Source organism: Lathamus discolor, chromosome 3, assembly GCF_037157495.1.
Source record: "Lathamus discolor isolate bLatDis1 chromosome 3, bLatDis1.hap1, whole genome shotgun sequence".
In the NCBI taxonomy this organism is placed as follows: domain Eukaryota; kingdom Metazoa; phylum Chordata; class Aves; order Psittaciformes; family Psittacidae; genus Lathamus; species Lathamus discolor.
Window position 1 is genome coordinate 82,679,355 of NC_088886.1, and position 576,716 is coordinate 83,256,070.

General features: G+C 40.7%; 1 protein-coding gene and 2 long non-coding RNA genes across 6 annotated transcripts; 2 read left to right on the plus strand and 1 right to left on the minus strand.

The window, feature by feature from the left end:
* Positions 1-22,648: 22,648 nt before the first annotated feature.
* Positions 22,649-437,628, minus strand: PARD3B (par-3 family cell polarity regulator beta). 4 transcript variants are annotated; one of them, XM_065670132.1, is made up of 23 exons: positions 437,349-437,628; positions 408,039-408,140; positions 307,673-307,844; positions 288,995-289,104; positions 261,180-261,271; positions 250,846-250,932; positions 247,063-247,188; positions 242,529-242,887; positions 240,714-240,853; positions 239,829-239,957; positions 227,524-227,709; positions 221,766-221,936; positions 218,676-218,805; positions 213,559-213,658; positions 211,686-211,801; positions 198,695-198,739; positions 168,403-168,609; positions 167,195-167,429; positions 121,575-121,685; positions 103,576-103,872; positions 73,079-73,214; positions 52,488-52,567; positions 22,649-25,602 (listed from the first exon to the last, which is right to left on the minus strand). In XM_065670132.1, the coding sequence occupies exons 1-23, from the start codon at positions 437,466-437,468 to the stop codon at positions 25,248-25,250; spliced, it is 3,606 nt and encodes a 1,201-aa protein (XP_065526204.1). In that variant the 5' UTR covers positions 437,469-437,628; the 3' UTR covers positions 22,649-25,247. The 4 variants fall into 4 exon arrangements, with proteins under 4 accessions (XP_065526204.1, XP_065526205.1, XP_065526206.1 ...); XM_065670133.1 differs by lacking the exon at positions 198,695-198,739; XM_065670134.1 differs by lacking the exon at positions 103,576-103,872.
* Positions 437,101-446,914, plus strand: LOC136009828 (uncharacterized). Its single transcript, XR_010610672.1, has 3 exons — positions 437,101-437,232; positions 441,944-442,031; positions 446,440-446,914. It is a non-coding gene; the product is annotated as an uncharacterized LOC136009828 (long non-coding RNA).
* Positions 446,915-532,639: 85,725 nt separating this feature from the next.
* LOC136011089 (uncharacterized) lies at positions 532,640-537,137 on the plus strand. Its single transcript, XR_010611196.1, has 4 exons — positions 532,640-532,782; positions 532,986-533,074; positions 535,387-535,428; positions 537,015-537,137. It is a non-coding gene; the product is annotated as an uncharacterized LOC136011089 (long non-coding RNA).
* Positions 537,138-576,716: the final 39,579 nt, after the last annotated feature.

A 576,716-nucleotide genomic window follows, 5' to 3' on the forward strand; every position in this document is an offset into this window, starting at 1 on the left:
CGGCAGCGCAGGCAGGAACCGAAAAGCCCGGTTGAAACGGTTGCGAAAGAGCAGGGCTGTGCGAAGGGAGACACCCAGAAATTGTCAGATGGGGGAGCGTCAGGACAAGGATTGTCCCTGCTCGTGGGCTTCGCCGCTGCCGGCCGAGACCCAGGAGCGCCGTGCCTCGGCCGGGGACCGGGAGCGGGGCGTACGCGCTCCCTGGCTGCTGGCACCCGTGTTGCGGTGTCAAGGCTGCCACAAGGGACAAATGGAAAACCCCTCGGGAGCGCAACCGCGTTTGGCTTCCCCGCGCCCGGCGGTTTTTCGCCGGGATGCTCTTTCAATGCGCAAGCCGGGAGCAGCGTTTACGCAGTCACCTCAGGACTGCGCAGCAAGTTTGTCCGCCCCTGCCCCTGCGCGGGTGAGGAGTCCCTGCCTGGGCTGCAACAGCCAGCACCTTTGCGTTCATTTGCGGCTTAAATTTACAGACGGAAATAGGCTTAAAGGGCGGAACCTGGCAAAAAAGGGCTAACCCACATGTCCATCCGTTTTGAGAGGGGAAATGAGCCCTAAAACTCCGCACCAAAAAGGTGCCAAATAAAACCAAATTATGTTGTTGATCAGTCCCTAGATCACAGATTCCAACTTCCAAATATACAGTAGACAAAGAGATTAAAACTCCATTACTCATTTTATTTTAAAGTTGGTAATTAGTGAAGGCATACTGGCATGTGGCAGAAGTGAGACACATCACTGTGTGGGTGAGGAGAGGGAAAGTACAAACGTTTCGCTGCTATTCATTTCGGGTGATGAGACTAATTATTTTGTACTCTGCTGTCTATCAGTTACGGGCAGCACCACCAGCTCACGTCAATGAAATCACGATCCCAACCTGTGTGAGTGCACTCACACAACAAGCAAGCGCCGAGTTCCACTGAGGCCAGTGGATGTTCATCGACAGCAACAGCTTTGGCTTGACCAGTAGATCTGGTATTTCAGCCACTTCTGAGGGATGCTCTTCCTTCTGTGTGGTTTTGATTTTGACTCTTCTGTGTCTCAAATCTGCTTCAACACCTGTTGAAGCCAATGTAAAGCCAGTGACAACTGGGTGTATCGCCTTATTTAATGTATTTTGATGTGGAATTATGCAACTATTATTTACTACTTGCTTATAGTTAGACTACTATCAAGCTAGAAGAGTGTGATTTTTTGTGTGTATGACTAGCCCTCGCAAACCATACCACAGATATCAGAGTATAATATAAGCCCACAGCATGAATCATTCCTCTCTTGAGGTGTGCATGGGAAAGGAAGAGGATACCAAGCCCTAATCAGAGACAGCCCCATCTCACCCACCATACAGCTCAGGGGCAATTTTCCTCATGTTACGTTCAGTCAGAATTTCCCCTAGTTAGGGTCAATAGAAGAGTGCAAACATCTTGAACTGACGCCAGCTCTGATCTGCTACGGAGTGAAAAGAAGATAACCCTAGGAGAGAAAATGGTGATGGGAAATAGAGTTACCTGCTGCTCCACAAAGGTTTCTCTCAGCTGTCAGATCTCAAGTCTCCTCTCCACATCTTACCACTGTCAGGAAAGGAAAGGCACAACTAAACTACCAAGCAGTGCTACTGTAGTTTCTGTCACTGCATGTGTTCAGGACAGCATTACAGCTAGTCCAGCTCAGGTACAAGAGTGTCAAAAATACTTCCTTTGGGAGCACTGAAGACTCAGATCATCTCTCAGGTTTGAAGGAACTGAGCACAAGGTGATGCTATGCACCTTGGACTTACCTCTGCCTGTTTCCAGGGCAGCAGCAGCAGCAGCAGCTGTTGCTGCTGTTGCTGCTGCTGCTGCTGTGGGTGTTGCTCCATACCCCATGCAAGGCTGGACCTCATCATCTTTCCATGCCAGGGGATTGCTGCTTCTGCCAAAGGACTTGGGGCTCTGGTCTCTGTTCAGTCCTTCTGTGGGTATTTAAAACCCATGAGTAAGCACTGGCCAAACCCATTGGGAACTGCAGCATTTTTCCATATCTGTATGTCAGAAACATCCACAAAACCTCACTGAAAATGAGACAATATCTAATTTAATGGTACTATAATATTTAACATGCCATCTGCATTGAATTTGCATGAAGGAATTTTGCAGCCCAAGCGTTAGTCAGAGCTGTGATGCAGTGAAATTTCCCCCATCTCTCTCCTCCCCTCAAGCAGAAAGCCTTCTCCTCAAACACTGCCTAGTTCCCTGCTGCTGACCCAAGGGCCCATGTACTTAGGGTTTTCCCTGCTCTTTCTTCTAATTGCAGCTCGTTTTCAACATTGATCATAGAAACTCATATATTTTCAATCACAGCTTCCTTTTTCTAAATGAGTCCTTCTCACCACATGAACTGACCATCAGGAGGTGTCTGTAAAGCGGGAAACCCCCCAGCTTTTCCTTAGGGCCTTTCTCAATCCTGATTTAAAAGAAAATAAGATTAAAACCAAGACATCATCTATTCCTGTAACCTTCTCTGAGCTCCAGGGGAGCTGGACAAACAGGGTCTCTCCCCCAGATTTATGTCAAAACACACTATTTCCAACACAGAACTTGACAGCCTTCCAGAGAAAACAACACGGCAGGACTGAGACACAGTTAGGAATGAGAGCGGGGGAAAATGATACCCAGCCTAGATAAAACCATAAGAATTGTCAGTCAGCAGGAGAGCCGGGACTCAGACATTTTTGGCAGGATATCCCAGGAGTTGAGTGTGGGGCATGGGGGTGGACATCATGAGTTGTTTCCCCAACTCCACAAAGGAACACAGACTTTTTTCTTGCTTCAGTTTTCCTCCTCCAGACAGTGCTTTGAGATCCTCAGCTAAAAAGCTCTAAGTGCATCACATAAAATGTTTTTATTAGTCTATCAGGTGCACGATTACGAGATCTCATTTTATAGCTACAAATAGCCAATAATGACCTTAGCATCCCATTAGCCCTAGTCTTCAGCTAGACTGTTTGCTCAGGAATTCGCCCATACAAAAAGCAGGCCAATACCCTGACTTGCAGAAGGCGGTTTGGCATGTTGCATTCGAGTCCATAAACTTCCAGTGTAGAGGTGGCTTAATTAGCAGGCTATCCAGTTAATTTTTCATGGTGAGTACCGTGGCTGCTAATCTGTGGTTGGAAGCAGCGGCTGCAGGGTGAGTTCAGAGACTGCCCCTTTGGCTCAGTGGATGCTGTAGCAGGTCAGTGCTTGCCCACCCACCCCACTCCTGCCCACCCAGTTACTGCTCACCTCCTCCCAACATGTTCTCCCCCCGCCATTTTTCCAGCCCCATTGCAGGGCAGCAGGGAGCTGTGTTCTCCCCATGCCTCTCCTGCTCACAGGTATTTTGTACAGGAGGAGCATTGCTGGCATGCAACAGATAACTCCAGTGTTCACACTGCCCAAGTGCAGTGTGGACTGGATCTCAAGTGGCCACGGCAGGCCCTGGGCCAGTACTGCGCTGCCATAGTGCCAGGAGCTGGTGGAGGGCTGCGGGGAATGCTGAGGAGCCGCACCACTGCAAGGGGAACAAGGGGAGCACTGAGGCAGCCTGGAGAGGAGAAGGGAGTTAAAAAACCAAGAGGAAAAAGGAGAAAAGAGCAGAGAAGGGAGGTGGTGAAAGAAACAGAGTGGCAGAACAAGGGGAAATGAATAAACAGCAGAAAACAGGGAAGAGAACAGAGGAAGCAAACTAATGGAGTTAAAATCCATCATCGGATTAACAGGGAGAGGGAGAGCAGTTCCTGCCGGCTCGGCTCGGGAGGTGCTCAGCCGCGGAAGGGGTGCAGGCGTGCTGCTTAGGGGCTGCTCCAGCAGCAGCCTCTGCGGGGGGGTCGGTGGTGCCGGCTGCGGGAGGAAAGCCCCTGCATCTTCAGAGTTAATAAAAGAAAGCTTTCAGACTTCAGCAGGCTGACTAAATTAGGCTGAATATAAAGGTGCTGTATTATTTCTCAATACGGCAGCGGTATGAAAGGAGGCAATGGATTTCTTTTGAAGCAGCTGCTGTGTAATCCAGGGCTTTCAGGTGTACTTCAACCAAACGCTCTTGTAGTTTCAGCAGGTTAACTTCATTAAAGGCTCCATCTACCTCTTTAATGTTCACTGACATCCCAATGGGTGGGTACATTAGGCAGAAATAACCCCCACAACATGATTGCATGCTGTTGTTTGGCACAGTGAATGGACCTGGAAGGAGAAATGGAGGAGGGGATGGGGGTCACACAGTGACGCAGGCTGGAGAGGACAGATCCTCAGTGACTGTAACATGCCCATGGGCCTGGCCCTTTGCTATCAGCAGCAGAAGTCACTGCAGCAAAACCCTCAGCCTGCAAGAGCCACCCTTCCTGACCCCATCTCTGCCAATAACCTGCTTGGTTCCTGCTTTGCTTTGGTGTTCTCCTTTTCCGTGCAGCCACTGGTGCTGGCCCCCAGCTTGCAAGGAAGGCGGCAATCTCCCACAGCTTCTCACCTGCAAAGAGGAGTCCATGGAGCTGTAAAGGCATTCTGTCCCTCCAACAGACCCTGGCAGTTCTGGTGGCGTTGCTATGGAGGGCTTTGAACTGGGCTTGAGTTTCTTACCCCACTATAACTGTGGGATGTAGTTAAGGCTCTTGAAAAATCAAACAACCTCTTACAAGTGTAAAATGACACAAGCTCTGCATGTTCGTCTGTTAAAAGCACCAATAATGGACCACTGACCATGGTCTCTGCAGTTCCCTACTCACAGAGCAGCATCTGGTCAGCTGCATGCTGGAGAAGCTCCAGTTGGACCTCACTCAAGGTAGGCTCAACAGTAAATTTTCCACAGACTGAATTAGAGGGGCACATTTATGGACCCCTACCCCGTTACAGTCACAAACCAAGAGCCTCATTTAAGGTGTGCTGAGGCTGGTGGAAGTTCATCCATCAACTTCACGGACATCTGGATGTGACCCAAGTGGCGGAGCCCTGCAAAGCCAGCATGACGTCTTTAACTGTAAGTACGGCCATTGACTTCCGCCGGGCTGGCTTCCACGGTGTAAGTGTCATGCTCTGTAGTAAGTGCTTACAGGGCTGTGTGCTCGGTGTTATAAAGGGCTATGCCAGCAATCTTATTAAAACACCTCCTTAAAAATACACAAATTCTTAAACCAACAAGTCATTTAGAGCCCCCCTTCTCCTGAAACTTGGCAAACAAATTCTTAGGCCAGAAGTGATTTCTTTTTCCTTATAAACAAAATGCCATTACCATGCTTCAGCTCTTGGCTTGATAGATCCTGGCGAGAAAATGTGTGTGTATATTTTAAAGGGCTTTCTCCTTTGCTTATCATGCTTTAGCTTCTGACCTCTCTCCTCTCCCCCCGTGCCCAGGCACATTCCGGCATTGGCTCCCGTGGTGGTACATCGCACAGCCCTCCCAGCAGCTGGGGTTAGACACTCCCTCCAGCAGACAGATAGCACATTCTTCTGTAGCACTGTCATGGGGAGAAGGCTTGAGCTATGGAAGGTTTTCTTTCCCTTTTAATCTTTTATTTTCTTTGATGTGCATTTTAAAATAAATTATTGTGCCTTATTTGTGTTACGGTACCTGGCTCTGCAAGGACTGGAACCCCTCTGCTGTCCAAACACAGAGTCAGAGACAGTTCTTGCCTCAAACAGTTTACAATCTGAAGAGACAAAGCAGACAAAACCCAAGAGCCAGATACAACATAGATGACAAGCCTGTGGATTACTTTTGCATTTAGTTAAGTTGTAAACTGTTGAGGGAGAGATTGCCATTTAACTATGCCTGTGCAGTATCAGAAGTAGGAACTTTCTTCTGATGCTGCTGGATAGCCAGTTGTTTGGAGATGGGTTTTCAACACAGAGCACTTAGGTGAAGATGTCCCAGTAAGTCAGTGATTCCTAAGGGAACCATTGCTTTTCACCTGACGTCACAAAGCATGTATCAGTGATCCCAAAAAGCAATTTCATAACAGAAAAAGATGTCTAATAAAAGACAGATGAGGAGAGGAAAGGGAACAGATCTAGAGGATTCCAGCTGATAGCTGGAAGCAAGGCTGAACTGTGTTTTCATCATAGCCAAGCACTCCTGTGTTTTGAGAACATTTCAAAGCATGGTTGGCACAGTGAACATGTACTTAAGTACATGCTTACCTTCCTAAAAGTTTCATAGTGATGCTATGATCCTGCTGGAGGCAGCTCTGCTGGATGTATCAGGCTGAAGGCTGTCTTTGTAATCCTCCCTTTGACGTATGTGCACGTCTCAAGTCAGACCTCACATTTACGTTGCTTCCTAGACAAGAAATCCATAATCTCAGAGGAGCTCTACCCTGCTTCCTCTCCCTTTCTGTGAATGTTTTGAGTCACAGTCATCATCTGTTCCCTCTGGGGATGGGGCTGCTTCCTTATCATTGCAGAGTAGCATTTTTCCTAAGAGGTGTCTTCCCTCTCTCCTCAGGATCCTGCAAACAGGCCCTATTGATTTTTCAGTGTAACTTCTTGTGGAAATCAATGGTGCTAAGGCTGCTTCACAGTCAATAGGATGGCACTGAGGCACATGCCTCAAATAACTGTGCTGGATGCTCCTCCAGGGAACTGGGACCTGCAGAACAACAGTCAGAAAGCTGCCCATTTTCTGGGCAGCTCCTATGGCAGAGCAGTGTTTTCATTCTTGTGCTCAGCTGCCTTCACAGGACATTAGAATCCTGTGGCCCTTCACGGGTTCAGGCTGTGCTGCTCAGAAATCCAAACTTAGGGCTTAGCACCAAGAATCTGCTGAAGTAGAGAGAGGTGCTGGAATAGTGACTATCACACACTGTGAAATTAGGGGTGGGTTTGTGGCCATACAGCCACAGATTAGGAGAATCATTCGGGTCTTTTGGTCTTCTGAGCCAGGCAAGTGACCAACCCAGCATAAGCCTGTGGGCAGTACGGGACCTTTACCGTACTCTGTTTCATTTCCACATTAGCAAAATGGGACTGCTAATACCTTTTCTCTCCCATCCCTTGTCTGACTTCTCTGCTCAGTTTTGAACTCCTGACTGGTCCCTCCCCAAGCGCAGCACAGTCGGTCTGGTGGCTGCTGTGATACAAACAAACATCAGTTGCAGGTTTTTCCTTTTCTTCCTCTGTGTGCTACAGTTATCAGCATCAACCATGAGGCCAGCACAGTCAGGCTTTCCCTTGCTCTCAGTGCCTCAGAGCATTTGGGTTCGCAAATCTTGCTACTAATAATACATAGTGCAAAGTTGGTAGAGAGCTCAAAGTTTTCCATGTGTGCGCTGAAGTTTGGTTGTAACTGTGGGTATCATTATCATCAAAGAGACTGAGGAATGGCAGCTTTTAGTTAAACAAATGGAAAGCTGTATTTAGTCTCTTTTGCCACATTGTGATAGGAAAGAATAAAGGCTTTTAAATATATTTTACAGCTGCCGTTTCTTAGGTTTTTCTGCTGTACAATAGTCTCTGTGGTTCTGACTGGGAAGTTGTTGCAAAAGCTTTTTGTTTTTAAGCCTCCTATTGAAATAATAGATATTAATTGCCTCATTCCTGAATGTTTTGTTGTGCTGGAAATTTCGTATGGGGGGCTGTGGAAGGACGAGCTGTAAAGAATCAACAGCTGAGAGGGTGTGCCCTGAGTGAGTAATGAGAGAGGGGGCTTAGATGGCATATTGCTAGCAGAGTGTGCAGGGGAAGATACATCCCCCTGGAAAGTGAAAAGACAATTGGCAGAGGAGCTGGGGGCTTTTTGGAGGAGCAGGGCAGAGGCAGATCTGGGAAGGGGGAGCAGAAAGTGCTCAGCAAGGAAGCCAGGTGGGAGCAGGGACAATGGTAGAAAGGAGCAGCATGAGAGCGTACTCTTTAGAAAGAAAAAAAGAGCTGGATTCATCATACTGTGGCCACTAAAAATGAATATCAATGAAGCAATTAGCTCTGTGAGCAATGGGACAAATGAGCGCTGCTTTCTAGAGGTGCTTAGCATGTGGTTGGATCCACCAGTGTGTGATACAGGTGAAGCTCAGGTTTTTCCTGTTGTGATGGCACTACCATGGTCTCTCTGCCCTACCTCCCCAGCTGTTTTTACAAACCTTGCAGGAGATTTGTGTTCCTGATTAAATTGCCCAATAGTTCAAAAGTTACTGTGGCAACAGCAGAGAAACACGCGGTCGTAAACCATATATAAGCCTCTTCTATTCCTTGCAAACTTAAGCTAAAAGTATGCACGTATATCCCAATACTTACAACCCAGTGCTATGCCAAAGGGCTTCAGCTAGTTTAGGAAAGTAATAGTGATTGCAATTACCTCTGGTTAACATGACACAACACAGAGTTATGAGACCCATTCTGGGCAGAGCAGAGGTCCCTGTGCCCACACACCACCACTCACCTCTCTCCTCTCTGCTCTAAGAAACACTTTGGCTTTCACCTGCTGAAAAACATGGAGGCAGTGGCTTTCTCTTCCAAGTGCTCTAACACATTTGGGCTGGAGGGAGTTGAGCTCCCTCCTGCTCTGGGCTCAGTCGCACAGCACAGCTATGGGTCCCATATGTGCCAGGTCCTGGGTGGCTGTCACCCAGAAGAGACTGGTTACAGTGCTGACGCCAAACAGAAGGTGAGCAGCAAAGAAGCCCCATCTGTTAAGCACATGAAAGGTGAATTGATGGGAGTTCAAGCTAAGTACTGAAACATAACTGTGAATCTGAAAGCTTTGTTCCAAAGAAACAAAGTCCTGCTTTAAAATAAGTCCAAAAAAATCCCATCCTGCTTCCATTGAAGTCAATGGCAAAATTCCCACTCATTTAACCAGGAACAGGATCAGGCCACTTCCAGACAGATTTACAGCTAACACATGCTGTAATGCACATACTGCATGTGCTTATTTCTATTTCCAACCATGTTAAAAAATTATAGCAAATGCCTATGGATTTGTGCGTATGAGTTATTGTGCTGCTAATGAGAGGAAGAATTACTCGAACATGGTTTAGATGGTCATCTGTTGCCAGCACAGATGAAATTGCTGGGTCATTCACTGGCTTCGTATCGCTGTTCATCCCATTAGCATTTCCATTAGAATTATTGCAAAATGTAACTCAATTTCTCTCCTTTTTTTTCCTTGGCGGATGTGGAGAGGGACACAGGCTGTGTTTGCAATTAGAGCTGCTAAGGAATTGGAACTGAAACTGTAGGCACACTCCTGTGCCACACTGCAGCCACTAATAGCATACTCCTCTGACAGGACCATTTTTGCTTAACCAGGGGAGTGGGAGAGGTTCTAGGTAATGAAACAAACCGAAACGACTTCTTGAAGCTAAAGGCCGCTATACATAAAGCATGCATGCTCATACACTAGAAAGATTTGCCTCATTCGTTTCCCCATGCTCCTTGCTTTGGGCAGCTGAGTCCATCCCTCTTAAATGTTAAGAAGTTTGCAGTCTAAACCCCTCACGGTTCTTGTTTGTCAGAAGCGCTGCCAAGAGCCAGCAACCAGTGGTTTTTCCAGAAGCTGTGTTTGCCAGTCCCCCTGGTACAGAGGCACCATGTTCTTTGCAGCTATCATTACCAAAAAAAAAAGGAGAAATCAGCTCAAGGCTGAAGCCTCCCTCCCCTCACTCCTCCCACTTCAAAAAACCCCATCTATTGTTTTCCTGTAATTGATGAAGCATAAACATTCAGCTCTGCAGTTTTACCACTAATCACTCTCCTTCTAAGACACGTGTTCGCAGCTATGCAAGGCACCAGCTGCTGTCATTCCAATGGATATTAATTTATATTGTCTCCCGCTCCGTCCTCCCTGCACCGATACACAAAGGGAGTGGGGTGGCGGCGGGAGCTTTAGATGAAGACATCTGCTTGAAAGGCAGACAGTAGCCTCACTGCTGAGATTGCACCTGGACCGCCACTGGAAAATCAGGCACACCAGTTGCTTCCTGGCACTCCAGGCTTCCGTACGCACACAGGGTTTTGTCTACCGTCATTTACTTGTTTACCTCGCTCCAAGGGAAATGATACGTTGGGACAGAGGGAGGCAGGTTTCAGGAGCAAAACTGAGCTGACTGAAATAACACATCTCAGGCACGCGGTGCAGTGTGGGGAGAGGGGTGAGAAGAGGGGAGAGGAAAGCTGGAGCCTCTGATTTTGCCCCTTTGAAAGGTTCTTTCATGATGGTTGTCTGTGCTCAGCTCTTCTCTGGAGAGGCCAGCAGCTGCCTGGGCTCCTGTGCAGGATGAACCTTCAGCCTTGGGAGGAGGCGTTGGAAGAGGGCTTGTTAGCTACCCCTCTGCAAGACGCCGCAGAGGCAGACACCGCCGGCTCGCGCCTGTGACCCTGCTGCAGCACACAAAGTTGGCCTCCCCCTCACCCCCCAGGCAGCTCCCACTAACAGAACCTAGACGCATCGCACACGAATTCACAAGCTCTGCCCATGCGCAGTGTGACAGCCACAGCCCTGCTCACAGTGGGCACGAGGGAGGCTCACAGACCACCACGGAGCCTGCCCCAGGCCGCCTCTGGGACCGCCACAAGCCACTTCTTCCTTCAGCTGAGACCCCCGAGGGAAGGCCCTGTGCGTGGGGACACGCAGGGGCTAACGCGCTCTGGTAGCACAGTCTGTTCTGCTAAAGCGCCCAGATACCATCTCCCAGATAAAACAAAGCCGAGGGCTTGACTATAGGGGATATGAAAGATTTCTTTCTCCTAAGAGCAGGGCTGTTTCCCAGTCCCTGCGTGTTCGCTAATCAAATACCAGTGTGACTGGGGTCACATTACATTATGCTGTCAGCTCTAAGTGCATACTGTATTTTTCATGTCCTGTCCTGGTCTGCTGCCTTGTGTTGCTGTTTCACCCCCAGAGGCAGCACTAGAAGACTTCTCCTTATTACTCGCCTTGTAGTTTTGCTTGGAAGCCCTGATCCAGGCTTGGAGCTGGGGCTGCCACATCCCATGCAAAAGGCTAGTGCAACCTTTACTCAGCAGAGAAGCTGGTTGAGCAGTTGCTGTGTGGCATTTAATTACACCGGTAAAGAGCTGAGGGATGGTAATGTGCAGTTCAGATGTGAGGTGCTGTTTGCCCGTGTTTCCTGCAGCAATTTGTCACAATAAAGAACTAGGCTCAAACTGGGCACATATTTCATTCTTTTTAAGACATAAATGGACATGAGGGTTTGGGGTTCTTTTTTATAACGTCTGAGCTAGCAGGGTTCCTGAGACAAACCTAAAAATCCTTTCTTGTTATTACATTACATGCCTGAATTCCCACTGCTCTCTACCACATGAAGTCACTTACTCTCTGCGAGTGGGTATAAAATACTGTTTCTGGTACAGAATTCATATCTAGGCATGTTTTATTTTGCTTTTTGCCCAAGGTAAATGAGAATGTGGGTGCAGGCTGGGGAGGGCATCTTTCTTTCCTGGTGTTTTTTCATTAGCTTAAGCTGAACTTATTGATTCTTTCGGTAATCGCCTCAGAGCCTGTAGTTATGGGAAGGTGACACAAACATCTCCTTTTGCTCCACAGAACTTTCCCTGTTTCCTGAGCTCATGGTTTCACTCACCTACTCTCCCTGCAGATCTCCAGCTTCCCCAGGGATGCACAGGTCATCGGGCACCAGCCAGGTGAAATATTAGTGCTCCCTCTACACACGCGCCCTCAAATAAGTAAAGGTATTTAGGGACAGAAATGTTGCTTTTAGCATCCCTGTTCCTCTGCCACAGCCACTGCGAGGACGAAGCTAAGGAGCACTGACCATTGTGCCATCAGACGGTTTCGACTGACTGGTCCCACTGAAATACACGGCTCCTGAAAGATGACATTGGGAAGTAATAAGCTTTAGCAGGCGCTCGCCACCCTTTTCTTTTCGATAAACAGAGAGGACATCTCGAGGGGCAGGCTGCAGAGGGTATTGTTTGTCTCCCAGCGACACGCATACCCCAGGTTGAAGTTTCACGGGGAATTGTACCCAGGCCACTGGTAAGTCAATATCTCTGAAGCAGAGCCCATTTAAAGGGCTGCTTTCTAGCAGCACTCTTAGGCAGAGACCTAAGGTCTTGAGGCAGACCAGGGAAGAGTCGTATCTTAGGGTCTCAAGTTCCTCAAAACTCTTCCGATGGATTTCCCAGTCCGTTAGCCACACTTTCTGTCAAGGTTGTCCACATTCCAAGGAGCTCTGAGCCAGATTATACTGGGATGATTTACTGGGGGGTGGGAGATGACAAACAGACTGTGGCAAACTTTTCCTTGTGGCCTTGGCTGCTCAGTCAGCTTTGGAAAGGGCTTGGGAGCGAGACAGCCTATGAAGCATGCACGGCACAAACTTCCACAACCCCAGCCTATTCCACTCTGTGTCCACACAGGAATCCTCACAGAGCATACACACATAGAAGGAAGAGCATATTATTATTATTACTATTATTATTATTATTGTTGTTATATTAGATAAATGATAGATTATTATTGTCTTAATTAATCTAAATGCATTAGATGAATTAGATAAATTGTATCAGATAAAATATATTAGATAAATGATAAACTAGATGTAAACTGGGATCAGAATCTCAGGGCTTGCCCACATAGCAGTTTGTATACTGCACCCACGCAGTGCAACTCTGTGTAGAGACTCGTGTTTGAAATAACAACTGCTTTTTGTTCACTGGTTTGGTTTTTTGCTTACCTTTCTTTTAGAGGTGCCATGGTTTCTGTGCTCCCTTCCATGCAGAAGACAAGGGCTCCTCTCCCTTGAAAGGGTTAATTGTGCCGTGTTTGCAAAGATCTTGGAGAGCTCCAACCTCCGAGTGCCAAGTTGTCTCTTTCTCGCTCTCACTTCCAAGTACTACGACTGTGTGGGCCAAATACAAGATACTTTTACACGTACTGTAGCTCAGGCCAAGGGAGAATAAAGGTGCAGCTCAGATGTCCAAGCTCTTTCTATATACACATGGTGCCTTTGTGCCCTGGGACTCTTCTGCAGGTGGGACTCACTTAGGTCAAGCTACTGGTGTTCAAAGCTTGGGGGATGCCTGTCTTAGGAAGGCACCGAACATTTGTAAACCAGCTCCATAAAACACTGTCCAGCTTCCATGTGGAACATCCGTTCATCACAGGATCAGCAGTTGCTGGCATCACTGAGGAAAACCATCCCTTGGAATGAAGCCAAGTGCTCAGGACCTCTCATCACAGAGGTGAAGGACAGGAAGACCCCCAGGTGCACATGACTGTGACCAGGCTATGCAAGTGCCCAGGGGAGGTGGAACTAGAAGTGATCCTCTCTGCCCTGCCATCACTCGCCTGCCTCCCCACTGCTGCCAACACTCCAGCATCTCTCCATGCGCACCATGGCAAGAGGGGTGACAAGGGGACACAAGGAACCTCTTCTCCCAGCTTGTCACAGGAGGTGCAGATGAGAAAGCAGCAGTAGAGGAATGTGCTGTGATTTCTGGCACTGTGGGGCTCGGAGTGGATGCAGCCCTGATGGAGCTTCCAGCTTGCTCCCAGACAGGAGGTGAAGGGCTGCGGAAAAGAGGAGTGGAGGGCTGGGAGGCGGGAGCCTCCTTCTCCTAGTTGGCTTTCATCCGTGTTAGCAGCCCGCATGCTTGACCCCGGCTGATCAAAGCCTCAATAGGACATCGTCCTCATCTTCCTGCCCTGTCACTGCCAGCGGGGGCATGAGTTATTCCTCTTTTGTGTGTGAGGCCCTCCTCCCGGGGACCTCATCTTCCCTCTAATCAAATAATCAGATGCGTTTATTGTTGTGGAAATCATGCCCTCCCCTGCAATGCCTGACCAGCAACAGCTTCCTGGCTTTGTCCGCAGCCCTGCAGCCTGGATCCAGCCTCTCCTCTGCTGTGGCCCTGGGGGGTGCATGGGGCAGCCAGCCTCTCGCTCAGGAGCCTGCTCCTGTGTGTGCTGTGCCTGCAAGGAGGGGACCTCTGAGAGGACCCCAGCAGACAGGAGGGAATATACCCACACCAGGGTTTCTGTCTCCGTGACCAGCCCTTGCCAAGGGAGAAAACCATCCACATCCCAAGAAGAGGTTTGCGTCTGGAGAAGATGCTGTGTCACTGGGACACACGAGTGAGGGAGAGGATGGCCCATAACCACGGTGTATCCCATCCTTGTTCAGACACAGTGGCCATGGGGCATGACATGCAAGCCCGTCCCACCCAGCTTTCCCCCTGAGGCTGAGGGGCCATGTCACCCTGTGCCTGTGGGGCAGCAGCTCTGTTTGGGACCCTCGCCCCACCAGCTGCCTCTGCTGCTGCACCACTGCAGGGGCCTGCTGCTGAACTGTCCTCTTTCTTGGGCTCTCCAGCTCAGCCAACAATGTGCTTAACTTGTCTGCTGTCCCCCCCCAAAAAACACATTACATAGCGCATATTTTTTTCCTCTGATCCCATATCCTGTTAGGAAAAGAAATGTCCTGACTGCACAGCACCAGCCTGAGCTTTTTGGGTGTTTTTTGGTTTTGTTTTTCTTCTTTTGTCCGGTTCTTTTCCTGTGTTTACACTCTCACAGCGCAGCATTTATTAATCTGAGGATAAGGACAACTTAAAACATCTTGGCTTGAGAAGCTTCACAACAGGGGGAAAAGTAAACTGAGTCTATGCCCTGCTTACCTATCAGCCTGTGCTGGCCCCAAGCGCCAGGGCAGCCCCGTGGCCAGGATCCCTGGGCTCAGGGAGGTGCTGCGCAACCGCTGGCACCCCAAACGCCTTTCCCTGCACACAGACTGTCTGAGATGCGGCATGTTTGGTTGTCTGTAGCTGAATCACCGTATCTGGAGCTTTCCTGCCTGCACGGGGACCCACGCAACACGTCTGTCTGTGCTCAGCCTTTGTTTGGCCTGTTTCATGTTTTCATACCAATTGGTGTTCTGGCTTGTGAGCCAAGGCTCTGGCTACAGGAGGTGTGGGGAGAAGGGCAAAACAGAGGTAAAAGGAGCAGAGTGAACTGATTTGAAGTTAATTTTTTTAAATCAATAAAGGATTATGTGTATGTATTTTATATATATATAAAAAAAGGCTTAACAAGTTAAAGCAGAAAACAGGTTACTTGGCAGCTAGGGGATAAACCTGAACATCCTGGGTGTGTGAAGCATCAAAGCATTCCCCAAAGCAGAGGGCCCTGAGAGCTGCCCTGTGGGCTTGGTACCCAGGCACTGCTCAGGTGAGGCTGTTTGCAAAGCATGTGTTCATTCCTGCTCCTGGGAGCACAGGGATAAGCGTGCGTGCCCAGGGCCGCACTGCACCCAGGCTCTCCAAGGGTGCTCTCCAAGGATGGGAAGCTGACGGGCATAAAGTTGGCTCCCTACACCTAAAGCACAGATCCAGCTGGACTCAACCTCATTGAAGTCAGTGAGAGAACAAGTGCCTCTTGTTCCACACAAACACGCAGGCAGAGATGTGTAACCAAACAGCCAAAACAAAAGCCACACTCCTTGAAACACTGCCCCAAACACTGCTCATGCCGGGCCAAAGGCTCCCATTGTTCTCCCAGAGTCTGCAGGGCCAGGGAGGACCCGGAGCTCAGCTGGCAGACAGGCTCCTCTCTTGCCTCTGGGGCCCACGGAACACCAGCCAAATGTCACTGCTGCTGGCCAAACCCGTGACTGATACAAACCATGTTGCAGGGTGACCTCAATCGTTTGCTGGCATCCCTTAGCCAGCTCCTGCCAAGGGAACAAAAAAGTCCTAGGGGAAAACCACCAAGATACAGCCCTGCCGTGACAGTGACCACCCTGGCCATGTTTTTGGACCTGCTGCTCTGGTTGCCACCTCCCTGTTCCTGCACCCCTCATGCAGCCATCCTGAGCTGAGGAAGCCCATGTTGGTGGGAACTTCAGCATGCCCTGCAGAGCTGAGCCCATAACTATACTGCCTCTCTTCTTGTCCCCAGGCCATCCAGTTGATGTGTGTGATATCCCGTTTGCAAGGGGAAAAGGGTTCTGAGGGCTCCTTGATGCCTTCATGCATAAGTCATCCCAGGAAGGGGAAAATTCACAACCTAAGTGAAGCCTCACAATTTCCCCTCTTTTCCTAATGCTAAATACAGAAGAAAATCCACAGGCGAGAGCCTCAGGAATTCAAACGTGGTGAATGCTGCCTCTGCTCTCAGGAAACTTGGCCAGAAGTAAACATCCAGAGGAATGTAACCGTTGCAGAAGATGGTGCTTGGCTTTTCAAATCCAAGCCCCTAAATACACTCCACTTTGGCTGTGATTTAACGTTCCTGCCTTTCTTTTCCTTTTCTGTTTTGTAGCAACGGCAGTCTAACCACTCTCCAGCCCATCCTCACCCCCCAGCCTTGTTCCCATCCCTGCTCTATCCACTCGGTTGTGCCATCAAAGCAAGTTGGGGGACTGAGTTGGGAAATGATCCATGTCAAGAACAGCCCAGTGAAGGAAAACAAGTCTTCTTTCTTCAACAGCAGCTCAGTTACCTTTGTCCTCTCACAGCAATGAAAATCCCTACAACTGGGGAAGGGGAAAGGACATGAGGGAGGGAGTGGGACCAAGTGTAGGGGGGAGGGATGGAGCAGGAGGGGGAGACTTGCAGCACATTGCTTGTGTGACATGCACATTGCACTGAGGCTTCACTGTCCTCTTGCTGTATATAAAGAAAAATGACTGGCCTGGAGGGCTTAGTTGCAACAGAGGGGAGGGAGGAACAAGGAAGGAGGGAAGTAAGAAAACACATCCTCCATGGTAAAAAGGATGTGTGCATGTGCCTCTGTGAACGGTCCCCAAAACACCTTTCTTGCACCTAACACTCCCGTGACTGGGTTAGCTGTGATTGATTTGGCCAAATCTGAATGCAGAGCTAGCAACCGGCCATGCTAAGAGTGCCTTTGATTTCCTCTGCTTGCTGAAACAGCCAGCAGGCTGTCAGGCTGCTTAACAGAATCTTAGAGCAGCCTTATGATTGCTCTAATTTATGCTCTGGTTTCAATCTCTCTAGACGTGCCACCTGCCCTTCCCACTCCGGCCAGCCCAGGGAGTGCACTGCTGCTGCTGTGCCATGGCCCTGGTGCCTACCCGGGAGTGCTCACCCATTGCGGAACCCTAGCAATCCTTTCCACAGCCGGGGCAGGGACATCCCTGCATACTCAGCCCGCCTCTGGAAACCATCACTTACAGAGATGCAGGTGCTGGGGCTACACGTAGCATGTGGAAATGCTGCCCTACCTGGAAACCTCCTCCTCGCTTTGCTGTGCGTGATGCAGTTCCTCTTGCTCTGTGCATCCATCCACTCATGAACTAAGAGGTCACCATTTCTACCACTTCCCTTACATGCATACATTGCTGTAACTAACTACTGACCCCCCTTTGGAGAGAGGGAATGCCTGGAAGTGATTTGGAAAGCAAACTCGCTTTTAGGTCAAAAGCAGCAATACCTAAGTATATATACATGTATGTATGTGCAGATATATGCCTGGGGGAAGGGAAAAGGAAAGGAAGGTGGAAGGGAGGGCTGGTTTATTTACTTTTATTTACTTCTAAACTAGTTTCTTCATATTTGCTCCTTTTTTTCATTCTCTTTTCATTCCTAGAGAAATTATGGCAGATGAAGTCTCTTAAAATTGTAGCTTGCTGATTTGAAAGTCTAGGCTGCAATTTTTTATCTTCTTCTTCTTTTTTTTTCCCCTGACTCTGGATTGAAGGATGTGATGTATGAAAACTCCAATTTAACTGAGCCTAGAGATTAAATCACATCGCGTAGGTAAGGTTTTGGCAGAGAAGCAGACACCGCTTCCTAACCAGTACCCAGCATTCCGAGAAGAATGGGGTAGGTTTTAATGCAAGTTTACTTTTCTTGTAATGAATTTTAATGACAGCTTTCACGACTGTTTCTGTGATTCATAAGAGAAAATTAAAAACCTGCACCTTGAAACTTATATGACAATGGTGCTAACATCTTGCAGCTTCTGGCATTATCTCGCAGAGCCCTTCCAGTCCTGTTTCTATGCCACATTGTTTTCCTCACAGAATGTATTTTAAATATAAAACATTGAATGTTCATTGCTCCTTTATGTAATTTTTATTCATTACCTGGTGGAGGCAAAGGGCACGGTTTTATAAGGAATCCTCATTGAATGTCTTATTTTGCAATTTTACTCTACTGTACACGTTTCCCAAGAAATTGTTTTCTTTCAGATGCAGATATTCTTCTGGAAAAGCAAAGCAGGGCTGTTTCCTCTGCACTGAGGGGTTTTTCAGCCAACTCCTCTGGCTTGGGTTGGTTTGTCAGGCATAGTTTGGGAATGGTTTGAGAATTAATTCTGTTTTAAAGACCATAATCACCTTTCTGGCCCCTGAAACCAGTTTGGGATTTTTGTGTCAGGCCAGCAATAAAACAGCTTTTGCACACGTCAGAGGCTTGTTCTAGACAAGCAGAAAGACAGCGGAGATAAAATCTGTGCCTTTCTTGCAATCTATACCCACAAAGCAACTGATTCAAAAGTGGCTGCAACTTGTCCCTGTCTGTAACAGGGACGCTGTGTGAGCTAGCTGGGCAGAGCCCCAGCCAGCACTCTGCGGGGACACCAGCCCTGGGGGCCGCATGCTTTGGCTCTGTATCACTTTCAGGTGCCAGTAAAAGTCTGGTGTTGGTTACCTACCCTCACAGATGGCTTGAGGCTTCTCAGCAGTGAAGGCAAAAGTTGTGTCTGAAGGTCAACATGGCTTTGGGGATGTCAGATATCGGGGGAACCCGGGATGAAAGAGGCAGTCAGGGAAGGGGACTTTGTAGTGTCAATGGTACCCAGGGAGGTGAAGGGAGGTGTGTAGGGAGCAGGCTGTAAGATTTGGGTGGCAAGATGTGAACTAGGGGAGGGGATGGTGACAAGTGAGGGGCGTCTCTCCTCATGCTAGTTGATGGGTTTCCTCACAATTCCTACTTGCCCTTCTGCTTCCTCCCTCAGGCACAGGTAGCTTTGTACTGCAAGCAGGTCCTGATTCTGGCCTCAGTGGACGGCTGTCACAAGCCTGGAATGCAAAACAGTAACTAACTGGGGAGCAGTGGTATCAGAAAGTGCCGCCTTCCTTGTTGGTATGTGACGTTCACACATCGGGGACAAACCCCTCTTCTCTTCACCACATATTTCTTGCTTAGGTCTGACATGCCTCACCCCCACCCCCCCCCCCCCCCCCCGCTTCCTTTTCCCTACCTCTTTTTTTCATCCCTCTTCCTTTGCTCCAGTTGCCTGCCCCTATCATTTTTCACTCACCCCCCTCACCTCTCCTTCCCCATTCCCAGAGCAATCCTGTCTCTGTGGTTGCCTTTATCAGGCAACTCCTTTCCAGCCCATGGGGAAAACCAGCAGCAGAGCAACCCTCCCCAGAGCAGATCCCGTGACTGGGAAGAAAGATCCCTTCCCAGTCTCATTTGTTACCGTGCTTTCCCAAGCCATGCCTGAATGCCTCTGCACCTTCTCTGGAGGGATGAGCACACCAAGCACAGGAAGCCTGAGAAACCTCCTCAGGGGGCCTCCGGAGCCTTTGAGCCAGAAGCCTCTAGCTCAATGAATACCTTCTGGGAGGCTGCAGGAGCAGCCCAGCTCCACTCCAATCTTGGTAATGGCATTTTACTCCCAGAAAGCCTCCCAAGTAGCACAGCTCCTCACCCCGGAGAGGCTGCTATGCTCTGCCCCTGGGTAGTGCTCAACTGCTGCCACATTGCAGCATATCACTGCATTAGGGTTACTCACTGTTGGGTGAGCAACCCAGCTCTGAGACCCTCTGTGCGGAAAGGCTTACAGCAGGATGCAGGTCTCATGAGGTTCATTAAAATTAATTAACAGTCAAATGGACCCACAGTACTTCATGCAGACACAGCAGTGACTGCAAAACAGATGTTAACTTGAGCCCAGGTCCCAGGGAAGTGAGCCCTGGCATGGGGAAACCATGGCAGACCACTGCCAATGCAGAAGGAGCACCTTCTGAAGCTGTGGTCACTGAGCTTCCAGCTTTTAATACACCCCTTGTTTGATTTTTGGCACTATCTGTACAACTTCAGCAGAAGGAGAAACTGAGGTAGCGGTGTTTGACTTGTTCAGTTTTTAGCTATGAGTGCAAGTTATGATGCAGTGACTTTTAAAATTGGCATCTATATGGATTGTGATTTAATGCTTGCTAAAATTGACTCAGAGTTGCCCATGAACTTGGCCATAAATACCAAGATCTGCATTTAAAATGCTTTGGAGTGCAGCACACATATATTTTTACTGAACCACTACTGCTGTTTCTGCTGTATCTTGTGTTGTAAGCCTTCTACACTTTTCTGTCCTTCTGTTTTGTTCTTTCCCCCTTCCCCTTTGTAGTAAAGAAATACCTAATCTCAGAAGGTCTGTATGCTTCCTTCTCCTTGTTTTGGTGACTTTTCAGGAAGTATTTGCTACTTGGAAAATTACTTCATCTGACATAACATGATTGCCTGAATCTCAGTGCTCCGACAAAGATTTACGCTGGCACATCATCTGGAATATGAAAAGTAGTGTCATCAGCGTCAGTGAAATGACCCACGTACCTCCAGTGAAGTACCTGTGTAAAACTTCCAGGGAGTCCTAAATCTCTGGCAAGACAGTGCTGCAGCCATCTCGCTGAAATACTGCTTGGACCTGGTACCTGCTACACAGCTGCACAACACCTCGGTTCTTACCAACAGCAAGAACTTTAGCCATGAACGTGCGGTCTCCTGAGCTGAAATTCACCACGATGGCAAGGGAATTCTCTCTCACTTCTCCTTTCAAGGGCGATGGCTTCAGGACTCCAGCTCTACAACTAAAGACAATACGGACCTGAGAGGGTATCAAGCTAAGCCCTGTGATGCTCTTCTTTACAAGGCAGTGCATGGCTGGTTTTTGGTGGGTTTTTTAAGAAGTCACCTTACCAATTCTGATCCGGACTGATCACACATGATCGTTTCATATCAAATCACATCCAGGTGTGGGGATGACTTTTTAGATACAAAGGTGGGAAGGACGCTACACACAAACACAAAATCATACATAGTCTTAAAGCCTTTATTTAATGCAAAATAAACCAGGTAAAATTTATATAGCCATATGTAACAAAAGATTAAAAACTCTGAGGTGGTACTAGAAAAAAACCTCTCAAATTTTGTGTTGAATTTCTCCCCCAAAACAATCGCACATGATTTTAAAATCAGTTAAACACGCAGATATTGTCGGGATCACAAACATCACTCTCCCTCACAATAACAGAACGATGTCTTAGAAAGCCTTCTCTTCTGTGCAGATAGTGAATAGCGCTGCCAATTCTGCACCTTAGGCTTAACGACTCTGCACAACTACTGTGACGGAGATGGTGTAGGGCCTCCTGGAAGTGCAAAGCAGCCCCTGCTCAGAGCAGTGTCAGGATGTGGCCCTGGCAGAGCAGCCGGCAGGATTCACTCACAGCACTAACTCTCTGACAAACAAATCTGTGATGGCTGGGAGGAGGAGGTAGCACAATTCATCTGTAAAAAAATTAGGCAGCATGTGAAGCTATTTGTAGATCAGGAAGCTGGAGTGAATTGGAATTCAGGGCTGCATGCACTCTGAAAAGGCAGAAGCCTTTATTTTTTCTTTAATGCTTAGTTCCCCCACCCCCCCTTTTTTCCCCCTGCATTGGGCAATTGCTATTTCTTTATGCATTCGAGAGGTACCTAGAGACTTTAGCATCATAATATATCACAGTGGTAATGTCAGCTTGCAAGCCAAGACCATGGCTCACTAGTGGGTGGTCACTCAGAAAATCCACAGGCTCTCTTTCTATCTCTTAATCTTTCAACTGCTGGGCCCGGCTGGCCCCGAGCCAGAGCCAGAAAGCAGGCTGCACGCCACCAGCTCAGGAAACCAAAGCTTGCAGGTTCATGTGAGAGTGGGCCGCTCTCCCCCTTGTCCCGACTCCTGCTCGCATGCACACTTACTGCACGCTGCTCCTGGGGCAAACCCCAACTCTCCCTTCACACCCGCTACGTCAGCAGCTTCACTGCTGGACTGGCACATTTTGGATGAGGGAGTGCGAGGCAATTACGTGTCAAGAGCATTTCAGACTTATAATTTTTCCCAAACATATGGACATATGGGGAAAAGAACAACTTGTTACTTAACGGCTCTTTTGGATTTTGCAAGTGTGTATTTTCAACCGTCAGTTGTAGCACCTCGTGAATTCTGCACGGTACATATTTTTCCACAATATGGTGCTAAAATCATACATTTTACACTGCAGAGAAGCTGACTATATATACTGTAGTTACACGTTATACTTTTGAAAATACCATACCTCTACCAGATATTAAACCAGCAAATGGCAACTTTCTCCCAGAACAATGGCACCAGAGGCTGATGAGATGCTCTGTAATACTTTTTGGCCTTGTTGCCCCAGTTAGGTCAGACTGTTCTTCGCCCCTCACCTGTAGGATGCACCCACACATTATACTTTCTTTTTTTCCCCTTTTTTCGGAAGATGCCCTGGACTGATCTAACAGCAGAAGCATCGCTTCATAATCTGCTGGGTAAGATTTACAGCTCAGGTGGTGTTTCGTTGATCTGTCCACCTCAACCAAGTGGAGCCAATGCAGTCAAGGGGAGCTCTTAAGGAGAGATTCAGGTTACGGGGAGACAATTGCGCAGGTCCTTCAAAGGCTAAAAATAACGCAGGAGCTGTTTCCATCCAGATTTTATTTGGCCCTGGCTCTTGAAACACTGTAAGTACTGTTCACTGTGATGCCATCTGAAGGGTTAGTTGAGAGTGATTTACAAAGGCGGCAGTTTATATTCAGAGCTGTTCTTAATTGTGGCCTGGCTTGATAAAGCCACTGTCACAAACCTATTAGTTTCTTTACAGCTGGATCAAATGTATCAGGGGTTATATTTCAAGGAGGGAAAGGAAACTATTTTAATTTGTTTTCGCTTCACTTTCAGCGGGCCTTCATAACACCAGCGGCTACCCCGTGGCTGCCAAGTCCTGGCTCAGTACCCTGCAGCATCTAAAACTCTTTGAGAGAAGTACAAGGCTGTGTACAGCACGTACGCGACAGGCAGAGTTTCCTTGGGGAATGTGCCTTATTTATGGAGGGTACCAAGAGCCATCCAGCCTTACATTCAACCCTCCCTCCAAGGGTTTTTCCCTCCTACATTACTAGGGAAGAGGGCAGAAAGACATGGAACAAGAACTGAACTTGCTTCATAATCAGTTGCATTCCTCTCCCTCTCTCCCTCCCACCAATGCTTCCTCCTGACTGGATTTAGAGCTGTGCCTGCCCCTGCCCCAGGGAGTCCAGCCCAGGTCTGAATCATGGAGATGTTCTCCCACCGCTCCAAAGCTGTCTCCTCTCCCCTGCTTCGCAGCCTGGCTGGTGGGTACAGATTGGTGTGAATGAAAATGACAGTCTGCTGGGCAGCTGCACGTGCTCCCCAGGCCTCAGGGTTATGCCAGTCTCTCACCAGCATTAGCAGCACAGAGGAAACATTGGCTGGGTTTAAACACTGCTTCTCCTCAGGGCCATTACCACCGGTGGTGGCTCCTGGAAAGCAGCAGCACGCAGACCCACCATGCCCTGGGCCTTTCGGAACTCTTACTCTAACAAGCCCTTTTCCCAGGGGTATCTAGGAAAGGACATGTTCCTAGCAGGACAAACCTTGCTGGTGATATTTAATACCTGGGAAGTGACCTACGTGATTTAATCTGTTGCATACCAAAGGTGTCAAGAAGACATCAAAGAAATCCTTGTGCTTAATGAGTGCCCAGGTCACAGACTCTCCCTGATGAGGAGAGGAGCCCAAATGGCTTAAAAGCACTCTGCTGTCAAGGCAGAAGTCAAGGAATTAAGGGCACTTGGAAACTTCTCAAAATGTATTTCTAGGTGACAAAACCCTTGCGACAAAGCTTTGCACAGCCATGGCCCTCTTGGGCCAGTAGCACAGGTCCCTGTAGCTGGGGACATGCATTCCTGACCTTCCCAAGGCTGGCTGGCTGCAGAGCAAGGTCAGGCTGCGTGGGGCAAAGAGCTGGCATGAACCCCACCGCCCTGTGCCCTGCTCCAGCTCTGCTGTGCTGCTGGCCCCTCTTCCCATCCACACCTTCTCTCTTCCTATGCACTGCTGCACGTAACATTCCCCACCAGCCTCATGGCCCCTGGCTGCAGGAACTTGTGTAGTTTGGCACTTGGCACCGGCTGAGGCTGAGCTCCACTGTGGGGACTTCGGGTGGCCCTGCACTGACAGGCTCCTTCCCGGGGCAGCAAGGCTGGTGAGGGCAGGGCACGCTGCTGCTGGCACTGTGCTGTAACCTGGCTGTGGCGGGGCTCCTGCTGGAGCCAAGGCAGCACCTGATGCAGTAACTTAATATGAATCATGGAGCTCATGTCTGCCAGCATCTGCTCAGGCACTTCTTGTAGGCCAGCTCTACTGAAATCCCAAGAGCTGGCAGCAGCTGAGGATTGCTGATCTCCAGGGTTCACATTTGAAGAGCACATACTGTATAACTAAGAAACAGTCATGAGTGCACACACGTACAGACACATGTTTCTCGGGTGGCTGGCTGCCCTGTTGTCCGTGAGCCTGCCCAAGCACGGTGGGTAAAGCTTTTTGCCTTACTCTAAATACAGCAGCTGCAACAAGAGGAAAATCTTGCTACACAACCTGCAAAAATAATGAAGGCTACAAGATAAATGCTGCCACCAGCAAAGAGAAAGAGGAAGACAGGCCAGATTACAAATCTGCAGCATCCTTATAGCACAGCGCTGTTGGTCTGAACGTGCCTGGAATGTGGCCACTACCTCCATGGCAGTCCCTTGTCAAGTCACACTGGATTACACAAGATTCTCAGCCCTGCACAAAGTCCTTATTGCATGCTGTGTTCCCACTTAAAGGCTCTGCAACAGCACTCTGAAGTAAACTCTGGTGACACCACTGTCCTTTGTATATACAGACAGCTGCATACTGTATAGGTGTAACTGGATTCGGTAAATAGCCCTGAGGAGTATTAAGTGTTGCGCTTCTTTTACAGCAGCCACTGCCCATTTTTAAAAGGAATTAAAAAATACTCAACTGTCTGGTACCTCATGTACTCAAAACACCTCGTACCTCATGTGGCTTTAGTTTGCCTGTTAGAAAGCACCTACGCTGAGCCCAGCTCAGTAAGAACGACTCCAGGTCTCGTGTGCCACTCTTACAGGCAGCTACGCTTAGGAACAACTCTAACAAGGATATGCTGTCCAATGGGATTCCTCCCCAGCTGTGCTAGCAAGTCCAGTGTGTAGCTATACAGCTGCAGTCATGGGGTTCTTCTGCCTGGGATCCTGTTGCCTGTACTGGTACTGTTCTGGACTGGTCCCGCGGTGTCGGACAATTTCATTATAGGCTGGTGCTCGGTGGGACTGAGGAGGAGAAGGTGGCACATCCTGCCGGAGGGGTCCTTTATGCTGGTTTGTGACTGGCTGGCCTGGGTAGTACTGGGGGTACCTCAATTCTGCCACTCTTGTGTCTGGCACACGGACGTAGTTCCCCTTAGATGGGTGGACGACAGGCTGTCCTCCTTGGTAGTAAGGAAGATCTCTCTCTTTGTATACTACTCGTGGCCCCGTTAAATATTCCAGTGGCTCTGCAGGTCCACGCCTGAGGAGGAAAAACATAATGAAGCACATAAAAAGGCAGCCTGCTAGCCCAGCGACGCATTATTGTACTCACAATCTATGTTTACTTCGGGAAAGGAAACGCCACCTCAAGCATGACAGGTCCAGATGAATCAAAAGAACTTCTGAAGGGTAACGAGCCTCCCACCTGTGTGCTACGAAAGTTTGTGACACCCAGGATGCTGGAGGAAGGGTCCAGTGCACATCACAGCCCTTTTACAATGGCGGAGCACTGGAGCCCTTCAAGTGCCCAAAGTCAGCCTCCTCTGATCCATTTGCCATAATGGAAACACAGCTCCTTTAAACAATGCGTGTTTGACTGAATCTTATCTAGCCTGAGGATAAACAGATGAGTTGGGTCTGCAAAACTGCAAATCCCATGAGCTTTACATGCACAAATATTCACGCTTTCCAAGACATTTCCCACTATTTTTCCTCCTAACATGTCAGACTGTACAACTTCCCAAACAGCACAGTTGCAAAAACTGAAACTCTTGGAAGAAAGACTAGGGATGTTACCTGTGTTTAATGGGCAAGCTGCCAATGGGGTTTCAAAAAAACTCCTGTGATACAGAAAGCCTGATACTACAACAGCCCTGTAACTTATCTGCATCAGTATGGACCTGACAAGCTCTAGTTCACGAGGAAAGCAACATGTGAGCATGTCATCCCTGAGGATGTGCCATGGAGCCCTCTTTGTAGGTTTCTGCATCTTAATTCCATGATTTGCACTAATAAAGCATTGATATTTTTTCCTAGTACACCTTAACTTGTGATACTTTTCAAATGGCAAAAATAATTGTTCTCACAGACATGTCACTAGAGCATCCCCAAAAGTTCAACTCAATTAGGAGTTTTTGCCAGTCTGATTGCAAATGTCTTTGCACTTTGGGCAAAGCCTCCCACTGACTGCAGAGGAACCTTCTCTCTGAGTGACAGCTGAAGGAAGACAACAGGGTTTTGACCCAAATAGGGGCTAAAAGTATAAATCAATTACACCTGCTCTGTGGCTTTGAGACTGAACTCATCAACTGCTTAAATAGTCTTTGCATAGATTTAATATAAAAGTCATCATTCTGGTCCAGCAGATCAGGTGTTCGCAATTCGTCAATGACTCCCTTGTTCACAGAGATTTTACAAACATGCTCTCCCTTTCTTAATCTGGGCTCCCAGACTCACTGGAACTTGTTTTGCATGAAGTAAAACAAAACATGTGGTTTTCTGCTGCACTCGTTTAAGCCCATGGGGTAAATCATGGACATAGGCAATGAACAAACATTATCTGCCTTGAAATGAACCTACAGTTCTCCCCCTGGAATAACTTAGTGCAAATGTTTCCTGTTTAAAATGGAAAGAGCAAAAGGAAGAATTCCAGGCCTTGGACTTTTAGGACCCTATGCTCCCAAGGGACTTTTTGCTTTAAAAACAGAACATTATAAAAGACAGGCACTCCCAGCCTCCCCTTCTCCCCCCTCCTTGTGAGACAGTCCAGACAGAGTGCTGAAGGGCCTGAAGCCACCCTCTGAGATGCTAAAAGGACTCTTAACCGTATGCATTGAGACAACTGCTGTCTCTGCTCACACACCTACGCCTTGCAGCAAAGCCTAATTTCCACAGCAGGCCAAAGAGTTGCTCCATGTATTTCTATACAAAGACTTGTTCACTACTCAGTCCCATCACACTCAGCTTTTAGTTCCTCTGTGTGCAAAAACGCACTTCCAGTCATAAAAGGCTTCTGGAATGGCAGGAACTGCTTTGTGTCAAGCAGCACACCAACAGAAACAAGTGTCAAACCTACACCCATCACCTTTTAATGTAAGGATAATGCTCAAATCCTGTACATTAGATTTTATAAGAAGTTATCATTGGCAGCTATAGTCAATCAAATTCTTGTGGATCATATTAAAAAAGGACTGAGCTTGGAACCTGATCCAGAATTCACTGAAGAGCCAGGTAGCTTTTGGACTGCAAAATTGAATTACTCTAACAAATTCAAAACTAATTGGTATGAAAATGACTGGAGAACAGGACTGAGCCACCAACGTCATCTACTGAGGCTTCAGCACACAGCTCATCCCACATCTCACACAGGAGGTCTGGCTGCTGCAGTGTTTTGCCATCTAGCCAAAAGAGCTGTTTGTAGGAAAACTCAGCTGGTCCCATTCTAGGAGATGCTGTGACTGTTCAGAGAGTAGTGTACTCAGGCAGCTTTGACCTAGGACTGTGCAGTGAAGATGAGTCTGAGCCATTAGAGCACAAGCACACTAGACCTGAAGCATGTACCCAAGCTGCTGAGCTTGTGCCATCAGATCTTCATTGCTGTTACCTACACTACAAAGCTAAATCCACCACTGGTTCACTTAGAGCAAATACATTTGATTGTGTAGACAAACTGCAGACAAACATGAGGGAAGAGAAAAATCTGCCTCTAGAAAATCAATGTTCAAGCACCAGTTTCCCTTCTCTGAGTGTGAAACACCTAGAAGTGGCATCATTCTTGAGTTGTCTAAGTCAGGGCTTAGCAGCTGGGAAGAGAGGTTGTACATGGAGACAAGGCTTGAATCAGCTTTACATGGATCCTTTAGGGAAGCCCCAGAAAGACAGAAGGCATGTGAGGGTTTTAGCAGCCTTGGCGATAATACAAGCAGTGGTAGAACCAATGACTGCCAGAACTCTTGCATTAGTAAAACTTCTGGAAACCCTGATAATTGCCAAAAACTGGAGGGAATGTCATGACAGATATCTTCATGGCTGCACCACATTCTCCAGCTCACTTCCCTGGTGATCCCAGCAGGTGACATGCAGGCAGATACATATGCTACAGTGACAACACTTTTCTTCCCTTTTATGACCAGCACTGCATGTTGAAGCCAAGTTATTTCCTGAGGATTCATTCTTCCCCAACTACCAGCCATACCCGGTGAAGTCTGGTTCTTAGGGAACGGTTCACAGTGCAACCAACCAGCTTGGGGAGCCTCCATGAACCTCTGACATGAACCACCATCTAACAAGTCTTACAACACAGGAAAAAACAGCCCTTCCCTTCCCAAGTGAGTCAAATTAACCATGAGAAAGTCAGCCTTTTTAAGGCAGAAGAAAAACCTACAGATACCAAGCTCTGGCTGTAGAAATGCTGTTATGATTTAGGAGTAAGTCTGGGACACTGCGGGGCAGTTCCTGTCAGGAAGAACAGGGCTCCTCTGAAGCAGCACCATCTTCACTTGATAGCTCATGGTGTAAAAGTATACGCAGTTGTTTATCCTCAAACAAATTGCCATAACAGCTCAAAGCAAACACTTTCTACTTGGCAGCCCCTTGTAGATGCTGTGCTTGTTTCTACAAGAAGCCAAACAGCCCCTGCCTTTTCACTCGGCAGACATTGCCACCTCTGAGGAGGGCTAATGAAATTCTTCTCCGCTCCCTCACTGTTTTTGTTGGCTCCTGATGAGTTCAGAGTTCACAGGGCTGTATCACACCTCCCAAGTGACCCATGGTTTGGGGGTCAAACCAATAACCTCAAGTGGAAAATCACTGACCCAAGGGAGCGATCAAAAATCCACAAATTGGGTCAAGCAGGTCCAGCCACTCAAAAGGACCAGCCCAGGAGCGTGCCCTCTGAGAGGACATGCTGAGTAGGAGCTGCTCTGACCATCAGCTGTTTTCCAGATTTTGGCCAGTTGTTTGACCTGAAGGCCCGCTGAAATTAATGGCAGGCAGAAGGTAGGGAAGCTGACACAACATCCTGGGAAGGAACTTATCTCAGAGTTCAGAAAGCAGTTTTGCTGATAGTTAGCTCTGCTGGCTCCCACTGGAAGAGGCATCACTGATGTGGGTCTAGCTAAAAGCGAGGCTGCTGCTGAAGCAAGCAATGGAAGGATGGGAGGCAGAAGCACCAGATTCAAGAAAGGAGCGAAACTGATGGGGCAGTGTGAAAATGCACTCCTCAAAAACGCCATGGGCAGGATGCCCCCTTAAAATGTTTATTTTATTGTGAGGAAGCTAAATCTCACCTTGCCCTGCAGAGAAATCAGAGATCTCACATGTGTTTTGCCACATAATTTCATACGCTGGTTAGCAGCTCTATTGGTTTATCTTCTAAAGGATTCACCAAGTAAGAACTGTGATTGATTGGTTTTGAGTTTTAAGAGCACAAAGTAGCCTTGTCCAAATAAAGCACCTAACTTGTTGCTGATGTTCAATTAACAGTACATAGGTTGTTATTTTCTCTATGACAAGTAAAGCCTGAAGTACATTTGTTCCCCCCCCTTTATTTCTCTTCCAAGCACAAAGAATATAAAATCTAGTATTTTCTGGCTTTGTTGCACAATTTTTAAGAGCCTCTGGGTTTATTTAAAACTGAACCAAAGGATTCGGAACACTTAAGAAAGGCTTCTTTTACCCAAAATGTTATTTAGTCATTGAAGTTAGACCGGTATCTATAGGTTTCAAAACCCCAACTAAACCACGTTTTGCTTTCTGCAGTTCCCTTCTTTTTTATTTTAAGCTCTGATTTCAGTAATTCTTCAGTTGTGCAGAATCTCACAGGGTAGACTGGCCTAAATACCTGATGCTTCAAAAAACAACCAGAAAAAATCATTTCATTTCAGGTTTACTGTGTTTCATTGTTAACCCCCATTTGCAGGTCACCTTTAACATCAGCTATGAGACACATGCTTGGGTTTTCTGAAAGGAAAGCAAAATGACAGTCTGGCTGTTCACGCTGTGCCCCATCATGTTGGGGGTTTGGATTTCATCATGACAAAGAGTTTTTCTTGCCTCTGTTCTATAGGGAGAATCACAGAGGTCACCCTCTTAGTACCTGGTAAAAAGCAAGGAAGGGAATGCTCTCTCCTTACATCACTGTCTCCTTCTCGCTGCTGGGAGAATATTTTGCAAGGGATATAATCTCACATGAAAAACTGCATTCTTACTTTGTCAGGGAGTACTTCTTGAAATACTTCAAAGACAGCTACAGACTAAGTGGCAAATGGAAAGCCCACATTTGGTTGCAGCCTCTTTCATGTCTAAGCAAGACATACAGAGACTCTGGGTGATGGCATCAGGCAGCTCAGGCTGTGATTAAAGAACAGGAGAAAGCAATAAGGTCCTATCTTGTGTCCAAATTCTCACTGAAGAACTCTATTGTATGCATCGTGATTGCATGCTGTTTGTTCTCTGCCAGGAGGATCTACTTTTAAAGAAGAAAGGAGAAGCTGATGTAAGAATTAAATTATGCAAACAAACAATCTTGCAATATCAAATACATTACACTGTGTCTTTATAAAGCTTTTCTCAACATACACTAAAACGCCTGACTGAAAAGACCATGTACTCCATATCTCTTCAGATACAGTATTAAAGACATCGCAGTGCTACTTGTAGTTAGTGGCACTAAGAACTTCTGTTGCTTAATATTCAGTGTGCATATAACAAAAAAACCCCAAACATACAAAAAGTTAAATCATTGCAGGTTTAAAAAACAAATCATTGCATGACTCTGAGCTTCATTAAAGTCCGTCTTGTATCTTGATAAGAGAGATACTCCTGTAACAAATACTGTTTGCTGTTTCAGACCAATACTTCCCATAGACAATGATGGGGTTTGCATTTAAAAAGCCGCTGGAAATCAAATTTGATATCTTAGCGCTGCAACGAATCTGCAGCACAAGGAAGTGCTCAGTGGCTGCTGTCTGTGTGAGAGGCTTGTACCGCTCAGCAGAAAGCAGATGTCTAACAATGTCGTACTAACCTCAAACACACCACACACAGATTATTTATGGGCTGAGCTGGTGAAGGTGCTTTCTTCTCCTGTTCTTTTATCAACAATACAAGGCTAAAAAATCAGATAACGTAAACGAATGCAATCCCTGGCTCTCATGTAGCACATGCCATGCGGAGAGAGCTGTTTTTAGTTTGAGGACTGTGTTTGGAATTCCTTCAGTGTCAGGTTTCCAGTTACCAGACCCTCATCCCTGGGCCAGGCACGACTGCGGTTGGACTGGATTAGCAGAACACCCTGCAATGTATATTACATAGCTTTGACTTCTATAGGCTTTGCAGGCCCATAAAAATAATGATCATTTCATGACCTGCGTTTCTGGGGCAGGGGGAGGAAAAAGCAGAAAATTCTGTCTCTTCCCCTTTTAAAAGAATTCATATTTGCTTTGGATTTGGAGAAGGAAGAATCCATACAAGTTCGTTTGAAATTCAAGCAAGAGTACATTTCAGATGCAGTGCAGGCAGGCCCAATGCTCTTCCCTTGCAAGCAGTTTTGCAAAACTTAACAGTGGCCTGCACTGGAGTGTGCATGAGAGCTTCTATGTGTAGTTTTTCTCTCTCTACAGTACTATGGCTTGGAATATTTAGAAACAAGCAGCAAAAGCACCACAGTCCCAGAAGGTAAGCACATAGACAGGTTTGTGTTACTCTATAGTTGAAGTCTAGCCTTAAAACAGCTGGAGAGCTAATGTCCAGGGCTACATATTGAGAGATGTTGGGCCCCAGCAGCTCTCCCTGGGCAGTTCTTAGTTACTGGAGATATTTAGGTGTCCCTCCTGTTTTTACATCTAGGAACAAGCATAAAGCTTAGTCTTATACTAGCTTTCCATGCAGATAAGCAGACTGCAGAAACAGCTGTAAGATAGTAAGATAGGAAAACAGTAGTCTGACAGGTTTAAAACTTTACTATAGGATTACATAAGATTTCTTATGACAGCATGAACAGCCTCTTTTGCACGCAATCAAATTGATTGTTCACAATCCCTAATGGAGCAAAATATGTCACAGACCGGCTAACATCAGAATTCAGAGTGCTATTTAATTAAACCCCCTCAATCAGCAACAAAGCCACAAAACACCGTGTTGCTCTTTTGCTCCAGCATTAGTTTATTTTCCACAGCAGGTATCAGACCAGCTTCTGACAATCCCATCCTGCAGGCAAAGCTCCCCTTTCTTTCTTTCTCTAAATTCAACCTACAAACATAGGAACTACAATAATCAGGATTAAAACCCTCAAAGCAAGAGCAACAAAATCCCGAATATGCTAGCCGGTGCTCTATAAATGCCCATTAAGCATTCAACTAGCCCAATAATCCTTCCTGCTCAATTCCTCACTTTTTTGTTCATATGCTCTGAGGCATGGTACATCTCTTCTACCAGGAGGCATACAATAAAATAGCACCTATTGAACAAGACATCGCTATTCTGTGATCTCTTCAAGCTTAGAGGGATCTTAAGTAGATTGGTACTTTAAGTAGCGAGTCATTACAACATGTGTCATTTCATATGTTACTCATTATTCAACACAACATAATACCGTGTGAGTCATTAACCTCTTGGCATTGGTAACCTACTCTCAATGCTAAGCAGTCATGCTTGTTGCTCAGGAACCCCCATGCTCTGTTGGGAAGAGACCTCACTGAGATTTTAAGGTCCCTTTGGTCTTTTGTTTTGCAGATCAGCAGGGGCTGAAAGCTTCTCCTACAGACTAAAAGAGTTCTTGGCCTTTCCTCTCCTGCGTCACATTTCTGAGACAATACTGGCCAAGTTATATGGGAGGGAAGAAAACTTCTTTTTAAAGGATGTATGCGTCTTAAGCCAGCGAGAGAAGCAAATGTTTATGCTTCTCAGATGAATTTTGCATTTCAACACAGACTCTAATACGAAGAAGTCCTGAATGCATACAGAATTCCCAGCACTGGGGCAAGATGCTAAAGTGAAATCCCCCTTACGGTAATATTTGTACTGCATTACTGTGCAGTAGCTCCAATGGACATTGGGACCCCACTATCGCTGCCTGAGGAGAGCCAGCTACTTCCTCCAAGAGCAGGCAAGCAATGAGAAGGGAGAGAGACGCAGAGAAGGTGAGACCCGAGCGCTGGCCCAGTACACAAGACAGAAACACTACCCACATCTCTTTGCCTCACCCTAACCTCTACTGCAGATCTCCACTTTTTCTGGAGGCTATTAGGGTATAAATTAAAGGTCCGGTGGTGGTTCAGGAGATTTTAATTTGATATAAATGAAATTCCACTGCCATAGTGAAAATTCCTCTTCAGAAGCAAACGCACCACGCAGGCACCAGGAGAGCTCCTCCTGAGCAAGGAAGCCTCCTCCCTTTGCCTATCCAGTCATAGCACTACTACTATCCATGCTGTTTTGTAAGGTGCTTTCAAAGACATGTAAACCCAGTTTCTATCCTGTTCTCATTTTTCACCTGGAATGAATTTAAAGCAGGGTGCTTATTCAGCTGTGCTGCTCAAATAGTTTTCAACAAGTAACAGGAATCATTGAAAGAATTTTCCTAAGTAGTAACAACCCAGGCCCAGGTCTTTACTATTCAGCTGCTGGGATCTTAACACGCTGTCTGATCTTTAGCGGGCTAGTAAAACCCTGTGAGAAGTGGTTATTAATGTTATTATCAAGCTTTTAGGGTTAGGTTTTTTTTTTTTTTTGTCCTCCAAAGAATCTCTCATTTAAATTAAAGTATTCCTTGCAGCGTTTTCCCCCACTGCCATGATGAAGCATGGCTGTCAATTCTGCCTCGCATGGAACAAACTGGATAGTAAAACCATGCTTCAGTAAAAAAAAGGAATTTGTTTTTGAAACTGATGGTAGCTGGTTATTTTTCCCTCCATTTCATTTCCTTCTGGGTCCAGACATTCTGTTAAACTCACTGGAATGTGCCATTCCTTTTTTTCCCCTTTGCAACAAAGGCAAAGCTCAAGATCCAGAGGAAAATAATGGCTGATTTCTGGGAGCGAGGGGTATCTTAAAGACAAGCAGCTCATTTTCAGTATTTCAGTCCCTGTTGTTCCCCTACTGCTCATGTACTGAATTGCTCCTAAACAGTGCAAACAGCCTGTAAGTACATCCTCCACCCTATATTTTCTTTTGTTAGAACCATTCATTTCTATACAAGCATTAGATTATACATTTCCTGGCTTGTCACAGTCCATTAACACTCTGGTAACCACCCCTTTTCCAGCCAGCCATTAAACACCACCTTTAATAATTGAGATTTAAAGGCTCAGGGCATGATAAACAGCTGAAGTTATAACTTTACAGCTGCCTCTACAGAAGTGTGTAAATCTCCAGATTTGGATAGGCAAATCAGTTAATTAGACTTGCATTAAGTCACAAACTTTGCGGGTGCTCTGACAGCAGATGTCCTGAAGTTGAGCTTTAAATAACCAGGGTCAAACCCCTCAATCCCACTGGGCTGGGAGAGACGGAAACGTCCCACCCGGTGCCCAGAGAGCAGTAGCACTGATTGCAGCTGCCGTGGTTTGAGAACGGCCGCAAGCGCCCTGCGACTGCAGCCCATTCCAGCTGTGTTTATGCTGGCTTCTTCCTTCAGAGCTTCTACAGTTACACGAACAGCAGTGCAGCTGCAGCAAGCGGAGTGGCTGCCGGCTGGACATGCTCTACCTGCTGCCTGTGGTGGAGACAACCCCTGTTTTACCACCCTGCGTTTCCCACCCGCCAGCACACAGGTTCTATTTCAAAGTGAGGCCATGCAAGTTGGGGGGTTGAGCTCAGCTTCCCCCTACCCCTCCCTGCAGCTGAGGAAAATGCTATGTGGATGGCCCTGAAGTCACTGCTAGCCAGTGATCAAAGCCGGTGAGATCGGGAGCTGCAGGCCACTGGGCTCTTTAGGGGCATGGGTAGTAAGAGGTTAACCTTCAGTCATGAGGCCCAAAGTGCCTGTGCTCCACCTCCGCAGGAGTTATCTCCCTGTTGCTGCATTTAAAAATACTGTATGTAATTAACTGTTATCAGGTTGTTAAGCAGTGTGCTGAAGTGTGAACTTATCATTCAATTGTTTCCTCTATTTACAAAGTCCCTGCCATTCTCTGACTCCTGCAGCCTGGGACAGGCTGTTGACTTGTTCAGATGAGGAGGGTTTAGCGCACCAGATTCTGGTAGCAGAAGTAGATTCTGGGGAAGTGAGACACAGCCGCCAATCTCATCGGTTCCTCAAGCACCCCCTCAACATGCCCTGCAGAATAGCTGTGTGTGAATGAGACACACACGCCACCGGTATCAAATACATCACTGTAATTTTGCTCTGAGACCTGAACCACGCAGCATTGAGCAAGTGCACAATACAGCTCCCAGCTGTTGTAACTCAGGCTCATGGGTATAGGTAGAGATTTTACTCACATATATGGCACTAACTTTAATGTCTTTATACGTATATACACAAGTTATGTGGTCCATTCACAAATTAAAACAAGGTCTTCCATGCACTTCCGTGCTCAGTTCTTCACCTTCCCAGTAGCTGCACTTTGTTTCCTTAAGAAAAGCAAATCTGGAAGTCAGTGGACTTCATGATAGACAACAGGCTGAAGATGGAAGGACATGGCAACAGGGCAAAATGCCACATCCTCTGCTGTCCTTTGCCTCCCTCCACAAGGCCCAGGTTTGGTTTCCTGAAGACCATGGCTCCCACCACTTTTTTTGTCACTTTCCCCTCCTAGCCTGGCTCTTCTTTGCTTTCTTCCCCAGCAGCACCAGCCCTGGCAATGCCTGCAAGGAGTCCAAAATGACATGAGACACCATCATAGAACCATAGAATGGTTTGGGTTGGAAGGGACCTTCAAAGTCATCTAGTCCAGACCCCCTGCAACGAGCAGGGACATCCTCAACTAGATCAGGTTGCCCAGAACCACATCCAGCCTGGCCTTGAATGCCTCCAGGGATGGGGCATCCACCACCTCTCTGGGCAACCCATGCCAGGGTTTTACCACCCTCATTGTAAAAAATTCTTCCTCACGACCAGCTTGAATCTCCGTTCTTTTAGTTTAAAACCATCACCATCAGATCTATGTGATTTCCTTCCATGCATTCCTGGTCAGGTGCAGCACAGTGCATCCAGCAGGACTTACTAGCAAGGTCCCTGAAGCACGCAGTGCCCTTTGCTCTTTGATGCAGTCATCAATACCCCAGATCTGTGTGCATCCCCCCCCAGCACTTGTAATAGAGGAGATATGTAGCTTCTAAACAAATTTCTTCTGTGCCATCTGCACACCATGCTGAATGCCAGACGACAAGATATAATTTGCAACAGCAAAGTTCTTGGAGCACAGCAACCTTCTAGAGACAGCAAGCACAGCCTGTGACAACACAGTTATATCAGCTTAGTCATGTACCCGGAACAGAAGATATCAGGATGCTGAAGCTGGAAGAGGAAGCACACAGCAGAAGACAGAAAAAAAGAATGCTTTTAAGACACACCAAAACACTGCATCCTTGAGCAATGGGAAAGCAATGCCAACAGCTGGGAATCAGTGATACCTTTGTGAGTAGTGATAGTACAGCCGTTAGAAGATAGTGGCAAGCCAATACGGAGATAAAGAGAGGCTTTGGACAGCACCACCAAGCATAGACTTTGATTTCTTTTGAACACATACATACATCATGTATCAAAGACTACCATGTGCGGCAGAATCTTATGTGCAAGATGTGATGTTGTTAGTAGCTTCAGCTGAAATTATGACGGACACCAGGACATTCAGACTCCTACCCCTGCTTGGTCCGGGAAGGCTATTACATGCCATCAGTGGAGAAAAAGAGAAGCAATAGCACTTCCTGATCTGAACCTGATGAGAACCTGGCAAAGATTTCAGACAGCGTGTCTCAATTTGATGCAGAGGGGAAGAAAAATTAAATGAATACACCCTCTAACTTGAAACAATCTTTTACATAATGAATCAACCAATTATCTTTGCTCTAGTATGTTCAAATCAAGGGAATCATCATTGAAAACAACAACCAATTTATAAAGCTCATTTAAAGCCACAGTAAGCTAGGCTGCTGATTCACTAATGAACAATAAAGGTCACTACTACAATATCATTCTAAGTATTTGCAGATTGTGCAGTGTGATAGACTTGAAGTGGCATGTTCATAAAAAAACCATCAAGATACTTTGCAGAGGGAAATAAAGATGGAAAGAGATTCATGCTCTGCCTAGATACCAGACTGACAAGGGGGAATAACTCAATGCAATGAGGAACTTTGTGCCCCAGACTCATCCGGCCTCAGCCAAAGCCTCTGGATGTCAATGCAAGCATTTCAATGAGCTTTGGATTAGGCTCTTGTATTGGAGAACGGTATCCAAAAGGGGAGGCAAGGGCACAGAGAGAATGAGACATCTGTATCCTGGAATGAAGTCAGGAAGTTAAGGCCTGACAGCCTTATAGAGCAAACAAATAGCTTGAGTACTAGATGTGGATTGCTGAAATGCCTCACTCCACGTGGAAGAATTCCTTTTCAATTGTCTCTGTCAGGTATTCAGAGAAAAAGACTGACCAAAATGCAGTTTCTTTGTCACTTTTTTGAGTGATCATGATCCGGAGATGGGCACATATATGCAATTACTAAGAAACAAGACATTCTACCAGCTGAATAGCACACCTCTGCCACATGGATGCTACATCTACATTTATTAATAGCATGCAACTGGGCAATGTAGCAGAGTATTCCCAGCATCATGTCTTTGACTACTACCAGAACCACATGCTTCAGAGGAAGCTGTAATTAGTAGACAATTAACAGTTTGCATAGGCCTTACAGCATAAAAGCAATCCCTCTTTTCCTCTCCCCCGAAACTAACTCAAACCAACGCAAGTATTGGTCTAACCCAGGTTTGCAGAAGGGCGCAGGTTTCAGAAACAGAAAACACTTGATGGCATGTCTGTACTTAAGATGTGGATATAAAAAAAACCCAACAATGATAATATTTAACCTTGACAGACCTAATATTTGAATACCATAGACAAAAAGCACAATATAGTCCAGAGAGCCTGTGGTTAGTTGAGAATGACATCTTCTACAAACCTCAGTGTTAAAACTTCAGTGCTAACTTGGGTTCCTCTTTAACAAAAATAAGTGTAATTCTACTTCCAGGAAAATGGAATTTTCTTTTTAAGAGCTTCGCAACATTTCAAAACCTCCTCTTTTTCTCATGATCAACAAGTAAAAGGGAGAAATTTCATACCATAACAAACAGCTACAACATAAACCATTACTGAAGAACATTACAGCTTCTAAGTCAGAAATGCACGAAGCAGCAACACCATTCTGAGGATGCAAAATGGTCTCTGTATAGTAAAGTCCTTTGAAAAACTTATACAACTTGTGGCAGAAACTAGTACAACTGAAAATGAAATGTCTAAGGAGGAAAAGACCAGGGTTAAGGATTCTGTATTGATTTTTTTCCCCACATTGGGATTAAAGTGATTTCAGCTGGGACCCAGAATTACAGATGTAATTATAATTTCCATTTATATTTTTAGACTGTGTACAAAGAAGTGTAATAACGGACAGCTGAGCATTTTCCATTGTCCATTAAAAGCAAAATGTTTCTGATGAAATCTCTGTAAGACCAAGGACCACTGCAGTAATCTCTCAATAACAAAGCCTTTTTCAGATGTTTGGTGATGAGAGAGAAGGGATAGCTGTTAGCCTTTCACGCAAAGAAATCAAACCAAAATGACACTAAGGTTATTTCCCTCAGTAATACTATAGAGATTCCAGGTTAAGATCTGTTACAAGTCTCGTAAAAGAAAAAAGTCAGTTTATTCATTAAATAACCTTTCCTGATATTATTTACAGGGTATTTAACAAAAAGCATTGCATTAAGGGAACATTAAAGAGGCATTATTTAAACCACAGAAAGTGCAGAGAGTGAAAAAGTGGAATTTCTCTACCACATCCTTCCCCTAGCTTTACAATGCATGTTGAAGTCCAGGTTTCCTGGAGGCCTCTGATAGCTAGGCAAATGACTGCTATTGAAAAGCAAAATGCATTCAAGGTAAAGCAGGTGCTTAAGTGCTCTGATGGATCTGGGTCTAAAAATTCCAGTTGTAAACCCCAACTCAATTTCAGCTGCCTAATTGAATTTGGCTTTTTTAATTCCCTTTCCTTACAAACCAATCTGCTCTGTGCTTTCTGCCACAATGCGTGGCACAGTCAGTATCACAGCACAGCCTGTACCTCCGAGCTGCTTCCACTCGCCATTCCAGAGGAGGCTGCACACCACGCAGTAAAGAGATCCTTATGGAAAATGCTCAAAACCAGCATGGTGTATTCAGGCAGCTGAAATTCACCCTAATTCCCTAGTCAGTGAGAAATCCAGATGCCTTCAGACTCCCTTACAAAGCTAATTAGAGGACTACCAGAGTCACCCAGTAAGAAACAGTATGTGCAGCAAAGCCGCCATAGGCTTTCACAGCGCAGCTACTGGGATCCTTAAAGCTTTTAACTGATTTTGGAAATCTTTAATCACTGAATGTAGAAAGGGTGCTGTTGTTTGAGGGTCTTTGGAAAAAAAAGACTTATGTCCTTTAATCTACTCACTTTATCCCAGCTATTGTTTTAGGTGGTTGACTGCAGTTCAAAAGCATATCACTATTACCTCTTTAAGAAAGCAAAACAAAGGGGAAAAAACTGATGATACCATGCTTCTAAAAATACATTCTTTTTATACTGAAGACATCTCAGTTCTCAGTAAACATAGCACCTCAGATGGAGCCAAAATTCATAACAAAAATGTTAAATGAGGGACCAAAGCCTGGTGACACATGGGTATGTACAACAGTACGCTAACACCTAGATCCAAGCAAAAAGCCATTCACATGGATTTTCAGCTGTGAAATCCTGCTGAGATTGGTTTTGCTTGCCAGATTTTGTCATGATCTACAACAGACTGTTCTCTCTCAAAGTACTTCCCTTCACCTGGAAAACTAAGATTATTTTTCTTCCTTAAATGAAGAAAAGTGCCAGCTACTCCACATCCGAGGACCCCCGCACGCTTGGGGGTTTACTTGATAAGCTGGGCTGTATTTTGTTCACCACATTTACCATCCTCCCTAGCTGGAACTGGCTGCCAATTTTCAAGGTGCTGTCTCAGACTATCTAATGCACAGATCCAATCTGCTTGCAGAATTACATCTGGAGTGGAACAAAAAAGCCAGATAATTCACTTTGTATTAAAGTTAACACTCTCCTCCTCTTGCTTCCCACGTATGTTATACAGTAGACGTGCCTGCATGTTCTCCTCCGTTTTTTCAGCTGTTGCGAGCGCATAAGCTATCAATTACTCTGTGCTTGGAGAAAAGATGGTGACTTGAGGAACAGCTTCCAGTTTACATGACTCCTCACCTCATCATCGCTTAAACATTTAAATGAATCCTGTTGGGCAAGAGGCCTGAAACAGAGATTCCTCAGGCACTCTCTCCCCTGCCATTTCCCCCCTCATTGAATGGTTAATCAGAGCAGAATAACTCTTTAAAACTAATATTTATTCAAACAGCTGTAGGATCCCATCTGCTTGCGCACAACCAGCGGAGGCCACAGCGATACCAGACAGAAGCCAGCAGAAGGTATGAGTTCTGTCAATCTCTTTATAGCCAGATTAAGTTACATTTGGCAGACAGTTTTCAAGTACAGCAAAGACCATTACCGTAAAGGTGTGGTTAGGGTTTTAGCATATGCACTGGGGTATTTAATATATTTCCAAAATAAAACTTGTTGAAAGTCTGACTCGTGGCCTATGCACTAACACCCATCACATGCCTACAAAGTTTTGCTGGCATAGCCATGAGATCTTCACCTGTAGTAAAGATGCTCAGTAGCTCATGCAGATTTTCCCAAATAAGCATCAATAAAAGAACAGTATCACTGTGCATCTTGTGCTTTGTTTATGCCATATTTTAAAGAACTGTTATAGTAGAAAATTTCGAATAGGTGCTAAGTGACAAGATTAGCACTAATTTACATAACTATTGAATGCTAGAACAATGCAATCTTTCCAAGCCTGAGATGACAGTAAATACTCTTAAGAAAGCAGGAATTAATTTTTTCTAATAGCATACAACAGTAGTTTTAGCTCCATGCTTGCTCTAAAGTTACTGGTCCATAAACGCTAGTGATCTGAACATTTGCAATTCTTCAACACCCTTGAATTACATTCATTTTAAAGTCCTACTTTTACTTCATTTATACCTGTTGTAAGATGGGATGGGCTGGAGAAGAACATATAGAGCATATATTCCTTTTTCTAGGATCTCCAAAATATGGAAAGACCGCTAATATTGATGGGCTGAGTTCCTGGGGAGAAAAGAAGTCCTAGTCATAGTTTATGCAAGTACTACCAGACTGATACAGACAGGAAAGAAATTAAGGAATATCCTTTAACAGTGATCGCATTTCAGTCTAAAGCTACTGCTAATGACAGTCCATAGGAAGACATCCATGGACTGCACCATGGATCAGGCTTGTACTAGCTTCTATTTGCAGAGTAAGGTGTTACTCAACATGGATTAACATAGCCAAAGCGTGACTTTCTAACGTGTCATAGTTGAAAAGCAACTTAAAAGCCTTAGGTGAATATATGGGCAAAGAAAGTTGGACAAAACCCTCTAGAATTTAGAATATTCTCTTGGTGCTTGTTTAAGAAACTTCTGTGCAGAGAAATTAAATATGTCACCTACTTAAAAAATGGAAGCAGTTTGGCTGCCAATTGTATGAGCTGTGCTGAAACAGCTGCTCTAGCAACTGTTTTTACTATTAAATTCTTCAGTGATTCTCTTAATCCCAAATTAGATACCTCTTTCCTTTAATCAACGAGTTATATACAAGCTCTCTCCTCACAAGGCAGGGTTTCACCAAGGATAACAAACAAGGGCAGGCCTGCTTAAAGCAGCGCCCTTGTGTTCCTGTATGGGTTGCATCTCCCCCACTCTGTTTCTTATCCCTTGGTGGGTGGCACTCTGAGTGCTCACAACTCTGTCCCTGTGTGTTTGTTAAAGAACCCAGAACTATATTTGAGGTCTTAAGATTTCACAGCTTGTCATTACCTTGCAGCATGCAGACTGTCCACGTACAATTCACTTCCCTACTTTATCTCCTTTCCTCTCTCCTATAACCGACTCCCTTCAAATGACTTGTTATTAGAAACTTGAAACTTGCCATTGTGATAGTGCAACTTCCTTGTTCCTTTTAACATCTTTCCTGTTTGCTTGGTTTTGTTTGTTTGTTTGTTTTTTCTGAGCCTGCTTTGCAAAGATTGGATGGAGACAAAGGAATAGGCTGGATTATGAAGAACTTACTGCAGTCTGCCTCTGAGGGACTGGTGCCATATCAAAGCTGCTGTTTGCTTACAGGAGCCTAGCTGAATAGTGATAGAACATACAGAAGGTTAATGCACAATTCTATGAGCGCTGCAGGAAGCTCACTCAAAAAATCCTGATCCAACATGCTCAAAAAACATACATATTTACACCTGATGCTGTTGGCTTCCTGTATTTCTCCTTCGTTAGCTGTTTTTAAAGCACGTTCCCTGACAAATGTCTTTCAGACACACCTCCAGACCTATTTATTAAGCAAAAGCCAAAGTCAAGAACTGCAGTGGAATTGTCTTATTTTACAGTGCGCTTTCTCACAGAAAGAAAAACCTATTTCCTCACCTTTGCAGCCTAGAGTTCACACTTTTTGATCAATTCTGAATTCTAACCCAACATAAGCAGCAACATTTTTATTCCAAATATTCATACCTATAAAACAGCCAGCTGAGCTTCCCAGCCTGTTGGTCTCCTGAGCAGTTTCAATATCCATCTCAACAATGCAATGGATGTATTTGCATTTTGTAGCACGCATCTTATTCCCCAGGTTTCACTCAGCACATCACTCTGTTGATGCATTCTACGGGCTATATGCTTTTGGTTTTGAATTTGATCAGCTTCTTTTTAATTTGCATTCACTTATCTTTTTTCTGCAGATCCTCCATCTCAACCTAACCATTTTGTACTGACACTTCTTTCTTTCATTAATGTTTTCTTCCCTAACACTTGTTTTGTTCTTTTACTCACTGGAGGCATAACTAATACAGCTTTCTCTTTTCTGAAGCAATGTCTCCATGACTTCATTAAATTTTATAATATTAATTCAAGCCCTTTTATTCAAAGGCAGCATTTTCCTCCATCTCCTGTATTTTTAAGCTGAATTTGGTGTCCTCAGTTTGGGTAGGATGTCCTTCTGCCTGGTTACACACTAAAATCCATACCAGATCCATGTGTTTTTGTAAATGTGACACAAAGTATTTTTATTTACTCCAGCTAGTAGCTCCTTGCAAAAGGCTGCTGTTTAGTTTCAAAATAGTAACTGACTTAAGCTATCCCACAGTTCATTAACTGGCTTTTCGCTATGAGAAGCTGACTGACTTATTAGAAAAATTGACAAAAACCCCATCCCTGTCTGCCTCCCCTTACACTCTCGAAGTATCCTTCCGGGACATCTGGCTTTTAGTGGTTTTTTCCAAGCTATGTCCCAGTTGCTGCAGACATTTTCTTTGGACAATTTTCTTTAGGTCTTCCCATGGAAATTAGAGAGGTGGCCCACCAGCCATGAGCCTTGACCTTTCTGACTTTCTAAAGTATACTTTTTCAGTGTTCAGACTTAATTTGGCTTGGACAGCAGCATCCTGTTCACTTTCAGTGATATTTCTATTTTATTAGGAAGCTGGACATATGTTTTACAACCACACCTCCTTCCTTTTGAATTCACTGTAGAGATTTCTGTATTTGTGATCATGTTTACAATTTTCTCTCCTCCTTTCAGCTAATTCTTAGGAAAGACACAAGGCCATTTTTTGAAACATCTGCAGTACACTGACCCTCTCTTACCTGCTCTACTTTTAATGCCTGAGACTTTTTCTGTAGAAGGTATACACGCATTATTTATGAACTCTGCACATTTTTGGACAAATGTGTTTTGACACCATACACAAAACCAGCCTTCACACTTCACATATGACACTGAGGTGATATTTACACCATGGCATACTACGGCAGAGTAACTGAAACTGAAACAGAACAAGTTACAATACGGTACTTTCAGCTTTCGACTGCACAAACGTATCACCAGTCTGGTGTCCTGCTGTGGATTTGGACTCTGTCCTTCTTGAAGCACAGTGACTTCTCTGACATCTCAGAGACCCTGGGCAGTTTCCACAGCAATCACTTTAATTATCTTGCAGAGTTAAGTAAAGTTTAAGCAAATCTTAAACTGTTTGATATTGGATTTAAGCTAATCTTTTAATGAGCCCATCAGCTTGGTTCCCAAGCTTGTGCTCTAGCATGTAAGAACCATCTTTTTCCTTTGCCTGTATTTCATCTTGCCTGGTTTATTGCAACATATTCTGGAGGCCCTTGAGTAGGACCAGTATGTCCATTAAAACTGGTTCTGAATTAATCTGCCTGGACTTAAAACCCAATTAAAACCATAGACATATTTCCTTTAAAATGAGACCACACTGGAAGATACAGGCAGACAAGGCTTTTGCTGCATTTTCAATGAAAGTACAGCTGTCAAGATAAAAATAATATTTTAAAAATATCCCTGAGTTACTGATACTACTTCAGATGATTAAAACAGAAGAGAAAGTTAATAATCAAATATACCATAGAATATACTGTTAGAATATTACTTATATTTGACAACCAGCAGGATGAAATGAGGCGGGCCATTCATTTTTGCACCACACTTCGTTCTAATCCTATTCAAGACTCCAAATCACAGAATCACAGAATCACAGAATCACAGAATCCCAAGGGTTGGAAGGGACCTAAAAAGATCATCTAGTCCAACCCCCCTGCAAGAGCAGGGTAACCTACAGTACATCACACAGGAACTTGTCCAGGCGGGCCTTGAATATCTCCAGTGTAGGAAAAAAAAAGATTTACATTGAAATGAAAAAGACCACTCACAATTGGCTTGCAAATCTTTCTCTTGAGCCTCTTCTCTTAATTTTAACCAATATAAGGAATGGGGGAAATACAGGCATTTTTTAGCTACCTGAATTACAAAGCGTTTTCTCATCACCCTGCCCTTCATTCTTTTCCACCACTTTGGAAGGAAAATCTGGGCATTATTAGAAATACTGTGTATTATATTATGCATCAAACGTTAATAGGTTTGCTCTGTAACTGTATAATATATGTCCGGTAACATGGTTTCACTGACAGACTATGACTTTGGTGATTCTGGACTGGGATGGTAAATTGTTTCACTGACATTAGAGTTCTGGCAGACTGCCCCCCTCCCTTTATGAAAACATACCCGCAGGTGCTGTTTTTAACCAAGTGAATACATCTCCAACTTAAACAGTGCTACAGGCAGTAGTGGCATTCCCTGTGATACCTGCAGTCCATGTCAGCATTGCCACTCACCACTCTCTGCCTGACATAAAGCACAATTTTGGGCTAAAAAATGGACACCCCTCCCCAAACCCCAATTTAGTAGAGCCATGTAATGAAGTCAACTGAAGAGAGGAACAGTGGAAAAGAGAGTAGCAGTCTGTTACTAAGAGGAGTTTGAGCACCAAGATGGTCCCTGGAAGATAACTTGGCAGAACAGCCGCAGTATTATGGGGTAGAGCAACACTGTCACCATTACTGAGAACCACTGTGTCACCACATAGCACGTTTCAGTGCAGAAGGGTCAACATCAAAAAACAATCAGGACATCAGATCCCTCAGCAGATGGCTATAACCATGACTGCACTGCTGGGTCAATGCCGTGAAACATACTGTTGGATGTCAAAGAGGAATGTAAATCAAATTTACAAAATGAGAAAGGGAATAGATTTTTTGCAACATGGGGTGGAGTAAATTAAGTCAAAGGGACTTACAGCAAAAAAATTAACTGTGATTTAAACCAACAAGCAGGGAATTTTCATTTAAATAACTGATTCTAAACCTTGCTTTTTCACCAAGTCAATTCCCATAGGTTGGTAATGTTCTGACAAGTTGATTTACGGCTAATTATAGTCTGCGCTAAAACTGTGATATCTTTTTGTTAACCAGGAGAATACACTATATACATATTTAAGTAATGTCAGTATATTAATTTCAGATTCTGCTAGACAATAGTGAATGATGACTTATTTAATAGACAATTCCTTGTGATTTGTGTCAAGTCACTTCCTGATGACATTTTGGGGATTCAATTAAATTCCAGAAATCCTGCATTTTGAAATAAAATTGGTTAGTAAAATTAAAGCACTCAAGTGCAAAAAATAGCTGATGAAACTTGCTCAGTAATTCATTCCTTCTGTTTGAGGAACCTTATCTTTTCATGAAATAGATGTTAAAGAAACTTCGCTTTTGATCCAAAGAGTTGGAAATATTTTTGACTCAACTCTAGAGGCTACCTCATAAATTGACTGCATGGGGACTCTGGTTCCTTGAGTCAATGCTGCTTTCATGCTTTATGGGGTAAGACCCAAGTGCTCAATCTGTTTAATTTATTGAAAGGGAGGTTAAGAGATAACATAAATGATCTCTGCATAGGAATACTGAAAGGGAGTCATTTTGCAGGCTTGCCTCTTAAAACCTAGCAGGAAAATATTTACCATAGTACCTAGAAACTGAAACTGGGTTATTTCAGACTTGGGGAAAAAAACCCCAACATAATCTTTTTAAAGAGCAAAATAATTAACCTCTGTAGAATGCAATGAATCCTCCACAATGTGACATTTTAATTCCAGGTTAGATGCTTTTGTAAATACATTTACGAAAGTAATGTCATAGATCAAAATTTAAATTTACTTTGATGCAGAAATTAGGCTTTTGGGCAGCTCAGGCAAGGTGATCAAAATTGTCCTTTCTGGCTTCACACCTAGAAACTGAGGATGTGCAGCATTTAGCTGCTGCCTTATGAAGCGCAAGTTGCATGGTCAACCTGAAGAAAACCTTCCAGCACGGCAAGACTATGTGCTGCCACTGTACTGCAAGGCTACTTCCTTAACACATTTGCAAATTCCCCAGTTTTAGGATGTGTGTTACATGTAAGAAGCATATTCCTGTGAACCAATTACCAGTTTGCTCAGTGGTCTCCTCCCAGGCAAAGCAATACAGCTGAACTCATCTACACAGCCTGAACTCATTTTTCCATGCTAGCAGTTGTTTTCCAATGCTCTTACTGCCTTTCCAGCCCCACCCCTTTTCTTGACAAAGATGCATGTTTTTCAATAACACAAGGATTCCAGAGAAAGTCTGGAGCATTAGCTTTCCCTTGGAATCAGCATTTCTTACCAGGAAGATGGCTGAGCTTTCTCATCTACACTCGTCATGTCACCAGTGTCCTGTCTCCGTGTCTGACAGCCTGCTTTTGGTCACAGCCAGCTTTTCCATCAACACAGAAAAGAATGTGTCCTCGAACACGACATTTCTCCAAACAAGGCTGCCATTGGCAAGACTGTGATTTACATTAAGACAGACTTCCATAAAAGCAAGCTCAAAAATAAAACTACGAACAAACAGAGCAGCTTCGGCATTGTATCTGTTCCATAGCTCCATCAGGAAAATATTCTCTATTACATCAAGAAAACAGGCATTAAAAATACTTTAAAAAATACAAATGTTTTTTTGTCTCTCACACCCTTGCCTTGCTCCTCTTCCCAAAAGAAGAAGCTAAGAGATACAAGAATCAAGCCATTCTCCTAAGCAGGAGGATTTAACATTGCTTAATACTACTACTCAGCAGTACTTAGCCATAGCCCCAGGGCAACACGTTAAGTATTGAGTGCAAAGAACTATATCTCTCTTGCAAAGCCTTCCATTCTGTCTTTCCCACTTAGCTGCTTTTCTGCAGATGGAGCAGCACAATGCAGTGTGAGATGAAGACCTGCCACTCTCCTGCCACAGCCACTTATCATCTAATTCAGACGTTTGCTTCTCTAGACATTTCCAAACCAAGTCTACAGACTGGCTTTATTTTACTTAGAAACCTAACTACATAACTCAGCTATTCACTCATTAAGACAGTCACATACAAAGCCTTCCTCCAAAGGCCTCCTGTTTTCAGCTTTTAATTAAAAATGTAACCTTACACAGGAACAGATCCTGCACTGAGAGGCAAAAAAGGGCGTCACTGAGCTCAGTGAGACTGGGACACTGGATTTACTGCTGCATCGACTGAAAAGGCAAGCACACTCGACACAGCTGACTCCCTCAAATACAGTTATAATACAGACACATTATCTGAACCTGGCCCATAATATCTAGGCTTAAATTAGCAGCTCTGGAGAAAAGCAGAATAATACAAAACAAAAGGGAAAGGGCAAAGCAGCAATGATGTTTCAAAGCTTAGATTTTTACAACCCACAAGCAGATATGTTTGGATGCTGCTGACAGTCTGAATTCCCCTTCATGCAGGAGGTGTGCCTTTGCACAGGAACAGGGTAGTGCTTAAGGGCACCAGACATTCATAAAGCTATTTGGCAGGTGATCATTCCTCTTTCTTGCCCAGTGTGGAGGAAAACCAAAGCTCTCATACCCAATTTGTCCATATCCACACACTGGCATGACTCCTGCTACCTTCCAGGTAAGCAGAATGTAAAACCTGTGTAGGTCCTAGCTACTCTTGACATAGCACAGATCCTCCCCTTCCCTCCTCATTGAGTGAAACTGGCTGCAGTCTAAACGCTTGCCTCTCTTTCCTTGTGTGTGCCACACCAGCATAGCAGCAAAGATCCTGGACTCAACACAGTATTGCAGTAAGAATCTGTTTCCCAGCATCTACAAGCCTCATCTGAAGACTCTCTGAGTACCTCTTACTAAACTGGACTTAAATGGCTAAGTATGCAGACAGTTATATACCGCGTCCATATCAAATGTAGCTCAGTGATTATATAACCCCCATTTTCAAGAAGGGGAAAATGGAAGACGCAGGGAACTACAGACCAGTCAGTCTCACCTCTGTCCGGGGCAGGATCATAGAGCAGATTCTCCTGGAAAGCATGCTAAGGCACATGGAAAACAACGAGGTGGCTGGTTACACTAAGGTAAAATCCTGCCTGACCAATTTGGTGGCCTTCTGTGATGGGGCTACAGAACTGATGGACAAAGGTAGAGCAGTTGATGTCATCTACCTGGACTTCTGCCAGGCTGGGCAGAGCCTTGGGCAACATGGCCTAGTGTGGGGTGTCCCTGCCCATGGCAGGGGGGTTGGAACTGGATGATCTTAAGGTCCTTTCCAACCCCAACTATTCTATGATTTTATGATCAAGATAAGGACAGGACAGGACAGGACAAGACAAGGAGGGGAATAAACCCACAGGCAGGAAATCATGAAATAATACTAGAATGCAGGGGGGAAGAAAGCAGCTCTTCGAGGAAATATCTGTGTTTCTTTCTAACTTTCTATTTCTTTCTTTTCTTTTAATAATGCTGCCCATTAGAGTAGTATTCATGGAGCCTCCACTGCGAATAAGTTGGAAAATGGGTAGTTTGTACCTGGATTCCTTTAATACTCCTGGGCAGTCAGCCATCAGAAGAAAAGAAATCACTCATTTCCATTAGTGGCTGGCAATGAGACTACATCCTCTTCTTCTGGATTTAGACTTCACTGTAGCAACCTAGTCATTTGTGACTGCCAGGGCTTAATTACTGCAGTAACATGAAACTGCAAAACTTACAAAACCTAAGTATAAAAGGCAGCAGTGGATTGCTGGACTGCAGGCACACCCGAGGGTGCACTGTCCCAAAGCTCTGCTCCTACCAGGGAAGAAACCCTCAGGAGGCACAGCAATGCATGACCTGTGTGCAGCAGTACAAGTGCTAGGGTCAGAAAGCACACACAGCCTTGTTGAAGTGCAGGCCCTCACTCTCTAGCATGATCTTCTTAGGCACTGAGAGAAATGACACTTTTCACGCTGATCTTCAAAATCTTATTGAATGTTTGGATGACTTCCTAAAGGGTGAGACCCAGCCAGCTAAATACTCAAACCTGTTTGAAAACCTAGAGTCATGTTTCCAGCAAGTCCTGGTTTTGGGAAGAATAGACCTATTTTAAACAAAAACCTCAAAATCCCAACCAAACCTATCCCCCCTCCATGAAAACGCAGGGTGCGGAGTACCCCCTAAGGTACACACACCTAGGGAACATGCCAAGGATGCAGAGCGTTTGAAAAGGAACAAGATAGAAGGAATACAGACAACACTGCTGCCTAAAGCAAGGGCACATCTACATCTGCATTGTTGTGCTCACTTCTGGTCATCCTCAAAGGGAATACCAGTGGAATAAAAAGTAGTCTGGGTGATGGGAGTTAAGACTTCACCGGGAAATTTCCATTTTATAAAGACTGAAAAAATAAGGTTGATTAGCTTTGAAGGGAAAACGAATAAAAAGAGACAAGATACAGGAATATGAAAATTGCTGTAGAGAGTTACACTGGGCACCAATTGCTAATTTATTCTTGTAAATCACAAGGAAGTACTCAACAAAATTGAAATTTAAAATAGATAAAAAAGAGTGTGTATAATTAAACTACACCTAACTAACCTGCAAAAATCACTGCTAAAAACATGAGACGAGATCTGAGTACTGGAGAACTATGGAAAAAGATGGCTACTTACCCAGGAGAGTAAGAATACCCACAGTCAGTCAGGAAATATGTACAAGACACTGCCTGAAAGCAGGCTTCTGTTAGAAAAGCCAGCTACTGCACAGGATGAATTTCCAAACAATGGCTGACACAAATATTGTTTGAAGGCAGTAACTGAACTACAGACACATCCTTCAGTTTAGAAACTACGTACATTAAAAAATACCTGCAAACATCCAATGATGTCTTATGATACAGCCTCTATATACTGGTTTCCAAAAACATCTTTGTATTTTCATCGGGAATTGGACACAGCATTACACATTTATCAATCAATCTCTCCAGTGAGACCTTTGAATGTAAATAGTGTAAAAAGAAGCAAATTCACTGATTTCCTAAATGTCAGCATTATTTCACAATGAAGAATCTCTTCCTGCTGTTAAATAGCTATTTTTGCTTTGCCTTTGCAAATTACCTTGCTTGTAGGACCAAGAAGTGGACTAGGCAACCCCGCTAAGGTCTTTCTTAGGCCTCTAATTCTAAAAGGGGAATATTTTTCTATTTTTGTTTTCTTCCCACTATATTTTCTATCATCTTCTCATTCCCCTTTCTGGCTTGCTACAGCTTACACTCTGCTATTAGAACTCCCATAGAAATGGGACCGAAATCTCTGAAATGCTTCCTTTGTGTTATGCCCCACTGGTTTCATACTAGAATTACTCTTCATTGAGTTGACAAGGATTAAAAATTAAAAAAAACCCTCAGAGAATTCTCTCTCATTTCCACAGTGCTCACTTAAAGCACAGAGATGCTCTACTGGAACAGGACGGCTAGTCAATCAGTCCTTGCAGCAGCAGTGGGACTCCAGTGGCTGTGGCTGCTGCAGTGGAGGCTTTCCACAGCAGTACTCTGTCAAAGCCAGCTACGATTATATCATAGAATCATAGAATGGTTTGGGTTGGAAAGGACCTTAAGATCATCTAGTTCCAGCCCCCTGCCATGGGCAGGGACATCTCATAGAATCATAGAATAATTACGATTGGAAAGGACCTTAAGATCATGCAGTTCCAACCCCCCTGCCATGGGCAGGGACAGCTCACACTAGACCAGGTCACCCAAGGCTCTGTCCAATCTGGCCCTGAACACTGCCAGGGATGGAGCATTTACACTCAGTCATTTATGCCCTGCTATGACCTGTTATAACTTCTGCAAAGCCAGTTTCCTCAATGTCATGTTCTCCACCTGGGGATCATGACTCTTGCTGACATGTTCAATGCAAAACCTTTTAAAATACATAAATTCAAAAGTCCATATTAAGAGTTATAAAGATGGCACTAAATCAGCAGCATAAGGTGGCAAGACAAAACTGCAAAATAATATCTCATGCTGGAGCTGGATATAGCTGTGGGCTGAATTCCCCACCCACTGAAGGGAGGGTGAATCAGACTGTGTGTGTGTGAGGCTCAGCACCATACCTGGGTAAGGATGCATACTGCCTTTCCATCCCCTCGAAGTGGAGATTGTATGAGCTCCCATCTGGACCTTTTCCAGGCACCTGTGGAGAGGAGAGTAATTAAAGATGAAGATCAATTATGCAGCCCAGCTACTAACAATGCATCTCAAAATGATAAGCAGAGAACACATGATGCCGCAACATGCCAAAATCGACAAAAGAAAGGCAGGGTCTCAAAGAAGATACAAATCCCATACATAATCTTATCACTGCTAGCAAGAAAGGCTTCCATATCAAAGGGCTATTTAGAACAGGTACATTCTTCAGAGCCTTTTCCTCGCCTGTGTCCTAGCTGTGATACTCCTCCCCTGGCTGGCCTTTCCCCTAGAATTCAGTAATATGAGGATGTAATCTAATTAAGCACATCCCTTCTGATTTCTGTGGCATAACTACTTGAATCAAAGCTAGCGTCTTAGTATCAAGTTTGCAGATTTTTCCTCTCTTCTGTGTTTTGCTCAAGTATCAAACGTGCTATAAACAGGCTTTGCTTGCATTCTTAACACACACGCAGAAACTTTCCCTAACGCCACTGCAAAGCTAAGTATCCCGCTGGGAGTTAAGTGCATTTATCATGCTCTGGTGCCATTTCAAAAGTGAAGCATTAGTGCACTCAGTCAAAATGCCAGCTCGCTGCTTGGTTTGTTTTCAAGATGGCAACTGGAGTTGGCTGGAGAGTGCAATTCTATCAGGAAGGCTCCAACTAGGGTACAAAATGGTGAACTTCAATGCTTTTAGCACACAGGAGCTCTCCCAATTTCACTCACTCAATGCCTGCTGATGGCCCAAAGTGTTAAGAGCCTTGTTAAAATGGAGCTATTAGTCTTTTCCTCCATAAATGCAGAAGGCTCTGACTGCCTTCAGTGTTTCCTACATTAGTATGTATTCCTATTCCGGTGCTGCTAGAATCAGCAGTTTTATAAAGCAATATACTAAAAGGCCATTTAAAATCCCCTTCCCCTTTTACAGATTAATAGCAGAAAGGAAGATTTAATGCCTTTTCAAACATTTTTAACAATTCATTAAAAAGAAAAGAATAAATCACACAAAGCCTTCGGCAAATGCCTGGTTGTAAAAAGAGAAAACAAACAAAAATTAACATGTTTTTCACATTCTACAGGTTAGAGTACATTCCTGTCAGTCCTGTAATTTATGCACAATATGCCATTTTCACTGAAGATATGTATAAGCTTCTACAATGGGATGGGTTGTGCACTCAGGCATAGCCTTGTCTACCTTTACATAGCATTTCTGTGTACAGTCTCTTATGGACCGATTACATAAGCCAAGGCCCAGTGCAAAGAGAGGCACTATCCCTTGAAGCTACTAAGCAAGCTCAGGAATTATTCCAGACAAACACCATTATACACTCAGCACCCAACCAATACCATGCAACGTCCAAGATACTCATAAGTGAAAAAGATTATTTAGCACAGATCTCTTGCTAACTCTCCTTTATTACTCAAGCCAGAAAGGAGCTCTCACGGAACTGACGGCCACAAGAAATAAGCACTTCTCATTTGAAATGACCCATGCTTTAGCAGTGCCTGACTTTGCACAAGCGAAAAATAACAATTGCCTTACATTTCAAAAAGAGGGCAGTAAGCTAAATGGATCATTCATTCATTTTTCTTTTTTCCACCAGCAAAAGCAACACGTAGAGAGAATTTATAAAGATAGAGTCACCTAGGTAAAGAGTCACAGCCACTTTGGCTGTTCTTACACTGCTAATTTGATTAGGTTGATGATTTCCCTTAATTCGCCAGGTACACCGGTGAGAGAAGAGCCTCCAGATTTCTGCTGTTTTATGAGGAATGACGAGGGGAAAAGAAATGAACATATAATTTGGTTCGCTCAGCACAAAAGCCACGTAGCATACAGTCTACCTGCATGGCTGTAGATAGGCTTTTAATGATGTGCAGCAGCAAGATATTTCTGAGCTAAAGGATACGCCTGCTAACTGTGCATTTGCAACCTCGTGCAAGTTTCCTGGTGATGACTCTCACACCTATCGGGAGTAACAGCTGCCAGTCAATGTGCAGAAACACAAACAGATTCGGAATGGAGCCAGCACCCATCACTGATCCCAAAACTTACACCGCTTACCAGAAAGTAAAAAATATTTACATCGCAAGCCCTTTTTGCAGCCTGAAAACACCTCTTTTCCGATGGCTTCCTACAGACCAAATAGACGGCGATACCCCCTGCCAGGTCTGTTTGTATATATGATTTGAGAGACAGTTACCATAGAAACGCCCTGGCGGTGGATACACAATTTTGCTAATTTGGATCCATCGAGCGGCTGAGCCTCTACACCCTATATAAAACCCCAGACGCCCTGGAAAAGCAAGCTCTGGCGCTGCACGGCTAATTAAAGACTCCGCCATTTCTTCTCCTTTCCCTTCTCCATCTGTCCATGCGACAGCACAAACGTATCATCACTCAGCCACCAACAAAATGGTGCCCAGAATAAAACACTACCCCAACGAAAGGAGGAATTGCGAAAATGGAAATACCTCCTTCATACAAGTTATTTATGTTTCAGAGAGAGTCAAAGCAAAGGGTTCCTTGCTGTCTTTTACAACAAACTGAACTGAAAACCAGTGTGAAAGGTTCTCATTAACAAGATCAGAATTCTCCTCCTTCCCTGAAACAGGGTGTCTGCAGCTGGCCCTCAGTCCAGGTGCAGAGGTCTTAACCACATATCTAAGAATCACAAAATATTTAGGCGAGCACACAGTAATCTCAATAAAAAAGGATTAAAACCTCGAAGTTCTATCAAAGCCAAATGGACACTGATCATGAGGTGACCATCAAGGCGTGGGAGCTGATGGAAGGTGTGTTACTTATCTGAGCCCATAATGGAGGTGGCTGGAAAAGCTTTTGAGACCAACACCCCAGTCAGTAAAGAGAAGACAAGACAGCAAATGAAATACACTTTTCGCATATGGTAATGCACAACCGAAAGAATGATCCAAAACATGCTCCTGTATTTTTAGGGTTTAAATTAACGACATCAACTTAAATATGAGCCATCATTATGAAGAGATCATCTCAGTCTAAAGCAGCCTCAACTAACAAGCAAAACATGAATATGCAAAAATAATGGGGTAGAGATAAACACAGAAACAGCCATCATCCCATCAGTGCAATTAAAAGAGCAGCATGCTTAAACTGAGGAAAGGAAATGCTATCTTTATCAAAACCCAACAACAAACAATTCATGAAACAACTGTGGCAAAGTGTTGGTATGGCCAAACCCTCTGTAGAATAGAAAATTAATAAACTGGACACAACTAGCACCAGGTTAGCAGAAGACAGTAAAGCCTTTGACAAGTAGAAGAGAGGTAAAGCCTTGAAGTCAGCCATTCCCTGGAAGGCAGAGCAGGCAGAAACCTCTGTACCAGCAGGTTATTCTCCTTATCGCCCCTTTGGGAATCCCAGTGACTTTTCCGAAGCATATAGCAGTGGTCACACAAGACAAACAGGCAAGACCCTGCATCCATGTAAGTCGATGCCTTCAGGGTCAGGACTTTTTCTGTGTGCCAGAAAGGCATTTTTTCAACATAGCTAGTAACACTTTGTTGTTAAAATCTCCTTTGCTGAAAACCAGTAATTTCCATTAGCAAACGAGGCTTCTGTTACAGAAATGCATCACTTCAGAGGAAACCCTGTTACACCTCTGCAGCTTTAATAAAACCTCTGCCAGTTCCCAGCGGCAGGACCAGGCTGGGGGAAGCACTGACTGAGTTGTGACATGGGCACCGTGTGCTGCTCTCCAACTCCATAGCCTTCAGCAGGGGACCAATGTGACAGATCAAAAGGCAGAGAAAAACAAGTGCAGGCTGGACTTCCTCCTCTTCCCTGGACAAATGGAATGGAATCCACATTTGTTTCAAACCAGAAAACCACAGAAGGATTCATAGTGTCACATTTCACATGCAGATCCTGAACACACAGAAAGGGAAAGCAACTACAAAGAAAAAGAGAACACAAAAGCTGTGCGGGTGTCAGTGAAAGCGCTGTCCCTGGCAAACACAGCAACTGCAGGGCACTTTGAGAAGTTTTCTAATGCACAGAAGTGATAAGCTACAGCAGGTATCGCTATCCTGCCAATTCTCCCTAGGAAAACTTCCCAGGACAAAAAAAAACCATAAAGCAGGTGATGTGAACATGCACTTGCAGTTCAAGCCAGACCAAGTATGTTAGAGGATTCAAATATTTGCAAGTAAATTATAAGGCTTAAGTAGAGCATACCTGCAGGCAGGTAGCTTAAAATAAGTCTAAGATTTGCCTACAGGAAAATTCTGGGGCTGCAGAATAACAGTTCCTTAAGAGCAGAGAAGGGATTTACTTCATCCTGAAGCTTGAGACTCCCTTGAAAACTGCAGAATAGTGCAAGAGGCCGTATTTTTTCCCCAGGAGACACGGAATTTCATTCCTCCTCACCTGCCTTATACTGCCTTCCTCCTGGAGCACTTGTTAAAAGCTGAAAGTCTAGCTGCCAGCAGGAAAGCCTCCCTTGCCCCTTTCATATGGATCAAGGTGTTTGGGGTCAGCCAGCCACTGCAGTACGAACAGTAACAACTACAGTGATCTTTTTTGAAGTTTTAGCTTCATGAAGCCAGAATCAACTTTTTCTTGTGTATTCACACACGGCTCAAGGTGAGAGTTACCCCACTGCAAATGGAAGCCAGCAGCAGCTCCTTGCCCCTAGTAGTGGAGACACATTCGGCAAGGACAGTTGTCCCTGCCCATGGCACGGGGGTTGGAACTAGATTATCTTAAGGTCCTTTCCAACCCTAACTATTCTATGATTCTATGACAGTGTGCTTTCACCTGGGGCTCTACCTCCTCCCACAGATTCCCACATGAGCCACTGGAGCTCCCTGCTCCAGGTCCATCCCAAGTGAAGTTGACACTGAAGACCTAAGACCGTGGGTACTGCTCATAAGAAAAAGAACAACGCAGAGCCATTTCCAGGGTGGCTGTCTCAGAAAGCTGCAGTCACCGTTCCCTCTCCTGCAGCTATTTTATTTAAAGCTGCACATAGAAAATTTCAATCATCTTTGCAGACATCAGTTTGTTAAAAAAAATGTTTAAAGCTTCTTAACTAGCTATAGAAAAACCACGGCTCAGAGTCAAAAGTTTCACACTCTTGAAAAGGAACAATACAGAGTGGGTGTTGCATTCAGGCTTATTCATTTTTCACTTACAGGCTAAACATCCCTTTTGCCCTTTTAATTTCTCCTTCTAAACCTTCGTTTTCTCCACTTCTGGACAATAAGCCTCCTCCAACATTTCTATTACCATTAAGATCAGAAAGAAAGTGAGTTATGTAGCAACAGCTTAACTTCATCAAGGCTGATGTGATTTTAGCTATACACTTGTAGACCCAAGTGCAAACCACTGCTGACTTCACTTGAGTCATGCCTGACTTAAAACTATGGGAGATCAGGAAGAGCTTATGAAGATGGAAGTCCTGGGACTCCTACTTTTTTAACCGTGTACACGTCGAGAGTGACTTGAGCTTGTGCATTGTGGTTTTCTCACCATAAAAAAATGGTGTGATACTACCATTGTATTTTACATCACCGACATGCACTAAAAGACAGGAGTCAGCAGAGTGAGGCATGTGCTCTGCCATCATCCAGGTGTTTTGAAAATGCCACCCAGTTCTGATTTTTGCCTGTGTATAAACATGGCAGGCAGAGCTGCTGCATTGCTTAGTACACTTTTCAATAGTCTTGTGATCATCCGCAAAAGGACTTGATTCAGATGCTGGTTTGACCTCTGTTCTCAAGGCTCTTCTTTTGTCTGCGAGCGTTTCTAATCACATGGGCTGAGATTCAGCATGCCAAAAAGAGCCGTGGTATAACGGAATTTGCCCTTTAACCTTCAGGTCTCCCCTCTGCTGAGACACAGTTGGTTTTTGTTTTCAATTAAGTGAAAACTGAAGAAAAACTGAGAGAGGTAAAAGTGGATTTGTTCCCCACCCCAGCCTCAGTGTTTCATGCACAGGTGAAGCACCAAAATTCACCCACTTTTATTTTTCTTGCATTTAAACAGTCTGCCTGGTTGTAGGCACTGCAAGTGCAATTTAAGAGCATGATTTGACTCACTAACACTTCTTTAGCTGTTCAAACAAAGGTGGGTTATATAAGGTAGTGAACTGGATGCTCCATGTGAAATGGAGGAAGGTGACGAACGAGGTCTTCTTAACCACTTACTGCTGTGATATTCTAATTATCCCACCCTCTAAGACCTCCAGCATTTCCACAGAAAACATGTTTTCCTCCATCCAGCTTTTTAATGTTTTGCATCAAAGAGTAAAAATTAAAAATTCTACCAGTGTCCACAATTCAAAAGAATTTTCCTGATGTTTTCCTTACATACACAAAGAGGGATGTATTTTGCTTTCCTGGTTTTGCAAAGAAAGTTGAAACAGTGATTTTGCGTTATTATAACACTCATCATTTCTCCCCCTAATTTGGATGGTTTTTAATAAAGCTCCATTGATTCCACTGAAAGAAATCCCTCCTGGCAAAAGCAGAACACACATGCTGATTGCTAAATATGCAGCAATTATCATATTCAGCAGTGCACTTTAATATCTTATTTATAGATGTATCTATCTATAATTTGCTTTAATTAAGTTGCATTGATTTTAACGACAGAAGCAGTCCTCAAAGAAGAGTCTAATGTTATATGAGCCCATCAGTACTTCTTTACCATTGTTTAGATATAAGACAGCACCTTTGATACTTCTTTTTGATAATCGTAGTAGTGCTTTTCTTTGCTAAGTGGCTGCAATAGCAAACCAAGAAGATACTCCATGGGAACTCTCAAAACCACCTCCACCGCTAGAGAGAGAACACTTTCAACTTTCCTATTACAAACTTGCTTGTAGGACAGTTGCAAGCACAAGGAAGGAAGCAATATCTTCCCAGCAGGTCTTGAGATACCTTTCAGTTCTGCTCCCACTCCCTTTTACAGACATCTTGGGACTGTAACTGTTAGAGGTTCTTCAATCAGGGGCTAATGCCTTCGAAGTTTGTTTTGGGTAATCTGGCAACTAATGTAAACTTTTGTATTTTCTTGTTAACAGAATATACAGGGAAGATACTTTGGGAAGGTGAATCAACAAATGGCTACAGCTGCCTGCTCACAGCCTAATCATGACCAAGCCACCATCTCATAGACTCCTGAAGCTCTGTTTTCTGGGCTCAGCCACAGGAAATATTGAGCCTTCTTTCTGTTCAGTACATGCTCACTTTAAGCATTTTCTACTAGTCTGGTTTTGAGGTTATTCCAAAGAACACTGATGCTATTATTAAACTGTGATTAAGTTTGTTGAAAAACATCTTCAAGAACTGAAGGAAGGTATTGCTGCACTCCTCATAGAGTCTCACAGCCTTGGTTTCTGATGGGTGCTACCACATACCTTGGCCCTGATTCAGGAAAGCACGCTAAATACTGATGAGGGTGGTTTGTTTTAATTTCAATAGCATTTGATTCCTCTTGGAGGCATTCCCAAAGCTGACATACACCTGCATCTCTCAGTGGCTGTATCTCCTTTTTGGGTGAAAATACACAGGAAAAACATTTATATCTCTGTATCCTGAAAATGTCTTCACACATTTGAACACAGCATTCTAGTGATGATGATCTTGGCATCTTCATCTCTGAAGTAACCCTGTAAGATATTACTGGTTCATATCAACTGGGGATCTATCTCAGAAACAACTGAGATAGCTTTATCAAGTTACTTATGCAGATCTTAAGGTATCATTCATTGTTAGTTTTGTTTTGTTTTTTTTTTTTAAGTGAAAAATAAGTGCTGGCTTTTTCAGTAACTGCCTTTTGGAATATATCAGCACTAATTTTATAAGAATTGTTTGCATTAAAATGCAAGGGTATGATCTCAAAGGAAAAGCACCAAAGTAGCAATGCAAGTACATTTTCAGTTTCTGGTCATCATTTTTCATTCACTGATTATTGCTTAAGTGTTGATTAATAGTTATGTTCATGCTGCTAGAATGCATTTCCCTTGGGTGAGGAAAACATCCTTGTCTTAAGGAAAGAAGAGACAGTAATCAAACCATCCTTTCTCTTCCCTGTAAGGAACAGATGCACACTCCAGAGTCACTGATGATCTTGGTTTTGCTGGTGAGTAGTTTTGAACATTTTCATGTAGAAAATCAGCCGTATGCAATCAGAGCACTACTTGGTTGGTCAGACTGCTAGGCAATTACATGCTTCCCTTCTGCCTGTCTCTCTTGACACATATATATACATATGTACACATACATACACATATACACACACAAATGTCCATACTTACAGTCATTGTCTCCTCCCTGTGCAGTGAACACCAAGAACACCGATGATGGCAGTGCTCCCATACCGGAATTAAGCAGGGCTGATTATCTCAGGATTTACTTTTCCTCCTCAGTAATGCCCTACCTCTTGTTCAAGGAGGTGAAACTAATGGTTTAGATTTAGAGAGAGCGGAAAATTCTCCATAAAGGCAATAGACTGAGGGAAATACAAACACAGATGGGAACTTTAAAAGGGAAACAGGCTGTTCCCATAACAGTTTAAAAACATGGCAATTGCCTCAGCTTAGTAGAAAACAAGCCCTCAGCATTTGCTGTATCTTGCAACACTAAGAGAGAAAATAGCAAAGATGGAGGTGAAGCCAAAACTGCAAAGTTTTTGCACAGCCCCACAAAGATAATATTCTGCTTTCTGAACCCCAGCTCTGAGATCCCCTGATCCCTGGTGCTGGAAGACTATGGTTTCCTGTGACCGTGCAAAATGAGATCATTTCCTGGCCTGTGTCTGTCTCTGTGGGTGGCTTCTTTTTCCATTAGTCATATAATATGTTTTGGTTAATTCTACCTCTTAATTGTCTTTAATGAGCACCAGATTTGTGACACCCTCACTTGCAAACCTATTCTCAGAGTAGAGGCAAATAGAGGCCTTTAAGCTGAGAGCAAAACTTAAAAGCAGCAAACCAAAAAACTCACAGCACCCATCAGCACTGATTCTTTCCAACTGTAAGAGGCCATTTCAATTGCTCTTCCACTGAACCAGGCCAATGTAATTAATCTCTTCCCAGCCACTAGAGAGAATAACTTGTCACTGAGCTACACTTGCGATGCAATATACAGCATACATAACGCACACATGTGAATACATTTCTAAAGCAGATCTCCTGTAGTTGTTCTACAGTACTGTGCACAATTCCTCCCCCCCGAAACCAGACCTCTGCCTTCGCCTGTTTGAAACTATGCTGCTTCTTGTTCTTCCCAGTCTTGCATTCTTCTCTTCTCACTGTAATTAGTTTACAAGACTACTTATCCAGATGATTACTGCTTTTAAATGACAGTCGTCTTTTCTTTTACTCCAGTTCATTGTTGTGTATCATTTTCTCTTGCTATCTGAATACCCAGTTCTCTAAAGCTTTTTCTCATTCTGTTATCTCCTGATATAAGGCATTTTGAAATACTTCATGAGAGACACTGTATGAAGTAAATTGAATTGAATTTTCTCTCAAAGTCAGGGGCTTTCAGCATCTTTCTCCAGCTAAGTCAGCAGAGTTCTTGGCACCAATGCCAGGATGTAATGGCAATGCTTTGCAGCCCAGCTATGAGTTTGTGATCTTTTTAGGGAAAATGAAATGACACTGTCAGTACCTGGAAAGCAAACTGGGGACAGATCAATACTCCATTTATGATGAGGATGGCAAAACAAAAATGTTTGTGGTATTTTTGAGGTTTTTAACACACACATTGAGATAATGCTATTTCACCATTATCTACCTACATCTGGTGCTGGTGCTGAATGTGTACATGGGGGGTATATGCATGTCTATGTCAGAGAAGAAAAGAGGGAGGGAAGGGGGAAATAGCAGGGCATGGAACTAAATTGCAGAGCAAGTAGTGGAAATAGTGAAAAGCTTCCTGCAGGCAGGCAGCTTCACAGGGGAGAGCGAGCCTTTCATTGTCTATAAAATCATGCCTTGCTGGAGGTCCTCAAGTGTAGAAGGGGTAGCGCCTAGAGGCAGTAAATCTCTCACTGTTGTATTATTACATTCTAAACACTTAGCTACTGTACAAACTAGCACACTGCTTCAAGAGAAGAAAAGGAGGAAGAAGGGGGAAAATGAACAAAGGGAAGAAGAGGAAGATGGCAAGAAAATTGGGAAGCAACCCCCTGCCACAGCTCTCCCCAGAAATACTTCACATCAAAGAAAAACCGCAAAAAGTAAATTGTCATGGAGTTAAAAGCTAACCTCAACTCCTTCCATTGTGATCTGATACCACTGTGGAACAGTACTCCTAGAATTTGAATGGTTAGTCTGTAGCACAGGGTATTAAATCCACCTTAATCCTGTTAAACATAGATGCCACTAAAGAGAGGCGCTCTCTCAATGGCACCATGACAAAAGCTCTTCACACTGCAAATTCAATGTGGTTGAGGAAAAAAAAAAGGCAAAAGAAAAGTCCCAAACCCGGTTTAATACTGAACAAACATCAGCATAAGCAGGCTTACAGAGAGGAATTGCTTTCCATATGCTATGGCATCAGGTTCCTCCGGATCTTCAGATACCAGTCTGTAAATGCTACAGACATTGTTTCTCCTGCTTGCAACTGCTGTTGGGTGGCGACCTTCTTTGCTTGCTGATACCAATTTAGCAGTTGGTACAGTTCTTTGTGATTTGGTACTGTCTGTTGTTTGCCGGTACCAGATGGATACCAGATGGGTAACTGTGGGCAATGGTTCCTCTGTGTTCCAGTCCCAAAAATCACTGCCTATAGGGTCAGTCCTGTCAGTTGACTCCTAAAATGCACTTCAAAGCACCATTCTGAAAAACCTCAACATCTGTTCCTTACTCCTAATGACCTTAAAAAAATGTTGCAGGCATACTTTCCTTTAGCCAGGAGTTACTGTGCATCTGCAGGAAAAATACAACCTTGCAGATGCTTACAGCCATCAAACTCACTCTTGGCTAATGGCAGCTCCAGAAGCCACCACCTCAACTCTGAAAGTCAGCCCTGAATGTGAAGCATAATCAATATATTCTTTTCTGTGGTAGCTCCACAATGTAGGAGTTCAGAGACATTTCAAGGCATTTTTCAAACTACTTTCAGCAGCTAAGTGGAAGAACAAGAAAACAAAAAAGTGACTTTTGAAAGGCAGCAGGCGTACCTGAGGACCAAATGCAAGGCACAGAGAGAAAGCAAGGCGAGAGAAAGTGATGGAAGAGATCTGTCAAGTATTAATTTGTGATTGGTCTTTCAAAATGTTGACCTAGTTGTCAAAATACAGACAGGAGCTGAAAGGTCAGTTAATGGTTTTGAACACTGCTTATTGCAGTTCCCTCCTATGTTATTCCATATGACTGCTTCTGTTTCTAAAAAAGGGAAAAAAAAGTTTATTTAGGACAGAACAGGAGCATTTTGGCAAATTCTCTATATGTGCTAGAGGAGAATGCTGTCTACACAAAAATATAGCTGACATCAAAGCATGTTCCCCACCCCCTGTCTTGCTTCGTGGAGAAGTTATGATAAACAGGTTATGTGTTCCCTAAGGTTACCATGGAAACTCATTCTTTTCAGGCCATCATTTGCAAAGGTAAAATTTGCATTAAAATGTGATGGAATTTGATTTTGTGCATGTGTGTGTGAAACTCAAGTGGGGTCATGCTACCACGCAGTATAGCTATTATTTCAAACCCAGGAGCACACGCTTAAGAGAGAGATCTATTAATCCGCGTAAACACCTCAGTGACCAAATTACAGTTTAATTGCTAACTTGACAGGTATCTTCCTAGCAAATTAAGAGAAATACTTTGAAAATTAGCTTCAAATGCAAATGCAAATGTTCATACTGATCCACTGGTGGGGACCACTCGATAGTATTTTGCTAAATTCCCCTATAATCTTTCCACAGGAAAGATTGAATTTAGATTGTCAGAACTACTTTGTTTTGATGATGACAGACCAGGGATGGAAGGCACAGGAATGTATTTCAAATTATAAATGTTTATCTTATCTTGAAAGACTTACCATCGAATTATACAGGATATAATTTAATATAACCATGCTTACTACAATATAAGAAACTTTCGGCTCTCCTCAGAATCCCAATTTGTTCACTTTGGTTAGAGTCATATCATAACTTCAAAGTCACAATATCACTCTACGTATCTGCTACTCTAACTTTCTTTGGAATACCTGATGGTGTAAAAGCACCCGGGCTGGGCCTCCCCAAGGTTCATGCTCCTTGAGAGCCACTGCCACTATTCCACTGCTGTTATTTGTTGTCATGTGCAGCATTGGTCTTCCTAACATAAGAGTGCATTTTTTGCAATAGTAATTTTGACAATCATTACTTCCAGCCTATCAAGAAAATCAGAAAAATCTTATAATTGGTGACCAGCCTGCATTTTAGATGAGATACCACTATTTGTCCTCTTGTTTAGTTGTACGCATTCCAACATAAATGCTGAATTTGATACGCTACTTTATGAAATCTATGCTACTATGGGACGCTGGATTATTCACACATTATCTGCCTTGAATAGCATGACCCCCTGAAGGCAGCAGGGCCAGAACTCATATTTCTGCTTGGAAGGCAGACATCCCAATATCACCTGGATTATAAAAGACACAGTACCTCCAATCATACAAGACTTACAACATACAATTCAGCTGGAATGGCTCTACTCAACATTGGGCAATATGACACTTAACACGGCAGCCAGGCCATTTGATGAGGAAAAAGCAGGAAAACCACAATCAGCAGTATCTGTCCCTCTCGCTTTCTTATTGTTAAAACCAAATCAAATTAAGCCCAACCCTTCAGATTAGGTTGCATAGTGCCGGTATTTTATCAGAGTTCCCAGAGTCACTGGGAAACTCCTGTCTGCAAGTTCCATTTACTAAACAAAGCAAGAAACTTAAAGAAGGTTTTAAAAAACAATTGCAAACAAAAATGAAATTGATACTAACTTTTGCAGAACTTCTCAAATCTCAGCACATTCAATAGAAGGAATGTGTTCCGTTGGAACCCATACTGAGCAAGCAAGAAGGCGCTAGCACTCCTTTTCCCCAGTGTTCTTTAACAGCTAGAGTTGAGGTTGAAAGTTGAAAGGAGCTGGACTTGAGCAGAAAAGCCAAACTCACATACAGCACCAGCCTTACAGGGTAAATGGAGTTCTCTTTTCCCATATTTTGTACTTTATTTTAATGCAGTCTTGATATTAGATTAGCATCTGCACTGCAGACCTTAGACTGGGAACTAATAAAGTTATCCTCCCAATCTCTCCATGTCTGAGTCAGTGACTTTCTTTTTCATTTTAAATAATTATAACAATGTCGCCTGTTTGTTGAGAAAAATAGAGCCTTTATATATTCATAGATAATTGCTATACCCAGCATCCAGTGATACATTCTAATTACTTTTCACACCTTGGCTGTGAAGAAATCTTGAACTTTTTAGTGTTTTTTAACTGCAAGACAATATAGCCAGAGCACTGTCACCCTGACTGCTGAAACCACGCCTAGGATGAAATTTAACAAGCAGCTCTGCTAATGCATTTTGCAGTGAGGAACTTCAGCAAAACTCAAGAAGACCCAAGGCTTCCACCTCAGATCTTGTGCTGCACTAATGACAAGTGTTGCGTAGATACACAATACAAGAACTCAACCCAGAAATCAAAAGTAATCAAAAGTCCATTATTTCAGTTGGCTGCAGTCACATACTTAACTTTAACAAATAAAGGATCTGTACTCTGTAACAGCCTCAATGACATAGTTGTATTGCTTGACCCAGCCTCTTTCAAGATTGACCCTGTTCTGCACATGCTGGGCAACCATTGCCGTTTGCCTCACTGAGGTCATTCTGCTTTCCATTATGTTAAATGGACAAATTTTGCAGTCCTTTGTCAAAACTGCTATCTGCTTTAGTGGGATGTCATCCCTAGCAGGCAAAACTGAACAGTGACCAACACCTTTAGGAAACAGGGTGCTGTCTGGGACAACAGTAGCTAGGCAACTCTTTGGATCATCAGGATTCTTTTAGGCAAGGTATTTCTTTTTCCTCAACAACACGCTGAACGAGAACATAACCCAGGGAGATTAAGCTGTGAGAATTCAAAAAGAAGTCATTTGTGTCAGCACCTATTTGACAAATGCACCAGATAGCTGGTAGTAAAGGCAAAAGCTTGTGCCTAAGAAGGGATTAAGTTTGAGGCCTGATTTCAGGCTGGTCTAACAAATACTGAAGCACATGCTCAGCTTCAGACATGAATTTCTGTGGCATTACAGACTTGTCTTGTGATTAAAAAATGAGCACTGCTGTAACCAGGGCCCTTTCCCAGAAATTGAAGCATACCTCTTAATAATGGCCTGAGGAAGAGGGGTCAATTTTAAAAGGAAACTACTTCTCCCCCCTCCTCCACCTTGTAGTCAGGCCCGTGAGCAGTTGTATTTAATTCTATGGTATGTGGGGCACTGATTTGCAAGGGGTCGGGACCAAGCTGTCATGGAGAAGTACATATCACTGAGCGTAACGAAGGTTCAAAGTGCAAAGTATTAGATTCAGCAACCCCACATGCCCCGTCTCCATGTTAAAATCTCAATCCTCCTGCACCTTCTGCGTGTGAGGCTGGCCTGAGATTTGACAGAGTGTGCACACATGCTCAAGGGAAGTGGCCACACAGTCACCTATCTATGGAGTGAGCAACAAGTATACAGAAACCTGTTAAAGACTATACTGGCAGAAGCTTGCCAAAACTGAAGCAAATGGCAAAGACCCAGCTACCGTGCTACTCAGAACTACAGTAAAATCGGACTACAGCCTAGCTCTGAAAAGGCTATTTCTGTGCCCATGAAATTGTGCTCCAAAGGATAAAAGCTGCAGAGCTGTGGCCTGTGTGCCCAAATGTAGTAACTCTTCAGCGTAGATATAGCATGTATTACATGTCCACAACCTCCCCTCATCAATATAATTACCAGCTGGAGGTTTGCTTCTTGCCTCCCTAAACATAGTGGGAAATTAGGAAAAATATATACGACAGAAAACCTCTAGGGCCCTTCGTATCATACCAACATGATCTGTGACAGCTGTCATGATCTCCGTGATCTCCCCACTCAAGTTCTCCATTTCGGCAACGTCAGAAGAACCGATCCTAACTGCAAGGGACATGACCACTGGCACATGTGTTAATGTGGAACCTCTCCGTGCTGTGAATCGGCAAGGATGGCCACAGCCCGGCACCACCACGTGTTTTTGTCTGATTTCCTTCAACTACTTGGATGAAGTAAGAGAAATTATTGAAATACAACAAAAAGTAGCTGTGTGACGAGGTACCTTGTGGCATAGATGGCACAATGTAATTCTGGAACTCACATACTATTGTAGGGTACAAACAGTACCGGTGGACTTTGGTAAAATGACATATGGCACCAGAACTGTTTCCCTTGGTAAATAAGAGTGTGTACACAGTGTTAAGCATGAAGACATGCGCATTTCAGAGTCCCCTCTGGTTCAGATAACCTATGCCAAATTCAACCTTTGTGTAAGTAGGAATGACTCCAAACCAGTTTTATGAGACATTCCTTATTACCAGAATTAATGGAATTGAATTTGGCTCTCTTTGCATGTGCCATTTGGAATAGTTTATTTTTCACATGAGGTTTGGCAGGGATTTCTCCAAAATAATTTCCCCTGAAACTTACCCCCAAAAGCTAGCCTGTAAATTTCAAAATCCCTCTGTTTAGTTTGAATGGCCTTAGAATACATCCTGATCTGAAACCTTCATTACACAGAGATAAGAAGTGACCATAAAAAGTCCTTGATTGTCAAGTTAATCATACACCCTAATAAAACGTTCTACATACTATCTTAATTACTATTTTAATAACATATACACAAAAACTTTCAATCCATGGTTTTCAAAGCAGCTATACTTTGAGTACATTAATATATATATTTAATTCAATGTTTTCTACTATTAGTATGTGGGCTCAGAAAGTCTGGAATTCACAGCAGTTTCTGCTATATGGTTTCATGTAGCACATAAAATTGTCAGCTTCTCCCATTGCGCTAGAAGACAGGAATGTTATTATTCTAGAAGCTGGAATTCTGGTTTCTAACCGTGGTCCAACACAAACGTCTGTGCATTTTGGGAACCTAACCTATTTGAAATGCAACATCCTGAACCTGGAATTAATTGATCATGAAAAGTATAAACAGCTCCTTATTCATCCTGAAGCAAGTGTAGAACCCTTTGACACATTATGGAAAAATAATGCAGTTCTTAACGCTCTTTTTTTTGTTCTGGTTGATTTTTAGGCTTGGATCCCTGCCAGGCACACAATAAAGTACTTGGCCTTTAACACAGACAGGCATGATTCTTCTTTCATAGTCTCAACCGGGAACTGACAAAACTCAGTACGTTACAGATCTGTTTCAACTGAAATGTTCACAGCTATTATCCAGAGACAGCTTTTCTTATATCTTTAGGTTATTGGTCAGCTTGCAAATCTGATCTGCAAATAAGGAAATAGCTTTTAGAACCAGTTAACACAAGGTTTTGTACAGCGAAGCTGATGTGATCACTAACAGGTGAAGAACTATTTGCAATGTGGCTGGTGTTACACGCAGTCCTTGAACGTACATTAAAAAGATAAAGTTTCAAGGATTTACTGCCACCCTGAAGGAAAGAATTGATGTTTTAAGTAACTGGATTTGTACAAAGTCTGTAAGACAATCCAAGTAAATCCTCAAATAGATGATTAATTCCTCGTTATTTAAATGCCCTTAAATACAAGTGCAGATGCTAACTTCACAGCTTTGTCTTGACAGCTCCTTTGCTGTTTCTCATAATCTGGTATCAGTTTTTGACTATAAAGCCCTGAAAAGATGTGCCCCATGAAAAAGCCCTCTAACTCCTAAGAAGACTAAGTTCTTGCAGCTTACTGCTTACATGGTTGTCTCAGGGTCTGAGTGACACTGCAGTATATGATAATAGTATATAAATGTATTATGCCTCTTTCCATAGACCTGGATTACATTTGTATAGGATAAGTTCATGAGCGCTTTCACTATCTCATGTCCCACTAAGATGAGTACATACGCACATGCCTAAACTCTGTCTTGAGCAGAGACTTCCCGATATACCCTAGGTGTCAGAAAATTTCAGGGTAATCTCACATTACACTGACAACAACAGGCATTCATTTTCCTAGACAATATTTATACTTACCATCAGCCTGTCCTTTGGTTAACTAGCTGAGGTTTACCTTAAGCCTTGTGATCCACCCTATAGCATTTGGCTTATCATCTATCCTAGTTATAAACGTAAAAGGGGGTTGGCAGGGGTGGGGATGAGTCCAAAGGATGCAAACCTCAACAACAAACCAAAGCACAAAGGAACTGGAAAATTTCAAAGAGTCTGGCTCTCAAGCACAGACAGTGCTATATACATGTGTCTGTTTATGGAGACACACTAAACTGAATTATTCAGTTACTTACAAAAAGAAAAAGAACAGACTGTGGGGAAGGGAGAGCAGAATGAAGGCGCAAGAGAGCAAAAAATTCATCCTGCAACAGATGAGAAGAACAGAGGAAAATTGGAAAATAGATGCGGGGGGGGTGTGTGGGGGGGTGTGGGAAATGGATGATGAGAGAATAGCAGGCCTATTTAAAATGAATTTTTGACCTTATTTTTAAAACATTTATGGATCCCAATTGCCTGTCATGAGATCATTTTCCCTTACAATGCCAGCTTTTCAGCCGGCTCTGCACTTTAACTTGATTTATCCCACTTTCAAAAAAAAAAAAGTAGATTGGTAGAAATACCCCTTCTATTAGAAATTCTGCCCCAGTACAGTGTCAGCTAAAGGCCACTTGTCAATGTCAGCTTTATCAGATACAAATTTGCCTCATAAGTTCTCAGATACCTTTTGGGGAGGACGAGACCCAGGGTCCGCTTCTGAAGCTGTTGATTTGTGATGGGATTGTGTCTTCTCAAATTATCCTCTGTTATTTCCCAACTTATCTGCATGTTTCATGAGATGGTGGGAAGTGATTACAGCAGCTGCTGTACATTAGAAAGACATCTTATAGGAAAGCTGGCTTAGGTAAACAGCTGACTGACAAAAGCACAGAAAGAACTAATAGAGTATTAAAAATACATAGGGAGATCTCCTTTCCAGCTGCAGCTTCCCTTGTGCCATAACCTCTTGTGGGAAAGAAGAAAACTTATACCAGAAGGTTTTCCTCTTCCTCAGCTGCCTGTCTTTAAAGAAAGACCCAACATCCCGAAGACGAGAGTTAGTTTTTACTGATTTATAATTATGCACTTAGTCATCAGCATGCCTCTTCACTGATGAGTAAAGGTGGAAAACATCATCTGTTCAATCTGCGTTAGCACAGCACTGCTGAGGGTCAGCAGTCCGAGGTGGGACAGGTGACAGGATGCTTTGAGACATTTGTTTTCTTGTTAACATTTTTGATTCTATTTTTCTTCCATTTTTTTCTGTCTGGACTGATGTAACGTAGGTATTTTACAGGTAAAACTACATGTAAGAGTGGAAATTTCAGCCAGGAGTCCAAAGGGAGCAAGCTGTGGCCACAGTATTTTCCAGACTGAAAGACAGTACTTATGAAAGCAAGGCTGGATGGATCAATGGATGATATTGTTGCAGTGAAGAGACCAGCACTCTTTGAAATTTGTAAACCACTTCAACAAGAGGAACTGTTGCAGCAACAAACTTCAGAGTATTAAAGCCCTTAAGGTAAACTCTGATTTTTAATCAGACTGCAACTCCTCACAATAGAAACATTTAAAACATTCTGCATTGGAAGGACAAAAAGAAAAACCCTGGTGCCACTATCATGAATCAGTTCAAGATTGAGATACTTAAAGCTCCCTTTCAGGTGCTCTGATCAAGGACAACTTGCCTCACAGGAAAAGCAAAGCTTTGGAAATCAGTAATCTCTGGGCATTATACCTAATAGGAAAGGCTTAGAAAGGATTACCTAGAAGAAACCTTTGTGAATCTCAGGAAACTACACTGGACCATAAATCTCAACCTCCTCTGAGGATTAATAAAGCTTTATCAGTTTCAGATAAGAAGTAGAAAACCTCAGGCTGCTGAAGAGGTACCACTGGCCCAGTCTGGGGCTTCTGTCAGGCTTATCACACCATACATTTCAACAGAAAGACACATCTGATGCAAATTCTAATTTTAGTTTACAAAAGCTATTCAGAAGAAGAATTGCAACTATGTATACGCCCAAATTTGGGTCACAAAATATAAGGCAGTAGATAAAAGTTAACTGCTTTAAGGAAAGAATTATTTTGCTGAAGGCAGTGCTTTCGGCAACTGGGTAAGAATAATATATACAGCAACATTTGGGGGGTTAATGAACAAATATGGAGGATAACTTATGTAAAAACGCCCTTTTTACTAACCCATCCGTGACCGCAATAATCTTGTCTCACACATGAGTTTTTTGGACTACAACCCCAATGCTTGAAGATTTCACTTCAAGCATTCACACTGATAGTTTGGAGGACATCTTAACTATACTGTGATCCTATGACATTAAAACCACGGTTAGTTCAAACTTCAGGTGTATGTAGATTCTTAAGATTTTAACATAATTCTGTCTCTTTTTAAACTAAAATTTCAAATTTAGCATAAATTGCATCTTATCAAAGTTACATTTGTGAATGCTGGTTGATTATAATTACTTCTAAAGAGATAGAGTCCAACTCTGAAACCTGCTCAGGTGGAGCTCTTGAGTACCGCAGTTGTGATCCCACAGACTATAGCTGTTGCATTTATTTAACACATTCAAAAATCCAACACTGTTGATTTAATCTCTGGTTCTACCACAAAACCTTTGGTAGTGGGGTACATAATACATCACTGTGTGGTGTAAAACAGGGAATACAGCATGTCTGTAACAGCTCTATAGTGTAGGCATAGTATTTTAACATCTTTTGGTGGGAGAGGAGCAAATTATTCCATATTTCACTTACTTATTTCAGTTACTGAGGATGTATTGTGGCCAGATTGCTACTGTCCAGTGTGCAGAAAGAAAGGCAGGAACAGACATGCCTCTATTTCCTCCCTCTCACTTCGCACATAAGCACAGTGAGAGTCTGCTCTTCTAACGCTCTTTTAACCCAAGGAACCACTGGATGAACTGCCAGAGTACCATAAATCCTGCTGAAAAGCCTTGATTCTACCACATGTGACAACATCTGGTAACGACTTCATACCTTAGGCCTAAAGAGAGGAAACCTGGGCCTAAATGAAACACAGTGAACAGACAAGTTATTTTTAGCCAGGTTTTCATGTTATCCATATTTTCTTTGGTGGGCTGGCATTAAGGATTTCTCTATTTCTACAACCCCCAAAATTCATGTTAAGATGACAACAGTATTTCTGGAAATCACAGACAAACCAGCACCTTCTGCTAATCCTGAACCCTGCAAAAGCATTTAGCATCACACTGTGGACCTACCCAACGCTGGTCGTAATCAGAGGGTTGCGTTCTTCCTTCGTCATCCTCATAGAAAGGCAAGCCTTCTCGCCTGGCCTGGTGGTACTCCTTCCGTAACTTCTGGATACGATCAGCATTCCCACCACCTGTGCAGCCACTGAGAGAAAATAAAAATGCTAGTACACACGCATCTAACACCAGGCACCCATATGAGCACACACACATTGTTGCCTCACCTGGGACAAATGGATTATGAACATTTGATAGTCCTGACTTGCACAGTGCCTGCTGGCCTGCATCACCCTTATCTTTGCTTTCTTATATTGATAAAGCTAATTGTGAACTTGAGCCCCATTTTTTAAAAAGCTGTCCCTGTCCAAAGAACTTAACAATTCCAGTGCAAGACAAGAGACAACAGATGGATGCAGACAGATGGGGGAGCACAAGGAAACTTTTAACATTCCTGTGAGCAGCTATAAATGGCTATCATATTTTAATAATAATGATGATGATGATGATAAGCTGCCAAAAAAATGTTTCCTTTTTCTCCCACGCTAAATGTGGAATTCCCTTAAAATTACATTTGTTCAAGGTAACGAATAAGCTATATTCACAGGGAAGCATACAAAAAAGTTTTATCTTACAAAAAACAATCTTCCTCCCAATTATACGAAGAACTAAAACATCAGCCATGAAAATACAGGGGAGACAAGAGAGATGGGAAAGCACACTACCAAACCTTGACACCATTTTTTAAAGTGGTTAAACAGTAATCCACTTAGTAATCCACAAAGACTCCTTGTATGCTGAACCACACACACTGCAAACTGCCATGGTCATGCTAGTGGAGTTGCTTAGTTTATCAAGTTAAACACGTATCTGTCTTCACAGATTTTGACCCTGGTGAGCCTTCTAAAACCTTACAGCTGGACTTGTACAACTGTGGAAGCTCAAGCTATACATGGAAAGATTAAAAAAAGAATCGTGAAAATAACTAAGAATTAAAAAAAAAAAAAATACAGCCACATTTAAAATGAATAAATTACAAGTTTCCTGCAGCTATTTCAGCCCTGCTGTAGTCAGCACTGGGGTGAATACTGACTCCACGGCTCAGTAGCATTTACTGGCATTCGCAGGGAATTGTCATACAACTTATTTGTGGCCATTCCTAAATCCAGACAATTGTTATTGCAGAACATCATCATATATTCTCCTAATCTGCAACCTTAACTCTGCCTCATCAGCAGTGGGCTAGAGAAATACAGATTTATTCATATGAGCACAGACACTGTGGAGCAGCTTGTCACACTCTTATCCAACACAGGTATGCCAGAATCTGTGGAAGCATTTAACAGGATTTGCATGGAGAAATGAATTTGGAAAATACATACAAAAGATTGGACATAGACCTAATAGTTCAACAAGAAGTACTTTCTAGCATCTAATACCAATCTAGTTGGAAATTCACTAGCAATGAAGGGAAATTCCATGTAGAGTGCAAATGCAACTGAATATGCAGTCAGGATTGGAAATGTTTACTTGCAGTATCAGTATGTTTCCATGAAAAATCAAACACTTAAATCACTTGCCTTCCCTGGATCCTAAATTATCCAGCCCCTCTACTCTTATGAAGTCCCAGAGGTTTCAGGCTTTTCTGGCTGACTTACTGAACTCTTCCAGAGCATACACAATTTTTCTCATGATCTGCCAAGGCAGCGCAGAAAGCTTGCATAAACACTGTGGACTGTTAAGGGAAAAAAAGTACATTCCCTTTTCCCCTTGATTCCTTCCACAGATAAATACCCGCCTTCCTTGCATGAATTCTTGTCAAATAGGGGAGAACCATCCCCAGTTTGCAAAACACTAGTATTGAACACTAGCTAATAGGGGCTATCAGAACAGTGAAGCTTGGTCCATGAGCAACACAACACCTGTGAAATCCCCTGACTTTACTTGTGAGTACAGATAAAGAGCCTAATTAGGGCTGCTAACATACAGATAAGGTCCAAAGTGTTGTCCCTGTTGCTTTGCAAACATCATTACCCAAAGCAGCACTAGCTAAGAGAGGAAAATGCAGAAATACAGGCAACTGGTCTGGTTTGATTCCAGCCCATCTGGCTTCCTGCAGTTCTCTGCAAACTGTCTTAGTGCCCAGTGTCACCAGTGCCCTAATGGCCACACACCCAATTTCCATCTCCAGGTATTCTGGCTGAAGAGGTAATCTGAAAGTACTGTATTGTTTTTCCCCTTTTTTTAAACGGAAGCTGATATCAATGCATCATAAAAGGCACCAACAGCAGCCTGTGCTCCATTTAATGCAGATCTCCTGTAGGTGAACTTCCTTCTGCTTAAACCCATCTAGCCAACAAGTGGAAGAAGGTGTTGCAGGGAACAAGATTATTATACATATTAAAACTCTGGGCCTGGCAGCTTTTTGTTTAGCAAACCTCTGCCACATCGTATTAAAATACAAATCCTAACCATGAGAATGAGTAGGAACGTTTGAATGAAAGATAGCAGCACATGGGAAGCTATCCATCTGGATTAGTGTGAAAACACAAGCATAATCTCTGTGGAAACAAGCAGCTCCGTGAAGTCTGATTTCCTGTGCTTCTCTCCTGTGGGTTCTCTGGTGTCCGATTAGGGACTGAGCTCACACTGCAGTGTTTCTCTCCAGCAAGGGCATTTGCCTGGGTGCTTCTAGCAGACTGCTTATTTTCATGAAACTTAGTGATCCAGTATCTTTGGAACACTGAATTGCCTGTCAAGTCTGGTCAAAAACAGCCAGCAGGTTCTGAATTGTAAGAAAGGTGGGGAGAACAGGTTGAAAGAGGGTCAGTCAGTATATCACCTTCATTTCTTCAGGAAACAGTTAAAGCTCCACAGCTCTCTTATCTTTCTTTTTCCCCTCCATCACTGTTTATAGGCACAAATGTAAAAGACATTGGCTTTTGAAAGCTGCATTCTAGCTTACCATGAAAGTTTTACCCACTCCTGAGTAATGCGAGATGAATACGATGCCCTGTGCAATGCTCATGAAACAGTTCTGAATTTCAAGTTGGCTCCTGACAATTATGTGAATATATGAACCACATTCAAGCTCACCAGATGAATTCAATCAGCACTGTGCAAATATCGCATACATAATCTATTAGTTTACCCCAAAGAAACTGAAGCATTGAATTCAAACAGAATGAAGTCATCAGTAATAAAAAAAAGAAACTGATAAGGCAATATTAAAAAAACCAACACAATTTTCCAAGATTTGCAGGGAAGATCATACATTGACTGTAAACTATTCTCCCATCTGCCTATAAATACATAATTAAAAAATATAGGTTTGATCAGATAGCAGTTCTCAGACAGGGAAATGGCAGATGAACACCAGTTCAAATATTTTGGCTGCAGGACTATTTATACTGAAAAGGAACCTGAACTTGCAGAAGAAATACAAAAACAATACTCCAATCAAAGTCAATTAATATTAGGAGACTTACTGAAGCTTTATACCAAGCCTAATAAATACAGCAGACAGATTTCTTCTACAGTAGCTTTACATTTAATGCAGTGCTCCCTCCTTAAGGAGATATAAATATTACAGTCCTCATCATATCTACAATTTCGTGCGCAACTCACTCCCCTGACATGGCTCCCTGCACTGTATGATCTTCAGAGAACCGTGCAACCATTCCCCTCCACCACGTGTTCCCAGGCTCTAACATTTACCCATCTACCCATGGACTTCTCCATTGTCACAAGGCTGTAAGAGAACCGTCCACTCTGCGTTTTGCAATTAATTTCAGACCTATTTCCTAAAGCTGTGCTGCATGTAAGCAGAGTGATTCAGAAGCAGCAGATAAATAATGTCTAGGTGAGGGAAAAGTCTCCAGGAAACCTTACAAAGAGTTTAGTGAAGACTCAGATGCTGATTTCAAGCAACAGTAATGAAACCTGTCCAAAATCCCAAGCCAAAAATCATCTTAAGAGAAGTTTAACAGTTCTTTGAATAAGCTGCACATACTGCAAGGATTTTTCAGGGAGATATTAGAAAATAAATAATAATCTTATGTACCATTCAAAAGAGGTAAAATGAGCACATTCCCATCAGCCTTTCTGTAGCTCTGCTAGATACAATCCTTACAAATGAAAGCTTTTTTCTGGCCTGGGAGAAAGATGAAAATAAGTCTGGATGATTGTTCTAACCCATGCTCCTGGGGCTGTACTACCAATAGATAAACACCAGAGATCACCATCTTTGTCCTGTGCCTGAATCTGTCAGAGGCACCCGACAGGTTTCACCTTGCCCACTGTAACTGTAAAGGGACCTGCTATGAAACTTAATCAATAGAGTTGGAACGGGCATCCCAAACCAAAAAGGAAACCATTATTTGGCACAGACTTAGCTTCAAGCTATCTCTAACAGCATACAAAATATGACTGCGAAACTTGGTCCCACCATCTCTGAAGAGATAGATGAACAAGCACCATAGCAAGAACATCATATACCGAATATGACAGATAAGTAATTTGTCTTCAAAGAATCAAAACATCATCATCAGTATTTAATACATATGGCTCAGTTTCTTGCAATAAAATCTCCCCTCTGTTCTTCCTCTGAGTTGCTAACCTGGATTTCAATCCTTCAGGTTAAAAATGCCATTTTTTAAATTAGTGGCTTCTTACTGCAGCTCTCCAGATAACACAAAATTAAAAACAAGTGCTGCACGTACACAGTAAGATGAACCACTTAAAGCTGTATATAAACATGCATTTAAAGAGGCAATAAACATTTTGTTTCCAGTGGTTTTCCTAAACACATTAATATTGCACAGAGCTTTTTTGCCAGCCACTTCTTTCAAACGCTGATTTCACCCAGCTGACTGTCAGCCTCTCAACAAACTGGCACTTCCAAGTGAAAATGAAATAAAAAAAAGAGAAAAGAAAGGAAAAGTGATTTTCTATTAACAAACAAATCCAAGACAAAATGTGATTCACAGAATCGAGAGAACGGACAATCTTCCATTCACAATCTGCTATAAACAGAACTCATTTTATATACTGAAAGGAACACAGTGGTCTGCAAAGATATACAGCATAAGGGAGTCCAACACAGCATGTAAGAGTATCTTTCACTTAGGATAAAACTTTCATTTTGAAGTTATAACAAATAAATATTTGAGTACATTACTCCAGCCCTTGTCTTTCTACCCTGAAGTATCACACTGATATGAAGATATTTCTGCAGCCTCAGTAGTGAGAGGAAATAAAAAGAATGGTGGGAAGTGATAAAAAGAAAATCAATGATAAGAACATAGTTTTACAGTATTTCAGCTTTCACTTTTGTCAACCACCACGAGAGAGTTTAGAAAGAAAAGAGCATTTGTTGTTTTCATATGCACTTGAGTAAATGAATGATGCTGCTGTGAAAGACTTGTCAGAAACACCTTGTGACATCACTGGTACTGCCTTGCAGGCTCAGGAATCATCTCTGATATGCAGCCAAAGCCAGCCTGTGTCCTGGCTATACACACCCAGTGCTGAGGACCTAATTAGAGAACAATGTCTTCCTAGCTACCAGAGCCATGCACATGGTTGTACTGGTCTCCATGACATTTGCTTTCTTGCTCTGGGTGGGAATATACCCTATGTATATGCAATTACTGTCTTTATCAACGGAGAGGGGCCCCAGTAGGACATTTCATTTGGAAACCCGTGCAAAGTGACCAGGAGGAAGATTTTGAGCCAAGTTCCACTTAATAGGGAATATCCTGAAAGGGTCTGTATAGATGGGCTCTCTATCCATAGGCACATAAATACATATAAAGTCAAGAATCATAAATAAAATGCAGGAAAACAAACTACACTGAAGAAGCTATTTACGCTTGTTTGAACTCTTTCACTAAAGTCCCTGAGACTTAATCTGCTTAACAATATTTAGAAAAGTCATAACTGTGTTTCAATGGAAGATGCACTGTCACCTTTCGATTCTTTAGGCTAACATAAAAGCAGTACAACCACTTCTGTCCAAAAGGTCAAAGACTCCTAGGGCAGCACATGACTACCATTTGTCTGGATGTAAATTGAGACCTATTGACCCCGTAACATCACTACTGACCTCTTGACATTAGGAGCTTAGTGGAAAGACAGAAGATGATATTCTCAGGTTCCTACAGACTCATTAGGAAGAAAGAAGGAAAGAGAACCTTGCATGATATGAATTAGCAGTGTCATTAACCTTTTCTTTCCCCAAATAGCTCATAATATGTTTACAGAAGCCTCAAAAGAACGATTTGAAGACTGAGACCAACAGATTTGTATCACTTTCAATTCTTCCAAACTGTTTATAAAATCTCTCAGTGGCTTGACATAAAGCATCCTTTTATGCTTCCCTCCTTTCACATGACATACAACACCTTTTCCTGTTTATCATGGCAGATGGCCTAGACATTCAGATGAGCATCATCTTTTCAATCCAGGCCACTTCTCATCTCCATTAGTCTCCTTTTAACTTACAGTTGACTACAGCTGGCCAGAAATAATGGGAGGTGTAGCTTAATTTGTTGCTTTATGGAAACAAAATCGGCACACTGAGGTTTAACTTCACTGTAACAGCAGATATGGCATGTGCTGCTCTAACAGACACAGGCTATTTGCAATCAGTCAGGAAGACAATTAAAAAAGGTGAGATTTTCTTATTTGTAGCCAGCTTGTCATCTTCACTCCAAAAAAAAAAAGACTTTTCTTCCTTTTTTCTGCTCAATGGATTGTGCCTCGTCAAGGAAGGCAATCACCAGATTTTAACTAATAGTAGAAAAAAAGATGCCTTACAGTTCAGGCTGGTTAATGGCAATGTCTGTTTCTGGCATGTGACCAGTTTATTGCTGTCTTGTTGATCTGAGATGTGCACGTGTCTCCAAAGGGCTAGGAAAGCAGAAAGATTAGGGACTCGGCTGCTGACAACAACCAAACTCCCTATAAACAACACACAATGAAAATAATGAAAACCAGAATTTCCTGGTATTTTCAGTAGCCTCTAGACAATGCAACAGTTTCTGGTTTCTTCACTAAAGATGATATCAATTATGCCTTTTATCCATCATGCAGAAGTCACGTGTGAGGCATAATTGAGGGCCTTCTCTCCAAGGTAATTTCTTCTGGATTTACACGGCAAAGTACTTAAATTGCCTTTTTTGGCACTTAGTATTACAACATGGTTTGGGAGGGGGTATTTTACTTTACTGATGTAAAGCAGCTGGCATATTTACAATTGATAGGTCACATCAACACAAAGCAGATTTTCAGCCCTCCAAACTCCATTTACAGCAGCTTTAACAATTCAACAGAGCAAATACTGAATGCTAAATTCTTGTGTGGAAATGTAGCTCTATTTCCTAATGGCTATCACAGCTGCCTGCGACTGGCAGCTAGTTTTTTCACTTGCAGACTATTGCTTTTTGCACTACAGTTTATTAAACTTATCGCTAAAGCTGAAATAATAAGTACTTTACAGACTTCCAATGAATTAGCCATTCAAGAGTCCCTCAGGAATTCCCTTTAGCACACACAAAGCAAAGGCAGGAGGGAGAAAAGGTGACAATTCAGTGCAGTCTTAATTTCTGTGCTTCTTTGTAAGGGAAGAATCAAGGATCTAAGCATTCACTCACAGCAGATGCTGCTGCCCATGTTCTAAAACATATTTTATTGAAAACTACAAAGCCCGGAGTAACTATCTGCTTTTTCCCTGAAATTACCTCTCCAAGTTTCACACTAGAGACTACAACCTGCTCTTCGTTATATGCATGCCAGTGGCAAAGTGGCAGCAACTAATCCTCTCTGTGGTTTGTTTTTATAATACCTGGCCTAGGTAGAAAGGAAGCAGAAATCTCAACCTCAACTGCAAAAAAGAGAAGTACCTGTGCCTGTAATCCTATTACAGATGTAGTTTACATTGAAAAAAAATACATTAATTTATACCATGTGCAAAGCATCAGGGAAAAGCACAGCTCTCATAGCCAAAAGGCATCTTTACTATAAAGTTGGCTTCTTTGTGGGTGTTTTTCACGAATGGTCGCTCCAAGGATTACATTAATCTAGCATCAGGACTTTTACGGGAAAAAAATACAAATGTAATTTATCTTTTTTAACTGTCAGCTGCATTTCTAAAGCTCTAAAGTCTGAAGCTTCCAGCGACCTTTTGTCTTTCTGCCATGGCAGGAATATCTTGGACAGCTGTAAGAGCTTTGTAAGCTATCTTTCTCAAAATCCATTAGCTAATTCAAGGAACCTAATTAGAGCTGCCATTTTGATGGAGCATATTGAATGCTCTGTATAAACTAGTAACACTATCAATGTTTATTAAAAATTGCAAGAACCAAAGCTCTCAGTTCCATATAAATATTAATGGACAGATACACAATACTTATTGAAATATAGATGGCTTTACGTCCACACAAACACACAGAGAAATACTTACAACTCTGTGTGATGCATTTATTCACAAATGCTAAAGTACAGAAGCAAAACCTAGGGACAATTTTACACAAACTGTTGAAAACTGACCAGCTTCCATTTACACTGTCCTTATGTGCATTAAGGGAAGCAACGCGCACTAAAGATGATTTGTTTCTTGTGCTTTTCCTGAGTAGTGTGCTGACAATTTGGAGTGTATTTTGAGCTTACCTCAAGAATGCACTCCAGCTGGAACCATTTTATAGCTCCTCTTAAACCAGCCACTCCAATCACCGTACTCTGTAGACATTTACACATACTCCAGTACTACACTGTTTTAGGGCATCCAAAGATTCAAAGGGAACTTGCACTGTAGAGTTAAAACTCAAATTTTGCTGTAGACAGCAACAAAATCGGTGAAAGGAGCCAGACATCTGGAGCAATGTTCTCCTGCATTCTGCTCCCCAAAAGCCCAACTATAATGAAAAAGCAACTCACAGACAGTGATACAACGCATGAAATACTGACCATTCTAGGAGTGTATCAGAGCCCTAATTAGGTTAGGCTGTACAAGCATATGCCTTTGGCTGCAGAAATAAAAAGTTTTCTGGCTACTTCACAGCTTCGTTTTTAACTTGATACTTCATAAATGGAACTGCAGAAAACCTCATATGTTACCATTTCAATCTGACGTACACTTTCATACGCATCTAACAGTGCCTGGATTCTATTTATATGTACAACTAAATATACGTGCACAGAAAAATCATCAGATTTGCTACAGAAAGACAGCAGATGTTCGTATTAAGCCACTGGCACACGCAAGGTGAAGCATGTAATCCTTATAAGGAAAGCATTTAACGTTCCAACTACAAGCCAAAGAAAAGCAAAGGCAACAAATGAAATTATTTCTAACAGGTTTTACTAGCTGTGAGTGCAACGCACAGCAACATGAAAGCACCGCTGAGCATGCTCGAGTGACTCTTACAACACACGGAGCTTCTCGTAGAGGGGTGTATAATCCATACGCACTCTTTGGAACATCCTAACTCCAATATAATGATGCAGAGTTCACTTCTGAATATATACTAAAATGACACACGAAGCATTTAACGGAAGTGCAGGTAAAAACAGGCTTAATTATATTTTCTACGCTGCAGTAGTGCACGGGGCAAAAAATTTTATGACAGTCTTACCATGGTGACAACCCTGAAAGTAAATCCAGTTTAGTTCTCTGAGAGGGCAGCGCTTCCAAAGTACAACTGAGATCAGAACAGTTTCACAGGAACAAGCTCGAAAGTCAAAACATCGGTTACCACTAGCTTCTCTCAGGAATTATACATGGCAAATTTAGCTTGCGGTTATTGCTCAACAGAAACCCTGCCAGATGCTGGAGTTGTTGATGGATTTTGCAAAGTTCTGCTGCCTTCAAGGCCACCCTGCCTACCCTTCCAGCAGCCTCCCTCCTCGGGCACCTCTCCGCCGTGCAGCTGGGCTCCTCGGAGCACCGTTTTTTTTGCATTCACAAAGACGGCGGAGTGCACATTCCTCCATCACAAGCTCCCCATCAACAGAATTAAACACCTTATAAGCTGAACTGCATTTTGGAGAAGTATTTCTGAACTCAGAGGCCTAAAGTTAGCAGTGTAACTTTATTACTTTTTATTATGGCAGGCAATAGAAGCTCCCAGGCTTGCAGACATACATAGCCTTTCTAGCTCCTCCTTCTTATGGCTTCAGCTCCACTGCACCTCTGAAATTACTCCCACTTCTCCACTTGGAGAAGTCAAAGCTGAATTTCAAGTGTTTAAGATCAAAGGTAACTACTGCTCCTTTTCAGTAATTGTTTTGCAAAATGTTAAGCTAAAATGGAAAGAACGAAGTAATGGAATCTTTGAACTACACACAGTCATTTCCTCACCTGGAAGAGGAAGAGTAAGCCTATCTCTCAGCATCTGGCCGGGGAGTCCCAGATATACCAAAGCAAGTGTTTTGGTTCAGGCCCATCTCTACGTCCACAGAATAACTCTTGTATGATTTTAACCACTGTGTTCAGAGACACACCTTAAAAACCATTTCACATCTATTCTTCTCTTGCTCTCTTCATTCATATTCAGAAGTCTTGCCCTTCATACCTTTCAGCCAATGGTCCTAATTTCTTCCACCCATTTATTGGCTTCCCATACAAGCACAGCCCTGTTTCAAAGGCTACTTTAGTACAGAAACACCACCCCTGATGCACTTTGGTCATCAGCTCTCCTTCCAGAACTTCTTCCAGACCCATCTCCCAGAAGCATTTCACAAAGCAGCCTGCCAGTAATGGTGAGGCTGCAGTTGGTGTGGGACACCCAATGGCACTTCTTCCTTTCTGCTCTGGTTCAAACGAGTGTCTAACACGTGTCATGTCTAACACACTAACAGAGCATTAAACTTGCAGTACTGGTAAACTTCTCCCTACTCTCTAAGCCCCTACTTATTGTAAACAATTCTTCAAGCTGTTCCAGCAATTCTGCCTCTTTGTTGCTATTCTTGTCCTGCCCATCCATAGTATTTCTAAGGATTTTACATTCAAATCAGCTCACCCTTTCCCCCTGGAACGTGGGTCACAAAGATGAAGAACTCTGATCACACCCCATTCACCTCATCCTTCATTCCTCCACCAGGAACCTCTCTGGTCCCTGCAGCCAGGAGAACCTACAACTGGAAAAACATGTCTAAGCTCTGGCAGCTCAGGACAAGCACTTTTGGTGAAGTGAGCAGCCAAGTTTCTATCATGTGTGTGGGAAGTACTCTAAATCTTACGATTTAGTCAAATTGTCAGTGTTCAAGGGGTGGCAAAAGGCACAGTCTGGTACAAGACTAGGCTGTGTTCCCTTCCTAAATATAAAGCCCCCATTCAGCGTATGGAAAGACTACAGCTTCTTACTGAACGAATCATATGCTTCTTATTTTTACTTTTACACAGACAAACCAACCCCTTGTCCCTCCAGGCCCTCCCAAAACAGCTGTCACCATATTCCATATAAATTCAGCTTCAGCACACCTCCTACATTGGCATTTTCAACCCAAACGGTTGAAGACTGGTTATTAATAGGTGGAAATACAGTTTTCCAATGGAAGTCAGGCCAGCAACTCCCCTCACACAACTGGTGCAGCTGGGGTTTGTATGACTGTCCCCCTTTCTGCCCTCTAAGGCTGCATGCTCCTTGGTCCAGCGCCTGGTTGCACATTCCTGAAGGCAGCATAAGGCTGATTTGCTCCTCGCATCTGTGGGATGAGCACTCCTTCACAACAACTGCAACACCTTTGAGGTACAGCCTGGTAAGCACACAGTACTCCTGCACGTGCTCCAAATTAAGCTGTAGTCAGCTCCATAAGAGACTTAATTGATGAGTGCTACTTCCTTCACTTGTCCATTAAGGTAAGTACAGCACATGGACATTTCAACTCATCAAAGACGAGAAAATACATTAATTTTGGTTTTCTTAGAGCTGTTAATAAATCTAACACTGTCTGGCAGTTTTCTTCATTTCCTACCATTTGACAGATACTGTGATCACAAGTTACAGAAGATGTTTTTCCTCTGAAATTATCACTCTGGTAATACAAGCCAGAAGGAAACTTCATCAAGATACCAAGAAGCTGGGTATCATTTTTATTTTTAACTTTCTGTGGCTGGTTTGTGAATATCTCAATGTGATAAAAAAATAAATTCCACCCGGTACTATCAAAAATACATACACACACACACGTTACAAATGACTGTATTACAGCAAATAATCACAGGGTGTATTTATTAGTAAAAGTCAGTATTCCACTCCTATAATCAGGCTGGCTCTTCTCAGACCCCTTCACTGTAAGAACTCCTGTAACTGTTTTCTTCCTCTTTTTCTCTCTCAAATTGACATTTGTATGAAATCAAGAAAAATCTTCCTTAATAATTTTTCATTACTAATGGCTTTTTTTTGTATGTGTATTTGGGAGGAGGGAAGGCAAAGGGCAGGAAAAAGGAGCTTTAAGTGCTCTGCAAATTATCCTCCTGAATCTGGGCCCCATAAATCCTATCAAATGTTATATTTCATCAATAGGCTGGAAAAGCTTTTTTCTCTGCAATGATGAAGACTGGCTTTAAAATTTATGGTTTCATTTTAGAAATGGACTATAAAAAGAGTCTGACTTAGCTGTCTATCAACTGTAGCTGACATTAGCAACTTAGGTGTGGACTTTCTAAGTGTTGTATGTATTCTTTATTTATTATACATATACATACACACATATAGAGATATATGAGGACATGTATATCACTGTGGGTTTGTGCATGCGTAAGTACACAGCTGGCTTTTAAAAAATTATTTGTCTTAAATTTTTTCTTCCAATGCAAGAGATCTGAGCTATTCAGCAGATTACATTGCAAAGTGATAAAAATGGCAGGCTAGCGTTGGCTCAAAGATCTGCAGCAACATAAGCAAATTGCATTTTGCTACCCAAATGATTGAGATAAAGTAGTTTATTTTGTTCTCATTCTGGGGAGGTAAAATGCAATTCAGCAATGGCAGAGAAAGGTTCAGGGGGAGGCAGGAAAGATTTTAGTAGGCTGTGGGAAAAAGAAAAGAGGAGGTGGGCAGCAAAGGACCACAAAGTTTTAGGTGGGGGAAGACAGTTAGCAAAGGACTGATAGCTTGGGAAGAGGGTGGGCAGAGCTTCTGCACCTCTCCTGCACGGGAAGGGAAGCAGACAGCCAACCTTCCCCGCTTCTGTGCAACTCCCTAACTTCTACTCCCTTCCACAAGGCCCTGCCTCCCCAGAGAGCTGCTCCTACTTGCTATCCTGTGCTCCCTCGGGAAGGAGAGTGCTGAGAATATGGCTCCTATTCCTGTTGCTGCCACCACTGACAGGAGACATGTGGGTGCCACAGCTGTCCCCTCCAAGCCCAAAAGCTTCCTCTGGCAGCCAGAACAGCAGCTTCCTCAGATGGAGGAGGAGACAGCCTGTGCATGCTGTCGAAACACCCACTCCTCCTCTCCTCCCTCGCCACCAGAGCTGGAGGTTTGCAGCCACTGACTACTACTTATTTCCCCCATGCTTATAAGCAGTCTCAAAGGTAACACTTCTAATAGAAGCATTACTGCTCCCACAAATCCTCATGCCTGAAAAAGCAAACCACGTTTAAAATAAAAACCAGATGGACAAAGTGATATAGCTGTAGCCAGAGAAAGTTCCACTCCAAGTGTAGGGGAGCCCATCTCTCTCCATCCGCTACAGAAGGACCTAGTTTCCTAGCTCAGACAGTTAATGATAGATTACATGAAAACAGCAAATCAGATCATGCTGTTGAGGCATTATATGAACAAAACAGAAGAGCAGTTAATCTAAATCTCATGTGGGATGGTTATTATTGCATGTTGCCATTGTTGCTCCTGAGTCCAGCTGTAACATTTGGGTTTAGTGGCAACACAGAAAAACCTGAAAGTCTTGTTGCTCATTATAAAACAAGGAGAAATCTCACCCTGGGGAACATGGACAAAGCTGACAAGTGAATACTACAGAAAAGGTCAGGAAGGAGAGGCGAATAGTATTCTGAGTCAGGAGCAAGAAAACAAATCTCTTCTTCCATTGCCTCTGTTTCCTAACATGAACAGGATGAATACATAAAAGACCCCATCACCAATGCTGAGAACAGTGATGGGATATTTTATTTATATTTGTATACCATGGCCTCAGATCACTCCTGAAATTCCCTGTTGGGAGGATGTTGGCCAAGGTTCCAGTCACCGGGCCTACTGGGGACAGCGGAGGGAGGCAGTGCACCAGCAAGCAGCACAAGACAGCACCCCAGCTGCAGCTCCTCCAACACACCTACTGCCGGGGGCCTCTTCTGACCATAGAAGGATGCTGGCTCTACTCACTGTAGTCAGTGATGGCACACACTAGCAAGGGATGATCACTCATTTGGTATTATCAAGCAGGTGAACAGACAGGGGAAATACCACCCATCCACATCCTGTAAATCAAAATGTGTTCTGCTTCTAGTGCTATGTTTCTACTGTAAGTACACAAAATACATCGTGCTTATGCCAATTTATGGAAATGAGATGAGCTGAAGCTGCCTCTGTTTCCAAAAAGGGTATCTGTATTAGTGAAGGGTAACTTTATCAAACCTTGATCTACAGACAGTGCACCTCTGGAATTCTACATTTTTTACTGGAAGGAGGCACAGAGCAGCGTCACATCACATGAACAGAAGTTACTTAAATACAAATCTCAAAATGTTTCAGGTTCATACAAGTTAACCCCCCTCCACAATGAAATTCAGGACACTAAACCAATATTGCCATGATAGTGTTTTCAAAGACAAACACACTCATCCCAGAACAAATCAAGAATATTTCTAGCAGTGTATTTTTTTCCCATGTTTTTTCTATATGTTTCTCCTTGAAGGTTTCAAAATAATCAAGCAATTCAGCTTTCTCTGTAACTCCTGGGACTTTTTCAAACCTGAATTAACTCTTCAATACACAAACATCATTTTGCCAGTCTGCAAAGAGATGCTCCTGGCACTCTTCAAATCCTTACTTTTCCCTTCTAAAAATCTTTCCTCTGATTTTCCCCTCCCCCCAAAGGATGTTTTTTTAGTCTTGTTATTCCTTCGTTCCTTGACTCCTTATTTCCCCACCTCTTCCCTGAGACTTGTCTCCTCCAACTTTTCTTTTTTTTTTTTACCGTATTTTGCTTGAGCTCTTACGAAACCCTGACCTGTTTACAGAGAAAAACCCCACAGAGCTCAAGGGCTAATGTTTTAGCCCTTACTCACCGTCCTGTATCTGGCTGCAGTCAACAGTAATCAAAATTCATCATCATCAATGGATTTTCAGTGACATGCACTGTATTTGCTCAGATAATGGCCCCATATATTGCCTTTGAAATGAGGGTGTGACCATTACTTAGGGATATTCTCAAGAGGCAGTAACTGGCATTGCTGGGACATGTTTGCTTCATGTTTTGAAGGCAGACCTGCAGAAAAGCAAGCTTTGAAGTTTTTTTTGGATGGTACCGTGCTCTCAGAAGGACACACCAATATTGACCTTAGCGTATCACCTTTGGATTGGAGCAGGCCATTTGCTAGCTGGTTTGGAGCACAGGGGAGGAACAGGCATATGCTGCCTCTGAAAGGTCAGGCAAACACATGAGGGTGCAAACCTTTCCAGATTCTGTGGTGAGGGCCAAGCTAGATAATGTAGGCAGGGGCAGCCCTTCTGACAGGTATCCTCCTTACCTCCTCATAGTTTTGAGATGGCCTTCAAATCCTTCAATACTGCCACAGAAACACCTGCACACAAAACACCACTGCAACATCTCCATCAGACACAACTCTCCCAGCAACAGGCTCTGCAAAGATGTGTAATAAAAAGACAGGCCTGTTCCCCCACACAGCAGAACGATGGAAACAGTAAGAGCAGGTTGGGGCACAAGACAACACAGAAACAATACAGGCTGCAGGATGCCTCAACTTTAAAAGCTTGCCAACTGAGCACAAATGTGGATCGTAGCCTCCATTTGTGGCGCAGGAGAAAGATGGATATGTTGTATCTAGTCCAGCTCTGCACACTTACCCCATCTGCAGAGCAAGCCGGCCCACCGAGATTTGGGAGAAGGAAGAGAAAAGATCACTTTTATCTGCTGTATTTTCTCTGCAATGGCCAAGGTTTAAAACCCCATGGATGTGCATTATCACTGATTTCATCACAGTGACCATAACATTTTTTTCCTTCCCTCATTTTTCTCCATTCAAAAATTTACTCCATTAATGCACAAAATTACCTCCCCCCCATCTAATTCACTGCTCCCCCTGGAATAGCCATTAAAATTGATTCATGAATACACTACATTTACAGGCAAAAGTGGGAAAAGAGAAACCCCCTCCCCATCATGTCCCTCTCCAGCAGGGAGTCTGAGACTCATTGAACAAAGAACCCTCAAATCTTCTGTCATATAGCTTAGAAATCAGAATGTCATTTCCAATCTGTATCTCTTGCTTCATTGCAGAAGATATGGACCTTAAAATAGGCAATGATCAGTACAGTTTCAGGCTCTAGCTTTTAGTTTTTCTGTGGACTCTACACTGCAACAGGCCACTTCCTCCAGTCCTACCCCCAACCCCAGCTGCAGCAGTGGATATATCTAAAGGATATAGGCAGCTGGAGAAAATGCAAGACCCTGGCTCCCAGGCCTCATCTGTGTTTCACTCCTCTCACATACATCTGGATTTGACAAAGTCATGCTTATCAGATAGATCAGCAGATCCTGCTATCTGTGTTGTGGTGCAGAATTAGGTCAGAAGAGCACTCTTCCAGCTTGTGTTTTGCTGTTTAATCCTGCATAGAGTAGTTGTGGCGGCAGCAATAAAGGACAACTCACCACTCTAACTAAACTCTTCAACCTCTAATCCTGGTCAATTTTCCAACCTTGAGAGGAAAATGAAATAAAATTCATACATTATTACTATTTAACTGCATATTTCAATAGCATAAATTTGTGAGGATACAACTGAGACCTAGAGGCAAGTTTATTTTACGAAAATACATCATGTTTGAGGAAAAATTTAATGTTACAAAAATAAAGTCTCAACTTTTAAGCTGTTGTCTTCTGCAATGCCATAGCTGGGTCTTACAGCCAGCCGCACCAGATGGCCATGTTGGCCACCATCAGAATAGCAGTCTGGAAACAAGTGCCCTACAGCCTTGCTTCAGCATCTTGGCTAGAATACACTCCAAAACAGCAGTTCTGTACTCATAATTCAGAGATATTCCCAGTGCACTTGCTTAAGAATTCCTGAAATTTGTGAAGAGATTAAAGCCAAACTTCTAGTCCCATAGAGGTCAGGGAATAACAGAATGTTGGTTACTAGCTTTTAAATGTTAATCATCGCTATTCACACTAAAACCTCGTTACAGTAAAAACAACCCCTCCCACTCCCCAGCACACAGTATGAAAATCTGCTTAAAAATAGTACTAAAAAAGGCAATTTTCTCCGAAGCAGTAAGTAAGTTCAGTTGCAGAGGATTCCAGCACCTACATACTATTTTTTGTTTGATGGAGGCTATGCAACCATTCCTCCTCTTACATACAACTGTGCAAATCAGTGTGTTAGTGATGCTTTTGCAAAGAGGGTTTGACAACAATAGAGAGTCCCCAGCCTGCTAAATAAGAAGTGACAACTCCATTTGAAAGCTGTCTCAGGATGTGTTTTATGTGCAGAAATTATCTGTGACAGTTCAGATCAAAATAGAGTTTTCATTTCATGTGGGAGGTAAATGGACGATAGAATAGGTTACTTTAAATGCTGTAGTCTAGTCCAATTAATGTTTCAGACTTTTTTTGTATGGATTTCTTCTGTATTCTATGTTCTAAACTTTGGGGTAAAAAAAATATAAAAATGTAAAAGTCATTTTGTCAATAGCATGATGCACAGAACAGGCCAAAAGGTAATAAAAGTGGTTAACAAAAACAGTCATGCAGAAGTATGGCAAAAAAGCTCAAGTTACATTAATCTGGCTGTGAAACTAATAAGTATAAAACAGAAAAGCAAACATCACTTCATCATTCTTTCAGGGAGAACCAGGCAGGGGAATCTGTTCCAATTTCCCACCTCAATCAACAGAAATTTTGCCACTTTGATGGAAACAGGACTTGTACATCAGTCTTCTTTCTGAGCAGCAGACACAAATCCACATGCTATCCTTGCTTTGCAGATCGTGCAACAGTTATATTTTCTAGTTATGTAACTATAGCAATGATATAATTCAGACTTGAAAACACTGTCACATTCAAGATACTGCTCTGGCCTCTGAAGCAAGGTTGAAGATTTTCCTGTTTTCCAGGACATCATACCTGCTGATTCTTTCAAAGATACGCCCCATTAAGTACCAGGCATACTATGCTACTGGAGATAAGACAGGATACAATATGAAAGCATTAATGACTTCATCTGTTCTTGCACCCTTTTATGTCCTCTGGCAACTGCCATGACCTTATTACGGTGACTATCACTTGTGACTACTTACATCTACAGAAATGAAGCATCCACTACCAAATTTATGTTTATATAAAAATTCAGATGTGAACTGTCACTTTTCTTCCCAGTAAACACACATTCACATTTGTTACCGGTAAATCAGTCACTTGTTTCCTGACCCATTTTAAAGAAACGTGTTTTCTTAGAGGTCTGGAGCCACCACTGTTACTCAAGCACAACAGTGGTTCTCATGTAGGGCTTAAGGGAGCTGTGCTGATTCAATGCCAATAGCTTTCCACCTTTTTCAAAGTCAACGGGGAAACCAGTAGCTCATGCATTGCGTTTTAGGTGTAAGCATGAAGTTTTGTTAGTAGAGAAGCTACAGACTCCCAAGTGAGCGATCTCATCCCAAACAAGGGCCAACAAACCTTACATAATCTATTTTGTTCATGCTACACTTTGAACAATGCATACTTTGAATCTTTTCTGAGAAACAGCATTTTTCTTGGCACAATTTGCAATTTCCACCCACTTGGAAGAGCAGGTGTCTTTATGTATCATTTCTCAACCCTGGGAATAAAGAAAACATTTAGAAAACATGTTAAAATTGTTTTCCTAGAGTCAGGAGACATTAATTTAAGGTTCCATGGGCATTACAGAACAGACCTCCACTATAAATGCACCAAGCTAGCAGAAACACTGAGACAAAGCACTCAGAAGACAGGAGACCTCAGTATCTCTACTGGCCCAAGACTGAACACTGATAATCTTACTCCTCGGAGGCAGGTTTTCACACAAAAGAGAAATTAACATCTATCTATGCGCTAGGGTCTTGAACAAAATAACAGAACAATGACGCTGCTCAGACATCTGGTATATTTACCATAGCTAATAGTAATGAGATAGTGGGGAGAGAGCAGATTAAAGGTAAAAAGGTATGAATGGATACTGTTAATCATTTCAGAAACCACACAGCCATGTAAAAAAATACCACTACTCAGACTAGTAAGTCTAAATTTTCAGAGGAATTCTCCAGCACTTCTCATATTTAGACTCAGAATCTATTTGCAGCAGCACTCAAAGAAAGAGAATTAGACTTCTGCCTATTCAGTTTTGGAGCCAGAACATGTCACTAAGTGCAAGAGACTTCTCAAGCTCTGTAGCAAAGAGGTCAAAGCATCACACTGATGAAGACAGTGGTATTTACAGAGAAAAGGAGGAAAAGATCAATCCCTTCCCCCCAGCCCCTTTTCTCTCCCTCTCTGAGGCAGCTGCTGCTTAAACATTGCCATTGTATAGAGAAGCACAAAATAATTGCCTCCTGTTTTGTTTTGGGGTTTTGTTTTTTCTTCATTATTTTTTTCCCAAATCAGGGCAGGGACAGCAGCATATGTTACATGAAGAAAACCACACCTTATTCAGGTGAAGGGCTGCAGTCTGTCTGTAATTTGTGTACTAACAATCAGTAACAGGTTTATGGCTCTGATGATGTTCCCCAACCCCCTCCACAACCTCACACCCCTTTGTCATGTTATGGAAGTACCCGCTGATAGATAAAGAAGGGACTCGAGCCGCAGAAGGCTGCCTCTGTCATTACCCAAGAGCAGAGCAGAAGCAACCCATGTCCCCTGGTTAGCAACACGCTTATAATATACCAGCGCTCAATTAAAGCAGTCCTTTCAGACAATTACTGAGCATTATGGTGACTCAGGCATAGGAAATAGTTATCCTCTCCCCACCTTCCTGCAAGATGGACCATGTTTTAAACATGCTTCCATACCTCTGAAGGTGTGCTGTTGCTTACTTTTTAGTTACCAGGCCATGTACGACACTTGCATTAGAAACACGTTCTACGCTTAAACTTACAGGACCAGTCTCAAAATAATTGTTTTCTATGGATTTTATGTAAATAACATAATGATCATTTGTGGTTGATTCCCATTTACAAGGTAATAACCATATTCAGGACTAAGTAGGCATCAAAGCCTAAAGGCAGAAGTGTTTATACAAGATAAAACTCCACTGCTGAAGGACATGTTCTAGCTAATACTGGTTTGAGAAGAAATGCCTCTAAGACACTATTATGCTGAAAAAATTATTTAAGATTAAAATTAACTGAATGAAGAAATTAAACCATAAATATGGGTCAAAGACTGAACGATAAGATGTTGTTTGAAATGTTAAAACGTTAGTAGGCTCTTTATCATTTCTTCTTACAGCTTCCAAGTCACTGGAGGGAAGGAGCCAACAACCTCCCAGAGTACAGATCCAACAGAGGACTGTGAGACTGAAAAGCCGTGACACTGACCTACAGGTACACAAGTAGAAAGCTTCAACAAAACAAGAAGGGGGAAAAATAAAGAGGACATTTACTGCTCTACAAGAATGCTATATTTATTTCATTTTTAGCACTTTCTAGAGGTATCTCGCACTCACTCCTCTTGCATCTTTTTTTTTCTCATGAGTTGTGTTTTGTTTTCCTCCACTTCAGCATGACGGAATGAAAAAAATAAAGGATACAACCTGCTTTGCAGGCAACTAAAGTGTACATAGCATCCTCCACGCAGTCATTCTCCACTGCTTTCTAAAAATGGCCTCCAGACTTCAAGGACAAGTTAGTGATAAAAGAAAGATAACCAGTGTGGTTATTTGAAGCAACACCATTTTCTCACGTTCCTCTGTCCTAATGAAAGACCTCACTTTCTCTCAGGTGCAGGTCACAGTGCAGTTTAAGACAAACTATTTCTTTCATTTTCTATGACAGTCTAACATCACTCTCCACAAAACAGTCACAATTCTCTTAGACCATCCCAAGATCAATACTGATACCTTGATCAATGTCAACAAATGTTCTGCTGCTGCATGACCTGCCAGAGAAACTGTTCTTTAGCCACAGTACACGTGGACTCCACATGGTGCCAGGTCTCCTTGCAGGAATGTAAGGACAGTCACGGAGGTTCAGAGTATATACCAAGTTAAGTACATCAGAAGACCTGAGCTGATGAAACAATCAACTATTTCTTGGCTTACTATGACCCCCTGTATTACTGTCCACGGCAGTGGACTTTTTATCATGGACTGAAAAATAGCATGTTTCGGAGTTTCTCATCAACTGTATGCTCTGCACAGCTGTCAGACAATAATCACAATTATTCTCTTTTTATTCAGCATCCTGTGGACTATTAAGCCATTTTCATCACATCTCTTCAGTCTTCCCAATATTTTTGCTAGTACAATATTGAGTGATTTTCAGCTTTTCGAACATCATCAATTTTTACAGTTTTCTTCTAACCCAAAGATCTGGTTCGTGGTTCTGCCTATACCTGTTGTCAGCAATAGCTGCTTACTAAATGCTTGGGTAACCTTTCACCACTGGTACCTTGACAGAAGCAGGGAGCAAAGTCCTGGACTCTTTTTAGGAGCAGTTGTTTTATCCTGCTATTAGATGCTTGAACCCTGCATAAGAAGGTTCCCATTGATTCACTCTGAGGTATCAGAATCTTTTCCATCTTACTATGTTTAGAGCCAAGTTACTCAGTGATACAATTAAGATTAGCAGAGAAAAGGTAAAGATCTGCTACTGTAAACCCAGGGTAAACTGGGACTGCAGAAAAATCAGTGTATGGCAAGAACATCTCATGGATGCTTAGAGATAACAAATTCTGCTGTAACGTTTCCAGTACGCAGTTAAGCTGTATGAGTACCATTCAGATCCAAGCACTGTGTCTAGACGTGAGCAGTCCTGCTGGAAAATCCTATCAGAATTACTGTAGGTCTGAGGTGTGCCGCATGGTTCCCTGTGCTGCAGTCATCTCAACTGGTGTAAGAGCTTTTCCTGGTGAAGTGAGGTAACCAACCAAGTGTTTATTTTGAGAAAGTATAAGAAAGAGTGGGACACTGCTTGAAGACTCTCAGGACTCAGTTATGCTCCTCACTGCTTAATGAGGAGGGCTTTACCTATAGTTCAGAGGAAGCTGTAGCACAGGTCCCACTGACCTTGGATAACCTTAAACAGAAGTGAAGACACTGAAAACATTTCTCATGGCTCTAGTCAATCTATGTCCATTTTCCCTCTCACATCCAAGAGTTATTTCTCCATCCTTAAGAGACATATATCACTGCTCTCTTAACTGGAGCTACTCAGCTTTTTGCAGCAGTCCAGTGATGGCCCTTTTTCCCCGTCCTCAAAACTTAACCCTTTGTCCATTACTTTAAGACTTCTAGAAAATGATTTTTTGTCTCCCACTGAACTTTGACTATTTTGCATCTTGCTGGGAGCTCATGTCATCACCTGCAGCCTGAATGCACAGATGCTCATACACGAGCTGATCTGTGCTCCTCATGTCCATCCTCTTCCACCTCCAAAAGACAGATTTGTAGTATGCAGAGTTGAAAGCCTAGCACAAAATCCCATACCCTCATCTACTGGTCAGTTTTACTAAATGAAGATTATCTCTGCAATGAAAGAAGGAACCCCTTTCTTCCACTTAACTAGTAGCAGCTAGGAAAAACCTTAGAAGAGTATTTTTTGGGAAGTCATAGTTATGGATAGAGCGTGAGCTCCCTGGGGTCAGCAATGTAAATTGATCTTACACTGGGCTACACAGCAAAGCTTGCACAAGGCCAAGTCACCAGGGCTTTCTCTGGAACTACTTACATATCCACAAACTAAGAGACTGTAAGGCAAAAATGATTGTGTCAAGAAGCTGGGGAAAAAACCAGCAGATAGTTAACAAAAAAATTGGGAACTGGACTGGAAGGGAAAACAAAAGAAAAACAAACAGTTTCTTGGCAAACGACTTGCTGGAAGAATAAGCCTCACAACTGTGAACAGCATAATAACCTTCTGCTTGTTGTTTCTCTTCAGTCAGGGAAATGGGACTAGGTTAACATTCATCATTTAACCAGAACTGCAGTACAGAACAAACCTGACTGAAAACACACTTAGCTAGAACAATTCTGCAGGGCTAATGATGGGGCCAAAGAGACTCATTCTGACAGAAGACAACCTAGAGAAAAGAAAAGCATTTTGAAAACCCTGAAGCCTATGAAACAGAACAGACTATGGGAGAGTAGTGGGAAAATAGAACCACATCAGATTTAACCATATCCCTTACACTTTATTTAAAAAAAGATTTAGCAATTTTAAGTAGATCAAATTCTGAAAGGAAATTTATTTATTTGCCTGTAATGCTACCAGACAATTAATTGGGAAGAAGAAAACACAGTACACAACACTGCATGCATCCATCCATCCTGCATATCCAGTAGGGCAGACTTTCTTGTTCAAGGAAAATATCCTAGTTACATTGCCTGCCTGCTAAATAGAAATAACGGCATTCTATTAAGGTTTGCACTTTAAATATGGAAGTGACTGGTCTATAAACAAGATTTTAACAGCTTCTCTTTTGAACAACTCCGACTATTTAATTAATCTTCAGCCATTAACCATTCATTTAAAATGCCACTTATAAAATCTTAATTTTGCACATTATCAGCTGATTCACAAATAGCTATCTATGAGCAGAAGCGTAATGATCTTCCTCTCTCTTTCTTGGAGCCTACAAGCTTATAGTCAATTCTGGCTTCTTAATTAACCACACGCACATATTAGCATTTAAAATTAAATGGTGTTTTGTTAAAAAATACTGTGCAGAGAAAAGTTAATACATACACATTCTGCTGCTGATTCAAGGAGCAAGTATAAGCTTTTGGTCAAACAGCATTCTGTGTAAGACAGAATTCAGCATCTCTTGCTCGCACTAGGAAATACGCTATGGCAGGAACACATGCAAGACCATATGATTTCATTCCAGCTGCATGAACGATCTCATTTTGTCTTTATTTGTACATTTAAGAGGCTGACACCACCATCTGCATTTCACTTTGTATCCTCTGGTATGGTTTCATCTTCCAGTAACAGACCTGTTCTTTCTCCAGGGACCTAACTTTTGCATTTGCATCCAAATGACTGAAAGAATGGGACATTACCGATAAATAGCAGAATTAACACAAAATAATACCATGCAATAATATATCACACGAAAAGACAGGGCTGGAGGAGAAAAAAAACCCTAATCCAAACCTGAATGCTTAACACAGCTGCCATAACTCAGGCTCACCAGCATCTGCAGCAGGACAGTCACAAGGGAGTTGTGGGAGTGCAGTATATAAAATTTTACACATCTGTCAATATGTGAGGTGATCCAAATGCAAACCCTAGCAGGCAGGATGCATGCAGGCACATTTGTGACAGTTCTTGACACAAGTTATTTCTGCTGAAGAATGCATGGCCTTGAACAAGCATGCACATATCACATGGCAGCAGCAGCTCTGCTCTGGTTAAAGTATGACAACTTCCTTCTGTTTAGACACGCTCTAAAATGCTCAGGGTCACCCAAGTTCCATGAAATCTGGGGTTTCTATGAAAAGTGAAAGATTGGGCTAGGGTCCCAAACTGGAAGGATCTATCTGGATGAGGGGCTCCTGGGAAACAGCACTTTGAACTCTATCTGAAAAGTAGTTTTTCTTGTCTGCTACCAGTACATTCATTTTTCCCATGTAAGTGGGAAATAAAACCAAGGCTCATTTAAACGTGTCCCAGGAGGTCCAGTTACTCAACATTTTCCCTAGGTAGCACAGTAAGTACGCAGCACCCCTTTGTCCTTTCTGAGGAAGAAAATCACAAATAGTACGAGGAGCCAAAAAGCACAGTGCAAGCCTAACTTCTGTGGCACATCCCACCACCCCGTGCAACTGGTGGCCAAAGGGGTTTCTGGGCTGCCCTGCTTCCATGAGCAGGACAGCTCTACTGAGCTTCTGAACTTTTGCTGTACCTGCCAATGCCAGTTTGAATTAACTGTTGTCAGAAATCTATCTGCCAGGAAGGACAGTAAGTTGCCAAACAATAAGTTTCTGGTTTTAACATTATGGTGAACAGTGACCAGACAAAGTTTCAGAAGTCCCAGTGGTATGCTTCAGAAAGAATAAATGCCAGAGGAATCATACAGTAGTCTCGGGGGATGTAGGATAGTATAGGACAGGGAAACAGTGTAGATGATTTCAGGACACCAAGCATAAGGGGCTGTATGGTAAGGGAGAGTAAATGCTTTGCTTGTACTTGTCACTTTGTAAACCAAAATATTCCAGTGCACAACCATCACTCTCTTTCCACTGTAAAACAAGGCAAAGTATTTAGATATTACACAGCCTCATTCAGTTTCTACCTTGCCTCCACGATATTCATCTTAGGAAATAATCATTCCTGAATAAAGGACCATCTGCTTCTACAGCAGTGGATTGCTTTTTTGGTAGTCAGTGACAAAAGGTGTTGTAAATGGATGCACAATAAGCAATGCCCACATTACTTTCAACTGAGAACAAGAAAACTTTAGTTTCTGGCTTGGGAGACAATAGGGCTAAGTAACACACCTGGGCAATCCTAACTTGCCCTTTTTTGAGCAAAGCCTTCTCTGTACAGCTCTGGATTCCTATGGCCTTGAATTGCACAGGATAGGAACGACCTACACCTGCCCAACAGACAAGCATTTAGCCTGCTTTCTAATTTACAAAGTTCCCTCTGCTAAATGTCAAAGCTCCAGACCCTTCTTACTCTCCTCTCAGGCTTACACATAGCTTACATCTGCCATTTGGTTTGTCAGGACACACACAGCAATTTCTTCCTTTGATCCTTTTCAGGGAGAGGCAGATTGCTCAGTGTCTTGCCCCTCACTCTCATGACTCTGGCCAACAACGAGAGTAGGATGCCAGGGGCAGAGTTAGGGTTGTGCAGAGGTAAGGGTTTCACTTCCCCATTTCTAACTTTGCATGCTGCTAGACAGAACAACCTGGAAGAGTGAATGTTTCCATAAAGGAAACTTTCACCCTGAAATAAGGAAGATCCATTTCTCAATTAATTAATTAACTTTGCAGAGTATAAGATCTTGCACAGTGGGTCCCACCGTAGCATCTCCAAAAATGGAAAGCTGACTCAGACTGGGGCTTTGGACTCTACTCCTATGTAATAAAACAGTGTTGGGTTTTTTATTAGTATTTTAAATCTGCAACAAGATACAGCTCTGAATCTATTCTCACTAAACAAAGGAAAGCTGTATCCACTTTTGTCAGACCAGCACTTTGAAATTCCCCAAGATAAGACACATAAATAAATAAAGAATTATACTTGGCAATGAGTTTGGCATCAGACCTTAAATGTTTCATAGCTTTGAGCTGAAGGCATAAGTTGAGTAAAGTCTCTAGAACCTTTCTGGAGATGTGCTCGGGGTGTTTGGATATACTTGACAGCACCATGTTCAAGGAAGGAAAAAAGAGGAAATTGCTTATTTGAAACGTGAGAAAAGGTTGCACCATGTGACATGCCTGACATTTAAGTGATAATAGCGTTGTGCATATGCTCTTTTGGCTTTGGTCTGACACCTCAGCTCTGCCATGGTGCAACTTAGCACTGTCAAGGTACAGCCTTGATGATTAAACTCGGAGAGATGTGACTTACCACTTGTTTCAGGAACATATGGGCCACAGATCACCAGCCTCTGCTGCAGGCTGGGGAAATATACAGCGTCTAAGGCAAGAACCCTGCGAGCTCCCCAGCTGCAGAAGGTGGCTGTGTAGGCTGCACGATCCTTTGGGATGCCATTTGCATCACATAAAATTGTGGCTAATTAGAAATAAACAGAAAAATGCTTGATTTACAAAGAAATGTGTGATTTTGCCAGCTTTTTTTTTTTCACTCTCTTTAACTTAACATTCACAGAATACACTGATCATGCTAATGCTTTTGCTATAGTCATTAATAAGGACAATTTACATTTATATAGCACCTCTCTTAGTTAAGAATTCCAAAGCTTTCAGCAAAATATACACAAAAAATTACATCTATTTCACTGAATATAGTCATTGTCGGAATGAAAATCAACAATTGTGAAGCAGTGCAGAAGAACATTACACAACAGTTGCAAATAAGACACTAAGCAAACGCCCCAAAAACCCAAAGCAAAAAAACCCCTGAGATGCCAGATGCAAGCGTAGGTGAAAGGGGCGTTAGTATGCAAACAGCAGTGTGAAGCAGGCCTGTGTGTGCCCTGAGGAGCAGTGCGTGGAGGCAGCAAACATACTTCATGATGATTAAAGCGAGAGACTTCATACATGTGCAGCCTACTGCTTTTCTGCATACTGAGGGAGACTATCAGTTTAAACATTCTGCTGCTGAGAAGAACGAACCAGGAACCCTCTACAAATGCTGGCGATGAGAAAAGGGAAGGTGTTTGTGAATTGAGAACAGCCCTTACCTGACCACTAAGCTTCTTACTTTACAAATGGCCTTCAAATTTTAAAAGGCATTAGCTGTGTTACTACACTCTTCAGGAGAAAAAAAAAAGCTTCTCTTTTCCCAATGATGAGTTTTAATTCTCCATCATAAGGACACATAACTGGAATTCCCAGACCAAAATGAAATCTTCTATTCTTTCTGTGCTCAAGTCCCCCTTCTACCCCAAAACCCATTTAATTTAGTCACTGATCAAGTCTCCACATGCTATATTACAAGTTGAGAGTCAGAGGTGGGAGTAAAAGCCATCCATCTAAACTAAAATTAATAAGAAAACTTTGAGAGAGAGCTTGCATGCGTTAGCAAGACCAAAGCACGAGCTATTACATGACAAATGTGTTGATAAATGTTCAGCCCTGCAAACACAAAATAACTCTTGGTTTGGCTAATAAGCATCCATTATAGCCCTTTCCCATCGTTTTGAGGCAGACAAGGTAGTTTTCATACTTGACCCTTGAAAGCAGATTTGGTTTTGTAATTAACATGTTATCCAGGGATTTTTCTTTCCACATCTCTTTCTTCTTTCAATACCCTCCCTCTAGCACAGAAACATTTCCTTGCCTGAAGTTGCCATTACATCCAACAACGGCTGGCTGAGACCTCACGACCCATTGCATAAATTCACATAAAATTATTCATGTTTGGCACATTTCTGCTGGCGAATAACAATAACCTTTTTGTCTCAGACAAAGGGAAGAAAGATTTAAAAAAAGAACAAAGGCAGCCTAGTAAGAATCCTGTATTTCCTATTTTTTCCTAATCTGGTTAAACAGTCTCCACAACCCTGAGAAATTCAACAAAGCAAAGTTGTTGTGGGCTGTTTGCTTTTCAGTACAGAATCAACACAGACTGAACAGCTTCTCAGCGTGACTTCTGATCACTGACTCAGATATGAGGTAACTTTTCTTGCCTGTTAGATGTTTTGGTTTTAGTTTTTCATTGAGCTATTGTGTAATTACAGCTAAATCCACACTGAAATCCATGATCCCAGCACCAAATCCAAGCCTGATTGGGACTTCAATCTTGTCCACGTACCAAGTCAAGAGTTCATTCAGTGTAGTTACAACCACAATACAAGCAATCAAATAAAAGAGGCCAGAGGGAAAGACTTGAGCATTTCTTTTTGCTGCATAGCAAAACAATGTATAGACCACACTTCAAAACTGATGGCATTTTTAAAATGTAAAGCTATGAAGTCCTGTTAAAACTGAAATTATGAAGCAACCTTTATGACAATGTCTTCCTCCAACTGAGTTACATCCGTACATATTTATATTTGAAAAATACATAAACCTGAATTTAGACTTCCCCCATGCTGGGAATTCTCAGATCTCAGTATACTGAGTTAGCACAAACTCTGTTTCTGATCCCTTCATTACACGCAAACGTTTGTGTGACTTCAGTGACAATAGCCTCAAGAATTTTCTAGTAAAGCAAAACCTGTTAGATGGCAAAAAGCTGCGATCACTACCTCTAATTTCACCCTCTTCACCCTTATGCACTAGGGAAAGAGTTAAAAATATGCAAGAAAAACATCAGCAATATCATTATGTTTGGGAAGATCTCTACCATACTGTATTTAGGTGAAAAAGAGAGATACTTGGCCCATTCTCTGCTACAAACTTAGATTTATGTCAGATTTATGTTTTATTGCTATTTATAACAATGACTCAGTAGATGTTTTTAAAGTGCTGTGATGCCACAAACTGAAAACACTCCTATATCTGTGCTCACATATTTCTCCAAAATTAACAAGTGTGGTATCACATAGCACAGACTGAGGCTATGGGGAGACACTACAGATTGTAATATGAACTCAAAGCGTGAACAATTCCTCAACTCCCTCATGGCTTACTCTGTCAGCTCTTCTTTTCACATAGACTTGTGCATCTTTCCTACGCACCAATAGATTGGTTTGAAAAACCCAACATGGATATATTTAATGCCATGACAGAAATGAAGTCTTACACTCTTTTAGCCCCAAATTCCAGAAATAATCAGTTTTAAAATCACCACAATGGTGGGTACGCCATCAACTCAAAGGAATTTCCGTTTTCCTTTTAAAACAGGGAAAAACTTGACCATCTTTCTTTAATGCTATCAACCTGGAAGCTTGACAGTAAGGATTAAAAATTGCACTTTCCTTCCCACTTGGTTATTGGAAAGGCTGTGAAAGGCGATCAGTCTTGTGAAGCCACACTTCACAGTCTGCATAAAAATGCCATGATTCCCAGTCCTTTCCACAGCCTAATGAAAGTGCGTAATATCACACAGCTGGGGAAAACTGAACCATAAACATATGCAATATATCATGCTATCATATAAAGCCTGTTACTAATAGGCACTTGATGATCAGCAGAATCGAAAGGGATCTGAAAACAGAGATTATGTTTGCTGCAGGGTAAGAACTTTTCCCGATTGAAAGAGGGAAAAAACACTCTCTCAGCAGTGCGGGAATTGGACTGGAGTCAGTTCATTCATTCTGTTTGTGAAATATGGACTTTTCTTTAATGATTTCTGTTTGACTGCTGCCTTGCTCAGATGCTTTGGGGGCACTGCTGCAGCAAATCATGGTTTTGGTGAAGAGGAAATCCATGGCTTTCTGTTTAGTAAATACAGGGGTTTGGGGCACCTGAACAGCCCCCACAACCTAGCCCCACGCTCTCCCCCCTCCAAGTGATCATTGCTTGTTGTGCTAGATGGCAATACTACCTGTCACCAGGCATCTGTGGGTAGTGCTGCTTGTTTATTTTTGCATACAGTCCTTCCAAGTGCTCCCTCTCCATTGGTGTTGAAGGAGAATCACGTGGATATACAAAGGTTTCCGCTACTGCTGGTGACGATGGCCTGTAGAAGCTTGCTGCTGGATAAACCTCTCGGAAGTGGTTTACTCTGGCATAATTTGGATCCACCTCATCATCATCAATGTCAGGTCCTCCAGGACCAATAGAATAATCACTCAGACCTCTCAATTGCTTTTGCCGTAACTCCTGATGCTTTGCACCAATCCTAACAACGAAAAAGAAAGCACAAATATACAGTTGGTTCAACAGTAACCACAGGCACCGATTCATCATTCAAATTCGGAGCACCAACCCCAACTGTTTAGATCTTCCAGTACACTGTGAAAGTGGTGCCAGATAAAACAAAATGGTGCATGCAGCAATTTTGTTGTTTATCTCTGGCAGTCAGCTTTGTAACCAAGGTTAGTTAACATTCTGATGAAAAACATTACTGCTGAACATACTGTGGCTTTTCACAAGTGTGCGTGTGCATGAACACATACAGTTTTAATTCCACACTTACCCCTCCACTCTGCAGTTAATATACCTAACCCAATCCTGAAACTTTTTATCTAAATTAGCCAGTAAAATTGTTACTGCCCCTTGGTCACTTGACCCAGCCAGATTCTCCTAAATACATTACCTTGTGAAAAGTGGATTAAATGTGAACGCAAATGGAGAGATGGCACAGTTGTCTCAAATCAAAGGATCACAATTAATCTGCTGCAGATTTAATTATTTTATTTTATTTTGGCTACATAAATGTGGAAATCACGCCTTATTATATAGGGGATAGGGACAAAGTAAAACAGCAAAGAAATTAATAGGAACCTGACAGAGATGAATTGGTACATATAAGTGAATTAAAGACTATTACTGGCAGTACTCCACTGTGATAAAGCTTTAAGTGGTATTACAAAATGTTGCTGCTAATCAGGGCCATTGTGTAATCTCTTTGGAACAGTAAAACGTATTCAGGTAAATTTCAAACTCAGCTGATATTCAACGGTTCAACATTCATGCTGATGAAAAAAAACCCCTATAGCAAGGCTCTGTGAAAATGCAACTTCTGTTCAGCTACTCTTCAACACAGTGTAATTAAATGCAGTGAGATGGATCTGGCAGAATGCTGACCACAGTATGTAATAAATAGCATTTACAGAAAATAACGTAGCATGGAGGGAGAAACAAAGAATGGAAGACAGATACAGAAATACAATGACTGACAGAAGAAATCAACATTCGCTGGTGACTGTATCTGAAGTACAAGGGCAGCACAGAAAGAGCAGCATCATTTGTACCACAGGAGAGTAAGTAAAAAGGGTCTAGCAGACCTGGTTACCCCAGTAAAGCACAACAGCCTCAGGACACTGCATTCTGAAAAATCCCTGGAAGTATTAAAAGACCCATGTAGACAGGGCCCTCAGTGACATGGTGTAGTCATGGTGGACTTGGCAGTGCTGGGGGAACAGGTGGACTTGATGATCTTAAAGGTCTTTTCCAACCTTGTTGATTCTATGATGCTGTGAAAATAAATGCTAATACTTTACAAATGATTTGTAACTAAAAAGGTTAGCAAATGATGAGAACAACATGCCTTTCTGCTTATAAACTAGTACATCCATGTGTATTACACATGCTTTCCAGTTACAACTCTCCATTAACTGTGTTAGGACATATTTAGATGCTAGTTTTTAACACTTAAAATGTAGCCATACTTTACAGCTGGATGAGCCTGTGCACGACACAGTCCTTGACAGACGGGGGGGGGGGGTGCCCACTATCCATTCTGCCTTCCCTCAGTGAAGGAGATTACCTTTCTCCTCCTTCATACTGTGTGCCTCAACTTGAGTACTGTGTGAAGTTTTGGGTGCCTCAATATAAAGACCTCAGACTACTACAGTGTGTCCAGAGGAGGGTTACCAAGATGGTGAAAGGCCTCAAAAGCAAGACTTAGGAGGAGAGGTGAGGTCACCTGGTTTGTTCAGCTTGGAGAAGAGAAGGCCAAGGGGTGACCTAATTGCAGCCTACAGCTTCCTCAAGGCGGGCAGTGGAGGGGTAGGTGCAGATGATCTCTCTCTGTTGACTAGAGACAGGACACAAGGAAATTGAATGCAGCTGTGTAAGGGGAAGTTCAGACTGGACAGAAGAAAAAGGTTCTTTACTGAGAGGGTGGTAGGTCACTGGAACAGGCTGCCCATGGAAGCCATGGCACCAAGCCTGCCAGACTTCAAGGAGTATCTAGGCAACACTTTTAGATGGTTTAGTTTTAGGCAAGTCCTTTGAGGAGCAGGGAGGCAGACTTGATGATGTGTATGGGTGCCTTCCAACTTGAGAAAACCTGTGAAATATTTTACCATAAAAAGCATGGTGAGGGAATAACATCTTCCTAACACGCTATGTCTACTTTTCCTCAAGTTCCTGATCCCAGCCCTGCTAGTTCATTTTCTTTAATTTTTCTTAAGATAGAATTAAATGCACTCACAAAGCCTTAGTGCAATTTACTACAGTATTTCTTAGAGATGAAAGGATGATGAGAAGAAATAAGCTACAAATGTTTTTTCCTTCATGGAGCTTCTCTTCCCTGCACAATCATCTCCTCCTGTAACCTTCACTCCATTTCTCTTTTGCTTCAGCTTTTAATACCAAACACACTCCTGTTTTGGACTGAAATGGTGGCCTGGCTCAGGATATGCATTATTCTCAACTGCAACCTCAGCCAAGGTAGGGCAGTGTCTTGAAGTTGCACACTTCAAAACAAGTCTTTGATTCTGCACAATTCTGACTCTATCCACAAGGGAGATTTTATTGCAGAATCTTACGGAAGGCATAACCTGGTGTCAATATGTGGGAAATTTGTTAGTAAGGCACATATTCTCTCATTTTACTGCTGACTGCACTGGGGTAGGTGGCAGATGGCTTCTTGGGATAGTGAAAGTGAATGGCATTTGCAGAACTATGGGACATGCAACTTATTCTTTGTAAAACTGGTGGTGACATTGGTATAGACCTTCATAGAAGTCATGCTTTTATTGATAAAGCAATGGACAATGGCATGGGGAGAAAGTCAACACTGAGATGTTGTATACGAAAACAGACACTAAAAAGGAGTGGTCAGCTTACATTTCTATCTAAACCACAAAGAATTGCTAGCAAATGAGTAATAACCGCAGAGCACCTGAAAGCATGCAAAATGTTCCCAAGGGTTCGCGAACAGAGATAAAAGACAGATTATGCAGCAGGGAGTGGTGAAGGGAGCCAGTCTGCCTATGTCCATGAATGAAACACCACATTCATCGTTCACTTAGAGGAATTTGGAGCAAAGTTATTACTTGGTTCATTCACATAAAAACCAGCCTTTTCAGCTAGGTCATCATCTGAAAGCACTCGTCCTACTGCAAGGACAGGGGTGGATTTCCATTGCAAATAAGGCCTCAGACATCAATGAAGCAGGGAGGGAGGTCTATGCTGCTGTTTTCCATCTTTTATACATACAGGCACTTCAAGAGAAACCCTCTTGCAGAACGATTAATATTTCACATGTCCCACATGGGATTATGTCAGAAATGTAAAAAGGAAGGCACTACTGTTGTTTAAGAAAAAAAATAAAATAAAAAATATAATCACACAAGTAACCGTTAGCTCCTGCACCAAATAACTGTCAATCTAGTAGTTGTCTTTGCCTCTGATTATCCTGCACTAAAACACATAATGCACTTTGAGATTGTCACTGTCTTCCAGATCAAGTCTGATAAAACACCAGACATTCTTAAAAACCTGGGAAACTTTGAGGGCTTCACCCTCAGTGACTGAAAAAGCCCAAACACAGAATTTAGTGCAGGAATACGTCATATGAGGTACCAGTTTCATGGCACACACAGGTCCTTGTGAGATGATACAGGCAGAAAAAAGGGAAGACACTGTATTTCAAGGAATGGTCTTATCACATGTTAGTGCAAAAGGCATGGCACACAGTCCCAAGAAGAGTCACAGCAGTTTCTCAGAAAATGATGAGCCATAATGGTCTCTGGACCAATACATCACCTGTCCCCTGCGTATTTAAGACATATTTGAAAGCATGAGTAGTGCAGCACAGCAGCATCATGTGAATCTTGCTTTCAAGTCTGACAGTGAGAGTAATTTGTCCTGCTATCAATACTGGTATATTCTGCACAACAAAAGCTGGAATTAGGTCACCACAATTTTCTTTTGTTCCTGTGAATAAGCCTAGCTTCTTCAACTTCTCCTTCTGAATGCAATCTTCAATTGCTGTTACTATTGTAAGTCAAACCTGCTCAAGAACAATTATTTCCGTTCTATATTCCACAGACCAGTCAATACTAGGTTATGTGAAATTCTTCATGATCAATGTTTCATCTTTTCAGTACAGCTATTATAATTGCATTAATATTTCTTGTTTCATTTTTACTCTTCCACATAAATCTATAAAATCTGCTCAGTGATCTCTTTTTCATTTCAGTCCAAACGTCCAAACATAGGGAAGCATACTACCAGATGACTGGGCTTTCCTTCTTCCCTTCATTCTTTCCTTTCTTCTTTCTTTCCTTCGTTCTGTCTATCTGTTTACCTGTCCTTCCATGCTTTCCCTTGTGTTTTTCACCTCTGAAGTTTCTTCACATATTTTTGTGAAGTTTTAAATATCTTCACTTATTTCAGCATCACATTTTCACCAAGTTTTAAAGCAATCTTTTCCACAGCACATCCCAATAGATGCCCAGGAATTCTTTACCAAGGTACAAAAAATGAATGTGCTGTTCCTTCCATCACTCATCTAACACCCTGCCAACCCTGCTAAGCAGGCTGCTTCTGCTATAACCGACTCTAGACATTTACCATTTCTGCACCTCCCTCTGCATTTCTCCCTATCTGAAACAGCAGTATCCTCACTCCCAATCTCAACAAATAATATAAAAAAATTAACCCCCTCAATCTTCCAAATCAACACAACTATCACAGCAACCAGCTTACTGAACAAACAAGAGAGACCCAAGCTCACAGCACAGGATGGGTCTGGTTAAACAACTGGTGCAAAATTTGACAAAAGATAAAATGTCACTCAGCACCACGATGCTGGCAGTGAAACCAGAGATGAGGAGAGGCACAGGTCACCATCTGAACAATTTAGTGTAGCACTAAAATTTCTACAAACTTCCTGATGATGGAAAGGGAAAAGAAAAACTCACAGTGAATGAAGGGAAGTTAGATATATTTCCTTTTGGGTATCCCATATCAATCCTGCTTGCTCTCTTCCGCAACCTGAACACCATGCTTTCCAGTTAAATCACTGCATGACAACTACATCAACTTCCCTTAGCTGTGTTTCTGTATAAACACAACCTTTGCACACAAGCAGCCAGAGGACAGGCACAAAGAGTAGCATCAAGCAATGCCTTTTTTTCCCCCCTCCTGTAAACTATCTTTTCCCCAATAGCACTCAAACACATATTCTATCCTCATCTTCTCTGCTGCTTTCAAGACCCAGTAGCTATCACTAGAACCTTCCTCTGCAACAAATAATTTCAGAAAAAGAAATACAGTTTGATAAAATATATAACCTCAATAAACTATAGGTAACATTTCCACAACATCCTATTTGCAGAAGTCAGATGAAGACAGGATCCCATATACCTAATGTACTGCTGGAAGTGGGATGTGGTATATTTTGAAAAGGCTTCTCTACACCTCACATGCTGCTCAGTAGCACACCCCCAGAGTTGTAAATCAAGGAAATGCTCTCATTTATCCTTCAAGCAATCCTCCTACCTGACATGTCCACACAAATCTTGTATGGTGATTTCTCATGTACTAACACTTGAAAGGATGCACAAACCAAGAGTGCAGCAGCCATAAAGGGGTTAACAGCCCAAACAGTTCCTTCCAGCTGCAGCTCAGACACAGGATTGAGTTACTGTGGCTTAACAAGTTATTGTGTTTCTGCTGAGCTACTGTCAATGACCACATATGTATTCGCTGCCTGTGACAAACACAATGTAAAACGCTTTAGCCTGATGTCAGTGACAGAGACACTGACAGGCAAAAGCTGGATTAGAAGGCTGCAGCATATGCATTGTGAGGCAGCTACAGGAAGGGATGTGGGCCACCTCAAAAAAACTCCAGAAGAGCTGAGCAGAAGTGACTTTTGGAGCCTGCCCAGAAATGCTTTCGGGAATGAGAGGGCTAGGAAAACAGCAAGAGAGACTCCTCATGTCTTGGCCCACAGGCACAAGCTGGGTGGGAGTCTGGGTTGCAAATGGGGAACAAGAAATCACCAAAGCTTCTAACACCAGTGCTCTAAGCCTCTGTGAAAATTAAAACATAGGACTTAATTTTACCAGCACAGTATCCCAAGGGTGGCCAGGGTCATCAAAAGCCATGGAAAGACTGCCTTCAACAGGGAACAAACAGCAGGACGCTGGATGCAGCCCAGCCTGTGGTTCTGGAAACCCAACATCAGCTCAAAATGAGCTGTAAGAAAGTAAGTCACACAGTCTAATAAGCCATCACCTTGGACCAGGACAAAACTCTAAGTAGTGTGTCCTCCTGGCTCTGCCACCCCCAAGCAAGGGACAGGGCATCTGCTGCTCAACATGAGATGTGAAAAGCAACTCAGTGGCACCAATGGCTACTAGGTCTGGCCACAGTGTAAAAACTACAGGTGGCAAGCTCAGCCCAGAAGAGACTGTGGGCTGTCTTACTCAGAGAGCTGCAGGGCTGCACTCTGTATCAGAACAGTTTTGGCTGGGGAAAACTAACCAAAATAGGCCCACAACAAAACAGAATAACCTTTACTGATGTGCATAAACTCCTCTTCCCTTGCACTCCCACCATGAGCTTTGGGTCATTGTGTTTCTTCTGACTTTGCAGGGAAAGTGTAAAAGCAATGCAGTGTTTTTTTATTGACCGTGTGCTGAGCAGAGCACAAAGAACAACATGGTTTGAGCCTGAAGGTGCCTATCTGAGTAGTCAAACACAGGACAGAAACTGCAGTGGCTGACCAAAACAGTACTTCACAAAGGGACCTTGTTCATACTTCACATAAATAGAGCAATATTTCTTGTATGGCGGATTAAATGCAACAGACTTTGTGGAAGCACAAACAGGTACATGAATGAGCAAGATGCTGGCTAAGCCAATGAAAGATGTTTCCAGTGAAGTCATATGAATAACAAGCAAAGACAACACGTGTAACACAAACAGGGCCGTAGGTCTGTTGGGATAATTTCCATTCTGTTCACAGGAAGAGGAGCAGAATAGGAGGCAAACAAGTGTGCGTAAAATCAGTTTGAGGTACACCTATGCTCTGAAAAAGGACCTGATCTTTTAAGTCTTTTGAGATCACTGAGATGCTAAACATTCTTCCACTCGTTTGGTTGTTCCTTGTGAACAGCGGAATAAAAGCTGCTGCTCTGCTTTTTTCCCCACTCATGTGACTCTCCCTGAGATCTACATACTGCAATGATTACTCAATTTACATCTGATTTAGTATCTTAAAACTTCAACTGTGATTTTACATAACATTTCTGCTTTTGTCTCTCATTTACCTAATTCACACATACATTGAGTAACGGGCTGTCTAGAGGAAAGCAGCCTATTTCTGCAGGAGGTCACTTAGATTTCCATTGGGTTTAATGTTTTAATTCCTTTCTAGCTGCTAGCGAAATATATTTTGGTAACTAAAATCTTGTCTTCTCATTCATTTACATAATAGTGGACTGAATACATCCTGCCTTCAGATATTCATAAGCCATAATCACTGATGGGAATGGGTATATTTCGCTTGAATATCTGAGGAGGTAATTTCAGTACAGTGCTTTTTTTGTTTCTTTCATAATTGTTTTTCAGACAGACGTGGTCTGTAATGACATTACCAGTCTTATTCAAACCTGCATCTTTCCTCAGGAAAAGACTGATTTGTATTTTTTCAACTATCATGTAGGAAAACTCTAGAGAGGCAAGTCTCATAGCTAAAAAATAAATAAAGAAAAATCCACCTCTTGCCAGTAAATTGAGGCCATCTGATATGGATTCATCAAGACTCAAACAATATCTAATTTAGTATTATCTTTCAGGGTATTCTGCTGGAAGCATGTTTGTCAAATATCTTCCCCATAAGCTATGCAAGTGTTTCTTCATTCCAGCTCATTCTATTGTGCTGGATTTGAACATCATCTCCCCCATAATTAGTATCTGTAATTGTAAACAAGAACAGAAACAGTCTCAGAAATAAAATAAGGCAAAGCCACGAATTCAAGGCAGTAAGAAACTGTAAGTAAGGCTACACACAACAGATCTTAAAACAGCATTAACCAGCCCAACAATAAAAACCACTGGGGCTAAACATAAAATATTGCCTGTTCTAGATAACTAACCCATACCCATGTAATACTGAAGTGACCAAAGAAGCTGCCTTTGGAGGGTTGTAAGTAAAGAAACAGAGGAAAGAAAAAACTAAGAATAAGAGGGAACTACAGTGACCTTAAAATTTAAGATTATGACAAACTGGAGATGAAACATAGCCCTTTCATACCACAAAATGAGGAGCGTGAGCTTTGGACATACAAGACTGAGGTCCTAACGTTCTTCCATTTATTTCAAAGGTGACAGGGAATGATTGCCACCTTACACAGGATCCTGCCCTCTAAAGAAAATCCTGGCTCTAATGAGGTCAGTGCATTTTTCCCAAACCATGAACTTCAATGAGAACAGGATTTTACCTTTTCTGTTAAAACTGAGGAAGTTTTTCTGTCTCTCTTTTGTCCACATTAGTTGTACACGGAGTGAAATGCTGCAGATTATAACTATTGGAAAAGCCAAGCATTTTGCTACATTATGCAATATAATAAAATTATACATATTTTCTTTACTCACCGAGTTATTTTTTGAAGTGACAATATCAGAAAAGTTGGAAGGAACCCTCTGGAGGTCACCCTGCTCAATCTCCTGCTGAAAGCAAGGCTGACTGCACAGATAAGGTTGCTCAGTCTCCTGTCAACAGGATGTTCCTTAGTTTGTGACAATGTGGACTGACAGTGGAATCACTCCAGGTTTGTCAAAGTTACTTTAGCATCTTACACCTGAGATGTTCCAATGCCTTTAAAGCCCCAAGCTCCTCCTGTGAAATGGCCATGAGTCTGCAAGTACTATGCAAACCACAGGTAAGTTGCAGGCCTAGTTCTCAACTTAAAGGAATTCTCAGGCTGCTGTAATTTGTACTTTTCCATTAAAAAGCAAGGTGATGTGCGCCATCGTACCTGAGGAGTCCCTTCTGCTAACATTAGCTCATTCTGCAACAAGTAATCACAAAAGGAGAATCAAAATAACAGAATATTCCTAGAAAGCAAGATTTAACTTTGCTTATATTTAAGTTATTGGGAACTTAATGTCAGGAATGGAAACAGCATCAATCACTGTCAAAGCCACAGATTCACCTCTCCAACCAAAACATCAGCCAGAGTTCATCGGGTAAACAGTGAACAAGTACAAAGTAACTGCAGTGTATCTGCAGCAATACTACAGGGAGACAGAGACTTGAGCCTATTCATTGCCATGGATCAACTCAGCTACAGCAACTGCTGTGGTAGATATCAGTCAAAACCACTGAGGATTGTAACAGTCTGAAGAAAAATACCAGAGACACTATAATGACCACAGGAAGACAAAACATTGATTTGACACCTCATGAAAACCCAACATCCACAAAAACACACGAGGTAATACCTCTCAAGAAGACACCCAGAAAGACTGACAGCTACTGAGTCACTAGGGCCTCCTCCTTCAGTAAGTGGGTATTCTTGGAACATCTCACAGCTCCACTTAACTAGTGAGACCTCATGAGTTCAGACGACCAACTCTGCAACTGCATAAACATTATACTTTCATTTGAATGGAATCCCAGGAGTGGAAGGAACAAGCCTAGCTCAGTGATATGATATTCCATGCTTATTTCTTTATTCTACACATACGACACTGAACCCTGAACCTATTGAACAGAAACTCTCTTTTCAAGGTTAGAAGAGGCTCCATTCATCTGCCACCTGGGATTCACAGGTTGTTTCTAATTAATTATAAGCAAATTATCTGAAGGGGCCCTATAAGGATGCTGGGGAGGGACTCTTCATTAGGGACTGTAGTGACAGGACAAGGGGTAATGGGTTCAAACTTAAACAGGGAAGTTTAGATTGGATATAAGGAAGAAGTTCTTTACTGTAAGGGTGGTAAGGCACTGGAATGGGTTGCCCGGGGAAGTTGAAAATGCTCCATCCCTGGCAGTGTTCAAGGCCAGGTTGGGCAGAGCCTTGGGTGGGATGGTTTAGTGTGAGGTGTCCCTGCCCATGGCAGGGGGGTTGGAACTTGATGATCTTGAGGTCCTTTCCAACCCTAACTATTCTATGGTTCTATGACTCTATAATAGTCCTGGATTAGAAAGCAAAACTCAGCTTTGACTTTGCAGATAAAGCTTTAATGCTTTCAGGTATTTTGGTTTAAGACCACTACTGAGAATTACACAGGGAAACTGACTTCCTGCCTATCTCCATGAGTTCTCATTTTGATCCCGTAGGTAAGCAAATCTGAGAACAGGAATTCTGTGCTGTGGCACTACTTCAAAGTGCATGCCAATGACTAATGACAGACTTTCATAAATCACATATGGAAGGGCAATGAATGAAATGCAGCTTCCAGGTCATTCTTATGCCCTTATTGATTTTGGGGTAGGCAAGAACTGACCTATATTCAGTACTGCATCAAAGAAATCTCTAGGCCAGTTTAGCTTGTCTTCTAAAAGCACTCTATTATCCAGGTTGGCGAGTACACTGGCCAGTTTTACTTTATTAGTTTGACCTGCAGTGTTTCTGGTTTACAGTGTCATTTTAAAAAACCATCAAGTAACAAAGCTCCAATATATACATAAAAGAACAACACATTGGCCCATTTATGCAAGAAAGAGCCAGGCTATTGCACCTGATCTGCTATGACATTTTAGATGGGCCGGTGGCACAGCCTGTGGAAACCAGTATCCAGAGAAAAGTGAAATCAGTGCCTCAATGAAGGACAAACCAATGGCTTAGATGAGAATTTTGGTGCTTAAATTCTGAGGGCACAGCTATGACACCCGGAAAGTGCTATTTTCATCAGTCTCCAATACCTGGAATAGTACTGTAATAGTTAAAGGGCAATTCCTTGTGCCATTGTTATCCTCAGTTCTTAATGTTCTTGAGCTGGGATGATCTGGGATCAACTCTCCACCTAATATTGTCTTTAAAATGTCCTCCAGCAGTGGATTAGCCACATGAAGCAGCTCAAAAATTGCTATTTGGCTCTAAATGCCACATCACAACCTGCAAAAGGTAGGCGAGACCCATCTGCCTCGGCTGTTCATAGCCAAACATCAGTCTCCCAGTGTTCCATGGTAGGCTTTTATTACATGTTCTGGTATGCAGAGAAGCAGTGGATCTAAAATGAGAATCATTCAGAATCAATGGGTTGGGATTAATCTGTCCTCCTGTCCAGTGCAAGTGCTGCCACAGTAATAAACAGAAATCTGATAACTTCATACTGTCAGCACAAAATGAAACTATGACCTTGACCTGTGCAACATCATCCCGTAATTTTTTCGTAACTTCAACATACCATACTACACAGCTATGATCTAATAAGAATCTAAAAGTAATTAACTGGAATTTTTGAAAACTGAAGCCTTAATCAAATATGTATTCTTATCAGGGTTGCAAGCCAGCAATAAATTGGGACATTTAAAAAACTGGGATCTAATCCAATACGTGATCTGATCAGGGTTCAATGGTTATAATAAATTGGGAGTATTAAAACTGGGATCACATCCAACACTTTATTTTGTCTAAACCACAGGACCTAGCTGTGCTGCAAAGTCAGGAATATTCAATGAACAGATACACCATGTTGGATTAACCCTTAAGAAATAATGATGCTCAAGCTCAGGAGTCCCAGAAAACCACGTGGTTCAGCACAGAGCTTAATGGTGAGAAGAGCAATTACCAACATTTTATCAGAGATCAATATGAACTATAAACAGCCATAATAATGCTTTTAGACTTGGCAAGTGGATAAAACAGGCACAAAAGCTACATGGGGTCGGCAATATTGTGTGTGTGTATGAGCACGCTCTGAGATGTACGAGCATTTGAAAAAATAATACTTTGATTTTTGTAACAATCTGAGTTTCAACTTCTGATTCAAACCAATTTGGCTTTGCTACCATACTGCCATGCATGCAGCTATTCTTGTTTTCATTTTGATTTCCAGTAACATACAAATCGTTTGTAATTAAATATAACGAAACAAATGCTGACAGAAATGGAATGGGGTTTCATATATAAGTATTCCCTCATATAAGTGGTATCTAAATGTTTTTATTTCTGTAAAATGCATTCCCTTCGTACAGGGATCTTGCAGCTGCAAAATTAAACCTCTGTTTGCCAAATATCAAAAACATATGTATTGATTTTTTAACTATGGGAACAGGCAACAAGCATCAGAGATGCTAAGACAAGAGAGAAATGCTCTTCAGTTGCTGGAAGGTTCCTCAAAAGTAAAGCAAATTCAGTCGTTAATACAGAAACTGAAACAATTTAATTTTACCCAAACTTGTGATTTACTGTGACTTAAGCATTCAGCTCAGACATTCAGAAAGCAAGGGCCAGATGTTCCTTCTGCCTCTGTAACACTCTTCTCAAATACTTTGTATTATTTTAAAAGTCCTGAATTATTTCTAATGAGAACTACAAAACCGAGACACTTTTAACGAGAGAACAAGCTACTTCTATGAAGAAGTGCAGAGCATTACTTTTTCTACAGAGTGCCTCTTTTTTCAGCAACTCATTTGCTACATTTTAAAATCACCCCATGTTCAACAAGGTGCTTCCTTTTGTGAAATTTACCCAAATATCAAGGAAATGTTCAACTCTGCTGGAAGAGAGACTTTGGTCTCAGCAGGAATATTCCAACAAAATAATCCTAAACAGGAAAAACAGTTTTCTTTCAATTGACAGTCACTTTATTTACATTTGAAAGGCAAATAAATTATTCTGGGTAGAACTCCAGTGCCTAATATACTTATGCAGTTTGTTTCATGGTGATTTTTTAATGTTAGAAAATTATAAGACAATCCCAAACAAGTGGGAAAAACACAGAGACAGGGAGGAAGAGAAATCTTGTTTTAAGGGAGAGAAAGAAGATGAGAGGATCTCTTCCAGTATTTAATAATGTAGTGAACATCTTGTGTTAAAATGATAAATTCTGAGTAATTTACACAGAACACACTAAAAATACAGATTTGAATCAGCTTGATCAAAATAAACCTCAGACATAGCATTTGCTTTTTCCTTTTATGGGCAGATCCTAGACCTTTGGAGCACATGCTTTATTACAGCCAAACTCTTTGAAGCATGAACAAAATGATGAGTTTATTTAAAATAGGGCCTCGGTCCAATGAACCACTTGACTTGTGTCAGGAAGGACAAACCACTACCTCAGAACTGTAACACTAGTTAAGTCTGTCCTCCTGAACTGCGCCATGAACTTCTGACTTTCTCCAGTCAAGTTTCAGTGACATTGCATTGCTGCGGCACAAGGAAAACTAAGGGAGGTAGGGGCAGAAGAAGAAAATAGTGACATTTTGAGGAGGTGTTGAACTTGCATTCAATTGGACACAGATAAAGGCTATTACTAAAGAAGGAATGCCTAACATCCTAAGTTCCTGTTAACCACTTGAAGCTTGCAGAAGCAGTAGTTGTATAATAAAGTACTGGCTTTGAAAAGGAAGGAGGCCTGGGGCTGAGGGTCTGGAACAAATTCCTAGCCTGACAGGGGCTTTTTCGGAACCTGGACAAGCAGCTGCACTGCCTGCATGTCAGATTCACACCCACAGGATGCTTTTTTTTTTTTCTTGCTACATTTTCTCTCTTCTACCTCAACTGTAAGTGCTCGGGGTCAGGCCCAAGCTTCCCTAACAGCAACGAGCACAATGAGACCTTGATCTTGGTGGGGACTGCTAGGGAATACAAGCAGTCAGAAAATAACGATGTCAGCATTTCAGTGCAGGATGTGGAGCTGCTTCAGAGAACTGCAGCTACAAGGCAGCACAGAGTTGTACTGAAAACTGAGACTAGAACAATGTGGAATGGAAATAGAAATTACTAGGCTAGAGAAATACTAGATTTATTTTCACTCTTTGAGGTTCAAATCTGAAACTTGGCAGCCCATAAAAGGAGCTGCCAGGCAAATCTATGCTGAGGACCAATGTGCAAGCAAATGCAATCCTTTTGCGAAGCATCTGCACTACAGAATGAGTGCTGTATACTCTGTCTGCATACGCCTACTAGCTGTAACACATTCTGGATGTGCCAGACTTGTTGCACATGCACTGTACAATTCCTTCTCTGTGCAAGCAGGAAATCCAGCCTATTCTGAGCATGATGGACTTACGCTCATGCAGTACACCTACGTAAGATCTGATGTTTCTTCTCAGAGCCAGAGTCACTGCACAGCCAACCCATACACATCTGACAGAACACATCTGACATCTCTGCACATCTGTTAAACCTGCCACAATTTCTGGAGGAAGGCTACACGCTTCACAGAAAGCCTACCCCTGGAATTTCGTGAAACATCTGCACTCATCCAATACCAACCGAAAAACTCTGCAAAACTCTGAGAGATGCCCTACTCCTGTAAACTGGAAATGCACTTCCTACTAAAAAATACTTCTCAGCTGAGATCTTGGAACAGAATTCTGTTTTTTGGAGAGCTGCCAAGCATATACTGCATGCAAAACCAACATCCAAAACCATGCGAGGTCCACAGCTGCTAAGATGCTGAAAAGCACTTGATCATTAATCTTGTCACACCCAGCCCAAAAATCAACTACTCTGATCTCTTCCACCAGCACCCAAAATGGACAGCTCAGCCTCTGGAAAAAAAATGATATAATGAAAAATCATAGTATCAGTTAGTACGACAGATCCTGAAATATTTAGGCAGTCAGCATTAAAGAAAACTGATTAAGCAAAACTCCCTGACTTTAAGACTGTGATAATGGGATTGAGGATCTGAACAAGAATTACTTATACAGCTGATCTTGGAAAGGTAAAATTAGGTGCGTGTTTAAGTTAATTCCACATAGGTTAAATGTTAGAAAAGCAATTTTTATTTTGTTCAAGCTGTTAAATACGGGATTTGTTCACAGGTATCAGGGGACAAAACACGCTAGATTTCTAACAACAGTTCTATATTCTGTTCTACTACTACATCGTTAGCAGTCTTAACATATTTCACTCTCAAGAAGAACAGTTTGAAAAAATATACCTACATTCTAGTAAGATTCAGTAAAGCTTCGTTTTATAAATATGAGACCAAGTATGCAGGATTGCAGCTAGTGAAGTCATAGAAGCAGAAGATCTATGGTGTGGATGTGCTACAAGGTTTTCTTTGCCAATATGTGCATTAAAATCTTGGACTTGAATTACATTATAGAATTACTAAATCTTGGGACAGAGCTATAAAACTTGTCGTTACTGTCTTACTGAGTATCATCACTAGGTGAATAGTCAGCAACTAAGCAAAAAGACTGAATTACCTTCAGGTCAGGTAATGTTTCTTCCTACTGATTTTAATCAATTTCCCAAACAGTTCTTACCCGTATATGAGAACTGCCTTCCTTATACAATTTTCACCTGGAAAAGATGAATTCTCTCCTGTTTTACTATCAACTCAAGAAGAGTTCAACAGTCAGCCTGCAGATACTTTTATTGTGTGCAAACATATACAGCCATGCTCTTCCACATTTGGAAAGTTGAGTGTTTTTTCAAGCATGTGTTGCATGGCTTTGGGGGTAACGTCAGGGAAAATTTATTTCACTCCTGGTTTGTTAATTATTTTATAGTTTTAATTCCCCAAACACACAAGATGTATTACCTGATACAAAAGTGTGATATTTCTATCCTTGTTCATTATGGAAGAAGAATCAAATAAGTGAGTTAAAAATATCTTCTTGATTCATCCACTTCTCAACACACCTGCTGCTCTCCATTTCAGTCGCAAACTCTTGCAGGTCAAGACTGAAATCATTACTAGAGAAACCAGAATGATGAAGACATTGAGCTGCCAGTTTCTAATGCAGCCTTACCAAGTTACTGTCAATCAGTGACTGTGATTTAAAAAAAATAGCATACAACACTAAAGAAAAATTAAGAACAATTATCTTGTGTCCAATTGGAACGTTAGACCTCCAGACAGAAGGGTTCATTCCTTGCAGCCTGCCAACATTTTAGTAAATGACACTGGCCCTTTAACAGATGGAATACATGCTTCTTAGCTTGCCAGGATCCTAATAAAAGACACTGGCTTCTTTAAAATGAAGGACACATACCTCTCAAATTGCCAGTATCCAAATTGGGAGTCAGCAGTTTAAAATAAAGGCACTCATCAATCTGGCAAAATCAAGGACACGGCACAGAAATTTTAAAACAAATGGTACAAAGTTTCTCCTGACACTACTTAACTCAGATGAACTAAATACTTAAACACTGGCTAAGCATATCCAGTAGCAGCACTGTAGCAACTGGATACCTTACTAGCTATTAAAACAGTAGATACAAGCTGCAGACTTCAAGAGTTGGTGTTTGGTTTTATTTTCCCACCCCATCAAACCTGTTAGCTACTACTTATTCAGTTGACCACACACTGCAGGACTCGAATGAAAGCAGGGTGTCTTTTTCCCTGCGGACTGATCAGCACCCAAAGGCTGACCCGTATGGAAAAACCCTGCCTGCTCAAAAGAAACCATACCTGCTTCCATTCTGTGTCTCCCAGGAGCAGGATACTCCAGTGAAGGAAAAAGACCTCTGAAAGCCTTCCCCATACCCTGACAACCCATATTACTACAACATGAAATGTTTTACAGCAACTGCAGACACATCTTGAGAGCCAGGAAGTATGGCGTCTTTAACTTTTGTGATAGTAGCCATTGGAGGGAAACAAAGACCTTCAGCGTTTCAGGAAGTACATCTGGATGAGTTGGGGAAAGGGAGAAAGGAGTTCTCTGAGCCTTGTCAGCACTTACAAACTGTCCCCAGTTCCTGAAGGGAAACCAGAAAAGTATGAATTCTCTTTGTCTGGAAAGAATGAAATTGCTAAGGTTGTTGGGCATGAAGAAAGAAGTATTTTATGAATGGGACAGAGAATTGGACTTATTCATATCAGTGGTTCCTCTCATTTCAGTCCCAAAGCCTTACCTCAGAAATATGGCAACTCACAGCTGGCACACACCCAGCTTCTTGCTTCACCCATCTCACCCACCCCACCCCCTCATCAGACTGATTTTAACCATTTGAATCTGCTTTACTTCTGGTGCCTCCTGGCATACTCAGCATTTGTTGTGTACATATTTCTGCAACAAATGGCTAACAAGCAAACAGAAAAGAACATACCTAAGTACAAATACTACCAGTCAATGGCACAGCCAACTGAAGCTGAAGAGGTCTGAAGTGTTGGAAAACACAACAGAGGCTGTCAGGAGAGAAGTGAGGAGGTTCTTGCTTTATAGAAGTAGAGGAAAAAATTACTAAGTCAGCTGGTGTTGGGCATAAGCAGAGGTAAAACAGGTTTTGAAGGAACTGATATTCACCAGATTAGCAGAAGTTGGGATTTGAATAGCAGCTACCACAGTGAAGAGCACAGAAGCTGCAGGAGACAGACAAGCTCCTGTCATAACGCAGTCATGACTCTGCCAGGAGATAAACCTAAAGCTGTTTGCCTGGACCTGACTGCCAGCAGGCATGGACTGGGACTTCTCCAGCCAGGCTGTCTTCAAGGAATCCCCTACTTTGCCATTTTTCCATCTGATGAGCAAAGATGCTGCCACCGTTTACTCACCTTTCACGTTCATCTTTCATCTTCTCCAGTTCCTCCTCTTTAAGCATGCCTTGCTTTGGATTCCCCTTCTGATCTGTTTTCCCACTTTTATCTTCTTTTTTTTTACCGAATCTGTTTAAGATATCAAGGAAGGAGTTGAGAAGAAATAATTACGAGAAGAAAAAAACAGTACTTATATGTAAAACACAGAAATTTTAGGTAATCAGAATACTGTGAGTTTTAATCTTAGTCATTCATCAATTTCCCACATTGCAAAATAACAGTATAAAAAGGCTGATACGCTGGGGGGAAAGAATGCCATCCAGAGGGACCTTGACACGCTTGTGAGGTGGGCTGATACCAACTTTATGAAGTTTAACCACGCCAAGTGCAAGGTCCTACACCTGGGTTAGAGCAATCCCAGGCACAGCTACAGACTGGGCAAAGAAGAGATTCAGAGTGGCCCTGAAGAGAAGGACTTGGGGGTGCTGGTCGATGAGAAACTTAACATGAGCTGGCTTCAGTGTGCACTCGCAGCCCAGAAAGCCAACCGTATCCTGGGCTGCATCAAAAGGAGTGTGACCAGCAGGTCGAAGGAGGTGATCCTGCCCCTCTATTCTGCTCTCGGGAGACCTCATTTGGAGTATTGTGTGCAGTTCTGGTGTCCTCAACATAAAAAGGACAGGGAATTGTGGAACAAGTCCAGAGGAGGGCCACGAGGATGATCAGGGGACTGGAGCACCTCCCGTATGAAGACAGGCTGAGAAAGTTGGGGCTGTTCAGGCTGGAGAAGAGAAGGCTGCATGGAGACCTCGGAGCAGCCTTCCAGTATCTGAAGGGGGCCTATAGGGATGCTGGGGAGGGACTCTTCATTAGGGACTGCAGTGACAGGACAACGGGTAATGGGTTAAAACTTAAACAGGGGAAGTTTAGATTGGATATAAGGAAATTCCTTCCTGTGAGGGTGGTAAGGCACTGGAATGGGTTGCTCGGGGAGGTTGTGAATGCTCCATCCCTGGCAGTGTTCAAGGCCAGGTTGGACAGAGCCTTTGGTGGCATGGTTTAGTGTGAGGTGTCCCTGCCCACGGCGGGAGGGTTGGAACCTGATGATCTAAAGGTCCTTTCCAACCCTAACTTTTTTTTTTTTTTTTTTAATAAAGGACTGGTTACAAAATTATTTGAACTCCCTACTTTCAAAAGCTATTTCTCGAAACAAAGTTGAAAAGCCCCACCAAACCTGAAATGTAAGGCACTGCAAGGCTGGATTAGTAACAAGCAGATTTTAAAGTGGCTGAAGGTTCTTATGACACCACACCTATCTCAAAGTAGTCTGCAGGGGCTGTGGTGTCAGCACCCACACTGACTGGACCATATGTTTTGCTCTTATCTGTAATTATTGTCCCTCATTCATGTTTGGCCATAATTTAAGGATTTGTTCTTTGTTTAAATGAGGATGTAATTGGAAAGAATAAAAATCTTACTGAGAGTACAAAACTAGGTAAGTTCGTAAGAGCTCTTTTAAAGAGTACTTCTGGATTTTTCTTTCTGCCTACTGATATACTGTCATTTAATATTTATGCTGTGAAAGTCCTCCAGAGACCCCAATCAGTTTGGGGGTCCCACTGTTCTATACCCTGTACAAATATGCATAACGTAAGTCTGCTTTATGCAGCCTATAAAAGGTGACTGAACTGGAGAGCTGCATTTCATTTCTGACAGAGCTAGACAGAATACTGGGGTCAAGCATGTCAAATATGTTCATGAATTATGGGCCAAAAGGTATAAAAATGTCCCCTACTCTTCCCCAATTTGAAACTCTCAGTTGCACAAGTAAATGATCAATCTGTGTGTTCCTACACAAATCGCCTTGCATGCGTGACAACAATGATGTACAGAAAAGTAATGATTTATTTATCATATATACCATATTGCAAGCTATGTACTCTGATTCAAAGCTGCAAACTACCCTGTGAAAGTCTGCAGCATTGCCTCGGTGATCTTTCTTTTACCTTTTTTATTTTTCATGTCAGGCCAAACTGACTCAAGTAGAATAGCTGAACTACTATGCATATACTTAAACTGTAAATCACTGACTTTAGGTTTCTCCTCTGATGAAAGCAGAAAAAAGCAGAAATCTTGCAAATACTCAGGCTCATAAGTTAATGATCCAAATCTTTTGTGACTTTCATCAATAATTCTGAGCTTGTGGTCAAATGAAGTTCTTGGAGTCCCTGCAGAAAGTCTTCCAGACAGTAAGAACTTGGTTAGAAAGAGAATAATGGCCGAAAAAGACAGACACGTAGCATGTGCTGCTAGTAAGAAGAAGGGAAAATACTGCAGGTAATAACATGAAATGCTTTCATCTTGGCTCTGCCATGGGCTGTGCTGGGGAGTAGGAAAGAGTCGTATCCCAGTGCATGGTTTTTCTTCCTTCTTCTGTGTGGCAATGAGAAATGTGGGGTCTTAACATTCTTTGAGGGATCCTTTGATCAAGCCGTATATACACCTCACCTATAAACAATCTTCGGTTCTTTCTTTGTGATCCCTACTCATTCCAGTGCTTCCAGAAAGACAGCAGATTCTGTCCATGCTTTACTTTTCCTGAGTACAGAGCAGCACACTGATTCCACTGCTGCTTTTTGAGCGCTAGCGGTCCCAAGACAGTGGAGCCACAAACTCCACCAGAGAATGGTGGTGGCAGTGAAGGCAGCAGTTGGGAAACACAGGAGGGCCAGAGGTTATACATACAGAGTGAGAAGATACAAAGTGAGAAGGGCTCACAGATTTAGAGATACCTCAAGTGAAAAAGAAAAGCTAGATGAAACTCTGTATATATTGCTCTCTACAGAGATGTCAGGCAGCCAAACAATAAATTGCCTGAGGACGAGCACCAGCAGGCTGCACCTGAAACACCCCTGCTCTCTAACACTCGCACATGCTGGGAAGGTCTCACGGCAGTTTTCTCAAGAGAGGGTGTATTAGCACTTGCATCTCGGTCATAATCCATCTCTGGTACTTTGTTTATATTCAGACTGCCTACTTTTCTGCCACAGTTTCAATTACGGGTTTGTGGAGTCTCATATTTGACTGTAGTATGTATTGATTTTGAAAACATTATTCTTGGGCATTTTGTATTGCTGCAGGGAGTTGAAGTTGGATATGCTGCATACTCAAGAGGAAAGAAAAAAAAATCTTTAACATACATCCCTTTCGAGCCAAGGTTTTATTTCTTGCTTACTGGGGAAATACATTTTAAATAAAATAAAGTGACAATTTTGATTGTAATAACCGCCAATGACAACTCTTAGCAAAAATAGCGCTGTTTGCTGGTAGAGCTGCTCTTGCCATAAAACTGGCAAGTTCCAGTGTAATTATAAATCTGAAATAGTGAGTCGGTTTTGATGAAAACGGCTTTTGCTTTTTTTTTGCTATTTTTTACTTCAGATGGGATTTGTGTAGGCTTACAATTTTACTTGTTACGTTAAGTATACAGCATACAGCCCAAGGCTAGGGAAATGTTCAGATTTTTGGCCTCTTTTGCACATTGCTATAGCATGAAAATCCATTCTCTTTTATTATTATTATTGTAATATGTCTTTCAGCTCAACCAAAATCTTGCACAAACATTAAAAAGTAAAACCAGCAAAAAATTTAACACTGTTAAGAAAAGCAATACAGAGTAGACAGTATTAAACCAAAAGACCCAGTCTCACCTCTGCCTGAATTTACACCCTGTTCTAAAAAAAATCATGGCCTCCTCACTGATGCATTCTAATTGCCATGGTCTTCCAACGATACAATTATCTTCCACCCATTGTAATTTTGCATGGGCTTGTGCACTACAGGCTTAATGGTTCTCTACTGAGAAAAAAGAAGAAAGAAATAGAAGTACTTGCTGCCCAACTGTGTTTGATCATGTTCTCACTGACATCAGTGTGAGGCCCTTCGGTGTTTTCAACAAGGACAGGATAAAAATCTGTTGTCAAAATTATCCTATGGAATTAACCGAATCCATATAAAATTCTATGAACACTGAATGGCTTTAGGATTTGAATTTCCAATTCTCCAGGCAACAAATAATTGGATTGTGGTAAAATCTGCCTTTCATATTAATACTATCATCAGAAGAACAAAAATATGAAAAAATGTATGGCACACAGGCTTTTCAAAAGGTCTGTTTTGCCATACTGTGCAGAGCAAAATTCTCTTCAACTTAATATCTGATGGAATTGTTACTCTGAAAACCCTAAGTAGCAAATGGAGAAATACAACTAGAAGATCTGAAAATAAATGCATCAGCTGTATCCTCTCATTCTATAACCATCTATAATCAATTTATGTCAAATGAAGCCACTTGTAATCATAGTGACAGTAAGGAAATAAAACCGTATCTGCTTCAGCTCTCTGATTATCCACTGTAAATGCCTGGGAAGTACTGTTAAAGAAGGTAAAGCTCTAATAACCTCAGTATACTTTTCAGTTGAGAAAATTAATATTCCAGCTACTCAGAGCATAGTCCTCCTGTAAACAAAGCATAAAGGGATTTTCTTTATGTGAACAGATCTCTGAGTGCTTCATCCTCATGGGAAAAGCCCATATGCAACAGTTGAAAAACATGCTGTGCAGGAGTGAGGAGCTATTCTATTTCTATTAATTTCAAAGGATGCCCTGCAAGTAACTAAAATTTTTCCTCTTAGAAGCATTAAATGAAGTTTGAATATCAAAAGTGCGTTGTCTTTGTGCAGTATTTATTACCATTCTATTGGCATACGTACGCTTCTTTCCAAGGCTTCCAAGAGATAAAAAACAAACGTCCTACAGACCTGCTCTGTTATACTTGGGATAAACGTCTTATATGCAAGACCTAAAGCTGTGGTCATGGCAACACTTCGTTTCCATGTGGAGCCGTGAGCTTCCAGATCTCAAATGTGTTGATATTTGCTTCAAGGATTAAAAAAGCAGGCAGGTCTATAAAGTCCCAGACTTCTAAGCAGGTGAAACATCTGGTGAGTGGGACACCAAGCAGCTAGCTGACTGAATTCAGCAATTTGGATTTCTTAGTTAATTCGGTTGCCCTAGATCAGTAGGTGTCACTGTAGCTAACAGGGACACAACGGAACTGCAAACATCTGCGGGGAAGCAATTCCAGAGGGCCCATGACACAATCAAGCAAGATACGAAGTCGAACAATGTCATAAAGTCTTGACATCTCCAGAAATGATCTGTAAAAAAAGAGTGATTTGTAAAGTACATCTAACAAAAGCTCTGACTCCCAGTCATTTCACAGCAAATGGGGAAAAATGCCAAGATTATTAAAGCAGGTCCCTTATGAAAGACTAGAAATAACCCTTAAAATTAAATTTAAATGTGAGTAAGAATGAATGAGTGAGCAAGAAAGATAAAGATACTAATAAGGTATGATTTTCAAGTTCACACAGGGACTATAAAAAGCTTATTAACTGCCACTATTGCCGTGTGTTTTAAGTTATTTTATCACTCAGCTTTACAGCAGAAAGAATACTCTAGAAGCAGTACTGTGTTTTGATTAATCACTTTTATACATACGCTTTTACGGAGTATTAAACATTGCCATAAAGATCTTTAGTGAATCAGACTTGTTGGTGATTACAGGCCAGGTTCATTTTACATTTATGTTAATAGAAGCATTAATGAAATACGTCTTTCATATTTTTAGTGGCTCTTTAAATACCTAAAAGGTTTGTTACTTAATGTTTACTTATTGGGCCAATGTATGCCATTGAGTATTACCATTGAGTATGCCATTACCAGTGGGATCAGGAGCTTTTCAACAGCTAAAAGAGGAAAAGAAAGAAGAGAACATGCTGCAGTAAAACATGTTTTGGGAATTTAAGAACAGAGCAGACACAGCAAAGGCTGGGCAGCACTGTTCAAATCTCCAGCAGCCAAGAAGAAGAAAGTTCCTCCATGCAGCTCTGCACTGGAGGCCTGAGAGCCAGGAAGGTGAGCATCTCTTTTCCTTGCCTCACCACCAGCTCCCTGCTCCCACTGAGTTCATCCCATTCCCTCTGCAGAGGATTTAGCCTCAGCAACATCAAGATGCCCCAGTGTACAAGATCTATCACAGCAGGGTGAGAGAAAAACCCAGATAAGATGACAAACACAGGAAATGGCCATTTCAGCCCCTTTGGCTCTCTTCCTGCTCCTGGTGAGGTTGTTTAGAGGAAAATCTACATGGCCAGCCTTGTGCTTCCCTGCTTGCTCACCTGCTGAGACTCACTCCCAGGGCAGTACCAAGTGAGAGGCAGGCAGCAAGAGCAGCAGCTTTCCATAATGAACAATGGGCAGCTTAGGCAAAGACAGCTCCCATGAAAAGGGAACAAATGATCTAATCTCTGATTTATTCTGTTAGTGGAGGCAACACAAATTTGGTAAAACATCTTGTGCTACAATTATTATTTGTATTTCACAAATGCAGATAAATATAATGAATGTGAGTATCCTCATATTTACCCATCTTCAAATTATTTTGGAGGATAAGCCACATTATTCTAATGCTGCAATCAGAGTTAAACTGGTTATGGTCAACAGGAAAAGAGAAGGTTATGCAGAAAATGTGAATATAAAGAAATCCACATTACTAACACCAATATATGTTGCTCCTCTTATGTCAACGTTAAGTGAACAAGTGCCTTTTTTTTTCTTTTCATTTTAATTACTGTATCAGGCTGCTGGAGCTACACAAAAATGACTGCGCTTCCAGATCCAGCCTAATGGGAGCAAAACTTATCTTTTTAACAACTCTGATTAAACACAACCTCCCCCCACCCGTTTATTTCTTTGATGCCCAAATTAGCATCTTTTCTGCAGCATGCTGAATTAATTAGTACAGTGACAAAGAATTAGTCCAGATAAGATCAAAGCTGAAACCATATTTATCTGGAATTTGAAATTAAGAGCAGAGTATTAACCCTCAGCACTTCAAGGAGCTTTCCACATGGCATACTTAGTAAGCCTTCCAGGAGTTCATTCAGAATAAATCAACAGTGAAATTTTTTTCCTCACTGAAGTTTTGCTAAAAGGAAAATAAAATTGCCATAAAGCCTGCTACAATGTGGAGCTGCCTTTAAAGCATACCCTGAACATGCTACTTATTATGTAACTTGTAGGCATCAGTAGAACAAAGCAAACAAAGCTGAGAAAAGACAGTTAATCACATTTGTATTAATGCTTGGATCATCACATCGTTCCCAGACTTAATGGCTAATGAAAGAATTCCCAGCACCAAATCTTGAGAAGCTGCTTGCTGTAACACCTCACAGGTAAATAACCTATAATCTTCAACGGATAGGGTCACACGCAGAAACAAAATGCCAAACAGAAGCCCTGAATTACAGAATGAAGGTTACACTGAGAGTGTCAACCATGTAGGCAGCAATAAATGAAAATCTTCATGGCTGGTATCATTGTCTTGGATATTCTCTCTGTTTCAGTATCAGAAAAAAGACTGAAGGCTGTTTACCATGTGAAATGCGAGATGTTGCTCTTAGGCCTAGAAATTGCAGACCACAGCCAATCTAAATAATCACCCCAAAATATTTGCACCCATCATCTTCCCTAAGCCTTTGAGCCTCATACCCTTTAAATAAAAATAAATGTAGAAGTTGGTCTTAATTTAGATACATGTGAGTCATTGTAAATCATTTTGGTAATTAGATATTAGGAAATCCTTACCAATGGGGCAGTTCTGTTCATCTCTGCCAAATATCAAATCTTACTTCTGAGGCATATGAACAAAGAAACTAAAACAAGGACTGTGACGGTACCCTAAGACTTGGGCCACCTGAGTTAGAAGTGGTTGCTGTAAACCGACAAAGTCCATCTACTGAACCAAAGGAATAACTCTTACCAGCTACTATATACAGACAGACAACAGAAGGCAGCTATGAGAAGTCATCCTTCATACTCCAAGGAACTTATTTTTAAGAAACATGCCAAGGTAGTCTGAGTGTTGGAGACAGCGTTCATGAAGAGTGGTCACCACTACTATTATGTGATCAGGAAAATCATGATACTGAATGGCAGCTATGTATCTGTTTCCATGAAATGATGCTTCAATCATCTCATGACTGTGTTCCTAGTCTTTAGTCACCAGTACAAGAATTCTGCATTCCACATCATATGCATCAAGAAAGAAAAAACTGCAGTAATAGAGCACAGCTGTGATTTACGGCTTCATTAGAAGGAAAAAATTGATTTATAGTCTGTACAATACAACAAGCACTGCCAGCTTGTCCACCAGACTGTGGAATTACCCTCCACCCAAGTAAGGAATTATTCCCATAAATTCTTATTTTTCCGTACTTCATACAGCATCAGCCATTTTCTCCTCTTGGTTCCACCCTACAGGCGAATTATTTCTGCTGAAGTGAATACTAATCCTGTCCCAGCCAGCGCATAGGAACAGCTATGCCTATTCTGCACTGAGTCTGCAAATGCCAACCTGCCAACCCCATGGGAACGTTACAATCACACCTATGGTGTATTAACTCCATACTCAAAGCAAAGGAAAAAGACCAGACTATTAAGCCCTTGACACTGCTTTCTTAATTCCCATTTCATAGTCATCCATTTTCGAATGTCCATGAAAAGGAAACAGAGAAGCAGGCAGTTAGGCTAGCTACTAATTTTCCCAGGAATGCAGGAAAACAATAAATGCAGTTTCTGACTGAACCTTAGATGAATAGGTTCAGTCAGAATTCCTATTTGTCTAAGGTTCAGTCAGTAAGACAAAGTGGGAGACAGAGACTCCACGTGCAGTCTGTGGATGTTGCCAGCTCCCCCTCCAGAACTACCTGCTGACTCTGTGGTTTTCTCAGATGTGGCTTTGGAGATTCAGCAGTCAAATGAGAGCCAGCATGCCCTGGTGTCCCACCTGCATCTCCAGTCCTCTGCAGGTAACTGAGAGCCACCTGAAGGTGAGACAGGGAAAAAACCAACTGAAAGCTAAAAGATAGCTCTTTGAGTGCCAAACTTCTCAAGAACAGACTGATGAGTTTCTTTTTTTCTATTTCAGGCTTTCTCCTCATCTGTTGTGTGTCTCTCTTCCCTATTACTATAGCCACATGACCCCAGAATTCACTGAAGTATCAGCTACATATTATGTACGTATGCATCTGTATTATGCCTGTTTATAATGGGAAAGACTTCATTTTTCTCATCTTGTAACTCTTGTGCTATTTTGTGTTTTTCTTAGCATTTCAGCTACTGAAGCACTACATGAGAATCTCCACTCACACTACAGAACTTTTTGCTCAGCCCTCTTGGCTATGGAAAAACAATGTGCAACTGTGACATTGTCAGAACTGCAGATACAAAACTCATGGAGCAAATTAAATACATGTTTGCAAAAAAACCACCAAAACAAACAACCCTGAAAACCTGCTACATTTGCACCAGAGCCATGGTACGCTGAGGTGTCAGACTTGCTAATCATCTCACCACTGCAGTATTCACCTTAACCAAACCACGTGCCTTCCTCTCCTTACATGCTGCAGAGGGGATTTGTTTGGGCTTATCTGACTTTCATGAAGTGAAACTGCTTACTGCAGGTTCCAGCAAGATCTCCAGGAAAAACATGTCCCTTGAAACAGAGCAGGAACACAGGACTCCCCTATGTTTCAGTTAAGACAACAAGCTCCATTCTCTGTGGGAACGTAGTGACTCTCTAAGGATTAATTAATGTTGAGCATATATCATCATACCCATTCTCCAAACAAAGAAACTGAAGCATGAAGGGTAAAAATGTCCTGCACCATTTGAAAGGTCCTGTTCTCTGATCACGTCAGAGCTATGATTACATAATCACTACGTATCTACCTGCCTCATTTTCCAGCCAGTTTGCTATGATGCTTTTTCCCCTTGACTATTTCTCCCCCATCTCCTTTAAGTTCTCTCCTCATTCATTTCTTCCTCCTTTCCTAACACACTCTCCCCCTCCTTGCTCCACACTCCTTTAATATGCTCTGCTGCTGCACGGCTACAGAAATACCTCTTCCTCGATATTTCTGCTGGAGACTGCACAAAAGGAATGTGGCTTGGGAACCAGCACTCTTGCCTTGAAATGTTATGCAGAAATATGCAGTAGAGACATGCAGAGGTCTCTACAGCTGCTGAGCTACCAAAGCTGGTCTCCATCCTCAGTGGGATGCATTAGACTGTATTTTAGCTCTGCACTGCTCAGACTGCTTGAGAAACTGAACTAAGAGACAGTACACAGTGAAGAGACTCTTTTGAAGGGAGACTTTGGGAGAGAGATGGCTCTTGAATAGGAAAAGGAGGTTGTAAAGGCAAACAGAAAACTTAGTGTGACTTGTTTTTCCCAATGAACTTCTAAGGTTAAAGCATCACAAATTCCACTTTCGCATGCGCACTGCAGCTGAACATATTTACAAAGCAGTAACATTCAAAACAATGCCAAACTAAGAGCGGAGTTATATGTAAAGTATTTAGAAAGATGTGTTTTTGCATAATAAATAAGAGATGGTTTTGCATTTTTAAACTGTCAAAATCAGTCCTTCAGATAAATAATACCTTCCCTCCCTGGCCTTGGCTATTGCACATTACTAATTAGACACAGTAGTTTGTGGTTAACATCCTTCCCTGCAGATTTATTATTAGCTTGTATATTGTTTTCAGTAGAATTGTGCTAATGGTAAGGTCTGCTGGAGGCCAACTGCATGAAGCCACTGGGAGGAGAAATCTGTTTGCCTGTCAAAACAGTGGCTATCAATTAGAACTGTAAATGTGATTCCTTTAAGTGTCTTGGATGGTAGCAGAGATTTCCAGTGATGGATTAGGGAGCTGAATCACTTTCATATTGTATTTTCAAGTACAAAAGCTTTCAAGCAAACGGCTGTCCACATGAAAAAAATTCACCACTATTTTTGAGCAAATGTGGAAGAACCAACCTGATCTGCTATTTTTCCAGAATCCCAGCTATAGGGCACTTTATGTGGCATACTGACAAAATTGGTACTAGAGTATTCTGTGGTTTGCTGAGGAAAACTTAGCTTAAGATAGCTATGGCAGCAGGAGAAAAAAAAAAATGAAGTTGTTGAAAGACATGATGCATCAAAAAAGAACCAGTGAGACAATGCAATTCCACTGTTCACTGATTTGGGATGCAGCCCTGGCACACAGAAAGCAATTTCCCCTTTGATACAAGCACCCAGCTCTCATTAGCATCACTGAGTTGTGTGGACATACTGATGGGAATATATTCCCTGTATTTTGCAGGAAATTAACACCACTCACTCGGGGACTGAAGGAGGCACTGTCTGTCACTCAGGCAGCCTCTCTGCCAGTTAATTAAGCAAAAACCTCTGCCACAGATCTCAAGAGGAAGCTCTTCCCTGTTCTTCTTGGTAGAGCAAAACTGACACAAAGCAAAATGTCAGGAGCAGGAGCTGGGAAGTGGTGATGTTCAGGGAAGATGTACTTCAGCCTGCCTTTGCCACTAGGATTTGTGGATTTTGTAAATAGTTATTAGCAATCAAATGTATTAGTTATAGCTGAGTTTAAGCTTTAAGAACGATTTAAGAAAGTATTTTCAACTCATACTTTGTGGTTTTTGGTTACTGGCTATTTTCAGGAGAGGTAATCTCAGATAGCATGTATAAAAACAAGTCAGCAAGACTGTTAAACCCTCCAGGACGCTGATGCCAATTTCATGCCAAGAAAGTGACTAACCAATACAAGAAGAACAAAGGACTCCACCATACTCACCAAATGTGGCTCTGGCAGCTGAAGGACAAGATTTCAGGATGGGGAGGGTTTCACCCAGTTGCTACATGACAGACTCTCTCTTCAGGCTGAACGTATTAAAAACCTTTCCTCAGTACCACTTTATAGATAAATATCAGAACTGACTGAAATTTTTAGCCAATTACATGAACTACGCTGCTCTGTCATATCTGCTTTCAATAGTATTGCTCATGAACTATGTGCCAGAAACTTACTTTATAAGGTTTCAATGAAAACCTGGCAACCACTTCTGTTTCTTGAATCTTAAAAGCAGTAATTCTGGCGCAATCAGACAGAGAAATACATTTGACTGGATAAGGCCAGAGAAAATTGCCAGAGTAGTGCTTCAAACCACGAAGTATTTTATTTTGCTGGCTATTACAACCACGTAGCTTAAAGTTGCACAAACAACACAAACAGCCCAGATTCTCAAGCTTTTTCCTCCTTACATATTTCTTGCCTTTCACACATTGACTCTCTACCACAGATATTTATGCCCTATATTTAAAAGAATTATTTGGTATTGGTTTTCGTATTGCCAGCCTGTTATTTTTCACGTGACAACACAGGGGGAAATCTCTCTGCTTTCTTGTACAGCAATGTTTTGCTCATCACACAAAGGCTTTGATTTCTTTTCCCACTACCCCGAGAGCTCCATGTCCTAAGGTTATATTCAGTCATTCAACTGTTCGCAATACTAGGCCACTAGCACTAATTTTACCAAGTGACCAAAATGAGCACAGATATCTTACAAATTCTGCATGTTATCATCTCAGCATAAAAAAGTTAGTCTGAAAAGGAACTTAATTATGGGGGTGATAAAACAAATGCTAAATTCAAAGCCCACAGCAGCATAGGAGGCTGAAGAACACAGATGAAGATTGTCACTCATTTCATTAAAACTTCTGCCACAGGAGATGCCAGGAGAAAACAGTATCACTGCATGAATAAAACCTAAATGGTGTTGATAAAAAACTACTCCAGGGTGTGCAGTCAGTCAATTAACTCTCTTTTTTTGTTTCCAACCTGTGCCTGCTTCAATCACATTTTTTACTGAATGTATTAGGTTCTAGCCATTGTCCACTAAATAATTTGTAGGGAAAAAAAACCCACCCTGGCTCATAGGCTACCCCATGAACCGAACACAATCATTCTTCATTACAAAGAACATTCTGCTTATCTGTCATTAACCGCAACTGATCTCACATATTGTTTCCATTTCTAAACTTGATAACTCATTGTTTAAAAACTACCTTCACAAGCAGAGGGGAGGAGAAGCCACTCGGCACTTGGAAAACATGTTTTGGCCACAGGCCCAAAAATTTACTGCATAAAACCCCCCCACAACTGTACGAACACAAATTTCACCACACAAGTGCTCACAGTTGATGAATTACATTTAGCTCAAAGTATTTCATGTGTAAAACAAACTAGAGACCTGACTGTGAAAAAACTTAAGCATCTGCATGTCAATTTTTCTGGCTGTATCCTTGGTCTTGTATCATGGGAAAGAGCGTAAAGAATTTATCAACTATATACCACTTATTATTTGATCTTTTTATACCACTACTACTTTCATTTTATTAGAACATTTAAAATTGATTTTTTTTGTTAATAATTGAGTTGTCTCTGTACTCTTGTATTATTGTTGTGCATCTAGACAACGATGTACATACCCTTGGATGAAGCTGCATTACTGATTTACAGTGCCATGATGCTGTTACTTGGTCATGGTCTTATAACTAAAAGCCTAGTTGCCTGGCCTTAATTTTGCTTTTCTTCTCATGTGGGTAAATTTAACCCTTTTACCCCATTCTCTCCAGTCATACAACTTCCTGCCATCTTCTGCCTCATTTGTACATAGCCATCCACTTGTACCATGGTCTCTTTTCCAGCTGCTGCTGAATAGACAAGTATCACTACAAATATAGCCCACTGATCCTTGGAAAAAAGAAGTAACAGGATATGGGAATGTGAAGCAAAAATCATGGTCAAATCCAAGGTCCAATTTCAATAACTGGAAAGCTGTACACGTGGAAAAAACATTCCCCAAAGTCCTCACAATAGCTGGAATTAAGAACTACATCTTTCGTGCTATTAGACATACTTCCTCTAGCAATTAGTTGGTACATTCTCTAAATAAGCAGAGTAGTGAAAACCAGTTAATGCCCCAGCACTGCTATTGGAAATCTTTAACAAAAATCGCTAGCATTAAGCAGACTGGTTCAAATCTAGTTCCAAACAGAGGACAGTGAGGAATTTGCCTCTTATAATGCGGCTAGTACTGTCTGAATCTGAAATGAAAAGGGGAAGGTAGAGAAATGGAGATACTTAGTGGTTCTCATCTTGCTCAAGAAATATCTAGAAGGTGGAATGGAGTCTGAGAATCAGAATGCTTGCACAAGGGAAGAAATTAGACAACAGATTTAACTGCGCTAAGGTGCAAAATACTTGCTTTTTGTTGATTTGAATAAAAAAGAACTCAGATTCATTTTAGCTTAAGCAAAAAAAGGCAAGATAAATATACATGTGGGAGGGGCAAACATCAAATATCTGTGTGAGTTCTGTTGCGGAGGATGATCGCTAGGGAAGAGAAAACACTAGAATTGAGATAAATGTGCAATATCACTAACGTCTGTGCATTAAAACCTTCAAGTTAATTTTATTTCTGTTAGCTACTCTTTTTAAAAGCCTATTTAGTGGACACCACATTCCAGTTTGTCTTATCAGCACAACTAGTCAAAAAAGAAAGTAAATACAGAGGCCTGAACAACACCCCACCTGGGAAATTCCTTCTCCTCTTTCCAGTAGTTGCTGTCCTGAATTCCAGCACTGCCTAGGAAACAAAGCACAGGCTTTTCGTGTCCTTGTGATTCCAAACACAGCACATGCTAAGGAACAGTCATTTCCCCGAGCCAGAAGCAACACATAAAGGTCTATTTTGTTCTAGCCCATATTTTTAATTCCCCCAGTAGATGCAGTGTTTACCATGTTACAGAACAGCTGCTCCAACCAAATGCAAACACTGCGTTTGTCTTGTGGTATTCAAGTTATTGCGCCAGAGAAACTCCGTGTCTCCTTTCGACAAGATATTTCTCAGATGCATTGTTTTCCCAAATATCAAACACAGAGAGAAAACTGGTTGAAAATAATAATTTCATTGCAACTTTATCAAGACATGGAGAAGTCTTTCTAAAAGGAAAACCATTGAGATAAATGAAGTTGCTAAGCCACTGGCCATCATATTTGAAAAATCATGGCAGTCAGGTGGAGTTCCCGATGACTGGAAAAGGAAATATAACCCCCATTTTCAAGAAGGGGAAAATGGAAGACCCGGGGAATTACAGACCAGTCAGTCTCACCTCTGTGCCTGGCAAAATCTTGGAGCACATTCTCCTGGAAGGCATGCTAAGGCACATGAAAAACAATAAGGTGCTTGGTGACAGCCAGCATGGCTTCACTAAGGGGAAATCCTGCCTGACCAATTTGGTGGCCTTCTATGATGGAGCTACGGAACTGATGGACAGGGGTAGAGCAGTTGATGTCATCTACCTGGACTTGCGCAAAGTGTTCGACACTGTCCCACAACACATCCTTGTCTCTATATCAGAGACACATCAATTTGATGGATGGACCACTCGGCGGATAAAGAACTGGCTGGATGGCTGCACGCAAGGAGTTGTGGTCAATGGCTCGATGTCCGGCTGGAGACCGGTAACGAGTGGGGTCCCTCAGGGATTGGTGCTGGGACCAGTCTTGTTCAATGTCTTTGTCGGTGACATGGACAGTGGGATTGAGTGCGCCCTCAGCAAGTTTGCCGATGACACCAAGCTGTGCGGTTTGGTCGATACGCTGGAGGGAAGGAATGCCATCCAGAGGGACTCTGACACGCTTGTGAGGTGGGCTGATGCCAACCTCATGAAGTTCAACCATGACAAGTGTAAGGTCCTACACCTGGGTCGGAGCAATCCCAGGCACACTTACAGGTTGGGCAAAGAAGAGATTCAGAGCAGCCCTGCGGAGAAGGACTTGGGGGTGCTGGTCGATGAGAAACTTAACATGAGCCAGCTTCAGTGTGCACTCGCAGCCCAGAAAGTCAACCGTATCCTGGGCTGCATCAAGAGAAGTGTGACCAGCAGGTCGAAGGAGGTGATCCTGCCCCTCTATTCTGCTCTCGGGAGACCTCACCTGGAGCACTGTGTGCAGTTCTGGTGTCCTCAACACAAAAAGGACATGGAACTGCTGGAACAAGTCCAGAGGAGGGCCACGAGGATGATCAGGGGACTGGAGCACCTCCCGTATGAAGACAGGCTGAGAAAGCTGGGGCTGTTCAGCCTGGAGAAGAGAAGGCTGCGTGGAGACCTCAGAGCAGCCTTCTGGTATCTGAAGGGGGCCTATAGGGATGCTGGGGAGGGACTCCTCATCAGGGACTGTAATGACAGGACAAGGGGTAATGGGTTAAAACTTAAAACTTAAACAGGGGAAGTTTAGATTGGATATAAGGAAGAAATTCTTTCCTGTGAGGGTGGTGAGGCACTGGAATGGGTTGCCCAGGGAGGCTGTGAATGCTCCATCCCTGGCAGTGTTCAAGGACAGGTTGGACAGAGCCTTGGGTGGGATGGTTTAGTATGAGGTATCCCTGCCCATGGCAGGGGAGTTGGAACTTGATGATCTTGAGGTCCTTTCCAACCCTAACTATTCTATGATTCTAAATCAGAAAAGTCTTCTCTTATTATTAAATAATAACTTAAGCACAGGATTAAAGTTAGCCAGATCACTTATGCTATTAATGACCTAATTTTTTTACCCACCTTTATCATATCCCTTGATGTTCCTGAAATGAAACAAGCTCTTAGACCCCTTCTCTCCTGAATCATAGCCCTTTGCAAGAAACTGACACACTCCTCTTTTTCTGAACCTTATACCTAACCCCAAATGAGGACCCTAAAATAACTCAGCAACCTGTATTCATAAGATGTCATAGTTCCTACTTAAATTTCTTTGCTTACTGTCCTTCACCATTAGCCTCTCGGCCGTCCGATAGCCAGCAAGCAGTGCTGCTCTTTGAGCCCTCCTTTCGGATTCAAACCTAAATATTACTATTAAAATAATCTCACCTAGACCATTGCCATGTGTAAGCCACATCCTTGTCCTTGTGCAGCATCTATAAAAGTCAGCTGGCATACGATTTGCTCGCCCTTATTCTCACATGTGCCTTTCAGGCCACTGGCAACTGTTTCAAGGCTGGAATCACGGCTGTCCACTAGAATGCTCTTCACTTCATACATGTTCATCATGCTAAGAACAGCTGGGATCCTCCACCTTGGGACTGACTGGAACATTTTCTTACTTGAGGACCAACATCTGTGAAACGCACTGAACTTGGAGAACTGTCAGATCCAGAGTTCAGTGATGTTCAGAGAAGAGTATTTTCTTCAACATTTGTATCTGCATTTTCGTGTATGTGGTAGGAGACAGAGAGGGGAGAGAAAATGAAGCTGATGCAGATAGTACAGTTAGAAAGCATATGATAACAACTACAAAGAGGTTCAAAGCTTTGTAAAATTTCTAAGACGAGCTACATAACAAGGTAAGTGCTTTAAAACAGCACTAATTTTAAAAGTGCAAGCTCCTTATTTAAGTCATCAAACGCTAAGACGGAAAAGGATGAACTCAGTGGGGTAACTCAGTGCTGAATAAGAACCGTCTGGCTTCTCTCATGAATTCATGATCATGTAAATTGTGTGATCTCCCCACTCTGCCAACAGAGCAAAAGTTTAATCCATGTAAGTAAGTTAATGTATCAATTTCTATGACTCTCTGAAGCTCACTAAAGCCTGCAAAAGCAGTGAAAACCTGATACTTTCAACAGGCTTTTGTCACCAGTGTGAAACATGCTCCTCCCCCCAGTCCTTCTTAATTTTGCTGACATAGGGTGATTTCCAAAGGCACAAAGTCTGGCCTCCCCGAAGCTGCAAAAGCTGTCAGTTCTCCCCTACTGCCCCACATGCTTCTTGAGCTTTTGCACCTACGCAAGAACTTTTCTCCTGCAACATCTTAGAAAAGCAATTCTTAAGAAAACAGTGGCACATCTGAACTGGAATGGATTGAACCCTGTAGCAACATATTCTTTTGTACTTGGGAAGAAGCCTCATCAGCAAAGCAGCTAAAAAGACAAGAATGGATGACTGTAACCTATTTAGCTGCCTAGATCCTCACAGTTCTGATTCTGACTTCCTCCTGTTTCTACTCACCACCCTCTCCCAGAACAGATTAAAAACAAAACCTCAGCACTGTTGTTTGTACAACAAGGTTCAGCTGGCTCCCTCATCACCTTAAGAATGTGACAGCCCATAGGGTTAGGAGAGAGGAAAGCCTAGAACTCCATATAAATCAGAATTTGAACAAGTGAAACTAAGATCAGAATAAACAAGACTATTCTGATCTGATATTAACTGTACAGTAAAGCTTGTTTTGTGCAATGAGCAAATTACGCATGCCAAAGTTGAAAAGCGAATATAATATAGTCATAACTTTTTTGTTCCCACTTTTACTTTATGAAATCCTTACAACTCATCTGAACCCTTAAATAAACCCCCAACCACACATACAGAACCGTATCTTGTACATTAACACGTTGAAAAAAGGATGCTACAAGGCTGCTGACCAATTTTCTTTTCAGCAACCCCCTTAGGCAGAATGTGTTCACACCAGAAACACCATCACTCCACTTTTAAGCAATGCAAAAAATGTCCCTATACAAACAGTTTGTAATGATCTGTTTCATACTGAAGCAGGGCAGGCAGACTTGACTACATTCCAACAACCTAGCTGGTATTGTCTCCTGTTACTAACTCATTGGTGGTGTAGATTTTTCAAGAGCTGCAGAGAATCAACTGCAGTTGGATAATGGGGATCAGTAGTAGCCACTGGTGAGGACCTATGTTCCAGTGCTGTCCCAGGAACATATTCCTTCCAGCTACTTCACACATCACTGTGATTTTCCCACTGCCACAGTTGCAAAAAAAACCCTAACATATCCAGATCTTCCATTACTATAATCCCAGTATCTCCCCTTTACATCTCAGTTTTGCAGCCAATAACACTTGCGAGTTCCTCTTATTATTATTGAAGCAAAGGATTCAAATGACCACCCGCCTGACACATACATTAACCCATTCTGCACGGCTTCAGCCAAAACATGGCTCAGCACTCCAGAAACTGGGACCAGCACAACAGCACTTGCATGAGCAAACACAGGAGAACACGGCTGCCAGCCAAGCACACAGTGTGCCTACAGCCAGTGACCAGCTCTATCAGCTCCAACCAACAGCAGTACATATACAGGCACCTCAAACCAAGCAGTGTGCACACAGCCCAGCTGCAGAGGCATCCCTCTCAAATCCTTTCTGAATTAAAACCAAACCAACCAGCCCAAAGCAGGCTCTGGAGAGAATATAACTAGAAAGTTATCACTTACAAGTGTCAGAAACAAAATGGCTGTCTTTTAAAATGCCTTTATTATCTCTCAGTTAGTCCTGCCTAGTATCAGGTACACAGGGAAGGATGGTAAAGGGTGGTTTATTAAAGAGTTGTTCACTTCTGCCTGTCTAATGAAGATTCAGTTAGTGAATACTCAAATTATAATCTCCCCTGACCTTCACAGATGCGGAACACCAGAAGGCCATAGAAGCAGTAGGAATGGGAAGCGAGCCGTGCTGTTCTCTGTGGCTGGGAGCCGTTTCCTGGTTGGAGGTGCTGCAGGAAGCATATCCTGACGTCTTCCAGCCAGGCTCCCAGCACCACAGCACAGGGCAGCCAGTCACCTGGGAACCAGGGTCCTGTGTGGGAAGGATCTGGCACTTTTCTCAGGTACCTATGTAAATGCCTACTTAGCTATAAATGTATTGAAATATGCACATAATCATACCCATATGTAAATACCCCACTTTTTGCAATACACACTTATTTAAATATGTACATACTTAAATGAGACTCCTAAGTAGAGACTAACTTCTGTCTTTCTCTCATCAATGTGGGCCCAACCCAACTCCTGAAAATACAAACAGGAATTTGTAAATCATCTTCACTGAGCATGAGATCAGGCCTCAGAAGTCCCGCCCCAGCTCCCCCCTGCACATACACTATCAAAATTCTTTAACAGCTTAATACTTCCTGAGGCCAGATATTACAATGATTAGTTCAGACAAGGGAATATCAGGACACAGCAGTCTTGTGAGAGGAGAGGTCTGGGAACTTTGAGTTAGTGAGAGAGAGGAGATTTCCTCCTGTGCTCCTTTCAACGCGTACGTTTTCATCAGATAAACATAAATAAGTAGTACAGCAGTTGTTTAGTGAGCAGCTCAGGGACATATTGTTCCCACTGTCCTAATTTTCCTGACACAATTGGTAAATTTAGACATCTAATTAACAATCTGTGCCATTTATCACGTTACGTTGCTGGATTTTTTTAAGGCCATCAATTAAGCTTTTCAAACCTCAGACATATTCTCCATCTCCAGACTGAGTTCTGGGCCTCTCATAGAGTGATTATTAATGCCTTTAACACCTTTCCTGTTCTGTTTATATGGGTTTTATAAAGCCCAAGGGAGATGAACTGTCTCTAAAGATAGCTTCAAAGTAATACTGTAAAACCTGCATGTGTGGGATGGAGCAGACTAAGCAGGAGAAAGAATGGAAGAATTTACAGTCAGCCGGGGTACACCATCATCCAGTAAGAGCCATATTATAAAACATCTCCATATTTGTTGTCATTTTCATAATTACATTTGCAGCTCCTACTTTGTAGGCCTTGCTGTCGTGGGTTTATAAGTGCACATTTTTACCTTTGCTTATTTATCCTCTTTTGTGCTAGTAGCTCTTACCTCTAGGTATGTAAAAACGTAAGATTTTCCACAGGGAAATATTTAACCCTAGTACTGACACTATTTGATTTCAAGTCCCTTTCATCAGTGAAATAGGAAAGAAAAGTAAGAGCATTCAAGTAAGAAGGAAGATCTTTCACAAGTTTATTGCCAACACGCAAAACCAGTTTGTAATCTATGACAGATAACACAAGCTTTGTTTGCAACGTAGAGCCTTTGACCAGACCAATGCTGCAGGCCTGCACTACTGTGAATCCTCTTTAACAAGCAGTGCACTTATTATCACTTCTTTCCCAAAGAATAACAATCACGTAGCATATAGTAGTATACCCTCTCACTTGCTCTCCTCACACAGGTAGGGAAAAATGGGTTTTACAGTTCATGCTTAGCTAAATAAGTATCGCTAAATGTGCATTTACAACAGATTTCTGTAAGGATATTCCAGTCTGAGAAAGGTAGATGCAGGATGAAAAAGCCCCAGGAGAAAACTAGGTTCTCTTCACCCCTGTTCTTTTCCTTCTAGTGTTACATGGAGCTCCTGAACCATCCAGGTCATTGCCAGATTACTACTACCAGAAGCAGGCAAAGGAAGATAAACCTTTGCAGAAGTATCTATTTACACCTGCTCACATGAGATGCAATACATTTCTTTTTCTGTCAGTAGTAGCAATCCATCTAAAACTGCAAAGGTAATTACCTTCAGGGTCATGCCTTAACCACATGAAACTTGTTTACAGAGATTCAAGACACTAAAAATCGAAAATGCCTGCAATGACCATTCAGTAGGCAAAGACATGCTTTAAATGATCAGTTCTTAGGGTATGGTTGCTGTTTGCTTTGGCAACTTCTATGAAGAATATAAGACAGGGTATGTAGCCCCACATAAAACTAGAAGGAAAAAAGATTCTGACAAAGTTTTGTAGGAGAATAAACACCTTGTAGTGAAAAATCCTGGCTGACATCAGTCTAACATCAAATAAGAAAGGCCTCCTCTATCCCTCTCAGCAGCTCACCCGACTTCCCATGAAGAAGTCTGACCTTACCGTCTGTAGCTCCAGGGCAGCCCAGCATTTCTGCTCTCCTGGGTCCCAGAGCGTTGGAAGGAGCCATCCAGAGCAGTCCCTGAGCAGTCTGCTTGGGGAGCTGCCCAAGGAAGCCAGGAAGAAACCCAACGATCCGTTCACTCTGCTCCTCTGCTAGCAGTACTGCTGCTTCTCTGCGGGAGCTGCAGCCTGCTGGCAGAAGTCAGGGCCCCCAAGTTCCTTACCTCTGCAACAGCTGACCACTTGGAATATGCTGGGCTCTCTAGAAACCAATCTCAGTGTCAAGATTGGGTGTTCAGGGAAACTAAACTGAGCTTTCACAAAAACCACTAATGCTTTAGAGTGCCTTCCTCATCCCTCCCTGAAATACTTCTAGTTAGGTTCCGCTTTTTGTATCCTGCCTGGAGATGAGACGAAGGCCTCTTGAACATAATTTAGTAATAATAAACTGGGCAACACAGGAGTTTTAAGGCTTTCTGCTTCCTTTCTTTTGGTAGCTCTTTCATGCCATGGCCAGATTTCTTACAGGAAAAGCAGTAACCCCAGTTTGCTGGAATTGAGTCGCATGCATGCTTAAAAAGCATTCTGGCTGATATAAAGAAATTGCAGCATTTCCTATCAAGATATTCTCATCAGAGATCATCACAGAACTCCAGAAATTCAGGTCACAGGGAGGTTATTTTTCTGAAAGGGATAAAACATTAGGATTCAAAACTTAAAAAAGCATCTTACAAATTTAAGGACAAGGCTGTGACCAGTGGCTAGTGAAAATCTACAAAATGTCTGTGAATAGAATAATTATTACTGGTTTCCAAGGTGAGAGCTAGCACCTTTGACTGAAGAGTAACAACTAACCTGGGTTAGCTGAAACCTTGATTGGAACCATTGTGCTTCACTCACTCTCTGTGGTTGATCATGCCTAGGGAGACTTCCTTCATTATATAAAGCGTGTAGGAGATAAATGGAACAAAAATCTCTAGGATAGTTAGGTCAGATGACATACACCACAGTGACACATTTTCCTCTATGAAGCCAGAAATTTCCAGTCCTCAGACGTGATAGATGTGTCAAGTTTACTTTTCAGGGAGAAAAAAAGGTGCTGTTATAGCTCTGGCTAACCTTTATAGAAACCCTTAATTCACAGAACAAGTGTGGAATCGTGTCTGGGAAAAGCTGATCTCCTGCTTCATGCCTTCAAGCTACTACATGCCTTAAGTACCCTGACAAGATTTTGAATCAGACAATAAGGATGAAACGGAGGAAGAGAGTCTGTTGGGGCACAGAGAGGGAAAGGAGGGGTGGAAGGGGGGTATGAGAAGAGCAGATGGTAACATTTGTTATGTTTCACTTTCACAGTCCAAATAAAGTCTAAAACCCAAAGCAACTATGCTGCTCCGATGTAATCAAGTGCTTCACTAATGCGAAAACCTTTCTTTATGAGACACAGTAGAGTACAGAAGAAGGTTGCCTCTGAGTGGCCACTCCAAAAAAACCACGCTAATCAAAGCCATTTGCCAGCCTTATCAAATACAGATGCACTAAGTTAGGCGCTGGAGAGTATCTCCGTTAGCAACAAAAATTGGCAGTAAAACTTGGTACCTTAAAACAGAATTCAACTCTTCATCATACAAAATCTTAAATAGATTTGGAGGTTCTTCAAAGTCCAAACACACAGAATAATGTTGAACACATGTCTGTCTTCAGTATACTTTCAACTCAAACGCAAGTATTTAATAAACTAATCCAGCCTCATATTCTCTAGTACATAAGAATTTGAGTATGAAGTATTGACCTTAGTGTTGGAGGGGGAAATGCAAAAGTTGAAGAGGATCCAGCTGCATTTTACCTGCAAAGAAATGCTCAGCTTCCACAGCTGACTGTTAAGATCTTGAGAACATTAATTTTGTAGAATTACAAGCATGTTCCAAAAAGCTACAAGGCACTGCACTTACCCCCATACCGAGAAAAAACATTATTTTCTTTGGAAAAGAAAACAATAAGCTCTATTCCCTAAAACACATCGTGGGCAAGACTTCATTCTATGTTATCTGTGAAGAATTAAGTACAGCAACTCAGAGCACAAAATATAACTCAAAAAGTAATGGGCTCTGTGATAAATTAAGACGTTCTTTTCATAGATTATAGTGCATTCCTGTCACATTAAGGCATTTTGAGCTACAAAGCCAACCTAGAGATTGATTGGACTATTTTTTTTCAATAATTGAAGGGACTATATGCCAACATTTATATTCCAAATAGTTTTCTTAAACCTTACTGAGGATATTTTTCTGAATGTTAAAATGAAATATAATCAGATTTATGATTAAGCACTGCTTTATAGAGTAAGTTAAAATTTGGAGCAATGCTACAAATCAAGAGGAACAGTACGGGCAACTGACTTGCATATTTGGAAAAAGGTAAAAAATACACCACTATAAATGGTAAAAAGTAAATGCAGTTTTTCTTTTTTCTTAATACTTTAACATGTTGAGTATTATTCTAATATATTTTTAGAAACCCAGATAATTCTTACTATTTTTTAAACATGACTGACACAGGGAGATGCAACGACCACATAGTGTTTTTTTCAGGAATCTCACCAATTACTCAAGCCTTATTTACTAAAAGGGGGGCCAAAAATCTTTTCTGTGTAAAATAACCTGCGACTGAACATACAGCTAGGAACCTACATGTTTTAACTTGGTCGCAGGTCTCTATCTTCCCACAGCTCACAGTCTCTTAAATTCACTGACAAATGAATTCCTGTTGCGAAGATGAGGTTCTTGTCCCTATCAGGCTGCTTTTGGAAAGCAACTCCAGAGGTAGCACCATGACTGGCTCTTCCTCCCTCCAGTATTTAATAAAGGTCTGCAGAAAGTTAACAAAAAAGAACAAACCAAAAAAACTTCAAATCACCACAAAAAAACCCAACCCCAAACCCCACAGCGCTGGACAGCTAGAATCAATCAGCCATCAGCACAGCTATCTGTCCTTGCGAACTGCACAACTACATCTCCTTTGCTACCATAGTTAGGTTTGCCTCTGACCTTAGCAAGAGATGGGCAGCACCCATCTGCCCTGGTCCTTACATGGGGAAGATGTAAGAGAGCCTGGACACACACTATCACCCAAGCTACCCTCAAGGTCAACATGGCAATGGCAGAGTTTATCTTCAGAAGGTAATCACCCTATCCCTGGGGGAAGATGTCCTTGCTCAAATACCAGGTCAAAACTGCTCCCACTTGGTATTAGAACAGCCTGAATATTCAAAAACTCCTTCAAATCCCTCTACCTCCCAGAACTGTTTTATTTTTAGATAATCCATCTTATGTTTTTACTCAGACACTACAATAAATAACTGCTGTTTATAAAACGGCATACTGATATTTTTCATTAAAATTATTACAACACTCTCCCTGAGATAGATTAGCTAAATCATAGATGTGATTGAAAACCAAAACAGTACATAAAACTTACTAGAGATTCGTTTGCTCTTCAGCCCGCTTCCTAATATGCACTAAGAAACTCAGCTGCCTGACCTATGCTGCCCAAGTTCCCTAAACGAATACTTGGGAGAGGCAAATAAACAACATAAAACAGTAAAGCTAAAGAGATTACCAATTTATCTCTTATTTCCTGCTGATCATTGCCAGACTGTGTTTCTGCCCCAAAGTGCAGGCTTCATTATTAAAGATGGACAGAATACAAGAATATTCAGCAGAGGCCGGCTGTTCAGGAAATAGCTATAATTTGGTAAATAGCATAATAAACACTTGAGCATCCTTGATGCAATGGGTAATGAGCCAGTGCAGTCATAAGTATGTACATAACAATGTTAAGATTGTATCTATTTCACATCATATATCTACACACAGAGTCACATAGAGATGTCTGTATAATATTTCAACTACCGTATTTGTTTCCCTCCCGACAAATTTATTAGTTTTTCTTCCATACTCAGCTGGTCACTTGTAAAAGACAGCAATGTTTTACTTCCATTCTTTGCTCTTTCTCTTTCTTTTTACTTCTAGTATGCCTACATAAACCATCGGAAGCTTTTGTTCATCATGGCAACCGAACGCATTACACTCTGAAGCACCAGAGATCCTGGAACTAAATGCAATCTCACAGCAAGGCATCAGCATGTCTATAGCCCATGCAGTGGAAGGTGATTTAAATCTCCAGCCTGTTCTCCTTGCCACTATGGAGAATAATGACAAACCATAACATATCCCATTCATCTGAGAGAGTAATGAATTACAGAGATAATTCAGCCAGTCATTATTAAAAGATTACAACATTAAAAATGAAGGTAGGTTTGGTCTGTTTTTTTTTTAAAGGCAAATGATCATGTTTTCATATGAGTGAAACAATATACAGCATTATAGATTCCATGCTATATTGTAAGGGGTCAGCTTGTGATGAAGTTCTCAAATTAAGTTAGATATAAATTTACCACTTCTCTTTACCACTTACTGCAACTCAATCCCAGTTCATACTGGTTTATTCCAAATGCTGAAAATATCAGTATTATTTAACAGGAGTCTCTAGAATTTCTTGCTATTTGTCTCTGATAGCATTACCCATTTTAATAAAACTGTAGGCAAATGCCTACAGTCGATTCTGCTTAATACCGTTCTTGGTCAGGATTTAAACAAGAAGCAAACAAAAAACCCATCCAGGAACACCCCTGCCCCAAACCAGACTATATTGCATGGCGCATGCCATGAAAAATATAACTGGAACAAAGTCTCTGCATTACATGCTGAGCTTTCAAGTCTATGCAGCCTACATGTAAAATACCAGTGGCTTCAATTCAGAAGAAACCTGTTAAGCTTTAGTACTAAAAAAAAGTTCTTTATCAAGCAAGCATCAAGCTCTTCCATCCAAGGGATCTGGTTACCCATAGACTTTTCAGGTTAATTCAGAAACAGATGAAATATGTACATACCTGAAACTGCTCTCTATGTAGCCTAGCTAAATGCATGTTTCCACAGGAGACTACTCAATCATTAGATGCAGGACACAGCATCATCTAATATAAAGGGACTCCATAATATAAAACACCTGCAACCTTTCTATCAGCTCCATCTAAGTGCCTACCCAGGGTCAATTAAAAAATACCTCGAAAGTTTGATTCATAACCTTTTCATTTTCCCAAATACATTTCTGCTGTTTGCAGGGTAGGAGTTGGGAGGAGGGGAGAAGTGAGAGGAGAGGGGAAGGTCTACAAGAAAAATTACGTTGTCAGAAAACATCAACAGTCACAGCAAATCTTCTGTAAATGATTTTTGAAAGTCTGTTTCACTTTATGTATAGCTGAACAATAACAAGCATAATGCCAACTTTCATTTTGGAAACAAGCTGCAAAGGGCACTTGTATGCGGACACAAATTGTAACCAGTTCAGACAAAGGGAAGTCCAGCATCGGGACTTCTTATGGAGCAGACTGTGAAGAAAGTACACTCTTGGCTGGCACAGACAGGGGAAATCTGGAAACCTACTGCTACAGGGCTCAAAGAAGGGAAATCAAAGATGATTATTTTACCTCTAACCGTATTTCCTTTGTTCATTCATTCACATTATATGGTGGACTTCTTTGAGGTGACTGGCAAGGGCTACCGCAGGGTGGCTACGTATTTCTTGCTGTCCCTCACCCAACAGGTCAGAGTACTATCACCACTCTGAACGCAGGATAGGGCCAAGGGGGATCCAGAGAGGAGAGCACTACTGGGGAAGGTCTTAAACCAGTATTCTCTTTGAAGAAAGAAGACACATAGTGTCAGCTCCACTTTTAACAAACTAAGAGGCACAAAGGAGGGCAACGATACGCCTTCATTTTCACGTTTAGTATTCCCTCTCCATTGCTGGAGAGTTGCCATCATTCTTAATTACTCATTTTCATACTATAACCTTTCGGTTGAATCTGCTGCGTGGCTTTCTTATGAGTCTCTCCATTAGCCCATGATATTTGGGTTTGTTTTGAGCAGGCTTCTCATCTTCCTCATAGCATTTTCAGTGCCACACTAAATCCTACCAGCACCTCATGGGCCTTCACCATCTGCTCCTCACAGTCAGTGCCTTACCAGAAATTTGTTATTGCTACTATATACATTTTTGGATCATGAGTTGATTTAACTTAAAAAATCCTTTTAGCTCTGCTCCATGTTCTAGTAATCTCTCAAGGCAGATTTTTAGAAATAATACTAGTAATGACTATACAAAAGAGATTACATTTTTCAGTCACATCATGCATACATTTTTATGATGTTAAGCCTTGGGTTCAGTGATCACCATGTTCCTTTTCCTAAAGTACTATAGAAGCCCATTTCCATTTTCTAGGATGGTAGATTTTCCTAAGCAAGCAGACTGTAAAAGGTTATCGGGTTTCTGTTTGGCAAGCAATTTTTCTTTGAATGTCACAAATCGCAGCAACATGGTGTCAAATCCTGTCACAAGTTTTTAAATTGTCAAGTTTCCTTGTATTTTCACAATAAGCTGTTAGGGATTTTAAACAAAGTGACTCTTCGGATTAAAACCCATCTTAGTCCTTAGTAAAAAGACCTAAAATTAAAACGTGAGAATAAAAGTAAGTATTTTTAACTGACCCAACCTTTTTCTTAGTTATCTTGTGAGAAACGTTTGAGCTTTGGAACTGTTGTCTCAACCCACGCAAGATATTGTATGAAAATCTAAAAGTTCTCCCCTCCCCAAAACTGAGTGCTACACGGCAGAAAGTGAACTTCACAGATCTGCTTCCCCCGCCATATATTATTAAGTAAATAAAATTAGTTTCTCCCACTTTTTACTCCTTTTAGCCCTGAACAACCAACAAACCTAACAGACAAAAATTAATTACATGGCAAAATTCCATCCAGAATTATTCCTGTGAAACACAAATCAAAAGAATGGGATTGCAAAGATGCAGCAAAAGGAAGAATTTGGTCTCAGAAATCTTTGTATACCAGTGAAAATAAAAGAGTATCAGAAATATCTTCTACTTTAGGCTGCAGTTTTCAGAATAATCAATTAAAGGGTATTTCTGGGAGAAAAATATAGTCTGATACTGAGTCACTGAAAGAAATACAGAACCTCAACATACCATTTTTAGGTTCACTATTCAGGGAAGAGATGGACCATGTCAGCTTCTCAGTTTCAAGCTAGGATCTCCCCAGCAAGTCCGAAAAAACATTAATCACTGATGTCTAAACAAAACTGGGAATTAATTCTCCTACAGCCTTATATCCCAAAGGAAAAAAAACCATTAATCACAACGTTACAAGGACTCACTTCAATCTCACAGCTCTATGTACTGAGGAAACACTCCGTGGGTCTCATCAAGTACAGGACTTCCATGAAGCTCAGCAAGCTTTGACTCAGGTCTGGAAACTTTTGCCACAAAGCCCCTACACGTTTGTATTTCAGTGGTTTAAGATCAGTCCAACATCTGCTATTTTTCAGTTCAGGCAGACTGAAAGGCTTTGGGATGCTCTCCACTATTTTCAAACAACTGTTAGTTATTTAGGTCCCCCAAAGCCTTCCCTCTGATCACTCTGCTTTGCCTCAGTTGGTATTTCTATTTCATTTTCTGCAATTAGATCTGACCACTTGTGCAGCTGATCTCTGTTCCTTCTACTTTTGCTATGAAACAATATGCACTTTTACACTCAACCTCATTGTTGGTCATGCAAACTTGGTCTGAGCTTCTGGAATTTTTCTGTTCTCATTTAAATGCACCAATGTTAGCTGTTTTCAGAAGAAACAGGCTATAAAACCCGCCTGTTACAGTACTCTCACAGCTTGCTTTGTTCTGTTTCAGAACTGCTACAAGTATATTGACTTTAATAAGGTTCTGTTTTTTCAAGAGACCAACGCAATTATTACAACTCCAGGTTCCAAAATGGACAGATCCTGAACCGAAACTTCTGTATTAAAGGCCTATAATGATCTTTTTCTGCTCAGCCAAATGGATTGTTATCTGTGTTGATTCGATGCAACTTGCCTGTGCCATTCAATACAATTGATCACAAGATGCTTTTACAGAGCATTTGGTTATCCTTGAGATTTGGTATCCAGGGGTCCTGGAAAATGCCCACAGCTTGAGCTGTTCTTCAGTGAATACCCTTCTCTATAGCTGATAGTAAAACTGTTCTTTTTCTTATCTTGCTTCCAAAATTCTCTATACACATTCAGAAAAACTCTGTTTAAGCCTCACTGTCTCATTCCTGATAGCAGCATCCACTTGGTAATTTCAATTAAATCTCATAGCTTCAATGATCTGTATGTAGACACTATATCAATTTAAGTTGCCTTTCGGGTTGTTTTTTTTTTTCCTCCTCTCCGATAGTTCATTTTGGTCTCCCTCTCTTCTGCTTGGTCAGCCTTTGAAACTGGGTCCTTGAGAAGGCTACCTACCGTAATTTGGGTTGATTTTTTCAAATTGTTTTTTAAAGCACATTTTAAGTCAATATTTACAAACAGAGTGAAAACCTCATACTTCAGTGCTTCATTTACAACCTTCTCCTTTTAGCTTATAAATTAGCATGACATTTATTGCAAGCAATTTAATTTTCTATTTTTCCTCCTCCTCTGATCACCACTGTATATGCATTTTTCTCTGATTTATACTACAGATTTCCATATCAACCTTTAAATTTGTACACTTATTTTAGGTTGTATCTTCCTTGCATGGTGGTTATTAAACAAAAACCTAAACGGTAAACATAATTTTCCATTTAGCTTTGTGGAAAAATAATGATGGAGCTCATCTAAACCCTGCTGGACAATATAAATTATTTGCTCCCCTAGACAAGGATTTCTCTGTACAGAAGAGAGAGGTCCCCATTTCAATCTGACTGGCATTTTCTAAATACAACAATTGTGTGGAATCTTAAGATTCCACACAAAGAAATCTGCCTGAGTTAACGACAGCCCAGATTCAACCAAGCTGTCATCTACCTGGAACAGCCACACTAGAACTTGCTATTGAGCTCTAACAATTTTACAAAGACATTACAATATTACTGCAATGAATACGGTATCAAAGCCAACAGAAACCAATGCTATCACATGCAAGCAGCCTCATGAGAGTGACTTAACCTTTGACAAGTAAATTTGATCTATTATAGGCAATTTGTGTCCCAAGGTACTCGGTGAATGGCTGATGTACACAAAATAAACAAAGACTGAGAAAGACAATAAACTGACAGCCAAGATCAACAAATGGTCTTGGTATCCCATGAAGCCATTAATACAATACTCTATTAAACATGCTTTTCTCCAGACATGGGCTGTTTCAATATGTTTGAGGACCTCTGTGTCCTTGAGAAGACAAGTGAAATATATAGTGATGTGACGAGACTATTCTACTGCGAAGAAGCTTATGTAGCCCTTAAGCACCTCCTTGTTTCCCTCCCTTAGAGTATTTATAGTGCTCAAACATGTAAACCCACCACCTCCTCTCCTAACCTTTTGCTGTTCTCATTATAGAGACAGAAATAGCCTGTCAGAGGAAAGAAACCCAACCTTAACTTGATATTCTGGAAATTAGTCATACAATACGTCCAAAGATTTATGCGCTAATCCCACCAGTTCCATAAAAATAGAAGAATACAGGTAACAGGTTAAAACATCAAAGGCACAAAATCCTCAGTTCCTGTGTGTGATGTGTGAATTATACATACACAATCTATACACATAATCAACACACTTCTCAAAAGTTACCTATTTTAATTTTAGCTCCACTGTAGCCTTTTACTATGGTGTGAATGCATTGTTTTAATAAGGGTCTAGAGCTAGAGCAAAGAAGATAGAAGCATATATAATAGAGCTGTAGTTTATTGCTTTGCTCTGCTGAATTGAGGCCTCAAGAAGTTATTAAACTGCTGAGGTAAATCTTAACTATTTAGTTATTCTGAACCTCAAGCCTCACTTCCCTCCCCCCCAATTCTAGGACTGTTGGTTACTTCACTTTCTGTTCTCTTCTTTTTTAAATCTTCCCCAGTGAAAGACCATCTTATCTGTGCTCCACTTTAAATTGCATACAAGTGCATGGACAGCAGTTTATGGTATAATGTATGTTTTCTGCAGCAGGTCTAGGGCCAGCAGTGATCTTTCTTCCCACTCTGACTGGAACATCATCTTTCAATTTCTTAAAAACCTAGCCTAAAACCAAAAAAGATTAAACTCATTCTCTCCAATGTGAATGCCGCCACAAGATAGAGGAAACCGGTATTTAAGCCAGAATAAATGTTAAGCATGAATTAAATAAATATACTGCTATTGGAATATTTTTGTTAGCATACTCCATACTGCCTAAACCTTGGCGTGCTTCTAATTAGACCACTAGAGCACATATTTTGTATGACTGTGGCTTCCTTCCTCCCCTTCAAGCATGCAGAAACACGTACATCTTTGTAAAACACTGAAATATCTCTACCACACAGATTTTTTAATAGTAATTTCCATGCAGGAAATGCAATAAAGGCAAATTTGCTTTATTACAGCACTAGGGACAAAAGCCAGCTATCCACTCAAAATTAGCCAGCTTGCATGCCAAATCAGTTTTCACCACTCACTGGATGCAACATACTTCACAGGCAAATCAACAAATTATGCTGCTTAGAAAGAACCAGCGCCATAGGATTTACAGGTCTCATTGTGGTCTTACAGAACATTGTCAGCGTTCATACTACAGCTACATAAATACAACTTCCACTTTGTAATTACTGAAATTAGCAAACATCTCACATGTAGGAACAAAGCAGCTAACACTACTGCTATAGGCAGAGAGAATTCAAAGCTGATCTACACCTAGAAATTTCTCTACATAGCCTCATAGCCTCCCAAACCATTTCATCCCAGAGCTCCTGGAACCTGCCTACACCACCCTCCACTGCTGCAGATGACTGATGGTTCGGGAAGCAACAAATGACAACCAAGCTAAAATAGCCTAAATACGAATTCATTAAGAAAAAGATGGGGCTGAGGTCTGCAGAGATGAAGAGGCACATTAACCTATTGAAGTACTACCCATAATAATCTGCCTTTTTAAAAGAAAGAAATAATTGCTAATTTCTGAGAAATTGAGATCAAGTCACTTACTCTCCAGTGAGTATGTATGTATTCTAGTCATAGGAAAAATGATCTGCAGCTGTATAGTGGAAAATTTTTTCTCAAGAGCACTGCAGTTTGGTTTTGTGAAATCTTCACATTTTGTCCAAGTTTTTATATTATAAATTGTATTTTACAGTTTACAGCGCAGGCTGCATCAAAACAGACAAAAATCAGTAATTTAAAAACATGTATTGCTAAGGAGACTAAATGAAAGAAAGTGAGCTTTCTTGACAGCTCTTCCTTGCTCCATGTTAGGGAGGCTGCAAGATTCAAAAGCATATGAACAGAAACAAGCCCTTCCAAATGCAGAAGAGGATATGGAAAGCACATTTAGGGTGGAGGGAGAGGGGAAGAAAAGGAAAGCTAACTTCTTTGAATTGTTTATTTCCTCAATCTAATTTTAATTAAACCAGGACATTAGGATGTCTGTTATACTAAGCTACTGTACTAAGGATAAAAAGCTAAACAAAGACAACAGAGGTAGAATGAACAGTGCCCAACTCATTACTCACTAGGGTTCTTTGGCTAGAAAGAAAATAGCAGATGAGAGCGGTGGCCTTCCGTCACCAGAAAATAGCTTTATGATTCTATTTACACATTGTTACCAATCAATCTGATAATCTGGGGTTAGTGTGAGGCCAGTTATTCACTACTTTCAAATAAGGGACAATGAATGGCACAGGCATACAGTTCATCACTTCAAGCCCAATACTGAAGTTAGTAAAAGAACTATAGCAGATTCTTAGTGGCCTGTGTATCTTGTACTACATATACACACAAACACAGACAACTGTTAACCTTTAAGACTTCAATTTCTTTATTTTAATTCCTAACCAGTGGCGACACATATCTTGGAGTTCATATAATATGCACACGGCACACAGAGGATTGTACTTTTATGCCAGTGCTGGGCTAACGCTTTGTATTTGCCCAGGTTCCTTTTTATTAATTCTTTACTGTTTCTTCTCAACAATAAAAAATAAAGAAATAGGACAGAAATGGAGTTGCAGGAACACAAAGGGAAAAGGAAGAAGACATCTTCATTTTCACCACTAAGACTTACTCAGAGGCTTTTCTAAAGAGGAAGATCAAATTCTCTCAAATGCCCCATATTCAAGCCAAACCCTAGAGACATCATTTCCACTGAATGAAGGAAACAAGCAGATGAAGGTTCTTTGAATGTAAATATTTCTGTGAGGGGAGCACTCAATAGCATAATTACTTCCGTAATAAATGCCATGCAGCATCACGACCACTGAAAAACTGGAGCTTTTCCTCCTCTAAACAAGGTGCATAGTAGAAGCTACACACACAAGAGGGCAGAGCCCAATCCCTACTAGGCTTGTTAGTCAAGGGTCTGCATAAGCTGGGTAACAGCTAGGACAAGGACAAGAGAGCACCCAGGAGACAGTGGGGGAGAACCAGAGTGGGCTTGAGAAAACAGGAGAAAGTAACAGTGGCAGAAACCTGGTGACAAGCATTATCAGAGGATGGAGGGCTAGATGTGTAAAGAAGATGGAGTTAACTCAAGTTAACTCCTGAAGTTAAGTGCTGAACAAGCACGAGCTGCTGGATAAGGATAAATCCTGCACCTTTGCCTTCACATCCTAACAGCTTCCTATCAAATGTGGAGTGGTGGAGCTGAAATGGGACACAGCCAAACGTGCAGAGCAGGAAGCTGTAAAGAGCTTTTCTTTCTTGCTACTGATGGTCAGAGACAAAAAGCAGGAGCTGGGGTGAAAAGGATATAAAGCCCTACTTCACCACTCCTTTAGTCCTGCCAATGTTCATACACATCATGGAAGTTTTGCAGCCGAAGCAAATCTTAGGGAAGGGCTATATAAAATATTTCCTGCCCAGATATGCTGTAGAAAGCATGCTGCTGAGACAGGATGGCTGGCAACTGTTCACGGCTGCTCAGAGCAATGTTACCACACTGGTCTGTTAATGCAGACCAAATTGGGAAGGAGACAAGTCGGTGCTGTGCAGATAGGGGCATACAAGTGTAGTGAGAACAATGACCCAGCAGTGTGATCCGTAAGTGAGCCTGACATAATCTGGAAGGAGCATGAATCCAAGCCGGAAAGGAAGAAACTGGCGTGGTCAGATCTTCAGTGTAGGAAGTGAGCAAATTTTAGACACTGTCTCACTGAGTGGGTTTAAGGTTTACTAAATGATGACACCCTGTGTACGGGCCTTTGTAAAAGGGGGAGAACATGCTGCTAGTTTCCATGATGACAGAAAAGGAGAGAAAGTGGAACAATCTGCTGAGAAAAAATTTGTTTGCCCATGTTAAATTTGAAATGACAAATCATTTTTTCTTTTTTTTCTTTTTTTTTTTTTTTTTTTTTGTTTTTAGCAGGAAGGCATAAAAGCTAGAAGGTCAACTATAATTCTAAGGCATTATATTCCAAACCACATTTCTGAACATAAGACTATCTGTACCTAGGAGGCAGTACAGAGAGGAGGAGGAGGAAGCCCCATTTCGTCAACCTCATGCATTACCTGTAGCAAGAAGGGTAAGCAACCCTTAGTAACCCTGTAGTAAGGGTGAGCAACGCAGTATTCTGTCAGTTTTCAGTAACAGTGCAACGGCAGAAGATTGAGATTGCCACCTGGGCTATGCCTGCTTCCTATTTTTATTTTTCCAAAGAGAGAACACACCAAAGTTTGCTAAAAATGGATGGGAAGGTAAGCAATAACGGACAAGGTTACAAAGACAATGGGCAACAGGAGATTAACAAATGAGAAAAATTGGGTAGCTGGAAAACAGGTGAAAGACAGTAAGATGTCCTCAGGGAGAGAAGGGAAAAATCCTAGAGATGAGAGGAAAATTCTTTGGAAAAAATCACACAAAAGCTTACTATATTTTAACTTCAATTTTCTTCAAAATAAACCTATTTGCCTGCTCTACTTTTACAGTTGTAGCCACAACAGGTTTTAGATGTTGGGTTTTTTTAAACAGATTTATCTGAACAATGATCATATAAAACAGGGAAAAGCTGTTATTTTTATTTTTTTATAAGCACAGCGGATAACTTTTGCATAAGGACAAATGCGACTCAGAGGAGCTAAGCGAGTTAACCAGTGTCACCCAAGAAAATAGTAGCAGAGCAGGAACCTGAACAAACCCTCTCTCAGACTATTTTCCCATCTCCCAAACCATCTATTGTCCGTTTTCTTTCAAAAATCCTGTGTGGAAAAGAAGAGGGAAGAAAGAGAGAGAGCGGTTCAATGGGGTCAGTTTTTTCTGAAGCTAACATACTTCATATGCTCTGAAATTGTGACTACCCCAAAAGGAGCTTTGTTCCTTTTATATGTCAGCAAAACAAAAGGTCAGCCTATTGAAATATTGGTCAGGTCTGACTTTCTTCTATTAATAACAAGTAGAGACACATTTTTTAAAGTAATAGTTAAATAAATGGCTACATGTCTGCAATCATTTCAACTTAAAATGTCAACTGGATTTGAGATGCCATGTGCATTTAATCAATGACTCTGCATTATAATATAAATATTGCTTTGGTTTGACTGCTTTGTCTGGCATAAATCATAATTCAGTGAGCTGAGTACATTTCATTTTCTCTACAGATGGCTGTTAATGGCAATACCTATTAAACTGGCACCTGCCAGCACTTTGTGGTTAAGGAATCTGTCAGGAGCCCCCCTCTGTATAATTTCACTGTTAATTGTTGTCTCTCCCCTTAACCCCCCCTCCCCATTTACCAAGTTCATGTTACAAGAATTACTGAAATAGAAAAATCTGCAAAGCTGCTTTTTCTTTGTCTCAAGGTAGAACTCATACTCTGCTCTGTAATCATGATCAAAATATGCTTTTATTGGTTAAAATGCAGCTCAGGAAGCCATATTCAAATTCTTGCGGGCAGAACTTTAAACTCTCAAGGATCTCTGACCACAATAATTAATACAGAAACACCTACTGTACCATAGCTTATATGGAAAGTCTTAAATTCAAGTTTTATCCCTCATGTAAGAGATGGGTTTTAGAACAACTACCAGCCAGCTACAGTGAATGAAGGCTAAATACACTGCCACAGTGCTCAGTACTCTTCAATAATACTCTTTGCTTTCTAGGACTTTTCCTTGCAGAAGGCATTTCTTGGGCGGGAGGAAACTGACACTTAGAAGAAATATGCCACCTCCAGAAAAGACCTGGAGTTTACTTTTTATTTTAGCAGGTGTGGCATGCAGGGAGGACAGTATGAAACAGGCAAGTACACATTTAAGTGGACATGTCATAGGACTTAGTGCACAAAGTTAACCCTTACAGTCAAAATACACTGGCTTTTATTTTTTTCTCTTTTTGCTTAGTAATTGCTTGAACAATATTTCAACTTGAAATGAGCATTCAACTGTTTCACAAAAAGCATGATCCTTGCAAACAGTTTGCAATTTCCAGTCCTCTTAAATAGTCAGAGGGAACTTTCTGCTCTGATCTGTTAAGTAAATATAAATCTTGTTATCCAAGTTCAGTAATGAGAGTGAAGGGTCTATTCTTCACTGCACTTGCATACATCTAACGTTAATGAGATTTATGCATGCATATTAAGAGGAGAACAGATGCTTAATTAAACAAATAAGCCTTTAGTACGCAGTCCACATGATCATTTTTTGTACAAAACCCCCTTATTTTCTCTGTTTTAGTGTGACTATGAATGCAGCCAAGGAGGAAGCAATACATGTCTTTTTCTTTTCCTCCACTGTAAACTGAAATGTTTGTCTTTTTTTACTTTAAAATACTTAACAAACTTGAGATACATTAAATTGATTAGGTATCTCCTCTCCCTCGTGCTCTTGTGGTCTTTAAAGGAAAAAGGAGTTTTATTTACTAATTTATCTATTTGAAAGTGGCAATTTCATTAAGCAAAAGGAAATCAAGGCCTCCAAATAACTCATCTGCCTCTTTAACTGATGTTGCCTATCAAAGACCCAGGCATGATCTCAGGTCGTTTTGCTATTGAGGACAAAAAGTTAAAATATAATCTGGTCTTTCTTTTAACCTATCCATGTCCATACTGATTTCCAGCACTGTATGTACATACACACAGATACATTAACAACTTGTATACGCTGCCTTTCTCCAGCAAACCACATCTTTACTATTTGCTCATTCCTCATTATATTGCTAACTTTTCTTCTACATGCTCAAATTCTAAGGGCACACAGACCAGAATAAAAATCTCTCCATAAGCTATCATTGTGCTATACTTAATGGAAGTCAATATCTGTATATTATGCTATCTACTCTGCAATACCATTACAGGCTCAACAGTTCTGGTTGTAAAAAGTATCATTCTGAGCACAAGGCCTATAACAGTAATAATGAAAAAAGGGTCATTTCTGTCTTCCAACAAGAATGAAAAATTAAAATCGCCAAGGCACTTAGCTCAAAGGAAAATTGGCAAATTAAGGGGACAAAAATAAAATATTCATGGCTCACACTGTGAAATGGAAGGTAAATAATTTAAGATGAACTATTGTGTGAGAAAGTGCAATCTTTCTGAAGAGGAAAAAGCAAATGCAACAAATACACACATATAGATTCCTGCTTCCTGGGCTTGCACTTGCATGTATATACACACAAATACACAAGTCATGGTTGATGTACAATATTTGTGAGGAACAAACATTTTCTCATCTATACTAATTTTGAAATATTTGCTGCTAAACTGGTGAAGTCAATTTGACAAGAGCTGCCTTATACAAAGAAGGTTGGTGAGGATTTTTCCCTGAATCCAGCCTAAAAATGAAGACTGATCGAGAGGGTGCTCTCCCACTGCACTCCAGCTCAGCAAAGTTCTCTACTCTGAGTAACCAATTACATACTTGCTCTTGGATTTTCATACCACAAAAAAATTATGACTTCAGTCTACTGGTCTCTGCCTGGGGGAGCTACCCATTAAAATGCCACTGGTGTGGCTCCAGTCCATTAGCTAACTTACCTTCATACCCATAAAGCAGAAAGGGCTGCCCAGAATTTCTAACAATCACTGTCTGGAAAAGGTAGTGAGAGGGCTATAGACCTATGTTTATTATATGCCAGGGCTGTAACAACTGCTATAGGATTAGGATACAGAGCAGCACCACGCAGCAGAGGTCACATTTCCCTAGTGATTTAAAGGTTCAGTCTTTCTCTAACTTAATTTAGGAACCAACACAGAGCCTACCTTTGCAAGAAATAACATTTTGATAGTATCTGAAGGCATGGCAATAACTATAGATCACAAATTCAAAATCTGGAGTTCAGCACCAAGCAAACTGAGGAATACGTTTTTTAAACTAACCTCTTGCTTAGATCAGCTTCGTGTTCTCAGTGATAAGTGATAATGCATTCTGCATTAGTGCTCGGCATCAAGGATTTCTAACACCCTGCACCAACAGGTTAATTGACCCTTCCAAACAGGCTACAAAGCCACCTCACAAGGCTTTTGACAGTTCTAAAGCAATGACATTACACACTACCTTTATTCAAAGGCACATATATGCTGTTTCTCTACAGTGTTTCTCATAAAAATACAAAACATATTCAAAAAGGAGTGCAGGGAAACTCATTTGAGGTCTAGAAGTGTCGTCAAGACTCACCGTGCCATGAAAGAATCAGTCAGCTCAATGTAAGAAAAAGGATGAACCAAGAACTGAATATGGCATTGGGTAACCTGGCAGCTGTTATGTATCTGCAGAGAACTGAGTATTACTTCTGTTCCAAAAGAGCTTCAGCATAGACGCTAGACATTGGCTTTTTCCTAAGACTGCAGTGTACATGTAGTCACAATAATAAAAATATTTATTGTAGTTGTTTTCCTGATATACAGTATCAATTTACTTCACTGTCATCTAGCAGTGGGTTATTTACTGAGCTATGATGGTGTAATGTGCCAGAAAACATAAGGAAGTAAAATATAATGCTCTTTAGCTGGTGTTACATACAAACAGTTAACAGAGTGAACTTCTGCTGTTCTTTGGACAGCACATATAGATAACCAGTACTGAGGCAGGCAACAGATGCATCAGAACCAACCAAACAAGAAAACAAACACTGTGCAGTCTGCACCACAGTAAAACAGTATTTAGGATTATAAAATCTTAACTGATCAGTAATAACCAACGTCATTTGCATTTCAAATCTCCAGCAGAAGCAACCTACTTTGCTCCAAGTGCCACAGCCCTTAAAACGCTGCAGCCAAGAGTTCCAGTTAATACTGGGTGAAACGTCAGGACTTCTTTTTAAAACAATGATTACAAAAATAAAAGCATGATTTCTGGATGGTCTCCCTGAATCACACTCACATAAATAAAGTTTCAATCCTGGAAAAGCTTAGCAGGAAAGCAATCATTCTCTTTTTTTTTTTTTGTAGGTGTAAAAAAAGACCAGGAACTACAAGTAAATAGCAGCTGAGCAACAGATGAGGCACTAAGTGAAATCTGTTAGCAACTGCTAACAGCTTTGCTATTTTCTGTTGTTAAATTAAAAAAAAAAAAAAAAAAGTCAAAACCCAATGCAGTAGCAATTCCAATATGTTCAAAAATCTCAGATGCAAAAGACTAAAGCTCAACGCTTCTTCTACTACAGATAAATACTTGTGTTTGGTTTTAATATCCTGAAATGCTTTGTTATTGATTACGAGGCAGAAACAAGCCAATTCACATGGACACACTATTAAGATAAAAATAAAATTTGTTATAGATGAATATGTGACCCAGCAAGTACAGCACAAAAATCCCACCATAGGGGGGACTTTCCCAACAGCTGCTTTAGCCTCAAATTCTACTTTCCTTCTCCGTTCACACCTGATTCCTAGTCATTCACCACAAACTGCATGTGTCTGAATTAGCACTGCGCTTTCTGCAAAGATCTTAGAAATATTTTCATTGTCCTTCTGGTCCTGGAGCTTTAACCACACATGATTATTTCCTCCTTATCTCAACCCAATCTTCATATGGGTTCAGCAAGTCTGTTTCCCTGTTCAGATGCATCTACACAGCAGAACTATGCAGGCACAGCTGAAATAACTCTGAATCACAGAATCACAGAATCACAGAATCCCAAGGGTTGGAAGGGACCTAAAAAGATCATCTAGTCCAACCCCCCTGCAAGAGCAGGGTAACCTACAGTACATCACACAGGAACTTGTCCAGGCGGGCCTTGAATATCTCCAGTGTAGGAGACTCCACAACCCCCCTGGGCAACCTGTTCCAGTGCTCTGTCACTCTTACAGTAAAGAAGTTCTTCCTGATGTTAACGTGGAACTTCCTATGTTCCAGTTTACACCCATTGCCCCTTGTCCTATCACTGGATATCACTGAAAAAAGCCTAGCTCCATCATCCTGACACCTACCCTTTACATATTTGTAAACATTGATGAGGTCACCCCTCAGTCTCCTCTTCTCCAAGCTAAAGAGACCCAGCTCCCTCAGCCTCTCCTCATAAGGGAGATGTTCCACTCCCTTAATCATCTTTGTGGCTCTGCGCTGGACTCCTTCAAGCAATTCCCTGTCCTTCTTGAACAGAGGGGCCCAGAACTGGACGCAATATTCCAGATGCGGCCTCACCAAGGCTGAGTAGAGGGGGAGGAGAACCTCTCTTGACCTACTAACCACTCCCTTTCTAATGCACCCTAAGATGCCATTTGCCTTCTTGGCCGCAAGAGCACATTGCTGGCTCATGGTCATCCTCCTATCCACCAGGACCCCCAGGTCCCTTTCCCCTTCGCTACTTTCCAGCAGGTCAACCCCCAACCTGTACTGGTACATGGGGTTGTTCTTCCCCAGATGCAAGACTCTACACTTGCCCTTGTTAAATTTCATCAAGTTTCTCCCCGCCCAACTCTCCAGCCTGTCCAGGTCTCGCTGAATGGCAGCACAGTCCTCTGGTGTGTCAGCCACTCCTCCCAGTTTTGTGTCATCAGCAAACTTGCTGAGGGTGCACTCAGTTCCCTCATCCAGGTCATTGATGAAAATATTAAACAGCACCGGTCCCAGCACCGACCCCTGGGGAACTCCACTAGTCACAGACCTCCAGCTAGATTCTGCGCCATTGACCACAACTCTCTGCCTTCTTCCTTTCAACCAGTTCTCGATCCACCTCACTACTTGATCATCAAGCCCACACTTCCTTAGCTTATCTATGAGGATGCTGTGGGAGACAGTATCAAATGCCTTACTGAAATCAAGAAAAACTACATCTACCGCTCTACCATCATCCCTCCACCTAGTCACTTCCTCATAGAAGGCTATAAGGTTGGTCATACATGACTTCCCCCTCATAAAACCATGTTGGCTGTTCTTAATGACCCCCTCATCCTTGATATGCCTAGTGATGGAGTCAAGAATAAGTTGTTCCATCACCTTTCCAGGGATGGAGGTAAGGCTGACCGGTCTATAATTACCCGGGTCCTCCTTCTTGCCCTTCTTATAGATTGGTGTGACCTTTGCCATCCGCCAATCCTCAGGCACCTCGCCCGTTTCCCACGACTTACCAAAGATGATGGAAAGTGGCCTAGCAATGACCTCCGCCAGCTCCCTCAGCACCCGTGGGTGCATTCCATCCGGACCCATCGATTTACAGATGTCCAGTTTGCATAGCTGATCCCTAACCCAATTCTCATCTACCAAAGCAAACTCCTCCTTTGTCCTGACTCCTTCTGGGGCTATAGAAATCCGGGGCCCTCGGGGAGAGTCTGCAGGAGTAAAGACAGAGGCAAAGAAGGCATTCAGCACCTCTGCCTTCTTTATATCCTCTGTCTCCAGGGTACCCACTTCGTTCAGCAGTGGGCCCAAAGAAGCCCACAAATGACAAACACTATGAACATCTCAGTATGGTGTTCCAGCTCTCGATAGGACCAATTATTTACATGGCTGCAGTGACTGGACTAGCTTAAAAATCCATGGCATCGGCCAGACCCAGGCAGATACATCCTCTTCCCACTCCTGCCAGCTGCTTTCTTAACTTCTTCACTCTTGGATCTTTCTCTCCTCTCAGTCTAGCAGGTACTTTGGTTCTTTGTTCTTCATTTTGGTGGTCTCCTGCATGGAGGATCACAGTACAACCACCGCCACATCCACAAAAGGCACACCAAAGATTTCCTTCACCATCCAGCTTTCTGCTCCCTTATGGTGTTTACATTTCTAATGCCTCCTGTGGCAGGCTCCCCTTCGAATTTAAATGCAGCATGTCAAAAGCTGAACTCATCTCTGTTTCTAAAATACTTTTCTACTTGTTTCTCTTAAGCTACCAAGAGTTAATAGTCACCTTGACGGCTGCAGAGGCTCACAACTTTGTCACCTTCAGATTCTCTCTTTCCTTCCACAGATATTCTACCAATCAAACATGCCAGTTTCATCTCTACAATGTCATAAAAAGTCTGGCTGTTTCCTTCCATCTGTGTTGCTGAAATACTTGATCATTCAAACCTTCTTATTGCAGTCTCCTCCTCCCTAGCCCTCCTGACATTCACTCCTCACTCTTCACATCAGTGCAGAACTCTGGTTGGAAAAATACCTCTTAAATCTAGTATTTAATCAGTTTATGACCCCTCCTAAGTTCCCCCATTAGTTTCCTATTATTTCTTCTAAAAACATTCAGATTAATTGGTTTTGTTTTTCATGTCATCCACAGTTTCTCCCTGAAAACATAACAGACTCATTTTGTTCATCTTGAGGAGGACATATGGTCACCAGTCCTTTTGTAAACTCATACAGTTTACTCTTGCTCAATCTTTATAGGTCATCACCTTTCTCTCACTTTTATCATGGCTGGGATTCCCTAGGACTCTCACTTTCTCAGGACGGAATTTCTTTTCAAGAACAACTTCATAAATTCTAAGAAGAAACACTGATGAGAACACAGAACCCTAAAAACCTCCCAGCTGAACTGTTAGCGCCTACAAACAATTCCTCCGATTATTATAACCTGTTGCTTCCATCTCTGTGGTTTTGGAGAGATTTTCAATGGTGTGGGACAGAAATTCCCATTCTGTGCTGCTATACAGATAAATATTATTAACAATTGCTGTCTGCTGGGAAGACTATCAATCTAAACAAAAAGCAAGCTTATGAAAAGAACAGATGTATAAAGCTTGTGTACAACCAAAATGCGAGATACATTCTGAAAAGGGAATCACTAAGAATGGTAACCTATTGTTCCCAGCTTTGCATATTGATCATCAGCAGATTTTTCTCGTCGACTACAATTGCCTTTTTTGGATTCTGATGTCATTCCATGTTCCTTCTGGCTCAGGCATCACGCCCCCACAAGTAAAGACTTTGCACTTCAAACTTCGATTCTGCTAGTGATATGTGAAACAGAATACTTATCCTTTTGTCAGACCTCTGTGTCACTCCCCTCCTCTTCCAACAGCCCTATTCATGCCAGAGAGTTAAGAAGAATAATGAAAATAGACATAAAGCTTAAGATACATGAGAGCTGTTGAAGTCGTCCTCCTAATTATTCAGTGTTTTGACTACTCTTCCATGTTAAGCCCTATTTCTTTAAACGGTATGAACACAAATGCACGTGCAATGCACAGGTGTGAGTGTGTGCCTCCAGCATTCCTAAAGAGCCCCATTTAAATGCAGACTGGTATACACATGGACCTTCATCTTATGAACAATAATGACTACTAAAAACATGCAAATGCAGCACATAAGCATGCTTGTATGTTTTCGACAGTACCTCTACAGTGTTCAAAAGTTGATAGGCCAATTTTAAGGACTTTTATTGATGATATATAGAAGGAGGTCAGGTAAAACCTTCCACATTAATGTAACACAAACCATTTGACTGCAGAAGACGTACCAATCAAAAGCTACAACGCAAGTTATATATCGCTGTCCTAATGAATGTCATTGTAAGTGAACTATCTTGCAACTGAATTTCTTAGTTAATTAGTTAAACGTATCTTTGCCTAAGCAATGATTCTGGTTTTGTATGTTTCTAGCTTGCCTACAATACAACTTGCTAAGAAACACCAATAGCCTCCTAAAGCTGACATTAAGTGCTCAGTCCGAGAAGTAACCACATGGTCATACAGACTAATCTTCAAATGACCATTAAATTTCATTCAAATACCATATATTAATTGCAAAGATCTACTTAAATGGAAACACTTTAATCCTCAGTAGAGTAAACAGGTACCAGAGGAACGGATGACAGCAACCAGAGTCCATACAACACTCCAGCAATAGCAAGAAAACTTGGAGAACTTTGTCTAATACCTAATAACTCCAGAGATGCAAACCCAACAAACAGCCACAGAAGAAACCCAAACACAAGCCTGCAGGCTGGGCAGGGAGGATGGAAAGCTTTTGTCCACTGTAGGCAATAGCTAAAGCTGCAAAGGAAAGATTTTATCATAGCTACTGGTTATCAGCAACTACAAATGTTACCGGACTGTTCACAGTCACACGAGCGATCCTGCTCTCTCCAAAGCTTCTGAAAGAAGCAAAGAAGCAAGAGCAGAGAAGGCGAAGGTCTGAACGTGGGAGTGGATCATGTATTACTCAGAAATATTCCCCACAAAGCCCTCCTCACCGACACATGATTGTTTTTAGACTGAAACCTTGAATCTTTTCTGACATATGGGAATGAATTTCAAAGGCACAAAAAGACATTTTGTCTGCCAAATGTCTTTTGCCTCAGCTACAAGTTTGGTGTAAAAGTATAAACTGCTTTCTTTTTAAATAACATAAACATTACTTTGAGTCCAAGTGAAATAATTTTTATACTTTATGAGAGTATCAGTTCCCTACATTATAATGAGAAAGTGTGGCTGTTCTGCTTTGTACAATGCCATACCTCAACATGACACCAAAGCCTTTCTTCTTTTTCTTTTCCGGATCTTCATTTTCTTCCTTCCTTTTTTTCTCTTTGATTTTAGATTTGCCCTTTTCCTTTTTCTTCTCTTTTTCTCTATTTTTTTTATCTTTTTTTGCTTTGGTTTCTATATCTTCTATTTCAGGGTTCTCTGGATGGACAGATTCCATGTTTTGAGTTTCCTGACCAGAGTGAGAGCTCTTATCAGAGAAACCATCTGCACAGGATGAAAAAGAAGAAGCAGTGAGGATGGCTAGGGGCCACCAAAATGCAAACACGTGGAATGCAGCACGAGTGTCTACAAAGTGCTCAAATGACTCACAACACTTACTCATCTAATTAAATAATTTAAAAAGCAGACTAAACATATCTAGCTAATTCAAGTAGATTTCTATTGCAAATTAAAAACAGAGTTATTTTAGTGACTTGTTTTCTAGTTACTATTCCTGAGACAAAAAATCCTGACATGGTAAAACACTATTCTGTTTGAAATCTAGCTTGTTAACCTCCATCAGCTTGAGAAAACTGACATTCTGGGATGCAAACACTGAGAGCTTACTTCAACAAGAGATTCTGGCGACTGACATAACCAACCTACGTAACAAAATCTTTCTATTTTAATGGCTGAACAAGAAATAGATGAACTGCTCTGTCTGGTTGGAGAAGAGCTGTGTTGTTTCTATTTGGGGGGCTCAGGATCCAAGCACAGTTTTATGCTCCATGTTAAAGGAGACATATTTCCAGACTGGGGTCTGTAAGCCCATGGTGACAGAATGAACAGCAGGGTGCTATCAATACACTCTGCCTTGTCTATAACAGGAAACAAATTTCCTGGTTGGAGAAGGGGGAATTGTAGACAGCTCTGTAAAACAAGCAAGATAATTTTTAATGTAATCTGAAGAAGGCAGCTGCTCCTTGAAGTTGAAAAATATAATTATTTAAGGATTGAGTTCTAAATCCTCCAACCCACCCCCGCCCCGAAGGAGATCAGTGAAAGACTTTACACTAAACCCTGTCAAGGTTGGATGGGGTACGGCAAAGACAGCTCTATTCATTGCAAGACATGAACAGCTTTTAAAACATGATCAACTTCAACTGGACTAAATCGTCTGCTCATGTGCTTTACAAAGTTGGCCCTCAGCAGTGCTAAGTGAAGGTGGCTCCTTCCATAAGTGCTATTAGCGACATACCCTCCTCTCCATCTTCAGGTCCATCGTAAGACTTGTCAATGGCAGCTCGGAAACTCTCATTACACCCCCGACCACGGACCACATGAGGCCTGGGTCTGTGAAAAGGGAGTTCATTCTTCCTAACTTCAGCCACAGCAGTCTGAAGACTCTCAAGAGAACTGGACTTCTTCAATCCCAGAGTAGGACCAAAATCTCTGCCAGAAGAGTCTGGAAAACAAATAGTTAAGTTTTTACACCAAAACCACACAGAGAAATGAAACTAGTCAGACTTACATTTAATTGTGTACTTTATTACTTGGGGCCTTTGAAATAGTATGCAATCAATGTAATTTGTTCTAAAAATAACATCAAGCTATACCTAGCTCAGTAGATATCCCTGTTCATACTTGGAGGGAATGGCACATAATTTACAGACCTAACAACAGTCATGGGCAGGCAATAGGTGGCTCACTCTCCATCATTTTGAAGCCTGCACCAGTGGTAAGGATGGGGTTACTTCTTCCCCCTTTGACAGCAATGTGTCAATGTGCTAAAGGTCTCAAGGAGAACATTATCCTTAGACTCACAAAACCAAACACTGCTACACAACAAGAGTTTTGGGGTTTAGAATGAATCAGGTTATATGAACAGTTGATATTTTCAAACACGTTTATCCTGTGAGAAGATATTATTAGTTCTCTCCCAGTCTGATCCAACCTTTTTCTTCAAGCTAAAACTAGAGCTATGATATCAACATACACAGCAGGTTTGTCAAGAAACAAGTATTTCCAGCAAAGTGCTGCTTAACAGAAATTATGATGCTTCCTCTTTCCTTGCTTATAGGCATAAGAAAGCACTTCATACAAAAAAGAGCAAATATCATCCTTAGACTCCCAAATCTTTCCTCTCTTCAAATGCTTGACTATCTGACCTTAGAAAGGCATTACTACACTGTGGCAGCAGTAGTGTTAATGAGTTTTAATATAATGATAGTAGAATAGGTAAAGAAAAAAGTTCAGTGAATAAATGCATACCAATCAGTGAAGAAATTCACAGCTTGATTTAAAAACCTTTGCAGTGTCTGTTTACTTTTTATATGGCAGAACAGGGAATGTGACATACAGGCACCGAGGAAGAGACTTTGCCTTCTGTCTTTGAAACAACTTTTAAGTGATACTAACGCAAGCAACAGGATAAGAACAGAAGGCCTTCACATACATGTCCATATACTTTCATGCCTGAAGAGATTCAAGGATCACAGAAAAGACAGATAAGTTAGTACTATATGCTGTGATTTTAGCAATCCTAGACTGCAGGTATTTCTGTCCTAAACCAGTGTTATCAGTGAATTCTTAAAAGGAAAAAAGCTAAGAATTGGCACCAAATAGAGACTCATCAGTAGCGCCAGTATAAAGCAATTTACACTTCCACTACCTGCAGACTGATATGTAGCTGAATATATCTGTGCAGTGTGGAGACAAACAAGTTTAAGAAAAGCCTCATTGCTAGGTCATACACTGTAACCTTTGTTCACTAATTGCCATTCTGTAGACTACCATTATTGCCAAATTAGCAAGTGCTAAAACAGAGTTAGAGCAATGACTTGCATACAACATAAAGGTGCTTAAAATCACCTAGAACTTGTGCTTTAGTGAAAGGCACTGTGATGCCTAGCTCAGGCTGAGAAGGAGCAAAACCAAGGGAAGCATAATCATGGTGAGAAGCGGCAAAGTGAAAGCCACTCTGATCAGTAGAGAAAAAGCTGGCTCAAGGTCACTTCACTGCCTAACATCAAAGCGTATTGTTACCTTAACAGACAGTATAAAATGGCAAAGATTAACTGTATTTCTCCCTCACTAGCAAAGAAAGTTAAACTTCACCTGTGTTCCACTATTTAAAAGGTGTCCACATTTTTCCAAAAATCTAATGAGAGCCTTTAGTGGCAGATTAGTATCAAGCATTTAGCTGCCTTTTTCTAAGACTGTAATAATTTAGTCTGAAATGTCACTGGCAACACTGGAAGTTTCTCACTACTACCATCAGAACCTGCCTGTGAAGAAGCATCTGGACCCAGGTAAAAGAATTACTTATTTTTTTTTTCTTATTGATGCTTCAGTGGTAGCAATGCAACCTCATTAAGAAGGTAATACTAAATCAAGGAGTTTACATCCTTGCACATTCTCACCAGTGAGAAGTTCATGTTCTTGCAATTCAGCTTTTATTCCTTTTTTTCTTACATTATAAGGCTGTAACAATCACACACTAATGCACAACTAAAGATACAGGAGCTGAAGAGCTTCCCTAAGCATGGAGACCAGTCCCCTTGCTTTCACAGCCAGCATCTATTACTGGATGCACAAGACCCCACAACGAAGAACTACCAGATCCCAACTAGAGAAACTCCTCCCCTGCTCCAGTTCTTTTCCATTTCCACAGACATTTAGGACTGCCATAAGCTGAATTTTTCCTCATGGGTTAAAAGAAACCCCAACAAACCAAACCCCCCATAAATAAAACACAAAACCCCCATCTCATCTTTTACAGGTTATTAACAGGCATTTCTGGAAGTGCTTGGTGTCTGCATGTGTACATATCTAGTCCTCCCCATATTCTGAATACGAGAATACGGTTTGGCAAAGAGAAATTTAATTGTTCACTTGTAAAAATATTTCCTTCTACGGATTTTAAATTCTTGAGCCCTCATTTTAGCGCTTCTTTGTAGCACAATGATAAAAGTCAACTGAAGTATCCACTTTGTTGTTTTAGTAAATGCTTTATGAATTATTTTAAGCATCGCTACTGAATCTAGGAGAGAAAACAACTGATATCAGTAGCTGCCTACAACTGGTCGAAACCAACTTGCTGGTTCCTAGATGATATGTGTAACTGATCATCCGCTAAGATGGCTATTACACATACCTTAATTTTTCACTCAATGCCAATATGGCTACCACAGATTATTCTTCTTAATGTATTAGTAAAAGTAAACCTCCTTTCTGTTCTTTTATTACTATTATTATTAGTTTCAGGACTTTCCAGGCTTCTCTTTTCCCACATCTGCACATTCCTTTCTTCCTCTTTTTTTTTAGCCCAGCAGAAGGAAACATGCCAAAAGCAAGCTGTCAGTCATGAAAATCAAAGGGAAACAAATGACACAGCGTTGTGGGCAATGCAAGCCACCCCAAAGGCACGTGTACAGAGAGAAGCCATGAATCACTGCTGCTCTAAATGAAATGCTACTCCTAAGACACCCTAAAGAATAAGCATTTTATAGATCTATCATTCATTTTACTTTTAGATAATGATTCTTCTCGAAAACCAAAACTATAGGAATATACCTAAAGGATAATATTTAGAGGCACATATTTGTGTGAGCTAGACTAGTTTACTATTAACTTTTTGAAAAATACAGTGAGGTAAAAAGCAGTTATAAAGAAAAAAGAAGGGAAAGTGTCACAGACTGAGAAATCAGAACAAACACAAAGTTGCAACAGATTATAAATAGTCTGGCTCTGTATTTACTGGAGCCCTAAACACACATATTCCTGGTTCCTACTGCACTGCACATGATGGAGGTGCATGTGTTGCTAGGGAAGAGAAATGGTTATGAAAACAATTCATCTTCTACCCTGTGGATACTGGGATGCTGGAGATAGCACTCGAGTGCTTTTAGCAGGCAAACAACTATTTGTTCATGAAACACCAAGGCTGACTTCTTTTGTGGCAGGACACAGAGTGAGATATGCAAATATCTTGGTTTTTATATCCAGATACTTCCTCAATAATCAATTGATTAAAGGCAGAGAATGGTTTAGGAAAGAGGAATTTAAAAGCCATTACATCATGTAGCTGTGATTTTCAAATGAAGAGCTTTAATAGGACATTTCTGTAGAATAACCTTAGATCATACTGTAGCCTTTTCTTCAAGACTAGTTTACACAGGTAGTCTAGAAAAGGTTATGAAGGGTTTGATAAAAAGCAAGAGAAAAATGACTACCTTGCACTCACATACTAAAGACAACATGTATCATTTTGCTCATTTTATACATCCAACTAAGCATTCCAAATTAGAAGCAGGAATACTGAACACAGAACAACCCCACACCTGACACGAAAAAAAAATAAAAAAAAATCTAAGAAAGAGAAATCAAAGCATGGGTGAATTTAACAAGTTCCCTGATTAAAAGAACCAGCTACAGTCTTCAGATTTACAGATATTTCAATCTATTTTACCACATATAATGATTGCAATTTAGCCCATATTTGCACAGACTGCAATTTCAACTATGAATAATGGCAGTTCACGATTTGCAGCCCAGAAGCTAAGCTGAGCTTTAGCCAACTGAGGAGGAAATGCTTGGGATAAGGCAGCCATTAAGCAAGAGGTAAAAATGCAATATTGTCGTCTTAGAAATGTATGCTGGTGTCACCGTTTTCTATAGTCTTATCACTAACAAACAACAACACTGCAAAAGAACATGTTAATGTTTCAGAAAGAACAATATGTACAGCATTAAAGGTCTCAAAATACTAATAGTTTTCAGAGCGCAGCAATTTAAAAACTAAGAATTAGGAGAAAAAGAAGAAAGAGATTCAAGCAAAACCAGTCAGAAATGGCACACACATTTCTAGGTTAATGCTGAAATAAGACAAAATGCAGCCAAGCCCTGTCTTTGCATAAAAGAATGTCTGATGGTATCTGTTAAAATAATTAGCTTTCTTCATTTAGTTACACAGGTTTAACTTCTTCCACAACTTTTCACTTCACAGTATAGCTCTGCATTTAGTGAGAAGTTTTCCTAGGCATTCGAAACCCTCCTCCTCCCTCCAGCAGGCTAGCGTTCTCTCTCTAGTTGGTTCAAACTGAAGCACTTGCCCTTCGAACAGGTCCCAGTATAAATTAAGCTACCTGACCTTCTACAAAGCAGGAGCTTTCTCCTCAAGGATATTTATATATATCAAAGTGATTTTAGATAGAGCAGTTACAACCTGCTAGAGGAAAACAGCTATAGGAAAAGCAATACAGACAGGAAAAAGTCCAGTTTTTAGAAAATATGATTCCCCAGGGATTTCAGGCACCTTGTAAATTGATCAGTCTGAAATTGAGTAGTAGTAAAAAATTCCAGAGCCCTGTGATTGCTTTACTTTTACTTCCACACCCACCCTCCAATAAGGTCAAACATTTCAATCTGGCTTTAAAAGATTGGGAAATGTGACACTTTCTGAGATTAATTGATATAAATTACACTTCTCAAACTAAACCAACATTTTTGTTCCCAGGCCAAAGTTTAACACGAAGTGAGAGTCCCTGCACTAATATTTAAACAAAGTCAATTTAATGGTACGAGGTTAACCTCTAGAGCGTTACCTTTGACCTATGGGATGAAGGAGGAAACTTCTTCAGTAGCAGAACAGAAAAAAGCAAGCCAATACTTACATTACTTTCATGGTTATGATCTATCTATTTTGTTAAGTCTTAAGCTTATTTTGAAATAAGCTGCTGAATAATTACTCAATCTTAGTCATCAAGCCTGAAATCATATTTTAAAAAATTACTAATTTAAATCAGAAGTAACAAATCAAAAGGATACAAAAAGTTCCTATTAAGCTTTCTGTTTTCTTTGCCAATTCAAAGTTCTTTTTTGCATTCATTACATGGAAATGAAAAGGAAATTGTCTTATCAATAATTTTAGTCATAATTTGTTTTTTTTAAAAATTGCTATGTCCTTTTTTTTTTTTTGCATCAGATTTTGCCCTGAACACATTTTTACAAACACTCATATAAGCTGCATATTAAAGATTGCTTTGAGCATCATTCAGGGATTATTTTAGGCTATAGCAACAAGAAGGAAAATGATTATTGTAAAAGAAAGGCTAAACCAAGGCAACAAAGAAACATGCATTTCAGTTTTGCCAATTTAACTTGCACTTAAAAATTAAATTACATAAGCCACTTCCACTACATCTGCTTTTCCTTATTTGTGAATATTAAGACTAAGAAAAGAAGTTGGATTTTTAACAGAATGACCCAGAAAAAGGATACCTTCTGCTAATAATGGCACTGCTTTTGTACACCTACCCACACTCTGATCAATGTATCCTACATGCTTGAGGTATTTATGAGCTATCTTTATTGCTAACCCCACCAGCACCAAACTGCCCAACAGCCACTCTAATTTAAGATGCTCTAAATATTGTTGCCATGGGTGACACATGAACACGGAGTAAGGCAAAGCTCTGCTAATAAAAAGGCTTTCACAGCATTTCAGTCCTTACTCATAAGTAAAGTTAAAATTTATGGCTTTTAAAATACTGGATCTGAGAGAGGTCAGGTTAAATGGCTGCTAGTAATAAAAGGAATCAATATGCCACAGCATCTGAAGCAGCCAGCAAACTAAATAAACACTTCATCCAAATCCACTTGGCCCTGAATTAAAAGAACATAAAATACTGTATTTATTTTGTTTGCCCTCCACCAGTCCGTGGTTTGCATCACTACATCCGCTAGAATTCTACACAGAGCAAGCAACAAACATATGCTGGCCAAGTAGCAATTAAACTGTATGTCAAGGCTAGGAGCAATTAACTGGGCATTAACCTTATCAGGGAAACACTTCTGGATTAGCCAACTACAAACAGGCAAACATCTCAGTCTGGGAAGATTCTGCAACGTGTATTTACAAAAGCTTCAGAGGACTCAGACTTTCTGTCTCAGGCACAGAGTAAATGAGCCATTTTCAATAATAATCCTTTCTTCACAAACCCAGAACAAAACCAGAATCACCTTTTCCAGTGATTAGTGTGTCCTATTAGCACAGAAATGCAATACCACTTGTTCCTTACAGCACTTTAAAATAAAGCAGACAAAAGAAGTAGTGAACTCGCACCTTTTGCTCCTAATTCACATTTGGTTGAGCTTATAGATTGATTTCCAGAAGAAGTTATGAAAACCTATTCTCTTCTGTTTATTTGTACATATTTAAATAGAAAGTGCATAGGTTAATTTTGAGCCTAGAGAAATTAATGCACTTTTTGCTTGACGTTGTCAGCAGATAACCTATAAAAAAGGCACATACACACCTGCAATCAATCTATCTACATATATATACACACACACAGAGCCTATTCACAAAGGCACTCGTATTTTTGAAATTGCTTTGTTTGCAACTTTAATAATATTTGTCTTGAAATAGATTTGAAAAGTTGATGTCAAAATCCAACTCTTAATGGGGATATGCAGAATTTTGTCAAATATACTAGTAACTAAGAGAAACAGTTATCTGGCGCAGCTCTGACTCAAAATCCCTATAGAATTTGAAAGGATTATGTAGATTTTCAGCGAAAGTCCTCAGCAAAGGTTCCTTTTTATTTCCTAGTGAGATTTTTTAAGATCATTTGAACGCTTAAGAATTTGATAACATTATTTTACTATAAATTCCTCACAGCTGAACCCACAGTCGTAGTGATAGCAGGTCCAACTGTTTGTTTTTTTATTACCTCCCCTAAACTATGCTTTGGACTGAAACTTCTTTGCTTAGTCTCATATTCCAGCGATGATGATTGTTTTTAGAAAAACAAAAAACCCCAAAGAATACACATCCCTCTCGCCACATCTGAATAACTGAGGAGTGGGAAAACTATATTCTTCCAGCAGGGTAACACTTTCTGTTTCCCTATTCACCAATAACTCAAAAAAGACTGAAAGGAAACCTTTCAAATTTTGTCTGCAAATACGCTGTGAACTAGGGCCTTCCCTCAGCTTTTAGGAAAGGAAAGTTTAATTTTAACTGTCCAGCATTAGTTGGATCTGGGTAAACTTGGCTATAAACAGGAATGGAAATACATACGCACTCCCACAGGTACATGAGCATAGAATGATATTCCATGTGCACATTTTCAGTGACTATAATGATCCCATCAACTGACACACCAGAAGCTAGAAAGGAATATTCACACATGCTCCTTAGCCTATGTGTTTTAATAAGCCACAAAGCTTAGTAAGAAACTCAGGAAGGCAGAGGGTCATGTGAGCAGAAAGAGCATATAAGTAAGATAAGACTTCAGTACTGAGAAGGTCTTAAACATGAGAAGCATTTTCAGGGCTTTCTGCCACAAACCTGAATCCTTAGAAAAATCACGTCCAATTCACAGAATAAATGGCAAGGAATGCTCCTTCTAAACAGCTGCAGCAAAGGATTTTGAGAAACTGTTCTGTAGTGTGCAAAGGCACAGACTCACACCCAATGACATCTGGCTGTCTTCTGGGGTTTTAACAGACACGATTCACAACTATTAGAATCCCAGCCTTCCTTAAAAATAAAATCAAAACATTACTTTAGTTTACTGGTTTGAGGCCTAGTCTGTACGATTTACTGCTTTACATTTGCTTGCGCATGAATAGTACAACCCTTCCCTAAGAAGTCTGCAGCTCCCTTGCTAGATAAGTCATCATGTGTCATTTTAATGTAAAGGTTATTAAAAAGAAAAAAACAAGGCAAGGATATGAATAAAAGCTGGTTTTGCAAATATGTATTTTTTAAAACCTCATTACATTCTTAGATGTTTAACAAAAGTGCACCTAGTCTTCAATATCCCCCATGGAATGAGGAACCTCCCCAGATCTCTAAGTTCTGTTTCCCCTGCAGCAAATTTTAGTATACTAAAGATGTTACTCTATTAATTACCGACTTACGTATTTAGAACCTTTTCAATATGCAGTTTTGATCTGCCACAATGTGTTCAAATGGCAAATTAGAAAAGCAAATGGAATTGCTGCATGGAATAACTTAGAATATGATTTAATTGTAGTAGCAAATGGATACAAACTTTTCTTTAGATTTTTCTTATCCATTTTTCTTGCATATGGACAAATCACATTACCTTGTTCCCTTTCATTTGCCCAATAAATGAAGAGCATATACAAATATGTTTCAAACATAATATGGTACCAGACTGCAGAAATGTAGGGCCAAGAGAAGGAAGACTCATTCCAGTTCTTCTTGGCAACATCCCTTATCAGCCAATGGGGACATTCCTGGAGAAGGTTATCAAAGCACTATCCTAAATTACGATTAAAAAACTTTCAAATTTCTCCAGGTTTAACAGGATGGTAAGCAGCAGCGACAGTGATACTGGATACAGGTTAAGCACAATTAAATTACATTTTAATACAAACAAATCCAAGATGGCTTATCTTAGAAAAACAAAGGTTTCCTCTAAGCTGGGACTCAATGTTGCTGGAAAACACATGCTTCTGCTCAGTGACTCCACCCACTCTTAAAGCATAAACCAAAGTCTAGTTAGATCTGGATGCGCTTGGATAATCAGACTTTTAAATCAACCATATCGGAAAACCGATAGACTACCGTAAGTCAGGTGCAAAACTCAGTGCCAAATTTGATCTACTTCAGCTATTTGGTGGTAGGATTCTTAGATGAAATTTCAAAATCTGGTATTGCAAAGGCAACTGTTCTACAGGAACACGCAGCTCTCACAGTGTTCTTTTTATAGCTCCACAGCATTTAGAAAAAATAACAAGCATTTACATATTTTTAAAAGAACACTTTTCCAAGTAACATCTTTTATGTTGTTCTTTTGTCTTATTTTAAATAACAGTCTCCTCCTCTGCTGATACTTTCCTCGGTCTTTTGTGAAGATTGATGGAATCCACCAAAAATACGCTGGACAATGCTAACTTCTGAAATACTAATCTGCAGATACGCAATTATAGCTTCGGTTTTGCCTGAGACTGACAGCTAACTTTAGTAGAGCCTGACCTGCAGTCAGAACACCTTCATGGAGACAAAGTAATTAGATTAATGTGCAAAGCAGGAGTTACTGCTGATCACAAGCCAAACAGGAAATAAACCCGTGTACAAAGAAATGCTGCCAGATATACAGCACTAATAAATAAAACCAAATTTATTTTTGTAACCTTTTTCTGTTATGTCAATTTGAGAGTTAGCAGGTATAAAGTTTTCAGATTCTAATGGGATATTGCAAATGACATTGCTATTCAATACCCTGAATCATTTGCAACAATAAATGTCTTTCTAGTAATCTCATTTTGAATTTTATATTTGGCTTATTTAATACTAAAAGGGAGGCACATCGATCTTTCTTTGCCTTCAAAATCCAGGTATTGCCCATAAACATTCAGTTTACTTACACATGAAGGCAAATATATTTGGCTATATATACACAGTCATACAACATAAAGGTATAAAACTTCATTCTTTGCAATCAAGTTGCTTCCTAGTTGCATTTCTAAATGCTATGACAGTATACAAATTAGATACTACTTGCGTTACTTACCCTTCAGTAGATACAAAAATAATGACTATCACTAATATTCTTGAAATTATAAACTTTTGCTCCAACTACAATAAAAGCCAGCCTCATAAGCATGAAGAACGAATGCACACAAACATGTTGAACAATTTTGAGGATATTAAGTAACTCTGCCAGATTTCTCTAGCAATATCAGAACATCTTCATTTGCCTTTTTACAGTGGCTAGTGCTGCAGTTCAAGTTTTTCAAGTTGACTAACTGCATAAGAAAATAGTTCTCATGTTCAGTGATCACCTTCTATAAAAACCTTTAGCATCTATACAAGTATACTAACTTCTTTCCTCTGTATCAACAGTGAACACTTACATCTGTATTCTGGCCCATATCTTATTTTTTGTCAAATATTTTTGCCTTATTTATTCCTTCTCTGACTGCAGGCCAGAATTTTCTCCACATTAGGAGGGAAATTTGCTTAATCTGTGAAAGGCATGCCTTTCCATTTCCTCAAGATAATGCAAAACAAGCCATAATGTGGCTGAAAATAGACTTATGGCAATCAATTACTTCAATATTTATATAATTCTTCAAACTTCACGCATATTATCACATGGTTAATCAGAGCTGCTCGGAAGCTTCTTCCCTCAACCTTTAATGCATATGTCAATCCGCCTGTTGGATCAGAATACATACTATGGAATTTACTTCAGAGCATAAAACTAGAAATCAGAAATTGAAACACTGAGGTTAATGTTATTAGAATAAAAAAGTGAATGGTTCTTCTACTGTATGCTTAATTGGCCTCCCTGCGAAAGAGCAACCTAACAGGAAGGAGCAGGAATCTACTAGTTGTGTTCGCATTTTGCTGTAAGAGGAAAAGCAAGTAATGGATAATCAATCATAATTTCTTTTCACGGCAACAACCCTGATAAACAGTTATGTGAATAATTTTATTTAGTTTTAGGGTTTTTCGTTGTTGTGGATACTACGAGTTTACAGTTTTCGAAGGGAAGCAAGAAAACTCAGGAGAAGCAAAATCTGTTGAAGCTTAGCAGATGAATGCAAACTATTCTTGCCTTCAATCTTTAAGTCTCTGAATATTTGAAGGCAAAGAGAGCTCTTGGAGAAAGAAGATATAAAACTTGCCATATCTTTATATTTCTCTTTGCGCATTGGCATTTCATGGTATCAGAAAGAGGACATGGGCTATATAGGCTTTTTGTCTGATCCAGCATGGCCACTGTTATCTTCTTGTGATGGGATACAAATGAAAGGTGTCCAGAAAAAGGTGTCCAGAAATAATACCCCCTCCAAAATAAAGATGACACTGCTTCCTCTTCTTATCAATTCTTCATTACCTGCATTATGAAAGCACACAGAACCTCTCTAATCATGGGCCAAAACCTCACTGCACTTGGCATTACAACAACTCAAAACAGAATTATATTCAGTACCTCTAATAGTTTTTGATCAAGACGACCTGTATTTCTGCAATACCACCTCAATTTTTGAGTGGCTAGGCCCTAGATATCTGTTTCTGCAGTGATTTCCTCACAATTTGTAAACACTTTGTAAAGTACAATTCATCTCCTGCTACATTCCCTTTATACTCCTATGCCTCAGATGTTTTCTATTTTAAACAGAAAAAACAGATGTTTTGGCACATTATTAATTTACTCAGATTTCACATTGAGGTTGAACTTGAATTGTTAATGTAAGTACAGTATTTCAGATGAATGTTGCAAGCAGCAGCCTGTAACAAAGCTCATTAACAAGTTCCTTCCAATCTTTTAAAGACAACATTGGTGGTTCATTTCTTCTAAACAGCAATATAGAAGAGCTAAACACAGAATTTCCTTATGTTCTCTTAAGCTGTTTTTGACACGTGTTTAAGTCAGTTCTGACAGTACAGTCCCTTCTTGCTTAGGTGCTGTTCACAGAATGGGTTAATTTTTCTCAAAATAGATTATAAAAAAACCCTTAAATCTGTTTTAGCGCAGAAACCCTCTGTTTTGGAGTTGGTGTTCTGTGGCAACTTTAATATGGTCTTACTGCTGACTCTGTCATTCTTCTACGTCTGAGCTCTTAACCCTCAGAGAAGACTTAAAACAATATTCCTGCATGCTAAGGCACATTACAGGAATACCACTTCCTAGTTCATTCAGTTTGAGCTACACCAGCTACCCTGTGTAAGAACTAATGTTGCAATTGCCTTACACCATATGACTGTTAAATTTTAATCACTAGGTTTTCTTAGTCTGATTAAGCAATTAAACTGCTTAACTGAAAACTACAGGCAATTGATTCTTAAGAAGGCATCAAGAAATTCTATTTAAAGTTTAAGAACAGTTCCCTATCAAAGATAACACTACACGAAAGCTCGAACTGAAAAAGTGTATTTCAGTCTTAGTCGTTCTAGTATTGTTGGCTCTTTTGTTGTTTATTGATTCTATTTACTTGAGCAGTCATTCCTGGTTTCCATTTTCTAAAAATCACTAACAAAATGGGCACTCTGTTCTGCTAATGCAAATTACAGTGCAAGTGAAGACTCTTCATACACTGTAAGTGTAACTCATCATTAAATTGAGAGAAGAATTACTGGAATTACTTCTCTGCTTCTTTAGCTACCAAAACTTCCTTAATAATGCCAAAGTTTCCTTCATCCAGTTTGGATCTTAAGGTATTTGCTGTAGCAAGAGAGAAGCTAGATAGGAAAGAGGTGGAGGTTTTAGCGTCAATTCATGTAGGTCTGAACGAGTTAGTGTTGCAGAAGCACTTATTGGTGCTGAGGTTTGAGGAACACTGAAATGAGCAGGACTACCTAACAAGGTAATTAACTTCTCAGAACAAACAAAGGCAGAATTTGCTCTACATCTGATCATTTTATTGTTTATTTTTCTCTAGGTGAGTATGAGGAGATTCTTGCATCCCCAGTTGACATGAACTACTAAACACAAAAAACAGCGTCAGAACCTCCCGTAAAAAAAGTAATCAGAACCTCCCGTAAAAAAAGTAAAACATCAAAAAACCCCAACCCCAACCAACAAAAAAAAAAAAAAAAAAACAAAAAACAAACACCAAACCCCCAAACAAAAAGATGGAAAAAGATTGTGTTGATTTGCACATATGGCACTAGGAAGATGGGCTTTTTTTCTTATCAAATACAAGTTAAGTGAACATGCTATTTTGGCTTGAAGCAATCAAGTACATATTCACATCTCTTACCACTAATAACATTCACTGCCTACACCTACGTTGTTGCTTTGGCATCTTGCAGGGTGAAGGAGCATTACAGAAGACAGGTAAGCTAATCACAGCCAAATACCACTGTGCTGAGGGGTGAGTGCTCAGGCCAGAATTTTAAACGACTACTTCCACATTAGGAAAAATAAGGTAGAAAAGGCAAACGGAAATCAGACAAGCAGAGAGTCTATACAGGGGTAGGATTTTATAAAATATTAAGTACTTGCTCTCAGAAAATGAATGCTGTGAGGTTGCAGCTTCGATCTTGTGCCCTATAACTCATGACTCCCCCCATTTTATTTATAATAGCTAAGATACTTAATCTTTTCCTACTACCACTCTGTATTGTTCCAAATCCTGAGTTTTAGGCCCAGCCAGCACTAGCTACTTAAATTCAAAGTGATTCCTTAAAGCATATGCGGTTTATAGAGTACAGCAGGATCTTTCTACATAGTGTTTGCTATATTAATAAAGAAACATTTTTATTTGTTTACACATACAGTATTACTGTATCTACTACATACTAAATAAAATGCATAATTTATTTGCATTTTCCTGTCTGATTTTCTGAAAAGGCTCATAAAATTTTAATGAAAGTGGTTAAAGCAACAGACTATGTATTAAAATTATATACAAAAAATGACCTTAAAAGAGTACTATTAACATTGCAAAGAAAAGCATTTAGGCTTGGAGATTGCCACAACAGAGGTGCCCATGGTTAACTTACCTCTAACTGACTGTAAGAGACTTTAATTATGTCCCAAATACATGATGACAATTTTATCTACAGAACTCCAGCTTCCTTCTTTCAGGAAAGACCTACAAATATCTTCTTCCACATGTACACCAATTACCCTCATTTCTGACTCAACGCATACTTTAATAACTGCTGTGACATAAGCATTAAGCAGGCCTACATGTGTCTTTCTCAGATGGAAGTAAGCTTTGTTTAAAACACTAATGAGATCATTTTAAGACAAACATGTACTATCTGTGTGTCAGAGACAAGGAACTGAAACAGAAGGATTTTAAGATTCTCAAGGCCTGATTCTCCTGTCCTCCACTCCCTCTTCTGAATACTTAACATGTAGTATTTCCTGGGCTCACAGTAGTATTGTCCCTGGCCTTGGTTGCAACCAGAATGCATTGAGCACTTCCGCAAATCAGCACACATGCAGGTCAAGCAGCAGTAAGGTGAAGAACAGACTGACTATCTCATTGCGTGTGGTCTGAAGACACCTCCGGGCCCCCAGTAATTCTGAGGTACAGGCAGAGCTAGAAAATAATTTCAGCAGCATTTAATGGCTAGAAAACAGAAACAATGTTTCTTTTTCCCTGAGATATCATAACTACTAACATAATATCCTCCAACCACAGTAAACATAACACTTTGACCTCCAACAATAAATGAGGCCAGGGTTGGGCCTTACACAACAGCCTTCACTACCCTTAAGCAGATCCCTCTTGTGCGTTGAAAGTATAGCCTTTGGGAAAAACTAGGTTTTGGTTATATAGGCTCACACAATCAGCATTCATTAAAAGGGTGTGATTTGCCTTTGCAGACAAAATCCTTACCGCTAGCGTTTGTTTACTTCTGACATCTTAAACCTTCAAACTTACATTCTTTTAATAGAGTTTTATAGTTTCCTAGATTATTTTTATTGTCTGGTTTTGTTTGCTCTAAAGAAAAGCCATTTTCTTTACTGCAAGGCTGTAAAAAAGGGCTGCCACTCTCTTCTTTCCCATGTGGATTCCAGATCCACTGTGCTAGATCAGCACAAGCCAGCCTCCCTCCCGCTCCCTCTGTTGCCAGCTCACTGCACCCCATACTGCATTTTCTCACCTAGCCACATGCCCAATCTCCCTTTTCCCCTATCCCCAGCATCTTTTTCCAGCTCCCCCTCCAACCCCCGCTGGCTTGCTATCATCCCAGCCTCTAGCCATGTATTCTTACTTTTTCCTTTCCTAAACAAAAACAAATAGCAGAGTTATTTTAGGAGACAGTAAAAGAACAACCTCTGTCAAAAAAAAGCAAATAAAACCCAGGCTTCAACTGACACTTGAATGGAAAGTTTTACTTCAAACAGCTCCAATTTCACAGGATCTGTAATGGGATGTGTCACGCATGACACTTAACAGGTGATAACATAGTGACTATTGCACACTACACCCCTGCTTTAAACACAAAAAGAGAAGAAAAAGCAAATCACGTGTAAAGGAGAGCAAAGATTTTTCCTGAGACTTCATGATTTACCCATATTTCCTACAGGATGGCAGAAAAAGAATTACTGTGAGAAATAATTTTTCTCCTGCATTTTTTTTAAATGTGTTTGCTTTTGGGTATAAACTCAGACTGAGAATTATTCTTTGTAGCTATTTTATGATGCACATTTCAGTAATAAGCAGTGAGCTATTTGATGTAACAGCTAACAAAATTTAGTCCTGATTGTAATGCTCACTCTTCTTTGTACCTTTAAAATTAAAGCCCATGTGCTATTTTTTTAGAAAAGAATGAAACTCTAGAAGCTTCGATTGAACAATTTTGTCATTTTGTTTTCAGAATTAGGCTTCTGAGCCAATTATAAAGCAATAAAAAAAAGAAGCATCTGAATAACCACACTATATTGGATTTCTCTTTCATAACATCTCTGTTTGTCAACAGCAGTATTACAACTGGCAACCAAAAAAAACCAACCCCTTTTTTGAACACAGGAATTTCTGCCAAGTGCAGATAGCAACAAAAATTGTAATTACATGAAAAACCCAAACAAATCAATGCCAGATCCTCTGTTCTGGTCCTATTGCACAGAGAGGCTTGAAAACTGCCACAAGAAGTTAACTGAGGTTTTTGTTTGCAGCCTATGTAACAGCAATCACCCTTTCTGTAATGGACGTAAGCTTCTAGTGCCAAGTTCTAGTTCTGTTCTGTTTGCTCCTCTGTTTGCCAGTTCTGAGCATGGCACTGGGAAGACAACTGATCCCTGTTAAAACTTTCAGTGTGGCAGTCAGGGTGCTGCTGCTATCATGGTACTAAAGAAACCAGCATTCTGAAATTGGGCAAACTGTAGAATTAGGGTCTGCCTCTCCCCAGTGAATTCACTGCTTTGCCCCAAGCCCTCTATTCAAACTAGACAGAATGGGTCCTCTTCCTACTCCTTTCAGTCTGTGAACTTAGCAAGCAAGCAAAAATAGAACAGAAGGAGATGGTCTCACAGAAAAAAAAAAAAAACAGTGCTAATACTGAAACATACTGTGCAAGGAACTGTCCCCATCAGCTGCCCCCAGGAGAAGACTATGCCCTGGGTGCTCTCCTGGCACTGGGGGACAGAGGAGAACCATAAGCAGAACAGTAGGCAGAAGTCTCTGCATGAACTAGTATCATGATGCCCAAAAGAAGGCAATTAAATAAAGATTATGTAGATATAACTGGGCTAAGTCTGTTAATACCCTTGAAAATCTGGAGGTGAAGCTTTCAGGTCACAGATTTGCTCCCCTACCAAACAGATACCCAATCCACAAAGGTTTCTTTTAGATGTAAGAGCCAGCTTGAAGAGGAGGGAAGGATTAGCGACGATTTTCATGACAGAGGGTGAACAACTAAAAGGCCAGGAGTCAGATACAGATTAGCCTCAGTATATGTGCCAGACTACTTGGGGAGAAAAAGAAAATAAAAAATCAGTATTTAAGTTTCTTTAAAGAACCCAAACATAAGTAAGTTTGTTCTTGTTTCAATAGGGATCTTCTGTGCACTCATAGGGTTAAGATACCGATCATTACGCTTATTACTTGAAGGCAAAACAAAATGATTGGACACTACATCACTCCATGCAAGACTAAATTAAAGCCAATGAGAAATTTTATCTATCAAGACATTAGGCAGAAAAAAAGGGGTAAACACTACAATAACACATATTTTGAAAGGGCAGCATGGTGACATTGCCTGAGATATAAGGAAAGTGCCTGCTGGTAGTTAGAGGTAACTCAAGAAGTGCTTTCTATTCTTCTGTGAAATGCTTTCCATTTGGTTTGCCACTGCTATGTACAGAAACACTCTTCTGCTCTGCTCTTAGGTCAGAAAAAAGCATTTTAGTAGGACACTTAATTAGGGATGATATTCCTGGTACTTTCTGAGTGCTATGTAGGTAACTGCTAAGTAGCATCACTGTATTGAAAGACCCACTAAAAATAATGCTGTTTCATGAGACATACAAATAGCAATACAATTCTTTTCTTCAAAGTTAATTAGTGAACCATATTGCTCTGCACAGCTTTTATTACATGAAGATGTGTATTAATAAATAGTGCCAGCAACCCACTTTGTAAAATAAAACCTGATTTCAAACCTTATGGAAGGCAAACACTGTACAAGATACCATTCCAGAAGTGAGCTGGACTAGAAATAGCTATTACGGGTAGCTACCTTCAAAATCCTTCTTATTGACATGGCAACATGATGAGACTTCAAAAGAAAAAATTAAGAAGAATCATTCAAAGTGGAGAATTACAAACACTTCCCTGTCTATATCCCAGCCACAGAAAGTAATATAACTGGCAAATACACAGTGTTACAAAACATTCAAACCCCATAAACACACACAAAACAAAAAAACCCCAAACAAAACCACAACAGTCAAACCCGTGGGGCTACGTCATTTTTAACTTTCAGTCAACTAGTTTAAAATAGGTGCCCCCTTCCCCTCTTCAGCCAGTAGCTCATTTAGCTCAGTGCTCTTCTTTCTACATCTCATACTTCATACTCCAAAATGTAAGTTACTCAGCCAGATGTATTATCTGGGATGTTTTCCAAATTCATTAACTCCTTGGCATCAATGACTTCAGGATACCCACTGCCAGTATTGAATATTAAGCTCAGCAAAAACCCAGCTCCTGGAGGGAAAGGATTAATAAAATGAGGCATTCGGCAGTGGCTGTTGGTCTCTTTGATCACAACAAGCAACTAAAAGAACCACAGTAGCTGCCAACACTGATCACAGCCAAGTTTTTAGTACCTAGTACTCTGAAGGCCTTTCCTGAACATCTGCAGATCATTCACCACAAACCTTGAAAAATGCACAGGTACTATTGGAAAGAACATGAAACCAACAGTCAGAGAAAAGACTGGCAGCAAGGCTGTGACTCCAGTTCTAACTGCAGAGGGAGCTAAATGTTACCCACATGCATTAGCGTCACATCAGCAGTTTCTTCTCAATTACAGAAGAAGCAGTCTGAGGCAACTCATTTTGCTTCCTGAAATAGATGCAGTCTGGCTGTCACCAGCTAAAGGGCTGATGACTAAAGAGCCTTAGAGATGCAGGAGACCCAATGGATCCACTTGCTGTATTCAGCTTTCTTCTTAGGGCCAAACAGGTTGTTCCATGAGGGAAACCAGCTTACTATCAGTCATCCAGGCACTTTGATGAGCCATCTGTTCAGGCACCACCACCAGAGAAGCTCTCCGATTTAAAGATCACCTTTCAGCAAGAAGGTCCCAGGATTTTAAACATTAAACTTCTTTTGCTTGCTTCTGTGTCTTAGTTTGAATTTCCACTGTTTCAATAAAAGGCAAACCAAATTCTCTACATTCTTCAAACTTCCTGTTTCTTATGCTTTGATTGGGGTTAATGCCAGCTTTCTAGTTGTTGGGTTTTTTTGCCATCTCCAATCAAATTTAGTAAGGATTTTTACTGGGCATTCCAGGACCCAGAGATGCCAAGATCTCACATCCTAATAACCACTTCTTCTGAAGAGTGCCCAATACTGCACTCCTCATATAGATACATTCACTATATTTACAAGTTCTCCTACCCCCATGTCAGGAACAACCTGGAATACAAGGCAGCAGGAAGCTCCAGCTCAAAACGGAAACTTTCAGCAAAGACATGAAATCTGGCAGACTCTGCACAGACTTTTGCTTTTAGCACAGCAAAAAGTACCACCAGGTCTCAGGAAAAGAACGTGTGCCCCAAACAGCCTACAACTGATAACTCATGCCAGCACCACCCCATTTACAAGAGAGAGTACTTCAGCAAGCAACTGACCTCTGCAGGCACAAAGTTATTTACCACAGAAAGATGACCACTTCAAATACTAGAAGGCCTTATGGTAAGTGGATGCATTCATTACAACTATCAGAAGCCTGCACTTTTTCATTTCATACTACTTGAGCATTCTAGGGTTTTTAATACTCTCTTGACTTGCTTCACTGAATTCTGCACAGAACAATATTCTGCAATACTGACCAGGGGGATAAATAGCAACTATGAGGTGTGAGCATTAACACCCCTCACCCCCACCCCTCAGCTAATATAACAATATGCCCAGAATCACTTCAGGAAATTAAAGAGGAAAAAACCACAGGAGGTAGAAGAAATATGAATATATGCGTATCGTGGCTGGAAAAAATTCTTGTGTGCTGGATTTTTTTTTTTCCTAGTCACTTCTCCATCAGAAGGAAGCTGTAACACTGGGTAAATCCTGAGCATGACATTTCCCAGGTCACATTAAACAAACTTCTTGCCCCCTTCTCTGCTCCTGGAATAAAGAATACTCCCCAAGGAAAAAGGCTGTTGGTTTGCAATCCCTGGATGCCGACAACTCATACTGGAAAGTGCATAATTCTCATATTGCTGAGATGTGATGGAAAAGAAGTAAATCTTTCATCTCTGTTGTTTAGTTTTGAAGACTGCAGGTTGAGTATCTGCCAGACAAGGCCTTCTCCTCTGAGAAAAGGCCATCTTTACTGCCATGCAGACTGTCCATTCCAAGTTTACCCACACATAAAAATGAGGCATTCCTGACACCCAGCATCACTCTCCAGCATCTTGCTGTAATAATGCCACAGCTTTAGCAAGCCATTTCCCTAGCTATGCATACACAGGAGTGCTCTGTATAGTTCCCATCTGCAGGAACTCTTTAAGTTTTGTTTCACAAGGGTCAAACTGAAATATCTATCTTTGGTACACTTTTATGGCACGAGCTTCCTTCCTAGAGAAGTCCAAGCTGTGCAGGACTTCTGGGTAGATGTACATGCACTTTTGTGCTTAGATTGCAAATATGGAAAGGGCTTTCCTGTTGAAGCCCTGTTTTACCACACTCAGGTAGCACAGAATTCACATTTGCTGGGTGAGACAAAATTAATAAAAGCTTTGGCCCAACTTATGCTTTTACAAGGTCATTTGTTTTCTGGTTCAGTGGTTTTCTGTGATCAGCTGGACTGCAAGAAACCCTACCCAGTCCCCATGGTTCTTCAGGAAAATTGTCCTTTCTGTTTGAGCTGCCTGTTCACTCCATCTGGCACTTACGAAAACTTCACTCTGCTCATCAGACTCGGCTGCTCCCAAGGACTCCTCAATCTTCCCTCATTCCTTAGGACAGGACCAGAGCCAGCATTTAGCAGCCCCCAAAAAGCTAAAAGATAGCTATAGCCCTTTAACAGCAAGTAATACCACACAGTCAAAAATACACAAACCCAAGTTTCACTGGTCATTAAACAGACCTCTCAGAAACTCACTTTCAGTTGAGTCTTCAGGATAAGAAACACTCAAACTTGCTCCCCCACTTCCCTTCTTTCAGCACAAAGACATCTCTGAAGATCTGCAAATCTTCTTTCATCCACGCTTTCTTCCTCAGATGTGTCTTTCTACACCCTCCACCCTGGTCAACTTCCTTCAGCTCAGGCTGATCCCAGGATCAAAACCTGTCAGTTACAAAATCATTCTTCTGTTCTCCTGAGCTTCTTTTTTCCTGCTTCCTTGGCTAAACCAGAACACTATTCTTATTTTCAGAATTCTTTTCTTGCTAGATTAGCTCCCCCCAACAGCTCATCTCAGAATTATAACATTAATAATGCTGGCATAGAGAGGAAGGAGGCAGAAACACGTGGCTAGGCATTTGTGATTACAGGGGTGTCATGGGATCCTCTTCAGGAGACAAGAAACCATTAAATCAACTACGCCATATTATAAAACCTCAACCACAGACCCTTGAATTTGCATCCACACTGCAGTTGGTCTATGTTCAGATCTGCTCTAGATCCTAAATCTCACACAAGAACATTCGAGGGAAATAGGTTTCTCCTGCAAGTTTGTTATTGTTCTCAGATCAGATCTATTCACTTTAACTGTAGTTCAAAGAAAGATCAATGGGCACTGCTCTGCCATATCTTAATATAATGTGCACTAAGAATCAGTCACAGAACAAAGAATTCATAAAATCAAAGTGAATAAGTGATTTAAGGAAAGATTCTTGCGATGTAAGGATGAGACAGCAGGGATGCCCTTCTTCAGTTTGCAGAGTTTATTGGGGTTTTTTTATTCCTTGCTCCTGCCACTGGGAAGTAATTTGATCCATGGAAAGTAAAAGTATTAAAAAAAAAAAAATCATAGCAAGTTTGGCATTTGAATTTAACAAGGGTATGGTTTGACATAGCAGATAAAGTGATGTAATAGACACCTGCCCCGGAATGCCATAGTTCTCACGTCCATCCATCTGCTTGCCGAGTTTCCCAAATACTGGCACACAAGCTTGCCTCTCTCAAACGGCTGAAGGAGGCAAGCCCAGCACTATTTACTTCTGTCTGTCTTGTTTTAGTGTTTGGCTGCTTTAGCTCTCTCAACCACCTCACCAGCTAAGCTGTGGGACTGGAATAACAGAAGTAATGGGAACCAGGCAGCTGCGGGTAGGAGGTATGGTGACTAAGACTGCTTTTTTCAGCAGCAGCAAGCTGATTTAGATCAACACAGTAACATCAAACTGCACCCTCAAGTGAAGGATTTTTATCAACATATGACTTTCTCAGGACCTAACAAAAAAGGGGTCACAACAATCATCATCACACAGCTAATAAAGTCTTCAAAACCAAGGAAAAAAAAGCCATCAAAGGAGTAGTTACAGCTGGTAAGTTACCAGGGACATAAAATGATCCTTCTCAGAGTAGAACTGAGAGCTTGCTTCCCCCTCCATAGAGGAGAACTATCTAACCAGGTTTATCCGCTAGAGTTGTTTACCAGCCACACAGGCCTGGCAGGCAAAGAGGTTTGTAAAGATCACCCGCCTGGCACTCAGAAGAGATTTTGATCAAGAAGCTGCTCTTTCCTCAAATTCAACAATACAGCAAGTTCTGTTAACTCAGAATAATTGTTTGAAGCTCAGGAACTGTAGTGCCCAGCCTTCCTTTTCCTGAGGCAGTGTAACATCAAACTACTCATGCAGAAATACTCGCTATTTGATAGCGGGGGGGATATGACTGCTGCATGAGTTCCATTTTTCTTAGCCTTTTAAAAACAATCAATATCCAGGATGTCCAGTTTGAGCTTCTCTTACTCAAGTTCTAATTTTGTTTTCATCTTGTCTCAATACACTTTCCTATCTCTGACAAGTTAAAATACATGAAGTTCCAACAGACAAATGAAAGTTTTTCCAACTAAACATTCATACTTTTTTAGCTTTTCTAACTAAACATTAATACATTATATTTAGCACTCTAAATACTAGAAAAATCAAAAGACCATTTATCTCAAGACTAATTCTTAAGAGTCACCTCATGAAAGCCAGAGGCTCGGGATTTATTCCTACAGACTTCCAGACTTGGACCATTCAGACATGAAAAAATCCTGCAGCCAGGCAGCTCAGCATTGTGCTCTCCTGTCCCACAGGCTTGGTCAAAACACAGTTCTGGTTCCTGTGCAACTAGGAAATGTTAAACGAGGCCCTTTACCACTCCTAGTGTAGACGGCTAGAACAATCTATAACATGCAAACTGACACACATATTAAAATAAAAAATAAAGTGCACTAAAAGCAAGATAGTAAAGCCATACTGGTATGGAGTACTACGTAAATTAATTTATCATCCTAGTTTCACTAGACAAGCTGTGTTTGAAGGTAAGGAAAAATACAACAGTAAGCAGAGACTCGATGAAAGCTAAACATTTTAACTTTCAGACTAGAAATCCTTACAAACCACAGCAAAATAACAGATTGAATGTAGCATCTTTGACTTCAGACCTTACCAGACATAAGTATAGAAGTAAACATTAACTCTAAGTGACCTGCAGAAAAAAAAGGACTCCTGCTGCATAAGTCAATACAGATTCTCAGATGACAGCAATTTATTGGCAACTCTGTGGTCAAAGGAACACTTTGCTTGGACAATCAAAGTTGTTGATGATGATTACGATAATATCAATAATAATAATAATAATAACACCACCACCATCACCACAAGAAAAGAGTAATCCAGGGAGAGAAGCTCAAGGTGAAGGTAACAGTAAAAGGTTGAAAAAATCTTGCAAAAATATTCCCAGCAATCAAGCATCAAACTTAACCCATAGCTTCATGATTCAAAGCTTAAAGAGGCATGAGTTATGGATAATATGGGGCACTGAAGCATCATAGAAAGATACGTGCATTTGTTTTTGTGTCAAACTGAAATAGCACTGAGTACTATATTGGCTGAACTAAGGGAAAATCACATAGCACAGCTTTCAGTGCCACCAGTTTGCTTGCTTCCAGTACTCAACACAGGTTAAGTTAGACTACATGAGTATTGCTAAGGTATGCTGCAGTCTACAATGTAGGCAATACCTCTTCACACTTGCAAGAATGATTGACACAGACAAGTATTAGACTTTTATTTTCAAAGAGAAAAGAACTAAAATCAACCTTTTTTCTCCTCTCACAAATGAAAAGGTAGGTGTCAGATTCTATAAACTACATGCTTTCAGCTCAAGGTCATTGTTTGGACAGGCACTTCACTTGCATATGCCAGGCAGCTCAGCCATTTACAGGAGTCTTTTCTACTGTGGATCTAGTCACTATGTAAATCCTTATGAACTCAGTACTAAATCCAATGCCCCCCTTTGGAAAGCTCAGCTTTAATGACATCTCCAGCAGTGAGAAGGCTTGTTTAACAAAATTATGAGATCTGACATGAGGAGAGGAGAACACCACTTCCCTACACACCTCTTCAATGCAATTGTGCTGCCTGCAAATCAAAACCAAAACAGAAGCCAAACTTGCTACAGTGGCACTGGTCTCAAATAAGCCTAGCAGTATCCACTAAGCTTTCTGTAGTCCTTCCTAACCCAACCATTAATCCCCAACAAAATCCTTCATTAAAAGAGCCTTTTGTGCTACACAAGTACACATAAGCCACTGGATTTCGCTGATGTTCCAATAGCTCAACCTTTGCACGATTCCTCAAGTTAAAGCAAAAAAAAAAAAAAAAAAGGGGGGAAAAAAAGGACAAAAAAGAGTTCTCCAGTTCTGTGTGCCATCTGTTCTTTTACCAGAACAAACTGTAACACACTGGATTCTGCCTGCTCCAGACCCTGCTCTGTCCCCACAAAAATTAAGCTAGAGCTCTTAATATCACAGTACAGTTAGGGTTGGAAAGGACCTTCAGAACAACAAGTTCCAACCCCCCGGTTATGTTTATATTTGCAGATATATATACCCAGTGCTGGGTACACCTGAGTTTACTAGAATGTAATCATCTGCACCATATAAAAGGTATTTTGCTCTCACAGACACTTCCCAGAAATGGTTCAAGAGTCAGAGTGTAGCAGGCACAGCTTCCAGAGGCAGCCTGAAGCCATCTTGCAATAGAGGCTCAGAGCACCGATGAGGATCACCCTGTGTCACCCAACCTTAAAGCCAAAAGGGACATTCAGTTTACACTTGTGTAAGTGCAACCTTAGTGTCTCCGACTTACATTGCAACCATGACTCCTACAATAGGCTGGAGAACCTTTCCTGAAGGCAATGATAAAGCTTCATCTGTTGCATTTTCCATATCCTATTTCAGTGGGTCATATAAAAAAAATCTATGAACAACCCTAATTTTTCAACCATTCCTGGGTCCTAAAACATAATCCTCATCCTGGCCTTAAAGAAACCTCAGTAAAATTTATTTAATGCAGAATACATCCTGGTATTAAATGATGCAGAGATACATCAAGACCTTTAACCTACCTTATTTGCAAATATCTCCAGTCCCAGTCTGAATACCCTCTTAACCACAACTCAGTTATCCATACATGAAGCAGTACAAACTGGAGGCCTACCAGATACGTCAGCACTTGAACCTCATAAAGCCCTTACCTTTGCAGGTTTTAGCTGTACACCCAGCTCTTCAAGCCTTCTTTCTCAGAAGGCTAAACCCACCCATAGGCTGAACATCAACCTGGTAACCACCCCGTCAGCGAAATTAACAGTAAGGGACAGAACTTGACCAGAAGCATCCGTCAAGCTATCCCAGTAGGCTTTTTGCCTGCTCAGGTCCTAAGCCTATCTCTTGCCACATTAATTCAACTCCAGCTTGGTAAAAGAGCTAGCCCTGTATCATTCAGTCCTGCAGGTACTAATCCATCGCCCCATCACAAGTTCCTCATGGAGCAGCCAGCAAGGAAATAAGATCTTCAACTCATCTTGTCTCAAAACTGTCTTGAAACACAGCCCCAGCCAAAAGCACGGTCTAGTGACATTAAAATAAAAATAGGAAAGCTTTTTTTGCCCATTTTGCTAATTAATATGTCAGAGCTCATAAAGAAAGACTCATCAGCTTTTCTCCAGCACTGCATCATCTGAAAGAGCTGTGTCAGCAAGAGACCTCAGCAGACAGTCAATACATACTAAAAGCATTCTAAGCAGTAAATCAGAACACAAAAAAAGAATTTCAGGAAAAAAATAATTAAAAATAGCCACAAAGAATTGAGTACTTTATTTCACTATTTGATACAAATCAGGTTATATTTAAGGTACAACAGTCCTGCCCTTCCTTATTGATGATATCCTCCTAGCTGCCTCAGAATTGCTTTTCTAAAAAGCTAAGAGTTACTGAGAAACTAAGCTGAAGTTTGCTGATTTTTCACCTCTATGAATTTTCAGGGATCTTCTTTGCTTTATAACAGAGGCACCACTTGTCTGCTTCTCATTCTCATATCCGGAACTAAGTTTAGGGAATGTGGACACACCATTGCTGAGCACACAGGAAGGTTTGCAGAGGACAAAGCCCTCCTCAGAAGATTCAGAGAAGATGCCTTGCACACAAATACTCGAACTCTGGTCTTTTCCAGAATGGGCCATCTAGGCTGCACCAATCCAGCACTCCAGTGCTTTTGCCAGTGGTACTGCAGCACAGAAAACCAACCGTATCCTGGGCTGCATCAAAAGCAGTGTGACCAGCAGGTCAAAGGAGGTGATCCTGCCCCTCTACTCTGCTCTTGTGAGACCTCACCTGGAGCACTGTGTGCAGTTCTGGTGTCCTCAACATAAAAAGGACATGGAACTGCTGGAACAAGTCCAGAGGAGGGCCACGAGGATGATCAGGGAACTGGAGCACCTCCCATAGGAAGACAGGCTGAGAAAGTTGGGGCTGTTCAGCTGTGTAGAGATCTCATAGCAGCCTTCCAGCATCTGAAGGGGGCCTACAAGGATGCTGGAGAGAGACTTTATTAGGGACTATAGTGACAGGACAAGGGGTAGTGGGTTAAAACTTAAACAGGGGAAGTTTAGATTGGATATAAGGAAGAAGTTCTTTACTGTGAGGGTGGTGAGGCACTGGAATGGGTTGCCCAGGGAAGTTGTGAACGCTCTATCCCTGGCAGTGTTCAAGGCCAGGCTGGACGAAACCTTGGGTGGCATGGTTTAGCGTGAGGCTAAAATGGCAGGGGGGGGTTGGAACTTGATGATCTTAAGGTCCTTTCCAACCCTAACTATTCTATGATTCTACCATTGTGGGAAATATTTGCAACACTAAGAACACCTGTAAGCACTGCTGCGGTGTACCACCCAGCAGGATGAAGGACAGGCCAGCTACGAGAACCAGAAGTCAGAGATGCATTTCTGTGAGGGTAAAATACAGGAACAAGGCTCCAGCCATCTTCCCACAGAACATACTTACAAGCTCAGGATGTGTCTAGACATGCTTCTAAAAATCAAATCGACTTTTTAAGGAAGAAAGAAAATAAACCCTGCTGCAATTGTGGGTGCAACATATAAAAAGACAGATGGGGCTACAGCTACAGATCCTTCTAATACCTTGGTCTTCTCCAGAATTGTGATAATGCTTTTTGAAATTAATACACACTACTAACTCCTGCTGCTGCTAACATGTAATATACGAGGGATACAGCAGCTACACATAAAGCTGAGACTATATGCCTGAAAAGCCACTGCCCCAGAAGGAACAGAAAGGATATTTCCCTAGAGAGAATTACTCAACCGCGTATTTCATAGAACAAGTCATGTTGAAGGAGAGAAGGGATAATTGCATTGATTGTTGGTAGGTGATAATTAATTCTGTAGAGAAATATGTTTAATTTCCTGAAGTCTAGAATAGGATGGAAACTCTCTGTTCTGTAATGAGAAAATAATGGTGTTTTGCTCCCAGCACAAGAAGCTGCAATGTCTTCCTTAGTGTGTTCTTGGAAAAGGTACCTATAGGAAGGCAGCATAATGAATGATACTGAAACATGGGTTTGGTGATGTGACTGAATGCCAGCAAAATGTGCGTATGATATGTAATTCCAAAAACATACAGTAAAAAGGGACCAGAGAAAAAGAATACCATGTTCTTGAACAAACCTTTAAATAAAATATTTGAACGGAACAATGAGAAAGCTGAAACTGCAGCTTGATTTCTCTTTATGAAGGGTTAGGAAACAGAACACAGAGAGGGAAGAAACATGTTTCAACAGTAATTGAACAGCATTCAAGGAACCAAGATAAATCACTTACAATCCAACCTTCTCAAAAGTTAGCTAACTCTTTTTATTCTGAAGTGGGGGAATATTCCAACCCGTAGGATCTTTGTATCTATTCCTTAGGTGATCTACTGAGCACTGAATTTAATCAATGAAAAAAGATCCCAGGTACACGTAAGAAGTCTATGAAAGGTAAGTAAAGGAAACAAGTCAAAGTTTAATAAGCATAGATCCATGTTTTCACATAAAATTTGTAGGTGTCTTCAAACAGAAAACTTTTCAAAGCCACGATTTTCAAGATTCTGGAGAAGTATGCAGAAGAAAGATCAAATGAGCGTAAAAGTGATATCATAAAGCTTAATGTACCCATAACAACTGATTGCAAAGAGTTATGATCTCACCATGTTTCTCTACAATATTCTTTGATAGCAGTGAATTCCACTAATCTTTGGAAAACTTCATGATATTTTAACATTTGTAGTAATTTTTCTGCACAGGAAAAAAACAAGGGCCTCCCTGTAGCTTCTTCAAGTTCGTCAGGGACTGTAGTGACAGGACAAGGGGTAATGGGTTAAAACTTAAACAGGGGAAGTTTAGATTGGATATAAGGAGTCTCCTACACTGGAGATATTCAAGGCCCGCCTGGACAAGTTCCTGTGTGATGTACTGTAGGTTACCCTGCTCTTGCGGGGGGGTTGGACTAGATGATCTTTTGAGGTCCCTTTCAACCTTTGGGATTCTGTGATTCTGTGATTCTGTGATAAGGAGGAAATTCTTTCCTGTTAGGGTGGTGAGGCACTGGAATCGGTTGCCCGGGGAGGTTGTGAGTGCTCCATCCCTGGCGGTGTTCAAGGCCAGGCTGGATGAAGCCTCGTGTGGGATGGTTTAGTGTGAGGTGTCCCTGCCCATGGCAGGGGGGTTGGAACTAGATGATCTTGAGGTCCTTTCCAACCCTAACTATTCTATGATTCTATGACAAGATCATCTGACGTTTTTACGTTCCCAAAAGAAAAGGTTGGATGAATTTTTTCTCCCCAGGAGTGATAATGTTACAAGACGTGCACTACTACCGATTCAGAAAGAGAATCCAAGAAGTTCACTGACGTAGGAAAGATGCCAGAAAGAAAGAATTTGTTTGTTAAGTTCATGAAAAGGTCTTCAGATAAGTAAAATCCACACCAGAGAACTACAGAGGGACACCCAGTTGTACAGAGAAGGAATACTATGAACAATTAGGAATCTCATTGCTGACCTTCTTTTACATGCATTCAGCTTTTTAGTTCTATCAAGGGAGTGGAAAAAGGCAATGTGCAATCACGCTACAAAAGGGGCAGCCTGATACTTTAGGGTTTTCAAACATCAGAAGAGATTGCTGAACAACTTTTCTAGAAAGTTTAAGGTTTCTTATGCCAGCTTACCTGTGGCTTGTGAAAAATTACGATTTCATGTGACATTTCCTGGACAGTTTTTTTAATACAAGAGCTGGAAGTTGAACAGTACCATGGTGTGGTTTGCAGACCTTATTTAATAAGTAGGTACAGTAATGACAGCAATATAGACTGACTTTTTTTTACTACTATGGCCTGAAAAGTCTTAGAAGAAGCAAGTTATTTCTACCACACAAGCTCGATGAATGCAAAAGCTCTGACATTCATTTTGTAAACTGTAGAATTTTTTAATATTAAATTCAATATTCCTGGGAATGGAAGTGGAACTCAGAGCAAGAAGAAAAAGCAAAAAATATTTATATTTTTCAAAATGTGTTATCATTTGTCTCCACACTCCACAAGACACATTGTACATGCACTTATTTAAAAGGACGTCTTCTTCAGTTTACAACACCTGCTCTGAAAAATAAAGTTACAGCTCTTCCTGCAAATGACTCAGCTACATGCACTGTTTGGCTGGCAAAGAACAATCCCTAATTCATCACGGTACAACTTTGAGTCAGTGCATACAAAGTAATGCCTTAATTTGCAACTCTTTCAGTCACCACAGTTTCTATAAGCTGATTTAATTTACTGCCCATACAATTTCCAAGTTGCTGACTTTTCCTCCAAAACAGGAGAACTGCTTACCCGATTTGTGTCCGGCCAACAAACCAACTTTACTTTCATCTGCCACTGGAGGAATAAAAGAAAAGACACAAAGATCAGAAACTTATTTAAATTCACGAGCCTTTGAAATACTGTCAAATTATTTCAGACACATCACATCCTACATCTTTTAACTTATAATTGTTTGTAAAAAGCTTTTTTTTTTTTTTTTACCTAATGCACCTGGGGGTGCTTCAAAGTCCAAATATCTGAATCAAAGCCCACTGAAACCAATAAAAGGACTATCAGCAGTCCTCGTGGGTTACAGATCAGGACCTCAGCACTTACACACTCAAAACTGAGTTGTCAGAAGAGCAATTGCATTTGTAAATAACTCATCTTGCCAGACAAATCACAGGGCATAGGAGAGTTGTAACATTTTCAGATCAAAGACCTCAACTGTAAAAAGAATCCAGATGTTAAAACCATCTGCAAGACATCTCACTGACTCACAGGACCCTCTCCAGACAATGAAGTCCCACAAAACCTGATCTTTATGAAGGCTTGTGCTTTCCTCTACGTTACAATTTATTTTACCTGTAAATCGTACCTTTGTAGTATTTCACAACATCTTATAAAAGAAGATGTTTACATTAGCAACAGTTTGCAGGCAGACGAGTGGAGGAGCAAATTGTGAATGTAACGAAAATTGTAATTTTTCTTTAGCAACTGTACTTTGGTTTATTATCATATATCTCAAGAAAGTAATTAAAATACTCTCCCAGAGGGCTGAGGGAAGAACCAATCACCATTTCTTAAAATGAATTCCATGCAAAAAAAAAAAGGTGCTAATGTAATGTTAGGGATGATAAAACAAGCACAGGAAATGAATGTCAGGGTTGAAAGCTTACCCTTCAACTCTGCCTGCCCAAGCGCTCCCTTATATCATGCCTTAAAACGTGAGCTCTTTATACAATAAATTGTCAAGTCATACCAAAAATACTATAAATGGGAACTTAGACAAGCTTTGCATAGTGGTCACCATAAAAAGTTTACACACAGGGTTACCTGCAATGATACAGGAATGTGTTATTTTCCACCCACTGCAGTAATTATTGACATTTAGGAGCCACTACTAGAAAAATAATCACAGTAAATATTTTCTTATATTGTCCCCCCCACTTTTAGGGAAGCTTTTCCCTCCAAAACCAGCATCAGATTGAGGACTAGGATTCACAACTGGAATCATGAATCCACAACTGGCCATGGCGTCTCTTCTCTACCTCTGTAATCTGACTGTCATCTGATTATTGGTGGAACTGACACAGCGTAGTTTTGCTGTATGACTTCAACACTAACCAAGGAAGACTCATACTCTGCAGCATTACACAGAGATGCTGCAAAACAAAGTAACCGTAGGGCTAGTCAAAATTAGAACTGCAATTAAAATTCAAGGCGGTTCTGTACTCCTTGTCCTTTAACCTCTCTTCTAGGTTTTTCTAGTCCCTGGAAACATCTATTTAGCTCCTTAATACACAGTTTGATCCTGTAACATAAAAAGACCAGACTTTTGCTAGAAGGTTAGTTCAAACTCCTTTACCTCCTCTCTCCTCCCAAATTTACTTTTAAGCAGAACAAACATGGAAAACTTTAGTCCCAAAGGTTAGTGTTTTGACAAGTTATGATTGTGTGAAAACAAGGGATTATAATGGAAGCTGATTTGCAACCTTAATTATAGCAGTCACTAATGGCAACTACTGTAATATATGATAATTACTTAGAGCAGGTTATGTTACAGTACATACAAGCTTTAAAAAAATAGATACCAAGGTTCACAGCATTTTTTTAAACTATGCTGATGACTTGGTTTGCCTGAAACTAAGTTTTACATTATTAAAAGGAATAAATCCATTTAACTTAATCATACTTTACACACCAGCTTCACACACAAAAATTAGATTTTAATACTGGAGGGGAAAAAAGCAAGACTAAAATGATTAGAAAATGAAAAATAATCTTACCAGAATATGAGGTTAGCATTATGAGTTTAAGTACACACAGAGAAAAATTGGGAAATGCAAAAATTAAAGTTTTATATCAAAGTTTGAGCAAAATATGCGTGCTCCTTCAAGGGGTAATTTTCATTTCATGGGATATTATGCTTAGGCAGTAACTTCTAGGCTGGCCATCTTTCATTAGACTGAACAAGAGCGGCATGGACAAGTCTAGTGGATGAAAATCACATTCCTTCCCTTGTTTCCTCTGGGAACAAGGAGAAGACGACAGTAAAGAAGAGAAAGGCTAATGAGAGATAAATACTTTATATGCTAAAGTTGAAAACTTTGTAGCTAAAAATTTCATTTAGGAAGAATATAGGATGTCCTGTTTCAGAAAACAGCATTTGAAAATACTGCTCTGCATGGTGTTAAAAATTCATGCAATCATTCAGCTATGCCAAAAATAGTATTTCTCTGGCTATCTTCCTCGGCTTCTGAAAAAAAACATAAGCTAAGTGTAGATTTCTTTTCTAAGGCCCTACTACTGTTCTCTGTCTTTGCAGAAAGGCACCTGAAAGATTTTAAACTGAAAAAAAATACTGCCTACTCTTCAAAGTAAAGTAAAAAAAATCCTAATTATTTTTATATTGCAACATTAAAAACTAATTATATAGCAACTGTGAAAACTTCAGCTCATATATGGGATATATCAGGAAAGCATTCATAAAAAAACTTCAATTAACTATTTTTATGCAGACACTAGAAACACAACACATTCTTGAGCTAGAATTGTTAAATCCAAAACGCTAAAAAAAAAAAAAAAGAAAAAGGAAATCACCTAATTTGGGGACTACAGACACAAAACTCAAACAAAAATCTGGGAAGGATCAATGCAACAGAGTAAACACATTCACATACAAGAAGATACTTTGTAGTCATAAACTGAATAAATATTTCACATTTCAATATGTCCCTGGAACTCCTGGGGATGTTACTTCATGAAGTCATTAATGTTTGCCTCTTTTAAAGAAACCTCTGTAATTTAGAAACTGCATTTGCACCAGAGAAGCCAGCTGCATTTTCACTGTCAGGTATTAAAGTAATTACAAGTGGCAGAAGTTCAACAGCTATTTAATAAAAGCACTTACATTTGGGGGACTAGCAAGACCACAGATTAAGAAAGGTGGAATACTACTAGAACAAACAAATCTCTCCAGCTGATAGCAACCAACTGGTAGTTATTTTTTTCCCCTAAACTATGCCAACAACCACAACAAATGGTAAAAAACCCCAACCCTTTATGCCATGAATACTCAGATGTATTAGAATTCCCCATCGTAATATTCTGGAGCGCTGTTTTGCTTTAAGAAAACAGTAGAAGCACCCTGCAATGTATCCATGTGCTTCCACATAATCTTTTGATTGCCATTCCTGTACCCTACTCAAGATAACCAAGGTAGCCGTTTTATTTGAATTGCATGATTTTCAATGGTTCAGTACATAACAAGCCTTCTGTATTGCCTCAAAGTTTACTTAAAGGTCATACTACTTCCTAACTATGATTTACAAAAGCACAAATCTATGCTGTGGGCAATTATGCCCAGTTCAATCACTGTACCATTATATTATTTTTCCCCAAACAAGGAGTTACCACTATTCACAAGACGCAGGGTACTACTATTCAACATAGCAGCTCTTTTATGAAGGATCGGTTTTGCACATGGACTACTAACAGCTACTTAAAATCTTCTAAATGTATGAAAGTTACTTATATTTCTACTGGACAAATCGACACATACCTTTGAAGACCAGCTGCAGTTCTGCACTCAGGAAAGAAGTAAAAGGGATTAAAATGACAAGTAATGAGAAATAATAAAAAGAAACACTGAAACATCAAAGAATTTCTAGAAAACAAATTTCCTGATACCTTTTTATTAGTCTATAAGAAGCCCAATATAATGTTTTTTTTACTATACACTACTAATCAATTAACAAGAGCTGTATTTCCAAAACACATATATAAATGATGCTTTTGTGCTTTTAAGAATGCATCAGTCTCTATGGTATACAGACATGAAAATAAAGTAAAGCTACAAATTGATCACTGTTTTTTCTGATTAACTGTGTCCTTACTCAGCCCTTTCATTATAATGAAGGCACAGCATCATTAATTAATTTTAGTCAATGACAGTGCCAATGACATAATTCTCCTGCTATTTTTATTTTCTTGGTGAAGCGTTTCCCCATCTACGAGCCGCATAAATCACTCGGAGAAACTGTGCCAAATGTTGGCTCACAACTATCACTTAGAAAATCCTGCTTGCCATTCTAGGCTTGCCCTGTAATACTGCATACAAACACTACAGGCTTTTACACTAAAATCTGCATAAGCAATAAAATGTATTAGGAAGGGTAAACTTGTGCTGTCTTAAAAGTATTTCCTTTAATAATTCCCCCTCTTCTCCTGTCTAGCAACAGTGAAACTCCATGTAAGGGCCCATCTCTCCTTTTCTGTGGTCACCTGGTTATCCATCAGCTACTCAGTCTGGAAGAACTGACTCCTTGATAGATTCCTCTTCACCTTAATATTGAAAAGCACTGACACTAGCAAAAAGCTTGCACAAGGAACAAGGATAAATTATACTTTTGTGTTAAAAAAGCCTTTTCTAAAATGGCATGCACCACAACATTTGGGATACCCTGCTCAGCACAAAGACAGGAATAAATCACATCCAAACTAAAGATTCTGGATTCGTTTTTCACCTGTACAAAGTTTTCTCTAATTAGATTTTTCACAGGAATTTTGTTAGAATTGATTTAGCACTTGAATTCAATTGTATTCAGAGAAAATCCCTGAAGGATACATCTTATGTATCAGCACATGAGAATGTAAATGCCTAAGCTTGCATTCACTATTACTACTACTTGTTGAAGAACCAGTAGTACAGTTCATGCTGTCTCCTGGAAAGGCTTTCTCCCAGCAGAAAATAACATTGTTTTACAATTTCCCAGCCAGGGCAGTATAAATTTCTTCACCTTCTTTTAGTGGCACAACTACTCATTCTTGAAGGTTACATTGCTAATTGAGGCTATCACAGCTTCTTTTACACTTCTGTTGTCTTCTCTAATCCTCTTTCACCTCTGTTACAGAGAAACTGTACCAGGCTAAAACTGATCCAACTCCCCCATTACACATTTCCTGTATGTCATTAACACTTCTTCCCACCTCCTAGGGTTAAACCACAAATTTCTAATCTAATCTGTCATTCATTGGCTGAAAATACTGACAGGGAACAGATTTAAGACACAGTGTAGGTAACATTTATAAATTTGTTTTTAAAAGTTACTTCATTATCATCTGTACTTTCTTATAGTAGCGATACATTAACTTAATTGCCATTTCTCCCCACCACTTCATTTATCAACAAGCAGATTAACTCACTTAAAACTTACACTAAAGCAACATAAGAAACTATCGCCCTCCACCATGTGTTACCATTTTTTCAGCTCTATGACCACCACAGCTCACATGATGCTTCCAGCCTGCTCCACAGCAAGCTCCCTTTTATACAAAACCAGTCCAGAAAGTTAATATGCCTTTCTGCCCCCTTCTGTCTTTCTGCCACAGCTCACTTTCCCCTCAACTGCATCAATGCAGATTTAGTATAAAACTGGGTAATGGAACCGCCCTTGTTAAAAGTCTTCCTTTTTTGCACAGAATAAGCCTGATTTTAGTCTCATTTCAATTAAATTCACAGGGTCTCTATTACTTAATAAATGATTTTGTTTCATTTCCTACTTATGGATCTTACAAACAAGAATTTGAAAGTCACTTAAACTTAGAAAATTATGTTGTGTTCATTTCTTAAAATTTATTCTGCAGAGTGGCCTCAGAAAACATACATCTAATGTGACAGTACTAGAAAGTTACTCATGACATAAGATATAATAATTTTAGAATCTCTCTTGGCCCTTGATCCCAAAACCAATCACAGCTACAAGCAACAGAGATATTCCTAAACCCAGGATGGTTTTGGAAAGTCTCTCTCTTCAAGAGAAGATTTGTTAAATTATTGTTTTTAAGTCAGTAAAATTGAAAAGTCTCTTAGAACTCGGAGCCATCTTCTCCATTTCCTCATTAATGTTCTAATGAGCTTAACTGGCTCCTAAATGCAGTTCTGAAGTTGATTTCAACCCAAAGCAACCTGATAAATATTCCATGCATACAACATGTTTAACAAAATAATGATTTTAAAACACCAAACCTCTTTTTGTTCCACTAATACCGTAATTCTCACTAGAGACTCTCCAAAATGTATTCTTTTTAACTGTATCTGAATCAAAACATTGATTAAAGAGTACTCTCCATCAGTTCAGCCCAGTCCTCATTTGGTTACATTTTGAGATATTTATTTCAATGTCCAAAATTACACTCAGAATAATCTGGTTCAGTGCAAACCACAAAGTAACTGATAGCATCTTGACTGCATTTTCTACATATTTCTGGATGCGAAATCCTGGTTTCTCTTTGTTTTAAGGTGTTATAAAAGTATAAACTGTAATCAAATGCATCCCTTCACTAACAAAGAAATTAGTTAAATATTGGCTTCCCTGCAGAATACTCCATACCTTACATTTTGCATATTCATTTACTAATTATTCGTAAATACATAAATAAGTTGGCCAGTATCTTTATCTTATTAATAAATAAGCCCTAAGGTTAAGAGACTCTATATCTAATGATGTTTTAGCAAATAATATTTTATCCATATCCAAAATAAAGGGTATTTCAATTTCTTCAGGCTGTAAAGCTTAACCAGTTAAGATCTATGGGTTTTTGCTATTTATCAGGAAAGGAATGAGAGATTAGCAGTAGTTTGGGATAGAGGTCATGGGTTATTATACCAACATCCTCAAATATAAATCTACACAGTACTTTGCCTGAATTGATACACAACAAAATTACTATATACTCACACAATACAATTTCACACTGCTTCAGGTTAAAACAAGCCACACTTTCATGTGTTTGCATACAATTCCCAGGGCTGCGGTTTTTACAGTACATTAATGCATAGCTTAAATCACTCCTGTGCATAAAGATTTATGGAAAATAGGGGCATTGGAGATAAATAATAAAACACCGTCTTTCCTTTCTTTTTCTTAATAGCACACCGATTTTCACCTTTCAACACAACATTTAAAAAAATGTTAAACTCTCCACAAAAAATACCTTTTTAATAGTTAAAAAAAAGGACAAACTACTGAAAATGTTTTCTGATTAAATATACAGAAATTCTTCACTAGACAACTGTGGTAATGTATGGGAAAATGTGTCTTTACAGAAGGCTGTTACATGGAAAATCATCCTTCAAATGACTTGTACAGAAGCCACTGATTTCTTCTTCATTTTTAATCATAGAATCATAGAATAGTTAGGGTTGGAAAAGACCTTAAGATCATCTAGTTCCAATCCCGCTACCAGGGACACCTCACACTAAACCATGCCACCCAAGGCTTCATCCAACCTGGCCTTGAACACTGCCAGGGATGGAGCATTCACTAATCACCACACTATTTCCTATCACTACAGTCCCTAATGAAGAGTCCCTCTCCAGCATCCCTATAGGCCCCCTTCAGGTACTGGAAGGCTGCTATGAGGTCCCCACACAGCCTTCTCTTCTCCAGGCTGAACAGCCCCAACTTTCTCAGCCTATCTTCATATGGGAGGTGCTCCAGTCCCCTGATCATCCTCGTGGCCCTCCTCTGGACTTGTTCCAGCAGTTCCATGTCCTTTTTATGTTGAGGACACCAGAACCGCACACAATGCTCCAGGTGAGGTCTCACAAGAGCAGAGTAGAGGGGCAGGATCACCTCCTTCGACCTGCTGGTCACGCTCCTCTTGATGCAGCCCAGGATATGGTTGGCTTTCTGGGCTGCGAGTGCACACTGAAGCTGGCTCATGTTAAGTTTCTCATCGACCAACACCCCCAAGTTCTTCTCTGCAGGGCTGCTCTGTATCTCCTCTCTGCCCAACCTGTAGCTGTGCCTGGGATTGCTCTGACCCAGGTGTAGGACCTTGCACTTGGCACGGTTAAACTTCATAAGGTTGGTATCAGCCCGCCTCACAAGCGTGTCAAGGTCCCTCTGGATGGCATCCCTTCCCTCCAGCGTATCAACCGGACCACACAGATTGGTGTCATCGGCAAACTTGCTGAGGGCACACTCAATCCCATTGTCCATGTCAGCGATGAAGATGTTAAACAAGACCGGTCCCAACACCGACCCCTGAGGGACACCACTCGTTATTGGCCTCCAGCTGGACATTGAGCCATTGACCACAACTCTTTGTGTGAGGCCATCCAGCCAGTTCTTTATCCACCGAGTGGTCCATCCATCAAATTGACGTCTTTCCAATTTAGAGAGAAGGATGTTGTGTGGGACAGTGTTGACTGCTTTGCGCAAGTCCAGGTAGATGACATCAACTGCTCTACCCCTGTCCATCAGTTCTGTAGCCCCATCATAGAAGGCCACCAAGTTGGTCAGGCAGGATTTCCCCTTAGTGAAGCCATGCTGGCTGTCACCAAGCACCTTGTTGTTCTTCATGTGCCTTAGCATGCCTTCCAGGAGAATGTGCTCCAAGATTTTGCCAGGCACAGAGGTGAGACTGACTGGTCTGTAATTCCTCGGATCTTCCATTTTCCCCTTCTTGAAAATGGGGGTTATATTTCCCTTTTTCCAGTCGTCGGGAACTTCACCTGACTGCCGTGATTTTTCAAATATGATGGCCAGTGGCTTAGCAACTTCATTCACCAGCTAAATGACTTAATGTGTCATTAAGTTTCAAAAAAAGTGCACCACTTCATTGGGAAGGGAGAACACGACATAACTGTGGCATTTCTGATTTTTTTCTTATTTTTAACACCATGCTATAAGCACAAGTCCAAACATGGCATACAATCTAAACTTGGTCAGTACAGCCATGCACTCTAAGTCAGTATTCATTTGGCCCTGCACAAATTCTTAAAATCAAAGTACAAGGAGAATCTTTGCCAACACGTTCAAACACCACCAATCTGTAACAAAAATAATATGTAACTGAGTGGACGTGTCAGGTGCCAGGATCAGCAGAAGGAAAGCGGTAGCTGTGCTCTTTTGTCACCACCAGTTCAAAATAAAAGTAGGCAAGACAAAGAAAAATATACTATAAGACACAGGATATGAACTCTACCAGTGATCCTGAAAGTGCTGTCATTATCTCAACACAGCAGCAGGAAAGAACATTAGGACTTATAAGCTGATATGGAACTAATCTGTACCCTATTACTCTGAATGAAGCTGTAAATTTTGAGAAGCGCTTGAGACTATGGAAATCATGGATGCTAAAGCAGTGAACTGGTCACCCTACCCCCATATGCTTTGCAGAGGGACATCATCGCTATCACTGTTCTTGCCATTTTGATGTTTGCGGTGTCTACAATCAGAACTCAGTAATTCACACATGCCACAGACTTTTAATTAATTATTTTTAAGTAGATTCAAGCAAAAACTACCTCATCTACAAATAACTTGAATTCTCCAAATACACCACCTCTAGACAACGGTACTTCTAGATTCATGCTGTTTGTGAATTTAGCACTCAAAACCTGTGTCAGTTCATATGACTCATGGCACGTGCATGGCAGCATAGAGCCCTGCCTAAACAACAAGTTGGCATTGGTTCATGCCCATTGTTCCTGTCCAACTGTCCAATCAACAACCCAAAAATGCACTAAGAGTTAATAAACTAAAACATATCTGCCCTACTGGCAAGTAACCTATGGCTTTTGCTGCATGTGCCAAGTTCCTCTCATTGCAAGATTTGCTCAGGAGACTGACAATGACAAACTGATGCAACATGTAAGCAGTACTGAATACTTTTTGATCACCCATCCTTATTTCCTGATATTATTCACTGAGGATATTAATTTAGAATAATTATTTTGTAAATAAATACGACTGGAAAACAGATAAGGCACTCAAAGGTTTCTGGTCCTAAATTATATAAAATCTGAGAAGACAAACATCAGTGTTAAATGGGTTTCCATTGTGAACCCATGTAATTACAGACTAGTCTTTACTTAAGAGTTTTGCTTCTTGTGCCTACATTAACCTTCATCAAAGCCAGAAAGACCCTTACTATACAATTTGATTAGCTCTCCAATTTAATGAATTTACTATTTACTCATAAGGTTTACAATTTGTAGAAAAGTTTTGATTCTGCGGTCTCTAAGTGCTTAAAATTTTCTGTTACTGACCTTTGATGATTCTTCTGATGGTGATGCCATTATGTAACACACACCTTTCAAATCTTACAATTAGGCAACAGATGCATTATATACATTTTAAGGTGAAGTAAAATGTTTTGTAAAGTGAATAGCAGTACAGACTTCACTGATGCCCTGTATCACACCTGATTCAGAGACAATTTGGTTTAAAAGGAAAGAAACTGCACCTAAATCACATTTGTATGGCCTCAGAGCTCTCTTCCTGAACTCCAGTTCCTTGATTTTTCTGTTCATGATGTTGGACTTATTTTGGAAGGCACTGGCAGAACTTGAGTACAAAAGAAAAGTAGTAAGAGGACAGCATCCCGTGAATACTAGAAAAAGAGGCCCTAGCAGTTATACAAGTATTTTTGAGTGGTGTTCACCTCCTCTTTGTTACCAAATCTGCTCCATAGATCCTCTGTGATGCTGAACAAATCTTTCTGACAAGCTCAGCTCTGGGTCTGGAAGATGAAAACAGCAGCACTTTTCTCATTTTGGTGGCAAACAATGCACTGAAACCAGCAACGGATGCACAGCTCCACATTGGGATGTGAAGTTACTATGAGTCCTGACTGCAGTTAAGTAATAAGCAAAATATAAAAACAAAGAAGTAACTTTCCTTCCCCAAAAATCCATCTTGGAGTATGCATTACATGAATGCTCTATTTGGAAGCACAGTTTTAAATACCAAGTAACTGGGATTTTTATTTATATTAGAAGCATTTTATCTTGCAGTTACTTCACCTAAGATTTTCATGTTCCTTTTCCTTTTACTCTTCCAGCCAGAAGCTTCTGCTTAAAATCTTTCAAAAGGTGGGAAGTTGAACACAGTACTTCACTGCTTACTAGAAAATGACTGCAAAAGGTCCCAGCTTTCATCTTCCTCAATTTCTTTATTTGTCAAGCTACATGAAAGCAATTTTACTTCATCTACTGTTATTTCTATAACACAGGATGATTGTAGTTTGTTCAGTCCCTCCAGTTTTTTTACATGACTATCTCAGGTAATAGATTTACCTTCACATCACTACATACGACAAGGATAAAACTTCAGTGCTTCCAATCAGACTGATTATTATCCCTTCTTTTTTTTATTTTCATAGCAGAAGGGGTATTTTCAACAGCTACCTTCTATGAGCAAGAAATTTTGAAAGCTCTTAAAAATATTTTTGCACCTAATTCTTATTTTATTTTTTCTGCACCTAATTTAAGTTCAGTTTTTACCCGCTATTATTTAGTGCCTCGTATACATTCTCAAAGCATTGTTTCTGAGTGTCAAGAGCAGATTACTTACACAAACTTGAACCTCAAAAATAAACAAATACAGACCAGGACAAAAGAAAGTACAAATTACCTGGTAGTTATGGACATGCTCTCAAGCACACTTCCATGGATTAATTTTACACTGGTGCTTGTGAGCAATCTTTCTAGTGACTTCTTTAACAGCTGTAGATAAATCTTTCTAAAAGAAGACTCAGTAAAGTTGAACATTATTTTTTCCAGTAGACTACATACAATACACGTTTTGACTCAAGTCTGTAAAACTCATTCCTTGGTGAGGAACATTTCCATTCTTAAAAAAATATGCTACTCTCTGCCAAAATAGTGGAACAGAACTGCAAAAGGATGTGTATCTGCTCTGGTCATGCAGCAGCTTTAAAATTCTGCCTTACGAACTACCCTAAATGAATTCTTACCCATTCTTACCCTGCATTAAGAACTGTTTGACTTTTCTTACATTCCATTAGATTACACACGTATTATGTTACATTAAAATATTACATTAAGATCACAACAGAAATCAACAATACAAAATCTAAGACCAATCTACAGCATTTCAGCGAAGGAAGGAAAAATTAGCACCACCAAGAACCTACCTTGAAACTATATATGAAATTAAGTTTCTATTACTAGTGTACAAAATTTGATCCAACAAAACACACAAATCTATGATTAACAACATCCTAATGGGAGGTCTCAAAGTTACTCCAGGAAATTTGAAAAACACAGATAAAGAGTGCCAAAAAAAGAAAAAAAAAAATCAATCAATCAATAAACAGATTATTTGGTTTTCTTTGAGGCTTAAGAACTTTGTGATTTTTGCTTGAACTCTTAACAAAACATGCATCTGTTTTCAACTGCAATAACTTCAATCTTCCACCTGCAAATGCCTTCCCAATATTGAAAGAACCCCTTACTTTCTGCTTCACCCACCCTGCAAGTTTTTTCTGCACAACACTGACCACTCTTCAAGCATTTATAAAGACCTACTGCAACTCTTTGATTGCCTGTTTTTGTCATTGTGAATTAATACACAATTTGTCTTACAAAAGTTACAGCCTTTGTCCAGTGTAGTTTTGCAATCATTTATATGCTATGTGGAAATGGCTTTTGTTATTGCTGTTTTGCTACATTTTTTAGGCATATAAAACTTGTACAGCAATTCTTTCTGCTGATTTTTACAAGCTTGTTTTTCAGCTTAGATTTCAATACAAAGGATAGAATGGCCTCCGAGAAGGAAAAAAACAAGCCCTTTCTTCAGCTTCAATAAAAAGGGTACTTGCAATTAGATGTTATAGGAGGCTGACCATTGTCTTCATCACTGTAGCTCCTCTGCAGAACTTACCCCCTGATGTTTGTGTTTAAGAAACAAAAGCAAGAAACAGAGATGGTGCAGATGGGCTAAGACTAAAAAGCTGACCTGTATGTCACCCCACCCCTTCTTACCAAGATCCATGCTTTTTGAGGCTTTCAGATTAATTGATTCGGACTGCTTGGCTGGTGTCAAGGATCTGAAGTTGATGTGCTGATCTGTTAAATGCACTGCTGAATTCATGATAGGGCTGCAGGAAAAATATTAAAAAAGGACATGTAAGATACTTAGGCACCAGCTCAAAACACAAGTGAACTAATTAAAGCACACAAAGACACACATGCGTTTATTCCTCCAGTTGCTTTCAGCCATACATTTTAATATCAGCTATTGATCCTCAACTTTCCTTTCTGAGATTTAAGACCTCCAGTCCCTACCTTTTTATCACAGATGCAAATATAAATATAAATGCTTAATCAGTTTTTAACAATTCACATTTTATCTAGCAGAAAAAGAGGAACATAACGCTGCCTGCCCATTTGTCTTTTTTGATTTGGTTTTGGTTGATTTTTTTTTTGTTACCCCCCACTAATCTATTTAACCACTGCATTTCCAAATAACATGCTACATAAAACTGGAAAAATACTGCCAATGTAGCTGGCTCAATTCTACTTCATTTGCTAATATGAAGTATTTTACAGCCTTGTACCACTTCTGCAGAGTGCAGAGGCTGGATATCTTAAGGAAGGTGCCATAAAACTCTGAAGAATTCCAAGGAATTGTGTGTGGGTTTTTTTGTTTTCCAACCCAAATCATTCCATGATTCTCTGATTGAATTTTAAGCATCAGAATATGAGAGGTTGAAATGATGCTTTGCTTTAAACCCTGTGCTAGTTGACACAAAGTTTATGTCATCATAACAAAGTATATATCATCATCTGCTCTCATGAGACCCCCCCTTGGAGTACTGCATACAGTTCTGGTGTCTCCAGCGTTAAGACAGACATGGAGCTGTTGGAGCAAGTCCAGAGGAGGGCCAAATGGGTGATCAGGGGACTGGAGCACCTCCTGTACGAAGACAGGCTGAGAAAGCTGGGGCTGTTCAGCCTGGAGAAGAGAAGGCTGCGTGGAGATCTCACAGCAGCCTTCCAGTATCTGAAGGGGGCCTTCCAGGGACTGTAGCAATAGGACAAGAGGCAATGGGTTTAAATGTAAACAGGGCAGATTTAGATTAGGCAGCAGGAAGAAGTTCTTTACTGTGAGGGTGCTGAGGGACTGTAACAGGTTGTCCAAAGAAGTGGTAAATGCTCCATCCCTGGCAGCGTTCAAGGCCAGGTTGGACAGAGCCTTGAGCAACCTGGTCTAGTGGGAGGTGTCCCTGCCCGTAGCAGGGGGTTGGAACTAGACAAATCTTCAGGTCCTTTCCAACCCAAACCATCCTGTGATTCCATGAGCTTCAACATGTTTACACGTTTTTTCTGCACTTCCAAACTTCTGTATTTGCTAAGGAAATTAAAGCTTGTAGCAGCTATGAAGCACACCAGCCTTTACAACAGATATTCTTAAAACATCTGAAAAATATACCCAATGCATTTCCAACTGGTAAAGTGTCCAGTAATCTTTCCCCTACAAATTTCAATGTTCAAAATTCCTAAAGCTTCATTTTGTAACCTCAATAACATCTTTGGCCCACAATCTGCATAAGAAGCTTCAATTTGGCTAGGACATTTAAGAGACTTCAGTAACTTAATCTACATGTGGCACCTACTGGTGTGATCCATATACTGTGGACAGCAGGCATACTGCAGCTTGTGGACAACTGAAATGAACAATGCACTAAATGCTAAAGTAACATTCCCAGCTTATAATAAAGAATTGTTTAGGTGACTGAAAGCAGTGGCACAAATTTCACAAAATAGAAAGCAATTTTAAAATAAATTAGAACTACTATCACAAACACTAATGAGCAGTTAGCACTGCAACTATTAAGTACAGTCGAAGTCCAACCTATGATTATAATCGTCATTCAGCAAATCCTCACTGGGATGTGGTGGGAGAGGTGGGGGAGTTTCATTTTCACCGCTGCCACGATCAGACACAGGCAACTCTGAAATAAAATATAAAAAGGGGTTAAATAAGCTGCAGAAACAAGTACGTTTAACTGATCAATGACTGGACTAGAAGGCCTCAAGCAACGCTGAAGTGAGTCACAAATTATTCAAATCCCTAAACTAACTAAACTAGAATTAAAATCACACAAAGCAGAAAATATATCCCTTGGGATTTCCTGAAGAGCTGATTTTCTGATTTGCATATGCATAATTAAAGGTAAATATAGGGAAACTTACAGTGAAGTTGAGTACAAGGCACAAATTGCTTTACTCCATTTGAGTGGATTTTCACTTATACATAGCTGCATCCTAACCGATTGTAAGTTCTTGCCTTCGTTCACTCTGATGGGGAGCATTTACCACTTTTCATGTACAGAGGAGAACCACATTCTCAGCAAAGAGTTCAAAAGAAAAAAAATGTCTGTTACCCCATGGCAGGAGAATAAAGAGGCATTTCTGAATTACAGTCTTTATTTTCCTACCATTACACTAATTCCTTCTTTACCTTTACAAAAGGCATTCAGCTCACACCAGAAAATTACTTGACCAAGAGAAACATGAACTACTCAGTTAAACCATTCAGTGGTTTGCTAAGCAATGTTTACATACCTGCCATATTTAATAGAACTGCACCTGCTGTAGACCAGTTTGTTATTGTCCCGTAAATTCATCTCAATCTAATCTTACAAAAAGTTCCCACATTTTGAAATGTAGAATATGTCTTCACCCCTCTAATACTTAAGAAGAAACACAGACACTTAACAGTTCTTGGGTCTGAACAGCAGGTAAGCAATATAACAATACTGATGTACCACACTTTCATGTGACCTGTTCCCTTGAACTGAATGCTGCTAGTCTTTTTTACACAATTCTGCATGAAAGTACTAATCTAAGTTGAGACAAAAAGGGTATACAAGGAGGGGATAAAGGCAGACAGCAATAGATTATATTTATCAGGTAAGAGCACTGAGGTAGTTCCCAAAAAGCAAACAAAATACCCCAAAGGAAGCCATACTATTAGCATGTATATGCATGCTGGCTTTGTATATTATGATCACATTCCTTCAGGCTGCAATTTCAGTACAACAAATGGAGAAGAGGAGTAAATGGGAAGTTTCCACAACAAAAAGATTTCAGTGCAATTAACTGATTCAAAAGATGAAAAGGCTTACTCATTTAAAAACACTCAGAACTACCAAAACGAAGCAGACTGTGAAGCTCTGCAAAAAGATTGCAGGACATTAAGGAGGAAATACAGGTGAAAGTCCCGGTCAGTGACTGCAAGGTGATGCAGATGGGAGTAGGGGAAAACTCTTGACACATACACAAAGATTATTACTTTAGTGATTTCCACTCTGGAACAATACATTAGAAGTGCATGGGATCATTCTTTGTATATATACTTGGTGAAGTCAAAAGGGAATGGGCATTTAGAGAAGAGTCCAAACACTCCATGCAGAACTCAGGGTTAAAGGTGTGCCTCGTTTTTAAACAACATCCAAGGTTTCACTCTTCCTGTCTGAAAAAGGATGTAACATAATTCAAAAATGCATTGAAACGGTGTCAAGGGCAGTTGGACACATGTAGAAACAAGGAACATGGACTAGGATTCTTTGAATTAGAGTAAGAAGCAATAGAAGGGGATACAAGAAAAGCCTATGAAATTGTAAAAGCTATGCAAAAGGTGAAAAGGATGCTCTCACTAACAGTGTAACATGGTAACACAGTAACTAGAAGGCACCCAGTGAAAACATCAAGTAGAAAGGACAAACACAGAGTAGTATTTTTTCTTATGTAATTAAATCATGGAACAGATTGCCCATGAGGGTGTTTTGAAAAACCAAATTAAAAAAAAAAATAAAGAAATTGAATTAAATTTGGAGAGCTATTAATGGCACAATGGTCTATACAGAGCCTCTGATTTAGGAAGTCCCTAAACCACTGACTACCCAGAGTAGGAAACATGCCTGGTGGAAGGAGAAAAGGAAATAAAAAATAAAATCACACATCACACTGCACCATACGCCTGTGCCTTACCCTCTTTGAGCAGCCTCCAATAGCCATAGCAAGAGATTGAGCGTATCACACAGTTACACACACTTTGATTCACAGCAGCTGATACATCATTTCATAAAGGCTGTTTGGTGATGGGTTACCACTGGCATTTTTCTTGCTGAACACAAATGTTATACACAGAAGAATACTGGACTTCCTGAGTGAAATGAAAGTGATCACAAGGACTACAGCTTCCAGCAGAATGGGAGCAGGAGCAGAAGAGTGAATTTAACCTAAGAGGCAGTCACTGGCTCCATGTTCAAGGCCTTAGGAAATTACCTTAACAGATCCAGAGAGATCAGAGAAACAGCTAAGCTACTAAACAAAATGTACTGAATTTTCAGATTAAACAGTTTTGGATAGTAAGTAACTGAATCTCTGTATAAGATAACGTAATGTTTACAAGCAAAATTTAAACATTAATTTAAAATTTCATTTCTTAATTTTCTATCTTAGTATTACCACACACGTATGAAAACAAAGATGCCTGCACAACTATGAAGACTTGGCAATCTATGGCAATAGAGGAAGCTTATGATTATTCTACTACTTAACCAGAGACATGACAGCATTTCCCCTATAACCATTTATAATGTAGGGTTATAAGAGATATACAAGAACTTCTAATGAAACACATTCCAGTAATCTTTCAACACCAGAAACGTAAAGCTGTTGGCACTGAAGTATCAATTCTCAAAGAGGTTGTTCTAAAAAACACTGAATCTGTGCAACAGCTTGGCAGCAAAAGAAGTGAGGACCTGAAGGCACCAAGTATTATTCATGCAAAAATAGAACAAACACTGGCATTTCAATATTGGATCAGTATCCCCTCCCCCTTTATTTAAATATCCACAGGCAAGACAAAATGTAATGTTTTGGCTATAAGCACTTTTCCCCAGACATTTGTTCTTGCTCATGTATAATAAAAAAGACTCTTAAAACAGACAGCAATATTAGCAGGCCAAGCTTCAGTGTGTTTTTGCTGAGCTTTTTTATAAGAATTTTATTTGTAGGAATAGTAAATGATACTGGAAATAACTTACTAGAAAACATTAATTGAAAAAGTGACATTTTATAAATATAATACAGCTCCTGTCATTAAATTCTTACACTAGATCCTGTATTATGTTAAAAAAACTCTTCTTTGCTATTCTTTGTAAAAATAAACCAACCATACTTCTACACACAAGATCTGGATAATACATCATAAGAATGTACAAGGGACTGTTCCTGCCTGTCATAATAAGGCTCACTACAACTGTGACTCACATCCTTAAACAGGGACACAACCTAAAGTTCACAACTGAGTTGAATGAGGGTAGTGCATAGTGTTTTGTCTTTACAGGTGCCTTGAAAGCATGAGGATAGTAAGAAACAATGCAAAAAAATATTTGAACCAGCAACTGCAAATAAGTGACACGCTCATATGGAAAGCAGAATGAGCTTTCAAGCTCAATCCTACCTGACAACAGCCCTCAGCAGCACTCCAGAGCATCCTTTCCACATCCAACAAACATTCTCTTCTGAGGCCATCACAGTTTTTTGCGACAATGCCATCTTACCATCCTTTTTTAATTAAAAATATGTCTACTGAAAACGATTTTACAAACGAGCTGTAAAGCAGTCATCCTGATCTTTGGACTGCAGTTGGAGAATAGTTATCTGAATGTACGGCTCTTCCAAGTTGTTGTGAATTTTATTTGACAGGTTACCTCTTGCCATTCACCTGTATCAGTGGCTCCAGAACAGTTGTATATATGTTTTTTAAGGAAGCATTTAAAGGTGTTTGCTGCTTTTTGATCCTTTGGCAATGACTAACTGTACAGGGCAGGCTAGCTCTGAGGATGACCCTTTTCTCCTCTAACTACAGAATCAGTATAAATTCCATATAAAAGAAATATAAAGTAGATCTAAACAGAATGATCTGATCTTTGGATATTTACAATGCTTGAGCCTATACCTAATTCTTTGCCTGGAGTCACACTGTCCAAAATACCAAAGTCAACACAATTATTTACCGCTAAATTACACAGGAGTTTCTCTTGAGCTTTACAGATGCAGGCTCTTCAATTTTGGTTAAAACAGTCATCACAGCAGCCTATGAAATTACTTTTTGCAGGCCACCCAGATTCCACAGTTGTCTCGAGAAGTGGGAAAAATCATGCATAATTCAACCACATCAAAGAGAGTATTTTTTTTTTTCTTACTGGAAGGTATTTAAGTATGTGCTTGGCTTGAAGGATAACAGCACACTTAAAAGGAAAGGGGTCAAGACCATCTCAAATACTTGACTTTTCAGATAACTAGTACCTTGCTGAGTCAGGTGCAAACTGGACAGATAGTACAGCATGCCATCAGAAATGAAAGACGACAGAAAAATAAGTGGTATTAAAAGCTCTTATTTATATGTTTGTGTTTGCTCATACATGCAGGTTTTCTTTGTACAATGTACACATCTACCTAATTTTTCTTAATGAGTTCATTAATATAATTCCAATTTGTAAATTAAGGAAATGTTTTTAACCTTTGAACAAATTTTACCTTAAGTCTAAAATAAGCAAGTGTACTTTACGATCATCACGCCTTTGTATAAATTCATTTAACTTATAATAACCTGGGACATAATCTAAGAATTCAATGCAAAAATCAGTGCACTCATTAAAGATATATAGAAAATAAACATTTTGACAACATATATTTTGCACTCATCATTTGTTTTTTATCCAACCTTACGTGTTGGGGCAACGAGCTAGAAACTGTTACTTAAACTAGAATTTGTGCCAGGAATCTAATTCACAACTTCTGAGTCAGCTCTCCCACCCTCACTGGATCTTCAAGCCTCAAAGTAACATAGTGTGCACTTACTCTAATTAACTGCTTTTATAGAGGCTGTGGATTTCAAAAACCAAAACCACAAAGCACTTTCTTTTAGCGCAGAGAAGGGTATATAGACACTACCTTTTATTCTTTCCTGAGGACTGCATGTTACCAATGGCTGAAAAAGAGTATCATTGCGTCGGGAAGCAGCTGTGAAGTTATGACTCCCATCAAAGGCTGATTTTTGAAGGATTCCCTGGTCTGTGCGTTCCTAAGGGAAAAACAGAACCACACATTGTAACAAAAACCCCTAAATGTTCAACAATGCAGAAGATCAGCCATCACTACAGACAGTGCAGAAACACACTGTAACGTAATGTGTTCACTGTACATTGGTTCCTTTCAAATGAGAACTTGAAAGACATCTTCAAAATTACTGTCTGTTTTGCTGACCATGAAATCAGACAATATCTAAGCTATAACAATCATTAAGGATGATGCACAAAAACGAAGACTGGTTTGGTTTTTTTTTTTTATGACCCACAACTGGCTTCATTCAAATTCTCCATCTGGGAGGGCAGCTTGTGACATTGTCAACACAAGAACACGGGCAATGCCAATGGTATTTTTCTGCCAGCCAGCTGGTTCCCTTCTCTCAGAGACTGAGTGCATATGTTCCGATGATCACACACTAGAGCAGTTTTGCAAGTAAAGTTACACCAAACTCCCAAACGCAGGTCTTCTGGCTAGCAGCTAAACAAACTCCTGTCACACCTCTAGTCAGCTTTTTTTTTCAGATATTTCCCACCCCCCATACATGCCATATCGCCTAATTTATTCTCCTGAGCAGTTGCTCAAAAGAAAAAAGGGGGGAGGGGAAATAAATCACAGATTCTAAAACTGGGACAGACCCAGAAAGATGTTTCTGTACTTGTTATTCGGGAAAAACAGAAAACCCACAGAGGGGACTTACTGTGCATAGTTTTCAAAATAACCTTTATAGTTTCTGTGATTTTATATCTGCTTTTTAAAGGGGCCTCCAACTGTCTTCTATTTTTAAACTGCATGTTCATTACGCCAGCAAATGTTATGCTAAATATACCATTCCTTAAATCTCATATAGTCACATCTCCAGAAGAAATGCATGTATCTAACCCTTACAATTTCCTTGTAAAATGATACAAAGGATTTAATCCATTGCAAGTGATAGCCTGCAAACCAATGCAAAAGGACAGTATGTTACATCACCTTGCAACCTGCCTTTCAAGCTGAATAATAGTAATAATAACAGCAACAACAATAACAATGGGCTAATAACAATTAAAATTAATAATAAAATGGCAAAAACTGCAACTCAGAACTCAAATCAATGCTGGAATGCTCCTGTTAACAATCCAGTTACAAACGTAGTCCTAGTGGACAAAGCACATGCAACATGCTCTCCTCCTTTTCAGTGCAGCATGAGGTATTTGACATAACTATTTTGAACCTCTGTACAGAAACACACACACCACACAGCCACTGACAATTATGTTTCTTCTTGCTACTGGAAATCCTTCAGTTTACGTAAGATACTGGTAGCTAAATTAAGCCTTGCAATATCCCAACCACTACTACACTGGAGACTTGTACCCAGTGGGATAGAGAGCCTTAAGTTAACATCAACAACAAATCTGCTTTTCCAGCTCTTTGATAAATGACACAATCAATATCCTAGCAACTGATCAGTAACCAGCCTAATTAGAGTGTTCAGCTTATAAAACATGGCTGTCATGGAAGACCTCCATTAGTGTCCTGACCAATAAAAACAATAATGCATTTCTAAACATACTCTCCTTCTACCAAGCTGAGATGCAGTACTTGGGAAGCTGTTTTGGGGAAAGGGAAGAATGGGCAACAACCCATTTCTGCTATGGTCTCCAGGCTCAAATGGAATTAAAATTGAACCTAAAGACTACCCTATAAAAATTAAATGAATTCTATTCAATCAAGACTTCATTATGCATTCTTTATAGGGCATGAGTCAAGATTATTTACCACTTTCATATATCTGGATAATATACAAAACTACACACTTAACTATAAAAAGCAGTCTCATACCTTTATAAGGTCAATCTGATGTCTCAGTGCAAGTTTTTCTCTTTCAAAGTTTAGCTTTTGTTAAATGAAGAAAACTTGCAGGAGCGAGCTTTATTTGAAGGTGAGCTATCTTTCTTATGTCACATGAGTGCACAAGAAATACAACATACACTTCATAATTTTTCCTACAGTATAATGCTATGTCTCATGCAAAATGAAAGCAAAAATCCTCCAACACATTCCAAAATTCTTAATGAGTATTTCTCGTATTTCCCTGGCACGACTGACATCAGTGAAGCTTTTGCAGAGTGTCCTCCCAAAGTCTGGCAAGTAATATACTTCTAGATCTATTTCTCAGTCAATCAATGATGGTAGTAAATCAAATACGAAATTATCAAGAAAATACTAAAAGTTAATGATACTAAAATAGATCTGCATTCTTTTTCCCTGTCTGATATTTTATACAAATGCACCCACAAACATGACTGTTCTTAATATCTGAAAATGTTCCAGCAATGTTTATTAAGTAAGAATCTTGAAATCATCTCTTGGAATTCTATAAAGGGATTTATTACAACCTTTTAATAGCCCAAATCCACTCATGCATTTTTATTTTAAGGAACTGCACAGATGTTAAAAAACTACTAAAATTTTACTCTAGGGTCAACAGTAAAACTGGAGCGGCGTAGCCATTACACATACACACATCTATGTGAGATGAAGAGTGTGTACATTTCCATGAGGTTTAGAAAGCATAACCATTAAAATTTCTTTCTCTTATTTTGTTACCTTACTTAAGCGATTTTTATGGTAATCAATTCAGAAACCCATCCTGAAGGGGTGGTTTTAACTGACCAGGGAAAGTAAAATATTAATTACTTGATGGTTAAAAGAAAAAAGAAAGAAAGTGGGGGGACAGAACCAGAACACACATACACGCACACACGCACACGCACAAATAACAGGCAACTTTTAGCCTGGTCTCAACAGAAACAGCAGGACCAGGAGATATCAACAAGAAACACTCCAGGAAACCAAGAATTCATTCTGCCAGGTCTCTGTGTGACCCATACTTCAGCCACCATATCTCTTGTATGAAGAAACACTGGGACCAGAAAGACATTCATCTAACAAATGCATTTATTGCTTCACCTCTGTCTGCACCTCTAGTCTCCTGAGAACTATCAGCTGGATCCTCCCACGAATGTTCCCCTCCATGGACATGGAGCGCCTCAGTGTTTCCATAGCCTCGTGATTTGACTTGCCCAGAAGAGACTCCCCATTTACTGCAACAAGCTGATCATTTACTCGCAAACGACCATCCTACAAGCAAAAAATATAACCAAAAGGTTAAAAAAAATATTATTAGACAGAAGTGCTACATACAGGAAAGCAAGATACAGGCAATCAGATATTATTTTCTAAAATTTAAGAAACAAGAGACTGCATAGTAACAGAGAAATCTGCGGCCATTAATTGGCCTTCTTTTTTCCCCTCCTTCTACTCTACTTTGGGAAGAGCTCACAGGGCAATTGCAAACACAGAAGCGCATGTACACACTGCTGTTTTTCTTGCATATACAATTTAATTCGTATCAGTTCTAAAAATAAAACAGGAAAAGAAGCATTCGATTAGTTAAAAGGACCCACATGATAGCTGTTAGTATCTGCACTGCAAACACAAAGGAGCACTGCAAACACAAAGGAGTACTGCAATGTTATTTTCCATGCATTATTATCTGCTATTAGGGTCTGGCAAGAAACAGCTCCAAAAATTTTGTCTTATAGTCTCACTAGTGTCTATCTTATCACAATTACCATGCCACCATATGGGGTAGTGTTCTCAGTTCGGAATGGTTAAGGCTTAAGCATCCTTATTTTAATTAATGCCATCCAAGTATTTTAACATCTAAACCTGCTGTCAATAACAAAATTGGGGTTGAGCCATATCAAGTAGCCTATGCTTTGAAAGAAAAAAGTCATTCAGTTTCAATGGCCAAGGTTAACCAACATTTGTGGGTGTCATAAAATCATGAACACTGCTATTTTGTGACTTAGGAGTCGTAGTGCTGTTGCCATTATTACCTGTGATTTATTTCTTTTCATAAAAGCATGTGCCATAGACTTTTCTCTCTTTAAAAAGAGGATAAGGTCTATTTAATTAAGAGACAAGAATTTCTTTTTAAGCTAGTCAAGTTCACAATTATCAGGTTGGCATAATTCCTCAAAGGAAGAGAAAGAGTAAGAAACTGGAGACATCCAGCATAGAAGGGCAGTAAAGAAAGAATGTCAGTGAAAGAACTTGGACAGAAATACACTGCTTAGGTAAAATGAATCTGATTCATTCATAGGCTCAACTACATACTCTTCATACAGTATTTTTCTGAACTATTTACATATTTCATGCATTTAAGTAATCAAAACCACATACACTTTTTGATTTTTATTTTTTCTATCACTAAGATGTTCAATTAGCTCTTCTGCTATTGCTGCCAAGTCTAAGTCATTGGTGCTCAAGTAAGTTACAGCAGCAGTGAAAAACCCAGCTTTAGTAAGTGATATTTTTGTTGGAACTGGATATCGTCATTACTATGGCAGAGTATGAATAGCCACAGAGCTGAAGAAGAAGAGCACATACTAAAATCCAAAATAAACTGAGAGGGACAAGAAGATGGAAAGACAGAACTGGAACAGTAAGTGAAGGAAAATTAAGAGAAATAAACTTTTCTCAGGAGGGTATGGGAATAGAGGATAGGAAACAGCAATGCCATTTGGAAAAGATACTACTGAAACCTCTCCCACCTCTTCGTTGAACATTTCATGCCAACTTAAATTTACACATAGCCAAAGTCAATAGGTTAACCCCACCCTTTCTCTACATATAAAATGATGCCATCACACATGCTAAAGTTTAAGGAGAGAAGAGTTTAACATTGTTGAACAGGGAGTTTTATTATTTGCACATGTTGCAATTCCTTTGTGTTCTATCAAAATTTGCTGAAATGAATGGAGCCATTCATGGCAACAGGAGTTTAAGGAAAAAAGAACTTATTCTTTTTGAGTTTCTGTAAGGCTTTCAAAATTTTACAGGTTCTCATGTCCTCCTCCTATGGTCCCACAGGTTATTGGATTACTATTTTTCCTTTCTGTGGATGAACACCCATGTATGAATATACGTTAAAGCTTCTTACTAAAGTATATACAAATACAACGTCAAATGCGTCTTGTCATGACTACCTCTATTGACTATGCAACTGTCCTGAACACAATGTGTGTTTTTAAATGAATCACTGCAGCCTCAGAAAGCTCAGAATTGGCCTGATATTTGCCTTGGAATACTTTAGTATGAGACTTTGTGTTTATTTATATTTTAGTAACGTCAGTTCTTAAAGAACTTCTTTAGATGCATCTCCCTTCTTCCCACTCTGGTACGTGATCCATTGTAATGCAAAATTTAACTGGAATTCAACATTCCAGCTATGATCTGAGAAAAAAAAAACACAACAAAAAAAAAGGATGAATACTTTATAAATGCTGATCAACTACACTTGCCAAATCACCTGCACCAGGTAGGTTGGGAGACAGCTGAACACTGTTTTCACACATGCTCAGGTAGAAGTTATTTCACAGAAAAAACTTTTGCTATATTAAAAACTGAAAAAGAAAAAAATAATCCCAATGTCTCACAGTTTCCATTCATAGATTTTCACATCACTGGTGTTATGGCCTGGTTTAGAAGCCTGAACTGCAAGACAATCTGCTTGGCTTAAAACAAAGTAAATGTTGTTTTAACACGTTTTTAACTTTCGTCTCCAAAAGGTAGGTTTCTTTGTGGCTTCCAAGTAGAAAAACAACATTTGGCACTTCAGCAAAACAGTTTTCAAATGCCATCTCCAACACAGCAAGTGAGCTAATCTATTAAAGGGTGACATTACTGTTCCCCTTGCTCATTAAAAACAATTATTCTAATGGAGACTCACAGCAATGGGTAGAACCATACACCCCATGGCTACCGTATTCAGGCAGTCAGTCACAAGACTCTCACTTTTTACAGTAGAGCAGGGAGATATAATGCCATGTTCCTTGTGGAGTTTTGCTTTTAATCGAAGCACACCTTGTTATTTCCCTTATCACATCAGTGACATTTCTCTTAGAAGAAATTCCTTGATGGCATTTACTGGAATCATCCAGTTCCCCCCACACTGCACGCAACAAGCAACAGCACTCAAAAGCCCCAAGGAGGTTCAAGCTACGTCATGTTTGATTTGAACAAACGCACACATATAAAATACTCCATTATTTTTTCTAATAAATGCTCTGCTGCATTTCAGCTGCAGTAGGCAGCAAATACCTCATCATCAGGAATGCATCACAAGTGAAAAGCCAAGATGTCTCAAGATGAACATGAAGGCTGAAATCCCTAAAGTTATGGGGGAAAGACGATGCATTTAAACTCAGTCAAATGTTTGTTTTCTTCACATGAAAGGCTCTGAATAATTATAAATATCAAGTATTCTAGTAACCTCTTTATCTTAGGGATGGTAAAAAATATAGACACTTCAAATTTGCAAAAGGAAGTTAAAAAGAGACATAATGGTTCAATCAGCAAACTCTAAATGCAGAAGTGAGAAAAAGTGAGAGAATTCTCATGTCAGTGACCATTATGATTTCCTCCTGTGAGTTTCCCAAGAAAACCATGTACATTGAAAAGCAAATGCACATGTCTAAATCTGTAACACCCTGTTTCAAAGAGTTACAATGAATAGCATGGGAAAATGCTCTGGACAACTACCAGCTGGAAAGAAAGGCTTTTTTAAAAAAAAAAAAAACAACTTGCTAGAAGAACATATTTAAAATAAGGACAGTAAGGACATCTTTAAATATTTACACACAAAAATGTGCATATTTTTTAACTTGATACAAGAAATTTTATTAGTTGTTAATACCCACTGATTATGTTCTATATAAAGGTCATTAGACAGAAAGACAGCTGTTCTCCATCCATATGCAAGTTAACTGTGGTTCTTAAGACACTGCCAGAATGACTGCATTCCTTGAGTACTTATGAAAAAAAACTCATCAGAAAGATTCTCTCAACAGTTCTGGGTGAAGCTAGAGCCTCAGCTACTACCTCATTTGCTCTGGAGCCTACACTCAGATCTATTGCTACACAGCTGTAATAGGCGAAAGGGTTATAACAAGGTAGAGCAGAGAACAGGTCACAAGACCACAGGTTATCATGAGACAAAACGATCTTCTGGCCATGGTGACTATCTGTGCCAGCTGCCTGTTTACTTTGGTGTGAGCACAGAAATCTTGCTTTGCTATGCAGACCCCTCGTGCCAAGCTTTGGAGTAACTATGGAAAAACACAGAATGGTAAACATACAGAGCTAGAAAAGGTTGTTTTATATGTCTATGATGTGACAAGTTAGGAAGCCAGCCCACTCGTGCTGTCAGATTATGGCTCCACGAGCCTTGCTATTCAAAACACTGAGTTCATCTGCGGCAATACAGACTGTCACAGCAGCTAGTGTGGACAATCACTCAGGAAACACAAACCTGGGAAAGCAAGGAGGGCAGCCACATTTTCACAGTAAAATGAGTTGCAGTTCATAGCAGACATACACATAAACTGAGTTTATCCAGACCTAATTTGTCCAGTTGTTCCTTAATTCATTTCTGATACACAACAAGTAGATCAGCTTATTTCAGTTGTATTTTAGCCCTGAGTTAATCACAGTCAGTATTCTGAACTAGTCTCAGTTATACTTGAGAAGATCTGAGCTTTGAAATAACAGCGGGACTAGGACAGGTAAATAATAGAAGCAGGGAAGTATTAAGCATTGACATCAAAGCTAAATCTTGATTACTGCTATTTACAAGCTGCTGTAAATAGATGATTATGAAAGTTTTAATGCTGTGAACTGTCTTACTCAGCAGGCTGATGTCAGTAGAGGAATTTACATACAATGAATTAAAAGGTATTTTTACAAAAAGAGAAAAGTGAGGAATTGCTGACATAACACAAGAGAAAAAAAATTACCTTATAGATCCAGGGAAGTTAAACATACTAGCCCTGCAAGATTAACACTCTTGTTTCTAATTTCAAGCCTTTTTCCAAGTTTTATTACAGAAAAAACCCGCAATGGTTTTTCCTGAAGATTAGAAAATAACTCAAATACTTTTAAAATCATAAAAATGCCCAGCAGTCCTTATATAGTCCTTAGAGGGAGCACAACAATTCAAACACTTTCATTTACCGATTTAATATTAACAATTCAATCCACCTCAGGAGCAATTGGTAACCTGCATAACTGATGGCAGGCTCAGCCAAGTCACATTTTTATTACAGTGGTAAAAAATCTTTGGAATAAAAAAAGAAAGAAAATGATGAGCTAGCTTTTAATTTACAGCATAAATTAAACTCAGGTTCCTTAACCTCACAGAATCGTCAATTTCTACTTTTTTGTGAAGAAGTTTATCTTTTGATTGTTTTTCATAGGTCTGCCTGTATCACTTTGGGAGGACTAAAATCAGTGCAGATAGACAATAAATGTAGGTATCTGCCATTGAGCCTAACAGCACGCAAGTTTTCCCATGCTCCTCTGTAAGCTGTGGGGAAGCTGGGAGGCAGCCTTTCCTCATACCCACATCCCCTTATCCTTCACCCTTTTACCCATTTCCTACAGCACCCAAATGCCCCCCAAAATTTCCACCAATTCACTTTCCTTTGGGCAAACCCTACCACGCACACCACCATAATCTTGGGACAAAACAGTAGATTTACAGTTCACCTAAAGGAATGAGTGAAAATAAGTTATTACTTCCTAGAATCGAGCGACATTCAGTACTTAACATAGAAACATCAGAAATTTAATGCAGTCACCATCTGATGGGTTTCTTCCATACCTTAAAAGCAGCACCTCCGTGAATAATTGATTTAATGAAAATCCCAAGATCAGCTCCAGTCTCTCGAGATTTGTTGCCTTTTAAGCTCACACCAAGTCCAGCAGATCCAGAATCATTCAGAGGAATCTCAAAGGTCAACTGCTCTGTGGTTTCTGGAGAAAGAATACTGCAGTTCGGCTCTCCTTTCTGTTGGAGAAAACAAGGATGAAAATATGGGTGAAAAGGGGACACAGACAATGTATGAGTTGTACCCATAGGTTCCTAAGATAAAGAACAGTCCTCTTTTCCAGAAAGTGGCTTGAAGAAACAGCCTTATAACCAACAGCACATTTAGCTGACATTTTGTCATGACATGGCTTAAAATGTTATTTTTAATGATACCCACAAATATGCATAAATAGAAGGTAAAATAGCTTAGTTCCACATGATATGAAACTGATGTTGCAGCAGAATATAGAAAAGATACTTACTTTAAACACAGCTGCATTAAAAATGTAAGCCATAAAAATCTCAACATCTTTACATGCAGCTCACAAACTGTAACAAGAGTTGTACTGTTAAATCCCATTCCCTTATAAAATTTGAGATTCATCCTTAAAAAACTATCCTTCCCTTAAACCTGTCTACAGAGGGAAGTTGATGTAACAAAAGCAAGGGTGAGAAACGAAAACACAATAACTTAATCTGCACTAACTCCCTTTGTACATACTTTTAATCCATAGAGGTTTTTTAGGGTTTTTTTTCCCTCCTGGTATAGGTCGATCCCACAATTTTTCCCAGATTAGATTGCCGTTTACAAGAGTGCTAAGTCAAGTATCCAAGTATCCAAGAAAGGATGTTCTCTTACTGTACACTGTATGTGCGGTTTTGTAGGGTTCTATGTGGTTGAGGGGGTAAAGGTTTGCCTGTTCCATCTTTTTAAAGCAAGTTAGAATAATGAAAGTAAACAAAATCAAATTCTTGCCTGAAATATTCATACTGGCACTCTACAGAAAAAAATAGGACAGGAGACTTACTATGGAGTAAAGTGCTCATGGAAGGTATTACTAGAAAAAACTTTATGAAGCACACCCAATTTTACTGCACTCTTCCTTGTCCATATAAATCAAAGACAATTCATTAGTTTATGCTTCTTGTCACTTGGATATTTTTTGTTCTTTGTAACAGGAGTGTTAAAAAATTAATAGGAAAAAACAACATGAAAAGGAAATACAGGGAAGTACAAGTTGAAAAAGATGACTGGGGGTTGCTTGCAAGCGTGTCAAAGTCTTATGTTAAATTATCAAGTAGAGGCCACACACAAGGAGGAGTGAGGTAGCTGGGCAAATCCTCCTTTTACCTAATGAAGTATTGTTTACAGGGCCTAAGCTGCAGTACATACCATATCAATGCAATTGTCAGCAGAGGTACCAGCAGTACAGATATTTTAGCAGCAGCCAGAGTAGTCCCCTATATTCATCTATTATATGGTCTGATCAACAAGAAATTCTGAACCAAGAGCAGAAATTACTGTCCTGAAGCAACAAATGAAGTAACCACTAAGTAAACTTTCATTTATTTCAGATGCCCTTTCACTGATGAGAAGCAGTCACTGGCTAGAGGAATCGCATGAGCCAGAGTGCTAGGACTATAAACCTCAATCCCAATACACACCATGCTTGCATTCTTCCTGGAACGTAACTGCATGATATTAAGTCAACACAATTTGCCTAACTGTGAAATATAAAAATGACATAACACCAACACTGACAATTGTCTTGATGCCAGCACTTGTCTCTAGTATCTGTTACTCATTTGTGCTTTTGTCTTTGTTCACTAGTAGACAATTCTGAGTTACAGATCTGTCACTTTGATTTCTTAGCTGTGGATATTGAAGACATCCTGAACATAACTCCGCAAAACCTACAAATTCATAACCACTGTGAACAATACAGAATGATAATTTGTAAACACTCCTGCTCTGACTTCCTTCAAAAGAATCAGTGTAAGGAAAAAGCCTCACTATTTACTGGCCTTCTAAGAACAGCATTTTGCATTTAAGGTTTTAGAAGAAAGATTTTCTGCCCCATCTTCTGTTTTTCAAAGCATGCATACACTTGCCAGCCAATTCACAACTCTTAGATCAGATCTCTACTCAAATGGAACACCCTGTCCAGATTTGGACAGATGTTTTTCTCAGTGTCCCCAACATGTGATGTCTCCTGCAGCCCTTCAGGACAGTCTAGTTTGTATTACTTTCCTGGTGCCCGAAGCAAGCAGTTCCTGTGTGCTGCTGCTATTTTTTTACTTTAATCCACGACACCTGCACCAGACTCTTGCCCCTTCTGTACGTCAATATTGTGGTTTTGTCTTTCCCAGTACTACAAGGCAAGCAGTGAGGGGGCTTATTGTCACAGGACATGCATCTAGTTCAACATAGTCCAATTATCCTAAAAGACTCTCTTTTTCATTATATTCAACCTTACCATTAAGATCTAGAAAAAGTTGATTTAAAAATAATGCTGAATAGTACTTAAAAGAATTTGTTACCCATGAAGGAGGTGAATGACATTTCAATGATTTCACAGGGACGGGTAACAGGAAAGGAGATGAACGTCTACAAATCATTGATGAATTCATTATCAGACGAAGTAAACTCTGTCTTTACTCCCTTAACATTTTCATTTGCTACTCATTGCGTGACATCTGATAGCAAATGCCTGGTAGTCAGTCCACAACATCAAGACTCACTGTTGCAAATACAAGATTGAAAACTTGTCCTTATGGAAGTATGAGAGAAGCAGTAGAAAGGAGGAAAACCAGATGAGAAATAAAAGGGGATGAACAGAACCTAGAAAAGCTTGATTTCATCCTATACTTGCTAAATGGTCTCAAATTATTATCCTGATGTTAGTGCTCTTCCCAAGGAACACATTTTTACTGATGGCCAAAAGAGCTCCAGCCGTCCTTAAGTTAACAGCTCATCAATTAACTGCTTCATTTGGGCAGCTAATTTCATGAGTGATGGTCCCTCTTCCTAGAATATGCAGGTATGAATATTAAATGCTGCTAGTGACTCATACAGCTGGATTCCTACAGCCTCTATTTCCCTGACTTTGCTAAAACATTATCCCAAGTCATCAATACTTTACAATACAGCAACCATCATCAGCTCAATTATTCTCTGGGAAAGGGAAGTCCTCTTCAATGCACTAATGCTTGAATACTATTAGAAATAGTTCTTATCTCAAGATAGTCCTAGAATCTGAATTCACTCAAACACAGAATGAATGAAAGGAGCTACAACACAAATATGTTTCTAGCCCAGGAAACACTTAAGTTTAATGTTGTAAATTACCCAGTCAACAATCTCATTGTGTATTTTCCATGACAAATGTATCACATTTCAGCACTTCAGGAATTAAATGACAGAGTATTACTGAAGTTGTTCCCTACGGCAGACATAGGTAAGTGACTCAATGGTGCTATGATGAACGAGAAATTTTGGCATAAATTAAAGTCCAGACAGCCCAGTGATAAAACCTCAAGATGGTCAGAACTTTGAGGTGGCCTGGCCTGTACTTTTACTTTAGGATGGGTACACTGGAGACAGCAAAAGGGCTTTCAAACTCTTAAGTATTAATAAAATATACTTAACAGCACAACAGGTTAAAGTTAAAAAAGAAACAAAACAAAACCAAACCAAACCAGCCCCTCCCCTCGCCAAAAAAACTAAACTACACACACACAAAACCAAACCCTCCTCACAAACCCCCACCAAACACTTGAATAATCAGTCTCCACTGCTCATTTTGTCCTTGCTACTGCTCACTTTATCCTTGTTGGGTAGGTGCCTCCTTCAAGCTTTACAACATCTTAGTCTGTCATCTTTCAGTGGCTTCCTCAGCTGCAACAAGCTCTGAACAGTCCCCTCTAGATATGCATGTTTCCCTTCCCAGTCACCTCTGAAACTTAGTGATGTTTGTTCCCTTCTATTTATAGGGGTCTGCCAGCTGCAGCTCCTGCTGCAAAGCTGCCTCGTGGTTGCACCATCCAGCATTCTACCCAGATAGTTCCTGAGCTCTTTCAACTGCTTGCGGAAGACAGTCTCCTCTCTTTCTCTAGGTGGTTTCTCCTGGACCAAATGCAGTAGTCAGAAGTCAAAGAGGCAGTCTGTCTGCTTGCTGTCCAGAATCAGCTGTTAAACAGAATGGAGCAAACAACCGAACAGGCACCATTCCTTACAAGGAAAATTAGGACAGTAATGTTTTCACCTACTGAGATACTTGCATGGTCCTTCAGTAAAATGAATTCTGACATTTACTGAATCATCACAAACCAGACAAAGTTTGGAAAAGTTTGTATGAAGGTGAAAGAATACAGGGTTCGCTAGATTTGGGAGCTGCTAAATAACATTCAGAAATGCAGACTGAATTTATTCAGTCTTTACTCATGGGCCTCAGGATACGTTCAATTAATTGATATTCTGCCAATGATTTTACTTAATTTTTAGACACACATCTATACCTCGGGTCTCTGATTTCTTAAAAGGCTATGATAAAAGATTCTTACAACAACCTAAAATTTTACTGGTATATAATTTTCACCAACAAATTCTCAGTATTTTAAACGGTAATAAAATACTTGTGGCTTTCTCTTATTCCCACAGCACACAAAACCTGCTCAGTCACCCGTACAAACAGAATTGTAACCTTTGAAAAAAGTACTCTACATTGTTTTCTTTCCCTTTCTACTTAGTCCCTGGTTATATCTACTCAATATTGTGTCAATCCTCTATCTACCCTGGGACACCACTTTCAATTAGTCCTTTTATTTAATCTTACAACGCCTGTTCTCATTGACCACGGTACTTTTGATCTGTGGATTTATGATAATCTAATGCATATCTCTCACTGGAAAGGTTGCCTTATTTATCCCCATTGTTCTTTTGCCAAAAGAGAAGCTTACAAAAAAATTAGCTCTCACTTAAGGCAGGAAGGAAATAGCATTTGTTTAACACAACAAGAGACCTTTCAGTACCTGTCTGCTGCCCTTGACCAACACACTATTATGGTCTCTCAATATGCTGGCTGCCCCTTGCCTGCCTGCTCATTTCTGATAAGAGATGCCAACTCCCTGGAGTGCCATTCAGAGCCAAGAGCAAAAGGCAAGAGACCCAGGAGGGTTATTTTCAAAGGCTTATGAAGGAAATAAGACATTTACATGCTTTTGCAATTATTTCTGAAAAGAAAAAAAGAAAAAAATATCTGTAAGAGTTAGAGAACAGCCTTTAAATTGTGGCACCACATAACTATCACTGGCAGAAAAGCTTGAAAAAGAAGTTTTTTCTGCAGAAAAGCAGAAAAGACTGTACGTCCTTATCTGTGCTATTCTTTATGTTATTTCCAAGATCTTCGCCACAATTAAGAAATACTTTGTTGACAGCTCATTTACTCACTATAAAAATCTACACTATATTTGCAACAGATATATAGTAATACTCTTGAAAATAATACTCAAAGGTAATGTACTGTTGTAATCTTGTCACAATCTAGTAAATAACTGAAGTCATTGCTGCATGTATTCATCTTTAGCATTTCTGACAGATGTTTTCAGATTGGCTTCTTTAAAATCATCTGTGTTCCATACTGCAATAAAAACTAAATCGTCACTAATGGCACACCCTGCTAAGACAAAAAAGCCAATAGCAAATCCATGGAGATATATCATACTGTACTTGGATACTTTTTACATTAACACAGCACACTACAAATTTGTGTCATATTAGATAGAATGGTTCTGGTTTGAATTATGTAGACTTCCTGGAATTACAGCTTTGAAAACTGACAAAACTATATACAGCTCTTCACCCAAGACAGATACATCACATTTCACTGTTTACTATTCAGTGTTAGAGGACACTTCAAAACCGGAGATCCTCAGGTTTGCCTGACATGCCTATTTGAGATCCTATAGCAAGTTTCACCCAAGGAAATGGTGTGTCTCTGCAAAAGTGTTTTGTAATTCGATGTAGCACTGCTCTTCAGCTTACAAACGCAGACTCACTTAACCTTTTACGTAACTGTAGGAAACAGAGGAAGAAGATTTAACTTGCTCAGTCCTCAACTGAGGTATGCCCTACTGTGAAAACACCCATTTTCATCCCACGTATGGGGTTAACCATGTACTTAAGCACCCTACTGAGCTGGAGGCTTATGCAGTTAATATATCTTGTCACTTAGATCCTGAAGTCTTATCACTCATGAAGATGGAAGGCTGCATGGTATTTTCAGGGTGAATTTAGGATTGCTGGTACTGCATACCTTCAGAATATATTTCTGGCAAGCAGGTCACAATACTGATGCACAAATACAACTCTTTAGTTGATTTGCTGGTTACTGTTTTAAAGGGAGAGCAAACAAAGCAATAAGCAGTGTATAATTCTTTTATGTCTACTTCAAACACCACATGCACACATTTCATGTAAAGTCAGCCTAAGAAAACCTTTTTCATGGATTCTAAGGCAGAGAGACTTTATTCTTATGGTATGTGGAATAAAGCTGGTGACCCTTGTAAATGGCAAGATACTACAGTTGCCAGTAAGATTTAAGAACTGCCCAAATACTTTGGTTTTATTAAACATAAATACTGTAAATTTGGATAATGCATCTAAAATGTATGGAGACAATTTCTGGTAAGAGACAGACTTTATATGCCTCCATTCTAATGTATACATACTTCTGATTTCATGAAGTGGGCTGCCAAAAACTTTTGGACAATACCAGAGCTGAGACTCATGCTGTCAAGTAAGCAGTTTTCATTTCAATGCTCTGAGGTAGGGTTCCTCAAATTAGGAGGTTTTGGCAGTAATCCTGCAAGCAAATACAGTATCTCATCGTACAAGTAACATTATGCTCTCTCCTTACTTGTCTCCACTCTCTTTCTTTACCAGCAGCCAGAGCACTATTAGAAGTTCCTGCAGGCAGTAAGTGCTATGACCAGAAATTTCAGACCACCCTTTTAGGGTTCATCGTATCGGCTGGAAAATAGGAAGACTGAGGTCTGAAAGACAAATCATTGCTAGATCGTAACATTAATAAGCTTGACAGTGAAAGCAATAGCAGACCAGATGTAGCAAGGTCTCTGCAGCCTTGAAAAGGCTGACTACCACTATTCACACAGAAAAGCACAGTAAACATGTTTGCTGTATTCGTAGTTATATTGGCACTTCACAGCACATGAGAGCTCATTCTGCATTTCAAAATTGTTGGATCTAGTTTAAATTAAAAACAAAAAAATAACTTTTTAAAGATACCTGAATTATTCAAGCAATTTATTCCCCCCTTTGGTAAGTTAAGGAGTCCCACTAAAACCTGGGATAATGGGATACTTTCTGCCACACTTTCTGTTCGCTGTGACAGGAAAGACTGTCACATTCCTTCCAGAGAGGGATCTTCCACTGACTTTTATAACAAGCACAGTAACTAATCGACAAACCTCAGTGCACAGTTTCCAGTACTCTAAGCTATAATGAACTAGTAACCATCTTCTGAAATAGTTAATGAAAGCTAAAAACCTTTGAAGGAGCTCTACTACACAATGTTTTCACTCTACAAAGATACATTTGCGTAGATACAACCTACACTAATTTCTCAAATATTCCAGATAAAGAAAAGCTACGCCAAATTATACACTCTCCTTCAAAAGTTCTTGAAAAAATCACCCCAACAAACCAAAAACCCAGGACTTCTTAAAGCCTACACAGTTTACAAAATTATTCAACAGAAAACATGTCATGTGTGTTCACAATATCCTTCTCTTCATTAACGCAGAACAATTCACGAATTTTATCTTGTACATGTTATTAAAAACCACTACGTATATTGTCCTATCCCCTCGCCCCCATCAGATTCTCCTGCATTTGAACAGCGATAACACAGCGGAGAATTAGTACTTGCTGGAATCGCATTCTGACTGAAATTATTTCACCACTTCTGCTTAATTGAGTTAGAATCAGTGGTTTAACATACCAAAACAGGTGCAAAAATGGTTAAGTCTAGGTTGAAATTCCACCTATCATTTCCTGCACATAAAAAGCCAAGAAGCAATTAAAAGGAAGCCATAGAAATTAAGCTTTGAATATTAAAACCAAAACCGACAATTCAGGCAAAAAAATTTAACTAGGCGAAGACTGAAACATAAACGTTAATCACATGGTAAAGCAGAAAAAGTGCTTAATTGAACTTGCCAGTCATCCTGCTTCCTTTTAACCTGTATGGTACATGTGTGCTATAAAGTAAAAAGAAGACTCAGAGGTAAAGATCAATTACTACATTATATACACTGCTGTTGTTCTGTTAGTTTTTGTTGTAAAAATGCTGTTTTCTCCTTTTCCTCCATTCTTCAGGGATCAGCAAATATGCCATAAACCACAGAAATACTGATTACATTTGAGACTGTCAAAGCTACCTTAAAAAAGAAAAATATGCAAAACCTGTACTATATATGTGCTCTAACTTAAAGAAAAAGGCATTGAAACATTTTCAGTGCTATACTATTTCTGGCAACCGCAGAACAGGCACATTCCTCTGCTTATGTGCATCATATCCTCTATCCTGAAGGCTCATGAAAAGTTACAATAAAGAATTGCACAGGGTCATGGTGTGGAATGGGTTACACCAGAGCTGTTCTCATTCAAGTAGCTTTGCCTGTTTTACCAACACAGGGATAAGGACAGACAATGGGGGTAAGTGATCTTTACATCATTATTTAAAAAAAAATGGCAGCTTCAGATCACACATTCTTCCTGAAGAAAATACATGATGCAACAAATACACATGATCAAAAGATTGTACTTTCAAAACACAACAGAACGATAGCCACAGTTTTATGTGTATTCCGTTCACTTTGATAAGAGCTGGAAAATCCAAATCTGCCCAGTTAAGCCAGTTTCCCTCTGTAATATTCACCATCCTTTCGAAAACAATCAGTGTTACATAGTTTAAAGCCCAAATGCACCTTAAAGAATGCACTAATCACCGGCCACTCAGTAGAGTGCGGTAATTAAGTGAATCAAGATCTTCCCCTGAGTTTTGGAATCAGCTCCTTACTCAGCTGCTACACTGTCAACAGCTGGCATGAATTACTGGGAACATTTGGCTAACTGGATAATAAAGACAACAGCCTGTGGTTGGTCCAAATTCTACTTCACTGGTCTGCTTCAATTACAAAAAAAACCCACAGAACAACCAGAAAACCCCAAACCTCATTAGATCCCCCTTTTCTTTTTTTTTAAACCAGTAATAACACTACAAAGACTGGGTTTTCTATTTTATCCCCTCATTACGTGCAAGCAATACAACTGTACAACTCTTAGATGTTGCATAGGCTGGTGTAACTGAAGGCCCAATTGCCGACAATTTAATGATGCCTGTTTGCACCACTGACTCATCCTCACCCACACACATCCCTCTTGGCTGCCATGGTAAATGTTTGCTATTCTGAATATGTTTTCCTACTTGCTAGAAATTCATCAAGATAGATCACAGTAACAAAACCTCCAAACTCTGCTCCCATCTAGCTTGCTGAAAATATCCGTGAGACCAAGCTTTCTCCAAACCACAGCTTTGTTACAAGGAAAAGTCAAATTGTGTTATTAGAGACCAAGGCAACCAAATGCCACCGCTGATACTTCTTTTTATTACTTGCTTTGTACCCATGCAACTATCAAATTCTCTCCAGAAATCAACCTCGGAACCTGGTTCTCGTGGAGCAACATCTTCATAAGTGGTTTTGTGCCTGGTGTCTAGTGGGTCCAACTTCAGAGGCATCCTTGCCCTAGGAAGCTGTGGGGAGTGAGCATGTTTACTAGCCAGTCCTTTCCCTTTTCCTTATAACAGGTAACAGCGAATCTAAAGAAAACGGCTTCTGAGCTTACAGACCCTGGAGAACTGCTCAAATTAAGAACAAGTCTGATATAAAGCAATTACTTTATTATTGCCAGGCATTAACAAAACCCCCAAGTGTTTAGGTAAACTCTGCATGCATGTTATGTAGCCAGAGCATTCAGTTACAGCTGTCCTTGAAAAATATTGGATTATCCACTGCCTTTCCTCCCAAAACCAAACATTTAAAGTGTTGGCTTTTTTCTCCTCTTTGATCAAAACAGCACTGTAACTTTCGAGGTAGCAGAGGATTAGTCCAATGAGTATCATGGCTGAAGCTAAACACAAACAAAAAAAGCTAAAGCAATTTTAATTTCTTTTTTTTTTAATCTTTGTTGAGACTATTCTCAAACATCTCATGAATTCTAACAAGCATTGTGTTATTATCAACATCTGGTAGCTTAAGGGCATGGTAATCCACACTTTTGCTGTGAGCTACCAAACAGATGTTGCTGAAAGGCTTTTTAATTTTGAAGGGCTGGTTCCATAAAATTACCCAGTGAATTTGTAACTAACATTTGTACTATATTGTTCTTGATTGGGATAACAAGGAACACAGAACAGTATTAGAATTCACGTATCATCTCCCTTACAGTGAAGGCCATCATTTATGCAGCATTCTTTTGCAGAGAAAGCAATCTAAGCGAAGGTCAAGCCAGCAGGATAAATGTGGCTACTTTCTGGATTTCAATCATGCCAGTCATAAGTAAGTCACCTTTTGAAAGGCAGTTGATCCTTACTGTAGGGGCTAGAATTTAATAGCATGCAATTGTGGCAGGTAAAAATTATAAATAACTTTCAGATTCTTCCAGTCTTTTATGCCCACACACTGGTACAGTAATTTCAAAGAGAATTTGTACTATGACAATAAAGAATAAGGTATAATGTTGGGGGATAGGAGAGAGAGAAAAAGAATACATACTTTTTTTAAAAGTATGTTTTCCAAGTGATGTGTTTTATAAGTTAAACCTGCACAAAAAACCCTGTTGATGGGTAGCCTTTTCAAAAACTAATCTCTTATTTAGAAGAGCTGGTGGAAGAAAAGAAAACCCAAATATAATAGATAATTTAGTACTTTCAGACTCAGAAATTTCCCTCCACATAAATACTGACCCTCCAGCTTGGGGCTTACTAAACAAAGTATTACAATGACCAACGTTGATCTGACAATGAACGCCCAATTAAAGGGCAGAACATATTCTGCCATTATAAAAAAGGAAAATGAAAAAAAGTTTTGTTAGGACACTTCAGAATTGCTGTACTACAGGAAAATGTGGGTACCAGTGGCACAAGAGGAAAGGCTCACATGAGAGAATCTGAACTTCCTTTCAGCTTCTTATCCTACCATAGGCAACAGACACCCTTACCTCAACAAGTTCCAACTGGTAACAAGGAAAAAGAGGAAAACTGTCAGCAATGTTTTGTGAGGAAAGATAATAGAGGATTTCTGTAGAAGATCCTGCTAAGGGTTTAAAGCAAAAGGAAAGGCAAGAAGACAGCATCTTAAGAGAAGGACAAAGGCGGTTTGTGTCCTTTAAAGGAGATAAAGTGAGACAAAAGCAGGAAATGCTGTCCTTCCCTTATCCTGAGAACTGCTTAATGAAAGGTCAAGTATAGCCATCAATCAAGATAAGGAAGAGGCAACCAAAGAGATGACCTTCTTTGAGAGGAAACACGTATGTATCAGATAGCACCCTTATACTGATGTAGTCCTCCCTCTGTATATGTGAGAGAAAAGAGAAGTTTCATGGCAGTGTTAAAAAAAGAAGTAAAAATTAAACACTTGAGATAGAACAAAATCGGACATGCAAGAGCCCATTAAGTCAAAGACTAACAGCCAAGTAAAAGCTTGCTTCCAAAATTCGTGAGGAATGAAATGGAATTCTATTCCTCATGCTCCTGCAGCTTGGCAACTGGCTTAGAAGGTGCATCTCCTGAGGGCAGTCACCCTCACTAGTTTGTTACTGATAAGCTGCAAGAACTTATTACATGCACTTTAAACTTCTGGTTTAAAGTTTGTTTGACTTTGGGTTTAAAGTCTTTTGAAAGAGAATTATCCATTTTCAGCCATGCTTGACCTCACAGTTACAAAATTAGTTTAAAATATTCACCTGTGAGTTATGCTTATAATGTCATTTTTGGGATGAAAAATTAGATTGCATGGAAATGCATCTATAGTAGATAAAATGAAATATCCATCGAAATCAAAGGTAAGTGTAAATACTTCTCAAATGCAAGCCTTAGGCAGTTATCCTTTGCTGGGTAACCAGCTGGATAACCAGCTACCCTTTGCTTAGCCAACAACAGTTAACTTCTATTTCTTGGTCTAGTTTTAAAACATTGTTTCAATATCGCTCTTCAAGAAAAAAATGACAAGTTTACCAGCTCACGAGGTAGAAAGGCTTCCTCCTGACGAGCCACCAGTAGACAGACAGTTTCCCCTTGCCTTGTGCTCCTCAGCATAGCCACAAGCTCCTCTTGGGTCCTGCCAGTGATGTCCTGTCCATTCACCTACCAGACACAAAAGAACAGACGATGTCATATCTGTATGACTGTCTTTCATCATGTGCCCCTCACCTAACACAGGTGTCATTCAGTGACTGAGAGCAAAGAGGAATTAGCAACAGCTCCCACACTGTCTCTCCCTCTGGCCCTGCACAAATCACTTAACCTTTTTCCCTCATTTTCACCATCTGTTAGAGCAGCTCTGTAGTACTTACCGACCTTGCAGGGGGTTTGTGAGGCTTAATTAGTTTGTAAAGCGCTTTGAAGATGAAAAGTACAGAAACAAGACCTAAGTATTAAAACTGTTTACTTCGACAGCTTTTTGAGGTTAGTAAGTAAAACAACCCATTAGATGAGGCTGTAAGACACAAGGTATCTAAAAATTTTAAACAGACAGATTTGCACAAAATTGACCTTCAGATGAACTCTTAACCACCTTGATATTAATCTGAGATTTTTGGACATGACTGAAGACCATGCTTTGTTTCTAAACTGATACATTTCTCTGCTTTAAGAACCGTGATTTTATTAATTTCCCCCTATTCAAACAGGCATGGGTCCTTGTGAAAAGCACCTTTTTCCAAATCACAGTGTCAAATACTTGTTGACAAACAATACAAAAGCCATGAGACTTTTTTTTTTAAGGCAAAGTCAAGAATTGTAATGCTATACATCAGTAGCATGTATAAGGAAATAAAACATTTATGCCCAAACCAGCAATCAATACTCAGCAATGCAAATACAAGGGATGTTTATCCTAACCTCTAGGATTCTGTCTCCTGACTGCAAACGACCATCTTTTACTGCTGCACCTTTTGGTAAAATATTCTTCACAAAAATCGGACCAGGACCATGCACTGAAGAGTCTCTGGTAACCACAGTGAAACCAAGACCTTCTGGACCTAGAAAGTCAGATAAAAAACTCCCAATATAAAATCCAACAAGAAAATGATGATCATTAAAATTAAGTCAACAATGTCAGCAGCATATTAGAGGCATTCATTCAGTTTAGCTCTTAAAAAAGAAAGCAAACAAAAAGCTGTAAACAGGAGTATTTTCTTCACATCTGCACAATTCTATCGATGTCAGAACTCGCGCTCAAATCCTCCCGCAACAGCTACAAACCCAGATACTTTTGGATACTCCACAATGATACAAAACAAGCGAGAACTTTCATTTTAAAGTGTTACATTTTCTCTAGGTGGTTTTAGTATCAGCCTTTACATTGATGTCAAGTCTTTGAAATAAATCAGAGCAATCAGAATTGTTTATTTATGAGCATACATATAATTTAGCAGGTTTTACTAAAACTTGGTCAGAAGTGGAAAATGTCACATGATTCGAATGCTAAAACTGCTGAAAACATGCTGTTAAGAAAGGACAAAGTAGTGTTTCAAAGCTTCCATTAAGTGCAGTTGTTTGCTGCTTGGAAATAAACAACCTCAAGCATTCATAGATAAATGTGTTAACAAATAATTACAGAGTAAAAATCAATATTAGCAGGTACTGTTTATAAGCCACCAAAATCACCCAGGAACAGCAGGGTCCCTAAAAATCTTTTTTATATAGAGCAGGATTGCTACCCATTGTAATAGCCTTCAGAGATATCATCTCAGTATCTCATTCCTATTATTTCTAAAAATATAAATTACTGTTACAAAATCAAAAGCATTACATCTAAAATAAGGAAAATACTGAAGCAGGTTTTGTTAAAGCAAAGCTGAAGAGTTCAGAAGTAAAAATGAGTGATTTAAGTTGAGAAATAACAAAAAATTAAGAAATGACAGCTTAAATACATTCATTACATGTTAAAAGAATAAAATTACAGACAGTTTTTAAAAGGGCCACTTCTGGCATCAAATTTAAGTCTCAGCCAAATCAGAGACAGAAATTAAAAAGAAAATATAATTGCTAATTGGGATCTGCTTGAGCACATTTTACTACATGTGCATAAACTTGTTACTCCACGCAAAAGGAGACATCTGCACTGAGCAGCAATTAAAGACATAAACGTAAAATTCAGCCCGCTGACAGCTGAATAAATACAGATGGGAAGAAAGTGCAGAAAAAAGAGAAAGACAGGTAAATCTGTGGTCAGCTCCTTGGGTAACATGAAACAGAGCAGAATGTGTTTTTAAACAGATCTTTAAAAGCATGTTGTAACAGTGCTGTGGTCAATCAGCAGATATGAAGAAAAATAACATGTCATCAGCAGACAGTTCACATTTTCATTCTGTACTTATGAAAAGTCTAAAGATCTCTTAATACTGCATGTTGGTAATGAAATACCTTCCACATCATCAGTATCAGATGTTCTAAAATCAATAGTTCTCGTGAACATGCACCCAAAATTTATCGGAAAGCTGACTGGTGAGAACTTCACTGTTAACAGACCTCTACCTTTTGGATGTTTTGGAACTTTTCAACTGCAAGTAACTTGCTTATACTTCTAAAGTCACTAGTTTAGTTAAATCATGTATATAATAGTTAAATCATATATATTTAGTTAAATCATATATATAATCTCACTATAAAGAACACGATACAGAATTAAGCATATCATCTTCAAAGTCTTACCTTTTTTCAGGTCAATCTTTATTTTCTTTGCATTTTTTTTATTGCCAAAGCCCATAAGGGGAGACAGGGAGGGAGAAGATGACTTTCTACCCAGACGTGGGAGGTTGGGGCTCTTAGCTTGTTGTAGTGTTGCCTGTACACCTGCCTCAAAGCTGCTTGCTCCAGAAAGATTAACTGTTTTCAGAGCAGGTTTTGGATGAACAGGAGGTGGAATCTTTGTTTTTGCAACTCCTTCTTCGTTATCCAGAAAACAAAGAGGAGCAATAGCAGACTTCTCATATTGTTCTCGATTATATGGAGGAAGGATTTCCAAGATGACACTTGGAAACTTCATTGCCTGACGGAAGATGTCCTGAGCCCTTTAAATGAAAGGTATGAAAATTCACATCACAAAACGGAAAATTTGGGCAGAGTTTGAAGTTATTTCTAAAATCCTTTACTTTTCAAGTAGGAACAGCACATCTGTCAAAATTCCTGACATAAGCCAGAATAAACTGCTGAACACAATTCTTCATGCGGAACACGAGGAACGGAAGTTCTGATGGCAAAAGCTCACCAAAAGACTCCTGAAGTCATAGGTCGCTACTTTTTTCAAGTGTTTGTCTGTTACATATTTTCTTGTTGGCACAGAAGCACACTGAGCACTTACGACCAATTGCTCTAGTGGACACAACTACTCTGAGCAAGCTCAAGACTCCACTTATTCCAACTACAGCCTAACTGCCCCTCAGATTCCTTCATCTTTTCATTTTCACCTAATGCAACTACTGGCTGATTCTACAGCAATAAAAAAGGATGAGGGTATGGGATATATGGGATATATTTCAGAAGAAATACTGTGACTGCAAATGTTGCAATACAAAAGAATGATGGTATGGGATATATAAATATCATAAAAAAACCTGGTGACCAAAAAGGTGCAACTATTTGTGTGGTTCTACATAAATAGATAAATAAACAAGTATTACTCACATCTTCCAACCAGTAACCTCTTGCTAAAGTGGGTATATAGACTTAATAAATGCCTTTATAGATGTGCTCAATTGCAACATCAGAAACTGTGTCAGAGCATTTAATGAAACTACTCCCCTTGAACTGGTGACATGGTAACAATACAGACTTCAGGTTCCCATGCATTTCAAGGTAATTAAGACAAGTCAGCCAAAACAACTGTTCATAAAGCCTTCCCTGGATTTTGAGTAGCCAATAGATCTGGACAATCAAGACATTTTACAAACCTTGGATTCTAAAGGAACAAAGGAGGCTTCTCTCTCCCACCTTCTGATGAAGTGCACTGATTTTCTTCCATATTGCATAAGACAACTCAGGTACAAACAGAAGCAGTAGCTGAAGCACATTTTGAGAATGGAATATCAAGAACTCCTGCTTAGCTGAACTAGGTCAAGATGGGAAGTAGTGGCCACATTAATTTTTAAATAAATTGTGGTGCCCTTTTGAAAACAATTTACATTTCTCCCACCTTTCTGCAGCATGTCTGTCAGTCAAAGTCAGTATTTTACTGACCTCTTTGCTATAGATTTACTCAGTTATGCAACAGGAGTTAATCTTGAATGTACTTCCAAAATAAACAGTTTTTTACACTGATACAGAATGGAAGCCACTGGAAACGTTTAACATCTTGAATACAAACCTATTTCTTTCCCAGGTGAACAAAGCCACATGGTACTTCCACCTTGCAGCTATACACAGTGGAAGGAAGGGTTTGTTTCAAGAGGATTTTTGTGGCATGAAGATACTGAAGTCAGGGGACAGTCCCAGTGGATATTGCTGTGGGAAAGTAGCATCTTGTCTACACTGAGTGTATGGGCACCATGAGTCAGAATAATTAATTGACAAGAAGCTTCCAGAAGAGAAACCTCAAACCCGGAAAAGAAAGGTAACATGGAGAGGGCTGTAAGGAAGGCATTCTTTCAGCATCACCCTCAAAGATTATGTTTCAGATCTGTAAACAGCACTGTCCCTCAGAGGTTATAGGTTACACTCTCATCTATGGCCTGTGAGTGCTTCCAAGGACAGACCTTACTCTAGAAAGCATGACATGCTCCCAGCATAAGGATGCAAAGTCATAACCGGGTTTCTTTCACACCCCATCTTCATCCTTGCAAGTAGCCACTTGGTCATACGTTGCAAGGTAATTTAATAACTCAGTTTCAAGAGATGAATATTTTAAATATATGAAAGAGAAAATATAAGATGATCTTCAAACAAAAAATAGTGTAAATAACTCCAGACATCCTGTGGGAAAGCTCTTGAGGGGCAAAATAACTGGCTGCACTTCAAAGAGAAAAAATAATGTATGGAGGAATTTACATTTCTTGAGACCCCAAATGCATACTTTAAAAGAAGGAAGGGAGTCAATTAAAAGAGGTGCTAGAAACTCTGTAACACAACAGAATGTAATTGAATGGATTAACAGCAAACGAAAAAGCAGACCAAGAGTCCCAATAAATAAAACTATTATAAACATGGGAATACAGAAAGTAGGCTGCTATTACAGTTGCAGAACCAGCAATCATCAGGAGCAATCCTATAAAGTCTCTGCTGAAAATGGAAAGAGACGGTATGTAACAGTCTTCGCTAAGTGTTAAAACAGCTTTTACAAGGGTTATGATGAAATGTCAAATTTGAGACTAGCAAACAGATTTTCCTCTCAAAGGAGAATCTGATGACTGCTTCTGAGTCAACAATCACTGGGACAATACTCGTCACATCCATTACAATTACTGCATTTCTGTGACTTGGACTTGTGTCAGGTTAGTACAGCTATGTCATGCCAGATGAAAACTAAAAGACGTATCCACTGAGAGTTTCAACCTGGAAAACTGCATTCTTAGCCATTCTCAACAGCCAAGGAAGATGGATGATGCCAGAAGGCTGTTCTGGAAAGGCAAAATCAGCAGAACAATGTTACAGCACATGGGCCCAGGTTAAAGCTTGTCCAAAATACTCCTCCCAGCCCCTAAACTATGTGGAGTCCTCACTGCCCACAGTTTTTCTCCTCAGATCCAACGCCACTGCAACCACTACTTGCAACTGTAACATAAAGTGATTTAGACCAATTAGACCAATTACGTTCTGCTCTGAATCACCTTTTAGTTACTTCTCTCACTCTCCCCATCACAGAGAGAGATTGTCTAACAAGACCAGCCTCTCTAAACTAGCAACCGTCTTTGTAAATATCTTTTCCAACTCCCAAAATTTTACAACTTGGAGAACACTAAGTGTCCTGCATTTCTCATTTTGAAGGAAATGCCTGATGGAGAACTGGAAAGTTTACTGCAGTATTTTTAACTGTCCATATATATTTCCATGGGTGTAAAGTCTCTGGAGAGCTATATACATTCTGAAGAGAACACAAAGGAGACCACAAATTTGTAAAAAAAAAGATTACATACAATTTTGAAAGAGAGGCTTTGATTCAGGCAAAATCTCACTTGAGATGGATACAACTTCATTACAAAACTGCACAGGTGAGGCAACAAACATTTTAACGGGATACTAACATTTATGTTCTGATAAAGTTGGTATCTCATGTAGGAACTTCCATGGGTGGAAGAGAATGGGGTGTACTGTATCACAGCAGAACACATTTACCACCAAATACGCAGAAAGCAGTAACTTAAAAAGCTGTTAAGCAGCAAAAAGCACAGCCTCAAAAAGAAGGTAAATACCCCCACTACAGAACTATGCTGGTTTTATGAAAAACTGTTTTGCAAATATTTATCCCTAACAGTGAAATTACTTATTGGATTTTAGTCTAGAAACCTTGAACTGTTTAGAAAGTTAAGCTTCAACTCCCTTGACATCTCAATAGATTTTTGTTATATTATAAACAATCACTCAGCTGTCTAAACATATGGATTAAAAGTAAAAACAAATTACTGTTTAATTACTACAGCAAATATCTGTGAAATTTGAGAGGCTATTCTTTTGTGCAACAATGTCACATTAATTCACAGCCTATCAAAACAACCTGTTACTTCATCTGAGATAGAGACTAAATGTCAACAGATTTGTAATAAAAGTCATAAGAGGCGAGACTTCCCATTTAGCTCAACTAAGCACAGTTTGACAGTAGTAGTTTTTTTAAAAAATTAAATGCTCAAAAAGCTGCAGCACCAAAAAAACCCAAAACAGATCTTAGTTCATTTGCAAAACCTCATAAAAACCACGCTGCAATGTTGACTCATTCTGAAAGTCTTACGAGGAACAAATTACAAAAAGAATGGAAAGAGATAACAGAAGAATTAGGAAGTGAAGATAACTATCAAGAATTTAAAGCTCTTTAAATTAAGTAAGCATGGTAAATTCACTAAGACTCCAAGTAGATTCCTCTCCTCAGATTTCACATTTTTGAAGGTTTCAGAAAGAAAACTACAAAGTCTCTGCCAGGTATCCATTTTACAGGCATTTTATCTGAAATAAATACTAATCCCTTTGCATGAATCACTTAATAAACTCAGCATTGTATAAAATCCTGGCTAGTTAAAAGTATCCACAAACTAGCACTTACTGTGCAAAGGTTTTATCTGTAAGGTCCACATGGTTAATCTTCACAATGCATTCATTTTCATGGAATAGACCATCACGCCTGGATCTGCTGTTTTCTTCAATACCACGGATGAAGAGTCCCAGCATCCTAAAAGAAAAAAAAAAAACCCCAAAACTGAAACCTATCCTTATTCTGATAATATGAATCTATAGCAACTAAAAATAGATCTTAATCTCTACCATGTATCAGATGAGACAGAATAGACCACTATGAAGGGCTTAGCCTAGAGAAATGATTTCCAGCTTGCTCTTTGTCTAAAGGCAGTGGATTTCAAGAAACACCAAGAAAAATTGCTGGATGCTAATGCTATGCAGCTTGCTAGAACTTCAGGAACCACAGTCCTGTAGGTCATACTTGGAGAAACAGAGGAAAACACCTAGATCTCCCTATTCAGTTAAAAATTTGAATGTAGTTTAAGCAATATTTTTCTGTGACTAAGAAAGATTAAAATGCCCCAAAGAAAAGCATGAACAGATAAAAAAGTAGTTTTCTAACTCAACTACAGTAAACTAAATGGGCATTAGAAAAAAAAAACCAAAAAGCCAAACCAAAACGAACACCATTTCTACATATGAAAATTTTTAGTTGCCAAAGTCCCTTGTTTTGATACATGACAGCAATACTATTTATTCATGGCATGGGAGAGCAGCAGAACATGAAAATCTATCTTGTTTGTTACCAGGTTATTTGCAATTTAAAAGCTGAGGTGTAGCACAGAAACTACTGATAATGTGGTAAGAAAACACATATGGGTGGTGCAAAATTCCAGTGTGGCTAACTGCGGGGAACACTAGGCTAGTTCTGTCCTACCTGGAGCATCTCTGGACTGCAGACTACAACTCAACATAGATTTATCCAATGGTACCAGCATAATGTCCAAAATACCTGACAACTGCATGTTTGTGAAGACCTTTTATAATCGAGTTTTACTCGCTAAATTTCCATACCACATCAGCATTGAAGGCAGATGACCTTTAGAGACCATTTTCTACTGGTTGTACTCCATAAAATATTAATGTGCAATTTCCAACATGCCAGTATTCCAGCCACAAAATGGAAGTCTTGTATTTTTTTTTTCAGGTTCATGACTGCCCCTCATATTTAAGTCTATTCAACAGATTCACAGCACGTCATTAACTATTTCAAACAATGCTATTATGTTCACTGTGAACCTGATTTTAGGTTTACTGCAGGAAGATTTAAAAATTTATATCATATCAATGTACTTTAAGTAAAAACTTTGTTCCTATTGACTATTACTTCTTCAAAACACCTAACACAATAAAAAGATTTAATCTATCACACAAAGATTCTCGTGCAGCCAGTGTCACCCTTCACTCAAGGATTCAAAGGGGAAGTGGTGGTAAGAGGACACAGCTCTATTGACGACAAACATCCAACTAGGGGCAATCAACCACCGAAACCCTAATAAAATATATAATAAAACTATTAACTATAGAACTAATACTGTATATACTATATACTGTAAATTCTATAGTAATACTATAAATACTATATATTTACCATAGAACTAATAAAAATAATTATGTTAAGATGCAAACCAATAAAGTAGAGAAATAAAAGAAACTACAAATTAAGTCAGATGCTCACTAATCCTGTGGTACTTGGAGACTGCATCCATATACTGCAATAGGATTGCTCACTTATCTGAAACTCATGTGTGCAAGTGGCTTGAGTTACATGTGCTGTGGCAGCTTAAATTCATTACTCCATTACTTTTTCCCAAAGACTCAATTTTAGCATTATTTTAATACACCATTAAATTCTAATTTCTCTTTTTAATGATATCTAAGTGCAAAAGAAAGGGGAGAAGTTATTTCTATTAGTTTTGTAGTTCCTGCAGAAACTAAGATTTTCTCAATTAATACAATGTTTTAATGACCTCTAGAAAAAGCTTGCTCTGCAGCAGCACTGGGCTAAAGCCAGCATTACCTTGTTAGAAGATAATTCTGCAACTGAAATACCAGACCAAGGTAGTCATGGCCAGCGTGCCCCCACAAACTGTATCTTGTGATTAATAGAAATAAAAGATGTTCTTCTGTACTTTCTTCTGTTATGATGAGTTCAAATTTATACACTAGTCTCAGGCTTGATTAAACAAGAGGGACAAGCGATTTAAGTCACTCCAGTGCTTTTACAAAGATATCAGTATGCTACTGCCAAGGGTCATTAAAATTTCAAGACAACTGTCTAAACCAGTAGTCCACCTGTCAAAAACTCCTTTGCTCCAGGGGATCCCCAAAAGCATTTGCAAATAAGGACATATTATCATGCATGCAATGTAGACCAAGGAACTCCATTTTTTCTTCATGGAGGTCTTTAAAAGCTGCACTTAACACCTTGACACTTCAGTACAGAACTGTATTACAGTCACAATAATTACTGATTGTAATAGCTTGCAATTTCACCACATTTTTACCTAATGATCATGAAGTAACAGTATAAGCCCTACAATCTTTATGGCATACCTATAACAAAGACCTATCGTCTGCATTTCATGAAGGGGTAACACACACAAGTGCCTTCCAAGACAAAGCAGCAGACTGCACAGCCAAGGACACAACTCAGACTTCCTATAGTTCCCACTGAAGACCAACTCTTTTCTTGAGACAGTGATGGCACTTTTACAGGCAGCAGGTGGATGTCCATTTTCCCTTTTGGTAATGAAAACCTTGTGAATGAATTTGGGGTTACTTACAAACTCAGGTCTTGCCAAGAAAACATTTACACAAGCAGACCTTTCCAAGGCAATTTAGTCTTTCACATTCTCTGTTCTACATGAAATTTGAGAAGTAAAGAAACACTTAAGAATTAGACAATTTTTACTTTTGCAATAATTGGACAATTTTTACTTTTGCAATAATTGTCTTTGTGTTACAGGCAGCCATTTTGCTATCAGGTAGTGTCATTTATGACTCTGGCAATTTCCCATCTCTTATTCAGGGCTGCCAGTGTCAAATTAACTCCCTGGTTAAGGCTCTGCATGTCAAATTTCAGCCTAGAATTTTTTATATTTTAACATCTGAGTTACCTAGCTTGAAAAACAGCTAGAATGAAAATGCTGACACTGTCTTAACTACAGTGCATCAATAAGAGCATGCTGCTATAATAGGCTTTTGTGATCTCAACAGACTATGTTAAATCATTTATAATTAAAGTAATTGTATTGTGACAAAGAAAAGTTCATGGTATAGTGCACATTTTATAAATGCTATACAACCAGATCTGAAGGGTGGCTTGAAAAATATAAGGCACGACCAGACAAGAAAAGGGTTTTTTTATTTTCTTGTCTGATATGTCACTAAGGAAGGGCCTATGTAGAGAAAATCATCTGGGGATGGGAACAAACAATAAAAAGGAAACTAACCCCTCCCTCCGCCCTGAAACACCCCCCACAACTAAACTCAAACCCCACACCCACAAAACCAACCTGACGCCAGAAAAAACAACTAACCCCCTAGGCCTCCACCTTTAGTACTACATTGTTCTACAGAGACTCCATCATTCAGAGAATAAAACCAGAGGCAATTAAAAAGACATACAGGAACATACAGGCAGGTATTGTCTTATATGTAACTTAGACTAGAAAATATTTTGGTGTGTCATAGATGAGTTTTCATTTGACCATTTATTTTCCTTATGGTTAAATCATAGGTATTTTAAGAGAACTACAGCTGAAATCCTTTCATTAATATACTCCTAAGCAATGCAGAAAATCCTTACCTTCCACTCAGTGATGAAAAAAAGGGTACTACATGTATTCCCAAGGGTCCACCTTCCCCAGAAATCTCCACTCTTTTTGTCAGCTCACTAAAAAAGAGCACAGGGAAACATATCTCATATGCTTCTTCACAGAATTCTCTATGTTAAAAATAAACTTCTGATTATTTAGATAGTGAAAATGGTAGAAAAAATATCCAACTCCGAGCTCACAAATATGTACAAATACAATGAAATGTAAAATGGCTATCAAATTCTTTAATTTTTTAGATTAGAATTTGTGTACTTTGAAAGACACCAAGTATTAGACATTTTCCTAAGTCAACCCTTAAGTAAATTAACCAGAATATTAAAGAATAAGCTTTTAAGTCAGGAGAGACTTCATCAGTAAAAAGAAAGGGTTCTTCTACATGTTCTTAATTTAAGCTCCACATGAGCTGCTTCAGGCAGTTTCCCCATAGGGATACATTATAAACACAAAGATTGCACATTAAGGACATCAAGCCAGTAAGTAAATTAGTCAAATCATATTTAAATATCTTGATTTCTGCTATCAGTTGCAGAGCCTCACTAACAAAGAGCAAAACAAACTAAAATCCAAAGTGTAACTCAGCTCATTTTATCAGGAAGCTTCCTTCCTCAAACACCATTATCAGAAACTTCTACATTGTCAGATTTTTGCTGTTTCATGGCTATGTGCCGTTTCATTTCCTATTGAGTATTTTACACTGCCAGCCTTCCAGTGACCTTAACTCTATTCTGGGTGATTATAATTTGAAAAGGAAGGCACTTGAATTGGCTAAAACATTAAAAAAAAAGAAAGGAGAGAAATGGGTGTAAGGTCTGTATTCAAGCAGAACACGTTCCTTCTTTCTGTACTTGTCTACATCCTATTTAACATCCACTCCCTTCAAATTGTACTGAACCATCAACACTCAGGATTAGTGACCAGTGGAAAACTATTGGAGTTTGTATTGCCATTATAACACCCTAACAAGCTCTAGCTGTAAGAAGCTCTGTGCTTGCACACCAGTCCTATAGCCTTTACAGAACACATAAAACTGAACGAAATGGCCACTTTATGGACTGCCACGAGTTAAAGACTCAGCCTAACTGATGTTCTCAACAGCAGCCTGCACATACAAGACTTCTGACCTTTCTCCAAAAGCCATGCAACAGATCTAGAAAGCCCACATTCGCAAGATAAGATGACCAAGCTGACTCTTCAGCATCACCCCACCCTCCCCCCCCCAGATGATTTTGTTTCCTAGTACAACTTCCTCTGGGATCAGCTGACTGGTCTCACTGACCCATGGGCTTATGATTGTTGGATATGATGCAAAAATCAGCAGAAACTCACAAGTAGAAGGGAGGAATCTGTGACCAGCCAATGCACAGTTACACCAGATTAGCTACAACATAAAAACACACAGCACAGCTCGGCCCTCTCACAAGGAGGACAATTACTGCAGTGGATCTTCCTTGTAATGCAAGAATTTTATTGATTTTTTGGAATGAACCTTTATCCAGTTTCATAAGGATTAATCAGAAGCAACTTGCCCTAAGATACAATAATTCTTAGATTAGTCAGCTTAATATGGAATAAGCCTATAAAATAAATTTATATGATTTTCTTCTGGTTTTGGAGCTTGGGGAGGTGTGTGGGTTGCTGGTTGGGAGTTTTGGGGAGGGGTTTTTTTGTTTGTTTTTGTTCATTATTATTCCCAGAAGTCCAACACTGGAATGTGACCGAATTTTATGGACTTGATTTTCCATAAAATTGAAATGGACAGACCCTGAACAAGAAGCAGCTACCACTGATCCCAATGTAACAGATTTTCATGTTGTTATATTTACAATAGACACAATCAACAGGCATTTCTATTTGCTGATCCTCTTGTCTCCTGTATTTCCCCCTCTTCATAAATCAAACAGGGAAATCCTGACAAAATCTTCCTGTAAGTTTTTTTTAGGAGACATTTGTTTTCTAGTGAAACCGGTGAGAAGAGCTAATGAGGGCTGTTACCGAAAGCTAAAAAATGTATGCATAGGAAATCAAATCTTCTTTCAATTCCATCTTCTACTTCCTCCAATTCTCTTAAAAGACAAAAAAAAAAAAGTTAAAAAACTACTTTTATTGCCTTTTGAAATTCTACAGAACTAAACCATATGAGCAAATTAAGTAGTCAAATCCTATAGATCCAGAAAATAATCAGAAATAGTGAATGGGCTTTCATCTGAACAGGAAAAATCTAAATAAGTTACTGTTGTCCCCACATAACCCCATGTCACTTAAGTACTCCAGGGAAGTTGTCTTCCCAAATAACTGTAAAACAGAGCAGGGATTTTTTTGAGGGCTATCATGACAGACAGGTTAGCTGTCATATTAAATCAATGCACTTGCAGCTGTAAGAAGGCTCAAAGCCAAAGACAACATGCAAGTTTGGTTTTAAATCTAACATGAAATCTCCACACTAAGAAAAATAGGTTTCTTTGTGGAAACAAATAGCCCACATGCACATTGTGTATTAGTTTTAAAAACACTGTGGTACAACCTGAAAGCCATGGCTGTAAGAAAGCACTACATACCCAGAATAAGAGCACATTCTGTATACATATATAAAAGGCACTTTAGAATTATATTTTAAGAAAAATCTATGAGTCAGATTGGCTTCTCATCACAAAAGTGATTCTTACATCTGAGAGAAAACTGTCCTACATAATAGCTTTAATAGATCTTTGAGTACACATGATTTTTAGAGCTATTTTCATCGTTCTGTTTAGGAACCTCAAAGATCAGAGACTTGGAAAAAATTGACATTATTCACTCATGCTGTCCATCTTTCAGCAGATGTAATCTGCCCACAAGAACAGTGAATTCCAGCCGCGTACTACTCCACACTGGTTAGTTTACACTACACTGGAGAAAGTATGCAGGAACAGGGCATGGCTGAAGGAGATCCTAAACAGGGGGAGCTTTAAGAATTCTAATTACTAAACACCAGGCAAAAGGGACAGCAAAATGCTGGGACTCTTCAGTTTGACAGAGTCAAGTTCAAAAACTGAAAGAAGAGTGTAGGAGAAAGCAGAATGGCTTTCCACTGCTGGTTGATAGCCACGATACTGACAACAAAGGATAATACATACAGATATCTTCTTACAGCAATCAAAATAAGTGAACTTTTTAAAAGCATTTATCTCAGTGAAATTTATCAGAACTGCAGGGCTCACCCAAACTAGAAACACAGCACTCAAGCTTCTTCATATGCATGCTGGCATCTCCCTTCCCCTCGCTGCACTAGAGGTGCCTCAGAGGTTTCAGCAAAGGGAGGACACCTGCCTAGCATGACCCGACTGTGGCATCCAAGACCACATTCAATATTGTACTATTGATTTTTAACCTGCAGAAGCTGTCATCATTTACTATTTAAATTCTTCATTGCTTGATGTTTATTGATTTCTGCCAGATTCTTTACAGTCTATCACATTTGTCAGGAAGGCTTGCCATGCATATTATTAAAAATGTTAATGAGTACAGTTTAGCAAAGAGATGTATGTATGTGCATAGTGAGCATGCATAGAAGTCCATGTGTAACATGGAAAGCAAAACTTAAATGGAGTGCTGCACATATCCAGTGGTGAATCAGTGTGATGTTCAGATTGGCAGTGCCCTTGCTGTTGAATTCTATGGCTCCCCCTCCTGAAAACTGTATCAAGAATTAGCAGCTTGCCAGTTATGCAATGGGAAAAGGTCTGTCAGCTGAAACCTTCTCTGCACTATCCAATAATACCAAAGAACAGATCTCAACCAACCACTAAGCACAGATTTGGAAAGACTTCTCTCCAGAAATAGACTTTTTGCAGCTCTCCAACTGGACCTAGTTTCCTAAGGCGCTCTGACCTTCCCCAATGACAAACATGAGGAGAATCTTTGTAGGATATCTCTTGGAGAGTGCAGTAGATGCAGCCTGAAGCAGATCAATTGTTTTGCAACATACTGAAGACAGTACCTTGGGAAAAGCTGCATTCTGCATGGGTTACTGGGAAAAACTTGTCATCATATGCATGTCACAAGAATCTACTGCCTGAGTAAACACAAATCAAGCATTTATCATTCCAATGGCATATACTTTTGCCCTTTTAGGCTTATTCAACACTTGCACATAAGTCTTCAATCCAGGCACAACAAGGCAAAGTGAAAACCTTTGCATAGATCACTGAATTCTTCATATGCGCTTAAGAAAAGGTATAGACTATTAAACTGCTGCCTCTGAAAAGAAAAAAAAAATCTCCTAGCTCAGGATGTCAGCGTTTCCCTTGCAATCAGAAAAACACAGCTCATATTGTGAATGTGTTTTGTGGTGGTGCTGACCACAGTCAAGTAAAAGGCAAAGGAAATGTCACTCTGATGTAGAGTGCTCACAGATGAAGTTATGAAGCTGCACTTCCTTGCTTGTTCTTCACTTGCACTTCCCACCCAACGAGCCAATGCTGCTGTTCTGGTGGGGAAAGCATCCATTAACAAGGTAGAGACCACTGGCCTACAGGTAATACCATGACAGCAAATGGAATTTTAAAGAGGAAGCATGCACAGATTTATGCAAATAAAGAGGGTGGTGACTCTGTCTATGTACTACTTCTACATATAAACCAGTACAGTAGTTGACGGCACTAAAGTGTCTGTACCCATTCTTCCAGAGAAGCTTCCAGAGTAGCCAGCTCAACTCAGGCTGTCAGACAGCCCATTTCCATCTACTTCCTACCCTTTTTCCACATTTTAACTTCCCTCTTCTAAACTAGATACTCAAAGCTCTGGTGAAAATATCTTGAAAGCCCTGAAGAAGAAACAAGCTCAAGATATTAAATAGTGTGAACACACTCAAATGATGAAAATCTGAGCAATATCTATCTAGGGATGGAGAGCACCCTGCAAGGAGAGAAGAAAGCAACTGAGCATGCAGAGTCAAGGAGAAGCTTTCCAGGCACAGTTAAGAAAACCGCTCACCCTCTTTTAGAAGAGACAGGCACATTTTATCTGCTCCATTCTATACAAAACTGAACAAACTATCCAAACAAACTAAAGCTTAAATATTTGCTGTGAAATAACATCAGAATGTTCCAGTTTCAGGTTTGAAGAGGTAATGAATCACCCTCTCCTAACTAAAATGTGTTAACCTAGTAAAGATGCACCATAATCCAGATTTTTCCCCCAGCTAATATTACTTAGTTCCCATAAGATTAACTGTCTAAAGGCTTAGAAAGAAACCAGACAGCCTGCATGTACCAGCTTTGTGTGTCTTTTTTTCTTTAAATCAAGCTGTTCCAATCGTGTGTTATTAGACTAATGAAAGACACAGTAGTGTAAAAAAAATAAAACACTGATATGGAAAAGAAATGCTGCAGTTACACTTTAATTATGTACCTACAGTGCTTAAACCAAGGAACCGACCCTGACCTCTGCTAAAAAGAAGTGGGAAGACAGCAAAACAGAACATAATGAAAACACGTAATGAATTATCTATGCATAAATTACCCTTTGAGTTCCAACTAATCCACTGCTATTAAACTAAACATCCATGTCCATGCAGATTCATGTTTACTTTTCCTTAACATTTGGTTTTATGAGGAAAAGCAAGGTTTTCAAAACCAGTATTTCTATGTATAAAGTGCTAAGGGGATTCAATGTTAAGGGTTGTGACAAATTTCTATCTGACTTCTGTGGAGTATCAAGATCCTGCTGTTACTTTAAAAATCTTTCAGTCCTTGTCCAGAATATGAAGGGAAGCAAGGAAAAAATACCGAATGTTACACACTGATGGCATTAGCTAGTCTTCCCTTGCTTTCAGCATCATCTTTACTACCAAACAAAAAAAATCCACCTTCAGAAATTACAAGAGGACTGTCATTAGACCTGTCTTTACTTATTCCATTAAAAATTGTGCCAATGACCCAATGTTTTAGTTCTCTCTTCTACCAAAGCTCAGTTCTCAAAAAGTCAAGTTAAAATTGTCAGACTCCTGAGGGATACAGTCCTGAAAAGTTTCCCAGTACTTTTACAGTGAAATGTTTTAAGAGAATCCAGGCAAAGAATTTCCTTCCTATTAGCTCTGAACAGAGGAGCTAAAACTCCTCCATGCTGCCATTCATTTAATTTACCAAATGTGCAACTAATTTTACCTGCTTAAATCAGTGAATGGATTTGCTTCAAATGGAACAGTTTTCCTACTTGAGCGAGAAATGTAAACCAAGTCAAGTCTGAAGCCTTTAACTTCAGCTGACTAGGCTTCAGAATCATAAAATATTAATCATGGTATTCTTTTTTTCTGCCTCCTTGTGAAATTGGCTGTAGCTGGAGAAGGGACACGGACCTCAGATAGGTTTGTGCTCTGATGAGAAGGATCAGGTAATTTTTTTGGATTACTAGCTATTGTTTTGCTTAAGCGCTATAGGTCATAATGATTACCAAACTCAGTGATGTGAAGGAATATATTCTACTGAAGGCAGCAAGGACAATAACAGTTTCTTTCTTCCATACTAGGGAGTGGCTCAAAATCAGGCTGAAATATTAGCCTTATTAATACCACTTAACATGGCTTATTTAAATGAAGCCTTATCATGATTTGGTGGTTATTCATGGCCCTTGCATCTTTAAAGTATCACAAGACAGACACCTGCACAAATCAGAATTTATTTATATCACTAATACTTTCTTTCAGAGAGAACAATGTAAAAGGAGTCAAATTAGATATTAAGATGCTAGTTTTACTACTTGTGGAAAAAAGCTGGTTTATTATTTCATACTATTTTATTAATATAACCTTCTTAAATTCAGTCAAATTAAGGTATCAGTAAGAAAGATAAATGGTCTCTAGTGATTTATTTTTCTTTATAAACCTATTACTCTTTCAAAAAAAAAATTTGGGGAAAACTGTTTAAAAAACCCCAAAACACCTCTTCACATTTAAGGAAAAAGCCATACAAAAATCAAAATAATTGCCTTAATTTAAAGTCTTTGACTTTTGAAATTCCAGTGAATTTTGCAGAAATACTAACTCTGCTTTACAAAATAATGTGCTCTGAATTCCTTTTAAGGTGACTTTGAATAAATTGGACTATAATACAAACGCTTGAATATAATTCACAATTTTGAGGGGAAAAAAAAATCCTCATACTCCCCATCTCAGCACTTGCAGGCAAAATTGAATTTTCAAAAATCTCCTCAGGACACAGGAAGCACAAGCAAGGTAAAATTATTTTACTGAGACTCTACATTTAAAGAAAGACTGCTCCTTTTTTCTTCATTTTGAGGGGTGGGGGGAGAGGTGCATGTGTGTGCTTGTTTTGTTGCAGGTTTTTTGATAGTGTTTCTCCTTAATGCAGTCTCAATGTGGCATTGTGGTTAAGGTGGCAGATTAAGACAACTCATTTTACCTGAAAATTATTTTTTTTTATATATATATATATTTATACACACACACACACACACATACATATATATGTATACATACATACATACATATATATATATATATATATATATATATATATATAAACAATGCAGAAAGGTTCTCAGGAATACCTTGTTCTGGCCAGTTTTCCTTTCCCTCTGCTCCCTATCTGTTTAATACTCGTGCTCACCCATCAACTGAGTGGACCCTGACCTATATTCTTTATCAGTTTTCCTTCCATGCTCCTGTGTCAAGACAGCTTGCAGAATTCTGCAAAAATCCTAGGAGATTTACAGAAATCCATGCTTATTATCGACTGTTTTGTGACATGTCAGAAAACTGGCCATTTCAGAAAACTGAATACCTCTGAAGAGTATCACAGCAGTCTTTTTCATTGTCAATGCTTCCAAAAGCCACCAAAATCAGGTTGAAGACTAAAAGCAAATGAGCATCACAACCTTCTGAAAATACCAAATGCAAGCAATGACTTGTTTAACTCAACAAACAATAATACGATCTCAGAAAATTCCTAGGAGGACTTAGACGATCTAAAATACCCTAGTAAAAGCATAAAGACAACAGTAAATATGAGCATAGCATGCACAGAGCTTGATTAATCCCCATTACAAATTAACGGATCAAGAGACAAATGAGTGCATATATTTGGTGATGCATAATAATTACCTCAGGTGAAACAAGCTGTAGAAGTCTTTAGCAACATTCCATAAAGAGAAAATAAGCATTAGCAACTAAACCGACAAAGTTCTATACCTGCATGATGAACACTAATCAGGCAGTGTGTAACTTAGAGGCCTGGCAGGTGCAGAGAAATCTGGAAGAGCACTCCAATTCCTTTTCATGATGAGACCATGCTAAAAATATGTATCAGTACCAGCAGGCAAGAGAGGAAACTACAAAATGGCATATAAACGAGGTGACAAGGAGGCCTCCAAGTGGGAAGAAAAATACAGAGGAGTTGAAAAGCACAACCATACCAAGACAAAAAAAGTCTCACATAAAAGAAACAATAATTCAAAGAACAAGAACAACTAAGAAATTAACTCCCTTGCCTAAAAAAGACTAATTTTTAACATGTTCTAACAGGAAGGGTGATCCTTCTCCCAAAATCCTGGCATGGCCCAGAAGACCACCAGGGATAGAGCCCTGCTTTTGTGAACTTCCCACAGGCTTTGGGTATGTGACTTCATGCTTCCTTCCCAGATTTCACTGAGGTAAAATGGGAATATCAACACCTGTTCTTAAATCAGTTGTTTGTGAGGATAAATGCTCAAAGATTAAGGCACGCAGATACTATTTATTTCTTTTTTTTTCACCCAAGAATGCTGAAGGAGCTGGCAGAGGAGCTTGCCAAGTCACACTCAATAATCTATCAGCAGTCCTGGTCTAGAGGATTGGAGATTGGCCAACATGATGCCTCTCTACAAAAGAGGCAGGAAGGAATACCCCAGAAACTACTGCCCGGCATCCTGACCTCAGTGCTGGGGAAAGTCATAGAGCAGATCATTCTAAGTGAGATCACATAGCATGTGTGGGAAAATGGGGGGATCATTCCCAGTCAGCACAGCTTCATGGAGGACAGGTCCTGCTTGACCAACCTGATCTCGTATTATAAGGTGACTTATCATAAGAGATGAGGGAAAGGCTGTGGACATTGTCTGTTTGGACTTAGTAAAGCATTTGACACTGTGCCCCACAGCATCCTCCTGGAGACACTTGTTACTCATGCCCTGGATAAGTGTATTCTTCACTGGGTTGGAGACTGGCTGTATGGCAGAGCCCAAAGACTGGTGGTAAATGGTGTCACATATAGTTGGCAACTGGTCACTAGTGGTGTCCCTCAGGGCTCAGTGTTAAGGCCAGTGTTGTTTAATATCTTCACTGATGATCTGGATGAGGGTAACAAGTGTACCCTCGGTAAATTTGCTGATGACACCAAGGTGGTTGGAAGCATTGATCTGCTGAAGGATAGGGAGGCTCTGCAGAGAGATCTCAACAGTCTGGATTAATGGGCTGTGGCCAGGAGGTTCAACAAGGCAAAGTGCCATTTAGAATTTTCCCTGTGATTTCAGGAACAATAAACACCAAAGCTCATTACCAAACCTCTTGGGAAACCCAGTTTCATCTTATTTCAGCTATGCAGCTCTCGAATTGTACTGTATTAGCATCCAATGCAGATTATATATTTACCTAAGCTTCACTCAAAATGTAGTCTCATCAAAATAAAAGTTATTCCTCAAACTATCAATGTAACCACTACCACCTTCAGTTTTAACAGCAATGGCCATCTCTGTTTTATTGTAACTGAAGAGAGAAAAAGGATGCATTCCATCCGACTACTCTAGTGAGGCAATGCAGGGAAATATTGCAAATATTGGCTACAGTTTTCACAGCGTATAAACATAGATATAAAATCTACTACAGGATATAGCAAAGTAATAACCTTACCACTCAAAAACAGAGGTGACATTTTAACTGAAAAAGATCTTTTTAGGATTATATGGTTCAGCTGAGTTGTTATTTATTAAGATATATTACATAGGAATATCCTCTATCTTGACATTAATACTTGGAGGACTGAGTAGAAAGCAAAAACAGTACACAGGAGCAGCATATTTCCCCCTTAGCCTTACACTACAAACACCACAATAAATTCATATTCACCAACCAGGTAAAAGACTCATGCTCAAGTATGTGCTTCAGTACGTGAATTGAGTGCATTTTTAGGGTGGGAAAGGAACAAGGAGGAAGAGATCATGACAATGATGAGAACAAGGCAGATTCACAGATGCAGCTGGAATGAGAAGCCTGTCTTATCATGCGTGTTGATAAACCACACTTGAGTTAGCACTAAACAGCAAATGTTCCTACCTGACAGGGAGCCGGGCCCTCTGAGACAACAACAGTTCTGTGGGTCCACTGAGGTTCATCTCCCCATCCTGAAATGATACCTGGGAAGCACCCTGTTGAGAGATTTCAAAGCACATTGTTAGACTATTATGTATTTATGCATATATATTTTTTGAGTCAATATTTGAGAGAGAAAACAAGTCTTAAGTAACATCATCTCACTGACAGTGAGGACTGAAAGACTCTTTCTGTATGTAATGCATATGACACAGCATTCAGAGAAACAGGAGGGGATCTAAAGTTCTGCTCTTCACGCCAGTCCCGCCATGCTTCCACTGCAGAAGTTCAAGGTACTGCTTCCTTACCTGCCTGTCTAACCTGAATGTCACTCTTTCCCACACTAGGTCACCTTCTTTCTGCAACAGACTCCACAGACCATGGATAAACCCAAGAGCTTTTTCCCCTCCTCTTTTTATCCCTTAGAAGCATTTATCTGGTAAAGACATATTTTTGCAGTTACTTCACAGACAAAGAAATGTAACAAGTTGGCCAGACACAAAAATACAGTTCACACAGGGACCTGGCATTAATACTAAAGCTCTTGAAAACCATGTTTTGGCTTTCTTTTTGTGATCCTTAGACTCTCAATGTTTGCATCTTTTTTCATACTGGGAGAGGGAAAGAGGTACCAATGAGATAAGACCACTGTCAGCAGGTGATATATTAGCTTTAACATACTGTACTTCGTTACAACCCTTATGGCAATAATGTAAACAGAGCAAAATCCGTAACAAAGACCTTCTTTGGAGAGGTCACTTCTGTCAACTCCACAACAGGAGTATAGCTGGAAGACATAAATCTTCAGCTGTCAACACACCAAGAGAATTCAATTCAGAGCTTGATCTTAACCAGATAAAGCCTAAAGTTAATAATTATTTTGTTGTTGTTGCAGTGGTGCAGTTTTCCAGTGTATATACTCGCTGTATCAAGTTGTCTCAAGGCAGAAGGTTGCAACATTATAAATTAATTCCAAAGAACAAAGGCAGCTAGATAGGTAATTTAATTTTCAATAAAAGCTCTACACCATATATTAAAACTTCCAATGTCTCTCGAAAGGTGGCTCGACTCAGAAAGATGGCTTTAAAGGTTTGGTGCTTTCAGTCCTTCAAAGATCTGTAGAACTCATTTTCAGTTTGTAAGAATCAAGAATGTTGTGGGGCCAGAGTAGGTTGTTTTGAGTTCTAAAAAAAGAATCATGACCAACCTTGCAAGCAAACCCTTACAATATAAGTCAAACTGGATCCCCTTTTGGCTCACACACTGCATTTGAACCCACAATATTGGTATGGTTCTCTTTGTGTGTTAATCAGAGCACAAGCCAACAGACTTGGCTTCCACTGCAAGCCAAATACAGCTCACTGAAAGCAAACTGATGTCACTAATGGAAGAACTATTCTAAGAAATGTATACTGAGTATGTGCCATCTCTTCCAATCACTTTTCACAGTGGAACCACATGTCAAGGAACAATTCTTGTTACATGAAGCGTATTCCATACTAACCTCATAAATCAGGAACTCAACCTCAAGTAAAAACCTCAATCTCTTGTTCATATTTTACAGACTGATTGTCAGTTTTTCAATAGCAGAAGGATTAATGACCCTGACTCCCAAAACTTGACTCAAATTCATGTGACAGTGTAATAGATTTACAGTGACAGTATTGCAGTTTTCACTTGGGAAACAGGAATAAAAAGCAAAATGGTGTGGTAAAAACAAAAGCCAATAAAGCACATGCATCTAAGAACACTGGAAGTTTTACAATTTATTTACATAGGGATATTTTGAATTAGGCAACTTTTCTTACTGCTGTGAAAAGCATGTTCTTCAAATTAGGACTGAAGCAGAAGAGAGGGATCCCATTAAGTAACAGCCCTCTGCAAACAACTGTAAACAAAATGCTTGGAATAGTCTTATATTCATTATGTGACAGCTCTTAAATTAGGTAAGCGTGTGTGTGTAACAGTGGAATGAGTGAAGAGTACATACCAGTCACATTTTCTACTCTGTGAACATGCACAGCCTTCTCAGTTCAACAGTCAGTATGGATATATACTAGTTCCAACAATAAATATGCTGGATTCAGAATCAACTAGGTTGGAAAAGACCTTTATGATCAAGTACAACCGTTACCCCAGGACTATGAAAGTTTCTGTCTAGAAAAAGAGACAAGAAGAGACAGAACTCAGAAAATGGTCAAATCAACTGTTCTTATTTGAAACAAAGGGTGCAGCCTTGAGCAGGTAACACAGCAGATGGCTGCTCTGACAGCCAGGCTACTGACCAGCCTCTTGCTCTGTTTTCTCACTATCATCAAAACCCAGAAAACCTGGATTTTCATCTTAAATAAAAAAACCCTGCACCAGATCTGTTTCCTAACTAAGCTCTGGTTCTACTGTAGTTTTGCACTACATTTGCTAAAAAAAAAATATATAAAAAAAAAATAAATCGTTTGTTGAGGTGGTTCCACAGCAAAAGTTTGCACATTCACCCAAGAGTGGACAATACCACCCAGTACAGTAGAGAGCTTTACAAATATTCATGGGCCACTAGTGGCCCTAAAAGGGCCCTAATTCACCTCATTTTTCCCCTGTAGGTTGAGAATACTATTCTTAAGACTTCTGGTAAGTTTGCAGGAAGTATAAAATTGAAAATATATCACTTCTTAGAAAAGCTATGTTGCAAAAAAAATCCTCTTCTACTTGGAAAAAGAATTCTTATTGAACAATAATTTACACATAGGAAGTCTACATAAACAATCGGAGAAAATCCTGAGTGCAAGGTATACTTGGAGTATAAAATAGTCAAACAATAACAATAAACTTCAAGGAAATAAATAAGATCTATTAATAGAAGAAATACACATGGCATCTATTCAAATTGGGAATGGAGCAGTCCAGTACACCCAAGGGAAAGTATCTTTATCCGAAACTTTCCTTTAATGACAAAGTTAAAAGTGAAAATATATGTCTGAAGTTCCAGTTTACAGTACTGCATTCCCCAAGGGCATCCGCTTTTTAAAACAAAGGAAATGCATCCAAACCCTAAAGCAGAAGGTCACAGTGCAGGGTGGCAGGCTGCAGAGTTCACTCTCCCTACTTGGCCAACAGTAAACCTTCTTCCAAGAAGGTTCAGTGGGAGTTCAGATCCTACCAACATAACAAATAGTCAGATGCAAGGAAACCTGGGAAGAGGGAAAGGAATGCTTCGTTTACAAATGCAGGAAATGTCTCATCTTGCTCTCACAACAGACAATTTTGATTCCTATATTTTAAAATTGAACATTCTGAGCAACACTTTCAGGATCATGTGTGCATTTCTGACAGCCAGAGTGAGTTTAAAGAGCCATAGCACTATTTTTAGCTTTAAAAATCAACACTTTCATAAATATTCCCAAACCAATTAGTCCATGTTACAAAGTAAATGCGTTTACCTTTAGTTACAGCAACAAATGCAACACAAATGCAGCTTACACTGCATTCAGAAGATGATCCCCAGTACCACATAGCTCAAGGAACGCACATCATGGCCATTTTTCATTCAGTAATAATATAACCAAGCACGGGTCAAAATATGATAGTTCTATTTGAACCAATGTTTCATGCATCCTGATGTAACGTCCAACAGTTGGATACAGTGCTGTTTCCAAGTTCTAGCCTATTGTATATGACTGTTCCTCAGAAAGGCTTCTCCATGGGTCACTTTGGTCTGCTGGGACAAAAGGTAAGTTGCCCGCATCTGTGTGTTTCTGACACAGCTAAGAAACTTTGTTTGACCACAATAACCAGTGCTCATCATTACAACATTCCTGTCACCCTCAAACTGTAAAAAAAAAAAAAGAGTGCAGCAAATCACAAGTTTGAAAAGTGTTCTAGACTAAAAACTGGTTCCTAGATTTCCTCATTTGGCCTTAAATCTGCAATGGCCCTTAAATCCTAAATTAGGAAAAGTTATTTTATTATTATTACTTACAGAGTCAGGTTATCACAAGGCCAGGGAATACTCTGACAAGTGAAATACATTACAAGTTATCAGTTAGCTGAAACCTGGTTTTAGAACACCTCTGCAGAAGAAATAATTTTGTGAGGAAAAGCATTAAAAGCAGAGGCTCTGAACAGGTTAAGCACTACACATTGAAAATACCAGCCTTAAAGTCAAAGTCATTAAACTATTAGATATGAAAACAAAGTTGGTATCAATATATGGTTTCATCTGCTTAGCTAACCTTTCATTACCAAGCTAATACCAGACTATCTTCCTGCCCACACAGCTTTACCACTTCCTGAAACATATTTCAGAATGGTTCAATATTGCAAAAGCATGAATAATAATGCCTCAAAAAAAAGTCCAGATTAATCTTATTTTAACATACAACTTTCCTTTATTATTCAAAATAAGCATAACAAAATATTAAATATCCTTTTAAAACCAAGTAATAATAGAAAATGAAGTTGCTCAGTATGCTTCTAAACATTACAGAGCATGTCTGAAAGAGAAGATGCTGATCAACAGACATGCAAGCTCTCATACTTAAACAAGTGTATTTATAACCACGACTTATTTATCTCAATTAAAAAATTCCTAACCATCTAACATCCCCACAGTATTGCTATCACCAATATATCAAGGATGAAAGCCAATGCAAAACAGGCTAATAAAATGCTGCTAAACTGAAAGAAAAAAAATATTTGTGTTTGTTACTGCGTATTTCTTATTTTTCCAGCAGTCTGCTTGATTTAAATCACTCTGCCTCCAGAAAACGTGATAAGTATTTTTAAACAGCTTACAATACTTCATTTCACTTACTTATTAAACTACATCATCCTCTCAACTATTCAGAATGAAATCCATTTGAAATGGATAATTGATACAATTGTGCAGTATCTACAAATGCAATTAATCACTTGCTAAAGAAGACTTTTGGGTAGGTAATAAATACGAAAATAAGAACCATGCAACCTTCTCTCAAGGTTGTCAGTTGAAATGGACAAATTCTACTGGACTGGCAAAAGATATTTTTTGAATACAAGAATAGCTGTACACCCTCAGATACTTTTAATAATATGCAAGTGGATTCATGTTTAATTAGCACAGCACAAAGAAAAGCCATAATATAGAATGTTTTTAGCAATTACATGACAGTTTCAGGAACCACAATAGCAACATTTCTCCCTCTCAACTATCAATGGATTTCTTGAGTACTGTAGTGTGCTGCGGTCTCAGCACTTAAAAAGATACTTTAAAACTAAGGGTGTAAATAGACACCCTCCTGGGAAACAATCTTTAGTAAGAAATTATCCCCCAGAATCATTTGATAAAAAACTCTTTGTTGAGGGTTATCATTACAGCTGAACTGTACTGCTGGAGAGATATTCTGTGCTGCTCAATGCAAAACTCAAGTTGGTTGAAAACCCCTTCCCAGGTAGGTCCAACTACTATGGGCAACTTTGCACTGAAGCAGATTAGAAGCAACTGTATCACACACACAACTCAACTGAAGTACTCAGTATCATCATGAAAATTGGGATGGGATAGGACAGGAATGTCTTATGCATACACATGTATTTCTAAAATAACTGCTTATGCCTTAGCTCAGAGGTCAACAACTTCTGCCAGAAGTTTATGAGGGCAAAGCCTCAGTAGTAAACAGGGTGCACTCAACACTGAGAAGCCAGGGAGATGAACAGTACATTGTGGGGTTAAGTACAGGAGACAATGTTTTCTCCCCACTAATTAGCAGTGGCCCAAGGTCAGCAACCACACTGAAGCCCCTGCTTTCTACAGAGGTAAGATACTGTTAAATATCAAACACAGCTCCCATGGAGAGCAGGAGTCAGCAGGAACCGAAACTAAGGAGGGCTCTTCAAAGACACAAGCTACACCAGCCAGTTTCTTACCTCTTAACTTCCACTGAGCTCTCCTGGAAACGCTCACCCTCTACATGCAAAATACACCTTGCCAATACCAACTTTAAAAATGTTCTCCTCAATACTTCCTGCTCTACCTACTCCCAACTTGTTTCCAGTGTTAACCATCCAAAAATCTACCTAAGGAGTGTTCTCTGCATGGAAACAGCCATGCTCTGTTTCTTAAAGTCCTGTGCACACAGTAAGTTATTTTTAAGAGCAGAAAGGGTTATTTTAGGCCCAGAGATCAAAACTGTTACATATAATTTTGGTCATGAAACTTTCCAGGAGTCCTCAGATCTCAAACACTATGAAAGGGGGAAAAAAAAGCAAATTCCACGAGTACTGGAGTTCACACCTTTCTTGGCAGTTGTTTTGCATGGATGAAGAGAAGGAAGAGGTGCAGCTTGAGTGCCTAAGTACTCCCCTTAGTGAAGGGCTCAGATGAAAAGAAGAATTGAAAAGTTGCCTCAGTTAAAAATCTCCAGAAGCAGCTTTCCTGCACATAAAACTCTGGAATTAAGCACATTTTAAGAACTTCCACAGTGAGGTGTGAGCAATGTCTCTTTCAAAGCAGTAGAAAGCTGCATTTAAAAGCATTGATAGCATATTGGTAAATATTTGCATTTAGCACCTCTACTGGCCAAGAACCAATTCATGAAGTAAAAGGAAATGTTTCAGCAGGGGGAAGAAAAAAAAAACACCCACCAAAAACCCCCACACCCAAACCAACCAAAAACCTACTGGAAACATAAGAAATACGCTAAATGTTTGCAACTTTTAGAAGCTGTCACTACTGGAGTAATTACTGAAAGGATGGAGTATATGGCCAGCCATATAACCATTGGCACCTTTAAAACAGAGGATATATTTGTTAGCCCTCTCCCCCATTTATCATGCTGATTTAATCGCCTACGAGCCCTCTGCCTGCACTGCAAGCCAACCGGACACTACAAAGCAATGTTAGGAGGCCAGTGTACCTGAGCCAGTATAGTTTGCACCTCAGCAAGATTATTAATTTAACATCATCTATACTTAAAGAGTATTTAAAAAAAGATTCTGGCTGATCTGAAACATGGCAACTCTTATGCGTAGGTATTAGAGCTAACGTATGTAGATCCTGAGATTCTGCTAGGATATTTACATTCATATTTTATTTACCTTTTGAGTTTTTAATTCTATTTTAAGGACTATTGCTAAATTTACTTTTCAGAAATCCATGGCTTCTCTCTTATTTATAGAGAATATTTACCGGTGCTACCAGCAATACAAGACAGTGAAGAAGCAGGTGTTTCCAAGCTAAATCTTGTTGATTTCTTTTGCATCATCCACTTGGAGACAAAAATCTGTGCTCAAAAAAAGCACACAACCCTTGGACATAAGAGCTACCATAAAAATTATCTGTAAGCATTCCCGTGGCAACAAGCATCATTTAAGAAGTGCACTATCATTAGCTCTACAAATGCACATTAATCCCTCCTCTTGTTTGGAAACTGCCCTTGGGCAAGTAATACTGCAAAGACAGGAAAGATACTAGTATCGCTACAAGAAAATCCACCAAAGTTTCTCAGACCAAGAGAACATCAGCATTATCTTCCCCAGCTTGACTCAATTTTTTAAAACTTCCGGGATCTTTAGTTGAGAAAACCTTTTAGAAGAGATTTGCAAAGTACAAATCTGTGTTTTGACTCCTTTCTTATTTGTGTAAACAGGAACTGGTTGTATTTCTTGTTAAAATTAAACAAAAAAAATCTCTGAAACCTATACACATTACACCAGGATGATTTCTTCATGGAAGTATTATTTAGTGAATATCTAAATCTTACCTAGACAATCTTAGGTATGATGCCACATCACCGTGTTCCCCAAAAAGAGGATCTGCATTTTATTCTAATTCTCGGCACTTAAAAAAACAAACCCAAACCAAAACCAACAAAAACCTGAACCAAACAAAAAAACCCCAAATCACCACAAACCCAAGACACACCTAACAATACAGAAAAGAGAAAAAACAAACATCCTTTTCAAACATAATCGCACTACCACATTGAAACTGCTAAAATCCCTTAATCATGTTATGCTGTCTCTGTCATCCGTATGAAAATTCTTGTGTATCTTCACCATCACCACCAGTGACTGTGAGCGAACAATAGCAGTTTCTAAAGTTTAAAACACATACCCATTTTCAAGGTTAAAAAACATAATTCACTAAAGATTACATTTAATAATTTGCTGCTAATTCTCTTTATGAATGGAGCATATAATGTGATGCCTTAAACAAGTTAGGCAGGTCACCAGGAATCCATAGTTCTGCTGTTTCCGTAACAGCCAAGAAAACCAAATTGTTACCATCCATCAGCCTGCTAAGCACTGCTCGAAGCCTGCCAGAGCCGCCTTTAAGCTTTGTTTTAGATCAGAGACCTCTGTTCAGTCCTTTGGAAGTTATCAGTAACATCAGTAACATGCTGTGATGGTGTAAGAATGCTCTGTCTTGCTTTAGAAGCCACTGTCATAGCCACATTGAAGTCCCGACAGTCACTTCAGTAACTAACAGCAAATGAAACTTTGAAAAAGCCTTTCAGTGATCCCACTGCCCATATCTTCTCAGATACGTGTTTTTGTAGCACAACATTAATTGGTGATAGCCTGAGAGATCCCTTGTACCAGTGATCAGTGGATCCCGCTCACATCTGAATACCTGAAGAATCAGGCCTACCTCTCCTCTCAGCAGACAGAACTGTGCTGTGGAACATGAGGTTTAGCTGAGGCACCACTCTGCTTCACCTGATCTGGGTTTGCCACTTGCAGGTTTTTTTCCTCAGAGTACAGCATATGTTCGCAATTGCTAGCTATGTTACTACTATTCCTCATATGGGATTATCATAGTGAAGCAACAGCACTGATTAATCAATTAGCATGGATTCATTAGACAAGAGATGAAAGACAGGGCAATGTAATTGTGTTTACTGAACAATGGATGACAGTGTGCTTAAAGCTCAGGATTTCTAATAATACACAGCCACCTAGCATGATATATACATAACATTAAACTATTTAGAACAACCTCAGAGACAACAATCAGAATGTGACTCTTTGCTTGTGTGCAAGCAATGCAGGAGCCTGAAGAATGTGTAGAGGGGAGTGAACATAAGACAGATGGTGCAGCTAGATGAATATTTTAGCTTTAAACAAGTCTTTGTAGAACAGCTACATCATTTCCTGTAGCCCAGTATGCACAGAAGCTTTTTCTCCAGATGTCTGAGGTGCACATCCTTCACTGCCTACCCTTGTCAAAGGTCGAATACTAAACTGACATCAGCAATTAAAAAACATGAATACCAAACTGCCAGACACATCGCGTGTTTCTATATATGACCCCCTTTAGGCACTAATGCAATAGCCAAAGACCCTTTCTTCTCTCTAATGGTGGTATACAGACTAGCCAGTAATGCATATGGCTATCAAGAGATGGGACAAGAATTAATTTCTTGAAAATATGGTGCAGTCAGGAGGTACTGAAATATAGCTTCTGCTGCACTCTGTTTGAAAGGATAAAGGTTAAACATGAATGTAAAAGGTTACAGAGAAAATGCTTTGGTAAAATTAACAGTAGAAAATATGCCCGGAATATTCCATGAAATCAAAAATCTTCACATAAATCAAAGATCAGGTCCCATGAGAGACCCAATCTATGGCATGACAAGGACTTGAATGCTCTCAGAAACCCACATTCATCCAGTGTTTTCCTTTCCTGAGATGCTTCCACAACATCTCAGGTAACCACAGTTTGTTATTAGCATACAGCTCCCTCAGCTTGGAATGCAGCCCTTGAAGACAAGGTACTAAAAGTTTCATTGTCTGTTCAGATTAAAGGCACTTTCATTTCTGCTGGGAGTGAAGCAGTCCCCCTCAACTTTGTGGGCTGCAAATCTGTTTACTTTTCAGAAGATTCAGGCAATGCATCTTAGTTGAAGTTAGTTGAAGACTTATCAGCTGGCTTCAGTCTAAGTGGCTTATTGATAACAGTCTGAGCATCATCCTGTAGACATCTAATATTTAACCATTTTCTCCAAATTTTAAGAGATGTTAAATTCTCATAATAATTGTTTTATTCATATACATGCATATTATACATATGTGTGTGTATCTATAAGACAAGGGGTAATGGGTTAAAACTTAAACGGGAAGTTTAGAATGGATATGAGGAAGAAGTTCTTTACTGTAAGGATGGTGAGGCACTGGAACAGGTTTCCCAAGGAAGCTGTGAATGCTCCATCCCTGGCTGTGGTCAAGGCCAGGTTGGACAGAGCCTTGGGTGGTATGGGTTAGTGTGAGGTGTCCCTGCCCATGGCAGGGGGGTTGGAACTAGATGATCTTAAGGTTCTTTCCAACCGTAACTGTTCTATGATTCTGTAAGTTGCAGGTGAAGTTCTTCCAAAATCATATCTGGTCACAAAGATACTATGGAAGTCTCACCATGTATCTCAGTGCAGGAAGGAACTACTTCTCTTAGGAATTTTACTCTCTCCTCGGCTCTGAGCATTCTCCAAACCGAATTGGCAACCTTAATTTCTTAACAAAATTCACCAACAGTGTGGCCAGGGAGCCATCATGACAGCCTAACACAAGTTGGTCTTGCCAGGCCTTTATTTGACAGGTAGAGAGGCTAGAGATGCTCAATTTCTCTGTTGGCATACTTTAAACCTAACTCTAAGAAAGAACTTGTCAGAGGAAAAATGGGCCATCAGACTTGAAGATGTCTCTGAAGGCCCACGAGAACATCTTAACCTAGACAGTATCAAACGAATTCATAAGGGTTAAAATTTTATCTGAATCTCTTCAAGGATTTGAGAACTGCCTGCCTCTAAATGGAAGAAAACACACTGCCCTACATAAAGCCCTTGATCTTAATCCCAATTCTCAATGAAAATTAAGGCAACTGGGTAGCATTTTAATTCTGTTGAACTGTATACAAAACCTTATTTTAGGATCTGAAAGTACAGGCACAGTGTTACCCTGAATTTGTAAGTGGGTATTATTAATAAACCTGAGTTGACTCCTTTGAGCCAACACATTACTATCACTGGCTTACCTTAAAGCTATCAGGCAATTTAAACTAGAGACTGATCACCTGAGAGTATACTGTTATTTCCAATAAATCCTTATGAATCATAATGGTATTTTCAATCTCTCCTAGGATTTTTAAAAGTCATCAGAAAATAACCTTTCAGAAAATGATCTGGTTTCATGTTAATTATTAACTACATCTTGAAATAACAGCACTGGTTAGCAAATAATTCGACAGCACTAAAAATTGCAGTGGAAGAAAACAAAATTTCTCACATAGTTGAAAGAAAGCGGGGTGAACAAAGTATCATAAGCAAACACGTATCAGCATACTCACTGGGAATAAAACACAACAGAAATAATAAAACCATAGAGATAAATTAAACACAGGACATTATGACAAGCAGAATTTTACTTACTGATCAGACTATGAGGGAAACAATCTTAGCTAGAACTGTCACATCCATGGATTGTTTTAATCATTCAAAGAAAAATAAGCAACGGAAATCAGAGGGGTAAATTCATTTGCATGCTACAAAGTTATATTTGCCAAAAGAAACTGCTTTTTTAAGGTTAGAGATGGACTTAATTGCACCACAGTTATCGGCAAATAACAGCATCTTTAATTGCAAGAACAAAGGTCAGAGAACACACTGCTGTTGCTTAGGTGTGCATGACAGGCGACACGAACAAGTAATTCTGTTTGCTCTTTGTTACCTATTTGAGTCAGTTCCTCAGACAATGGTACAAAACAGAAGAAGGTGAAGCAAACTGTAGGGAAAAGCTGTTTCATGAGCAGACCCAGAAGCAACACAGAGAAGGTGTTCTTGGAAATAAGGCAGCTAACAGACCTGTTTTACATGTAAAGCAGAAGCAGCCTATTCAAAAACAACCAAGCAACCAACCACACACACACAGACAAAAAAAGACCCCAAGCCAAAACAAAAATGTGACAAGGTTCAATACATCCAAGTGCTTTCTGGTGCTTCTGAGCTAAGGCATGTGAAGTGAGACTGATTTAAACCCCAGTATTGCCTTAATCTACAATTTTCTTGATTTTAAGAAATGTGTTGACAGAAAATTTGAGTGACCTTAACAGTAAGTTAAAAAGGGTTTTGATGTTTGTGCATTATTTAAGCTTTAAACTTCAGTACAATATGCTTTTATTTACCAGCTAAATATTTCAAATATTATTACTTATGAATAAGCCCAATATGAATTATCCAGGTTGGATTATAATTAGAAATACTTCACAACCAGCAATGCTGCAAGAGCAGCAGCATGTTGCGGGTGAAGGAGTAGTTGTTTACTGTAGGGTTTTTTAGTTTGACTCTTTCAGGAAAGAAGATTACCTGTGCTCGAAATATATCATTTAGAAAAGCAAATTCGTAAGTAATTTGTACAGTGAAGTTTCTTATGCTATTACACAAGAAAGCAAAGGTTTAGGACTTTATAATTGTATTATAAAAATCCAAACCACTGCAAACTCCTAGGCTTTGCTTGAATCTCTCCCATTTTCAGCACTACTAATCTGCATATTTAATGGCTCCACTTTTTACAATCCAAAGGCTCCACTAATTACAATCACTGTAATGTGTTCTAGGTATTCAATAGACATGATCTTTCCTTCTGGATAGAAAAGGTAGGAAGAAAAAACTTCAGTGTGTTACTTTGTGAAGGAAAGAACAAGATAGACTTCCTAAAGAAAGGCGTCTCATTCAGAGATGAACTTTACCAAATTCAAAAGCAACTGACAGAAGCATTCAGTGCTTTCTTCTGAAAATGAGCTTAGTCTAAGACCTGGTACATCCTGCAGGCACAAGCAATACACCCTAGACAAAAGTAGCTCCCAGTAGACAAAAGGATCATGGAAGGAATGGGATTTTTTCAAGTATTTGTGCATAATCTCATGCAGGGCTTTGAATCTCAACAAAAAAAGCATGCTGAATTGGCCTTAGTATTTTAATGGGAAGTCCTGGATACATGAAACAAAACAGTGGAAAAACAGGATAATACTGATCTGTGTTGCTAAACCAATGCACTGCTGTATTTTAAGCTACTTAGAACTTCCCCAATACACATTCAACTCTTGTACAGCAGTAATGGAGTGATGAAGCCCAGAGATCACAAATGCAAGGGCCAGGGGAGCTGAACTTCTACTCGAAAACCAGTCTGAACAGTTTGTTTCCCTCAAGCGTGAACTGCCTACAGCAGAGTGTTTCGAGCTCTGAAGGAGTCCAGGTTCTAAGAGGAACAGGGATAAGGCTTTCTATCTGCTTTGTCCTCTTCCATCAAATTAACCCTTTCCTGTTTAAATGGTTATAAAAGTCAATAGCAACAAGTTTAATTAGCAAATTTCCACTGGAACTTAAAGTGGAACCCAACCAGTATAGCTTCAGGAATAATAATTTATTTTCCTTGTGCAAGAATCCCCACTGCTCTATCAAATTCCAACAGCTACCAAGCATCATCAAGTCTGGAAAAGACAAATACAAGGATGGAGGGAGCAGAATACAAGCTGAAATAAAGTTTGAACAGTTGGGGTTGGTTTTGGTTTTGTTCATTTGTTTGGGGGGGGGGGTGTTTGTCTGGGTTTGTTTGTGGATGGTTTGGTTTTGGTTTTGTTTGGTTTGGATTTTTTGGCATGGTGGTGTTTTTGTGTTTGCTATGGGGTTTTTTCTTTCAAGTCTGAACTGCCTTACATCTTTTTAACAGTCAAACAGGAACTGTTTACCATATGAAAGCAAATATTATTTCTGTTGTTATGGCTATTTGGACATCTGATAGCCTCAGGCAACCCAAAGGGGCCCCAACAATAACAGCTCAACTTAAAAGTCAAAGGGCAGATACCTTTGAAGTGAGAGATGACACAGAAACAGTTGTAGACCTTGAAGTTTGGTCCTGAACACTTCAGAGTATATTTCATTCATCCTCACAACCTTCTTGAAGGCAGAACAGGCGCATTTGATCACTGATGGTGCTAAATGTCAGAAAAACCTAACAGTAAAACCCTCTTCTTACAACCTCCTCCAGGGAAAGGGAAAGGCTATCAACAGTTCATTTCAGAAGGGTTCAGGGCTCTGGCAAATAGCACTGGGAATGACTCTTGTGGATTCTTAATTAACTTGCAGAAGCTGTTAATATTTTGTGAACTAATTAACTTTCATTTTTTAAAACAATTCTCTGGTAAACATGAATGACAGGGAACCTTCAATACCTTAGCATCCTGGCTGAACAGGCATAGAAGTTTTAAGGTATCAGTCTATCAAGACTCATGAGCCCGTTTCAAACTAGTGGAAAGGACAACACTGGATTTCCAGTTCTGCATTTGGCTTCATTTGCAGAGCCCTACAACACAATACAGAACACAGCTGAGGTACTGTCTTGAAAATAAATGCTGGGTTCTAGGAGCAAGTAGTTTCAAGTTGGATTAACAATGGAACTGGAAGCCCACAGCTGGCTCTCCTGGGTCTTTACTTACATTCTACAGCGGTGGCGATATCTCTTGGCACAGGAAAAAAAAACCAAACCAGCAATTATCTTTCTGCTGGGAAAGGGGAATACAAGCCATAGGTAAGACTGTGATCCTAGGAAAAGACCTCACCTTGCCACTTGAGAGAAATCATGGCTTTTTGTGCAATTGCTGCTTCTCAACAGTAAGGAGAGGTGCATAAATGTGTAGAAAAGGCTTCTATCGGGGTGTAAAAGCTGTTACATATTAAATGTTTTCAAAGCTTGTCTAGGGACTTGCCATTCCTCTTTAAATCAAAGATTAATAGTAACGGTGCACCCAAGAATTGTACCAGTGAGAACACATTTACCACTAGTACTTCTTCATTTTTTTGATAAAGACAATAGCTTCAATCTGTGGTCAACAGACTTCTAAATTCCTTGACTACTTTTACAACTTCATAAAAGGTAACTGTGAAGATCCAGCTTACTATCTTCACTGGAAAACTTTTGGGAGTCCACAAACCAGAAAAATTGAAGTTATAAACCATACTTCAGATTATAAATTGGTTGGCATTTCTGACACTGGCAGAGACAATCACTTCTCCCTTTTTTTGCTAGTGAAAAGACAGAGAGTTCATGGGGTTTTTTGTTTTTCATGAAGATAAAACTGAGATGTACTAAGGACTGCTGCTGGTTTTCCTCCTGGATTCACTCTGGATTTATTTATAGCAGGGCTTTCTACCTTTATCTGCAAATGTCACAAGTGAGCTAGTGACTTTATACGGTTTCTTGGTTTAATAACTATGGTAGATACAGCACATGTTCTGCCTCTGCCCCTCTCTGAAAATAAACAAAACTAATCAGGTCTAAAACCTAGTTTATATCTCACTGTTCATACCGAATAGAAAGAGTTGGGCACAGATAACCTAATTTTCACCTGTTTCTGCTTACTGCATATACACTAACTCAATTTAGATTGATCGCCTCATGTTTGCAGGCTTACTACAGTGGCACAAGGGTACTACATCCATTCAGCTTATTTTTTGAAAAGACAAAACAAGATGAAATGTTGTTCATGCTTCTTTTTAATTTTATTTTAGCTCTTTGTTTATCTCCTCACTTCAAAGCACTTCCAATATGAGGCACAGTTTCAGTGTGACAACTTTGTAAAATTAAAATAGAAAAAATGTGCCAGCATCAATCTGCTTTACATTGGAAAGCACAACAGCCTTGAGACAGAAATGACGACTTATGAGAGCAAACTATAATGAACCCAGAAGTGCTATCTGCAGTAGGAAATATATATTCAGCTGGAGGCTGAGCACTCCTGACACAATCTGTCTTCTTCAACTGGAGCCTCTTGGTTCCCAGTTGCAGTGTACAGTCAAGCCTGACTCCAAAAGCAAGGGAAAATTATCAGTAAGCATCCCCACAATTCTGTTGGTTACCATTTCTTATTTGACTTGAAGCTGCTTAAAGTCCAAATTAGAAAAAACTACAGCACAGAGCAAAGCTGAGCCTGCAGGAGACTTCCCCTGCCTGTGGCCTGCCACTGGCTGAGCAGGAAGAAAGGAAGGAAGGAAGTCATCCCAGCAGTGGGAGCCCCCACCAACCCAGGATACACAAGCCACCTGCCCCACCACAAACCAGGGTAGCCCACCCAGGCAAAGTGCTGGGGAGCAGGAGCAACTGCAAACATATGAGGCTGTCAGAAAGCACCAAGCAGGGCCAGCCCATCCTCAGTAACCCTCAGACCCTTGCACGAACAGGGTGGCCTCGCTATAGCAGGGGAAACATCCCAGTGCACAGGAGGACTCCAAGCCTGCCAAGCGGCTCCCAATTTAGGAAAGTCCAGATCTCATGGCAAGACAAGCACGTTACTAAATATGGTCCCATTTAAGTGGGAGGTTAGAGAGGGCTAAGGGTCTGATCCCAGCAGTACCAGTAAAAATCAGTGGTAGGTAGTTGAGTCCTTCTCAAATTTCAATGTTCCTGGAAAATAAATATTACTCTAGTGAGCTGTATTCTCGGACTCCTTTGCACAGACAACCTTTCATTATCTGTGAACTGCAATATTTATCTAGTTCTTGTTCTTTTCATAACAATGTATCTGAGGCACAATCCCAATTCGCAGAATTCCTTGTTCACAAAGGGCGCCACATGAATATATATGCTATATACGTCAATAAGCAGGTAGCATTACTTTCTATTACTTTCCAAAGGCATTCTTTCCTGCTAAAAAGACCTTTTTTAGGCTTAGAGACATTTTTGTCAGCTTAGAGACATTTTTGTCTTCTGCTGAAAAAAGTAGGGCTTTTTTTCCTCCCCTTTAAAAGCTGGTGAATCCCATGAACTTGCTTTCTAACTTTAACTTGTACCATTTTACTTACTACACGTTTATCAAAAGCCTAGATTAATTATTCCAGCTATTTAAAAAGCCAACTCAACAGGTTTTAAATTGTATATATAAATCAAACAGTATTTTTTCCATTTGATTTTTGAGATGCAAGCTAAACAGAGTTGCCGACCAGCCCTAAATGTGTACGTTTGTCATTACAGAGTGAAATACTAGCAGCAGTGGAACAGAAAGCCAGACCTGACATAATCTTATTAATTAAATAAATGAAAAAAGTATTTCTGTAGCAAACATCATGATCATATGAATGTATAATATGTAATGAATTGATATATTGAATCATTTTAACAAAAATTAAATCACTATAAACCTAGAGCCTGATGTTAGACCTGTGCTTAATAGGTAACTGGCATCAGACACTATATAAAAGTCATTTTAACAGAACTCACATCAATAACTTTACGCTTTATACACTTGTATAGCATTATAAATACATATAATTGGCAGATTAATTTCCCAGAAGTCTTATAAGCTTTTGGCATCATGTCAATAATATTTTTAAAAATAATAATTTTATTTAGGAGCACACACATCTGGTTCTAATGAACTAACTTTACCTGGTAATATCAGTGTTTGTCTGACTGATGACATTAACACAATAGCATCATCAACTCTCCTCTCAAAACAGCAATTTGAAAATGGCAACTACACACCAACTAGACATTGAAAGGTAAAAAGGCAGAAAATCACAACGGGCATTAAGCAATCATCTGGTTCAGTGTTTTGTAAACCTAGGATAGCTTTGTTCTTATTAACATGGCAATCCCTAAACTAAAAGTATTTCTACTCTTGATAATTTCTTGTTCTGAGGTACTTCAAAGAAAAATAACCAACAAACCATACATCAGAGATACTTTTTTGTGTATTAACTGGACTATCAATTTGACCATAATGCAGTATCCATCTCAAACATTCTGGCTAGCAATGTCTGAATCTATGAACAGTGACCCAGACAATTTCCCTTCTTCTCTTCTGCATGACAGGATGGAGAATTTTCCCATGCTTAACGACAGGGAATCAAAGATGGACAGAATAGCCCGATGACTGACATGGGCTATTTAAAAGTTTACAGGGTAATTTCTAAATAAGAAAATTATTGTATAAAAACTTTTCTAGCCCATTCTGACTCTCTACTCCTCTAAGCCTCCCCAATAGTAACAAGAGGAGGACTTGTAATATAAGGTTAACAATAGCCTTTGGCCTTTCTTTCACAAGGAGCAAAACACTGACTCTAGCTATTCTTACCACTGTACAACAGACCAGCCCAGTCATCAGCATTTTCAGGATATCTTTTGTAGAACGTTATTCCTATAGATATACAACATTACTGAATTCATCCTCACAAACGGAAATCTGAGAGCATCCAAAGAGCACACACTATGCATGGAGTAAATGCGGATGCATTTATCCATGTAGCATACATTAGCCACACTAGTCTCATAGCTGGTCTTCACGCCACAGGATTTCATCAATACCACTTATGAAAACCCACGTCTGCAGAAGTACACCAGAACATCTGAGGTGAGGAGGCGTCTATGGTGGATGCCTGAGATCTGAGGCAAATGATCCTATGTTCTTTTAAAATAGTTCAGACACTAATTCTTGGGCTAAAGAGACTATACAGGAACTTCTGAAAAACAAAATTTGTCACTAAGAACTGCAGCTTTTTATGGACCTGATTTATTTTTAAGATGAAACATCCCCAATTTGGCTGCATCCTTTGAAACCAAATTGAAGGGGATGTTTTTCTTCCTGATGATATATAGAATTTTTTCCTCTTTGTGATTTGAAATCCATTTAATCAATGATTTTCTGTTCCCTGGCCTCTCCTCCTTTTAATGTGCTTTCAAATCCTCGTACAAGTGTTCTATAAAATTCCCTTTGGAATATGCCTCTCCTGCATCAGAAACAGGATTCATCTGGGCTCTTATGGAAAACGTCTAAAGATAAGGAAATGAAGAATAACTGGCCCTTGCACAGTAGTGCTGCTCACAGAACTTTACAGAACATAGTTCTGATTCCCATTCTGCTGCTTGAAGGACAGGAAGATTTATGCAGATTGTTAAAGGGAGCTGTGGGCCTAAAAGTGAACTCCAGATTTGAGGAGCTTTCACCATACTTCTTAGACTGATATGTGGCCAGTTGAAAAGAAGGGTTTTCCTTTTGTTCCTGTAAAGCTGATAGACACACCATGAAATTAATTGTACTTGGTAATTCTAAAAAAGTAGAACAGAAAACAAGGAGGCCAATTTATCTCCACATGTTAAATGTATAATCATCTCAGATGCACCACTATTAGGTCAATGGAGCAACCATGATACAAGAACCATAGCAGCTCTTTTATATAAGGTCCAAGTTCATGCCACACTAAGCCAGCTGCTAAACAGACAACAACATCAATGCCAACGCAGAGAGTAATTCTGCTAGCTCTAAGATACACTGATACGCTCTCAGCCAGGCCATTCTACATGTTCAAATATAATTAGTATGGCACAATGGGCATCCCTTGGGACTGATGCAAAGAAGAAACCTGCTCTATTTGAATCCTAGAGAGGAACTTGAGAATCCGTATGTTCTAATTGAAACTCGCAGTAAACCAAGGCTTAAACCAAGATGAATTAAAGGCAAAACTTATTGTCACTAATACTTCAAAAATAGACAAGTAATTTTTAAAAGCACAAGCCATGAAATTTGATTGCCAAGAGAAACTGTTCCTGTAAGATCTCTCTTCAGACCAAAGTCTGTAGTTCGGTTTTGTTTGGTTGATTGTATGAGGTGGGTTTTTGAGGGTTTTTTGTTGTTTGGTTTTGCTTTTTTGTGTGTGTGTGGTTTGTCTGATTGGTTTAGTGTTTTGGTTTTTCTTTTTTATGATATTCCTTGGCATGTGTAAAACTTCGGCAAACACACTTCTTTAGAATCTGAAATACAGCATAAGAACAACTGTGCCAGATCAGACCACAGGTACATCCACCTTTGGGTGATCAGGACAGGAAAATCAGGTAATTATTGTCCCTCATAGCACAGAGGAACAGCGACAACAATTTGCTCTCACATCAGCTCAGAGTCTAATAATTTCATTTGAACTGAAGATTTACTTATTGACCAAACTGTTTGTTTACTAGGTTTTATTTATTTAAAGTTATTTCAGAGAATTTCTACTGCCTGGGTTATGACAAAAGGTCGTATTACACTTACAGGCCAGATGAAACCACTGCAATTACTGACTGTTGTGGTTTAAACTCAGTCAGCCACACAGTTTCTACTCTCCCAAAAAGTGTGTGGCTGACTGAGTTTAAACCACGACACTGATAAATACCAAAAGTTGAGATGTTTATTCAATATCTTGAGTCTCACCATTTTAGTCTATCTTCACAGTGGTCTCAGTTTGTTATTCCCAACACCAACATGTCCTTTCCAATCGTAACTATTCTATGATTCTATGTCAAACACATGTAACAGCAAAAGCACGCTGTAACATGGAAACAATAAAATATTCCTCCATTCCAGTTGTTATTGTAAGAAATTGCTTCACAGTAATCAGGACCTGCTGCCATAAAAAAAACCCTGAATGTGTAAGTTTCAAGGAGCGCTATGTTATTATTATAACTCAAAAACCTGTAAATCCAGATTAGCTGAGACACCAACTATACAGGAAAAGAACAAATCCCCAGATAAAGTGTCTCCAGTGGGATGGGTAGGTTAGTGTCTAAGGGGCCTCTCCTAATAAAAATATCAAACCTCCTTTGAGTGTGAATAGCTGTCAAACCTGCAAGAGAAACAAAGAAGCAGATCTCACTTTCACAGACACAGAAATATTAACCAGAACAAGAGCAGAGTCTCTGCAAGATGATGTCTTAAAAAAAATCCAAAGTAAGTTTTTTCCTAATGTCACAGCAACATCTGGATCTAAGTAAGTATCCAGAATCTCTGCCATTATTCCCAGTTGTCCACTGGCTTGCTCTGTGCTATGCAAAATGTTATTTAGCAGCAGGCATTTTAGTAGGACACCGACTGAAAACCTATTTTATTTTAGCTAAATGTTTCTAGAGCTTGACAGTAAATGATATGCATGAACCATGTTGACTGTCATCTTCCACTTTTAATTTGACTGTCAGACATACAAGTAACTTGCTAATGTTTCATTCCAATTTCAGTGCCATGAGCCTGTTGCGTAAGCTGCCTGCTGAAAGCTGTTCCAGATGGAATGACAGTATTTTGTAGGACCCCAAAGATGTAGCTAAGAGATGAACGTGTCAACAGCATTGAAAGTATGACCTTTTCCCTTTTTCTTGACTTTTTTTTTGTCAGCAGTTCTTATTTCCACCCTATAATTTTTCCATGCTCTTTAAAAGATAGGCCACGTGGGAAAAAGCAAGAGTTTAAGTCTCTTGGCCATCTTCCATCACCTGCAACCACATCTACCTGGCTACCCAAGGCAGAGGACAAAGGAGAAAGGTTTATAAACAAGAGTCTTCAAAATGACAGCCAAGGCCCAAAATTTATTTTACAGAGGAAGCAAAACTCAGCCCCCTACGAACATAAGTTCCAGAATGATGGAGAACTTCAGTGGTTTCATAATAGATCCTTTCTTTCATTAATAGTTAGTAAAAGGCCTGCACTTCTCTCACTGGAAACAGGCTTTAGAAAGCAACACATTAAAAATTATTTTCCTTATTATTTTTACCGACTGTGGCGTTTTTACTAATAATCTATATATTAACATGGCGAACATTCATTATTAGCTCTTATTCAAATAAATCACAAAAAGTCTACTTATCCTTATTAGATAAAAATATGTAAATTGAACCCACTGCTCATCTTAAACAATACAGGTAAAACAATACACTCTCCCTGAAATGTAGGCTGTGCAAGGAACACAAAGATGACTTCCTCCTCCTCGCCTCCCCCCATACCTTTTTGCACCTTCAAGAGAGGAAATTACTACAGGGCAGTTCTGTCCCTTTTCAGATGATCAGTTCAGTACTCTGAAGTATTACAAATATTTCATTTACATTTCTTAGCTTTTCCTCTACAATATAAAATAATTTCTTTTTGACACAGAATGCCACAGCACACAGCACAAGGAAGGGGAAAAAAGCAGTGCAGGGTTGAAAAGCAACAGAAAGAATCAAGAAGGAATGGCTTTTGTTAATTTGACAGCCCTCAGCTAGCTGCATAGTTGGATTTATAAAAGGCTCTTTAAGAGTAGCAGTTTTTCATGGTGTAAGAGTGCCACACAGCTCTGGTTCCTGCAGAGCCTCACACCAACAACTTCAAAACTAACTCGGTGCAGATGTCCCTATGATCATCTAATCAGACATCAAAAGCAATACACTGACAAGCTCCTGCACTGATTAGGAGTGTTCTATATATGTTCCACAGCACAAACAGACACACAGTAGTTGCTTTAAAAATGGATTCACCCACATCAGAATTCCCTTTTAAAAAACTCAAACTGCTCGGAACTCCCCATCTGAATGACAGAAAATTCTTTTAAGTCTCCCCAGATCTTCTGCTCAGTTCCACACAGCAGTGTTTCAAGAGTGGGAGTTAAATTATTAATAGGAAAACTTTAACCAGAAATAAATAAATGCCTTCCAGAATTTAAAAAGCTTGCGATTCCAAATGACAGTCTGAGACCACATGACCTCAGGGGAGCATTCCTGCCTCTGCCCTGCAATACACACTGTAATACCCAAGATGAGTTTCCATCTCTATTTATATTACATTTATGTTTATATATTATTTATATTTTATGTCCTTCCAGCACTGCTAGTTCCTGAAGAATTACTGCATTTCTCTCAAATTCTGGTTTCCTTCACATATCCCACCTCCTGGAAACTTAAAGGGGGCTTATAAGAAAGACAGGGAGAGACTTTTTAGCAGAGCATGTTGCGACAGGATGAGGGGCAATGGTTTTAAATTAAAAAAGGGGAGAATCAGGCTGGACATGAGGAAGAAATTCTTTACAATGAGGGTGGTAAAACACTAGCACAAGTTGCCCAGCAAGGTGGCACATGACCCATCCTTGGAGACATTCAAGGTCAGGTTTGATGTGGTTCTAGGCAACCTCATCTAGTTAAAGATGTTCCTGGTCATGGCAGCGAGACTGAAGTACATGACCTTTAAAGATCCCTTCCAGCCCACAATTCTGTGTTTCTATCACATAACTATGGGAGAATTTCAGATTGAAATTCTAACACATGCAAAGGGACCAGAAATTAGAACTACCTGACCTAGTCATGGTGAGCAAACAATACTGGACAAAAGTTCTACCTTCTAAAATCAGACAGACAATACCACCCTCATGGCAGTGCAGTCTCCTAGCTCAGGCCTTCTCAGAAACCTACCGGATCAACACAAATTACAGATTCTACAGCATTATCCCATCACTGTACCAAAAAAAGACCTTTTGTGCTCTGCCCTGCTTTTAAATAGCCTCGTTAGATGAACTAATATTTCTGCCTCTTTCTTGTAATAAAAACCCCCACACTTTGAAAGTACAACTGACAATATTTCTCTCAAAACCAAGCTCTGATTGCAGCATTTATGTTTACATATGTACATAAACCATGTAGAAGGCACAATCCGTGGAGCTGCATCCTCACACACATCCACATTATGCTAATCTGCAGACACTTAATCAGGGAGGCTAATACATTACAAACACAATTAATGGCCAGAAGAACCAGAGGAGGTTTCGACCTTTTTTAACAAGGGCTTGAAGCATAAAAATATTCTGATTATACATGAGCCCTATCCAAAATTGCAAATTATATGTCCACAATGCATAAAACACAGTCAATTTCAAGACACATCTAGGTAAAAATTGAAATGATATTGAGCCACTGGAGCAGCTCTTCAATTGATCCAGCATCTCATTGTATCTTAAATATGGATAAATTCAATTCGATCAGCCATTAGCATTGATTAACTCCAAGTTAAACTAAGTATTTATCCAGAAAAGATGCAACTAGAAAAGAAAGTCATGCAGAACATAGCATCCCCATAATAATCAGCAAGTTAACAAAAGGGGATAAAACCTTAGTCTCAGCAGAATTAATGCAAAACTCCCATCAACCACAACTCTCCATCTAAAACATTTGATCATGTCTTATGATAGCAGAGGAAGTCCGTCCCTGGGCAAATAGAGATAAGCAGAAGAATCATCTCCAGAAAGTTCAGATGTTTTAATTATACCTTAGCAATTACTACCTGGATGAACTGGCCTGAGCAAAAGCAGCAAAATGCACTCTGCTCCCTAAAAAGTTCAAAACCAAACCAACAGAACCTCATAATTCAGCCTTTCTGCCCTGCTGCATATCTCGTCTTTATCAGTTTAGAGCTTGGGTAGAGGGATCCAGCCAGAAACTTCTGAGTCAGTGCCGAAAATCTGAAACTGCAGCTTCTCTCAGCAAGCTGGGGACAAGTGACAAGCAAGTGCTAAGTGGCCAAAGAATGCTTCTTTCCTCTGAAAGGCTTTGACCCTTTCAATCATGAAGCATGGCCTCGCTCCAGGGGAGATCCCTGGCTGAAGACTTCATGGCCTATTGCTAACCCCACTTTCTGAAGCCAGGCCATTCACAGCCAAAAAGCAGCTGGCTACTGCCATAGCAAAGCCACAGCCACCCAACACATCAAAGTGTTTTAAACTAGTCATGCTACCTGAGGTCCTCTCTGGAGGCCCAGAGAGGGAAGTTTCTGCTTTGAAAGCCTGGCCAGGGCTCTGTGATTATAAATAGACAGAAGAGTTTCAACAGTTGCCTTCATAAATTAATAAATTCACCTTTTCTTCATAAATACCTTTTCTTCAATAACAAATTCAGATATTTGCTATCCCTATTTTTCTTTGATTATAGCCTCCAAATTTTTCAGTGGCAGCTATCATGGTAAGGAAGAGAGGTTTGGAAGAAAAAAGATACTCCAATTTTGTACCATCTGTTAAATGACTTCCAATCTGAGAGAACAGATGCTGGACTTCACTATCAGTTTTTGATTGATCTAGAAGTATTTTGTTAATTGAGACTAAAAACTACAGCTAAGACAAAATAAGCGTCAGAGAAGATATGAAGGAATAGCTCAAATTCTTCTCAAGCTACCTGGTCACTCAGCAAAGATTTTGCAATTTTGGTAATCATCATATGGCATGGAAAAAAAATTAAAATCTTCCTTTGAATGAATGGGACAACATCTTAAAAACAGAGTATGTGCTCTGCTTCGAGTCTATAAATACTGTGAATGGTAATGGTTCAAATGGTTCATTAGCTTCACCCTGTTCACCAGAACTGGATAGCAATGTTCTTCTATTACTTAATGTTTGTTGCTCTATTTCAGGCATTACTTATCATACCCTCATAGAAATAAATCAGTGCTGTCTTCAGAGATTCAGATGATAATCACCTCTCAAAAAAGTGATCAACTACTGGAGAACCAGTACGTACCGTATAAGACAGCACACAATCTAACTGCAACTGTTTCTACATAGAACCAAACTGCCAGTTCTACATGTGCCAAACACCAAAATGCCAGAAGCGCCAAAACAATTATGGTAATTATGGAAGTCAATTTCAATTACAAAATGATTGCTAAGATAACTGGGGAATAAATACAGAGACTTCATTTTTACTACACACACTGAAAACTGTTTTGTCTACCCACAGCTCTGGTTTTTCTAACTTGCATGTGACTGCAAGGAAGCAGTTTAATGTGAAAAAAACCTCATGTTTGTGGCAAAGGAAATGCAGTATTAATTTTACATTTTCAGCAGCAATACACGGAACAAATTAATCTTCCCTAAATATTGCTTTAACACCTGCATGAAAGAGCACAGCTATATTCAAAATGCAGTGTTCAGTTGTTTGTGCTGTGTTTTTTCATTTGTCAGGTATTGATTCCTCCCCGTGTTTTAAAACAATCTGTACCTAATTTAACCTATGTTGTTTAAGCTTTCTATGCTTCCCAAAACATTATGCCAAAGCATATTTCAGCACGATTGAGAATGAGGGGTTTATAAATGGCACTGCTGCAAAAACAAGAGCTGGTGCAATGTATTTTGCTGTAACAGATTTTTACTTTAACAACGAAAACTTTCAACCCTCTGGGCCTTCCCCCCGGCCCTTACATGGCATTTCAAAAAGACCTGAGAGCCCTCTCCACAGTTACCTGTCCAGCTTTGACTGTTACCCTGCAGCTGACAGAGGGATACTCTCTATTTTAGGCACAGAGAATCCCTTTCAGCCTAAAGGATCATTGTGCACTGATGCAAGTCAGTGAAGCATGGTGAGGGTTTAGCTTCCAGGTCTAACTGCAATCCTCATATAATGGCATAAAATGCACTTGTCACCACTAATATTGTATTTAAAGAAAACCCAACAAACCAAAGAAAACCTATCTTCCTCTCCCTTATGGCCAAAAATAAAACATTCAAAACATGACCTTGAATGCAACAAATTTCACCAGTTTTTCCACTTTTTTTTTTTTCCATGGTTATAATATACCAGAGGTCAGCATCACACATTGACATACTCGCTTTACACGTCTCAACTTTGCAAAGACAGGAGGATCTGCATTGTTAACCAGGAATTCTTCTTTGTACTTTTATTTATCAGACTAAGTCAGTATTTCATTAATATGTGAGTGCTTTCAGCAAACATCAAGAAAAACCTCTCAGCTCAAATAGGTCTGACAAATGACATGGGACTTGGACAAAGTTCAGCTCCCTGTAACACCATAATGTACATGGAGAGTCACTAGAAGGTTTAAAATTGCACCACTTAGCAAATAACACAAGCCATTGTAAAATAAGAGGCACACTAAATATTTAGATGCACATACATTTGGCCATGTAAAGAGAAATGACAGTCGACTAAAATCCTGTGTTGGCCTTCAGAAGAACAGTTAAGACTGAGATCCGTTGAACATCATTTATACACAATCTTTCTATTTACTTATTTCACTCACACAAACTTAACCAGAAGTATGATCCTTAATACATCTTCAGCTGAGAAGGTTTCCAACCTCCAGCATGTGTTGCTGATCCCCAGTTCTTTCCTCTTGCTTCCTAATGTGCCAATACAGCCATCTGTGGAATTTTGCTATAAACTAGTTGTGATCTAGTGCAGAAGCAGATCTGAAATCTTTCTAGGCAAACATCAGGTCTATGATAAAGCTTTATTCTGCTTGATGCACTTATGTATCTCAGCTGACATTGAGAGAGTATAAAGAATTTCATCTTTTTATAAATAACATAGCAACATCTTCCACACACACAAACACAAAGCTTCAGGCCTTAAAACTCGAATAAAAAATGTACCACAAGCATGACAAAGACATTATAATTTTTAGATTTAATGTAGACTTGCAATAACATCTAATTAAGTGTTACTACATCCTCTCTAGTAGTGTCTTTGCACTAATATTTAGTAGTAACTATTTGTTGAAAACAAATTTGTCCTCCAAAGGGAAGTCAGACTGCAAAACAGAAAAGCAAGAGAAAGAAGAGACCATGGAGGATAGTTGCAGGGTGCTAAAGGAAGACAGAAATGCCATGAGAAAACAAGGGAAGTGGAAAAGCGTGGAAAGACAGGTGACGCATATTAACAGGGAAATACATTTTTCCCCACTACACAATGGTGAACTGGACAAAATGATACTGAACAAATACATAATTGCTAAAAGCTCAGTTCATATTCCAGTGCTTTATGTCACCAATGAGCTTTATGTGAATGTCTTATTTTTAAAAAAGAGAACCACTGTTAATTGACTGTATAATCTAAACCAGCCATTTTGTCCAGAAGAAATTCTCCCCCTTACAGAAAATGAGTATGATGCACTTGCTTTAGATACAAGTACAGACATAGCTTATAAAACTGCTATATACCAAAAGGTAAGAACAGGTTTTGCCCTTAAAAAAAAAGGTGAATTACATGACACCTACTGCTACAACAGGCTTGAGACTGTGGTCGCTGGAATGAGAAGCACTGGGGTGGAAGTCAGCAGGTGGGCCCAAAGCTGGATCACTGCTCCTTCGAACTAGAAGTGGTGTACCTAAGAGACAAAATGAAGGGCAATGGTTCAAGGGTGCTACAGGAACACAGGGTAAAAGTGGTTTAACTAAGACATGCATACAGTGCTTAAATATAAGTATCTGTGGCAATACCCACCTGGTAAATTATTAGCTCTAGTGAGGTTCTTCCATTTATTATTTATTAAGCTAAAGAAATGAGAACATGTTAAGCTCTGTTATATAGACTTTCACCAATGAGTTGCTAAATTAGGTAAAAACTGCTGATGAACAGTAGTAAAAGGGACCTTCTTAGAAAAACAAGTAAGTATTTGCATATACCTGTGATCACATGTACCATCAAGTTCTGACAGAGAAATCATATGCTTGGTCTAAGGAATAATTGTAAATACAGGAAGAACTGGACTGCTACTGTTTGGTCCTGCAGCTGGTAGTGGTTACTTGACTAAACCACAAATTAAACTAAATGCCTAAAGCCTTTTGTTCCACACACTAAGGACACGTCTGACCGTGATGTTCTACATTAACCCATCAACTTGGGATCTCACAATTCATCTTGAACTGTTCCTTACTTTCTCCTAGTGTGTGCCCGAAAGCTGCACTGAGCAACTGCTTGTCTCTCCTGTACCAACCAGTTATACAAGCCCACATTTAAACTGTATGGAAGTTTGCTCTCAGTATGATGGCAAGACCATATATTTAGAGTCATAAATCTTATTTCCATAAGCTCCCAAGATGCAGCAGTCCATCACCACTACTCATGTACTGTCTCAACCTGAGGCATATAAATGACAGATAAGGCACAGGTTTTTGGGTACAGACAGCTAAAGGGTACCTGGACAACTCCCTATATATTTAATATCTTACATGCTTTGGGCTGGCTCTGCAGAGACAGCCTAAATAAGGGTATCGGAGAAGAAAGAGAAGAGATGTTATTCACAGCAGATCTGCCTCCCACTACCAACTCTCAGGATTCCCAGGGAAGAGACGTAGGCAGCTGCAGTTGTTTCAGAGGAGCTGTAGACTAAACAGCTTTCTCTTTCAGGCATCTCCAATTAGACTCACTAGCTATTCATGTCTATTCACACGCTGTCTGGGAACAACCTCAAAGACCAGTCAGCAGCTTCTAGCGACACAGCCATCCAGTTAGCTATAGAACACTCCCTGCAGAACTTGCAGGTGGAGTAAGAGGGAAAATATCTTTAGTAATATGAGATAGGAATTTCTCACATTATCCAAAATAGAATTAAACAAAAATTACTTTTTCTCAAGTCTTTCAAAAATAATTTATGCACAGGCAAAGAAAAAAAAAAATGAAGAGAACACTGGTCTGAGACAGTCATTTTTCAAATGTTGCAAGTGAGTGAAAATAAGATTATAACTGTCAGTTATAATATTAATTATAGTGGCTGGGACCAATGGCAGCCATAATTACTAGATCTATAATAGAAGTTTGAATGTGCAACCGTTTCCTCATTTGAGATGTGCTAACAAAGCTGGAGTCACTGTACCACATTCAATCTCAGCACAACTTTCTAATTGCAGCTACGATAAATACCAGCACCTGATGCTGAGGAACAACCAGAGAAACTAATGCTCTTACCCTTCCTCATAGTGAGCAACAGATTCTATATGCAGGTAATCCCTTCTATGTCCACTTATACAGAAAATCAATAGGAAAAGCAAAAGTAAGACTTAAATTTGTGTCCCGATATTGAGGGAATGTTGAAATATCAAAAGGTGAATATTGGGTTTTGTTCCAAGTGATTATAATCCTGATGTCAAGAGCTATGCATGTTTTTATGAGGAGATTCTGAAGAAAGAGATCGATACCCAACTTTAGATACTTCATGTGATCTTCCAAAGGTGGTAGTAGGTCAAAAGGAACCAAATCTCTCCACTAAAATATTCCTGCTCTTCACATGGTGCTGAAAAGAACTTTTTTCTCTCTAAGCACATTTGATAAGAAGGTGTGTGCAAACTGAAGCCAAAGCGTTGAATTTTTTAAGTTACTTCCTTCTGTAAGATAAATAATTATTCTTTAAAATAATTTTTCCTGTGTATACTGTGAATGACCAAAATGTTTCCAGTGACCTGTACCCAATTATCAGTCTCTCTTCAACACTTTGAAAACAGATGCTTGAGACACTTTTGTGTGATTCAGCATAATTTAATCTCCAACTCCTTTGACATAAACATGAACAGCACAGAGAAACACTCTTGCTAAACTATCAGAAAGTGCTCTACATTGGTACTTTTATAAATACAACTTTCATAACTCAGTGAGCCCAAATTCTAAGTAAAAAATACTGTCGCTTGCATTTTTCCTGGCCATTATCCTAGCCCCTTTTCTCATTTCTGTACCCCTTTTTCTACAAGGAGAGACCACCAGTAATTCCAAGAGGTTAAAAAAAATTCCCCACAGTCAACTGAAGAAGCCAAAGATGGAGTGGGGCACGCGGGCAGGGATGACACACCCCCAAAATCCACACTTGCTCCTCCTCCTGAAGTCCACACTCTGAAATTAGGTTCCTCCTTTTCCTGTCTTCTACAACCAACTCCTCATTTCTCGCTCATTCCTCTGGCTGAAAGATGAAGTCTCCCATCACTGTGACTACTGGAAGGCAGGACTCTGTTCCAAGGCATCCCAGCTCCCACAGCAGTTGAAAGAAGATGTCTCCTTCACCGCAGTATTATATAAGTCATGTCTAGTAAGACAGGACCCTACTTCAGTATTTCTTGTCTGCTCTCTGTACTGGCTGCTGCAAGGTGCTGTTTTTACCACATTCCCTTGCTCTCAGTTTTGAAGACCTCCTTTCACTTGCTTCCTGCCACTGTTTTCCAAAAAAACCTGAAGCAAAATTACATGCTCCAGTTCTTGGTTTACAGCTGTCCAAACTTTGAAACCAAAGTTTGCAGGAGCAACGGGATTAGAGGAAATACTGTTTTCATATTTGGGAAGATGGCCTTGAAGCTATCTGGTTCCTTTCTATTCCTGCAAGGCTTTGCTTATTGCCATGGGGATATGAAATTCATGGTGCTCGTCTTGAATGCTTCCCTCCTTGCACAAAAACAACTGGACTTTCTGACCACTGTCTACAAGGCTTCCTCTTTTCTCCCAACTTGTTGAAAATTTTAAGGTCCTACAGATCATTTTCTTGTTGAAGAGAAAATTAGAGTCTATCTTAATTTTTTAAAAAATATATTTATGCACATGTAACATCATTTCTCATGCAGAGATATCACAAAACACAACATCTCTGTGAATTAAGTCAGCTGCAGTCTTTTAGCTGAAATAATCTAAAACAGTCCCTCTGGCCCTTATTGTTTTCCATGCGTACACCACAAAGACAATAGGAGCAAGAAAACAACCTTTTTATTAGACAAAAGTAAATTGAACCAAAATGCCCTCTCTAGTAGGGCAAAACAAACAGTAAGCAAGAAGATTAAAGACCTGAGAAGTGAGAAGGTCCTTTTTTACATGGAGAACACCTGATTCTCTTTCAGGAGACAGAGATTGTCAGCAGCTCCCTGAGCTAACCAATTCTCCTTCATCTCCCCTCATCCCCTGTAAGGCTCAGGCTGCTCCCTGCCATATGAACACCTTTCCCTGCCACTCACTGCATCCCAGCCCAAGCTTCTCTTGCAGGCTCCTTTCTTTTTTCAGCCTCTTCTGTACTGCACATGCATGCTCCCCTACACTCAGGAAGAGAGAAGCATCCCCAAATCCCAATGCCCAGGACTCCAGCCAACTCGTGAGTCAGACCATGTCTATTATACACACATACCTTAAATATGTCCATCACTGTCTTCCTTAGACATGGATAAAATGCAATGGAGAACCATCACTGATACATACCATTTACTACAGACATACTATAGACAATTACACACGTTTACTTAAAGAGATTGTCATTGATTTTCTTCTGTCGAGAAACAGAATGTTGCCTTTTTCCTTGTTGCTTTCCTTTTGTCATGCTGTGGTTTTCAATGTTATTGTACTCATGCTCTTATGTTTATGCTGAACATTTGTAACTGCATAAGCTCAAACAGAAAATTCATCTTTTCCCTCAAATCATGATACACAGAAGAATTCCTTTCTGCATACCAAGTTGATCATACAAACATGTCATTTACTAGCAGTACTATTTTGTGACAGCAGCACTTTGTATTTTTAACTTAGGAACTCAGTTTGAAAAAAAAAAAAACCTAGTTATCCTCATCTTGCTGCACTCCGTTAGTAATCTACAGACAACGAAAAATCAAACACATGTCCAAGACTAAATTCTTCCCCAGATAACAGGTTTTAACCTCAACTGCTGCAGGGTGTATTTCCCCTTCTCTCAAATTTTGCAGAGTACTTTCTATTATGGTACCACAGCCCCTCCTGAGCACACGGGGATGTCTCAGCCTTATTCACAATACATACCCTGTGACAAAGCCAATTGCAAGAATTCCTGCAGTTTTTCCTTTGTTTAAGTAAACTCTGCATATTTTGTTTCAAGCCATGTAGATCAATCTTTCCCTTTTGCTAGCATCACCCTCAAAAATTAGTATTTATACAGATTCATGGTTAACAGTGTATTTTCCCTGAACTCTTCTGTTTTGGAAACAATTTTTTTTTAGCTGCAAATACGGTTGAAACAAGCATATGGAAGAAACCACACTTAGATTTAAATCGGTTACATCAGGGGGAAAATATCTATTAAAAAAAAAGGAATTCTGCCATTTCTGCACAATTAAAAACTGAAAATTTGCATCAACACAATGGCAACAGAAACATCTCCATGTCAGATGTAAACCCGTCTTCTTGTTTTGTTTTGTTTGAAAAAGATGTAGAGAGACATTAACACATACCCTAAATAGGAATGCACTCATCAGCCTTACTTACAGCTGACCAACCACAAGTAATGGGTTTTAGAACACTGCATATCCTCAGGTGAATAATGTAAGGTTTGAAGTTCAGGATCTGAATGTAGTTGGGGGAACTTAGGAGCTTCAGCTGCTCTTCCTGAGGTGTCCCCTAAACTTCTCAGGGTCTCAAGGCTCTGAATTCTGGCATAAAATTTGACACCTAAATTTAAGACAGCTGAGTATCACCTACAGTGACCACAACCACAGAAAAAGAGATTATTCCGACCCTTTCTTAATTTCTCTGTTTTGCTCTTAAGTCTTCTTGCTCAGGAAAGCACAATTCACCTACAGGCTTAAATCCTTTTATTCTTTGGGATTTAGGCTGGAGGTTGCTGTTACATGGACAAATTCAAAAAACTGCTGAAGACAACCAGATTTTATTACCCATGAGCATTTTCAGCAGCCTGTGGTATCTATAATGCAGTCAAGTGGTATCTATAATGCAGTCAAATTATGTACTAAAAAGTTATTTTTGCATTGCTTTGGGTGCAAATGTTCTCAGATGACTTTTGAGTAAGCTGACAAATCAAGGAAGCACAAGTGTTACCCCTGCATTAGTGACAGCTAAAACATTATGAGATCGGCTTGTTTGTTTTTCCAGGTAACAAGGAAAAACTACTTAATAGGAGAACAAAAGATACACTTGGACAGAATACCATAAGCAGGTAGAGATTTACAATAAATCACCTACACATTAAAGTCATAATTTTCACAAATGTGAAATTGCACTTCAGCACAGACAATTCTTGGCTGGAAGATCTCCAAACAGACTCACAAAAACAACCACCATTTAAACTGGGAAGTGAGAATTGCTTTCAAACTGGTCCTGTCATGAAACAGTTCGGGCACTGAAACAAAACCCCACAAGCAGGACATTAATTTATATTTAAATATAGGAAAGGTCATTAATATATGCCTATTTTTCTTCTATCAAATAATTTCCACGTTAACAGGCATACAGACAGTTCTGCTGATCAGCACTTTTTGAGAGCACTAAGCAATCAGTGCAGGTAAATTTAGGCACCCTCAGATTTATTGCTTACCACCACCCGAGGCATCACGTAATGGCTCTGCCATGTACTTAAAACATAGCTGACATTAGCTTGTACATTCTACCTTGTGACAGGACTGTGCCACTGCTTTTTTTACTATTTTTAATATGCAACGCTCTGGTGGTGTGACTTTTATGTTTAAAGCTAACTCAAACTGTTCATAATAGTACCTATCAATAGAATCTCAGATCTGTAGCTACCTGTTCTTACAAAAGTGAGTACTGCAATTTTAAAATTCCCATGGATATAGCATTAAATTAATGAACCAGGATGAGTAACAGTTAATATAATTGAGTTAAACCTATAAACAGATGGAAATACATTTCCAACAAGCTCTCTCTTTTATATATTGGCCCCGTGCAGAACAAAGTTATTTCCCTATTGCTCTAAATGAGTTGTAATGTTTCTTACAAATTAAAATAAAAGCAATTGCCTACAAGCAAAACCCAGTGAAGGATTTAAACAGAGATTGTTTTGGGGTGGTGTTCTTTGGAGCCGTACATTTTAAAAGAATTGTCTTCTCTCATATTAAGTCAGGTTTCAGTTACAAAGCACAAGAACCGTTCTCACCACTTTTATGACCAGAATGAAATATCTTTGGTGTTGTCATTGCCTAATGAAGCAACTATAGAATATTTACGCTTACAGCTCCGGGAGTTTCAAAGATGGATGGACATGTAAGAATCACCCATGTACATATTTTCACAGAATCACAGAATCCCAAGGGTTGGAAGGGACCTAAAAGTAATGAAGTTAATCTAGATCCCATTTTCAGGACCAAAATCTGTATCCATATGAAAACAAGTTTATCACCCTCATCTTAAGGCATTAGGATACATAGGTATCTACAGAAGATGTACAAGTAATGCTGCTACTTTCTATCACTCTCATCTTAAGGCATTAGGATACACAGGTATCTACAAAGAATGTACAAGTAATGCTGCTACTTTCTCCCTGTTTCAAAATTTCTCTCAAGGAAGTTTCCAGCCGGAAGACAAGACTTTGGTTTGGATCTTAACTGAGTATTCTCTTCTTACACTTAAGGTCATAGTACACATCAGATCTAGAGACATTTCAGGATCTTCTAACCTCTATCAACAAAATGCTCCTATTTTCAGCTACTCCTAAGACAGACATGGAGCACACAAAGTTACTGGAGTGCTGGGAGCATCGTGATTCCTCAGTCTTGACAGCAGGTACCATGTGGAAGAGATCCAGCAGAAGCGAAGGAGCTGCAGCCCAATCCTCCTGATGAGAGGATTAATCATCTCACAACAGGGAGCTGTGATTTTTTTTTTTCCCCCAACTTGAGCTCTAGCAAAACGTACAACTCTCATCCTTGCTGGGCAGACTGATGAGGAGCTTAGTGAGAACTATTTGGCTATTGCCAACAAAAATCAGCACTTCTGATTACAGGCCAGGCTTTCTCTTACTCTTGTTCAAGTGAACCACCTTTATGAATCAGCCAGTGGGTGCAAATCCTCCAATCTCCAGCTTCAGACGCAGGATTACAATTTACAGCATCTTCAAAACATTTTGGTTTTAAACTATCATTTAGGAAAAAAAAGAAATTAATTTCTGTTGCATGAGAATTTCCTTACACACACAGTTTTTTGGTTGGAGTGAAGAGGGTGCTTGTTTATATATACCTAAAAACACCAGTTGTCTTCATCATCCAACTTGCTGGAGACAGTAAAACATACACATCTTATTAGACTGGGTTTTTTTAAAGCAGCATATTATCTGTAGTTACTGAATTTAAATAAATCATTTTAGGCTAATATATCCTATAAGATTTTAAAACTAATAGATCTCAGACTCTCACACCTCATTTTTATTCACGGACTGAAAGGTGAAAATAAGTATTTCTGCTATTTCAATTCCCAGCCCATTTCTCAACTTCAAATGAAATACTTAACGAACTGTACTATTTGAATAAACTGACATAAAACCACCCCAACAGTCTGTGCACCTGCAAAAGAGGCCAGACTGCCAAAAGCTGGTTTAGCACTTCAGCTAACATCAGTTACAGGTGCTTATGCAGTCACTTTTCCACAGTTCAATGGTTCCATTTTCTTTAAAACTTTGGCAGCTAAACTGTGCGGCTTGAATATCACCTTGGTAGCATTTTATTGCTAGTAGTAGAATAGCAAATTATATTTTTTAATATATTTTAAATGATATTTTAAAGGAGTATCACAAATTAAGGCATTAGTATAGGTGTTTGCAATATTTAAATGACCTATATATTTATATATCTGATCTAAATTAACAACCTTTTCTGGTTTGACCTTTCCTTTAAAAAGAAAGCCTATTGCAATTATTCTCTATTCTTGTCATGATGAACTAGTTCTAGTCTCAAATTTCAAACTTCTTCCTGCTAATTTTATAAGACATTAAGATAAAATAGTGAAACCTCCTGAACTTGAAACCTTCTGTGAGGTTTCAAGGAATAAGATCACAAGAACAGCTATATTGGGTCCACCTCATCTGCTATCCTGCATCTATACGTGGTAGCAAATACTCAAGGAGAAGGCATAACAAAGTGTTATATTCTACCAGCTTGGAAAAACTAATCTTTGAAAGATTTCCAAATCAAAGTAGCATCTAGGCCACCTTATTTTAACAGTTACTGATGACTCATTTCCTGTGAGTTTGTCTAATTCTATTACAACTTATCCACTTTTGACCTGTAACATCTAATTACACTGTCTAGTTGAATGGTTCCTGAAAAAGTTAGTTTGGGGTTGTTTTGCTTTGTAGTCTGTTGAACCATAATCTTGCTCGATACTTCCAGTTTCTATGCGGTGAGGGAAGCAAATAATCATTCCCTGTTAGTCTCTCTTAATATTTAAATGGTAAGGTGACTATTTTTGTAGGAAAGTTTAAAAGGATTCAATCACAGAGGGTCATTTGTCCTTTTCTGTCGAAGGGTTACGAAGAGATGACCGAAGTATTTTGTGGGATTTGTCTCTTTACTGAACGTACTACATCCTTCTTTTACTTAATGTCTAGAGTAAACAGACTTTCCTCTAATGAAGTAATAAGTTAGGAAGAACGCAAAACATAAATCAATAGCCAGTGTGTGGGAAAACTGTGCAACATATTGGGAGGGAGGTGCACCTTTTGCCAACTACATTCAGGTGCAGCAAATGCACAACTCTCCATTTAACTTGGCTGAGATTCTAGATTATCTGTTTGTAAGAAACAATCAAAATCTGAAGTGGCACTTCAAAGTAAAGAGACAAATAACTATCAACTGTGGCTCTTGAAAACGTGTATTAAATAGAAAGCGATGAGAAAGAACGACATGGCAATGGGCAAACTGACTGAATCATTTACCTGCTACTTGTAACTAATGATGACTTTCATGAGGATGGGCTCATCAGTATCCTGGAACACACTGATATGGAAGCAAACAGTAAACAATCATTATCAAACAAACATTGCAAAAAATGCGTAAAACTATTAGTTTGGTTCTTAAGAAGAAGGGTAATCTACTACCTCCAGACCTTTAGATGAGGTGTTTCTTCAAGTTAAATAAGAAAACGTCAAACTATCAATCAGCCAAGCTTAACAGGCTCATTTTCAAACTGAAATACACATTTTGCCATACTGCCTCAGAGCTAAACAGCACATAGAGATTTATAAACACACTTACACACTCCTTTGTCTCACCTAGCACTAGAGTGTACTTACTGACAGAGATTGCACTATAGCATTCCAGTATGATATTATACTATAGCCTTCCAAAACCTTCAGCTGCAAGCATTTAGCTTACTAAATGGGCTGGTCTGTTTCTTTTTAAGAGCTACTACCTTTGAAACTAACTATGCATGATAACAATATACAAATACTCACAAAACTCAGCAACATCAGAAAATTAGTTGTACGGGCAGAAATCTGAAGGAAAAACACTGACATCAAGTAAAGTATGTCAAAAAGCAGCACAGACTTTTATAATAAAATTTATTCCATCATTCTAAGTCCCATTCATCACCTTCCCCAGAACCTTCCCTGAGGCAATAAAAGGCGGGAAATTAACATCTCAGCTAGAAAGCTACTGCACAAAAATGTGTAACTAGTAATGGAAAAATATTTTTCTTCCTACTTAACATATTTTCATGGAGATACCTGCTGCCGCAAAGTAACGCATTTTAAACCAAGTGCAAAAGGAATAGGGACAAGGGGAATAATTGATGAGAAATAATTCTGGGGGAAATCAGAGGCAAAGGGGCTATAAAAAAGAAACAGGGTTTTTTTGGTAACCGACTATGTCCATAAATTCACTACCTACACTACCACTAAATTTGTGGGTACTGGGAAAGGAAGGAAAGACTGGCTTTTTTTCCAAATGAGCAACCCAAAGACAAAGAAACACCTGGAAATTTTTATGTATGTATATATGTGTGTGTGTGTGTGTGTGTCTATTTACAGAAAGCATTACTGTATTCTTTTGCTGCAATACAAAGATAAACTTCAGCTATGCTGGTGCCAAGCTTATTTCCATGAATCAAGGACAACTAAATAATACCAGCCTTAAGTCACAGGGTCAAAATATGCCAAGCCTGCACTCTGACTGAAATGAAAAGTTATCTTCAAACCTTTAGCTTGCCTGAGAACAGAAACCATTTGTTTTAGGAACACAAGTAGGCTTGAATTGATCATCACATTTCTTTAAAAGTAGATTAAACTGAATGCTGCAGAGGAGAAAAATCTATCAACAGTGTCATTCCTGCAACACCTACGACAAACAGAACAATGTTTGATATCAGTACTATAAGGGCAAGCCTTCCAGACCACAGAAAGAAAATAAAGTCATATTTGCTTAAGGAAATAAGCAGTATTGCCTCAAATCTCATAAGGCAGCATGTGCTTCTAAGAATGCATTTCTGTTGAAGCTTACCGATTTCAAAATGTTAATTTTCCCTGAATCACACAGGAGAGACTTGTTAAATGCATGTAGTACACTCAGTGTACTGACAGACATCATAGCGCTCAGCCAATAAACTGACATTGCAAAATTAAGATGAACAGGACAGCTTTTGTTTAAGGAAAAAGTGTCCTTCGACTTACTCTGATGCAGCATGAACGCCGTACATAAGCATTAGCAACACTTTTGTTTAGCAATTTAATAGTTTCAGTTTATATCTGTTTTCATAATGTTTTAGAAAGCACAATCATGTGGCTTCCTTGCATTTAAAAATACACTGTGTATCTCAACACCAACTTGAAAGAGAACTAACCAAATATATGCTCTTTAAGATGCCCACAAGCCTACTTGCAATGCTTCCACTTCAAAAAGCACGAGAAAGAGAAGGAATTCTTTCAAAGCTCTAAAGCCACACAGAAATGGACAACATCTGTACCCTGGAGGTAACAATTTAAGCCCTGTCAGGCCTATCAAGGGAGAAACTTTCAAACACTCCCAGAAGAAAACTTGCCTTCAATTCCCTTGGACTTCAAACTAAAGACACTGCCAACGGAAACATCTCTGTCAACTGACTTAGCAACCCAAACACAGAGGACCATTCAAACTAAACAAGTGTTTTGAACAATCCCATGAAGCACAATTTAAGCTAGATCAAGCCCAAAACCACACAAACATTTTCAGCTGATTAAGTATATTCTCTGTCTGAAACCCCCAGAACACCTTCAAGGAAATTCCATAAGAGTGCAAACAGCCTTTCCCAAATGTTAAAAAAGAGGCAGCCACAACACCAACAACTGCATCAAAATGGAAAATCAAAAATTTCTAAGCTAGTACTGTTATTATCCTGTACTAGACCTATTGGAGGGGCTGGAGCATTACCAGATAGTATTCACCATTTTCAGGAAACAAGTGTCCACTGCAAAGGCACTATATAAAATAAGCATAACTGAAAGAACTGACTGTTCAAAGGCACAAGAACCTCAATATCACTTGAACTTCAACCATTTGTAAGCTTATTTTATGAGAGAGACTATAATCAGCCATTCCAACCATCATCTGCACCCAAGTCTTCCACTTGCCTAGAGCTTTAATCAGACTGGGTGGCTGAGGGTTATATACATACATATAAAAGAAGAAAACAAAGAAATATATAAAGCAAAGGCATGCAAATTCTGAAATACCAAAGAAAGAACTTTCAACAAGAAAAGTAAGACACTTGCCCTACTTAGCAGTGAAAGCTTCCGAAGAGTGGAGTTAAACTGCAGTTTACAAGACAATTTTATAACCTGCTATTAATAACTGTTACAAGCAATTACTTATTTGTCTAACCTCAATTTTATCTAAACACTAGTAAAGGTAGAAACTCATTAAGAAGCTAAGTTTTATTGTGATAGCCGAAGTAACATAATTGTATCTGCTTCCTGTGATGCTTGTACTCAGAAAACAGCTTCAGCAATCTTCAACCTGATTCCCAAAGAAAGGGAAAATGAGGAAAGAATAATGAAAACAAAATAAAACCCATCATGGAGATACCTACACATACCTCACTTTTTTCCCCTACCTTAGTACTCAGAAGTGACAAGTATCACCGAATACTGTCTGTCTTCCTCCAGGAAAAATCATGACTACTTAACACCAAGGAAAGGAGCAAGAGAAAATCAACAGCTAAGGGTTATGTGCCCTCAGCCATCATCTATCAAATAAAGCAAACAGAACACTAAGCCAGTCATGAAAGCATTTTCAGCTCAGATGAGTGTGTCCATAAAATGCATCCTCCATGAATAAATTAGTGCAGTGCTTCCTGCCTGTATGGGCTGAAAAGTTAAAAACAAACTGCCACCATGGAAAAAAAAACCAAAAAGGCTAAACCTCTTACTCCTCCTTTTCCTGTTCTACTAACTACCATGCAGGCAAAAACACTAGAAAAGAACACTAAACTATTAAGTACAAAAGAAAACCAGAAGGGCCAGTAGTGTGCTCATGGGTGCAGAGAAAATTACAAGATGGCTTCTTATGAGAACCAACAGAACCACAAACATGAAAAACCCTAGACAGTCCAGCTACTTTAATTGAAAAGCCTTCAAGGAACTTGTAAACTCTCCTTCTTAAAGTGCCTCTACTGGCATGCTACAAGCTTGAAATGTTATAATGACACACTAGTGCTTTAACAGAAAACAAATCCAAACATTTCTGAAGTGACTATGTTGAAGTTTGCAGTTGGAACTAATGATCACACAAAGCATTCCTTACAGACAGGTCACTGCTTAAAATACCATGGACACACCACTTTCACGCACAGCAGATTTCTGGGGGTAACCATTTCTTTGGGAAAGATTTATTAAAAACTTCTAGTCCAAAGTTGGTAATTATAAAAAAAAAAAAAAGATGAAAATATTTTAGGAATCACAGAATCATAGCGAATGTCACATCAATTTACACATAGCCCATTAGTTGCTACCATAAAGTTGTGTTTCAACACTCTACATTGCTAGTTCATGTTTAATAATTCTAACAATAAACGTGTATGTATTCAAAAACCTCAAACTACTAGAGAACCCCAGACAGAGTTATTTGCACATTCTGTTAGTATCCCTAATATACATAACCCCATCCATCAAGGGCTCTCTAAAGATCTTAACACACTGCACAAGAATGTCATCCACTACCCCAGCAAAGCTATCTTTAAGATGAGAGAATGACTTTTTAATCATACATCAGCAACAAAACAGCAGTTTGGAACAGGGAATAATGGCAATCAGTCAACAAGGTCTGCAAAGGTAAGTCCCTCCTCTGCAAAGATTTCTCAGCTACGATCTCTGGCCAAAGAGAAATATTAAAATATGGTATATGCAAAAACCTAAACAAAACACACACCCAAACCCAATGCCAACAAAAACCAATGCTAGTTAACCCAGTAATTACTCTACCACCTACATACAAGGATCTCCAAATGTTTCATCATCCCAAACACTTGTTAGTTTACTAGTAGTTATATCAATGAATAGACTTGTACACAATTTGCCAAAAATCCAACATAATACATTTATTGTTACAAAGATCAATGATCAACAACAGTGACTGGGCAAAAAGTATTCATTTAAGCAGCATTTGTACAAAGCAAAAGCCACCATCTGTGCAGAATAAAGGAAACGTGTTTCTTAAATGACTTTGATACACTATTTTTAAAAAAGCATTACTGCATCCTAACTTTTAATTATCCATTCAAAATAATTGTGTCTGATTATGCAAGCTCAGACCAAAGGAGATGAAAGAACAATACAGAAATGAAACGCTGCTCGAGATGACATCTGCTCCCAGAGAGCATCACAATCTTGTGGAAAAGATGGGAAAACAACTAATTGTCAGTCATAGTCCTGCTCCACTAAAATAACTATATTTAGTCTTCTAAGGGTACACAAGTTCAAAAGTGATACTTACTATACAACAGCCTTCATGCCAGACAGGAGAAGGGCTAAGGAGTCAAACAGCCAGAAGACCATCTCTTAACACAGAATTTTGAAATGAATTCTTTTACTGAGGCATTTGTTGCCTTACATTTGGGCAGAGAAGAGATTCAGAGCAGCCCTGTGGAGAAGGACTTGGGGCTGTTGGTCGATGAGAAACTGAACATGAGCCGGCTTCAGTATGCGCTCACAGCCCAAAAAGCCAACCGTATCCTGGGCTACATCAAAAGGAGCGTGACCAGCAGGTCAAAGGAAGTGATCCTGCCCCTCTACTCTGCTCTTGTGAGACCTCACCTGGAGCATTGTGAGCAGTTCTGATGTCCTCAACATAAAAAGGACATGGAACTGTTGGAACAAGTCCAGAGCAGGGCCACAAGGATGATCAGGGGACTGGAGCACCTCGTGTATGAAGATAGGCTGAGGAAGTTGGGGCTGTTCGGCCTGGAGAAGAGAAGGCTGTGTGGAGACTTCAGAGCAGCCTTCCAGTGTCTGAAGGGTGGCTACAGGGATGCTGGGGAGGGACTCTTCATTAGGGACTGTAGTGACAGGACAAGGGGTAATGGGTTAAAACTTAAACAGGGGAAGTTTAGATTGCATATAAGGAAGTTCTTTACTGTAAGGGTGGTGAGGCACTGGAATGGGCTGCCCAGGGAAGTTGTGTATGCTCCATCCCTGGGCAGCATTCAAGGCCAGGTTGGACAGAGCCTTGGGTGAGATGGTTTAGTGTGAGGTGTCCCTGCCTATGGCAGGTGGTTGGAACTTGATGATCTTAAGGTCCTTTCTAACCCTAACTATTCTATGATTCTATGATATTCACCACAGCTAACGTCACACAGCTAAAATGTATTCAACATACTGCAAGTTCAGTGTTCATTGTGAGGTTTTGTCTATCCAAAGTTTTATACCTAAGGAGCAAGGTTAAAAAAGACAATAAAGAATTTATGACAGTATTTGGGGTTAAAGATGTTGAAGCTTACCTCCATCCAATTTTTCAAACGTAAATCACCTATTTAGGCATTCAGTTGCCTGTATCATTCTTTGATAATTGCTGTAATGTCCACATCATCAGTGTACTCTGGCAAGTTCTGCTCACAAGGAACAGTCTCACCAGACAAGCTCTCTCAGCTGCCAGGTCAGTAACAGCATACCAATGTTCTCTACTTACCCATAGAAATACCAAAATCAGTAGGTCATTTCTTCACTGTTTCAAACAGATGACTGAACACATTAAACAGTTGTGTGTTTCTTTAAAACTTGTAATATATATTAACAGCTGCTTTATTACCATTTGTATTGTAGCATGAAATATGTTCCCTACCCAACCACGTTTTCTGTCAAATAGGGATTTTTTTTTTACAACAGACCTATATTTATTTCATTGTCAACTGAAAGATGTACACCAAGATTTTCTATATTAAAAGTTCTTTTATATTTTGAAATAAGAAACTATGTACAGTTAACAAAAGTTAACAAACCCCTGCCAGACTTGATATTCTTTTGCACTAGATTTGAATTACGGATAAAAAATAGAAAGGGAACTGGAGCAGTAGTGTTCAGTTTTACATGCTTATTAAGCACGAAGCTCTTAAGTATTCTTTCAGCAGATCACCAAATGGATGTTATTTTTACCTAAAACCACAGATCTGGCTTCATAGAATACAGAACATCCAACAGAAATTAATAGGCAAAATTGTTCCACAGTCTGACAATGGTAAAACAAAGGATTTCCTGCAGTTCACCCCTAAAGCCATTCTGCAAAAATACTCCAAAAGTTTAGCACATGACTGTTCCTGAAGCAGGGCTCTACCATGGAAAGCAGTGCTTGCTCACTACATATATATTTAATTACATCCTTGCTCTCAAAATAAAAACAGATTTTGAAATTATTTTTTTATTTCTGCTAAAATTGTGGGTCAATTCAATAAGTGGACAAGGAGCCAGACTACTGTGGTGCATGCATCAATGATATTGATGCAACCAAACTGTCCTTCTATTTCTTCATTTACTTTTCAATTTGCCTCTAGTGGAAATAGGGACATAATTGAAGGCCCAAGGACTTGTACATGAAAAATACAAACAAAAATTAAGTCTAAAGAACTGTAATCCGTCATACGAAAGAGGAAACAATTCTCTACACTCTATATTTCAGAGTGTAGACTGAGTTTATAGGACTGACAGGTAGAAAATCTTTCATTTACATCATAAAATAAAACAATCTGAAAGAGAACCATTGAGACAGACACGTTTGGGTTCTCTTGTTTTAAGAAGCAAGCATCCATTTTAACTTCAAATATGTATTAATTTCCATTGAAAACTAAATGGAACCCTAATTGGCTGCTCTTCTCATTATATTTCATGTCTTTTACACCCTATAGTAGAAAGATTCTATAAATGCTATGAAAGCTGAACTACCTGGTAGCTTACTGGAGAGCTCAAGAGCTCCAGCATTAAGTGTTTTACATAAAATTGTATGAAGCTGAAATACTCTTTCCTCCAACCCTCAACTTGCATACGATAGTATGCTAGACAAATGACTCAAAATGATTGAGTTCTTTAATATAGCTCAGAATGGTAGGGAGAACAATATCTACTTTCTGAAACCTGTTAAAATGTGTTTACATGGTATTATTTAAAAAATATTCAATAAATGAAGAGGCAAACCATTCCATCACTGAACCTTTAGCCACAAATTTCACCATACCTCATGCTTACCAAAACCACAGCTCAAATACATACAAGTTACAGCAAGGATAAGTCTTTCCCCAAGATTTTTAGGCATGAGAAATTCCTGTGTGACATTAAATATACAAAAAGATTTTTCTGTATTCTAGAAAACTGAAGTGATCCATTAACACAAAAACTTGAATACAAAAGTTTTCATGCAGCTTGAATTCCAGTATTTGCCTACATCAAGCACAAAACCCAGCATAGATTTCATCCAGTGAGCAGTATTAGAAGTTTTATTTTAGCTCACTGGTTTTGTTTATCAGCCTTTTCCTTTAAAAAAATGTAATTAAAATAAGCATACAAGTAAACATGCAATTTCTGAGGTTGTAATCAGGCTGCCACACAAGAGTAGTACAACTAGAGGTACTATTTCTATCCTTACTCCACCTGCTTACACTCAAATTTTACTGCATGCTATTAGGAGACTGCCAGCAGTACTGAAGAATACAGGGTGAATTGGGCAATGAGCCTGGGTGGAATTCAGAGAAGCCTCTCCCGAGCATTATTCATTTGCTAAATACTGTCAGTGTACTTCAGCTTTACAGACAGACAGTAAGAGGATTCACCCTCAATCTGTTTTTGAAAGCCTCTATATCTACTATCTAGGTGACAGCTGAGCCTGCTCTAAATCCACAAAAATACTTCAAACTGCTTTGTGTTCAATGTACAAGACTCTCTCTTTCTAATTGGAAACCAGTCTCTGAGCTCTTGGCCTTCCAGGTACAGTGAAACAACACGGGAACAGAGTTGCAGCACTTCACGTAGTACCCTCTGATATAACAGGGAATTAAGCAGAAGCCTCTCCTAATCACAGTTTGCTCACCTGAAAGTCAAACAGGCAGACAGACCCTGCTGTGCAACTTCTTCAAAGGCAAAGAGCTGAACTGTTTGAAACCAGAATCTCCTTCCACCTCCCACCCCAGAACAGGGCACCAGCTCAGAGAATCAATAAAAGTATTTGCATACAGCAGGTTTACTCATTGAACCAGGTTCCTAAAAAAAAAAAAAAAAAAAAAAACACCCACCAAAAAACAACCAAAACCAAAACAAAAACCAAGAAAACCCAAAACCGTGGATTTTTTTCAACAGCTTTGTAATTTGCATAGGTTTCATCTCTTTTGCTCTTGGAAGAAAACAATGAAGGATTGTCAGCCACCTATCCCCTCAAAGAAAAGAGGAAAACAGAGACCCCAGCTGTACTGATGGGCATAATACACAGCAGGGTACAAGGCTCAGGTGCAAATTTGCCATGCTCCATTGCAGTCTTCAGCATCAGTTGTTCAAAGGCCCAACTTTTGTCATTACAATTGTCTTCACTGAACTGCAAATTGCAAACAAGTAAAACAAAATCTTCGAATACACAAAACGGGCTACAGGCAGAAAAGAAATAAAGTAATACTATATATTGGTAAAAACAAAAAGAAAAAAAAAAAAAAACCAAAACCAAACAAATTAAACCAAATCCCCCCCAAACCTAAACAAACATACAAGATATACATACCCAGTTTTAGTGCAGAAGGAGTCACTTCAATCTCACCACCAATTGGCTGAAAGGCAGCCAGCTGAGCCGCCACCTCTGTCTCAAAAGAGTCAGGGCTATTTCTGTCTGTCAAATTGCCATTGGTGCCATCAGTCTTCCGGTGAGTTTCTTGTTCATCATAAACAGCGATAAGCTATCGAAACAAAAGAGAACACAGTTTGTATATTTAAAGTATTCCCAAACGTCACTTTTTTTTCCTTTTTTTTTTTTTTAGAGTAACACTTATTCTTCATTGGGAGTACAAAAATATCAATATTTTTTCAGAACAGCTAGTAATAAACATGGATTCATAAAAGTACACACATTTGTGTTTAAAAACATTTTAAATTTTTAAATATATCGAGCTCAATATGACTTCAATATGTGCTTCAGCACTGCCCTGTGCTGACAAGGTTTTTTTCAGAGTTAGCATACTACCATTAGTGAGCATTTTACATTGCTCCAAAACATTTAGGGTTGAACATGCTTATAAACACAGAACAGCGTTTAATTCTTGGGGGTGGAGGGCGCTGTTACATTAAAAAAAATTTAGTGCTACTGCCTGACACATCGCACCAAGGTAACACAACCATGAGCGAGCAGATACATGTTTTATTTATAACTACATAATAATTACATTATAAGGACAAGATACATCTGCCACAGTGACAAGAGTGTTAAGTTTCCTTAGTTGCGCAGCCTGTGCCTCTGTACAGTTGAAAGTTTCTTGCTCCAGCAAGTTTATGTACACACACATCTCTACCTACCTACCATGTACCTATCATCTCCTCCTGCAAGCTTATACCACATACATTGTTCCAGGCACATAGGAAGGTCAAGATTAAGCAACAACTGATGTTGACATGATCCAAAAAAAGAAACCACCAGAAAAAGCCCTACAAATACAAAGTAATCAGACAAGGTGTGTACAGCTTCATCAAGTGACTCAGACGCATGGGGCTGAGTGTAAACTGTGTTACAGTTTCAAGAAAACAGTTAACTATGTTGCAGTTCTGGGAACACAAACCCAAAACTACATTAATTAGCAATGAACCTAAACAAATTAGAAGACTCAGTTCTTAACCAACAAGATGCTTGACACCCCAGAGCCCTCTCCAAGAGCAGAGGAGGTAAGGGCAGCAGTACAAGCGCTTTTCCTGCCCCACTAGCTGACATTGTTTAGTTCTCGTACCATACTTTGCCTAATAAGCATTGTACAAGATATCTTGAGGTGTTCATTTCACTTTTGAGCTCCTTAAGACTAAAGTTTTTCCTGGCTAATCATGAAAAAGACCAGAACACCCACAACTGGCTACACACTGTCAAGATACACAAAGAAACAAGTTTAAAGCACTGATATACTATTTTCTGTTATTTTAAGGTACACATTCACATTCTCTTTATAAAAGTGTTAGTACATTGAATCTCCTCCGACACTTCCACTAAGTGTCAAAAAGTATATCCCATGATAAACAGAACACAAACATTTAAAGAAGCTCATTTGCCTACGGGGAGAAGAGAATGCATGAGAGAGAAAAAAACCAAACAAACAAACAAAAAAAAGGAAATAAAAGAAGAATCCTGAAGTGCTTCTAAGGAAGAAACTGACATTTTCAGGTCTTCCACTCATTTATAATTTGGTTGCTAGAAATGTGTCAGCTCACATTCACCAATGCACGTTTCAGCGACACACAAACCCCCTTAAATAATTATGCAGAAAACTTGCTCTCCTTTTCCTCATGGAGTACATTTCCTTTCCACAGCCATACAGCCAGCTCTTACAACATAAAATTTATATTTGTTTAAAACATATAAGGAAGATTCATTTCAGTAACAAAGATAACTCTGTACCTTACTCCTGTGTTACAGGCAAACCTTACCGGTGTTCACTGCATTCATCACCAGGTCATCACTATGCCCCTTAACTACATACAGCCAGAAAGGCTGCCTTAAAGCCTGGCACCAAAAGATCATGGCAATTTTTTTCAGTACCAAGAAAAACCCCACAGACCCTATGGTGTATTTCCTTTGTTTCTAAAATGACCATTCATATTCATGTTATTATGGAAGTCCATCGTGGGGAAGTTCCACAACTGTTGCCCACCAAATGTTTGCTTTCTCAATCTCACTTTTGTTGTGGAAACTTAATTTCTAAGAAAGATGCTGCTGCTGAAGAGAAAACTGGAGACTGTGTAGGACCACAGCACTGAAAACACTCTAGGTTGTAGTAAGATACCAAGTTCACTTGAGCATTTGCAATATAGAATCATAGAATAGTTAGGGTTGGAAAGGACCTGAAGATCATCTAGCTCCAACTCCCCTGCCACACAGTAAACGGAGCTCAGTTCTGATTTGATGGGAATAAACAAGGGAATTCCTCAATTGGACCAAGCTGAGTTTCCCCATGGTTTCACACCCTAGCATATTAAATACTATACCACATTGTAATACTCTGCACTTAGTGACCCAGGGTGTTGCAAAGGTCAAGAGCAGAAGCGGCTCTACTAATGGAGATCAGCAGGAACTGTTAAGTAGTAACATGCAAGCATTACTTCAGACTCAAAAGTCCCCCAAACACATAGTAGTAAAACCCAGAACAATAAACTAGGAGGACACTGGTGTTTTAATTACTCTATTTCTATATACTTTCTTCAAGTATTTTCCAGTGGTCACTAGCAGGTACCAGCGCGGCAGTCTGGCCCTGCACTGCTGCTCTCACAGGCTCACACACATGGTGGTATTATCACATACTCAGGTTTCTAAATGCTGTATGTTTCCTTCATTCCCCTAAAGTTCAAATGGAATTTTGTATTACCATTCCTACTAAAGTTACTTTAACAGAGAAATAAGGTCACGGACAGACTCTGACAGCTATAATATATAGCAGCTTACCTACCAGCCAGCCCAGAAAGCCGAACTGCATTACAACTGCAGTTTTTACCACAGGAATTCCACCGTTTTCCCGGGGCCGGCGCTCCCGCTCCCACCACCGTGCGCCATCTCCTGGGGAAGGCGGCCATGGCCCGCGGCCAGCCCGCTGCCTACCGCTGCTCCTCTTAACGGGGTCCCGGACCCATCAGGAAGCACAAGGACACCTGCCCGTGCCACCCGGCCGGCCGGCTGAGGGGCTCCTGTGTGAGTGCCCTCAGCTCGGGTTATGGCTGAGGTGCCCAAAGAACCGGCTCTAGGACATCAGTGAATGACCCCATCTGCAGAGGGGTTTGAGGGTTTTGTAAGAGGACCCAATCTGCAGCGGGTCCAGGTTAAAATAAAGTTTTGACTGTAACAACACCTTTTTTGTGGTGTTGCTCCACCAAGGATCCCTTAAGCACCTGCCCTAATGTTGTGTGACACTTCCTGAGAGATAACAGGTTACAATTCAAACAACTGCCTTGACAACTGGTCAGAAACGGGTTGGGTTTAGGCAAAACGACACACAGAAAACACAGGGGATCAAAACTCCAGGTCTTCACCCACTTAATTATATGGAAGGATTGTAAATGGCTTAATGGTTGTATCAGTTCTGCATCTCCAGGTGGCTGCCGCTTTCATTTACCTACCAAGAAGGTTCAACAGATGGAGACGCATCAGCTCCTTCTAACTCCCACAGCAGTCAGGACAAAGACACATTTGCCACCACCCTGCTTCCCAACTGTACCCACGGCAGCACTCCGCTTCCACGACGGGAGCTGGGGCAGGCCGTGCACCGCAGTGCAGGGCAACAGCAGGCAAACACCTGCGATATAGCCCAGCAAATGGCCGGAAGACGATTTCATCTGAGCTAAACCACAAAGGCCTCAAGCCTGGCTGAAAGCAGGGACGTTTCTTACTGCTGTCAGTCTTTGAAGCCCGCAGTTCCCTCGTCTACACCCAGGCACTACTGTGACAGTCTGGATTTTTTAATTTAATTTAGTTTTGGATTTTTTAAAAAGCAAAATTATTTCTCAATAGTACGGAACACACCATTAAAAAATTAACATGATCTAGAGTTAAATTCCCTTTTTTTGGAGAGAAGTGGAAAGGAGATACCTTGGTACTGCATATGGAGGTAGCAAAGATACAATGCCTCTCCTCACCAGTGAAATAAACAGCCATTTGCTTTCTAGAATGTTTATATGGGAGAGAACTCCTCAGGACTGCAGAGGCACCTTATTAGTAGCAACTCTAACATGATAAACACACTGCTAATCAAAGCATTATAAATATCAGCTTCAGCCTTTCAAATGGAATGAATACAATTAAGGTTATGTAAATTCACTATTCAAAAATAACTGTAGTAATTGACTTCTCATTTCCAGTATGGAAAATTCTTTAATTGGAACAGACTGCCAACCTCTTCTGATGGAAAAGAACTTCAGCACATATTAAGCAAACCTCCACAAACATATCATGAAAACAACAACACTGTTTGCAACACTGGTTTATTCTCGCCCAGTTCAATGTTTATAAATACTGAGAGTTCAGTAGGTCAGCAGATTGTTTTTTCCAACACATCAAAACACTGCTCTAGATATTGGTAAGCTGTAGAAGTTACACTAGTGCTCTGGTGGGGTTTTGTACCCTTTGCTGTACTCCAGCATCTCCTTTTTTTTAAAGGCTATTTAAAGAACCTGAATATTTACTGTGAAAGATACCTATGTAGTTCTGTACAGGTAAAATGGCTCTACACCAGTATTACTGTAATATCTATTAACAATCTACCAGTTACCTAGGCAATCAACGAATTACCAACATTTAGCACTTTCCTATGATTTTTGATTACTAAACTCCCCCCTACTGATACTGACATGGTCACAACAGAAGGCAACGATAACGAACACCTCTATTTTATTAGCATTTTCGTTGATTAAAAGTGGCAAAGCTCAAAACAATGTAGTATGGCCAAATTTCATTTAAAATCTTTGCATGATGTCCTATGGCACAGCTCTTTCAATAGTTTACTGACATTTAAATTGCAAAGCTTGCTAAAAAGTAAAACAAGAAAATGCAAAAAATTACACTACTATATTCCCAAACACTGCAACACACACATTTGATTAACATCAGCCCTCATATACAAAAAGGTGGCTAAATACCACTAGTAGACAATGATGCGACTGACTGAAAGGGACCCAGTACAAAGCAGCAGCGTGATGTTCTACCCCAGGGAACTACTGGCCACTAAGACAGAGAAAACTGATGCAATGTTTCATTTAAAAACCACTCACAAGACAAACTGTTCTCCTCCCCGATCCTCTCTGAAACCTTCCATTTTCCAGGGGCTCAGTCCTGTCAAAACTAGTACCACTCAATTCCATCAAGCCAAGCTGCAGCAACCCTGTTGTTGCTCTGTTTGCAGGCAGCTGCAGAACCATGTTCGAGCTCACAGCTCATACACATACACTGCAGCCATCCTTCACTGTATGCTGGCATATACACCACACACACAAGCAGCAGTAAAAATAAGGCCTTCCGAACTACAATTGCATCAGTTTTGGTTTAGTGCTTGCTAATCAAGCTCAATTTAATACAAACAATTTTGATTTGCTTCAGAATTTCAAAGAAAAAACATCCTCACCTTTGAGCAAATAGCAGAACTTTACAGCTCTTGCTGTAAGGCACTTGTCTGTTAAACCAGAAACAGCTGACTTTCCATTGCCCTAAACACCATTTTAAATAAAAGGTTTCCTAATTATTTCTCTCTTCAAACTACACTTTTGACAACTAGATTACTGTTAATGAGGTTAAAACCTGTATATTTTACTAGCATTTCTGCACTGAATTAGAAAACAGACACCACTATTTCCTTTCTGACCCCAAACACCAGGCATGTACGTACACACAAGGTACTAAGTAAGAAATGGTAAAATAAAAGCTTGCTTGCAATTAAATTAATCAGCTTTCAATTACTGTGAGGGTAAAATCACTAAGAGAAGTTCTCAGACACAGGCTAACATCGGTATGTGATTGAAAAGATGCAATTTCCAACAGCTGGAATAATATATTCAAAATCACATAAAGGAATTAAATGCTCAACTTATATTACATTTTTCATGCAAGCTGGAGGGATATTCTTCCTTTCAATTTTTTCACATTTAGAACTTTATTTACATTCTTCTTTCACTATGGACAATGAAACGTAACAAAATTACCTGGTTTTTTCAAGACATGTTTTTATCCTGTTCAGATGCTCCCCGTCTGTGACTTCAAATGCTCATTTAAGAAAAAGCCTGTTTGCTTTGGGGTTTTTTTTAACCATTTCTGTACCTATGAGAGCTGGTGCTCCTGTGGGAGTGATTATTAGTTACTTGAAAATTGATGCAGCAAAACTATTCTCCCTTTTTTGGGTCATTTAGTAAAGACTTTGCATACAAAGTGCTCGCATCTTCACAAAGAGCTGTCAGGAGGGGTGAATGAATAGCTCGGTGACTATTTCACTGAACTTCGTGACATAAGGAGAAGCAATGGCTCAAACTACAGCAGAAAATGACACTCATCACATCATCACATTACCTTGCTCTCTGTAAGATTAATCTTGTATTTCTGTATGTACGCATACATAACAGAGGTAGAAAGACATAGTGTGACACACTGATACCAGAATACACCAAAGATAAAACGAAGAAAAGAAAAAAAATCATCAGTTCTCCACAGGTGTTTGTACCTGCACACAATCAGACACAGGAGAAAGGCTGCAGCTGACAGCAACCTACATATGACCAAAAAAGAAAGGTAAAAGGGATCCTTTCTTCTTTTTCCCCTTTCTTTCAGCAAGATTATGTATTTGGCCAGGTCAGTTCTTTACTCCAGCCATCCAAGACACCTGAGCACCAGTGCTAACACAAGATAAAGGGCAAAGATACCTCTTTAGCCAGCAGTTTGCACCAGGCTATCTTAAGTTCAAAATCTGATGTTTACTTTGAGGCTGCTGTGGCCTGACTTTCCTCTTTCCCCAACCACTAGCTTCTACTGCTCCTTAATGCAAGTGCTACAACTTGCTAGAAACACGATGCCTCAGTTCAGGGAACTAAACCAGGAAGAAAAGCAACTCTCCACCCTCCAGCTGCTTCAGCTCTGTGAACCACTCAAAGCAAATTTCACTCAACACGTCACTGAGCTGGCATCTTAAGACTGCCATTGCCTGTAATCTCGCAGTAGTGACATATCTCTGTCTCCTTTAATTAAGATGGACCAATGTTTGTTCCCCTACTCTGGTGGCAGCACACTAGAGTGCTGTGCACATGTGTGTCATGAAGTGTGAACACAACAGAAAGAATGTTTCTGCAGTTCTTTCCAGAGTTCTTTCTAACAGAAACTCTTCTACAGGGATGGGTTGTAATTTTAAATTATGCCCACAAGGAGACAAGAACACTTCAGATCGAGGCAAAAAGACCAAGAGTAAAGTGTATCATACATTGAACAAAAACCCACTTCATAAAGCCACTGTGGAAGTTGTCTCAGAACTCCACAAACTCATTAATGTAAAATCAGATTTCATATATTACTTATGAAAGACTCCTGTTCAAATGGTTAAAAGATGAAAGACTGGTAACAGTGCAACATAGACAGAACTAAGGTAATTAGGGTACCTCAAAAACAGATGAAAGTGTTCTTTAATTTTTCAATTTAAAACTTTCCTGGAGCTTTACAGCCTTTCTTCAATATTCTTTCAAGGTATTCTTCTGGTATATACTGATAAGTATTTGAAATGGTATTCTTGCATAATAGTTTGCCTTGGAATTCCTTTAACTTAAAATAAAGGCTGTCAAGGAAAACTACCAATATACACACCATATGGCAGCCTTCCTTCACACCTACATATGAAAACAAATTACAGATACATTACATGAGAGCTATGGTGATTAGATCATCTTGTTTACCTACATGCCAAAATTACATACACCAAAGTATCTTTCCCAAAGACCACCTGACACTTTTCCTACCCTTATTCTTCAGATTTATTTTGGTACTGCCTAAAACTAGCCAATAACAGAATCCTACCGCACACAGTACAAACACTGGAAGCCTCTGCTCTCAGAACTTCTCAAGGATACAAGGAAAATCCCCACAGGAAGAGAAGCAGCATGCCCAAAAAAGAGAGACCAGACCCAGCCCAAGTCCCAGATCTTTATGGAGGAAGGGAAAGGAGGGTGACAAAGGCAGGGAACGATCCTTACCCAAGTGACAGTGCAGCTGTTTCGGCACAACCCAAGAGACAGAGAAGGGGACAAAATTAAGAACTGAGGGTGGAATACAAGGCCACAGCTGGTAGAGCCCTGCAGGGTTTATTTCAGTTTACAGGGCCACTGAAGGTCCTCAATACTGCCAAATGCTTCCATTGTTTCTATTTCACCATAAACGGGCACCATGGCAAGAGGTAATACTTTAAATACTAATTTCCTTCATAAATTAAGCTGAGATTTTCAAATTATCAGTAAGCTGAAAAGCTTATGCAAACAGTGAGATACAAATTGTTTCCAGTCTTCACATTTTAAATAGCACATCTACTTCCCAAGGAATCTGGAGTTCCTCTTCTTGCCTATCGCTTACTACATCTAAAAGAGAATTAGAGACAGCAGTATGTAAAGAAAAGGCTGCAAGCTAAACCTCTGGAGCTTCTTCCCCAGCCCTCCTGCTGTGCCTGTGCTGTGGCACTACCAGGCACCCAACAGAGTTTTTGTTTGCTGAAGACCTACTCTGACTGTGCTTCCCTGATTTACCACATTTGTCATTACTGACATCAACAGCCATTGAAGGGGTTTGAACTCTCCCTTACTTCTGGGAGGTCAAAACTTCCAGACTGCTTTGTTACTGCGAGTCCTCCATTTAGCTCTCAGTCTTGTCACTGAATTTGGGCAAGTAGCTAAATTTATGAGCCAGAGTTTCTGGGTCTCTAAGAGTTCCTGAACAGCCCTCTGTAATTTCTCTTGTGGCTTTTCTTGTGGTGTTTGCTTGTTAAGGGCTTGGGGGGTTGTGGTGGTTCTTATGGTTGTTGGGGTTTTTTATTTGCTATTTTGTGAAGGTTCTCAACTACTCTAACTATTCTAGGTTAAAAATAAATGAAAAGGGAAAAAAAAAAGGTAAATTAAAAAATATGACTAGGAAATTATGCCTGAGAAACCCCTTTTGTGCCTGCTTTTCAGCAAGTTTAGCTGTTGGTTTTGTGTGTGATCAAAATAAAAAGATATCCATATCTTCCCTGTAGCTAAACTGGCAGGGTTTGAGGTTGGTTTCTTTTTAATCTTTTTTGAAAGGTCATGGCAAACCCCCCCACAAAACTACCTGATTGACGAGACCTCATATACTTCTTGTCCAACCTATTCCTCCATGGGCACACGTGACTGTACTTCAAACAATGCAGCTGATTGGGTACTTAACATTGATATTTGTGGCAAAGTTTGATGAGCCCTTCAAGCATGACTGATATGTAATTTTTTAAGCCACTTAGTAACTACTTGAGAGCTGTTATGGAGATCCATAGTAACAATACAGATATTCCTTGAGGGCTGACTCTGGGTAGCTTCCCTGGCAGATATAAATGCCAGTGCTAAAATGTCAAGGATTTATAATTATGATGGCGGATGCATAAAACACATAAAGCAAGCCTTATTAGGGCTGATTGAAGTAAATATACCAAAGGACATTCCTCTTTTCTTCCGTAAGAGATTCATGCTCAATGCTATTTGTAGCCTGTCACACTCATTAGGTTTTCATGTGATATAGCTTCTGAGTTTTGCTAGATAACAAATGCCCTTTGTTTTTATTCTTTCTCTATTCAAGTGAAAAACCAAATGAAAGGAGGAATGTAAAATGAAAGACAGATTATTTCCTTTCTATTTACCTTGAAACTGAGTACTTTCACCTGTATGGGCTTTACAGAAGATAAGCTAATTTTGGAGAGTCCATTTAAAATGGCACCATAAGAAATGTAGATACTAATATCAAAGACTCTATTACTTACTAGAACTGTGTTTGTCAAATGCACTTATTGTAATCAGTCACTGAAAAGGAAAAATTCACTGTGCAATGAGTATCTGAAATAACAGTTTATGCTTGGAAATGAAAGTACCATCTTAGTTACTATACTGCAGGTAAGCATCAAAAAATGTTCATTTTCATGATAAAATTTATATTAATTCCACGATATTAATTATCTTACCTTAAAATACTACTATAATGCTAAATCAACAGTTTCGAGCAAATCCACTGGCAAGCCTCCTATGGTACATACAACAAAACAAGCCAGTAACACAAAACCTACATGACAGACCGAGCATCTTCATCAGAGAACACGGGATACTTTGAGCCACACGTGGTGAAGTGAGGCAGAGGGAAGCTCAAACTGCTCCCAATTCCTACCACAGCACAAGGCATTCCTGCAGCCCACTCCTACTTTAGCAGGCACCAGCAAACTGCATTGACGTCTTCACCCCACCTTCTCACCACTTTCTGGATGCTTCCGAAATCCTGGAAAAGCTGATAGATTGCAAAACATCCAGACCGATGAGCAGTCCTGATTTAAGGCACAAATAAGCATTTAAGTGGACTGCTGCTGAGCATTCAGTTATAGATGGAACTGCAAGAAAAAAAAAAACCTGAGCAATTCTTGGACTCAACAAGCTTCTCATTGCTGGGGCTTTTTAACAGTGTTTCTGAGGAGCCCAAAGTGGGAACAAACAAGCACCAGTCCAGCCAGGACAAAGTCACGTGCAAGGTGGTAGCAGGTATACCTGCAGCACCCACAGTACCCTGTACCACTTTCCAGTAGTTTGCATCCCATGCCACTCATGCACCGGACATACTTTTCAGCCATCCCACATGCATGTTTGTGGATTCTCACAAACCCACATTAACTCTCTGATCAAGTGGCTGAAACACTGAACAGCTTTGTATAAAATGGGCAGAAGCTGATGAGGAAGCAAGGCAGAAGCTGCTCCCTGATAGCCTTCCCCATTCCAGTCACATCTGATCTTGATATAGGAGCTCATAGGGCTGAAAGGGAGCTGGGGAAAATGAAGCTGAGTTCATCACCATTTCTCCTGCTCTGCTTCTGACCCTCCTCAGCTACAAATGCTTGAAGAAAGCACTGGCCTTCAGAACACTGCCAGAGGTACTTGCAGTACCAACAGTTTGTACTCGTTCAGTCTTTCCTAATGTCTCAGTTTAAGAAAGCAGTCCTCCAAGGTAGCTTGCTACACTTCAGATCATACAGACGTGAAAATTTGCAGAAAGTCAAAGAGATTAACTCTGTGCGGAAGAGATCTGATACCATTTCAGTAAGATCAGAGGGTGCAATTGAAAAATCTTAGGGATTTGCATGGCTTGTTATACTCTAGGCAATCACTTATGACGTTAAAAAGAACTCTGTATTTAGAATCATAGAATAGTTAGGGTTGGAAAGGACCTCAAGATCATTTAGTTCCAACCCCCCTGCCATGGGCAGGGACACCTCACGCTAAACCATCCCACCCAAGGCTTCATCAACCTGGCCTTGAACACTGCCAGGGATGGAGCACTCACAACCTCCCTGGGCAACCCATTCCAGTGCCTCACCACCCTAACAGGAAAGAACTTCCTCCTTATATCCAATCTAAACTTCCCCTGTTTAAGTTTGAACCCATTACCCCTTGTCCTGTCACTACAGTCCCTGACGAAGAGTCCCTCCCCAGCATCCCTATAGGCCCCCTTCAGATACTGGAAGGCTGCTATGAGGTCTCCAAGCAGCCTTCTCTTCTCCAGGCTGAACAGCCCCAACTTCCTCAGCCTGTCTTCATACGGGAGGTGCTCCAGTCCCCTGATCATCCTCGTGGCCCTCCTCTGGACTTGTTCCAGCAGTTCCATGTCCTTTTTATGTTGAGGACACCAGAACTGCACACAATACTCCAGGTGAGATCTCACAAGAACAGAGTAGAGGGGCAGGATCACCTCCTTCGACCTGCTGGTCACACTCCTTTTGATGCAGCCCAGGATACGGTTGGCTTTCTGGGCTGCAAGCGCACACTGAAGCCGGCTCATGTTCATTTTCTCATCGACCAGCACCCCCAAGTCCTTCTCTGCAGGGCCGCTCTGAATCTCTTCTCTGCCCAACCTGTAGCTGTGCCTGGGATTGCTCTGACCCAGGTGTAGGACCTTGCACTTGGCATGGTTAAACTTCATAAGGTTGGTATCAGCCCACCTCACAAGCGTGTCAAGGTCCCTCTGGATGGCATCCCTTCCCTCCAGCGTATCAACCGGACCACACAGCTTGGTGTCATCGGCAAACTTGCTGAGGGCGCACTCAATCCCACTGTCCATGTCAGCGACGAAGATGTTAAACAAGACCGGTCCCAACACCGATCCCTGAGGGGCACCACTCATTACCGGTCTCCAGCCAGACATTGAGCCATTGACCACAACTCTTTGTGTGCAGCCATCCAGCCAGTTCTTTATCCACCGAGTGGTCCATCCATCAAATTGATGTCTCTCCAATTTAAAGACAAGGATGTCGTGTGGGACAGTGTCAAACGCTTTGCACAAGTCCAGGTAGATGACATCAACTGCTTTACCCTTGTCCATCAGTTCCGTAGCCCCATCATAGAAGGCCACCAAATAGGTCAGGCAGGATTTCCCCTTAATTTGTAATTAAGCACTTCAACTTTCCTGTCTTTTCCAGATTCCAGTTTAACGAGTAGGGCCCACAGAACAACTCATGTTGGAAGCGACCTCTGGAAGTCACTGGTCCACCTCTTCACTCAAAGCAGGGACATGCTGGCACTTAAACTTTGAAGCTGGATCAGGTTGCTCAGAATCCAATCTGTTTTTTTGCATCTCAAAGGATAAAGACTTCACAAGTCTCTGGATACCCATTACAGTGCTTGACCACCTTCACAGTGCAACAAAAAGCTTCTCTATCTTATTAGAGTCTTCCTCGTGACCACTTAATGTCCATTAACTCTTGTCTTCTCACTGCAGACTTTCTGGAAAGTAGGGAGTTGTCTCCTCTACACACTCCCATTAAGCAATAAGACGCCCCTTATTCTATGAAGTTCACTCACCCTTCACACCCCATGTCATGTTCAACCATGTTGGTGACCCTGTGCCTCCTGTGCCTGTTGGGAGCTTGGTCCAACTATGTCCGTATCTTTCTTGCACAAAGGAGAGCAAAACCGGACACAATAGTCCATCTGTGGCCTCATAACTGCTAAACAGAGGGGAGGAATTGCTTCAGTGACTTGATGGCTACACTCCTGTTAACTACCTGAATGTGCATTTAGCCTTCTTAGCTGGAAAGCTAAAACAAACCCTGATCAACTTCGACCAAGTTGCTCTATTGGTTTTTCCCTCTCTCACCCATTTGACAGTATGCATCATGTGCAAAAATAAGTTTTTGCTTTGGCCACAATTACTCAATGACAGCATATGAATTAGCTGTTTATTTGGTTTTAAATGGCTTTGAGGACATTATTGGATGGCGAATGGAACTTCAGAAGGAAAAAAAAAGGCAGCACAAAAATACTTGAATTGTAAAACCCACCAGAAAGTGTAAAACCATCTGTACACCATAACATACACAACAACTTTCATTAGTACAGACAGGCTTGATAAATCTTGGGACATTGCCACACGTCATACAGTTCTCACACCGTGTTTCTGTCTGTGCAGAAAAACATTTCAGTATTTATAACTGCCAAGAGTCCTATTCTTACTGATGCCTAGCTTAGCGAGACTGCATTATTTGCCCTGTCTCTGACAGTTTATATGTCAGGCTCCAGAAAGGCAAGAGTAAGCTTACAAAACTGGTTGTCACCTTGATGAGGAAAGGTCTGTCCCTAATGATAAACTAATGCCATCAGTCTCTACTAGTTCGTTATTAATTCTGTCAATAAACAGTACTCCTCGGGAGACCCTAGTGCATTATAATAAAGCATACATACCCCCTTTGAGAAAAATGGAAAACAAACACATTGCCTTTCACACAGTGACCTCATTTTCATAAGAATGATGACCCTATATGCTGCAGCAGCATAAGCCAGCTGAGCAACCATGTCCCTAAAGACAGCTCCTAAATGTAATGATCCTTTTATTTGAGACAGAGAAGAATAGAAGAAGAGGGGAGAGAAGTTTAACTGAAATGCAACAGGAATGACACCCACATCCTCAGAATGTATTTGCTAATTGGCTAGTTTCACATGGCTTGTTTTATCACACTCATTAATAGAAGACTACAGAGTCATTAATTGTCACCCATAGAAGAACTGTGTTGGGTTTTTTTAAAGGCAAACCAGTTTCAGACGTCTACAGCAACTAAAGAAGAAACGATAAAGTTGTGCTCTCTCAGAAGATCAGGAACACACAAACATTCAGAAACTTGAAAAAAAGCGTGGCGGTTCCAAACGCTGCGGTTCCAGAAATGCACATTCCCAGATGAACTACCAGAACAGAAGGACTAGGAAAAAAAATGTTTTGACTTGACAACTTAATGCACCATTACTGTGAAAACAATGAAACTAAAAGTAAAATTTCCAGAGATAGTCACAGCTCTGGCAATAACAAAAAACCCTTCAGTGACAATTACTCATTTCAGCAATCAGTTCATAACAGACATCCTACTGCTGCCTTGCTCATTACACTCCTTAAAAAGAATGATCTACATGTTATAAATCTCAGTCATTTTTTACCCTCACATCAGCTGCCCACAGCATAATTTCATAGTGAAATTTCTTAATTTCTTGGTAAACAAATTAAGTGCTGACATCATGTTCAAGATCCACAGTAAAAACAGGCATACTATTTTAAGACTTAGAATTCAGAATACAACTGAGAAAACCGTACTTGCAAAGTGAGTAGCAGCTATATGCATATGTATGTATGTACGTATGTATATATGTAAGTTAGGCACCCTTGGACACGAGTGTGTTTGCAAGCAAACAAGTTTTCACATATGTACCCTTCTACTACCCACACATTGGTACTTGTTATTCAACTGTGAACACATCCTATTAAAGCAGAATACACAAGAAAAGATAGCCGCCATTCAAAACATTACAACACTAGGAATGTTCTTGTCCTTCCACAATAGTATAGGATACCAAAAAATTAAACCAAAGTACGTTTACTGTGATACTGTAATTGCTTGTTAGATGGATTCTGACAGGATCCTCATTTCCAAGGCCGAATTTCAATGTCCTATTAAGTACCGTGTTGAACATTTACTTGATGCAGTTTGGCAACATGTAGCTATAAGAACTACAAGTTTGACCTCGGAACAACAATTAAAAATATCTTAACATTTCTTAAGGAGAATATCTTCTGTAATAATTGAAGTAAGGGAAGCTTCTCTGTTGTACTGAATGAACCGCAACATACTGAGTGTGGTTTCTTACCTACACTAATTCAACTAATGCTTTTTATTAGGTAATAAAAACCACTGAAGAATATATTTAACCAAAAAGTTGAATTCAATTAACAGGTTCCTACTGCTCTGAAATATTGTTCTAATTTGATCTAAAGCTTTCTTTTTGGAAAGAGAAAAATAATCTTCATGCTTAGGGCATAGTTTAATTTTGGTTACAGGATTTTAATATTCTGCAAAACAGTGATACGTCTGGGGAATAAATGACTTCAGAGCATTCAGATCATTACTCAGAAATTTCAAACATGATTTTTTCAGAGAGAAGCTTGTTCATCCATTTTCCGCTCCTCGTTTCAATTTAAAAAGGGACCTATTCATAAAGCAAAACATTTTTAATAAAAACAACTCAAAGTGAATGATATACCAGGCTCTGCTTTCAGAAGTAAGCTCAACTACTCAAAAAACCATGCAATGGGAGAGGAGTAAAATACCTTCACCTAATAGAAAATTCTCCCAAAATGTTTCAGTTGGCATGAGTCTTCAAGCATCTGAAGTATGATCAAGAGTCAGCAAAAATGAAACCACAAAACTAGCCAAGTATTTTAGCCTCCTCCAGAAACATGCACACCGCTATTCCTTGACTTATCTGCAATGACAACTCACCAGACCCTGTAGAAGGGAATTTGTGTTTTCACAGCTTTACTATTAGTACCTGAATGGATTCACAGCAGAATCACATTTGCCACCTTCACTGCCACATCACCTTGTTACCTAACATTATTGTAAGTTGGTAAAATACACAAACAACATTGATTCAGGTCTTCTATGGAAGATTTTTTAACATGTTTTTATACCAACAATAATGGTACTACCAACACCAGCCTATTCATGAGAGTGACATTCTTGCTCCCCTGAACCAGTTGCTCCACACACACAGCTTTCCATTCTGTGGCTACACCACACTCAGTGTTCAGCTGCCTCCAGGTAAGCCACAGTCATAACGGCACACTGCTCTTTGAGGCTTCCTAGGTTTTACAAAACTCACGAGGGGAATAGGTGGGAATCCACACACGCACAAAAAAAAAAAACAACTCCAGAAGAGGTAACAAATATATTCACTCTGCCTTGAATACTTATCCTCCAGTCAAACCATTTCCTTTCCAAGAGACTAAGAGCGTTCAGTCACTCTTAACTGAAATTGTCTCAGGGGTTCCTATCCAGTGCCAGCTGAATAACTTTTATTAGTAATTCAGCAGACACACACATTGCATGTGGTGTCTTGATGCTGGTTTTGGGGAAGGTCCCCAAAAATAACTGCACTCCTGATTTAAAAATCTGGGTGCCAAAACCACTGAAAAAAAAAAAAACAGAACAAAACAAAACAAACCCACCAAAACAAAACCAAACCAAAACTCAAACACAAAACAACACATACTCTGTAGTGATGAAGGGGAGCCACAGCCAACCCAAGGATGCCCACTATCTACTTTGACACAAATTGAAGAGATAAATATTTAAGAGGCAAAAAATGACAGTCCCTTCTCACTTACCTCAGTTTTAACTTTAACCTACAAGTTAAATCAGGGCACCACACAATGTGAGGCTGCAGACTGATGCCCAAAGGCCAGGGTTAGTTTTGCTGCTCTTACTGAGAGCAATGTGATCTGACACCAACATCACACCAGAATGGCATTTCCATCAGAAGGTAGTGCTCAGAAGTACACCCTCCAGCTTTTCGCTGGGATTTCAGGGATTTCAGAAAACATGAGGAACAGAAAACAACCGAAGTTCATCTACTCTTCAGAGACACTAAGAGGAGAACCTACCAAATATCCATTGTACAGGATATCAAAACAGAACTGATCGTTGTGGGTGGATTAAAGGCAGGGGACGTTGACTCATTGTTGCATTTGAACTCAAAATTAATTTTAAATGAATTAGGCTAACACAAGTCAAAGATATTATAAGGGGTGTGCACTCTAAACAGCAGCTCTGGCCAAGTTTGTAGGGGTTTTTTTTCCTTTGCTTTCTCCTACACATGCTGTTCAGGCTACCTGGGAAAAATACATAGGTTTTTAATCAAAATGAAGTTTGCAGAGCTGTGCTTCCAGTCTGCTGATCCTTCCCTATGTCAGTAGTCCACTAATAACTAATTAGTCCTTGGCCTGTTGACCTTCAAGGCTTTAGTACAGGGAAGAGACAAGAAAGACTGCTCCATCCTCCTCCCAGGGCTCCAGTCCAAAGTCCCCGCAATAATCAGTGGAAGGCTTCTGCCTGCTACTTCTCTCCTTATGTGCTTTCAGACTCTAAGAAGAGACTTTACAGCTTCTGTTGACCTAGCAGAGCTCTTAGTCTTTGGACGTGTCACCCCACTCTGCCGGGAATTATAATCATTTATACTAATCGTTTTTGATCTACTCTTCAACTGCAACTTGGCAACATGGAGAGAGGTACGCTGCTGTGTAATCTGTAAGGTAATGTAAACTAGACTAAAAGAAGTAGCAGGATTCCACAGCCAAATCCTACCCTCCACAGGATTGTTCACAAGTAGCATGTTCCTGCGCTACATTTTAAGGAAACTCAAACTACAGAAGAGGGGAAAACCTAGAGCTAACCACATGGAGCTAGAGCTTCCTGGAGAGATAAAATAACAAGCTCCTGACAGCCATAGCTGCCACTTCTTGGCAAAAAGTATATTCTCGTTTATCTAGGCAACTGAATGAACAAGAAGTTCATTCAAAACGAAAACACAGCTGAGAACTGAAAAGCAGGGAAGCTTTCTAGTCTTCCTTTCTTACAGCCTCTGAATAAAAACTAAATGCAAGAGCTGAGCACCATCAGGTCCAAGACCCTGCAAGATGACTCCTGGTCTCCTCTGCTTTATCAGCTGCAGAGTCCATCATGCATCATCTGCAAACTGCTCCTGTTCAATGTGTCAGCTCTAAAAACAAACTCTTCCGAATACACATCCAGAATGTTTCCCGTTTTTTCCTAACCAAAATTCATTTTAGTCCTCCACAGCTTTAATTGAACTTCAATTACTAAAACTAGCTTGATGCAAGCCATGAAGAAGAAATTAATATTCTACTAAATGAGAAATGTCACTCAGCATTTTCTAGGCTAAATGTAAAAATTAAGACTCTGAATAAATGTGTGCCAAGTATCATTTCATAAATATGCATATAATGCATTTTCCTCCTTATAAAAGTGTTTAAATTTAAGACATTTAATTGTACATCAACATTTTAGTGGTGATCAATCACTGAAAATCAATGATCCTTTTAAATAGATGTAGAAATATATTTAATTCAAATCCAATTACTTTGAATACATTTTTGTTTACTTTCAATCACTTAAGCCTGCAGTCAGTTCACTTACTCCCTGGTTAGGAAAAAGGATCTCAGGACATAACCCCAGTAACAACTAAAGCGTCTTTCCCTTCTGCAATCAACACAGTTGTTATGCTGACATTGAAATCAACTGGTAATCCAAATTTCTCATCCAAAAGTACATCACAGAGAGTTTACCCACAACCAATCTTTTTGCAGAAGTTTTTTAAATGCCACTAAAATATTCCAATCCTATTAGAATGCAAATACAAAGGGTAGAGAGAGCATGAATAATACCATTAACATTCAAAGATGTCTTGGTCCCAATTATCAGATATTAATTCTCACATTAACTGATGTTTTGTTAAATAAAAAAAGAATGCACAAATCCATTAGCAGCTGCATTAAAAGTGAACAAAAGAGGCAACAACTGCTGATGTGATTATGCACCTAACCCTTCTTGAAAGTTTCTGTATTCAAGAGCACCAAACACAAACTGCTTCAACTTTCATTTCATATCAGGTATGTAAGCACGTGTTACTCAAAGACAACCATGACAGGGTCTCCCCCACCTCGGTACTTTTAGAAAGCTTTGAAAACCAAGCAGTCATTTTTACCAAGTCTCTAGATGGTTTCCTTTAAGGTCTTTTAAAGCTGTAACGTGGCACTTTGGGGGAGAAGAACAGAAGCACTTTTGTACAAGGACCATGTCTCAGTTTCAACCACTCTAATGCACCAGGAGCACGCCAGCAGATGGAAGAGTCCATTTCAAGAAGGTGCCTGGAACATTCTCAACTGCCTGCCCCAGCGTACCCTGTACCATGAAAACTTTCCTTTACTGCATCAAATGGTACGTCACCCTGTTAGCAGCAACATGCAAAGTATCCTGCTACTTCATATAGGAGGCAGGATCACAAGCAAAAAGCTACACTCCAGTTACATGCATACAGGCAGCACTTCCCACCTAAAAAGTTACTTCATTCCTAGACGAACATGGGTGAAGGGTAAATCCTGTATAACTACATCTTCAACATGACCTGCATTCGTTCTTTTCCAAATCCACTAGTCCAAGACTCTCAATTCAGTCCCAAGCAAACAGGAATCATGTAAATTCATAGCACAACACTGTTGTAGTCATATTGCCACTACCCCTGCACAAGTCTACCATTACTTTGCTTCATCTTGGACATGTACTGACCAACTTGATTAGTCTACAAATCTCCCCCAAAAGAAGATTACCCAAAACATTATTGGAATTGCTCAAAGATGTACCATACATCCATCCAGCTCACAGGCTCACCAATATTTAATAAGTCACTCAGATAGCGTTTCCTTGGGTATTGTTAAAAAACCCCCACAAATTATATCTTCTGAGTCACCAATAGAGGGAGATTTATCTATACGGCAGGTACTTTCTTTCACATCTTATGAATGTGAAGCCTACCAACCACGGCCCCTCTGAAAAGTCTGGCACTTCCACTATTCCCTCACAGATGTTCACATTACCAATTAATCATCACCATAGGGAGTCTCAGCACAGAGGCTAAGGGCTGAATATACTCACTTCAATCTTACTTTGGAACCCTTTCAATTTCTTCCAAAACAAAAACAAAATACAAGTGAAAAAGCATTTTTGTCCACACTACGAATTCCCTGTAACAGCGAGGTAAATTGATTTTAAGGTACTACAAAAATGCCAGTTCCAGCTCCACTGCCATTGTATAGATTCTGATGAATTTAACAAGGTAAAGAATCTATAAAATTTAAAGCATATACAAATACTGTTAAAGTATCATAAAAAACCCCATGAACTAAAGATGAGCAGCTCTGCTACTAAACAAGAAATACAAAGCATTTTATTATTTTTTAATTAAACACTTTTTTACTATAAGCAGCATATTCAGACAATATGAAGAATTTATCCATATTCTTAGTGGAAATATTAATGCCATTAGTCAAACATTTACTATTTCAACAAATACGTAATACATAACAGCTACATTCCAATTCCTTAATTATAGGTAGATTACCTAAATCCTACATCTCCAACAGACAAACTGCACTGGTTTCATTAAGTGTATTTAATGCTAGCAGCGAACAATATAGCTAATGCACTGACAATAGAAGGTCGCACTAATAATCAAGTACAAAGAGTGTACTCTCTGTGTGCGTACATATATATTTAATGAAGAGTTGTGAAGCACAGCAGAACTACCAGTACAGACATATCTTCACAGACATAAAGGCACAATGAAGCTGATTTATCCATGCTAGTACAGGATATCCATGACAAGCCTGGAGTTAAATCTATTTTTCCTCAAGTCCCAAACTACAACCATGAAATTACTGTTTTATTTTTCCCCTTACCAACATTTTTTGTCAATAGTTGACATGCTTTACAAAAACTTGATCTTAATTTTGCATTCAGGAGAACAGATGTGCTATGTCAAATCACTTACCCATGACTGCCCACAAAACCAGCAAAACACCTCAGAACTGAAGGTCTGCTCCATGCACAGAACAGGCCACAACAGCCCTGCAGGTCAATGTGAGCACCCCTGCTGCAAAAAGCTGTACGCAATATTAACCTGTTCTTTTTAAAAGGGAAAAGAACTTCAGCTTCACAGATCCGGCTTGTTTCAAGCACAAGTGAGCAGCATCCACATAAGCAGAACAGCATTTGGAATCAGAAATCTTTATTCAGGGTTTCAGGTGAACCTTGGGTTTTCAAGAACCCTGAGCTCTCATGGAATACACAGAACTGCACCTTTGTAAGAAATAACATCATTAGAAACCGCACCATGTAATTACTCACATTTTAATTACTTGCTGAAACGCTTTACTGGGAGCGTTTATAGTCATATCTGCAGAGACATGCAAATATCATTAAGCAGACACCATGTGCTCTCCCATAAAGCATGTCTTCCAGCTTAGGATCTCTTTGTGTGGGAACATAATTCCCATTCCAAGAGATGGGAAGTTTAGAACTGCTGATTCACGCTGCAGAAGCTCTTACTCCTAACATCAGCATATACTCTAAAATAGAGACACTCAGCTGCAAGACTTGTGTGTAGAAAGTGCTGTTGGAGGTGGGAGGGGAATAACTCCTTAATTGTCTTTGCGGCTGACAAGCACACAAGAGGGAATTCCTTCATAAAAATATGCATTTCTCAAACTGCACCCACTTCGTGACGGATAAACACTACATCCTTTCCCAAATCTCCCACTTAAGTGTACTTTTAGAAAGAGGGAATAAATTTCAACAGCTTATAAAGCAGTTTGGTCTTTTGCAAGCCATCATCACTGTTTCTGTTAGTAGTGGAAGAGTAGACAGCAGTTATTTCAGAGCAGACAAAACCAGGCAGGAGCCAAAGCAGGTAAGTACTACCAAAAACACATCATCAAATCCTTGATATACACTATAGAGACCTAAGTTTCAAGGATTTCACATCCTCTAGAAACATTCCCCTTACTGTAAAAGAAACATTTTTAAACACAAAAAAGAAGCATTAAAGGGTAACTGGAGAAAACACAGACTATGAAATACAGCTTCAACACAGTTTAGGCAAAAGTGTTGCAAACAACCTTTGCAGGAATTAAGAGATGAACACCTAGATCATGCTCTACCTTTCAGTAATGGATACTACTGGGACTTACAGAAATGTTAAATACTCAGGATTTGCTTAACAGCAGCTTTGGAAACTGCAGAGACATATGAAAGAAAAACCAAGAACTCCAAACCATAAATAACAGAAAGACATGAATACTCACCCTAAAAGTATGCATATATAAAATGTGGCCCACAACTTTAAAAACACATATAGCCTGCATTTAAAAATGGAAGGAGAGGGAAATAAAGTACTTTCTCATATTTTGATCACAGAGAATGAATTAAATTATAAGTGACACCATTCTAATGAACCAGAACTGATTATAATCTTTCTTTATGAAAAGGTATGCAAAACCAGCAAATAAAATGCATCAGAGCTTGGTAAAGATCAGTAGTTCAGCCTCTATGTTATCTACTGCACATCTGCCACACCGCATTATCTTCCTACTCAAGCATCATTTTTGCATTCAATATAGTAGCTCTATCAGATTAATGCCCAAGACATTTCAGCTGTGTTTCAAGTAAATAAGTGGACATACAAGAATATTATGCATGGCCTGTATCATTGACACTAAGCAAAGAAAATGTGATTAGCACCAAATTGCATCTGACAGGGGAATCAGAAAGCTGTCAAACACAATGACATGGATTCAGTATTTAGAAGGTAAAAGGGGGAATAAAGAAGCTGGCCAGTCTGGCATGGAGACAGCAATAAAACACAACAGCTATGATAAATTAATTCATTTACTTATGAAAAATTAGAGGCTTCCACACACAGCTCTCATTTATAATCTTGTCAATCTGGCAGAGTAAATAAAAAGCCTATACAATGCACAGCGGGAGGGAAGAAAAAGAAACAAAAGAGGGGGGGGAGAAAAAAACAGATTTTTGCATTTAATCTAACAGAATAATTTCTTACATGAAATCACACACTGGATCAAGCCTTTGATAAGAGTGATTAATGCAAGGATATAATGTAGTAGTGGTTACTGTGTTTACTAAAGACACACAGTGTTAACACAACAGGAAGGTTAAGATCAAACGCTCAGAAGTCATATAAAGCAAAATGAAAACCTCACATGCACAAGATGCTATTACTACTTCTATGAAAAGAATAGCAGGAAGAGTGAGGGGAGCTGGGGGAAGTGGAAGCAAATTCAAAGGGCCCAATCCCTGGGGCAAGAACAGGCTAATACTTCAATACCACCAGCTAATACCTCAGTAGCAATATGGCTACAGTAATTTCCCCAACTGAGATCACTGTTACAATAAGGAGATCACAGAAATATTGGCCTTTCAGAGAAATATTTCAATGATCACCATGTTTGGCAATTGCTGATTGCTGAGTTCAGACCAGAATAGTGAGTTTCCTGGTACTGAAAGAAAAAAGTGACCCATACCTTAAGAGAAAGGCATGGAACACCACCATGAAAACGTAGATGTCCATGAGCAGCAGCAAGGACAACTATCAGCACCAGCACAGAGGCTGGATTTTCACTTTCTGGCATTCTACATTTTGACTGATCACTGCAGATCTATTAAAATCCCATTTATCCTTAGATACATACCTTGGCCATAAAGTGCTTAGGATACAATCAGTTTATACGCAGTCCTGAATACTGGAAAGGCTGTTCCAAAACCCAGTGAAAAGAGATGACCAGACCACTTGTTACACGTTTACACTATAGCAGCCTTAAAGGACTCCAGGAGATCAGAAGGCCATTGCGCACCAGAAATAGGTTAAAAGTTGATGCCTACTCCAAAAAGCTAGCACTGAAATACAAGCCAGTCACTAGCAGCATTTTCACACACATTTTGCTATATGTCCAGTTTATATGAGAGTGACAGAGATGAGGCATCTTGCTGATGAGCATGCAAGAGATCTGTGGTGGCACACATTTTGTGTCACAGCTGGAAACTTAGCCCAGACCATTTAAGACCAGGACTGATGGCTTGCCCAAAACCACCCTCCTATGTCTCCAGACAGCACTTGTGAGGAGTGGTGAAGAAAGCACGAAGAAGGAAAGCCTCACCTCTAACTCAACAGACTCACCAGCAGAGAGTCAGGTCTGTGCCACAGCAGCAGTTCTGTCAGGCTCTTGACTAGCACTAGTGCTACTGTTTATACCCTAACCTCCAGAGAGTTAAACAAAACCACCAGTAGTTCTAGTGGGCTGTTTTGAAATCTGTGCGATACTTTAGAAGAGACAGGTTTTAGTTCATGTTGGAGAAGCAATTGCAATAAGCCTATTTTCAGAAAACTATTAGCCCTGAATCATAGAACAGCTAGGGCTGGAAAGGACCCTAAGATCACCTAGTCCCAACCCCCTGCCATGGCTTGAGTCTGTACCTTTGCCGCATACCTCTAACCATTAGGGCTTTTTAAAATATGCATTATTGTAACTAAAATAATTTCTTTTTGGTCTACAAATTAAGTACTTTGTATCCAATGTAATATATACAATTCAAGGCACACATACGTCCTGTTTGACACCTTCTGTTGCAAATCCACAGACTATAAATGTGGCAAAGCCAGCTGGGGCTTACTTGTGAATTTCTGCAAGATTCTGGTTCTCTTCTCCCATTTAAACTTAAGTATGCAACCCTTATGCTCGTGGAGGCAGCCCTTTCAAGTCCAGGCTTCTTGCTGGCTATACAGGAAGATAACCAAAGATGGCCATTGCTTAAACACCTCAGAGGAAGATAGGTGAGCAGTACTAGCGGCATGACTGATTTCCTACCTGTTCATATTTAGAGTCCTAGTGAAAAATTACATGTTATGGAAATAAAGTGTGCTTTTCCCAGTGTCCTGCATCTTCAGAACAAAACCAAACCAATCCTGTAACATTCCTATAGTGGAAGATTTGCTACATTATCATCTAGAAATAACATCTTTTTCTGGGTTTTGGCTGGTTGGTTGGGTTGTTTTTTTAACAATAGAGAAGTGCAAGTAGCAAGGTTTTAGGATTAACCATTACTCCAGGTTCTCTGCCAATTTTCAGCCTGCTTCGCTTTTCCATCACTGCATTTTACTCAACCTTTTGACTGAAGACAATCTTCACGTACTTTACGATACCAACACCCGATGCCCAGAAGAGGGCACAAGCGACCCTGGGGAAGCCACAAGGTCAGGCTGTCGGAGAACATTTATGAACCGACCACTCAACCTTTAATCGGTCCAATTCACAACCATAACCTCAAATGAATTTTTAATTCTTTCATATCTCTTTTTCACAAAGCTTTGAGAGAGGCAATTTATAAGGCTACACAGCATGCATCAGTGGCAACATCACCAGAAAGAAAAAAATCATCATTATTAAATGACCTCTATACCTAAAGTCTTAAAATCTAATTCCAAATTTTCGGCCAATTTCCAGCCTTAAGTAACACAAAACGTGCATATATATAAGTTTGCGTGGCCCATGTGAACTCAGAGTATAACCAGCACAGGAAGATGAAAATAAAAAGACTGATGCAACTGAAAGTTATAGGGAATACTTACTGCCTCATTAAATCCCCATGCAGGATAACGCCTGTTAATGATAAGCTACTTCACATACTTCACACCACTTAACTGGCCTTTTAAAGCATGTTAGAAGTACACTCTTCACCATAAATACCTTTTCATTTTAAACTACCTGCTACACTATGGAAATGTTGTATTACAGCCCATAACTATGCCATAAAAGCCTGCCTTATGATTAAACCTGTTGTACTGTAGCCTGGAGCAGTTTCTGCGGTTTTGTCGCTTTTAAGGCACGCAGCTAAAGAACACGAAGCATCTAACTGAACAGGTATGTTAAAAAATGCCTTTTCTTCAAACACCCATAGCTACAATCACAAGGCGGCATGAGGCAGGTAATTGCACAGTCCCACTGTCACTGAGAATTTCACAATGGGCCAGGATAAAAAGCACAAGCAGCTGTAATATCTTGACTGAGCATTTGCTGCTCAATTAAAATACAGTTTGGTAAAACATTTCCCTATTATCTTTTCATCTGCACTATTGTAAGCTCTTTAGCCCACAGGGCTGAGACAAGGAGCAGATCATAGATAATATGGTAATGGTGGAACAAGCACTTAGGACCAGGTAAGATAAGAATTGAATTAACCGTTCTTTACTTCCTTTCTCCTTTTATCCCTTTAATCCCTTTCACTCTGCACTTGCCTGGTACATTTCACTTGTTAAGACACTGTTCTGAGCTCTTCATCCTTTTTTCAAACTTCAGGAGAGGCACTGATTAAACTCAGCTGCAAACAAGTGCAGAATTGCAGTCTAGGTGCTTCATTTTCATTCCTTATCCACAGGTTCAAGTAACTGCAGCAAATACTTGAATATTTCATAATATTTAAATCTGAAAATGTCATAAAATCAAAACTTTCTGTGTAAGTCCAGCCGGCACAGACTAGGCCCCAGCTCCTGCAGTATTTGGCCTATTTAATTGAACCTGGGGAACTGCCCTAATGGCTGCATCAAAAACTGCTGAGAACTAAAGCTTTGCAGAGTGCTGCCAACACCACCCTAAAAAAAAGAGCAGTCTAATTCACAGTAACAGCGCAGCACAGCTTAGTCCATTCCCTAACATAACGCCTGCCAGCGTACATGAAAAGAAGTAAAAGCACGCTGGCAGGTGACTTTCTGGAGAGGACACTAGACCCCTGCTGCTCGCCCATGAAACAAATCAGAGCTGCATGCTTGTGCTGCTCACTGATGCTGTAATAAGGCATGCATAGCATCTGAGTGCCATAAATGCTCATCCAAGCACACCCAGGCAACATGAATTTGAAGCCCATTGAGGGAAGCAAGGACTAATGGCAACAGTAGGACCCCAAACTGTTTTAACCTTCTCTCAGGGCCAACTCAAAAATAAATCTCTCTATATTCACTGTAAGAGCCACTACTTACCCAACCTTACCCACCATTGACAGCACCTGCTGTCTTCCCTCACATTTCTTCAGCACTTCAAGTGGCGATGATATTAAACAGATGCCATTAGTGAGGTTTGGGAAAAAGAAAGCAGGGAAACTATGTGTGTATCTGAGCCCAAAACTCAGCATAACCCCCAGTGATTATGCCGAGATTAAAAAAAAAAAGCATAAAAGAACCAAATCATCCCAGCTTCAGACAAGTTTAGAGGATAATAAACACCTCATACCCTAGGAGTTAAAGATGTAATGTGGGCTCAGTGGGGTACGCACACTGCACCATGTCTTTTTTGCAGAACGCACATTTAAGGTTCAGAACAATGATTTTCTCCTTTGTGTTGTGGTTTAAGCCCAGTGTCCAGGACACTTTGGTACCTGATAGCAGCCAAATTCTGAGGCACCAAATAGCAAGAAAAACACCCCAGAAGAAAAATCACAAAGTATTAGCTTCTTCATGGGGTCACTTCAGGTGGGTCTGCTCTGCAAAGGACAATGGGGTGCGGTAGAGGCCAGTACACTCATCCTCCTCTAACCCTGCCAGCGTGGGTGCAGATCACAAGGGACCAGGAATGGATGGGACCAGCACCCTGCCCTGGCCAAACAAGCCCTCTGAGCCTCCATGAAAAGTGTGCCCGGTCCCTGCTGCTACACCTTCACCAAAGTTGTTTCCCAAATCAGTGAGCCAAAAGGAAGCTCATGTATAACTGTGCTGTTTCACACAGAGAGGCTCGATGACATGAGCAAGAAAGTAAGTAAATAAGTAAAAAAACCTGGTATCAGTGGCCTTGCCCCAAACACTCTCTTATTTTTTGCCATACCTGCAGCTACTCCCTTTACCCCTGCTCCTCACTCCCAGAAAATACTGTGGCTGGCCCAGTGCAGTAAGAGAAATGACACAAACACTCAGCAAGGAGGTGCTTACTGAATGCATAAAGCTTCCCTTAGTACTAAACATCTCATTTTTCCCATTCTCCTCAATTTATTTACTTCCTTTGTCTAGCATTATGATCTCAAGGGTGACCTGTATAGATTCATCATTTTGCCTTCAATGCAAATGCCTTATAACTCTAATGCACTTCCAGCAAAAGAAATCTGAATTTATTCTCCCAAAGGCAACATGACAGCTCTTTTAAAAAAATGCACAAATACAAAATTAATGACAAAGAAATTGTTTCTCATCTCTTTTGCAAACATCTCTTCATATGAAATAAAGTATTAGCTAAGTAATGACTGCCATGGAGTATTTGTCATTGAAAGCACGTTTCAGACTAATTGATAGACAAAATGGCAGCCAAAACAAATATTTAGCATTAAAGGTGAAACATTAGCTGACAAAATTAAAAAAAAGCAAGGAAATACTAAGTTAAAGCTTTCTATCTTCACTTTTCATGTTACAGCTGAACTTCAAACAGAAAGTGATGTTGCACCGCTATGCACTACAGTAAGCATGCAAAATAAGTTCGGCAAAACAGAACTGTGAGCAGAGCGCCAGCAGTAGCTTTTGATATCTCTGCTTTTGTCAGCTTGGATCCAAACAGCAGCAGAACTTCGCTATTAATTGACAAGGTTTACGCTTTCCAGTCTCCCTGTACCATGGGACAGCAGCTTCCCTGAGTTCTCTGAGTGAAGAAAAAGGTCCTGTCTCTTGAGAAGCAATTAAGACAACTGAAAATAGCAGTGTTCCACAGAGGGTAAAGCAGCAGTATCAGATAACTACAGAAAAAGCCAAACATAACTGTTTCTAAATTATATTTGAATACTCCAAAAACATAATTAAAAACTCAATGCATTTTTCAGAAAAGAAGCTAAGTAATCTCTTCATTCTATAGAAAGCGGTATTTTTAACCATTTCGGTTTCTTACCCGCTTGGAGCAATTAGGCAGATACAGAAGCAGAGACAAAGTGCCTTCATAATTATGATCATCCAACATATAATCTAAAACAGTTAACTTAATAATTCCATGTCACAAATCTGGAATACAGAAGTATTTCCCAAGCACATACTGATACTAAAAATCCTTTAAATGCGTAAGTCTACCAAAAGTTATCTTTAACACAAATATACATGTCATAAAACGTCTTTAAGTAACTTCTTCCAATGCCTACTACAGAGACATTTGGAATACTTCTTTAAAAATAAAAACCCGGAAAAACACTACGCATTTCCCCACCCCTCTCCCCACAAAGAGGAACATTACTGCTACTAACAGTAGTGTACCCGAAGTCCAATCATCTTGGCCAACAGCAATCAGACAGATCAAATTCATACTGGGGTTTAGACAGATGATAAATAGCATGCCAGAAATAATGTACAGAAACAAGGTTGGAAAATACTCTCAGCACAAGTGCATGATTGTGTCTGCAATGGGTTCCTGTACAATCGCCCTTTAACAAGTCCTACATAATCAATCTCATCTACAAGAAAAGAATGAGGGAGAGATGAGCACCCATATAGCATTCACTTGCCATGAAGGACAAGGCCCATCTTTCTACCCTTTAAAACGCCCGGGCTTCCCTCTGTGCTTGTGAAAAGCTTTATTATAAATTATCAAGAAAACACACTGGCCAAAGCGAGTGTTATTTCCAGTTTTAGACAGAAACTTTAAACACAGCTGAGATGCACCTGAGAAATCACACAAAATACCTGGGATGTTTAAATTGGTACTCTAACAGCCTTCTGTCAGTTAAAAACTGCTGAACACCACTCAACATATTGTAATGCAGATGAATCACTTCAACATCTAAGGAAGTTTTGCTTATATATTCTGAGCAAGTATAATTCCAATTCTCAATCACTTAACATTGCCCCAGTTTGAACTGCTTAGGTAAAGGCATGCATTTCTGTTTTGTCACAGGTTACTGATGTCAAGGGTTTCAGGAAATTGTTCTTTTTAAACTCACTCGAGATCTGAGAAATTGAGGTCTTTTTCTTTTTTTTTTAATGTATCTGTCAACAGCTGGTTCTTCAGAAACCAACACTGAACCTGCAGTAACAAGGTGAGATTTTTTGCTCAGTGGACTGTGACAATTCTGTTAACAGGGTCCTAAACACCAGCACTTCTCAAAACAGAACCCAAAATTCAAGTACTTCATTTTGCCTTCAACTGAAACTTCAAAAAACTAATTAAATGCACCTGTAGATAAAAAAAAACCTCCAAATTTTTTTACAGTATCACCACTTTAGATACTACATAAAGGCAGTTTGTCTGGTCTCATATTTAAAAAAAAATAATAACTAACTAAACAAACCCCAAACCTAGGAACCCAAGCCAAATAAAATATGAAAGCTCAGTTTGTGGGATTTATCCTGCACTACTGAGAATGATTTCTCTGCCCTTTACTGCCAATAACGATTAGATGCACCTAATACTCCATGAGCCTCTTGGAAGACCACGCAAGCACATAAATCACACGTGATCACAAACTGCCTTCCCAAATCCCTCTTTCCGAACTCCCCCTTCCCACTCTGCAGCATGGAGCAAGGCGGGTGGAGGAGAGGACCAAAAGCAGCCAAGACTCCCAGACACACCAATTGAGACCTCACATCTGTGCAGTCCAGTGAGAACCAGCGCTCGGCCGACAGCCCAGCAGCAGCAAGAGAGCTCATTACACAGCCTGCCAGCTCCGGCCCTGTAAGCTGGAATCACAGCAAACCATTCAAGGCAGCCCATTAAGAATTAACACAATCCACTGGATTTTAACTTATAGTTTTAAGGAATTTGGTTTTTAAAACTTAAATAGCTAAATAAAGCCTAATCACCACACTAGCTCCCACAAAATACAGTATCACACCAACAGTCACCCCAGGAAGAACATCATCTCAACTTTATTTTTCATCATAAATTTGTACACTGGTGTAAATTTCAATGACAAAGGCGCTGGCAGCATGAAAACTTGGATAAATAGAGCCAGCAGCAAATCCACAGAAGAGTTATCCTTTGCTCAAACTTTCATTTTAGCCCATGAACAGGATCAAGCAGAATCATTTAAAACCAGAGATGCAAAGAAAATGTGGGTTCAGAAGCTACCCAGACAACAATAACTGTGATGGACTATGACAAGCAAGGTGCACCCAGTATTTTAAGTACAGAGTATTTTATTAGTTCTTTGTGCAGGAAAACGATCTGCTCTGAAACAAAGACTAATTGTAGCAACTCAACAAAAAAAACTACCAGAGACACAAAAAATAGGCATTAGATCAATCACCAAAACTATCTTCTAAATAATGAAAATAATTGTTAAGCAACTAAAAATACAGTAAGCATTTGAGTTTTAAGTAAGCCATTAAGCCACAGGAGCAAAATTTTGACGGGATGATACACAACCACCCAAAAAAAATGTACAATATCTGGGTGGGAAAACTGTGAGCTAATGGAGAAACTGAATTTTCACTATTTAAAAGGGGACACAAACATTCTGCTACGACATCTGTTCGTAGGTTCTACTGCAGCAGAAAACCAGAAAACCACCAGAATTTTAGCTGTCAAAACAAATCCTCACATTAAAGAAAGGAGGAGGAAGTAAGTGCTGAACAATTACGCGCTTCCAGCACCACAAGTCTAGCATTTAGTCAGGGGGAAAAAAAAAGTATGCAAGAAGCACGGCTGCAGTCTGAACGCTCAGCCAAATGCTACAAGAATTACTAAGTTGGAAACACACTCAGACACACACAGAGTTTTACAACAATTTACTGAGATCTGTGAAAAAACCTGGAGTCAGACTCACGAGTTACTTATCTCTGCCAGGGCATCTAAACACATGCTCAGCTTCAGGCGCATGAACAAAACCCCTTTGGTCTGAAGACAACTCACGATGCTGAACCCTCGCTTACACGGCTTTTTGGACAACATCAGGACAAGTCTCTTTTGACTTCTAACACCAGAACCAACATGAGAGGGTTGAAGAGTGATTACAGCATAGCCAAGAGACACTTCCACTGCAAGGTGGCACAGCATAGTACCACTATCCTTTAAAAACATTCATGATGTTGTTACACTTAGAAAACAACTTTATGTATCTAAATCTACAGGCCATGCTTAAAGCAATTATTTCTCATGCATATCATTTAACATTTAGATTTCTGAACTTCCTTCTCAGTTTAATTTTTACTTTCTGATTGTAACCACCCCTTTAAGTAATGTTTGGAAATCACAGGTTTTATGCCATTGATTCTTGAAGGTAGATTTAAAAACACAAAACACGCTTTTAATAATGTAATGACCTTCCTGAACACTTTGTAACTAAGTTCTAACAAGTTGCTTAAGTGGAGAAAACGGGAAAAAGACACTTGTGAAAATGCCACAGCACCATAAGTGAATGGGGACCTAGGCTGTTTAACTACCATTTAATGTACTAGTGAATATTGAACCGGTATGAGCAGATTGCAGGCACACCCCACTCTCCTTCAAGCTTTTGACATTACAAAACCCAACACGATGTCAATGTCTTTGAAGACGGTTACTGGAGACCAATTTGGGAAGAACCCTGCTGACTAGAGCTTTACACAGATTTGTCAACTTCAACAGGTGGTGTTCATGTCACATGGGCCGAGCCAACCTGCCTGCCAAAGAGACAGCAGGGACACCACTGCAGTAGCTACCAGTACTACTGAAGAGTTCAGAGATCAGAGAACCTAAACGCAAACAAGCAACAATTCTGCAATCTGAGCCTGTATTCCAGCCTGCAACAAAAGCAGAAAACAGAAGCGGAGCCTCGATTTTCAGAACCCTCTTCAAACCTTTCTTTTGAGTGGTTATAAATAATATTTTAAAAGGGAAATGGTCACAAACGTAACTGAAGCAAACACAGAAATTGGAAACACCAACTTCCAAAGTTTTCTAGTAAAGATATGGTCCCAAAACAACATATAAGAACTGCAATAGGCATCTGGGGCATACAGCACTGAGCTGCATCAGTACCAGGAGATCCATGCGGACACAGAGCATCTCAGAACGTATTTTTCCTTCCATAAGGGCAAAGAAATGAAGCAGTCGTCAAAGGAACAGGCTCTTCTACCAGGGTATACATTCTAGAAAGAAAGTGTTTTCTGTTCATAGGAATGACCAACCCCTTTGCATGCATACACTTTGTTTTGTACTCTTGCTATGGAACTGAAAATTCAATTCTGTCACGTTGTTAATCCCCAGCAATACCCACCATCAGCAGTTACTGCTGCATGTGTAAACAGGTGCGAGGCAGTGCATATTTTTCCATATTTTATGAAATACACCCCATGATATTAAGGCAGGTGGGTAAATCAAACTCTCCTCCTCCCTCACAAATTGAATTTGATACCAGAAGGCTGGCACAAATTAGGTTGTGATCTGATCCAAAATGTTTCATATTAAAACAGAAAAATTCCCAACAGTACTTCATTTTTTGTATAACTGAACTACACCAAGCAGAGAAGAATGCTTTTCTGTTTAACTGATCAAACAAGCAAATTCAGCCTGGAAATGATACCATGAAAAGCAAAACAGCTATTCCTTTTAGCTCTACCACACAACACACAAAATGAGGGAAATTCGCAATTAAGAAGCTCTGCTTCTTGACCTTGAACACAGGAAGACCAGTCATTAGAAAGAAAGCTTATTTAATTTGGAACTATGTTACAAAGCATTGGTTAACCATCTTTTTTTTTTTTTTTTCCATCTTCCACATAACCATCAATTCAGAAAACCTCATGCATGTTCTAGGGCTAGTTTTACAGCTTATAACCTGCTGCTTCTTCCCCCTACCCCTCCTCTTTGCTGTAGCACTTGAAGAGTGAAGTCTTTGTCTACATCACTTGATTGGGGTTACTCATTTGCTGGCAATACCAGCTGAAGTAAAGCAAAACAAGCTCCACACAGAAGAAAACAGCTATTTTCAGAGACCATACTTGGCACCTCCTGTGAAGCACCCAACTCAAAAAGCAGCAGAGCAAGCCTTGGGGCACACAGAATAGCAGGTAGCTGGCACCTGCACTGCTCCTGCAGGTGGGAGCAGGCAAGCTACTGGATGAAGGCACTGCCAGAGCCTTGCTCATTGCAACAAGTTCAGGACTTCAACCAAGAAAGCAAGCAGTTGATGCATTAGGTTTTGCTTTAAAGATGCAACTTTTGACTTTCAGCAGTATTTTTATTTCCAAATAAAGTACCCACTCCAAATGGCTTCAGAACAGGCAGGATGTCGCTGAGCCCTACAGCCCAGCATTGCCCAGGAAGCTCTAGAGATGCAGCAGCAGCTCACCTTGTCCAGAAGCACAGCCCAGCTCCTGCAACCCTCCCAGCTGAGAGAGCACCATGGCTGAGCACCGACACTCAATCTCTTACAAGGTCTGAGGTTTGGAGATCTCCTCAAGACAAATACTAAGCAATCCAGGGGCTTACACTGAAACAGATACAGCACAATAGTCATTTCTGAAATGCAGCAGGAAACTTGACGTAATTACTTTCTTCCTTATGTGACCGCTATATGGCATTCTGGCTCCCTCATACATGGTAATTTTCTTCCAGCCACTCATTTGAATATTAGGCAAAAATGCATTTGCTACTGCTACCTATTCATATCTCTTCTCAAGTTAAGTTACAGAAAACGAATAATTCTGCATCAGGTCCAACTAGCCAGAGATCAAGATTTTAATAACAGATGTAGATAACCTTATTATCAAAAACAGAAATGCAAAAAGTGTTTGTTTTCATGTCTAATAATATTGCAATATTTAACACAGCGTTGTAATTGACTTAACATAAGGCAGCCTAAGAAACTAAGATTTGTATCTGCCTTGGGGGGAAAATTGTCTGTTTCAAAAAACAATTAAAACAATTTGTGCCAGCCCATCTGACCGCCATCTCCAACACTGCAAAGTCAAACTATCCGTAACTTGCTGTGAAATTTGGCAGAAAAATAACTCCAAAATCTGCTGCATTTGCTGTTTTCATTATAGAGACCTTTCACATAGCCTATGCAAAATCTATGTTTACAGAACCTGGGTGCTCATACTATTAAACATCAATACAATCTGTGTTTATATCATCTCCATACTAATCAGATCGATTGCTTCTGATATATTGCCCTGTCATGCCCACCGTAATACTAAATCAAACAAATGGAGCTGCAGGGAGATGAAGCTGATATATAGGTATTTAATACTGCTTTTTCTCCCCTTCCCCCCTTTTTAAATACTCCTGGGCACCACTGCCACAGGAAATAACAGAACTGCCAGCAAATCACAAGCACTACATAGTAGCACTGCATAGTTTTGTTAAGGGCCATCAAGTGAGAATTTAATCCAGGATAGCACAAGAACAACCTTGAATGAGAAATGAAGCTAGTGGTCTCGCTTCACTTCTAAGAGGCAATTAGAGCGCACTATTTGAGAATGCCCCAAGAGTGCCTTAGGGTAACAGCAGGACACTGAGTAACAGCCATTTGCCTGGTCAATCCCTACAGAACTTTCTTAAAAGACATACAGATAACCTTGCAATTAAAAAATGTCTTTGTAAACATTAGAGCTCTGCAAATTTTATTACAGTAAGTCTCCTTCACAGTTAATCACTGTCTACTGTAGTATTCCTGTACAAAGAAATTTAAGTAGTCATTATCTTTTTGAACACACTTTCATCTCCAGAAGCAACTAACATTATTTCTAAAGCTCTATTAATCTCATTTACAGCTAGTAAACCAAGATATAAACGGTATCTATCACTGAGGAATACTTTATATATTACAGAGCTGTTAAAAGCATTCCAGTTCATTTATAGGTCTATTATTTAATGAAGCCATACTCCATCTTTATATATAGTGCTAAAAACTAGCCTAGAGAAAATTTCTTTTTCTTGTCCCAAAATGGACTGATAAAGGTAGCAGAAAATGTAAATTTAAAACTGTATTTGAACACCCTCATCCAGCTTTAATTTTTAATTCTGTGCCTGAAAAAAATATCTATTAACAATATTTTTTTAAGAGATTATTCTTTTCAAAGGTATTTTCCTACTTTCACTCAAAGAGAGTTCTTCATAACAAAATCAGCATTTACACAGCATTTTCTCTGGACTCCACATCCACACTTCGGGGAATTCTAGCCATTAGTACTTTCAGAAAGGTCCAACAGTACAAATCACAGAGGACTAAGTCTACCAGCCCATAATGGCTTAGAAATAGGTTATTCCATCTGCAGGTCAAACAACTTTCACAAAGATAGCACCAAGATCGACGGATGTTTTTCTTATGGAGTTACCATCCGAGCTACTATACATGCGGATGAGCCTCCTCCAGCAGGGCATTTTTGACCAAGTTTACTGGGACAAGTTGCTCTGCCCTGATGGCACACATTTCAGTCCTCTCTGATATGATGACCAGCACGCATCTACTGCTTAACCAGAGCTAGCAGCAAACCCCATCACGTAAGAAGGCTATTTAAGAAAGGGCTATGATGACCATATCAAATCAAGCAGAAGGGAGTTGCTGGCCAGCACAACTCGCTTGTGGCCAGCAGCTCTTGCAAGTCCTGGGAAAGCAGGAAACAAACCATATGGTGATTAACTTGTTTTGGTGGACCAGGTTCCAGTTGGCTGATTTACTGCAAAGTGAGTACAGGAGGTATCCTGTATATGTTACAAAAGCTGCTTCTTTAAATGAAAAGGTAGCGAGAAAGATATTCTAGAACACTGCTTAAAAAACCCTAGCATAGCATCCATAGACAAAGCCATAAATACTCAGCATGTTTCCTGAATACTTGATACTGTTCAAGAAAATAACATATGACTATTTTTTAGATGGATACATTAGTGCTGCTGCAGAAGTATTATTACTAATTTCAAAGCACTTAACTTACTCCATCTGAATCATCTTCTCAAAAAAAAAACAAAAACCCACCTCTAAGCAAAACTAAAACTTAGAGAAGTCTGTTTGGGTTCACTACTGCTTAAGTCAAATACAGTAAGATAATAAAAATGCAGAAGATTATTCAGAAGCTATGAAAGTTAACCTTAAAACATGTCAACAGAAACTTTTAATATAAAAAAATTAGACTGTGTTCTTAATTTTCTACATAAATGCTTCCGAATTGCTGGAGCAGTAAAGAAACTACAGCCAGCCACTATTCATTTGGGCTAGAGGAATACAAAAACTGACAGACCTCAGAAGAGCAGTAACATAGAGAAACTGTCCAAGTGAAGACAACATATATGTCTGAATTCATAAATCCTTTCAGTAAAGAGCTGATGAAACCCAGTCGCACACTTAAATATCTGTTTCATAAAATCAGAAGGGCCACAGTCTGCCATGAACGCCAGAACCCAGCCTCACACACTTCATTCCCAGGTAAACAACTGGACAGATGTGCTGCAAAAAAGCCCTTAGAGGAGGAAAGAATTATGAAAATGCTGCACTGCCAAAGTCAGTTCACACGATGAATTAGAAATAAATATAAATGCAGGAAAATTCTACTACTCTGCATCATATTTTAGCTTCTTCTCTCCCTTTATTTTTAATTTTAGAGAAGAGATTCAGAGCAGCCCCACGGAGAAGGACTTGGGGGTGCTGGTCGATGAGAAAACGAACATGAGCCAGCTTCAGTGTGCGCTCCCAGCCCAGAAAGCCAACCGTATCCTGGGCTGCATCAAAAGGAGCGTGACCAGCAGGTCGAAGGAGGTGATCCTGCCCCTCTACTCTGCTCTTGTGAGACCTCACCTGGAGCATTGTGTGCAGTTCTGGTGTCCTCAGCATGAAAAGGACATGGAACTGTTGGAACAAGTCCAGAGGAGGGCCACGAGGATGATCAGGGGACTGGAGCACCTCCCATATGAAGACAGGCTGAGGAAGTTGGGGCTGTTCAGCCTGGAGAAGAGAAGGCTGCGTGGGGACCTCATAGCAGCCTTCCAGTATCTGAAGGGGGCCTATAGGGATGCTGGGGAGGGACTCTTTGTCAGGGACTGTAGTGACAGGACAACGGGTAACAGGTTCAGACTTAAACAGGGGAAGTTTAGATTGGATATAAGGAAGAAGTTCTTAAAGTCCTTTCCAACCCTAACTGTTCTATGATTCTACGAATACTGATCACTTGAGCACAATGAGACATTTGCTGCTCAAGAGCTGATCTACTCCTGCTGCTTATTCCTCACCTCGTTAGGATTAGAACTGGGCACAACCTGACATTTTCCATTAGGACTGGGGGAGATGCGGGGAGGGTCCTCTCATGTGATTCTTAGTCTTGCCATGTCACATACAAACCCTTTCAGTGTCCACCTCACTTCATTTTGAATCTTGCCTCGGTTACACTCCAAAGCACAGATTAAGCCAAATTTGCTTTAATCATTAAACAGGGCCTGAAGTTTCAGGTTCATGGGGAAATCAAGCGAATTTCTTCTAGCTCCATTCTGCAAGTTGAACGCTGCTCTAATTACGCTGTCAAGCTGAGGATTGTGAACTCTTAATAAACAGAGACCTGTTTTCATGCAAATTTTACTAGTAATAAAAAGATAGGAAGAAAAAATATGTCAGCAGAATTGTTCCTGTAAGCAAAATGTTTTTCAATGCTTTCATGAGTTGTCAGCAGCTCTCAGTAGAAACAGTTACCAGGGTAAAGTCTTGCAGCAGCAGCTGAAAGTTTTCAGTCAAATGTTCTACTTGAGACCAACACAGCGGAAAGGAAAAGGTAACAGCTAGAAGCACAGCCATAATGGTCAGCATGCCAAGATTTACACAGAAACACTTCGGCATGAATGGCTTTATTCCCTGTATAAACTGGGAGTGCACTTACAAAACCAATCCAGCGAGCATGCCTGCCTTCATCCATACAGATCGCCTATACTGCCACCTACAAGACCTGCAGGACATGGCAAAGCGCAACCTGTTTCAAAGGGCAGAAGATAAAGATGACGTAACATCCAAAGAACAGGTAAAATACAGCTGAAATAATAAGGCTCTGGATTTTTTACTATCTGATGTAATTTGTGGGGTCTAGAGCAGGTAGTATTGCAGAAGCTGAAGCAATTAATCTAATGACAACCTTGGTTTTCCCCAGAATTAATAACAAGTTATCCTAAGTTAATAAAAAACTTCCCCAAAAATTAACCTAGGGATCACCAAGTGAGACCCAGTGAGCCTGCAAGTCTCAGGGCTGCAGGCTGCTCTGTAAAATGGCAGTAAAGCAAGCATTTACCTACTGCACAGGGGTGCTGTGACAACTAATTAATGTTTGTAAAGTGCACTGAAGCTGAAAATTACTAGATATCATGCTAAATATTAATTACCACAACTACAACACAGAGCTGGAATTGTCATACTGCTCTTATTGTAAACTCCACTCCTCGAACAAGCCGAATAAAGTTCTTGGCGCCAAGTTCAGGTGAGCACCATATGAACACATTCACCCAACATGCCCCCCACGGCACCTTCCCAGCCGTACTACTAGGTATTGTTCTGAGCGCACTCACACATGTACATGTGCAGAGTACACTGGGTTCATTTCTGGCTGCAGTCATGAAGATAGTTATGCATACAAACCATCTGGCTACAGTTTCTCATCTGTACATTGCTTCAAGCTATTATATAGTTGTGAAGACAGTTTTCAAGTGGTTACAGACCTTAACAGCCAGTGCAGCAGCCAGAGCTCAGGAACAGTTCATGGTCCCCCTCCCACAGATGCTTTGGGAAAGCCGCTAACTTTTTATAGACACCGTAGTTCTAAACCCAGTGGAAACTGGCTCATGTCATAGTTTTACAGCTTCATCATCTTATTCGTTTGTGACAGATAGCTCTCTAAAAGTGACTAAAACAAATGCAACAATTTAAACACTGACCAAAATGGCATCTTTAGAGCAGATAATAAATTACAGGCAATCAGCAAGAGATGCAATACACATGGAAATACAGATTCAATTCAAGTAGCAGCATTTTGCACTGTCATCTCTTTAGAGTATTTCAAACAGAACAAGTTCAAGAGGAAGACAAGGAACGCCCCTGCCCTGGGCTCTCAGTTGCCACACGTGCTTCAAGGTGAATGCAGATGATGGTACTCGACAGATTTGAAAATTCTGATCAATACCACATCCATCTCATTATGTCTTCCTCACTGAAGCAAACGCTACAACCTGCTTGCTCTAAGCCAAGCACAGGCATATGTATAATCAATAACTTGCAATGATATGAGGTCAACTCATGTGGTAAAGATATTTCCAGTGTGGTTCAAAAAACCACTTAACCATTCTTGTTAAGTAAGTGAACAGCCTATTTTGCTTCTAGCTCAGTCACTGGGTTTGATTTTTTTTTTCTTCTTTTTTTTTTTTTTAATAGGAAGAAGATAATAAAACACTAATTGAATGTGTCAGAAGAAGGATGTCACAAGAAACATATCAATACAGAGAGACATTGCAGACACGTGCTTTAAAGTAATTGCGGGATGCTGGCTCTGCTCCTAAGTAATTATTACATGGGTAATCCTACTCCCTATAGAGTCAGGCAAAGTTATTTATTTATTTTAAAAGATAACTTGCCCATGGAGAAGTAACTGGTGTGCAGTCGCTCGTCGGCTGTAAGTTTCTGAAAAATAGTGCATTTTGCTGTCTCCCCAAAGCGTTGCATGGAATGCTCAAGCAACTAGTCAAAAAAGATGGAGGTACATAAGATTCAACTACATTGATGTCTTACAGCTACATTAAACGTCTAAAAATCTCCTCTAAGCCTCTACCTCATGATAACACCACCAGCTTTCATTTTTACACCACTCAATGCCCTGCACTAAAGCATCAGGGGAGTATTCAGGGAAAGAAAAAAAAGCCTCAGCTAGAAGTTATGCAGAGAAGAAAGGCAGCTAGCAGCTTGGTAAAGGGAGGTAATAGCCCACACCCTTCCCTTCAGAGAGAAGAATTTGTCTCCAGCTGGGATTTTCTATTGCACATAAGAAGTGAAACACATCCAAACAGTTACACAATCACCACATCTTTTCCTATTAAGGCAAAGAAAACACTGTGCAGTTTAACTAGCTGTTCTAAGCACAGACTTGTCACTCCCTCTGCAAACCAAAATCCCTGCTCAACATCAGTATGTGTCCAATTTAACATGCACCATGCCTGGCCTTTGTATACGGCTGGCAGAGATCCTTGTCTAATTCATCTGGTACTGGCAACCAACAAGCCTGGTGACAACCACACTCTAGAGCTCAGGTTCCCAAGTCCCACAATGCACAGCAGCCTCCTTTCTTGTCTTCCATCCTTAAAAATTAGTAGGTAAAGCTCTTCAGCACAGAGATAATCAGATAATCAGAAGCACATTACAGCTTCTATCAGTATTTCATCAATGAGAACCTACTGGTACACCTGGATACCCACCAGATGGTCTTTCCAGCCTTTTCACAAGCCAGCAATCCTCCCTTCTGGAGATATACACACTGCAGGGAGAAACAAACCTGCTTCCTTACCTAAAACAACTTGGTAGATCCATTCCAACAAATCTCTCTTCATTTGTATCTCTTGAATGCCTTCATAAAAGATGCATTTGATCAAATTATGAAACCACAAGAGAGATCTTTTTCTGTACGCATCTGAACAATATGCAGTGTCAGATCTAATACGGCTAACATTCGAATACCAGAAAACTAGAGCCCAATAGTAAGGGACAACATTTAAGATTTTAAAAACTATATGCAATTTAAAAGGTTTTATTTTCCATTTTAGGATTTTTCACCAAAGATAGGAAGTTTTTTTAGATTCCCACCCAGTTCCTCCCTCCCACAGAAAACTGTCGTAAGAGGCAGAAGGGAGTCTTTTACTCAAGGAGTTGCCAGCTCTCAAAACACATTAGCGCGTATCTCACAATAATTGATCTTATCTTCAAACTGCAGCTGTGGGACACATTTTAGGAGATGAACATTTCAGCTTTGACTTGAAGGAAGTTTGTCACTTTTTGCAGTCTGGAGAAACACTTCGGATCATGAAGCTACACCCCATCAACCAGCAAAATTACAAAGCAAACAAAGACACCGCTTTCTTCTTTTTCAAACAGCATTTAAAGGCAAGTCAATCTGATGATCAATGGAGGGATCCATTGCTGGAAACAGAAGACTTTAAGAGTAGATGACGGAATATTTTATGTGGATGGGAGTTAAGACTGAGTGGCAGAAGGACAGAGAGGTATTTGTACACACACATGTGCACTAGAAAGACTTCAGCAGATGAGCAGACAAATAATCATGGTGACAATGAAGCTTGACAGTGGGAGTATATAGAATAAAATCTGACTATTAATAAAGTATCATTAACTCTTCCTCTGAGCATCTTCCCAGCTCTACACAGCACATTATCACTACATTAATCCAGGAGTACTCATGCAACAGTAAATCACTTTGCTGATTATCTATTTTTATCAGTTCTTTACGATTTCTTTTCTGTAATGGAAACAAATACCCAACAAACAAGTCCCAATTTGCTTCTCTTCTAGCCTTAGTATTTAAAGAAAAACAAGCTTACGTGTCTTGTTAAAATGATACAACGAATTTCCTTCATTAATAGACACTAAAAGACCCACTACGCACTTCCACTCTGCACATACACGCCACTCTACCCCAAGTCCCTGCCAGCATCTCAATCTTTTTGCTTTTTCAGACAATGCAGTGACCAGCTGTGCTCCTCTAAGAGGCCCTGGAAAACTGTGTGAGATCACATCAGAAATCTTGCTCCAGCATGAAGAAAACTTGAAAAAAAAAAAAAAAAAAAAACTTCAAGATACACAGACAGAAAAATGGTCAAATGTATAAAATGCTGAGCTTAATGTTCCACCTTCCTTGGACAAGTGCCACTGAGGATATCATTAAAGAAGTGAGGAAATACAGCTTAACATCATCTCATATCCGTCTGTATTTTGTGCTCAAACCACATGTCTGCCCAGATTCTGCTGTTAGGAAACAGAGCAGCTCGAGCTTTCTTATTGCCCACGGTTGTTACCGCATCAGAGGCGGATTTTCTGCTCGTGCTCTGCTCCACACACAAGCACCCTTTGCAAGAGAATCTTCCTAAATTGCAGTTTTTTGTCTTTAAAGCTGATTTTGAAGCAATGAATCATTTTAACTATTAAGGGTGGGGTGTCAAAATAAAAGCAGAATTCTGGTTAAGTACAGAAAGGAAATCAGAAAATACCATTATGGTGTGGATGACAAGTAAGCAAACAAACAGAGCCTCATGGGCCTATTAAGCTAACTTTTATACTTGAGATATCTCAATTTTAATTATAGCAAGTTAAGAAAAAGCAGAGTAAAAGACATTTTGGAAGACTTTTGCCCAGACAACATTTAATATCCCTTCCAACATTCAGCGTAGCTGGTAAAGTTGAGGCAGTTTGCAGATTATTTTTGGCTGGCTGGTCTTGTTTTAATCTAACTTGTCTTTGAAGCATGAACAGAAGCCTGTTCATCACGACTGTAAGGCCCAAAGCAAAGAGTCTGGGGCTTAAGTCCAAACACACTGAAGCCCACTAGAAGCTATTAAACAATCAACCTGGCAAAACCTCTTGACTATGGAGCTGTACTTCTAAAAACTCTGATGACAAACTCTGGAACTCAAAATTATCTGTACGGGTGCGTGCATATTCTCTTTTCTAAACAATGTATGAAAAATCTTAGTCAAATTTGCTAAATTTTGCTATTTTTACACTTGAGAGAACATAATTCTGTAGTGCTATCAGATTCCACTTCTTCTTCACAAACAACTAAGTTACATTTTTTGGTGCAATGAAAATTGCATGCTGTAAGCCTTCCACTCCTATATTCTTACACACAGATGTGAACAGGGCAGGAACAACAGAAGCCAGAGTCAGCACCCACCAATTACTGCTGTCTACTTAGATTAGAGTGCCCATTTATTATAAAGGAAGAAGGACTAAAAATGTTTTTCTTTCCCTAAAACACTCATCCCATTGTACATTTCTTTGATAACTTCCTTGTAATATCTTTCCTATCACAGAAAGGGATCACACAACCACCTTCAATAAGTAGGAACACGAGGTCATAAGATGAGTCTTAATGACTATGGCAAGCTTTTGAAATAATCTGGGCCTAAAGTCAGCTACCTGTAACCACACCTGGCAAATCCTCAGAGCTCAAAAGACACAAGTGCCTGAAGAAAACCACAAGAAACCTCACTGCTGCTCCCTCACTTTACAAGAATATAAAATCATATCTAGGGAACCTGGTGGTTAACTTGAGTTAGCCATATTCTAAGGGCTAGGCCAATCTTACTAAGGAAGATGCACTTTTCTGAGTACTCCAAAGGTAAAAAAGCAATTTATATACCTCATAATATTATTCATCACATTTTAAACACTAAGGTTAAGATCTTTGCCCAAAGTGTCCAACTATTCCAGCCACCTTTTCTGAGTACCTAATTTACTACGCTTCTTACAGGCACTTAGTTAGAAAACTGCTCACCCTCCGATGAAGGCAAACACTTGTTCCTATGAGACACCACTGTAAGTGCGTTTTGAAAGTTACATACTTTAAATAACAGCAAATGGTATGCATTCATTCCAGAGGTCCCAGCTTTTATCTACAGGTCAAGACGTATATACCTGACAAGGTACACTGCTGCCCTGGTTCTTTCCCAGGTACTTGATCAGCCAGACAAAACTACAACAGACCAACTAAAACCTCATCTAAAAAGTGACAGAATCAGTACACCTGAACGCAATCCCACACACATCTCTGAAGCACAGAGACAGCCACCTCAATCTCCAGCGACCTACAACAGTACTCAGATTCCTGACACATGAACCACAGACAATTCAAATATTATTTGTGGTTATGGATTCAACTATCCACTACAAAAGAGCTTTCAAAACATACTGGTATATACTGCCATGTTCAAATTCACACCTGAGCTTCTTGGATGGCTTTTATTCACACAACAGAAAACATGAAAGTAGCTGATACTTCTCGTATATATACAAAATTGCAGTGGAACTTTTAAGTGGGATATAAAATCTGTATAGATGAAAACATCTGTTGCTCCATTAAAGAATGAAAGCATGTAATAAGTACTATGTAAATTATGATGCAAGCCAACCACTGCCTACATAATATTACAAACCTAAATCTAGGAAGAAAACTTTGATTAGGAGCAGGATATCAAAGAGGATCCCAGAATGCTGGCTTTTGTTCAGCATCCTGTTACGTGATGTCCTATGCAACTCCAGACATCACCCGCTCAACAGTATTTTGTGCCTGTGAAATATGAGCAGTAGGTTGCCACAGTACAGCAACATGAGGAAGAAAATCATTAGATGCTGTACTCATGAACCCTACCCAAAAATTAAGACAGAAACAAGAACAGCTGATCCAGGAGAAAGCAATTCCAATCTTCCTGAGCAACTAATGATGCCAATTTAGTATTCCAGATGAGCATACACATAAGGATGTCAATGCTGATGGCCTACTGCCAGCAGACCTACTGGAGACTGAGCTATCTCGCTCAAGATGCTCACTTCCAGGCCTGATGAGCATGATGTGGCAAAGATAAAACTTTGCACTACCACTCCCCAGGGGGCTGCCTGTTTACTACAGACAGAAAGTCAGCCTCTGGGCCTGCCAAGACAGCATCTTTTGCAATATTCAAACCACATAAATTTGGAAAGAAGAAGGTATTTTTCTATTCTCTTGCAAAGGATGTGCAGTCCCCATGCCTGCCATCCCCCCCAAAGTCAAAATGACAGCTAGATAGAAGAAAAAATTAAAATAATGAGAAATAAGAATATTTTGAGAGCTTAAGCAGTCTGTAAAATATCTAACTGATTTCAATGGTGTTTGAAAACTTAACTAATTGTGGTGCTCACCATCGTGATTATCTGCATATGTTAACAGCTAAGGACCTGAGCAATCCAGTTAGAGTATCCAACACAGTAATTTCCTGCAATTAACTACTTCAAAGGTGACCTTTATTAAGCTATCTTACCAATACAGAGGATTCTTATTTAAGCAATAAACAAAACATTTAGCATCTCATGTTATTTTCTTATTTCATTCTTTGGCATCAGAAAACAGCAACATAGCTGTGACAAGAAGAGGAGATAATGGGGACAGCATACTTACACATTAACACACTCAGGTACTACTAGAAACTAGCTATCACATTCCTACACTTATTCAGGATAATCACGTAGGCTACCCCAGTCCTTGTATGACTGCAAGATCTTCAGCAGATCTGCCAGGTCAGTTGTGTTTACAATCCATTCCAGTATCATTGACAGGCTTATGCATAATGCCTTCATGATACCTCAGCTGTCAACTTTAATGCCACCTCCATTCCCCAGAGGGGCAAATAAAACTTTGTGCCCTCCAAGTAGTGCCTGTTGGCTATGGCATACTTACTTACCAAGATTTGTTTATACAGTGCCTCTTCACCAATCAAGCATTTATGGGTTATAAAACATGCTTACTCATCATAATTCTACAGTGGGCAAAGTAAGCCCAAAGTGAAATACAGAAACAAGAGAACTTTGAATAGGAGTCCCTAGCACTGTACCTATTTACAGAAGATCTTATAGCTCCATCTAGCTCTGCACAATGGAAATCACTGGGACATCTAAGAAACTGCAATCTAAACCCAAGAAATCTCAGCCACCACACACACCTTTGTGATGGTGGATAATAATAGCTGCAGATATTCTAGTTCTTAACATGCACAGTTCTGATCATTTTTAAAGGTAAATTATTCAACCAATTTTGTGTACGTCTATCTATTCTCCATTGTGACCACCCTCTTCTCAGCTATGTAGTTCATTCAGTGGAATGAGTGCGCTGTCAATAGATGAAACAAAGGGGTTGTAGACTGCCTACTGTTGGACCTAACACACACCTCTCATTGCCACACTACTTTGCAACAGACAGACATTATAGGTACAGGTTGTGACCAGATATAAAAGATCTAGATTTCCTCAGAGATCCCAGTGACATGGAAACAGATCACATGGAAACAGATGCACTCGGCTGATCACAGGCTCTGTCCTACAGCTCATGAGACATCTTTCAAAGCAGCTACAGCCTCCAACGGCACATAGAGATTCCAACAGGTCCTACAAAGAGCATCACTTACAGCGGAGAACACACAATTTCAGTAGATACCTGCTCAATGCTGTTAAACAAAGGGGTATATACTCATTTATACTGGGACAAAATCATAGTAAGGCAAAGACCAGGTCATTAATCCCCTCCCTCTGTGAAAGAAGGTTAACCCTTTAATGGCTAAAGTAATTCACACCTTCTGTGCCTCATCTAAAGTACTGTCATTTTCACTGGAGTGAAAACACATGCAACATTTGAATACTTATATAAGAATATTTATAAAATAAATTCTGTCAATGTTTTTCCACAATTTATGTTGATGCTTACTTAATTAACAGCATAAATTTGACTGGTTTTCCATTAAAAATTCTTCAACAAGTCATCACAGTATGTACTTCTATCTGATTTTCTTGCCACAGTGAAAACTATATCCGTTATAAATCCAGAACTCCAACTTGAGATCAGGGTAAAATACTAAATAAGATTAGCTTTGTTTAAAAAAGGAATAGAACTCTGCTAATTTTCAGTAGGACACATTGCAAGCAACTGCACTTTTCCCAGCTACGCCTGAAAACAATACAACAGTTTCAGAGACTACACATACACAAAACAATCTCTTCTTCATGTATTTATATGCAGAATTTCAATTCTTTTCAAAAAGAGCATGCTGTGTATTTTTGAGCAAGTCTTCATAAGGTATCCTGCTTCATACCTGCTATTAAATCTTAACAAAAGAAGAAGAAATGTAACTGAGAAAGACGAAACCAACAACTTCCACAACAACTCTTGTGATTTATTTTTTTTCCAGTTACCAGAAAGAGTTTCTATAGCATCTTATAACTACAATTTCTTTAGGATCCTCCATCACTAGCACATGCCAATACTCATCCTGCTCCTTCTTGTGCAACAGATTGCTGCACAATCACAAAGCAGCAGCAGACAGTAATACATTGCCAATTTTATTTAGGAAGTTCAGTCCCTTTTAAAAAAACAAAATCTAGCACTACTCTGAATTTCCCATAACTGCCCCAAATCTACAGCTTATTTTCTCATAACTGGAGTGACAACCTTTATATGTTACGATACCAAGTATCCCTATTCTCATTTGTCAAAAGGTTTTCATTACAGATTAAACTGACAATATCTGACCACTGTGCTAGAATTACACATAAAATGTTAAGAGGAGTACACTGAAAATCAGTAACCTTCACATAGTATGTATTAGGATCTTTTGTACAGCTCTTACTATTTGGATATTTCTCATGCTTCCAAGGTGCTGTGGCTAAAAACAAAAAAACAACTCCTAGGCAGGAACATGCAAGCCCAAGACAGAATTTTGCTTGTCTTTTCAAGGCCACCACACAGAGGAATGGCCAAAGTTTCCATCAATAACTAAGCCTGCTATTAGCATCCTTATTAATCAGCGTCAGCCTTCAATATGTAAGTGCTCACTTTCTAAAAAAGTAAAGATTTTTCACTGAACTTCCACCTCAGTTTTCAGCATCACAGCTATTCTCTGAAATACGCTGTAGCAAGGTGCAGGCAGAACCACCACCTTCATCAGGAGACTGCCACACTAGCAAAGGAAGCTCACCTGGGGAACGTGATTCTACTGAATGGCATGAGGCTTGCTGCAAAGCAGCAGCACAATCTGATGAACTACATTGCTCTCAGGAGGTTTTCAAGTTTGCTCTGGTGTGGGATTGTTTTGGTTTTTTCCCTGTTTTATAATGGTTTTGTGTAGATGTTGTTTGGGGGAGGGATCTTTCTTGCTGTTGTTTTTTTCATAGTGGTATTTGGGGGGTTTGGTGAGGCTTTTTTGGTGGGGTTTTCTGTTGGTTTCTTGTTGGTTGCTTATGTTTTATTTGGTTTTGTTCAGGTTTTTTCTTCTGAAACACACACACGGAAAACACATCAGCAGAAACACAAACTACAGGCCAATTTCAGGACATGGGAGAAGTGGGATCCCTCTTGAGCCAATAGAGCTTTGTGCCTTATCCTTTGGCATCAGGAAAGGAACTCTGCCTGAAAATTAGTGAGAAAATAAACCTCCTTCTTGCATGGGCAACAGAAACTCAACAGATCTCTGCAGTATGCTCATGAAATGCTCTCATAAAGAGGAAAACACTTCTAGATCAGAGTTTAGCTGAGCCCAATAAAAGAAATACCAAGCTTTACAAATTCTCAGAATGACCTGACACCACTGAATTCAATTGCACTGTAAAGCTCACAGCAGATGCCTGGATAACAGCTCTTCAACAACCAAGGAGCTGGTGTCTTTATCAAAATAGACTGGGCTAAACAACAGCAACTTGGCCATCACAAGGCCACTGCCTGCATAGGACCACTTTAAGTGCCACAGGAAGCATACTGACACATTCTAGTGTCCCATAAGGATCCCATAAACACCTAGCTCTTTTTGTCTCATTTGTCAGAAACTCTTTACACAGGTAAGAACAACTTACTCCACATCACCAGTCCAAGCAAAATTGAGAAAAGAAATAGAGATTTACTGAAAATACAGTCTGGTTTAAACCCAAAACTGTAACCAGGCTTCTAGAATAAGATACTGCTAGTCATGCTGTTCTCAGTCACAGGATGAGGAATCAGGGAAACCTGACCTCATGTTACTATTTGCACCCTTGGGAGGGAAAAAGGAAAGGGGAGGGGGAGGGAAGGAAACCAAATTTGCTTATTCAAAAATTTCTGATCTCTGACCATACAACCCAGAGCCAGTTACAGAAAACCTGTCCCACAGAAACTTCATAGCCCGGTTCATCCAGTTCCACACAGTTATAAAAATGTTAATAAATACAGTGCTCTGGTTAAATTTACTTTTTCCATAGTCATCAATACTGCAAACATGAATACAGCTCACCTTCCAGTCTTCCATATATAGTTCTTGAAAGACACAAGAAGCTATCTCAAAGACATATATATGTTCTCACCTTGAACAGTGAAACAAATCCTTCCGTACTTGATCATCTCTTTTTTTTCCTGGGACTCTAGGAAGACAGCCACAGACTAGACTTTCAGTCTTCTTCACTTGCAAGATACCACCTGTCTCAGCTAAGCTACTGCCTGTCACATTATACAGCTGAAGGTACTACAAAAATGCCCAAGTGCTTTAAGCACTGTATGCTTCTGCTTACTATCAGAATGTTAAACATCATACATCAATTAAAATGTCAATATTTATTCCACTTCATATCTGATATCTTAAGTTAGTTTTTTCTTATTTGTTAGCACAGAAAAAAAGAGCACACGTTGCTAGCAGCAATATAAAATATCAGTGTGGATCTGCAGTACAGCAAAATGTAATGGGACCCAGCTAGAAAATACACAAGATAAATAAAGGAAGACATACACAGAATCATATTGTTTTCTTAATCCCAAGGAAAGTGCTTTGGATGACAGAGTCACCACCAAAAACAATCCCTTATTTCCTAAAGCCTTCTTACACTTCAGCTGGGTTTACACTGGGAGGACCAAAACAATGGTGTCAGAGAGCAAGCCATGCAAGAACATTTCCATGCAGAAGAGATACACCATAGGCTAACTGTATATAATCACTCAAAAAGCTCCACAAAAGTTAAGTCTTCCCCTTCCCCAACATCACAACTGGGGAAAAAAGTAAAAAAAAAATACATAAAAGAATGATGCAACACCATTACTCAATAATGTTGAGTAATTCTTTTTATTATCATTACTGTTTATTTATAAATGACATTTATATTCAAGATCTAAAATAAGTATTTTCCCCTGCTACAGCTCCCTTAATTTCAGTTTCTATTCTCGTGACTCTTTGCAAGTCTTGTGCACTGCAAGAGCACAAGCTACGTGCTTCAGTAATAGGTCCATTTCTTCAACAGGTCATGCAGTAACTTCTTGTCCAACAGCCAGTGGTGTCTTGCAGCAGTGCTCCCTTCTCTCAAGTGCTGTCTGATAGTCCATTATTTCGCAGTTCTCTTCACACTGAGACCATGCTGCCCCTCTTCTCCACCTCTGTGCACCCTAAAAAACCCTGCAGAGGTGAGAACACTGTTCAAACACTGCCCAGATCAAACAGATTTGTTACTTCTGAGTTCAAACAAAAAAGCAAACCACCACAATGAACAAAGACGATGTTCGCTGAAATTCTTCACGTTTTGAAGGACGCCAAAGATACCAAAAGAATTCATACACCTTTATTTTGCTGGGGGTTTGGTGGGGTTTTTTGGGTTGGTTTTGTTGCTGTTGTTGGGTTGTTTGTACAGAAATATTTGTCTGAAACTATTGTTAAGGTTTAACGTACATTCTACCAAAACAAGTAACTTTTACTTAAGAATTAACTAGACACTGACACCACCATAAATCCTGATTCAGGCTTGTCTGCCTTAGTCTTCACATTAATCTGCTTTAAATTCTGACGCTTAAGAGCAAACAATGGCCACATTACAGGCTTATAACAAGGTTAAGCTTGAGAAGTTCTATTAATACCCTCCCTAAGGCAACCAGGAAATTCCTTAAAGCAAGCAAATTTTTGGCTTTGCTATGGATTATGCTCTAGGGCAGCTTGTTCTAGCTCCCATAAGGCAGTGACTTTATTTCATGTCTGCATCAGCAGCCCATCTCCTTTTGTGGGGCTCATCAGCTGAGACGCTCATCAGGAGTCACAGAGTAAGTTAACAGTAAGATCTGGAATTCTGCCATGTTCATTCTCTATATCCCCCACACAAATTAAGTTTTAAGCGACTGTCAAGCATCTGACTCATTTGTGAGAAATAACAGTTTTATCTGTCTAAATTCCAGATACTCAAGAGCATAACTGAAGCCCTTAGAAAAAACAGTGGTAATCTGTTGTAATGGATCCATGATAACTGTGTCTACGCACAGTTAATGCACTAACACATTTCCCAAGTCTGAAAGGGTAGAAGCAAATCAGGTTCATCTTCCTTAACTGTAATCTTTTGTATTTATTTCTTTAATGCTTCTTCTATATCACAACTGTGACTTTTGGAATTTTAATCAAACAAGTTGCTATAGCTACGCAACTCTAAATGAGCCTGAAAACTAACGTACGAGTGCTACTAAGTAAAACGGAACATAACTACTTTTTTTTTCAATTGCTCAGGACATTACCTGAATCTTAAGAGTTACTGAAAAACAGCTTCAAAATAATTCATTTCAGTAGCGTTATTGGCAAACTGCAGAGCAACCACTGAGTGATCTCAAAAGCCTGTAAATAAAACAACTGAGCACAGCCGGACTGTTGAGACACCTTAGTGAGCAATTAAAGTTATTTTAAGAGGTCCAATTTAGTGAACCCAAGATTAGTAATTGTCTTGTCTTGTCCTGCCATCCAGAAAGGATGTTTATAACTACTTCAAACAAAGGAATGGTTGTTGAAGTGATGTGAAGGAGAGAAACTGGTGTCCACAAATCTTTCTACTAAGTGATGTTTCTGAAGTTCAGCTGAACAGTCGCCTGCATCTAGGGATGGGAGCCAGCTTTCACAGTCACCTGCTAGTATAATAAATAGCGGGGGGGGGGGGGGGGGGGGGGGGGGAGTGTTATTGCTGTTTGGGGGATTTTTTTGGTTTGTTTTGGTTTAACTACTAACACTGCACTTGTGACTTTCCCTGCCTAATTGGTTTGGTCTGTTTTACATTAAAGAGCTTGGGTTTGTGAGATAGCCCATTTGATCAAAAAGAACCCTGCTAGATTGTTAGCCATTCAAGCAATACAATCTATATTAGACTTCACATTTTTCTTCTATTCCCCGCCCCCCCGGAACAACATCATGCTGGCTATGCTAAGAACTTGGCTATGTTTCTTTGTTCTGAAGAGCAATAATATAACAATGATATCAGAACTGCACTCCTAATACAATGAACTCGTTGCTAGAGACCCCTGGCCTTAATTACTTAGTTGTGTAAATTTCACAGAAGGGATTCAATTTGTTCACTGAAACCCATTTCAAAACTGATTTTGCACCAGGGCTATTAAGATGCACAATACATGTTACAAGCTAGCTTTGGATACGCTAAAATTATACTAAATTTATCCAGGAGATGAACTATTTTGCAGTTGTTTCACAATTTGGAAGTCCATCTTTTCCAATTAGAAGTCAATAACTGCAAAGAAATGGGACATTTTCCACACTGTAACAGGAGTCCAAATACCCTGATGAAGTTTTGCTCTTCTTTCTTCTTGCCTAGTAAATACAGTGTGGGGGGGTTGGACTAGATGATCTTTTGAGGTCCCTTCCAACCCTTGGGATTCTGTGATTCTGTGTGATTCTGTGTTTAGAATCACCCCTAAGAATTCACTATTTTTAGACAATGTGTTGTTCATTTGTAATCTGATCAAGCCCAAAGAATCATCAGGAGTTGTACATATCCACTGTTCAGTAATATTAACAGCATGTCAAGTTATCAGCATCCCAAAGCATAGACCAAACAGCAAATACCTTTTACTAGCATATGTATCTTTCTGTTAGAAGGAACATACTGCTAATATTTCTGCAACCTGTTTCTTTAATTTTATTTTTTTTTATTCCAAGTTAGTGTTTTCTTCCTGGAATAGCAGCAGGGAGAATGCTTCTTTATGTTTTAAGTGGTGGTTATTCCCTCAACATTTCTATTTCTAGTGACTTTCGAAATTCTACTCAATTTAAGACATGTCAAGCAGTTATCACTCATTCCTCATTCAACACTACTTTTTTTAGGTGCCTTCCATGCTTAAGCTGTTGCTTAAATGGCCTTAATTATTGGCCTAATTAAATGGCTGTTTAATTCTTACAGTGTGTCTGTTCCACAGGGAAGCAGTTATAAGGAACACATTGTGAGAAAGCATTTTCAATATCCCTTTAAGCTAAAGATATAACCTACAGTCAGTAACAACAAATAAAAGCTATTAATAAATACTCTTTTTCTTTCAATAACATTAACATCTTCATAAGCAGGTGTCAGAAACCCTTAAGATTTTCCTGCTATGAGTCTTCGTCAGCTTCTACACCAATTCCAAGTTCTGAATTTCTGAAGCAGTTGTGATACTACACAAAGCCTTGCTATCTTCTCAAGAAGAATAAAGCATGTAAGAAACATGCATCTGTTCATCTACCATCAAAATGAAAGTATATTCCTGACACTCGGGAAGGGAGATAGTGTAGAGGAAACCTTCCTCTCTTCCTTATATCTCTCTTCCTTATATACTGCCCATGAATTTTGCAAATCTAATGCAGAAGAATAACTTCATAGGAAAGGACACTCTCTTCTACTCACTCACACCACTTGACACACATTAAAAAAGCATTAATTTTCCAAACAACCCAACAACTCTGGACTCCAGTTGGGGGAAGGCATGAGTGGAAAAGCTGATAGAATGAGTATTTTCCCACAGTTGGAAAGAAAGGCAACGGATGCATTTTATCAGTCTTTCATTGCTGGTCTTACTCAAGGTAAGATTTTTCCAGGCAGGAGCCTATTTCCCCAGACATGCAGACCCTCTGCTCCACACTGCTTTCTTCTGCTTCTGATGTTTGCTTTAGAAACGGATACATTTTTTCTGTTAGTAGTTGAAGAAATTAGACTGTAAGACAGACTAATTGCTGGGAATTTACCATTTAGCCTCAGCTAGAACATAAAACAAGAGAGCACAGGTCATTTCTTCTCTGGTCAAAAACACTGTATTAAAAACTAGTTTGGGGATTTAAGTGGTACAGAATCCAATAGACAGCTTGAAAAAACAGTCCTCCAACCATTCTGGCAAAAGCTCAGTGCTTCCCCCTTACTACTAGGTGTTGTCAATAGACCTTAAAACCCACCATTTTCCTTAACATGAAGTAACAAATGTTTTCCAATTGAAGGATTTATCTTGCAGAAATACGGGACAATCTAAACCAGAGCATTATCCTACCCAGCAAGTCAGCACTCCACAGAACACCAGTGGTTAAGGCATATGTAAGGAGGCTCAACACCAAGGCCACTCTCCCTAAATCAGCTTTCCACAGAGAATCACGCAAGAGCATATGTGAAAAGAATACAGGCTTCAAACCACGGCATCTCCTTCGGCCTCAGCTTTCGTGTTACTTTTCAACCTTCTGTTCCTGGATTTGCAGTATGACAGCTCTGACCAGCTATCATCAGCAAGATGATGCATCTGTGATGCATCTGAATACCTTGCTGGGACATCATTCTCAATAATGAAAAGCATTGCTTAGCTTAGCAACTTTGCACTAATGTTCCTTGGAGAATTTATCAAATTGAAGCCTTGTTAAGTGACTGCTGATGCAATCTCAGGAGGAAAAGCATAGTACAACTGCTGGTGAAGGAAACTGCAAACATTGTGTAACAGGGCTATTTAAAAAATAAATCAGCATAAGAAACCCTTCATCCCATGCTTTCTCAACATGCCCTTAATTTTTAAAGTAATATTAGTGAGACTTACTTGCCTCACTTAAATTCATCCAGGATGTTCGCACTGCAATTAAGTTATATGCACAACTTAAGTAACTTAGCACTTAAAAATGGAACAATTAGAACTTTGATACAATTAAGAATTAGGATTCTCTAGGGGACTGTCTGTCTGCAAAATTACTACTTGTCCTTGCTATATTAAGGCACAAGCCATAGGCAAATTGACTTTGCCTTCTGGGAAATGTAACTCTAAGCAGAGAATTTCTGGGGATCATTAAGTCAATTGTCATTCATTAATTCCTTATTCCTGAAAAGAGGTTCTGCTCCAGTTTCACCTTTCCCTCTTCTGCTCTTACTATTCTTTGATGACAAGTTAATTCTCAAGATTTCAGTTTAAAGTTTAAAAACAATGTGCACGGGTCAGAGTGCTACAAAGATTTGCCAGGTTCAAACAATTTCATATTAACAGTGACTTTTCATGGCACTTCAGCTGCTCTCTCACCAGCTGCGTAGGGTACCTTCTGCAGTAAAGCTCTTTTGTTTTTACTTTAAGAATTGCAATTATACAAGTTAATGGCCCAGTTTTAGTGAAGCTTTGCACAACTGAATAGAAACACTATGCAAACTCTCTATGTAGGGACAGTGATGTCAACTAAAAGCAGCACCAATGCCAAAGGAGAGACCCCACTTTAAGAAAGCCAGTTCAGCAGAATGCATAGGAATTCACTGATTCCATGCAGTTGCAATTTTGAGTGCTGTGTTTTCCTTCACTGTTGCCAGCTTATTATTTTCATAATCACCCTGGTTTATCACTCATTAGAAGAATAAAGAAATCTAGTTCAGGTTCTCTGTCTAGCAAGCTGTGTTTCTCTAAGACTGTCAAAAAGCATGTCAAATGTAATGGAAGACAGAAAGCACACCGGGAATGCTTACATGGGAACAACTGAATTGAAATTTCCAATTCATTTCACACAGGAATCCTATTATTCAAAGTCAGCCTAGTCAAAAACTGTTTCAAAACTGAGCCTAGTGCTACATTTTAAGATTGCAGGTTCTATTCCAACTTTTCAACCTGACATAATTAAAAATTACCCAAATCATTCCATAATTTCTCTCTTTCCATTGTCTGTATGGTACAAATAATGGGGATCACTTTGCAACAAAGCCTTTATGGAAATGTACTCTCTCTTCATGACCCAAGGTCACACAGGCCATCTTAAATCTTACTGATAACTTCTTTCTGACTTGCAAGTGGGGTTTGGAGTTGGAAAAATGAGATGTAGAAAGACAGTTGAAAGGTGCTGGACACATCTTGTCTCACTGCACCACAGCGTCACATTTTATGGAGTTAACCAAGACTGTACTTTTTAAGTTCCCTCTTAAAATTCAGCTGGCACTGAAAAAACGTGCTTCTAATTTTGTGCTGAGTAGATCTGAATTATACACAGGACATTTCAGAAGCTGCAGAGTGATTATATCAGGCTAAAAGCATAATTAGAGGTAGATTAGAAAAATTGCAATGATGCTCAAAAACTCGCCTCCCCTTTTTAACCCAACTTGCCTCCACAGCAATTCAGCAGCTCAGGCTTTCAGTGTGTACTGCAAACGGACAGCACGCTGAATGAACTGCTTTCAAGCCAAGGAACCAGGACTTACAATGCACAGTCCCAAAGGATCTTGCTACGCCAGCTGTCCCTGAGCCAGCCTTCTGTCCGGTTTCATACAGAAGTAAAAGTAAGAAACTCCCCCATATCCACACACTCAACATTCTGAGCCACAAATCTTGAAAGCAAAATCCTCTATGCAAATATTACTTCTCTTTAACCAACTATTCAGTTAATAGTAAGCCAATACTACTAGAAAAAGTTCTTCTTGAAGCTTAAATGTGTAAAAGTCCTTCTTGAAGAGCTGAGAACCATTATTACAGATAAATCCCAGTATTGTGGTTGTGCTCTCCTTAATTAGGCAACAAGAGTAACAAAAAGCATTTTTCAAAGCAAGGATTTATTCATTTGGTAAACAATTACTCTCTCTCTCATATTAACCGACTGAATAGCAAGAACAAAAGAGCAGCCCCTAGTGTTGCATTCTTCACCTGATCTGCAGATCTTGAACTTGGTAGCTGATTGGTTTTTTTTCTTCCTCTTAAAAACCTTCCATCAGCAATCCATCATACAATCTGAAATAGCTTTCTACACAAGCTGTCAATAAACTGCACTCTCTCAAGCATTATAATTCAATTCTGTCCATTTGGTTTTAAAGGAAAAAAGGCAAAACAACTAGATCTACATTTAATTCCACAGCATATAAATCAGATAGACACAAGCTTTCAGGCCTCTTCTTTCAGTGCTGACACTGTTAACATAAAAAATTAAGTAGCCACCCAGAGGTTCTGACTCCTGGTTTATAACTCCAGGGACAAAGTTTAAAAGGCCATGAGAAAAATAAATGCTCTATTATTTACATTTCTGAATGATGATGATCGTGGCACGGAATCTCTCTGCAACCCTCACACCATACCATAAAACTTCCTGAAGTCATAATTCCTACGTATTTTCAGTCTTCACAGTGAGTAATTCAGATATTAAATTTCCTATGAAATTAACATGACCTCTGGAAATGCAGCATCTTAAATTATATTCCTTCACTTATTTAAATTCCATATACCTCACTATGCTTTATGCATTATTCCTCATAACTTCAGAATATTAGGAAGTTAATTTCTAAAATTACTGTATTTTATTATTAATGTTGCTGCACTAAAATCAAAGGAATTTAAGTGGAAATAAGGTTCTCTGTACAGCATTCTAACTCTCCAAATGGACTGAAACCAATAAAGTCTGTCTAAGGCTGGGCCTTTAACTAGTCCAGCAGCCTTTGAAAGGCAGGAGAGGACACCCATCTGAAGCCAGGTGGTATCAGGCAGGTAACTCCAAACAATACTATTACATGGTCAAATACATTCCCTCAGATGTGCTAAAAAATTAAAAGCTCACCTATGGAAGCCTGGCTTCACAGTCAAATAATACCTTCAGAAATCTATTTGCATTAAAGTATTCATTCCCAGTAGGCCCCCTAATACTAACAAAAAAACCCAACCCCCCAAAACAGTAATGAACAGTAACATCACCCCTCCCACATGTTCATACAAACAACACGGGAAAATTCATTAGTACGGCTAAGCTGTACTAATACAGCATAGCTGTACTAACGATACCAGCCATAATACTACCACTGAGTAGCACATACAAATTGTATGTGCATGTTGAGGCTACTGCTAGTATTAGTGGCATCTTGCAGACACAACGGTACTATAAAACCTGCTTAAATTTCCCAAGGTAAAAGTTATAATGCCATCATATCTTAAAATCATCCCTATTGACAATATCCAATTCTGAGTACAAGTCCTTCAAGCAGAAGAAGCACCAGAGCCAAATCTAATGAGCAAACGCTAAAACAAGATAACAAATACAGGAGCAAAAGAATCCTAACCTCAAGCATGCTCTCACTGAAATAAATGTGGCTTAACTTGTGCTTAATGCTGTGCAAACATGTCTGCTGGATAAAGACGGAAGCTCAGATTTTGAGTAAGTAAGTTTTTGAATGAGTTTTGAAGCCATTACAAAAACACACAAGGTTTAGTTAATCTTACCCAAATACCACTTCAGCTTTGGACTGGTTTTTATAGTTGGCTGTTCTGTAGCATGAGCATTGAATCAACCCAAAAATTCATGTAATTGCTTCTATAAGATGTTCACGGTACATTCAGAAACACAGGTAAGTTTAACAGCAGTGACTTTTTCTTCCATTGCTTTTGAAAGCACGAGTGATACATTTTTAAATCAGAGTTCACTTTTCCCTTGCCAAGTTTGCTTGAAATGTATTTAACAGTTCTTGACCCAACTAACTGGAAAATGAATTATCTATTTAAATACGGGTGGAAAACCAGAAAACAACTTTTGCAGATCTCACCAAAATGTCCACTATTTAATTTCATTTAGTCCCTTGTGCAGCAGTAAAGACTGACCCATCAGAACCCCAATCCAATCGCCTCCTGTGCAGCACTGCTGGACTTTCTAAATCAATTTTTATCACTCACTGATTCTTAAACTCATGCTCTTCACTGAAGCATTTAATTTGATGCAAGTGTTAACTCTGATCTAGAGAGGCTGGGGCACAGTCAGTGAAGAGAAAAGTATTGGGAAAGCATCCGATTATTTACCATTACAAGAAGAAATGGAAACAGCTTGTAACACAAGAAAGCTCACTGGAGTTCTGAAAAAACTCTTTTCTTTGTATTCTCCCTATACTTCAAACATACACAGAAGATAGGCATATGGATCCTGACAGATAGCAAAGCTTTCTTACCATCTAATGACAGAGATACATTATTTTTCCTTATTCAGTTTTTTGCCTTTGTCCTTGGAGCAGTATCATTTGAGATGACATAATATAGCATAAAAAAAAGCCATGCTCTTGGCAATTGAAACTCAGGATACTGCCCACTGTGGAAGATCAGGTTCAAGACTACCTAAGAAACCCGAAGGTGCACAAGTCCGTAAGACCTGATGAGATGCATCTGCAGGTCCCAAGGGAACTGTTGGGTGAAGTGGCTATGCCATTATCTATCATATCTGAGAAGTTGTGACAGTCCAGTAAAATTACCACTGACTGGAAAAGGGGAGACATAACTAACCTCATATTAAAGAAGGGAAAAGAGGAAGAGCCAGGGAACTACAGGCCTGTCAGTCTCATTTAGGTGCCCAGCAAGATCATGGAGCATATCCTCCTGAAAACTATGTTAAGGCACATGGACAGTAAAGAGGTGCTTGGTGACAGCCAGCATGGCTTCACTGAGGGCAAACTGTACCTGACAAATTTGGTGGCTGACTATGACAGGGCAACAGCGTTGGCGGGTAAGGGAAAAGCAACTCATGACATCTACCTGGACTTGCGCAAAGCATCTGATACTGTCCTGCACGACATCCTTGCCTCTGGAGAGGTGTTGGCCTGATGGATGGACCACTGTGTGGATAAAGAACTGGCTAGACAGCCACACAGAGAGTTGTGGTCAACAGCTCAACATCCAGTTGGAGATCAGTGACGAGCGATATCCCTCAAGGGTCAGTGTTGGGACCGAGCCTGTTCAACATCTTTGTTGGCAACATGGACAGAGTGATCAAGTGTGCCCTCAGTAAGTTTGCCAATGACTCCAAGCTGTGTGGTGGGGTAACATGCTGAAGGGAAGGAATGCCATCCAGAGGGACCTGGACAGGCTCAAGAGGTAGGCCAATGCTAACCTCATGAAGAGCTCAGAGAAGTTGTGGATGCCCCAGCCCTGGAAGTGTTCAAGGCCAGACTAGATGGGGCTTTGAGCTACCTGGTCTAGTGGAAGGTGACTCTGTTCAAGGTGGGGGGTTGCAACTGGGTGATCTTTAATGTCCCTTCCAACCCAAACCATTCTGTGATGATACTTTCATGCTGTAGAGTAGAACACAGTATTTCAACTCTAGAGGAAAATCTGTAATGGTGTAAAATTAAAAAAGCACACTGCTGGTATGAGTAGATAACGCACTATCTGGCCTTCCAATTTGAGAACAGTCATAATAATACTGCTTCAGGTTTTTGTTGCAGATATGAGATACACATTAAATTCATGATCAGGATCCTGAACTGGAAAAAATACAGGCTGATGAGACTACCCAAGTGTTACTTATTAACATTACTTTAATGGTTTTCACATTTTGGTAAAGAAAAATGCGATAATTAAACTACAATAAACAAAAAACCTCCATCAGCAATGAGGAGGACCATTAAGTGTACTTGCAAGCTCCTGTTTTGACAGGAGCTGCTGGTGTAAAGCACATCACACCCTTACTAACTCAGCCAATCTGTGGGACATCAGTCAACCAGGATCTTCAGCACTGCCCTCTACAGAAACCAGAGTGTAGCAGCTGGAAGCTGGCAAAAAAGCAGCCTCAAATGTTAAAAAAGTTTAAGACAACTTCTTCCTCCTCCTTTTCCCCAGATGCTTTGGTGGTTGGTTTGTTTTTACAAAAACAGTATCCTTTGGATACCTGCATTTGCAAACTCCTCAGCCAAAACTTAAGAAGCCAGGGGTTGACAAGCACTTAAGAATTTTCCATATCCTCCGATCTACCCAAGCACAAGTTAGTCCTGATCTGGAAGCACACAGGCACAGCAAGAGGTGACCGGCTTTACAGGAAACATCACACATGCTGATGAGCACTAGAAAGGAACCTAGCAGAGCCCTCAGCAGCTGGAAAAGAACACACACCAGCTTCTCATGTGCTGTCAAGATATACACAGCCATAACCTGACACAGATGTTACCAGGATAAGGCAAAGAAGGTGCAATAATAGAGGAGAACTACAAAAGCAATTAAAACCATGTAAAAAGAATATTTTTAATTATTCCCCTGTATTAATATGGGAGGAATCTACAAACTAAATACTCTCTCTATAATGGTACAACCAAAAAAAAAAAAAATCCCAAATCAGGATCCAAAGGCATCAGACAGGGAGAGGGGTAGGAGAACTACTTTCTGGAAAATTCCACATATCATGGAATAAACCATGCCTGGCATTCACCATATCTAAATTTTTACAGTCCCTTCCCATGCTAAACTTTGGGAGTGGCTTAATTTCAACTGATTTCCTTTCATATTGTGATCACAGAACCATAGAAGCCACTGGGCAAGATGCGTAACTGCAAACTGGCATTCCCTTACAACTTTTCAGTGGTAACAGGTTACAGGTTCTGCAATGAACAAGGTCAGGAAGAAGGACCTGGTGACTGCTAAGACATTAAAGAACACAGTTTAAAGATGGACACTTTTTTCTTTTAAACGGATTTTAGAGACTAATTCCCCATAGGGGAGCAGGGTCCTTTCATCTACTAAAGCAGATACCTCTAAGATCAATCGGAATAGCTACTTGTGTTTTAATAACCAATCATAGTGAGAAGCCAAAGAACAGTGTATTAAAAGTACAGACTTTCAAAATTCTTAAGAATTTATTAAAACCTAATCCTTAGGGGAAGAAAAAGAGCCTAGAGTGCTTTGTCATGTTAGCTTTTTCTCTAAAGATGTTAAAAGCATTACACTGAAATTACCTGAACTAATCAAAAATATTTGTGAATATTCAGATTTCAAGTGATGTTAAAGGAGTACCTGAGGCACACTGCAGGAAAAATATATATATATATATTCAAAGGCAGTATAAAGCTACAAATAAGCTTTAAAAACTAAACTCTATCATTTGTCAATGTGACAGCCTAAAGTAGCTCCCTTGCTAAGACTGATGCATACCGCATAAAAAGCCAGAATATTAAAAACCAGCAAAGAGCTAAACAATAAATTAAAATGTATCTGTCATCGTGATCTTCTCCTTTTATCAAAGCATACTATCTGTTATGCTTTCTCCCCACCCATTACGACAACATTTTATCGATAGCACCCGCACATGTTAAGGACTAACCACACGATTATCTACAACTGGGAAGAAGAGCTAAGGAAAAAGATAAAATTTAATAAAGACAAGAAACTGCTATCTCATTTCCTAACCCAACAGTATTTTGCTACTCTGCAAAAGGATGGCTAGGCCTTTGAGCAATTGGACAAAGCATTTAACCACCATCACATTTTACATGCCCCAGCGACGATATTGAACATGCTGGGGTCTGATAACAATTTATTGGTAAAATGACATTTTTGAGCTAAGGTTACGTATTTAAAGTCTATCAACATTAATAATATTAAAAATCTAGTAGAAGTACTTTGTATCAACTTAATTAAAAGAACACAGGGGAAAAGAGCATGAATTTTCAATCCAGAAGGCAAGAACTAAAGCTGGATTCTTCTAAGATGTATCTTTAAAGACAACTGAGAGACAAAGGAATGCAAATAGTCTCACCAGAAATTCCAGGTTATATTTATAAAAACAACCACCACTTGTTTCCAAGTATTCCTTAGCTCCTATGCTGCTGCTTTTCCTGTGACTTGAAGATACACATGAAACTGCCTACAAGGAAAATGTGCCACTATTAAGGTTGATTCCAATTATGAGACTACTACCTCCTAAAATCAACCTGTTCTTATGCTGATTATAGGCTTATTTGGTCAACATGATGTAGATCCCCTAAGCTTTTAAAAGAGGTAATAATATTTTCAATAATTTCAGAATTAAAGAAAAATAAGATGTGAGATCCTTCTGAGGAATGACAATTTCAGAGCTAGAAAACTTCCTTGTCTCAGGACTCCTGCGTTTTTATGTGCTGCAGGCTTTAACATTGCTTTAATTTGGGAAAGTCATGTTCCCTATGTAGACAGAGTGCCAAAAACCTGTAAAACTGAGTGCCAGATTACAGATCTCTGGTTTTACTACAAGTGAAAGAACATTGCATTTTTAAACTCTATTAGCTAACAGGCTAGAGATGTGACCCCTAATTTGGGTTTTCTGGGAGGTGGGGGACACAACACACCAGGGGTGTTGGCTTGTTTTAGACATCTGTCTCACTTAACTGCTATACTCCCTCTTTCTTTCTAAGTCTTCACGCTGCTCTTTACTTTGCTTTCCCCATGAAGTCTCAGTACTGAGACCTGCCACATCTGCTTAAATACAGAAAGAAAAACATCTCTTGTCTAAGCTGAGAAGTTCTTTTCAAAGCCCTTCCAAGTTTTTGACAATACAGTATTTAGTAATTATTTAAATGACTCCATACTGACTTGTCAGTATTCTTATGCCAATACTTACACAATACGTGTTACACTATAATTAAATTTTTAGTCAATAGTCTTAATATTTTCAAATGTTAGGGTGGGTTGTACTTTAAACATTAAACTGTATGAAACATGATAGGGGCCCACCCAGTCATCCTCCCCCTTTCTTCACACTGTAGATTTATTTCAAGGAGAAAATTCTTTTACCACAGCATTAACATCAAGGACCTGCATTTAAATAGCAAGTAAGCATGACCCTAAAATTCATGTTGTCTCAGGCAAAAACATTACTGCACATAAAAATTGTATTGCTAATGAATTACAGTCTCTCCTGCAACTGCTGATTAGTGCTTACTGTACTGGGTAAGTGTGAAAATGTAGAAAAAACAGTATGTCCTTCTTCCACAGCTAAAGCTCTACTAAAGGTTTCAGAGAATCAAGAATAGTTAGGGGTGGAAAGGACCTTCAGATAATCTAGTTCCAACCCCCTTGTTATGGGTAGGTTCGCCTCACACTTGAGTATCATGGGGCCTTTACTTTTGGCTGCCCTATCAAGAAGTCTCCAGCTATTTATGGGACATCCCAAAATCCTTACTCTGGCCAGCCCCTACCGACAGATTATGTGGTAACCAGCTATAGCTACAATCTACTCAGAATGCTACCTGTGCAAACACAATGAAATCCCACATTCTCACTGAAAGACAGAAACCATAGTTTTTTGTTAGTCTGTATAAACTTAAGAGGGCTTAAAAGCAGAGTAGTACATCTACCATAAATTCTATAACTTATTAGCTTAATGACAACGAAAAATTACTCTTAGAGTTATAAGTATAATGGCAGGTATAAACTGATATTTCTCTTAAAAAGATTAGCATCTGGATCACTTTTAACAGACCCTGCTTGGCTGTGTGAGGGGCTACATAGCTGGACTAGCAACACTGCAGACAGTATTCATGGTAGGTGGAAAAGGAAGCTACAAGGCTAGCCAAAGATGCGTTTTTAAAGCTTTCCTATATTCAAGATATACTCCAAAATGCACTTAGTTCTTAGTTTTTTAAAAAACACTGCATGATCATATGATAAATCTTCTGCACTGGTCACACTTCTGCAATGCATTTTAAACAAAGTCCTTAAAAATGTTTATTGTTGACTTTTTTTTTAAATACAGGCACAAGGAAATGCGAAATTATACAGTGAAACACTTGAAAGTATCTGGTCATGCAGTCTGCTGAAACTGCAAAAAATGGGTCTTTCTCAAGTAAAAATTATCTGTGATGAGTCATTTATAACCTGCCAAATAAAACTGATGTAAAGTTAAGTCTTTATATTCTTAATATACACACCCATTTTGACCAGAAAGAACTCCACTGTCTCTAGAGGTACTGTACACAACTGTTTGGCATGCACCCTCTGATGAAAAGATTCAAATGCATGCAATTAGCCACAACATTTTACAGTGAGGAGAAACATCAACATTAATCAGAACTGTCTTCTACCCCCTGCCAATAAGTTAAAAAAGTCAATTCTCACCTACATATCAATTCTACATATCAAAACATAGACACTATAGACCAGGGTTTTGTAAGACACAGCTTTAAAACAAGCATGGAATTTCATTTGCACAGACAAACAAGTGTTTAGCAACCTCATTTCCTGCACAACAGTGAACACTTACTGAATTTCCCACACTCCCTGTGCTCATTCCAGCTACACAGAGAAGCCTGAAAAAATATTCCAAGACACCATTAACATCAGACTGCTTGCATTAGTTATAGATACAGTAACATTTCAACATCAGTAAGCATGGATCATTGCTTTGTTCACATTTATTAAAGTCCTACAGAATTACTTCTTTAAATTCGTGTTTATTTCCAACCTCTTAAGATACTTACTAGTAAAACTAATGACACAAATATATGGAAAATGAAGGCTCTGAGAACAGAAAATTGCACACAAACTAACCAAATATGAAATCCATCCCTTTAAATTTCATTAAAGCATCTACACATTGTAAGTATTACTTATGTGAGGAGGTTGTTTTGGGGTTTTTTCCATTTATCTAGAAGTTTTTCTAATTCAAGTGAATGATGCCAGCTTTCTCATCACCATATCACTGCCTCTTTGCTTCTACAGCTTCACTGCTTAGAATAAAGTCTCTTTGTTGCTTCAGATCTGAACAGCTGTGCTACACTCGTACCAAGTGAACCATGTTTCACTGAGGTGTTGGAGCAAGCCTGAAGAAGCGTAACAAAGTTGGTAAAGGGTTTAGAGCACAAATCTTACCAGGTGCAACTACACAGGACCTGGGATTGCTTAGCCTGGAGAAAAGAGGCTCAGGAGAGATCTCATCACTCTTTACAACTACATGAAAGAAGGTTGTAGTTAGGTGGGGGTCTGTCTCTTTTCCCAAGTAAGAAGAGAGAGGACAAGAGGAAATGGTCTCAAGTAATTGCACCCGAGGAGGTTTAGATTGGATGTCAAGAAGAATTTCTTCAGTAGAAGGCGGTCAAGTGCTGGAACAGGTTGCTCAGGAAAGCGGCCGAGTTGCCATCCCTGAAGGTATTTAAAAGATGGCACCTGGGGACATGGTTTAGTGGTAGATGTGGCAGTGTTAGTTTAATGGCTGGACTTCCGATGATCTTGAAGGGCTTTCCTAATCTGAACGTTTCTATGATACCATCATCAACTCCAATCTCATTCCAAAAAAACCACTCATCCGCATCACACATCTGCATTTAATACAACACAACTCGAGAACAGAGTCTGAACAGTGGGGTACTTTATTAGAAGGAGTATCAGATCTACATTAAGAAACAGATAAAAGCATCTCATCAGTATCATTAAAGTCTTACAGCTATACAAACACACCAATAAACCACCTCTGATGCAAAACAGTGCTGGCTATGTAAGTTCTACACTGTCAAAGTTAGAACAAAAATAGATGGGGGAAATGGTAAATTCAACATGAAGTTAAACATACAAAGTGGAAAAATAACTAGCTTGTGAGAAGTGGGCTATTTTCACATATTAAAACCTCTTAACAGCAATTTTTATTTCTAACAGATAATTATACAATCTATACACAATTCCTAACTCAGGCTTACATCAGTTTATTAACGAAACTTTTCTCCAACAATACTTAAGTTTTCCATAAACTGTAATTTACATGGACATAAAGGTACTTGTGACACTGGTTTTGACAAATATTTAAACAGTCGAGTTTTTCTTAATAGACCATGGACTTCTTTTGTCAGGAGTCCAAGAATGAACTGGACTGCACTAAGCAAGCAACAAGGTAGGAAAAAAAGAAATACACCTGTAGCCTCCTGGGGGAAAAAAAACAACTAAAATTGTGTGTGCTCTTTCCCAGAAAAAAACTAAATGTATGAAATACATCCTAAGGTAACAGTGAAACTAAAACAATGCTGCAAGGATGCAATGCAAGAGTATTTCCAAACAAGGTTCAAGTAAAGTTCAACAGGGGTTTAAAATGCAAAGTTTTTTCTTCTTTTTTAATGAAGGGAAAAGAAATGCTCTCACATTTCACAGGTGAAACCATGCCCACAACAGCCTAAAGCATTGCAGAAGACTGCATTTGGTTGCAATTCATGGGGTAAGGTTTATTAAACACTTATTAAACTTATTCTAGTTCCATTATAATATTATGGCTAATCTGATACAGTCTGTCATGTCCAGCTTTTCCACCTCATGTCAACCCTTCAATGGATCAGAGGGATCCAGTTATCACACAGCCACCTTAGCTCAGTCAGCCGCAACATGAAGTGCAACTGTTCAAAGCTACCTTCTTAGTAGGAAAGCCTAGAAGAAATCCTTGCAGGTGTGTGAGCAATCCTGTGCTTTAGTCTCAGCCCTCAAGAATGCCATGCTGGAACAGAAAAGTCTTTCAAAAAGCTCCACAGCACAGCATTCAACTTTTCTGCATTAACCACTATCCCGGAGCAATGATTACTGACCAGTGGTTTCTGATTCTGCAGAAAGACCATCAAAATTAAACTTACCATGTAGCAAGCCACAAACCAATGGGTTTTTTTATGAAGAAAAGTCCTCATTAAAGCAGCAGTCACAAGAGGCTAAACCACTCCTGAACCAAACTATGTGCTAGCCACAACGGTCTGAGACATGATCTTTCTTTTCCGCACAACATGGCTACTTCTCACTCTGCCTGATTCAAAGAAGCAGAGGTGCTACACTGAAGGTGTAATATCCAACCTTCACTTGAGATTTATCTCCAGGGCAGCAAATAATTGGATGTCACACCTACTAACTCAATTTCATTCTGCTAATTATTCTTCAGTGATATTTTTTTCTTTGTCTCCCTGCACCACCACATTCTGAATAGGATTGATGAACTCACTGGTGAGATTATTTTAAGGACTATTGATCACTTATGTACAGTAACTACCTCTGAATACCTCTTTGGAAAAAAACAGCACATAAACAGATCAGGTTTGCTAGATTTATATTGTAGTCTTCAGAGAGTAAGATCTAACACTTATCTCAATACCTAATTTTTATTTTTTTTTTTTTTTAAGAGCTTAGGACATGGTTATTTCATTATACCGCTGAAAATAATTAACAAGTGACAAACAACCGATGAGCCTATTTCAGCTCAAGAAAACCAGTTCTTGTTTCTGCCCCATTCGTTTCACAAGCACTGCACAGGCTTTTGCATAGTCCGGATTTGGTTCAAGCTCCTCAGCATGGTTCTCCAAGAGATTCACAAAGGGTGAGTGCCAAAATCTTTAACGTCTTGTTTCTGTTACTTAGAAAGTGTATTTACAGGAAAATATACGTACTGGATTCAAGTTTTTAGACATCAGGTTATGACTGGTTTGTCAGTTCACCTGATGACCCAAAGGCCGAACTGAGAGCACAGCATATGCTACAATAAAGAGAAGACATTGTTGGGGTTTGGGGGTTGTTTGTTTTTTTAAGCTGTCGTGGATCGAGCAGTAACAGTCATTTTTTCTCCTTCTTAGTAGCTGGTGCAGCGCTGTGTTTTTGACTTTTGGCCTGGGAACAGCACTGATAACACCGACGTTTTTAGTTACTGCTCAAATGTTTAGTCTGACCAAAGACTTTGTGAGTCTCATGCTCTTCCAGGGAGGACAGGAAGCAGGGAAGAAGCAGAGACAGGACACCTGACCCAAACTAGCCAAAGAGCTATTCCATACCACAGCACGTCATGCCCAGGATGTAACTGGGAGTTACCTGGAAGGGCTAGTGCACTGCAGGGTGGGGCGAGGTAGGTCTGCGAGTGGTGAGGTGCTGTATTCTTTTTCTTTGTTATTTCCTTTATCATTATTATCATTGGTGATAGCAGCAGTGGTTTGTGTTACACCTCAGTTACTGGGCTGTTCTTATCTCAACCCATGGGAGTTACATTCTTTTCGATTCTCTCCTCCCCATCCCTCCGGGAGCAGGGGAAGGAAAGGTGGTGGGGGGGGGGGGGGGGGGGGGGGTGCGGGGAGAGTGAGAGAGCAACTGCGTGATTTATGGCTGACTGGGTTTAAACCACAACATAAGGATCCTTTTAAAGAGAATCATAAGCAATCTTTGCACAGTTCTAATGGCAGTTCAATGCCTAAATGTTACAGAACATTTAACATACACACACATACACACACACAAACACACACACACAAGTGCTAATCAGCTGATGTAACCTTCAACCCCAGGACTCAAAGAAATAAAAACTAGCAAAGTAAGCAGCAACACTGTCAGAAAACTTGGTAGTTTGAGCATGTGGATTTTCATTAGGGTAGATTCAACAGTTAAAAGGTACGTAAGAAGCCAGTCACATGATTTCACAAGTTAGTGCGCACAAAACAAAGCATCCACGCATATTATGATCGGTAATACCTAGAGATTTGCAATTACTATATGTCATTATCCTTCAGAAGGGTATGACAGGTCAGCAGGATAAAGGCTCCCAGGTGGCCTCTCACTGCCAATACATTTTGGGTTTGAGAGCCTCTGAGCATACCAAGCTGTGGGTGAGCTGTGCAGAACACAGGAGAGGGCAAGCAGCTGATACAGGAACTGCCCTGCTTACCTCTCTTCCTGTCCCCATAAAGTCTCTGCTATGGGACAGTTAGAAGCTGAGCCTTCCCAAAGAAGGCAGGGAGGACATACACAAATAGGCTTCAGAGGTGACATAAAAACTTTTCTCTGACACCAGTAGGATTCCAGAGTATTTGGTGTCACCCAAGAGGCCATTAAGGGCTCCTGAAGTGAAAACAAACCCAAGAGCTGGGCACAGCACAATGCTTTTTGAGGAACTACTCTACCAGCCCTTTCCATGATGTTCCACGCTCTATATTTATATTTATTCCTTTAAGCACCTTCACTAGTTTCCATTATAATAAAAGCACAGATTTCAAGATCCACAGTTCTGATAGACAGATTCCCCATAAAATGCCAGCAGAGCGATGAAAAATATTACCTGCAAGCTTTGTCCAACTCAACGTCCCATCACACATTTATAGAGGTCCCAGTCATCAAAACATCACAGTGAGATTAATACATGCATAAGAATTAAGTTTGTCTCCCTCGACATTAGTTCAGGGAGGTAACCATTTTATACAAAGTATTTCTGTTAAAGTACCGTGGAGACTGCACATCAGACACAGACCAGTTAAAGGGACTGCTGTGTCAGCAGACAGTCCTGTCTCAGTAAGCCAGAGGCATCCTGCCAGAAAAACACCTGCAGACCGGACATCCACAATGCGATATGGAACAGAGAGAAGAGCAGAAAAACTAAACAATGACAGCATTAATTACCTGAACAGCTCAATGATTCACAACTGGGACAACATTTATGCCAAGTTAACACAGGCATTTCTTCCCACTGGCTAATTTCAACATTTTGATCCTGCCATCAAAGCATGTTTCATTTCTACCCACTGGCTAGCTCTTTGTATCCCAGTTACTCACAAACACAGAGGATGGTCTCCCTCAGCTCCATTGATCTGGTCCAGAACACAACTGCTCGCGATTTATTTCTTTAAAAACAGTACCACTGCTTAAGTGGCTTCTCCTTCTCTCAACTAGGGCAAAATCCATCCTAACATGTTTGAGCAGTATCTTTGTTTCTTATTAGTGCATCATGGTACATTCTCGTTTCACAGCTCTAGCAGCACAGAAAACATTAGGATTACCATACTGCATTTGCTCTGTTCATATATTCCAGAAGCATATCTCCCCACACTGGCCTATACCATATGTAATATGAAATGGTACAAGGATCTTCCAATACTCTCACCCTTTAATCAGGTTTCCTTCTACTCTTCAAAAAAATAACAACTTAAGTCTCAAAGGACTGAGCTCAAACTCTCTTCCAAAACACAGGCTGGCATCAACTCAATTATTTCCTTAGCTGTACAAATACTCAATTTCAAACCTGCTATACCTACAGGCTTTTTAATGTTCTGCTGTAACATTCACATTTTACATTTCTTCTTTTCCCCTTCTGTTTCACCACAGACAATTACACCTAACACTGCTTTGCAAATTGAGACTATTTCTTTAAGAACCTCATTTATCAGTGTAAATCAAGTCTAATATTAAGAAATAATATGTACTAGAAATATACTGAAAATAGAACAAAAATCCAGAAGACATTATTTCCTATTTCAGCAAATTTCACTTGTAAATTGTGAGTCAGATAGAAAAGGCATGAACATAAAATGTTTTGTACACAATAGCTTCAGAAAATATGTAAGTTATTTGTTTGGACTGCTGTTGTTTTTCACTGTTGTCTAATAACTCTTGTAAGTATTCTATAATTCTGGAAAGTATGCGCGAGACCTGGTGAAAACTACTGGTCTGTTTAGCACATTGTTACTCAAAGTTAAATAGGCAGAATTTTAGTTTTACAATCTTTCTTCAGCATTTTAGACACCAAATTATTAGCTGTTGACTCTGGCCAAGATGCTTTAAAAATATGAGCTCCATAATTCAAGATAATAATTACTGTTGCTGAGGTTTCTATAGTTACTCATGAACTGGTCACCACTCTGTGCAGTCTCTAACAATTAGCTCCACCACAGTATGCTGACAACCTTTAATGATTAATTAGGTTAAGACCACGCTCATGGTAAAGCACAGGATCCCACACTACACCCGTTACCTCTTGAAACAGCAAACAAAACAACTTCAGATTTTCAGATCAAACCATGAATTCAGGCTGTATCTTGGCATTCTGACAGGAGAACCACCCCAAATCCACAAGCTGCCCAGCTAGCCACAGCCCATGGCAGCAACCAGCACGGCAGAATTCCTACCACAGCACCATCAAGTTGGGTGATGACACTTTGAAGGTACCTCCTTATTCTCCCACCTCTCCTCTCTGACTCCTCCATAAATGCACGTGAGCTTGCTTTAGTCTCCCTGAGAAGTTCCCTGAACAGATGACAAACCAAAGCAACAACTGTACTGTGCGGAGCATTTAGCAACAAATTGCTAGACTACGTAGAAATCAAAATATATCAGCAGACCAAAGCATGTGACAATATATGTCAAAAGACCTAACACATTTAAACAAAATACAGTGCACTTGTACCCTCTGACTTGCTGCTCTCATGTTGGCATTTTGATTTTCGATTTCTTTTCTCTACTCTGCTCTTAAGTGCACAACACAATAATACAGAAAGGTAATTACCATTAATCACTTCCAAATATTACATGTTGATATTTGCTTGGGAAGTAAATGTTGTAGAAAACATTTAAGAAGCTAGAAGTTCATGTAGGAGACTACTTTCATCTCCAAAATTCCCAGCAACTACATTTGTAACATAACTGAACTTAGTTTGGTGTTAACAAATTCCACTATTGGAAAATGAAGCCTTTTTCCGAGCTAAGAACTTCCACCCCACTTAAAAGTGCTTTACTCTTACACATGCTAAACTTCTGCCTGCATGTGGATCGATCTGACCGCTGGAGATATTATACAGATATATAGATATGCACAGAGAAATAAATACTTATTTGAATATACATATTATTATATTATATCTGAGGGTATAATATATATACGCTCAGATACAGAATGTATTATATGACAATACATAATCAGTACATCAGGTATCTCTGATAAGATTGTCTAATATACCTGTACTATACAGAGCTACAATATACAGTATAATTTCTATTAACTATATATATATTTATATCAAAATACACGTATTAGCGATAATGTGTATTTCTACAATATTTATGTGTGTGTTTATATCTAACACAATATTATATAGCTTAGAGGAACTGCAGGAAGAGAAGCATGCTTTCATTTTTGTGTTTTGATCCTAGAAATGAAATTACAGAGCTGCAAACAACATTAAGATACATGCACGAGCTCAAATACGTGCATAATATTCAGCATTCAGAACGTGAAGGTTTAAAAAAGGAATGCTAACAGCAGTGAAGCTACATTTACCTGTTGCTGGATATTATGACACTTTGGCTTCTCAGTTATCTCCATCAGTGCAATCAACCCAAGGCCACGTGAACTCTTGTGAGTGGGGAGCAAGGGAATTGGGGACTTTTTGTTTGGGTTTTGTTAGATTGCTTTAGGTTTGCAAGTTTTCTAGTTGGTTTCTTTCTTAGGCTGAAAGAATTCAAAGCTAGTTAAAAAGCTGAAAACACAACAAAACAACTTTTAACCTGTCAATACTACACCAATTTTGAAGCCAACAATAGTTAATTCATTTCTTAAATCCTCTCTGATGAAGAGGTAAGTCTGCTTTACCTATGAATTGCTCTAAATGTTAACTTATTTGCTTGCCTACTGGGACTAAATCAAACACAGTTAAAATGGTTACTCTGGTTACAGCTATGGAGCAAGAAAAAAAAAATAGAAAAAGTTATCTAACACTCAAAATACAAATGAAAAGCCTGCAGAAAACAAAGCACTACTGGCATTTACACAACAAAGAAAAGTACAGATCCACATTTCATGCAGTTTCAGAAAAGACTCATGATGTCAAATCCCAGAGAGAGGTTGATTTTTCCTCCCCTCCCACTACTTATAAATTACAACACATTTACAAAGGGGGTTTCGGGGGGGGGGTGTCTGGGTTTTGTTTTACTTTTTTGGTTGATGGTTTTTGGGTTGGGTTTTTTTTTTCAGAACATAGCCATAAATATATTATGACATCTTCTTTTCAACCATTGTCAAAAAAAAATTATTTCACCAAATAGTGAGGGAGGGGAGGAACAACGTCAGAATGGTCACATATTTCATCTAAAAGGTGGAGCAAGAGGCAAGGGGGGACAAGGAACACATGACACATACACTTTTTATGTTAGCTTGCTAAAGGCAAAATAGCATTAGCACAATTTCTAAGTGAAATTGTTTTGAAATTATGTTGTCACCAGAAATGTCCATCCAAATAGCTCTGCACATTAAATGGCATTGCTCTCACAAACAGCACTAAAGGATAACAGCCGAAACCCACAGCTGCGAAGAGAGGTATAAAAAAACCCAAAACCCAACAACCTTGAAATAGTATCCTTTCAAATCAAGCGGCAGTAATTAATGGTCCTGTAACAAACTGTAATTAACCAGTAAACCACACTTAAGGGCAATAAGAGAACAACCCTCTTATCACAGGGCTAGTCTCCTGGCAGCAATGCTGGCACAATCTTTTCTCCAGCTTCCAAAAAAAGCACATGCCGCACCTAGCCAAAAGAGACACAGATACTCCAGGGCTTGGTAGCAAACCCAGTGAAATCAACACACAGGATGAGGGAAACCAGATCATTCTGAAATTAAAGAAATCTATAAAATACTGTAGCTATTTTAATAGCCATTGCAGCAAAGACATGTAATTGTGGTTGGGTTTACTCATGCACGCAGATGCAACTCTGATATTCCTTGTGAGCTCTATGGCTGCTCTCATCTACAAATCCTACCTAATCCTAGTCATTTGCTTACGAATAGATTTATTTTACATTATTTCATTTTGTATATCTATTGTAGGCTTTCTCCCCCCACTCCCCAACAAAATCACTACAATTCACATCTTTAATACAGTGCAAAAAATCATACAGTGCCAAAAGTTGTAAATCAGCTTTTTAAAAACTAGAATTCTCATGTTTTCTGTGACGTGCATTTGCTTTAATTAGCATGGTTCAAGAAGTGGAAAATCATCAACCAATGTTTCTCATAGCAGATTGTGTTAATGACACCGTCATATTCACTACTTCAGGAAAAAGTTGGAGGACCTAGCATCTGATAGCCATACAATAAGCATTAAATAAACCCAAATACAGACAATCTTGTACATATACAAGGAATTTGCCTACAGTCTTATTTCAAGGATATTAAAGTAGCAGCCTCTTGTCCCATTCCCCTGTAGAAAGTAAGAGTTTCAGCTAACACACAGCTGTAGCTTGGCCAGCTTCTCAGACTAACCTTGCAGTTTCCTGGTACACATGGAACAAGGCAGTCCAGTGAAGCATAAGTGTTTCAGTAAACTCCAGGCTTTCTAAACTACATACATCATCAATCATCCAAGGCTGGAGCTGCAGACAGCTACCTGCAAACAACCTAACCTCAGATTGGAACAGAGGTTCATCCAGCTCCTACCAAAATTTAGCCTTCCCCTGAGTGCAATAATCAAGCATGTCATCCAAAGTCTGTGGTGTTTTACCATCATAACACAGTCTGATGCATCATGAAGCTTAAAAAATTCCCAACCCACTCTCGGAAGTTTACCTGCCTCATTAGTCTTGACTTTTTTTTCCTACAGATTAGCAATGACAAAAAAAAAAAAAAAGTATAAATTATTAAATGCAAGCCACAGAGGCTGTGGAATTAGACATCAAGCCCACATTTTTTATTGGCTGATTATATTGAGAACACACTACTCTCAGACAGCTCTAGATAGCTTTGTTTCTAACATTAACGTGCTTGTTTTGAAGATGAGACTGCCTTCTCTTTTACTATTGTCTGAAGATGTACATCAAGAAAGTATTGGCTATCGAAACACAACCCAATAAATTATTTCTAGCTTGCTAGTTTGGAGAGAGGAACAGATCAGAAGTCTTTCATAAAACAATATGGGAGCAATTCTAAATTCCTGTAACTTACCTTTCTGAAATCTCTGTCCTGCTCCATTATTTTTATTGCATTTTATACAAAGGAAAGGAAAACACGTGAAACACTTGAGGTGCTTTGTCCTTCTGCTCCTGAGTTCATTACTTACTGTATATGTAAATGATGCCTAGGGATAACACTAACACCAATATTAAATTGTTCACACTGCACTAATATCTAGTATTCTTACATAACAGATATGATCCACAGTACTCACCAGCCTGTTGAAATGCTATTAACCAGCATATCCCCAAGAAGGGCAGAGAGATGTATTCATTTTAGACCAGATATTTTACAGACATTGAACTATTTCTTTCATTATTAGTTTCTCCACTGCCTCAGGACAACTGTCAAGAAGCTCTCACTTCTTCTAGAAGTAAATACAACTTTTCAGTGCTTTTGTTTTCAACAGAAAGGGAGTCTATGAAAAATAGGAAAAAAATATAAAGTAGAACATCACTGCTGTTATTTTGAAGCATCCCAGCAGCAGACAGGGTAGAGAAGATGACACTATGTGCAGTGTGGCTTTCTGGTCCATCACTAGTGTAAGATATTCACTGCATTACAATAGACAAAACAAATCTCCCCTTTTCCTATTCTTCCTTCACTAACATTGTACTTCAAAACCCTACATAAAAAGGAAGTTTCCTGTGGAATAGTTAGCTGTCTCATTCAATAGGAAACATTTCCACTTGGTACAACAGACAAACTCCACATTCTCTCCACGAGCAATTAGAGAATGATGTGATATCAGCGCAAGTGAACCCACAGCTCCAGGTTATCTAACAGTAAAAAGTCTTTTCCACCATATTAATATTTTATAATACAAATACAATTGGGAACATTTGCAAGTATTTCAACAGGCTTTTCAAAGTTGGAGAAATCCTCCATGAAACACAAGAGCAGCCAACTGCTGTGTCCCACAGAACTATTTAATGGAAAAAGGAGATATTGTAACAATACTGGTTTTAAGCATTAGTTATACAAGTGCTGACTCATTAGTCCACTTGATCTACAACAGGTTGCTACCAGGCTTTCCCTTAAGATAGATTTCATTACTTGTAAGCAATCCAAATGACTCTTTTTATAAAGTGCACACACACACATACAGGTATACTAAACAAAGAAGAGCATAATTCACAGTTCAGCACAGGTAGGACCAAAGATGATGAAAAAACCTCCTCAGGTACAGCAAAAAAACCCACCAAATAACTTTGCCCAACATCCTAAGATGCTAACTCAAGACAAGTAGAAGAGTTATCATAAGAATAACTTAACAGAAGAGCTTTTAAAACTCATTTCATCTTGTCATTTATAATATGATCCAAGGATTAAGTCTTCAGATTTTATAGCTACCTACACTGAAATTTAGTTACACATCTATTTCTAATTTCATGAAATTTGACACCTCTTTTTCTTGCAAAAGCAGATGTGGAACTCACAAGAATAGACTGCTCACTTGTAGCATAGTAATAATAGTCTTAAAGGTAAATGAGTCAGATGCTCTTGTCATCCTGTCACTGCAGAAGTGTTTTTTAAGCCTAAAGACTGAATTGGTGAAGGATATATAAACCAAAAAAATCCTTTTTAGCAGGTGTTCTTTAGACATGTATTTGCATAGATGCTGTGATAAGCTAGATAGTATCTTTGTGAGTGGACACGAGGAGAATAGAGCTAACGGCTCAATGAAGTCATCACGAGATAGGGACACTAAACAGGTAACAGTAGCAAGCCAAGGGACTCTTCCACTCAATGGCAGTATGCAGCCCCCTATCATAAACAGAATTTCCCAAAGCTACAATTAATATCAATGCCTACTAGAAAGGCCAGAGCTATGAACTACTACTACACTAGTAATTTCTAAAGCTCGTGAAAATTAATTGGAAGGATGAAATTAATTATGAGCAACCCAAACATCAGTTAGCTTCTGTACAGAAGAGATCAAAGACATTCATTAGCTCATTCATTTTCCTTGAAAGTTTGTAAGAAATCTTTCTGGCAAATAACCCAAGTTCAGCACAATACAAATCCGCTTTAGTAATAAACTCCAATTAAGGGTCAAAAGTTCCTCATCACAACATTTTCAGTTAGGGCTACAAGTGTTGAGCAAAGTAACAGACTGGATCAGGCCAACCCAAAGGAGTAGCAAGAAGAGAGATTAACTAAGGAGTCTAAGAGAAGGAAGAAGAAAAGTCTTATTTCTAATTCAAAGGAGATTTCTGTGCCCCTCTTTACAGTGGCAACACTTTATTTCTCTGATCTGCAGATGAAAGGAGAGCATATAGAACGAAGGAAGGGAAATCCAGATGTAGAGAAAAAAAAACCTCCATACCTGAATCCACATAGGCAATTTTCTTTAAGCATCCTAAAGTACTTATTTGAATTAGATGATCCTGCAAGAAATTACCCCATGCTCCAATATGGAGCAACATACAAGACTGTTACTGAAAAAACAACCAACCAACCAAGTGCCCATTCTGGTGTAAGAGAAAGGGAAAAAAACACTAGATCAAACTCAGAAGAAAAGCTTCATCTGCTCATGACAGCATAGCAATGCCCCACTTCAGCCCAGAGAAATTAATGTTATTGCCGGGTTTGGGGAGTTTGTGTTTGGGGTTTTCGTCTTTTTAATTGAAAAAGTTCAGGCAAGACTCCTGTGATGTGTCCTAGAAGGAAAAGGCTTCCTACACTACCAATGACACAGCAATTGGTAAACCAACACCTTGTTAGTGTTTCCCTCCTTACACCCTGATGCCTTATAACAACAGCAACAAGTACTTTTCTCCCTGCTGCACAGCTAAAGGAAGAAAAACTAGCTGTCTGCCTGATGATTGGCAAGACTGCAATAAACCACCTTAGAATTCTCTGAAAGCACAGAAAACATGCCCTACAGTCAAATAACCTAAACTTTGACACTACATCATCATTTGCAGTTGACAGTACCAATACTGATACTACTTCGTCTACATATTAATGGAAAAATAAATCTTAATATTTGCTTCTAGATAATTTCTCAGCTCATTTCATGTGCTATAGGAGATGTGCTCTAGGTAAGTTACCATTTGATTTTCAAGCTTCCATTAAATTCTCACCTGCCAAAAAAGGGCAGAGAATTAGAAAAGCTATTTCATTTTGCTGACCTTGACTACACAGACACTGGGACATAACCCCATGAGACAATTCTCTATTCTTCCTAGTTAGAATGCCTTCAAATGCTCAGAATTTTGCTCCCTGGGTGATCTTTGCCCATGGAAATCTGCATTCCTTGAGGATAAAGACAAGAGTGACCAAGCTGCTCTCAGTGACTGAATACTATTTATTTTTTATAGACATTCTATTAAGTCTGTGCAATAAAAACAGTTTTGCACATTCTGATCTTGAAGGCAGTGATGTTTACACCGCCACGCACGTTGTGAAAGGCCACCTATAACAAATGAGGGGACAAGGGGACACAGTGTAAGGCCAGCACAGGCCACGCAGAGAAATGCAGAACCTGGTGTATCACAGTGCTCTGGGAACAGCACAAGAAACTTTCTGCCATCCTCAGAAGACAGAGCAAAACAGAGGTGTTATTTTTAACAGAAGTGCTTCAGTTAATATTTCAACACGAGTTCAGTACTTCTGCCTAACCAGTCGGTTTCCTTGTTCAGGGGAGGAGTGATGGGAAAATATTTCAAAGCCCCAAGGATGTTATTTAATACAACCAAAACCTTAAATAAAATGAGATCACGAGTTCCGTGCAGGGAGAGTCTTCCAGGTATTCACAGTAATATTTATCCCTGAGACCCAGTTCTCAGACTTTAATGGTATTGATGCCCAACACTGGATACAATAATTTCCATAGTAAGTGCACATTTGTGCCACTACTGAGAGAAAAATAAAACTCATAGAAGCCTGAAAGCAATTACCTGACAAAAAGATACAAAGGCCTATGGCAAACTGACAAGCCCCTTATGTAATGATGTAATGAACACTTCCTATCCTACATGTCATCCTGATGAAGACACCCAAGTGATTTTCTTTTTTCCGTTTTATTGTACTTCAAGAAAGCAGGAAAAGGTTGTTTAACCTGCTGCTTTCTAGTGAAGACAGACAATTGTTCAAGAGGAACATAACTTTGGACCTAACAACAGATGTCTTCATCACAAGGAAGCATTTCCTCTATGCCAGAAAGGAAGTTTCCAACTAAAATCTTTGGAAGCTAAATAAAAACACTGGTTTTGCAAATTCCTACCTCCTAGTAGAGGATGATATTAAGTAAGCAGTCACAAAATATACAGAATAACAACATTTAGCACCCTGCATTATCAAAAGTTACCTGAAAGGCTTTCTCCTTTTTCTTGCTCTCATGAAGACCCTGATGGAAACATCAGGAAACATTTCTTAAACTGTTCTCTCGTAACGGCAGGACAACATACCATATGTATTGGTTGTATACAATTCATCTAGGCAGGCTTACACACTTCCAAGAATACTGAGGTTGTAACACAGTTACATATGAAAACTTATCAAGTTGAAATAAAACTTACGGGTTTGATCCATCACAGATGTTGCACAGATTCCTGTGCAACTTGTGTAAAAATGAAATAAAACATTAGTAGATTTCCATTTTGTCATAAAATGATGGCCCTTGGAGGACAAAAAAAAGGAAGAATTTGCCATACAAATGTACCTAAGATAACAGAATAAGGAACAATAAATAGAAGATTTCATACTGGGAGACAGAAGCCATAACTGACCACTTACTCCTATTTTAGACATGACCTCCACATGACTTACTGTGAACTACCAAACAGAAGGATAAGATCAGCATAAATATTATTCTAAAGGCAAAGACTCAAATGCTGAAGCTGAGCGGCAAGACTTGTATCAAGAACTATAGCGTATTAACAAACCATAATTCTTATGTCACATGGCATAAAGCAGGTGTTTTCCCTAAAAAGACCCAGATACCAGTACAAATCAATCATACATGGGCTCCACCACCTTCTCCCTTCAGCAAGCTTTGCCTCTTCATTTCACAATAAGGTATGTACTCTCCCATACTTCTGTTGTCTGAAATACTCTCAATTGTTATATGTGCTTAACACCACAGCCTGCTGTCAGCAGAAATCAAGACAGAACAGAGCAAGTTGTGCCTTCTGCAAGCCTGCTGCTTCTGAAAATAAGTTGTGACACGCCTCACGTGATATCTCCCCCCCCCGCTTCTCTTAAACTGGCTTATGCACAAAATCCGACTGATGTTTAAACAGTGTCAGGCTGTCACAGGAAGAAAATGACAGTGCTACTGTGACACAAAACATGACAAGGAGAAAGATTAATCACGTACTCAAAAGTGAAAAGTTGAATACAAAACACATAACCATGTGTCTCAAATTTGTTATAGCAGGTGAAAGACTGAATGCTGATCTCAAGATACGCCTCATAAATTCCAGTTAACTTAAAGATTAGTTTATTATATAATAAACAGCAAACACACTCTGAAAACAAAGATGACAGAGTTGAAGGTAAAAAGTTCCCTGGGGCCAAAACGTTTGCTTTGGGGTTAAAATTTATATATGTATACCTAAAGCAAGTTAGCTTCCTACTCAGCACTGGAAAACAATTTCTGAACAGGAAACATTTCTGCTGAGAAGAAAGGAGGAGGTAAGAATCCAGCTGTAAATAAAGCCTAAAAAATAAGGGTGTCATAGCTACAATCAAAGTATTCTAACTTTTTATTCCACTATTTTCCATCAATTCTACCACAGCAGGATATACACCTAAATATTTTTCACCTCCATTTCCATCACATTTCCATTTCTGACTGAAACCCATCCTACCATTGAGCACCTTTTGAATGACTTCTCAGCTTTTGTGCAAGTGGGTCATGCATTGGTTTACTTATTAGACATGCCTGAAGACTGCAAAGGTTAAGCCAGCACTGCAGTTAGTGGGTATGTTAGCAAACTCAGCTGGGGAAACAGAACAAAAGGAAAATGTAAACTAATTACCATTAAATGCACCCATAATAATGTGGTGACAAGCACAATTTCGTGATTCAGGACTTTTAATTCTTGAAGTGATAGGATATTTTGTTCCTAACTGCAGCACACCTGAGTTTCTCCACTGGAGGGAAAGGTATAAAAGCACAGAAATAGCAGGTGACTTACTCAAAAAACAATGCAGCAGAAACCAGTACAAAAATATTTCCGCTTGCAACAGAAGGTTCTTGGCTCCCTGGCCCAAGCCTATCTAACAACTCCTTTATGTGCTCTGTAGTTAAACTACTCTCTGGGAAATAGTTCCCTATCAAACCTTTTTCCCTTTCACACATTTCAACCCAATTAAAGACAAGAAAGATTAGTGTGAAAGAGACAGTTAATTTTAGAAAATTTATGCATAGACCCAAATGTGTTTAATTACTTCGCTATTTCCCACATGTAGGAAAATCATTTTTAAGTAGGCTGTAAAACAGTGTTTTAAAAAGTAAAAATCAATGACAGGAGCAGTGCAGTACAGACCTATCAAGTGGGTATCAAACTAAAAATTAGCTTCTTAAAGCGTTTATTTCATTTTTCAACAGATTTTTAAAGAAAACCACAAAACATACTCAAAATTGTTCACTTATGTGCTTATCATGAAGACACTGTAAAGTTCTAAGGAATTTTATACACAATGGAAGTCTCTTTTTTCTCTCTTCTGTCCTTTTCCCTTCTCCCGAGAACAAATAAGACAGAATCACACACTGTGCTTGAGATAGCCATACTTCAGTGGCTTGACTCCATTCCACACTGGCAGCCCACAGCCCACAGATGCCCTGCTGGAGGAATACAGCAGAGGAGTCCAAGGTAAAGGATGCACAGAAACCTCATTGCTTCTTCCAAATCCAATAAAACATACCAAAGCCATCCATTTACAAAAGCGCTCAAAGACTGTTTTTTCCACTTACTTCAGTTTTGCTCCAACCAACACTCACAGTACCTAATGCAGCATTGCTCATTCAGAAAGCCAATGACAGAAGACTTAAAATCTGCCAACTTTGGAACCATTCAACAGAAAGTTGGGAGTTTTTACTGGTTTTGTTCTGGGAGAGGAATAAGGAAAAGAGAAGCAAGAGGAAGAAGAAAATAGCCAAGCTCAAAGGGAAGAAAAAAAAAAACAAAAACGAAACAAACAGTACTTTTAAACAAGGTTTATTGAGCCAGAGACCTGAGAACTGTGACTTAGAGGCTATGCATCCACACTTTAGATTTCATATGCAGCCAAACCTGTGAATATCAAAATCTGTACATTATTCATACCTGGAGAACTCCCCATAAGCCTTACCAGTTTAATTACCTATTTCCCCACAATCAGAATATACATGCCATGTATTCTTCTACACATAAGCCCAAGCAGTCTTCTGAAGTTGCTTCAACATTGCAGAAAAGGGAAAGAGCACCTTAACAGCTGTTTAACACTTAATTTAGCAGGTTTTAATTACTGGGAACTGGGAGCTAGAGCACTTGGGAAGCCGCTCTTCAGCCACATATCAAGATAATAGAAACTTGTAGTTTGTTCAAATCTGCCCTCATCTTTTCTTACTCCACCATCAAAAACGTTTCAAGAGCCTTTATTTGTGCAAAGTCATTCAGTTACTTTGAAAGTTATGTTCTTACACCACTTCTTTCAAACCTACAATTTGCTCCAGAACGTAAGAATTGACAATGTGCGTTCAACAATAGGATATTTAAAATCTATGGGAAAAGGAACAAATGCTGAGGTACACCACTCAGCACAAGCAGCTTTCCAAAAACAAATAATCCACAGACAATGTTTAAAGATATGACAAACAAGTACCGAATCAGTGTTCAAATGTTATCACATTAGCAAACAGAAGACTTCAATTCACCTTAAAAAAAAAATCATTTTCAAAAGAACCACAGACTTAGACATTTTTCTCCAAATGTTTCTGTATTTTTCTAATATGAATGATCTACCCATGTGTCTTTAAAAAAGCTCCCTTAGCTGTGTAAATTCAGTCCCATTCTTAGCTGAAGCAGAGCCTTCAATCAAAACATACAGCACAAACTCAAAACACTCTATAACTACAAAGAAGTTATAAGCCACTGCAGACTGAATTTCTCCAAAACACTGCAGTTCAACTAGACAGGCAAACGAAGAGAAACAACCTTGTTGCAAAATCCGATCGAGACAGCCAAAAGACAACACTATCTAAAAACTAAGTATGTGATCACACTACTTAACTGTTAAGTCTATTTACATTTGGCACTGCTGAAAGCCAATGCATGCAGTAACAACTGAGCTAAATACAAATGTTCTAAAAATCTTCTGCAATTAAGAATTGGGAAGAAGAGATCAATATCTAACTAATAGCACAGGCAATTTCTGTACAAGACGTGTCTCAGACTTACTTCAAAGAAAGAACTTTGTTACAAATTTCTCAGTACTAAAAAGCTAACAAAACCCTAGCTATTAGAAATAATAAAAAATGTTAAATGACTCCAAACCAATAGTTTTTCTTTCTTCTCCTGGAAATGTTTAATTGCTTCAAATGTCGATGCATTCAATATGCTCATTATTATTCTACCACTTAACTGGGTTTTCAAGCTTTTTTTCACAAAAATTTCTTTTGGGATACACTACATGTACAAAACCCTTTAAAATACAATGTGCCATGCTTCTGCCAGAAGTACTATATTACCAGTAACATAGTGAGCTAATGACTAAGGGGGCAAGAACTATTGAGTTCACTAGCACTCAAATGCCACACCACTTTACAAAGAAGAGGGGAGAGAACATAGGAACACCAACCAGCTGAAAAAGAAGAAATGATGACCCAAACCGTCCATAAGGTACACAAAGCAACAGCACAAGCACATACATGCACACACTTTTTACAAGGAGACTGAATCACATAATTAGCAGAGTTGATGCAGTTCAAAGACTTAAAATGACTGACCAGTGTACTTCAGTGAAATCTGTACTGTCTTTGGATTTACAAAGGTCACAAAACCTTATCACAATATTGCCACTGCTAATCACCCAGTACCATGCCAGTAGGGACAACAGGTCCCACTGCATGCTACCCTGTAAACTATTCATCTCTCCTCATCTCTTTGCAAGACACCCTGTCTTGTGGCTTCTGTCCTATGGAGACTTTGCTTCCATGTTTACAAGGTCAGCAACTTGGCCAGTCCAAGACAAACTGATACCTGATGTTTAGATCTGCTACTATTTCTTGAGCACACACTGATTACAGTGCCAGGTTGCCAGAGTCAGAAACAGACCTGTGAAAAGCAGTACCAGCAAGAACACAAACACTTAACGCTTGTTAGCGGAACATTCACCTGGAGCCTCCCTTTACTATCAGCAGTGCCCACATGCATAATGGAAGAGGAGTCTGGCATACAGACTTACAAGTGCTTCAGCTGTATTTGTGGCTTACCTTCTCCATGCACAGCAAATTCTACTATTACAAACACTTCCGAACTGGCTGTGGCCAGTTTCAAACACTGTTTGCCTCTTGCAATTCATTCAGCTCTACACCTACAGTCTTCCATAAAGCACAGGTGACAAAGTTTAATAAATCTGTTGTGAAGCGCCAAAAAAAAAGAAGATATTTAAGATGTTCCTTATGTGCTTCAGCACTTTGCCAAAATAAAGCAATCTCCTCTAAAACTTGGCAATCTCAACTTGGATAAGCAGTTGTTTGCCACACTAACAGAGCCTCTCAGACTTTGTGTTAGACTTTATTAAAGAAATTGTCTTGTCTGCAATATGTTCATCCAACCAACTAGCCTGTATATATTTTTCCTGGCAAGACAGCAGCTGGAAACAAGGAAATCAAAATGAAAAAATGAACAGGAATAAGGAATGTTTGCACATTTGGGAGTTCTCTGGAAAGCATGATTCAAAGGGATTTAGCTATGGTAACAGACCAGGCAAAGAGACTACAGCATCTCCATATTTGCAGTTCACATCATAAGGACCATCTAGTCTTTTAGCCTTTAGCTGCATAAAAGAGTAGAAAATCAGTATATGATGCAATTAATCTAATTTATACTGTTAGCAAGATAAGTACAACACGTACAGTTCTGAACGCCATACTAAAATATGTAGGGATAAGTCTGTACATAAATGCATGCACACAAAAGAAGACGACAGAAACAGAAAAAGGTCACAGGCCAGAACAGAGATAAGCTTTCCAGTGAGTGATCTGAGGAGTTTACCCCATTCAGCTTCTCTAAAAGTTCAGAGCGGATGACACAAAGAAAAGCTTATCAAGCAAGAATCAACACTGAAAGCTGACCCCGGACACATTCAAACTGCCAAGTAACCTGTTTTGAAAAGTGACAATTAACCTGTCCTTTGCCCAGATTAAGACATCCTTTTCCAAATTGCAAACCATAAAACAGGAATTGCTTGGTACTTGCATACTTAGCAGAATACAGGGGGAAGCTTTGGGAATCATAAGATTATGATGAAGAAAATCTGCACCCCATTGTTCCCTAGGCCAGCTATGTATTACTACTACTTACATAATGCAGCAGTGGTCTAAGGTTTTTGCTTGGGGTTTCTTATTGGCAGTTTGGTTTTTTTCTTCTCTCCAAAAAGTGACATCTTTAAAACCACAGATGTTACAACAAAGCCAGCAAAAGGTAGCTTCTCATAAGAGCCAAGACTAGCCAAGGCCAGAGGAAGACAGATCAGGAATTAGTAATTTGGTGGGGAGACAGGACACTGGGGAAGCCAGCTGTATGCTGCCAGTACATTGGCTGGTTTCTAGGCATAGACAAAAAAAGAAGCAGCTTCTCTGATGGGTTGCTTTTTAGTTAGTTGATTGGTTTTGGTAGGTTTGTTTCAGTCTGAGGGGTTTTCATGGGGTTTTCATTTGTCTTGTTTTAAGAGGGGTCAGGAAATTGCTTACTCTCTCTTCACCTTAAATGCATATTTTTTACCTATTGCCTCAAACAGCTTTTTGCTAAATTCTCAAAATTCATTGCCAGTGAAGAGCAAGCATCAAATCCTGAGTCATCCCTCATGAGAATAACCTTAGATTCCTCTGCCTAACCAAAGAAGAAATAAGAGACAAAGAGAAGATCTGCTTTCATCCCTGACCAGTAGGGATAGATAAATAGAGGGTAGTGAGTGGGAAACATTCTACTCCCTACCCTCTTCACACAAGGCAAAGTTCTGTATCCTTTTACTAATTTCCCACAGAAAGTACAATAAATTATTCAACTATGTGCCAGAATGAGTGGTATTTAGCCTGGCTTGTAAGTAACTCCCATTAGAACTACAGATCTAATTCTGATCAAGACCCAAGGGTTCATGGTATCAGGCTGCCAGGTCACACTGCAGTACACTAGCATTACTACTTCCTTAAACCGAAAACCACAGATCCCAGTTAAACATCAAATCTAGTCTTTAAAAAATTTTAAATCTAGGTTTAAACATATGAAGATGGTCATTCCAGATCAAAAAGTATTTGCTAGACATTTTAAAAATCACACCTTCTATGAAGCGCAAGTACTTCTAGCAAGCTATACACTCTGTATAGAAGTAGTCCATAATACTCTAGAAAATCCACTGGATGGGTAGCAAGTGGAAGTCACAGCGCTGCCAACTACTAAGGATGCCTGAAACCTCACAGCTTACAAAAAGTACTATTAAGAACAGTTGCACACTTCTTTGGGAGGTTTCAACTGCTTGGAACAAGTGCTTGCGGGCTTTCGTGCGGTGGCTTGTCGCATTTTGGTTTGGGGGGGGGGGGTTACATATTTAAATGAAGCCAGGTGATTTTTTCATATATATTTTAAATAAACCAGTTCATCTGATGCAGATCATATCTAAGCAATTCAGATAAAAAAAAATGCAAAATTCACACTTTCAGAACAATAAATTAGAGATAGTTCACTGTCTTTAACAGATAGTTTGATTTTCTTTGTATCAGATACAGTCAACAATGTGTCTTCTATTAACTGGATAAAGCTATTTCCCACTACTTTAAACTGTATTGCAGAATACATTCACCAGGCAACTCTGATAGTGTTTACAATGTGTTCCCAGCACAATTTTGGGTTGTTGGGGTTTTTTCATTTATCAAGAGTAAGGAACATACTGGGGAAAAAGCCAAGTACTGGAAGTCCCAATCACACCCACCATTTACAAGGCAATCAAACATGAACACAAGATCAAGCTACTTCAAAAGCTGCTTATGATTTTTCCTCAATTCTATCACATATGATTTGAAGATATTTCAAGCATGTTTATATTCTCAGCTATCCTCCACAGAGTGGCTAGTGTTACTAATTAAACAGACATCAGAAAATGGAATAGTTGGGAGCATTTATTCATGAACTTTACAGGTTTGGGACAATTTTAAAAGGGACTGAATTACCCCTTTTAATTTTTACTTTTAAAGTAATGAATAACCCAGAAAAAAAATCCCCCTTCTTGAATTTCTAAAAGAGTTTAATAGCATATGCTGCTATCTCTATTAATACGAGGGTAGAGGATTATATCTAGAACTAAATTATGCGCCATACTTAGGCTATCAGGAAGCTGAACATAATCATACTCACCTCTCCTCTTCTGCTACCAAGTTACCAGCCAGGTAGGTCTGCTACAATGTTTGTTCACATTAACTTCCAAGCCCTGTTCTACTACCAGAACACAGTCAAAGCAGACAAGCAAGCAACCCACAAACAACTTATAGCTAATCTTTGTAATGATCCAGATCATTCAGAACCTTTTGATGTAACTCTCCTAGTGCCTACTGAGAGTTACGTATAATTTTGGTTTTTGAAACAGCCACTGATCAATTAAGTATCACCCCACAAGGATATTCTTTTCAGTCAGCCTACAATCTCCATTTTCAGCCTTTATTCTAGTTTTAAAACCTCCGAACTGCAGAATTATTCATATCCTCATTAGCTTTAATGAAGAAAAGCTGGGGTTCCAAATGCTTCAATTATCAGGTTTTCCTCTCCTGCATGTGGCCAATCATCAAGTTTTCTAAACTTTGAAGTGGCACAGCTAATCAGTGTAGCTACAAAACCCTTTATGCTGCACCTTAATCCTTTTCCACACAATTACTTCCTTTTGTCCAAGGAGGTGAAAACCAGCTCCTGTGCAGTATTTTGTACTTCAAGAAAAATAGCCTGTTGGTTGCCAATCTGCATTTAGATGAAGCAGAGTATAAATATAAAAAAAAAATAAACACACACACACATAACCTAAAACCTGCTTTAAGAGCTGTACCTGTGACACAGGACAAGAGGAACTGTCCAACAGTCACATTCTTCCAGGGTAGCAGAGAGGACTCCAACATGAGCAAGCTGGGTATAAGAATAACATCCCAGAGTAGGACGGTGCATAAAGTGGTATAGGACAGTCCTTAGGAATCTTAACTACAGATGTCGTAAGCATTTATTCCCTTATTCCCTACCAACAACATGCAAATAGAATTTCTTTGAACACAGGTCAGTGACAAAAATAGGACTGCAAAATGGCAAGAAAAACCTTGAACCTTGTGAGCTACTAGAGCAAAGAAGGCCCAGTTCAACAAAGCAGTGCAGGGAATGATGGCCCTGATTTCCCAAGTACATTTTTTTGGTCCCATTCTGGTGTACTATTGCCTAGTCACAAAATTTGAAACAAATGTTATTCCTGTAGTGGCTGCCAACAAAGAACATGAGCTTCAACTGCTTATATACCACACTAACACTGGCAGCACCACCACTCCCCTACCCAGAACAACTGCTGCTTCTTACCTCCTTTGGCAGGCACAGAACCCACAAAAGGAATTACTCTGGGAAACTGTTCTGGGTAACAACAGTGTTTCCTGTTTGTGTCAGACTAGCTTAATCATAGATCAGTTCTTGTACAGTTCAAAGGGCAAGAGCCACAGGACTGGGTGGAGGCACACACCATGCTCTTTTGAAAGCAATTGCACACTTAGGCCAGCTGAAGGCTGCCAGGAAATCAGAAACGACAATCAAGGCAAAATTAAGGCTGAAAAACATTAATTGTCTTTTAGTGGCCATAAAAGACTGGAAGCAGGGCCTTCATACACTTACGCAGAAGCCCCTTTTCCAGATACATAGGCAACCTATTATGCTATATACACACTGTTGTATGTAACTGGTACGATTTTGCTTTTCACACTGGAAGACCAGGACAGCATTCTAAAACGGTTTTAGGGAAATGGGAATGTGAATCACTCATATAAGACAGTAAAAAGATCAAACATAGTTATACATTCTTTGCTGTATGTCAAGCCAGCCTAGCTAGGGCTGGAAGGCGCAGGGAAGGTTTCCGAAGTAGGGATTCTGAACACAAAAATGCCTTATCTTTGTATGCTTTCATCTTCACAAAAGCAAAAAAAAAAAAAATACCTTTTAGCAGAGGAAAAAAAAAGAAAAAACCTTTGTTCAAGTGCACTTCATATTCGATTTCTTAGATTAACTGCTACTGTCTCCAAATGAACTTACCTTTCCACTTCATGTTTATATATGAGACTCAATAGAAGTCTAGCTATAAAGATGTTACTTGAATTTCCATTAAGTGAATGCTGCTGCTATACAGAATAACAAAATATAACCTCTCATCTAAAGGGGAACATTAAAATTCTTCACCCTTTTATTCATCAGTTACTATAACCAGTTTGCAGTGATGGGGGCCAGAAGTAAGAACTATAGTTGCATACAAGGATTATAAATAAAGCCAGTGGGTAGTTTTAGCTTCATACAGATCTGGTAAGTTGAAACTAAATACACCTCATATAGATCTGGTAAGTTGAAACTAAGTACACCACGCGCCGTGATCAAAGCCCCTCACATAATATATTTCACACCTACCTTCAGCAGTTTAACCTCAATGTCACAAAGGTAAAGTACATTTAGTTCCTGTTGCTGTATTGTTTGTTCCTCACTACCATTATTCTATACTGACCTATGGGAACTTCATCATACAGGTTTTATCCTTACAGCTTTGACTGCTATGGGGTAGATATTAGATATATGTGAAAGTTTAGGAAAACCTTCTTTAAAAGCTGAAGATAAAACGATGTAAGAAGAAACATGCCATCCAAGGAAAAACTTCTCAGAAGTGTTAATATAAAATGCATTAGCTCCATATGAAAGATTCCTCGGATTTTAAGCATGTAAATCATTAAGATCAGGAAAGATCTCGGTACTCTGAAATCCAACTCTTTGATTTCTTATCAGTCCCTGTGTGGTCCCAGGAAGGCAAGCAATCATAACTTGAAAGTCCCACTAATATGACCTGAGTCAAGCTAAACCTAGCAGTTTAAGCTTAGGACCTCAAATCAACAGCAAATGAGGACATTTCTTCAGCAAGAGAAAAGCAAGTCTTCGTCTTCTCTAATGGAGGTTCTTCCAAGAAAATGATTTGCAACTTGATTACATTAACTTGATTGCATGCTCTACCATAGTGTATTTTATTATCCTCTTGAGAGCTATCCCTTAAAGTTAAAAATGCACTGGAAGAAGTTTACTACTTTAAAAAAGCCACACTAATTATTCTAGCCTGTTAAATAATCACATAAAAAGTAGCACTCGAGTTCATCAGAAAGTTAGCTTTGATTTTATTTGAAAAAACAGTACCTACTGTTGCAAAAGTACCAAGAAGCAACACAAGTCAATAATCAATTCTAGTGTCACCCATCCTTCCCTCCTTACTGCCAGCTATTCTTCCTCTCAGTTCTGACTTCTGGCTTACCTGGCTTACCTCCTAACAGGGAAGGAATCTTTAAGAACAAGGATGCAATTAAGAACCTGAATAGAGTTAGAGGTGTAAGAGCGAGAATCAGACTACTAGCACTACAACATCAAGAAACAGCTCTAATAGTGTCATAATGATTAAAACAAACAAACAAAAGCCTACACACACAAGAATCAACCCACCGCACAAAAAACACACACACAAAGGAACTGGCACATGCGGAATCAGCATCGAATGGATTCAGTCAAGTGCTTGTAGAAGGCGACAGCACTGCAAATATGTTCTCATGTTAGGAAGTTCAGAATATTTTAACATTATTTCATTTTTTTTCAGATAGACAACTTATTCCTGGAGGTCATTTCTTATATCATTTTCCTAATGGTGCATTTTTATTGAAGGATTTTTTTAACCTCCTTTTTATTTGGCTGATTAGCTAACTTAAAATACAGAGAAGCCGCACTGCATCCTGACCTTCAAACGTGCATTTATTAAATGTGAAGTGGGGCTTTTGTTTGTTGTTTTTTTACTAAAGTTGTTGAACTATTGTTCCATCTGCCTTTGAAGAAAGGGAGGAAAACCAACAGATCTAAAGACTTGACTCTTCAAATTCCTGTAACTGAATTTTACTGTTAATGCCACCTTTGCAGAATGGTAACAGAATGAACAACCGGAGAGCATTAATACTGAATAGCTATAGAATCCTTTAGGTTGGAAAAGACCATTAACCTCATTGAGTCCCACTCTTAACACTACCAAGTCCACCACTGAGCAGGTCCTCAAATGCCACATTCACACACATTTTAAATACCTCCAGGGATGGCAACTCAACCACTTCCCTGGGCAGCCTGTTACAGTACTTGACAACCCTTTTGGTGAACAAATTTTTCCTGATATCCAGTCTAAACCTCCCCGGCTCAACTTGAGGCTGCTTGCTCTTGCCCTATTGCTTGTTACCTGAGAGAAGAGATGGACACTGACCTCACTGTAACCACCCACCAAGCTGTAGAGAGTAGTGATGTCCCTCCTGAGTTTCCTTTTCTCCAAGCTAAGCAACCCCAGTTCCCTCAGCCACTCCCCATAAGACTTGTAGGCAGGTTATGAAATCAGTCAGCCTTTCTAGATCCTTGCACAAGACACTTCTAAGCTTGCAAAAAAAAAAAGATGAAAGCATGTTCTCTTATTCATACACACTGTCAAAAGATATTTCGTGTATGACAGGTGGACTTGGGCAACCTGGTCCAGTGTTTCACCACTCATCAAAAAATTTCTATCCTCATATCCTTGCAGCCAAGCTGCAAGACTGTAAGTTCAAAGACCATTACACCTTGTCCTATTGCAACAGGCCCCGTTAAAAAGTCTGTCCCCATCTGTCTTTTAAGCCTCCTTAAAGTACTGAAAGTTTGCAAGTACTGAAGTCTCTCCAAAGCCTTCTCTTCTCCAGGCTAAACAACCCCAACTCTCTCAGCCTCCAAAGTATATCATAAATAAACCATTATGTGGAAGTATTTAAAAGCTTTGCTTACTTTATAGCAAGACAACCCAATAAATTATCTTTACACAACAAGGTTACATTATTTTCACAATGCATATCACTCCCTTGGTAAACATTAACATGTGTGTGCTTACATGCACTTAAGTATCCACACGTGTATATAGAATTCTAAGTATTTGTTACATCAAGGAAAATCATTAAGAAGGAATAAAAGTCTCCCACCAGGTTATGCTTACACAATGAGATGTTAAGCTCCTTTTCATGAGGACATATGAGGGCCCATTCAACCCACCATTTGTGACCAGATGCACTTAGAATGACCTCCCTCCCTCCATCCCTCTCATTGTTTAAGGAACAGCAACTGGAACAGCTTCAGCTGTCAGACCACCAATTAGTGCCCATATGACAAAACACATTTTCAGGTTGAGAGGAGGTGTTATGGTTGTAGAGTTGACTACTCCCCAAAACCCAAGTAGCCCAGGTTCCAGAGCTTCTACCTGCTGCACGTTTTTAATACTCCTTTTATAAATGCCAAATACACATCAGACAGAGGGATCAACAGAAAATCAAATTAGAAAAGCACAAATTTCAGACTTACATGTATCTTACATGAAGAGGATCGTAACTCCAAAATCCCCCTTTTTGCATTTAAATAGGCAATCTTATTCCAAAACTATCAGAAATTTTATTAGTGTCACAGATCCACAGTCACAGTCAATTTTAAAATTTCCCTCTGAAAAAAGTAATGGAATACTTATTATCATAAATGGATAACTCTGGTGGTTACAGATGTTCAGAGAAGGAGTTCACAGTTCAGAACGTTCAAAAGCTGGAAAAAATGAGAAGTTTGAAGTCCATCTGGTAAGAACCTTTATAACTACATTTTCACTTTTAAAGCAGGTAGAAGTGAAATAAGTAACCCTTGCAGTATGTTCCAAGCCAATATCTATTTTATGAAAAACTGCATTACGCAGCACTAAATACGTAAAAGCTTATTCTTCTTCTAGAATAAATAGGTTAATTTATGCAGACAGGCACTGTGTTGTGGCTCTAAATCTATAAAACTGGATTTTCTTTAATAAGCTAAGCAACATTTGACCAGGTGTCTCTTCTTACAGCTATGAACTTATCTGGAAGCACATTGCTAGACCTGAAGTTTATTACAAGAATGTTTCCAGTAACCAGGAGCACATGATAGTGTAATTGCACACCCCGGAATGTAATACCACACTTTAAAAATGGTTATTTTAATGATTACGCTAATGAGTTCTGAACTTCCAACCTATGTGCATACAGTTTCATAATTACACAGCTTGAAATCCTCATCAGTAAATCCAAATGCTCCTGAAATCCAAATCATTTTCTAATCTTGAATAATGCATGGCACCTCTGCAGAACAAAATTAAAACAAATTTCATAAAAATGCAAAGCTTCATAATCTGTATTCTAAAAGAAACTGCATTACTGAAATAAAGTGTTGTTTAGTAAGTACTAATGATGGGGATTTTTTTCTCCTCCCCCTCCCTCTGGTACTCACAGTTCAGATCCCACTTCAAAAATAAACAGACTAACTCCTATCAAAATATCTTTATATATATATATATATATATATATATAAGGTGGCTCACAGCATACCCTACTACACAAGAGTGAAATCAGACATCTGTTTCCTAAACAAGCACTAGCTCAAAATGGCTTAAAACCTTTTCTTCCTGAAAAGTGTGAAAACATATTTTTTTAAAATAGGCTGCAGCTTGACTGGCTTGCATACGATTTCATCAACAGCAAAACCAAAACTCCATTGTCGCCATCAAAGGGCCAGCAAATCAAGGTCTGCAGTTTTTCTGTAACAATGTCCCCCATCCCCAAGGCCTTTTCTGTTTGTTTTCAAATTACAGGTAGAGCCCAGATAAACTCCACAGAGGTTTTTAGCAAGCACTAGCACTGCCTTTTTCAACAACTTCAAAACCCTGTGACTCAAGATGAGGAGAAAAACCATTGTCGCAGTCAATGCAAAATGATAGATACTTTGTTTTGATCTAGGATTTTCTTGTGTCTCTTCCCTTCTCCATATTTTAGGGTGTTGACATGGATAAAGGTAATATTTGAAATGTTCTTTTTAATACTTCCCTGCTTGTAGACACACAATGCACAGTTAATTATCAGGCACCTGAAGAATATTTATACGGGTACTTCCTTGATATAAGTTACATGAAGGTTTTATTCACAGTAGTGTTGTGTATTTATATCTTCATTGCCCAGAAGTAGCTATGAATATTTAAGTAAACAAATACTGTCAGCAATAACAATTTCATATCCCAATAACTTTGATTAGGGGAAATTATAACCGAAACATTCTACAATCATTTATACAAGGGAAAAACAGAATAACATGACAAATAAGAACACTGTATCATGCTTTTGGAGGTTGTAAACATGTTATTCAAAACAAAAGTCACATCCATTTTAATGTTTGCCAATTTAGCATTTGAAAGAAGAATGAATTATTAGTTAACCTTTTTGCTTATCAAATTTTAAGATTTCCACTCATCTCCAATATCTCATTACCAAAACCACAAAACATAAAAGCGAAACCAAAAGCAATCAGGAAGAGTCACAGAGACAAATACCTACACATATTCTGGCAAAGATACTAACCACAGCCTAAAAATTATACTTATGGAAAAAAGCCCCAAACACTAAATCCAAATCTAAAGAACAACAGCCCTTACATACCAGTTTTGCTAAATGTCTTCATTTATCCATGTTGAACATATCTGGCTTTTTGATCTACTAATCCCCATTTTACCTCATTAACAACAAGGAGCTAAACATAAGAACTGTCTGCCTCAGGACAACAGTTGTCTCACAGAAGGCATTCAAACTTACAGAAGTGTAACCAACACTCTGACAGAAGCACTAAGTATCAAAAGTTCGAAGCATGTACTGGCTGCAACCAGTTTAACAGCCAGTAAAATCACATGCATTAAACCAGTAACTTGACCATGGTACTAACCAACTAAATGAAGCCTTGGGTGGGATGGTTTAGTGTGAGGTGTCCTTGCCTATGGCAGCGGGGTTGGAACTAGATGATCTTGGGGTCCTTTCCAACCCTAACTATTCTATGATTCTATAAATGTCATAAAACGTTGAGTGTCAAAACCCTGGTCCAGAGCAACATTCACCACCTTGGGAGGGGGAGAGGGCAGGGGAAGCTATACTATCTTTTTCTTTGATGTATGTCTTTTTTGGTGCAGATTTTATGAAGCACAGAGAGCATCCAGGTTATACCAGTATGAACCACCCTATGTCTACAGCACACTCAAAATGATACCTCCATGTTATATGAAACTAGCATAATTAAATTGCTTTCTGCGCTACCAAACATCTCGTACATTGCTTACTCTTTACAAAGTGATTTGTATTGGTTTTTCAACTTCTCCAGGGAAAAGCTGAACAATATGCAACAACCTGTAGAACAGCCTACATAATAAACCACTGCAGCATATACTTTAAGAGGTAAAAAAAACCTCGGCTGTAACTAAGTTAACATATCTTGCTTTGTTTCTCCTTAACAAGTGTAATCTACTGTTGTACAACAAACTGAGGAATAAAAAACTCTATTCTGCATCCCAGTTATCAGAGTTACAAAACCCTAGAGAAAATGCTAGGAAGCTCAATTACATGGAATTCTAGAGTTTGAACCACATTTCTCCAACTTCAATATGCACTACTGGCATGCATTGCATATTTCAGAAGCAAACCACATGACAAAGATCTGCAAAGCATGACATTTTCAGGCTCTGCTGACCCACTGGACGATAATTGAAACAAGCCAGCATAGAGGTCTCTGCTACTCATTCACAAGAGATTTTAAAGCAGCAATACTGCACCTCTCCATTAAGAGAAATATCCTCGGAATTCCACAGCCCTTTTTTTTTTCCTAAACTCCTGCCCACTTGCTTTCTTATTTTGACTTCATTTTACTGCTTTTCAACCTGCTTGCAGAAATCATTTTCCTTACCACCTTGCACTCTTCGGGCATACCTTCTCTTCTTACCTAAAGGTGATTTCAGTTCTGATTTCGTTCTCCATTTCTTGAGGGATTCAATGGTTGGAGGGAACAGAAACTGTTCAAAGGCGGAATTACTTCATTATAACTTCATTTAAATACACACTGCACATTAGAGTGCGCCATCACTTTCACAGCTGGAATGACAGCCCTGAAGGCCTACAGAGTCAGATCCAAGACAGAAAATAACTGTTGTACAAGTATTATACCTAGCCAACAGCACTCCCAGTGACTAAACCTGCTTGGAACCAACATAAAAAGTTCAAAATCCACTGACAGAAAATATGCCTGTCACGTACTTGGAGAGACATCTCCTTTGTATAATTGCATCAATCTTGAAGTTCATATCTACTTCTGAACCCAAGTGTTTGTCATTTTGCTGAGACAACTTTTCCAAACCAGCCTCACACTCACAATTCTATCACTGAAACTAAAGGCACGTGCAAGACTTCTGCCAGAAGTACGGTTTAACAGAGTTACGTAGCACCCTTCACAAAATAAAACCACTTCAGCCAGATCTTCAGCTTCTTATGAGGAGCATGCGCGGCCCATTAACTATTCCGAACACCCAGCAGTTAATTTCTCTAGCATTTGGAGACCTTCCAGGAGACATGTTTTCTCAATATTGCGCTTCTGCTAGTAGCGAACAGAGAAGGAGGAATTCATTGACTTTGCTATTTAATATTTCACTAAATGCTTAGCTAAAATAAGTATCTGAACTACACTTAATTCATACCGTCTACTTGATACTATCATTAAAAACACCTCAATGACAGTCACAGTCTCTACAAATCTTGAAACAATGTCACTGTTTCAGCATTTTATCGATACTGCTTTAGGTCCTTCTAAAGCTTCTGCTGCTGCTAAAAAACACAAGGCACCTCTGTTTAACAAAGGAGACATCCAAGCAGAAACCACTTCTAAGACTACAATGGCACTCAGCAGAGTATCAGCACAATGCCCATCACAATCACATACCTCTTGTTTCCTTCCACTCTTAAAAAAGAAAACCCACCATACAACCCAAACCACCCCACACTACTTCAAGAGTCTGGTTTTCCAGTGTTTTTATCTCAAGGCTGCCTCAGAACCAGAGTCCCACCTAGAACTATCATAACAGAAGATCCTTAAGCCGACAGCTGTGTGCGAACTAGAAACTTTGTCACTAACACATATTCAACCAGCAATACCCAACAACAGAGTACAGAAAAGGCTCTGACAAGTTAAAAACTAGATGGTATGTCAAATATTCTGCAAACTACTGCTCATATTTGCGTAAGTATTCCTGTATCAGCACTTCAAATAGAGGAATCCTGGGTGGACATGTTAACTTTTATTAACTAATGAGACCAGGAATGCATTTCCCTTTGATGCAGTATCTCCTTTTATGACATGTTATGCTTATGTTCTTACGACAATTTACACTTGCGGTCTTACCCTTTATATACAGCTGTGTCAATCCTCAGAACACAGTATTTAGTTTTCAAACACTACCAGAAAAAAGTATTAGCGCATTTTAAGTACACTTTGAGTAAATACAGACAAGCAAGAAACACAAGTTTAATAAAAAGAACATACACCAAACAGAGCTTCTTTGCTTTTAAGAATTCCCACACAAGCCACCATAAAAAGACACTGAAGTACACCTTAGATAATTTTCTAAGGTACTGAGCAGTATCCCATTAATCATAAGCAAAATATTGCACTTGATAGTAAGTCACTGAAGAATCAACAGCATATAAAACTAGCATTTCTATTTGCTATATACAAAATTATTTTAAGTCACCAAGCATACAGCAGTGTGAATAGACAGCTATTTGCCTAAAAGTACAGGCATATCCCATGTTTGGATCTTCAGTTTCAAATCACTAGATACATTGTTTCCCTCTGATTTTACAACAAGAAAAGATGAGGAGAGAAAAAGCAGCAAAGTATTACACATTATACCCCTCCGCCTCCATGCGGAAATAACTCAGTTAGTTTCCAAAAACTAAATTTTCAGATAATTGCAAAAAATATAAAAGGGGCGTCTTTGCAGCTTCCATTTCTCTCCCCAGAAGGGAGATCTATCTTGTCTGAATTGAAAGTCAGAGGCTCATAGCTTCTAAAATTTATAACTGCTTAGACCTTCAGCAATAAATGACAGGAATTGCTCCTGAAATTCAACACAGTTGAGGCAGTTGTTCTTGTCATCACAGGATTTGACTGTTTATTTTGTCACACAATCATGACATTTGAATGTTCCTCAAAAACAATTCTAAGCAAAGGAAAAAGACTGTAATAGATATTTCAAGTGGCATGAAAAAAGATGTCTTACAAAACTCTCATTCCTCTACCACTGTTCTCACACAGCATTAAAAAGAATCACAAAACTGCTTGAAAAGGTGTGTCCCCCATCCTGTATCTGTCTCTTCCCACCCCACCCCCCTGCCCAGAAACAGAGAGCTGTAGCACCTATGAGCAGATGTGTTTCATTTAGGAATATTTAACACCCACTTCACTTGCCAGATGCCTGAGAAACAAGAAAGTAGCATTAGTTCTTCGAAGAGACACACCAAAAAGCAAAGCCAGTATTTTTATCCAAGCTCTACCTTATCTTTGTCTTCCACAACATCTGCCAGCACATCATCTGGGTCCAGAATTCCTCCATCTGTATACTCCAGGTGGTGAATATTTACCCAGGAAGCTGGATCCTGTAAGACAGACACACGACTTGTTAATCTAACCTTGCATGGTTTTAGTGTTGTCAGACAAAGCAGCTTTGTACCCCTTTGCTTCCCACCTACTTCCCTCTTTAATCAGGCGGCAGAAGCTTGGAGAAAAAAATCAAATTAGAATTAAAACTACAGACACATAACAAGACACTACTTACAGAATACAACACAAAAGATCTTCAAAACGTACATTGCCTTATCATTCGTTATTTAAACAGTTAACGTAAATACATATATGGATGGAAAAGCACCACTCCTGACAATTTATGGGGGGAGGAGTGTATGCCTGTCTTTATATATATTTAAAACTCCCATTATTTCTCTGAGGAAGTAGGTCAGCCTACTGTGGCAAAAAATAAACGAATAGAATAAATCGCAGTTTGCTTTCACAAATAAATGCTCTCAAATTCTAATACAACATTGTGTACCAGATGAAGAGGAATCAAGTTAGCTTTCCAAACCAATGTTTTCCTCATATATTATTACTTCACTTCAATAACAGGAGCTTAGCCATCGTTCCACTGACCCTGAAGCCAAAAGGTTCAAAATACACTGCTCAGCAGCAAATTCTCCCTGACATGAAATACAAATCAGGAAGCAGACACACATCCATAATCACTGCCCTCAAACCATACCACCTTCCTGTGTACACCTAGCTTCCGAGAGGGACAGGCTAAGTGGGAGTTATGTTTGCATTGCCTTGACATTCAACCATTTCTCCTATTAGGGCCAGCTATTGCTGTTTAACAAGCACATGGCAGCTCATCCAGTGACAGCAACAAGTTTGAGTACCCTACAGTATCAGCATTGTTAAGTGTTGAACTAGCACATTTTGGACAGCACACTGAAGAAAGGAAACATGCTTAGTTAAGACTGCAAAGCGGATTTGAGCATTCCAACAAATATTGTTGAGACTGGCCAGAATACGCTAAAATTAATGGTCGTGAAAGCGGCATGCACACATGTAGCTTTGAGAAAGGTTTCAGAAATGGACAAAGAAGAGTACTGCTGATGTGCAATACACAATCCCAGTAATTCCTTTATATTACATTTGTATCTCCAATTTCTTCTTCCTTGTCAAGTCTAAATAGATCACAATTCTCAGAAACCAAGTGAAGCACAACAGACACACTATATAGACTAGCAAGTCCCTTATCACTACATTTAGATATTCCCCACATAATTCAGTCCCTCAGAAGTACAGATGTTCCACTCCGTATTTATTTATGGGTATTCTATAGCTTTAGCCATTAAGTGATGCAGACAGCAGATAAATCAGGATAATTCCATCGTAAGTACAGATGTGGATCAATTTGATTACATCATCCACATGCAGCAGTCAAAAAACAAACTGAAAAGCCTCACACCACAACTACCCTGGCATTACCAATAGGTCAGCCCATCATGCCACTAGCAACTTTGCTGTGTGAACTCGAAACAAAATGTTTTGCCTGTTCTGACTCGTCTAGCTTTAACAGTTCAGTTTCAATTCTTCCACTCACACGTACTGGTTTTGGCTGGGCTAAAGTTAATCTCCTTCATAGCAGCTAGTTGCTGGAGTAGTGTTGATAACACAGGGATGATTTCGCTATTGCTGAGCAGTGCTTAGACAGAGTCAAGGCTTTTTCTGGCTCTCACACCACCCCACCAGTGAGTAGGCTAGGGGAGCCCAGCCAGGACAGCTGACCCAACTGGCCAAAGGCATATTCCATACCATGGAATTTTGTTTTGCCTATTAAACTGTCTTTATCTCAAGCCCATGAGCTCTCACTTGTACCCTTACAGTTCTCCTCCCCAGCCCACTAGGCAAGGAGTGAGCAAGCAGCTGTGTGGGGCTTAGCTGCCTTAGGTTAACCCACAGTCCTTTTACCCCCTTACACTTGTCTGAGGATTAAGTGTATCTAAAGTACACCTCAGCTAAATGACAACCACCCAAGTAAGCACATAACAGTATCTCTATTTGTAACACATCTATTTAATCTGTAATTCACCTCTAACTACAGTTATTTCATCTTGCACTGAAACCGCCCATTTGCAAAATTGAAAATGCTTGTTCACTGTAGGTATCAGGTGATCAAAATTAGAAAGTTTAAGCAAATCAACTATGATGCTTTTGTCTCTGCAAGGTGCTGAACTGTAGACAACTATTAGAGCTCAAAACTCTGTTTTAAAGCTCCTGATTTAAGCATTTTTACTATAACCACAAAATTCTAAGATGAAAAGGACGAGAAGAATCTCTGTGCAACAAGCAAGCAGGTTAACTTAGCTCAAACAATTTACCTAATGCAGAAACCTTGTGAAAGAGTGTCATTTGACCCTACCAATTAACTTACACAATATGATTCTCTCAAACTGGAATGCATCAGTAGCCACAAATATTCCTCCTGAACCTTTTAACTAATGCAATCACAAAAGGCTTTCCGAGTTAGTGACACTAAAACAGCATATTTGAAAAACACTCCTCTTAATTCAACAAACTTCTGCAGCTAACAGGGTTTTGCCTGAAGATATATTAAAACCCTTTATACGTGTTATGATGTTTAAGCATCCTGTAGACAGAATAATGTAGATGTGAAAAAAAATAAACAGCTGATGGGAATATTTTGCTTTCAATGTTCCCTTCTATTTGTGATTCAGTAGCTGCATCAACCCAGATGTGTCATGGAAAAAGAAATAAAGGACTGCAAAAGCTCTACTGCCCCAACAGAATGCAGCAAGCTGGCGGGAAACAAGATCAAGACACACAGCCATCCTAAACTAAGCTTAAATTATTAACCTTCTTTAAACTCTGGGCCATGACAAATATAGTAATGAGTTTGTTAGTGGCCATATCAAGAGAAAGTAGTCTCTAAATCAGTCTGAAAGAACAGAAGATGTTATTCCTCACCAATCTTTTGTAGCAAGTGGAGCCAATGTTAACTTTTTTGAAAGAAAGGAATGACAATTCATACTGAAATACAAGAATTAAAGCAGAATACGATTCAAATAGCTTCCTTATCAGAAAAATACTTCCTAATAGTTTAGGTACCGCTCCCACAAACACTATGACTCAGGTACACATAGTGTGAAGACACTATGACCTTTTGGTCCCAAGACTTCCCAATTACAGCAACCACCAGAAACTACAAGAAGACCGAACATCTGCTGTGTCAGAGATACAAATGTGAAACTAGCTTCTATTAAGTTAGCCAGAACTTCAGCCCTGCAAGTTAAAAAAAAATCCCAGCTACTAAGCTCAGAGAGAGATACGCTTCTTTTTATAGACTTGTTTGATGAAGCAAATAGTAACTACTTCTAGACAGCCTAGGTGGAGGAAATTCCCTCTGCACAGTCACAGCAGTAACAACAGTTCATCTGACCAGCAAAATCACTCACCCATTCCAAAGTGATTTCAAAGTCAGAGAACATTTTCTGTTCTTTGGATGAATTCCAAACACTGCCATGCACAGGATACAAAGTGTGTATATATAAAAAAATAAACTAAAATCTATATAGCAATTTCTTCTGTGCTTCTTTACTCCCACCAAGAGACCAGACAGCTCCACTAAATAAAACACTGATATTTTAGCTAACCTGCCATATAAAACACGCCATTAACTACGAGTACATATAAAAGCTGAATACCTTAAGTCCCAAGCAGCATTTCATCCCATGATGAGTAGGGGATGGACAGTAACAGGAGGAAAAATGAATGTGCATGCATATGCACCCACACGCACGTTTTATACGTTATTTAGAGCTCAAAAGGAGTAGAACAGGTCTGAAAAATAACTGTGGTACATCCAAGATGGAATCGTCATTACAGAAATCAAACCTTTTCTTAAAAACGGATGGTCTTCATTTAAGTTTCTTATGTTTTAGTAAGATACAACCACCACAAGAATTTCCAGAACACTTCAGCTTTCCATATATTGTAAAACTGCTAGGCAGGAGAACACATTTCCAAAGTAACAGGGTAACTTTATTAAAGTATTATCACCAGAGTCCTTGCAAAACAAACAGCTTTTCTGCCTCTACAGTGTTTCCTGAAAGGTCTGAAAGTTGGAACCCGATAACACAGGTCGTAGGTTGTTGTGGTGTTTGACGTGTGAAGGGTTGATCCCAGCTTGCATATGTTTGCTTCAATGAAATAACACTGCTTCCCTGTTGAAAGCAGAAAACACTGAATTTCTGAGTTTATAAACAATATAGGAGAAGATGACATCTCGTTTTCACTCAGGGAAGGGATTAAGGACATATTTACTTGAGAAGGCACTTGCTGAGAAACTATGAAAGATAAAGCAAAAGAGTTTAAGAACTGTATTCTGAAACGCAGAGGTTCTAGTTTGAGATTTAAGTCCTCTTCCAATGAGTGACAGTGTCTAGAATGATTCCTCCCAGTATCTTCTTGACCATCATCACTGGAAGTTCATACGCCCAAGAAGAAAGAATTAGTTTCTTGTAAAAACAAAACACTAACAGCAGCCTAGAAGCTCTGGGCAGCTTTCAAGTTTGGTTACCATCTATCTGTGCTCCTAAATGCTCTCCTGATAGCAGGGTCATTTAGGTGAAAATACATCTACAGGCATTCTTCAAAACAGGTCCAAAATATCCTAACAGCACAAGTGGGGAGAAGTTCTCTTACAGCATGGCATATAACCCTTGTGCAGAAGTTTAGCCGAGGTATACAGAACAAACATCTAAATACGTACAGAGAAAGTACAAATAAGTTACCTGGTATAATGCATACCAGACTTCCCAAATGAATATTGAACAGTTACTCTAATGTGCACTTTACCTTAGGGCTGCAAGTCATGTTTGTGTTTAACATCAAGCCACTTAAAAACTGTTTATCATCATTTCCTTTATGTGTGGGAGAACACTTTAGGAATTACTATGCAAATATTTACCAAATGTTAAATTAAAGCCAGGTCACATGCATGCACAAGTGTGATTTAGGCAGAGAAGTGACATAAATTTAAAGAAGCAGTTTGACATGCACAGTCACAGAAAAGTTGAGGTTGGAAGGGACCACTGGGGTCATCCAGTCCGACCCCCCTGCTCAAGCAGTGTCACCTAAGGGTACATTACTCTCAACGGCATCCAGATGGCTCTTGAATGTCTCCAGGGAAGGAGACTTCACAGCCTCTCTGGGCAACCTATTCCAGTACTCAGTCACTCTCACAAAACAGAAGTTCTTCCTTGCGTTCAGATGGAACTTCCTCTAGTTTTGTTAATGCCCATTGCCTCTCACCCTATCTGCTGGCACCACCAGGAAGTCTGGCCTCATCTTCTTGAGACCCTCCCTTCAGGGACTTATATATATTGATCAGATAACCCCCAAGCCTTCACTTCTTCAAGCTGAACAGACCTAGCTCCTACAGCCTTCCTCACTGTCCACTTGTCCAGCTCACATTTCTGAGCTTGCCTATGAGGATGTCATCAGAGACGATATCAAAAACCCTGCTGAAGACCAGGTAGACAACATCCACTGGTCTGCCCTCATCTGTCCAGCAAGCTGTCCCATCATAGAAGGCAATCAGGTTGGTTAAGCATGATTTCCCTTTGGTAATTCCATGCTTACTACACCTTATCACCTACTTATCTTCCAAATGCTTAGAGATGGCCTCCAAGATGAGCCATTCCACAACCTTCCCAGGGACTGAGGTGAGGCTGACTGGCCTATGGCTCCCACCAGGGTCCTCCTTCTTGCCCTCCCTTCATGTTGCCACAGAATCTTAATCTAACTGTTGCTACCTAATGTAACACCTTCTGGTTCAAATAGTCTAAAATAGGTTTGAGAATTCTTCTATGCTTTTATTTTCAGTCAAACAGTAAGACTCCTCCCACACCAGTTCTCAGGCTGGCATTTTAGAAGCACCTCCACGTGATTGCTACCCTAGAGCAGACAGACTTCAATGAAATACTGCATGAAAAAGGATGTATTTAAAAACTGGAAATCACATATGCCTGTCCCACATCCACAGCAACAGAACAAAGGCTCACTCAGAGTTGGGGGGATATTTCAGATTAAGGTCAGTAAGGGAGAGATTCCGCCACTTGATTATTTTTAGATTGTATACTACAATGTGACCCATTATGTCCCAATATATAAGAAATATTTGAATACTTAGAGAAATCATTAAAGGCTATATGATATATCAACACCAAAGACCTCTAAAATATTAGTTACTCTCAAACCACAGCTTGTGGAGGGGAGCACAAAAAGGGAGTTGGAGAGGACCAGATGGATGAGATTGCTCGCAGCCTCAAAGTTCATCTCTAAATCCTTCTCAAAATGCATCACTAAATCAGAACAGACTCCAGTATTTTTGGTTTGTTTGCCACAACCACCTCCAAGCAAGCCTGAAGTGGTACTTACAGTCAGACTGCATTTCAATGGCCAGCAACTGGGCTGCCATCATCAGCTGTAGTAGCTGGGGCTCTGGTTTTATGGGACTATGAATATTAAGTTCCCCAAATCAACAGCTGATAGGAAGCAAATGCTTGCAATGCTACATATTGTCGCTGCTGGTTGTTAAATATTCCTCAGTCACAGCACAGTGATCTAGAGCCGAATAGTTAGATCTTGGCAACAATAAGAGGTACGCGCACTTCTACAGCCCAAGAGAAACCCAAATAAAAACGTGCCACTCTCTGTCCTCCTAGAAAGCAAAGAACTACATCTAAACATGTGAAGACAGCTGAAGTAGCAGAACTGTATCATTTCTGTAACAATATTTATGTTGCAGAGATTACACTTTTGTGGAATAAAAGCAAACACAAGAAGCTTACGTAAAAATCAAAGATGAACAGCTTTCTGCACAAAAGAATTGCAGACATTTACTGAGTTCAGCACTGACCAGACCTGAATAAAGCCTCCCTATACATAAAAATCAACAGATTATAAATTAGGTCTTTTCAGAAATTTCCGAAAATAGAGAAGCAACATTTAGGTTTCACTGCTCATGAAGCTTCCAGAATTTCGTTTGTATTACAGTACAAAGTTATAAATATCCACATTTCTAGGTCTCATTATTGAAAACAAATTCTTACCTGGAATTAATTACATTATCCTTACAGCTCTATAGTTCAACTGCATAAAATTAGACAAGATGTTTTTAATCATTCCTAGCTAGAAATTCAAAAGCAGCAGAAGCCTTCAAGATCATAGACAGACTAGAAAAACACTACACCATAGTGAGACAATAAAGATTCCTCATGTATTCTATAGTATTTGTTCTCCTCCGCCAAAACACTGCATCTTCTTGTGTTAGAAATGAACATGCTTTAAGACAACAGAGAGGAGATAAAGCTTCTTTATCCTTCTGGCAGGTGAAGAGACACACATTCTCTCAAGTCAGTAGTATTCTATACTGCTTCAGCTCAAAGACAGGAATTAAAGGTAAGATGAGGGCAAAGGACAGAGGGTAGCCCACTCAGAAAGAAGCTGCTTTTAGGCATCCAGCAATAAAACTATGTAAAACAAAGAAAGCCATACAGTAGAAATAGTCCTAGAAAGGTGGCTATAAAAGGTCCTTTCTGTCTTCCGGATGAAGTAGTCTAAAAATAAAGCCACCCAAGAAAGTTGTTTTCTGCCTTAACCAGGGGGTGACGGAGAACAGAAAACAATCCAAACACTCAAACTCCTAAGTTTGACAAGTTTGTCTTCGACAAGACAAAGTTCTTCACTTTTAACAGTAAATTTAGCAGGGCTAACTAACAAGCTTCCAACTCCCCTACCAAAACACAACTTTGCCTCCCTTTCCATAGTATTTGCAAACAGCATGGGTATTTTCAGTTCAGCTGATGTAGTTACAGGCACATAGCCCTGAAGTGCTCCTTACTGTAAGGCATAAAGTGAACCCCACAACAAAAACACCCACACAAAAAAAGAAATTCAAACCAAAACCAATACAACAAACACAAAAAAACATGATAACAACAACAATAAAAAAAAACCCTACACAAACAAAAATAAAAACCAACCATATTGACAGTGACATCACTTTGAGCAGTGTTTGTCAGCTTCCTACTAGGAAGGCATCTGCCAGTGAAGAGACCCACCTCACAGTGGTAACACTTGTAACTCAAGAGCTGATCTCCCAGGTTTCCCTTTCTGCAAGAAGAGGTCCAACTAAACAAACTACTTGAGCAAATACTGTTGATATTATAGGCTGTATCACGACTGCAAGATATTTAAGTACATAGCTTAAGTAATTACAAAGATCTTGAACATTCCATCAGGCTAAGATAGGACATCACTGCCTCCTACAAGAGGGCCTCTTGAAATGAGTTTTCCATTAATAGCAACTTAAGCAATCTTAGACAAATTACCTCCAGAAAATTAAAACAATACTAGAATATCACATTACTACTGAGCATGGTATCATCCTAAAAACACTAGCAGCCAACTCCTATCTAAAACTTCTCCTTAGTAAGCTTCCCTTATCAACTCACATGCAACAGTTACAGTATACTGAACTGTTTCCAAGTTCGACTCAAACCAAACAAAAACTGTTAAGTATCTGCATGCATGAGAAACATACGAAATAAGGTAACTGAAGAATCCTTAAATCAGTACATGCTTTAAAAGAAAAATGTTACCTTCAAACAAGTATCAAGGGCCATCTTTTCACGAGGATTAAAAATACATCAACCACAAAAAAACTGAACCTCTCGAAAGATCAAAATACTTTTTAATATGGGTATTTACCAGGTAAAGACACATCTGATCTGTTTGTGTCTGGTTCATGTCACCTTATGCATCCTGATTTCAATACAGCAAATAAAATGTGAGATCACAGAAGTACAGCCACTCTAAATAATGCATCCATAATGCTTTGCTTCTGGCCAGAGCACACATTTTGATTTTCAGTGAAGTCAAGAAGTTTTCTTCACACAGTGAGACAACAGAGAAGAATTTTATCCCTTCTAACAGGAATAAATTAAACATTCAAGTATGAGCTGAACCAAAGGTTTCTTTCTTCAGAAACAATGCAATTTCTCCTACCTTCTGGCAGATCTCCTTTCAGACTATAAAAAGGGAACCTATTCCAGGAAAGCAAACAAGGAAAAATCAAATCACATTTTATTTATTTATTTTCACACACACAAAAATTTTGTTTAGATTGTTCACTTCATCTTTTAAGGCTAGTTGTGAAAACTTATCCTTCCCTGATTTTGGGCGGAGGGGGGTTTAATCATCATTGGATGTGATATAGCCAAATGGTGCAACTACAAAGCAGGAAAGAAGTCCTGGAAAGAAAGATAAAATTTTGCATAAGGTCACTTTGAAGACCTGATTTTAAAAGTTTGTGTCTTTGAAGGTGCTAAAAACATGGTGTCAAAACAGGGACTCTAATCAGATCAGGTCAGTACAGAGAAAGATCTGTCTCTGTCACTAAGGTGGGTTTTATCTCAGCACATCGGCAGTTTTTGTGAAGTCTGCTCAGGCTGTTTGCCTTGCTGGCATCCTTAAGGATGGGAGGGAAAAAAGCAAAACAAACAAAGGGAACCAAACAATTCATGCACAAGGCCTGTGGAGTACCGCAGACTTGTAACAGAAAAACTGTTACCTATCTGGGAAAAGGCAGAAAAATCTGCCCTTGTTTTTCTTTGAAGTCAAGGGGATTACTGAGTGAAGGCAGACAGACAACAACCAGAAAGCGCAGCTTCTTTTTAGTGTTTGGAATGAGACTAACACAGCATAAGCACAGCTCACTAAAGGCTTCACATTCAGCATGCTAAATGGTCAGAAAAAGACACCAGAGAGCCCAAAATATTTCTTGATCGTTCGCCACCTTCAATTATGCTCTGACAAATTAACAGGACTAAGTACTACTATGACTATGCGTCAAACGTAACAGGAAGGACTGATGACCACTTCTTTCTCTCTCCTTCACCTATCCTTTTCACACAACCATACATCAAACTTCATTTTGGATGAATGAAACTCATTCTTCTCGTACTCTTTCTTCCTCTTTCCTACCCCATTTGTTTTCATGTGCAATTAACACATTGTTTTTCCTGAGTAGATGGAAAAAACAAGCATCTACAAGTTATAATAGCCACCTCCTTACAGCAAGACAGGCTTGGACATCAGAGAGCTTCCTTCCATCTTGGGCGGTCTCTAGAGGTGAAGGAAGATGCTTGCTACAAGCAACATTATACACATGCCACCAGTTTACTTCTTTAAAAATACCCCAGTTCACATTTTAAGGATAATGATCCTGCTCTGAGCTCCTGAAACACAAACAATGGAACACAAACATACTGAAAGTCCTTCAGATAGGTTATAAAGTATAGCAAAGGGAATATGGTGAACAGGTTTCCCCCACTTGAGTCACTTGACACCTACATACTGTAGGCCAGCAAACAGAAAGAGTGAAAATTTTTCTGTCCCTCAGAGACAGTGTTTGCAAAGAGATAATATTTCTTACTCTTTAGACATCTTCATACTATTATGTTTTGAGAAATTAACATGTACCAATGGACTATGTGCTAACAAATAGAAAGTATTCCCATTTTTCACAAGGAAAGGGAAGATAGTTATTCATCTCACCTAGTGAGCTCTACTATTACTAGAGAAGAGAAAGAAGAGAAAGCTGGCTTATTGTGGTAATTATTCAATATTATACTGAATATGCAGGGGGAAAATAGTCATCTCTGAGGAGGAAAACAGAGAAAACTGCCAGATATCCTTAGCATGGATTTTCCAATAGTCAGAGCAGAACTATATAAATCCAAAAAGACCCAGAATATTTAAAATTACACTTAGTGCAGCTTCGATTTGCAGTATTGGAACACTTAAAAAAAAAAAAAAAAAAAGACTAGTCTGATTCTGTGTTGAATCTGAATGAGTGAGAACCATGAATATGGCCCACTATCTGAATATTACCTGAATAAAATACAATGTAGAAAAAACATCACGAGAAGGATCACACAGCCCACCGTTACACTCCAACACTGGGCATTTAAGAAAAATATTCCAGTGACAAACAAGTATCTAAAACCAGAACAGGCAAAGATAGTTGGAGACACACATGAGGCAAACGGGTCCACACTGCAGCTGTAACAACTACAAAGCAAACTCCTTAAAGCCTCAGCTGAAACTGGAGTGCACTGTATGTCAGGCTCCGAATCCAAGATAACTACACGAATGCAAGAATGCAAGCATAAACTGATCTTCAGTTATAAAGTAAGACTATCCTTTAATTCACCCAGCCTATTAGACTAGACGGCTTCAACAACATAGAAACACAAGACTCACCCCTTTGTAAGTGAACACAACAGCTACAGAACAAAACATCTCTAAGTAAATCCACAACATTCAAAGCTTTAACTTCCATATCCCAAGTTCTCCATGCCAAATACTAGCTACAATACCCAGAGTAGTATTGTTATGCTAATAAGGAAACTGCTACACAGCTACAGGCACCTGGCAAATAACAATCAGCAGTGATTCTGGATTTTTGCTTGGTATCTGAAGGTAATACTGCGAGGTCAAGCGATCACAGTCATGATTTCTTAAAATCCAACTTAAGTACACAGAACTATAAAGCTATTCCTTCAAATTGCCACCTGCTCTCCACACAGAAATGATCAGGGGACTGGAGCACCTCCCGTATGAAGACAGGCTGAGGAAGTTGGGGATGTTCAGCCTGGATAAGAGAAGGCTGTGTGGAGACCTCATAGCAGCCTTCCAGTATCTGAAGGGGGCCTATAGGGATTCTGGGGATGAACTATTCATTAGGGACTGCAGTGACAGGACAAGGGGTAATGGGTTAGAAGTTAAACAGGGGAAGTTTAGATTAGATATAAGGAAGAAATTCTTTACTGTAAGGGTGGTGAGGCACTGGAATGGGTTGTCCAGGGAAGTTGTGAACACTCCATCCCTGGCGGTGTTCAAGGCCAGGCTGGACAAAGCCTTGGGTGGTGTGGTTTAGTGGGAGGTGTCCCTGCCCATGGCAGGGGGGTTGGAACTAGACAATCTTAAGGTCCTTTCCAACCCTAACTATTCTATTATTCTATGAAATGAGGGGAAAAAAAGAGAAAAGGCAGGCATGTGTACAAGAATACTGTATTTCAACAGCAAAGTCCAGGTTGAGTGAACAACACATTAATTTTGCCAATTAAAACTGAGGGTACCTTAAATTAAAACCATTCAATACAGCTTCAGATAACAAAAACACAGGCTAGCTGTAAACCCACACAACAGAGTCTGTAGCAAACTCAGCACTGAAGCATACCAGATCTTGAACAAAACCACGATAAATGCCTCAGCATCTATAGCAAGAACAGCCACCACTTCAGTCCTGCACCTAGAAACTAAGATTATTCTATTTACAACTGTTTGGTCCTTCCTTTGACAAAGTGATTCATGTATTTGCAGCTGACATGACTGCTTATTAGAAGCAGGTGAAAGTTTCAAACATGTCACTGAGTAACAGCAGACCCTGAAGTCCCAGAAAACAGAACACAAATGCCTGTAAGATCATGCAGATCAGGCACGCTGAAATCCTGTAAAACCTTGTAACAAAACTAAGCTTTAGACAAAGCTCGAGAAAGAAAGAACAGTAGTAAATTACAGAGGTAGAACCTTATATTCCACATAAAAAACCATTACATATTTTTTTGAAAGAAAAAAAAAAACCCTCAATCACATGAAAGTATTTCACTTACTTCACAGAGAAGTCAGCCTTTTCTGTGCAGGGCCACCTATTTCCTGTATGGATCAACCCCCAGGCAGAGGCTGGGGAGGAATTTTGCCAGAAGCTGGGCAGATTTGCACCAAGGCCAGTCAGATCCCAAACCACCACTGTCTTCCTACAGTTCCAAGGCTGGTGTGTTGCAGCAATGGCACCACACACCAATAGCACCAGTTCCCACCAGTGCCACTTCCCATATCAACGCTGATCCGCTCTCTCCACACCCTTCGACAACCTACTAATAGTTACAGTTCATTGCTCTCTTTGGAGTTGCAGTAAGCATGGGTTAAAATGTTCTGAAAGCACAACTAACAAGCAAGCACTGCCTAATGCCATGAACATTAGTCAGCTTCACTGGTTCTGGCTATTGTTTGAAAGAAAATGAGCAGGAAGTTAAAAAAATAATAAACACGTTTACCAACACAATATAACAGCATGGGAATTAGTATATAATCTCTCTCACATTTTGTGTTGTATTAATACAATTTATATGATCACAGTACCACATTTTTACGTTTTAGTATTTGACTTTCAAGGTACTGCAAATACACCTGGGAACAGCCTCTACCTGTAATCATATTGGAAAAGCCAAATGATGAAACTGGTCAAACAAAGACAATTCTCACCCCTAAAATCAACTTTCATCTTCTCCTGACTGATAATACAGAACATGTCAGAATTAACTTATCAACACTTCATGCCATACGCCTAAACATATCTCACAAAGTGGATTTTGGCCACGTAGAAGACAATAAAGAGAATGAAGTTATTCACTCTTCCACTGAAATTTAATACCACTAGTGAGCAGAAGGGTTCATCCCACTCTGTACCTTATCCCAAAGCACAAAACTGCTTTCTCCTGCTACTCCAAGTGTCTTCAGGAAAACAGATTCACAAAAAAGTTCAGAACAGCTTCAGAGATCTAAAGGAAAAGAGAAGATGGCAAAACAAAATGAAAGTCACTGCAAAACCGCTAACAGACAGGCAAGTAGAGTACTCTGCTCAAATATAGAAAATGATACGTAAGGATCATAGACCAGTTACTGTTTAGGGGCAACTTCCTCCAACCCTCTGACAAGGAATTTCTTTCTAGAGTTTGCAGGAGGGCTACATGGAAACTTTCCTCACACCATTTTTAAACCACTCAGTCCAACCCCACAAGAAACTTCAAACGAAAAACAACAGCTGGTAAGCAAACTTGATTAAATGCTGTATTTGCATACATTTCGCAACAGTCCTGAGGTGCCATTACAACCTTCCTCTTCATTTGCAGTTTGATGCCATCCATCACTCATACAAATGAGTCATATTTACTTTTCAGTCAGCTACCTCATTCATTCTCCTCGGGCTTCACAACTCTATCCATATACATTGGCCCCATACTATGCCATGCACGAGCACTGACATAAGATTCCACTGTAAAATTAAAAACCTATTGGAAATGCCTACAGCAAACACAACATAACATAGTGAATAAGAGTTATTCACAAAAATGCCCAAGGCTAACCAGGTTACAGGAATGCTTTATTCACAAAGCACTGTCAACAGGACTTCAAGTATAATGTTACCTTCTCATTAACATAGGTGATTAGATCTCAGTTTCCCAACTCACATGCACAAACATCAGTAAAAAGCCATTCACTGATGAGTTCCGCCACAAGATGCTGAAGGCTTTTCAACAAAATAATTGGATCTGCTGTCACTAAGTTTTATCACTCTGTACAGTGCCTGAAAAAGGAAACCAGCACATGCAATGAAGCGGTTGATTCTCTTCTTTAAATGGCTACTATGAAAGGAAACAGCCATTGTCAGTTAATAGAAAAATGATAACATCAGAATTTGCTGGTATAATGGTCACATAAGGTAAGTGATTTGGCCTCCTACCGAACCTGCAACAGCTTTACCTGCATTATTAGTGCTATCTCTTACACGGACTATGAATTTAGGCTCCAAAACAAAAACCAACAAGAAACAAACTTAAAAATTCATTGAGTAAGCCTTAGCAAGACTACAACAGTATTAAACAGTCTGATCATTAAATTGTAGCTTGCATCTTTGCGTATTAACTCATGTTTATCTAAAGCCATCACGTAAAAAGTGATGCAGAAGAACATTGTTCACTAAGAAAAAGCAATTGTATGAACCTTATCACACACAAGTTGTTTTAAAACTGAAATAAAAACATCTTTGCAGAATGTTAACAGTCCACTATACCCCATTTCAAAACAACTACTGACTGCAATATGGGATGTGGAGCTAAGACCTGCACTGTCAAGTCCGCTTATGAACACTAACGTCCCGGATTTCGCCATACCACCAAGTTCGGTTTGTTGTTTTGGGGTTTTTTTCTCTTCTCAAAAATGCCTATTGATAAGCCAAACAGTTAATCTCTAAACACACAATGCATAAAAGAGATAATTTCAAACCAGAAAAATGGAAGACACTTATAATCACCACAGCATTCACATTTGAATGACAGCTAAACATAAAGACACATCAAGCATTCAGCCATCTGGAAAGAAGCTGGTATTTTTTTCATATTGTCTATTCTCAAACCCTTAAGGCAAGAGTCAGAGGTTGACCAAGACTTCCATTTAGAGAGATGCTCATTTCGTATCTACAGCCATTAATGAACTGCAGTATGAACAATAAGCCAGACTCCTCCACTTTCACTGAATTCAAGAGGTGGCTGTGTCAGCCAAACAATACGTGTATACTGCCAGATGTATGTTACATTTGAAACATCTGAAGTTACAAAAAAAGACCTGGTGTTGTTCTAGTCTCTTTGAATACAGCTTATTTAATAAAATTATGATAGCAACAAATACGTATTTTATTCTTCAAGACAAGAAAGAATATGATGGCTATATATATATAACTGCAAAAGTCATGATATACGAAAAACCACAACCAAAGAGGGTATTCAGCCTCTATTCAGTGTTAAATGGTACTGAACATTGCTGTAAAACACATTGCAAGTACAGCTAGCAGAGACACGGGATGAAAAGAGTGAGCAGGATGACAGTCCAGCTTTAGCACTACATTTTTAATACTACTTGAAAGGTCTAGTAAGGAAAACCACACAAAAGCAAGCCGTGTACTCCTTTCAGTTTCTGACTTGCTGCAATCACTCCCTCACAACACAAAAATCTACTTTAAATGGATGATGGCCTAAAGTAACATTCTCCCAGACTCAAAGATTAAGGGGTCAACACTGGCACACTCCCATGTGATCCATCTTGCTTCAAGTATGTGAAAAGGGTAAGAGTTTAGAGCAATTTTGCTCTGTTCACAATTCTGAACAGTAAGTGGACTGAATACAACAGTAAGCACAAGGAGGAAAAATCCCTCAAAAGTCATATACTTAAAATGCACAGGTCATGAATGTTCTTTTAAGTATTTCTGAGTTGAGTATTTTGAGCAAAAAGTCATTCTTAATTTTGCTATTTGTTAAGCCAGTGGAGTGGTTTCTGGTTAGGGTTTTTCAGGTACAGTTAGGACCTCCCATCAGTCAGCAGCTGAATGAGAGCTATCCAAGTAACTGTTCCCAAAACATTAATAGAGAATATTTTCCGGATCTTTGAGTGCTAATCTTCTTGCCTAACATAAAGATGTTATCATTTATCATTTGCCAAACACAGACCCTCACATTAGAGAACATGTTTTTCCACACACACAATCTACTTCCCCTCTCCAAAAAAATAATCTATCTTCCTTTTTCACAGCAGTCTAAACAATGACAGCACCATGACTGCTACACTACTATGCAAACATTGGTCTTTCTCTATGCACAATGTGAAAATGTCAATGAACCTTCTCCTTTTTGCTGCCCAACACAACTATTTCAGGTTTCCAGCTTTTCAGGGAGTTTTCTTTTTGTAGCTTATAATGCCAGAACTCCTGGAACATTTGTTCAGAATACATTTATTACAGCCGGCAGGGGAAAATTAATTGTGAGTTGGCAGCAGCTAGGTTTTAAAATGAGCCGCATTCTGTGGGAGCTGAACATGGAAACTCCCTTCAGTCCTTCAAAATTTTCAACAAGTCTTTCTACTCCACACAAGACATGGGAAGATTCAATTCAAGGGAGCAATCTCCTTTCCAAGCCTCTATTCTTTGGGCAGAGAAAGAACAGGTTGAGAGGTGTCAGAAGCAGATGACAGCCAAATTTCCAACATCCGCTAAAAAAAAAAAAAAAGCCCAAACATATGCCATATTTGTTAAATAAGGCAACTGCTAGAAACAGACTTCTGAAAAACATGCCAATAAAGTAAATTTGGTATTAGCATGCTGTTGTACCCTATCCTACTGAATGAGAACGGGGAGGGAACAGCCTAGCAGAAAAGACAGTTTCTGTATAAAATCTCAGTAGACTGAGTAACCTAAAGAAAATACAATTGAAGTCAATGAATCAAAGCAAAGTATGCCACATTTTTGGCACACTAGAGCAAACCAGGTATTTCCTCAAATTCAGAAGTCCTTATTCAGTATGAAATAAACCAGCTTGTAAAAACAATCCAAGTGATTGCTGACAACCCCTTACTGTAGCCAAATATTTTATTTATTAGGGTAAAAAAAATTGTAACTTAATAAAATTCATTGTTATAGGCAATAGATTTTTGACTCAATGTGAGTGAAAGGAATACGGTTTGGAGGTAAAGTGTATTTTCACAGTATTCACAATATAGAGATATTTGATTGACGCAATAATGTATTTGCCTCTTTCTTCCTGCAAGGTTAACAAATACTGATATATTTTTCCTAAATGCAAGAGTCTTTGCTCAGGGAAAACCAACTTCCTGTATGATTTCTGGTTTCCATACAGGCTTTCATGTAGACTAACAGTCCAAGTAGTTCAAATAAAAAGCTAGATAATTTGTAAGAACTTCTTTAAAGAAATAACTGAAGTAGTGAATGGAAGACTTCAAGGTTATTTATTTTAAAAGCAGAAGCTTGTTTCAGTTTAAAAACGTGCAGGCAAGATGCAGTACGATCACCCAATTTACTGATAACAAAGTATGACATAGGCTAGGGTATCAACAGAGGAAGTTACTTACTTGGTTTTGCCCTGGATAGACAGTTTTCATTACACAGCTACACAGACCATACTACCCATAAAAGAGAAAGGTCTGACTAAGCCTTTCAAGGCTTAAACTGCTACAAAACAGCAACTTCACCTTCATCAGATTTGTAAAACTCCAGAAATACTTCTATTTTTGGAAGAGCTACAAATACACTGTCATAAGTAGCCTTGTTTATTGCTTCTCCTAATTGTGCACTACTGTAATACCTTTGTGATGTTTAGCATCTAGGATAAACCCAACAAAACTTCCAAGATGAGAATCCCCCATCAAAATCCTTACTGAACTAGTTAAGAAAGCCTTATAGAAAAGGTTACAGCTGGCACAATAAGAATTTCAATAACTGCTCAAAGAGGGATCCGCAGGAAAGACATTTTGTAACCGACCTCCGGGCAGGAGTTGCAGGGTTTGGCTGCACATGCAATTATGACAAGATATGGAAGAACAAGTTAGTTAAGTTACGCAGGTCACATACTGTCTTCCATATTCATATAACTCATCACTTACAAAAAGTCTGTATCTAAATCAGTCTACAGACAACACTTCCACTAACACCAAAGTCTTAAGCCAGCATGGCTTCACTAGGGGGAAATCCCGCCTGACCAATTTGGTGGCCTTCTATGATGGGGCTACGGAACTGATGGACAGCGGTAGAGCAGACAATGTCATCCACCTGGACTTGTGCAAAGCGTTTGACACAGTCCCACACAACATCCTTCTCTCTAAATTGGAGAGACATCAATTTGATGGATGGACCACTCGGTGGATAAAGAACTGGCTGGACGGCTGCATGCAAAGAGTTGTGGTCAATGGCTTAATGTCCGGCTGGAGACCAGTAACAAGTGGCATCCCTCAGGGACTGGTGTTGGGACCGGTCTTGTTTAACATCTTTGTCGGTGACATGGACAGTGGGATTGAGTGCGCCCTCAGCAAGTTTGCCGATGACACCAAGCTGTGTGGTTCGTCTGATACGCTGGAGGGAAGGGATGCCATCCAGAGGGACCTTGACACGCTTGTGAGGTGGGCTGATGCCAACCGCATGAAGTTTAACCATGCCAAGTGCAAGGTCCTACACCTGGGTCGGAGCAATCCCAGGCACACCTACGACAGGTTGGGCAGAGAAGAGATTCAGAGCAGCCCTAGGGAGAAGAACTTCGGTGTGTTAGTCGATGAGAAAATGAACATGAGCCAGCTCCAGTATGCATGCGTTCACAGCCCAGAAAGCCAACCGTATCCTGGGCTGCATCAAAAGGAGTGTGACCAGCGCGTACAAGGAGGTGATCCCGCCTCTCTACTCTGCTCTCGTGAGACCTCACTTGGAGCACTGTATGCAGTTCTGGTGTCCTCAACACAAAAAGGACATGGAACTGTTGGAACAAGTCCAGAGGAGGGCCACGAGGATGATCAGGGGACTGGAGCACCTCCCATATGAAGACAGGCTGAGGAGTTGGGGCTGTTCAGCCTGGAGAAGAGAAGGCTGCGTGGGGACCTCATAGCAGCCTTCCAGTACCTGAAGCGGGGCTACAGGGATGCTGGGGAGGGACTCTTCATTAGGGACTGTAGTGACAGGACAAGGGGTAATGGGTTAAAACTTAAACAGGGGAAGTTTAGATTGGATATAAGGAAGAAGTTCTTTCCTGTTAGGGTGGTGAGGCACTGGAATGGGTTGCCCAGGGAGGTTGTGAGTGCTCCATCCCTGGCAGTGTTCAAGGCCAGGTTGGACAGAGCCTTGGGTGGCATGGTTTAAGTGTGAGGTGTCCCTGCCCATGGGAGGGTGGTTGGAACTTGATGATCTTGAGGTCCTTTCCAACCCTAACTATTCTATGTTTCTAAGCCTTAAGATTACAGTCTGCTTTCAATTCTGGGTGGTGCTCAGAAATAAAAAGTCAGCAAGCAGAGAATGTTAGTGGAAAGCTTTGTTACACTCTAAATACCATTCATCAAATTCAACACCAAATGAGTATCACAGGGGATTATTAAAAAAAATTATCATAGTCAGTTTAGGCGAAAGTCACAGCAGGCACACTGTGCACTAAGAACTGCATTCAACAAAAAATGCCACCTACAGGGACTGAAGTGAATGGTACCTACATTCAGTAGTAGCTGGACTCCTTAAAACATAGAAAAATGGCACAATTATACCCCAAACTCTCTACATGAAATGTTAGCCTTATCCCATTAATGACATGCAGCACTACAAGACTAACAAAAAAGAAAAAAGGCCAGGAAAGACTACATGCTCTCAAAACTTCTAATTTGAGCAAAAACATAAATAAGGAGCTACTTCTCCACGAACACCACCAAAATGCATAAAGATGTGCTTAACTCTGCCTGCCCCACAGGCACACCAGCTGAGAGAACAGCTGCAGAGCAGTACATGCATCTTTTCCACCAGTCATCTACAACAGCTGAAGATCACCTACCTACTCAAAGGAAGGAAAGAACTTTGTAATGGTAACTTTCAGGGAGACATGAAAAAAACACTAACTGCCACTACCTTTCACAGATAACAGAAGGCATAAATCCATGCCCAAACTAAAAGAAATAACCCTCAACTGTATGAGGTCTACAGGTGGGTGCTCCAGCTGTATTCCAAAGCTTGGACACAGGCCAAATCCACCACAAACAGGGAGTTACATAAGGATTTATGACTTGTCTCTCCTTCAAAGGTCCAAATAGAGACATACTGGATTCTAAACTCTTTGGAGCTAAAAGAGTACTCTAAACTACTCTTAGTTGACCTGTACACTGACACCCAAATTAAGAAACAGGAGATGATTATATGGGGTTTTCTCCCCCATCAGAAAAATCTAAACCTCAAGACACTCAAGTCTGCCAATAAAGATCAGCTCAACTGTTGACAGATTGATGAGAATGAAATACTATCAGTATAACAATCTGACAGTCTTCTAAGGTTTTAGGGAAGAAAGATGAACAGAAAAACTTGATTACTCAAAGGAAAAATACAGACAATTTCCCAGGAATACAAGTCTCAGATCTTCTTCCAATTGTGTCAAATTCCCCTTTACTCTAAGCACTCCATTTTCTTCTACTGGTTGAGATATAACTGCATTTTTTGAAAGGAAAATTATAGGGAGGATGCCTGTTAAGATTCACCAATAGCTAGTACTTCATTGGGAATCTGGAAAACATTCTATCAGATATGCTGTATTGCAAAACCATTTGGCTCAATGGAGTCTTATCTTTGAAGCTGAATCCCTAGCCAGAAAATGCAAAAGAAACTAAGAGCCCAAACGGAGCCAGCTGTTAGCCTCTACCCATCAGACTGAATTCCGATTCCAAATATCAGTCTTTGTTAGACTACAATCATTCATCTTCCTATCTACCATTCATACAAATGGTACCCTTATTATCAGCTCTAAGAAGCATGTTCATTCAAGCATTCTGTGGTTTTCTTTTTCATGCATATAGCAACCAATAAAGAAAAGCACTGAAGTAAGAGGTCTCACTGGCAATAAATGATGCCAGTGCATCCTCGTGAAACCAACGAGCAACTTATCTAAACCTCCCAATTCGGAAGCATTCCCAAGAGCAAATTTAAGCACTGGAATAGTGCTGTGGCACCTGCCACAACAAAGCAAAGTCGTTAGTTCTGAATGGATGTACTGGTGGCATAAAAATTACAGGTTTACACAAGAAAGCAAGACAGATGTTGATGACATTAAAACATTACAACAGTTCATTTAATGGAGGTGTCTATAGCACAATCACTAGGCATAAAACATTTACAGAATCAGGTAATACATATTTCCTCTTTAAAGTGAGGACAGTGGTCCCAAAAAAGTCCTATGCCATGGAATCAGTAATCTCTTCTCACAGTTTTCTTTACATACAAGGTACTGAAGTAATATATGAGAAATAAAAGTACTGATAAGACTTGGAGAACTACCACACCAACATATAACCTGAGTGGAACAAAGAATGCTTTTATTGAGGAAGATGCTATGGAAGTACTGCACGGACATTTTTTCCAAAAGTTCTTGTAACATACCGATTTTCTGAATTCCTCATATGAAGCAGCTTTCTCACTTACCAATGTATCCAGGTCAGTGGAATTCACAAGTCTGCTTCTCGAAACAAGTCATTCACATGAGCCCATCATTTCTGTTTAGTCAGTTCCATGACATGAAATGGGTATATCTTTATGCATAAGCAAGACTCAAGAATGACATATAAAAATACAAAGCAGAATCTGTTTTCAACAATACTAATTGCTCAAGATGTTTAGCATTATCATATTCATTAAGGATAAAACACAGGCATCTTAATACAGGGCTAGAGGGAGTTTTCAATAATGAAGCTATAGGTCTTCATGCCTAGAAAAGCTGCAGTTACGACATTAGCACCATTACAAAAGCCTAAAGAATGTTCTGCTCAATGGGGAGAAAATATGCTGTTTCAGTAGCAGGATGCACAGTGTGGTGTGTTTCAACTGATGTATCATGCTGAACAAGTAAGGGGTAAAGTATCAGCACATAACACGAACCATTATTTCCAAATAGCTGCATCCGTTAAAAACATTAATTTTTTAAGAAAATACCGATAGAACACAATCCTTTTTGAAATACTTGGGTGAAGGAAATATTACAGCTGCATTTTATGCAGCAAGCAAAAGCACCTCCTGGTTCCATCCTACGCCAGAAAGAATTTATATGTATTCTTTTACATTAAGACTCCCATACTACATGCTGCTTCCCAAATTGGAAATAAATACACACACAAAAAAAAAAGTAATACTATTTGGGGTTTAAATTCCTTCTTCACAAATTCATACAAGACTACTCAGGCCTTGTCTTCAGCTGGGCAAAGAGTGATACGAAGCAGTCACTCCTGAGTATTCTGTACAGCTCTTCAATAGTTCCCTTCTATGACTATTCTAACACTCAGCTACTACTTGAGAGACAGCAAAGGTTTTGTAATAGCTACCAAGTAGTACTCGGAACTTGATAAACATGATCTGGAAGGCAAAAATGAAAACTGTATTAGCACATACACTCAAGTCTGAGCTGCAGTATTTTCAAGATCTTTCTTCTCATTTTGCCTACTGAATTACCATCAGTTCTATCCAGCTCTACACTTCCACTGAAACACATTAATCAGGTAACTTAATATTCAGCCAAAAGCCCAAGTCACTGGCAGTAATCTACTTCTTAAAAAGAACAAAGGGATCCAAAACATTCTTTTCCAGGTTACATAAGTACATAATGTTCCACAAGACATTTTGTATGACAAGTCTGACAAAGTCCAATGGCAGTTTTTCTCTTTGGATTATAAACACCTGTTAGAGAAAAGGAGACTAGAAGTCTACCAAAAATCTCATTACACATCACTAGTGGCCACAGACATTTTATGTGAAAGTGGTGAAAAGGCAGGCACTTCTTAACTTTGTTTTTCAGCATCACTGTAAAAGTGATACTGAAGATTCTGTGAGACACAAAATTCCGCCACTTGAAAAGCTATTTCCAGTCTCCATGAAACCTGACCATGAGCGTTACTAAGTCAGAACAGAGTTTGTTTTATACAGATTTTTTTAAATCATTTGCCTCCTTCCCTTTTCTTTACTCCACCCCACTTAACATGGCCTGTCTTTCTATATGAGTCAGTTACCCATAAACTCATATGACAGTAATGGAAAAGCAGTGTATGAAGCTATATTCTCCTTTTTTAGTATGATATCATAGTGAACAAATCTGAAGGCTAAACGCAAAGTGATAACCAAGCTGTTCGCTGAAATACATCAGCTTCCAATACAATGTAAAAGCTCACTAACATGCTGTCGCTGACTGAGTAATACTAAGACAAGTATGAGAATGAATAGTTAAAATACTTATTAGCAAAACAGTACTTAAAAACAGAGCTCAGAACTACTATGGTAAAACAAAGATTATAGATTATCCTATGCTTTGTTTGGGAGAGGGTTAAAAAAAAAAAAAAAACCACAAGCATTCTAAAACAAACTCAGATAGGCAAAAAGAGACAAAACCAGAAAAAAAACCCACAAAAAAGCCTAGTAAGCTGGTCCAAGACAAAAGTGCCACACAAACACAACTGTATTACTCTGCCTTTATAAAGTGTTTAATACTTACAATTTGCCCAAAATGGAAAAATGTTTATAACAAAGGATTTCTTTCAAAACTTCCCACATACATCTTCTGAAGACATCTATTGTGGTTTTGCAAATATTTTTTTACAAGCATAGATTTTGGAGTCAAAGTAAATTGTCGTCTTCCCTACCCCCGATGTTTTTAGAGAAACTACAAGAACATTCAGTACTCCTTCTGCTTGCTGGCTGATTTACAATAGCAATACATAATTCCAGAAAACTAACTGTTACGTTGTGGGGCAGGCAAGAACAGAAAGAAAAGGAAAAAGTATTTTATTAGTAGGAATTATAAATATATATAACTACTGAGACAGTCAATCTGCAGCATTAGCTCCTTAAAGGCATCTAGCGTGGGAAAGATCGCCAATACATGCAAAACAACACACTGTTTTTGCCCTAATCAAATATGCACCATTCTTGAATCAACTTAGTTACTATATTATTGCTTTCTACTCAGTCTGATTGCCAATCAAAATTACCATTACCATTCCAGAATCAACCGCTGGTTTCTGTACATTCACATCAGTGGAAAGACACTCTAAAGCCCATAACAACTGGAGATCAAGTCCCTATAAGATAGTTATCTAATATTTGATTGTGTGTTAGCATTCCTAAAGAGAAGCCCACAAAAGCTAAGTGAGCCACTCAAGAATACAACTTAAAATGGCATATTTAAAACTGATATTAAACCAAGAAATTGCAGTACTCATTAACTTTGCTACATGGCTTCCATGTCCCATCCACTCAACTGGCTTCTATGAACAAGACTTCAAACAGCCAAAGTAGTCACTTCAGACAAGTTATCTAGGTTAAGTGCCATGCATGCAAACATGAGTAAAATGGTACACAGATGATAAACACCACTTCCCCATCTCTGGCTCCTCCAGAGAGATAAAGAACACCTAGGAGCAGCAAGATGTTTTTATACATATTCCTGGGAAAAGTTTCACTGCTGCTTAGCGAAAGGTCATAGTGGATTTCACTTGCTACTTTGAGCCAGGGCATACATCGCTTTCTGTACCAACAGCACTGAAGACCTTTCAGTTAGCCAACTAGCACCTCTAGCTGAACCAAGGGCTTTGCTACAAAGCTACCAATTCAAATATTGTCTCCTACTTGGGGGAAGCCACATTTCAAAGGGGAGAACCATGAGCCAAATGGTGTGTTTAGCCTGAATGCATTTAGCCCCACATGCATTGAGGAATTGCTGTCAAAAGGACCACTCAGACCCAAACATCACAAGAGCATATGGAACCCTTCAGTGCTGACCCAGAACCCTTCTTTCTTCCTCTCTCATCCACATACTCAAGGAAAAGCAAACAAGCAAAAGGTCTCTCACAACTCACTGGAAAACAATCAGTGAGGTACCTTGTCTTACATCTATGGGCTATGCCTTATAGCCACAGAGAAGCACACGCAGCACCAGGCACAGCAACCCAAGTATTCTGCAGTACATCTGCTATTACTCGAGCAAAGAATCCTAAATACAACAGATGACATGCAAGTGCTCCCCAAGGCACCAAAACCACCAGTTACAAGAAGTACTAAGAGACTGGGCTGACAAGGAATCATTAATCCTACTGTATCCACCTGTCAGCAGCAAGCCTTAACACACAACAATACTAAACTGCAATTAAAGCAGATCTTGTGCCACAGCAAAGTACCACTGAGCATCCACTGTACCACTAAAACACAAGTTACTTTCTGAGATGACAGTCACTTCCCTGAAAATTTATTTACAATTCTCACAACTGATCAATGTTTTCTTAAACACAAGGATGCTGGGCAGGGACTCTTCATCAGGGACTGTAATGACAGGACAAGGGTTAGTGGGTTCAAACTTAAACAGAGGAAGTTTAGATTGGATATAAGGAAGAAGTTCCTTACTGCAAGGGTGGTGAGGCAGTGGAATGGGTTACCCAAGGAAGCTGAGAACACTCCATCCCTGGCAGTGCTCAAGGCCAGGTTGGATAGATTATTGGGTGACACAGTTCAGAGTGAGGTGCCCCTCCTCATGGGATGGGGGGCTGGAACTAGATGATCTTAAGGTCCTTTCCAACCTAAACTATTCCATGATTCTATGTAAGACTATTCATATAATAAGGTCCCAGAACACAGAAATCGCCTAATTGATACTGTAATAACAGAAAACAGTTCAAAAGTCCAGACAGCTACTTGCATCCTCCAGTGAATCAGACAAGACCTGCCCATTCGGAACTGCAACAGTACCTCTAAAATCCACTGCTGAACTCTGCAGCATCACAAAATAATCGCTGCCTTGATTTTTCAGCTGAAACTGGCCCAATATTTTGTTTCAGTTAACAAAGCAATTGAGCCTTCATGACCAAACCTTGCCAACACAGCCCAGCCAAGAAACCAAATCAAGCTTGCTAAGAAAACACATCAGGCTACAATCAGCAACTGAGTTCTCAGCTATTTACCAAAAGTCTCACAGAAACAGACTTAGTCATTTACTGCATCAACTTTCCTCTCATCACAAGTAAAAAGCATTGCTGAGTACTCTAAACCAATTTAAAAATGTGCTATTTTTATACACAAAGTCGAATATTTTACAGTATACATGTATACTGATTAATATCTAACCTCATATCTTCCACTATCAGACAAGTGACTGCAGTGTAATAACAAAATAGGCTTCCAGAACAACCCCTGAAACAGAGAGCCTCTCACACACATTTTTGTGGTATCTGGCAGCACCACAACGAATAAAAATTTCCTAAAGCTTGTATTGTAGCTACCTTTCTCATTTTCCATTCTCCAACTATGGATGATGTTCCTTGTATGAACTTTCCTCCCTTCTACAAATACTTCAGGCACTTTAAACAGTCCCATTCTCCACTTCCTTATTTTAAAAGCTTTTAACACTTGAAACAAAATTAAAGAACACTTAACATGCCAACAGACACAGCAGCATTAGCATTCTACCACAGGGAGTATTCCAAGCATTCTAGATATTCTGAAAAGAAAAACAAATCTTCAGCTAACACAAACTTGTTTACGTTCCCACACCTCACAGCAGATTTTGGATTCTGATTATCTTGAGATAAGCAGCTCTTTCTCTAAGATTCTACACTTTTGTATAGAAAGTTTATTTTAGAAAGAGCCCATAGAACGAAAACGACCAAACACCCAATCCATCCCTGTTAAATTGGACAAAAACTCTTTGCAAGGTAATAAAATTAATTGTTTGTGACTTCTGTATGATCTATTTTACCACCTCAAATTTTGCCTTGGGAAAAAGCACTAACCCTAAATGATGCTTGTCAAGATAAGAGGAAATTCATCTACCTTTTTGGCTAGTTCCACCGCAAATCATGTAGACTTAAAACTAACTAATCAAATCACTGGAAGGGAGCTGTTTAAACTGCCAGTGAACACGGGGGGAGAGGGTGCAGAAGTCATAAAACTTTCTTCAGTGACTTGAATGAAAACCTGTTCCATATTTTTCAAGTCCTTTGGTTCCTTCCCCCACCCTGCCTCTTTACATGCCCTTGTACAAGCACTGCATCACCATTACTCAATGTGAAAAGCAGATCTTGAACAAACTGGCCCATATCCACTTTGCCCATCTACAACGCAGAGCCAGGAATACAAGACTTCTGTGAGGAAATAGCCAGAGAAAAGGTTTGTTTACAAAGGCAGGAAATACACCATGGTCAGAAATGTGAACTCTGACCTCTGGCTGTCCTATAGGGAAGGCTGGATGATTCTGACCTGACAATGAGGGGGGCACAGAAGATAAATGCTTAGCCTAAAACCGATTTTCTTCAAATACTACCCAAACAGCAAATCAGGTATAAAATCATGAAGACCTATTGGACCGCAGTACAATAAAAGTCTGGCATTTACCTGAACCTTTCTCAAGCCAAAACTGCTCTCCTATAAATTGCTTACTGAGTCTTACAGAACAGTCAGGGCCCTACCTAGAAATGTAGACACCCTTCTCTTTTCTAAAGGAATCCCCCCCCCCCCCCCCAAAAAAAAAAAAAGGAAAGAAGGAATGGCATTTGACATATTCATACAAAGTAGGCCACCTTTCAGCCATCATCATGACCCTAATTCCAACATCATCACAACCACAAATCAAAGCTGAAATCAAATTTAAAATGTCGAAGTTCAAGTCAAGCTGAGAGTTAACTCTGTTTCTGACAAGCCCCACTCTTGAAGAGACCTCATACCTGTTTTAGTCCTCTGAACCACACTTTGATGAGGAAGATCTCACAGACTATTGGCTGTAACAACACCAAGAATGCTGTATTTTGCTGTTGTTACACACACACAATATGCACTAGAAAAAAGACTTTTCACACAAAATATTTGTAAAGGTCTATGACTCTTAAGGTAGGTTGAAGAAGGCCACTTGCTCAGAAAGACTATCAGTGACCGTGATAACCTCTACCACAGAGCAGTCTCAGCTGTTCATGATGTATTTCACATACCAGTAGCAAGTTTCCAGCAAAACAAACCTACAAGAACTAGAATTTTACTTCCAGTTTTGTACTCAGGATGTCACAGAACTGATGGAGCACAGGAGAAATAAGCACAGGCCACAAAAGAGGTCTCATAAGCCAGTGGCTGTACTTTTTATTCAGATGTTTTATGAGGATGAACAATCCTACAAGCCCTTAATTCAGAGATTGTAACTCGCATCTTTTCACAAAGCAGTGTTTGCACCATTAGGCCTTTCATCAATATTAAACATTATCCCATTAGCCTGCAGCACCTGCCTCTTGGAGGAAACAGAAAAAAGTATTTTTATGCTCAATTAGGTACAACCTAAGAAAAACTCAAGTTCCTTTCATATAAAGGAAGTCACTACCCATGCAGATAGCACCACACTGAACAGCTAGTGCCAGAAAACACAAGCTTTCATAAAAATAAGTTATGCTTGTGTGTGTATAGTTTTTAGTCAACACGCACAGCAACAACATAAGAAACCTCAGAAAATCAGCCGTGCTAGCTTGTTAACCGAGCGGTTAACGCACTCCGGCCCGCCAGCATCAGCTGCTCACACCAACTATGTGGCGGGGGACTCCACAGCACGGGCCCACGCGAAACAGGCGCCACCAGGGCCACCTCCCGTGGGGCCGCGGGGCCCACCAGCCCGGCCTTTGCCTCCGCCGGACCCCCCTCCAACCCAGCCCTCCCGCCGTCCGGTAAGCGATCCCCCAGCCGCCCCTCGCACCGGCCCCGGGCCTTCCCCCGGGCCCCCCCCGTCGCGCAGACCGTTACCCACCGCCCCCCACGGCGCAGGCCGGCCCCGCGCCCTCACCTTCTCCTGGGCCTTGCGGTAGCGCTGCAGGGCCTGCTGGGTGAGGTCCCGCACGCGGAGCTGCCCGTCCTTGCAGGGCACCACGATGCCCGTCCTCCCGAAGCACACGGTCACTTTCATCTCAGCGGACCGCCATGCCCTGCCCGCGCAGAAACGGCGCCCTCCGCCGCGGCGCTGCCGGGCCGGGCCGGGCCGGAGCTCAGTGGGGGGGATGTCTGGCGGCGCAGGTGCGGCTGGCCCGGCGGCGCCGGCAGGTGCCTGTCCCCGGCCCCGCGGCGGGGCGCGGCGGGGGCGGGCCGGCAGGTGCGCGCGGAGCCTGCGCCTCACCGCGCGCGGGCAGCGCCGGGAGCGAGGCCGCGGCCTCCTTCCGCCGCGCGGGCCACTGTGCCCGCCCCTCCCCGCCCGGCTCTCTCCGGGGAGGCGCGGGACGGAGCGGGCGGGGCGGCCCCGAGCGGCGGGGGGAGCGGCCGGGGGCGCGGGGCCCGGCAGTGCCGAGCGGGTCGTGCCGAGCGGAGCGGAGCGGAGCGGCACCGCGCTGAAAGGAGCCGCTGCTCCGCGGAGCCCGCGCCGAGCGACGCCGGGCAGCTCCGCGCCCTCCCGGTGCATCCCGGGGACAGGTGCCCGCCGCTGGGCACCTGCGAGGGCGCTCTGCCCTGCCCTTGCTCGTGGTAACCTTTAACGGCCTTCTCCAGGGGCATCGCGCTGTAACGCGCAGCGCTGCGGGGGAATGACGCCTCAAGTAACCTACAGCCCTGCCTGCCTGCACAGCACCGGGTTGCGCCGCTGTTAGCACTGCGCAGCCCTCGCTCGCTGCACGGCCTTCACAGTACGGGGCACAGAGCACGCCCTTGGTCGCGCAAACACAGCTAGAGAGAAGTAATGCACGGTAACCTGCACCGCGGTGCGATGACCGGGGCCACAGCACAGCTGTGTGCTGCCCACCCCTGACCTACCGAGGCAGCAACACAAGACCTCATACATGCCTTCCTATACCACACAGCAATGTGCGGGCAAGCACCACATCTACCCTGTAGCATACAGCAACGCACAGAAATTCATAAGCCCAAAATAGCAACAGCTCATACCCTTCAACACGTGGTGTGGCAAAGCCACACAACCTGCACAATGGGCCGAGGGCTCTGCAGCACTCTCCAAACACCTGATACTCTGCAGAGTACATCTTTCTGTACCATCTAGTACCGAGTAGTGCCCCCTGCATCTTACCTACCACCGGATTCCATGCAACATAGTGCAAATACATGAGGCAGCCCAACACCATTACAATGATTACAGGTCAATGTACACATGGATATGTGTACAACTGAAAATCACCACAAAGCAAAGAAAAGGCTGCATAAAAACCTCAAAACCACAGCATGACATCATACAGTACAAGGGCACTACTGCTGCAGTAAATGTCTCACCAACATTAGCATTCAAAAAGGCATCCAGCCCCTGAGCTGTGTAAAACACAACCAAATGATAACACCAGAATTTCAGTGGAATGGGCAAAAACAGCCTAAGCTGGCAGTTAAAGTGAATAGTGAACTTTGTGGATGAGGTGGGGTAATGCCACATAAAATCCCATGAGCAGAAAGTTTCTGCTGGTTCCTCATGAGCAGGCACAGGCAGAGTGTGAAACTGCTGCAGTGGTGAACAATTCCTCCTTGGCTTTTCAAATCTGGACGTGTCTGCCACCAGCCCACAGCATTTCAGAGCAACTCACAGGGAAATAGTCTATTAAACCATACCGAGATCTGCTTTCCCTGGGTATGTACGTGTGCTTGCATGTGCAAGTGCACAAATGTGCATCCCATATGCTTTGAACCAGGAAAAAAACAAAAAAAGTCTTCCCCCCCCCCCCCCCCCCCCCAGAGCAAAGCAGCAATGCAAAGGAACAGGAATACTGTTTCTTCAGGAAGCACAGTGGGTAAGATAGCAGGCCAGAAACACCTCCAGGGCAGAAAGGGCGGTGCTGGATATGCTAAGGGCAGCAGAAAGGTTCTCTGGAGTCAGCCCATGTGGCCATCCTGACCCACTGCTGGGTCCATGCTGGCTCAGCCCCAAACCAGCTCACTGCTGGCTCCCAACAGCAGGGAAGGGCTCAGTGGTTTCTTGTGGGTCAGCGCCACCATAAAGCATTCATCATGCTACATAATTATTCCTCCCTACTGACGGAGGGACCGGCAGGTCAGCTGGGCTATGGAATTGATTCATATGAAAAATAACCAAGAAGGGGGAAAAGGAAAGACTTGGTAGAGCTCCTAGCAGCTCCTAAGCTGGGTTTGTGAGGAGGGAGCAGCAGGGGAACCTGGGGCAGGGAGGCAACAGCTCCTCACGCCTTTCTTTGCTCTTGAGAAATGGCAAGGGGGAGCAATCCCACGCAGCAGCCTCAGAGCTGAGTCAGTGGGAGCAGAAGGCAGGAGTTCAAAGGCTCTCCTGTGTCTCAGCTGCTGATGTGCTGGTGGGAAGCCTGGCTCTCTGTGCTTATATGGCTTTGCCTACAGAGAGCAGGGGGGGTGTAGGTTAATAATTGACTGTGAACATAAAGGCTTCGCTCTCCCTGTTTCTCCCTCCCTTTCCCCCTCTCTCTGTTTGTGGGCAAGGTCTGGCACATTCAGGAGTACATGTGGTATGATCAGTTTTTTCTCAAGTCCTGAAAGCACAAGTGACGCTCACTGTAACTGGAGCTCGGTGGATCTTGTTGATGGAGATGGTGTCTTGTGTTAGACCAATTGATACGTCTGGAAAAAGTTGAAGTGATTTTGGCCCCAGCGCCATACCCGAAGCATAAGCAGCAGGTTTCAAATTGTCAGTGGTTACACTGTAAGGACTTACAGAAAGAAAAGGTTAATTTTAAATGTGCATGCTTATCTTACAGAAGCTGAGATTGTATTTCATTATCACGCATCAACAAGGGGGTGGGAAGAAAGGTTGCACAGGCATCACTGGTGTGTTTACCTTCTGATGGTGTTTGTTTGAAAGTTATGCATGGTATTGCAAATAAGACATTACTGTGTTCTGGGTGCACTACATGTTTGTTTATGCTGAAACAGTCTGAAAGCCTTTGAAGCCAGCTGGTAACAATTAACACCTACATATCAGGGTTTGACTGGTAACTGTCTCTGGGGCTTCAGTCTACACAACTGTCTGAATAGAAACCCTTTCCTTTATCAAAGAGCTGGCCATGATGTTTGTCTTCTTGGGGTGGGGAGTGCAAAGGGGACAGCACTTTTTTCCAAAACCAAGTTCTTCCAGTGTAGCTAAAAATGCAGCAAGGAAAGCTCTTATATTGGCACAGCAAGCCAAGTACGGGAGTACCGAGAGAGTTGAACTGGAATCCCCATAAAACACTTCTTAAGAAACTTACAGCCTGTGTCAGTGGGGTGAAAGAGAGCTGAAGGTAAGTTTTGCTTATCAGATCCCTACAGCATTTGTTTCTGCACAGGCTCATCATGAATGGTGACCACAAAATACTTCCCTGGAAAAAAAAAAATACCCCAAGAACCTTTGAGACCTGAAGGATCCTAACCCCCAAAGCAGCTGCAGAGTCACATACACCTCTCCTTGTCAGGCATGCAAAACTTCCAAGAATAGGGTCATCACTATTATCCGTATGCCTACTTTAAACTTAGAGTAAAATACAACAACTTTTAAAAGTGACTAATAATGAGAATTGGTTTTACTATACTGCTGTGCATTGAAGAGGGGCTGCCTGCTTGGTTCCTTTACAGAAATCGAAACCATATTTCATTTTAAGGAGATCATCATCCAACTAATGCTGTAAGCAGCATAAACTGGCTTTGCCCCCCAGAGGAAGACTTCTGCTCCCTCCCTGCCACAGCTGTTTGTTCCTATCCATTCCCTTTCATGCGCCAGCATGCACAGTTGTAGGCCTGTGCAATGAGATACTGTGGAAATTAGTTTTTTTGCCAGATTAGCCTTCAGCCAAATCTGTTCTGCAAAAACCAGAAAATCAGGAGAAATCAGAGCTCAGTTCTGTAATGGGGTTTAAAGCCTGTGCTGTCCCAAGGGAGGGCATAGCACAGCAAGACAGCAGCCTTTTTTGGTTTATACCAGCTTACAGTACTTTGCAGGCGGCCTAGTTATAAAGAGTTTCAGACACAAATACATATTCATATCCATGAGATAATATTCATAACATTCATGTATCAGTTTCCTGAGAGGGGATGAGCAGATTTAACAGCTCATTTTCACTGAAGGATACTACTGTTGTCATTCTGCCCTCCCATTGCCCTTTACCACCTGATGCTTCTTGGATATCTCCATGAGCCATTTCAGCTCATCAGTCTGGTAGAAAATGAACACTGAAAAAAGGAAAAGGATTGCTTTCTGCTTTGTTAGCAAGTTAAGGCGGCTCAGGGAAGGGTCAGGCACACCCCAGAGTGGGCTGGATGGCGAGGACAGAGCCCTGCAGCTGGGAGCAGGAAGGGGAATGGACGAGACCTCCACTTTCATCAACTGCAATAAGTCATTTGCCCAAATGACTGCCTTAGCTAATCTACTGCACTTTTCTTATCTCTTTGTACTATGATTGAATTGACTGTTTTCCCCTCTGGCTCCTCTCCACACAGGCTATGGCTGTCAGGACCATCCGCTCCATTCCCAAGCTCCTGAGCACCAAATCAGAAAGCTACATCCACAATAAAAGGTGCTGACCAGGTACAAGCTCACTTTACACCATCATCATCACTTGTGATAGATCAGCCCTCCAAGTAAAAGTGTAGGGCTTCCATCTCATCTGCACTGTTTCAGAGGACAGCGATGTGGTCACATTTCTGTGCCTTACCCAGGTCATACTGGTACTGCTGGGAGTCTCCTCCTGTACAGATATTGTACCAGTAATGCAGCCCTACTGGCATCCCAGCCCTCCCTCCTGGCCTTTCTCACAGTGGTATGCACTAGCACAGCACCAGCCAGAGGAATTTAAGACTTCTGAATTAATCTTGTTCTAAATTGAGTGGCTCTTACAGTTTCTTTGTTATAAGTGGAAGCTGTAATAAGGATAATCAGCACTTTGCTTTTATACCTATGAGGCTTTATCTAATGATCCCAAAATAGTCAGCAAATATCAGTGAAGATTCACAAGTATTGTGCCAGCAGACATGGACTGGTTAAGCAACCTGCCTGAAAACACAAAGCAATTTTTCTTAGTTTTGCTGCTAACAAGACAACACAAGTTTTGACCTTTAATTTTTGGCTCTGAGCAGTGCCTCTTTCCTACACTATCACCTGTTAGGCATTTAACTATTTGCCATCAGTAGCCAGGGCTGCCAAAGAAGATGCTTTTAAAGCACTATTGGCTCAGCCTCTTTTCTACCATTAACAAACCATGCAAAAGGAATACAGTCTGAGTTCAGGTTCATTCCAAAAGTCCTAAAATTGCATGAAGTAGTTATTAGTACAGGTATGTTTTGTCCTGGGCTTCAGGCTGGAATGGATTTGGGAATAAAGTTGAACCAGATAAAAAGAAAAGACATTATAATTGAAATCAATCTCATAATCCCTGGAGATCTGATTTGTGTTTTTTCAAACTTTTTCTCTGCTAACACAGTAAAATGTATTTGTTTGCTACTTACCGACTGTTGTTACCAGTAAAACCTTCAATTACTAATGGCAAAAAAGGTCATAATTCCTGCTGTTTATATTTTGCATTTCTCCCAGCACGGATAATGAAAATCAATAAAACCACTTTCCCTGCCAAGTCTCAGTGGTACAATGTTGGTGAATAAAGGGAAAGCAAACTAACAAACATTCTTGGGAACTGCAGGAGAACGTTAAAAAAAATACAGTATTAAAAAAATTCTGTTTGCAATCGATATAAAATCCAATTCTTGCAAAAGTTTAATTGGAACCTAATTTAAAGTTGAAATAATAAATAAAAAAATTGTGAGATAGACTTGTAAAGCAAGATGATTCTCATTTTCCATTCGTGACGCTATCCTTGGTTCACTTTGGATCTTCTTTCTGGTCATATAACTATATTGATCTATCTCAACAAAAGAATTTTGGGGTTTTTTTAATATCTGTATTCTATAAGGATCTGAAAACGGAGTGGTCTTGAATAGCCGGTACTATACCCCTGTAATATGGAAATAAAAGAGTGGAACCAGCTGGGAGAAATCCAGTTCCAATTAGTCTAGGTGGAATCACACCTCTCCTTCCCCCTTCTGATAGGAAAGTGTCCCTTCTCTCTGCTGCTGGAAAGGTAAGGGAGGGCTGGTAGAGTTCTGTCAGCAGTAGCCGGGCTGCAATAACCCGTGCACTAGTAGCCTATGCATCCTTCCAGGTTCTACTGACACCAGGTACACCTGTCAATGTATGCATGTGTGTGAAAGAAAAGGCTGAGTGCACAAGAGCTGAACACTGAGGGCCAAACGCCTCCCTGCCGTGTGGGAAGGAATGTTTTGCTCACAATCGGATAATGATTTGTTTACAGTTAATTAGGCATAAGAGCTGTTGATAACAAGCGCTGTTTGCAGTGTGGGCAGGAGACAGCTCTGTCTCAATAGGTCCAAAGGATATTAATGTTCTTAAAAGTTTGGCAGGTGCAGAAATTATATCCTCAAAAATCCCCAAAACAACCACCAAAGGTATGTTCAGAGAAATCCAGACGGGAAGGAAAATCTAAGTCGAGCCTCGGGGGAGATTTACGTATAAAAGTTACATGTTTAAAGATACCTTTAAAATGGTCCCCTGCCACGAAGTTATATAAACACCTTAGTGATACAATCACTAGGACTTACAGAAAGAGAGAGAAAGAAAAGCCTTTTGAAGCTAACTTAAAAGCATTGGTGGATACAACCCCAGATTTCTTTCTTATTTCTGTTCACATATCTCAAAAATTCTTACTTGTTGTTTTCACTTTGACTACTGAAGTCTGCTTCACTCCAGTCTCAACCTCATTCTGTATGAAGGGTGATTTTCTGGTCCATGACCAACACTAAGGTCCCATTTATCACTTTGTCAGAGTTTCATTCTTGTTCTGTCTGTGGTCAACCTTGGCCAGGATCTACCTCTGTGCCAGGATGCCAGGATGTTTCCCCAGGACATCCAGGAAGGAAACAAGGTGCTCTTCTGTTCTGCAACAGTGCAGAAAGATGCAGCACTTTGTGGAAGAGCTGTCTGATAGTGAACATTATCAGGCAACGAGATGGTAGACAGCCCACCCAGCCTCAGGCTCTCCTCCATAGTAAGGCTAAAGTACAAACTGGAGGTTTCTTTATAAACTCCGTGAATAATTTTGGTTGTGTACGATGTCGCCTGGGATTTGGTCTGAGCCACCCCTCCATGATGATCATGCTCATCATGTCCAGGTAGCTCAATGTACAAACAAGGAATATAGTAAACTGAGGTTATGCAGAAGCACATAGGCTACCCTGAAGATCAGTCAAAGTTAACTTTTACCTCAGAGGGATATTTTGGACAAAAATCTGTAGCGGTTATACATGAGGAATCCTCCTCCTGAGAGGAAAATGAAAGTCCTGCCCTTTTACTACACCACTAACCAAGGAGATTCAGGTTAAGATGCTGGGGTCTGTCAAACTAGTTCTGATACAGTGCATCGTGTGTTAAATTAATATTCCAGATCCCATGTCCGTGGGATGCTCTCATGCCACGTGTCAGCTTTGCAGTGGTGATTTGCTCTCCTAAACATGAGGCCAGACATTGTCACCCTTCCTCAGGAGGGCTCCCAAGGACAGTATGCAGCTGCTGCACAGCAGAGCACTACATTTGCCTACTGATCTGAACAACTGGGATCTTAAACTGACTCTCTGTTCTTCCCACCCTAAGGCTACTCCTGTGGCAATGCAATTTATTCATCTCTCCTTGCTCAAAGCTCTGCCTAAAGGTAGAATATGGCCTTTGATTATCTGAGAGAAAAGGCAAGTTTTCAAGGACCATCACTGGTTTCTGTTTAATAGTATGTCATTTCCAGATTCTGTTTACTTCTAGCTTTTAGCACTGATTTCTTTTACTTCGGGTTTCATTAGATGTTCTGTTTGCAGCCGTTGTTCGTTGCTGCTAATGGCAACATCTGTTTTTGCTGTAAGCAGGCCAGTATATATAATTTTAATTAATATAAGTGATTTTTTAATGTTTATTTTAGCACAAAGCCCATGAAAAGACCATTTGCATCACAGCTGAAGGTGCAGGGGTTTAAAAATATTCTCACCAATCCTCAGTTTTTTGTTTACTTTCTTTTGTCTTCTCCCTTTCTTCCTTCCAGGCTATTTTATACTGTCCAGTAATACAAGCTACTGATGCTAAAAGTTTTTACCCATTTATTCCCCAAAGCTGAAGGATTTGCTCTACACATGGAAAAGCTGTGGGCTCCCAGGCCAGAGCAGCCTGGGGGGACCTCAAGGAGAGAGGAAATTTATGTCCCTGAGATCACAAATCAATCTCTCCAGCAACACAGCAAGGAGGGGAGAAGACTCAGTGGAAAGAGTAGCTGCCCAGCTGCATTACCTTCAGCAGCTGAAGGAGGAGGGTGTATAAGTGGCTGTTCCCCTCTCTTGACCACAAAGGATTTGCTTAAAATGGATGCCAGAATGATGCTTAGAGCAGAGCCCTCCCTCGTCTCCTTTGTTCAGGAGGAAGAAGGGAACATAAACCCTTGGCTGCAGGGGTCTGGGCTCACCTACTAGTCTCAATCTGCTTGTATTTGCCTCCCCCTTGTACTTTGCCATCACTATCAAAAACGATTGCTTGACGTTCCAGAGATGGCTTTGTGCTTTGCAGGAATATCAGAGTCTCCAGACCACCCCGTAAATTGCACTCTGCTTATGCAGACGATGCCTACGAAGCTATCTGGGTCAGGCATGCTAAGCACCCCGCCTTTCCTTTAATGTTTTACCACGGATGCTCCCTCGCATGATCCTTTTTCCAGATGGTCCCTAATCCTTGTATATATCCAAAATCCAACAGCTATGATTTCTTGATCTCCTCAATGACAGATATTTTTCTTTAGTGTACACCACACATAGTGTGCATTCTTCTTCTACAGCACTTCATAGTATTTGCCAACAGTATTTCAGAATCTTCATTCTTTTCCACTATATTCCAGCTTTCACACCCAAGGCAACAGCTGAACAGTGAGCCAAGCCAACTGCTTATCAGTCTGATTTGTGGCAACTGATACACACCTTTCCTTCCAAGAAGCAAGTCATTCATGCAGATGTTTTCTGCAGATGTTTGTGGAATAATCCCAAATTAATTGAAGAGGAAATCTGAACAACAGCAATGTTCTCACTCCCTACCATCATAATCAGCTTCACTGATGAAACCTCCGCTTCCCATTCACCATTTTTTTACCTATCCCACCTTTTTACGTCATACCAGTGCAGAACTTCTCCAGACCAAGCACTCCCAATCCCTTCACTGCCAGGTATGGAAAGAGTGGCCTCCATGCATCAACAGAGATTTCAGCTGCCTCTGAAGTGTGGGAAACTGCTTCCTCTGGCTCCAGCTGGGTCACGGTAACCAGCATGGACATGCCTTTCTGACTCTGCAGTGAAGTACTCTCCTCTGAGCTCCTCAGAGCTGGGGCCCCAGTTGAGGTGGCAGTCTATTATCATTAGGATGAGTAATATAACAAGTGCTACTGAGATAGTTGGTGCTCTCAGGACTGGTTTTGGATGGAACATGGCCAGGAGGCAGAAGAGGTCTTTTCCAGCTATCATATTCCGTGCTTTGAATGACAGATTAATCTTCCTATTAAAACATTTCCTATCAATAGTTAAAACTTCCCCTTATTTTCTCTAGGGCTAGGATTTGCCCCTAAGCATGTACAACTACTTAGCATTCTGGCTGCAAAGCATATTTTGTTACTATTTGTGTGGTATCCAATATCCTGTCTTTTGTATTCTCACCTCCTTCCCCTTCCTTTCCAAGGTGCCCAGTAACGTATTCTCCTAACAAGCATATAATTATTTAGTTATTGCACTGCTTTATGATTGCATTGTTGGTAATTGCTCAATATTGCAAGTGATTTATTAGTAATTGCAGAGTCTTTCAGATCTGTCTTCAGTAGGAGAACAAATTGTACCTTGCATCAATAGACATCAAAGTCTTCAAGAGGGAGTTTTCTTTAATGATGGGTTTTTTTAACTATCTTTCCTATTGCAGCCTTGAGGGCCAGAGTTTCCTTCTCTCTTTAAACAACAGCTTGAAGTTTCACTCCTGCCCTGTAGTGGAAAAATACATTACATCAGTCTTCGAATAGAGTTTTATTCTGTAGTCCAGCTATCACCTTCTTGTAGTTTCATCTGCTTCTAATGGGATTTTACTCTGGTGATAAATATTCAGATTGAATAACCCAGCCACTCAAATTCTTCTTAGAGCCTTCTGACAATAATTAAACTGCAAGCGGTTTTCAGATATTTCTGTCATTTAGACCTTACCATACTGACTTCAGTGGGAATTTGCAGGTGGAACAGACGAGAATTCGACTTCCCTGTCATTAATACATGCCTTCTGGTCACACCTTGCCAGCCTTTGTGTAAAACCCTCACTCGTTTTATCACACCCTTCCTCCTAGGGTATTTCTCAGCTTTCCACAGGCTGCAGCAACAAACTCAGTCCTCCTAAGCTTAGCTGTGCGGCAAACAGGAAAAGATTTTCCAGCTCCTCTCGGAGTGCCTGGCCCTGTGCCCCGAGTTTCCTCTGCCTGCCGCATACTGCTGCAGCTTCTCCCTGCCACTAGTGCCTGCTGGGAACCCAGCTCCAACTCCCCCTGTGTGAACAGGGAGCTAGTAGGCAAGGCAAACTCCCTCATCTGCTCAACAGTTTACATTCAGCCTCTCCTTGGCTGCATCCACCTCCCCATCTCCTAAGCCTTTCAGCATGAGCTGGCAGCTAGTGCATGCAATGCTGAAGAGGCCACCCAAGCCAGCCACATCCCTGAATGGCTACATGGTTTATAGAAGATACCAGGAATGTAGGGACACCGTATAGTATCCCGTCACCAGGGGTTACACTGTGCTTATCAGACGTGCAATGCCCAGGCTTGATTTAAACCTGGAACACAGACCATGCAGGGAGGAATACTCTTTTGAAGATTCTGAGCTGGACAGAAGAAATTAACCCTTCACTAATCGGATGGCTGCACAGCACTACTATATTTCTGCTGATTAGTAAGTGTGGAAAAAGAAGATAAACCTCAGCCATGTCTGGTAGGGACATAAGCACTTCTTGGGACCTAAATAAATAGTTCATTTTTCTGACCTATGGGACACCAGTCCATAGTCTGACATCTATCTGTAGCTGCACATTCAGAGCTTTCTTGAGTTATCACACCCATAGGACAACCAAGTACCTAATACACCTACATAATATATGTACATAATACCTACATAATCCCACAGCTGTAAATAAATAGATCCAAGACATAAATCTAGAGGCAGCTTCCCCCCTTGTTCCAATAACAAGCTGATCTTTCCTTTGCTAGGGAAGAAAATTGTTTCCTATTGAAGTCACTGGCTTCAAATGGGAATTGGGTTTGTCATGGACTCTTCCAAAACTTCCATTGCAGAGGTTCCCATGCTGCTGACTGTCTGCTGGGGACAAACCTGACCCAAGTCAGCTTCTGCAAGGCCTGGGGCAACCAGCTCAGATGCTGCCACACAGAGGAGGCAAGGGACCAAAGCCAGACACTTGGGAAGAAAGGGAAACAAACAGAATGAAAGGGCACAACAGTACTCCACAAAGCAAACCTGCCTCCCGTTCTATTAAATGTTACATTTGAGGGAAACAAAATGTTACCTTTGCAGTCATTTAATTACAATGAGAAGGAGGAATCTGAAATTTGGGGGTAAAGTGCAAGTAATGTTCTCGTCAGCTACATGCAAAGCCAAAGGGATTTTCAGAAAATAAACCAACATTGTATCTGCTTCGACAATGTTAAGTATTTACTGAGTGCTAGGTCTGTCTAAAAAACAGAAAAAACCCAGCCTTTACAGTTCTAGTCAATGCTGGAGGCCATAATATTGATATTTAAAATAAGACACACTCTTTAATAATACATAATATTTTTCAGCTGAAATTATTTTGCCCCAACATGTTAATGCACATTGCAGAGATCAATAAGGATCAAAAGTAGAATCTTACACAAGTTAGTTTTATTGTATTTAAGCGGTAATTAAGGGACTTCACAGTTTAAGCAAATATGGGTTGTGTTATCCACTAACATCATGCTCCTTAGCTTCTCTTCCTTAATTTCATACCAGGGAGGAGCCTGGTTTTCAGAAACCTCAAAGCCAGTTACCATGGACAAAGCTTGGGAAGCACCAGTGCGTATCTGCCGCTGCCCCAAAGCAGCTAAATTAGGGTTTCCTTGAGGCTTGAAAATCTCAGTGATTTCTCCCTGTGATGAGAAATTTACCCTGAAAACCTCAGCAGTTAAATACTGCACGCATTATCCTTTGCTGTTATCTGTGCACATATTTACAAACACGGAGGGGACGTTTTCATATTGGCATTAAGAGCAGCTTCTCACCCCTCCAGAACTTGAATTAAATGGATGGCAAATGCTCTTTTTTGCCCTCTGCTAGGCTTTGGGAATGAAATACACCCACTAATTCCATAAGGAAAAAAGCAAACAAACAAACAAACACATGCTGATTTCTTTTGCTTGCTGTTTCAACAGCTCATTCAGATTTCTAAAAATAGATTATGATCTGGTCATACTAATTTTGTTTGTATTTGAATTCATCATTAAATAACTATGAACACTGAATAATCATTATTAATAGGATGAAATAATGTTATTGGTGGTTTCAGATGCTTTTCAATTAATGCAACAAGGCATGAGATTTCTTATTTTTACTGTAACTGGCCCATGAAATCTTTTGCTCTTTCTCTGTGATGTCCTTTATATGGATTTTTGATTATAAGGTTAACAGTTTTTAATCTGTTTCCACACAGTTTCCTGCAGCTGTTACACTTTTGGCACTGAAGTTAATTTTGTGGTCACATGGAAGTCTGTTTCCACAAGGTTCCTCTGTAGTCTGGAGGCACATCACCAAAATGACCAGAGGGATGGCTCCTATGGGGAGAGGCTGAGAGAGTTAGGGTTGTTCAAGCCTGGAGAAGAGCCTGGGAGACCTTACTGCAGCCTTTCAGTAGTTAAAAAGGGCCTATGAGAGAAATAGGGAGACTTTTCAGCAGGGCCTGTTGTGACAGGATGAGGGGTGATGGTTTTAAACTAAAAGAGGGGAGATTCTGGCTGGACGTGAGGAAGAAATTCTTTACAATGAGGGTGGTAAAACACGGCACAGGTTACGCAGAGATGTCGTGGATGCTCCATCCCTGGGGACAGTCAAGGCCAGGCTGGATGTGGTTCTGGGCAACCTGATCTAGTTGACGATATCCCTACTCATTGCAGGGGGGTTGGACTAGATGACCTTGAAGGTCCCTTCCAACCCAAACCATTCTATGATTCTATGGTCTTGGTGCTTTCAGCAAGGTGCAGAACGTCTCCCCACTTAGCAGGGGGTTTAGGGCTTTTACAAGGTACTGCAGAATCTAGGAGCAATTTGGGGAGAAGTTTTAATGGTATTTAATGATAGCTCCAAGGGAAGTCATCCCAAGACCGCTGGTGGGCAGAGACTGGTAGGAGCCAACAAAGAAGGGTGCAACCAAGAGTTGCCGCTGTCTTTGCAGTGCCCTGCTGCTACTCAATTAAAGCTGCTTCTTCCAGCAGCAGAATTACCTTCTTATCACTATCCTCACTTTGATTTCCCAATCCATGAATGTAAAGTGTGAGACAGGCCCTAGGCCACAGGCAGGCCAGGTTGGAAGCAGGGCTGCCTGTGCCATCCAGATCTGCAGCACACAGCCACAAAGGTTTCGTTCCTTGTAGCAAGTGGGGTACATTCCTGACTGCCAACACCCTCTGCCTCCTCTCCTCAGCACAGCTAAAATCACGCAGCCTTGCAGCTCTCAGGCTGCCCCTGCAATGCTTGTAATTAGGAACATCTTTTAGCTTCAAAACTAAATCCTGCAGGGTGGAAACCACTGGCAAAGACTAACAGCGACAAACCCTCTGTTGCCATTTCGCAAGTCAGGAACACCCTCCAGCCAAGAGCGAGCTGCTCTGGCAGCCTTCAGCCAGCTGCAGGGCTCAGGCAATGATTTGCATTCATGTGAGCACAGCAAGGACTGGAGTGAAGGCAGCAGGGCCGCAAGTGGGGCTTTCTGCACTTGCCCCACAGGACTTTAAAGATACTGACTTGGTGTTGTTTGAAGTTTTCCAAGCTGACAGCAAGAGATCAGCTTGGAAGAGCCCCAAAGCATGGAAAATTCCAGCTCTATTGTTTGCAGTTTTATTCATGTTCAGGCTGTTTGGGAGCACAGGATTCTTTTTTCACTGAAAATGTTGTAACTTCAGTTATAACAGCTGTTACCAGGCAACCCACATAAATGAGAACAGTTTGAGCCAATGAAATAGACAGTTTATTCGAGTTGCTTGGAGCCCAAATTCCATAATCATGAGAACAGCGTTAAGTGGATAAATAAATAGTGAAGGAGAGGCAAGGAGTCAGAGTTAGGAATGAGTAGAACAGAGCAAGCCTGACTGCAGGAAGTGATACAAGGTAGGAAAGCAAAAGCTTATGTAGCAGGAATGGGAAGAGCAGGAGACATGGAGGTCAGAAAGCAGGCAGAAAGCTTGGCAAGGAATGACAGCCCGGAGAAGTTGCTAAGCCAAGCTGCATATGACCCCCTGGGCCAATTGTCCTGTCCCAGCTTTCTCTGCTCTCCCCCTGATTTTCTGAGACAGCAGCACTGCAAATATGTCCAACTCTGCTGTAAGAAAGTTTATCTGGAATACAGGACAAGGGCAGTGGGTATCAGAACTAAAGCCTTGCCCTGCTATCACAACCAGTGTGGTACATATTGCCCATTACCTGATGTTGGAGCAGCTGCAACACTGCAGACCCCTCCCCCAGTCATTTTCCTCAGAGCTGGGATCTCATGTTGCCTGATGGCTGTGATGGGAGAAATGCTTAGGGTTACAGCTATGGGACAGACATATCAGAGACAGGTACAATTTAATATTTGAGGACACTGTGACTTGAACACTGTGTCATGCTTGCTATGCCCACACATCAAAACGGCTGTTAAACACAGTAAAGGCTTTAGAAGAGAGCTCAGAAGAACTTCTGCAATACAAAACTTGCACTGTAGTCAGAGACCATCTAAACTCATTACACTCAAGAGGCTGGACCATGGTGCTCTAGCACCTGCATGGCAATGACATAGAAGAGACAGCTCTTTAACTGAGCTAGAAAAAAAGTCTAACAGGATTCAGTGGGCAGAAGCTTCATACCACATTACCCATGAAATACCAGTAAAATAAAATAATGATTTCTCCATTAAACCTCAGCTCTCCTAATGGAATACATTACAGTGAAGTCAGTTTTGTGTAAGAAATCCATAGGTGTTGTATCAGGAGGTTTCTCATGCGGTGCATCACCATAGGGAGTACACTTCAGAGACTGATGACATTATTTAATTATGCCAGTGTGTCACTGTGTTCTCTGAATTACCTGAGCAGGGTACTAATGCTCTGCCTCTGCATAGGAAGTTATATGTGGGAAACAGCACAGTTCAGAGCACAAGGGCATCTGCAAACAAACATTTTTAGCAGGGCTGCATGGAAAAAGGGTGCTAATGAGCAGTGATTAAGCACACAAACAGTCAGAATGTAATGATTAGAGATTTAGAAGCAATACATAACAAGAACAAGAACAGACGTTTTGTGTTTCAGGTGCTGCCAAATGTGAAAGATAAAGAACTCCATTCTATTTTTCAGGTTTTAATGTGGTGCAACAATTGAAATGTGCTATGGAAGTGGCTTAGGTTTTTCTAATTTATCTGGCAGTTTTACAGGGAAACATTGGGGTTTTTAGTCATTAAAATTTTGGCAATTTATGTAATGCCAGGCAGATAATTTATGGTCCTTTGAATTTTTTGTTGAAATTTGAATTGACTCAGCTGGAATTGTAATAAAATATTTTGAATAATTTAAACTCACCCACTTGAAGACTTTCAATCAGGCTACTCTCTTTTTGTAAAGAATTTCCACATTAATGGCTGTCATACTCCAAGCTTTAACAGACTCCTTAGCGCTTTTCCTCATAGGATGCTCAGATCTCAAGAGATCCTTAGGAAGAAGGGCTTAACCACAAAGTTGTCCTGACATACATGCGTTGTGAATAGTTTGGGGCCTGAAGCCTAGAGAGTCTCTGAAAGAAAGGTACTACTACCAATTCGATAGTTTTATTGAAGTTACTAAAGAAAACCGTGCCACAAAAGTAGTACTGGTCAGCACTATGCAGTCTCAAAGGCTGCAACCTCACTGGAAGGGGAATTTCTATCCAGATATGTCCATTTCCATAGCAGGAAGTTCAGTGCCATAATCATCTACCCCATCTGTGCTTCCTTTGGATCCATTATAGCATTTAGAACTATGTCTTCTTTTATTACTTCTTGCATTTCTGGTGGAGGCAAAAGCTTATGAAACCACAGGGATAGCTTTGAAACTGAAGTACTCTTTTGTGATTGATGGTGTATAGTATTCCTGACCCAGGGGGTATATTTTAAAGGTTGTCAGGTTATTTTCTTTCCGTGAGTTAGTCACAGTTTTATGGTCCTAACCTCACAGTTAATGTAAACTTCTCCCTTGTTGGCTGGCAAGCTCAACTTAAGACAAAACTGCGAATGGGCAAAATTGAATCTCATGATACTTAATACCATGTGTAAAGCCCAGCAGATGGAGTCAACTTACGAACATTTCGGTTTTTGTTAAAGAAGGTAGAAGGCAAGACTTGCAAGTATTAAGGAAAAAAACTTCATAAATCATCTGTTTTTACTGTGCTGTAAGGGCTCAGAATCCAAAAGAATAGATTTCCTTTTTTAAATTTGAATTTTAGAACTTTTTCCATTTCTCAGGATTATCTTATTCAGCTTTAGATTTGCAGCATTCTTTTGCTCAGCAGGGGCCTTTTTGGCTTGCTTTTTTTCCTACTTTTCTTCTTTTTTTAACTTGTTCATTTGTTTCAAGAGAGTCCTCATTTCAAGAGTCAGAGAAAATAATGAGTTATTATAGAAAGTGGAGATTTATAAATAAACCAATCTATTTATGCATGCCTAGATGACAGCTAAAGGCTTTGCCGTGGAACAGCATAATGGAACAACACCAGCACAAGTGCACCTGCATCTGCCTCCTCTCTGCCAATAGTTGAAATCAACCTGTGGCAAGCTACATGGCCCACCTCACTCTTCTGCAGCTTTGGTCCTGGAGTTAAAGTCAGTGAGATACACTTCTTTCTCACTGTAATGTAAATAAGGCTCAGCTTGTCAGAGATGGAACAAAACCTGTTGCCCCCTTTCCACCAACCCAGTGTATATCAGCAGTTCCCAGAAAGACTGCATCTGTAAAAGATGACACTCCTGCGAACAAGGACCTTTCCACCTCTGCTGGCCTGGCCTTGCTTAGCTTTCCTGCCTCAACTCTAAGCAGCACAGGCTCTGGGCCTGATCCTCCTACAGGCTTTGCTCTAGCCAAGTTCTCATTAGATTCAGCAAGGACATCAGAAACTGCTCTGCTGTAACAAAAATCACCAGTTTGTTTTTTCAGGCTTCTTGACTTTGCAGTTAATTGTTACAGCTCTGTTTCCCCTCCATAGCACACTCAGGCTTAAAAGAAAGAAAAGCAGATTGCTCCCATTATTGACTTCAATGCTGTCTGTGTATTTCTCAGCTCATGGCTGTACAGCAGCGGGAGTGCCAAGGCCACTGTACAAGGTGGTAACCAGCTACAGTAAGGGCTGTGACTGAACTGTGCCCCCTCTGCCACCATGCCAGATGAACCGCATTTTCCTGTGCGTTTGCATACAGATGAGAGTAGAGCACCTAAGTGTGAGCCCAGCATTTATACAAATTAGCATTTATACAATTAGGATTTATACAAATTCAGAGCCTCTCTCTGCTTCTGTCTGTGGGGCACACTTCCAGGCTCCCTCAGAGCCAACAAATGAAGCAGTCCACAAGCAGAAATGATTGCTCACGTGCCCATTTATATGATGTAAGAACAGGATGTGTATGCCCCAAGGTGATACGAAAACTTCTGAGGAACAGTTAGGAAAGCTTCCCACATGCAGCTGACACCCACAGGCTTAGCCAAAAGAAGAACTTTCTTTGGTGTACTGATGGATTTACTGCCTTTTTGCGAACTCCATGCAAGCACAGTGATCCTTTCCCAAATTTGGCCTTGGTTCTGCACCCTCTGCACTGCGACACACTCCACTTGGAGAGGCTGACAGTGCTTGTCCTGCATTTCCCCAAAGATTAGAATGTCATCACTTGTGGCTAAGAGCTTCAGGGACATGTTGAATTACTTTCCTGATATTATCTTTACTTTTTTTTTCAACAGCTTAGCATATTCCAGACATTAATCTTCTGTGCTGTCTTGAGGCAACTTGACCAGAAAATGCTTTGTCAGCCGTAGGTTGTGACAAGATGCCAAAATAAAGAAAAAGGAGTCACACCCTCTAAAAGTCTTGCTCGCTGGGTACTTCTGATGAACCTGTTCCTTTAGCAGGGAGCACTCCAGAAGGACTGATAGCAGAGGTAGGTCCTCAGCACCACTGAAATTCAGCCCCCGCCTTGTGGCTGCCTACCCGATATGGGCTCAAGCAGCCACTGGTCTGCGGAGCACCTCTAAGAGCAGTGCCAGGTCAGTGACTGGGGACAGGCCTAAGGACCACCCCACACAGCAAAGGTAGGGAATAAAGTGGTAAGCATGTATTAACTGCAACCACCGTATGTCTCAGACTCTGCTTGAGTGTGGAGCTGCAGCACTGCCAACAGAGGAGCAGGCACCCAAAAGATTTCACAGCTTGTGTTCCTGGGGCAATGAGGTTCTTACAGGGGGAAGGAAGAAGGTGGAGACTTGTTAAATTACTCCAGTATAAATGCCAGGCCTCAGCAGGAGTGACCCAAGCATGTATCTTGCTCCCACTGTGTTTAGTGCTTCATATATCAACAGAGATATTGACAGCTCCTAAATCCTTCACACTGGGGACAGCAAACATGAGGTATACGCTCAACCAAGCAGAAAGAAGCAATCCTGAAGATTAACAGCCAAATCTGGCAGCCCTTCAACACCCGTACTCTATCACAACTCCCATCAAAATCAATACAGTTTTTAAATGGGGACTCAATCATACTATTGCTCAGAGTAAGGGGACAGCTTATTATCACTGTCCTGGAGCAGACTGGAGTTGCTGTAGAGGTCCTAATGCCAGTTGTTACCTAGAGGTACGAAGCTCATGCATGTCAAACTCATGCATGCACACTCAGCCCTACACTGGCCTTCCTCTATTCGAATAAAAGCTTAGTATCATAAGCCTATGTGGTTACAGGGTAGTCCTAAAGGGCAGAGTACAGGAACCATCCCTTTTGCCTGTCTTGGGTGTAGGATGCAAGGCTTTATTTGATATAGCTCACCCAGTTGAGTACATGCTTACAAACTAAAAGAGAATGTAGTAATGCTTGGGTGCAGCTTTTTCCACTGTGCTGCTACCTGCAGTCCAGGAAAGTGATGCTCAAGTCTGATGAGGCTTCGGGCTTCCCAATGTATCCATGCAAAACACCATGTTACCTAGCTGCAAGAAAGGAAATGCAGGGTCAAGGCCCTACTCTCTCCCCTGTGCTTCATAGGTAATTTTCCAGATTTCTTCAGGTGAGAGGATTTCTTCTGAATGGCACGTAACAAAATGCTCTATTCAGAGACTGTGTTAATGCACAGTGAATGGTGGTTACCGCTGTAGACAGTGATTGCCACAGAAATGGTCACAAAAGCAGCGTTTCCATGGGAAAAGCAAAGAAACTCATTGCAGAACAAGTCCAGGGAGATGAGAGCAGTCTGCACAGACTATCCTAGATACCAGCTGCACCTAGTGAGAAGGGGAAAGCTACAGCTTTTTTCTGGAAATGCACACTAGGATCTCATATCCTCACTCCTCAAAAATGCCTGGGTAAGAAACTGTTAATTTAATATCCAAAGTTTTGGGTTAGAATAACATAATTCAATGAAAATAGCTGCCTTGGAATATAATCCCTAGGAGTGAAACACAATTGCAGGGGGCAATTTCCAATATGAAAAGTATTTGTGCAATTTGGCTAGTATCACATTCAATCCTGAAGTAAACTAGACAATGTCAGGCGGTAAACCAAATGAAGGGGTGTTTTCACTTAATACTTGACTCTGAACACCTCCCAGAAGGAGAATATAGCCAGAAAGTCAACCATCTGCTAATGTGCATAGACAGTGAAATCAAGAGAAAAAGGTAGACAGCAAACAGAGGATACATCAGAGAAGTGAGTAGCACAAGCAAGAGTGACACCCACCTCCCAAAAATGCATCTGTTCCCTCCCATGTGCATTCTTCTATGAAGTTTGCAGTTCCCATATCCTGCTTTTGTATGCTTTAATGTTTTAGCAGCTGAGTGACCCCAGAGGCATTTCTGACAATAATTACAAAACAAGGCACCGGGCATCCCTTCCCTCCCTGCTAGATCCTCCATGTGTCTATGATACCTGCTGTTCCCAAGATAAGGAAGAATCACTGGGCAAAACCAACCTGTAATATAACTTTGCCTTCATGTTTTAACATCTCAGAAACACACAGTGCAGGCTTTGCCTCAACAATACAGTAAAAATATAGGCATGCAGCATGTATAATTTAGAGGCTAAGGTTTTGGCCCCCAGGGCTTTGCTTAGCTGATGGTAATCCACCTGACAGGGTGATTTTTTCCCTAAATGATTCAGCATATCACATCCCTTTTGTCCTGCTTATTCAAGGAGAAAATGCCTAACTGAAAGGAATAGCTTGTGGGGTGAGCCTGAAACAACTGGGTATGGTTCCCTCACAAGATAAGTGACCTTGCACAGGGCTCAGAGACCTGAAAGAAGGTTGTTTCCAGGCATGCTTATTTTACCCATATGGCAGTACCCTGCCTTTCTTTCAGGGCCATAATTGACCCTGTAGCAAATTAGAGTATTGTTAACTTCTGCCCTGGTGAGCAAAGGTTGAGACATGCCCTGCCCAGCCCTGGCATGGCATGCATCACGATGCAGCTAGAGCCACATGGATGTACCTGACAGCTTTCATTGCAGATGGTGAGGGAGAGAGGTAGGTTGTGAGCAGCTGGAGTAGTTCGTATACCCTATTGCCTGCTGTTTGGTTGTGTCTAGAGAAGAAAGAACATATAGCTGGCTCCAGGGCAGCAGATGAGCTATTCGCACTGTTGAGCCCAGCAGCCTTGGATTTGTCACTGCTAAACTGGTGCATTTCTTACAGCGAGCCCTGCCTTCCTTTCTATGCCCTGATGTCTGCACAGATTAAACGTTACACAAAACTAACACTTCAATAAGAAAAGCATTCCCCCCTTCCTGGCCCTCCGTAAATGCCAGTGCAGAAATACTTGTGCTGAGCAGTGTAAAGGTATGTGCCCCCAAGCACCTTCCTCCAGCACTAAGTAACTCAGCCATTTTGAAGCCTGAGGCTCCTGGGAGCCCATCTTTGGCACTCTTATTTCTGCAAGCGCTGATTTCTAGGCTGTGTTTAATAATTCCTCTTAGATGCATCTCCACGGGTGACCCAGATTCAGAAAGCTTCTTTGTTTCAAATTGTTATGCACATATTTAAAGATGGGCTTAATGGCTTTCTTAGATCAGGGCCACATCAAACAGTTGTGTTACTGATGAAGGAATGATTGCCTGCATTTGAAGTAGCTGTGTACGTCACACCAGGCTTGTCAACAAGGTGCAGATTCATCTAGGGATTCTCTTGGTTGCTGCTTAGCTACTCAAAATGTACATCTGACGTAGCCAGCATTGTATTTTTTTTTTTTTGTTTGGCTTTTAAAAATCCCTGTTAGAAGCAGCATGCAATGTTGAAGCCTCCAGCCTGTCTCGTGCGATTCCTCATCCTTAGACAACAGCAGGATGAAGGGACAGCACAGCATCATTTTTGTGCGGCAGCTTGCTCCTTACAACTACGGAGTCCCCAGCTTTGTCACATTTCCTGCAGTTTTAGACAACTGTGCCAGACTGAAGTGTCAACCACAAGAACTGGAGGAGGGTTAGCTCTGTGCTGTTGCCTTGCTATAAATATAGAGTTGAATCTGGATATTTTACATTCAGTTTGTTCTTCGAACTAAATACTTCTTCCTCTCACTTCATATTCCTTCTGACTATTTTCCACAGTTATACAGTGGACTTGTTATGTAGTGATACTGCTGTGCTCCAAATTCTTTCCCTTCATGTGATATTTCAATTATACTTCTTACCTGGCCTTATGCCATTTCTTAACTGTTTCAAGGTGTGGGTAGGAGCCTTTACACATTCCCCAAAACATTACATGTGACAATCTAAACAGCTAATATTCATGCCAAAATATGCTATACCCATTGCTCATCTCTCCAAGGGTGCACTAAGATAGCTACCAGATATACACTGGTGTGACAATTGGCTGCAGGGTGTGTTTTGGCAAAAAGGGTGATCTGTTAGTCAAGTTGAGAAAAGAGCAGCAGAGAGTAACAGAACAGAGGGGTTTTACAGTTCTGCTAACAAGTCGTAAAGCAGCTGAAAGTATAACTTCACCTTCACATCCTCCATTTATTTTTAGTTTTGCAAGTTAACACAAAGTGTGCCACAAATAATACCTGATGAGAGAAGAGGAAGAGAGGGGGAAGTCAGGACGAGGAAGGGATGTGGTTTTATTTCCATTTTCAAAAGGATGTAAGTTATGCGCAATGTATTCCCTTCTTTGCCAGAAAAGCTTGGACATCACAAGCCCCATATCCCAGGGAAGCAACCACCACTGGAGGAGATAATTTGTCTGCATAGTCCCTTTTCCAGTGATATTTTTTATTACATTCAGTTGAACAAATACTCTTCAAGGCAAGCTCTAATCAAGAGCCTGTGGAATCACCCTCTATATGAAATACCTCCAGCAGCCCCAAGTACAAAATACAGCTGCAAGCCCATAAGAAGGGACTGAGTTCATGTTCCAAGTGCTTATAGTCTTGTTAGAAAATTCACCTAAAAGAGGTTTCTGCTTAAAGTACGCCAGTTCTGAGTAGGATTTGAACCAGTCTCTTGACATTCAGAGAAGTGTTCTTAGACACTGAGCTACAGAACAAGAGGAGAATAATAGGAGGACGCAGCAGCACTGCATCCTCAGACAGTTCTCTGCCTCTCAGCCTTTGCCTCCTCCTTTTACAGATCTTTTTTCTCTTAATTGAATTAAGCAAAAATTTGGGGAAAGGAAAAGAAGTAATTTTGTTAAGCAGGACAGCAAGTCTGATCTAAACCAATTAAAAACTTGGATGATGAAATTAAACCAAAAATCAATTACTCATTTGGCCCTCATCATGAAGACTTTTTTTGAACTCATCATTCCCTAAAGTTATAGTGTTCCAATAAATTTACAGGTGCAAATTCAACTGTCTAAATCAGCATCCTGATCCTTTGTCATGGCTACAGAGCTGCTGAGAGTGTTGTAACTTCGTTGGAAAATTGGATTAGATTCAGGAACTAAGATATGTGAATCCAAGTATGTAACTAAGCCTGAAAAAATTAGCCTACAGGAATAAAAACTGTGTTTGTGTGTCTCTTTGCACATTTATTCAAAACAAAGCAATTTTTCCATGTGCATCTTTTAGCTAGCTCAGAATATTCCACAGTCAAAACCGGGGGGGGAATGTGTGGAGAGGGAGGAATTGCAATGTTATAGCCATCCTTGAGTTCAAAACCACAATCACTTACACTTCTCGATGCCAAGAAGCTTACAAAAGCCATTTCAGATTGTAACAATTCACTGCAAAATTGAAAACATTCATTTGACTCCACCCCACAACAAGATAATCAAATCAAAACCTCGAATCCAAAAGCATTAGAAAATGTGATACACATCCTCTTGCAGTACCACACATGAAATGATGCTATCCACCCCGACTTGCACACAAATGTGTAGTAGCGCAGCAGAATGAGAATAACTGGGACATTTTGAGCAATCTGTGGGCAAGGCTTAAGACTGCAAAATGGGTCTGTAAAGTTCCCTAAGTAAACTATGGCACTGTATGGTATTGAAACACATGAACACAAAGCTGGAGGAACTCAGTGTAGAATAACACCAATTGCTTTTTTAGTAATTCTCGCCAAAATGCTGCAGCCAGGGAACAGTTTATATTAATCTATGGGTTTGGGATAATTTAATAATATTACTGCTATTTCTACTTCAAAGAGAGTGTAGATAAAACAAAATAGTTTTATTTTGTTAAATCACAGTTATTTTTCTGTAATTCACATATGCCTTCTTATCCTACAAAGGAAATTTCAGTTAATGTAATTCCCAAATTGTAATACATAAATCAGGATCTATTCCTGAAAGCAAGACCTAACACACTAATAAGTCTCTTTTCACCTAGAGGCATTCCTTCTCAGTTTTAATAACACAAAAAGAAACGGCTACATGGCTACTGAGCAAGGGAGGAAACCTTACTGTACATATGAAAAACAGACAAAAGATACTTTAAGAAAAAACTAGTCAAAATGAAAACCTCATACTGTGTTCTGCCATTTCACAAAACATGCCTTTAGCTGGATTATGGAATAAAATAAGCATGAATCTTATTTTGTATTATTATACAAGCTTTCATCTCAGGAACTCATAAAGAAGTTTGGCAGTGACACAATGTCTTTGTGGCACTGGTAAGTATTATTGCCCCTAGGAGGCAAAGGGTCACCTTGGGAACCAACATGAGGCAAAGCATCTCTCCTGTATTGAAATGCCCATGTAATGATAGAACCATAGACTAGTTTGGGTTGGAAAGGACCAAGTTTATGTTGCTGTGGGCAGGGACACTTCCTCTACAAAAGATAGCTCAAGGCCCTGTCCAACCTGCCTTGAACACTGCCAGGGATGGGGCAGCCACAGCTTCTCTGGGCAACCTTTGCCAGTGTCTCACCATCCTCATAAGGAAGAAGTTCTTCCTCATATGTGATCTAATCTCCCCTTTTTTTAGTTTAAAGCCATTACCCCTTGTCCTGTCACTAGTGCCCTCATAAAAGGTCTCTCTCCAGATTTCTTTTAGGCCCCCTTTAGGTACTGGAAGGCTGCCTTAAAGTCTCCCTGGAGCCTTCTCTTCTCCAGGCTGAACAAGCCCAACTCTCGGAGCCTGTCTTCATAGGAGAGGTGCTTCTGACCTCTGGTCATCATGGCTGCGGACTCACTCCCACAGCCCCATATCCTTCTTATGCTGGGGACCCCAGAACTGAATGCAGTGCTGCAAGTGGGGTCTCACAAGAGCTGAGCAGAGGGGTGGAATCACCTCCCTCAACCTGCTGGGAGAGTCCAGAGACTCAGCTATAAAAGTGCTTTCACATGTCTAGCCACTGCCCTCCAATTTATGGCAAAATGAGAACACTTAATCAGCCATACAAAACCCCAACAAATCCAATATTAGTAATAACAATAGTAATAATAGTTCCACTCTGAGGTAGTCATAGTTTTCAACTGATAGGTTATTTTTACATCAGTTTTGTTTAATCTTTTAGCCATTTAACTGTAATTTACTATTTTTCTAAGACTTTAAAGATATCTAATTACCACTTCTTTCCAATCTTCTTAAAAACACCTTAGTCCCAGTAATGGATGTTGGCAGACACAGCATTAGCACAGATTCTTTTCACCCCTGTAGCCTGTGACAGCACAGACCCATAGGCAGGGTGAAGGAGCACTGTACCGGGGCATGGAGTTTTACAGGAAACCTCCCCACACCTGGAGTAAGAGTGAGTGAGCCAAAATGAGGGCAACACACAGGGAGTGGCAAGTCCTTTGGAGACACACTGCTCCTATATTTCATGCATTATCAGGGCTCTTAGAAGGGTTCCTCAATATCCTGAATTTTGCTTCAGGGAGTACTAGAGAAGGTAGGAATTGACTCTAATTCACAGCCATGTTTTATTTTCAATGCTCTGAAAAGAAATTGTAGTCAGCCACACAGTATAAGGCCAAGGAGACTTCAACAAATACCTAATCTGACCTCCCACAACAATCAAACAGTTCCTGCTGTGGGTACCTTCCCCCAGCAATACATGAAATGTGCAACTTTCATAACAAGAGCTATATAGTGCTTCTTTTCTTTCAAGAGAGCCTTAAGGCAGGCAGATTATGGATGTAGGCCTCAGAAATCTCTATGAGGTAGTTCTTAAGAAACAGGTAAAGAAAAAATGCCACCAGGCAGATCAGCACTTTGTCACTGCTCTGCTATTTAATGAGGAAGGAGCAGGAAAGATTAAAATTGTCAAATCAGTACTCTCCTGATCCCAGGCAGATGCTTTATAGTTTCCTTGCACTTTAGCAACCCTTGTATGGCTTGTTATGCTAATAGCTTTTAGCTGAATTCTGTCAGTGGCAATGTGAACGAAGTGCTTACTGCGTACAATTGAGTTACCAAGCTCTGGAGGTCTTTCAGATGTGACCAGATATTGTATCTTTTCCTGTTGTTCCCATCTGTAAACTTCAGGTTATCCATCAGTGCCAAAGCAGATAGGGCTTTAATGCAGTCTGTGTGCAATCAGATGCTTCTATTTCCTACTAGCCTCAAAGTGACCCTGTGGCCAATGCCAGGCAGGCTGCAGCTCATTTGGAGAGCACTCTTCCATCTAATAACCCCCAGCACACAAAATACCAAACTAAAGCATTACTGATGTTCAGCCAACTGCTTTCCCATGTTATTGCAGAAACAGTTCAAGTAATATCTCCCCAGGTGTGCTACTTCACCGCCTTTCCCTTCCCTCTACCTGTAAACATTGTGTGGGCACAGCACGCTTGATGCAAGAGACCCTCTGCTGTCTGTGATAGTCTTCACTCACTATGCTGCCTGCTCCTCTCAGGCTCACACCTCGAACCTGTTCTAACCTCCCCAGTGAGGAAATAGGGAGAGCTTAAATTATGCATTACCTTGGCTTGAAGCATGGGCCAAATCTGTCTTTCATGTAGTTTGGACATGGTGCAGGCTTATCCACCAGCTAAAGCTTGTTTTTCCTTGTGGGCACTGACAAACTATATGTGAATTATTCTAGGTTCACTACAATAGAACATGGTCTAGCATCCAGCATATTTGAGTTTATGCTGCAAACATCACTAGGCACATGTAATAAACTAGCAGTTATAATGTTAAGGTACCAGGAAGCCAGTGGAGGCTATTTTCTTCAGGCAAGTTCACCTTTTCCTGATTTCAGCTTCGGGCCTGTTTTTTAAAAGCCTGGCTTTCATTTCCTTGAAACCTTAGAATGTTGCAGGGCAGAAACAAAACAAAAACCTATAAAAATAATGCAACTAGAGATGGGGGCATATTTTACAGCACACTGAACCACAAGCAAAAAGTGTAAATTAGGGGAAAATAAGCGACTACAGAGTGCTTATACAGCCAACCCAATGTTTTCCCGGGATCTGGGGGAAAAAAAAAGCTTAATAATAAATGACAACTCCCATCCCACAGCAAAGCAATAATTTAAAACTAAATTTACATTGTAATTAGCCTTTCAAAAATGCAAAGAACTTCAATATAGATGTCCATTAATAATCTCACTGCTGTCAGGAAGCCAGTTCCACCCACACGTGCTACTTAATTAAACTCAGAGCTCTTCATTCATACAAACAGACAGTTATGAAGAACAGGTGGTTCCTAATTTGAAGATAATGGATAAGTGAATCTCAGTATAACTTCAGAGCCTCAGATTATCTCATTTAATGTTTTTCTTGTACCTTTGAAGATTTTATTTTAAGCTCAGTTTTGTTTTTCTCTTGCAGCCATGACGCAGAGTATCTATAACAGAACACTGTGTGTTTGTCTTTTAATAAATGACACAGATCACTTTCAGAGCCATTAAAACTGCTTAAAATTAGCTCACTGGTTAACCTGTAACATACTGCATTTTTGATGTGACTCTAGGACTAGTGTTCACTCACACATATGCAACAGATAAGAACTTGGACATTTGGGAAGTGTTAAACATTTCCTTCTCCTCTCCAGGCTGAAGAAACTTGAATTTTCAAAGACAGACTTGCTAGAACTGAGCCCAAGAAGTATCTTTGAGGATCTAAAGGGAAGACATGAAGACAGTTTCCTATCCTATGTGGCCTGAATAACCTCTTCCCACATGGACTGGCCATTTGCAAGACAAGCTCCAGTTCTGTCAAAAGCCTCTGTGCTGCAGATGATAAGCGTAGTGATGGGCAGGCTGGTGTACAGCAAAGATCTCTGAGGCCGCCAGCAGCTGGGAAGTCCCCTGCTGGTCTGCAGGATATTGAGAGCATCCTCAAAGGGATCAGTAAAACTTCAGCTGGCTGGTGGGAGAGCTTTGTACTGTTAGAGGAGTAGGGGAGGGGGAGAGAGAGGGGTCTGGGAAGAACAGAGGTGGCCAATCAACAAAGAAGTCCATAGTCTTTGTGCTGGGCTGCCAGACCTACACTCAGCCAGCACTCTGCTCTGTAGAATAGTGGAAAAAAGCCCTATATAGCACACTCAGGATTGCTCCTGGCATTTTGATGGCTCCCTTGCATGTTGTCTCAGTGTTGTGCAAAGGCAGGCAGCAAGCTTAGGCCTTGGGCTGTGCAAGTGCTGCTGAGCCAGGCTCCATGTCAGCTGGCTTTGGGCAGAATCACTGTGTATGCCCCTTAATTAATTAGTATTCAGTCTAATTAATTAACCACATGCCAGGTTGTCTGTGGGTTGATAATGTGCATGGGCTGCACAATGTTTATAAGGAGGTTTTGCCTAGCAGTTTGTATCTAGAGAGAGTACAGAGACCTGGAGGAACAAGCTAAATTAGAGGGAGGTTTTATTGCCACCTGCAAATTTTAAGGCACTTTATGTGAGGTTTCACTATTCTCAGCTGACAATGCATGAAATGCTGCAAGAAAGCAAGGCAGGGAAGAGCTGTGTCTGGGACTCAGGTCTCCTGACACCCCATTTACCTGATAAAAATTTACCTGAGGCCCTTTTGTTGTGGAGAATTATTTCAGAACTTCTGGTGCTACGGAAAGTCAAATTGCACCTCTGTACAAGAGAGTGGCGGTGATAACTTCTAAGCTCATTGTGTAGGATTTGGAGGTTCCCTCAGAAGGGCCAAAAAGGAAGAGGAGAGAAGCTGAGACAGCTCCCAGACTTTACCAAGAAAGGCATCATTTTTGGCATTTCTGCTGTGCAAACTGCAATGACTAATTCAAAACAATGAAGAATTTAAAGACAGAAACTATCTATAGTAGCAACAAATGGGTCTTTTATACCCAATTCCAACAGCCATTTAAAGAGAAAATATAATCACAGTATAATCAATGGAGTGAGTAATATTTACTGGTTGAGTGACGAATGGCTCTCTCTCGAGGAAAGGATATTTTAATGTATGACTTCTGACAGCTAGGGTAGCCTGAAATAAATAGCCATTTTATTTTGAGAAAGCCAGATGATTCAAACAGTGCAGGCGAAGACACAGTAACTCACACCTCCACTAACAGTTTATTCACTAGCCTACTGTTTCTTTTGTTAAATTCTCTTCTACCTCCCACTGTTACTGAGGCAACTTCTATTTTTCAGTAAAACTTTATTGCAAGGTTGCTTTGAAGTGGAAAGGTTAAAATGTGGTGCTATATGTTACTGCCTACCAGCCATCAGTGTGCGCAGTGGTGGTTTGAACTGAAATGAGTATGCTAAGTTGCATTGCTTTGCACAGTGTAGGCCAACTTAGGATCCTTCTGCATGGGCAGGGTTAGACGTGTGGACCCAGCCATGCCTGCAGGTTAGCAGCCGCAGGTATAGATGCTGTTACCCAGCTGTGGGTCAAAGTCAACTTTACTGGAGCTGCTGATTTTTATGTGATGAGACTATCCCTCATTTGCACTTATTCAGTGGAATATTACAATAAAATAATTGTTCATATTGAGTATAAGGGTGCTCAATCATGTCACTGCATCTTGAGCAAGTACCAAAGGAACCACACACACACACCTCTGTGTGTGCAATATACTCTGATTGGGCCAGACTGGGTCAAAAGGAGATGTTTTCTCTGACTATGCCCTTAGTTAAATGACAGGTTGGTGGAAGTTTTAAAGACTGGGTTGGTTTTTAGTTTTGTTTTTTGTTTGTTTCTCTGGGGAGAAAAGGCTATATTCAGAGCTGTTTTTCCTACATATTCATTCTACAAGCCCCTCAAAGCAGGCACTATCTTTTACATGCCAAGAATGTCGAGGCCTTTATCACCAACAGAGACCAGTGTCTATTCCATGGCCTACACTCTACTGCTATATCATCCATCTTTTTAAAAATCAAATAATCCTGATATTATACAGCAGTCAGAAGAGAGATAAAAATGTAACAGTTAATGCTAGTATAGCAGATGTTGTGTATTCAAAATCCACCATCAAACTATAAGTGTATGGTAAAAGAATGTAGAGCAGATTGTCTCTTTTATCTTAAATTAGCTGTATGCCCATCAGGTGATCTCTGTTCTCTGCTCTTTTATTCCTACCCACACTGCTTTCTTCCTCTTAATAGTCAGCCTTGTGTTTTTATCCCAGTTTTATTCCTCTTGTTTGTGTAGCTGTGCAACACAATAAGGCTCACTGGAAAGCTCCAATTCAGTTAAGCAGAAATAAGCAAAATCAAATGAGAGGCCTGGGTTTGCAAGATCTCTTAAACCTGTTGTGTTGTTGTTTGTAGATGGAGACATGTCTGCCACTATCACTCTCCTCTTTATAAACAGAGCTTCAACATTCCTCTGGAGTGCAAAAACCTCATGTTCAAGTCCATACTCTACAACTTTGGTGCAAGCAGTAAGCCATTTATGTAAGGAAGTGAAGAGTTAAAAACCTGCGAGATTAGAAACCCTCTCTATTTGGGGTTTTTTTTGGCCAGGTCTCCAAACACTGCTACCAAAGCCTTGGAGAAAAGTTTGTGCAATCAAAAGTTCATCTGCCTGCTCCCCATCAGCATACTGGTTTATTTAGTAGAAGACAGCACCTCTCCCTGCAAGTCTTCTCACTCAAGTACCCAATTTTTCCTGAACCTCTGGTATGATCAACCCTAATAACCCCCTCACACATTTCACTACTGACCCTGTTGAACAAGAAGTTATGAGGACTCCCTGCTCTCCTGTACTACTAACTCTTCCTTCTCATCATGTCTTTATATACATGTTGCCCTAAAGTCTATGTGCCCCAGTCCAACAATTGCCTGACTTCATGCCTAAACACTACCCTGGAAAGAAATGCTTTCTTGAGTAAGGGCCTCATTTTGGGACAGCCCCAACTTTTAGTCCAACAGGCCCTTTTCTCTCCTTCAGAGCCCTCTTTCATCTAAGTGCTCATTTTATAAAGCTTTCTGCAATCAATTTCCTCCTCAATGTCATATCCACTTCCCCCTTTATTTAAACTATTGCCCTCTTTTTTGCTTCTGTCAGATTTAGAGTGTAAGCACTGTGACCAACTCTGCATGCCTTAATGGCACTAATAATGTGTCATTATGTATAATGATGTAATCAGAGAAAGTTCAAGAGGCAGTTCAAGCATGGGGAGGCTGGAACCAGCCCATCTTCAGATGTGTAGAGCCTGCATAAAATTTGGGCTAAAAGGAAAATGTATAAATAAACAGTTAAACCAAAAGGGGAAAAGCAAGGGGAAAGCCATGGTATTAATTTTATAGTAGCACCATATATATTGCAGGAATAGAGAAGGGAAAGTAGATATGAAGTTTTGAATTGCTCCAAGTAGCATTATATCACTGAAGATTTTGCATAAGACTATTGCATAATGGGAGAAGCTTGTGCTTGCAGGACACATTCCAGCAGCAGCCAGGAAGAAAGGCACATTGTGTAGCTTTCACCTTCCCTTGCCAGATTCCCTGTTATTATTTTAGGAAGGCACAATTACAGCCTCACAATTTTCATAGATTTTTGAAAAATGCCCCATTGATCAGATTTTAAGAACTGCCCAGAAAAGGAACTCCAGAATTAATGGCAGGCTGAGACAGTCTATATTAGTTTGTTCACAAAACCTCTTTGTAACTGTCAGCATGTGGACCCCATGGCTGTAGGATACACTGTCAGTTCCTTAGAAAGATGGAGGAATGTCGCCAATTCATTTTTCTCTGTCAAATGTTTCATTTATTATTGAGTCTGTATGCAAGTTAACATCACTCTCGTGCCAGCACCACTGCAACAACAACCATTTTTGTATTTCACTTGCCAGCTAAGTTTGCGCTACACTTGCTCTAGCACGGAAATGACATTCATGGCAGCGTGCACTTAATGAATGAACATAATTAGCTAGAAGATGTTTCAGCAGGCTGGTGAGGTGGCAGCACACTAAATTGCTACGTAAAAGGTGAAGCTAAATGACTGCCACACCTGGAGCTGCTGATAAATAAGCTTGACACAATACAGTTGCTCATCTCTTAATGTGCCAGTTTGAGTTCACTGGCTATGGACTGAAAGTTGGGAGAAGCAATGTAGGTGCCCTACATCCTGCATCCCTGGGCTCCAAATCATGCGCCTGTGGGCAGAGCTCCTTAAGCAATGGCAGGAGCCTGTAAAGATGTCAGTGATCCCCAAATCTTTGATACAAGGTGCTCCCTTTCCCTCTATCAGGTTCAGGACAGTGGAGCAGACACAGAGACTTCAGCAATTCCAGCTTACAGTTTGGCAAGTGAGAACAAATCTCCTTTACCTGATGATTCAAGGTAAGAGGCTGGAGGGAGCAGTGGCAGCCTGGGGACCACGTCATGTTGCTAAATCTGCCACATAGGTTGTCACCTCTGGGTGGGACAGGCGACTGGGGGAATAACTGTCCTGCCCTCTGGAGACAGAGTCCCTGTGGCACTGATGATACCGGAAGATGAAGGTATGAAAAGAAAGATGGCTAACAGCAATACAAGTATGCCTTTGCTAGCAAGATCTTGCTAGCAAAGGGAAGACACCACTTTTTGCACTTGTGAACACTCCCGGGCTGCTGCACCATGCCATACTACTGCCTGCATCATGATTGTGCCTCCAGCATCTACAGCTGCAGCTTTGTTTTGCTGGGTAAAGCTGAGCAACAGAAGGTTGGTCTGATTGAACAGAAGTCAAAATGAAAAGCTGGGCAATTATTTAGAGACATGAGAACTGGCAAAACAGACACTGGCATCTCTTCATTCTGGTTAAAGATAAAACAGAGCTAAACTGAAATGAAAGCTTGGGCATCTCTGTTTAGATGAATATCTGTATTTTGTAGAGTAGGACTGCACCTGAGTCACAGCAGGTTTTTTGGCATTTGAGGGGATGTTCACATGACTTTACCGCTGTCCAGCCTGAACAGTTTATTCTTGGCTAGATGGTCCAAGTGAGGGCGTCACACCAACACACCTAGAAAAGAGTAATACAGGTGAGCATGTTGGCTCAGAGCTGTCAGACTATTTCCCTGTGTTGCTGTGCTCCCAGCTAAGCCTTGGGGGAATGAGCTGGATTATTCTTTACAACTTGCAGAGTCAATCACATCCACTTTCCCGAGTCTTTGTTACCAATGATGTTGTAATAAGCATAAAGAATGCAGCTTGCAGTTTGAGATCTCAAGATGAATTTGCAGTGCTGACAGCTAGAGAAATCATCTCTTGATATATAATCAGGGGAAATTTGATACAGGAGTCACTGCGAGAGGATAAATGTGTCATTTTTAGAGTCGCTTTGACTATAACCCCACTTTAATTGCACAAAATACAAAATAAATGCCAAATGGAAGTATGAGAAGCAATTTTTTCTGTTCATTACTGGCACAGAATAAGCCAAGAGCTTATCCTTTCAGACTCTGCAAATTCAAAACACCCTCTACATTTTAAGCCCCATTTCCCTAGAATGAGAAGTAAAACATATCTGCATATTGTTACAGTTATAAAGCTGTAGAAAGAATCTTTCTTTTCTATAAGTAAGATTGATAGGCATTTTCCACTAAAACTTAATTTCAAATGAGAATATAAATTATGATTTTTTATGCCTCCTGTGCAGTAGGAGCTTGTTTATTTTTAATCAGTTTGAACATAATCATATGGACAGTGCTGCATCCTGACAGGTGACTGACCAGTCAGTCTCACCTCTGTGCCTGGCAGGATCATGGAGCAGATTCTCCTGGGAATCATGCTAAGGCACATGAAAAACAATGAGGTGGTTGGGGCTGTTCAGCCTGAAGAAGAGAAGGCTCTGTGGAGGGCTCTGAAGAGGGCTATGGGGATTCTGGGGATGGACTCTTCATTAGGGACTGTAGTGATAGGACAAGGGGTAATGGTTTAAAACTTAAACAGGGGAAGTTTAGATTGGATGTAAGGAAGAAATTCTTTACTGTAAGGGTGGTGAGGCACTGGAATGGGTTGCCCAGGGAAGCTGTGAACGCTCCATCCCCGGCAGTGTTCAAGGCCAGGCTGGACAGAGCCTTGTGTGGGGTGGTTTAGTGGGAGGTGTCCCTGCCTGTGGCATGGGGTTGGAACTGAATGATCTTGAGGTCATTTCCAACCCTAACCATTCTATGTTTCTATGATTCTGTGATATTTCCCGTTGCTCAGGGCAGAAAAAAGAAGACTGCTGCATCTAACGGTCTCACTAAATAGCTGTCCTTGCAACTGTATTTTGGTAAGCAACTGCAGCTTGCAGAAATCAAGTCACCACGGTGTTTAGTTGTCTTTACATCCTCCGAGATCAAATGCAGTTTGAATAACCACAGTTAAAACAACTTTCTTTGGAAAACTAGTACGATTCAGAGAACATACCTTTCTTCCAAGACTTTTGAACTTTTTTTTTTTTTTTTTTTGAACAAAAAGCTGCTGCTTTTTACCTCTGCAAAGGAATTTAAACCACAGCAACTATATCTCTGGTTATAAACTTTAAGATATTATCTTGCCTACTCAAGATGTAGACTTGTTTAGATTTGGAAAATTTGGAGCGTATGGATCAATTAAGAATGAATTAATGTGACATTCCAGCATGAAAGAGATGCTTGGGAACCAACTGGAAAATAATCAGTTTGAAATGTCAGAGAAGTTTCAAATGGCTCATAAAAGTAGCAGTGGTGAAACTGGGCCTTCAGTGAAGTCAAAGAGATCTTTAAAACTGACTTCAGTTAGGGACAGGTTTTCAGCCAGATATATTTTGACTTCATAGTACGTTTTCCCCAGTTTGAACAGCAGACCTCCAGGGAAAGCAAAATCCTGGAGCTACTGGTGCTTCAGGATGGTGTTAAAGGGTATAATCTACCTTTACAGTGGAACATTTAATGGAAATGTACGGGCTGCCCAGGGAAGCTGTGAATACTCCATCCCTGATGGTGTTCAAGGCCACGTTGGACAGAGCCATGGGTGACATGGTTTAGTGTGAGGTGTCCCTGCCCGTGGCAAGGGGGTTGGAACTTAAGGTCCTTTCCAACCTTAACTATTCTATGATTCTATGTGACTGCAGTTCTACACTCACCTCCAGCTCATTTCAGTGAGATGCCTGACTTCTACCTCCGCTCTTCCACCCTTCTACTTCTTTCCTTAGGACAGAATTCAGCAATAATGAGACTGTTGCCTCTTTAACAGTAAACCTTTTCTTTCAGATGAACTGAAAACTCAGAATTATAGAAGACCTGCACTTCCTGTATACAGATTTCTTCTCCAACATCCTCTGACCATACTTTCCCTCCCCATTTTAGCTCATCAAGCTTGTTTCAGGGAAGCTCTGACCCTGAAAATACAGCCCACATTTACACCTTAAGCATTGCAGCTAGTATCACGAAAGCCAAAACCACCATTTAACCAAACATGCTCTTCCCTCCTCCCAGCCCACCTCTCCCCACTTGTCTCCACTCCACTTCCCTTCCTGACACTCTAATTGGGGGCTTTAAACTGTTAAGTCTTCAGGATATAAATTATATCATCTTGCATGTTTGTACATTGCCAAGCACAAGAATAGCAACTGCTCGCCTTTGCTGGCAATCCTATGACACCTTTTGTAAGAGGGTGGAAGCTCTGGAGGTCTAATTAAATTTCAGTGTGGGTGATCACATTCTGCTTTTCTAAATGCCTTCTGCTTATCTAAATTCCTCCTGTACTTACAACCTGATACAATATTTCTCTTCACTTCCCGCTCCAGCATGCTGTGTAGTGTGACTGTGTGCTTTTAAACAGCTGCAGTCTTTCCCAGAGCTCCATTTCATTAGTGGCTAGCACATCTTCTGTCTGTATAGTTTGCAATGTGACACATACATCTCTGTGTGTCTGTATATGTGTGTGTGAGAGACAGTGTATTTTATTAATATGGATTTCTTTAAAACATGGAATAAGACACTTGATTCTTAAACTACACTCTGCGGAGCGCTTGTAGATGGCCCATTATGAGCTGGTATGTCACATGTTGCTCATTTGCTACTTGTTTCCAGCTGCTAAATTGCACTGTGACACTGGTTAAATATACCTTAAATACCTTCATAATGTTACTTAAGCAAGTAAATTGCTTCCATTGCCTGAAGGAAATTCTGCAATTGTAAGCATTGGGGAAAAGGAAGGGAAAGGGCGATCAACAAGAATCTCTGGTTAATGTGATCTCTCTGGTTAATGTGATCCATGCCACAGCAAGATTCCTGCTCTCAGACAGAAAATCTACCCTGCTCTAAGGAAAGCCTTACTTTCTTAGCAACACGTTAGGTGCTGTTGAGGACAGGTCCCACTAGTGAAAGCTGTGTTTTGGGCCAGACCTCTGAAAAGTGCTGGTTCTTTGCTTTGTATCAGACATCCAAAGCTTTACGGGATGCTTGGCACATAATCGTAATTAAGTCTCTTCTGGGGCCATCCACTGAGGTACACAAAGTGACAGGTCACCTGGAAACCCCAGGGTAGGGTGGATCAATAGTGACACTCTAGAAGGACAGAAGACTTGCCCCGTTACAGCAGCTTGTGGAGCTGAAGACAGAGGCTGTGCTCAGTGCCCAGAAAGTGAAGTATGATATTGCAGCCTCTTGTATCACAATACTTTAAAATACATGTCTGTTCGTTTAATGAATCTAAGCATTTGCAAGAACTGCTGCCACAGTCCATATGCCATGTCTTTTCTCTCTCTCTCCCTTTCTTTTCCCTCTTCTTTTATAGCAAATCCACAGAAAATAAAATTAGACTTGCAATTCATGTTCTGCTTAGGTTGCTGTGACCCTGAGGATAATATGGAAAATGCCAACTAAAAATCTAGTAAGTGAAAGAACTTTCTATGCACAAATACCTTCTCCCCCTGCATTTATGTAAGGACTAGTCAGAAAATAAGGGAATTATTGCTGCTATCCTGCCTAATATCTTTGCCCCCAGCCAACTCCCAATATCTACAGGGAGTTTCTACCACTGTGATTATAAGTCTATGCAAACAGCATGTTTGTTTTACAACTATACAAATACACACGCACGTAGACAGTTCAGCATGGTCATGCCATGGCAGCCAGACTGTGTGCTAATGTGCCACATGTGCTTGGGCAGCACACAGCAGATTTGGTTGACTTTGGCAGGCTTGTGCTGCTCTCTGCTTGCATTAGCATCAGAACATGTAATAGGCTGTTCAGAGTAGCTGCAGAAGTTGTTGATTTTAGATTTCTGTTTCTAAGTGAGCAGTTGGGGGTTGTGTCCTGTTACAGAACAAGGACCACAGATCAGTAACACGAATATTTAAAGCTTGTACACTTCCACTCTCATTATGGTGTTTGTCACAAAGATGAATTAATGTTGTGCCATTTTCAGTTCTCATTACAATCTTTGTCATGAGATGAAATATTAGACTCTTAAAGTCTCTATGAATCATAGCAGCATGCTCTACTATGTTGACCTTTTCAGTATTCTGTGTTTGGACTGGATGGCATTTCCTCTCCTCTTCCTCTGTAGTAGCCAGGCTAAAACTGTGGGCAAGGTTGCACTGGGCTTACCAATGGAAATACGGAATACTGGTGGAGTCAGCATAGGATAGGCATGTCTGGCTTTTCAGCAATTCATTGCAGAATTAGAATTCTAGCTACCATACAAAAGGGGGGGGGAACTGAATAAATGGGCCCATGGAAAGCCTGAGTAATTCTGTAAAACACTAGCACACATATACATACTCAATAAAAAGAAAGTAACTCCTGAAGAGTTGTAATGAAAAAGCAATCCCCCATCTACCAGCCATTGTTTGAAAAAAAAAGAAAAAATAGGTCACAAATCTATTGTTAAATAGCCTGAAAACTGTCATCCAACTTCTTGCTTTTTTTCCAGTGCCGGGTGTGGAATTTCCAGCTTTCCTTACACTGGTGACATCAGCACTGCACAACGAAAGGATGGACTTGGTATTGTGGAAGTGGTTCTCCAGTGTTCTCTAATAGCTCCTAGTGGACTATGACTAGGTCTGGGGGAGGATGTGCTGTGCATGCCCAGGGCCACAGGCTTCCATGTGCAGGGAAGAGCCCACCCACAGAGGCTGAAGTACTTTGGCCACACAGAGAAGGAATGGGGCTGTATCATATCTGGTGCAGGGTTTAGTGATCCTGCGGTGATCTTCGGTCCATCCTTATGTAGGAAGCAGGGGACAGCCACTCTCCCAGGGCTGTGAGAGAAAGACCAGATGCAACTTGGCATAAGGAACTCTGGGATCTTAACTCTGTCTTAAAACACATCTGTGTACAGTGTGCTGCTCCTGTAGTTAAATATTGTGCACCCTGTGCATATGAGAACCCCCTTAACTGCCTATGGTTTCTGGTCCATTTGTCACCTTTGCAAAAGCCTTTAAAAATAGGAAGATATATTTATTGAACTTAAAATCTGTGAGCTTGCCAAAACCTTACTATTTTAAAACATTCTCTGAAGTAAAAAGTTAAATGGGTTGGAAAATGTGTCATTTTAGTTCTTGTGAGGAATCATAGAAGCAAGAAGAAAAGGGCCACATTGCATCTCCAAGAGCAGGGAGCAGGGGCTGGGGTGCACAGCTGACCTGAGTGTTGTCTAACCTATAAACACTCAGGCAGCCCACTGCCTGACCACTCTCTCACATTTGCCCTCTCAGGATGCCTCCTCCAGTGTGGGCCTGTCAGAACCACATTTCTCCAGAGCTGAAATAAACATCACACAACTTCCAGTAACAGGGACAGCTCTTCCTACATGAGTGGCCTGAATCAGATTGAAAAGAACAAACTCTTCTCGGATAAATTGAAACCAGAGTTTTGAGTTTTCCCAGGAAGTCCACAAACCTGAAACAGAGACTGAGATGTCACTGAGGAGCTAAGTTAAAGGCCATACAGGCTTGCAAAACAAAACCTCAGGATAAATATTTTGGTTTAATGTAGTATCTTGCACATGAAAGCTCCTGAGCCCACTCATTGCCAAAGAGAGCACACTGCTTAAGACAGACAGGTGGGTGAGGCACTCCATTACACTTGGCATCCTCAGAGTGAAACTCACCTGTTACCTTTCTCCTCTCGGAGTTATTACAGAGGGTACAGAAGGGCAGTTTCATGGTAGCAACATTAGCATGTAGTAACAGCCAGGCTGTTCTCTCACCAAACTGGGAAGCCTTTACCTGCAGAAAGGCATACATTTAAACCCACTCTGTCTGGGAAAGGTCCACCTCTGCAGGCCACAGCTCCTCTTATGTGGATAACATAAAATTACATAGATAATGGCTGCCTGCAACCACCTCCACGCTCCTGCAAACCTCCCATCGCAGCTGAGGGTAAACAGTGAGAGACTGCTCCTTCCTGTGGGCCATCACCCTCTCTCTGGGGTATGTTCAGCAAATGCAGACTCACCCTAGGACCCACAGGATGGAAAGTTTAAACTTACTTTCCTGACCTAAGTGGAGAATTGACACTGAATTCGGAATGCAAGGCTCACAAGAAGCTCTGGAATATGTGGAAAGGAGCACCAGCCTCTGTCTCACCATTTCGTTCTTTGGTCCAGCAGTGTCACACAGCCCTGCCCCTGGTGATCTGGCAGCACAGATTCCCTTCTGCCAACCCAGCTGTGAACTGCTGTGGTGCAATAAGGAAAAAATAGGAAGATGATAACCTCTTAAAGCAGCCCAGCTCACCAATGTGAATCACAGCATTCACTTCTTCTGGCTGAGACCTGCACATTGGCAGCAGAATGCAGAAACTGAATCAAACCGCAAAGCAGCAGTACTGAAGCAGTGTCTACACAGAAGATGGCAGGACTGTTTCTAGGTGCAGTCTAAGAGCTTTCACATTGTTTGCTTTTCATGACATAGTTATGTTAATATAACACCTCCTATAGATGAAATAATATACTTCAGAGGTATCTTTCATGGACAGTATATTCCCCTTTCTCTTTAGGAAGGTGTTCAAATGGAATGAGTACATCGATATACCCATATAGTCCCCCAACCAGAATCCTTCTTTATCTTCCATATCTAATTCACATGTACGGGCCAGGTTTTGAGAACATGGGCATTGCTTGTGTTGGTCTCTGTGACCACTTCTGCCTCCTAAAGAGGTCACTGTCTGGACTCCTTAGCAGTCACTGCTGTTCATAGGTGTGGGCTGAGAACTAGGGACACTTTTTCCAAGATGATACATTGGCACACATTACAAAGTTAAATGCTTAAACTATATGTCGATACTGAGTATAGAAAACCTGTCCTAGCCTTCAACTGTCAGAGCAGAGCCAAGCACTCCTCCCTGGTAGCCCTTGGGACTGGTTTACAGTGGTTCCCTTAACAGAGAAAAGGGCACCAACTTCCTTATCCATACACAGAGGTAAAACAAAAGCCGAGACCCTCCTCTATCTGCAGGACCGGCAATGTTACGAAGGGGCTCAACCAAGGCCCCTCCAACTCCACAGCAATGATTTTTATTTGAAACCCAAACACGCAGCTCAGTGCAGCACTAGCTGTGAAATAATTCTCCCCCTTAAGCAAGCTCTGTCAGTGTTTTTCCTGTTTTGTGGTAACAGACCTGAACATATAAACAACCTCATGGCACACTCTGGGTTAGTCAGTGCCAGCCAGTGAGAGCCCCCCTCCGAGAAGACACTACAGAAAGAAATACTTCTAATTCAAAATCCTTGTAAGTGCTAGAGACATTTAAAGCATTAATCAGCAATTAATACAAATAAGAAACTCAGTCTCTCACATCATTAATACTAATTATGCTTTATAGTTGCATTTTCTGAGTAATATGACAGGCAACATGCATATGGAGGAAGCTGCTTGACAGAGGTGCAGAAATTGGAGGCAGCTGAAGTGAAGGAGAAAGCAGAGTGCCAGACATGTTTTTAAAGGCCCTTGGTTTCCTTGAGCAGGGGCAGGCAGCTCTAAAAAAGCTAGAATTGGGCCTACAGAAGGTTCAGGAGCTCAGGTGGAAGTGCCACTCAGTGCAGGTGTCTCAGGTGCTTGGTGGCTGCTCCCAATGCACAGTGGTTGGCATTTGCTGTGGCACAGCTCCTTCTGCAGTGGGTGTTTGCTACCTATGGGACTCAGACCCAGCGTGCCTCCCGCTGGATACCAAGTACTGGAGTAATTTTGGGAGAAGGTGAGTTCACCTTTTGCCACAAGGAATGTGACACTGGTGACTCTGAGGACACCAGTGATGATGCTGAGGACAACTGAACTGGAACTGGGACAGTACTTTTGCACCCTGCCTCTTCAGCAATGGATTTCCTGTCCTGCATGGTGAACCTCAGCAAACACCACAAGTCTCTTGAGAAAGAGCTTTTTGCTGGAAAGGTGCGGATTTTATCTCTCACTATGTTTACACATGAAATGATGAGTGGGACAAAGACTGCTGGAAAAATCGATCTGGCAGTAATGTGCTTGCTGACAAATCTGCTGTATCTGGAGAATCAGGAGGCAATTTCTACCTAAAGAAAACAAAATGCACACTAAAGATTGCATTTACCCCATTTTAGGTTAGGACTATTACTAATCACATGCTGTCACACCTTAATGTTGTTATCTGCTCTCACTTTACACGTTGTACTTTCCATGTAGTCATTATGTACTCCAGCACTGGTCTGATGCACGACATGACATGCAACTTTTAAGCAAGGACAAGAAGGTCCGGGGCTTAAATCAATTATGATATGTATAAAATCTCAGTATACTACTCAAAGGCAATCTGAACTATGCTTATGATAAATGCTTTCTGCCTGGATTCTCTGTTGCTTCTTTTGGCCTGGCTCCAGCTGCTTGTCCTGTCAGGAACAGACTTCATTCAGATAAGCCAGCAAAAGCTGAAGAAGTCATTAGACAGGTTGTCTCTGTCCTGCCCAGTGTTCTGATCGATTATATTTGTGAGGCTACAGAGGCATTTGGCTTTATTTATTTTACTCCAACAGGGAGTCCAGTTCTGACCTGGATTAGCAGTGGCAGAGCATCTTAGCTATAAGGTCTTGAAAGATGGCCCTACACAAATATATCTCAAGTTCACATGTGGTCTCTGGCCTTCCTGTGCAAAGGAAAGATACTCTTCGCATCATGAATAAGTATTGAAGAACGAGAAAGAATTTTGCCAATCAATAAAGCACAGCTAGCCCAGATAAGGGAGAAGGAGAAAGAGAGCTCATCACATCTTACTGTTGGCAAATATTGTGTTCAGTAGTGATGACTTGAAGAACACCTCTTGTGCACATGGACTCTGTCTTGCAGCATGACTGTGCTTAACCTGTGGTGTCACATTTATGCTGCCAGATCAGAGAAGAGCCAGAGCAGGGGCAGCAGCACAAACTAACACTGCAGTGCCTGTGCTCAAGCCCCACAAAGGCTGTGCACAGTGCTCCCTGGCAGAAAGTAAAACCCATCATTCCCCAGCGCAGCTGCATTCTGCTGCTGGCAGCGGCTCTCCAGAAGACTGAGCATTTCAGCCTCAGAGAAATTCTGTACATAGCTTTAGGCAATGGACATCATGCTGGCAAGAAGTAGCAAGGCTTCTTATTCTTGGCTCTGTCACTGACCTGCTGTGTGACCTCAGGCAAATCACTTCACTTCTGTGTGCCTCTTCTACTTCCTGTCTTTCATCTGTCTTGTCTATTTGACTGCAAGCTTTGGGAGGGGGATCATCTCTTACGATGAGTATGCAGCACCAACCACAGGAGAGCTTTAATCTCTGTTGGGACCCAGAGGCACAGTACAAAACCTACAGCTATTCCATAGTCCATACTGTCTACATTACCACTTTGCACAAAAGTCTTGCAGAGTGGTCAAAATAGGCTACTACTTCAATATTTGTGATATCAGCATTTCTCAGATCATCCAGCATGTACCCTAGCACTCTGTCTACAGAATAGGCAAGACATGCTGCCTAACAGACCCGCTGTATTTTCATTTTGATTGTTGCTTGTACATGAAAAGTCAGATTATGAAAAGGGCTGCTTTGCCTTGAACATATGCTTTGAATGTGCTTTTCTGAAAAGGATCAGACATGCTACAAGAAAGCTTCTTCTACATACAACCATTCAAAATGCTAAAGAAAATGAACTTTTGCGACCATATTTCTTAAAAATGACAATTAACAAACAGATAACAAACAGTATTATTACTGTTAATGTGATGAAAACACTCCGTATCTACAAGTAAACACCTGACTGAAGATACCCTAAAGGGATGCGATTTCATTGGCTGTAGAAAATGCACACTCACCACAGGTACAGTTCTGACCACAAGTATGAGTGAATGGGTAACCTCTGTGTGCACGTGTGTATAGACAGAGAAGAAACAAGACAGAAAACAAAACCAAAGACAATGTGCCAAAAGACAAGTGAGAAAGAGTGATCCCACAGACAGAAGTTTCCATTTGGTACCTGGACCTGTTGTGTCTCAGATTATCAAAATATATCTCCCCTTTCAGAACCATTGGTAAAATCAAATAATCTTTAATCGTTCATCTATACTCAGCAAAGAATGTGGTATGTCTCCTGAAAGTATTTCTTTATGATTGTAATGAAAGATCAATTTGTCCTTAGGCAGTTCAGATCAGCTCCATGACGCCTGTAACACTCCCTGAAGAAACTCCTAGGAAGGCATTGCTTTCTCCTCTGTTATTGCATCTCCTTTGTGGAATTCCCATACAAAGTATCCTTTTTCAGACTGTAAAGTAGCTTTGGGCTTTGGTAGAACCTCTAAAGAACAGCTGTCAGCAAAGACAGCAGCTCATGTTATCACACAGCACAATGCTTTGTGCTCTTGCAAGATGAGCTGCTTCCCATTGTCCCATTTGTGAAGGTGCTTTCTGGCTTTCTCCCTCTCTGTTGTGACAGCTTTTGTCTTTGCACCACTGGTGCAAAACTAAAGAGATCTCTGAACAAGGGAGCAGTTTTGTTCTCCTGCAACAGAGAGATATGCCAAGCTTTTCAGCTGAAAAATAAAATATAGACACATTTTTGAATCCCCTTTTGTTTTTCCTAAGTTTTACAACCTTACTTATCTGTAAATAAAATCATCATATATATTTTTTTTTTCATAGCACACTGCATAAATACAACTTCATGCATCTGGGAAGCTGACAGCTGCCCTATGAGATAGAGTGTGACAGTTTAAAATCAAGGGATCAATCACTGAGATATAGCGCCTGGATGCCGTTTCCACCAGGATATATTGCAGGATCCAGGAGCTCGCTATTTGAGATATGCCATCATAACTCTGATGGATTAAAGCACCACATCCAGGAAACAATTGTGCAAGAAAAAATGGTGTCATAGATCTGCCAGGTTACAGCACAGACTCTAGGAGCCAACCAGGGGGAGGCAGGGCTCTATCTCCGCTCCCAGAAGCCGCCAGAGCAGCCTGATGACAGTTCTGTTCTCAAACAGCCCCATTATGACCTAATTAGCATACATGAATTGCAGATTTTAAACATTAAAGTGATGTACAAATCATTAATTTTTTGTCAAATCCATGTCAGCCTTGTGTATGCCTTCCTATTTTAATGTTGCATGACAGTGAAAAGAAGTCTAATCCTCTGTATATAAAGAGGAGAGATTTGGTGTAGCTGATATAATGAGATCTATTTAAACACTGGATGTTTTGCAGCTTTCAGTGTATCTGCTCAGAGAAGAAGAAAAAAGAAGCCACATTTGTCCCATTAGGGTTAATTGTGAAAGGATGTAAATGTATTCAAAGCCCCAAGGGGAGTTCTACATGTTGTCCGTACAAAAGAGAAGATAGAAAACTTGTTTTCCATCAAAACTTCTTTTTAGTTTTGTGACAAAGAAGAACCACATGCTTACACAAGATGGACCTGATCTTCAGAAGAGCTGAGAGCTCACAAAAATCAAGTCCTCACTTCGAAAACCAGGTCCGAGCCGCAGTCTCAGCAAAAGCACACGAAAGAAAGCAAACAGATGTCAAAATCAAGCCCATGTTGATTCCAATGTCTGCAGAGAATCATTGCAAAAAGGGAAGATGACTACTTTAAAGTGGGAATTCCTAAACTATTTGTGCTTCACATTGTCACTGGGAACCCTAAATATCACCTGCAGCCTGTGGTTGGCTGCCTCCCTGAGCCACCACAAACTGTTAGGTCATGGTTTTGGATGGGTCTTCATCTGCTCTTGCCTCATGGGTTGATCTCTTGCTTTAGTATCCCATTTCATATTCTCCCTTTGCTTTCCCCCCCTGGCTTTAAAAGAGCTCTTCCATCTTATGCTCAGAACAGATGATACGGTCCCTGTTCTGAGTTGAAAGCACTATTCAACACCTCTGGGCAAACCTTCCTGCCGTCTTATTAAAGTGTCATTGAAGTCCCCTTTCAATGAGCCAATTATTCCTCCACAACAAGTGGCATTTCACAGGCATGACCAAGCAGCACACTTCCACCAAACAGGCTGAGATCCAAATGCATGAACAGAGAGAGGTCTTCTTTGACTGACTACTACATCTTTTACACAGCCTGGCCTGGGGACTGATTGAATTCCAGGGAGTTGCATACGAGGTAGGTAAGAGGAATAGTCTTGGCAGCTATGTTCAAGTATTTTATGCATCAAAAGACAAGTATATTGGTGGCACAATTCTGACAAAGCACAGAACTCCAGATGCTGGCTGGGATTTTTGTAAAAGATGATATAATAAGGCACCCAGTTCCAATTTATTTTCCATGGCTAGTGGAACCCCCACCCCTACATCCCTTGGAAATCACCCACTATCCCACACCAACAGGTTTGGTCAAGGTGTGTGTGTGTCTTTGTTTTAGATCTGTGCATTTCTGCAGTCGACAGCACTCCTGGGCAGATGATTTCTCTTACAGTTCACTAGAATGACTTTCCCAGCAGCAAATAATCAGCAGCGTAGCTCATCTTTTCTCACAAGAGTCGAGCACAGAGATGGCTCTCCTCAGGCTAGCATCAAAAAAGAATATAGAGAAATGAAAGTGCCATTGAGAAATGTGTTGATCTGAGAGACTGCCTGTGTCAGCTCCACACCTGGACAAATGCTCAGCACTTACCTCTGGAGTGCTATTTCAGCAGCTAAGATGTCTGTCCACAGGCTTACTGGCCCTGCCTGACTTGTGTAGACAGCCTCAGGATAATTCCATTGTCCTCGTGTTCTGGAAAAATAAAACCCCAAACCCATAATTTAAATACACTGTTATCTTTCTGCATGGAAATGCTGGATATTCACAAAAAAGATGAGAATGCCTTCCAAGGGCACATCCCCATATTCATCCATATGGCAATAACCCAAATCAGCTTTGTTCAGGGCCAGATCAGTTTCCAACCACCATGACAGCAATCAAAGGAGATGAATGAAAACGGAGGAAGCTGGTGTAGGTTAAAGATGGCTTTGGGATTAATATGCTGGATTGGGCTTAAGAAACAGAGACAGCAGACGGTTTCATTAATTATTTTTGTGGCTATTTTAGGAGTCACAAAGAAAACAGGTCCTCTATGAACATGGGAAGAGCCTTGATGTGTTGATTAGTAATCAGTCGTCAGCATGTGGCGAGTGTGTTACAGTGACAATTGGGCACTCTCTTTCAGTGTAACAGTATTAACAGCTTTGGTGTAAGGAGGAAAAGAGCAAGTGAAAGGCTACACTAGGAACCAGGAATGAGAGGGAAACCTTTGGGACTCATTATCTCTTCAAATCTTGCCAGAATTCTGAGAGTCCCTGGATACAGGGCAACTCCCCAATATCTTTCCACGTTTGCTGTGCAAGAAGGGATATTAGAGAAATGGCTGTTAAAATAGGGAACATTTTTGTAAGGGATGTGTTTTACAGAACGATGTTTAAAGCTTACTCAGAGTGAAAGATTCTATTTTGTATAGGAGCACTCTCTGCTATGACATTGTTGTGTTCTGGTTCATTTGCAGTCTGCGAACTGGTACTGTGTCTTAAAGTGAAAGGCGGAAATGGAAATTGACAAATTCAGAGACTGCAGGGAGAGCAGAGGCTATCTCTGAGCAGAGACAGCACTCAGCAGCAGGCATAACTCCAAGAGCTGAAACTAAAGAAGTCTCAAGGTCCTTGTGAAATTAATCCTTGTGTGAAGGGCCAAGGCAACCAGGCGAATGCTTTTGCAAGAGCCTTCGTGCAACCCGCGAGGGACTCTGAGACCATGCAGGGCTAGTTCTGGCCTTCTTTCATAACCCGGAGTCTAGAGGAATACAGTTGTAGGGACTGTCTCCCTGAAGAAACAACAGCTTTAAAGTGGATTGGCAGAATGCAAAAGAACTTCTGGGCCCTGCAGACCATCTTGGCCTTACTCCTGCTGCTTGGACTTCATACAGCAGCGGTTTCATTGCTACTTGCTGAATTCCCTGCTCTGTTTATCATTTCCTTCACTGCCCTTGCACACCCAGAACACTGTACAGGATATAGCCATGTAACCTGCAAAGCCCTTCAGCTTCTTGGATTTTGGGCCTGACCTGCAGCTACTCCAAACTGCTGTGCTAAGGTGGCTCCTTGGCTGGTAGCTCCTGAGTTCAGGATCATACGCAGCTATGGGAGAATGATCTGAACAAAAGGTCCACTAACGAAGCAGTAAAATCAGCTGGCTCCAGGGACTTGCTTAATTTCATTAACGTGAGAGTTGATGCAACTACCTCCTGCAGTAATTGGTATGTTGATCTTGTCCCTGTGCTCTTGTATGAAAGAGGGGAGCATAAGATCTCCATTTCATCCCAGAGCTCAGATGAGCTAGCCTTATGCTGCACTCTGTTAGTGATCTTCAAAAGGCATTATTTATAAAAGTAGCTTTCTGGGATACTGTTCAATCCATACCCATTATCCATGCAAATTCCTCAAGCTGTATTGGGTTAGATAGCTGCTGGTATAGCTGGAAAATGAACCAACCCGCAGAAATCTTTGCTTAGTTCTTTATTGAGCACAATGAGGTCAGGATTAGTCAGTCAAGCCATTGGATTAATACTATTGGTAGCCATGGCAATTTCCATTGGTGTGACAATCCATGTCACCTTTCCCATTAAAATACAGCTTAAAATACCTATGAGAATCCCACAGCCCTCTCTGAACCCCAGGAATATCACATGGCATTATTCAAGCTAGAATAAATCCAAACACATCTTTATTCAAATAAACTGAAACCACAGTAAGTCGAATTACAGAAAAAAAGCATTTAAAGTCTGAGAAATGGGCTGTGCTCATTCTAATTCTGATCTGGGTCTTGCCACGATTCATTACATCTCTATGACTTATAGTTCCTTTAAACAAATAAGGGAATTGTTCCCTCTGATTCCTGTTCACTCAGTAGTTCAGCCTGGAAGACCAAGCTTTCACCTGAACAGAGGTGAAAACTTCTGCCGAGATCATCTCCACAGCTGCTGAAGATGCTGCATACACTGTCTGAGGACCCAAAGGCTTGCTGTAGGAGGCCATACCACTGACCCTGGCAACCCAGCCTGCTCATACCTGATTCCAAGTTCTATGGTCAAGTTGTCAGATATAAATCAGGGCTTGTTCCACCTCAAGGCTGTTAAGTTTTCCTCATTTTGCATAGTAACCAACCAATCAGTATAACTGTGCTGCCAAAATTACTGTCACGGGGGCTGAATTGAGACAAACTGAGCTTGCTGACTTAAGTATGGAGCAGGGAATGATGTCCTTCTGTCCTGCTTACTAATTTCCAGCTAAATGGCAGTAACAAGCAGCTGGAATGTACTTACATCTTGAAGTGCCACAGCTGTTTGCAGCTGTGCTGTGGCTGCATCCTTTGCCTTTTCTCTAGCAGCCAATGGCAGCTAGAGAAAAAAATTATGAGTTCTTGCTTCTGTGCTTTCCATTGGGAATTACTGCCTTAACTCAGTGTGACAAGCCTCTGCTTCTGAGCCCTGCCCAACCAAAAGATCTCTATTTTGAAATGCATCAAGTACCTCCTGCTAAAGCTTTATACACAGTAGCTTCATTAAAAGATTGGAAGGAAACTAATAGGATTGGCTTGATCAAAGTGTGTAATAAGCAAACATGGCAAAAGGCATTTTTATTCCATTAATTTGTGTGTTACAATATGCCAGTATTCTACACTGGGCCTCTTTTAAGTAAGCAAGTGCTCTGCATGGTAAATTTTTCTGTGTAGATGTGTACCCATTAAAAATCTAAACCAAGATTATACATTTGTTATCTACCCATGAGTTGCATCTTAGGTGAGTGGAGGGGAAGGCCTGAAAAATGAACTTTATAAACTGCTCTTCCCTTTTCTGGAACACTTGTTCAGAAGATGCTGGATTATAGTGTTTGGAAATGCAGTACATCCATAATAAATAAAACAATAAAATAAAATAATAAAATAAAATATAGTGCAAAATGATATCTGTACACATGAGTACTGAAACAATATCACACCTGAGCTGGGTACTCTCTTCCCCATAGCAAGGAATCAAAAAATGCTGAGGATTTGCAAACACCACTGTGGCCACCCAGACCTTTGGAAAACCACGCTACTTTTGCCTGGGCACCTTAGGGCCAGGAGCACCTCCAGCACCTCACCCTGAAGCAAGTCAGGGTGTGCCACTTTGAAAAAGCTGCAAGCTCCCTGTGCCATTCCTAGAAACTATGACAGATTCACTCCTAGATGTGAAATCACAGATGAGTTTGTCAGGCTTTCAGAGGTGCCCATTTCAATACACAGATCACCACCTTCTCATGCACAGCCTTCATCTGCCACGTTGCAGTTTGCTCTTGGTTTATGCCTTGAACTTCACTTCGCCACTGCTGCGTCAATAGCCACCCTTCACTTCTACAAACTGAACGTTCTATCATGTTGTGTGATTGCGCATAAACCCCTTGTCCACTAGATCTTGTGTTAGGATGATTTTTGTAGTTCTGATGCTAGGAAAGCCTAAGGCTCAACTATAAACTAAATAAAATTTCTTGCAATCAAATATTTAAAGCCATTATGCTGACATGGATTTAGAGATTCTGAGAAAAAAAAAGGGATACCCCAAAATCTTTATCCTACAGATACTTCCATCAATAACTTAGATTATACAGCTGTCCTCAAATAGCTCAGGCTCACAAACAGCACAGCTCTCAGATGCAGAGAGAACCTGACGAAAATACATTCATTTGAAAATATAATTTCTTTGTGTATTCCCAGATATTTTCTGAAGCCTAGGACTGTCTGAATAACTTTGAGAGGTTACAGAGCTGTGAATGTTTTTGCTTATATAGCATGCAAGGTAGTGGGGAAGTTGATATGTTATGTACTCAAATGAAAGACTTTGTTGAAACTGAGCTCAAGTGAACTGCAAATTCAAATCAGCAGGGGACCAGTGCCCTCTGTGCTTGCTGTCTGTGTCTTTAAGAATACAGTCAAAGGTTTCCAGCAGAGACATATGTACATCTTCCCACTGCCTTCTACAATAGCAAGGGATGGAGCCTAGTTGCAAAACCTGTTCATGACTCCACAGGAGCCTCTCCAGGCACCTCACCTCTCTCCTCCATGGCCCCAGTGCACAGTGCTGTCAGCACCCACCAGGCAGAGGAGCTGCACAGTGGTTCTGCAGCTAAATGTATATTGTGGGAGTTCAGGGGCAGCTCCCATCTGCAGTGAGGCCACGATGCACTGGGTTGCCTGGAGCCCTGGTCTAGGAAGAAATTGGCCAGCAGCCATTGCTAGGCCAGCAAAGAACTGAGAGGTATGTGAAGGAGTAGTGGGATTTGAACACTTCCATAAGCCGTATCCTGAGCATCTCCCTGCTTTTTAAGGACAGGGAGTACGTCTATTGGCTCCTAACCATCGGAAAATTCTAACAGGTGATGTGCAGGGCTGGCTCAGCTCTGTTCTCAGGTGCTGTTTATCTCTGGTATAAAGGCTGTGAGCACAGCAGAGACCATATCACATGTGCCTACATGGTTAAATGCAGATTAATGTTTCCTACCCATGTCCATTCAGAAGCCACTGGGACATATTAGCTCAAGCTCTCAAGCTGTTCAACATCCATGATGCCTGAGGGTTTTTTCTCTGCAGTATGCCAACCAAGGGACAAAAAGAAAGAGCACCAAATATTGTAAGTCTTTTAAAATGATTGCAGAGGCTGAGAGTATGATGGGGGAATAGAGATGCAACCCACAGAAACAGAGGTGAGGGGATGAAAGAAAACTCATGGTTTGCCTTCCAGTGTTTTGTCAGAGAAACTAATGTTGGACATTTGAAACTGCACACTGTTTCTGAGTTTAGCCATATGATTTGGTAGCTTTTTTTAGTGATGCCATATGCACAGTCTGAAAAAGAAAGGACTGGCAAAGCTACAGGAACAGTGATTTTATTTTTTGGGGGGTGGGGGGGGTGGGGAGGCATCCCTATATATTTTTATTTGACTTGAGAAAATTATGTTATTTTGTACTGAAAATGGTCAGGAGATTATATACGTGGTCTTAATTTGAAGTATCTGTTGAGGATTTGTATTTACAGAAAGCTTGAAGTTTCTTCTTTAAGGAAAAATCAGCCTGTTTAAAAAGACATAAGAAGATCTCAACTATCAGTACTCACAGACTGAACCTGCCCAGAGCCAGCTTCATTGGCAAGCACATTTTGACTATTACACCCCTAACTTTGGTGACACAAAACACATACAAGAGTTTATGGCTGCTTTGTGTCATTGGAACAGTACAGGGGCCCTGTCACAGGCCAGTGAATCTGGCATTCAGTGCACACAAAATAACGCTTAGAAGAAATTTTACAAATGACTATGCAAAACTCTTTTCTTCCTGCCATTATTAATAATCGTGTAATTATCAGGCTGCAAATAAGTTTGAATCAAATGCAGCAACACTTTATGAAAATAGAGTGTATATATCAATGTACATTGTGTATAATTGGTGCCATTTGAAATGATGAAGTGCTACTAACTGATCTTCATAAAATAATACTTTGCATTTATATAGTGCCTTCCATCTGAGATCTCGGAGCACTTTGCAAACATTACTGAGTTAACTCTCTCAGAGGTAGCCATTGCTCTCCTTAGTCTACAGATGTGGAAAGCAAAGGCAAAGAGAGATGAAGACCGTATGAGGAAACTGGGGCTCTAAGGGCAGGCACTTCCTGCCCTCTAGAAAAGCTCACAACCTTTCTTCTTTTGAACAGAAGCTGTAAGTTTTCAGCACCTCTGAAAATCAAGCTACTTTAGTTGCTCTTTTGGATGCAAATGCCCAATTTAGCTTAAATGATTCCTTCAAACTCCTCCAGGAAATGTGTAGGAGAACTCACAAAAAGGATCCAGAAAGCTTGGCTCAGGGCCCTGTGCTTTGGCTGAGAGACTATTCTCTGCATACTGCCTGACCACTGTGACCACAGCTTGTGAAACCTTGCTTTGTCTTCTCATGCCTTCCTCCCTCCCCACAGTTTCCAGGAAAAAAATAAAAGCTAAAGACGTCTGTAGCTTGCCACAGGAGTGCTGGATCCACTTCAAGGGCACAGGAAGCCAGGACCTATAGCAATAAGGTAGATAGTCCCAATCCCAGCAGGTTTCTGAGGAACTTCTAAAAATCACATGTAAAAATTCTCTCTGAAGAACCAATCACACTGATCTGGGATGGGCTGACAGAACAAGGCTAGACACCTGCTTGGCAGGTATGAGGATGGGTATGGGACTAGCAGCCGGAGGAGAGCTGGAGTGGCACCAAGCCCTTCATCTGGGTAAAATGCAGCCAGGGCAGTACATTCAACTTCACAAAGAATTTGGGACTTTGCCTTTGGGGCTGCGTTTAGACAGATGCCAATGTCCTGACTTGATGCCTCCTGCTCTGTATCACACAGTACCTTACTCAGATTGCTGGAGGCTTTTGAGAAGTGCCTCACTCTCTCACCAAAGTGGGTCAAGGACATAAAGCGATGCTGACACCAGAACGTAGTCTGAAGGCCTGTAGCTGGATTCTCCCCTTTTTCCTGGCAGTTCTTGTTGCCATGACTGCAGAGAGCTGATTCCCTTCATGCCCAGCAAGAGAGCTCTGTGCTGGGAGTTTGCACTCTCAGGCCAGGGCTTGAAGGCAGGCAGAGAGGCAAGCAGGCAGAGTGATGCTGATCAGGCCTCCAAAGGGAAATGCCAGATGCACCACCGGATGAATAGCATTTACCACTGATTTGCAGTGCTTCACAGGCATGCCACCCTCAACACGGAGCGATCCCCTCCTCACCTGGGTAAAGATAAATGATGTAGCTCCATAGAGATCATGTACGCTCACAGGGGGAATCAAGGAATAAAAGCCAATAAAATAAAGTCAGTTATAAAAAATAGTTGAGTAATATTACTTGACATGATTCTTTCTACCCTGTACTAGGTACAGGGCCTGCCACTTCATTTTATCATGGGGCCTAATGCAGTGAGCTGTGTTTACACTCTGAGTCTCTGATTAGTGATTTTGGCCTGTGTTTTCTATCTATCTATCTATCTATCTATCTATCTATCTATCTATCTATCTATCTACCTATCTACCTATCATCTATCTATCTACCTACCTCCAATCTACTGTCCTTTTTTCTTCTTTTTTTTTTTTTTAAAGACAGTACATTCTTTCTCTTATTTCTCGATTTACTGTTCGAAAGAAATATTTACTAACCTAACGTGAAACGCATCAGAATGCTTTGCAGAGCTGCCAAGAGGTCAAAGGTTTGGAATAAAAAATGGTGTTGAAACAATAATTAATTAGCTGACATTCTCTTAGGAAATTTGCTTTGGGAAAAGCTATGGTAAATCACGACAACAAAGTGACAGAAAAATGAGTAATGAGGGAAAGAGGGATAGGAAGAAAGAAAATCCGTATGGGTAGAGCTATTCGCTTTTGAAAATGATCCCATCTTTCTCAGCCATTGTCCTGGCCCCCAAACAAAAATCTTCTCCAATAAATAATTTCAAGCTGTTTTCAGTGACTAAGCCTCAAAATGTTCCATCCTGAAAAAATTCTTATTTACTGCATGCAAAACCGATTAACATACTTCCAATGCATTTATAGGACTGCTGGTCTGTGGAGGCCATCTGTTATGGGGAATTTCTGGAATAGCAGTGTCATCTCTACAGTAGAACTACCAAGAGGCCTGAAATTTCCACCATACTTTATGTACAGCTGTGTAGATGATTCAGGAGCTGCTTGGGCAAAGAAGAATTTGTGCAAATCAGTGGGCAAAGATGTCATCTCTGCCTACATAGGAAACTTTCCTAAACCTCTCATCCTAAATTACCTGCTACTTCAGAGCATGTTACCAAACCCTGTCTGGAAACAGCATGTGCTGAAGCTCTGTGGGAATGCATTTGCCTTTTGTGCTGCTTTCCTTGGAAACCTGCCTCACGCGTCTTCATACCCTATGTGCCCCTACTAGGGCAGGCTGACAGGTTCTTGTGATCAGTAAGTGTACTGGGGGAAAAGAAGAGAATCTGTGTTTGTCCTTCAACTGTTCACTGAACTGGGATAAATTCGGCATGAAATACCTGCAGACAGATCATAGATACAGAGCCTGTACTTCTCAAAGCAGGAAAAATGTCCAGACCTACTAAGGTTCCTACTTCAGAGATCTGTTCATTGCCCTGCCTGAAACTGGATTGGAATGAGAGAAGAGTACAGCTGTCTTTTGATGGCAGTATCTTCTCCCACTGCTACTGCCCCAAGGCTGAACTACAAACCACCAACTGCCAAGCAATGGGCTGGCAGCAGCTACCAGTAGAGGATGAGTTTCCAAGTGTTGGTGGATGTATGCTTATCTGTGCCTAGAAAACTATACAAGGTCATGTTTTCCCCCTGCCAGGAAAGCAGAGGAGTCCCATGAATGCTCTGGCTCCAACCTATTCAAATCCCCCAGCTTTCCTTGGAAGTGGAAAGCTCAGCAGCTCTTTAAGAGACCCTGAGGATGTCTGACCAACATGCTTATTTATAAACTTCCTCCTATGCTTTATGACAGAAAATAGATGTAATAAATACCATTATGTGGAAGAAAAGCAAGGCATACACTTGGATAATTCTCTGTGTGGGTATACAGAAACCTGCTGTGATTTGGAAGCTTAGATGTGCCCTAACATACTGCAATTATTAAGCCCCAGGTATTAGGGAAATCACATCTGTCTGTGTTGCACAGCTGAATTAGCTAGCCTGGTCCCATTATCCAATAAATAGGCAGCTTTTAGGTATTTCTCAGATCTGTACTTGTAGTGATACTTAGAAGCAAGTTGTCAAAAGCATTTTTTTTCAAAGGTGGTATTTAGAGCTAATACAGGGGAAAAAATAATCCAGGTTTTGTAGGTCTAAAAGATGGGATTTTCAAAGTTGTCTCAGGCCTTTCTGACATCCTGTTCCTATTCAGGATGAATGTATGAATTGTAAAATGCAGCAAGGGCTTGAACTTCTTTAGGTTAGGGGATGATCTCCCATGTTAGCTCGAAGGAAATTCCTGCAGAAGACAAGGGGAACTTTGCGTGGATTAAGGGTGCAGAACTGGGCTGACAGGTTAGTTGCATACAACAGTTCTTTAAGCTTTGCTATCCTCCTCATGGCAACTGCAGCTCCTATGCCTCTCTCTCCATTAGGATTCCCCAAAGAAGCCTATTTTCACCTGAATAAATATTCTTCTCCTGTCTTCATTTTTACACATGAGTGTTCCACTTTGTGCTAGAAGCATGCTACAGTAGCAGTACTCTGGGGATGCTGCTCTAATAGATTCACAAGGTTGACTTGTTTAAGTGGGATTTCATTGTATTACACAGAGGATTTTTTCATAAGGATGTGATTATTCCAGGACTGATCCTACTGCTGTGATATGACCACTTTTGGCACTGTGCATGCATGGCATGGGATTAGTCTTCTGGCACCGTATAAAATGACTTAGACATGTTGTCTTACTTATTAGCATGTGGTATTGCAGATCATTTTACAAAGGCAACAGCTGCAACCATTACTCCTACAGTTATGTCATAATTTGGTATGTCAAACACCTCTATATAGTGCAGGCAAAAGGAACATTTATTTGTCTTACTTGTCAATACATTTATTTCCATGTTCTTAAGCTTTTCCTTTTTGCAGTAGTAAAACAATGCACTCTCCATACAGCTAGCTTTCCCAGGAGCTGATGAGAGGATGCAAAAGGAAAGCTACTCAGGAGCTGTGGAAATTAGCACATGCAAGATCCTATTCAGAATGGATTCATACAAATTAATATAATGAGCACTATTGTTAACACCACCATGACAACTAAGTTAGGTTCAGGGAGCCAGGATCTCTGAGTATCCAGAGAAGACTCAGCAGAGGCTGCATGCTCAGTCCCTCTAAGGGTACCCCTGCTCCCTGCTAGGATTCCCAGCCAGCTAGCTCTGAACCACGACACATCACCCCCAAAGAAAGGAGTGCACCATCTCCAGCACATGCAAGTCTTGACTTGCCTCAGGCAAAATGGCTGCCATTCAAATAGGAACAATGTATTCAGACAGAAAGGGGGGCCTCTGGATCATGAGCACCTCTCTGGGGCTCCAAGCACGTTGGATATGCACAGGGATACAAGCTAGTCACTTCTGGAACTTACACCTGCACTTAGCCTTTCTCAAAGCACCTTCTGCCCCACAGCACAAACCGCATAGAACGTAGGCTTGCTGAGTGAAGGATAACTGGATGATAATAGAAGTCTGAGACAATACTTCAGTTTCTCTTCAAGTAATACAGTTGCATGTAGAGTCACAGGTTCAGTGTTGCTCAGCTGGGCAGGGGGGCTAACACAGGATGGTCTTGAGGAGTGGGAGGTGGATATAAAGCTTTCCTCTACTCTTTCATAAATTCAGAAGGTAGAAGGCAACCTCTCTGGCAAGTTCATGCTGCCATGTCGCTCTGTACCACGTTGGTTCCACCTCAATCCCAGGCTTTTGTGGCTCTCTCCCTGCTGATGATAACCAGCACACAAAGTTTGGCCAGATGAGCTTTGTGTGTGAGCACATCTTAGTGTACATTGAAAAATGAGCTGTTCCCAGTGTAACACATGTTAAAGCCTTTACCAAGACAGCACATTTTGGCCTAAATGTGCAAGGAGCATTCACAAAAGACACCCACCAGCAGATCCAAGGAGGTGGACTGTGTCAGAGCAATTACAAAGAGCAGCTGGAGTTGACCATGGTAGATGTCACTAGAAGAGACTGTGTTTTTGAGCCATCCCTCATGGGAAGGAAGCTGCCCCAAAGTCACATCTAGTGAACTGCTGCAAGAGACAAACACACTGTGACTTTGGAGCTGCTGCTGAGAGGAAAAGGATTCTGCTTTGAGCCCTCTCACAGCTAGCCCAGCAGAAATCAGTAAGAGCTGGCATTTTGCAGCCATTCTGTCCCTTCAACCCAACTCCTCCACATCACTAATCTATTTGCTGAAAGAAGGAAGAAGGGAGATGGGGGTGGTGGAAGGGGGTCCTCATTGCAACCTGCAGCGGCTGACATTTTTATTGCCTTTTCATTAAATAAGCCTCAGATACAAGAGCACATGCAAATTCCCCTGTGTGCACTCCTCCTCCTCTTCCTCTTAAAAATTCATCAAGGAAGAGAGCCACAATCAAACCAGGAATGCAGGGTTACCTCTCCTACTTGTAGGCTGTCATCTGCACATCTCTGACTGGACAAAAGGTCACTGCAGAACAATGCAAGAAGGCTATGGCTGCCTTTGTCTCAAAAGGCATCAGCAGAAATCCAGTATGAGTTTTCTTATCCTCTGCAGTTAATGTGCAAGTGTGTGTGGGGAAAAGTGAGCAAACATGGAGTAGGGAAAGTAATTTGTGCTTTCAGACATCCCACTTTCTTCTCAAGTTTGATAACAGCCTGAAGTATCTCTGATCCCACAGATCCACTAGAAGCCACAGATAAGTAAGAGGGACTAATTTGTATTGCAGTGTCCTCTGACAAATAGCAATGCCCAGCAGCGCAGCAGCTACAGAAGCTGATGCCTACCTCACTTATCTTTTCTAGACTAGGTCTGGATTGTAGGTTGGATCCTGGCTGCAAGAAGTATCTTATTCTAGTACTTCATGGGCTGCTGTTTGCTTCAAGGCATTTTCGTTGTGTGTTCAAGGGCCTCTAAGTGTCTAAAGGCCACACCTTGCTCTACTCACAAGTAAATGGGATCCATAATATCCACCTCTACAAAAGGAGGAAAGCTCCATCTGTACAGAACCTGCAGAGGGTACATCCCAAAACCTGTAATTTTCCTCCCCTTTGGAGGTAAGTTAGAGCAGTAGTTATGTTAAAATCAGGCCTGGACCACAGCGATACAAGTGTTAGACTTTTGCTAATTTTGTGGTGAATATGCACAAACACGTGTGTGCATGTTTGTGGTGCCCTTTGGGCATCTTGGCCACTGTGACACATCTGGCTTGTAATCTTATCCACATTTTTGCCTCATGGAGGTTCTTGTGTGGAGCTGGGCCAAGAGACTAACTTAATGCAGCCCCCTCTGTAGGCAGTTCATATCAAAGCTGCTGTCTTTCAGCAGGTGCTGCTCTTGCACATGGGAAAACCCCTCACGGGAGATGAACAGCCATAGGTAGAACAGAAAGATGCGAACACTGACCTCCAATGGGGCTCAGCACAGTTGAGAGCAAGTCCTTGAGATGATCTGTCAGCTTTTTTCTCTTACCACCAGGGATCTCTGGGGAGAGGACTTGGGGTCACTGCCTTGCCTCTGAGAGAAACTCTTCTGCTTGCCCTCCGGAAGCACGTGAGGGCCAGGTGAATTTATCTGCTATTGCATCATTTTGCCTTGCAGACCTGACAGCTCATAATACCTCTGGTGCCTGACAGCCCCACTCTTCTCCAATTGATAAATAATCTCTTTCTGATTTGAGCAACCAAGGAACATCTTGAGCCTGTCACACTGGAGAAGATCCATCAGTCTCTCGTGCCACAAGTGAGGTGTTTGAAAAATGCTGTTTGTGCAGCCATGCTGGGGTATTAATTCCTGGCATACCATTTGTATTTTGATTGTTTCTCACAGAACAACAACATATTTTAACTCTTTGCAAATGAATCAGCTTTCTGTTGTTATGGTAACTCAAATTCTAAAAATAATGTAAAGAAAAGACCACCTTTAATTGATCTCACAAGAAGTTGTTATGGTAACTGAAATTTTAAAAGTAACTAGGTTAAACTCAATTTCTTTTTATCCAGAGCTTTGCATAAACAAATTCTGATTAAAAGATCAGGTTTAATTTAATCAGTTAATTAATGTCACTAAATGTCATTTATCTTACAACTCTCATTTATATTCAGTGCAAAATTACCTAACTTACTGAGTTCTAACTATTCAGCCATCAATCTGGTATTCTGGAACAGAATGACTGTACAATTTATTTTTGGTCACGGAGTGGTTAAAATGGAATGCGCTACTTTTACATCATATATGGGGCCTAGTTTTTCCCTCTGTAGCACGGGTGTAATGCCATCAGGTAATCCTGCTATGAGAGTCACTCATGTGCTGTATGAATGAAGGCACATGCTCTGCTGACTTCTGTATCTCTCCAAAGCAAGTATCTTCAGTCCTGTCTGTCACATTTCTCCTCTGCAGTGTCCAGACTTTCTGTCTCTACACCCTCTCCCCCTCAAGACTGTCTCACCTTTCTGCCCAAATCACTCTTTCCTTCCTCCCCTGTCAGAGCTGGCAAATCATTTCCCACTTTAACCCCCTAAATCGGCAGTGACACTTCCTCCACCGCGGGTGTATTTACCTCTTTCAAGAGCTGCCTATCTCTACATTGCACAGTCTCTGACACTTACATCAGCTATACCTCCCTTGCTTGCTCCTGTTCTGTTTGAACCTTCCACATTGCCCCTCGAATGCTTCCAGTGCACCCCAAGTTACTGCAGCCAAGCCAGCTCTCTGCTTATTTCACTGGTACGTTCCTCTGTAACTTCCTTCTACTTTTGCCGCCGAATTTAATCTCCTTGTCCTTGCTATCCACAATCTGAATTGCATAGCTCCTGGTTACTGCTTATTTCACTGCTCATTTTTTCACAGATTAATAGAGTGAAAGGCTAGGCAAGGTTTATTATTACCATTTAGCCTAACAGGCCACAGAATTTCATCCAGGAATTTCTGTGTTGAACCTATAACTTCAGTTTGAACGATTTGTATGACTTTTACAAAGACACCTAGTCTTGATTAAAAGACTGCAACTAATGGGGAACTCACTACATCCCGAGATAGCTTGACCTAAAGATTTAACCCTCCCTGTTAAAAGTAAATGCATCATATCTTTCATCCAAATGTGGCTAGCCTCAGCTGACAGCCCTTGGACCTCTCATGGACTTTAACATTTGAACAGTTCACCTCAAGGGAAAAAATTACTGTGGGTCAGCTTCCCTGTGATAATCACCCCTATTCATGCTCTTACCTACAGCAAACTACAATAATGGCAAGATGATTTATTAGGGGATCCTGTCTACCTGAGTAAGAGGGGTAAACACGAACTTGCAGAGAAGGGACAAACTGCTTCTGCATAGCAGCTGGTATAAGGTAATCTATTTTTCCTGGAACCTTGTCTATATGTCTTCCTTTCTGCTGCAGTTTCTTTCCCAGATGGAAGATTAGCATCAGAAATTTTCTTGTGATATTGATGGTTATACATCTCAGTCAAATTACTTCTTAACCTTCTTTTGGATAAGCTAGAAAAGACTTGTGAGAGCTTTTTAAGTCTCATTGCAAGGAAGAATTTCCAGGGCCAGTAATCATGTTTTCAGTTGGTTTTATACTGCTTTTCCAGTTTTCTCCATCCTTTCCGGATGTCTGAGCATGAGCACTGGACACAGAATTCAGCAGATCCCTCAGCAATCCCATATCAAGAAGTGACATCACTCCCTCCCCAGCCCTACTAAATCCCTTTGTTTATTTGCCCAAGGATTGCATCAGCCCCTGTAGCACCAGTTTCACACTGGAAATTCACATTCATTTGTTCATACAAAATAGCCCCTGCATCCTTTCCAAAATTTCTACTTCCCAGTTCTCAGTCTGAAACTGAAAATACAACCTGCATTCTTGGCTTGTGTATACGTGACCTTCCCAGGGGCTGTATGCATACAACAGCTTTCTAAAAGAATCCAGCTTACCACGCAGTCTAGATCTTGCCGTAGGAATACTCTGTCCTTATTAGCATCACTTATCATGCCAGAGATGTTTATTTAATCTGCAAAGTTTACCAGCAGTGCCACCTTCTTCCACCTCAGCTGTAACTTCTTATGCATTTGCCTCCAAGCTTTCAACCTTGCCTCCTTCTCTGCTCTTAAATCTTTAGCTTTGTAAACCACAACTCCGAAGCACCAATTTCCCAAAAGCACTGAGCCTGCCTCCAGAGCAGTGCAAGCAGATCATAGGATTGAAAAATACCCATTAAAAAAGAAATCCCAGAAATTACCGTTTAAGGGAAACACATGGAAAACTGCCCTAGTTAGCCACAGCACACCACAGTGTACCACATTCACTCTTCAATCAGTGCCTGGCTATTCTCTAAACTGTTTGAGTCAGGTCCCTGTGTTGCAAAGCTTCTTGCATCACTTAATACTATCAACATATTATTATAAATCATATTAACAACAAATGCAGTATGTGGCTTGTAAGCACAAGCATGCTAACAGCTATGAATCAATCTACTTGCCTTTTTTGATGTACTGTAATCAACCCATAAAACAGTTGTGGAAAGGATTGTGCTTTGTCCTTATGAAATGGAAAATTCTCCAAATGCAAGTGGTTTCATATCAAATGCTTCTCCAAAAATTAAGCTTTTAATTTAATCAACATGAGTTTAAAAAAAATACCTTTCTCTCTCCCAGCTGTCAGCTAAAGAGAAGCAGATTCTACTTTACATCTTAAAAAAACCCAAACAAACAACCCCGAAAAGCTACCTTGTCTTCCTTTTAAATGTTTGTCATTCGTGACACAATCTGCTGTAACTGCCCTGCTTAGCTCCCTCAACGAAATGGACATTTCTAAGTTTTGGCAACATCTCTGCTCGCAGCTAATGTTGGTTCTGATATTTTGCTTTCCCTGCATGTATGATCTTCAGCAGATATGAATGGTGTTACCTGCTTATACTGAGAGTGGATTATTATAACTGATGACATTCACTGAACAGCTAAGAGGAGGATGATAACTGGGGTCCTACAAATTTACACATCAAGCATATTTATTGTTATTGTGGAGTTTATGGAGAAGCCACAACTCTTGTGCCACTCTCAAAAGTGACCTCAAATCTTTAGTCACTGGGTTTATGGGGAGGAGATTTCTTGTGTGAAATGACAGGGACAATCACCCAATACAGGTTAACATGAATGAGTAAACAGCTTTGGAAAATCACAAATCACCAGATTTACTGAGAGCTCCAGCTAAAGTTCCATATCTTCTACCACACACCCAGAGTGCCTATTACTAGAGAATCCCTAGGAGTTTGGAAAATGCAGATGATCTGTAGAATTTTGTGCTTGAGGTGTACATAGCAAAGCAGCTGATCAGAACGTGCAATCCATTTTCTAAACTGTAATTAGGTGAACAGAACATACTCATAATTTTTATATATATATATATATATATATAGCCATTAAAGATGACTGGAATTAAACTTTTTCCCATAGAAGCTTCTAAGAACCTTCCCCTTTATCTTTTTCAGAGAAGTTCCAAGTTTTCAGCAAAAAAATCAACCCTTTAATATTTGCATTCTAAAATACCTCTTCGGCATTTGTGGTTTAAGTATCTGCTGCTCACTTCTTCTCTGTCCCTTTGGCATCATGGCTATTTCCCAGGTCTCACGGTGTTCTGCTGCTATCTTTCTTGCTGATCCTGCTCTGGGGACATGTCTCTGCTGCTGTTACAAGCATGATCCCAGTCCACGGTGAGCTAGAGAACACCAAGCTTGTTGTGGGACATCACATCAGAATTTTAGAACAAAGACAGTTGTAATTTGCTTATATACTTCTTTTTGACAAATAACAGGAAATTTCTACTGAAAGCAGACATATTTCAGCTTTGTTTGAATGGCATTTTTGTTTTCATAAAGGCTTTTTTCAGAGTAGCTTTGTGGAGGAGGTCTGGTAGTCACCACAAAGTTTTGATTAATGCTGTTAGAGCACATCTGCCTTACTGAGGAAACCAAACCATGGGATGAGGTACATATGAACCTAACACACAGGATGCCAGTACCCACAGAAGCAGTTTGCTGACCCAGTGCCTGACTGAAATCTTTTACTTACAGGTATTGAGTGTCTGTTCATAGCAGAATGCACAGATAGTTACTATACATTTTTCTCAGTCCACACAGGGAGAGGGTTGAGGCCCTGGCCAGACAGAGATTGTTACATCAGAAAAATATTTGGAAGCATAGATCCAACTGAATGAAACTGCAGCCAGGTCAAGCTTGTGTACAGCCATTGAAGTTACTAGGGGCACAACAGCTGGAGGACAGGCAGGGGAAGCCAGAAATTGCTCAGCTGAATCCTCTCCAGACCATGTTTGACACGTTATTTATCTTTTTTTCTTACAGGTCTCTCTTGCCAAGGAAGTGGGGGAGAGAAGTATAGCTCAAAGAGCTGTTTACTTTCCTGTTGAATGAACAATTTTGAATGAGCAAGATCAGTCTACAAGGCTGAAAATGCAATCCTGTCTTGTTAAAACAAATAAAAAGATAAGAAATTAGGTTGGCTCTTCAAAAGTTTTTCTATCTCTAGGAAAAGCAACAGGGCTTAATTCTTACTTCTCAGGGGGGGACCTTCTGTCATCCACCGCACCAAAAGCCTCCATATCAGACAAAACCATGCGTGCATATCTGCATGGTTGCAGCATCAGGCAACCCACAGCCTCTGAGCACTTCTGAAATCAGTTGGACGGTGGCAAAAAATCCCTTCTTCCTTGTGCCATCATCTGCTGTGCATTAGTGGACATGCGAGATAAGGGCTAGCGAAGGTTCTGGCGTCTGCCTGTAATCCATTCCATCTGCAGGGTTGAATCCACTTTGCAACCCTAACACCTGAGCAGTGCTAGGCCCTCCTCTTAAACACATGCTATAGGAGAAAACAGTGGGTACATTGGGAGTGACTTACACTGGGATCCCAAAAATTATCTAGAAAATGCATACTATACTAGATATTGTAACACCTAATAATAATCCATATGGATATTTTGGAACCAGATGTTCAAGATTATTATTTCTCAAAATATCAAGGTGAAAAAGATTCAATTCTGCTGTAACTGGACTTCCAGGTTCCCAGGGAACCAGCCAGTCCTCACCAAACATTGTGGCTGTACTCAGGACATTCTGCCCAGAAACAGCTTTTGAATTAGGTTATATTCTGTTGAGAAAAGGTTCACAAAGGTCAAGGCAGACAGAGTGTAGCTCCTGGGCATACACAAGAAGCATTATGTGCTGGCTTCCCCAGTCCCAAAGCAATCCTAGAGAAAACTTCCCTGCAAAACGGGCTTTAGATTCCTTCTGGATTTCGGTTAAACACATCTCTCTCTTCCTTTGTTACACTGGCAGTTTCCAGCTAGCTCCCAACCCAATTGCATATGTCTGAAGAAAACCAGCTCCTTGTATTTACAGAGAGTACTGCAAACAAGAAAAGCATGAAGGGTTTTTACTCCTTCAGAAATGAATAATGAGCAAGACGAGCTGCCCAACAGAAAGAATTACCCTTGATTCAGTGGATTAATTTGCTTGATACCATGAAATAAGACAATTTATGGGAAATTAGAATTAATATAAAACATTTGTCTTCAGACATGGTTAAACAGTACCATGGAAGAGTATGATAGTCAACAGGGTGTACAGAGAGGTTCAGGCTGTAATACTGCAGCTACTTTAAAACAAATTTTGATGCCAAATATTGTGTATATGTATTTTTGTAAATCACAACACAGTTGCTATATTGCTTGTGGGCAACTATACAACCTTGTTATAGGGAGGCAGACTGACAAACATATTTTCTTCTGCTTACTACTTTACCTAACCTATTAGCAGCATTTGCTTTAGAGTAGCACCCAGGGAGATGGGTCATGGACTGGCTCTCCATTTTGCAAGATGCTACACAAACACAGACTACAAAGACTGCCTTTGCCTTCAGAGAGTTTACAGTCTGATGTCTTTTCTTGCTCTGCCATGAAGCACTACATCTGATGAGGGATGTCCACAGAACTTTTTCATTTTTTTTCTCAGCATGTTTCTTTGAAAATCCTGCTGTTGCTTTTTTCATTGTTGTATTATGAAGGACAAGTCTCTGAGAGTCACAGGTCTCCTTTTTCCAAGTCACTTCTCTTTGTGCTTTGCACTTGCTCTGTCACTTGGTCAGAGGATGACATTCTCTGACTGGGTTGCATACACAGTGTGGTAGAAATAAAGCCGTGGGGTCACCAGTGATGTGCAAGTTGACATTCCCATGGATGGGTAGGTGATCTGAATCCATAACTAGCCCTGGCAGCAATGGGCGGCAGATTGCCTTGGGCACAGTTTTACCACAGTACACAGTGCTAACACTGTAAGCAGCTCTCAGGCCACTGTGAGCGTGGCAGAAGTGCCAGCATGGCCTCCTCCTGTGGAGATTAAGCCAGTAGATAAATCACCATCGGTGGGCTTTGAAACACTGCCTACATTTTTAATGTCCTGCTGCCTAGCAAGTGTTGTCCCTGAGCATAGCACCAGCAATATTTATGTACGGATGGGCATGCTCCCCATACATAATTATTCACAGGCAAGTGGGTAAATGTTAGGGATAATAAAGAAATCTATATGAAAGCATGACTCAAGCTAATCACATTCCCGACATTTGGGAATCAGTGCGCCACGACTGGTTCAAGGAGGACTTACACTGTACCCAGAAGAGCTAACCTAGACAGTGCGAGTGACTGTGGCCATCAACAGATCAGGCCTTGAACAGAAAGAAAGATCGTTTGTAGCTTCTGTGGTGACCATCTTCTTTGAATGCAGCTACAGAGAAAGCTGGGGATGGCTCTTCGCCTGCAGGTCATATCTCCTGTGTTACCTATGGTGGAAGCTGCTCAGAGAAGAGCTGCAGGCTTGGCTCTTTGTATTCCCCAGGCACTTGATTGCCATGACAGTGTGTGTTACACAGCCCTTGAGCGCTACGGGAGGACAACCTGCTTAGGAGCAGCCAGGCCTACCATGACTCCAGGTAGCAGGGATCCTGGGCTGCATCAAAAGGAGCGTGACCAACAGGTCAAAGGAGGTGATCCTGCCCCTCTACTCTGCTCTTGTGAGACCTCACCTGGAGCACTGTGAGCAGTTCTGGTGTCCTCAATATAAGAAGGACATGGAACTGTTGGAACAAGTCCAAAGGAGGCTCACAAGAATGATCAGGGGACTGGAGCACCTCCCGTATGAAGACAGGCTGAGGAAGTTGGGGCTGTTCAGCCTGGAGAAGAGAAGGCTGTGTGGAGACCTCAGAGCAGCCTTCCAGTATCTGAAGGGGGCCTATAGGGATGCTGGGGAGGGACTCTTCATGTAGTGACAGGACAAGAGGTAACGGGTTAAAACCTAAAGAGGGGAAGTTTAGATTGGATATAAGGAGGAAATTCTTTCCTGTTAGGGTAGTGAGGCGCTGGAATGGGCTGCCCAGGAAGGTTGTGAATGCTCCATCCCTGGCGGTGTTGAAGACCAGATTAGATAAAGCCCTGGGTGGTATAGTTTAGTGTGAGATATCTCTGCCCATGGCAGGGGGGTTGGAACTAGATGATCTTAAGGTCCTTTCCAACCCTAACTCTTCTGTGATTCTGTGATTCTGTGACTTCTACATGCTAAACACCTAGTGCCCTGGGGCTTAGGTCCCAGCTCAGCACTGTGGAAAGGAGGCAAGCCTCTTCTTCCTGGGCTTCGAAAGGGACAGGGGGTGTAAGCATACAAACCTCCCTCCCCTGCTGAATGAAACCAGGCCCCAGCTCCACCCTAATAAGACAGGGAGGCAGCAGAGGGTTAAGAACAAGTGTCTTAAGGCTGCTACTGGCTGTGCTTTGCTCTCCCAGGTGAGGGAACTCAGTCAGCAAAGAGATTTTTAAACTTCATTTTCCCTGTCTACAGGTGCCTGTCTTCCAGTATTAGTCCAGGGAACTGCACACCAATTACCTCATATATTCACTGAAAGTGCAGTACAATACAACCTATTGTTATATAGTGGCCTTGATAGAAAACCCCATGAAATGCTTGACAGTAGTATTGGGTCCATAAAAGTGTGCGTGGTCATGAATACATGTGAAGGTTAAGTCCCTTGTTCTTGATTCCTGTTCTCTGCTGGAAACCACTCTGTTACAATTCTCTCAGCACTGAGCGGAGGTGGAGGAAGGGAATATCACAGCTCTGTGTCACTGTCTGCAAATGTACAAGGACACAGAAGGGCCATCCTGCTAGATGCAAGATAAATGGACCCAAGGGACACACAGAGACATGCAAATACAGCGTCATGAACACTGACCCATACCTGACCACCAGTGACTGGCCTGACCCTCAGCACTATTAGGGCTGCCAAAGTAAGGAGCTGTGTGCTCATTGCTGCAGCAGAAGGGACCGGATTTTCCATGGCAGCACTTTGGCTCAGCCACACATACTGCACACAAGCAGCTTAATCTAATCTTTGCAGCACTCAGCAAATGAAGAGCATAAAGTCACATCATGAATCACCTGCTTTCTCTTGCAGTGGGCCCACAGAAAAAAAGGGATTTTGCTTTCAAAGTTCAAACTATTTGTAACCATTTGACTAAACTTACTTCTAAAAAACACAATAAAACGTCAGTGCTGTGGTTCCATCATGAGTCAACCGGGGGTGGATTCAAAGAGCCAACTGGGGCTGGATTCAAAGAGCCAACTGTGAAGCTGAATACAAACTTAGCTGCCTAATGCAGCATCTCTGCTCCAAAAAAATCTGAGAGAGATTCATGGTGTGCCTGACTTAGACGACTGCTGGTTTTGGAGTCTGTACAGCCAGTGGATAGGGACAGACATGAAAACTAATGGGCCATTAGAGGATCCCGAGGTGCATGGAGGACCACTCTCTCAGCACAAAGAAAGCAACCCACTGAGGTGAGCCCACCTCCCATGCCAGGGAGCACCTGTGGCAAGTAGAAGTCAGGACAAAGCAGAGGAATCTGCTGCCCCTTCCTACCTGCTGACCAGTTTCTCTACCTAATCCTAGACAGAAAGTTTAAAGGGATCCAGAACATGATGTGTTGTGACTTCAGAGGGGCAGCTTCCACTCTGGGTCTTTCAGAAATTGTTCGAGACCCAAGGAAGAAGGCCAAAGTAATTCTGCTGTTAGTATCACTGCGGTAACACCCATGTGCTGCAGCTCAGACCCAGGGATTTTTCTTGTGTTTGTAGGAATACCTTGCAGAATGAGACACTTAGAAAAAGTACCCAAAGATTTTGATTTCCTCTTAACAGGCTGCTCTCCTTTACAAACCTTGAATTTTCTTTGCAGTGACCAAGGCACAGACAAAAAAATAAATCTCACACTTCATTAGGTCTGATTTTCATTAAAGCCCTATAGAAATTCAAAAAGAAAGAAAGAAAAGAAAGCTAGAACCTCAAAAATCTGCCCATAACTAAACTTCACACATTATTACCCACACAAATAGCCACTCATCTCCCAAATGTTTTAGCAAGCAGTTGCTAATGAACTACATTGCAGACTAAAGAACAATGATCTAATCATGTTTAAAAAGAAATCATAATTCTCTTTGCTATGCGGTGCCCTGCCCAGTGCTGGGAGCCCCTGCTGCTAGGAGATGTCCAGAGAGAAGATCTGTTCCTAAGGATCTTATAAAATCTGAATCCTGCAAAGCATTAGCTGTGCTGCAGTGACTGGAGGGAAGGGTTCACTGAAACTTCAGCTAAAAACTTTGATGTATTAGCAGTTACAGGGGAAAAAAATGGGGTGAAAATATTTTCAGTCTGACATCAGATATAAAACATTGGCGAACTGAAAAGTGCAAGAAATTCTGCTTTGGGTTGAATGAAAATTTGGACTGAAGCAGTTTTGCTGACCTGTATGTTGTGTAAACAAGTTCAGAAATAGAAATGTCATGCTGGCAATTGAAAATCACAATATTTCATTAGAGAGAAAATGACCAAATGGTGATAATTTGAGTTTTAGGGATACTTCTTTTTAATTTTTAAACACAGATGTTTAAATCAAGATTTATTTCAAAATTTTCTTGCTTCTAAGAGTTCAGATCATGCAATGCTCACCCAGGGACATGTGTGGTCCTATGTGACTCCAGTCTAGGGCTGATGTATCCATCCATCTTGGTCCTGCCCAGCTCCTGCCTGGTGCCATCACAGTGTTGCTTGAGAGGCTTGCAGGCAGTTTGCTGGGTGATGGGACCCTGCTGCATGTTTGTGTCTGCCGAGACTCGATTCAGCAGTTCTCAGCTGATCAGCTCCGTCAGCTTCAGTGTGAAAAATGCAGGTTAGACTCTAATACCTACCTGGTGCCCTTTAATTTCACTTGCCTGGTGCTGGTAATTGGAAAATGAACATTACCCAGGCAGCAGAGGATGGCTGTAGTGGGTTTGATATAATCAGCATCCTCATGCATGTCCAAGTTAGTCTTGTCTTATTTTAACTCCGGTAATATTTCTGTTTAAAGGCAGCTCATTATAAGCATCTATTCAAACGCTGGAGACTACATCCAAAATGAAAGCAGAAGAAATGAGCATAATGCACTGGCTTTTCACCTCCCCCTGCTTCTTTCCATATCAAATTAACAGCTAAGACCTTTTAAAGTACCTCACGTAAGCAACCTTGTTATCTAAATTGTCCTGCTGGTAAGAATCAGGCCCTGAGCACAGTTGCATTGAGGTGACTCCCACTAGCTGGATCGATAGCTGGCAGGGCTCCTCAGCAAAGAAGCTGACAGTGGCGTTGCAACCTACCACTTGGAATGATCAACATCCTAATTCTCTGCCACATGCAACCATGGGAAGCACCCAGAGAAGAGAATATAGAGCAAAGCACAGCAGAGTCCTCTCTTCCTCCATTTCTGGTCCCTCTTGTTTATACTTGCCAAGGTTCAACAGGCATTTCAAAATGTCAGGGAGCAGGAAAAGGATATTCTGCCTGTCTCCATTTTATAATGAGTTTATGTGAGAATAGTGGGAGGGGGGAACCATCACTTTGTATCTGGTTTGAAATATAGTTGGGTTGTTTTTTTGTTTTTTTTTTCCATAAACAGAAAGGTTTCAGAAGGCTAATGCTAAGCAGAACAGAGAAATGACACACCATTTAACAGGTTTTGTTAAGTAATGAGCTAGATTCCTTAGTGATCAATCTCTCGCCTTCAATTAACAGCAATAAATTCCTCATAAAATATTCTAAACAAGGCTGGATTTTCTTCTTGCTTTACATTATTTATGCAGCATGTTTGTTATTCTTGTCCTTAAGGCAACTTTATATATTATGTCTAGTTTCTCAGTCAGAAAAACAACTTGCCACTGCAGCATGATCTCCGCAGTACGTTATCGCTGCCCGCCTGATCCTGCCGCGTAATGCACACACACACACTGCCCCTTAGAGGTGACATCCAGTCATGGCCACAGGGACGGAAATCGCAGCTACGGAGGTATGTTTTGATTGCAATGTGTTTGTGCAATTGTGACCAGCTGGCTGGCTTACCAGAAAGAGAGGCTGATTTTTTTATTTAGAGTGAATGTCCACATTTTGATCTCAGATAAGCAGTAAAAATCTGGCATAGCTCCTTTGATTTCAATACTGATTTTTGCAATGAACATATCCAATGTCAGCCTCCTGACCCCAGCTCCTTTTCCTGAAAACTCTGTCACTTAAAGACAAAGAATCACAACTGCAGCCACAGTGTCTTTCCAGGTGCTGTTGGACATGGCTGTGCTTGAAATACAAGAAACCCCATAGAGACTGGAAGCAAACTGACATGTTGCCATCTACCTTAAAAAATGAGTATGGAAATGATGAGAAAGGAAACAGCAGGCTAAGCCTATTACTTCATCAACTGCTACAACAGCCACCAAACCTATTTTTGCTCCACTCTGTACTTCCCTGCTCACTGGGGATGCTGCCTCAGCAAGGCAATAGGCATCCTCATGGAAAGCACAGCCGTGACAGCCCAGCCAGCCCTCAGCCACCTCAAGGGATGCTCTCTTGTGTCAAGTGCTTCTCTGTCTCCTGTGCTAATGGAATAATAAGGAAAATCCATCTCATTCTTCCCATCAGCAGCTGCCTCTGCCCTGCCAAGCCAGGCAGGGTAGCACACAGACAGGGGAGGAAGCAAAGAGCAGCAAATGCTTTCTTGTGTCCATCTGCCTCATCTGAGGGCAACTTCCCTAGCTAGGATTTTCTGTTAAGCAAACCAATGTGTATGTGTCTCCTGTGCAGGGCTGGAGGTAGGGAATGAACAGTAAGCTCTGTGGGACACAAAGCCACCATGTAATGGTGAAATGCATGCCGGGAAATGAGGCACTTAATTTAAAATGAGCCGAATGAGGAGCTCTGGGCTGGCGAGAACTGTGAGTTGTGTCCCCAGCAAGAGCTAGCACAGCTTCAAGTCATTGGATGGACTTGGCATTGAAATTTCAGCCTTCTCTGTCACTCCCTGTCCAAGTGAAAGCAGGCGTGCAGCAAAGGGCTGGCTCCACTCTGCATGGCAAAGAAAAAGGCTCCACAAGCATAACTTGCCGCTTTCTCCCATTTGCCCCTTTTTTGCCTTTTGATAACTCCAAATGCTAGGTGAAGCACCAGTGCTTGCATCTTTTTTGACTTTTATCTGCACTCGGCACAAATTGATCAGCCTTAGAGGCAGCAGATCTTCAGGAGAGAGATAACCATTTCTCTGGGCTAGGGAACTCCAGCAGGAAGTGGTGTGAACTGAAATGGGGAGAATCACCAGGGTCCAAGAGTGATCCACCATAAAAATCATGATCCAAGAGCTGGAAGAAAACCATGGGTTTGGCTCTGCTGTGGCTAGAGGGAGGACAGGTCTTCCGAGAGACAGGAAAGAGACTGAACCAACTAGGAACAGAAAAAACCCAGCTCTATCTCTGCACAGGAAGCCAGGAGGTGGGGGTGCAGTTTGTCCTGTTATGGTTGTCCATACTAGGATTTGGGCCACTCTCAAATGAAAGGGAAAAGTACATCCCAAGGGGGTGGGATACAGGCCCTTTGGCAATGAAAGTCAATGTCCTTATTCTACAAATTAAAATAACAACCATTTTGCAAACCATTACTGGAATTGCTGTGCCTGGGTTCAGTGTAAGGAAGTGGGACTCATTAATTCTCATCTGACATTGCCTTTTATCTAGTGGCCAGGGTCAACCTACAAGGGGAACACCCAGCCAGACATTAACAAAACAGGAGGTGCGTGCATGTTTTTGCACAGGAAGAGAGAGTGAGTTATAAAAATGCTACTTTCCCTTGAGGAAAAACTTGCTACATGAGATTTTAATGAGTAATTAGGTTCTTGGAGGCTGCCCCTCTACACAAATTTAACCCAGCGCTGCTACAAATAGAGGTCAAAAGAGAAGTCCCCTCCACAAGCACTGACCTTCCCTGGTCTTCCATGTCTATGCATGCCTGCAGACCAGTGTGTCTGAGAAAGTCCAGAGCCCAGAGGTCAGCAGATCAGCCAGTGCCAAAATAAGTTCCTCTGTACTTGTAACAAAAGCATCCAGCACAACCCTTACCTTCCTTTATCCCATCACTCTCTTTGCTTTTCCTCCCCTTAAACATGCCTTCCTTCTTGCAGAGATTCACCGTGGGAGAAGCCTTGTCTACATACTAAACCTTCGAAACAGAGGCCTGAAGTTTCTGAGGAAGATAGGCAAACCATTGCCATGCACATCACTTGACAGACTTCCACACTAACCTTGAACAGTCCTTCATCAGGCCTGACCAGAGACAAGGAAGGCTTCTTGGGCTTTTTCTAAGTGCCAAGTGTATGCCATCTGCACGTAACTGACTTTGCAGAAGAGGGAGAACTCACCCTTTCCCTCAGGCTGTATTTGCATGTCCCTTCTAGAAGGCAGTGCAGTAGACTGTCCATGGTGGGTTTACTTGAGAAAGATCTGCCAAGAACTGAGCAAGGACTCCAAGAACCGAGACACTGACCCAAGCCCCTTCTTGGGGTGGCAACACCACCACACAGATCCCTCCACTAAATACAAAAAGCCATTTTCAAATGTCAAAATTGTTTTCCAGTACTCATTGTAAGGATGCAGAATGTACTAAAACATCAGCTCCCATCCAAACTCTCTCCACTACAATAGCAGCTGCAGAATTCTCTTTGTGGCTTGCAAAGAAGCGATGGGATGCAACAACCCACAGAGCTCCCTGTGAGGTTGTGCCTGCCACACCCTGCTCCCTAGCCTTCCTCCTCCTCCTCCTGGGGAGAACAATGGGGCTTTGTCAGCACTAGGAGGAGTGAGCACTAGCAAAGCACAATGGCCTTTTTCATCCTAGCTTCAAGGCATTTGTGGTTGGAAAAAGAAATGCATTCATCTTGTAAGAGCAAGGAATATCTATGATAGAATTGGGCTTTGCCCAGAATTCTGTATTTGACCTCCAGGGAATAGAGCTGAACATGGATCACAATCAAAATATTTTAGCTTACTCCTTTCTCTTTGCTTCAGGCAATTTTGAGAGCCTGCACTTCTTCCTTTACCAATATGCTAATAGCAGTGGTGACCTAAGCTCTAATGTCTTTAATGTCCTCCCTAGCTTGGGGAACCTATTCATGTCATTAGAAGGACAGATGGAAGCAAAGGCTTGCTTATTGCTTGTGAACAAACTCACTTTTAATCCTTGAGTTCCATTTAGCCAGGAAAGAGTTAACACTCACACCTCTCAGTGAATAAACTGGCTCATCCAGGAAAAAAAAAAATCCCAGAAAATTGGATGTCAGTAGATTATCCTTCTCCAGATCCATGGATTAGTGTGCTTGGAGAGGGTATCCAAGTGGAAAAGAATGTAATGTTACTGTATGTGCAGGGAGAGCCTTCACCTCCACTGCAGCTCAACTACATATTTCTCTTATCACAGACATCACATGATGCCTACCCTCATGCCTTTCTTCACTTAAGCCTATTACTGCATTTTTAGAAATACTGGAAAGTCTCTTGAAATTGTGAAGTTCCCTGCCACAGTAGATCATATGTTGGCTAAAGCATTCCCTCCCCTCCCCCCCAGTTCTCCCCCTTCTGCTCTTCCATGTCACCTGCTGATTTGATTAGTTCCCTGTATGAAGGGATCAAGACATTGCAACATCCATTTTTCAGTTTCTCCATGACAGGCACACACATACAAGTTTCCACCTGCAGCTTAAGGCCAAACTCTTTTCTCAGATTCCCTTATGCCAACCTAGAGCAAATGCTACAGGCTCACATACCTTAGGAGTCAAAGAAATTACTCCGGACTTCTGTAGGTTAAGGAAAAGTTTGGAATGCAGAGAGAAACCAGGAACCAGCATAACTGGTGCCAGCTGTGTCTCACATGCCTGATGCTTTGCCACAGAAGATGTGGTGCAGTCAAATTCAGGGAGGCTGAATGACAATGTCTGCACTGCCAGCTCTTGAAGTTATTACAAGTCTTGTGGCAGTGTGACATTTATTCTTAGAGCTCTGGCCTCGGGATCCAGCGGCTTGTCTGACATTCTGTGCTTGTTCTTTCTGCTTGCTTGCCTTCCCCCCCCCCCCCGCCTCCCATTTACTCTTCCTAGTTATGGAAGAAAGCTTGAAAACAAGAACCAAACAGATCTTGTTTGAAAACAAAAGGCTGATTAAGAAGAGGATGTCCCCAGCAGATGGAGGGAGGTGACCTCCCTCACGACTAGAGAGAGCGCAGCTGTGCCCAGTTCTAGGCTCCCCAGTACAAAGAGACAAGGACATACTGGAATAAGCCCAGCAAAAGGACAGAAAGATGGCAGAGGAATCAGAACATCTGCCATATGAGAAGAGGCTGAGAGAGCTGGGATTATTTAGCCTGGAGAAGAGAAGGCTCAGGGGGACCTTATCACTGTGTATAAACTCTTGAGGGGGGCAGGGAGTAGGGAGTATAGGTCCTGACTCTTCCCAGCAGTGCCCAGAGGCAGCACAAGAGGCAGTGAGCACAAACTGAAATACAGGAAATTTCATTTGAACACAAGAAAAAAAATATTTTTATTTTCTTTTTTCTCCCCCCCCTGTGAAGATGACTGAGCACTAGCACAGGCTGCCCAGAGAGGCTCTGGAGTCTGCATCCTTAGATGCTCAAAACCCTGACTAGACAGGGCCTGGAGCAGCGTGCTCCAGCTGACCCTGCCTTCAGCAGTGGGTGGGACTGGGTGATCTCCACAGATGCCACCTAACCTCAGCCCTCCAGCAATGCTGTGATTCTCTAACAGAATGCTAGAATTATTATTTAAAATAATAATTTCTAGCTTTAAAGCCATTTAAAATTCTGGGAGGGGAGCCGATTCATTATTTTTCAGGACCTCTGTTAGCAATATTATGTTATGTTTCCCTTGACCTCCAATCCTCTCCCTTCAGTAGACACAAGCTCTGGGACCAGCCCTGGCCGAACACTACACAGCATGATAGACAATCACCTACAATAGCTTCTCATGGGTGAGATATGAACATCACCTTAACCAAACAAAGATGAAGCTGAAGCTTCGACATTACAATATGCAGCACCTGGGTAAGTTTCAGTGTGTTGTGCATATTTGCTCATTTAAACAACCACACATGAAACTGAACCTAGGGATCAAAAAGAGTGAAGATGTTGGGAGTTTTAGATGTGAATTTGTTTGAAGTTTGTTTCAGATAGGATCTTCATCAGCATAATTGACTCTTACAACTTTACATTTAATTTTTGAAAGTCTGTTAAGAGTAATCAGTAGCTGTATTTATTCCCCTTCATTCACCTGTTTGCTGTCAACCGTGATTAAAAAAGCTCACCTTCTTAGTATAAAACAAAGATTTAAAAGCAGTAATAATCCAAATAGAATTATTGCCCCAAACCTCAGACTTCCTTCTTTAAAAATTCTTTTACAAGTATGTTACCAATAAAAGGAGGGCCAAGGAAGGGCAGGTCCTGCTTGACCAACCTGGTCTCCCTCTACGACAAGGTGACCCACCTGGTTGATGAGTGAAAGGCTGTGGACATTGTCTGTTTGGACTTTAGCAAAGCATTTGACACTGTGTCCCACAGTGTCCTCTTGGAGACACTGGGTGCTTATGACCTGGATAGATGGATTCTTCCCTGGGTTGGAAATTGGATGGACGGCAGATCACAAAGAGCCCCAACCCATGTAGATGAGGCCTTTCAGTGGTGGTCTTGGCAGTCCTGGGGTAATGGTTGGACTTTATGATCTTAAAGGTCTTTTCCAACCTAGCTGATTTTTACTAAAGCTGACCATCTCACACCACAGATTCTCTTTTAAGTAGTAGAATTCTCTAAGTAGTAGAAAGCATGTTGAAGTGCAGAGAAATGAATATCCAAGTATTGTAATCAAGTTATGAATAACTGTGGAACTAAATCCTATATTAGGGCATTTGAGCCAAAGTAGAGGGGATACTTTTCATTAAGTAAGTATATAAACCTACAAAATCAGAACTGCCTCCTGATTTGGGATAGTTCAGTTTTCCATATACATATTCCTAAACACTGCAAAGGGGTCCGATTTAGGGGAAATGATGAGGATTACTCCTCTGAAAAACTCAGTGATGTAACAAGTGCAAGGATCAAGTGGAGAGCAGTGTCCACAGTACAGCAAGCATTGCCAGGGGAACTGTCCGTTAAATCCTTTATCCTCTGAATTACTGCAGAAGAATATGTCTCTCTGCAGACACACTGAGTTATAATTGCCCATGAACTTGAAATTGCACTTGGAAAAAATAGTCTAAAAGAGGGTAAGGATGAAAAATGTTTTGGGTTTTTGAAGTTCAATGCTGGGTAGACAGCTGCAATTATTATTCCACTCTTAGCAGTCAACTATTGCTATACACTAGAACTGATTAAGAAAAATATAAGTACTGATGGAATGAAAAGAAATTCAGATTCTCTTTTTTTTTTTTCCATGATCTCATCTATTTTTTCTCATTATACTTGATCTCAAGTTTGAGTAACATGATCAAGCTGGTCTGTACTAAGACTTCCAAAGCACAAGGAATGCCTGTGCACTGGGATACATTCTGATCTTGCTACAGGCACTACAGTAGTTTACTGTGCAACTGAGTGGAATATCTTGAAAAGAAAATTATGCCATTGGGTAACACGAACCAGATCTCAAGAAAGAAGCTCAGGTAGGCTATCCTGCTCAGGTCCCTGTAGTCCCTCTCCACTGAACTCACAAGCTTCTTGGAAAAGAAGGCCGTTTCTCAACATCTGTAACGTATGAACTCTGCTGTCAGTGCTCAATAAACAAATAATTAGAATAACAAATGGAATTGTTTCTAAATATAATGTTCCACAAAGCTAACAGAGATGCCATCTGCTCTGTAAGGTAGAAAGCTGGAGTCTATAAAAACTTTGGTGTATGCTGAAATTTACACCCTCAAGCAGCCCCAGGGACCGTGGAAATGCATAAAATTGAGCAGATACGTAAACATTTGCAGAGCTACAGCTCCATAATTGGCAATTTTGCAGCTACTGTATTTTTCAAGGATCTGGAAAGAAGTTCTATGGCAGAAGGTGCCTTGAGGGTCAACACAAATAAGCTGAGGACAGCTCATCCCCACTTTTATTCTAGTGCTTGGCTTAATTTGGATGTCTCCAAAACTCGCCCAGTTCGCGGTGGAAGGATGGCACATTCCCAGCACTTTGGCATTCAAAAGACAGCAGAACATATCTCACTCCTGCTCTGAGCTGGAAGTGAAAATAGAGTGTGAGGAATCCAAAAGGAAGTTGTTGAATGCATGGCAGATGTTGTTACATTTGGCCTAGCAGCGCTCCATGTGGCAGTCACACGACTGGAGATCTTAGCCAGAGAGGCTAATAGGGATGGGCAGTCCAATAAGAGGGTTTCCTTTCAAATACAAGTGGAACAAGTGTTATAAGTGAACCAATAACAGCAGAAATAACCAAAAAATATTAAAATAGGGCAAAGGGAAGCTCAGAGCTAATAGCATGTTGTCTGGGAAAACAGCACGTCAACAGACAAGAAGAGACATAAAAGCAAGAGAATAACTTTATGGGAAAGTAGGCTGAAAGAGCCATCTTAAGACCACCCTATTTACCTCCATCCCATTTCCTTGAGCTTTGGCTGGCGCCCATGTCTCCTACAGGAAAATGCAGAGTGGGGAAGGGATACACACTGGAATGAATCATGGCTTTCTAGGCCATCATTTATAATGGGAGCTATGCCTGAGCAGAGGTGCATTACTCACATATTGAAGATGATTTATGTGTTTTTTATGTAGCTGTTGGGCTTTAATTATTCACTTGATTATCAATAAAAAATAAGCAGTGAGCAGTACAGAATGTTAACATATCTGAAAGGAGCATGCAGCCACTTTTGTGAAACAAATGTGCATATGCATGGAGCCGTTCCTGTCCTGTCAGTGCCAGGTATGAGGACAAATTCACAAGCAGGATTTAGCACTTTTCTTTTTAATTCCCTATCCTCTCCCCACCCCTTTTGCAAACAAAACCTGCCAACCTGTTCATCAGCTCTGTGATGGCAGACAAATGTTTCAGCAAAACATGTGCCAAATATCCATTGATATTGGCTGAAATTCAATATGATGAAATGAATTGATGCTGGCGTCCCATTTGGTGCAATGCAATATCTGATCAATAGCAAGTAATTGGACATCATTTTGTGTAGGATAGAAAGCTGGGGCTGTTACATCACTCCAAGTTATGGATCATATTAATCACTGCCTAACTGTTTCATCAATGTAATTTCTTTTCATCAACATATTGTGGCATTTAGAACATTGGACATAAAGGCGCTATACTGTATTAACTTGAAATTAAAAGCTCTGCAGCCCAACAAACTGGAACATTGTTACCATGGGTGTGAACAGTATTCTCACATCGTAGCGCAAAATTATACAATTGGCACCTTTAACAAGCAGAGTGAAGTGACAAGGAAGGAAAAAAAAAGAAAATTTCAGATAGCAAGAACTCATCTGGACTGGGAGAGATATGCACTCATACAAGCTTTACTTTCAGTTCCTCCTCCTTAATTGCAATCAATGCAAGACCAGCAGGGAGAGAAATCCATGCTCCTTTTCAGCTTTTGCTAGTTCACAGGTGTTGGCAAGTTGTGAAACTACTGAGGATATATTAACAGGGCAGTTCTAGCAAAGGACAAGATGTGGTCTCTCCATCACCCTTTCTAGCATGGAAATATGTGCACTTCTGTCAGTGATCACTGGGATCCTATTACTTACAAAAAGAGGCTTGAGGAAAGAGCATAGAGTATCCACCAGAGGTACATTTGTGGTACCATTGCCTTCTATCAGATGACTCTTTTTTCTTCCATCACATAGTAACAGGAATCCTTGCTTAGCAAGGGAAGCTTTTAGGCAGGTCAGAGAACTACTGCCGTTAGCTCCGCTACAGTCAGAGAAGACAGCTTCAGTCAGACCATGGCACACTCCTCTGAGGGACCAAAGAGCTTTTTGTGGGGTACCCGTCAGACACCTGCTTAGGCAACTAACTGCACAGTCTGGCATACCACCACTGAACCCAAACCTTATAACACAGACTGCAGTTTCCAGTAAGATCATCACAGAAAACTGAAAGTAATCCTTTACTCCTCAGTACATTCACCCAGGCAAATCCCAGCTCTGTGCTGGGGGAAGACATCCTCCCGCACCCTGGTTACTGTGGGAAATAAACTGGGAAAAGTGAGTAAAAAGGTGTTTAAACCTGACCGCTGTTGTTCAGACCAAGCACAGAAAGCACAGTTTATATCTTGCCCAAGAGGCTGAATGACCCTGTCTAAGCCCGCAGATAAAGCTGGCAGAGAACAGTCTCATGTCTCCATTATTATGACACAGAAAAGCAACAGGACTGTGTCCTGCCTGAAGAGAGAACAAGAAGACAAGTCAACAGCAGGAAAAAACTGACAACCAGATCTTATTCTCAGAGCACCTGCATTTCCCACTGATAGCAGAGCTGCGGGTGCCTGGCACTTCTTAAAATGTAACTAGCTTATTCATCCTGTCTCAGGTGAGAGCATTTTCTCTGTTCTCTGTTTAGTGTGAAGCCTGGTGGGAAAGACAAGATGAGAGCAGATAATAATAATAATAGTGTTTCAACATCTCCAGCTCATGGTTTCTTGCCCATATTTGGTGATTGTTTTCTTTCAGCTCCAAACTCTGGGTCTGTGGGAATCTTAGCTTTCTCTTAAAAAAATGCTGTCTGCTCCTTTTGATGGGGTAGAAAGCCTGAAAACCTGTCATCCAACAGAACTGAAAAATTGGAAACCTAAAAGAAACCTAAGTGTGCATTACTGTTACACATCTGCCTTTTCAAGTGTCTGTATTGGGCTTGCACAGCAAGGTTTGGGGGAGAAGGGGACCTACAGGGTTGGCTTTTGTAAGAAGCTGCTAGAAGCTTCCATTGTGTCTGACAGAGCCCATGCCAGTCAGCAATGCTGGTCAAGGGACACCATCAGCGATGGTGATAGCACCTCTGGGATAACATATTTAAGAAAGAGGGGAAAAAAACTGTAAATTTTGCAGCTGGAGAGAGGAGTGAGAGTCTGTGAGAGCAACAGCCTTGTAGACACCAAGATCAGTGCAAAAAACGGGGAGGAGACGCTCCAGGTACTGGAGCAGAGATTCCCCTGCAGCCCATGGTGAAGCAGTTCTGCCCCTGCAGTCCATGGATGTCAATCTGGGAGCAGGTCACAACCTGCAGCCCATGGAGGGCCCTACGCTAGAGCAGGTGGGTGCCCAGGGGAGACTGTGATCCCATGGGAAGCTTGCACTGTAGCAGGCTCCTGGCAGGACCTGTAGCCCCATGGAGAGAGGAACCCACACTAGAGCAGGTTTGCTGCAGGTCCCATAAGAGGCCCACACTGGAGCAGCCTGTTCCTGAAGGACTGAACCTTGTGGAAAAGACCCACTCTGGAGCAGTTCAGGAAAACCTGCAGCCCCTGGGAAACACTCAGGTGGGAAATGTTTATGGAGGACTGTCTTCTGTGGGAGGGATCCCATGCTGGAGCAGGGGAAGAGTGCAAAGAGTCCACCTTGGTTTTGATTTTAGTTAAAGAATTTAGAACCTCATGTTAATAGTGAGTTGAGCTATTAATTTTCTCTTCTCTCAGTGACAAACCTATATAGTATTGTATGCAATAGGAACTGGTCTCCATTGAAGCCACACCAGCAATTTCCCCACTGGATTGGTTCATCAGACATTTTAAAACTATTTCAAGATCAGATGGTACCTGTGCAGAGAAGAGGACAGGGTTGCAGGGCGAAGTAGCACAGGGCTTTTTTTTTGGTGGGCGCTTGGGAGGTTTAAGCATTATTGACATAATCTTCCCGGCTCCCATCTCCCCTCTCCCCATTTCTGCTGCTGACACTGGCTGTTTGTGCCTTTAATGGTACAGGCTAAATATGTAAATCTGTGCCTGCAGTTTGTGGGTTTTTTACATACTGTGCCATTAAAGCTTAAAGTGATCCTGCAGCCACTCCTCAGGGAATGCTCCTTCTGAGGTAAGTCCATTGCAGTCACTGTCACAGCACAAATCATCTGTGCACACACATGCACTTACACACAGAGCTCTCTTAATTTTTCTACTTCCCACTGCTGCCAGTAGCACCAGTAGTTCTCTACTGATATCTATTTGTGCTTTATACTGGAGAGCTAACCAGGACATGAGCAAAGTGGGAGGGCCCCTCTACAAGCCCCACAAGAAGTCAAGTGTGATTGCTTCATAGCTCCATCTACTTGGTTCAATCTCTCTTTCAACCTCTCTCTCTGCTTCCTTTAATCTAAACCAAGAGCTATTTAGAGTGCAAAGACATTTGTTCTTTATCTATTGAAAATAACCCCCATAACCCTTTTGTCTGTTCATGTCACTCAGATGATCAGCCACATCCTCTCTGCAGTGACAGCTCCCCAAGATGCACCTATTTTCTACTGTTCTGTTGTTTTATTCCTGCATTTGTAAGAATGACTTATTTTAGCAGCTAATTATACTAACAGCCCTTCAAAGATAGGGCCAAAAAATGTAAAACTGCTTACAGAAGGGAAATTAAGACACTGGGTTATCTTAAAAGGATAGAGTTCACTACTGAATTCATTGGTGTTAGCCTGTGGGGGTCACCTGCGAGAAAAGGTCAAGATAATTATGAGGGGTGTGCTGAGTGCATTGTATCCCTGATGCATGAAAATCGGTTAGGTTTAAGTATTGTAGCAGTACCTAGGACAGATTAAAACTCTTGGAGAATCGCAAAAGCAAAGTGAATTTTAAGGTCCTGCCTATGGGATGGTCCTCAAATACTCTGCAGGGGGAGCACAGCCTAGAGCTCAGGAGCAAGAATCTGGTGCCTCGAGATCCCTTCCTCATTTCACAGTGGATTTACTGCGGAGCAGATGGGCAGCTGTGCTGCTCTGTGCTCAGCTCCTCACATACAGATGCCACAATGATTTCATCCTACCAAATTCTTGGACACCGAAGATTAGATGTCACTATGTCAGCCTATGGTGCTTGTGCGTTACCCTCATTACCTGTATACAAAATGAGGTTTACATACTGTATAATGGTACTTATACAGCACTCATCACCAAGGTATTTGAGCTTCCTACAAAACCAGACATAAAGCATCCCCCTTTTCCCTTTACAACTAACTAAATGATTTTTACAGACATATCGAGAACTCAGACACTCCTGTAATTATTTCCGTGTTGCCTCTGTCATTCTCTTGGTCTTCTATAGGAGCACAATTCACTTCCCCCGGTATTAATGAGTAATAAATAATTCATACAAAAAAATGAAAAAGACACCTAACAAAAGAGACATGGGCATGCTTCATGTGGCTACTGCATTATACAGTCTGTGATGTCGTTTTCTGTGGTAAAGCCCTGTAGAATTGAAGAGACAATGATAACCTTTCCTTACATTTTGAAGATCCTATAGAACAGAATACAATTAACATCTTTGTCAAATAATATAATCCGGTAGGATGGCTCAAACAGGTTGCATTCTATTTCAATTCCAGAAGAGAGGACTGTTACACTTCGATAGAATCATAGAATCATAGAATAGTTAGGGTTGGAAAGGACCTCAAGATCATCTAGTTCCAACCCCCCTGCCATGGGCAGGGACACCTCATGCTAAACCATCCCACACAAAGCTTCATCCAACCTGGCCTTGAACACCGCCAGGGATGGAGCACTCACAACCTCCCTGGGCAACCGATTCCAGTGTCTCACCACCCTAACAGGAAAGAATTTCCTCCTTATATCCAATCTAAACTTCCCCTGTTTAAGTTTTAACCCGTTACCCCTTGTCCTGTCACTACAGTCCCTGACGAAGAGTCCCTCCCCAGCATCCCTATAGGCCCCCTTCAGATACTGGAAGGCTGCTATTAGGTCTTCACGCAGCCTTCTCTTCTCCAGGCTGAACAGCCCCAACTTCCTCAGCCTGTCTTCATACGGGAGGTGCCCCAGTCCCCTGATCATCCTCGTGGCCCTCCTCTGGACTTGTTCCAACAGTTCCATGTCCTTTTTATGTTGAGGACACCAGAACTGCACACAATATTCCAGGTGAGGTCTCACAAGAGCAGAGTAGAGGGGCAGGATCACCTCCTTCGCCCTGCTGGTCACGCTCCTTTTGATGCAGCCCAGGATACGGTTGGCTTTCTGGGCTGCGAGCACACACTGCCGGCTCATGTTCATTTTCTCATCAACCAGCACCCCCAAGTCCTTCTCTGCAGGGCCGCTCTGGATCTCTTCTTTGCCCAGTCTGTAGCTGTGCCTGGGATTGCTCCGACCCAGGTGTAGGACCTTGCACTTGTCGTGGTTGAACTTCATAAGGTTGGCATCAGCCCACCTCACAAGCGTGTCAAGGTCCCTCTGGATGGCATCCCTTCCCTCCAGCGTATCAACCGGACCACACAGCTTGGTGTCATCAGCAAACTTGCTGAGGGCGCACTCAATCCCACTGTCCATGTCAGCGACGAAGATGTTAAACAAGACCGGTCCCAACACCGATCCCTGAAGGACACCACTCGTTACCGGTCTCCAGCCGGACATCGAGCCATTGACCACAACTCTTTGTGTGCGGCCATCCAGCCAGTTCTTTATCTACCGAATGGTCCATCCATCAAATTGATATCTCTCCAATTTAGAGAGAAGGATGTGGTGTGGGACAGTGTCAAACGCTTTGCACAAGTCCAGGTAGATAGACTCTTATAGGTTTTATCTCTTAACTTCTGCAGGACTTTCCCAGGGGGGTTTGCACATGAGATAAGAACAGTGGGAGGAAAAATTACTGGAGAGAGTCAGGAAAATGTCTGGCCTAAATTTACTACCGAGAGCTGTCTTGAGAGGCTTAAACATAGTGGAACTATTCAGCTCCATGATAAAGGGGTCAGGTATGTGCAAAAGAAGGCTAATGGGGATAAAAACAGAGAAACAACAGGACAGTGCCCAGCAGATATGTAATTAAACTGCTTTATCTGCCTAATAGTGATAGGCGGAGTACAAAGTCCCTGGCTGCAGCAGGAGCCCCTCAGCTGCAGTAGTGGCAGCAACCAACTGGACAGTTGGTGGAGGTGCCAGACTGGTGTTCTTCATAGCCTGTGAAAAGCCCATTTACCCAGGGGGTTCAGAGGAAGCATCTGGTCCTTACATGACAGGCAAGGTGAATTATTTTGAGCACGGAAAGGGTCAGACATCCTTGCTCAGTTGGAGTTCATCTATCCAATGTATATGGTACCTTTCAGTTGTGTTCTACGCAAAAGAACTGCACAGTAGCCTACCATGAACACTCTCCATGCTCACACGTATCAATCCCTTTTCATTCAGTTGCCTCCTCACACCAGTCCTACTTTTAGTGTATCCCTACATGAAAGGTAAGGCTTGGTTTTGAAGGGTTTTTTTGTGGCTGCTCGGCTTTGGTATTGCTTTTCTGAGAGTAGCAGAAAGAAATAGAAAATACTTTTTTTTTGTTGTTCATTCATCTATAAGCTGACGTTTAAGGGAATTGATCATGATCTAAGCTCTAAGAGGGATCCTGCATTGGTGGGAAGAGGGGGCTTCAATGTGGTTAGGCAAGAGGGGACACTGAATGGTTGTTTGGTGTTAGAAGACAAATACTGTTTATGTTCTGTTAGACAAACAGAAAAGTTGAAAACAATCACTTGAAATGCACAACTCCGAGACTCCAGACTCAAACACGTGGCTAGGAGGTGTCAGAAATGTGTGACCTTAATTAACCCTCCTGTGTGCATGCATTCTCTAATTGCATGAGCATATATTATTTCTCCCCAGAGGGGCTGTATCTCACAATGCAGGGGACAGAAAAGAACCACTGCACAAGAAGCTGTTTGATGTTGTTCTTTCTCCTCTTTGCTTGTGTGGTCCCAGGCTTATTTACTGAGCACTATTCACTTCATGCTGAAGGTATCTTATCACAGACATTCTTGTCACATTCCTAACTTCAGCAGCTGTGTACCTCACATAAATTAAAACACTGTTTTCATCTGTGGAAAAGGAGGTCTTGGCATTGCCCCCATTTACCTGAAGAGATTGCCAAGGAACAATTTCTATGAGAATTTCTCCCTCTGAAATGGTTAATAAAGCAAATGAAATATGGGTTTTGCTGTGAGCAGAGCTGTTCAGTTTTAATAATAAGTAGTGCTACCAGTACTGCATATATTTTGCATTTTCATCCTAGCCCATGTAAGTGCAGGTACCCTCGTTATTCATAAGAATAATAAACCCTTTTTCAGAATCCTATCAATGGATGAACCCCAACAGCAGCCTCACTTTACTCAAGACTTCAGTTAACCTAGAATGAAGTCCTTTGCACCAAGGTTGACTTCCTTTAGCTTTCGTCACCTAGTTCCTTGCTACACTAACTAGACTCATTTGTCTTCTTCAGCCTGTCCCAACAAAATTTTCATAGGCTAACTTCTACTTTTGTTCTATTTTAGAAATGTCTTCCACAAAGGGAATTTTTTTCCCCTTTAATTTTAAAACCCAACAGTTTTTAGAAACACCTGTCACTGTTCCCATCTCTCCAATCAGTGAGCCGTGTGGGTGTCTCTCTCAGTGGAAGCTGACAATTTGATGATACTTCATCAGTGTAGGGCTCCTGCTGAGAAGTGGATTGAGACAAAGAAAATGCCTCTCATCATTGGAACAAATAAGAAATCAGATTTTCTAAATTACTGCTAGGTAAGTTACTTTTCCTTCTTCTCTTTTTTTGGAAGTCTGCATGTGTGTGTACTGATATTAACATTGGCCAGTTCATTCCAACTTCTCTCTCACAACCACACAAGCACTAATGCCACCAGCAAAATGACAGTCCTCAGAAAGAGCCATCAGGCTGGGATTCAAGAGCTGTACTAAAATACTGGCCTCACCAGAGTTTTCCTGCAAACCTCAGGTAAGGTTTCTTTAAGGCCTGAATTCACTGAAGAATATAAGCCTGGAGCAACAATTCTTTAATCAGAAAATGTATCTTGATCCTGCTGGTGTGTGTGCTCTGATTTGTATTTGCAAGGCTGTCTACATTGTAAGGAAGGACAGCTATACTTAAAAAAAAAAAAAAAAACAAAATTAATGAAGGCCTTAAATTCCACAAAAAAGCATGTGTTAGTACTGGAAAGCAGGGAATGTAAGAATACAGGGCAAAAGTTGGGGAGGGAGTGAAAATCCAGCCCCCCTGAAATCAGTTGGAGATAACAAATCAAGGGGGACCTTCTCAATTGATCTTTGGGATGGAATGCCCTATTGCCTCCTAGATTGCTCACAGTGAAGAGGGTCACAGCATCATTCTGCAGGCTGACAGAATATTCAGTACACGAGTGGCTGGGGACAAAATGCCCAAACTGGGGCCACATTAAGAATAAGTAGTTGATGGAAATCATTGCCAGAAATCCTTATCATTCAGTGTGGTGGAGTTCCGTTTCCTTGTATTGCAGATAACTGGTGTCCCTTTGAAGCTGCATGACTGAGAGATTCAAGATCACCTGCAGCCATCATGTAGACAAGGAGTAAGAAGGATGAGTGGTAGGGGTTAGTCTTATATAGTGCTGCAGGGTTACAGAAAGCACTGTAAGAGTTCTCTTAGGATGATACAAGTGCTTTTTGTACTCCTACACACAAGGGATGAACTGGGTTTGGTTCCTCTCTCCTAGTAGGAGAGTTTCTTTACCTTTGGTCAGGCATTGGGCAGCCCTCTACAATAACCAAGACTAAGCCAGTATATTTGCAGGCAAGAAAGGCTGACTGTCTGGGAATTTAGATACCACTGGAGCCAAGGGGAGTCCAAACTGTATCAGGAATGTCACCTGCCCATTTCTGGCCAGGTTTCCTAGGACTTTCAAAATCATGTTGCAGAGAGGATGTGAAAGTCTTCCTCCTCTAAATGCACCCTCACGTTTTTTTCCTTTTCTGTTTCTCCATGGCCCACGGACTGCTCTCTCCTGATGTCCACAGTCATTTCAACAACCTCAAGTAAAGACAGTTTTCTCCTGGACAGAATCCTGTGTATGCTGCGCTTCTTCTGCAGGCAGATGGTCTCTCAGGAGACCATGGATGAACAGTGTAGCACTGTCAACATTAGTTCTGGTGCATGGAAGAAACCTGCCCTCCATCTTCATGGCATGGTGCCTGGATCTTGCTGACCCATAGCCCACCAATCTCTTGCATTTTTCCATAGCTTTGCTGTACTCTCTTCAGTTCCTCCTTGGATGACAAGTCCTGAATAGCCCACAGTATATGTTACAGCTTGTGACGTCCAACTGACTTTTACTGTCATCAACAGGCTGATATTTGTTTAATGTAGTGAAATGAATGCCTCTCCTAGCTGTTTGGAAAGCAAATCCCTCTTTACCCTCCAGCTGGTATTTGCTGTACTTGAGTGAGCCTGGTAAAATTCTTGGGTTATAATTTAGTGCTGCTGTGTTTGTGCAGAACTAACAAGATTTCTTAAGGCCTCTTAGAGTTTTTTAAGCCAAGGAACTGCTCTTTTCCTTGATGGAGCTCTCCACGGCCTTAACAGCATTGCACACACAGGTCTTCAAACAGGGACAGCAAGCAGACAGAATATTACCTGCAACAACAGGTACTGCTGAGCAAAATAATACATTGAGATAGGACCTTACTGAGCTTTCTGAAGTTCCCCACAACACAGACACATTGCACCTTTTATGTCTGTGCTGAGGTTGACCCTGGCTGGACATGAGGTGCCACAAAAGCTGCTCTGTCACTGCTCTCCTTCAGCAGGACAGTGTGAAGAAAATGTAACAAAAGGCTTGTGGGTTAAGGACAGGGAGAAATCACTCACCAGTGTCATGGACAAATCATTCTAATAATTTTTCATTTAGGAAGTATAATGACTGCCTACATGAATCAGCATCAATATTTATGCTAAGATATGTGTTGTTTATACATGAAACATTATACATCTTAATTGAGATGACTTCCTTTTGAAGAACTCTTTCTGGAAATGAGTACAGCCTGCTGGGCATTCCAGTTGTTAAATGAAAAACATGCTAGGAGACCACCACAACATTGGCCAACATTTAACAACTTGCTGTACCTCCAGAGTATAACTGACAGCTACTCTAGAGAGCCCACTGGTGCCATATATGAAAGTAAATCATGCTTCGATTATTGCATCTTACAGCTCACTGCTGCACACGGAACGTGCTTTCCCAGCAGCTGTTATCAGCTTACTTGGAATTCTTGACCGATATCACTGAAAACCCAATATGATAACAAAGGCTACAAATTATTTCCACAGTATGTTAAAGTTAAGACAGTAAGCTGTAAAATAAAGAGAAATCTCTCTATTACATAGACCTGTCTCAAAGTCACTTCTGCCTTTAGAAATCATGATCTACACAGTTTCATAAATCGATGAAAGGATTTTGACCATTAAACTTAATTAAGATTGAATTTAAAGGCATGAACTTAAATCATTTTGCCATTTTCTTTCACAATTAGTTTTTGGCATTACATTTCTCCCCATCACTGTATGAAGCAAAAATATTGCAAGCACTGAGGAGGTAAGATTAACATGTACAAAAGATGAAGCACTACGAGAAGAGACATCTGGGGCAATGCAAAAAGATGTTTCAAGGACTGTAAACAGGCAGAAGCAAAAACAGAAAATAAAACCTGACTTTTAAGTAAAATTAGCAACAACTTGGATTTATATAGTGCTCCATATGTTCTAGATGAATAACACCCAAGGCGTTTTAGATTGAAGTAAGGTAAAAAGCACGCTTGAGGTGGGAAAGTAAGAAAATACTTAAATTTCTTGAAAATGCTTTCAGCTTTGAGTAGGCGTGATTCTTCCTTTTATATGGCTGGTGGTAATGGTGCTGAGGTGCTGTTTTACATAATTGGCTTTGGATGGGAGCCATGCTGCAGTGAAAGAGCAAAGACTGCTTGTAGTTGAAGTGTTCATTCTATTTACTTATTTTTAATGTAATGCTGCATCAGAGTTCTGATTCGTTAGAAAAATCTATCTAGAAAGAGTGAAAACATTCAGTTGTTTGGAAATGCCATAGAGCCAATTATGGAAGAAAACAGGCCTTCCAGGGAGAAAAAAGGAAGGACTGTAAGACTTGGATAGTTTTTTTTCCCCCTGGATTGTAAAATGGTTCACATGCGCAGAAGAGTAGACTGAGGATATGGTTCTTGATGGTTATGTCTAAGTGGATGTCTCCAGCTCTTAGTAAAAGTTAGAACAACTTTCTTGCACTATCTATAATAACAAGGGACTGTCAGCAACAGAAGTAAATACGGCACAAAGTAAACAGATATCTAACAGTCTTAAGCATGAACCACAGACACAGACAAGGCATGGTTTGTCTTATTACAGAATGAGGAGTTGAACATAGTACAAAATGGAGTCTTTTCCTTTTCTACAATTCACCAAGCATAGATCTCCACATCAACCAAGATTTGCTTACCAGAGATATACGTATGCCATCCCTGTCCCATTTCTTCAGAAAAAAAGTGCCACCAATGCTTGAGCCACTCTTTTCCACCATGGTTTTGAATTTTTCATAGGAGAAAAGCTCAGCAAGCTGCAATTTGTTTGGGCCATCACTGGTAAACTGCAGGTGAGTAAGTATTTTGGATGTAGATATTTTTCTAGACAGAAGCTTTCATTACTGTTGCTGTTATGAAGCCTCCCCATGCTTTCAGACATAAAAGCCATGGCCAGATACTGGGCCACTAGTCCTGGAGGCCTATATGGCTGTAACTTCAAACGCAGGCCTTGGAATAAGATTTAGATTTGTCAGACTGTTGTGAGACACTCAGAACAGTGAAACAGGCAACCAACTCACTTGCTGGCTACAGGTCAAGAGTAGGAGTTTTACAACTTTTTAAAGCAGTCATCATTTTTATCATCACTTGGATTTATTAGCTGTATTGTCCTAAAAGCCCCTATCAGGATCAGGGTCTTAGTTTTTTTATGGACAGCCACAAGATGCAGATCATATTTCAAAGAGATAAAGATTTATGCTTGAAAGAGGTTATCAAATGACTTCTGTCTTGGAAAACAGCATTGATAGCCAGTACTCAGTCTGTCCAGCTGGCTCAAGGGCACTTCCTGATTTGGAGGGAAAAAGCTTGCCAGCTTTTGAAATTAATATATTATTATTACTCGTATTTTGATTTTTAATCCTTCACTATGTGAAGCATGAACCTCATCAAAAAGGAAACCAGAAGGGTGCACATATGCTGCCAAAAGTCTGCTAGAAAAGGCTTCTTGGCTAAAATTTTCAAAGCTGCTTGAAAGGATTTCCTGCTGACTTCAGTCCTGTAAATCCATCCTTCACTGCATGAGGATAAAGGAGAGGCTACTCATCAACATCTATTTAGCTTTATGGTCTGCTTAAGATTTCCCTTTGAACTGGGAGATCTTACACCCAGAGCTTCCTTTTTAGTGATGACCCAGTCTGCTGACTGTGCCTTTACATAAGAGTTAGAGCAAGGACAAAAAAGCCCTTTCCACATAAAACAGAGACCTGCAGGTTGCCACAATCCCTGAAGCTGATCTGATGGACTTCACTGTGCACCAGCAAATAATCCAGCTCTTAATGTCAAGGAAAAATAATTCACTATCAGTAGCTATCAGTGGAATTGGAACAAAAGGTGATTGAACTGAGTTTTACTATCCCATATAAAATATTCAACAGAGGAAGGTTCATAATAATAATCTAGTTTGGGTCAGTAAGGCAGTGATTTTGTGCTGTTTATGGTTATTCAACATGTGGAGCAGACGCAAGGTCAGTCAGAGCAAAGTTTTTGGTATGAACCGGCAGACTTATAATTTTCTGTTTTACCTCTGTAAAGTGACTCTGCTGAGACTTATATGCTAAATATTTCCATTAACACTTCTGGAAATTACTGCTAAATTATTAGTTCCAATTAGGACGTAAATGATGCCAAAAGTTTGTTCCTCAGGACCATGAAAGTTAAGAGAAAGTCAGTCTTGGAAAGATCACCACAGATGAATAAAGCACATGAGAAAGTGGTAGCTCAGATTTATGTTACAATCTTACTTTTGGTTCATTAATGAAGGCCTAGGAAACACATGAGAATCCTGTTCTAGTTCCCATCACCTTCTCTGGGCAGTGTATCAAAATCCTAAGGCAGGGCATCCTTGTGATACCCTACTGAAAACAGAATGGGACTCTTTTAATAATAACGAACCAAAAGCAAGGGCATATTAAAATCAGCCACGACACTATTAAGGATGAAGCCAAAATTGCCACAAAGCAACGAAAGCACAGTTTCCAGTAAGCCGTATCAAATCAAAGACCACAACATCTTCTCAGGAATGTAAACTCCAAGATACTTGCTCCTTAACCTAGCCAAAAGAGAAGCAGCAGTAGAGTTTCACACAAAGTGTCAACAACTGACAAAAAGGTAACTTCACTAATGCATAATGGGCTACCACATACACAGTGCCCTATAAAATAGAAACTTTGAAAGTCTCTTTTTGTCTTAAGGGCACTCAGCATTGTGAGTATCCCTAGTATTCATTCACTATCTTTGTTTTCTGGTTAGTTCAGAGACTGTTTAGGACCTAAAGTTCTGTCTTTACTAGAGCATGCTGTCTCAGTCACTGCAACCAGCTTTTTCTTTGTTGTTTTCCTGTATGGTAAGCAAGGATAAAACACAGAAACATTCTTTCTCTCTTCTACATTCACTGTCACTTTGACTGTAAACTTCCAGTTACAATACGCAACCCAGAACAACAGAAACACATTTATCTGGTCTCCACTGCATTCCTCAGGTTTTTCCATTGCACTTACCTGAGCCATGGGAATAGTTGTGGAGAAATGGAGATGACTTGTGCTCTTCAACTTCTGTTCTAGCCAGCAACACACTGGCAGTAATTTCTTTCTCCTGTGGAGATAAAGAGAGATAATGAAGATAAACTAGACCTGCTGTTGTGCTCCCTGCTGGGAGGTACTAAGAAGAAAAACATGCTGGCCTTTCAAAAGGCTTTGGGGTACAGATCAGCTTTACTATTTGGAGATGGGGCAGAGGCTTTTGATGAATTTTACTTTGGACAATACAGCAAAATCATTTTATGTTTTTTTCCTTTTGTGCAGGGCTCAGTGATTGGACTTAATGCTGAACTTACAACTTGATACTTGTATGCTGAAACCAGGGGTCAGGGAAATTCTACCTGTAGCAATAACAAATGCTACATTATGTTAAATGTATTAGGGAAGGTTAGGTAGTGTAAAACTTCCTTCCATTTTCTGAACTTGCTCCTTGGGGGTGTGATAATGCAGTGTTTTAAAATACGTAAAAATTTGCATCTATATAAAAAAAGAGGAAAAGCATGTACAAAGGAAAACACAAACATGTTCGGAATGCTTACTGCCAGCAACATCTTGGCATTTGCCAGTACTTAAAGGTTATGTCTGTCATGTTTAGATGTGGCATAAAGTCTTTCACCCTTTCCCAAGTAATTGGACACCGTACTGATAGGCAAAATTGAATGTGTCATGAACAGCTCTCCTATAGATTTACAGGGCTTATTGACAGACAGCGCTTGGAGAGAAGGCCTAATTTTATGCATGAACATGTCATGCTGGAATAATTACACAACTGCTTGCTTTCCTTCTGCAGTACATTGTGAAAACCCATAATGGTTCCTGGGTGTTCATACCACCTTCTGCTTTTGCATAAACGTAACTGCTGCAGTTAACAAAGGGCAATAAATTATTGAGGTGAATGCCACATATAACCAAAAATAAAGATCTAAATAATTGTATATATATAAAATGTCTTACTCTTAGGGAATATGAAAGTTACTTGAGCCTACACACCTTTTGTATACAGCAGCAAATGCAAAACTGGCTCTCACTGGGGAATCTATGGTCACTGTTTCCTTCTCCTACTTTGTTGGCTGACTGACAGATGTGTGTAAAAAGTGAGGCAGCATTTTGCCTCTGGTAAGCCTGACACGTTTGGGGGATTTTTGAGTGTGTGTGTGTTTTGTTGTTTTTCTTTTTAGTTCATGGCAAGTTTAACCAGTGTGAAATATCCCATCTTCATCTAAAATTAGAAATCCTTCTAGATCATTGCTGAAAATCATTGACAGCTGACTATAATCTTACTGTATGGGTAAGGGAAGGAAAATATTAGTATAGGGAGCACATCTCTTGAACTGAATATAGCTGGATGCTGGGAGGCTGGTATTAGGGGGATGAAGGAGTGTACTTGTGCTTTCTCTGTTCCCATTCTCTCTGGGCATCTGTTCACTGTCACAGTTTAATGTATTTTGTTGGTTGGCTTTGTTGTTTTGTTTTTTGGTTTGTTGTTTTTTTTTTTTTTTGACTGGTGCACAATGTTCACACCTATATTTCACATTTGGGAATGCATATTTCAAACAACAATACAAAAAATATCTATGAAGAATGTATCATCTCTGAAAAAAACCTGACAACATTCTCGCTAATTTCATTTCTAAATGCAAAACTGACTGCCATATTGCTGCTTCTGTTTCTGTGTTAAGAGAAGTTCAATTTTTTTGTGAGTGGCTTGAACAGCAGTCTGCCTATTTTTGATTTCTTTGTCATTTAGGATTCTTAAGCTTGCAAACCTCCTAAAGAAAGATGCAGTGAGTGCATAGGTGGCTCGTGACATTTAGTTTGGGACAAAGCTAAAAGAGTCTCTGGATCATTTATGTCAGAGCACAAGCACTTGAGTTGCTGTGTACACGGGTCACATCAGGTCCACAGCCCATTCTGCCTCTGTGGCTGCCGGGGCCACCGTGCTGTTGGCCACCTCTGTCTCCTGCTGGGGAGGCGGAAGTCTCCATTGTTAATTTCTAGCTGTCATGCCCTATCAGTTGCTTGTTTACAGAAACTTACACTACAGTGAGTCCCCTGGCTCTTTGACTTGGGAAGAACAAATGCTTTTGCTAATCAGGACTTACCAAGGGCAAATTCCCTTCCTTCACCCTCTTCACAAGCAGGTGTATCTAATTGGTGCTTGTGGATCTAATTGGTGCTCATGGAGAGATTGTCTTCTCCTAGGGGGCTTTCTGCTGATACGTTTATTTCTTTTCCTCAGTGAAGGCTGGTCACTGTTCCCTGCTGTAGAAGGTGCAGCATGTTGCATGGTTGTTTTGCTGTGTTGTCTGTGTCTCTTGCTAGCATTAGTATGGGTCCTTGACAAGGTTGCCCTGACTGAAGTGTAATCAATGGACCTTTGGGCTGGATACAGTTTCCAACCAAGGAGGAGCAGGTAAGCCTCCAAAACAAGAGGGGATTGCTTGCTCTGGGTAATCACTTGATCTCCTTTCAGTATTTTGCCATGTGAGGCATTCGTAGTAGCGTGAGCAAAACAGAGTAATGTTTGTTCCCTCCTTTTCCATTAATTTTGAAGTATTGCATCCACTTACCATATATTCATTTTTTTTTCTTTTCTTATTTGCATTCACTCAACAGAACCCAGACCATACCCATTTTTGATGGTAGCTTAAATAAATGTTGCTAGTTGATGACTATCAATTCTGCACAAATGCATGCATAAGAAGGTAAGTTTTCTCAAAGCTGTTTGCTTAGGGGTAGATGAATGCTGTAATGGTGTGTTTATTCAACGGTGATTTATCTGTTGCAATTATTTGCCCTTTAGGGCTGATGGTATTATATTAGTAGGTTTGATCTTTGCCAGCACCTGGATCCCTCTGTGCAATTAGGAAAGTGATACACTGTGTCTGTCATTCTGCTGTTCACCCCTCCTTCTCCACTCCTTCTAAACAAAATGTGGAGAGTAGCAAATCTCATCCTAAAAGCCAAAAAAAGGAATAATGATAGCCAGTACTTGCTTCTGGATTTAAAGGGAAAGATGAATTGCTCAAATAGAATGCAAGAAAGTTTTCCTTATGTCAACAAATAATTTATGATGTGTGTATGGGCAACCAGCAACTCCATTATTGCGGTAGTATGACAAATATTGTGAAGGGGACAGCAAATGGGACGTATCATTCTACTGTCTTGACAAAGATTATAACAAGAATGGGAAACAGGACAAATGTAACTCATTCTGGAGACAGTCCCAGAGCTGTAAACTCATTTGTTCTTCAGCATGAATTATACAGCAATGCAGAGGATGAGAATGTGATTTTCACCATGTTGTATATTTTAATCACTTTTCTTTGCTACTAAACAAATAACTCATTATGAAATGTGGATAGATGGGGAATATTAGTTTTTGAACTATGAACTAAATGAAGAGAAGAAGGCTGTAATGTACGAGTTGTGCCAGTTACATTAGAATTTGATAAGGGTCAAATCCAGCTTTAGCTTAAACAAACAGAATTCCTGCAGATTTCTGAGAATTGCCTGCCATGTCCCAGAGCAGAGCTGGACCCATGCCTTTGCCTTCCTGAGCTTGAGACTTTGGAGACCATTCCACAGCTGGAACCCACAAAAGAAGTTATGGTGGAAAAAATTATGGTTATTAAGTCCCATTGGACCTAGTTCTTCTGGCAAAAAGAGAAGGCAGCTTGACTGTTGTTTATGCCAACTGACTTGGATGCTTTTTGGTGTGGAAAAGCAACATTTGAAAATGCCCAATGAGTTTCATCCAAGGCTAGAATCCTTAAGTAATCTATTCCATGGTAGAAGGCAACTAGGGAGCTCCCTAAGGTGCCAGTGGTTTTCAAGAGCTTGCCTTTTGGGTAGGGGGATGTTTGTGAAAGTCTGTATTAAAGAGAGGAAGAACTAGCTATTAATTTGTGCTAAGTTATTTTCAGAGTAGCTTACTGTCTCTCTAAAACCTTTCTGTGTCAGATCCCTTAGGTTTATTCTGCATGTTTAACTTAGTATTCTGCATCAGAATGCATTTCCTCTCCTTCTGAGAGGAAACCTGAATTTAGTAAATGGAATTTCCATGTTCCAGGTGGCTAGAGGGCTTGAAATGACAAATGATCCTTCATGAAGGTAGATGAGAATATCAGGGCTCCCCTGGTAGTCAAGCAATCATAGCCTATGTGGGAATGCAGGAGGTAAAGTTTTGATTTTGATCCTTAAGTGTGCTGTGATAGCAATGAAAGCCATGGAGTGGTTTGTGTGAATCACAAATGAGTGCATGTGAGCAATGGGCAAACAATCTGGGCTCTTTGTCTGAATGTAGGACATCAGCGTGGGTTTAGAGCACAGAATTGCCTTTGAAAACCTGAAGAACTTAAAGTTAGTTCTGTCTGTTCTGCAGGACTGAGGACAAAACACACCAAGTCTTTGTTTTACCTGTGCTTCAAACCTGATTTTAAGTTTTAGGATCAATTTTTTGGAATCAGTTAAAGATACTTGTGTGCTATGTGTCAGCATTTCTGCACAAATCAGGCTATGCTGTAAACTACTTCAGCTGGGGCATACAGTTTCACCTACCTGGCTGAAGCTCCTGGCCTCCCTTGAATGCTGTGAGGGTTAACTGCTGTAAAGTGTTTCATTCTTGCTGCAGTGATTTCTACCATGCTTGGTGGGAGCTGGCAGACAGCAGAACTGTTTGTGTGACACTGAATCCTTATTTTATCAGGAGGCAGGAGGCCTTTAAATGGACATGCTCAAATTCTGCTGGAGATCCCAGGTTATGCTTTGATTTCATCAGTTTTCTGAGGGTGCTGCTGAGATTAGGCCAGCAAAGGAAAGATGAGAACGACTTTCTATTTCAAGTTGAAAGGCTTGGGGAGACAATGGAATGCATTAAGATTGGTCATCTTCTGCAGAGTACAAGAGACTAACAATATTATTTTTTTTTTTTTTTGTATTTTGAATTAATAGGAAGGACTTAGGTTAGCAGGAATGCTTCATTAGACACAAATTTTTTATCAAACTTTCCTCTCAGGAAAAGAAGGCATGGACCATGTTCAGAGCCTGAAACACCATGGTAAGCTTAAAGTAACATGAGTGAAGTAAGAGGGGTTATTTAGGATTTACGGTTGCTCTAGGTCAGATCAAATTTATTAGTCTAGATCTGTAATTCCCTGGAGTCCTGGCTGGTCTCCAGGCTGCAGTGATCTCAGTTTCTCAGAGGACAGATCTGAAAGCAACATATCTCAAATAATAAAATATTTCCCTTATTTAAACAAAACAACCCCCTTCACTAGCCTAGCTACCACAAGATGCACCTCCTCACACTGTGTACAACAAGCCAGCACAGCCAGGAGCTGGCCCCTGAGGAAGGGAGCACCATTTCTTCTAGCAAAAGGCATAGAACCTATCCCCATTCCCAGGGCAGTCACTCACTCAGTTATGCCTGTGAGCAGGGTACGGCACAGAGGCAATACTCAAGACTTTCCTGACACTTGGGTATGGGAAAGGCTTCTCCCTCTGAGTTAGGGATAAGGAATAGATGAGATTATGGAAGATGACAGTGAGATGAGTGGCCTGAAGCCATCTCTTGGAAGGAATGACCCCCTGGCTGGGCAGTGGGAGTTGTACAATCTATTTCAAGAAGAAGTGTTCTTCTGAACAGGCTTCTGAAGTCTTTCTTGGCTAGAAAAGTACCAGTGCTTCTACTGTTTCCTTTAGAGCCAAGGAGCAAAAATGGTGAGAAAATCTTGAATTAATTTGTTCACTCCAAATTTCACCTGACTTCACAGCCATTTTGCTATTGAAACAAAGATCAAGGTTTCTTTATTTTCTATGTTGCCCTGTAAGTCAACTCATTCTTGCCTAGACTACTGGTGTATAGGGTGAGTTTACTGTGTTATGTTGTGTTTAAATTGCTGAAACCATGGCCAGAACTTGGCTCTCAATGGCTAGGGTAATCACTAGGACTAACCTGGGGAGGAAGAAGCTGCCACAGTGCTAATCCATCACAATAGCAATAGCCTTGTGTCTTAGCTGTCAGGCATCAGGGGCTTGGATATATTGTTTGAGAAAATCAGGGCTTATTCTTGGCTATCATAGCAGAATGTTACTTTTCCCTTCAAAAAATGCTGAGGAAAAAATGTTGGTTTAGAATCATGAACCTGGCAATGACCTGTTGTGGTGTCCATGCCCTAGAGAGACCAGTGAAACAAGGTGATAGAGCAGAAACCTTATTTTGTATTTGGGTTTATCCTTGTTGCAATTCCAAGTCCTCTGATTTCATGATCTGGCTGAAGACTGGACTCCAGAGAACAACAGCTCAGCATAATGCTGGCAATGCTTTCAGCTTTCTCATTACTTCTAAAATGGGTCCCCAGTGGCCCTGATGAAGCATCCATAGGCTCTTCACATCTCTGCTAAGCAGCCGACCCAAATGCTAGCTGCTGTTCCTCCTCTGCCCTCAGGTTAAGGGAGAAAGCACAGATTAGAGAGGTCAAACATCAAGAATGGAGCACAGCCCCAACTAAGGCTCCTGCTCAGGAGCAGGAAAAGAGTGGTTTCTGCATTAGGAAGTGGTGATTACATTTTCTAAAGCCTTTGTGTTTGATATGACTGCACAGGTTTAAAGTGCCTTTCTCCCTTCCTTGCTTTCTGCTCCAGCTATTGAAGGACATCTAGAATTCAGCAACGCGCCACCTTTGTGTCACTCCTAAAACAGTAAAATATAAACAGAGATCTAAAAGTGGATACAGGAGCATAAACTTTCCCAGAACTCTGCTTGTTTTTATTCTCTGCTTAAATAAGTAAACTGTAATGAAATCTACATTTTGACACAGCTTTGGCAGTTTTGATTTACATTTTCACTGAGGCCCAGCAAATATTTCCTCAAGATTTTATCTGAGGTTAAAAGTATTTCTGCGTTTCAACACGCACCTCTGAAAAGTGTCAAACACTTTAGCCATAGTTTGTGCAAATAGAGTTGTGTTTTCCTTCTCTTTATGAAAACCTCCTGAAAAGAGTATTCAGAGGTGACATTAACCGCTTGTGAAGGGCGTTGAAGTATACTTTCTGTGTAAATCACCTGTTCAGTCTAAATGGTAGGTCCCTCGTCCCTCTTCCATCTGCAGATCTGAAAAACTTTGAGAGCTAAATAAGGATGCCAAGTGGGCTGTGCTGATGCTGATCTACCATGTATGACTCTTCCTTGCCTTACATACCACAGTCCTGGTTTTGTGCAACAAGTATCTTGGAGAAATTCACTTCATATTCTGCAATCTTTGAAGGTACCCAGCCTCAATCCTTGCTGAGACACAGCAGCATGCCAACTGACTTGGCCAGAGTACCTCTCGAAGGAGAAAATGGAGCTAGTGCACTCACTACTGCTTAAACCCCACAGGGCTGTAAGGAACGGAGAGAGGCTTCTCCTGCCTTATTCCCCACTTTGTGTATCTGCATAAGCTTCATCACAGTCTAACCGTAACCTTTTCCCTTCACTACAAAGTTTACTGTGAAGCACAAAGGTATATAAATTACCCTGGAAAAAAAAAAAAAATAGAAGAAATTCTTAATGGGGATTCCCTCCCAAACAAGGCATACCAGCAAGAAAAATAACCAGTCTACTGAGGCTCTCACACAGCTTCTGAAGACCTGCCCATATATGCATCCTGTAGCAAATCTAATTTTGAAATGGAGTTTCTTTGACATGGGCTGCAGGCATAGCTTTGAGGTGTGCTGAGCTCAGCTGTGGTACTCTGTGACAGATTTCCTAACTGTAGCTGGGCAAGCTGAAGACAGACTGTCATTTCATCATTTTTGGACAGAGAAGCCCCTTTAACACTTAAGTATTATCCACATACTGGTATTCTGGCAAGCCTGTGTTCATGCTAATCTGTTAGGATGGTCCCGTTCCCACTCATAATGTGGCACAGCATGTCGGCTTCAACCAGGCAAGGATGCCAACCTCAGTTGGAGGGTGAATAGCCTGCAGAAGAGCCTCCTGCTGGTGGAAGAAATGCCAAATTAGGCCACATGCTCTCTTGCTGGGATGCACTGTGCCCAGAGCTGCTTTGGTATCAATTATGGAGGGAGTAACACCCTTTTTCAGGAAAAAGTGTTAACCCTTCCATTTCATGTGCTCAGTCTCCCCTGTTCAATTTCCATATGCCATTTATGCGGTTTGCCTATATGAAAAGAAGATACTCTTCTTCCCTGACAACCAAGAGAGGGGTCAGATATGGCTGTTCAGATGACAAACCTCAACTGTGTGTGGTGTTGACTTCAGAGTTGTCTCTTTCTATTAAACCATTTACCATTAAGACAACAGCACTGGGTGCTGCACAGGCAGTGATTCCAAAGTCAGTATTTGCTCCCAGCAAGATTGCTGTCTAACTGTTCAATGTATCTTTGCAGAAATCCAAGTGTCCCATGCTCCTGTGGATCTTGGCTACCCCCAGAGTACTTGTTGAGAAATGAGAGACATGTAGACGTATACTCTGCTGCATGTATTCCTCTGACCAGGACTTGTAGGACTTGCCAGGATTCACAAGTAGAACATTATGGAGAGCAGAAAAGCTTCTGTAACTGCCTTTTCCTAGTCAGGATGATCCCTACAGCTTCATAAGTAAGAATATCATACCCATCAAAGTAAATGTGGCCTGCCAGCCTTGCTGTAACATCCCATCAACAATCTTGCATTGGTGCTGAATTATAACTTGTTTTGCTAGAGACTCATGGTTGCTTCTGCCTTTCCAGCTATGATGCTGTTTGTGTAAGCACCAGCCTTTTCTTTAAATAATATGAATGAGGAACAGTATACCGCCAGCTAAAATGGCTGCATTTCCACACTCCCCCACCACAGGAACTCTTCAATCAGGAATGTCAGCCAGGGACACATCTCTCATAGTTGAGAGATAACAGTTATTTGCTGGCAAATTCTTGTGTGATAAGCCCAACAAGTGGCTGATTGCACACTTTCTCAAATAACACAGGAAAATGCCACACCACGTATCCAAAAGTACGTGTTGCAGCATCTGGAAGCTGCAGAAGAACTTTGTCAAGATTTTTTTTTTTCTCCTCCTGTTTACTTTTTTGCTGTTCTGAAATCTGAATGCGATTTTGACATTCTTGAGCTATCCACCAGCCTTTCTGCAACGAAAGGCACCATGAAGAGAACAAAGTCAATACTATAGTCAAAGTGCAACTGATTAATGGGAGAGGGTTTCTGTCACAACTAGGCTGCATAAGGTCACTGTTAAGTAATTTTTCATAGCCGCTTCATGCACTGAATTTCACTCTCATGGTTGTGCTGCTAGTTGAAAGGAAAATGAGCAAGTACATGCTGGCTGAGTAAATTATAAAATAATATTATAAAATATTATTAAAAATATAAAATATTTTATATAGAATATAAAATATTATTAAAAAATTATAAAATAGCTGGAGGAAAGCTATTTTTGTGAAAACCCTGCTAATGAAGAGAGAAAATGCCTTTGCAGCAGCGAAATTAAAGTAAACAGGTGAAAAAATAACATTTCCAAACACTGACACTGTTTTTAAGTTGTAGAGGAGAGATCTGTGAAGCAAGAAGGTTTGTCTGAGTCCATTTGAGTACTGTTCCTACAACGATGTCTGGACGGTGCACATTTACAACTAGGTCAAGGTATTCAGGCTGATCTAAATGTCGACCTGTGTTTTCAGCTGTTCTTGGGGTTCAGAGCAACCCAGTGCAACTGTACATGCTGAATACAGCAGTCTGGAAAACCAAAGGACCTGAAGTGTCCCAGAGTGAGAAGAGTGCCGGGATATGATTCAGAAATAGATGCTGTGTCGCATGTGTGAGAACTGATGGTGGTTCACCGTGTGGTTCAGGTCTGCAGTGGTCCAAGATGTTCTTGAGGTTTCTATCCCAGTCATAGTATTTTGTGGTATTTGTGCCTTCTTGAATGGGTGGGTCTTCTGAGCTAGAATCTTGCTTTTAAAACAAGATTTTTGGAAGGCTTTTAAATAATTTTGGACAAAAAAAGAGTTCAGAGCTTTTCTGGCTTTGTATCCAAATCTGAGGTTGTTTTCAAACAGGGATAATTAAGTCCAAATGTCCTTTTGTTTTTAACCTGCCAGGATGTGAACAGGGTCAGGATTTGCGGTTGTTGTGGTGGCTCTTTGTGTCAGGGACAATAAGTGCAAGCTGAAATTTTTAGCACTGGGTTGCATTTAAGAGAGGAGAAAAACATCTACATTATACTTCTTTCTTCTTTCTCTCCTCTCAGATATTTGCTTTTCTTTTGTGTATATGAAGCCTGTACCTGATTGATCATCTGAATTTTAGTGCATGCACCTGCCAGAATTCCTCAGTTGGAGCATTGTGTGCAGTTCTGGTGTCCTCAACATAAAAAGGACATGGAACTGTTGGAACAAGTCCAGAGGAGGGCCACGAGGATGATCAGGGGACTGGAGCACCTCCCGTATGAAGACAGGCTGAGAAAGTTGGGGCTGCTCAGCCTGGAGAAGAGAAGGCTGCGTGGAGACCTCAGAGCAGCCTTCCAGTATCTGAAGTGGGGCTTATAAGGATGCTGGGGAGGGACTCTTGCTTAGGGACTGTAGTGATAGGACAAGTGTAATGGGTTAAAACTTAAACGGGGTAAGTGTAGATTGGATATAAGGAAGAAATTCTTTACTGTGAGGGTGGTGAGGCACTGCAATGGGTTGCCCAGGGAAGTTGTGAATGCTCCATCCCTGGCAGTGTTCAAGGCCAGGTTGGACAAAGCCTTGGGTGGCATGGTTTAGTGTGAGGTGTCCCTGCCCATGGCAGGGGGTTTGAAACTAGATGATCTTGAGGTCCTTTCCAACCCTAACTATTCTATGATTCTATAATAGCAACCATAGGTGTTGCTTTTGCACTTGCACGATGAGTGAGACAGACCTACTGGGCTGCTGAATTTCATGAGTTGGTTTGCACAAGTGGGAAGAGAAATAGGCAACATTAATGGAACTTAGATGCTCTCATCTCCATCTTGCTTCCTCCCTGAAACTGAAGGCAGTAATCCCATTTCCTTCCCCTTACTACTTACTGACTTTTCATTTTCTTCTCCATTGCCCAGACTTCCCTCTTCTTTCCTTCTCCCAAGCTAGATGCTGTGCCACAAGCTCAGGAAGGACCTTGTGTTATTTCTGATGTTTATAGCACAATTGGCCATGCTAATGCTTCCTGTATAAGCTGAAACTGGGCATTTCTCCAAGACAGCATGTAGTGCAAACATAACCTGGAAACTTTTTCAATAGCCCCAGTTAGAATTTGACTCACTCTCTCTCTCTCTCTCTCTGAAGGCTGCTCTTTAGGGATCTTCGTATGCAGTCTTCAGGGTTTAGGCTACAGGTAGCTTAAAAGGAAAATATGTCTGAAGATTGCCTGTGGATATTAAAAAGGCTGTTTCTGGCTTCAGACAACCATTATTCTTTGTAAGTCCTTTTGAAACAGTAAATCTGCATTTATTCATACTGGGTGAAGTAGACAGCTGGCACTTTCTGATTTCAAGACAAACAGATCCTGTGGATTTTGCTGGCTGAAAAGAAGTTAATACTCCAGAAGTGGAAATCCACATGGCTTCCAACAATGAGACTCCTATCAGCCAAGCAACAAGATTTCAAGTGTGCTGTGTGTTTAGCTGGCAGATTCTGAGCTCATTTAACTCGCTGACATCAGGTTAGTGCTCATGTATATGGATTCATTTCAGACTGGTTATATGGGATCAAAATTCGACCTACTGACATCTGGTTAGGCAAGTATTTCTCCTCCTTTCCATATACAGCTACTTCTTGTTTTGTTTTATATGCTAGATGTTAATCCTCTCACTAGTGATATTCAGAGGTTTTCCTTTAGAAGGATATTTGCCCATAGCAATATATTTTGAAGCACTATATGAGGTTAGAAAATAAGAAATTCAGTAAGAAAAATGTTTGGCACGTATCTTGCAGTTTCAAATTATTTTCCTTTAAAAACCCCTACAGAAACCCTCTACTATAAAGCAACTTGTTCACTAGTAAATAAGACTCAAAGTGACTTACATCTATATCATTACCCAGTTGGTCCCTCTCCACCTGTTTGCCTCTAGTTTCTGGAAGGACATAATCTTTGCCTTACCTGAACATTGTTCAAACTTCTGTATGTTGGTTGGGAATTGCTAGGTGCTATGCAATATCAATTAAAATTATCTTGCAGTATATGGCTTGATTAATGTTTATGATTCTCAGAGGAAAAGACTAAATTCCTACATAAGAGCTTTCAAGTTGATTCTCACGAATTCCACAGAAAATGGAGTAGTTAACGCTGCTACTTGAGCTGGCATATGGGAGAGTCATATGAGTTTGGAAATGAGGTGGAAAGTAGTCTGGGAATATTCTTCTGTTTCTATGCTAATCAATACATCACCTTCTCTGCATTAGGACCTTTTCTGAGGGCAATTCATAGGGACAGCTGGCTTGTCATTCGTGGAAGCATTAGGCTGACAAATGCTTGTCTTTGACAGAGAAACTAACCAGCAGTCACAGGAAGAGTAGTATTTTGTTTGGTGTGTTATTTGGTGTCTTCAGTAGGCAGCCCCCAGAGCCAGAGCAGCATGGTGTGGTAGAAAGGGCTGTGTCGCTGGAAAGTGTCCTGCTTTTTTGGGGTAATAGACATCCCTCAGGTGTAAGACCTGTTTTGTTTTCAGGTGGCATCCACTGTTCCTGAGACTGTGCATTAAGTATGTGTTAACAGTGCATAGGGCTTTCACAAAACAGGTCATTCAAAGTGCCTGAAAGTCATGGTGACAGTATTGCTACTGCCACAAACACTGTAGGGCTCTACTATTTCCATGAATATGGTGAGGCCATGTGATGAACTAGAAAGCAAGCTACCAGCTACCAGCTTGCTTTCTTACCCATCTCATTTGTTTACTGCTGAATGGCTAGCTTGATTTGCAGTGCATTGGCTGCAGTCTGCAGGTTTGCCCCAAAAGGCTCAAGCTAAGTAGAGTGATGAATTTATTCTGCTTGTAAGGGTTGTGAAGTGCTGTGGAGCAGTCAGTAGATAAATAACCCTGCCCGTATCAATAATTTGTGTAACAAGCAGGAGTACATCAGGAGTGGCACACCATGTTCTCACTTACCAAGGAATCTGGCAGCTTCAGTCACAGAAAGATGTATACTGTATATAGTGGTTTAACTCGGGTGGGGATATTGGCAATTGTCTACATCCTGGGCTGTGGCCCATGTTCCTCCCCCTTCCCACCCATGTTTCCTGTGCTTCTAGTGTACTAAGGTATGTCTCTTTTTGCTTCCAAGCCTCCAGTGGAAAAGCTACTACCCTTGCCTGTTGGCATTGCTTTCCCCCAAATGTGCTGGAAGAGCAGCACACTTGCATGTGTGCTCTCTGACTTGTTCCAGACTAAGCTAGCTGGTTTTGCCCAGATCAGCTGAAGAGTGGTGTGAACACTGCGGCACATCCTGTGCAGATCAGGGAGTGGGGAACCACACTGTCCCTGTGGCAGAGCTGTCAGTGCCTTTCCAGCAAGGCTGACGGCTGCCTGGGGCATTAAACCCTTCCATCTTGCAAAGAACAGTGCTAGGTTTGCTGGATCATGTTAGAACGCTTCAATGATCTGTAGCAGACACCTCTCTTGGCTATTGGTCTACTTCACTGTATGGTAAGGATGGGAAGGGTGTTAAGGTTGCTGCTGAATGGCATCACTTGCCCCATATGAGCAGCGTGAGACCCTGCATGAAGCCAGGGAAAGAAACTGAGAAGCACTCTCTCTTCCTCTTTATCCTCCAACCCCCTTCCTTGCAGCTCTGTCTTCTAATACACATCATGATTGCTGATGGATCCACTGGCTCTGCCTGTCTTAAGCTGCTAGATAGGAGTGTGCAGGGAGCCCTGGTCATAGGCAGGAAGTGATCTCCTGAGGCAGGCTCTGCCCATCTTGCTGTCTCCTTGCACTAAGTTGGACAGGTTTCCCTGTATTTGAGGACTTCACCTCAAATGATTTACCCTGCAGCCCAGCCTGTGGCTGGAAGAGCTGCTTTTTCAACATGACAGCCTTGTTCTCTTGCCACTGCTTCTGTGTCAACATGTGTCAGTTAGGAGAGCTCACTATCTTTTCTCAATAGCCTTTTGTAACTCTTCTGCCTCTTTTTGTTGTGAAAACATCCCTAAATCCATTTCACTTCATCTGCCTGCAGGAAAGCATCTTGCTTTAACCCTCTGCTGGCTTTTTGTCAATGTGCAGTCTCAGTACTGAGTGGTTCCCCTTCATGGAAGTGGCAGCTGTGTCCCTCCTGTGGGTCTGTTGCTGCCCTGGTCTGTGCCTTTCTATGAAATGCTTTCAGAATCCTGCTTTCCTGGCACTTATGGCTCAATTTGTGCAGAGTGGAATTGCACCAAGGCCTGTGAGTGAGAGATGCAACAGCAGAAGGCAAAGCTGGGAGTAGTGGGAGCAGGTGTCTGGCACCTCATAGAGTTGGAGCTAGTTCCCTGACATTTAGAAGGGATAATGGCTGCGCTATTCCATGCCAAGAATTGGGAGCATGGGATTTATCCAGCCTATGCCCACCTACTTTCTGCATGTGGACATTTGTTCTCCCACCCACCTAATTAGGAAAATAGAGTGTAGAAAATGAAGGGGCGGATTTGTTATTTTGTTGTGGCTGTTTGAAAGCAAAGTTTGCTTTTCAGCCTCATATTACAGTCCATGGAGGGACAGTATTGTCTCTAAACCTGGCATTAGTGTTGGCTTTCCTTAGGAAGTCTGTTGGGAAGCAAAGCTATGCCACAGACTGTCACTGCAGCAGAAGAAAGGATCAGAATCACTGGAACGAGCCTCCATCTGAGAGTGAATGCTTGGAAGAGGACTGCCATTGGAGATGGGCAGAAATAACCTCTGGGTAAAGAGGGAAAATTGACACGACTCTGCCTAATATTTCAATGAAAAAAATAATTCTCAAAGCCAGGGAGCTTATAATAAATCCTGCCCCAGTTCCTTTGTTTGCTTCTTCTGTTTTGGCCCCAGACAATTGGCTGGATAATGGTAGGACATTCAGCATGGCTAGAGAGTGCCCAGGAAAAACCCATTTCTGTAATTTACCAAGCTAGCCATTATCCTGTTTCATTCACCTCTAGGTAACTTGCTATGCTACACAAGCAAAGAGTAAATAGTAGGTTTGTTTCATCCAAGAACTCTTCATCAATCAGGATCACAGAATCATAGAAAGAGCTGGAAGGGGTGCTGGGAAGGCCATCTGCCATCATAGGGCAGGATTTGCTGTAACTACCTCATTACTGGCAGATGTCAGTCTAATTTACTGTGTAACTTCAGCAGAACAGGATGTGAGAGGGGTAGATGGTGAAAACCTCTCATACATAACAGAATCCAGATCAATTACTTCTCAGCCTGAGGATCTGCCCTCAGAGAAATGTACCTTGGCTACAGGCAATGGGGCAGTTAGAGGTGCAACGCCTTTGGATCTTCCTCAAGTGGTTGTGTATGTTTGAGGGTTCAGAGACCACAACTTCCTAATCTAACATACAGAACACTTAGCAGGGAGCTCCGTTTTAATCCTTGCCACTGTCATTAGTTTTTAAAGGATGACTTCCCAAATCTGAGGTAAGTTCACCAACCATTGCTGATGGACTGTTACACTGCAGGCAGCCTTTTCTACCACCTCTGTGAATCTAACCCTTTATTTCTTTTGCTTTTCTTACAAGTCCTTGGAAACAAAATATCCAATTTTGGCTCAGATGGAGCAGTTATTCAACACAAAGGAAGGAATATGTGTTTAAAAACAAAGGCTTTGGTTCAATCCAAATAAAATATTTATGCTTTTTTTTCTGGTTCAGCTGCTGAGCGGAAAAATCACTATTTGTAAGCCCTTGAAAACCGCTGGCTGTCCCACTAAATTTGTGTCAAGTGGTTGCTCCAGTTCTTCTTCCTACTGGTGGTCTTAGAGCTGATCACGTCACAGCAAAATTCTCTCCTCTCCTCTGCTTGCAGCTCTCTGTAGAGCTGTTTTGGTCTAGTCATCAGTGAGGCAGAGTAGAGGTGACTTCACTCATCTCTGCTGATAATCTAGAGGGCTTGTGACAGACCATGCATCATACTCTCCCATCTTAATTTAAGACTATTATTATGAACCTGGATTTCCTATTTTTTTGCCTTGCTGAAAGTACAGTCATGTCGAGCACTGGTAGTTTGGCTGGCAGCATCTCTTCCTCAGGAGCTGCCTTCCAGACCTGAGCATGTGGGGTAGGAGTCATCAGAGTGTGGCTGAAAGAACTGATCCTGAGGAATGTAATAGCATAAAATTTATGAACTCCTATAAGACCTAGGATACTGAGCCACAAAAACATACGTGTTTACAGCTTGTAGTATCAAAAACCTGATTGAGGGTCCTAGATTGATTCTGCAGTATCCAGGGAGAAATGAAAATCTTTGAGAGTGATTCACAAAGGCCAGCAAGCTGAAGATAGATGCATGTTTAAAGTTGTGCCCCTTTCTAGAACTGAGATACCACATTCAGCACTGTCAAATAAAACATCTGCCCACTTAGGCTTCAGAAACAGCTGCTCTTTCCTTAAAGTTGGGGCATAAGCTTTTCTTTTTCAGGATACCCTACTTCCAAAATACTTCTCATATAGACTGGTCATATTCCTCACCAACAACCAGCTTTTCTGGGGAGATTTGAACCCACACCTCAAACACAGAGTGGGTTCTAACAGTGAAGAGGTATGTTACTGAGAGGTTTCAGTTTTCTCTGTGGGAACTGCCAGAGAAAGCACTGCGGGGGCAAGGGGTTTACCTGAAGAATAAATGGGAGACCTGGATTCAGCTCTTTTCAAGGCTGTTAGTTGTGTTTTTCCCAACAGCTTCTTAATAGGAAGTGTTAATATGAAGTCTTTGGCAAAAGAACTAGAACCCATATCTGCTACCCCTCAAGGGACTTCCTTATCCCTTTGATAACATTCCTCATCTCAGCATTCCTCATCACAGCAGTCCTATAGTTTCAGTGAAAGTCTTTTCCTGAAATTAGCCTTATGATTAAGTCTTTTCCACCACAGCTGAGAGCCTGACACCTCTCAAACAAGGAAGGAAGCTGAATACAGAGCCTCCCCAGCCTGTGCCAGTGCTTTGAACACTGAGAAAATCTGTTCTTTTTCTCCCGTATAAAAGGCAACTTAAAGCTACATTTTCTGTGGAGCTGGTCCTGTAGTAATGCGCTGGAGTACTCTAAGGTGCTAGAGGAGGTGCCTGAAAATGGAGTATCAAGGGCCTAGGGACACTATTACAGAGGGAGTTCAAGTGTTCACTCAGTGCAACAAGCCTGTTTGGGGGTCTAAGTCTGGGGGATTTTCTTTCATAGTGTACAGGGAATGAACAGCTCCCAGCTAAGGAAACAGAGTTTTGAATTTATGCTGAAGAGTTTTCTTGGTGATAGGAACAACCAGGAGCTTAGCATGGGTTCCAAGCCTGCCTGTGGCTTGCTAAATAGTTTGAGCTGAAAGGTGGCACAGTAGAAGGCCCTTGGTAACATTAATCCTCCACTCTTTTCTGAGATTAAATCCAGCCTGCATGAAATTTGTTGGCAGTGGTTTCCCACTTAGCAATAATCAGACCATACTGGGACAAAATATTCAAAATATGTAGCAATGTGGGACTTTGGAAAGTATCAGCACAAAATTATGCCTTCCAGGATAGAAAACCAATGGATGTGCTGGGGATGATTAGCATCATTTTTAATGAATGAGACCCTGGCTATATTTCTTGTTTGGCATTGGCCTACCAAAGAGTATAACTTGTCTTTACATCTTTTTGAAGTGATTCAGTGAAATTTCTAGCTAATGGATTAAGAGAGTCATTAATAAATGGGGCTATAAAAGTCTGGGTGAATGTAACCACCTCCTACTGACAATGTGCTGAATAAAGCAGCTGTGATGCTCAGGTAATTGGCAAACAGGCCACCTGTTGGTTTTCTTATCAGTGTCGCTGCTACCTGGGGTATGATTCTAGTCAAGGAGAAAATAGGGTTCTTTTAATTAAAACAATTTGTGCAACATCATTTCACTTAAAATTGTCCATGGCTTTTTAAAGAAGATTGAAAACAGTCTAATCAGGGACTGATTTGGGTCCTACAGCAGGAGGAACAAAGCTGATAAAGGGAGTTTTATAGTGCATATGTGACAGGGCTAAAATATAGGTGTTAACCTTGGCAGCAGAAGTTAATGAGCAGTTTGGTACTTTATAGAGGTTCTATTTCTCCAGCTGCAATTGCATGAGTGCTTGTGCTGGTATTGGCTGGGATAGAGTTAATTTTCTTCCTAGTAGCTAGTATAGGGCTGTGTTTTATATTTGTGCTGGAAACAGTGTTGGTAACACAAGGATGTTTTAGTTATTGCCGAGCAGTGCTTATGCAGCATCAAGGCCTTTTCTGCCTCTCACCCCACCCCACCAGTGAGTAGACTGAGAGGCACAAGTTGTTGGGAGGTGACACAGCCAGGACAGCTGACCCCAACTGACCCAAGGTATATTCCATACCATATGTTGTCATGCTCAGCGTATAAAGTAGTTGGAAGAAGAAGGAAGGGAGGTGCATTTGGAGTGATGGCATTTGTCTTCTCAAGTAATTTTTATGTGTGATGAAGCCTGCCTTTCCTGGAGGTGGCTGAACACTCACCTGATGGTTGGAGGTGGTGAATGAATATCTTGTTTTGCTTTAGCTGTTAAACTGTCTTTATCTTAACCCATGAGTTTTCTCATTGTTATTCTTCTGATTCTCTTCCCCATCACACTGGGGAGGAGTGAGCAAGCGCTGTGTGGGGCTTAGTTGCTGGTTGAGGTTAAACCATGATGTTCTGCCCAACATAGGGCATGAGGATTTTGAAATAAGGATAGTAATTGGGAGAGGTAATGGGCAAAACATGGACTGAACATCACTAGAGCTTGCAATGATTCTGTGGAATTTCTGTTCCAATTGTGATGGGATGAGGGGTGGATCAACATACCATACTGTTCAGAGCTGTTTCTTTCTGCCAGGCATTGGGTGTGCATCTGTGTTTCCCTTAAGTTGTCTTGGAATAATGGTTGTAATTAGTGGCCCCATGTTCCAGACAATCAAGTCCTTGCATACATGTGATCAGATGCTTTCTATACCCACAGCCTAGGTAATGGTACAAACCAGGAGCTCCTATCTGAAGGAGTATTTGGCTTTTATATAAATCTAACACACTTCCTTAAATTCATGGTACAATGTAGTTTTGACCATGTTTGCAGATAGCTTTGTGGAAAGAACTTTATGTGCATATAGCTGTCTTAACTCCAACACATTTCACAAATAATACACACAAAATAGCTGCTTCAGCTGCTGCACCAGCATAGCTACCCTCTAGTGAAGTGTTTACCTGACCATGCCAGCAGCTGGATTTTATGAAGGAAGTGGAAAATTCAACAGAGCACAGCAGCTAAAAATGTGAGCCATGAGATAAGAAATGAGGATGCAGTGATCAGCGATCAGTACTTCTGTCCTGCAGTGTGGAACACTGCCAGCTTGAATTCAATGGTACCTCAATCGATGAAAGAGTGAGAATCCTGAATACTAAATGCACATGAACTATGAATATATTTGGTATGATGTTCAAAACCAGTAGGGGAAGCAGGTGGGAATGTGAAAACAGAATTACTCATAGCATCTAAAGTGAGTATACTTCAAACACCACTTAGCATCTAGTCTAGACAAAGACAGGCATGTTTAAAATGGTTTTATCTGTTTGTGGTTGACCACGGTTGTTAATTGTGGGTTTTCCCAGTGCACATCCATTTGCAGCTTTGCTGGGCCTGGAAGGTGCCTTTGTAAAGGAACTGCCAATTAAGGAAGGAAAACTTGTCAATGAAGATAATGATCAATACTCACTGATACATCTAAATAACACCCAGTTTCCACATTAGAAGGGGAGAGGATTCTTTGTTGCTCTCCCATTCTTGTGGAATGGATTTGAGCAGGCAAATGACATCGTGGGAGGAGGAAGTGTGTGAAATTGAGTGACACAAGAAAAACTAAAGCGGTGAAGTGGAAGAGTACAGAAAAATGGAGAGACACCCAAGTGAAAGAAAGTCAGGAAGCTGGCAAACTGCAGGCATCTGAACTCCCTTATACAGAGAAAATGGAAGCAAATAAAATCATGCCTTATGGTGCCCCTTGTAATTTTCCAGAAATATTCTATAATTTTCCCTGGAGTCCCATGCTGACAGCTGGCAGATGCTGAATGAGAGAGGGTCCCCAGAATGAGGATGGCAAGGTCACATCTGGAACGCCTATGAAGAAACTGATGCAGTGAATCACAAGCAACTTTTGCTGCCACATAGTGGCAGAGAGAAAAGCTGCCCTATGACAGATCTTTGTAGTCCTTGCCCGAAGATGATGTCTTTGTATTTTTATTAGTGATGTTGTCTGGTAACAAGTGTGCTAATTTTAGGATGTTAGAATCACAGAGGAAGGGGAAGGCCTTAAGCAATACTGTTTCTGCAGACTTAACTTAGTGTGCAAGTAACTCCTTATAAACTACATAGCACTCTCCTATGTCACAGGTTTATTAAAAAGTGTTGCTAAGAAGGTGCTTAAAAGCCTGTATTTCAGAGACTGTGTATGAATAGTACCTCTCACTGCTGTGGTTGCTATAGTAAATCCTTGTTCTTAATTGAATACTACAATAAATAATACTTAAAACTGGAGAGGAATGTAAAAAGAAAAAATTCCATTAGGAGTTCCATGAGCCACTTGAAATTACTGATCCTTTTTCATGTTTTGCAAGTATGGAATGCTTTGTGCAGTTATAGAATAACAACACCTGCATAATTGTGATGCTTTCTCCACATAAGCTGTTCCTCAAAACTTCTCAAGATACGATGTGGTTTAGAGCACCTGTCAATAAGGAAAAGAGCAATGAGTGGGATTAAAATTAACTGTTTTCTTAAAATTATATACATTTAAGACCCAGTTTCAGAGTAGAAGAGGATGCAAAGGGTAGAAGTGATCCTTGAAATGATCCATGCTGTAACTGCTGCCAGCAGAGTTGGACTGGAGGTAAGTTTTTGAAACTTTTCCTTTGGTGTTAAAATGTAATAGTCCATAAGCATTGCAGTTAAAGATTTCACCCATGCTGATGGCAGCCTTAGAGTACTACCGATAATGCTGTCCAGGAGAGAAAGTACATGCTGGGGAGGGTAACAAGACGGAGATTGCTGAGCAGCTGGGAACTACAGCAGCTCCTTTCTACCTGGGTGTGAAAAGGAAGAGAAAGAACCTTGAAGGCCAGATGGACTCTTTGAGGGCTGAGAGAAATGTCCCATACATAATGATAAACAGCTGTGAGGCAAAAGACTTGCAGGCCCCTGAGGGGAAGGAGAAGGAATAGGGAGGCTAATAGAAGTAGATTATGCTATCATAGTAAAGCAGTGAAAGAGATTAATTGATACATGAAATGCTGGGTTCAGAGTTACTGGCATGAGGCAAATGGTATTTATATATAAAGCACTGGAGTTGGAATAAACTGATTTGGGCCTATTTTGTCCTTTGATCAGACTCTGCACGTGTCCTCGGTCCTCTGGCTCATCTTCCCACCTGTATGCTGGGGCTAGTGCTTTCTTTTGCAGGGCTTTTGACAGAGGCAAATGTGCTATTGAGCTGTTCAGATGATTTGGCAACATGGGCTGTAAGCAGAAGACATCTTTTGTAGACTGCTGCTCACTCAAGAAGTGGAAGACATTTATTCCTCGCCAGCTAAGATGCTTCTCATGGATCTGCATCCTCATTAGCAGACAGCATCCTTTTTTTTTTTTTTCTTGTAATTAGCTCACAGTTCAATAGGTAGCTCCAGTCTCTTTTACACCTGGAAAACAATCAACATGGAAATCATAGAAGCACATGTCTTCCCTTCCTCCTTTAAAGCAATCTGAGTTACGTACATTGTTAAACACATAATACACAACAAATGTGTGTTAGAGCTCTCCAGCACATGTGTGAAATAATGTTGGTTTGTTTGGTTTTTTCCTTTCCTTTCCTTTCTTGATTGGCTTCAGTTTGAAACGTACTTTAGCTTCTCTGACTTCTGTATTAGCCTCAACACACTAGTCATGGATTGGGCCATAAAGGACTGTTTCCAGCCACCTGAACAGTGGAAACAGGAAGTGAGGGCAGCTGGAGGGGGGTGCGCGCACCAGCTGGCCGTGCTCCTGAGGCATTATAACTGGATTCTTTGGGGTAGAAGGGTGTGAGGTCTCAGGTCATTTCCTGCCAGGTTTGCTCTGAATGGGAGGGGGATATGTAATTGTGCTGTCTCCTTGTACCATTAGTGTCAAGACTCATTAGGAACTCAATCTACTCAGTGGCAGTAGGCATACAAAAGAAAGAACTAGCCAAAGTCTGCAGACTGCAGAGCAGGAGTTGGTGGAGGAAGCAATTGTAAATTCCCGTCTGGGTAATTAGAGTCAGCAGGGAATCAGATTGGCTATGGCACGGCTTTCATTTTTCCCCTTGCTGTTTTAACGGGATTGGCAGGTGCTGCTTTATTCCAGGGGTGAGGTGATGTGCCTGTGTCATAATTCACAATGAGAAACGATCATCAATTTGCTACTATGCTCCTGGGGTGAGCTGAGTAGGCAAACTGTGATTACTATTGTTATTAGTACCTTGTTAGTATGGAGCAGGAGATTGTTGCGGGCAGTTGTCTCTGGAAGGGGTGGGATCTGTACTCACAAAAAGCATGTTCCTGGCAGCTTTGCTACATTTGGAAAGTTTGGCTATTTCACACCCTTTACACTGGGATCTATTTGGGATCACTCAAAAGGATGTGAAGGACCTGGAAAATTTATTTTCTGATTAAAAATTGGCAGCATGTTGGCATGCTTTATCAGCAGGGAGTTACAACACAAGAAACAAAAATGGACCCTTTCTTCAAATGCACCGCTTACTACTTATCTGTTTGCCTAGTGAGAGGTGGAAAGGGACATAGTTAAGCTATTCTGTTTGCATGCAATGCAGTTTAAAGCCTCAATCAAGATGCTGTGAAATCAACAGACAGATTCACATTGACTTCTCCGGATTCTTGCTCAGACCAGTGGGTGTGACAGAATAGTTAAAAGGTGCAACGATAAGAAATGTGGTGAGAAGCATGGTTTCTGGGAAGAAAGTTTTCTTAACACAGCACTTGTTCCATGAAAGTTCCTAGAGAGAGAGAGAGAGAGAGAGATCCATAACAAATTGACTCCATTTACTGGCAAACCTTCTTCTTTCTAGCTCTATCCATCAATAGTCAAATGATGATGCACAACAGCATAAAATGCAGTTCACTTCTCTGCAACTGTGTGGTCCTGGTGCTAAGCTCTTGGATTTCCATTGACAGATACAAGAGTTATTATTTACTACTGGCAAAAAAACCCCAAATCCTATTGCAGGCAGTGGACTACTTTCCTGAGTAAAATATACAGGACTGGATCCACGAGGAAGAAATAAGTGCACTGGCAAACCATCACGTTTTCTGGGCACTCTTTGGGCACAATTAACTCTGGGTGAATTGCTGGACAGGAAATGATATTTCTGTCCAGGGAAATACACCAACATTACAAAAAAAGTTTTGCTCTCCATGAAGCAAAGCTGAGGCCTTTCAAGGGGTATTTTATGGAAAATATTACAGAGAAGTGAAAGTATCACTCTCAAGAGCTAGTCTTTAGACACCTGATGGAGGTGTGAGTGACCCTGTTGTGTCCTTGGTTTCCCCTGTTCTGGGGGAGTACTCTCCTGGCCAGGCTCTTCTAAGGTGGTACTTTTGGCTCTGGCCAGATGCTCCCAAACCTAAGGTGGAACTATGTCTTACTAGAGGCCTAATGTGGCCAGTATGTACCCATGAAAATTTTCAGCTTCAGTAATTCAGTACTTTCCCACTAAAAGAGGAAATTCATCTAAAATGATAAGGGAAAAAAGAGGTCCCTGCCAGCTCTACCCTTCAGGCTGCAGATACATTTTAAGAGCCTATTTGGAATGCAAACAATAAGAGATGTGTGTTTCCCTCAGTGACTTTCCTTTGAGCCTCTGTGCATTTCTTCAGCATGTTGGGTTACTGGCAGAATAAGAAACTAATACGTGAAAACCTTCCTCTCATCTCCAGATTCCTGGCTGGAATGAAACAGCTCAGATCTATAAGCTGCTTAGACCTTCCAAGCACTGTAGCTTAAATAACGGCAATAGAAGCTTTGTTAGCTCCTGATTCTTATAGGTAAGTGTCTCTCAGTCGGAAGCTGACAATCCATACAGACATATGTGTTACTGCAAATTATTTCTCAAGCCCATTTGGGCTATTGCCCATGCCTGGTAACTCAGAGTTTGACTGAGCCTCTCCTACCTAAAAAACGCATGCTTGCTTGTCCCTTATACCCACCGCTCACTTAATCAACAATACTTCCCTCAAAACAAGGCTGACCCTCTCCCTTCCTACCCATCAGCCATCCTTGCTGGGTCCTCTGTCTAGATGGCTTTAAATCTGATTTGGGATTTGAGTGTTAGTTGGATTAACTCATTAGTGGGGCTCAGTTCTGGCAAGCCTGCTAATCTGTGGCAGTGGTGCATAGCACTGTGACAATATTACACTGAAAATGAGAAATCTAATGAGATTAGCATTTTATGCATTCAGACAGAGCCTGAGTGTTTGAATGTTCTGCAGATGCTTGGTGTGAATCATAGCAGGCCTAGGAGGAGACTGGTCTGTAACACAGCACCCAAACACATAGGAAGGAGATTGCAGTACTGCAATTGTAAGGTTGAAATAGTGCAATAGAGATTGCAATAGTGCACAAGAAGCATCAGTAGCTTGTTGTGGCAAATAGAAATGTCTCTGTTCCCATAAGCTGGCTTTCTCTCAAAGACATTTGCACATATGCCCCACAGACTTATTTCTTTTCCTAAGGATGTAGAAGGGCTGATCTGTGTCCTAGGATCACTTTGCAAGTTAATCCTGCCTTTACTAGTGGTGATGGGGGAAGGTTTTAGTGGCAGATTTCATGGAGAAGAAGGCTGCTGACTTCCAAGCTGTTTTTACATCATGCAGGGATGCAGAGCAAGATATGCTTATTAATGTATGACTACCAGACTGCTCCATTCTAAAATTACACTCACAAGATTAGTTGCCTGAACAAATTCCAGTTGCACTTTTCCCTCTCAAAAGCATTGTTTTTATTTCACATTTAAACACAGAAAAGAGGAAACCAATATCTGTAGCCTCCGTTGGCTGCAGGGAGAAGGAGAGCTTTGCCTGGTTTCTTAGGAACACCTAATAGAGCAAAACAGTCCCCAGTGCTGGGTGCATGAGCTTCTCCTGCTCTACCACCCTACTAAAGGTTTGTAGGATTTTCGTAGGCGACAAGGAAGGAAGCTGAGGAGTGATGCACCAAAGCTGGGAGTCACTACTAAGTGCTGTCCTAGCCTGCCACCCAGTGCTAGTTTCTGGCACTCAGAGCTGCTAATGCGCTCCAGCAATGCAGCTGGTACCTGGCATGCCCTGGACTGGCTCTCCCTGGACCCTGTTGGAATATTCCTTCCTCTGACTTACTGAAACATATATTCAGGTCCTGTTTGAAATACGCAATGTTTTAAAATGGTCTGGATTTGGAGAAATGTGTGACAACTTCAGATTCCTTCTTGAGTACTGTGGGCTCAGAGAGTAGGCAATGGCTCTTTAGTGTTGCACACTCAGCAGGTGATGGTTGAGTCTATCTTCTGGGTTTAGTGAACCTTAAGCAAGAAGGGAAAGCTATTATTTCTGGTCTTGTTTTTCCAGGACAGATTAGGAATGATCAGAGCTGCACAATCTCTCAGCACAGTGATGGATATCCAAACCAAATGCATCCACAAAATGATGCTAAAGTTGGCAACAGTTTTCTAACTGAGATCAGTGTGTACCATCATTGTAACAAACAGCTAGCAGCTAGGGAGAGGTGATAATTTCCAAAGATACCACAAAACTGCTTGAACCCCAAAAGCACAGAGGAGGAAGGAATATTTTCTTGGAAAAGCAAGAATGGTTAACAGTGTTGTGGATCTGGCTGTTCCAGGGAGATGGTGGAAGTTGGTGGTGCAGATGACATGTTTTCATTCACATGACTCATGATGTCCACAAAACAATCCTGCTATTACAAGTGCAGCTGGGGGAAAAGATGTTGTTAAAATATATTCTAATAAATTCTTTTCACATAAAATCTGGGGTAGGTAATTTGGGAAGTTGTTGTGATTTTTTTAAGTGTTTGGGTTTTGTTTAATTTTGATTGTTTGGGGTGTTTTCAGATGTCTATCATTTCACCATTGCAGAAAAAGTAATAACTAAGTAGTGACACTGACAAAGCAGAAACTGTATGTACAACTGAGAGCTTTAATTGAGCAGAGGTAAAAAAATCTGGCACAATCTTAGAAACTGCTGTTCGTCTATGAGCAACAGTCCGTTGTTTGGATTGCAATAGCGCAGACTAAATCTGCCACACCAGTGTTTTATCAGCTAAAGAATTTAATAGAGCAGCAGCCTTTGTGACTGTGTCCTGACATTCAGCCTTGACAATGATGACTGGATTTATCTAGGTGACCAGATATATTGAGCTTTCACTCTGCAGTGTGGGGGGTGGCAGAAGGAATGAGTGGTCATTTTTCTTTAAGTAGTGAGAGAGATTTTGCTGCCAACTGAAAAGGAAGGGGCAGAGAAGAAAGAATGTGATGAGGTGGCCTTGTTCTAAAATGTGTGAGGTGCAGAGAGCAGGCATAATACAGGGAAAGGTGAATATAGAAGAAGATGAAACCTAAAGGTGTATTTATTCTGAAGGGTGCTTAAATGCCATTAATATGTATTGTAAATCTTTAAATGCTCTGTTATTCAAGCATTGTATTAAGTGGAAGGAAAAAACCCACTGCTACTGATTTGCATTTTGTTATTAATTCAGAGGAAAAGAGAGGAAAAATTGTCAGCAAGGTGCCTTAGTGAAGCTTTATATAATAGTAACAATTTATGTATGGGAAGCAAATACTTAAAAAATGAGCAAAATGAATAGAAATGTAATTCAGAGCAGCACTAGCACTTCATCTTCATGAAATGATATGGGCAAAGCATGAATTCCAACACTGCAGTGAATTATGGGATGTGGTAGAGCTTGCAGGACTGCAGAAATAAAACACGATCAGTTATAATGTCCCATTAGGAAAAGGTGATGTAATGAATTCTTCTTTCCTGGCCTAGCAATGACATTTAATTTGCTAGGTTATTTACCCCCTGGATAAAATTCATAATCTCTCATAATATGAAAATATCTCCTTAGATACGTTTGTGGGGAATCTCATTAGAAGGTTTTGCTGAATGTATTTTTTTGTCAGAGTTGTAAAGGCAGTGAGCTTCATCAACAGGGAAGCTCGGCTAGGAGCCAGAATCCCTGGTGCTTATTCCTGATTCTGCTGCTGTATGATGCTGGGTGAACACCCTTGGCTACTAAGACCCTTTCCTGTGATTCTTCCAATTCCATCTGTGACAGGTCAGCAGGTGTAGTAAGGACTAACTTAAGCTGCCTAAGCCAACCCAGCTCCTTCTGGGTGAAATGTGTTGGAGCCATTTAGCCTGTCTGATGGGGAGGCAATCTTCAGTGGGACTGATGATGCACGGGTGTGTAGAAGACTGAGTAGCAGTAGCTATGGTTAGGAAAGGGCAGATGCCCAGAGCTGTAAATAGCAGCTCCTTGAGACAGTGTTACATGCGCAGGATCCAGCCCTGAACTCAGCAAGGATTTCCGGATGCTCCAGGAAAGCTGCCATTAATGTGATTGTTCTATTCTTTTGGCTCAGCACATAGGTTGAGATGTTATAAAGAAGAATGGCCTGCATGGGCCAATTTTGGAGCTACTACAAATGAAAAGATTATTCTTTAGTGGCTTGGCTGACATGTTTTTCTGGTCTAAGGAAGCAAGAATGTACAAGATACTGTTCAGCAGAGACAACTGCTTTAAAAGGAAACTTATTTTAATTTGATCTTTTTTAAAATCTTGAAAGGAGGCTTGAGAATTCTTAAAGAGCTCACCTGGAAACACAGCTCACTTTCTGGTTTAAAAAAAAAAACGCATACAAATCACTCCAGAATAGGCCTTGCAGTTTCTAGTACTATGGAGCATATCTGTCTCTACTAACGGGTATCTGCTAGTACATCTCTACAGGTCTGTAAATATTCAAGATTTAACTCTAATGAAAAAGATTGTCTCTATATAAAGAAAAGGTAACAGTTTATATGCAAATGTTACAGTACTATCTCTTTAGTTATCTCAGTTTTTTAAAAAATCAAACCATGGCCTTCAGTCCTTCTTAAATAAAATAAAATAAAAAAATCACATTCTCTGCAGAGATCCAGAAAGTCGAATATATTTTCCTAGCTGATTGATGCTTTTCCATTTATTTTTAAATGTAATTTTCCCTGGGTAAGGAATTGTTCTCTTGAATGTCAAAAAGGAAATATTTCCCAAATCATAGGCTTGGATTGGCTGGCTTGAGCCTAATGAGATAGCTCTGCTGGAGAGGGGGAAGGCTGGGGAAGCAGAGAACAGAGTGATTTGTCATGCTGGTTTTCCAGCCACTGCTAAAGAGCTGCTTTGTAATGCCAGCCTGCCAAATCTCCTGGCCACAATCAAATTACTCCCTCCGCATGCACGCACATCCACACCCTCGCCCTTTAGATCTATCACTGACAGAATAGTTATTAAACAAAAACTCAGCCCGGGGAATTATTAATCGCCAGGCTTCATTTCTTTATCAAATGTTGTGGCCCAGAGGGAGAGCTCTTTAAGCTTTCAGAAAGACCATAGCACATTAATCACTGGAGGGAAGTGGGGTGTGTGCTTGGCATTTGTAATACTTGTCAGATCAGAAATAGGAGATACAGAGATCAAAAGAGATGTTTATGACTTGAAGGTGAAAGGGTTTCACTTTCCTTGTTCTTCTTTGCGTCTTCACTTTTTTTTTATTGTTTGTTTTGGTGTTTTGGTTTTGCTCTGTTGGTCTTGTCCCAGCACTTCTACTGATTCTGTTGCTAAACCTCTGGCCCACACACTGTCCAACAAGAGAAAGGCTCTGAGTTATGGATGCAGCTTTCTGTGTACCCAGTAGCAAACCAGTGGTCACTCCTTTTGAGTGCCAGCTTGTTGTAATGCTGCACTTGATTAGGCACTGACCAGGCAGAAAAATGCAAAGTTGGGAAGCTGGGGGCACTTAGCTGCTTGTCTGTATAAACTGATTAAATGGTGGTACCCAGCACTGAACATCAGTCCTAAAGAGCACGCCTGATTTCCTGGAAGTTTAATACTGAGTTCACTATTACATGCACATATATACATACAACACATATACTTTTAGAAAATTACTACAATCTCAGTACCTCTAGGCCATGTACATGGCAGATTAAGTCAATATCATAGGCTGTCTGTGGCTGGAAGCACTTACTGTGTCATTAGTTAAAGCATTAATTAACATTGACCTTGTTCATCTGATCCTGAGACCTTTAGCCCCTGCAGTATGTGAAGAGGTTGTTACTCCTGCAGGGTACCTTATGAGGAATGCAATGTAAGCTGCTGTTCAGTTGACATGGCTTTTTCTCATAAAAGGATGGTGTATCAGCTGAAGCGAGTAGCCTTTCTTGTAACACTTCAGCAATACTGCACTTTGCATTCCTGATTCATGCTCTGTCACATGAAGAAATTCTTCAAACTGCTGATGTTGAGAGGTGCGTTTGCTAGTACAAGTCATCCCCACTTGTATACATAACCTTCACAGCTGCAGAAAACACCCTGATTTCTTGCTAATACCTTAGCTTGAAATACATAATAATTTTAGCATATATTGTAAACACATGTCCACTTCCAACATCACCTGAGTTAATTATCAAAACAGCCTGCTTCTGCAAAATATACACGTCTATATAAAAAAACTATTTCAAGAAAGAGCATGAGTGTACGAAATCTGTGAGAGTATGAGTGGGTAAAATCAACTTAAAGGTTTTGTAGATAAATACCAGTTTACCCACTTCTAAGATGGCACCTTGAGGTTTTTTTGCACTAATCTCCTGTCAAAACTAGCCAGAGTTTTGGCTGCAGTGAGGGATGTGCAGGTATCTAGAGCCACCCTGTCTCACAGGAGCACTTGTGGGGAAAACATCTTCAATTCTGTGGTATATATGAGTGGTTGCAGTGAGAGAACGGGCTGTGTGTTAACATGCATTTATACCGTGGCTGGCACACAGCCTAGTTTTGTACAGCCCTGCTGTTATCTGGAGCCTCTAGGCACTACTGTAATATAAATATTCTGGAAGAATAATAGGGCTATTTGTGGCTCTTGAGGGCAGCTAATGTGGCTGGTATGCAGCATGTTTTTCAAGCCTTCATCTCTTATTTTTCCAAGCATCCAGCAGGAGAGAAAAAACAAAACACATTTTCTGTGCACAGACAGAAGGAATGAGAGGAGGGATGGATCACATCAAATGGATTTTGAGAGAGCCACAAAACACTTGTTGCTTGTTGTCCCGACACTGCAATATGATATTTGCATTGTGATGTTGTATCAATATGTGAGACGATCTGTCTTCTTGGGAATTTCATGCCTGGCAAAGCAGTTCCCAACTCAGAGGCTCACTTCTTTTGAAGGGATTTTGACTGTACATGTGTAAACAGCAGCCAATTCTTTGGGATCTCCAGAGCAATCTGTGTAGATTTAAACACTGAAAAACTTGAATGCTATACAATTCCACAGGCAAACAATTCCAGTGATTAGTTGGACTCCCAAGCATATCATCATATACTGAAATCGTATCAGCACTCCACTGAATATCAGGTAGTCTACCTAATGAACAGCATGGCAAAAGATAGTGTATGGACTAAGAACAATATTCAGTCTATCAAGAAAACCCCGAAACATCCATACCTTTGGATAAGCTTTGCACAGCAGGTACATCTCTATGTGCTTACTGTTGACTGAATCCATCACTGAAGAAATTGCTTCTATGACATTAAATAGGTTATCCCCTGTGTGATACTTCTTATTTTTTTGGCTGTTTTTTAGAAGAGGTGAAGGAGGCAGTAACCAAGTGTGTTGTGTTTCCATTTTCATCCCCAGTTTATGTTTGAGAAAGCTCATGCAAATGTCATAATCCCCTAACTCCTGAAATACACTTCCTATGAACTGGTTTTGCTGTGTTTATCAGGGAATTTTGCAGCTAGTACTTGGAGAATTTCAGAATCAGTGGGATTTGAATTAGGATTCTGAAATGAAACAGGAATTATTAGAGGAGAAATTCTGCACAGTAAATCACGCATTCTCTTTTGTTCCATCAAAGCTGTTTTCCCACCTTTCTGTGAGGAGCTGTAGGTGAATTTCTTCATAAGGGGCTGTAATCAAGGTTTACAAGCCTCTATAACAGCTCAAAAACCTAATAGGTCCCAGCAAGCCATGGAACTCAAACATGTATTTAGTCATGAATGTTTTTAATTAACAACGTTTTTGCTTCTTTTAGCTTTGTCTTAGTTTGCTTTGTACCTGAAGAACCTAGTACAGATTCCTTGGGCTCAGAGCTTTCCTTGCATCAGATTACCTCGGGTCAGCAGCTCTGCCATGACTGTTCTCAGGTTATGTCTTGTTCCCCTATGACTGAGCTGAGGTAATTTACTCTTCTTTCGGAGCAGAGTATGAGACCTCAAATGGCACTACAATTACTGAATGCTAAGATCTTTCACACAGGCTGCTACTCCTGAGTAGCTGATATACGTAACACACGTATAGGGCACTTGGACAGGCTCAGTAGTTCCCACAACAGCAGTGGGATTTGCACTTTTTGGGTGAGGATGTGGCATGGGCCTGTAAGGTGGACACAGTGGGTAGCTGGCTGAGGATAAGGAGTTAAAGAAGCCTTGAGACTGGGCAACAAAAAATTTGCTTCTAAAGCATTTTTAAAATTTCATTCATGAGCACTGAAACAAGGTTTTATCACGTCCTGCACTGTGTGTTTAATAGAAGTGTCTCATATGTTCCTATACAGGCTTAGCTACAGACTTGGAAGAGCTTTGTTAGTGTCCACAACAAAATTATCTGCCTTGTATTAGTCTGTTCCTGGTAGACCCAGCCTTGAATTACAGTTGAAAGGAGAGTTGTGTCCAGATCTGTCTGCTTCCAGAGCTTTGGTTTCAGTGTAAGTCTCTGGCATCCACACCTAAATCATTAATCCTGATGACAGCTATTACCAGTCACTTCACTGAATTTATTTTTCCTCTCAGAAGACCTATATTTTATATATATTGATATATTTCTATACTCATAGAATCATAGAATAGTTAGGGTTGGAAAGGACCTTAAGATCATCTAGTTCCAACCCCCCTGCCATGGGCAGGGACACCTCCCACTAAATCATGGCACCCAAGGCTCTGTCCAACCTGGCCTTGAACACTGCCAGGGATGGAGCATTCACAACTTCCTTGGGCATATATTTATATTTTTTAAAAAATATTTTAGTTATAAGTATATATGAGGGCCACGAGGATGATAAGGGGACTGGAGCACCTCCCGTATGAAGATAGGTTGAGGAATCACAGAATCACAGAATCCCAAGGGTTGGAAGGGACCTCAAAAGATCATCTAGTCCAACCCCCCTGCAAGAGCAGGGTAACCTACAGTACATCACACAGGAACTTGTCCAGGCGGGCCTTGAATATCTCCAGTGTAGGAGACTCCACAACCCCCCTGGGCAACCTGTTCCAGTGCTCTGTCACTCTTACAGTAAAGAAGTTCTTCCTGATGTTAACGTGGAACTTCCTATGCTCCAGTTTACACCCATTGCCCCTTGTCCTATCACTGGATATCACTGAAAAAAGCCTAGCTCCATCATCCTGACACCTACCCTTTACATATTTGTAAACATTGATGAGGTCACCCCTCAGTCTCCTCTTCTCCAAGCTAAAGAGACCCAGCTCCCTCAGCCTCTCCTCATAAGGGAGATGTTCCACTCCCTTAATCATCTTTGCGGCTCTGCGCTGGACTCCAAGCAATTCCCTGTCCTTCTTGAACAGAGGGGCCCAGAACTGGACGCAATATTCCAGATGCGGCCTCACCAAGGCTGAGTAGAGGGGGAGGAGAACCTCTCTTGACCTACTAACCACTCCCTTTCTAATGCACCCTAAGATGCCATTTGCCTTCTTGGCCACAAGAGCACATTGCTGGCTCATGGTCATCCTCCTATCCACTAGGACCCCCAGGTCCCTTTCCCCTTCGCTACTTTCCAGCAGGTCAACCCCCAACCTGTACTGGTACATGGGGTTGTTCTTCCCCAGATGCAAGACTCTACACTTGCCCTTGTTAAATTTCATCAAGTTTCTCCCCGCCCAACTCTCCAGCCTGTCCAGGTCTCGCTGAATGGCAGCACAGTCCTCTGGTGTGTCAGCCACTCCTCCCAGCTTTGTGTCATCAGCAAACTTGCTGAGGGTGCACTCAGTTCCCTCATCCAGGTCATTGATGAAAATATTAAACAGCACCGGTTCCAGCACCGACCCCTGAGGAACTCCACTAGTCACAGACCTCCAGTTAGAGTCTGCGCCATTGACCACAACTCTCTGCCTTCTTCCTTTCAACCAGTTCTCGATCCACCTCACTACTTGATCGTCAAGCCCACACTTCTTTAGCTTATCTATGAGGATGCTGTGGGAGACAGTATCAAATGCCTTACTGAAATCAAGAAAAACTACATCTACCGCTCTACCATCATCCCTCCACCTAGTCACTTCCTCATAGAAGGCTATAAGGTTGGTCATACATGACTTCCCCCTCATAAAACCATGTTGGCTGTTCTTAATGACCCCCTCATCCTTGATATGCCTAGTGATGGAGTCAAGAATAAGTTGTTCCATCATCTTTCCAGGGATGGAGGTAAGGCTGACCGGTCTATAATTACCCGGGTCCTCCTTCTTGCCCTTCTTATAGATTGGTGTGACCTTTGCCATCCGCCAATCCTCAGGCACCTCGCCCGTTTCCCACGACTTACCAAAGATGATGGAGAGTGGCCTAACAATGACCTCCGCCAGCTCCCTCAGCACCCGTGGGTGCATTCCATCCGGACCCATCGATTTACAGATGTCCAGATTGCATAGCTGATCCCTAACCCAATCCTCATCTACCAAAGCAAACTCCTCCTTTGTCCTGACTCCTTCTGGGGCTATAGAAATCCGGGGCCCTCGGGGAGAGTCTGCAGGAGTAAAGACAGAGGCAAAGAAGGCATTCAGCACCTCTGCCTTCTTTATATCCTCTGTCTCCAGGGTACCCACTTCGTTCAGCAGTGGGCCTATATTGCCTCTTGTGTTAGTTTTATTTGCTATGTATTTGAAGAAGCCCTTTCTATTGTCTTTAACCCGACTAGCAAGATTGAGTTCCAAGGAGGCCTTAGCTGTCCTAATTGCCTCCCTACATCCTCTAACAACTGTCCTATATTCCTCCCAAGCGGCCAGCCCCTCCTTACATAATCCATAGATTCTCCTTTTCCACTTGAGTTTGCCCAGCAGCTCCTTGTTTAACCACGCCGGTCTCCTAGATCCCTTACTTGATTTCCTACTCATTGGGACGCTCCGATCCTGAGCTTGGAAGAAGCGGTCCTTGAATGCTAACCAACTATCTTGAGCCCCTTTACCGCCTAGTACACTTTCCCATGAGACTTCCCTTAGCAGTTGACTGAAGAGGCCAAAGTTGGCCCTTCGGAAATCCAGAACTGTGGCTTTGCTAGATATTCTATTCCTCCCACACAGGATCCTAAATTCCACCATCTCATGGTCACTGCAGCCAAGGCTGCCATTGACCGTCATCACTTCGACCAAACCCTCCTTGTTGGCGAGTACTAAATCTAGCAGCGCTGCTCTCCTAGTTGGTACGTCCACCATTTGCATTAAGAAATTATCATCAGTGCACTCGAGGAACCTCCTAGACTGTGAATGACTGGCTGTGTGAGTCTTCCAGCAAATATCGGGGTAGTTAAAGTCCCCCACGACGACTAAGGCATGTAGTTGCGAGGCTACTTCCAGTTGCCTGTAGAAAGCCTCATCAACTCCTTCATCCTGATCAGGAGGTCTGTAATAGACCCCCACAACTGTATCACCCGTGCCAGTCTGCCCCTTGATTCGTACCCACAGACATTCCACTTGCTCCTCATCCGACCCCGGACAGAACTCAATACATTCTAGTTGCTCTCTCACGTAAAGAGCAACTCCACCACCTCGCTTCGCTGACCTATCTTTCCTAAAAAGGACATAGCCATCCATGACCACATTCCAGTCATGTGAACTGTCCCACCATGTCTGTGTAATTGCCACTAGATCATAACCTTTAGCCCGCACACAGACTTCTAACTCCTCCTGTTTATTCCCCATGCTGCGTGCATTGGTGCACAGGCATTTCAGGGAGCCAGTCCTAGTACCCTTTTTCCCCTGCGGGACAAAGTCTAAAAAGCTATCCTTTCCCACAAGTGAAACAAGAGATTGATAGTCCTCCTTAGCCCGCCATCCTTCAATCCCTAGCATGTTCCTCTTGGGCTTGTCCCCAACAGGCCCAGTTAAATCCCCTCCCCCCTTCATAACTAGTTTAAAGCCCTGTCAATAAGCCCTGCTAACTCCTGCCCCAAAACCCTTTTTCTTCTCTGGGACTGGTGTATCCCGCCTGTCACCAGCAAACCAGGTGTCCCATACAGCAGCCCGTGACTGAAAAACCCAAACCCCTGCCTTTGGCACCAGTCACGTAGCCATACATTAACCTGCAGAGTCTTCTTATATATCCCTTCACCCTCGCTTGCAACAGGTATGGAGGCAAACACCACTTGCGCTCCAGACCCTTTAACCAGCCGTCCCAGGGCCCTGAAGTCTCTCTTCATTGCCCTTACGTTCCTCGTAATAATTTCATCACTGCCAACCTGAAAAACCAGCAGCGGATAGTAGTCAGAGGGCTGCACCAGTTCAGAGAGTTTCTTTTTAACATCTCTAATCCGAGCCCCAGGCAGGCAGCAGACTTCCCTGTGGGGTGGATCCGGTCGACAAATGGGCCCTTCTGTTCCCCTCAGAAGGGAGTCACCCACCACAATTACTCTTCTTTTCTTCTTGGTTGGGGAAGTTCTGAGGCATGGGGGTGAGTGACTAGCCCTGGGTGACTCACTAGATAAATTTGCCTCACCATCTCCATTCACCTAGCCCTGAATTTCCAAGACCTCGTACCTGTTATTCAAGGGCAATTGGGAGGGAGGAAGGGATTGTGAGGGTTTTCGCTTACCTCTCTGAGGAGGAACCTCCCTCCATCCATCCTTGTCCAGGAAGTTGGGGCTGTTCAGCCTGGAGAAGAGAAGGCTGCGTGAAGACCTAATAGCAGCCTTCCAGTATCTGAAGGGGGCCTATAGGGATGCTGGGGAGGGACTCTTCGTCAGGGACTGTAGTGACAGGACAAGGGGTAACGGGTTAAAACTTAAACAGGGGAAGTTTAGATTGGATATAAGGAGGAAATTCTTTCCTGTTAGGGTGGTGAGACACTGGAATCAGTTGCCCAGGGAGGTTGTGAGTGCTCCATCCCTGGCGGTGTTCAAGGCCAGGTTGGATGAAGCCTTGTGTGGGATGGTTTAGTGTGAGGTGTCCCTGCCCATGGCAGGGGGGTTGGAACTAGATGATCTTGAGGTCCTTTCCAACCCTAACTATTCTATGATTCTATATGTGTAAATTCTAAAGCATGAGTTACTTTACATGTAGAAGATAATTAAAGATACTACTATATTTAAGGATGTTACTGTGATGCAGAAGTAACACTCTGCTGTTCCTTTCAACAGCAATATGCAGTCAGAAGTAATTCTCAATGTTACTACCTGCCTCTCAATGTTAATTCCTGCCTGTTAGCTGTGTTATGCTAACTTACCAGACTGAAGTGAGACAGAAACCTTGTTATAGTTAGTACTGCACAGACATCTAGCAAGACAGTCCTCACTCTGCAGGGTAAACAGGGGTTGGCAGGGGACAGAGGAAGGAAAAGATCCATCCTTTAGCGTCACCAAGCAGGTGAGCAAGAGTCAGAACCATCCCCACCTTGGACAATGAATGCCCTATTAGAGAGACTCCCAGACCAATCCATTCAATCCATCTGACTGCTCTACCATTTCTAATATTAGAAAATGATACTACTTTAACTTGCTCTTACTTCAAGTTGAGTCATTACTTCATGTCATATCTACGTACTATTTTTTTTCCTTTACAACTATTTTATTGTCTTGACTACCTTCAGTTTATTTTTATGGTTACCTAATAACTGCAACTCCTTTACTCTTCCCTTATGCCAATATATGTTAGCTCTCTGCTTATTCTCATCATTTTCCTTTGGAACAGCATAACTGGACCACATTTTTCTTGACCTCTTGCTGATACTGCCTGGCTGGGTGCTGGGACTGAGGGAAGGACTGAGAATCCTAGTTTAGACAAACCCCTAATATCTAATTTTGTGAAAAGTTAAGGGAGAGAAGGAAAGCAGAAGTGGAAGAAAGTGACCAGAGACTTCCTTTAAGTCCTAAAATCCAGGGTAAATTGCTGATACAAGGTCTGAGGATTTAGCCCTGCAAAACAATGCACTTTGGAAAGAACCATTTAAACTACACACAACTATGCTGTATGCACATGTAGGGATTATGTTTTACTTGGCTGCAACCCCTTTCGGGAAAAAGAACGATGTCAATGAAGGCATCATCTGGATGTGCAGAGGCTGGTAAAAAAAAAAAATAAAACAAAAACCCAACAGCAAAAATGACAGATTGTATGAAAGAGGGAAGATGAATAATGTCAAACATATTAAAGTAGGATTACATTGATTGGTGTTACAGCTCCAGCTAAACTACTGCACTAATTTCTGGTTGCTTCATTTCCAAATGGCCATTGCAGAGACGAAGCCAGAGAAGAGCGCAACAAAATTATTAAAGACACAGCATGGAGGAATGGGAGAGCCTATGCCACATGAAGTGAAAAAAAAGCCTAGGATGACTTAATTTGAAAAGTGCAAAGTAATAGAGAAGATAAGAGAAAAGAGATAACGAATTTCATTCTGTCCCACGGCCTAAATGCAAGTCAGGTCTTGATGAAATAAAAAGGCACAAATTTAATATGGATCAAAGGAAATTTTGTTCTCAGTGCAGCATAACAGCCAGATATCTTGGTCTGACTTTTGTGAGCCTCACACAATTCAATGCAACATGGAAGTACAGCACTATTTTTAAGCTATTTCTGCTCCTTTCTGATAAGAGGGCCATGGCTCTGTGTCCTGGGCCAGGTCTGCTGCTGCAGAACAGCAGGGTGCAAACTAAAAGGGTCATTTGGGTGGCCAGTGTGCTCATACTGCTCAGGACTGAGTCCTTGCTGACCACTCTGCTGCAGAAGTGCTTCATTTTCAATTAGATCTGCTGCAGATAATCCTGCTTTGCAGTGTCACTCCTTGTTAGGTTCATAGTGTGCTTCTGCAGATTTCTAGCCCTCTCAATGTGTCTGAGCTAGTAGTTGCCAACCTCAGTTGAGTAAACAGATCTTTCAAGGGAAGTGCTTTTTCATGTTGTGTTTCATGAAGAGAGATAAACAGCATTTTTCACCTTTTGTTATTGTCTGAACAATGTAAGCACAAATACTGCTGAGTATCACAATGCCTCATGTATCTCGGGAATACATTATCCAGCAAGAGTAAAACAGAGGTAAAAGAGAGGAAAAATTCTTAATAGTTGCATCTCTCACTTATTTCATGACTTAGCAAAACTGCTGCCCCTTGAAATAATCTGTGTGGCTATTGTCTCCAGTTATTTATCTTGATTCAGCTATCATGACTAGTATCCAGAACATGCCAACTGGTTTGAGAAAAGCTAAGGTCAGGGAAACAAAGCTTGAGATTATACCACTTCAAAGGGGAGGAGGATTAAAATCAAGAGGAATTTTGTGGACTTCCTTGAAGTGTCCATTTGCATTTACACTACTGTAATAATTTTGAGGTTGCTTGAAGCTCCTTTTCTGTCAAAAAATTCTTCCTGTCATCTTGGGAGCATCTGTCTAAAGCTACCTGATTGGGCTTTGGCTCTTAGGCTTTAATTAGGCTAAAGAAAGGATTCTCTTAATTAGGGCTCCTGATTGAAGGAGATCTAGGAACATTCCATGATTGTTGAAAGAGAGGAGGATTAGGAAGGAATTAACTCCCTAGGTTCTGGTTTTCTGGCTACGGTACCCTGCCAGAATTCATTGCCAACTGCTTCATGAACAGAAAAATCTGAAGACTTTGGTGACACAGCAAAGAGAGAGATTTGGGTAGTGATAATACCACATATCTCTACATTCAGATGATGAAATCTGCTAAAAAATCAGTAACCTGAAAAAGCCTTATATAATTACTTGTAGAGAGAAGAAAAAGCTTGAATCCTGTATTGTCAGAAAGGCAGGCTAGGGCCTTACAGCTGCATTTCATAGAGGTAATAATGTTTCTGAGAAACGAGTAAGTTGAAATGTTCATCCTCCAGGAACTTAGACTATTCAGCTACAGGAAAGCATTTTAAGGAAAATCAGTCGAAGTACAATATCAGAGAATGAATGCAGTTTTGGGTTTAAAAGACGGTGGGGTTATTCAAGTAAACTTGATATAGAACAAGGTTATAAAGGAGACATGGCAATGACAGTAACTGAGGTTAAACACTAAAACAATGTTAGCACCAAAATCAGATTTTACATCTGCACGTGGCAGGTACAAAAGGGGTATGTGTCTGGTTGCTCATGAAAATGTATTTATATATTGGTAGATAAAGCACTTTTCAGAGTAGTATGACACACCTAAAACTCGGAAGTTTGGGGAAGGTACTGGACTTTGAAATCACTTTAATTGAAGTTTACTAAGCTTTCAAAATTACACAGTGTAAGGCAGACACTGTTTTTCAATGTGGTTCAACCAGCCCAGCTCCAAAAATTTCTGTGTGCTTTGTAACACAGCCCCCATAACTATTTACAGTTGCGTAAGGTGATTTCCCCTGGCACAAATCAAATTGCACTGGCAGAACTGGGATAAGGGCAGAAGAATTAAAACTCTCAGTACTCCTTATTCTTGCCACTAGATCAAACTTCTGCTTCCACACTTCAGCACAGTACAGCCTTCATTAGGAAGAAACACTTTAAACAAACAGATGAAGTGCACATAATATTTTTACTCCTCAAAATCTGGAATACTATGTGCCATTAACACTGAGTCATTGAAATTGTTCCAAAATGAAATATTATAGTGTGTTGTGCCAATGCCTTGGAAGTCTTTATGTTAAGGTTTCAACAAAAGAAACCAAAACAAAACTCCAAACCTTAAATTTCCAGTTTAGGCATCACATTTCAGTCTTAATGCATGGGAAATAAAAAGTATTATGAGCCATCATGTCCACACAGAGAGGCAGATAAAAGCCTAAAGTCAACAAAGATCAGACTGCAAATAGGATACACATTTAACTGAAGATAATTAACCACTGGAACAGATGGTAAAAGGATGTGGCAAATTAATCTCATAGAGTCTTTAAATCAAGATTGGATGTCCTTCCTTCTGGAAAAGATGGCACATTTAGCTATAAATTATTGGGCTTGATGGTGGTATTGCTGAGTGAAATGCTCTGGACTGTGTCATATACAGGAGGTCAGAGTTGATGAGCATAATGATCCATCCTTCCAGACCTTACTATCCATGAATCCATTATATGAGCTTGAGAAGATTTATATTTTAACAAAGCAGTTACAGACTGTTAGGTTCTCAGTGTGCAGCTTTAGAAGTTTCTAAGTACTCTTTCATTCTATGTTGTAAAGGGTCTGAATTAATCTTGTTAATATTGTTTAAAAGCATGCAACTGTAAAATATGAACATGCTTTAACATATTGATTACCATATCTCACTAAACCAAAAAATGGTCTTCAGGCAAACACTGATAGTGGATTCCCCCACGTGTTCATTGCTTCAGCTTTGGTGTGGGTGCTTGAAAATTTTCTTCTGCATCTTTCTTTCCCTCTCTTGGGCAATGTGAAAGAAGTGACAGGTCTGGGGTAAACAGGAGGTTCATCACACTGAGCTGTCTGATTGCTTGAAGAGTCCTGTGACTACTCCAACACTCATGGATGTGGCAAAACTGTAGTCTACGGCTCCCTAGGCTGTTCTTTTCCATCAAAGTACCAGCTTGCCTTGTGATAGTTCCTGTTTGTTTCCTCACAGTGAATACGCTTTTATTATCTTTTAGGTGAGACCTGGGCTGGGATTCAGGTGCCAGAACACAGGCGTCTAGTACTATCTCAGATGGTCTTGAATATCATGCCTGGACTTCACTGTGGTTGTGAAGGGTGTGGGTCTCTAGCCTCATAGTCTTCTGGAGCAGTAGCTGGAAACTAGATAGAATAGTCAAAGCCATGTGAACTGGCAGCAGATGCCTGTATTAATGAAAAGGTTTTGGCCATTAAAAATTCCAGTGAGCTCTTGGTGAGTCCCAAAACACTGGTCTAATCAGGCTGCAACATGCTATATTACTTTCTGCCATCCAAACTTCATCCCCAAAGTTTTACTTCCTGTTCTGTGCTACTGTGTTGTGGTGCTGAACACTTCTGTGCAGTTGCTGAATTTCAGAATGCACTCATCTGTGGTGATGCTTCTTGACAGATATATTGTTTTGTAAAATGTTTTGGGATCATTCCTTAATATATCTTCAATGTTTAAGATCCCAAAGCACTCTGTGAGAATTTTATATAGAAAATGCTGGGTTCTCCTCTCTTGTTACAGTACAAAGAAGACATGACTAATGATGTTGGGGGTCTCTGGTTTCTAACATTCAACTTTTCACCAAAGAGACATTTGAAAAGTCATTCAAAGAAAGACTGCTGAGCCCTTTGTGGGTCCTAAGCTGAACACCCCATGGTAAAAACACCCCCAAATTACAGTTTCCTCTTAGAAATCTTGGTCTTACTGAATTTTAATTGTCATTCCATGCACGTTAGCATCTTTTGTGATTATGAGAAACAGCCTTGAATGTCTACAAGGTAGTTTTTAGTCAAGCACCAGGGAAATAACATTTTGAATATCTAGCCCCCTAATGCTGCTTAAATTAAATCAGTTTCTCTCCTCTCCTTTCTCTTTTCTTAATTCTGATTGACCCTCCATACTCATTTGAATTATATTATTTTTCTGTCTTCATCTATTCTCAAAGTTTATAGTCCCTTGGTTAGATAACCATAAATATTCAGCCCCTCTCATATATAACCAAGATTAAAGCTGTGTATATAAATCTAGCAGCAAAGTGGTATTTTTGCCCACTTTAGAGTTGCAAATACATTTCTTCAGTAATGACTGAACAATAATTCATAATTTTCATTTTTTTAATCCCCACATAAATATGCAAACCAAAACTGCAACAAATATTTTTGCTGGCAGCTTGCTGTTGCACACGAACACCTGAGAAACCCAGGTTATATCTGTGAACAAATGTAGCTGCTGATTCCTTCCATATTATAAGTCTGTTTCACTTGTGTTGCAATTAGAAGTTGTACAATAGACCACATGGAAAGAAAGGCCATTGAGTCAACTTCCCCCCATGGTGTACTGTATGGCATCTGTGATCTTTTGCTTAGGTATATAATAACCTAATCTGCACTGTACTACTTCAAGCTCATTTATTTTCTGAATCCCATACATACTCCTACACACACAGCTGTGTTCAGCTTTGTGGTGGATCCCACAGGTCTGCCCAGGCAAATATGTGGGTTTAGTTACTGCAGGTGATGCATGGATGGGCTGTAAGGAATGCTGCAAACTCCCTGCACACCACTTCAAAGCACAGCATTGCTAACTAAGGATAAACTTATCTGCCCACATGTTTTCAAGGCTATTGCTGGCTGCAGCACTCATTGCTACTTCAGGTCCTGTGGGAAGGGGTGGAATCAAAGCCATGGACCCCTGCACAAGGTTTACTGTGGGCTCTATCATGTTGACAACCAACTTAATAGTTGTCTGTTATGCTAACAAGAGGGTTGCAGCATGGCTCCTTGTGGCAGCCCTGGGAGAGAGGCACTAGATCTAGCACTCTGTAGGAGCAAAGTTCTTCCATCTTATGTTTAAGTACTGCATCTGTATAGCTTGTGAATTTTAAGTAAATAGGTCTGTGGCACCCATCCAGACTTCACATACATGCACAGCTGATGGCTTCATTTCTAGACAGTCCTCTTCTTAGAGTCTGCATGAGAAGCTCTCTGCATGGCAGTCTGTTTTCTCTGACTTAGTTTCCTAGTGCTGCTCACTCTCTAGTTCTGTCCTTCCAAACTGTACTTTCCTTCATATAAATTCCTCTGCAAGGTCTACTTTCTAAACCACTTCAAATCCCTAACAAGATGCTTTTCACTTAGAAAAACAAGACACTTTGTCACTTGTTCCATACTGCACATTAACTGCCTTTTACATTCCCTGCTGCACCTGCGTCTCTCTCTTCCTCTCTATCCCCAGCTCCTAGCCAGAAGCTGTATCTATCTCACACACACAAGAACCTGCACGCACAGTCTGGTCTTACTGTCAGGTAGTTCTACCACAAAGCTCTTGACCATAACAGAGGTTGGATTATACATCCAAGGGGTTTGGCAGACTCATGCACTCCGTTTTCACCCACTCACTCCCCTTTTAAAATTCAGTCCTCTAGACAAAAATAAAGACTGATAGAAGTTAATCTCAGTTTAATCTAATTTTGGGGTGCAGACTCTTAGCCTGCTGAATAAGCTTGGATGATCCATATTCTAGATAGAGTGCTTTCAGAACCTGAGCTTTCCTACAAATAAAAATAAATCATAGCTCCAAGATTGCTAAAAAAAAAAAAAAAAAAAGTATGAATACCCTGTGTTTCCAAGCCTGGATCAAGAGGGAGAGGTATTATTTTGTAATGACCCATGTAACGCAACAAGGAAAAAAATTACGCAAGGTTTTGGACACAAAAGCTTGTTCCAAATATGCACGCAGGCTGACCTATATTTGAGCTCAAATTCTGTCTTCATTGAGTATGTTAGGGTGTTAATTCTCCAGCTTCACAATGTTGTATTAGCCTCGACAGGAACTGGTTCATTTTAGTGGCTGGAAGTTGCAAAGAGAAAAAAAATGCAGATCAGAAGGAAAAGCAATAGATGATGGAGCAATTATTGGGCCCAACCACAGCAGTCTGGCCAGGGGAAGTTGTTTTCCTTCCGAGTTGAGCCAGTAGTTAGGTAAATAATTCAACTAGTAAGTATTAGAATCACTACAGAAAGGCCAACTTTTCATCACGTTGCAAACTTCCCATCAATATAAGAGAAGGTTTGTAGGAAGTAGAGAACCCTTGATTTATTCACACAGGTACCATGACTAGAATCAAATTGCTTCAAGGAATTTGTCCTTTTTCCTTATTCAACAGTGAACTGCTTCTCAGAATCATCTCCTGACTGCTCTTCCCCATTTTGTAGTAGATGGATGTTTCTCAGATGACAGCTAAAACTGGAAGCAGCATGTTATCTCTAGGAAAGTAATACAGGTTGGTCCCCCAGGCAGTGCTTCAGGCTCCAGATCCATATATAACACAATGCTCAGAGTGTGCAGTTTGATCCAGATGGAGGAACAGGCTTTTGTGTGTTAAAAGATGATACCAGACAATGGGAGGCCAATTCTTGGAACCTACCCCCAGGTACCACCAAGAAAGACCGTATCTCATGCTCTACTCAACAAGCAAGAGATGGTTGAAGCTGGAGGCCAAACAACCACATGATTCCTTTAATCTTAAAACCATCTTTGCACTTGGGTAGCTTCTGGTGCAGGTTCAAGACCTGAAGGCTACTTTGTTTTACGCTTTGGCTAAAAGAAAATGAAGGATGAATTCCCAAGAATGCTTAGCTCATATGTAACTCTTGTTTATGATCTCTGAAGACCAAGGGTCCTCCATGTCAGGATTTAAAGAATGTGGGTTTTAGGGTCTACTATTATAAAAAAACACACTAGATTGAAAACATGCATCAGTTCTGTTACAATTTCATCCTGTATGCATGGAAAATTCTTTTAAAGTTTAGAATGAGAAAACCAGTCCTCTCCTTCATTGTGGTTAGTAACTGCCAGATCTGAATTACAACAGTGTGGTCTAGAGAGTACTCAACTTTGCTGTCAATCAGATTTTATTCCTATGTCCTGGGTTCAGCAGTAGCAGTTATTTTTCTCCTTCGTAGTAGCTGATGCAACGCTGTGTTTTTGATTTTTGGCCTGGGAACAGTGCTGATAACACCAATGTTTTTAGTTGCTGCTCTAATGTTTTGTGTGGCCAAGGACTTTCTGAGCCTCATGCTCTGCCAGGGAGGAGGGGAGGCCAGGAGGAAGCAGAGACAGGACACCTTACCCAAACTAGCCAAAGAGGTATTCCATACCACAGCACATCATGCCCAGGATGTAAGAGAGAGTTACCCGGAAGGGATGGAGACTGCAGGGTTGGACGAGGTATCGGTCGGTGCTCGGATGGGGGGAGTGGGGCGACTTATCGGTCGGCTGGTGTTGAGGTGTTGTATTCTTTCCTCTTGTTATTTCCTTTATCATTATTATCATTGGTGGTAGCAGTAGTGATTTGTGTTATACCTTAGTTACTAAACTGTTCTTATCTCAACCCGTGGGAGTTGCATTCTTTTCGATTGTCCTTTCTGTCCCTCCAGGAGCAGGGGGAGGGCAAGAAGGGGGGGAGTGAGCGAACGAGCTTTCTGGTTGGGTTTAAACCATGGCATCCTGCCTTTGCTGTGAGTCATTGCTATGTGATAATTGTAACTCATTTTTCATGTTTTGGTTTTGCTTCCTGCTCTAGAACTCAGAAGGTGGGAATATCTCTTATTAGATGCCTGGATGAAACTTAGAATATAAGGTGGGAAGCTTTGTTGAAAATCTCTACTTGCTATTGCCATATGAGCAAATTCTGTTATACAGCATTGCAGCTGTTTGTCCTGGAGTTGGGAATAAGAGTAATTGGAATAGCATATTTATATTTTGCTGACAGCTAGCCAAGGAAACAGAATATGTATGAAATATATGAGTTCAAATGGTTATGTGTGAAACACGGCCTACTCCAGACTTGGGATAGCTACAATTGATTAGCTACACTAATGCATGCTTCTTAAGTGACTTGTGGTGAGTTGGTTAATAAGGTTTAAAATTAAGACATTTGTAATTACACACCTTATGGTGCTGTTAAGAGTGTAATACACTGAAGGCTTGAAGAACCCAGAAGCT

Excerpts from the sequence above, each read along its gene's own strand:
- PARD3B (XM_065670132.1), bottom strand. The coding sequence starts at position 437,468 with ATGAAAGTGACCGTGTGCTTCGGGAGGACGGGCATCGTGGTGCCCTGC. Across the intron at positions 198,740-211,685 it reads CTCAAAAAGCATGGATCTTG|TGGCAGATGAAAGTAAAGTT; the intron begins GTAAGAAGGGGT and ends TTATTCCTCCAG. Across the intron at positions 103,873-121,574 it reads ATGAAAGATGAACGTGAAAG|GATTGGTGCAAAGCATCAGG; the intron begins GTGAGTAAACGG and ends TTTCGTTGTTAG.